General features: G+C 40.3%; 1 protein-coding gene and 2 long non-coding RNA genes across 20 annotated transcripts; 2 read left to right on the top strand and 1 right to left on the bottom strand.

The window, feature by feature from the left end:
• Nucleotides 1-41,446: 41,446 nt before the first annotated feature.
• NFIA (nuclear factor I A) lies at nt 41,447-454,439 on the bottom strand. 18 transcript variants are annotated; one of them, XM_083742760.1, is made up of 12 exons: nt 454,221-454,431; nt 323,499-324,030; nt 165,616-165,681; nt 144,205-144,279; nt 133,144-133,261; nt 126,941-127,068; nt 101,877-102,005; nt 84,546-84,724; nt 83,253-83,318; nt 80,368-80,533; nt 74,984-75,075; nt 41,447-48,936 (listed from the first exon to the last, which is right to left on the bottom strand). In XM_083742760.1, exons 1-12 carry the CDS (start codon nt 454,314-454,316, stop codon nt 48,919-48,921), a joined length of 1,665 nt encoding a protein of 554 aa, XP_083598886.1. In that variant the 5' UTR covers nt 454,317-454,431; the 3' UTR covers nt 41,447-48,918. The 18 variants fall into 18 exon arrangements, with proteins under 18 accessions (XP_083598886.1, XP_083598900.1, XP_083598891.1 ...); XM_083742774.1 differs by lacking the exon at nt 454,221-454,431 and adding an exon at nt 388,056-388,186; XM_083742765.1 differs by lacking the exon at nt 454,221-454,431 and adding an exon at nt 388,060-388,160.
• LOC310846393 lies at nt 388,368-390,721 on the top strand. Its single transcript, XR_014565268.1, has 3 exons — nt 388,368-388,504; nt 389,760-389,824; nt 390,060-390,721. It is a non-coding gene; the product is annotated as an uncharacterized lncRNA (long non-coding RNA).
• On the top strand, nt 451,478-470,693 carry LOC310846399. The gene is made up of 2 exons (XR_014565278.1): nt 451,478-451,851; nt 470,408-470,693. It is a non-coding gene; the product is annotated as an uncharacterized lncRNA (long non-coding RNA).
• The last annotated feature ends 11,162 nt before the right edge of the window (nt 470,694-481,855 follow it).

Here is a 481,855-nt window from a genome sequence, read left to right as displayed (position 1 = left end):
CATCATAGCTTGCCATAATATTTAAATGTCCTGTTTAACCTTCTGCTAAGAGATGTGCGTAATGCTGAAGTCGGCATTTCCAGTTTATGCTAGATCCACTGCAAAAAAAAGAGAAATGTTCCATTTTAAAAAGCAATCTCCTTAGTCATCACTTAATCAAGCGATGACTAAGTGCAGCAATACAAAATTAGGGGGAGGAAAACTTGGTACAATAAATTTGAGTATCTACGTCAGAGTAGGATGAGAAATAAACCCTGCCGTTGCTTTTGTAAATCAGATGTGATCAAATACTTTAGGATGGGAGGAGGGAGCATGTTAAATGTCCTTAGCTTGAATATTGAACTTTGCAGATTTTAAAGATTTATTTATTTTTTAACAATAGCAGGTAGATGATAGTAATCATGTTATGGCTTTTAATAAAGTTCTGACAAGAAGTAACTTTACCTTTAAAAATAGAATGTGACTGCAGGCACTTATGCTAATCTTCCTTTTGGCAAATCAGCTTTTTTTGTATTGAATCTCGCTTGATTGAATAGCACTGGAGCTGCCAGAGTAAATGCTATTATCAATGCACAGTAATTAAGGAAATAGTCCTTGTCACTCGAACAGCGTCCAGGCTGTGCCTGCTGTAATAAAGTTAAATGATAAAGAAATCTCTTTAAATAAAGTGCAGCTACTGGAGTGTGGTTACTTCTGAAATGCAGTGGAACAATGCAGTGGAACAATTATTGGTGATAGGAAAATATGCCCACTGAACACAATGAGAATGTAGACTTCCAAAACATATAACATATAGCATTAAACAATTAATCTTCTGATTTAAAGCTAGAGAACCATGTTTTAATCCTCCAGCTCTCAGTATTGACAAGCATAGAGCTTTTTTCGTCTTTCCTGCACTTATGTCTCTTCAAGGTATAATACATGGTTATTAACAAAGTGTACCTGGGTTTTGTCAAGCTGACTTGTACTCTGATATCTAACATACCATAGATAGGCTTCCTCAACCTTGGGCCTCCAGATGTTTTTGGCCTACAACTCCCATTATCCCTAGCTAGCAGGACCAGTGGCCAGGAATGATGGGAACTGTAGTCTCAAAACATCTGGAGGTAGTGCAGGAGTTCAGAGTGACAGTTAACTATACTTGTAGAAATACAATGCAACTAGTAGTTTAGAAGTGACAGTGACATAAAAACTAGATTCAGGTAGGCTGAATCTAGACAGCAGGTTCCCAAGTTGCCACTCATTATGCAAGTGGTAGTTCAGGTTAAGGAGCAAAGGCAAGGGTTTGTGCTAATGGAATGATGTGCTGTGAAATAATTTGCAGGGCACAATAGCAAAGAGACTGAAGAGAAATGAAAAATGTTAGGAAGTATGTTACATACAGTAGAACAACATAGCACTATGAAATAAACACCAGTGTGTTAGACCAGTGTTTTTCAACCTTTTTGGGGCAAAGGCACACTTGTTTCATGAAAAAAATCACGAGGCACACCACCATTAGAAAATGTTTAAAAATTTAACTCTGTGCCTATATTGACTATATATAAAGTAATTCTCTTGATTAGGAATCAAATAAACACAAAGTATTTTATAATTATTATGAAATAGTAAGTAAACAGAAATATGAAAAATTATAAAATACTTTATTTTTAAATCTTTCGAATTTTTAATTTTTTCCCACGGCACATCAGGCAACATCCCGCCGCGGCACACTAGTGTGCCGCAGAACAGTGGTTGAAAAACACTGTGTCAGACTAGCAAAACTAGGGAACAATGTTCTCTGTATCAGTACTTGGATTTTTCTGAGGTACTCGGTGCTCAGGCAGCGCAGTGTATTAATTATTTCTAAATTTGCACCTATATACACAAATTAGCTTTTGCAAATCTGCATCCCCATTTTTATCACAATGCAGAAGTGGCCACCCTGCATCCGGACATGTCACGGTGATGTATCAAAAGCTACTTCCAGCACATGTGGGCACCTCTACATTATCCTTTGCTGCATTTTCTCTGTGCCACACACTGGAACAATCTTCTCTCATTCTATGCAGGAAGGAAAGCACGTGGCAGCAGCAACAAGCATGGTTATTAAGGAACTACACTATTCAAAGTCTTTTCATTCCAGTTAACCAACTCAAGTTATTTGAAAGCATTTTTTCTGGCATATTCAGAAGTTTGCAGGTATGTGTAGCAGAGCTAAGGAAAAGCTTAAGGACCCTAACCTTCCAACAGACCTCATTAATGCCTAAAACACATAGGTATGTGAGTGTCTGAGCTGTGGTAGTTGCCAATTCTTTGTTCTAGAAAGCCACAACAATGTCCTTCAGTACTGTGCATTGCAATTGAAGCAGGGGTGTGCCAATACACCTTTAAAAAAAGAAGAAGCTCGTTTTAAAGTTGAGACATGCCAAATCTGAAAGTAGATGCTCTCCATGTTGCAGAGACTAGATGCACATATTTCTTTGTTGCTTCAAGGACAAAGGAAGCACTCATTCAATTAGAAGAGACATGGGGTTATGGCATAAAGCTTCGTTCCTTCAATAAAGAAAATTCTGGAAGACGAATGTTGACCTTAAGTCACAATAAGTGCTGTTAAAATAATGACTGTACTGTAAGTCTAAACACACACACACAGCTCCACTGCTTTATAGACATGCATAACTTTATCCCTTATATGGCTACCCTGCCCAGAGCAGATACCAGGGGCCGTATGTAAGACACAAAAGAGTAAACTGGACTTGGGTGTTGTTTATCCTAAATGTTACCAAACACAAACGGCTCACTCAAATTGCTGCAGTTCTTCTACAGATTGGGCGGCAACCAAAGCCATCAAGTAAAGCTTCATTTGAGTCACAGCTTGCTAGGTCAGGATTTGGTCCTGAAATAACTATTTACAAAAGCACTACAAGCTCTCACACACTGAAGATGATAAGTCAGGGATGGTGAAAAATACCAGCCGTAAGGCATAAGTGTATATAACCATCTTTAGACATTTTTGCACCTGCAGCAAACTAGTAAATTGATTCCAACCCTCTCCCTGTGCATTTTTGTTTTAACAGCATGTACCAATAGAATATAAGAGCAGCCTTCTGGATTGGGCCAGTGGTGCCATCTAACCTAGCACCCTGTTCCAGCCAACCAGATGCCTGTGGGAAGCCTACAACCAGGGCTTCCTGAGGTTTCCAGAATCTAGTATTCAGAGGTATTACCACCTCCAACCATGGAAGCAGAGCACGGCCATCATGGTTAGTAGCCTTATTCGCCATGAAATTGTCAAATCCTCTTGTAAAGCCATCTAAGTTGGTGGCCATCACTGGCTCCTGTAGGAGCAAGTTCCATGGTTTAATTATGAACTGCTTAGTATTTTCTTTAATGTGTCCTGAATTTTCCAATATTCAGTTTCATTGGATGTCCACAAATCCAAATAATTAGTCCAGCTTCTCTGCAATCTCCTTATGCTCCTTGTGTCCTCTTTGTTTGCACAAGACTTCCTTTTATTTTTGAAGGAAGCCTTCTTTTGACTCTGTTCATCAACTGCTTTGGCAAGCTCTTGGCCCTCATGATACCTTTCCTCATCTTCGGTATCCACTCCAGATGAGCTTCCACTATTGTGTTTTTAAACAACTCCCATGCATTTTGGAATGATTTGACCCTCTTTGACTTTGCCTTTCAACTTTTTACCAATCCCCTCATTTGGGGGAAATTTCTTCTTTTGAAGTCAAATGTGACCATGTTGGATTTTCTTGGCAAATGGCCATTTACATGTACGTTTAATTTAATAGCACCATGGTCACTGTTCCCAATTAGACTTTGGAGATAAGAAAATGCTGCCCTTCTGAAATCTGCTACCTGCAGCTACTGCTTCATGTAATTTCATGGTCACATAGTCCTATTTGACACAAGCATTTCTGGTTAGGATGATGTTCGTTGAGCACATTTTTCATAAAACTGCAATCCAATTCTTAAAAGTCCTCACTTATTAAAATCTATTGCACTGCATTTGCTTGCCTCCTCTTACATCCTGCAGTCCTTGAGAGAAACATAAGCAAAAACACAACACAGGAATGGTAGTGATGGACCATTACTACTATCTAACATTGCCATTGCTCAAAATATGCCACCTTCTCCCTTCAATGTACTGCCCCAGGCAGTCATTTAAATTGCCTAGTGCAGTATTCCCCAATTGATGCTCAGGATCAATTGTGATTCTTGATTGTAAATCAGTCAAAGCAGTAGGACAGCAGAATATTACCTTGATTGTCCTATCTTTATTATGGATATTCTTTTTCTAGCTGGCCTGTGAAGCCATTTACCCCAAACCATGCCCATCAGCTGGCATCACCCAATTGATCGGAAAGGAGTGGGGCTCAATTTCATTGGGTACCGATTCACTAGCTCATTCCCTGTGGAGAATGCTTGGGTGAAGAAGACCCTCATAGCCAACAAGATTGAACCTTCCACTCATCTGCTAGGATCTCCTTTGCTAAAATGTTCCCAGTAGGGAATGCACTGGTGAAACAGACCCATAATCCCAACTCCAAAGGACAACTCTGACGGGTGGGATCACCTACCTATCAGTCAGCTGCAGACAGTATCATGATGTTAGATGGCAGACAGATCAATAGCCCTGCCGACTTGTCAACGTTGGTCCACGAGCAGGGCTGGGGGGAGAGATAAAGATCTGTCCTGCCAGGCCAAAAAAGTTTCCCAGCTCTGTCTTAGAAGCGTTTTCCTAAAGTTTTTTTTTTTTTGTACTTCTGCAATCTCAATTACCCCAAGTCTGTTGATAACTCTCTCTTGTTCATGGATGGTGTTGTTTGGGTGCAATCATTCAAAGACTTGATTACCACCAGCAGGTAGCTGCTATGTTAGTCTTTTTCAGCAAAAAAAAAAGTCTAGTAGCACCTTAAAAACTAACATATTATTAATATATGAGCAAGAGTTTTGTGTTGTAAATATTGCACCCCACCTTGATAATTTGAATGAGTTGGTGGAATATATATAACGTGAAGTACTTCTCTTCATTGTTCCAGCCACTCCATTCCTTTCTCTCTCCCCCACCCCCTGCCACCAATTTATCTACACCCTCTCCTAATAGCTGGTCAGCATTCCATGCCACAGAGCATGCTCAGTTCTCACTGGGCTATTTTTGTCTTCCTAAGCAGTAGCACTCAGAGAATCAAACTGAAAATTAGAATACAGGACTGCTTTTGTCTCTTCCTGTGGCTTAATGGCTTGCTCAAACTAGGGATTTGTTTTGAACAGCTACATTATTTGCCTAAATTGTTTAAATGTTGTAGGATTTTAACTAGTCCATTTGGAGAAAAAGAAGCAGCTATTAGCATCTCAAATCTTCACTTAGATCTTCAGCAGGTACCAGGATTATGCAGCTGGATGTGAAGACACATAGGAAAGCAGTTTCCAGCCTATCATCCAGGCTTTGATGCATGTACCATGCAACAGACTCTTTGGTTCAGGAGGTTAAAAGTTATTAACTGAAAATCAATTCAAATTATATCTATATAGAAAAGAGAGGCCTTTTGCCGCAGTACACAATTCACTCCCCACAGATAGCTTTCCCCTGCACTGCAGGGAAAGAAAGCTGCAATATTTGCATGAAACCAGATATCTAAAAAAACAAAACAAGGCACAGATGCAATACAACTTGTAAGTGCCATGTGAGGCTGTTTAGAATGTTTTGGCAACAAAAATTCAGGTAACTGAACAAGCTAGTTGCAGAGATTTATGATTACCGAGTGGTCATATTGAAAGGCATTACATGAAGCTGGATAAACAAGTTTTGACAACTGGCACTGAAAAAATGGAGACTCTATAAGGAAATCCAACTGTAAAAGAACACAACGCAGCCAGGTTAATTAAAAAAAAATGACAAAGAAATAATTTCAATTGTCACCCAAACACATAATTCCCTCCGAAAAACCATGGGAACTGTAGTTTGTTAAGAGTAATGGACACTGTAGCTCTGTAATGGGTAAACCACAGTTCCCAGGAAAATAATGTGCTTTAAACGTATGATGTGTATGCAGGATACAGTGGTGCCTCGCAAGAAGAAATTAATCCGTTCTGTGAGGCTCTTCGTATAGCGTTTTTTTCGTCTTGCGAAGCAAGCCCATTGACAGCTTAGCGGATTAGCGCTATTAGCGGTTTAGCGGCTTTTAGCGATCAGCTGTTAAGCGGCTTATCAGCGGATCAGCTGATAAGCAGCTTAGCGGCTTAGGAAAAGGGGGGGGGAGGGAAAAACCCCACAGGAACTCGCAAGACATTTTCGTCTTGCGAAGCAAGCCCATAGGGAAATTCGTTTTGCGAAGCGCCTCCAAAACGGAAAACCCTTTCGTCTAGCGGGTTTTCCGTCTTGTGAGGCGTTCGTCTTGCAGGGCACCACTGTAGTTAACACAGGTGTGCATCAGTTGGATGTATACTTCAATTAGTCTTCCTAAGTATATGAAATATACTTGAGTGTTGCCTCCGCCGCAAAGTCCAATACATTTCGCTCTTCAGAGCAGAACCCGAATGTCCCCCAGCCCCCTTGCTAGTGCTAACACTTTTCATCGAATCGTAGAGTTGGAAGGGTCCCTGAGGGCCATCTAGTCCAACCCCCTGCAATGCAGAGGTCTTTTTGCCCCACATGGGTCTCTCACCTACGACCCTGAGACTAAGAGGCTCATGCTAAGAAAAGCCTTTCGGCACCATTCAGAATCAATTCTTTCCTTCCTCAACACGGTGCCCTCTGAAGCAGATCACTTTACTATCTTGCAAGGCTGGACTGACCTTGAATGCCATCCCATACTGTCTGTTTTATTTTAATTATTTATCTTTGCATAGGGAAACTATAAGCAAATTTTGGGGTGTTTTTTCTTTCCCTCCAAACGAAACAAGGCCAGGTTTTCCTTGAAAGGTGCTTGAGAAACCTGCTTCCAACAAGCAACAAAGTGATCATGAATCCTTGGGCAAATAATTTTGCAGGGACAGCATGCTCCTCCTCCTCCTCCTCCTGCCCATAGTATCAGCACAGGTGATGCCAAAGCATATCACACCTTTTACAGATCCTTCTCTGTCTCCAGGGCACTTCGAAGGACAGCTTGCAAAATTACTAGAGGGCCGCTAGATGGCAGCAAATTAACTCTTCAAATGCCAGGGGATGCTTTATTTATTGAAAACTTCCTAAGGGACAGAAGAGTGCAGGGGGAAAAGACCACCCCTTTGGAAGAATTGTTAGCAAGCCTGAAAGTAGTTCCTCCTTGTTTGGCTTTACATGGGGCTGCTGGCAAGCAGGAGCACATAAAAGACCAAGCAAAAGTGTCCACAGGCATGTTGCAAAGCAGTCTTTGTGCTTTCCTTCCCAACAGCGGCACTCTGCCCTGCTGGCAACTTATGGGAGCCCAAAGCTGAGCAGTTTTCTAAAGTGTCTTTGCGCTAATTCCTTATTAGTGGAGATTTACACATGTACTCTTTGCATTGTAGATAATTTTATATATGTGGGTTATATATGTGGGTTTTTAAAAATGTCTCGTCTTCCTCAAAGATGGAAAGATTTAAGCTAATTTTAAAAGAATGCATCTTTTTTAGTTTAATGTTCCAAACCTTCAGTGGAAGAAGGCCCAGAACACAAAGCTACTCCCATGCTTGAGTCAAAGATCTCCTTCACCTTTTCATGGCAGCCCCCAAAGCTCTGTTTTTAAAATACTTTGGGAGGTGGAGGCAGTATTTTGCAAAAATTGGAGAGGCTGGGTTGTGCTTGTGGATTTCTATCATAATTTGAGCATTGCCCCAAGGGTCCAGAAGGGCTTTAAACATGCTATAATATGAGACAGACAGTAACCCTTCCACATATTACCTTGTAATAGTTCAATGCTGGGAGCAACTTAGGAGCATGTCTGTGTTCCAAACCTATTGCCACTTTTGTTTGGTCTATATCTATATATCACCACAATAATTAGCATATGTGCTATTGTCAGAAGAGCAAGATATTTTGTGGTGATAATTTATTTCTACTTTTGTTGCCACATGCTATTTCTCATAATGTAAATCCCTAGGGATAACTGTAAATACCACATTAATGACAAATCACTGATGATGTACTTGCCACTTAGATAGATTGAGTTAATCAATATGTCCTCTGTCGATACAATGTAACCTACATTGCCATCAACCACATGTCATTCCAATGCAATGTTGCCATATAAGCACATTTCCCTCCATATTTATACACATGATTATGCTGTGATAGCAATAGGACCCTCCATTGGCCTATTTATTTTATTCTACTAAATGGCTGGACAGTCCATAATTTGCCAGGTGAAAAGGCCTGTAAAAACGTTCGATGTATCTTTAATTAATCAAAATCTTAAAAGAAAAATAATCATCATAATTACTGGATGTCTTTTCTGCAACTCATACCAGTCCTACATAATATTAGCAAGACAAGTTAATTTTCTGATTGCCCAAATGCTTTGAATGTACCTAAGGCATTTGGATGAATGAAGTTGTAGAATCTACGCGGGTGGTGCTGTGGTCTAAACCACTGGGCCTCTTGGGCTTGCAGATCGGAAGGTTGGCAGTTCCAATCTCTGTGACGGAGTGAGCTGCTGTTGCTCTGTCCCAGCTCCTACCCACCTAGCAGTTTGAAAGCATACCAGTGCAAGTATATAAATAGGTACCGCTGTGGTGGGAAGGTTAGCGGCACTTCCAGTAGTGGTTTAGTCATGCTGGCCACATGACCCGGAAAACTGTCTGTGGACAAACGCCAGCTCCCTCAGCCTGAAAGCGAGATGAGAGTCCCAACCCCATAGTCACCTTTGACTGGACTCAACCGTCCAGGGGTCCTTTACCTTTTTATGTAGAGTAATTAAAACAATACAAAAGCAGATAGGGAAGAACTTCAAATGCATCCTTCCAGACTGAGGGGCGAGCACTGAAATGGGCAATGGAAGCAAGTGGAAAGTGATGCACTTCGGAACAAAAAAATCCCAACTTCAAAAACAAGTTGATGGGGTTTGAGCTATCTGAACAGATATTGGGGTTGTGGTGGATAGCTTGATGAAAACATAGATCCTGATAAGCGGCCGGTAGGAAAAAGGCAAAATCACCAGGAATTGAAGACTGCCAATATCAAAAAGTCTATGCAAACTCATGGTACAACTACAGTTGGAATTCTGGGTATAGTTTTGGTCACCACACTTCAAAGGGGATATTGTAGAGTTAAAAGAGGTTCGTAAAAAGAACAAACAAAATAATCAAGGGCTGAAGCAACTTCTCTATGAGCAAAAGTTATAAAGCAAAGCAGCCACCAAGGACTACCACTGGTTGTAAACACACTTTAAATTTTGTAAAGGATGGACGAAATCTCAGTGGCAGAGCACAGAATGTCTTGGTTCAGTCCCTAGCACTTTCCGTTAAAAAAGGTAGCAGGTAGAGGGAGAGGTGCTGCAGTCAGAGAAGACAATACTTAGCAAGGTAGTCTGACATAGTGTAAGGTAACTTCCTGTGTAGAAAATAGCAAGACAGAGACAGAACTATGGACAGCTCGTTTTATTCAGTGGTATTGATGCTGAGGACCAACATCATTGATCTTACATTATGAATTTATATGTGTAAACCGACCCCTATCACAATAATACTAAACCAGCTGTGAAGAACACAAAGAGGCAGTCATGGTCGTGCCCAAATTGGATGGGATACTCTGCTGGATTTAAAATTTCTATTTTAAAGCTTAATTTTAGAGGCACTTCTAGAGGAGCATTCCAACTGGGAAACAGAAGGCTTTTTGAATTTTTAAAAAGAATTTGAACCAGGATATGGGGCTTAGTGGGGCCTGCTGATGAATCTTTGGCACTCAGGCCTGTGACCTTCCTCTCATACATTTGATATAACTTAACAGCTGAGACAACCTTGCATGAAAGAAACAAAGCATAAAACTGCCAGTCTCACCTTAGTGTGTAGCCTTTGAGTAAGCACAGGCCCTTTTTCTGCACTAAAGAAGTTAGGAGGAGTACAAAAATGGCTCAGTAAATGATCTCTGCCAGCTGGCACTCTATTGCACTGTTTCCCCTTAACTTTGCAAAATATCCTGTCCAGAGAATTAGAAAGCACATTGATGGGTCAAGAAGACAAGGTCAGAGCTGATGGCTATGGATAGCTTTACTGTGATAGTAGTGAGATAGATAGATAGATAGATAGATAGATAGATAGATAGATAGATAAAAAACAAGCTAGGCTATCTATCTATATCTACCATCTATCTATCATCTATCTATCTATCATCTATCTATCTATCATCTATCTATCTATCTATCTATCTATCTATCTATCTATCTATCTATCTATCATCTATCTATCTATCATCTATCTATCTATCTATCTATCTATCTATCTATCTATCTAACTATCTATCTATCTATCTATCTATCATCTGTCTGTCTGTCTGTCTGTCTGTCTATCTATCTATCTATCTATCTATCTATCTATCTCTATCTAATCTGACTTTCTGAGCAAAGTGCTGGGCTGTGTGGTAGTGTTTTAGCAACATGTTATCTGGATTCTTACGAGTCTGGCTTCTGATCCACTTTGGGACTAAAACTGCTTGGGTCACTCAAAAGACCTACATTGAGAGATGGACAGGGCAAGTGTGAACCTCTCGATTCTCCTGGAACCCTTCACAGCTTTTGATTTTCTTGAATCTCTCCACAGCTGCATCTTAGTCATGGTAATGTTCAAGATGCCTTCAAGCAGCCTTCACCAATCTCTTTTCTGCTCCTTCTCCAGCTCTATGCTGCTACCTTTATCTTCTTCAACATCTCCCTTTCTTAAATGGGAATGTATATTACTGCTCTTTCCGCATCTCCTTAGATCCCAGTGGAAGTCACAGGGCAGCCTTTCCTGCTCCCAAAGTGCAAGGGAGCCCTTTGAGGATACTGTAATGCAACCTCCTTGTTGTTGTTGTTGTTGTTTTTCCATATTAAATATTTTGTTCCCTTGAGCTTTGATTAAAAGCCTTTACAGAGTGCTTATGACAACAAAAACTCTTCCTTTCCCAAGCTTCTTAAGCACTGATGAAGCAACAAACACTTTGTACCCAACACAGCATATGGTTATTGTTTGCTATAAGGACATAGTGGCCCATTACTCCATGGAAGATATACAACACACACACAATTTTTTTGTCAGAAGAGCGTTTAACTTTTTTAAAGTACTGTACTGCTGTACTTTGCAAAATCATCCCTTCTCTTCCCAACTTCTTCCAAATCCCAATGTGTGGTTTCAGTGGCTTCTGCTGTAATAGGCTGAAATGTTTTGCATATGATATTATTTAGTTTGGGAGTCTGGTTCCCATTTATTGTTGTATTTTTGCAGTGACTCGTTAGTCACAAAACACTGACACGTTGTTGTAAGCATGCCATCTTTTCCCATTGTTTATATGCAAGTGCTGAGACTACAATGATTTATTTATGTTTTAATTAAAATTTGGTGAATAGACCAGTGATTCTGCCCCCCCTTCAGCATGCCATTTCTAATTTGTGGCCTCAAGGAAAAAAAATCAATAACCTTATACCATTTATATTTTTATAGTTACCTCAGGCATTTGTAATGCAGACCTGCCATTCACCTGCATTCTAAGTTGCTCACCACTCAGTATAAATCTTTAAAAAGCGGGATGGGGTGGGGGGAGGCTATGTATTTCTGAATCACTTCCATTCACTGTGAGTAAAGGAGAAGAGAGATGTGTGTCACACCTTTCCTTCTCTTGTCAAGGTGCATGACTAAAATTAATATAGTAAGCAAATTGATGTACTGTACGTTTTACAACACCTGACTGAATCATTAACAGATGCTTATAATTTTAATAATTTAAGCCCATTGATCCGTCTCCCCTTCTCCTTGGGCATACCCAAATTAACATGCAAACCACAGGGTTTTCAGAAGAAAAACACACAAAATGTTGTGATTTTATGAGAAAATGATGTGTTTGATTCAGCACAGGCTCATAAAGGATCAGTGAAAATGTGTGGGGTCAATATGTTTAATTGTGTACAAAGCTAAGTAATCACTTCATAAAGGCTCCCCCACACACATAGGAGCAGGAAAATGGGGCAGGGAGATGGACATGAATGTTCAGATGTTCACTGTTATTATGATTGTTACGGAGAAAGGCTGAAGTGTTAAAGGGAGATCAGAAGAGGAGGCTTCTAGGCAGGCGATAAGCTAGGGCTGGCCCAAAACATCTGAGGCAGAGTAACAAATAGTACTGTCCCCACAAAAGGCCAATCAAGTTATTGAGGTGCCTGGGGGAGAAAATCTGACAAGCAAATCCCCCTAAGCTGGAGAATTAAGCAATCATAAAACAAATAATTACCCATTTGCTGGTCTTTTATAACACCCCAAATCAGGCCTCACACTGACTGCTGCTAAAACTTTGCACCCTTTTGCCATATACAATGAGCTCCTGCTCCACGGCTTGCCTCTTTTTGCATAGAGGACACCTAAAATACACTCCTGCTCCTAGCAGCTGAAAGAGTCATGGGACCGGGTCAGTCAGAGACACTTTTGCTGCCTGAGGCAAAAGAGAAATTGTCCTGAAGAGTTACATCAGAGATAGGGACAGAGGTGGACAAAAGGCCCCCAGCAAGGCAGGCCAGTTGCTGTTTAGAACTTTGCACAGTTCAGGTTGTCAAGGGAGGCAGGAACTTTGCACAGTTCAGGTTGTCAAGGGAGGCAGGATCAAATCACCTTCCACCCAAGCCTATATAAATGCCGCCACGTCTCAAGGCTTCCTGTCCCACAGCTATGAGTGAGCCCACTTCACCTTTGATTTGGGGTCCATTCCACTGGTGTGCCACCAGGCCTTTGCAATTGTACTTACTTTCAGATGTTTTACTTTCAGAGATGAGAGGCAGTGCTTTTTTTCTTGGGGGTACGCAGGGGTATGCATACCCCTAAACATTTTGTGAATCTAAGTTTGGCCTCATTGCGGGACAGTATTTCAATATGAGTAGGAAAATGAGAGTACCCCTAAACATTTTTTTAGGAAAAAAGCACTGATGATAGGTATTAGGACATGGGTGAAGTGTTGATTTTGACAAGTTTTATTAAGCTGTGTGGGATATAAGTGCTCTCTCTCTGGGGGCGGGGGGAGAGAGGTGCTAAAGATAATGGTGACTCCACTGTGAAATAAGGCCCTTGAGGTGAAGTACATTGCTGAAATAAAATTCTCACGACCTTCAAGAGCTAAGGCTTCAAACCTTCTCTCATCTTTCTTGCTCGTTAAGTCTCTTGTAGTTGTTTATTTTCCACATGTGCATGAGATATGCTGGCTGAAGAAGCTTGTCACATGCATCCCAAACCTCCATTTGTATTGCAAAAGTTTCTTCAGATGATTTATAACTCTGTCATAATCACGATCCTACAGAGAGGCAAGGCAAGCCGTCTGTTTCCACGGAAAGTAGAAGGCTGGAGATAGGATTTTCTGATAAACACCTCTTCTTCTCTAAAATATAACCGCTGAAGTAAGCCTTTATTTAAAATGATTCAGTATAAAAGACAAGTGGAGTTACACATTTTTAGATTTACTAAACCGACCCAAAGCCCAAATCAGCTCTTCCTTCTTCACAGGGTAACATACTGGGAGATTTTCACTGACAAATCACTCTCCTGACACTTTATTTTCTCACTCCTCTCCCTGACTGTGAGATCACTACCAGCCAATGGACAGTCTCAAACAACACAACTTCCTCTGTCAGGTTTTGCTTTTGAGAACTGGTGGTTGCAACAGTTCTGTAAATTGCATAGAACTTCGTGTTTGGCTTTCCATGGCATTACAGGGTTGGTTCAGACACAGCTCTGGGAAGGACAGATGGACGTCTGAGCAGGCATATTCATAGTTACAGGCAGCTTATGGGGCTGCTGGGAAGCAACACAACCAGATGCGATTTCATCCATTCACGCATCTGAACTCAGCTTTTGAAGCACAACTTTTTGTGGGAAGAGAAACAAGAACCCCCCCTTCACTCTCAAGTGTCCTATAGAGAAACTGGGGAGCTTCACATCCCTATAGATAAATGGAGTGGCATCCATATACTTCACAGCTACACAGTTTTTCAACGACTCCAAAAGAACACCAGAAAGCAATTGGTGAATGGAGGCCAAGTTGGCAGAGCTTTAAGAACATCATCCTCTCTCGTACAGTCCATAAACATATAATTCCCTTCATTTCCTGAAGCATGAGAACACACCGGTTGATGAATATGGAGATAGTCATGCTGTTAGGAACGTAATTGGTGCCTTGAGTCTCTGACAGGCACTTTTAATAAATTAAAACAAATAACTGAGCATCAAGATGTGCTGTGTATTGCAATGCAAGCCTAGGTGCTGCGCTCCACATCCCCCACCCCCACCGCCCGACTGCGTCATGGCTCAGAGAGAAACTCCTGATATCTTATGTAAATGTGTATTAATTAAAGCACTTTAGCAATGCAGAATATTGACCTAATAGGCTGTAATGGCTCTGCTGGAGCAATTACTATCTATCACAGAGATATACATGTACAGAGATATTTTTTTCTGGAATGTGCATTATTGGTCTGATGGAGATGAACAGTTTCTTCAGAGCTGTTCTTGATTATTGTGCAGAGACCTTGGCCAACTGGTGCCCTCCAGAAGTTTGGGACTACAATTCCTATCAGTCCCAGTCAGCAGTGATGGGAGTTGTAGTCTAAAACATCTGGAGGGCTCCAGGTTGGCCAAAGCTGGGACAAATCCTTCTTGTTTCTCAGATCACTGACATAACTGACTTCCCTCTAGTTACTCTGTCTAGCAGGTGATGGGCTTAATCTAACCATTGTAACTCACAGGGCAGCCTTAACCCATCAGATGTTCATTTATCTCATATTATTTCTATAAGGTAGTGTCAGGGTTTCAGGGACAGAGAGCGAGGGGGAGGGGTCCCAGGGTGACGAGGAAGAGGACGACGACGACCCGAGGTTGTCAGTGAGTCCGTCAAGTGAATCCGAGGATTCCCAAAAGGGAGCCCCTCTGGTCAGGCCAAGGGGCAGTAGAGAGGGAAGCAGTCAGAAGCAGGGGAACGAAGAGGGAATCCCCAGTGGGGGTTGGAGATCGGGACCGGCCTCTCCGTCGGAACGGAGTGAAGGGGGTGGAGTTACCAGTGTGTCAGAAGGAGCAGAACAGGGAGCAGAGAGGGGAAGGAGTTCGGAGCAGAACGTCCTGCCGGAAGGGGAGGAGTGTAGTACCGAGAGTAGCGTAACGGTCGAAAGGAAGGTCAGAGGCAACGTACGCGCGCCAAGTTCAAATGTGGAGGCGCGCGGAAATGAGGAGAGCCCTGAGGAGGAGCCTGGTCCCAAAGCACGAAGGAGGGGGGAGCAGGCGTCAGAAGACTCAGCCTCGGGGGAGTCCCGAAGGGAGGGAGCACAGGGGGGCAGGAAGACCCTGCGGAAAAGGAAGGAGAGGAGAAGGTGGAGCAGTACAAGCCTCTTAAGCTGGTGCAGGGGCGGGACTGACTCAGAGGGGACTTCAAACATCTAAGGGTAACAGATGCTGAGCCACGGAGCTTGGATGTAACGACAACAATGTTCTTCAATAAAATCTTTTGTATATAACTTGGACTGGATTTTGGTCTCTTGTGAGCTGGGACCCCGGGTGGCTCTGACAGTAAGTCCCCTCCCAAAGAACGCAAAATTTTTTTTTGCAAAGCTCACAAACGGTGACAGCCATGAGTGCGGAGGATCAGCTGACAGCACTGCGAACTACAGTTTCCGAACTCACCACTGCAGTCCTTGCGTCTCAGAAGAAGCATGACGAAATGGAGAAGCGCTGCCAGGACCTGCAAACAAGGTGGGAGCGTGCAAACAGGGAAGGGTTCCCAGGGTCCAGAGCAGAGGGCATTGGACTTGGAAGGCGGGGGGGCAGCCTAGTCACCCACTTCGATGGGAACCTGAAGCACTACCCCAGTTTCAGAGCAGACGTTTTGTATGCATTACACTTGCTTCGTCATGACTTTAAAGATGAGGAGGAGAGAGTGGGGTTTATTGTTTCTCACTTGCATGGGCCGGCCAGAGACTGGTTGCGCAATTTGTGGCGTGAAGATGGCCCTGCCCGCCGCGATTCTGATGAATTCATTAAAGCGATGGATGCCTGCTTCCAGTCAACCGTAGATTTGGATCTTGCACGCAGGGAGATATTTGGACTGCGGCAAGGCAAAGCCACTGTGCGTCAGTACCATTTCAGATTTTTTGCTTTACTGACTGCGTTACGCTGGGAAAAAGACTGCACACCTGTGAGGGATTTGTTCTGGGAGGGTCTCAGCGGTCCCATAAAGGACGAACTTGCCAGGGGAGACAGACCTCAGACCCTGGAGCAGGTGGTGCAGAGGGCTCTAGCGATTGGGATACGTCACGAGGGACGTCCTTGGCACAATGAGGAAGAACGTCAGGTGCGTCCACCAGCGAGGACGTCTTCTTTCATCCCCAGGGAGTTCAGTCAGTCACATCCCTCGCCGCTGGGGAGGCAGGGGGAGGAGCCGATGGAACTTGGTGGTGCTAAGGCTCAAGCAACAGCCAGAGCCCCAGTTTCCGGTGCAGTAAAGGCGAAGCCTCCTAGAGGGACCAGGAAGTGTTACATCTGCGACAGTGCACTGCACATGGCGAAAGAGTGCCCCCAGAGGCTCCAGAAACACACTGCAGCTTTAGCGACGGTAGCTGCAGAAGTGATCCAGGAAGAGGAACCTCAGGGAAACGACAATGCCTGGCTGCAAGCAGAATTGCTGGGGCTCAGCCAGGCGAATCTGTAGAACAGTCCCCAGCGTCTTTGCAACCCACAGACCCTTTACCACCCAAGCCAGCGGTGCAGCTCACTGCAACACTTCAGTTGCCAAATGGGACCACCCTAGAAGTGCCCCTCACGATCGATTCGGGGAGCAATGCCGATTTCGTGGGGATGCAATTCGTCAAGCAGCATCGCATAGCGCTTCTGCCCGCCACAACGCCTCTGAACGTAGTCACAGTGGATGGCAGGAAATTGCTAGGAGGGCAAGTTGTGCAACAGACACCTCCCATGGTGATGCGGATAGGAGATCACCGAGAAGTCATTAGCTTCAATGTCACCCAACTGTCTGACACGCCTATAGTATTAGGCATGAGTTGGCTGGAGAAACACAGTCCTGCTGTAGCGTGGTACCAACGCCAGATCACCTTTTGCTCATCGTACTGTGCTCAAAATTGCATCCAGTCCTGCCAGGAGGAGGGGGCTGAGCAGCAGCTGCGACTTGGCATGGTGCAGGCAGTACCTAGCAAGTACGAAGGGTTCCTGGAGGTTTTCTGCGAGAAGGAAGCTGACCAGTTGCCGCCCCACAGACCTTATGATTGTGCCATCGACCTGGTGCCGGGGGCGCAGTTGCCGACTGCAAAACTGTATTCCATGTCTGAGGACGAGATGCAAGAGCTCAGGGAGTTCATAGAGCACAATTTGAAGCGTGGATTCATCCGGGAATCGAAAGCAGTGGGGGGCAGTCCTGTGTTCTTTGTAAAGAAGAGAGACACGCCCCAAAAAAGACTCATTGTGGATTACAGGTTCATAAACAGTATGACCAAGCCCAAGGCCTTCCCCATGCCCAAGATAGATGATCTCCTAGCAACCGTGAGGAAGGGGAAGATCTTCACCAAATTGGATCTGCGTGGAGCGTATAACCTCATACGCATCCGGGAGGGCGATGAGTGGAAAACGACCATGTTCACGCCTCTGGGCACGTATGAATACAGAGTTATGCCGTTTGGTCTCCAAAATGGATCTCACGTATTCCAAGCCTTTATGCATCACGTGCTAGCGGGACTCCTCTACAAGAAATGTGTGTGTTTCCTCGACGACATCCTGATCTTTTCGGAGACGGAAGAGGCCCACGAGAGGGACGTAAAGGAAGTCCTGCAAAGACTACGGGAGAACAGGCTCTACGCCAAGTTAGAGAAGTGCCAGTTTGATGTGACGGAGGTGGATTTCCTGGGCTACAAGCTGTCTGACAAGGGGCTGGCCATGGACAGCGTCAAGGTCCGCGCGGTGTTGGACTGGAAGAGCCCACGCAATCGGAAGGAAGTCCAGAGATTCGTCGGCTTCGCCAACTTCTACCGCAAATTCATCAGAGGTTTTGCAAAGGAGACAGCAGCGATCACGGACACTCTGAGTTCCAAGAAGAAGAGGTTCGTGTGGACGGAACAGGCGGAGCGCTCTTTTCGGAAGCTTAAAAGCCTTTTCGCCTCCGAGGAGCAACTGCTGCACGTGAATCCAGGCAGGCCCATGCGAGTGGAGACCGACGCGTCAGACAGGGCGGTTGGTGCTGTACTCCTGCAAGAAGATCCACATGGAGACTGGAGACCCGGTGCCTTTTACTCCCGAAAGCTCAGCAAGGCGGAGCAAAACTACACCATATGGGACAGGGAGCTGTTAGCCATTCACGCAGCTTTCAAAGCATGGCGACATTTCCTCATAGGAGCCAAGCACACAGTGCAGGTCCGCACGGATCACAAAAACCTAGAGTATTGGCGCACGGCGAAGCTCCAAAGCCAGAGACACATGCGCTGGGCGGAATTCTTCGCGGATTTCGACTTTCGGATAGAGTACATCCCAGGAGATTCCAACGTTATAGCCGATGCGCTATCCAGGAAACCGCAATATCTCGATGAAGCGGCGCCAGTAGCAGCCAAGCACATTTTCGCACCGCAGGCGTGGTCGTGCGCTGCCATCGCAGTAGATCTGGACGCGGTGCGACGCGCGTTGCAAGTGGATCAGTTCGCACAGTCCAAAATGGAGGAGTTGCGCAGAGGTGTGCAGAGTGGAGAAGAGTTCCAACTGCGCGACGGACTGCTAACTCGCAAAGGTGCCCTCTACGTGCCAAGCGACGAGCTTCGCGCAAAGGTTCTGCAGCAGTTGCACGACGCCCCCACTGCTGGCCACTTCGGTAAGGAGAAGACAATAGAACTGGTGGCAAGGGACTTTTGGTGGCCCCGGATGCGCGGAGAGGTAGCGGATTACGTCGCCAGGTGTGACACTTGTCAGAGGTTCAAGCCAGTACACCAGAAGCCAGCGGGGCTGTTGGAACCGCTGGAAACGCCACAGCAACCGTGGGAGAGGGTAGCCCTGGACTTCGTTACTGACCTGCCCAGCTCCAGAGGGAAGACGGCGGTACTGGTGGTTGTGGACCTGTTCACCAAGATGGCGCACTTCATTCCGTGCGCAAAGGTGGCGACGGCGGAGCAGACTGCCAAACTCTTCATTGATCACGTGTTCAAGGTGCATGGGCTGCCGCAGTCCATCCTGTCCGACAGGGGGCGCCAGTTTGTTTCCAATTTTTGGCAGAAGCTTTTAGGTATCCTGAACGTCAAGATCAACCTTACGTCGGCGAGACACCCACAGACCAACGGCCAAGCTGAGAGGGTCAACGCGATCATGCAGCAGTACCTGAGATGTTACGCCAATCAGCGACCCGCAGCTTGGGTGGACTACCTGCCGATGGCAGAGTTTGCCTATAACAACACGAAGCACGCGTCCACGGGGGTGACGCCGTTCTTTGCGAACAACGGTCGGCATCCCAGAACCTTCCCGGGGTTTGGGGCACCGAGAGAGGGGGTGCCGCAAGAAGCCGACCAGTTTGCAGCGGAGCTGCAGGAGGTGCACGAAGAGTTGCGGAGACATTTGGAGCTGGCCAAGCAAGCATATAAGGTGCAGGCAGACAAAAACAGGAGAGCGGGGGAGGAGATCCAGGTGGGGGACTGGGTGTGGTTAGCCGCCCAAGCCATGCCAGCCAAGTCGTTGGCCAAGAAGAAGCTAGGGCACAGGCAGTTAGGGCCGTACCAAGTGGAGGCTAAGATCAACCCTGTAGCCTTTCGACTAGCCCTCCCCGAAGGTTCCAGAGTGCATCCGGTATTTCATAGGTCGGTGCTCACCCCCTACAAGGCACCGCACAGGTTTCAGGAGTCTGAAACAGTCCCGCAACTACACACTAAGTCACAGGAGAGTGAGAGGGCGCCTAGGGCCGAACCACTCAACGAGGTCACAGAAATCCTGGACTCGAGATGGGGGGAAGAGGGGGTAGAATACTTTCTAGCCACAGAGGGCACTCCAGCCAGTGCCAACGGTTGGGTGCCGGGCTACGCTTTAGACGAACCTCTTCTAAAAGACGAGTTCCATGCCCTTTTCCCGCATAGACCCATGCCAGCCGAGTACTTTGATGACTGGCTCTTTACGCCCACACTCTCAGGCAGTACTTTCCGGGGTTTTTCTTCAGCTGAGGAGAGAACGCCGGAATCTAGCCCGCCCAGGGGATCGTGCTCAGGGGTGGACACAGAAACCTCCTATTGGTGGGACGAGCAACCAGAGGAGGACTGGCGCAGGAAATGGCTGACGGGACCTTGGCCGGCAGCACCAGACGAGGTACCAATGGAAGAGGGAGAAGAGAACACTTTGGGTCAAGAACCCGAATTCGAACACTCATACACCGAACTGCAAGCAGAGGATATGGAGGTACACAACCTGTATCCTGCATCCACCTCCGAAGAGCTGCAGCTCCTACAACCTGCACCCGATGGGCGGGAGGGGGGGCTTCGAGGGGGGGATGGATGTCAGGGTTTCAGGGACAGAGAGCGAGGGGGAGGGGTCCCAGGGTGACGAGGAAGAGGACGACGACGACCCGAGGTTGTCAGTGAGTCCGTCAAGTGAATCCGAGGATTCCCAAAAGGGAGCCCCTCTGGTCAGGCCAAGGGGCAGTAGAGAGGGAAGCAGTCAGAAGCAGGGGAACGAAGAGGGAATCCCCAGTGGGGGTTGGAGATCGGGACCGGCCTCTCCGTCGGAACGGAGTGAAGGGGGTGGAGTTACCAGTGTGTCAGAAGGAGCAGAACAGGGAGCAGAGAGGGGAAGGAGTTCGGAGCAGAACGTCCTGCCAGAAGGGGAGGAGTGTAGTACCGAGAGTAGCGTAACGGTCGAAAGGAAGGTCAGAGGCAACGTACGCGCGCCAAGTTCAAATGTGGAGGCGCGCGGAAATGAGGAGAGCCCTGAGGAGGAGCCTGGTCCCAAAGCACGAAGGAGGGGGGAGCAGGCGTCAGAAGACTCAGCCTCGGGGGAGTCCCGAAGGGAGGGAGCACAGGGGGGCAGGAAGACCCTGCGGAAAAGGAAGGAGAGGAGAAGGTGGAGCAGTACAAGCCTCTTAAGCTGGTGCAGGGGTGGGACTGACTCAGAGGGGACTTCAAACATCTAAGGGTAACAGATGCTGAGCCACGGAGCTTGGATGTAACGACAACAATGTTCTTCAATAAAATCTTTTGTATATAACTTGGACTGGATTTTGGTCTCTTGTGAGCTGGGACCCCGGGTGGCTCTGACAGGTAGTATGAAACATAGGGACATTATTATTTTTTATGTCATAGTTTGAGTTTTATGGCCTGATCCTCAAATGAGTTAAGTCCATGGATTGTTGCTACCACCTTCTTGCTGAAATTATTTAGTATTGTTTAAAGAATCACACCTCTCAGCCCTTCATTGGTAGACACAGTCTACCCTATGCCGCCATATACTAATACTTGGTTCATCTACCTCAGTGTTGTTTACACGGACTGGTAATGGCTCTGTAGGGTTTCAGTCAGGAGACTTTCCCAGTCCTACTTGGAGATTCTGGGGATTGACCAAGCTCTGCACACAAAGCAACCGCTCTACCATCAAGCTATCGGTTGTTTTTTGTCCCTTAACATTTGGGACATAATCAGAAAAGTTAAATTGGCCAGTTGGAGCAATGCTTTGGGGTTATATATGATGGCAGCTGCCTTTTATTAGGTTTCTCTTCCCCCACCCAACCCCCAGGACAAAAAAGCCAAAAGATTCAATTGGTATTATCCACTGGTGTATTTGGAAACCTTCCAAATAAGAGTCTCTCCCATTATCATTCTGCCAGTTCCTCTTCCTGCATCTCATGCAGCTTCTGCAAATGAAGAAGAGGCCAGGGTGGTTGAAACAGAGTTTTCTGGACCATATAGAGCTTCAGTATGCTGGTGACAACGTAGTGTGTGCTCGCTCAGAGGATGACCTTGAATCCACCCTAAATATATTTGCAGAAGCTTAAGAAAAGCTTGGCCTGTCACCCAACATCCAAAAAACCAAAGTGCTGAACCAACAAGTACAAAATAATCCTTCTACAATGCCACAAATCCAACTCAATGGTGTAACATTGGAAAATGCCGATCACTTCTCTTACCTAGGCAGTTATCTTTCCACAAGGGCCAACACTGATGTCGAAATCCAGCATCGCCTGAGCTCTGCAAGTGCGGCTTTCTCTCGATTGAAGTGCAGAGTGTTTGAGGACCGGGACATTCACAGGGAAGCCAAAATGCTTGTTTACAAAGCTATTGTACTACCAACCTTACTGTATGCTTGTGAAACATGGACCACTTACAAACGACATCTCCAACTTCTCAAAAGATTCCATCAACGGTGTCGCTGAAAAATCTTACACATCACCTGGGAAAACAGGTGAACTAATATCAGTGTACTGGATGAAGCAAAGATCACCAATGTTAAAGCAATGATTCTTCAACATCAACTTTGTTGGCCTGGTCATGTTGTGTGGGTGAAGAAGAAGCATCACACTTTGTAACTGTGCTTTAGAACAACAGAATGTGCTTTAGAACAAGCAAGAGTGTGGAACAGGGATGTCACAGAGACAACATATATACAGTACCCCAAAAATGTGCCTGCATCCAGCACTGAATGCACATTATCGTGCAGTTGTGTACCAATACTTTAACAGGCCAGCATGATGTTGCAAGACAGGAGTTGAAAGGGGGGGGGGAGTTTCAAAATTGGGCAATGCTGTTGTTACTTTTGAGGATGGACTTCAACAAGACACTGAGCTGCGACTTGTCCCAAATAAGCTTGTGGATCTGAAGTTTAAAGATCCCAGATGAGGACACCTTTTTGAAAACTGATAATTCGAGATAATTCTTCCACTCTCTCGTTCATACACATAAACTCAATGAAGAAGTTTTGTACAATCTATACATGAAGTCAACCCACAGTTGGGGTTAAGTCAATTGACTGCCAATTATTTCCATGAGATTAAATTGACTGAATAAATTTATGGATTTGGGGCTTTTAATGAGTATCTGAAGCAACAAAGTTCACAAAGGTAATTAATATGATTCAGGTTTTCACTGAAGCAGATGAATGCCCTGATTCAGTTAATGAATTTCAAATGGGCAAGGCATCTCAACAGTTTAGCTCAAGTCATTCCTTTTTCCCCCTTCTAGCTTTTGTCCTGTTTCTAGAACTTTTATACTATTTATGCAACAGTGATATGTCTAGTTCCCTTGGTTTCAGTTTCTCAGTTTATTCTGGCTCTGATCCAGCTCAGCACTTAAGCAGGTGATTTAATTTAAGCACATGAGTAGCCCTAGTGGTTTCAATGGTTCATTCACAGCCTTTAAAAGTTAATTGAGTCTGTAGGAATCTAGTTGAACCAGAGCCTCAAAGACTGCCTCAAGGCCTAGACAAAGTGAATAGGATGACAGATATCATAGTTTCCTTCCATTTAAGTCATATATTTAAGTGCTTAAATGTACTTCTTATTCTGGCTATTTATGAACTTTGTAGTTCAGGTGATCTGAAATTAAAGAACATGTGTACTGCTGTGTATTTCTGCATACTGATTATATGTAGGAGCCAACCACTTAAAGTAATGTTATACGATAAGCTCAGCCCCACTCAGGTACCACAGGGGCTCATATTTCAACAAGAGACATTGCTAATACCTTAAGCATGAGTATAGTATTAGTGGATTTGTCAAATTAAGCCAAATCTTTCACACAGCCAAAGGGACGCCATTAGGTGGACCCTGTCATTCATACAATGTGAATTACGAGCATTTTTGAGGATCCTAAGTTCCCTGATCAGTTAGGGACAGAAATAATAAACGCGTTAGTAGGTAAGAAAGGAAATTACACCAAACACTCAAAACCTATAGTTATCATAAGTACAAAAATGTTTGGGCCTGACTGATTTGGGTCAACTGAAACAAAATGGCAGCCACCAAAGGAATGTCCACATTACACATGTGAAAACTTTGCCTAACAAGGTTCTTTGTCCATGCACCGTCTCGAGGCCTGCAGCATTTGCACACCAGTTATCTATGTTCCCAGGCCTTGTGCATGCCTCCAAGAACTCACACTGGCAAGCAAGTGCTACAATATTTAAATAAATCTAGAACATCTAGAAATGCAATAGGAATTATAAGGTTGAAGACAGATTACGTATGCTCATGGTCAATAAAATCCCATATTGCAGGAGTAGGTAGAAACCCCAATATATGTATCTGGGACAAGGACTTAGTCTCTATACTGTTATGGGTTTGTGGGGTGTGAGACACCCTCAATTTATGGGTCCAATAAAAGTTAGAATTAATCAAGGTTTGGGGAGATTCAGCCTATGTTAAAAATACAAGCCAGGCCAGCCTGGTGATAGCTCACTGAGTGTGGTTCCTTAGGGGAACAATGGTAATGGCCTGGGAGGTGAGGCATTAAACTAGAACATTAACAGGCAAATAATATGCCAGCCAGCAAATGGCTGGAGCCCATCCTGAACTAAGAGATAGTTAGCAGAGACAGAAAACAGAGTTTGGAGTTTCAGAATGGCAGTGGGTGATGATGCAATCGGAAGGAAAACATAGTTGCATTTTGCAAGAAGGAAGAAACCTCATCCCACAGGATATGAGAAAACAAGACACAGAATTAAACCAGCCTGCAAAACCCTTATGAAGTTGAGGGCAAGGACAGGAAACAGAGATTGCAGGATCCCTCATGAGACGTGGAAACCTGTCAGAGTAAGAGAAGAATATGACAGAGAAGTTGATGTGGCTTGGCTATTATTCATGATCAATGAATCATGGGATAACAATCCCAACTACAACCTGAAAAAGTCAAGGGCATGTAACTTACTGATGTCCCAGGGCTGCTATAACTCGTCCACCCCATTTCAATTATTACTGCTGAATGTGCGTTATTTATGCATTCTTCCAGGCCTCCACTTTTTCATTATACTTTACCGCCTTTGTGGCACATACACCTGCTTTGCATGCGCTTGGAAATATGCACGATGCAACAGAATACAGGACTCAAAATATGTGATCAAAAATACACCCATATTTTACCAAGTTCCTAGTGATAAATCAACAGGCAAAAGGTTAAAGTACCACTTTGTTCACAATAGTTTTTTGTTGTTTGGGAGGAGAGGAGAAGCTAAAGATGCATCAAAGTTAAGCTCTTTTAAGTTTCATTTCAGTCCAGCAAGAGAATGTTATGCATATGCTTCACTTTTTGAAATCCATTGTGGTTACGAAGTGCTGAGCCATGGCTGAATGAATACTCCTTGATAGTGCTTTGCTTGTCTATGGCTATGTGTGAGATCAACTGTGAGATCCAGAGTGATCTGTCTCACTTAGCACCCTATCTAGTAAACTGGTCTTCACAACTGGTGCTGAAAAGGAAAGGAGGAATCTACCAAACGCTGACCTTTCATAAGGTCTGTTGGCATGAATACTGATCCCTCTTTCAATAAAATTCCAAGGAACTAATTAAATTCCTGAACTTGTAACTGGGGTCATTGATGGATTCGGACAAACGGAAAGATAATCCTTTCCTCCCTTGATCCTTCTCTCTTGATGGAGAAGATAGCTGATTCATGAACAGGGATGCATCTTATATTGGGTGGGATTGCACTCTCCCTCAAAACTCAGGATCACTGTTATTCTCTTCGATTCCTCTCGATGTTTAGGTCATGGCTCAAGCCAAGAACACTTTCCCCAAGCGTAGGCTAGTTTGCCAGCTGCTCCCATTCCTTAAGAAGAACGACCTGGCCATTGTAATTAATGCCCCAGATTAGATGTCTGCAATGTATTCTATGCAGGCCTGCCTTTGAAGGGTGTCCAGAAACTATAATTAGAGCAGAATGTCGCTGCCAACAAGGTCAGCTGGTTTGGAACACATATAACACCAGTCCTTCAACAACTGCATTGGCTGAGCAAGGTATTGGATAACTAGCACATATAACATTGTTATCTCTTGTGTAGTTTACAGAAGCAAGAGGTAATCAAGACCACAACAATGAGAAATGGCATCTAACCACTTTTTGCTCAGATGAATACATGTGCTTTAACGTCTGTACAAATCAAGATTTCCTATGCTTCTAGCGACTGATTTCCCCATTACAAATTGTTTCCAATTTTCTGGTACCCACCAGAGGCACCCAGAATGCATACAATATAATGAAAGTACACCATTCATTGTCTCTTAATGTGCTGGATTAATTTCCATCCTGCTCTTGCTTCACTAGAGTGGTCAAAATGTGTGTCGTTATGTATTTCCATTGAAGCTTCTACTCAGATGTCATTCACAGAACTTTAAGTCTCAGCTATATTTTCATTTGCAGGAACAATAAGACATAGGCAAAAGTCATTTAACAGTCACCACTTGCCCTCTTGTTGTTTCTTCTGAACCAATTTAAAAGACACCAAAAAGCAGGACACTTCGGGAAGTATCCTACAGTCTCCATGAGTTAGTGAACTTTAATAGATACTTGATGAGCAATTAAGATATTTCATTAAAGCTTTTTGATACCGTAAAAAAGTAGAGTTGTTTTCCGTATAGAATCCTATAGTGGCCTTCAAATCACTTTTTTAAAAAAAGCAGTCCCTTCCCACAGGCTTGCAATATAAAAATACATGACAGAAAAGAAAAATGGACTGGGAGGGAGGTTGAAGAAAGCAAACTCAGGTTCAAGTTCTTCGTTCCAAGCTGCTCTAATGACAAGCTCCCCCTGCCCTCTTCTCATCCCTCCTGTGCTGCCACTGATGTAATATATGTCCCAAGTATACGGAGGCTGCTTGCAATTGCTTTGTAATAACCACGTTTTAATACTTTATACATGGGCAGTGACACTGTTGCTGCTGGAATAACCAGGAATAACCAGGTGAATAAGTAAATAACTTTTCAAACAAATGGGAAAATAAAAGACGAAGATGCCACTACCTTCAGACTCTAGGCACTACCATGTTTGAAAGATCTATTCCAGATGACATGGAACCTTATGCTTTAGCTGAACAGGATCTTCTCCTGAGCTACCAATGGCAAAAAGTCATGGATTCAATACCTGAAGTGCTTTGCGATTTCCAATACTGAAGGACTATTCTTTTTGCTGTTAGCATGGCTCTACAAAAGCATCTTGTCAGGGAACTGCCATCGGCTTAGAGGCAAGAGGGGGAAGGGCAGATGGATTACAGAGAGCCTCCAAAAATCGTGGGAAGCAGCACTTCCTCAGCAGAGGAAGGAAGCCACGCCTCTAGTGGGGAGGAGATGCAGGGCTCGGAGGATGCAAGGCGGTGCCAGGACACCTTGCCTGAGCAAAGCGGGGAGGAGGGAGGCCCCCCTTTACCCAAGCCGTCCTTGCACAGTAGGCTTCGCCGCAGAGAGGGGAGGCACAGAAACTACTCTGCTGGGGAAAGTTTAAGGACCACCCACTCTCAGATTCTGCTAGTGATTGAGCAAGACGTGGAATAGAGGCGTTCTACATTGTAAATGTTTTTGCACCAATAATAAAGCCTTTGAAAAGACAAGTGAGGGATCTTGCCTGATCGCTCTCGAGCAACCACACCGATAGGCATAACACATCTCTTCTGCTCTTCAGACAACCACCATTTAGTAGGTACATGTCCTAACTGTTAAGTTGTGGGTGAACATATCAGACGACACAGCGATTCTTCAACCGCTCTTGTTTATTCACAGGCAAGGAGAGAACTGAACTGAAGGGTTCAGTCAGCCTGCTTATATAGAGCTCCAGTACAACGTTACTGTAGCAACTTTCTAAAACTATCCAATCACTGAACGTCACTTTCGATCCTTCATTTGCATAACTATCTACAGTATCCCCCTGCTGGCCCAGGGGGAGAACTTCAGTACATAACACTAACATTGAATGGGCACCCCCTCTCTCTGCACACCTCCCCAGGCCCAAACTAATTCAGATTTGAACTCCCCCCCCCCCAAAAAAATTTGTTTCATCAGGACTGTCAGCAGCAGTTGGCCAGGTTGGGCACTGAAAACTGCATTGTTTAGACAGGCCTTTGCAATATTAATTAACCAAACAGTATTTACTGACATTTTAAATCAAGTTTTCATGGATGCTTTTATTTTGTTATATTTTGTAAGCTGCATGCTACCTTGATATGCTTTTATGCAAGTGTGGATTATAAACCTTTCAATAAGTAAATAAATCATATCATAGCCAGGGTGTGTGGATTCCATTATCTTGCAATCCTTTGTGCAGAATTGTGTACTAGTTGCAGAACTTAGTATCTTCATAGTCTCTGCTTCATCCTTTTAAATAGCAAGTTTATAGTCCAAAAAGCTGTGAAAATAGGCTTGTAACCCTATGGATCTCTCAGAAACCAGAGGAAAACCTAAGCAAGGTTTCCAAGGGTCATCCTTTTACTGTCCTGCATACTTATTTACCCATCTTCATAATTAAACACGAACAGTTTTCCTTGGTTCATTTTTTTTTAGTGCCAAGTATGTAGCAATGATGATACTGAACACTGGCATCAGGATGGTATTACTCACATCCAAATGAACATTGACACCTTGCAGAGAAAGCTTTTGTCCATTGTAAATTACACCACCAAGTTTAATTTGCTCCCTAAATCAAGCAGTGTATTAATCCTCCATAGAAAACATGTTTCAGTTGCACAAACAATATTTAAATGCTATGATAGAGACATCTTTTATAAGCATTTGTAACAAGTTCTGCAGAAACTAATGCATGGAGCTATAATTAATAGAAACACCAAGTGCCAGCTAAAGCAGAAAAACTCAAACATCATAAATCTGTCCTCAGCCCTCCTGCATATACTGATGGATGGTTACTCTGTGCTTACATATTTCACAATCAATAATTCAAATACAGGTCCTACCCTATTAAATTTGTCATGTTTATAAATAAATACAATATTTAGCTGACTTTCACATAAAACTCTCGTATACTTCATTCAGTAACCAAAATATGCCAATTTTTGAAAGAGAAATCCCCCCCCCCTTCCCAGGAACACCATATTTAGCATCTGGGGTGTGTGGGGCGGGGGTGAGGATCACACAAATCAAGGCTGCCTATTGAAAATACTTCATATCATTTCCCCCGTATAGCTGACATGCAAATCTACCCCAAACCAATCTCTTTTAATGTACAGTAAGCACACTTAAGGCTAAGGATACCTAGAGTTTATCAAAACCAGATTGGCAGCTGGGCAGATGAAATCGAACACAATATTGAATGAAATGGTGAATTATTTACACTGAGTTCTGTTGCTCTTTGTGCCACTCAGCAAGATCACATCTCTCATTGTTATTCAAGCCACCTTTTTTCTCCTGTGAGGAAAAGGAGTACATGGGAGAGAGATCCCTGGCTACTGGCCTTGGGAAGCTTCCCTTCTTGGCTTAATTATGCATTAAGAATATTACTATTGGAATTTAACCATTTTAATTAAATACATGCACAAAGGAAATAAATAACGGTGAACTGTGATTGATTCTCCCTCCCAGTTATTTCATTTACCTTCTGCTTTCACCTTTTGATTATTTGACTTTGTAAAGTGTCAAAAGTTAAGAGAGTACCAAATTGGCTTGACTGTTGTCTGGGGCTTCTACTTATTTGATATTTTCTTCAGAGCTCTGTTGTTTTGGAAAGTGGATGAAGACGATTCCTGTGATTTTTTTGTCCATTTGTAATTTAGGATTTCTCCAATTACAGTTGAAACAGTTTCAAAACCTAAAAACCCAGATTGCCAGATAATTGCAACAGCAATTTGCTATAGTACAAAAGCCCAGATGCTCCTGATATTCTCTGGCTTTTTACATCTTCGCACTGCTGAACAAAGCCAAGGGAACTATTCTTGGCAAGAAGAAATCCCCCCCTGACAGGTAGCGATCTTTATTTTGCTAGAACTTTTTGTTCACCTAGTTTGGGTGGGGCAACAGGGAGGGTATTCAAACTGTCACACAAGACACAAGTTGACTCAGTGACACAGAAGGCCTATGCCCAGCTCCAGTTCATTTGACATGTACAGCCAATTTTGGACCAAGATAACCTAGCTACAGTAACCTATTCTCTGACAGCTTCCTGGCTGGAGTACTGCAATGTGCTCTATGTGGGATTGTCCGTGAAGATGCTCCAGAAGCTGCAGCCAGTGCAGAATGCCACTACCTGCTTGCTATCTGCAACAGTAAGGTAGGTTCACAATACACTGAACCTGAAAGTACAGCTGCCAGGTCCAGTTTAAGGTGATGTTTAAGGTGATGGTACTAGCAGTGGCGTAGCGTGGGTTGTCAGCACCCGGGGCAAGGCAAGTACCGTATTTTTTGCACCATAACACTCACTTTTTTCCTCCTAGAAAGTAAGGGGAAATGTCTGTGCGTGTTATGGAGGGAATGCCTACGGGTGGCATGCCTACGGATTTTCCTCCTCTAAAAACTACGTGCGTGTTATGGTCGGGTGCGTGTTATAGAGCGAAAAATACGGTAATTTGCGCCCCTAACCCATGGATTTGCGCCCCTTAACCCGTGGATTTGCGCCCCCTAACCCCCAGATGTTGCGGCCGGTGCGGCCGGCCCCCTCTGCACCCCCCACGCTACGCCATTGGGTACTAGCATACAAAACTCTGAATAGTTTAGCACTCAAGTATCTAAAGGAATGGCCAACCCTATTGTTTGCGTTTTTGTTTTTCCACCCTTAGTGTGTGTGTGTTTGTGTGTACACAAATTGTTATTGGCTTTTCAAAAGAATACATGCACTCTATTCAAAATGATAATTTCAAAACACAAATCACATGGATTTGTGAACTTATTAGGAATGACATAATAAAATATGTAAATCCAAATTAATAAAATAAAAGTTTTTTAAGTGCATTTCATTTTAACACAATATGTGCGGGTCAATGCTCTGCATTGTAAGCATCCACCAGCTGAGGAGTCATCAGGTGAGACTGGGGTACAGAAAAGAGACTAACAAATTAGGTAAAATTTATGGAGTCTCTCCAAAGTCTACAGAGAGCCACTTCCGCCTTGAAGGAGGTGTAGTTGCGGGCTTCACGACCCCACCATGCACGGGGCGGCTGGAGACCAGCCCAGCGTGATTGGGGGGATTCCCGGCCGCGACATCCACCAGCCAGCCAACCGGCTGGCTCTGGGGGCGTGGCCTGCCCTAAGGACGCGGCCGACGATTTCCCTCTTTCCCCTCCTTCCCGGACTTCAAGCGGATAGGCTGAAGTCAGATAGGACCAATGCCTAAGCCAATACCGCTCATCACCTGTAACTAATAAAGTTGTTAACCTTAATAATTATTAACCTTAATAATTGTGTCATGTCTCTTTATTTCCACTTGGGGGGCGGGAACTCGCCACGCAAATCATCCCTGGTGACTACAGTTCATGGAGCTATCACATGAAGCTATCATGGAGCTATCACCTTCTCTGTGGCGGGACACCAACAATGGAATTTCTTTCCTGTAGAGATCTATTTATCACCACTTTATTCACATTTAGGTGACATCTGGAAGCATAACTGCTTTTGCAGGCCTTCGATTGGGAGCCGCCCAGAGTGGCTGGGGAATCTCAGCCATATGGGCGGGGTATAAATAATGATTGTTATTATTATTATTATTCAGGAAATAGTGCATGCAGTCACATTCACATTGTTGTCTATCATTGTGCATTTTAATTGTATTTTATTACGTAGTGAGGTGTTACTTTTGTTTTTAGCATTGGATCTTTTTATTGTTGTAAGCCACTTTGGCCTCTTGCAAGAATAAATGAGTAGTAGTAGTCAAAGGTAAAAGGTAAAGGACCCCTGGATGGTTAAGTCCAGTCAAAGGTGACTATGGGGTTGTGGTGCTCATCTCGCTTTCAAGCCAAGGGAGCTGACATTTGTCCACAGACAGCTTTCCAGGTCATGTGGCCAGCATGACTAAACTGCTATTGGTGCACAGAGGACCGTGACGAGTGCCAGAGCGCACGGAAACGCTGTTTACCATCCCGCGGCAGCGGTACCTATTTATCTACTTGCACTGGCATGCTTTCTAACTGCTAGGTTGGCAGGAGCTGGGACAGAGCAACAGGAGCTCACTCTGTCCCTATTATTATTATTAGTATTAGTATTATGTTTACATGTAATCTCACTTCTTGTCACATGGAAATTATGGAACCTGCCTAGGTTTGTACATGAGATGTTCCCTAAATTATGAAGTAAGAGAAACCAAGGGGTACATAGTCCCCAGATGCAACTTCATTCCAATTCAAATATTTACAGAATAAGGTTTATCCAACCAAGAAGAGAAAGCCAAGCACATATGAATGTAGCCAATTTGAACATAATGCTGCTTACTTACATTATGAGTTTCCTGAGTTTCCTAAAGTAGCAGTGACCTGTCACTGTCAGGGCAACCTGATGCATGTTTATTCTGTTTCAATGAGACTTTCCACCCAGTAAGTGTGTTTAGGATTATCATCAGTTTCTTTCTCTTCCCCCCTTCCATGCATGACATTTGGAGAGAGCACATTGGCTACCTCTGTCTTAAATTTCATCTGTTCTCTAGAAATACAGTGGTACCTCGGGTTACATATGCTTCAGGGTAGACATAGCAGACGACGCAGCAATTTCTCCAAAGCAGCGCTTTATTTGTAAGCTGGAACAGAACTGAGCAGCGAACAGCTCAGCCGGCCTGCTTTTACAGGCAGCCGGCTGTCAACATTGTAGCAACAACAACCCAGGGTTTCCTGCCTAAAGTAACTGACATGGACCTGAGTGAAAACTATATACAGTGGTACCTTGGGTTACATACGCTTCAGGTTACAGACTCTGCTAGCCCAGAAATAGTACCTCAGGTTAAAAACTTTGCTTCAGGATGAGAACAGAAATTGTGCTCCAGCGGTGCGGCAGCAGGAGGCCCCATTAGCTAAAGTGGTGCTTTAGGTTAAGAACAGTTTCAGGTTAAGAACGGACCTCCGGAACGAATTAAGTACTTAACCTGAGGTAGCACTGTACTAGTTTGTTGGAGGAGCAGGGACGAATCCACATGGACTTTTTGCAAATACAGCCACTATTCATTATCTAGCAGTTCATAGCTCACACTAGTTTACTGTAACGTGCAGTTAGAATGCATCCCTGCAAAAAGTCCTGCACCTCGTCTGTTAGCTAGCATGTCAGCTTGACTTGCATTTCTGCAACAAGCAGGAAAACATTAGGTGGATTAAGCCCCACGTAACAGGGTCACTGAAAGAGTACCTTTCTTTCCAATAGGTCACAATAATGCAATATGTGGGCAGGTGCTATAATAAGAAATACATTTATAGGGCCACTTTTTCAATTTCGTTGCTGCCTAAGGCTGTTAGCTGTCATTCATTTCTTTCCAGAGATGAATCACTGGTCAGAAAAAAAGGCTGATTAAGGGAACTTATTCATGAAGGCCTTTAAAGGCTTGGCTAGCGTTACTTCTGTGCAATGAAACAAATATCCCTGTTTGAAGGTTTAGGCCCTAACTTTAGGGTGCTCTGTATTTAACTCTCACTCCTCCCATCTTTTTTCACAGGACTATGATGACATGGATAGTTAGTACCTATCTCAGTTGTGAGTAAACCAATGTTTTGACTTTATGGCTGTGTGGAGCTAAGCCTGCTGAAAGCCTCACTTTTACACAACTGTTAAAGGTGCAGGATTCCTGTCCCCTTCCCTAGCTGGCCACCTTGGTCCTTATCGGAGTTGGGGTTAGAGTTAGAAGAATAGTTAGCACCAACACACATTCTGTTGGGGATAACTGCTCTGCAGCAAATGTCTACAGTGGGGGAAAATGCTGACAAGTATGATAAATTTGCATATTATTATTATTACAAACTGGGGTGGGGGAAAGTGAATAACTTTAGACCGGAAAAGTTAGAAAAGGAGAGAGACCTAAATTAACAAGATTCAACGCTCCCTAAAAATATATGACAAAATGCAAAATAAATAATATGGACTATAGGGTCCATATTTGCAATTACGCCAAACATAATTGCAGCCAAGTTTGTCTTGTGGGGTAGCAACTGGCTAAAGCAAAGGGGAGCTGGGAAGAGAAGGCCGCGTGCTTAGGGAGAAGCCTAGTGTGAAGGAATCCTTAAAAATATGGCTTTTGTTTTAAGTAAGTGAGAAGGAAGATTGCACTGAAGTTATCATGCAGCCTCATCTTAGTGTGCCTACTGAGCAGAATTTGAGTTATGATTACATAAATCTCCATTTCAAATTTATTGCCATAATTTATCAGCTCATGTTGCTGAATGGCCAAGTAGTTAATTTTAAAATGAAGTGGTGCTATTTTCATTAATACCCTTGTGCTAACTACCTATCAAAACACTCAGAGGCAATTAATACCATGTTGCTGAAGTACTGAACCAATAAATATCTCCAGTACTGGCTTGTCTCTGGCAGATAAAAGGCATTAGACTAACCTACTCCCTTAATAATGCTTTTCCATTCCCTTTCTTCCCATGTCCCTAGAAACATTTTACACTTTAAGGAAGAGATTAAATAGCCCAATAAGCTAGTAACATGAATTTAAAAGGCTGGTATTTTCTTTCTCATACCCACGACATCCAAGAGAATTCTTCAGGATGTCTCTGCAACATTAATAAGCTTGAAAGGTGATGCAAAATCCTGAAGGTTATATATCTCCAAAACTAAACATATTTAGCTAAAACAAGAGACCTTGTAATGTCTTTATTTGTTAATTTTCAAGGAGTTAAAATATACTAGGGAATTGAAATTTCTTGTTTGCACACTATCTCCTGCTTATCTCCCAGCCGTTCTCTGGCTATGAATGGACTCAGGATTGCAAATTAGAACTTCGGGCTGCAGCAAGAAAGCAAGAACCATGCAAAGGTTATTTGCTCCACTGTTCCACCAGTAGAGTCGCATCAGTAGGAAAAGCATGTCTGAGAGCTACCAGACTAGAATACTGTACTGAACCAACAGAGTTGCGGAGACTGTGCAGAGACTGTAACAGGAGTCTTGAATTGGCTCCAGAAAACAAATCTTATGTTTTCCCCTTACGTATTTAGGCTTTCACCATGCAAAGGGGTTGTGGGTAGGGGAGGCTGCTGTTTCAGTGCTGGAAGGTTTCTAAACATATTCCAGAAGCATAACTGATCAGAAGATTGACACTGAGGGAGTCCAGCTGAACCCCTTGACCTTCATTACAAGAGTGGATTAGAGAAAACTCTTGGCCAGATGGTTCCTGCTCTTCGATTAGGATACTCCTCCAGGTTGATGCCTTTTGATGTCCATGACAAAAGGCTGTGAGGATGGAAGGCGAAGATTTGTTTGTGTGGATAAGAGTGGTCTAAAGATGACTGATGCATTGTTCGAAACCAGGCAGACAAGATTTGAAGACAAAAGGAAAACTGGGATGCTGTGTTATCAGGGTTTCTGATAGTGATGAGGCTTCTAAGTGAACATACTTGGCCACCTCATTCAGACCAACCCGTTCAATATGAGAAAGTCAGAAGTGGAGCAGATGCAGGGGACCTTGGGGGCATATTTAGCCCTTGTGTAATCAGGCTGAATGTGTTAAAAGAGGCTTTTCTCAGAAAATAATCATGCCCAGAGGATGACCTAGCACCTGAGCTTAAAACCATGATCAGTGTCCCAACCTAGGGCTTTGTTATCAACAACATCATGGATCCAACAGTCTCTGCATCTGTGGAAGAGACCTGCCAGCCAGATTAAAAATGAAATACCGGTAGTGAAAATGAGCTGAGATGGCTTTCTCTCGCTCCCTCTCTCTCTCCCCAACAGCTATGGATGGTATTGTTCAGGCAGGAAGGGAAAAGTCTCATTTCTTACACAGGATAAACATAAACATCATAAACACTCTCTGGGCTGGGAAGACACAGACATTCTGTACTGGAAACTTTTGTGTAGGCATTCTGTTAAAGGATTTATAGACGGGATAGAGATTTGAATCTCAATGCTGCTACTGTCACTCTATGATGAAAAATTTTGGGATCAGTCATTTCTCATGCAGTGATTGAGCCATTTTGGGCTTTAAAATGTGAATGTGTTTTGTTTTTTAAAGTAGCATTAATTGACCCCTGGAAGTGGGACTTCAACTTTCCTTGAAGTCAGGCAGAACACTTTGCCTGCTGGCGTCGGGCCCTAAGAGCTAGGGACCAAAACCTCATTCCTGAAAATGCAGCATAGTTCCCTGGGGTTTGGGAATAACGCTGCAACTGCAAACCATAGTCCTTCAAGGCAGGTTTCTGTACCTACAGATTACTTGAAGCTGCATCAGGGCAAGTTGCTGAAAAAGTGCTAACTTCTAAATCAAGGATCAGATGGAATAGTTGGCGTTTCTTTGTTATTGTAGTGTATATACAGTATATATACATATAACCAGTTTCCTTACAAAGGGAGAAGTTTCCCATCCCAAGTTTCCACAACTAACCATTGGCAAAAAATGTGGGTGGGAGAGAGAGAAAATATGAGATATCCCAGTAAACATTAGTGATGTAGCGGAAGACTCCATGGCCCCTAAATGGACAGCCATATTCCTAACAAACAGGAACAAACCGAAAAGAGGATGCCTTCACCTCAGCATGGCTCCCCTTTATTACAACAACATAAACCCCCACAACAGCCTACAACTCAAGACGGCTAATCTGACCCCCACCTACCCTCTCACACACAAACAAAATCACTACAATCAACCAAATGCAACCAACTCTGAGCTTTCCAACCTCTAGCACCACCAACAAAAACAAACAGATAAATAAAAACCTATCCTCACAGCGCCAACACAAAAACTCCACACAAAAATTAAAAGTCACTACCCGCCCTTTCTCCCCCCACTTCCCCCACCTCACAATCTCTATGACAGCAGTGTCCTCACAGCGAATGCAACTGACCTGTAGAAAGGCCTCTATGAATTGAAAATTGCATGTACCCTTGTTAATTATGAACCTCCTTTAATAAAAACAACTAAAAAGAAAAAGGAAACAGCAAAAGCAGGGACAAGCAAACCTGCCAATTTCAGTCTTTTACCTCCCCTGCCCCACTTACCTTCGGTTCTCCGCATTTCCAGCTTGCAATTTTTGAAAACCCATATACATGTTTCCGTTAGGCTACAAAGAGAGATGTATCTTAAGAGAGTTTTCTGCTGTTTGTAGTGGAGGTTGGTGTCTAATTGCTGCCTGAGTGACTGCAGCTGTGGGGTTGGGGTGTGGCCTGCCTTACTATAACAGCAGGTTCTGCCATGGGTGGGGGTGGGATCAACCATGGCTGGGTTGGCCCCATGGAGACGCAGGGATGGCCCGTGTTTTCAGTCAGACTATAGAAGCGTAGGCCAGGCACCGTGTGAGACCGGCCTGGGGCCTTCAACCAGGGTGAGAGCCTGGTTGAGGGGAAGTTTGGTCTGGTAGCATTTCCCCCGAGAGGCAGGCGGAGGTGAATAGCTAGGAGTTTTGACCAGGCCTGTGCAGAAGGCGGCAGCAGCCGGGTACCCTTTCCCTTGGCCTCGGGGGGGGGGGGGGCTGGAAGGGGCCTGCTGGACTTGCCCTGTCGTGCCAAGAAGGCCCTGTGCCTCCCAGCCCATCACTTGAGGCACTTTTAATAGTTCAGCACATCAATGCTGAGGAACTGACCCAGGAATAGATTTGGCCTGGCAACAGTCAAAACGGTCAGGTGGATGGAGGAAAGTATCCCAGTACTGACTCTTTCCAAGCTTTAGAGATATTTGATCATTTTTACTGTATTCAGCAGAGGTGTTGTTCCTCTTTCACCAACACAAAAGTCACTGCTGCAAACACATTTCTGCTGGAGAATAAAGGAGAGAGGGGCACGTTTAGCTATTTCCCCTCATTTTGCAGGGAAGGATGAAGTAGAGCATATTACTTACCTTGAGACAATGCAGGACAGGAGGGAAGGCATTCCTCCGCTATCCTCTTTTGGCAGGAGGCAGGGGAACTAGGGGAACAGGAACTGAGTTGATCTTGTTTGAGGCACAGCAAGATAAAACCGCCCAGGTTTCTAATGTGTTACATAGAGTTTTGCTGTATGTTTGATATGATCTTTATCTTTTCCTTGAGAGTGCATTCTTCAGCCCACTATAACTCTGCAGCCATTTGTATTGATAAAAATAGGAATTGTACTCATATGAAGCAGCAAGAAGGTTTGGCTGTTGAGTATTAAAGGCCAGTTCCGTTCTGTAGTTCAAAAGGAAGCAGCTCCCAATGAATAGCATCTGAAAACTGAAGTACCGTATTTCTGTTTGCTGCAGGGGCTGGAGCTTGAAGGAAGCTACCTGACAGGGCAGAGGTAAAAATTCAGAGCCAGGCCCCTTCATCACCACAGCACTAAATGTTGAGGAAGTTCCTGGTTTATAGCTCATATGACTGGGCCACTGCAATTTGAGCCTGTGTGTTTGTGTGATGGAGAGAGAGAGATGCCCCTGACTGGAAGCAGCAATAAAATGAAACTGACCTCTTTCAGTATTTTGTAACAAAAGGAGGGTTGTTTTAAACCATTATTCAAACTTTGCACCTAGGTTACTGAAGCCCATGAGCATTCCTTGTGCTTGAAGCATTAGCATTTATTTCTGTGGCATTTGCTTAGGCTCTCCAGCGGCTGGCAATTTCCTACCCAAGAAGAGCATATTAATACAGTGAAAATTAGGCCATCCCGGCCAAGCTGTGCCAATGTTAGAATCTGGAAGGCACCCAGATACTGATTAAAATAGCCAGTTAACAGAAGTCCCACCACTCTGCTCTGCCTGAGGTGTACGGCTCTCTGCCTGCTAGGCCAAGTCGGCCAAATTCTGTGCTCAGTGTAGAGCATGCAAATGCAGCAGGTTTGCCCGATTAATAAAATGTATTCAAGCTGCAAATCATTTGTGTGTGCATGTGTGGGGGGAGGTTGGAGGAAATGCAAAGCTCAGAAAGGGGCAAGTGAGAAGTGATGGGAAGGCATGAAAGCCGATTGCCAGGAAAAAGTGAAATCCCTTTTTAGAGTAGATACCACCCCACAAGGATTTCATTCTTTTATAGAATAAATATAAAGCCTAGGGTATTTATTCTTACTCTCTACAAATTTTACATTTATGGGTGAAAGGCAACACCTCTGCAAAATATGCATCTTATTAAAAGCTGAATACACCATGACTCAATCTAGGGAACTTGTATGAGTGCAGGAGCTCCAATGTGCACACTATGAAGGAGATATTTGTATGCATAGCCTTGGCCAAACAGATTTGTTCCCTCCATGAGGATCAATGGGGAAACCCTCACAATTAAGCTATCCTTCATAGCCTTCTGGATCAGGGCAAATAGCATCTGGAATGAAATGGAAACTGGGTATTTTAAACTGTAATGTGTTATTTTTCAGTATGCTGCAACACAGAGGGAGCTTCAGAACTACAGAGGTAAGATGCTTGCAGTTGGATGCACTAGGGCTACAAAATTATTATTTCCAACAGTTTTCTTCTGGCAGGTCTCCCCAGTGAGGCCTGCCTGGCATTGTTTCAGCACCAGGTAAAAATTAATCTCCCCCCACTCCAGACTGTTGACAGATGAGGACGATGTCTTTGCTGTAAGTCCTCTTCTAAAGCTTCTTGTGACTGTTATCTTTCATATATGTTTTCGTATGAATGTGTTAAAATAATAATGATAATAATAAATATATATATGTACAACTGGATGATGCTGAAAAGTAAATACCATCTCATGGTACAGATGCTGTAGGTTTTTTACCCACTGCCCTGTGGGACATTTCATTGTCTCTCAAGACAGACAGATGCCAACAACAACAAAGTTCTTATGAAGAGCAAGGTTCAGATTATACCCCAGTTGTGAGCACTGCTTCACTCTCACCCTTTTGAGAAGGGGATGCAGGAGGGGGCTCCACCTTATACTGTGCTTGACATTGGCAAACTCCTCAAGCCCCAACTGCAATCTGATCTTGGTCTTGCATGCCTTCCAGTTGGCCCAAGAAACAATGTTCTGACAAAATTTAAGAACCCTGACATGTTCTTTCTGTTCTTAAACTTATATATCCTCCCACCCAGCAACCAGAACAGTTTTCTTTAACTGGATCCTTATTGCAGGTCACCTCCTAAACTCCTCATCCTCTTTAAAAGCCTAATATACTTAGGCGCCTCCCTGCTGGCTTCTTGAATTTTCTTACCTTGGAAACCTAGTATAGCTGCTGTGGATGAGTTCTGACCATGTTTGTATATAACCCCGAACACTTGGGGGGCTTTTTTTGGTGTGTGTCTGACAGAACCGAAGAGATGTTTGGTCAGAAGGCCCCCCATTTTGGTGAAAGAACAAGGGATGCAGCATGTGACTATCATTCTCACATCAAAGGCAGAAGCAACAAACCATTTCTACAGCCAGAGGCTTCAAATGAAAGGAAAGTGCTACTGTTGTCTTGTCCTGCTTTCTTGTCCTGTTTTTGGGCTTCCCAATGGAACCTAGTTGCCTACTCTGTGAAACAGAATGCTGAACTAGACAGATTTTTTGTGTAGTCCAATAAAGTTCTTACGTGCCTGTGGAATTTGAGAAGGGCCTTTTAAATATCCCAAATGTTAAACCCTCCCCCATTCATACATTTCTTTGCCTATGTGACGGTGCTCTGTTACATCATTGGAGCAGGCAGCAAGCATAAAACTGCGCCCAGAGCAATGAGTGATCAGGTGCTGGAGGCCAGAACTCAGCTGTGGGTATTGCAGTACCTGTCCTGCAAATTTGTAAACTGCCAGTCCAGTTGGCTTCTGAATGTGGAGTGTGGAATGTGGGGTAGCACAGATAGCAAAACTTCTTGATAGCAAAACCTACATTTACGATGGGATACTGAGATGACAGTGCCTTGCACTGAATGCTTGAAGATTTGTCTGACAGCTGTAGAAAGGAGGGATCTTGTTAAATTTCATAGCAGGTTAAACGAAGTGTGTGAGAATTGATATGAGGCAATAATGAGGCCATTCAAAACTCTTAATGTTGTAGGTAGGATCTCTGGGAACCCTAGTATAGACTGAATATATAGATAAGAGAACCCAAAATGCTCTCCTGGACATTTTCACTGGGCTACCTCGCTGAAACAAAATACTAATATATGGTGTTTCAACAAGGTAACGGTAAAGGCACCCCTGACCATTAGGTCAAGGTAACCCAGTGTAAATTTCAGTGGAGCATCCTGGGTTCTATATCAAGCCGTCATACAATGATCTCAACATGTCTTGTTTCACTACATCACCTAAAAACTGTGCTCCCACTACAGTGAGTTTAAGAGATACAAAAAGATACTTGCATACACACTGTAAAGAATGAGAAGTCTTGTTAGCATTAGCAATTTTTTATTTTCCTTTTTCGTTGCATAGGAAATGCAGTACTTGCTTCCAGTAATCGTATTGTAATGTGAGAGGGTGGTAGCACTAATGGTTGAATACAAGAGTTAAACTAATCCACACCAGCTCAAAAACCTGCAGAGATTTAGTTGAAAAAAGAATGGATGCCCACAGTGATTCTCAACCAATTGCAAATTTTCACAGAACATAATAAAACTAAAATGATAACTCTGAGAGTCAATACAAGGATACTAGAGGCACAAGGGACCCGATTCATTAAAAAAGTAGAGACACAGGGGTATTAACACAGGGCTGAGGTTATTTTGCAGCAGATCTCTCACATGTCCATTTTGTTACACCAAAATGAAAAAGAATTTCTCAATATTTGAACAGAAGAAGAGCCTGCTGGATCAAGCCCAATGGCCCATCTAGTCCAGCATCCTGTTCCCACAGTGGCTAACCAGATGCCTATGGAAAACCAACAAGCCGGATTCAAGCGCAAGAGCCCTCTCCCCTCCTGTGGTTTCCAGCAACTGGTATTCAGAAGCACTGCTGCCTCCAAATGCCGAATCAGAGTATAGTCATCATGGACCTTTGATAGCCCCCTCCTCCATGAATTTGTCTAATCCTCTTTTAAAGCCATCTAGGTAGGTGGCCATCACTGCCTCCAGTGGGAACGAGTTGCACTGTGTCCATAAGTACTTTGATTGGCAGAACTGAGCAAGTGAGCCGGTGACTGTCTAATTGTGCAAAGAAGCCAACAGCAGGTCAATTGTGGGTATTCTCATTTGCTGAATGTTCCCACTAACACATTTTGCAAGCCTGCAAAGTGGCTGCAAAATCAGTTTCCTGCCTTCTTACAGTAGCAACAAAAGTGAAGGTACAGGTGGGAGACTGTCCACTCAAGACACTTTGCTCTAGTCAATATTTGTGCTCTCCAAGATCAGATTAGTAGAATGCCTTCTCTATATGGAATTGCCAAGCTCTTGCATTTATACTACAGATCATGATGATTCCTGGCTTCATCCTTTCTATCTTGGGGTAGTGGTGGGAGTTCACTGATTTGAGGCATTGCTGTAAATGAGGATGCAGGATGCAGGAATGAGTACATGAAATCTAGTGAAATACTGAATTAGAAGTATTCGCTCTAACATTGCTTTGCACTCGGAAAGATTATGAAGTACAAAACCTCTGCACAAAGTCTAGCAGATTATGCTATGGCCAAGAGAATTATCTTTTTGTTCAGCAGGACAGTAAAAATCCCTTATCTGTGCAAAGTGCAGAATAAGGATGCTCTCATCAACTTATTATCTTCTAGGGATCCTTCCCCTTGTCAAATGATGTGTATATTGAAGGTGTTCTGCCTCCTGATGGACATGAAATCAGGTGAACTCTTGGTAACAATAACATGCTAAAATTTGTTCTTGTCATGGGGACAGAGGAGGGGGACCTCAAATTTAGGGTAAGAATCATACAACAAAATCCTATGTTAATGCCTAGTGACTATTTATGAATCGGGCCCAAAGTTTATACAGACTTTTGAAGGAAAAAATTGCAACGGTGCATGAAACTAAATAGCCACATGAGGTTGGGTTTTTAAAAAGGTTCTTAAAAGTTTGTTTTAATATGAGGAGGTCTGATGTGAAGAAGGGTCAAGCATGGGTACCTGGTTTAAACACTGTCAACGAAGAAACCACTTTCAATGTCAGTTCCAAGTTGGAGAATTGTTCCTTACATTGAAATGATGTCTTATTTTTCTTCTGAGATAAGCTCTTAAGAGTTCTTATGGATGCTTCTAAGCAAAGGAAAAAATACCACCAGGCATGGATTTCTGATTTCAAACCCTATGCCTGCCCTTATTAATAAAAAAATTGCCCCCAACAAATAATACTGAATTTTAAGTTAAATGTATATATCCAAAATACTGAAAACACCCAAAATCAAGGAGAGAGAAAAAACAGAATTTGTGTTCTCAGTGAAATATCTTTAAACCTATCTGACAAGAACCAAGTCAGAAAAAAAGACTAACATAACTTTGAGTAATATTCATACAGCTCACTAAGCATTATGGAATAGCATGCATTAATATTGTACGGTTATTTTACATCACCTATATCAGAAGGTTCTGACAGACAGCGAAGGCTACTGGTGTAGAAAAAATCTTACTTCAGAAGAGCAATATAATACAGATTTCACAGGCACTACATTTTTAATATATCAGGTATTATGCTGGTTTTCTTATATTTCTTTCTGTCCTAAAGCTGGCATTTATAATAATGACCAAAAAGGCAAGGATTGAAGTAAACGGAAACTAGATACCAAAGTTGATATATTTCTTTTTTCAGATTTATATTAGTGCATAGTTCTCATGCAGATAAACACTGCTATGCATTTACATTGTTGGAAAGCAGAGTGAATTGAGCCCCAAGTTGTCACATTTTTGTAAATCATTTTGCCAGCCTGTAATAGCACCATGTAATGGATTTGCATTAAACATTAAATTGATTTCAGAATTGGTGACACAGTATTCACTACAGTTAAGTGCTATGGAATAGCTTCAATGTTACCTGCTATATATCAAAGCAATTTTCATCCCACTGCTTTTTTATTGGAAAAAATAAAAGGAAAATGTACTCGATACTAATTAGACTATTGCACAGCCTTGGACTTGATGGTGGCATAGCCGGGTTTTACTGTCAAACAGTAATACATGCATTGACTTCAAGACAAAATTGGCTTTGTAAGCTTGATTTAATGGAAACCTTGCCTGGTAGGCAGAGTTCACTTCATGAGACCTCCCCCAATAGATCTCATGAAAGATGAGTTTCTTTTAGGTGCCATTGAAGCTCTCCTTACATTTTCATGCCGGTCGTGGTTTGCAATGTTTGTTCTATGGAGGCCTTCTACCAAAGTAAAATCATTTTTTTAAAAAAGAAAGATATTTCCAGAGACACAATGTAAAGTATAATATTAAGTGACATTTTGTTTAAAAAGAAAAAAACACACAAGGAAAAATACCTGTTTTATGCCACGTATCTTGTTTTTTTGTCTTTTGTTTTGTGTGTGTATGTATGTATGTGTACAGTAAATGTTAACACTGTTACTACAAAGCTGCAAAATATACGGAACAAAAAGAAAACTGTGAAAGAAAACTAGGTAGAGGAATTTTACATATTCCTGTGGGCTGACTGAATACTGTGGGGGAAAAAGGTTCTATTCCTTCACTTTTCAACTCTTAAGAGAAGAGGGAGAGATCACCAAACAGCCAAGGTATACTCTCAGTGACTGACGTTAGATATCACTATATAACATGATTAATAAATACTTTATTGCAGGGGTGTGCAGAATGACAACAAGCTAAAGTCCTATTTTGAAAAGTGGTCAAAAGAATAGGAAACTACTAGTGGAGTCAATTCATAGAGAGCAGTGTTATTTTGCAGGGGGCGGACTGAGGAGGAAAATGGGAGCGGCAGCCGGTGTTGTGTATCTGGCGGTTTTAAAAGAAAGGATCAGAAAGAAAAGTTGTTTGCACAAAGAATAAAAAGCAATTTTGAAATGGGGAATGGACATGTGAATCTGATTCTGAAGTGTGACCCAGGATTATTTCTCTATTGTAGACTGCACACCCCATGCAGTTGTCTCTCCTCAGATCTCCATTCTCTGCTCTACTTTGAGGAATAAAACTCTGTTTGTTCTCCACACCTGAACAGATCTGAACTGCTGTGTTTCTGCATGATAATAAGATGAACCAAAATTTAATTTAGTGTCTTTAATACTTTACAACCCCTGTTGGTAAACACCCTTGACCGCCTACCTAATGTTTAAAGCCTTTAAAACAATTTGTTTTATGAGATTCCGATCAGAATTCCCTAACTTTACCATCTTCAAACTTAATACGATAAAACACCTTCAAAAATACAGCATATCTGCAATGTCCATTTACAATGGTTCTTCAGTAGCCTATACTTCTCAAGCATAGGAATATGCTATACTATTGAGATAAGGAGAGAGGAAAAAAAAATAACTGTATTTAAATACATACAAAAAGGAAACAGGAAAGTTTTCAACTTAAATCCAGTTCCCAGAGGGGGGAAAAGCAATTCTATGAATGCTGCCTTTATAACGAACAATCAGAAATTCCACTAAGCTAATTTGACAGAAATTTTCCTCATTTAAACAACATTACAAAAGTCCTGCATTATAAAATAGGGTAGAATAAATCAGTGTAATCAATAAAACTATACAACATACAAATTACATCGCTTCTGAGTGGGCAGATTTGATTCTCTCTCTCTTTGCGGCCATGACTACGGCATGCTCACTAAAAACAACTAACTGCCCAAACTATTGCTTAGTTTGCTTTGTTTTTGTTTTTTTTAAAAAAGGGTGCAATTTCGTTGTATATACAACCAATTTACTGGTTATACCTTGGCTTATAGCAAGGTTCTGACAAAATGTTTGTCTAGGCTTTTTTTCCCTTCACTGTGAAGCACTGAAAGCTGCTAATTTTTTTCTTTTTTATTTTTTTTTAGTGCACATATGTTTTAATAAAGTAATGCCCTGCTAAGTGCTATAGGGAAGGCAAAGGATGCTGGCTAGTGGATGTGATACCATAACACTAACAATCACACAATACAACGGAGCAAATGACTACTCAACCACTTATTTGACATATATGAAAATCCAAAACATTTTTTTCCTTAAATAGAGAATAACCAGTAAACAATTTTCAGAACTTGGAAGTTTTAAAAACGTGCATATAAAAATGGGCATTATATACTTTTTATTGAATGTGGATTGATTGCAATCTGCTAATAAAAATGGGTGTGGGATTTGAAGAAAAAGGGAGGTTTTTTTTTTTAAGGCTTGCTTGTGAAAGGAACAGTTGTAAAACAAAAATTGCTTGAAGCAGGGTTCAGCTTAGTGCTTCACAGTTTGACTGCTTCTCTAAGAAGAGCCCTTCCTGCGTGTGCATTCAAAAATCACAAAAAAGTACAAAGACAAACACCTAAAATACACTGCGTCAAGTGCAGCACCGACTTTGGTCAAATAAAAAAAAATTAAAGAAAAATTAAGAATTGCTAAGCTTTTCTTCTACATGATATAAGCAGGTATTGCATATTTTCATATATCTGGGAAAAAAACAAAAAACAAAACAAAAGGAAGACTCCAAATAAAATGTAAAATGCAGCAACATCAAAAATACTGATAATCTAGCATCTACAGATCTCAGAATAGCACTGCCACTGACCGTACAGGACAAGAAAACACTACCGCTATCTGTGGAACAACTAACATCCTACTGAATTCTAAGATGCTGAAACTGACAATGGCTGACATAAAAGTCACATTTACAAAAAAGTGTCTCCAAATGCTTGACTAGGGAAAAAACCCCTTTCAATATAGGAACATGTGCAACAATTCCACAAATAATCGCTATCCAGGGCAAGGCACATTGATATGGAATTTTTTTTTGTTTTTGTTTCGTGCAAATCAATAAAACAAAACAAAACAAAAAATTAGTTTCAGGGAAAAGATGAGGAGCAAAGTGTCTTCCCAAGAAATTCAGTTTACTTGATTGTATAGGACAGTAGTAGAAACCCTTCTGAAGGGCCGAACAAACATAGTTTAAAGGCAAGTGCCTGGATTAGGGATTACAATATTGTGTCTTAATGCACTCTACTTTACCCTACATTAACTATATAAAAATTAGTTACTAACACTAGAACATGCAGAGAATTTCTCTGATTAGCGAGACTCGCCAACCAGAACGTATATATATGTATAATATAGGAAACCTTCTTAAAGTTGCATGGGAAGCAAAGGGGTGCTCCGCTGTCTGGTAGGGGAAAAAAATCACTTGCATTTTTTTCCTGTTTTTTTTTTCCTTTTTCTTTTTTTTGTACATAAGATCAGGACATTTTGGGTCCAAACTTTTTTTCTTCTTCTCAGCAAGTGTCCTTGCTTTGAACTGGTATAAGATGTAGAATCAGCATTTTGCTTCTGTTTTGTTGCCTTTGCAGTTCAGAAAAAACCCAACGCCAGTTCAGGGACACAAAGGCGTTTTATTTTCTGGACAGCTTTCTCTTATTAGCTCAAGGGCCACAGTCCAACTCAGAGTGAAGCATACTTAAGGACATTTGTTTCAATGGGCTTAAGCACACCTAATTCCGTGTCTGGTTGCGGCCAAAGTATTTTGAGAAGTGATATACCCTATATTGCCGGAAACACATACGATTTTATCAGAATTGGCATAATCTATTATAGTGACTTTTAGCTTATAAAATTAACAGATATTATGATTTAATTTTAATTATGTGCTTTGATAACAGAAAATGATTAATTAGCATTTAATGTAGATAACATATTGTGGTAAAAGCACCATTAAATTTTGTATTTCTTTTTAAATTTCCTTCAGTTTTAAAGGGATACAAGTTTAACAATAAAAAACATAAAAAGCAAAAATAGCTCCCCCTTTTTTTTCTTGCAAGGCTGTTTTTTACCCCGATAATTTAGAGTCCTGGGGTGGTAGGACTTGGAAAACAAAAATAGAATTTTCAACAATCTCTATCTTACAAAGATATTTAGCTATCCAATGAAATTGCACTTTTCTCAATTCAAAATTTGATTTTTTGATTGATTCCTGTCAGTTTCTATCAAAACAGACCAACTTCCCCATTTCCGTGTGGATTTTATATCATGTTGAAAATCATCAAAAATGTTTCATGTAAGTGCAGCATTTAAACCCTTTTTTTCTTTTTCATGTGAACAGCAGTAGGTTGATATTTTATATTTCTCTGCAACTTGAGTGGAAATCAACCTGTTGATAATGCTCTTATGATTCATGTCACGTATCTAACTGCCGACTGTAAAATTAAAAACAAAACAAAACACCTGATATGTTACAGAAAAAAACATGCCCCATGTCTGTCCTGTAAGTTCTATATTGCAGAATTCAGCTACTACAAAAGTTATCATGTATGTGTGTTCCTCATGATCTCTCAAGAAGTCCCACACCTATATGGGAAATTAATCAGTGAAAATACTGTAAAACAGCTAGGCGCCATGTGGAAAGTGTTATAACAGCAAGTCAGTAAGCAGCCAGCAGGCTAGCTCTACTACCCAGTGTCCCTAATGCTTACACTACCAGTTGAAACACTTCAAAAATTATGAAGCCCAAACATTTCCAGCACCATATGAGAAATTACATCGGTCACTAAGGTGTTCTTTTGTTTTAAAAAAATCCCCTCCTCCCGCCCCCCCCCAAACAATGTTACGGCCCTTGTCAATCAACCATAACTTTTGCCGTTTCTGAATGCGAGCAGTTGCTTGCTGTCAATATCTGTTCATCTCCCCTTCCATGGATGCGAAGTAACTGCACTGTGTTGCTGCTGCTTCCATGTTACAGAGTTGGGAAGGGGTCGGGTGGTCTGTCTGGTGGGTGGTGGGAAGCTGTGAGTTTTATCCCAGGTACCAGGACTGCAAGAAGGAAACAAAAAAGAAAGGAAAGATTTTTTTTTAATTTTTAGTATTTATGCAATGCTTTCAGCAGAATCCCTCCCATGTTCATGGCTATGTGTAAAGAAACCTAGAAATTAACATTTGGCTATTTCTTGTGCCGAGGTACTAAACCAGTGAAATCACAAGACATTGCACCTCTCCTTATTCTTTTTACATGGAGATGACTGAACACTAAATAAGAAAATTGCAAATCATTACACAGATGTGACTGATGTGTGTATATTTGAACATATGGAAGAGACACAAGTTGTCATGAATGCTGCTCTATCTATGAACTGTCACTTAAATAATAAACCTGTAGGGCAGAGATTTTCAACATCTTTGGGTCCATGGCTCCCTTGACCAACTCCCTTCTTTCCATGCTACCCCTATGGGGCTCAGGAGCCCAGTTATGTCACCCCTTGTCTGCAGAGCCGGCAGGCCCTCACAGCTTTTTGAACGCCTTCCCTTGTGGAGTGTTCCCTTAGTCTCCTCTCCTCCCGCCTCTCCTTGGGAGTCCTCTGGGCAGCCGCTGCCGCTGCCCCTTGTCTCTGAGCTGCCCCCAAAGAGAGGTGCCTCTTCACACTGCCCCACAGCGGCCTGGGAAGCACCCCCTGGTCAGCCCCAGAGGCACCATTTGCCTAGGAAGCTTGTAGCCAGAGCTGCTGCAACAAACAGCTGTGCAAGCCTTTGGGAGGCAGAGCCGTGAGAGGGAATCAGAGGAAGAAGGAAAGAGGGACAGAGGGCAGTGTTGCCCATGTCACCCCTGACCATCATTCAAGGCACCCCAGGGTGCCACTGCAAACTGGTTGAAAACCACTGCTGTAGGGAGCCCAAAAGTAGGTTTAAGCAGTTGAGGAGGGAGGATAAAGCAGCAGTACAAGAAGCGTGTGGCTTTCTGCCACATAAAGATTTCAGGAGCTGCTTGGAACTTTAGAAATTCTGGCAATACAATGAGTATTATGAGCTACACATTCCATGAAACCATTAAGAAGACCATCTTGGATTAAAGTAATCTGAAGGTTGTGGCTAAACTTAGTTTACCTATACATTTCCCACAACTGAACCACACCCCTGGATTCCATTCATATGTGTTCAAACACAGTTGGATTCTCCTGAGACTTGGAAAATGGTGTTGTTGTTTTTTGCTGTATCAATCTCGGATCATGTGAAAATATTGTGCCATATACACGAAGGTCCAATTGCTAAAATGGAAAAAGGCTAAGATCTATGTTTTAAAATTGCCACGTCAAGGCTGCCTTTCTATTGTCAGTTCTGAATTGTGGCTATAACATGTAAAATGGATAACCAACATCACTGTCAGTTGCTATGAGGAACACAGCAGATGAACCCTGAAATAAGAGGCAATTGGATCAGCAAAAGTGCTGATACTTCTCTCTCTGGCCAAGTCTATGTTTGTAAATAAAGGTTAAACCTGGATAAAAGCTGTCTTCCATGAAATTAAACTAAAACGTATCATAGCACTCCATAAAATACAAAGCAATGGGCATAGATGTCTGTCATGTCAGACGGAGGTGAACCACAGCAGAAAAGGGGTTGGAAAGGTGAATTGTTTTATTTCCAATAGATTCAGAATACTGTTGCACACCACCCCAATCTCGGAGCGGTGTGATCGGGTTCCAGGTGCTTACTCAGGGTTTTGGTTACCTCAGAATGATGGACAGTAGAGTTGTGGTGCCTTTACGATGTATGGTTTATTTACAACATATATACAGTACAACCTGAACCTACGATGGAGGTGACTCATACCATTAACACCCCAAGAGGGTCTCCCATAGCCACAGCCTTGGATTCCAGCAGAAATCAAGCATGGTTCTGTCTCTCGGGATTCCCATCCAGCATCCTCCTGCTTTTATATACCTCAGCTCTGGCCATTGTCTTTCTAACTACTAGCCAGGCTTTAGAAGGACCTCAGGCATATGGCTAAGCCCCCACCCCCAAACTCACAACAATACATTTTGTGTTCTTCAGGCCTGATGGTTTACCTCACAAAAGCCACCAAATCAATGAAGGCGCGAGAAGAATCAAAACCCAATAAAAAGTTATTTGATTTTGAACCCTGGTAGTGTAAAATAACTAGATAAAGTCTTGTTACTGTCAGCTGAACAAGCAGGCAAAACACTAAAGGCCACCATGAGTTCAGTTATACGCAACTGTGACTTCTGTTATCCGTTTAAGCCATCCCTCCACGATCTTTCAAATACCATGATTCAAACATCCATGTGCTCATTTGGTTGCCAAAACTTCTTACATATGGAAGCAGGCTTGTGTTCACTTTTTGTCTCAGAAGTCAGCCCAACTGTGAAGAACATCTCAGTGCCATTGCTGTGTGTACTTAGTGGGAATTGGCACTGGTGCGGAGGAGGAGTGGGGCGGAATCACGCTGGTGTAATGCTTGAAACTAACTTTTGATTCTGTTTTTTAATATTGTTACCATTACCTATTACAATAGTATCCTCTCATTCTTCTATGGAGTTCTGAGTGGCTTACACAGAGCCTTTCCATTTTGTCTTTACAACCAGTTCTTTTTTCCCTTAAAAAATGTTTATGGGTACTCTCATTTTCCTATCCTTATCTCCTACTGAAATACTGCCCCTCAATGAGGCCAAACTTACATTCACAAAATGTTTAGGGGTGTGCGTACCCCTGCGTCCCTCGCAAGAAAAAGCACTGTTCACAACAACCCTGTGAGGTAGGCTAGGCCGTGATTAGGCCAGGATCACTGAAGTCTAACACCGCATCCACTATATGTAAAGATTTTCTGGCTGTCCAGCTTTAATAATTTGCACCTTTCTTTCTTTCTTTCTTTGACAGAAACAAAACACATTGCCCTTGCATCACTGGATTTTATGAGTGACATAATAAATAAAAAAAATTCAGCTAGGTGACACAAATCAAAGTGGTGCTTTTACTGTCCCTGTCATTTCTCAGACAAAATGAGCTTACACCAAAATACCCAGTATTATTAATATTTAAATTGCATATTAACAAAGAAAAGCAAAAATCCTGCTGGCTTTAAGATTACATGATTTTTAGCTTTGGCAGTATGTCACGGAGGCAAGTTAAATAAATATTGCTTTATTTAAAAATAAGTTGGCAAGAGAAACACAGTCAATTCAGATGACTAGTTTCCTTTTTCACCCCACTGGCTAATTCTTTGGTCTTTTTTCATCTCTCTCTCTCTCTCTCTCTCTCTCTCTCTCTCTCTCTCTCACACACACACACACACACACACACACACACTTTCACCATCTTTCTTTTCTGATTTCATGAGTCAGAGCTAGACTGATAGTAATTAAATGAAATAGTTTTTATATGTAACTTTTGTTCAAAAGGTTTTCCTGAAGGTTAAGGTGCCTAGGCTCATTATTTTATAAGCAGTGCTATTCACCAGATTAATATAGATTGGCTTTGATAAAATTACTCAAGTGAGTAAAGAATGGTACATTATTTACACAACTGAGTAAAGAGTTGTCATTAGGGCCACTAAGATGAGTGTTTACTAATAGTGCACTGATTCAAACATATAAATTCTATATATACTGACGACTTCTTGTATTCATTTCAATAAAATTTGCTCTCACGTTAAAACCAGAGCCTAGGTCTTGCTGTTCAGAAGGTTGGCGGTTCGAATCCCTGCGACAACTGAGCTCCCATTGCTCGGTCCCTGTTCCTGCCAACCTAGCAGTTTGAAAGCACGAATTGCAAATATGTAAATAGGTACTGTTCCGGCGGGAAGATAAACGGTGTTTCCGTGCGCTGCTCTGGTTCGCCAGAAGCGGCTTAGTCATGCTGGCCACATGACCCGGAAGCTGTACGCCGGCTCCCTCGGCCAGTAAAGTGAGATGAGCACCGCAACCCCAGAGCTGTCCGCGACTGGACCTAACCGTCAGGGGTCCCTTTACCTTTACCTTTAAGTGTTAGTACAGAACAGTAAAACCTGGATGGTGCGAAACATTACCCTGCACAGCACCCAAGTTTAGAATCATGATTCTAGGAGTAGCTAGCAAGAAGTCACATGTTTTAAATTGAGAGAAAGACCATTTGTCCCTAGTTGTTAGAGAAGCTATCACCAGGACCTGCCTATCAAGTTGATAAAGGCTTCCAATCCAACTTGGTAACACACCTAACATGACTGTTATTTTAAAAGCATTAAAAGTAGCATTCGTGTTACAGATTTACTGATTTATTGAAACAAGTCCCATGTAAAGTATGCAACTGACAGAGGCAAATAAGAAGTGTTAGGCTGAACTAATTTTTAAAGTAGTGATCAAGAACAATGTCTAGGTCTTAATTTATAGCATTTTGTTGTTGCTGCTGTTCTTCTGGTTGATGTTAACTGTCAGTTAGTAACCATCCCAAAATTACAGAGATTTGATTCAGACAGTCTGGATGCCTAGATGGTCTGTTTCACTTTGGGACATGCAGTAAAACGCTTGAAACTGTTTGCATTTTTTTCAGAATGCAGCTTGTGCATGGTATTTCTTTTAATAATACTCAGTGCACATTTTGGACAGCAGGGGGTGCACTTTTCCATGCCACTTCTTTCCTTTGCCACTCACTGCACAGGTTTTTTTTTGGGGGGGGGGGGATGGAATCTGCAGTGCTTCTGAACTCCTCTCAAAACGGGGTGGGTGGGTGGGGAAGTTTCTTCACCCATCTTACTATTCAGTGTGTGCCTTGCAGACAAGGTTACCCCAGAGCAGCTCTGTAATCCTTCACTGAAATAGGCTTTATTGATTGCTCTGGTCTATTGTTCCCTTTTCAAGTCCCCCAAGTTCAAGTTCATCCTGGTGTTACATCATGTCTGGTTGCTACGAGCAACCAGACAGACCCAGACGTGACTATCATTAGCAAGAAACACTCTGCTCTCCTCCCACCAACCTTCCAGTGGCTCTGACGTAGCAGGGCCACTGCAAACACATTGAAGTATTTATTCAGCCTAATTTATGACCTACCCAGCAAGCGAGACCCCCACTCCAAAACCCAATGCTGTTGTATATTTAATTAATCAGCCTCTCTCTGGCACTTGGGAAAGTTAGACAAAGGGCTAATTATTGTGTTGCACTCCCCACACTTTTTTTTTTTAACTGGGGTGGGATAGGGGGAGAGAAAGAGTTGAATATTTGCATGGGAAAGAAAACTTATACGAGGCTCATGCCAGTCGCACCCTCTCCCCATAAACACCTCTCTCCCACTCTCCTGCCCTGCTGACATTTCATGAAATACTTTAGCTGCTTAAGGGAATTAGGGAAAAAAAATCTGATGTGAATGTAACTCCTTCAGAGTTGGTATTCAGTAACACAAATCAACTCATGACATGTTTAAATTTAAATGCTAACCACACACTCTGAGAGTTACTTTAAAGGTTAGTTTTTAATCAATAGAAGTTGCTGACTCTGGAGTTTTGAACTGCGCACTGCAGCTCTTGTGCCTTTGTCTAAGCCTTAAGGCTTTCAAACTTTTTTTTTTTTTTAAAGATGATTTTAGCAATGATTTGCAGACAGTGCTGTTGTGTTCTTGAGGAGCAACATGTCAATAAAGGAATAGAGTTACCCTGCGCTGGGGGTGTCAATATGACTCCTGGAGGCACCACTCATGTCTGACACAATGGAAAGCTGATTAACTCTTTGCTGGCCAAACTGGACACTAAAAAATCATTTGCAGAGATGTTCAACACTCAACTGACTACCAACTGACTTTTTTTTCCGGAATAAGATGCCCCAGTACACTGTTTACAATGTCAGAAGTCTGCCTCCCTCTCCCCCAAGCATGCAACCACCCTTGATTATTATTTGTTTGCATTTCAAAGGCATTAAAGAGCATGTGCATTTACTGGATTCACAACAAATTCATAATGTCTCACAGAAAAAAAAAGTCCATAGGCTGTGGTTCTACTGTGGTAGCATTTTAAACTTCACCCTCCCTATTTCCACCACTCCGGGTGTGAGGGTAAAATATTTTGGATTGTGTTCGAATAGCAGCTAAACTATCTTTTCAACAAACTTTCAGCCTTACAATTGAAAGAAAATGTAAGCTTCAAAATAAAGGGGGTGTTTAAATGCACATGCTGCCACAAATATCCTCACATTTGGTCTGCGATTCACAGATCCGTCTAAGTAGTAACAAGAAGTATATGTGCTGGAAGAACTTTTTGGCATGTTGGGTAATATGCAATCAGAAATGCATTCAATATTTCAATTTTTTAAATATCTGGTCCTATATGGGATTCCCAGTGGTCTCTAGTGCAAGGAACTACTCAGGTCCACATCTGAACAGCTTCAGAAAATCTGCAGCATCAGAAATGCCCAGACCATTTACTGGGCCTGCATTAAAACTTCTCTCTTTTTTTGCCCATACCTGGGGCTACTACAATTCTGTGTTGTCCTAAAATGGATTTTACTGTCCTTCCTCCCATGCTCAAGGTGAAACATCAAGAAGAATTCTGCAGTCCAGTACAAGATCTCCACTTTCCTTTCTCCAGTCAAATGAAGAAGTAATCTCATCAGGTTGAAAAGTGCTGACTAAGGATTTAATAAAGTGCCTGCAGATGTGTGTCATCTCTAAGGTATTCAACTCATGTAATGCAAAACAGTTCCACACTGAATGTGCTTATAAAATTCCATTTAACCATTGCTGAGCTCTGTTTTAATGTCCTCAGAGGAGTATTATCACACTCCCCCCTCCCTAATTTACAGCACTATGAAAGTTGAGGCTCTATACTGCCAGTGTCCTAAAATCCTCACAGTAGTAAGGTTTTATGAACCATAAACAATATCTACTTGACTGAATCCTAAACAGGAAGTCTGAAATGGCAATTACATTGCTTTGAGAATGTCAGCCTATATCCAGGGCTAGCTGCGGAAGGGGACTTAAAAAAGAAAGAAAAGAAACCTCCTGGCAAGTCTTTCTTTGGGATTCAAAGAACATTGAAAAAACACCAGTCCTGGAGTTCAGAATATTTCAAAGAGAACAGAAACATTTATTCTCTAGTACACGTTTTGACTGTGCTAGCAGCACAGAAATAGGCCAAAAGGTTATTCAAATAATCTTTAAAACGCCTGTCTTTTTATTTTTGGCTCTGAAAATTTATATTTTCAAACCCAAACTAGCCCAGTTCCAAAGATTTCTATCTGTGTATCCCCCTAAATAATGACATATTAGACAAAACAAACAGAAGTGGTAACTGAAGGATAGAAGAAAGTAAAAAGAAGTCCTCAAGGGCAAAGTTTAATGCTGCGGAAGGAGGTTGTTAATGTGGAATCCAGAACTGGGTGTGACAAGTTGGCTTGCTTCTCAAAGCAAAATGGGTTATTTAAGGACATTAATACATTCAGAATGTTCTCTGACAAACTCCATAGGCTATATTTTATTTCCCCCAAATGCATTCATAACTAAAGCCTTTTATTGATTTACAAAAATTTCCCTTCTCTTCCAAAGAGATTGGGTGGCATACAGGGCATGTGCAATCCCCCCTCTCACCAACACAATTTCCCTTACAATAATTCTATGCAGTAGGTTAGGATGAGATACAAAGATTAGGCCAAGTCTCATTGCTATTATTAACTGTATTTATAGACAACATTTTCTCCAAGAAGTTCAAGGTGGCACACATAGTTCTCCCCATTTTATCCTCACAGCAATGTTGTGAGGTAGGTTTGGCTGATAGGCAGTGACTGGCCCTAAGTCACTCTGTGGTCTTCATGGCTGAATGGGAACTTACAACCCAGGTCTTAGTCCAGTAATATAACCTCTACTCCACATTGGCTTTAGGTTACCAGGGCCTTAGCTGAAGTGTTGACTTTAAAACATAAGGCTCTGAATGACTTGGAACTCAGGTACTTGAAGTAGAACCTCTTCCTATATAAACCTGCCCATGTATCAAGTTTCCAGTGGAGGCCCTTCCTGGGGTCCCACCCAAAGTAAGGTGTGATAAGCCAGGCCAGGGTCTTTCTGTGGTGGTGCACTGGCTGTGGATTTGACTGGTGTCATTGGGGGCTATCATTCTCTAGGACACGAACAAAGAACCTCTGGTCCAGGGCCAAATGAAGCCCTCTGGGCCTCTCGGTCTGGTCCTCCATATTCTAGCCCAGGCAATATCCCTTCCCACCCACCCTCTAACCAGGCTACAACCACCACAGGCTCTGCTTCACACTTTCCTTGAGTGTCTTTGTCTGACTGAAATGTGTCTTTTAACTCCATAATGTCTGTTGCTTGCCTGGATGGAGGAAAGAAAGAGAGTGATGTGTGAGTGTGAAGAAACTAGCCTACTGTACAAAAGGTACAGTTCACATTTGTTGTGCTGCCTATCTTTGCCTTTGGCTCTGTGCATTATTGACATGTAAGCCTTCAAAGGTTGCCCAGAAGGGAACATGACCTTTCGGTGAAAAAAGGCTCATCACCAGTGCCATAGAGGGAACTCTCTGGGACTGAATAGCCTGCAGAGTTCAGAGGACTGGAACACTTAAGTCTGTATGATTCTACCCTGGTTTTTTGATGGCCTCAACAACATTAATATAGTAGTTTAGAATGCTCATTTTTAAAGTATTAAGATATATCTGTACTATTAGAAGATACATCAGTATTATTGTCCTGACATTGCAGCTAAGATGCTAGGGCTATGAGGCAATAGACTACATAAGCCTTGAAGGTCTTTCAAAGCAATTGCTTCCTGGTTGTGAAATACCCTCACAACAGAGGTGAAGCTGGCGCCAACCTTAGTTATAAGCTCATCTTGTTCATTTATGGTGGAGATGACATTTGAAAAGGGGGGCTTTGTGGCACATCACAGCTGTCCCGGGGAAACCATGACACCCCATTTTTTCACGTGAAAGCACGATGGCCTTTTGGGGCACTGTGATATCGCCTCGAAAAAGTGCTTTTATCAGAGCCACGTTTGGGGGGGGGGCAATGCTCTCATGCAATAGTTGTGATCTTGCATGGAAATGCAACCCCAAAACATAGCGTCACATTTTTTTCACCTCAACATGTTGCTCAATTTATAGAAAAAGGGATATTGCTGATCAGCACTTATGAGGGACAACTTCACTGTAGTGAAGATTGGGCCGGCACTGATTGAGAGCATAGGAAAGTTAGGCTAAATCAAAATAAGTTGGCCTCGGCTTCATTCCAGGCTTGAAGGACACATGCATTCATATTATATTGTTGTCTTCTTATATGATTTTATGCTATTTTGATATATTGCTGATTTAAAGCTGTTGGTATTTTATTGTTTTATTTTATTTTGAAAGTTGACTCTGAATCTAACTTTGCTAGAAGGGAATGGTATGAATCTTTGAACACATTCATACATAGGTTTAAGCTGTGCTCAGGCATTCAGCTGAGTATGTGAGCTGCAAAACCAGGGATGGGGCACACATTGCAAGTCCCACACCCAACAACTCCAGGTGTGAAGACAAAGGTATGAAATGGGCTTTAAGGATGTTCAACTGAACACAATGACAAATGTTTAATTTTCATGGAGGATAAGGCTATCAGTGGCTATCAATGCCAATGGTTATTTCTTCCTCCACTGCTGGAAGCAGTATGCTTCTGAACACCAGTTTCTAGATACAGCAGAAGGGGAGAATGCCCCTGGTTGGGCACTGTGAGAATAGGATGCTGGACTAGATGGATGAATGGCCAGATCCAGCAAAAAGGGATGGAAGACCCCCATTTCCCTAAATAACAGTCTTGGTAGTATACAGTTGTGTACTTTGAACATCTTAAAAGAAAGAGGTGGAAATTTCCCCAAAGGCACAAAATTCTCAAAGCAAAATATACACATATTTTTGAAGGAAACTAAATGTAGTGAACTGTGTTGAACTTCATCCTATAGCTCTATAACAGGACTTCCTTCCAACAACTAAGGTTGAAAGCATATATAAAATAGAAAGAGAGTGCACTACACTGGAAAAGGGTTGTGAGCTCAGTTTTTATAGTAACATGTCTTTAGCACACCAGTTCACTGGTAATACTAATGCTGCCTTTCCCTTTTTTTCTGAATGGGAAGCAAAGTACCCCATTTCCAAGAGACTGAAGTGGCGCAACTTCTTCCTCTTTCAGGTGCCCCGCAATGGGGAGCTGTGTTTCTCAGTGGCAGCAGTCATGGAAAGCAGGTGCCCTCCAAAAACCTAGCACAAAATTAATCATGCAGCAATTCTTGCTGCTGGTTGCTAATCTACTGAGTAGTTCAGAAAGTTTCCTTTGTAACAATGCGTAAATCCAAGTCAAGGATCTTCTGTGTCTGAATTCTGAAAAATGAATTAAAGGTTGGTCGAACTGCAACACAGTTGCCTTTAGTCTAAATATAATATATAGAACCATCAGAGGGAAAGGGTTTGAATGTAATCCAAGCAAGCAAGACCGAGTGTCACTTTGAATACGGTGTATACATTAGGCAAAGGAATTTATGATATAAATTAGAGCTATGGGAAGAAAACTTTCACCTTTTTGCTATGAAAGAAAATGATCAAACCTTATACTTTTAAGATAAAGATTAAAATTCTTATGAGGAAAATCTCACATGCTTCTGCAGAAGAAAAGGAATAGTTGTGTTTATTGCCAAGTTTACTTTAAATTAATGGCCCAAACTTTCATGTCACACGTTCAAAGCCAGTCACAGTAATAGTTAACTTCAGAATTTTTAGGCGGAGGTGGTGAGAAGAAGGAAAAGAAAAAGAAAAAGTAGTCAAGCAAACAAGAGAAAGAAACAATCCTATTCTGGTTTTGTTATAGGACGGCATACTACATAGATCAGAGGCTTTGGGGGAAAAATACAAACCCCCACTGTACACAAAGCACAGGAAAATGTGAGGGGGAAAAGGGAAAAACTAAAAGCAGCTTAGGATGTGTTAACTCTGCCATTCTGTCAGCTTAAAGAGTATTTTATGCTTGATCAACAGCTCCCTTTTATTATGCTTTTCTTTCATTCATTCAAGACATCAAAGAAGTGAACCACCAGTGTACCTGATCTGCGGGAAGAACTAGTAAGGGTGTTCTAAAGAAACTGGGATATTGGGAGCCAGACACCCCTGCGGACAAGCTAGTTCAAAGGGAATATTTCAACAATGATTACATTTTGTAAATCTTTCCTCCTCCCCACGAAAGACAGCTTATTTCCTGCTTTGTCATGAAAAATAGATTGTACCCATTAAAGTGAGCCTGCACTATCAAAGTTACTTGAGAACTCAAGTACAGCAGCAAGGGGATTAAGTGGAAAGAAAGATGAAATCTTTCAGAGACTTCCAAAGTGTTGCTTACGAGCTGTTGTTAGTCATAAGGTTTTTCTTACTGGAATACAAGCACTCTGCCTCCATCTACTTGCAGGACGTCTAAAACACAGATGAAAAGTCGGGATATGCTTGCATTCTAAATGGTATGAGATTAATGCACTAAAAATCTCATGCCCTTAATTTAAACTACAGAACCGCAGACTGAGTCTTTTCAGAGCCTCCACTTAATTGGCAAACTATACAGGGATTTCATGCAGGTGCACAGGCCCTGGCAAGGGGGACGGACGGACACACACACACTTTTTTTTCTTCTTCACCCGCTACATAGAAAGTTATTGGCAAGCTTTTGTTTGATGAAGAGCATAACTTTAAAAGTAATAAGAAAAGGTCTCATTGAAATAGAGGAGCCTTCTGTGTGCATTGTTGAATGGTGCACAGCGCTCCTCTGAATGCGCTGGTGGTATAGGACCAGCATGACTATGTATGGTGGACCAGATAATCATATATAAAGGACCACTGATCTGGGCTGTGCCAAGTGTCAATCTGTCTTATGACACTCAGCCTGCAACTGCGCTCCTTTTCAATATGGTAAGTTTAGTAGTAACCAAGACTTGCTTTGAATTGCAGAACTGAGAGCACATGTCAGTGCACAGTACGTTCCTTCACTGTAAGAGTTCAGTCACACTGTACATGGCAGTTTTGTTTTGCCATATATACACATACATCCACACACATGCTTTGGTTACATGCCAGGGAATCCTCCTCCCCAGCCCATCACCTCTTTCTGAGTGTTTGGAAATGTGTCTCCTCTTCACACTTTGTGTGTTTTTATGGAAGTCTGGGATATAAAACTACACCCCCCCGGCTCTGTTAACAACCTCTTTTGCAAGGAGGCTGTACTCAGAGCAAAATGGTTTCCCGCTGCACCCAGCAATACTTTCTGTCCAGTTCCATTGGAATGCATTTAAAAGTTCAAGTTCAAATTTAAACTAAATAAAATGCTCCTTGGGAGCCTAGAGCCAGCCTTCATTTACATGTGATCTCTCTGAACTTCTCTTGTGCTAGCTTGCTCTGTTTCCAGGGCCCACCAAAGGAATGTTCTGCAGTTACAGCCTGCAGTGCTTTCTCAGGCATTTGAGACCCAGAGGCACAAATTTCAAGCTCCAGTATTAAAAGTTTCCACATAACCAAGAGAAGAGGAAGGAAGGAGGTAGAACAATATATCCTTAATTATTTGCATATAGCATTACAGTTAAAATATTACACTTTTTTTTAAAGGAACATAACTTATCCTAACAGCCCCAGTGTTATAACAACCAGCTTGTACTTTCACCACAGTCTAACCCTTTGTTCTTCATTGCACTTTCCGCTTTTGTTAGTTTTGCAAAATCCTTTGTTAGCAAGCTCTCAAGACTGTACTTGCAGTTTTATTCAGTTTGAACCAAAGGCTGGGCTCCCAAAGCAAGTTATCTACAAACAGACTTTTTTTAAAAAAAACACACACTATGCATCTTAGGAGTGCAACAAGGAAAAAATGTCTAAATACAGCTATTATTATTTCACAAACAAGTGGTCGGTACACATCAATAAACTATTGTGTTTAGACATGTGATGAGACATATCAGAATGTTGCCTATTTTTCTTTAGTTCTGTACCCATGAATAGGAAAAAATCCTCAAGGCCCATTTTTGGGACCCTAGGGAGAGTTGAAGTATAAGAGAAAACAAACAGCAGTTCTCAAAATAGATGTTTTTGCAAAATAAAATAAAATAAATATCTAGCATTTTGTCAAAATCAGCAGTTTTGCTGTAGGTACAGAATAAGGGTTATCACCTTCACTGAAGGAAGGAAATGGTGTTATACCCAAGATGACATTGATGTGGAGCTATGTAGATTTAATTGGATGTGCAAACATACATATCTCTCTCTCTCTCTCTCTCACACACACACACACACACACACACAGTGTCCCTCTCAAAGAAATAGGCAGTCAACAGGATGCACCAATGACTAAGTGGCTAAAGCCTGTCATTTTTAGCTATACTACCTAAAATGCTTTAGAGCTTCCAAAACGGTGGTCCATGGACCATCAGTAATCCATAAGCTTCATTCAGCTGGTCTGCGGCATGTCCATATTAAAAATTCATATTGATTTTTAATTGCTTCATTGTTGTTGTTGTTGTTGTTGTTGTTACACACACCACAACAACAACCACCACCCATCTTCCAACATAGTGCATTATAACTGCTGCAGCAGGCAGAAAAAAATTATTACCGTAAGTGATCTGCCAAGACTCTTACTGCTTGGTAACACATTTCCATGGTAGAAGGGGCATTCCTCTGTGGCCAAAGTGTTAATGGAGCAACTGCTTGTGTTAAATAATGTTTAATTTGCATGCGAAAGGGTGGAATTCAGACTATAATTCCCTTTGACACACACCCTGCCCCTATAAAGCTACTTCTGCTTTATTTGACTGCTTCTAGTTGGACCAAGGTCATGATATTAGTCCAATCTTGTACAGTTTCTGGGTCTAACTCCCCCCCCCCCCCCCCGGTCTGCCTAGATAGTGGCAATATGCGGAGCTTTCAGGGTCAAAGGAAGCCACATCTCACATTACACTGCAGTGACTTTCTGGTCTGGATAGAAATGTCTAGAGGAGTCCACCAGAGCTGTCCTTGGTTATCAAAGGACACTGTGTAGTGAAGATCCTGGAACAACATGAAAAACGTAGGCAGTATTGAGGGGCAGGATCTGGAGAGTCATCCAAAAAGGACAATTAAAGTCAAGGGCAATTCATAACAGACATTTAACTGAACACCCCCTCCCCAAAAGTTAAGACTGACCATTGTCCATTATTAGAGCTGTCATACAATTAAAGAAATCTTAGGATATTTAGTAGGTTAAGCTTCACTCAGTTAATTATTAATCTATTAAATCTGCATATTAATAAAGTAAACAGTCTGGGGAGGAGAAGCAGCATCCATTTCTCTGCTTTTAGGTGATACACATACAACATCCCATTAGCTGCAATTCTTTTAAGTAATTTTACAGAAAGCACTCAACAATTTGTTAAAAATAAAACCTGCTGCAAAATAAATCAGTCAAAAGGTTTCTTAACTGATAATTGACTAAACATTGCAGTTCTAGTTACTGTTTATTTATTAATTTAAAACTTTGGAAAAGTGGGGCAGGGTGTTGGGTTCAGGGTGAATAATTATTCTGTAAATGGAAGGAGGCCTTATTTCAACATAAGGTGAAGTCTGCATCAAACCTATCAGGCATCACACGGGGGTAAAGTAAAACTATTTACTAGCATTAAGTCAGACTAATTATTAGTGTTGTGTTTTAACAGTATGTAGCATACCAAGTGAATTGAATTAATAGTTATTGTTATGACAGTAATCATAATTATACTCTTTGAAGGGATCAACACACACATTTCCACTTCCAGCATCTATTAATGGTCACATCTCATGATTCTGAATCACTTCATTAGCTTATATCAGATGTTTGAAATTCAAGATCTTGCTGTCAATTCAGTCAGTTGCAAGTTTGGACAAAAATGACCTGTCCACTTATAGTGGCATGGGGTTAATCACAATCCCACTAATTGGCTTCAACCAAGTGCATACTTACAGCCCTAAATTTTAAGAAATGAGGCTTGGCCACAAGAAACTGAGTGCAATATTTTAGGCACTGGGCACTAACTAGAGAAATTAGACAAGGCCAAATCCCAACTGAAATTAGACAACTTAAGCACTTCCAGAATTGAAGCATGTACTACTTCCTCTGCGTATTGCCTACAATTTTTAGCTGAGCAAACACAGCTTGCAATCAGCTGGCTTTCTATATGTTTCCAAAGTTATTTCTGATTGCAGAGGGAGAGAAGAACCTGGCATGCTACTTATTAAGTGAGGAAAACTGTTCTGGAATCCTTCAAAAATAATACATTATGGTGTGCCACAATACTGTTTTTACGGGGATGGTTTTTAGACTATAACTGTACTTGTGGTTATTGCCTGCCAGGAAAATGGGTATTTTGACCTTTGTCCTTACTTCACTGAAAGATGGAAATTACTCAGTTTTCTTTGTACATTTATTTTCAAGCAGAATATAAGCACTGTTTTTTTTTTAAAAAAAAGGAAAATAATTTGTTGCAAAAATGAACTAACTGTATTTGTGGAATTTAATAAAAACACACCCAGTGACTTTACAGTGCAACCTAAAATTTCCAGTAACTTTTCATATCCCAAATACATCAGAGATCCTTGGAAATGTATAAAAATACTGCACAGATTAGTACATTTTTTAAAAAGAAATTAGCTAAAGAAATAAAAATATTGTTTAGCTTGTACATTTATAGGTAATAATTCATGTATCTGGTTTGCTTTGCAATCATCTATTTTATCAGTTGCATAGCCTGAGAAATGTTTATGAAGGCTGCTGGTGATCTGAGAAGTGTTCCGTGCAAAAACCTAACATTCATATTTATTAGAATATGAATATTATTGACTGCAAGCTGCATATTTCTATCACTAGAAGACAGTTTGAACAATAGGTTGATTCTGCTGGTTTGTTATTTTTTCCAGCCTGTTTTTCCAAACATTTGTTTTAATGTATATTGGATTTTAAGGCAACCAGCTCTTGGACTGATTTGGTAAAGAAGAGTGGTCTGCAGGAGACTGACTGTGAGCAGCATCATGGAAGGGGTGTTTTTAGGACGAAGGTGAAATGGTGAAGCTCACTTGTTATTTTTGCTGTTGGGATGCTGCTTGTTGTTTAAGTAATCTTGTTATATTTATAGAATTGGATGTTTTGTATTGTAAGTTATTGTATAGTATTGTATGTTATTATATTTTTGTTTCACTATGTTATTATGAAATCGTTTTTGTTTGAAATGCTTCCCTGTTTCTTTGTGGCAAATTGCTTTGTGAATTATTTTGTGTGTGTGGAAAAGTGGCAAACAAATAAAATGAATGAATGAATGATTGAATGAATGGTGCCAATGGAATCTTCCCTCCCAGATGATTTCACTGGAACTGCTACATGGGCGAGTGCATTAATAACCCTTGTCAAGTGCTTGGTTTCTTAAAGTCTAATCCTGGCAAAATGTATGCTGGGGGAAGCGTTATAATTTTTCCTACGACCAAGGTGTATCCTGTGCTGACTAACCTGGCACTAAATCCCATTTAATTCATTGCATCTAATTTCTGAATAAACATGCAGCTTGCCAGCAGCTTTCTCCTCTGAGCAATAGCAAAAGCTAATTTTTAGGATTCCTAAAGTATGGCATTTGATATATCTGCTTATTTATGTGCAGTTTAATGAAAGCTTCATTTGTATCTGCAATAATAAAAAATAGAATGTGCCAGCATAACATTATGATCTATGACTGGTGTGGGCTGATCCCAGGACATCACATTACGTTAAAGCAGAAAAACAGTTCTTTGGCAAAAAAAGGTTAAAAAAAGAAAAGAAAAAAGATTATGGATGATTCATATTCAACACATTTCAGCTATCATAGGACTAGAACTGTAACAGGATTGTGATGAATACACAGCACAGGGCGATAGGTCTGTTCTACTAGCACAGTGCAGGTTGTCATTGTACCAACACAGCTGCAAGCTGCTACATGGCCCATTGCAGTTATGCACACATATAGGATTGGGGTTTCAGTCTCTTTGTTACCATTTTATTGCGATTCACTATTTTATGCAGTTCAACTATCTTTCATATTGATAACCTAATGCCAACAAGGAAATGTGATTCAGTGATACCCTGACACAACCATCAGAGAAGCCAGTCCCCCCAAAAAAACTACTAAAATGCACCCCAGTAGAGTGAGATCAATGTTTTCAATAATATGTTTGTAATCATGTAGCACCCCAACTGTCACAATTAATAATGTAGAAGTAATGGGTTAATTTAAGTGGTCTCTTGTTGCGTATACACATCAAGATCTATAGTGTAAGGAAAAAGGGGAAGGTAAAGAAAGAACAAAATGTCATTTTTATTTTTTATGTGGACATGTTCTTGCTTTCCATTCTGCTCTTGTAACAATTACTGTACTAGCCTCTCTGACAGAGTCAATAAATCGATCGGGATCTGATGCAGCAGCAAGGAAGGCTAATCCAATACACCATTATCTGCAGTGGAGGTTGGTGGGGGAGGTGAAAGTGGAGAGCAGAAAATCAAAAAGGAAAAGGAAAAATATATAGCCAAGAATGCATAGCTGCAGTTCGACTCTCTCATGTATGTTCGGCAGGACAATGGAGGTATATGGCAAAAAGAAATTGCAGCTGCGTAAGAGACGATTTTAAGCAGAAATCAGAGAATCTATAAACTCTGTAGTACTTTAGCTGGCCACAACAATCAAACACCAAACAGATAGTTCAGGGTGGGTTTCTAGCCCCATTAATCATTAACCTGCATGGCTGACAAACCAATACCTTTCATAAAGAAAGTGCTATGAAGTTTAGAACTTCCTTAGAGATACAGTGCTAACTTGTTTTAAAGTTGCTTTGATCACCCATACAGTGTTTATTTTTATTTTTAAAGCTTTATTGATTTGACAATAAATCAGTATTTCTAACAACCCACTTGGAAGTTCTTCCTTGCAATTAATGAATATTCACAGAAGGACTAACAGTAGATTGTGCCATTAGTTACCACTTTCTTGGGAAGAGAAATGCCTCGCACTTAATCATGTCCTTCTTGACGGGTGCTCTCTAGAATAATGATTCTTTACAATATTTATGGGAAAATCCACTGGGCTAGAACTTAAATACCAGAGATTCCGGACAGAACCACCATTTAGACTTCTTGGCTGGGCAGTAAACAACCGATTATATTCACTACTAATACCACAGCACAATAAGATATGAAAGAAAACAGAAAAGGTACCCATTACTTCCTTATAAATCTGACTTTAGTGCTATAGGAACAAAGGGACATCAGAAGCTGCCTTACACTGATGCAGCTAAATGAGAACAGTCTACACTGACAGGCAGCTGCCTTCTAGGATATCAGACAGGGAATATATCCAGTCTTACAGATGCCAGGGATCAAACTTTGGACTCTGTATAGAAAGCCAATGCACCATCACTGAGCCACAGCCCTTCCCAATGTTATTCCACATTTATCCCTGGTAGGGTCTCCTTCCTTTAAATGCTTCATCATCCTCAGGACTTTTTTTAGCCAGAACTCACCAGAACTGAGTTCTGGGACCTCTTTGATGCGTTCTGTCAGTTTTTGAGGTTGGGGCTGTGCGGAGCAATGATTGTGTTGGTGCAGTGGTTGTGGCTGTGGAGGTCAGCAGAAGGTAGGTGCTCAACAACTTTGGCTGCCCCCCCCTCCAAAGCTCAACTTTGGGTGGGTGCTCAGCAAATTCCCCCACCTCTTTTTCTAGGAAAAAAAAACCCCAACCCTGATCATCATTCATATCCTGCACCATCATTTTTGGGATTTGGTCTGTGTCTCTGAATCTCCATGAACCAATGGCAAATTCTGTGTCCTTTGGCAATTTAACTATGGCACGGCTATTTGACCATTGATTTACCTTGCCCAGTAGGGACTGGCTGTGACTCTCAAGGCTTTCATATAGGGGTGTTTCTGAGCCCTACCTGGAGAGACCCTTTCCAAGCACATTGTAAGTTCTATAACCAAGATCTAGCTGTCCCCATGTGCTGCTGTGGTAAGGGGGCTGTTGGCTCCAAAGGCAAACACTAAAGTAAGTTTCTTATCTACTTGAAACTGTGGATTCACGCAGAGTTTGGGAGTCACTATGCTACTCTCACACAGCTGTTTTTCCTTTTCATCTTCTTCAGGTGAGGCAGTGGATGTACTTAAATCAGTGCTCGGTTGTGATAGTGGACTGAATGGTGGCCAATAAATTGAAACGGAGATGTCATTAGTGGGTGGTTCCTCTGTCTAGCTGGGTGCTATGTGACCTGCTCTAGATGGGAGTCACAGTCACTCTGAAATTCTTAGTTTGGAGGTTCTTCTGGATCCACTTCTGTCACTTGAGGCACTGGTGGGCTTGGTACTGTGGAGTGTTCTCCACTAGCTTAGGCTGGTGTCCCAAGCTATGACCCTATCTGGACAGAGATCATTTGACTTTAGTCATCTATGCTCTGGTAAGCTCAGAACTGGACTGTGCTTTATGTGGGACTGCCTTTGAAAATGGTTTGGAAGCTTCAGTTAGTGCAGAACACAGCTTGCCCAACTGTGTTATAATAAAACAGATAATAAAGCATCCATTCTATTCCAGTTACACTGGCTGACGTACACTCCTGAGTTCAATTTTGCTGATTTTGACCTTTAAAGCTCCTCATGGCTCAGGACTCTAATAACAGCACTGGATTTAGGTCAGTGCTGGTGGTCGTCCTCCCCGGGTGCTGAGATGAGTGGGCACAAAAAAAGGAGTTGTTGCAAAAATAAGATATATTCAGAGGGAGGGGTCCTTGCTCAGGACACCATATTAACGAAGTCTGCCCCTGCAATAACTTCTGGAATGCTTCTCCCAATATTAACCTACCTGGTTCTTAGATCTTCATCTGAGGCCCCTTTCAGATCCATCCTCTCAGGATGATAAGGGACAGGGCCTTCTCTGTTGTGGCTCCTCATCTGTGGAATGCTCTGCCTGGCATCTTTACTGATATCTCTGTATTTACCTTTTGCCCAGGCCCTTGCTTGACTAAGTTGATTCTGTTTTAGTGTTAGTGTGCTGCCCAAGCTCCTATGGATTTATGGTTTTAAATATAAGTCACTTAGGGACATGTGACTATTAAGTTTTAATAATAATAGTAATTTATTTTCGGGGCTGCTAGTGATACCTGTGTCTATGTGCAGTTAAATCAAGTTCTTATCCTGCACAAAGCTTTAAGTATTTGCCACATATTAACAATACAAAACTGAGTGCAATATTTGTAAAAATAATAGTTTAGTTAAGAGAGGTTTAGGCTGCCTAAGGAGAATTACTTCGGAAGAAATTGGTCCATTCATTATATCTGCTCATTTCCAACCTTCACAATCATTGAATATAGGTTGGAATATAGATTGGAATATAGAGTTGGAAGGATCATCAAGTCCAACCCCCTGCAATGCAAGAATATGCAGATGGACCATATGGAAACAGAATCCACAACCTCGGCGTTATCAGCACTACACCCTAACTAACTGAGGTAACACACAATAAATCAGACAGAAGTTTATTGTTCCTAATTTGCTATACAAATAAATGTCTGCAGTAACCAAAAAAGGGGAAAGGGGGGGGGGGAGGAAAAGCTGCTTGAAAAACATAAAGCCAGCTTAGAAACATGAGCGTAGCCAGGATTTTTGTTGGGAGGGGGGAGCGAGACTTTGCTGGATGGGGCAGGATCTTTGTTGGGGGGGGCAGAACCAATCTGATTGGTCAGTTAATTAATTATATTGTTTTACTTGATCGGGGGAGGGGCGGTGCTCCCCCTTGGCTACGCCCATGCTTTGGGGTAGGGGGAAGACTCTTCGAGTTTAATTATATAGGAGGCTAACAGAATCCGGTTTCAAATCAAGTGCCTTACTCTAACATATATTTTTAAAAATATTTTATAGGGACATTACCAACCAAACAGAGTGGGAAGGTGAAAGGGGCAATAATAAAGAAAACTTGAATAGTTTAACTGTTGGCAATTAAGCTGGCTCCAATCAAGAAAAAAGGTGATGAGTGTTGCTCTGAAAGAAGGGGCACTTGCCCATAAAATTAATCCCGTGTTATTATTTTCAAAGATATTTGTGGCATATATCTTCCCTGCACCTTCTATATATAGACTAAGTTCATATTCCTCCCATTTCCAAAGAGTTGGCTGCAAACTCCACAGTGGTATCAAACTTCCTTTAGTAGCTTCCCCAAGGTGAGAAAAATGTCTAAGCCCTCACAGACCAAGCTAGACAGAAACATCAGCTCCAGAAGTACTTATTCTTGTGCTGGAATTTAGAAAGGATAGAAAGTGAGAGTAGGGCCATGTGATGCGTCGTATGTTCCTAATCTCATGGTGAGATAGAAACCAAGGAAGCAAGCGATAGAAAACGTGGGGATTTTTCAGTGTCTTGTTGACTGTCCATGCAGCTGTTCCTGATGGCCTGTTGGAGAAGGACCACATAAATCACTATTCCATATGAACATGTTGTGGGAGGGGGGCAGTCAAGGTAGAGTCTGTAGTTTAGGACTCAGTAACTGGAGAGTCTGCCATTTCCGCTTGACTTTCTATAAAGGAGTTGCAACACTTCCAATATCACTTGGGTTGCATGTGGTACATTCCTTGGTATTAGATGTCAGGGGAAAGTGGACTGAATATTTTCAGTGGATGACTATCTACATGGGATAGTATTTCCTTTACAAATAAGACAGCTCTCTCTCTCTCCCCCCTCCTCTCTCTCACACATACAATTTCTCTCACACATCCCTTAATTGAAATCTGCAGCAACCCCAGCCCCTCAATTATTTGCAAGGTTTGGAAGAAAGAGAACATCTCCATTTTGAATTTAGATGTTGTACTAAAAGGAAATATCTGGTATAACTTAAAACTCAAGATAAACTGCTTGCAGGTTTTCGTTTTACCCCAAATTTCAGAATTAAATTATTTACATCTTAAACAATTAATCATACCAAGGTTATCTAGTCAATAGAAATATGCACTATTGATTACTATCATGTTCATAATTTTGCGTCAGTTTGTTTACAATTGCAGCCATTAGTGCTCAAACACTTAGTGTCTTGCTCTTTGAAGGCAAATTTACAATGAGTTGTTAAAATCGGACCAATGGAAATACGGTTTGTCTTGTCTACCCCTAAACAGTAAGAACAAATATGAAAATTATAGCATCCTAAGCAATCTGATCTGGAAGCCCCATACAATCAAAGGGACTTATGTCTGTTTAAACAGAATCAAATTCAATGGGGCTTATTTCAAAGTAAGTGCGCACAGGGCTGCTGAAGTACTGAATAACTGAGCACAGGACTGTAGGTTCAAACAGCTTGCTTTAAAATACCTCTCTGCTTAAAGTTATGAGGCCACAAAATAAACATTACAATTTAAATGTAAAAGCATGTGAAAACTTTTCTTGTACATCTGTTAAATAGGAGGTACTTGAAGGGAGGCTGAGCGGTGGAAAAGCAGACAGCCAAGCGGCTTTCTACTGCCTAACCAATAAAAACAGACCCTGAAGAGTTAAAATATTCTCCGAGTTGCTGGTGTACTTTCTGTGACCTTGTTCAATGCGGAGAAGGCTTGAAATCCAACACAGTTTAACCACTTCTATCCATGTAGCTATAAAGGAGAGCCCTTACCAAACAGTGCAAATGGAGAAGTCAGCAAGAAAGCAGACAGTGCTCTCACAGTCTGAGTCCTGGAATATATCGATTTCATTACTGAGGGTAAGTTCACATGCTTTGTGAACATGATACAACTTGCAGTTTTCTGTGTGATGAACTGCAGCTACTGTTTGCTTGCTTGTGAAAAGCCATTTCTCAAACGGACCATCTTTAACCTCTTGTATCAGCTCACCTCAAGCTGGGGGAACGATAAGGTCTACTCATCCATGAGAGCAGTCCCGTTATGACACCTTCCACACCAGCAAGTTATACCCCAATGGAGGGGTGGCAAACATGGGGCCCTCTAGACATTGTTGAGCTGCTACAGGCCCTTTTTAAATTTTATTTAACGAAGTCTGTATACTGCTTACTCAATTAAAACAAACCTCTAAGGGGACTACAAAGGGAAATTTAAAATATTCATTGAAAGTACCAATAAAAACAAACCAAGTCAATATATATACATTTTTCAAAAATGAATTAAAATCAGTAATCCTAAAACCATTATCTTTAATAAAATTACATGCTTGGGACAGCTTGCGGAAACAAAAATGTTTCTAGCAGGTGCCAAAACCAACACAGCAAAGGGGCAAGCCTAGCATTGGGAAGGGAGCCCCCCCCCCCAAAGTAGGGTGCTATTACATTGAAGTATTGCATCACCTCTGACTTTTGGCTCTGTTGGCTGAGGCTGATGGGAGATGACATATGGAAGACTCAGATTAGCCACCACTGCTCTAATAGCTATAGTTTGTAACATGAGATGTGGTAGGCTCAGAGTGCAGTAAGCTTATGGTGGTGAATTTGTTGCAAGGGCCACAATTAAGGTTAGTTTCTGCAGGCCACTCTCCATACAAGTATGTTGCTACATGTCACAATTTGCTATTGTGGCCTTCGTAATTGTCACCAGACCTGCAAACCAGGAAAGGGAGGGAGTGTTTTGTAGTGACATGGTGAATATCAGCACAACTCAGTAGTAAGCTGCTTCCCACAAACTACTTTCCACACTAAGATAAGCAACATTTGAACTGTCATCTTACCAGAAAATGGTATTTAAGACCATTGGGCACAGGCTGTATTCCATGTGTGAAAATGGCAACAGAATAAGGACATTGTAGTAGGTGCTATTTGGTCCATGTTGTATGTTTCAATTTTATGGAGGAAGAACAGAATTGCAGTTTGTCATAGGTCTTCATGCTAAAAGATTATATTTGAAATTTCAATTGTCAAATGAAACCAAACGCTTCTTGCTCTTGACCTTTAAAACATTGTACGGTAACCATTACAACATTCTAAATAAAAGCTATGGTTGTCCTAAACACAAATTCCTCTTGTTAATTCTTCCCTTCCTCATGATTATGGGATATTAAGTACAGCCTTAATATTTTTCAACATCTGGCTCAAATTAGTCGCTAACAAAACTGCCAACAACTATTTTCGTAATTGACAATTGGGAATTTGAAATGGCCCAGAAAAAGCACATTCAGTGTCCTTGTCTAAGATTAGTTTTTAAAAAATGGTCAAGCTTCTGATTCAGCTATTAAAAATGTCTTAGTAGGGTAGGGTTATTCCAACTTCACTGGGGTCAAACTAGTGTTGGCTGAATTCTTGATGCTCTTGGTGGTTTTTCACTTTTATGTTCCACTTGACACTGAAAACAAAATCTTTAAAGACATTTCTTTGACCTCCACAATATCTTTGAGGTAACTTTGTGTTCTGTTAGCCACTCCTATGATCCCAGTCTCATAAATAATTTTTCTCCCACCTGTAGAAATCAGATGTATTCCAAAGTTCCTTTGTTAAAGTTCTGAATATACTCTGTATGCATCAATATGTTACACTGAGCAGCACTGAGGTCTTTGTGAAAGTTTTTACTCCCCAAATACATATACTGAATATCAGTATAGCAAACCAGTTGGGTAAAAATATCCAGGGAATCTTGGGTCAAGTTATCTCCTGTAAAACACTCTCTCTCTCTCTCTCACTCTCTCTCTCACACACACACACACACACACACACACACACACACACACACACACGAGAGAGAGTATGTAGGTATTTTATAACGGGGCTTCTCTAATTTGATGTAATAGCCAAACCTTCCTCTTCTTTGGGTGAAATTAGAAAATACCAGAAATGACTCTTTGGGAGGGATGTGTGTGTATAAGGAACTGCTTGTGGAATTTTTATTGCTGTGCAAGTGCCACAGCAGCTGCAACAAAGATGCTTGGTCTGATAATTTATGGGTTTTCTGTGCAGTCGAGAAATCATGAATCTTGGCGAAAGCACCAGAACACAAAACCATTATCTTCCATCTCAACCTAGATTCTGTGCTCTGTTTCCTCTAATGAATTCTTGATCCACTGGGTTAGGACTGTCAAAGGCAACATCACTTCCATATGTAATAAAGCCTTTAGAAACTGCTCTGAGTATCACCTGGCCTAACTGACGAGGTGCTGGAACAAGCTCAAACTCCCAAGTACATTTAAGTATATTTTATCAGAAGTATGTTTCAATTATCTGGACATATTTCCAAAGTACATATGCCTACAGCTAGCCTTAGGCTAGTTTTTAGAAATGTTGTTAATAATGTTGTTTTGGGCACTATCCATCATTCCTATTCCACTGGAGCAAGAGGTTTGAACTAGCAGAAGAGAACTTTCACCTCTTTTCCTTGGCAGCCCCAAACATGTCCTCAAAACCAGCTCCAGAGCAGAAGGAGACAAAACTGACGTAGGGCTGTAACAGTGGCACTCCATTGGCACTCCATTTAATACAACCATATATGCCTCAGTTTGAGGGCTTTAAAAAGAATTTAAAAAAATAAACTGTAAATTTGGGTTAACACAGCATATGATGCATGAAGCAGCTGCTTTTAAAATATGGCTATTAATTTGAATGATCTAATAAATTCAGCTGCTGACTGTCATGTTTATCAAAGAGAAAAAATGGCCCTGGGGTTCTTCTCTTGAAGATACAAAGTCCCTCTTGCACAAGACAACAGTGGGCATGGTATAGCTTAGAAAGAGGGGAAAGATTAGTGTTTGAACACGTATAATGGCATCTGATGTAAGTGTAGAGAATGGGACATGCTATACATTTTGATTTCCCTTGTGGAAGTGACCACAAGTGACCAATGTCTTGGCTTGCCATAAAAGGCCCTGAAAAAGTGGGCTGCAGAAAAAACAATTCTGTGTGTCAGAAAGAGAATTGTGAGTGTCAGAAAGACAGGATTAAAGTTTAAAGATTTTTTGGAAAACAAAACATACAAACAAATACTGGCAACGACATTTCACTGTTACTCAGACCATGAAGATGAACTGACTGGTGGAGAGACACATGTCACTTTTCGAGCAACACCAAAGTGCACCAAAGAGTTAACAAGCAGCACAGCAAACAAAGCAGAAGTCGAAAGCTTCCCACCTGTGTCTGTTGAGGGATATTTACAAAGCTTGGATCCCGTGGTCCAACAGTGACGAATCGGTTTGCAGGGGAGGTGCTGGGTGTCGAGTAGGCTGTGAAGGGAAGGGACACATGCGTTCAGGAAGCAGCACTAGATCACAGACAGACAACACCAAAAACAACACCGGTCTTGGAGCCACCTAAACAAATGCTGAACACACGAATGAGCTCACGTTGGAGGGGTCAAGTATCTGACTTGGGGAAACTGGGTTTTGAATGATGGCAATATAAATATGGACATAATTGGGCAATAAGAAACAGTATTTCTTATCAACACAAAATGGCATGGTAAAAAAAATGTCTGGAGTAAGACACACAAACTTTAGTGAAATAATTATGAAAAACAAACAATTTAAAAGAAGGGAAACCATTCATTCTATGGAGACCATGCCCTTAGTTACATTACTTTCTACTAATATAATTGTTGATATTAACAAGATGATGCCCATAGCTTTCAAAGTAACGGGCACAGGGTGCAATCCTATGTGTTCTCACCTGAGAGAAAGCCCCATTGTGCATAACGGCACTTACGTCTGAGTAAACACACCAAGGATTGTGCTGTAAGCCTTACAGAAGGTTAGTTAAGTCATCCAAAGATGCAGTGTGATTAAGCAGCCAATATACAGTCGTTGGAGAACTGCCATGATTTTGTGTGAGCTTTTCATCAGAGTACTATTGGACAGATGGCCAACTGTTCATGTCCCATTAAACAATAAATTTCAAAGGAACTACATTTTTTTTTAAAAAAAGCATTAGCACAAGAATTAGACACACATGATGTCTGATAACGCACATAGTTATGTTGTGTGTACAGTATCAATCTAGCTTCCTTATGTATTTCACATGCAATGTGAAAGTTCTACTTAAAATCAGAGAACCACTGCCAACCAGAGTAGACTTCCCGTCCCAAGGTCAGGAGGACTGTGAATCTGCCCAGCATCAGAAAAAAACAATGGGACATGGTAGAATGGAAGGCACTATGATCTACCAGCAGAATGCTGTACTATGGTATATTCTATACTGTTCTATTAAGGTACATTATCCCACCTCAATCAACTGCAAAGCATCCCCTTGCAATGGAACAGAAGAGCTGGTTGAGAACAGGGCAAAATCTTATTTGCAGTGCTCAAATGCTCTTCAGGAGTCAATGTTTAGAAGGGGCTTTATTGTCTTCTGACCACAGGTGCTGTAAGTCACATTTTTATATAAGTTTCCAAATATTTATTGCATTTATAACAATAAGTTTATAGCAAATTTTGAAGTCAAATCTTAATTATTTCTTTTTAGAAACTCTTTTTCTATTTCTGAATCTGTCTAGCAGTCATACTGTAAACATGGTCTATCGTATTAGGCTCTTTCTTAAGAAAAAGTAAATGTAGAGCAAATGGTCTCAGACCATTCACACAGCAGCAATTCATTTTGGCCCATCTGAACAAAGCTTCTGAAATGAATATATTTTTAACATTACACTTGGAGATCAAAGTCACCAACTTTCTTCACCCTCAGGATCATGCTTCAAAAGGCATGATTATTAGAAAAACAGGAATAAAAAGACACAAGACAAAAAGGAAATGTAATTTACAGGCTTTACCATTTCCAAACCTTCCCATCGCCATAGTGTCTCCTACACCATTCAGGTAACAAAGGAATTACTGACTTCAGACTTCAGGTAATTACCAACCTCACAAGTCAATGAAGTCAACAATACTGATCTGCACTAAGTCTTTGAAGGTTAAGTATATTTTGCCTTCTAAGCTGTGTGAGATGATCGATAGACACATAGCTCTAGTGCTGCTGTGATGCAATAGAAATACCTGTTTTTTTCTGCTTTTATTAGGAGTATATGACCCATCTTTCCTTTTGCTATGCAATAGGGAGAAGCCATAGCTCAGTGGAACAGCATCTGTTTTATGCATATAATATCAAGTGCAACGGATGGCATTCCTAGCTGAATTATCCCACGTAGCAGAACTAGGAAGGATCTTTGCCTCAGGCCTTCTAGAGTTATTACCTATCAGAGTCTGCAATATCAAACTTGAAGTCTGAACTCAGTATATAGAAAGGTGCAAGTCACAAGCAACTTCTTCAGTATGAATTACTTTTAATTTTCTGTGGTGTGAAGGGTAGTCTTCAAATTCCTTACTTTTCTGGGAGAATGATTACTGTCAAAGAACTGGAGAGTCAACAAGGATAAATGCTGGCAAAGCAGAATTCCAGGCAGCAGTAATCTAATACAGCGTGCAGCTTCTTCCTCACAAGAAGGAAGGTATGTATGATATGAATAGCTACACTATTCTGATATGACTGGTGCTAACATTTAACTCCCTTCAAACATCTTTTTACTAAAATGCAAACAACAGAACTTGACAGGACACATCTGAAAGACCACAATTTTGCACTAGATCAACACCTTCTACCATAAAGCATGCTGCAAACATAAGAAAATGGGCTTGTGCCAGGAACGTGCTTTAAGTACCAAGGCCCCTGCATAAAGGAAATGAAAGATCAGCAGCATTTTACAGTTGTGGAAGAAGACCATATTCTTCTAAGAGACAAATGGCAAGCGTCTGGTAAACAGATCTGCTGGCTTTGGTGGCAGATTCTATCCGCTCACCTGATTTTAATTTTCCTCTTCTGCATGATACATCTACTATGTCCAATGTTAATTTATTACTGGTTTGTGATTATGGGAAATTCCCACCTGCAGCTCGCAGGAAGATTCTCAGGAGGTAAATGTGGAGCAGCCTGTATCCTTGCATCAGACTCTACAGCTATTCAACTATGGAAATTGGTCTGGACTACAGAATTCAGCATCCTGGGAATCATTTATATATTTATTTAAAACTTGAGTTTCTTGCTCATAACGACAATGAAGACATGTCTGGAAATTTGCATGGTGAAATTCAATAAGCTAAAAGGGAACTAATAAGGACTACAAAGAGTGGGATTTCAGGTCTTGCATAGCTTCATGCCTAAACGACTAGCAGAAGCTGAAATAAATTATGGACAATGTGAAAACAGGCTGAATTTATGCAGGTCACAAAACTGTGCTATTAGGTATTTTGTAAATTTTGTAAATTGGGTCTATTTTACATATGCACATGTGAAAACCCACTTCTCCAGACTTATGCATAAAACAGAGCAGAATAAAACTCTTGTATCAAGGAAACCCAAGTTATGCATGAAGAAAAGATATATTCTGATGGTTTTGCAAGTGGCTGCCTCACACAAATGTTTCACCACAGGCAGGCACAATAATATTTCAAGCAGATTATTATGTACCCAGGATTCACCCACATTAGCCCAGTATGAAAAAATCCTTCAGCCAGATAAACTTTTACTAGATAGCCCTAGGAAGACATGACCATCATCTTCTTGCCTGCCAAAGTAGGTGCTTATCTCAGTTTAAATAGTGCTTTTTAAATCTTCCTGTTGTTAGTATATGATTAACAGTTTACACCCACTTGGAGAGGAAAATAAAAATAAAGCCAACATGCGGGAATTCTTTATTTACTCATATGGACCTAGACACATTTGAGAGCCAATGTGTTACACTGCAAAGAACATTAGGCTTCAATGAAGAGGCTGTGGCTTATCATTTCTTTGCTCAGCTAACAACTCAACTGTTGGACCTGGATGACACATAGTTTCTTATGCTGATTCCAGATTGCAGCTATATAAAAGATATAACTCAGTTGATAGAGAATGAGAGTGTTAATCTCAGGGTTGGATACTGAGATTCAGCTCTGAGGGCCTTCTGGCAGTTCCCTCATTGTGAGAAGTGAGGTTACAGGGAAGCAGGCAGAGGGCCTTCTCGGTAGAGGCACCCACCCTGTGGAACGCCCTCCCATCAGATGCCAAGGAAAGAAACAACTATCTTACTTTTAGAAGACATCTGAAGGCAGCCCTGTTTAGGGAAGTTTTAATGTGCTACATTTTTTTTATAGAGGCTTTTATAGAGGCCAGAGTGGCTGGGGAAACCTAGCCAGATGGGTGGGACATAAATACCGTATTTACTTGAGTCTAGTGCTCCACTGAATCTAATGCACACCTTAATTTTCAGAACCTTGAAACCAAAAAAAGTATTTGCTGGTGAATGTAAATGTGCCGTTGAATCTAATGCACACCTTAATTTTCGCAACGTAATTTGGCCCAAAAAAGGTGAGCATTAGATTCAAGTAAATACGGTAATAAAATAATAATAAAAATAATTAGGGGTTTGAACCCCATGTTGGGCTAAAAGATTCCTGCATTGCACGAGTCTGGACTAGATGTCCCTTGTGGTACCTTCCGACTTTACAATTCTATGATTCTTTAGTGCTGCAGTAATGTTACTTTTGCTCAATGGGGTGAAAACAGAATTCCATCTGTGGGTCCACACAGCCCCTAAGAAGTGTGCAACTTCACAGCAGTCTCATAATTCTGCATCTCCATGGCAAGGCTAAAGTTGCTGCTCCCTTAGTGAGTAGCAAAGGGAGATTTTAAACTTCTTTACACAGAAGTGAGTACTATTCTGTTTTCTAAGGACCATTCAGAATTGCAGCCTTCACCCAGTGAAGAGTTTTCCTTTGTGGTTTAAAGCAGCTCCTGCTTTTCTGCAACAGAATATCCTTGGAATTAAATAGTGAACATGTGTAATGAGTCAAAGCTGCTTCTAGAAGCAAATATTACTCTACTGTATTGCCACTGCTGTAGAACAGAAGAGCCCACTATCACTGCTACCTGTATGAATGATTTAGATCATGCTTAGATCTCTGCTGCAAGGTAACTAAAACCAATGATAATGATGATGGAGGTGGTGGTGCTGATGATGATAAAGAATTTTACATGAAGAATACTGTCAAAAAGTTTTTAAAATCAACATAACCAAAAATCCAGAAATCATCAAACAAAATCCCCAAAACCCAGGTTAACCATGTCTCGAGCTTCTTGACTATATCATGTTTCTGTGTGACAATTAATATAATAAAAAATTAATAGCAAGGGAAAAAGAAACACAGAAAACAATGCATTAAATTTGTTTGCTGTTATTTTTAAACACACTCCAAAGCCGTGCTGTATCTTTGTGAGGCATAGGATATTATAAAAAAATTACCAAAGCAACAAAAAAAACAAAAAAAAAAAACAGTTTTGGGAATCTATCTTACTTCTGTCCAGAAGGAATTAATGTTTGCTTTTTGTTGCTGTTGTGGCCTTAATGTGTGCTCTTAGCGTGCACTAAGTAGGTGAGTTTAATGGCAGGAATGTTGTTACTGCATTTTTGATTCCCTTTCCAGAACAAATGGATAATGAAGCTGCAATTATACTAGTCAGCCCTTTCCTTTCCTCCTTGCAGCTGTACTTACTTGGTGAAGTGGGAGAGGCGGCACCTCCTTCTGTCGACGTGGTTGGAGGCTTTGTGTCTGGCACTGGCAGAGGCACAGGCCTGGCCATGGGTGGAGGAGGTGGCGGCGGCAACATTGGGGTAGGAAGGAATGGATTGTGCACCTTGCCTTGACTGCTACCATTGGGCTGCCAAAAACATAAGAAAAGGAAAAAACAACATGATTAGCTGCCTCTTGTCCCAAGAGAACAGTTGATCAGTGCTAAAGAAAAACACACAAACAGGCAGCTGGAATTGAAATGAATCTTTTTATAAAGAGATTTGGATGCTAGTGTCCTTTCTATAAATGGAAGAAGCTATACATTTATGAAGAAGAACATTCACCCCTTCTCCTCCCCTCTTCAGCCCCCTGAAAATCTACTCCCAAGATTTGGGTGGCGCTTGGGAACGGCATTGGTTATGGTACAGGGAACTGCAGATGGACAATCAAGTTTATGGAAGCCATTTCTTTGTTAACTGAAAAAAGGAGAAACTTATCAACTCCCCCACCCCCTTTTCCTTATATGAAAACTGAAGGCATCAGGCAAATTTGGACATATGAGCCTCAGAAAGGCTTGGGCTTGCGTGCTCCTCTCTCCTCCTATGCTGTAGTAAGGAAACTTTTGCTTTCATTTTAGGTTGACCTTAGTTTAGTATGTTGTCCAAACCCTATACTTGGGGTGATTTCAATTACGGCAACTTGAAACAATACAGTTTCATAAACTATGGTTTGAAACTGGTTTGTTTTAGCTAACCACAGTTAACTTTAACCACCATTTTCTAGGTTTGGACAACAGACAAATGGCAGTTATTCTAAAATAGAAGTTTGAGTTTCCAAAATAGCAGTGGGAGTTTCCATTCTTCTCCTCACTCCCATGCCAAAGGAGAAGGAGGTGCATGAACCGAAAATGTGTTGCAGCTCAAACCTCCTTGGTTTGGCATTACTTGCAAACAAGGTCATTGCCTTCTATTATTTTCCTGGAAGTTTGTATCTTATGCACAAGAGCAGATCCCTGAACCGATTATAATAAAAAACCTTAAGCTGCATCACCTTTGCAGTGACTATATTCTTATAGCTCTACTGTTGTTAATCTTCACTAGGACCTTGGATTTGCCTCTAAGAGTTGGGGCAACCTCCATACCAAGGTTTCAAATGGACTTAGGCCACAATCTTCCTGAAGTTACTGAAATCAATACTGGGTTTAAGACTGCAACCTTACATTATACATTATTCTTACTAAGAAACAAGAAAATTGAGGAGAAAGTAAAACTGACATTTCACATTTTGAAATAATCCCAACTATTCTTTTAATAATTAGCCATTGTTGATCCTCATAAGAGCTGTACAGCTCAGAGTTTCAATTTTTTAATATCATTCTGTTAGAAAACACTATCTGCTTTGTTTTAAATATTTAATATCATATGATGGTACAAATATGCACCATGACACAGCTGAATGAGAACAAACTGTGAATGAATCAGGTGGTTTGATTTTGTGAAAAATGCTGACAATATTCTTTAGTATTCTGTAACTGGATGAAGATTAAAAACTCTTTCTTTAAATGTAGAGAATATGTATAGTGGAAATCTTTAGTTCCAGGATGCTGCAGAATGCATATTTCACATGGGATCTGAAGCTTAAAACATGCTAAATCCATTTAATTCCTTTGAGAGGCTTTGTTGACTTCAAGGAATGCTATTACTCACAAGTTTGCAAGGCTATGATACTGTTCCGAAGTGTCTCATAAGAAATCATAAGTCATAAGTTCAGCCAATTTTTGTGGCGTTAGGTGCTTAAAGAAGTGGTGTAGCCAGCATCATACCAGACCACTTTGACTTCCTGTATCCAGTGAATGAAATCTCCTGAGTAGAGTGAAGTCAGTCATCTGATTAATAATAACTTAAAGAATATAGCTCTACTGCTTATAAGCAATAGGTGGTATCCAATTGATTCTCCTTGTGCTACTCCTGCAAGAGTCGTCTGGTGGAAGAGGAGAACAATTTTTCTGAGGATTACCCTTCTCTGCTGCAGTCCTTAGTATCTCCCACTCTGAACTGGGCAACCAGAAGTCCCTCAAAGTAGATTGTGGGAGGAGAAAGCAGTCTAAGTTCCTCTAAATTGGGTTTTACTTTCTAGTAACTGTGTAGTCCAAACTTCAATATGTTATTCCATTTTTGCCATATCTTGTGTAATCTCCTGCCCAAGCAGACACATGAAAACTGCTATAGAAGAACCTACTTATTATAACACTGCATGCACTCTTAAATATTTGCAGAACTGCTTTAGTGGATATTGTTTTTCTGCTCATGGCTTTTAGATCCAACACTATAGTTTGGATCCAAAGCAATGCTGTTGTTGTTTTATCAGGTTTAGGTAACAAACTGGGTGCTAAAAGCAACTGTTTACACTGTATTATACATATTGGAAATGTAAAGGATAAAAACAACTGGGGAAATCATTACTCTTCAGTTCTGCCCTACTGTTCGCAAGAAAGCCAAGCATTATTTTAGATAAGGTTGTACACAGAGTTAATCATTTCTGCATACAAATGGAGTGTTATTCCAATAACCTGAAGATAATTACTAAGTTTGACAAAAACAACAACCTGAGATTGCTCAACCAAAAATCTTGGAGCACTGTTTAATTTTTCAGAGAGATAAGGAGAAAAGATAACAATTCTCAGGAATAACAAACTATAAGAATCTGTACTTTTATCTTCTTGAGTTCAAGTACTGGTCAGCTTAATCTAAAGTGCTATAAGAAAGTCATTTTTTAAAAGAAAGTGAATGTGGCTGATCTGAAACAGCTGTTCCTTACTCTCCTGTCTAAAGAAATAATTAATAAAAATTACAAGGTATTTTGTTAACCTTGGAAGTGCTGAAGTCAGAAAGCATGAAGCTGAATCTTTGGGACCACGGCAGGTGAAAGTCTTCCTAAAGGATGAATTAGAAGTTCAGTTCACACAAAATGCTGTTATACTGGATGTTGGGTTGGGATGCCACCAATTACTGTCATTTTATTCTCAATTGTGGCTGCCTGTAGACTTGATCCAGAAGCTAGTCCAGAACATGACTGCTTGGCTGCCAACTGGAAGAACCTATTGCCTGTACTAAGGGCACTACACTGCTGCCAATATGCTACTAGGTCAGATTTACGTATTGGTCTAAAAGGTCCTTAATAAATTGGGGTTCGGGTTCCTGAGGACTACCTTACTTTCTCTATATTGGTATGGTCACTGTGGTCATGAGGGTAGGTTCTTTTTGAAATGCTGCATGCCACTGAGGTCACCTATGTGGTGACATAGTGCAAGCTTTAGTATAGCAGCCCCTATATTTTTATTTTACCAGACCTTCCTAGAAGGACAATCCAGGTCATTGCTAATTTTGAAATAGTTTTTTTATCAGATTACCAATAAATTATATTATATTGCTTTCTCTTTTTGTACATCACTTTAAGATTCTTTTCAATATAAAGCAATTGAGAAAATTTCTAAATAAGTGAAATATGGCCTAGCTTTATGTGACCAAATCTCAGAGCTAATGTGATTTCCCCTCTCTTCTTTTGTGAAGTGGCTGCTAAGAGATTAGAAGCTTTTGCATACATTATCAATTAATTGCACTTTAGAATTATATCCAGCCCCTAAATTGTTGTTCATCTTAATCATGGTTTATTGAAACAATGGTTTGCGTAAACCATGGTTAAGTCTAACCTCAAATTTGCCTTGATTAGGACATAACACCAAGTTGCTGTTAGTCAAAAGAATACCTTCTCTGAGCAATCCCATTATAAAAAGGTAGTGGCTGCTGCCAACATTATATCCTGGGTTAACACACAATATTCTATGATACGATATTTTGCCTAGAAAGCTACAGTTGTGCTAATGACCAACATGGCAATGAGCTGCTAATACAACTGGCTACAAGTCAGAAAGTTTAGCATGTAAAAATAAAGCAGTTTAAAAACACATTAACTGAACTTCAGTCACATTCAGTGGGACCTGAACATGCATATCTTTGGCTGGATCACTCTTCATAGTCAGTTTGTAGCAGTGAAAACTTAAGGCCCTGTTTTTATATATGTAAAAAACACTTGTTAGCATAATTTCATGGTCATTTGGCACAGAAACAAAAGCATCTGAAGAAATAAAATGGCTTCCTTACATTTAGGAACCCCACCTGTCCAGCCTGCTGACCAGCGTCGGGACAGACAAGTTGGACAAACTCTTTCAGAGTCTCCTGAGGATGATAGCGGATTGCTGGGTGTGAGAAGTATGGCCCAGGCTGCTGAATAATGGGTGATGTTGGAAAATGAAGAGTCGATGGTGTTGCATGTGGACTTGCTATAAGAAAGAAAAGAAGGCGTTATAAGGGATTGATTTTTTGGACTTAGATAAACACAGTTCAAATTTATAAATTTATTTATATAGAAACTTCAATTATTTTAATATAGCTCTTTATTTTTAAAAAGAAAAAATCTTCCCCACTCAAAAAAAAAAAAGTATTCCCAAAATCTATACATCCTAGAGTATGTGCCTGATGTTCTAGGTACTGATTTTTATAATACATCAAGTCATATTGAGTTCTGTAGCACTTCAAATATAAAGGCAGAGCTTAAATGCAGCCAGATTTTAAAATGTCTTTTCTGCATTTTTAGTGGTCATCATTTATAAAGGAGCCAGAAGTCCTTGGTAAAAGTGACGACTATTCATTACCTTAAGAGCCTTTCTAATGAATCGAGCAATAAAAAATGTATTTGGGAGATTACAGTTGATTTAACTGACATTCTACATAATTCTGGTTTCCACATAGGGACCAGTTTTATTTTGGGCTATAAATGGGCAATAATATAATGATGCTGCTCTTGCAGCCCTTGTGTATGTCATTTTTTTGGCTCAATTGAGAAATATGATTTTTAAGTCATTTGCTTTCATGTAAACTAACATTTTCATTTTGTCCTTTCTAAATGAAAACTGGTCATTCAAATGTGACTCCAGGGCAATTTTAGGAATCTAAGATAGTGAATTCACATGCAATGGATTAAAATTATGTACAGACTGGCTCTCAATAACCCTTACAACAATACTACAAGCAGAATTTTTGTATTAGGGAAGGTAAAGGAGGCTGAAACTAAGATACAGTGGTTTGACTACCACCTTTCCGTGAGTAACATGATATTCCTGTATGCATCTTGTATGCATCTCATATTTCTCCACACTGAACAGGAATCAACCCCTGCACACCAATTCCTCCAAAATGGGCAAGTTTATTCACTCCTCCATAATTAATGGCAGGAGACATGGGCGGCACAAGGAACAATGAAATATGCATGGATACTCAAGTGACAATGATAGTAATTATAGAAGAAAATGTGGCAAAGACTCAGATATTTTCTTCTATGGTACCATGCAGTTAAATAGCCCTATGGTACAGATAACAGTTTTAAATTTTATTTGCTATGTCTACTGAGTAGCTCTATACTCTGTTACCTTCTTCATGAATAGGGCACTATCCGGGTGGTTTTCCAAGTAACTCACACAAACCTATTGAAGACAGCACTCCAAAATGCATCTGCTGGAATTGGGATGACCCAGCAACAATAATATTGGAATTGGAATACTGGGAAAATGTCATATGTTCCATTTATTCCTCTATAAGCCAATGTATCTGGATTTTTTTTGAATTTTGCTGATTTTCTTCCACTTCACCACACTGCATCACAGAAGTCCATTGGGGTTGTATGCTATCGCTCCTCTCACATTAGGGTTTATTTCTGACCAAGTATATAGACATCCTCTCTCAACCAGCACTATTAAACTTTTATATCTTTCTATGCCTCTGCACTGCATTTGTAAACCACAAAGAACTGCTTCAATAAAAGTTTTGAAAGTCACTACGTGAACAGGAGAATAGACTGCATTAGTCTGGAAGCATGCTTAATACGTTGGGTGTATATACAACTTGGCAGTACAAAGCAATAGCTGAATGAAGATTAAACCAAAATAAAGTAGCAGCATTTTGCATTGGTGTTTCACTGACATTAGACAGATCGCAACAAAGATTTCTCTTTTTAACAAAATGAAACAAATCCTTCATTTCATACTAGTTGGGCTACAGGCGGGGGCGACTTGAATAAAATATTGGGGGGGGGGGGCAGGTAAGTAAGCCCTGCCCCGCATAATTGATCACGTAACACGGTGCACACACAGCATTTGAATGACAATGCCCATCAATTTGGGGGGTGGCCCCATCAAATATTTTTATGGGGGGCCCAAATGGTCCTCAGCCCCTAGGAGTTGGCTCCTATGTTGGGCATAGAGTGGTATTCATTTTACTCATGGCAGATCTACTGAAATTCATTTTACTCATGGCAGATCTACTGAAATTAATGGACTTAACTTAGTTGTGTATACATTCACTTTCATTGGTCTACTCTAAGTAAAACTTACATACTACCCTATATTTATTTCCCCCATGAAGAAATAGCTCATACTAACTGCTACAACACACTCAGTAGTGACAGAAATCCAGCTACATATTTGGAGCCCAGATTATAATAGAAGTAGATAAGTAAACCTGCATAGTCACTGAGGGTACAGACCTTTTCCACCTCCAGAAAAGAGCTGTCTAGGTGCTAAACATGACTTTGTCCCAAAATACATTCACTTTGTAAATCAGCCAATAGTAGCTATTCTGTTTATATAAGCATCCTAAAAAATCACTTCTGATTAGCTAGAACAAAAGGAAGTTGCCTTTTGCATATCTCATCTACCACACTGAGCATCTAGCTGCTCAGACATGTTCCCATGTTAAAATCTTACCCTACTATTATTTCAGACTACATAACTGCTTCATTTCCAGAGTCTGTACAACTCTTCAAACTCACCTGGGCACCATCTATTCTTTAGTTTCAAGCTGTGCTAACCCCTGTTTCTTGCTCTGATTCTGACAAGCCCATCCAACTATATCAATTTCCTTTTCCACTCCACTTTCCTTCTGTTTCTATAAATCCAGCTCAACTACAAATTGGAACACCAGTTGCAAACTAAAGGGATTGGGCCATGACTTTGGCTGGGCCCTTTCATTTGGTAATTGTGCAGACTAATTGTGACAATAAGCACTGTCTTGATCATAGGCTTCATAACCAAGTACAGCATATCCAAGCCACATCCTGAGAATAGTTTGGTTTCTATTTGTACATGTTCAAACAGCAAATGCTAAAACAACAGCTCCTCTACCCACACTGTTGAATGGTAATAAACCTTGCAGAATTTCTTCTTTTTTCCTTTTCCTGGAACTGAATTGAGTATGTTCTACAGTCCTCATCATATGTTACCAAATAATAATTTCTTTTACTGAGAAACTGTAATTTTCATTACTAGATAAAATGTTTATCACTGCCACACTCAGAACTCAGAGTTGTAGTCATCTAAGTTCTACTTAGAGTACAATTGCTGAAATTAATGGACACAAGTTAGTCGTGCTTATTAAATTCACTATGTCTACTCCAAGTTGGACTAGCATTGGCTACAACCCTAAAATCCCACAAATTATCACCCCATGGTTGCATGTTGCAGCTTAAAGATCTTTCAAAAGAATATTGATATACGTGAAACAATGTGTCCAAAGTTGTTGCATTAATCAGGAGAAAAATAATAAAATTGTAATGCCTTTAAGCCATTGTGTAACGTGTGCCATTCTTACTTTAACCAGGTTTTTCCCACTTTCCTAGTTTTTCACTACCTCTGTATACAGGTATGGTGAGAAAGACAGGGTGGGTGCAGTTAATATATTTTTGTGATTTGTCACTTGTTCCGCAACAAAAGAATCCTATGATTTATTGCACAATTTTTTACCATTATAAAAAATAAAACACAGTAAGTGGATTACGGTACCAGGGTATGCTGGTCATAAGTCATTAAAAATAATTACCAAGGATACCCTAACAATAAAGCTCAATATTGTAAGAAGGGGGTAGTGATGTCAAATAATAAAATGTGTTGAAATGTATCTAAATTAAAATGTAAAGATTTGTAAACGGTAAAACTGGAGCATTATCATTACAAAGTTTAAAAGGTTGCTCTGAATCTGTTTAAATAAAGAATTAACTTTCGCTCTGATATACTTAACATAAACAGTTCTATACTAACATTTTGTCGACTTCTCAGCATCTCTGATTTCCTGCTCAGACTCCATGGCTGACTAATTTGGTGCCATGTTTGCTTTGCAACAATGCTGCAGGATGATATCTGTTTAGTCAAGTACTGCTTACACTCACTGACAGCTGCTCTGCAGGGTTTCAGGTAGGGGACATTCCCAGCCCTACCTGGGACCTTCTGCATGTGAAGCAGGTGCTCTGCTACTGCTGGTCAATTTCCAGGTTTCTGTAATATTACACAGTGCACATCCCTCTACTGAGACCCTTCCACCATAAAGACTAGGAAGGATTTGATGCTCTCTCACACACACATGCACAGACATTTTTGGTCTATGTAAGCTACAAGCCACCTAGCACAAGAAGAAGATAGCACAGTGTAGCCTATATTTTACAAAATATTGCAGTATGTCAGAAATGATCCAGCAGCAACAGCTGGAATTCCCAATAGCTATATTTGTGCTACTAACAAAAAGTGACAATCGCTTGTCCTCGGCATCCTGTTAAACGGGACATGAAGTGAACAGCTGCATATGAACTTTCAGGAAGTGACATTTACAAGGAAAGCTATTACAAGTTCAAACATTTATGAAACCTCTCCACCTGCTATAGGCATCATTATTGACTAGAGATGCTGAAGCATTGGAGAACACGCAGGGCACTATAGCTCTAGATGTACCTGCAGCATGCACCTGTAACGTGTGACTGAGGATAATAGGCTAAGTAAAAGGTAAAAAGGTAAAGGACCCCTGGATGGTTAAGTCCAGTCAAATATGACTATGGGGTGTGGCACTCTTGTTTGCTTTTCAGGCCAAGAGAGCCGGCGTTTGTCCACAGACAGCTTTCCGGGTCATGTGGCCAGCATGATTAAACCACTTCTGGTGCAACGGGACACCGTGTTGAGTGCCAGAGCGCATGGAAACACCATTTACCTTCCTGCCACAGTGGTACCTATTTATCTACTTGCATTGGTATGCTTTCAAACTGCTAGATTGGCAGAAGCTGGGAGAGAGCAACGGGAGCTCACCCTGTCACACTGATTCGAACCGCCGACCTTCCGATTGGCAAGCCCAAGAGGCTCAGTGGTAAAACATTTCAGTTCAATCTTATGATTCCTCTTTGGTAACCAATGTAACCACAATACTGACCTTTACGGAAGCATTTATAAATTTTATTGTTTAAATATTGCCGCATGTTTTCATTCAGTAATTTTGCATCATAGGAAACAGGGATGTTTGTCCCTCCAACCTAACTTCCACCCAGCAAACGCTCAGAAAGCCACACCCATAATTTTAAACCAGTTTTGATGAAAGAGGGGGAGAAAGTAACAGAAGCAGCATTTTCTGGAAATACCCCTCACTATTTGACCCTAATGTACCAACCCTCTGTATTTTGCCTTCACTGGAACTATATCTGCCATCACAACCAGTCATAGAAAATGCCGCCCTGCCTCTTCCTCAGCAGCCCACTCTCCTCCTCCTCTACTGTACATCTGCTTGGTGGAGGATGGGGAGATTAAAGGAAGCTGGACAGGAGTGGCTGGCAGGAAGCAGAGGTGGGGGCAAGCAATGTGTTCTGGAGACATCTTCATGGTTTCAGTCTATTTCTGATACCCAAACCCCTGAATTGTGACCCCTGAACTCCATATCTGCTGCTGAGCCTGTACTGTCACTTGCCCTGAACAAATATCCCTTTCTGACTTACACCTAAGAGCCTCTTTCTGCATGTGCTAGGTGGGAAGCACGACACCTTCCCCACATGGCAGTGCTTGTCTTCCAAAACCTTCTAACATACCAAAACAGGTGAGGTTTCCTCAATCTCTGTTTCCCCAACTTCTCAACCAGAACACTCTTTCAGCTGTCTTCTTTTCTACTATTCAAAGGTGGTTCCCCTTGGTTCCAAAAACCTGGAAACTGCAAATTTCAGTCTATACACACTTAGGCAACAGTGCTCTTTATTTAAATTGGTTGGGAAGGAGGTGATAGGGCAAGAGGAATGGCCTACCAAGGACTCCTATGTAATTTCCCAGCCCTTAAGATTATTTAGTCATTGTGTGGAGTGTGGTGGTGATGAGGGCCAGAGACTGCCTTTGGGGCTGTTTAACACTAAGGTTACTTGTTTAACACTAAGGTTACTTCATATACATTTGTAATCCTTATAACTACTCTGTACGGAAGGCCAGTATTTTACCCTTCCAATACTGCAGACAGAGCTTCAAACTGACAGCCAAAGTTGATGTGACAGATGGATGCAGTGTGTTTAAACCCAAATCTGTCCTGGTTACTTAGAAAGAAAATGATGGAGGGATCTAATGCCAACAGGAATATGGATGCACAGGTGAGGAGTACATGCACATCTCCATTTGCCCCCTCTCATGAAGCATCTTTTCTCCAAGGTCAGCTCAGTTCTACAGTCAGAACCTCAATCAGGACAGGAGTGCAGATGATACAAAATATTCAGTGTTGTTGTTCCCCCTCCTCCCAAAAAGAGATATTGTGAGGAGCTCCACAATGATCTCTCCAAAGTGAGTGAATGAGCAATAAAATGGCAAATGCAATGCAACGTAACCAAGTGCATAAAATTATACATGGCATGAGGAAAATGGATACAGAAATGCGCTCTCTCTCTCTCTCTCTCTCTCATAAAAGCCAAAGAACCTGAATGCTGGAAGATTCAGGACAGACTGAAGAAAGTACTGAGCGGTGAATGGCTAAACTATGCAACTCGCTCCCACGGTAGGCAGTGATGGCCACCAACTTGGATGGCTTTAAATGTGTTAGGCAAATGAATGGAGGACAAGGCCATCAACGGCTACTAGCCATTATGACTATTGTCCAACCTCCACTGTCAGAAGCAGTGTTTCTGTGAACGCTAGTTGCTGGTGGGCAGAGTGCTGTTGTGCTCATGTCTTGCTTGCAGGTTTCCACAGGCGCATGAAGTTATACAGGTCAAATTTCAGACTCCCAGTGGAAATACCCCTGTTGTCAGGCCTTCCTTCCATTGTATTCTATTCCAATATTCAATAACTATGGGAACCATGGGATAGAATGGAAGCATAAGCAATTCCCATGTTCTGATGACAGAATAATTCCCTGGGATGCTTTGTTTTATTGGTTTTAGAGGTACAATATAAAAGCAATGCAAATAAATATATCTAAGTTTATTAACAAATTCATTAAACATGAATTCCTCTTTCTAAAAATAGCAACAGCTAAGTCACAATGAAGCATGAGAATGTACCATCAGCTCCTTTTTTTTAAAAAAAGGCCTAATTAGCCTCATTACAATTGAAAAGTATTTGTTAAAAGGCATTAAAGTGGAAACATTGTTGTAGTTCGTTTCCTTAGATACTTCCTTTTCAATCTTTTTGAGATGCTTTAGCTCACTGTGATCTGCAACCTCTCTCATAACATTAAAGCAAAGCAAGTGCCAGTTCAAATTATGTAAGATGTATCCCACCCTTTCTACCCTGAAAGTACTTGTTTTCAAAAATGACCGTATTAGAGTACTAATTGGCTAAGCCACCATGCTGGCTGATGTGAAATGCTTTGAAACGCTCTGCAACAGCTGTGTTGATCAGAAATAAGAAGAGTGACTTTTTAATAAGGAAAGCTGGCAAAAGGCCAGGAGTTTTGAAGGGAACTTGAACTTCTATATATATAATGCAATTCAAGAGGTACAGAACAGAAGTATGAACCAACAGCTTGAAAAAATTAAACCTTTTGGGCACAATCCAGCTCCATTAATCAATGGTAGTTTTGCCACCGACTGATATGGGAGGTGGATCACAACTGGCTTCCCGACTCTTTCTACATTCTACCAATCTAAGATTAAAAGAAGCACCAACTAACAACAAGGCACCTCTGAAGAACTGAGTTTTAAAGATTGTTCTAGCTTATTCTTATTCAAATGTGCTTAAATAAAATGTTTACATCTAACTCTTTCAGCAGTCCTAAAAAACCCTGCAGCCTTACACTTTCTGTTCATTGAATGTAACTTTATAGACACATAATTCAGATGAGCAAGTAGTGGTAAATAAAAGGCATAGGGTATGCTACTATTTTCTGATATATATGGAAACCGACCTAAATGAAGACTGTGCACAGAATGATGTTAGGATCTTATTCATTTATTTCATTACATTTCTATCCCACTTTCCTCAGGAGCTCTCAGTATGGAATACCTGTATTTTTTCTACCCCATTTTATACTCACAACAACCTTATAAAAAGGGTTAGGCTGAAAGAGAGGGGCTAGCTAGTTAACTCACGGTTTCTGAGGGTGTGTGCTTTGGGGATAAGCATCTCTCTCTCTCTGCCAAGACTTCCTTAGTCAGCCCATTTCTCCTCTACATGTCTATCTCTATACCTTGCTAAACTGCTCTCTAACCCTAAACGACATGCAAATGAGGATGGCCTAATTCTCCCCACAGAGGCAGAAGCTGGGATTCTGCACCCTCCCTTGTGCAAACAGTCTGTCTCTCCAGACTTTTAACTCTCCCCCCATTCCAAAGTTTTTTCTCCATGCAACCATGTTTAAATGAGGAAGAAGGCCTGTGTGGGCTAGGATTTGGAGGCTGGTACCCTCTTGTGCCTGGGACGCGGCTGGCGCTGTGGGTTAAACCACAGAGCCTAGGACTTGCCAATCAGAAGGGTCAGCGGTTTGAATCCCCACGACGGAGTGAACTCCTATTGCTCGGTCCCAGCTTCTGCCCACCTAGCAGTTTGAAAGCACATCAAAGTGCAAGTAGATAAATAGGTACCGCTCCGGTGGGAAGGTAAATGGAGTTTCCGTGCACTGCTCTGGTTCGCCAGAAGCAGCTTAGTTATGCTGGCCACATGACCCGGAAACTACGCCGGCTCCCTCGGCCAATAAAGCGAGATGAGTGCCGCAACCCCAGAGTCGGTCACAACTGGATCTAATGGTCAGGGGTCTCTTTACCTTTATCCTCTTGTGCCTAGCATGCACAAGATGCTTTAGATAGAAGGGGAAGCAGTGAGCAGCAGAGGTTGACTTCTAAAGGGAAGCCAAAGATCTAACTAAGGAGCTGATATTACTGAAGCAAATAGCTGAAAGAGGTCTGCTAAGATGAGAGCAAGGTTCTATGGTAGCCTTCAACAAAGAACTATTGCCAAGTGATAATTGTTTCTTCAGCTTTAAAGCAACTAGCTACTTTGGGCCCAGGCTGAAGATGATCAGACAATTTTCACTAAGTGGGGCACTCACTGGGCAACCTTTGACCAGTCACCATCTGTCAGCCAAATCCAACCCACAGAGGCTAGAGTAGTTGTGTGGGGAAGAACCATTAATGCCACCCAGAGCTTCTGGAGGAAGGATGGGATAAAAATGTAACAGACTCTGCTGAAAAGATGGAAACTGCTATGCATTGCCAAATGAATTGTTCAGATATTTGGGTGAGCTTAATGGACTCCTGACAACCCCTTGAATAAAGAACATGATAGATTAAGGCCTGCTGCTGCTGCAAGTGTTTGTTTAGCAAAATTATACTCTTTCTACTTATAGCTGTCACGAGGAACCTTTGGCTTCCCATATGTTCCTGGACTCCAACTCCCATTAGCCCTAACCAGCATGACTAATGTTCAGGGACAATGGGTGTCACCATCAAAAAGATCAGGTTCGTTATGCCTGATGTACTGAATACAGAAATATTTGTGTAGACCCACACAATTCTTATGTACTGTAGGCTCGTATTCAGACTGTCTGTACTGGGTTTTATTAGTCGCTTCAACAAAATAAATTCAAAAAAAATATTATTTCACACTTGAATGCAGTGTATTAAATAAAAACTTGTAAAATAATGTCATATTTTGTTTGTGCAATGATAGAATTCTGCTTTGATACTAAAATGGGTATATTAGTGGAACCAATGAATCCAGAGTGATAGATTGCTGCTAAGTTATTAGGACTCCTAGTCCCATTTTGAATATCAGTGTTTCTCCTCACTTCCATTCTGCAGATGGTAAGCTGATACTACATAAACATTGTTACAGCTATAGTTGCATGGTACAGTAATTCACTTAACTTTAATGTGATTTATGGTTCTGTCAATACGAGAGGTTGGAAATCCTGAGCTCTGGTGCTTAAACATGGGTTCTGGATTTAAATATAATAATGGACTTTGGTGTGTGAATGTCTGAGCAGGATGGAGAATTTAGCATAAAAGGAAATTTAGCATAAAATACTACAGTTCAATACTCTGTTCAAAGCATACAGTTTAACTCCATGGACAGATCAAAGAAAAGCAACGAAACTGAATATGTAATCAGCAAAAGAGCAGGCTAAATACTGTGGTCTAAGAGTATTCAATTTTTATGTTATTATTTTAGCTATGCATGAAATCCTATTACTGTGTTAAAAAAAAATGCCTCCCCGCTCTTCCTGTCCTCCCCACTTCCCTTATATAGGCGGAATTGAGTCTCTTTTGTCAGGGTAACTTTAAATCTAGGTCCACTTTGTTAATCACCCCAATTCTTCTCCCTGCCACTTTCCTCTCAGGGCATATTTGCCTCTTTAAAAGATTAAGGGACCCAGTCATCTTGTTGCTCTAACATGTCCTCAGTGGAACAACATATTAACACAATTCCTCACTAAAAAGGCCATCTCTAGAAGTTTGCTGCAGGGATGACAAATTAACCCAGCATGGTGTCCCACACATCTATCTTTGCGCAAATTATTAGTGTAATAGAGCTTTTAGTTATGCATTTATCTAGCATTTTATTGAATGGTTGCATATAATGAAGCTAAGCAATCAGGATCCTTTACGAGGCAATCTCAGTGGGTGGCCTTATAGTTAATTTAGGGTAGTAGTCCTCTAAGCTGTTCACTCACATACAAATCAGTTAAATAAGCTACTCATCTAAATATTTCCTATGTCACAGGGCAACTCTTTAAAATCCAATAAAGGTAGAGTTTTAATTACACGGTTCTTGACTTTTATTTAGGTCTAGGTTTAACTATTTGCCAGCGTCTTGCTTGCAGAGTGGAATGTAAGAGCACAAATACTGTAAGTCACAACAGGGAAGAGTCTCTAATCAAATCCTATAGCAATATCTTCCCCAGCAGCTGTCATAATATTTAATTCAGTAGTCTTCAAACTTTTCACATCTGAGACACAGTTAAACATGTTATGTCCTGGGAACTCCAGCTTTGAGGGGGGACACTAGAAAAGTGGGTCCCCTCCTACGTTGGTGGGACTCCTGTCCCTATCCCATGAGCAGGTAGCAGTCACATCCCACAAGGCACTGGGGCAATGCTTCTTCAGGCATTCTGGGGAATTGTGGGAAATTTAAGATAGGCAGCTGACAGAGGAGGCACCTGTACTGAGGCTGCCCAGCAGCTACTTGAGTGTGGGTGTTGGTGGGGAGCCCAATACCCATTTATATCAGGGGCTTTGCACAGTGTTTTTCTTTGTCAGTTTCTCACCCTCTCTCCCTACAATTGCCTCTTATCTTCAAAAAAACAAGGGAAGAGGAGAAAAAATAATGTTGATGGCTCAATTTAGGTTCAGCCTCAGGGCCCCACCAGTCGAAGACAATAGTAGATGGAGCAACCACATATGGTAACCATGCACTGTTTACTCTCCAATGACATTTTATGTTGTTGTTGGTTCTGAAAGTGGTAGGCACAGTTTCAGCTGGGCATGTGCTGATGATACACTATGGATATGGATGAAAATTCAGGAGAACAGCATCAACTGTAGCTCATCAATTTTTTAAAAGTCAACAACATACTGCAATGAATGCTATCCATTCATTTAGTCCTTCAGCTTCCCACAGTCCAACTGAAGGCAACTTATTTTTTGCCACCTGGAAGCACAAGATGCCAACAGGTCTGTGACAGCAGATTCTGCAGCAAGCTGTTTCCTAGAGCTCTGACAAGATAACCTAATAGTCTTGATCACACACATTTACTAAGGTGGCCACATGCAATGCCAAAAAAGAGGAAAGGCATCTCCCAAAAAAACTGTTTACCATTCACAGCAAGGTTTTTGTGCTCATCTGAGAGTCCACAGAGTAGCAAGGCAAGGTGGGACAAGGTTCAGATATGAATACAAGGCAGAGTTCAGGCTGTGCTGTGGGTAATATAATGTTCAGAAGTTCCTCCAGCAAGAAACAGGGCTTAAACTGAATCCTTATATAGCAGTAGCAGCAAGAGGTGCAGCCCAATTGTCAGCCCCACTTGTGCTGCAAGATGCTGCTTTCCTTAAAGGAACCAGACTTCTCCAGTAATCTCCTACTGAAATGGAGAAGGGAAGCTTCAAGTTTTCCTGGGTCTTCTGCAGTGGAGTCCTTCTCAGAGGAGAGCAGTGTCACATCTTCAGACCAGGCGCAACTGGCCCTACAGGTTCATCTGAGAGCTTCGCCTGAAGTTGAGCAATCTGACTCCAGGGCCATGATACTGAATATGATTAGAAACCCACTTCATATTTTGGTGCGATGTGCACAAAGACTCAAAGGATGACCTTCATATTGGGAAATGTGGGGGGGGGGGTGATTTTGGTTTGTGCCCCCAAGCGCATCTTCCTTTTAACATCTCAGATATTCAGAGCCAGTGAGAATTCAGATCTCAATAACCAGGCAGGAGAAAGTGGCCTGGCCCCAGCTTACAGACATCAGGGTTCAAAAAGAGTGCAATTCTGGTGCCTGATGTCAGTGATTTCAACCAGCTAAAGTTATTTGTGGAAGAAGTCAGCAGGACAGAATAAGATTTTTCAGGACACTGGATGTTACTTCCAGGAATGTTTCAAATCAACACCTTTCTCTTTAAAAAATCATTATTGGGAGGAAAATGGCATCTGGTGGAATTTGGTGCAGCTAAGCTATTGCTGCTGGTATCTCTGAGTTCCCTGAATGAACCCTGTGAGTTAGAATAAGCTGAAAGATAGTGACTGCTTTGCAATGATACAGTAAGCTTCATAGTTGAGTGAAGAAGGCACAAGACTAAATGTGCCCCCCTCAAGAGGAACATAAAAGGGTTAAAATGCATGAGAAGAGCTTTAGTCAATGAAAGGCTCCAGCTCTGTTGGACTAATGCTTATATTTCTGCTGGAAATTAGAGAGTCACACAAGCTAGAAGTACAGAGGTCTGTTTGAAACTATCTACCTCCTGCATGTGTGAATGGATGTATGACATTTTGCCGTTGGAGCAGAAAATCGTGGATATCTATTCCATTCCTAAATCGAACGCTAGTATGATGCCTCATCTGCCTGGGATAAGTATAGACAAAGCAGGCAATAAAACACCAGGACTAGTGCATACTGCTCAGCTGATACTTTTGATAGCCAAACCCACACTCTCTTTCAGATGGCTACATCACAGCTGTGATGCATAATCGAGAGGAGCACTGCCATGGGGCTCAGCTTCCCACATGCAGCTCTCTATAGCACAGGTGTTTGCTGGAGTCTTTGCCTTGCTCCTTTCTGTATGAGAGCCATGGCTTTCCTGCTGTTTCATTCAGCAACTCTTTGTAGCAGCAAGATTGTATTGTGGAGCCATGTTCATGCATCTGGTGCTTTGCAAACAAAAGTGTTTTAGTATTTAAGAAAACTGGACTGCCAGGTAATTTTGTCCAAGCTTAAGAAATGTTCACAGAAAGTGTTTGCATATCTGTAATGTTTTAGGCTAAATCCACAGGCTAATTCAGGCTGCATTCTACATTATTATTAGGATGCCTTCAGTACACAAGTGCTTTAGGGAGTAACAAAAACAAAAAGAATACAGGTCTCTGCCCCAAGAGGATTACAAGCTATATTTCAGCATTTGGTAAGGAAAGGAAATATGAAAAGTCTAGAAAAAGGTGGACAGCGAAAAGGTCACACGGAAAGGGATACATGAGATAATAGGGAAAGGGGACAAATGCGAGTAGTAATTAAAGTTACAAGTGCTTAGGCTTTGTTTCAGTTGTTGAAAATATCCATATACCCTCTTTCTCTTATCCAATAATATACACACACATCCTTTATGAGAATATCCACAGTATAGGATGAATCTAAGTAATGATACATGGAGATATTAATTTCCAGGAAGTCTCCATCCTCCATGGAACAACAAACCCAAATAGCTTCATCATGTTTGGGCAGAAGGTGTTGTCTATGACCGATCTTCAGTCACATACATGTTGACATACACCAGGTTCTCAGTGTAGATATGCCATGTCTTGCCAAGAGATGTAGCCTTGATAACTCTATTTATATCCATACACTTCTATAACTTTTATGGCCATTACATGTTCTCCAGCTTGTCAGCTCTACCTTTGGCTAAGATTTTTATCTCCACATGCCTGGGGCTATTATCTTGTAGGGAACAGGGTTCCTTTGAGAGGAAGGAGGGGAGAATTAATAAATAACAAAGATTAAAAGTGTACTGTATTGAGCAAATGCAAAACTAGTCCAGAAAGTTGCATGATTATTGGCAGCGAGCAATTTAATGGAGCCTCTTGAAATCTGACCAGGTGAGCATGAAATCCAGGGATAAGAATGCATAAATCCTCCTTAGGTTGAAATTGCTGTTGAAGGTTCCAAGATGGTTTGAGCCCAATGATGTTGAACAATGACACTTACTTGCTAAATCAGGGTCAAACTACATGTTATGCTTAATGTGTAGCATGCATTTATGTCTCATTTTTTTCCTTTACCTAATTATCAGTAGGGGTGGTGAAGGGATGTTATCTCTTCCCTACCCAGCTGTGACCTCTGCTGATAATTACCACCCCACCCCACCCCAGGTTAAGAGAGTTGGTGCCTATGGAATCATTTTCTCTTTCTTTCTAACCCATGTTGCTGCAGGGGGAAGTGGAGTGTGTCTGATCCTACCCCCACTTTTCATTAAGTTTAAAAGAACACCCAGAAACCTCGCTACATGCCACCAGATTTTTCTGATGGAAGCAACAGACAGCGAATACGTGAGAATATGCAGTGGGAACCTCCATTTCAGGGGCAGAAAACAGTAGATGCCCCTTCTGACCAATACACCTGCAAAATACAGAACTTTTTCAGAGAAAATGCTCTCTGAAGAAATACAGAAAGATTTTCTAGATTTCTTCTATAGCTGTTCAAGATTTTTATTGAAATAAGGGGTTTATGATTGAGAAATCCATAAAATAGGTGGGCGTGATACATATTTTCTCCCCACCCCCGCAGTAGTTTATTTTTTGGTTTACTTTTTGATATAATCTTGGTACTTTCTATTATTTGCACACATAAGAATTAGAACTCTGGGGTTGCTGCCAAATACCAGGATGCTGCCAATTATAGTTTGAGGTTGTGCAGACACACTGGTGGGAGTGCTGTATTGATTCCAGTGGTGCATCTACACAATCCTGGCCTGGCCACCTCGATTAAGTGGCAATGACTCCACCACAAGGCTATCGGTGAGGTTCTGCCCCACTGAGTAATCAGCTGGTTTAACTAAGAACTTGCCACTGTGCATCTGAAAGACAAAATATCTACAAAAGCCTAGACTCTAGGGGGCATCTTGCCCCTTACTTCTGTTCAGAAAATTCCAGGGCAGGATGAAACATCTAAAAGTTGTAAGAAAGTATAAAGTGTGGCACCTATACCCACTAGCACTGGATCGAAGGTCCCTAGAAGTGGCTCTATCCTTTAGCCTGGACAAATGTTTGCAAAGCCAAAACACTGTAACTGCTTGAAAGCTTTTTCTGGACCAGCAGCACTGAGACGGAGCATCGTCACCATGTTAAGCCTGCCTGTACCACTTTAGCTATGGCCCTGCAGTACTCTGGTGGAGCCGGGTCTAGGCTGCCCTTGAGTTTCAGAGTCAGCTGGCGTACAGCTGAATATGCTGTTAATGTAACTTTGATCCTACGAATACCTTTCTATTTTCACCAATTATCAGGAGCATTTTTAAAATGCATGCTTGCCTCCCAGCAACTTGCTACCTAATTAACTGCAAATAATTCCATTCTGCTCTGTCTGAATAATTTTGAAAGCCATGCAAAGTTTCAGAGTGATGACATCTTGCACACCAGTGCTATTTGATGGGCTTTGAGCTTATACTAAAGGTCTTGGAGACACCTGATATCTGTGTAGCACCTTAAAAGCCTTCTTTGAAAGAAGGGGTGGCTCACCTGGTTGCATGGAGGCACAGCAATAACCCTTCAGCAGTGAAGTCACTGCTGCTTATCAGGAGAAAGTGAAGAGGAAGCAAGGGCAGGGCAGGGCAGACACATTGGCGGACAGACCTGACCTCATTGCTGCTTCAGCCCTCATGTAATTGGCCATGATTCTGCAGCCTTCAGCTTCCCCTTTTATTTACAAACTTTTCAAAGTTCTGAAGAACTCTAAAGCTTGCACACTATTTTGTGATGCTTTGGTTGGCCTACATATAGATTTATACTAGTGCAATTTAGAGGACAATAAGGCTGTACTCTTATGCCTACCAATCTGGAAGTAAGCTCTATTGAACCCAGTGGGGCTTACTCCTGAGTAGACATGTCTAATATAAACATATTGTTTATCAAAAGCATTATACCTAGGAAGCGTTATATGTGTAACAGGTTAGTATGTCCAATAAATCAAAATGCTGCAGGAAGAAGCATAATTCTATCACAACTGGCCATTTTATTTTGTGATCATCTGGGATAAAAGCTATTAAGAGCAAAAGTTTATTTATTAATGCCACCAAGCAGGCAATAAGGTATTTTTAAAAGTTCCTAGGTGCAAATTCCTTAAATTTTGGATGACTCAGAAACCAAGTGATTTTCCTCACCTTGTTACTAAGCACAGATGTGGTCTTTGTGAATTAACTAAGCAGCATTCTTCATTTTCTGTTTCAATCTGAAGAGCTATTTCTAACCAATTATTCACCCCTTGGAAACCGAGCGGTCAAGTGCTTTATTTTAAGTCACCCACAAATACACTGATGAAAACTAACTAAGCTACTAAAAGTCATCTAAAACCTTAAAAGACGATGGTGATGAGGGCCTGTGGACTGGAACAACGAATCCTACAAACTAAATACAAAATGTCACACAATGAAAAACCAGGATTGTTGAAAGATTAAAATGACGAAGCAATAGAATGCATAGCTCCTTGCTGAATGAGACACAGTGAACACTTAAGACTTATACCCCAAAATATTAAAATATAATTCACTCTGAATCAAAACACGCTCCTTCTTCACATTGACTCCTAGGCAATCAAAACCACTTTAGACCAGACTAAGGTAGCTAATCTTCGTTTACTCTCTATCCAAAACCTTCAGGCCCTTGAAACAGCAACTCTATCCATATAGCACACCCTGATGGCTAGGGGCACCATGGTTAAAGTCCAAGCCCATTGGTGCACTTTTGTAAGGCCTCACCTCTGGGTCCTGTAATGACAGGTCGATGATGCTGTGTGAATGCCGTTCCAAGGGAGGAGGTCTGCGAAGGCGAGGGACTGCTGAAACCAGACTTCTCTGACTTCTTTAATGGAGTTGGCGATGGCATTCCTGGTAAGAATGATTGATAAGTGCAATTTAATAATGCTAGGTCATGGAACAACAGCCTATGCATTGTGAAAGGAGGTGCGAAAGCAGATAGAAAAACTTAAAGGACAAATTAAATTGCATACAACAGCAAGCTTGAAGGTTCACTTTTATTTATGATTGTCTTTGGGGGCAAAGGGTGGCTATCACTGGCGTGAAAAAATATATATTAAGATGCATCCAAATATATATATATATTTAAATCTCTGAAGGAAACTTGCTGACATGTTATTAATTAGTATTCTTATTAGGCCCTATTCTTTACATTTTTTCAAACTACAGTAGGTGCAGTGCTTAGATTTTATATATACATTTTTATATATACATTTTAAAGAGATTGTTCTGGCTTATGGACAGGTCTGAATATGTCTCATAAACTGCCCAGAGTTTTGAAACCACAGAGGCTGAACACCAAGAGCAGATCTGCCTCCTGCCCACAGGTTCCTGCTTCTGTTAAACCCTTGAGTGAGAGTGAGATGAAATGTACATATATCCTGGCGGCAAGGGTAGGAAAGTTCTGGGGATATGCGCAAAACTGAGACAGTGTTTTGGGAACTGGGTGGGTGGACTGGATGAATGCCTTGAAGAGTTCCAGATGTTTCTGCAGCGTTAAAGGTTTCTGAGTTACAAACAGCATCCATTTCCCATTGTGTGGGAGATTTTTTATTTATAAAATTTAAAGAGCCTTTTAGTGTTGTGCAACCTGAATGGTATTTTATAATATTGAAATTGTTCATTTGTTTTAAAACGTACCACTAATAGAGGCTTTCACTGGAAAAAAGATCTTTCACAGAAGTGAAGACCCCCTTCTGACATTGTATCATCAGGTTTGATGCTAATGGGAGCATAGGACACTATGCCAGGACAGATTATTTGTCCATTCATCTCAGAATTGCCTCCTTTTAACTGGAGATGTCAGGGGCTGAACCTTAAGACTTCCTGCATGCAAAATGTGTGCTCTGCCACTGAGCTATGGTCTCTGCTCATATAAATGATACAGCTGATGGGGTTCTAGCCAATGCTGATGTCCTGCTACTTGCACAATGGAAGCTCTCTCCTCCAGCCTCATCCCATACACCCTCAAAATCTGCTCCAGAGGGTTTGGGGACCACCCCCCAAGCAGATTTGGGGGTGCTTGGGGAAAGGAAAGGAAGGGAAGTTCCACTCGCCGAGTGTTGGATACAAACCATTAATTGGTTTAATATCAAGTCTGTAGTCTGTGCTTCGTGCATACAATTTATCCATAATAAATGAATGTTCCGTTTAAAAGATCTTTGATAAACTGTAGCCTCTGTTTATGCACTTTTCTCATCTTTGGTGTCTGTATGCACAAGCACATAGATACACAAAAAGAAAGAGGCAACATTATCAGAAAAGAAAATCAGTGAGGTAATTTAAAAAGTAGACTCCTTCCAAGCAATGAGAATCCTGTATTATTACTGTATTCTTTATAATACACATGCTGCTGGGATGAACTGGGATTAACTCCCAGATAAATATGCACAGGATTGCAGCATACATATTATAACAAATACAATAAAAGGACAGGATTCTCATTGCTTGAAGGGACTTTACTTCTGAGTAGACATGAATAGGAATGTGTCGTTAATACCTTTTATGGTTTTCCTTTCAAACTGTTGGCATTTCCTAACTCTACTACTATATTAACTGATGTGTTGGATTTTATTGTTTTAAATTGCTAAGCAATACAAATCTGATTGTTATAGTTTAGATAACAGCATTTTTACAATGGACAGGTACAGAGATCTGTACAAACAGTGTAAAGTTCATAGTCAAAATTTGACAGAACAGAAGTGTACTGGGTCAAAAAGTTATACAGCCATAGTTGCTCAACCTCACACAAGGCAATTCTAATCAGGACCTATGTAGTGACAGAAAATATCAACTGTTCTCCTTGTGGTTGCTAATTGGCCATACAGTATTAGCTATGTTTTAACAGTGTCATCCTATGCAGTGCATGCTTACTTGGAAGTAAGACACAATGTTCAAAGAGGCTTGCTTTCAAGTAAGTGTGTTCAGGATTACAGTCTAAATGTGGTCAAGAAGAGCAATTCATATTGAGATTGCTGAATTACAGAAACATGAGGTCAAGTGTTCATGGCCAAAGATTTCTGATGGGCTGGGGAAAACTTCTTTGAATGATAGCTGGTATAGCATAGTGGCTAAAATATAGTCCTATGCACATTTACCTGGAATTAAGCTCCAGTGAACAGAGTGGGACTTCCTTTGGGGGGGAGGGGCATGCAGAGAATTGTGTTGCATGAATACTTATCAAGAAGGCGCTTTCAAATACCACCACAACTCAGTAGGGGGTCTTAGCCCCTGGGTACTTTATTGGAGCTGATGCGTTTTCTTTCTGAGTTGTAAGAACTGCTAAGATAATGTATGTGACATGATAAGTATTTAATACTGAATATTCCAAATTACATACAGGTTGGTCCAAATCCAGAGGAAGCTAGTTTCATTGCAATGATGGACATAAATTAGTTGCCCAGCTGATTTCAATGACATTTAAGCACAACAAACTTATTCTGAATTTGGACCACTAATATAATTTAGTGCAGGATTTTAAAGTAAAGTATAAAAGTGCAAACTGAAATCTCTTACAGCCATCTCATAATAATATGTATTAAATGAGGTGGCTTTTTTTAAAAAGTGTTTGACAGCTTGTATGACATACTTGACTTCAGGAATAATCTATTAATTAAATGTAAGTGGTGGCACCCATTAGATCCAAAAATATGACTGCTTCATCATTCAGAAGAACATGAAGAACATAAATTTTGAGAATTTAATTTAAATGTTTAGAGGGACTGAACAAGAACTGCTAATTTCTAAAAGCATATTTTAGGGCCTAGTGAATGGTCTTTAGCAGAATCTGATGCTGCTGTATGACTGTAGCTAAAGAATTGTGGACCTAATAATTTCTCTGGATAAGAGATCACTGAAAGTACCAAGTGTGTACAGTATATAAACAACATTATTATTATTATTAATAAATATTTTGTCCTTTAAGAGGGGAAAGGTATGGAAGACAAGTTAGATGTTGCAAAGCAAATAGTATCATTCACATTTTATGGTGCATGAGCATGTATAAGCAGCAGAACTGAAACATTCTCTGAATGGGTTAATAAAAGCAGGAAAAGAGCTTGCATGCAAGTAGAAAAGTTCTAGGAACAAGCCAAAATAAATCTAGTTTTTTCTAAAATGATCACAGCCACATGACATTATTCTTAAGACAGCAAAGATTGTCAGTATTTGCAATTAAAAAATAAACTTAAAACCAAAATGCTAGTTTAGCACATCTTATGCTAATGTTCCTGATAACATGTGGTATCTGACTAATACGCAGAGTAAACTGAATGAAATCAATGGACATAACTTAGCCTTGACTAACTTAAGTCCATTTTATTTAATGGACTCTGACTATGACTAAGTCAGATAACTCCCACAGCCTGCATATTTCTGAGAATATCCTCTTTCATTTAGTTATAGTGGCAATTTATAAATGCACTTGAGTTCCTGTACTAGTCTACATCAAATTAAGCATCCAGTACTCTTTGGGATGCATACTGCAGTGGCAACTACAGGGCACTGGATTCACAAATGGATTAGCATTGTGGCTACGTGCCTTTGCAATTCATCTAGTCCTGAAGCATATGGGGGCACCAGAATATTAGCTCAATGGGCACCCAATGGTTTTCTTGTAAAGCAATCTAATGGTACAACCCATGCCTACAGTGCTTTAATGTAACATTTTAAGAAGAGTACATATGAATGTTAAAGCACTTTCAGCCACTTACAATGTTCTAACTGCCCTAGTGTGAAGGTACCTTAGAAGCATTTGGACTCCCATGGTTTTATCTTCTGTTAATATTTAGTGGTAGAAGTAATGGGAAACACACTTCACTAATGTAAAATGAAAGTTATGTGTTTTTAAAACAAATTCAACGGCTGGAACTTTGGGTTGCTGTGTTTTTTAATTCTGCTTTTTCATTGAAATGCACAACAATTTGTCCATATCAGTTCTCACTTGATCTAAATTAAACTAGCTATGTTTCTCAGCCTCACAATGTCAATAAAAAGAACAAAATAATTTTATTTCAAGAAAACAATGCGTTCCTTACTCTATTTTTAGTTAATAGTTTAAATATAGTATACAATAAAAAGAAAATTTGATCTTGATGGGTGTACACATATCAATTTTGTATTACTATAAGTTGGAGCATTTTTTCCAAATTAAAGCTGTCTAAATTTTCATTCATGTGTCATTTCCCTAAGTATAAAGCTATTTTGTTCATTCCAACTCATGCATGTCATGTCCATCCACCAAATGCACAAATGCAAGCAAAAATGGAATAATAGGTTAGTGGAGTCATGGAATAGATGATGAAGTCTCCCAGGAAGGCCTTTCAGAATTCTGCAGTTCGCAAACCTCCAACCCAACTTAGTAGTGTGGGTGCAGGAATATTTCATATTCATCATCTTCTATGGATCAGCAGAGCAGCACAATAGTTTAAAATCCTGAACCTCCTTGTATTCGCTAGTCAGGAAATATCAATGCTTCCTATTACATAATAGGAAAAGATCCACGGGCATTCTCCAAATACAGTAAATGAGAGAAAGCTGTATATGTATTCTGTTCACAATATCTGTCTGCTCAGTGGATAACTTTACACATTTTCCCAAGCTGAAGAACAGTTCTGCTAAGGGTAAATCATCCATCACTACCAAAAATGACAACGTCACAATGTCTATTCTCTTCCCAAAGGTAATACAAAGATCGGGGGTGGGGGGTTGGAATTCAGTGTACTTCTAGATGCTAAATCCAGTGTCACTCTAGAACTATTATTTTTATTATTTATTAATAATAAATAATATACCACCCTTTATCCAAAGATCACAGGGAAGTGTACAATATAAAAACACAAAAATGCATACCATAACAACAACCAAAGACAACACCTCTCCAGTTTAAAACGCCATAGATTGATTAATTAACCACCTCAGAATACCTTTCTAATCATGATACAGCACAGTTTGATGTTTGCTATACGAATGAAAGTTACTGACTACTAATGTCAACATAAATATGGGCAGTATTGATAGGTCTATAAACAGGAGGAATATATGCAAGAGAGGAAGGAATGTAGCCTAAACCAATGGTTCCCAACTTTCTTGAGTATGAGGAGCCCCTTTTTAACCCTTCCTCCAAATTTTGCTGACCCCCTGCTCCTGTTTGACCCTCTAGAAACACAACAGGAGTAGCGTGGGGTGGGTCTCTCTTAAAGCTCTTTGAAAAAAGTGGTATTTAAAGCAGCCTCCCTCTTCTTCTTTAAACATAACTCATTTAAAGGAGGGGAGAAGCTACTCCAATGGGACTTAAAGCGCCTGCCTTTTGAAGAAGCCTCCCCCCTCCCTTAAATGAGCGGACCCTCTAAGGGGCAGGTGCCCCCAGCTTGGGAACCATTGGCCTCTATACTATATCAATTATAGAGGGGCTCTCTAAACAATCTATAAGAAAACCTATCTGCACCAGAAAAATTGAATGCCGTAAAAGAAAGAACAAAATAAAAACAAATTTCAAAAACAATGCCATATGCTAACATAAAGTTAATTTATTAGTTAAGCAAAATCTATCAATTATCGGGTGGGCTTTACTGGCATAAGATAGGTGTGATTGTTAGAATATTTTTAACAGGTGTCTGTCCAGCTTCTGCTTGAATGTGTATATGAATCAGTAATACAAAATTGCATGGAGGGTTGTTTTGACCCATACATTCTTGGGCTCTTCACTTACTACTTTTATCTACCATATGAACATTACAATAACCATTGCACAATGAAAGTAAAAAATAGTAACCAAACCTATCACACCATTTATTCAACTATACACATCAACCAAAATGTTGAACCTTCTTTTTCTTTCTTAAAACACCTAATCTATTTACCGGGCTCTAACAGCGGTTAACAACTATCTCAGCACTCAACTGATGCCACTATGCATGATAACTGAATTCATCATAATCATTATTTTAAGAAACATAAAGTTGAATAATTAAAACATGTGAATGGCATATAAAAGAGAAATAAAATTGTTTTCTAGTTCTCTTAAAAAAACACCTGTGCATGTTAGCAGCTTCCTTTTGGAGCAGCTACTGAAACACCTTTTCAAGAAGCATCCGCATTCTTACTAGCTTTCTCCCCCACTGTTCCTAGGTATTACTACAAAACATGAAATGTCTTTCATTCATCCATTGAGAGCTTCTCCTCCTGCATTTACAACCATTTTGCTTCATTTTTATTAAAGCTAAACAATCCAAGGTTGGTGGAACCTTCTGTACCCCTCCCCCGCACATACCCCCATCTAATTTTATGTCATTAACATTTTCTTCAGATGCTATAGTACCATAACACTTTGTGCCATTATATTTTACAGTTCCTTTTCCTCCGATGTCTTACTGTTAAATTTCTGGGTGTCTCCCAAAGCCATTTCTGCAACCATGATTGTACTCTACTGGATAGATTACATACAGCAGTAAGAACAAATCATGGCTATTCAGAATACACTGGTTTATGGAAGCTTTGCAGGTGGAAAATACAATGACAGGCAAATGATACAATCATAAATTCAAACACCATTTACATAGCTGTGTATAAGTCTTTGCCTATTATTGCAGCTGAGGCATGAAACTTTTGGAAATCAGTGATCAAAAATAGGCTTATGTTTCAGCCACATCCTTACAAGATGCAAATGGAGTGTAAACTGCAAGTGAATGAAAGGATTTGAATATGATTCTCTTCTCTTTTATTTCAAATACTGACCTTTTAGAGGTTTAAAAATGTTGCAACAATTTCTGCTATACTAATAAGGACAGATAACCTAAACAAATTCAAGTTTATTTAGAACTACAGCTTTCATTATAGCAACATTTTAAACACATTTTACTTTAGCAAGGAGTCTAGGATAAAAACATCTGGAGAATTTGTTGTTATGTGAAGCTATTTAATATACATTTTGATTAATGAATGTGTTATATCTCAACAGGATTAAACATAAATCATAATTGTTCAAAATTAATCTTATCAGCACAGAGATGCACTGTCGGGTGACATGATTTACCAATACTTAGGAGCTCTTGAGGAATGGAGAAAAGTGAACCAGAAAAAAGAGCAAGTTAGGAGAGAAGTACCCAACTGGATCTGCATTAATCCAGAAACCACAAACATGACTGAATTCCTTACTCTATTTGCAAATGTTTTCATATTGACTGACTACACAATCAATAGTTCTGTTATGATGCCAGATCACAAATGGACACATAACTTCTAGTTGTCCCAGTGCACCTCCTTCCTTTCACCATACTCTCTGAAACCACTTATTGGAAACAACTCTGTGTTGCCTTACTTTAATCCTTTCCCTAGTACAGTGGTAACTTGGGTTACATACGCTTCAGGTTACAGACTCCGCTAACCCACAAATAGTACCTCGGGTTAAGAACTTTGCTTCAGGATGAGAACAGAAATTGTGCTCCGGCGGCACGGCGGCAGCAGGAGGCCCCATTAGCTAAAGTGGTGCTTCAGGTTAAGAACAATTTCAGGTTAAGTACGGACCTCCGGAATGAATTAAGTACTTAACCCGAGGCACCACTGTACCATTTTTCAAATGAAAGTAGCACTGCCCCCTCCATTAAATCCTTCCCTTTTCAGCACTGTGATTCTGATCTGAACCTTACCTAGGTGGCCATAAGACAACAACATTCTAAGTTAGTATAAGAGGGGTTGGGAAGTTTCTCTATTTTCAGATAGCGCCTATATAATGCTTAGGCGATCATGTTTCCTAGGTTCCCAACTGCAAGGACTACTGTACCCAAGACCTTCTGAAGTATTGCTCCTTGATCTACCACTTTCCCCTTTTGAACAGTGTGCCTTAAGCCACATCAGGTACAGTAACTTCATCCCAAAAGATGCACTCCTCCATTGTCTCCAAAGACAGATGGACGGCAACAAGCATGCCTTCTAGCTTGCAAAATTCTTGCCTTGCACACCTCTCTGACTGCTCATGGTTCTGTCCCTATATAGTTTGAGTAGTTTGTTCTTCCTGCTTGCAGCCTTGATCTATTACTTCTGCTCACTCTTGCATCCCCCCAAATAATTTTGCCTTGGCTTGTCCTGAGCCACCTGTCCTGTTCATTTGGAATAGAACAGGAATGGGGAACCTGTGGCCCTCCAGCTGTTTGGGGGCACAACTGCCATCAGCCTCAACTAGCATAGTCAGGGATGATGGGAGCTGTTTTCCAGCATCTGGAAGGCCACAGGTTTCTCATCCCTGCTCTACAACAATGCTTCCCAAACTTCAGAAGGTTCGCATTTACCACAGCACAGTAGCAATATTATTGTAGCACATTTTTGTGTACTTTTTGTGTACTATTTAAGTTTCCCTATCCTACATAGGTAAAATGTTGCATGGGTTGGTGACTTTGTCTGTTGCATGCCTTCTTAGAAGACCAGTTTTGTATGTATACTTCTATCAGGTGCCCAAAAAGTGTAGCGAGGGGCCCAGCCAGAGTGTGATTTTTTTTTTTTTTACAGAACATTAACTGGTATTACTGCATAGAGGTATGGAGGAATTTTCAAATGAATCAGTAAGAGTAACATAAACTGTCACAGGAAGAAAAGAAACAACACAACTTTCTAACAGCTAACCTCAGTTTCTTGTACAGTGATTATATATTGACTTTACAGAAACTTAAAAAGTGGAGCTGTGTTTGATAGTGGACCCCAATAACTTTATTTAAAGCAAAAATTAGAAAGCGATCAAAACGTTTTATAGAGGAGAACAAGAATATAATGCTAAGCCTCTTAAAATTGCCTGAACTGTGAAATCAAGTAATGAACACTAGAAAAGGTTCTGTCAGCTGGAATCAAAACTTAGGCCAGTCAGCATTTTCACCTAAACCCTTATTACAGCAGGGCATTTGATTTTTCATCTCTACATTCTGTTCTGCCCAACAAATAAACCAACTTGACCTCTACCTGCTACTTTGAGAAGTCTGCCTATCATCTTTTAACTCGATCCTTTCCCCTCAAAGCCTTCTGAGCTACTCAGAATGAAAGGAGATGTCAAACCAGACGTGACTTTGATCATGTTTTTGGATCTGATGCTTGAGTCCTGTGTTTCCTTTACAAAAAGCAGCTGTTGGGGGCCCTGATCTGGTTGGAGAGTGGAACAAGGGAAATTTAGCTCTTTCCCCCATGCCATTTTCCATCTGAGAAGCACCGCACCTAAAGCAACTATTTGCTGCAAATTTTAAAATTAAGGTTTGAACAAAGAGTATCTATTCCCCCTTACCCATGCCACTTCCACATTGTTCTGGAAGGAAAGCAGATTTTTTCCACAGTGTGTGAAAAGGGTTGCAGGGAGGAGAGGGAATCAGCAAAAGCTGCCTTCCTTCCCTTCCATGAGCATTACTCAACTCACTGAATCCACGCATCTGATCCAATGCCACTTAAAATAAGTAAATCAGGGCAAATGAAAGCCCCAGGTGTGGGGGGGGGGGGCTAGAGAAAACAAAGATTAACCTCTCGTGGCCCCAAATCTATCTGGAGACCCCCACTGCCATTGCCCCCACTTGTAACTATTAGAATGATAAATATATAAACAACCTTATGTAATACAGTGCTTTTTTAAACCTAATATATCACACAGCCACACAAATAAGTGACAATATGAAAAAATAAGAATGCTTTCCTCATATTAAATGGTACATCATACAAACCCAAAGAACTGTAGCTGTCATTACTACAAGTACGGTGTCCTGACAAAAGAAGTGTAAGAAGCTTTCTAACACAAAGGCATATCAGGAAAAGCTCTTTTCTGTAAAGTTGGACTTTTCCTACTGATTAATGCTACATTCAACAAAAGAGACACTGTCTGCCTAATTACGTTAAATACTTATCTTCAGGGGATTAGCAAGGTGTTTCTGCTCAATGTCACTCTTCCTGACAACCTAATGATAGATCTGTTTACTTAAGAGAGCAATTAGTAATTTTTTTTACTGTTTTCTTAACTGCCTTCATATCATGAAAATATTTGATTAACACACTCCAGCTTATCTTACACTGAGAGCAACATATTCCACATACTTCTTGCTCTTTCTTCAAAAGGAGCGTGACTGCAGCTTGCAGTTATCTTCCAACACCCTCACATTCCACTTCACAAAGCCCAATGAAACCAATGCTGTATTTGTGTTTTAATCATTTTACTCTACGTCACAAAAAACTATTAACTAAAGTTAGAAACTAAAACACAAAAACAAGGAGAAATTCATACTTCTTAAATGGCTCTAAAATGACAATTGATGCCCCTGTTATTCAACAGGGTTAGCAGGATGTGTCCCAAACGTGCAAACTACCAGTACATCTTTTAAAAGGCACAGAATAAAAAAGAAGAGGTGCTTTATATTTTAAAAAGTGATTTATTTATCAAAACAAGACCTGCCCTATAAATCTTGAGTGTGTATGACGAAGCCAATCTATGGGTAGAGTTCTTTTTATTGTGAGACTGTATTTTATAATACTGACGTGGTGCTTAAATTTTATTTTCCTGATTGTTGGCTGCCTTTGAGGGCCTGTTGGGCTAGAAAAGTCAGCTAAAAACATTTTGACAAATGTACAAATAAATAGTGGAACTATGAGAAGTCTTGCAATAAAATATAAATTTAAATATAGGAGAATTCTGCTGCCAACACAGTTGATCTGAAAAGACAAGTCATTGGGGATTAATCGTACACTGTTTCTTGCTAATTATGAGAGAACCTTCTATATAAGCCCCAGGATGAAATTTGGGATTGTGTTCAAAACCATTTGCCTCAGAAATAATCTAAGAAAAAATAGTGACTGTTTGTTTTTACTTTGGGATACTAAATTCAGCATTTTGAAGTGTAGCAAAGGACAAACAAGAAAGTATTTCAGATATCAGAGGCAGTATTCTTCAGCAATTTGCTGTCCTAAAATAAAGATGTACTTACATTCTGCTCTACCTATAAGTTTTTCAATTGGTTTTCAAGGGTACCTGCATTGCAGTATTCCAGTGTGGAGCCCACAAGGGCAGCAGTGATTGTGACACAAGAACTGCATCAGCAAAAAGGGTCATAGACATTCAGCTAAATTTGTACTTCCAGGGAGGAGGCATGAGTAACTTTTTCCATCTCTTTCACAGCTGGCATTGAAATAGGTTACAAAAGCAGCATCTCTTTGGACCGGCCATATGGATAGTTGTATGTTAAAGGTTTGATGGAACAAGGACACCTAGGCTATTACGCTCAGCTGAAACGTGGCAATAAATCACAACACCATAATGAGGTTTAATTATTTCAATGGATTACAATACATGCTGGACTATCTTGAAATATATCTATACCTAGGGCTTTTTTTAAAGGGGAAACTCACAGGTAATCAGTTCCGGCACCTCTCAGGTGGGTGCCAGTGCCATTCTAAGAGAACGAGGGAGGCGTTCATGGGTAAGTTCCAGCACCTCTTTTTCTAGAAAAACAGCACTATCTATAACTATTTATTAAATTCATTACTTTTTTAATGGTAAAGGAGTACGTAAGCAACTATGGAGCCAGGTGTGCAGGAAAATAAAAGTTAAAATGAAATATTATTATGGAACATAGGTTGTTATGGGCACATTTAAAAATATTAAAGACAAAAGAAAACACTTCTTGTACTACATTAAAGAGGTGGGAACTTTATTGCAATTGGTCACAAAACAGAAAATTTGTGCCAAGTTTCTTCCCAGCCTTTTGTCCTACTCTTCCTCCATTATTAAAACCCTTTTCTTTTTCTACTCTAGGGGTGTGGAACTTCAGGCCTGAAGCAGGGGGATTGCAACCCACCAGGCCTCGGCCTCTGTCCCTCAAACGTCTCCCTACACCCCAAACTGGCCCTGCTTTAACCCCCAAGTGTTTTTCCTGCCTGGAATGTGTCCCTGAACTCTGATAACGCCTCTTGCTCACTTGGATAGAGAATAAAATTAAGCACTGTGGGAAATTAAGCTACTGTACAATTGTAAAGTTTACATTTGTTGCTCCACCCACTTTTGCCCCTGGCCCCACCCACCACTCATGTGACCATCAGAAGGTTGTTCTGAAGGGAATGTGGTCTTTGGTCTGAAAAAGGTTCCTCAGCCATGTTCTACCGAACTGGAGCTGTTGCAAGTATGCTTCCATTTAATTTCTTTTCTAATGTCAGTTTCCTGGCTACTTAATCATCCTGGAACCCAGATTCTTCTGAAAAGACAAACTTTACAGCACATGGTACCTAATACACTGGATTGTGCAAGGAACCAATTGTAGCATTATTATGGCTGCTATCTTTGACTCCAAGCCCACAAATCTGCCCCAATCCAGCTATAAAGAAATCTATGATGGGGGGGATACATCACTTTCTGGATCATGTAAAGGTAAAGGGACCCCTGACCATTAGGTCCAGTTGTGACCGACTCAGGGATTGCAGCGCTCATCTCGTTTTATTGGCTAAGAGAGCTGGCGTACAGCTTCCGGGTCATGTGGCCAGCATGACTAAGCCGCTTCTGGCAAACCAAAGCAGTGCACGGAAACACCTATTACCTTCCCGCCAGAGCGGTACCTATTTATCTACTTGCACTTTGTTTTTGTTTTTTTAAAAAAAATATTTATTAAAGATTTTCTTAGTACAGTAAAGAGAAAAAAAACAAAGGACAACAAAAAAGAAAAAAAGAAAAAACACTTACATCAATAAACATATTTTCTTCACTTTTTGGACTTCCTCACATCTCTCGTTCCTGCGTTCCTGGTTTATAAAACTTTAACCAGCAAATTATCACCTTATTTCAATTCTTATTTTATAAATTTCCAATATTGTGTCCCTAGCTTTAGATACTTTTATCCAGACCTTAAATACTTAATTTAGACATAATATTTATCCAAAACTTATCTTTTCTTAAATTTCACTTATGTTCATAATCTTTTCAACTAGCTTAGTGGTGCCATGTTATTTACATTCTTGCATCTTTCTTAACACTCATACAATTTGCAATGTTTTTGTAAATAGTCCTTAAATTTCTTCCAGTCCTCTTCCACTGCTTCCTCTCCCAGGTCTCGGATTCTGCCAGTCATTTCTGCAAGTTCCATATAGTCTATCAGTTGCATCTGCCATTCTTCCAGTGTGGGCAAGCCTTGGGTTTTCCAATGTTTGGCTACAAGTATCCTTGCTGCTGTTGTTGCATACATAAAGAATGTTCGGTCCTTCTTTAGCACCCTCTGGCCAACAATGCCTAAAAGGAAGGCCTCTGGTTTCTTAGGAAAGGTATACTTAAATACCTTTTTCAACTCATTATATATCATTTCCCAGAAAGCCTTAACTCTAGGGCAAGTCCACCAGAGGTGAAAGAACGTTCCTTCAGTTTCCTTACATTTCCAACATTTATTCTTTATGACAATAAAGAATCTATCTATCTATCTATCTATTGTCAGACAGATGATATATTTTTGCAAGCTTGACTGGAGTCATGTACCACCTATATATCATTTTCATAATATTTTCTTTCAAGGCATTACATGCCGTGAACTTCATACCGGTGGTCCATAACTTTTCCCAGTCAGCAAACATGATATTATACCCAATGTCCTGTGCCCATTTTATCATAGCTGATTTAACCGTTTCACCTTGCGTGTTCCATTTTAACAGCAAGTTGTACATTCTTGAAAGTGCCTTAGTCTTAGGTTCTAACAATTCTGTTTCTAACTTCGATTTTTCCACCTGGAATCCTATTTTTTTATCCAAATTAAAAACCTCTTTGATCTGAGCGTAATGTAGCCAATCTCGCACTTTATCTTTTAATTTCTCCAAACTCTGCAGCCTCCAATTATCTCCATCTTTTTCTAATAATTCCCAATATTTCGGCCATTTGGCCTCCATATTGAGTCTTTTCCGAGCCTTAGCTTCCATTGGTGATAACCACCTTGGGGTCTTGTTTTCCAATAAGTCTTTATATTTTGTCCAGACATTAAACACTGCTTTCCTGACAATATGGTTCTTGAAAGCTTTATGACTTTTAACCTTGTCATACCACAAATATGCATGCCAACCATAAGCATTGTTAAAACCTTCCAGATCTAGAACATCAGTGTTTTCAAGAAGCAGCCAGTCTTTCAACCAGCAAAAAGCTGCTGATTCATAATACAAAGTCTGGCAGGGCAAAGCCCCCTCTATCTTTAGCATCAGTTAATATCTTAAACTTAATTCTGGGCTTTTTGTCCTGCCAGACAAATTTGGAGATATCTCTTTGCCACCTCCCAAAACACTCCACTTTATCCACAATCTGTAAAGTCTGGAACAGAAACAGCATTTTTGGCAATACGTTCATCTTTATAGCAGCAATTCGGCCCAACAAGGAAAGTTTCAATCTTGACCAACCTTCTAGATCCCATTTTAATTTCTGACCAACACTTTTCATAGTTATCCTTAAATAAGCTCAGATTTTTGGCTGTTATGTTTACCCCTAGGTATCTTACTTTTTTAACCACATTTAACTCTGTCTCTTTCTGAAACCTTTCTGATTCTGAAGATGTCAAATTTTTTTCTAATACCTTAGTTTTTTGCTTGTTTAGTTTAAATCCCGCCACCCGACCAAACTCATGAATCAATTGTAATACCCTTTTCGTACTAGATTCTGGCTCCTGTAGAGTCAAAACCAGGTCATCTGCAAAAGCTTTAAGTTTATACTGTTTCGCTCCGACCTGAATTCCTTCAACCAACCGGTCCCCTCTAATCATATTCAAGAGCACCTCCAGGACCGAAATAAATAACAAAGGAGAAATAGGGCAACCTTGTCGTGGTCCTTTTTCAATTTTGAACTCTTCCGTCACCACATTGTTAACTATCAATTTAGCCTTTTGTTCTGAGTAAATTGCATCTATCCCATTTTCAAATCCCCGTCCCACTCCCATCCCTTCCAGGTTTTTCTTCATAAACTTCCATGAAATATTGTCAAAGGCCTTCTCCGCATCTATAAATATTAACACTGCTTTTGTATTAATATTTGTTTGCAAAAGTTCCAAAATATCAATAATGTTCCTTGTGTTAGCAAACAAATGTCTACCTGGGAGAAAGCCTGCCTGGTCCTTATGAATCACTTCGTTCAGAACTTTTTAAAATCTACTTGCTAAAATGTCTGCAAATATTTTATAATCCACATTTAGGAGGGAGATGGGACGGTAGTTCTTAAGTTGTGTCTTTTCAGATTCTAATTTGGGTATCAATGTGATGAAAGCTTCTTTCCACGATTCCGGTGCCTTCTTCCCCTCCATGATTTCGTTGCAAACCTCCATTAATGGATGTATCAAATAATCAATCAATCAATTTCCTTTATTCGACCGATAGTCAGAAATAAAACACAGAAATAAAACACAATACAGAATTATGAACTAAAACATCATAGGGGTACATGAATAAGGTAGGGCCACAGCACTAAACCTCTCACAGATAACCCACATCAAGGCATTCAATTGTACGTTTCCGACGCTTGAGTGCCAGGAAAAGGAATTTAGCCGCTGACAAAGTTGTTTTCCTAGAAGACTTATTTAGCAGATATGCTGTCTGCTTTCCTCTTTGTCGGGGACTAAGCTGGGGTAAGTATGGGGTTATAAGATACTGTCTTAGTATCAAATAATCTTTCAATGTCTTATAATATTTGGAGGTAAGCCCATCTGGCCCTGGAGATTTGCCCAATTGCATATTCTGAATGGCTTCTTCAATCTCTTGTTGTGTTATTTTATAATTCAGGATTGTCCTATTTTCTTGAGACAACTTTGGTAGTCCATTCCTTATCAAAAATTGTTCTATCTCAACCTCATTTTGCGGCCCTTGAGTATATAATTGTTTGAAATATCTCTGGAAGCACTTTCTGATCTCCACAGGATTCTGAATATTTCTTCCTTCAATCTCTAGATTTGTAACCGTATTCAATTTCTGTCTCTTTTTCAACTGCCATGCCAACAGTTTTCCACATTTGTTTGCCGATTCAAATGATCTTTGTTTCATTAACTTAACTTTCCACTCCACTTCCTGATTTATCAATTTGGAGTATTGTGCTTGATAAAGTTTAATTTCTCTCAAAATCTCCTGTGATTTCGGACTCGATCTTAACTTCTTCTCACATTCTTTAATTTTCTCCAAAATCTTGTCTTTTTTCTCATTCTGTGCTCTTTTCTTTATAGTGTTCTGTTGTATCAGAAACCCCCTCATAACCGCTTTACTTGCATCCCAGATGACTCTTTTTTCCACTGTAGTGTTCAAATTTATCTCAAAATAGTCCTTCAAAGCTTTTTGGGCCTTTTTGGTAATTTCCTGATCTCTAAATAAATTGTCATTCATCTTCCATCTAAAGGAGCCGGTTGGAGTTAGTCTCATATCCATCTTTACGGCATTCTGGTCGGAGCAGGTCTTTGGGCAGATTTCCACTTTTCTTGTCTTAGGTTCCAGACCTCTAGTTATCCATATTTGGTCGATTCTTGTCCATGTCAGTTGGGCTTCAGAAAAGAATGTTCCTTCTCTTCCTAGGGGGTTCTTTGTCCTCCAAATGTCAATCAAGTCCATATTGTCAGTCAGTTCGAAAAAAGTTTTAGGTAGTCTGCCATCTTTTGTCACATTTTGGCTATGTGACTTATCCATGTTGGTTGATGGCACCCCATTCATGTCCCCCATCATAATGATGTTGTTATAGTCCAGATAGTCCAGCATTATCTCATGCAGCTTCTTGTAAAATTCCGATTTCCCCTCATTTGGTGCATAGATTCCTAATATCAAAAACTTTTCTCCTTGATTTTGTATCTCAATTGCCAAAATTCTTCCTTGCTCATCTTTAAATAAAAATTTTGGTGACAGGCTCTCCTTTGCGTATATCACCACTCCTCTTTTCTTAACTTGATCCAAAGAGATAAATTCTTGGCCTAGTCTCTTGTTTATTAACACTTTTCTATGGAGCCTAGTCACGTGTGTTTCTTGCAAACAAATAATGTCCAATTATTCTTTCTTCAATACATGAAATATTCTTTTCCTTTTTTCCGGGGAATTGCAGCCATTAATATTCCAACTCAGAAGTTGCAGAGACATCCTGGACAAATCTGTTATTCCTTTGATGGTGGTGTCTCTTTCTCCTGATCCTCAGATCCCGAAGGTGTAGGTACTGGCGATGGCCCAGACCTATCTACTTGCACTTTGATGTGCTTTTGAACTGCTAGGTTGGCAGGAGCAAGGACCGAGCAACGGGAGCTCACCCTGTCGCGGGGATTCGAACCGCTGACCTTCTGATTGGCAAGTCCTAGGCTCTGTGGTTTAACCCACAGCACCACCCGTGTCCCTTCTGGATCATGAACCTCACCCAAATGTGTATCTGCTTATTTGGGTGTGGATGCTATCTGTCTATACTGCATTGCATCCAATGGGATGAGTATTTTAATGTTCTGTTGCAACAGTTCATGTGTTGCATTTTACTAGAACTCAAACCAATAGATCCAAGTTACAGAAAAGAAGATTCTGACTAAACATCAGGAAGAAATTTCTGACAGTTAAGAGCTGTTCGACAGTGGAACAGACTCATTTGGGAGATGGTAGACTTTCCTTCCTTGGAGGTTTTTAAGCAGAGGTTGGATAGCCATCTGCCATGGATGCTTTATTTACAGGGGGTTGGACTAGATGACCCTCAGGATCCCTTCCAACTCTACAATTCTATGAATATCTGGTGGGTTCTTTATTTGGGGATCACAAAAGGTCTCTTTGGCAGGCCAGTGTCTCTTGGAGCCAACAGCAACCTAGCTTTGATGATTAAAAGAAAATAGACAATTTTAAATAAGGTAGGGTGTTATCAATGGACAAATGTCCAATAACAGAGGTAGTATACCTCTGAATACAAAATACCGTGGACAGGAGAGGACACTCATGGCTTCCTTGTCAGTTTGGGACTATGCTTGTAAGCTATATAGCATGCAGTTGTTGCACACTGAATACAGGACTAGAAGGCCTATGGCCTGACCCTGGAACAAATACCACAATGGAAAGAAAGTTTCTGCAGCACTGCTCTGATAAAGTGAGAAGCTGGCAATGCATCTATCTTTACACCAGGTCCACACTGCCCTGGTAGTTTGGGCAATGGTAGCATGGAAAGGTGACATATGGAAGTGAGAGCTGGACCATAAAGAAAGCTGATTGCCGAAAAATTGATGCTTTTGAATTATGGTGCTGGAGGAGACTCTTCAGAGTCCCATGACTGCAAGATGATCAAACCTATCCATTCTGAAGGAAATCAGCCCTGAGTGCTCACTGGAAGGACAGATCCTGAAGCTGAGGAGAAGGGGGCGGCAGAGAACAAGATGGTTGGACAGTGTCCTTGAAGCTACCAGCATGAGTTTGACCAAACTGTGGGAGGCGATGGAAGACAGGAGTGCCTGGCGTGCTCTGGTCCATGGAGTCATGAAGAGTCGGACATGACTAAGCAACTAAACAATAACAACAAAGCATGGGAAGGAGCCACTGCATGGACTCCTCCTACAGGACTAGGGACTTCCAATGTCACTGGGGTGGTATGGGAAGGACACATGCTAGAACGAGTGTCATACTACTAAGGTAATAATGGAAAAGATCGAGGAAAGCCAAGAAGACACTGTCCAATATAATAATAAAAAAAGATGGATGCAATTTTCAGACAGTTCTTCCCTCTATAACTTTTGTGGTACTAAGGCAATAATGTCAATGAAACAGATTATTGTCACTGATAATGGTCACCAGCTCCTTCATAAATTGCAGAAGAAAGAGAGACATATTGATCCAACGGTCACTTTCTGTCATCGTGTCTACGTCTATTACAGCAAATGAAGGGTATTTAATTATTTTACTTAATGGCTACAATGTAAAAAGACTATGATTGTGCCTCAAGTACCTCTATTGACCTGCTGCATTTTTTGTAGCATCATATTCATTAATAGATTTTTGTTGGCTGCAGCCTGTTGGATATAACAGAAGTGAGGCTCTGTAAAAGTAGACAGTGTACAAAAAGAAATACATCATCATGGATTTCAGCAATGATTCTCTAAGCTCTGTATAATATATCTGACTAAAGTCAGTTCAACTAGTGCTTCTAGTAGCTACCACAGGTGGACACAGGAAGAAACAGAAAAAAGTTAACACGGTAGTCAGGAATATATGGTGCAGAAGAACTCTGAGCTCCTCCTGTTCCTATGCAGATACCAACACCTACTCCAGAGGGTGAAGAAATCAGTACAGTGCAATGGAGTTTATTACATTTTAGGATATATCCATTATGCAAGTACCTTCATCAGCCTACAATGGTTTTAGCATACTTTAAAGATTGTGAGGATGGTGTGGTGGTGGCTTGGTTTTTTTCAAGATATGTACATTTTGGAGTGCCATGACTACCTTTTTATAACCTCTTTTCTACACAGCAATTGATATAGATCAGGGGTGTCCAATTGGTCAACCACAAAGGTCCGCAGCTTTGGTAATCTCCCCCCTAAAAGAAGCTCAACAACTCTGGGAGAAATTTTCTAACAGTTTTCAAAAACTAGCTATACTGATTGCAGTAAGGAAATACCCTATGTTGGTGAGTTGCACAGAGGAAATATAAGCATGGGGGGAATGGTTGTTTTTCAACATGCTCTGTGCTTTTATCATTGCTTGCATCCCAATTCTTGCAAGTAAAAAACATTGGCTCTGATAACCGACCACTGGGTCCTCTCCCCATCAGCTGGCATTCCAGCAGGCTACTTTAGTGGAGGAGAAGGACAGCAGGGCTCATACAATCAGATCTGCTGCAAGGTGAGGCTCCTCCTGTCACTAACTGCTTCCATTCCAGCTAACCATTACAGGAGCTACTATGTAACTGGTGTATGTTTGCCATTTTCCTCTTCCATTCCCACCCCCCTTTCCTTTTGTGTTGTGCCTTTTATATTGTAAGCTTGCAGACAAGGGACTATAGTATTTCAGTTGGTTTGGCAGCCTTTTTTGGCTGAAGAATGGGGTAAAAATTATCTAGATAAATAAATAAATACATGTTTGTGCTGTATTGATGACAAATCCAATAGCAGTGCAGCATTCTGAGATTGTAGATAAGAAACCAATCACTCAGAGTGTGAAAAAGAGATCTTTAATGTGCTAACACAGCTATCCTCTTTCATGTAGTAGCAGTTGAGACTAATGCATTGTGATCTCAAGGTCCTAGTGTGCTTGCTCTTGAAAATGCATTAAATGTTTAGTAGCAAAGTATCCACGTTGCCGCCACACTGGACATTTACTGTGGAATAGCTAGGCTTTCCACTCACTTTTTACATGCTCCTCCCATGTTTTTCCTGTTCAGCTTCTCTTTTCCTCCTTCCCTGCACCCAAGTGCAGAAGATGTGATTATTACAGTGGTGTGAGAATTGGGTAAGACAGTTTGAGGAAAAGAAAGGACAAACAATCCAGAACAACACATTTGATAAAGCGTGTTCTCCTTCATGGAGAGCACGTGTTGCAGTGGGGTCTAGCAGGACACCCCCTTTTGGTTGCTGGGTGGGACCGTTTAGATGGCCAGGCCTGTGATTGGGCTATGTTGGATTGTTGGGGAAATTTTGATGTTGCCAATTTGTGGGATGGACCAAGGGTTTTATATACTGAGCACGCAGCATTGAGTGTTCTCTTTCGCTGTGTGCACCGGATCACCCGCCCACCCTCCCTAATTGAGGGCTTTTGCATTTGACCTTACTATGCCTGTCATGGGGCCATCTGCTTTTGGGGCAGGGGCCTGGTAAGAATTTTGTCCATTTGGCTGATTGGCTGGTACCATTTGGTTTTTCCCTACTGCGTAGCAAATCGTCACAACTTGTAAGGTTCCGTTTGGCATTGGTTAAAAAATCAGTTGATGGAGGGGTAAGGGTTGGCTGTGCATGCCCCTCCAATGCTGCTGCTGCAAGGGAATTCCGTTAAAGGAATCCAGGGGCTCACCATGCTTTCTTCCGAATCCCTAGTGTGGGGCTTGGGCAGCGCAAGTCCCTGGGAGCATGCGGGGAGAGGTGAGGGTCTGGTGCCCAGCTCCATTTTCTCCCCAAAATGTTTTCCCTTACTGGCTTTCACAGGGTTGCGGAAGTCAGTTCTGTCCCTGGGCGGGGACAGATAGTCGTAACCAGTGCCTAAGCAACCACTCACATTTATGTATTTAATAAAGTTGTGGCCAAAATTATGCCAAAAACCTTAAACCAAAGTTCTGTGTGAATTGTGATTTATTTTGGGGGGTGGCTTGGGGACCTCGACACGCAATGGGTATCTATCATAAATTCTTATTTCATCTTTGGAATTCCATCCCAGTTCCATGAGCCTTGTATCACAATCTTTTATATCCACTGCTGCTCATCTGGGGACCAGAGCCTAACAGAATTTAAAACAACTTTCTTCCTATCAGGTTCAAAGCTTGAAATTCAAAAATAAACTGGGGAGAAATGTTAAGAGAGTGGGAGGCCAGGTAACCCAACCAGTTATACCCTTGTGCTGCTATCAAATAACAAAGGGTTTTTAAAAAAAGATATTCAAAAATTTTAAAAAACGTAATTTTAATCAGCACTGTCGGCTCACTATTTTGCAGGCTTAAAGCCACACGAAAATATTAATCTGTGGTGAGAAATAGTGAGAGAAGATTATTAATTCTAAGGTTAAATATCTAGCAGCCTGTTTGACCTATATATCAATTTAAAGATATCTAAAGGAGAAGCTAGTACCTTACATTATATGTCAGCCTTCAAAAGGGCCACATAAGTTAAAAAGGACATCACATCTGTGTTGGATTACAGAATGCAGTTAGAAAGAGAAAGAAAGAGAGAGAGAGAGAAGGAAAGGGGAAAGCAGAATGTTTTATATCATTCAGCTTCACGGAGTGCATTTGATCATGGCAGATTAAAATAAAACAAAATCCCAAAGCCAAGAGCTTTTAGGTGTATTTATGGCTGTATAACAGTTTATACTAGTTTAAAAATGGAGCCTATGCGGAATTGCACCAGAGTACAAACTGAAGCCTGACGCCGCTTGATTTCCTTACCAAGTATCCTCATTATCTCCTCTTTCCTTCGTTCTCCGTTAGCAAGAGTTATGTGATGAAAGTGCTGAGATAAAGTAATGGTAAGGAGGATACCGCAAGTGGTATTTGAAAAGCAGGAATAATTTACTACGTGTCTGCTTTGTTTTACTTCCCTGTGTCTTCCTGTGGTGAAAGGAAATTCATCTTTTCTGGCAGACTCCAGCCTTTTTAGGCCTGAGAGCTCCCCAAGCACACTGGAGTGCAGGTAAATGGATGCAAGTCTCCATGAGTACAGTATTAGGAGCAAGGATTTAATGCTGTGTTTTGCTTGGTCTATCATGCCCAAACTACAAATAAGGCAACACACACTTGTTTGCAAAAACTGCATCAGATGTAGCAGTAACCGTAGGGCAGAACCCTTCCTTATGGGCATTTTGCCTGGAAGTTTACAGATGCATAATGCTTCAGCAGAGAAAAATGCAGTGACTGGAGTGTGAAACTTTGATTCTAACAGTGTTACTGCATGTGACATGGAGATAGGGGCTGAATGTGTAGATACATGAACAGGAATTGCTGGTAGTCATGTTTATCTTCTCAGCATGGTGCCATCTACATAATTTCTCCAATATTATGCATGTATTTGCTACAGGTTACAGCTCTGTGGTTTTGAGGTAGCCTTGAGTATAAGTATGTTGGCCATTGGATCAGAGCCAGAACACTAGCTTCCTGGCAGTAGCATGTCTGCCATTTATAGGAAAGGAGACCAATGAGGCTAGGTGGTGGAAATCTGGGCTGTGTGGGAAAACCAGTGGAAATGCCAGGTTGGGTCTGCCGGTGTGCCTGTACAGCCCCTAAGATCCAGGCTACCTCCACCACCCATAAGCAACACCTATGGGAGTTTCCCCTATAATGCAGATTCCATCATCCCAAACTATTGGTCATGTTGGCTGGGGAGTTCAATAGTATCCAGAAATTCCCCATTCCAGCCTAGAATATGAAACTGAAATAATCTTAAGACATATATGACTTGGTGAAAAGCAGGCTGCCTGAGAATGAATGGGATTTTTAACTTCCTTTCTAAGAGAAACTGGGAAAGCACTTTAGCTTATACAATATTTTATATGGTTTTGTTAAAGTAAGTGGAAACCTTTTCATACCTGTGAACTCTGCCTGCCCAAGAAAACAGCTGTAAATGTCTTATGTCGCTTTTGCCAAAGTGAGGATGGGGGCTGGGTGACTTCTGTTAAATCATTTTTGCCAAACTGAGCAGTTAGTTTAGATTTCATCACTCTTCTAGAATGCATCCTACCATCTCTACATGCTAAACCTTCTGATACTCTTTTGTATCATTAGCTCTTCCCTTCTTTTATCCCCTTTTCAGCAACCCCACTTTCATGACTAGAAATTTGCCAAGTTACTTTCTTCCAGCACCCCGTTTCACCTTATTCTTTCCTTTCCTTTCCCCACTGTATTATGAAACAAAGGCACTATAGTATTCTCCTTCCTATTTTTCTAAACGTAAGTGCTCTTCCTTAAGCCCAACCATTCATCCTTACATTCCCTCCATCTTTTACTATTAACACATTATTATTTTTATTACTACTACTACTACTACTAGGAATACTTTGAATTACCCACCCTTCACCACATGTTTTCAGAGAGGGTAACAGCAATTTAAGAACTTAGACCTTGCCACAATACATGGCAAGATCTAAGTTATTTAGTTCTCTTGGTATTGGTGGCCTAAGAGATTGCAACTGCTTCATGAGAATGGAGTAGCACCAGAAGTGATAATGGGATCACCAATATTTGTGAGTCCATTGGCACATTTACGAACAGCAGAAACTGTTGTGGACACCACATGCACACACCACAATCAAGAACACAATGCTACCTAGCTTATTGGCTACAACAGAATACTTCTCCCGAGTCTAATTTCAGTTGGGGAGGGGACTCTGCTGGCACAAAGGAAGGCCTCTGTGGCTGCACATGCACCCATGGATACCATATTAGCAAGCCCTGGTTTAATACAATGGACTGCTTTGACAAGTATTTATTAGAATAACTGTCTTTTAGCTTGCTTGCTCACAAATTCAAAATCAACATCTTTATTTCAGAATTGTGTGCAAATTAGAAATAACAATAACAAAAGAATCACTTAGAAAAAAATCAAGGGGCCTTTTGTCCATAAGCTGCAATTATACTTTAAAAAGTAATAATATAATTTCCTTTAAGAGGCAAAAGATTTTGTGACAAGTGGTAAGATATTTATGTAGCAGGAAACACTAAAGTAACTAACAAATCCAGAAGTGGAACAATAGTATCAATGGGACGTAGAAAGACTTCATTCAAACTTTCCAACATTTAAATCGACAAAACAACCTCTCCTGCAATGCCATTAAAAAGCCATTACAGAATAAAATCAATTCACGTTAACAATAGTTTGAAAGGATCTCCCACCTGTCATTTTACAACATAATATAAATTGCTGGATTCTACTCTTTGGGAGCAAGCAAACCTAATTCTCAGTATTATTTTGGAATAAGGAAGCCTTGAGAGTCACGGAAACCATAATGCAACACTACAAATGCTTGCCTAAAATACTGGAATGAATATTACCAAAATATTTACAGCTGCATAAGCACTCAACTTCTGTAATCTCACACACACTACCTCGTATATTAAATCTGAAACGCAGTCTAATAATTTTTAAATAAATACATACATGGAAGATAGCTTCGAAGCCCTAAAAAGCCACCTGAGTGACTCTATTTACCTGGCTCCACTTCATGCCATCCACTTGACTGGCTACCACTTCCTGGAGACCGCCCTTGGCTTGTATAAAATGGCTCTTCACCAGGACTGTCCATTTCATCCTCTACAGATTTGAGGCGCTTTGTAGAGCTGGAATTGAAGGAAACACACACACACAGAGACATTAATGCAAGAGCTAAAGTGAGACAAAATGTCAGGCTGCATTTTAGAGTTACAGCTCTGGAGAACTTCCTTGCTCTGAAGCAGAGGTGATGCAGCTACTCTGCTTCTTCTGCCCTGTTAATATTCTGTCTCCCTTGAGTGCTTTGCTCCACCCTTCCAGCCCTGTGCTTTGGAACAAAAGTCAACTCCTGCTTTCTACTAGCAGGATGTGCTCAGAGGCCAGTAGAGGCCTGGGAGAGAAGGTAAGGTATACTAGCTGAAAACTTGTTGGTGTTTTCAGTTCCATTTACCTTTTGGTGGCATGCGGAAACTCCAGGCCAACAATCCCACTTCCTCTACAGTCTAGTCCATAATCCATCATATTTATTTTGGAGACGACGGACAAAGAAATGTAAGAGGATGAGAGCTTAAGCATGTGTGTGTATATGTGCAAGAGTGTCTCCCTATAGTTTGTCACACCAGAGCCTAAGTGAACAGGGTGTTCAAACATAGTATTCAATTTGTAAAGGCCAACAGTACAGATGCTCAGTGTGTGAAAAGGGCACTATGCATGTACATGCCTGTGGAGCTCATCCATGAAAGGTGGGGATCCTGATTGCCTCAAGATCTCCTCTTGCATAGAGGAACTGTATGTATGTATGTATGTATGTATGTTGGTATGTATGTTGGTATGTGCATAGAACTCCTCACGAGAGGATGGAGGAGGATGTGGCCACAGGGTGCAGGAGGCGGGTTGCCTGAACTCTGCTTATGTCACTTCCAGCTGCAAAAGTAAAGTATTTTAGAGCAGGTTGTATAGTCCAACCATTTCCATCCTTCTTAAGAATTCAGCTTTAGCAATAACTTGTTTGCATGGTGGCTCCATTTTCATTTTTATTTTTACAAAGCTTCAGTGGTATGGGAGGAGGAGAATTGTTCTGACATTTATTCCATGAAGTAGTTTAATTTCATAGCTACTCTGTAAAAACACCTTGTACAAAGTGTTGCAGGTTGGAGTCCTCTCCTTTAGGGTTCCAGCCAGCCAGCTATTTCCTCTTCACCCCATTTCATTTCTTTCCCACTCCTCTAGCCTCGTTTCCATTCCTGTCTGCCCCAAAGTCAGTTAAGCTGCCCATAGCAAGCTCAGTCCTCATTGAACTATGTAGCCCCGGCCCAAAAATGCCTTGAGTCTGCTGGCACGTCCCTCTTGTCTGTTGCTGGTGTGAATTTCAGTACGTAAGGATCCACTTATGAGGTTACTGTTAGTCTATGCAACAACTATAACTACAACAACTGTAACAGCAGGAACTACTACAACAATTACAGCAGCACCAGCAGCAGCTACAAGTAAGATTTTCCATTCCATTTTAACATGGACTGGTCTTTTACGTGGAACAAAGTCATTACGTGATCATTATGAGTAAGGTTTTATAGTTCTCCCTCTCTTTCACATTAACAAACCATCACAGAATAGAACTGGATAAGCAAAGCAAATTCTGTGGGAAATGAGGAAAAGATTGAGAGAACAAATTTGACATAAAGGCAGCTTCTTTGGGGAGCCAGAAAAGTACTTTGAGGATTTTGCTAAATAGTGTGGCTAGGCAAGGAAATCATTGCTTGGAGATTTCTCTCTCTCTCTCTCTCTCTCTCTCTCTCTCTCTCTCTCTCTCTCTCTCAGCAATTCCGAATTCACTTCATAAGCCAAAAAGATTTTTAACTTGAGCGATGCAGAGGTGAAACGCAGAAAGACTGTTACTCATCACTTGCCACATACATTCCTCCCTCATGTAACATTCAAGCAAAGCCTGAAAGGAAAGATAACCCTTGTGCTGAGCTCTGAAGGTCAGTCGACTTGGACTCTGGCAGAGTAATGTGGGGAATTGCAGAGCCAGGAGCCCTCAGCTTCTTGAGCTATAGTATGAGGAACAGACTGCGGCTGGGAGGAAAAATGTCCTATTGAATTCACTTTCCAAGACAGGGTCAGCAGATATTACATCTATTGTCAGCTTTATAGAGTCTATTGCACATTTCTATGTACAAAGGAAGCAGAAACTCCCAAGGGTAAGCTACCTGACTAAACATCCTATTCAGTGAGCCAGAGAAGGCTGTTTTCTGTATCAGAGATCTATTGCATTTGGATGGTGGTGGTAATAAACTGCCATAATTCCTCTCAGGCGGAAGTCTTTATAGAGATAATTCACACCGAGTCTTCTTGGATTTTGCCACAGTAAGGATTTTCTTATTTGACGTTTGAAGCAAGATCTCTGTGGTATCAGAAGATACTAGAACTTGTATCTGAGAATAAAGTTTGCCTCTTTCTTCATTGTGCCTCCTATTTTAGACCCTTTGTTTACTGATACCCATGGAAGTCTATCCATGTATGAAGAAAAGTAGCTACAGTGGCTGTGTTTGGATGGGATCATAAACCATGGGTTATTGTGATGGGAATGAATTTATGCATGTCTCAGCCTCACACATGCCCTGTCTCCATCCACTATGGATGAGCGGGGGCAACAAGACACTTTTCTATTAATTTTAGATTATTCAAACCTGAAAATGTGTGGTTGCTACCAATCTATTCCTGGTCACCATGCCAGAGAAGGAGGGAAGGATAAGCCTTGCACAGGGTTTGTTCACACTGTTATGAACAGCTGAGGTGCAGGAGAGTGGGGGAGGGGTCAATCCTGCTCAATTTGGGTACATGGGAGAGTTCCCAAACCCAGCCCTAAGCAGGTTGGAAACTGCTTCCTTGAGACTTCATAGCACTGAATCATCTGATGTCATTGTGATGCCAGGTGAATGACAGGTAGGAGGCCCTACCCACTTGCTAAATTTGACTCATGATAAGGATCTGGCCCATGGAGCCAACAAGGTTCCCCACTGCTTTGGAACTAACAATTTATCATCACTCCCAAATGCAATAAACTAAGACACTTATTTTTCAAAACATTAAAATCAAGATTCTTAATATTCTGCCCATAGTCCAGGAATGCAAAAAAAAAAAAGGATGTTAGAGCCTGATCAAGGCATTTTAAATGTCGACACAATACATTTTTGCCTACAATACGGTCATTGCCTTGATAATCTCCCCAGCACTATAGTCTGAAGCTTATGTACTTACAAGTAAATATTAGCATAATCAATCGGAACATACTTTCATATAAAAATGTTTAGCTGTAAATAGCAAAGCTGTAAGTGGTAAGACATTTAAGGAGAAGTAACCTATGTGAGAGAAAAACCCAAATATATTGTGCAGTTATTAACTACTGGTGTTGTTTATAATTAGCTTCTTATCTGTGTAAGGTATTTGTAGAAGCATACAAGAGTGACAACTGAGTTTTACTTTTAAGTACCATTAATAACCTGTCTATTCCACCAGTCCTGTAATGGAAACAAGTATAGCCTGATAAATGAATGATAATTGCTCAGTGCATTCACAAAAATGCCAAATTTGCAAATAAATATGCTGATTACTGCTATATAATAATTAGTTTATTTGCCAGCTTTCAGAATTTTGACTAAGTAAATAGTATATTCTCTTAGTCATCACAAGTTATTAACCATACAAAGGTGTACTTGTAGAAAGTAAGCACAAACTCTTCATATTAGCTATAGGTGTCAATATATTTTTAAAAATCTGACTGCAGCTGAGCAGAACCAAGGCTACTTCACACTAGATTATTTTACATATCAATTCCGTGTAGGAGCAATTGGGTGCTCTGTCATGTGTAAACAATCCACATGCTTATCTCTGCTGAGTGTAACACATAGTGGTAAGATGCAGTACGCCAGAATAACCTATGTGAATAACTATATAAGCACATGTGTATTTAATATCCTTTATTGGCTTGCACACATTACCCAACAGTGAAGTAATATCTTTGAAGGAAATGATCAAAAGTGGCAAGAACCATGGTAAAGAGAGAGACACGTTTGCTAAGGTTCTGAAGGAAAGAGCTGGCCAAGGTCTAATGGAGAGCTGGCAATCACTTGACTAAGGCCCAGATCATGCAAGGTGCAGAATTTGTACTGGCATTGTTGAAATTACCAAAGTTGTATGGGAAGTTGCCTCCAACAAACAGCTAACCCCATGGAACTGCCTCTGCACTGTTGTGTTTCAAGCAGCAATCACACTGCTATTAGCACATCTAAATTAAATTGGGTCTAATCCAGGAATATTCAGTTTGTGAACAACTGCTCAAGTGGCTGGTTGGGTGAGAACACATCTAATGGAACTGAGAAGGCCATGCAAATGCATAGCAGACAGCCATTTGGTTACAAACCTATTCAAGGGATCTGTTGGACTTTAATCATTCCTTTTTATGTACAAAAATGAGCCCAACAGAGTAGTCATGACTTTCATTGACAAACCATGTAACATTATCATGTGGAATGTCACTCCACTATCTGAGCCCTGGAGAACTGTTATAAGTAATATCACAGCATAATGTTTGGTTATTGCAGCAAGCGGACCCTTCTGAAGTAAACTGGTACTAGAAAATATAATTAATGATCAGTCTGTGAGTGCTTAGAAAATGATACTCTGATTATTAGGATCCAACATGCAGATGACACCAGATTGGGATAGGAAGCCAATGCTGCTGAAGATTTGGGATTCAATAATACTTTAACAGATTGGAGAACTGGGCCAAGACTAACAAAATGAATTTCAACAGGGACAAATTTGAGGTTCTACACTTATGCAGGAAGAATTAGTTGCACCAATACAAGATGGGGGACATCTGGCTTACCAGTAGTACATGTGAAAAAGGTATATAGATGTCATGATGGACCACAAGCTTAACATGAGTCCACAGTGTGATGCAACGACAACAAAAAGCAAATGCTATTCTAGACTGCATCAACAAAAGTATAATGTCCCGCTTTATGTTGCCTTGATCTGACCACGCCTGGAATACTGTCCCCAGTTCTGGGCACCATAATTTAAAAAGGGTATTTGTTCTAACAGGGTTTGGGGAAACTGAGTGGACCTGAGGGATAGCTCAGTTAGTAGAGCATGAGACTCCTAATTTCAGGACTGTGGGTTCGAGAGCCATATTGGGTGAAAGATGCCTGTATTGCAGGGGGTCGGACTAGATGACCCTAGTGGTATCTTCCAACTCTACAAGTCTGTGATTCTGCTTTTAATGAAAGGGCTGGTGCTGAACTGTTTTTATTGTAACTACTTGTATGGTTTTAATTGATGTCTAGTATGTGTGTGTGTAGATGGATGGATGGATGGATGGATGGATGGATGGAGAGATAGATAGATAGATAGATAGATAGATAGATAGATAGATAGACAGACAGACAGATATAGTTATAATTCTATCAATGTTTAATTATTTTTTTCTACATGGTTAGCTTTTTAAAAAATCTGTAAGCCACCTTAAGTCCCTCTCAGGGATAAAGGCATGGTATAAATAATAAATAAATAAACTGTAAAGATATATTATTTCTTATACAATAGATTGCATTACGTTGCAAGAAAGGAGATTGAACAGCAGGATCCAGATAAATCAGTAAGGGCATTAACAGAGAGACCAATGCAAGTTTGAGGAATTGCCCTTTAGAAATCAACTTACAGATAAAGCTTTAGGAATTTAGTGACTTAACCAAGCAGTTGATTTTTTTAGTCTTGATTTTGAGGATTAGATGCTAATTTGCAGCAAGGATATTTTTTATTTCATACTGTGGTCCTTTTCTTAAGCATCCATGAGATTGGATTTACAAGTACGCCCAAAGCCTGTTGCCATTTTGAATGATATTAATGATCCAGATTGATTTTTCTCTTTCAGCTAAAGTGGATCAGTCATTTGACAGGCATGATAAGAAATGGCTCCTTATTTACATCAACATTAAGCAGAAGAAAAATCTATCGTATAACTCTGCAAAGCGCGCCAGAGTGTATATGGGTGCCACTTTATTTTTACAAAGGATCAGTATCTCAGGCAGAATATGTCAGGCAACATAAGCACTAAATGACAGCATTACTCATTTTGAAATGTCCATGTAGTCAGGGGGATTGAACCATAACCCAATATCATGCACAGATCAAATTACCTGGTAGAGGAAGTGCTTGGTAGAGATCTCCTCATTGCTCCTGGGCTCATGCTATAGTATGAGGAACTTTCCAAATCTGAGAGTGAGAAATTAGGCCCTGTTCCGGCAGCTATCGGTGCTGGGAAAACAAAGGAAAGGAAGTAAGTAAGTGATGTGGAAAAGGAATAATTACATTTCAAACATTCACTTTCACCTTAATGACCTACCAGCATGTAGGTAGTAAGGTATGAGTTAATTGGCACTGTAATCAGCAATATTAAAAGTTCATTATGCAACTTTATGATTAAGGTCTTCTTTGAAGGTCTTTTACTGATGGCAAAGTCTGATTTTGTACCATCATGTATTTCAATGGCTTCAGAAACTGTAGGAATGCTTCTTCTTCTTATATCTGTTTCCTCATGCCTGACATTACTGAGCACCTTAGCAATGTTCTCCCAAGCATTTCTCAATGTTTGCTGTCCTGTGCACATGATAAGGTCTTCCTTTGTTACATTTTTCTCTTGACTTTTACAAATGTGTGTAATGAACTAGTTTTTCACAAAGATATTACGAAGTCCTTTCTCTGCAGTGTTAAAAACAGAAGGTCATGAATCTCTTGCCATCAATAATATGGATCTGGTATCATCCACATAAGAAGTTACTAAAGGCCTTTCTAGAGATTTTTTTATTACGCAATAAATATGCAGCTGTTACTTGGTTGTTGTGGGGGATCCAAAGCCTTCTCTCACCTGTTGTAAAGAAACAGCATCCCCCCAACACTTAAACAACAATTATTATTTTTTGCTGCCATTATATGAACAGCTAGTGCAATAGTAAAACTGTAGAACCCTGTAATCCTGAACTCAGACTAGAATGAAGGGGAAGACACACTTCAATCTTGACATGGGTTCGGGGTAACAGGCAGAGAGGCAGCAGCTTCATCCTCTGCAATTCAGCAACTGCCTCCATGTGCTAGGAGGAATCACCAGGCAATCCCCAGCCAGGCAATAAACAGACAAGGCCAGGATGAGCCAGCTGGTGTTACCACAGTTCACCCTCAACAGTAACTTTATGTATATTTTCTGTGCCAGTTATGGATTGATCTGGGGGAAAAACAGACAGCTCCTCTCCTCCCTTTCCAGGGGCTCCAGGAGTCTGTTAACTGCTTCATGACATCCTGTGGCATAAAATCAGAGCCATTCCCAAGAATGTATTACATGTCAGCAGACCACATATCAGTTTTCAAAGTGTTGTTTTATTTAAATCTCCATTTCCTCCAGGAGTTAAAAGCAATGTGTGCAATCTCCCCATTTTTATCTTCGCTACCAGTGAGGTAGGTTAGGGTAAGATGCAACGATTGGCTCAAGCCCATCAAGTCAGCAATGGGTGTGAGTGGGTGCCATATACTTGTTTAGCCAGCGTGCAAAATGAACTGAACGGAGGCAAGTTATGTTGGATGTAATAGCCAAACCATAGTTAGGGCATTAGATCTAAGCCAGATTCCCAATTCCGGTTTCAAGGGCAAGTGGAAACTATAGTTTGCTAATTTGGATCTAACAAAGACCTAAGGTCTGCCAAACAAGGAAATCAGGGTTTGAATCAGAGTACACAAGGAAGCCAGGTGGAGGAAGCATGCAAGCCTAAGAATAGCCAAAACCATGGTTTGACACTGTGTATGAAGCAACTCATTGCCTGCATAAATGATTTGCATATGTGAAATATCAATGTACTACATTTATCATACATTCAGCAAGTGGTAAGCAATCAAGGTTGATTTACATGTTCCTTTAGCGTGTCCATGGCCAACAAGGGCCATCTCTGTAGCTAACTGAGAAGAACTGGTTGGAGGACTGTCTTTAGCATACGCACCACTGGCGTGCAAAGATCCGCCTAGCACCCCCAAATTTAGTTTAGCCACCCCCAATTTTTTTTGGGGGGGGCGAACTCAAAGTTGTTGAACTTTTTCTGGGAATGGGGAAGCCAAAGTTGTTGACCTTTTTTGGGGGGAGGAAAATTGCTTGTCTGTAACAACGACACAGCAGAAATAACTGCTTTTGTTTCCTGACTCATTGGGAATATTTGACACTACGGAGTAACAGAGCAACGGAGGGGGGGCGTGGACTTTCTCTCCATTGCTTTTCACTGCCGCCGATTAAGAGGCACCGATATATAGTAGGTATACATTTGGCGCCCCCAGGGTACATTTGGTACCCCCCAGAATTCGGTGCCAGGGTGCCCCGCACCCCTTGCACCCCTGGGTAAAGACGGCCCTGACGGGTTGCCTCCTGTACAACTGTGACCGGGGCAGGAAACCTAGTGTCCTGTCGATGTTTTGAACCTCAGTTCCTATCATCCCTGATGAATGGCCACATGGGCTGGGCTGATGGGAGTTACAGAACAGTATATTTGGAGGACATCAGGTTGCCAACCACCGCCTCTGTGCAATGCCACTTTAGCTGCATAAGCACACATCTGTTTGCAGTGCTAGGATTAAAGTGGTGCTATAAACATAACATTGCCTTATAGCAAGTCCATCCAGCCCAGTTGACAGAGTTTACTGGCAGAGGCTTTCTGGGGTCTCGGGCAGAGGTGCTTTCCAGCATTTATCAACTGAGAGCTTTCCACATGTAGAGTATGCAATATGCTAAACTGCAGTCCTCAGCTGAGGAGCAACCATGTACTTAGTGTTTTACAGACAGCAGCTGAAGTACAAGAATAATGGGCAATACAAAGAACAAAATCCTCATACAGCTTACTTATATGGTTCTCATGCAAACTATGGCGTACTCTCAGCAGTGGTTTAAGGACAGCCACTGAACTGAGATGCATTGATAGCAATGCATTTTTAAAAGCACAGGATGGAAGGAGTGCAATGATATTAAAATGGGAGCCAGCCTTTAATGATCTTTGGAAGAAATTAACTTGGGAAATAATTTACAAGAACACTCTAAACTCATTTGCTGTCTTCCTTTAACTACAATATGCTTCCTGTGCAACGGGTGAATGAAACTTTAAAAAAACCCAACCATTGTAAAATTAACTCATTTTATCAATTTGTGCTGTCTGCTAGAGTTTCCTGACAGCAGAGACAAGAGGCTGTAAAACTGATGAATTTGCATGGAAAAAGAAACCAGTGTAAGTAATTTGTGTAAGAGGTAACACGGACATGGACTGCTATAATTCAGACACCCTGCGGATAGCAAACTGCTGCAGTGTGAGCAGTTATGGGTTAGAAAAATGACCACACTGCAGTCAGTCTGACTTGAATGGAAATCAATCATAAAGGTACACTCTGCAGCATCCACTCTACAGTTTTAGCAGTCTTGGCCAAACTTATTTGTGCTTTTAAAAGCCTTCGCTTGATAAATTTTCATTCACACAAGACCTATGGAAGTCCAAACTGAAAGGTTAATAATGTCTTTTCGAAGCAGGTACATGGAAATCTTGCTCCCAAGCCACTATAATTATTTATTAAACAGGATTATTGAAGACAGAAAGTGTGTGTGGGGGGGGTGATACACAGCCCAAGTCTATGCATGTGTACTCAGAAGTAAGTCCTACTATATTCCTATGGTATTACTTTATTAATTTACTCCAATCAGCATCTGTTTCTCTGTGTTCTCATTTTACTAGGCTTAGCTCTCTTAAATCTAATTGTTCCTCATGAAGAAAATACTTTTGGAGATATACAGATATCAAGGGAGGCAGGCGGAGAAATAGGTCTGCATGAACTTAGGCCAAATACAATGTGAGAAAATGATAGGGAATAGCAACTCATTGCTATAGGTAGTAATTGTATTTGTTACTTTACTACATTTATGACAATTATATTTGTATCCCACCTTTCCTCCAAGGAGCTCAAGGCTGTGTACATAGTTCTCCACCCCATTTTTTCCTCACAACAATCATGTGAGGGACAAGGGAAGCCTGTATCCAGGATGTGTTTAGAACTTGGTTAACTTTTCTCCATTGCCTGAGAAGAAAGGAGGCTGGAACTGCAAAGATGTGTGTTTTAACTCTGAGGCTGAAATAAACAGTTGTCTGCTTTACCTTTTTGTGTTAAAGCTTACAAGGGCAGACAAAATATCATGGTAGAAGAGGAGGCAAGGACGCTGGCCTTCTGCCATCGTAAGTCCATCTGCCAAATATGTATATAGACCCATTATAGCTAGTAGGACTCAGCAGTTTCTTTTGCAGAAATGCTTCATTCTGGTTGCCCCCAAGGTGCAACTGAAATCTCTGGCTCAACTGAGCTAATCCCTCTTCCAGAGTGCAGAGATTTCCACATGCTAGAGGTGGAAGGTACAAATAGGCATATGAAGAACTGGACCATTAAGTCGGCAATGATAATCTTCAGTGATCCCACGATTTATTTATTTATTTATTGTAGCCAGCATATAAACTGGCAGCAATATTTCAAAACTAGGAATCCCAATTTTCATTCTTTGGAATATGTTTTTGAAAGAGCAGGCTTGTAGGCTTTGTAGTTTTAGGGACATATGAAAGAATGAAAGCAGTGTCCACAAAAGATTCTAGCAATGGCTGTATGTTCTGTGACATGCATTAGTATCTGTCTCAAAAGCTTGGGTCAAAAAAATCCTCTCCTTCGTTTTATGATGTGAACCCTGGAGAACCTGTTTTAATTATGCTCCTTTTACAAAGGAAGAATTCTGTTTTTAAAATCTAGTTTCTTTACTAAGTGGCATTTAGGGTAAGGAAGCTACACAGAAGATGTTATACCATGGGAACATACTAAAATTCCATGTGTTCTCCAGCACAAAGACTCCAGAAACAACCATTGTCAAGACTAAGAAAGGATTCTGAAATCTAGGGAGATATGTCTAACTTTTGCATCGATTCCAACCCAATGAATAGCTCACCTGTACAAAAATCCCATTTGAAATGGATATCTGAACACACAGTAAGGTAGCTTTACTGAAGACTTAGTCTCTCCTTCAAGCTCTCCTTTGATTGATGTGTGTAAAGTTTGTCTAACTGAACTAATGCTGCCTTGGGATCCAGTTTCAGCTGACTGGGTGGTCTGGTCACAAACCTTCCCCACACATGGGATACATTTCAATCACTGGGAGTGCCAGATGAATCTGCCTGAGTCACCCCAGTCCAAAGGTTCCAAAAATATGCTACTATCAGTACAATTAAATCTTTACCATTTTATTAATAAAAATCATTGATATATGCAAATAAAGAAATAGCAAAAAATAGTTTGAGTATTTGTCTTATATGATGCAATGATCAGAGGGAAGGACAAGACAAGCTCAAGTTCGAGTCCCCATTCAGCCAAGGAGCTGTCTGAATAAATGTTGGCCACTTGTCCTACCTCACAGGTTTGTTCTGAGGATCTGCATTTGAGTAGGAGACCCAAAGATTGTTACCTGGAGCCATTTCTTTTGGAGAATTTTTTTTTAACCCAACCAGTATTTATTAATGCTTTAAATTATGTTTCATGGGGAACCATGTAGCTTTTATTTTTATACACAGTATTCCACCTTGTTGTTTTTTTATAGAAGTGCGGCTGAAAATTTGTATACTAATTACAAAAATGTCACTAATTCTGACTATTCCTTCTCTGCTGCATCCTACTCAGCACCAACAGCTAGACCCCTATTTCCCTAGCCCTATTGGGATGGTGCTTCATTTTATTTTTTAACCAATTAGAATATTCATAAGCATTTCCATAACACTTCAGCACCTGAGACAATGGCATCGGAGGGCTAATTTAAATCAGATGAAGTCAGATCTCTTACAGTTAGCAGCTCAGGAGGTTTTAAAGTAAGGGGGCCGTGTTTATATCAGTTTTGCTGTTGTTGTATTTACCTGTTTCACTGTGGCAAGATGGCAAAAGCACCCTTTCCTGGAAATCGACATGATCTGTGCTCGACATGATTAGGCACTTACTTAATCTCTTGAAAACTGTGAAGATTATCCAAAGAAGGATTTGACTTCACAAATAGATATATAGATATTTTGATAACTACAGCAGCAAAGTGATGGTGTCTCTAGGGTTAAATGGAGGTAAACCTAAGGAACAAGTGTGCCTTTTAACCAGCTAGCCTTTTCATAAACTGATTAGTAAGCATGAAAGGAAGAAGATGTGGGAAATGTGGCTAAAATCTGTGGCTTGGCCTTTATCTGCTGTAGACTGTTATGTTAGCTTTTGTAACAAAGCCTTGTAGAATATCACAGATATTAAATGTGTGGTGCTCATTTTAACATTACTAGTGCAGTATGTTATTGACCAGCTAATTATGCTGAATTCCATTTATAAACATAGCTAACCACTAAGTTTATGGAGACTTTTTGTGCTGCTTTAATAGGATATTGATTGAGAGCAAGGTTTGAGTGGGCGGCCATTGAATTGTGTAATGGCATACAAAAGGCAAGGTCACTGCAACGGTTGATTCTAAGCCTGCCGTCTATTTTGTATTATAATTTTTCTTTTTTTGCGTCTGCCTTTTCATAGCCAAACTCGGGTTGCAGCCTGTGGGCAGTGGTGTTTTGCTATTGAATATGAACTTAGCTTCTTTAGCGTTTAGTTTCATGCTGCTGATTTTTAACTACTCCTCTTATAATATTGATTAGCACAGCGGAAAACTCAAAGGCTTGTGCAAGGAGAAACAGTGTAGCTATCTTGCAGCAGAATATAAGAGATACAACCCTTCAAAATATTGGCTGGTCAATCATCTTTCATTCAGCACTTCTCATACAAAATCAGCTCCTAGCTGAGACTGCGTTTGTATGAACAATCCTGAACACCGCTTAAATTGAAATGAAGTCAGTGACAGTTGAGAAGGTTGCATAATTTCCACCAAATATTCAATATAATACAACAAGTGAACCCTTTCCACTAGTGGTTAACTAGTTAAAGAGGGGGAATTGCATAACCACAGGCACTCTATCATGATTTTATTTATTTCAAGCACAGAAAGGCGTTCTGAGCCAAACCACAAAGGTCCCTGGCTAAGGTCATACCCTGTTTGCCATTTCTACCTAAAAGTGCTCTGGCACTCATATTTATTGACTAGTGACTAATTGCCGGTAGCCATTCTACATTTTCAGGCTTCAGCTATTGAGAAAACTGCTGCTGCTCTGGATCCAGGGATATGTTGCAACAGGCTGCATGATCCTAAGGTCTTCTTAAATCACTCTATACACACAGGTCTGGTTCACAGGACACAGTAACCCAACCTTACCATGTGGATGTTGCAGGTATCCAAAGGGGAACTCTTCACTCTGCTCCTCCCTAATCTTTGCATGCTGTACTGAGCTAATCCAAGATTTCACTTAGCATGTTGTCCAAACCCAGTCCCATGATTAAGCTCTCTCCTCGCTAACCATAAGCTGTAGTCAAAACCAAACCATGGTTAGAGATTGTGGTTAGTCTGGACAGAACTTAACCACAAGCCTGAGTGCCAACTTGCTCAGTGCAGCAAGCAAATAAAAAAGATCAGGGAAGAGCAAAGTGCTCCAAGTTCCTTTTTGCAAGCCCACATGTTTGTGTGGTCCTGGTAAACAAACAAACAAACAAACAAAAACTGTGCCTTTCCTGCCAGCTTTCAGCAGTGTGAATAATTCAGGGCATGATTCAGTTAATGAGTTCCGTCAATGGAAGCCTGAGCAATGACTTTCGCCTGTGCAATGGAGCTTTCCCATCTCTCCTTCCTCAGTATGCCCCACACCCCTGAAATTGGCTTGGGGGCGGTCAAGAAAACCCCCAGAACAGTGCATGAGTGGAGGAGAGGGGGAAATCATTCCATATGACAAGCTGAAATGCTTGCACTGGCAAAACAATCGACACAGTGTGATGTTGAATCCCTCTCATTGTTTCTTACTTCTACAGAAATGACCATGTTAAATCCCTGTGTATGTTAATTTCCCAACAACATTACATTCTAGTCAGCAGGCTTAGGTGCCTCAAACTAGATTTGTTGGGTTTTTTTGTAGAATCAAATATTTAAGCAGGACAAACTGTGTCAACTTCCATCCTGACCACTTTATAGCAGACTGGGATCAATGATGATGATGATAATGATGATGATACCACCCTATACCTGCTGGTCATAGGATGGTTTACAGGATAAAATCAGAATATAAAACTATATAATCAAAATAAAAACAACAACCCAATAACCTCCCCCCCCCCCCAAGGATCTACCAAGTTCAAAACTGCAATGGCAGTAGTCACAATGTACCACCCGTTCACCGGGACCTCTTTCTTGCAATACCCTTTGCTCCTTTCCATCCTGCACTTTCAGCCTCAGTGATACAGCCCAAAACCAGCAATCTGTCTGGCCTCACAAAATCTTCAGGTCAAAAGATGCTTTAAAAGAGGAGGATTGACCTCCCAAGGTGATTGTGGGGAGTCCTGCTGTACATGAGAGTTCACTGCTTTATTGCTTTTTAAGCAATAATGATTCATGCTGTACAGTAGTTGAATTATTGCAAGTTTCAAACACTAGGGTGCCACCTTATGCCAATCTAAAACATACATTTCATTTTAGTTTCCTACTGCCAGAGACGCTACATACAATTCACCTGTTTGTGTGACAGTGAAACAGATTGTTATCTGTTGCTTTAACCGAAGAGACTAACCAAAAGCTGCACACCTAGACAGTCTAATGCCAGGCAACAGTAGTAGTAATAATAATAATAATAATAACAACAACAATAATAATTTATTATTTATACCCCGCCCATCTGGCTGGGCCTCCCCAGCCACTCTGGGCGGCTTCCATAAAAACCAAAAATACAGTAAAATATCACACGTTAAAAACTTCCCTGAACAGGGCTGTCTTAAGATGTCTTCTGAATGTCAGGTAGTTGTTTATCGCTTTGACATCTGCTGGAAGGGTGTTCCACAGGGTGGGCGCCACTACCGAGAAGGCCCTCTGCCTGGTTCCCTGTAGCTTCACTTCTCGCAATGAGGGAACCACCAGAAGACCCTCGGCGCTGGACCTCAGCGTCCGGGCAGAATGATGGGGGTGGAGACAAGATTCACTTTTTCCTAGGTTTTCTAGTTGCAATAAATTATATCATCTTTGTCGTGTTTGGTTTACTGTTTGAATAGACTGATTTATAAAGTAAAATATTGACTAGAAGTTTAATAACTAGAGCAGGTGAAAAATAAGCTTATTAATTTGATGCGTGGATATGAGTGTGGATGTGTGTGTTTGAGTGGGGAGGATCCCTCTGTCAGTACTTTAAAATTATTGCATCAACACGAGGATCTAAGTGTGACCAGATGGGCATATAGATCTCTTATGTACACAGAGATCTCCATTTAGTTTAATGGGATAGTGATCCATATGTGTAATACACTATGCATATAGATTGGCACCTTCCACTGAAATGAATATGGACATTTCTCTGAATATGTGTTGGAGCAAATGAAAAATTAAGCGCCCCCCCCCACTTCCGCAGAATTTGAGGAAAGTCTGGCAAAAGCATTTCTAAAATGGCAGTAATAATTAACTGAGAGTTAGATTATGATTTAAATTTAGTTTTTCACTGGAGATGAAAATCGGCAAAGCACTAACTTCTTGAGCCCTGGGACAATGGAGACCATTTCTCCTTGGACTGTCTGGATTATGTCATAGTAAAATACAACCAAGGAACCTTTGATCAATTGAAGAGGGTGGTGACAGGTACTCCTAATTCACTGTTGTTAGTGAATATTGACAAACTGGTAATGATCATACTGCAGAATGTCATTCAGACCAAGAATATTAGCATTCTTTAAAGGTCAAAAGGAATAGCTTCATAGAGACAGAATTCCATACAGTTCCAGCATCAGATACTTCACATTCTACATAGAATGACCGTATATTTCAGCACAAGAACCATTATTTTCAAAAAGACTGGGCATGACCCCATATTTGTGCATGAATCTGTATTTAAGGGTTGCTAAACCACTGGTTGTATAAATCATCAGTGTTGCATCAAACAGATATTGCACATGCATGTACACAGGTGGTACAAATGCAAAGCCTATGCTATTGTGCATTAAAAGACTGACTGTTTAAAGTTTGGTTAAACATTAACGTTCTAATTTCAAAAATGTAGAAATGGGCTCTGAAAATATTTGCAATGTGTCGCAACTGTTCTCAAACTGTGGGTCCTGACACATCGGTGAGTTCCAACTTGTTCCTAGGTGTACTGAACAATCAGCATTTGTTTCCCCTCTATTCCGAAGGCAAATGGATAAGAGCCAGCCATTTATATCTTCTTCCACTAAGCCTGTCAATTCTCGAGCACATTCTACACAGAAACCTATATGCAAAGTTATGCCAACTTTCTAACCCTCAGGGTTCCTCGTAGTTGGTCACCCAGCTCCTCTCTGCTTCAAGTCACAGTGTAGAAGTTTGTGTGTGTGTGTGTGTGTGTGTGTGTGTGTGTGTGATAACACCTTTATTGTGCTTTATGTAAACGGCTTAGGCAGGCATGGCCAAACTTGGCCCTCCAGTTGTTTTGGGACTACAATTCCCATCATCCCTGACCACTGGTCCTGTTAGCTAGGGATGATGGGAGCTGTAGTCCAAAACAGCTGGAGGGCCAGGTTTGGCCATGCCTGAGCTTAGGGATCCTGCGTATTATTATTATTATTATTATTATTATTATTATTATTATTATTTTATAAATAAATAGCAAACAACAGTGGCACACAACAGCAATGCAGAAACACAACAGCAGCTCCCTCCCATCGATTGGGACTACCAGGACAGAGCAACCCAATCAGTTGCAGTTTCTTCTAGAGTGCCGTTCGGCGGCCATATATGTCCTTAATCAGTGTAACATGCTTTGCTTTTCTACTACAGCAATTTGTAGGACAGCAGGTTTCAGAATGAACAAGGTCCTTTTGTAAAATCAGGACTCTATTACTATAATATGATACATCCAACCTAATTAGAAATATAGCACGATTTACTTGATGTAAGGCATGGTGAACCAGAGAATGAATGATCAATTTCATAAAACGTTTTGCATAGTAATCATGAGGGATGGAGGAATCAAAGAAAGAAATATGTCAAAGTAAGATATTCTAATGTAACTACAAATTATACTTACTTTGTGAGACCCTTACTAGCTCAGTCACACTGAAAACGCCTGATGTGACAAAACTGTCTTGGAAGCCCAAATGTCCTACAAAACACAAGAAAATTATAGATGTGATTAATTTTAAGCACTTAATGACAGTATTCTTAAATACTTCACTATCTGTTTAATGTGAATGAAATTGAATATTTAATTTTCCACTTATCACTAATTGCTGTTTAGGTAGGCAGATATATGGTTAGAGTTTAGGAAAGTTAACATGACAGATTAACAGGGAGAATTGTATATATTAAAGCAATCACAGCTGGAAATCTGAAACAAAAGAAGCTCATTTTAATAAACAGTTACCTCAGATGACCCTAAAGACTTAACAATTGAAATTAAAATACTGTACCTAGGAATCAGATGGGACAGCTAAGTTCTTTAATCGTTTTAAACATTATTCTCTAAAGAAACATCTGATCAGGATTATCTACTCATTCATTCAAACAAAACAAGATTTAAAGATGTACTCTTCTTTTCTGAGGTTACATTAGGGAAATCTTAAAATAGCAGCTGTTAAAAAATCTTGAAAATGAATGCTTTTCACATAAAAAGAAAAAGAAACTCTTTAAAATGAGCTTTTCAAAACAGAAACCAAATCTTTGCATAAGAAAGCTTTAACTCTAATCCTCTGAATTTCTTTAATAGACAAGGCGTATGCTTGCTTGCCGTTTTCATTTGTGTAAGGGATATTTTATATCAAAATGTTATTACACTTCCCATAACAGTATTTCCCTTTTTCTATGAAAACATGTCTATCACCAAATGTTAATTTAATTTTCTGGGTATAATCAATTACAAAACAAGAAGCCTTCAAACTGCAAATCGGGTAACAAGGAATTCTGCTGAACCAGATACTATAGTTCATACAGTACATATCAGGACTTCAATTAGAGGTCTGTGGCTGATAGGGCAGCCTGACCTATTGCTTTTGAAATCAGGGTCAAAGAAATCTGAGGATAAAGGGATTATTAAAAGAACTGTAAAGTTGTTCTTGTCCATAGGATAAGTGGCATACATTTTAAGGTTGTTCTAATTAAGATTACCAAGTCTAACACACACACACACACACACACACACGTATATTATTTAATGTAATATAAAGCTTTGCTATGCCCAGACATACTAAATTCCTTCAGCTTCAGTTTCATTGATTTCATTTCCAAATTACCGAAAATACTTTTTATTTATTTAAGTTCTTGCATAATATAACTCCCCCCACAAAAAACCCATATGCACACAATTTTATATTTATTTTGCCTGCAAGGTTTAATTGAACTCAAATGATTTATTTTGATTTATCAAAAATTAAAATTGCAGGTCCATTACTGTTAAAGTGTTTCAGTATTGATATAGCATTATTAGAAGCAGCCTTTGTACATTCTCCATTCAAGCAACACATTCAAACCGATTTCCCAATAAATAATGTAGGGCTGGAAGCACATTTCTTCAGCCCACTGGCACCAGCAGAATCCTGAATCTGCCAGCATTATTTTCATTTCTATAACCCAGGTTTATAGTGTTTGAGCAAACAGTAAAAGCCAGGTGTTATTAGCTAACATTTCTCCTAGATAGGTACCCAGCTTACCTGAATGGCAGAGTATCAAGCTCAGAACACAAAATCAATGCAGGCTTTACAATTGTGAATCGCGTTCACAAATGCATAAATTACTTCCCAGTGTAAGCCATGTGCATGCTCACAAACTCATAGGAAATGTTTGCAGCCGCAAGCACTACTGAATGTAAGCCTTGTGTATATTCTCATCAATAAGGATTATAGGAAATTGTATAGAATAGCCATGGAAAGATGTGCATAATAACCAGCAATTATGCACATTCACCATGGTCATTCTGCACATTCTCTACGGCAAGGGTAGGCAACCTAAGGCCCATGGGCCGGATGCGGTCCAATTGCCTTCTAAATCCGGCCCATGGAATCAGCGTGTTTTTACATGAGTAGAATGTGTCCTTTTATTTAAAATGCATCTCTGGGTTATTTGTGGGGCCTGCCTGGTGTTTTTACATGAGTAGAATGTGTGCTTTTACTTTAAATGCATCTCTGGGTTATTTGTGGGGCATAGGAATTCATTCATTCTTTTTTCTCTCTCCAAAATGTAGCCCAGCCCACCACATAGTCTGAGGGATGGTGGACCGGCCCACAGCTGAAAAAGGTTGCTGACCCCTGCTCTACGGTTTAGCTATTTAGAGTAAAAGGCATAGTGTGCTGTCTTTTTAATGAAGACGCTCAAAGCTGCTAACAAAACAAGATATGAAGAAGCCAATCATTAAAAACAGGTTCATACATAAAAACCACAGCGGCTGAAAGCAGCATTAAAATGCAAGCACACACACACACACACACACACACACACAGAGAGAGAGAGAGAGAGAGAGAGAGAGAGAGAAACTGACTTGATGAATAAACTCTTACAAAGTGAGACTTTTATATTTGTTGCACAAGTTGTAAATACTGCTTTTCTGTACGGCAAAGTAATGCCAGCATTGAAAATCCTTGCTATGTAGAGTATCTTACTATACAGAGACATCTTAAAATCTTAAAATAGTAGTGATCAGTTAGAACTTCAAGCCTATTATCTTAACCAAATGCCTGATTAGAAAGAAAAGCCTTCCCTACGCTAACTGCAACTTGATTCCTCTTGGTTTTATCCCCTACCTAGATAATCCTCTGTTTCACAAACAATGTCAAGCAAGTAACTTCTAATAATACTTACAAAATAGGTGTCTATGATACTTGTTACAGGGGCACCTGAAAAAGTTGCTGAAAGGATTTCTGATCTATCAAGCAGTACACCTACTAACTTAAGTATTAGCCATATGTTTTGATGTGACAGTGAAGCTGGAAAAGATTTGAAATGCAATGAAATGATTAAATTTGGATAATGATGTATGAAGTACATGTCTGGTGTCTTTCAGATTATACATTGTAAACTATCAATGGAAGGGGATACATTCTGGGACTTTATGCTGATGATGTTGCTTTATGTACACAGTCCCAGTTGATGCTGGAAGGTTACAGAGTATAGAATCCGAGACCTTTTTCAATGTCTCTGGGACAAAAATGAGAAGTCTTGTTATTTCATACTTCCCCACAATTTTCCAAAATATTACAAATCCCAATAACTAGAAAAAGCTCCAGATACTGCAACTAAACTAATGCTTGTTTCAAAATTATTATTTTTATTTCAGATGTTACCAGTTTGGATCTCACCTGCCCATATGTTCCAGTGGGGAAGAAAACTTAACAAACTCATATTTCAGACAGACAGACAGACAGACAGACAGACAGACAGACCATGCATTTAAAAATATTTGCTGTACCTTCACCCAACTGTTGGAGGAGGGGAACTCCAAAATCTAAATAGCTATTACAATGCATGTCAACTCAGCAACATGACAGACCTAATGTCTGGCAACAAAGAAACTCAATGGAACATTTGAAAACTTAGAAATAGATGGTGTTCCTCTAAAAGTAATACCTTTAAAAAAAATAAATTCCTCTCTTTGCACTGGCTTACAAATCTGTTCACACTTACAACTTGGAAAATTTGGACAAAATAGGCAAAGGTTCTGGTTTCAGGCCTCTCACCTATTATTTAATTACAATTCCACTCTGTTTTCAAAAATAAATATAGTGTCTATACTACAGATATGTGGAAATAAAAATAATGTTTTTATTGGAATTTATTTTTACAAAGATGAATGACTGCTTACGTTTAATAAGATGCAATTTAAACTGGAAAATATTGAAATATCATGGTTATTAGGCTACCAATTAAGGTCATTTTTCACATATTCCCAGATTAAAAATGAAGCCACAAGACAATTAATAACATATGAAGAAATAATAGTCAAAAAATATATAATAGCAAATATATTACCATCATCTTTGTTTAAATATATTACAGAGATTGAGTTTTGTCCTCCGCAAAATTTGAGAAGGTTGTAATAACTGAATTAAGATTTAGAAGTTGAAATAGAGGCATGGAACAGAAAGTGGAAAAAAGCGCCATACAAATCCATTTTGGCAACAATGAAAGAAAGAGCCCTTAACCACAGAAAGAGCCCTAGACGCCTAGCATATATAAAACTGGACAGTTCTCCTATGTGTTGTAGAGGATCTCCCACTATAAGGACAAATCAGCATATGTGGTGGTAGTGTCCAAAAACAGAAAAGTTCTGGAAAAACGTATTTACAGAAATATATTTGATTATAAGGCAGGCAGTCCTCATGACCCCAGGAATGGCTATACTTAACTCGCATGTTGCAAATTAGAAACAAAGAACTTATAACATAGCTATTAACTGCCGCAAGAACTATTATTAACTATGGACCAATGGGTATAACGCAATTTGCCAAACAACATTATTGGAAAAACTGACACAAAAATTAAAAGTAGCAAGAGGTTAAAAGAAACATGACAATTTTCATGCAATCTGGTGTGACTTTATTGACTACACACTTAATGAGGCATATGGTAGAACAGTACCCCTAGTTTACACTTCTGGTGTAGGTACAAAGAAGTTCTAGGCAGTCTCCAATGCAGGCATCGAACAGATCCCAACATATTTAAGTTTCCTCAAAGGTGAAATGAAATAAGTCACTATCTGCACTAGAAACAGAACTGTCAGATGTTCCTGAAGTCACTAGAATTGTAATTCACTGTATTTAAATTGAATTTGCGGCAGGCTAGAAAAGATTTCAACTGTCTTTACGCTTAATAAAAGGTGAAAGCTGTGAAAGCGACGTATCCCTCTGTGGAATTCCGACTATTCACTCACATGCTCCTATGTGATGGTGACAATCAGCATGCTGTGAATTATATTCTTCCCATGCCAGTCTATTTAAAAGTTTCACAGTTTGATCAATGCATATTTGCAGTGTGTGCTTGTGTGTGTTTAATAAAGACATTTAAGTATGGACTTATTATCCAAATATCTCAGCGTTAAAATAAAGTTAGATGAAATGAAGGCTTTAAAAATAACGGGCCAATTGCTATTCCTAAGAAATCACTTTAGCAATGTACTGCATGGGTTTCCCCTCTATTGCTCTTGCTACCATCATTTCCTGACAGTTGCTTTTCATATCAGTTCAGCATCACACAAATAACTAACTAACGGCCACTTCGTTAGCCATTCAAATGAAGCATTTCCTTCCAAATAACCACTAAGCCACTGGGTTCACATGCCCATATTATCCGAAGCTTGCTTGCACATATGGCTTTAGAAAAGTTTTTAAGAACCACCAGCACATTCTTTGAGGCATACAGCAGGAAAAAAATTAGACTATCTGGGATAAATCATGTTAGCACAATGGATGGACACCTTAAAGACTTTAAAGTCATGTAATACAATCCTAGGCTGGATCTTTCTTGTTGAAAAAGGCAGAATACAAGTGGCCAGGAGAAAAAAAGAGCCAATATTTGACAACACAAATCAGCATAACCTTTTAACTGCAGCAGTCATGGATGACTGCCCTTTGACCTGGAGAGATTATGTGGGATTTCAATGACAACAGCTGGAAGTGAGCATGTGTGAATAGAGAACAGAAGATCTTAGGCCCAACACAAAAGCCTGTCCAGATCAGAGCATTGATTAGAAATTGTTTCCTGGTCCCAGTTTAATAGAGTGTAATAATGAAAGTTTTGTTAACTCTTCATAGCATGCACAAAATTAGTTGGAACTTGTTCTTTGTAGTCTTCTCATAAATTTCACAGATTCATCTCGTAAGAGAGATCATTTCAGAATAATTGCAAATGGGGATAAATGTCTAAGAATTCTTTGGACTGCACATTGAAATAAGAGCAACATCATGTAAAAGATAATAATCTTGGCTTCAAAGGACAATGTCAGATTCTACACCTGGAATAAATATAAATAAAGCTAAAATGAAATACTCTCATTTATCCCTGTTTTGTCTCTTACAATGCATGATAACATGGAATAATAGAAAATTATCACTGAACCAAAACTTTCTATCTAGGGTACTAAACCGATTTCGCAACATTTAAATGAGAGATTCTTAAGTGGGTCATGTGGAACTTGTTAACATGAGTAGTCATAATATTTACAATAATTATTGGAACAATATGACGCATAATCCTAAGAAGAAGAAGGATTGCAGCAGAGCGACATCAGGCTAGTTCTCAAAGGGGAAGAAACCTGTGGTGAGCTGTACTTCTTGATACTGCACGTGAAAGCTCAGATGTATATATAAAACTAGATGTCAAAAAAATAGATTTCTAATGTAGCCTTCTCCCAAACAGCTAGTTTTCCATGTGCAGGAATTCTATTTTGTATCGAGAAGAACTCCACCATATAAATCCTCACCTGCTGTCGCAAGTGGCATAGCCCAATTGGTTTGCCATCTCACTGAGTTGGCCGCTACAGATGTGAGAGAGAAAGGGCAAGGAGGAGTCCAATATGGCAGACAATAGGAAAGCTGGCTTATAGTGAGTTAGACCAGTGGTAGGTACATCTAGTACTCTCCAACATTTCAGGCAAAGGTCTCTACTAGGTGCTACCTGACATACCTTAATTGAAGATACTAGAGATACCTGAAGGAGCGTCTCCATACCCATTGTTCAGCCCAGAAACTGAGGTCCAGTGCCAAGGGCCTTCTGGCAGTTACCTCACTGTGAGAAATGAGGTTACAGGGAACCAGGCAGAGGGCCTTCTCGGTAGTGGGGCCCGCCCTGTGAAATGCCCTCCCATCAGATGTCAAGAAAATAAACAGCTATCTGACTTTTAGAAGACGCCTGAAGGCAGCCCTGTTACAGATTTTTTTTTAAATGTTTGATGCTTTATTGTGTTTTCAATATTCTGTTGTAAGCGGCCCAGAGTGGTTGGGGCAACCCAGTCAGATGGGTGGCATACAAATAGAAGAAGGAGGAGGAGGAGGAGGAGGAGGAGGAGGAGGAGGAGGAGGAGGGGAGGAGGAGAGGAGATCTTAACACAGAGACACAGTCTACTACTGAGCTCTGGTCTCCCACAAGAGGGTCGGGATTTGCTACATTCTGAGTTGTGAGCAATACTTCTGACAGCCTTGGATCATTGCTGGTGGCCTGACGCACCCAAGGGTGATCCCAACATGGCTGAAACCTGGACCTCCCATTTGGTTTGGCCTTTGGCTGAATCTGACACACAGCACTAGTCAATGCACATGCCCAAACTATAAGTCAGGGTTTTCCCCCCTGTTCAATCTATCTAATATCAAAAGGTATATGATTAAAGCTGGAGATTTAAAATGTTAAAATAATGACACGAAAGTTAAGTAAGCTAATGCTATGTTAAAAGTCAACCAATATTTTTGTGAAATAAAAATTAATAACCTTTTCGTTAGAAAAATCAACAGCATAGATATTGTTTGGACAACCACATCTCTGAAAACAACAGATGTCTTCGCATTTTTTATAGCTTTTTCATATTTCCAATGCAAAAAGGAAATGTTAAAAGGGGAAACATAATTATAAATAGACATATTCATTTTGTAGATTAGTTTACCACACATTCCTCAAAACCCTTTCAAAGCAAACGAGATGGAATCTATAGAAAGTTAATCATTTTGGAATATGTATGGCCTCTGAAAAGACTGTAATAAAAAGAAAAGCCACCTTTAGAAAATAATAAAAAGGAGTTGATTTTTGTGTACAGGCATGGTCCTCACAATAAACGGATTTGTTGTTGTTGTTGTAAAAAGGAGTTGTTTATCTTCTTTTTCCTATCACTACTGCCATAATTTCTTTTACTGATCGCAACAAACAACATAACTGTAATCTCAGGAATTGCTGTAGTGACTTAAAATTCAGGTTTAGAGCTCAGTGATCAAGTCAATAAATAAATGAACAGCAAGTTAACATTAGGAGTAAGGACAATAATGACTGCTCAGTAATGGAACTGATTCCACAGGATGCTGGATATAGGCTTAGGGCCTTTCCACACTTTGGTCTCATTTGGATACAAAGCTGAACTACTGTTATGTGAATGAGCATGTACCAGCCGAGGAGTCATGTGCTGCTCCACGCCTCTCTTCTTCTTCAGAATGTTCATTTCCATTTTTAACTAATCACAATTTAGTGTTATATCTGAAGCTGAATAAACTGTGATGATTCTTAATTACAGTTTACCTTGGCTTACGAAAGTTGCTTGTTTCAATAAACCATAGTTAAGCTTAACCACAGTGTAGGGTTTGGTCATACACCAAAATTTCAATACTAAACTCTGGTTAATTGAAAATGGAAGTAAAAGTTTCTGATTTCCCCTAGCGACATCTCAACTTAAAGCTTTCTCAGGCTTGTTTTTGAAACACTAAACTAGACCAGTATGTCCTAGTTCTCTCAAGGGTTTATCTGTATGATATACCTGTTTTCAAATACATGTTGTCTCCTTCGCACATTATGTTTCTCATATATATATATATATATATATATATATATATATATATATATATAGTTTAAAAACAACCAAAGCAAACTGGACCTGCAAATACGTTTCAATGGCTTAATAAGCGTGCTCATGTTTTTAACTTGGCTAGATATTGCAAACATTAATCTGCTTCAATGTTCCCTGTTTATAATAGTTCATTCTGATTTTGACAAATGTGAATTTTTGGACTGATCTTAATCAGCAGCAATGTTATATCCAGAAAGTTCCCAATTGCAAAGCTCTGTGTGTGCGTGTTGGATAGATAATGTAACTAGAACAACTCTCATTAAGCTAAATCTTGTTAGCTTACTCAGTATGTGTAACTGTTACTTCTAAGGCATATAAAACCACAAGAAGGAATGGGTGGCTCGCTCATTCCTTATTTTGCTCAAAGAAACATAAATTTAAAGTCATTTTAATTTTTTGCACTATTTACATATTCAAACCAATCAAGAGCTGAAATAATCACATTTGTTTCAGCGCCTTGTTTATTGCTGCCCAGCCCCTCCCTCCTTTAAATCTTTCCCTTAGCCAGAATGATGTTTATTGAATACCTGTCATTTCTGCAGCGGTTTGTGCCAAGAGCAGCTTACCAATGCCAGTCTTCCTGAAACCCCTTCTGTTTCATATTCTCTAAGGGGCTTCCTTAGATCAGCTGCTCCCCATACCCAATACACAGAGACCTATAAATTTGCAAGCGCTGCAGTCAACGTCCTTAACAGCAAGTGGCACCCATTTTGCCCAGTGTGGCAGACTCTTGAAGGGACAGAAGAGATACCACATGGTGAGCAGCATTCCTCACCATGTGTAAACTGTCAATTTGATTTGAAATTAAAATTTTTGATTAACACGAGCGTTTCTGAGCCTCCCACTGGCAGCAGCCTAGTTACTGAAAAGTGACATGATTTGTGACATGCATGCTGTACAGAAAGCCCCATGCCACGAACTGAAAGACCAGTTTTCATTTTGTTTAAATATTGACACTAGGGTGGTGTGGTTTTTTTAAGGGGGTGGGATAGAAATGAACTTTTGTATTTTGGACAACACCAAACAGGATGTCGATAGTGAGTGGTATCCTGTTGTTTTTAGAAAGTGCCCCATGAGTATTAAAAGATGATAACTCAGTGCGTTGTTGTATTTGTGAGGTCTACACTTTAAAATGTCATGTCTTCTCAGCATCAGAGCCTCTTCCACTGGGTGAAGGAAAATAAGGTATTAAAAACATGTTAGCTTGATAAATATTTCACACATGACAAGAGATGCTAGGCAACCCAGCCCCAGGGGCTGTGATGAGCTACACAGGTACCCTTTTAATCTAATCTGTTCATGAACACCTACCGGCAACTTGTAGGAAGCCAATGAGATGCAGCCTCCAAATGATCTATTTCAGACAAATCCTTATGTGAATTAAATTAAAAGAATTACAGAAGAATTAAGAAAGTCAGTGTGCTATAGTGATTCAGAGTGTCAAACTAGGAGAGGAGAGGCATGGGCTCAAATCCCGACTCATCCATTAAGATTACTGGACCAGTCAGTTTCACCTACTTCATAGGGTTGTTCTGAGGATTAAAATGGGTGGACATGCTGCTTTAAGCTCCTTGGAAGACAGATGTGGTATAAATGCAACAATCAAGTACTCAATCAAATATTCCAAAGCACCTACTTTGTCCCAATACAGTGGTACCTCTGGTTATGTACTTAATTCGTTCCGGAGGTCCGTTCTTAACTTGAAACTGTTCTTAACCTGAAGCACCATTTTAGCTAATGGGGCCTCCCGTTGCTGCCGCCGCGCGATTTCTGTTCTCATTCTGAAGCAAAGTTCTTAACCCGAGGTACTATTTCTGGGTTAACAGAGTCTGTAACCTGAAGCGTATGTAACCCGAGCTACCACTATATCTTGTGCTGAAAATTGGGCACCTAATTACAGCCCTATTTGACATCTATCAGCAAGCTATATTGTATCATTTCCTAGGGCTTAGCTGTTCCAAAATGCTAGTCTTTCTGGCAGGAATACTTCATTAAGGAAGATGGTTCTCTGATTCAATCTGTCATAGTTTATAGAAAGTGAAAAGAACATTTCACTTGGGCCCAATTCAGGGGTGGCTAGCCTACGGTCCTCTAGATATGTTTAAAAAACTACAATTCCCATCCTCTCTGGCTGGGGCTGATGGGAGTTGAAGTCCAACAATGTTTGCAGGGGCACAGGTTGCCCCATCCCTGACAGAGCTCACAAGTTCAGATAATAATACAACTAGTTCAAGCATTTTGGAATAATGGAATCACAGCAAGGTACCCACAGAGCCAGGAAAATACATTTAAAGAAGCCTTAATTTGTTTTTTAAACAAATTTTTAAACATTAAAGACCCAGGAGAGCTTCAAAAATCTCTTGGGGCAGCTGTAACCCAGAGGCTGCAGGTTAGCCACCCTGTTTATACGCACTTCTGGAAATATCTACACATGGACTGGCATGGGAGAGAAAGGAATGACTGCTCTCTCTAAATGGCACCCCATGTTTAGCCCAAAGGCAGTGTTTAAAGGAGGGAGGTCTTAAAAAGCCAGTGTTGGTGTTTATTATTGCTTCGCAATGCCCACACCTTATTGAACACCAGTTCTCCTCACAAAGGAGGAAAAGAAGGGGGAACCTTTCCTATTACGGCTTGCTTGTGTTCATCGTGCTAATTTGAATGCTTACCTTTATTCCTGGCACACAGTTTTAACCTAAGACATAAAAGGTTGTAAAAGTCATGTACTGTACTGCCAGGCTACCCTTGTGTTCCTGTCCATCATCCTGTTCAGACACGGAAAGGGCTAATGATCTGTCAGCTAGGTAAATTCATTACCCAGGAGAGAATAGCACGCTGCTGCTTTTACCCATTCACAGCAAGGATTTCTTTCGGCATGATGCTGCATCTTCCGAGTCTCACGGGAACCGTTTATGGTTGGCAGAATAGCACTAATAACAACAATTTACATTTATGTGGTTCAGGGCATGCTCTATATTTCTACTCCTAGATCGTTCATACTCCCACTGGCAGATTCATCAGTCAGCATGGAGAAGATGCTGCCCTCCTACTCTCAGGACCAGGTTTCCCCTAGTTTTTCTTTAATGAAAATGGGTCAAGAAAGCTACAATTTGAAAGGAAGGGAAAAGGGGGGAGTGGAAATAGAGCAGTGATAACCAGCTGCTGCCTTGAAGAAAATAATCTTCCAAGAGCCAATTCCAATGAAACATTTTCTTCTACTCGTGGAAGGATGAATTTTAAACAATCTGGGTTGTGTCCAAAAGGTTCCGTAACTTTGACTCACTACGTCAGAGAAAAAAACCAGGAGGGAACCTTTGAAGCCAGCTCATTATTTGCTGATTTGATTTATTGTGTGACCCACCTCAAAGACTTGGGATGGATAAAAGAAAAGTTAAAACGTATAAGACACAAAATGTGATGTAACCCTTCTACTACCTTGCCTTAGGTTACAAAAAGTCAACTGAAATAAATAAATGAGTACTTAAGTTTCAATTTCCAAAGTTAGATTCTGGCTGTTTCCTGGTAGAGATCATTTGAGAAGCAGCCAATAAGGCCTCTTTGTGCATAGTTGCAGTCCTTACATAATATTTGTAAGAGGGCATTTTCACTTGATGTGGTTTTTGTGGATTGTGATGGAACATAAAATTGGAAACACTGGTTCACTTTCATATGCCACTTCATATGCCATAAACAGCATCCTGAAATATGTTGGAAGGTGGACCCGCAGGGATTTTGCAGTAGTGGTCTATAAGTATTTTCTGAAATTCCTGTTCTGCTGCTGCTTTCAGATTTTTGAGGCAAAATCCACGATCTTTTGAATTTTGATGTCTGCTGAGATCTGAAGGAGAAATTGGCTGTACTAGTATTCAGGAGCCCTATGGTGGGTGCCTTCTCTGCTGACTTAAACAAGTGCGGAAAGCTTTTCTGTTCTGCTAGCCCTTCACAGGCAGTTAAGACTACATCCCCCAGAAGGTCTATTGATGTTTATTTTATTTTAACTTTTAAATTTTTTTAAATGATTTTATTGTTTGGTTTTATGTTTTATATTGTTGTAAACCACTGTGATATATCTTTATGACGCAGTGGTATACAAATAAATAATAAACTATATTGTGATAATTTCTAGATGGCTTGATTCATAAGTTTGCCCAGTAAGTTTTCCAGATCACAAATGAGAAACCTAGGTACTGTCAGAAACTTATTTCATAGTTTTCTACAAAGTCCTCCTGCCTTCAACCACTGAGAACCACATATTTAAAGTAAGTGGCAACTGCTAAGCTTGATGTAGAGGTGGGATGGAGTGAACAAAACCAATGTTCCATTAGAAAATGAGCTAGTTTCAATAAGGACCTGCTAATTATAAGAATTAAACTTTGAGAGTATAAAAAAATGCATTTGTTTTGCTACTGAGATAAATAGGGCACTGGACTAGATGAATCTTCCCCCTGATTCATATTGGGTGAATTGTGTTTTTATATTTTGACTTTACTTGGTGTTTTACTATTTCTGCTTCATTAAGCACTATCGGTATATTTTGCATTTTATACTTTTGCATTGTTGTTGTAGTTTTGAAATTTTATCATGTAAGCTGTCTTAAGAGAGACTTTTACTGAGAATGGCAGACTATAATCGTTTTAAACAAATAAACCAATCAAGCAGGGCTCTTTCTTATAGCCGCACATTACAGTGCTCCGTTTTCTCTACCAGTACTGCTTCCCACAGTGCAAAACACACACAAATGAAACAAATCAGGAGCAGGAAGGATTTCCTGCGCAGAACTGCCATTATTAAGTAGCAGGGAAACAATTCATTGGTGCAACAGAAAGATCAACAACCGAAAATAAAGTTAGTTACAGATTAAACTGTGTTAAAAGCATTAAAAAGGAAGGAAAAGGGAGATCTGTAGCTAGAATCACTACCTCTTTATTATAAATGACTCCAAGGTTTATTCTAACAAGTCACAGGAGAAACCTTCCTTTGTGAATTCAATCTTCCAATCTTGCTTTTTTGGTACTTTCCGAGAAACACACACAGTAGCTTAGAGTTGTGCTTCCAATCTACTTCTAAGACTCCTGTGTAAACTGCCTGGAGGTGATTGTAAGAACTTGCTCAAGAATCATTTGATAAATCACTTGGCATCATTCAGATGAGACGGAGGAGGAGAAAGAGGTGGCATATTTCATTGCATGCATTCAGCAAAATTTCTCAGTTGTCAAACACCCGCATCTTCTAGGAATACTATAGTATGTAACACATGCAAACACACACAGTAAATGTGATGGACGTGATTACCAGCATACATGCAGCTCAACACTATGGTGCTGCTTTGGCTGCTGCAACACAAGGAGACACTTCTGCCACTGCAGCTAAAGTGATAAATTATGCTATGCAGTCTGCCTTACGTTACATTTGAATACTTGAAAACTTTACACTCTCCCTTATTACAATGGCATGCCACAACTGGGGAACCAAGTGACCCTATTCTATTTTATCCGTTTCCTTTTGTTGTCTTTGCACTCAATTTTTCTGCCAGTATAAGTGACCATACTCTGTTATATCATGCTTCTATTGAAAGATCTTGCAAATTCTTCCAGCATTTCACAACTAATAAGCGTGCTGCTATAAACAAAATGATAAGCATTTCCTTATATGGAATTCTGACATTTTGGCCACTAAAGATTGATAACATTAATTTTGGATCCATCTGGATTTCCTTCTTTTCTATATGACTTATTCCAGTTTGGGGCTTTCCAGGAAAGAGCAAGAAAGCATCTGATGTGGCATAATGGTGTCTTTACATTGTACAGGGCTGCTGCACATGCCATGCTAAGTTTAGCTACCATCCTGGGCTCTGTTTTGAAGCCTGCAATGGACTTCGGAATCCATACAGGGTGGAGGAATTTGATTTTTTTTTTTAAAAAAATGGTTCAACAAGACATTTGAGCAAAACAATTCCATTTATTGCTATCCCCACCATATCCCCAAACTGCGCTCTCATTCACTAAAGCCAGATTTCAGTTCCCTTTCAGGGTTGTTTTAGTACCCAGTTTGCAGACATTTAACATGAAGAAGTCCAGGCAGTGCCCCAGTATACACTCTGACATAACCTGGCCTCGCTTTCGGCAAGCCACCACTAGCTCACATTTTTAGGCGACTTGTAGAGAAGTGGCGAAGCCCTAACACAGCCACTTGACAAAGGATGAAGTGGCATCTGTTAGGCTTTCCCTGTGACTGCTAAAGGCGAATGTGAGCAAACTTTAAATCCTCTCTAAGTCAAAACAGAAATTCTCTTCCTTCTTTCTCTTTCCCCTCATTTTGGCTCTTCATGTGCAGAGGTATAAGAGGAAGAGTCTATAACTGCTAATGTAAAATTCCTCACAAGATGACAGGCCTGCTCACGAGACAATAACCTCTCAGCACTTCTAAAGTCAATGGATAAGCTTTTTATAAGAGGAAGTATAAAAATGGATGAGGAAGGAAGAAACCTATAAAACTTTTACACATACCTCTGTCTCAGAACTCTTCCTTAATTACGACCAAGTAATGAATACTTCTATTAACTGACTGATTTTTAGAGTGCACTTTTATCTACAGGTTCTATATTTACAGTGCAAGCCCTTTCAATTAATACACGAAACAGGAAATAAGTGGCTAATTATTGTATTTCACTGCAAGTAACAGGTCTTTCATTGGACCTGTTAAACGAGGGAGTTAAAAAAGAAGCTATGGTATGCAAATTGAGGACAAGGGTTACTGGGTTGACAGCAAAAGATACACTAATTTGTAGCACAGCTTGAGACATTTTTAAGGAAGAAACTTTTGGGGCTGTTTTGGGAGTCTACTGCTGTAGAATCATATTACATATGATGAAAGATTTAGAACTCAGTTTCATATCTGCACAACCATTTTGAAGTACAGTCACAGTAAAAAACAAAACAGAACAAAAACAAACAAACAAACAAACAAACAAACAAAAACTTATGTTTCTCTATATTATCCTCCTTGGAATTCTTGCTGAACAAGTACAGTGGTACCTCGAGTTACAAACGCCTCAGATTACAAACGCTTCAGCTTACAAATTCAGCTAACCTGGAAGAGTTACCTCGAGTTAAGAACTTTGCTTCAGGATGAGAACGGAAATCGTGTGCTGGCGGTGCAGCAGCAGCAAGAGGCCCCATTAGCGAAAGCATGCTTCTAGTTAAGAACAGTTTCAGGTTAAGAACAGACCTCCAGAACGAATTTAGTTCGTAACCAGAAGTACCACTGTACAATTTTTATGATTAAATCTTCTTTATTACCTGCCTACAGCATTTTCCCTTGCAGGTACCCACTTCTGGAATGGCCCTAACACCCAGCTATCTTCCTGTGTGGGTACAGGATTGTTCTCAAACTCTCCTTCCTTCCATCATTTATTCACTTACAAAGATTTATACCTTGTCTTTTGTTAAGTGCCTGTAAACCAAATCCATATCAGAAACATAATAAATAATAAATTGGATTAAAACACCAATAAAGCTTACAATAGATAAACACAATAAACATTCAGCAAGATAAAAATAGAAACTAAACCAATTAAAAGGTCATCTCTAAAAGAACATGAAAACTGAGCACACGTCTCTCAGTGCAATGAAGCAACCCTCAGCCATGCCTAGGAGGAAAGTTCCAGAGTTTGTTTGGCACACGAGAAAAAGCATGTCCTCTGGTAGTCACTCACCTAATTTCCAAGGAGGAGCCACACTTAGAGAAGATTATCTTAATTGATGGACAGGCTATAAGGAATAAATATGTGTTCTAAATGCCTTGACCCTAGTCGGTTTTGAACAAAACCTGCTCTATGAATAAGTTGAGAAGCAAACTGAATGTGAAACAGCATGGAGGTGTCCCACTGGACATGTAATAAGTGATTCTTGGATTGTGACTACATATATATGTATGTGTCTGTGTGTGTGTTCTCTCCTGTCTTGAGAAACCAGATACTTATTTTTGCTACATTGCCTATTCCTTCACAGAGACTAACTTCAAAGTGCAATGAGTATGTCATGTTCTTCAGGCACCATGTGGTCAGGCCACAGACATTTGCTTCATGCTATCAGTACTTTGTGTCAGTATTTGCTTGGATGATTTCTTTTTTATCAGAATGTGTTTCTTGCGGAGGTTAATGGTTAACAGCTGTGACATTCAAAGTGCTCTGTCAATTTGCAGCTCTTGCAACCTGTAGGTCACTGGTGAGGCAGCCTTCATGTTTGGCCTGAACATTGTCTTGAGAACTGACCTTGAGTGACTCCCCGATATGACGTTGGATTGACAGCCAACTTCCACGGGAGCTCTACAGCAGAATGGCAGTGATGCCAACAGCCAGACTATGGCTGGAATCCTGTGCACACTTATGTCAGGGAAAGTCTTGCTGAAGTCAATGGGAGTTATGTTACCAGTAAACCTGCACAAGATTTATGATCGGGGGAGTAACTGTATAAGACTGACTATAACATAAAAGACCTTTGCAAATAATTGCATACTTCTGACTTTATTACGAAAACACACTAAATATGCAATAGCATATCCAAGCTATATGCATTTTAAAAAATATACAGTACAGTGGTACCTCGGTTTAAGAACAGTCCTGTTTATGAACGATTCGGTTTACAAACTCCGCAAAACTGGAAGTTTTTGAGAACTTCACCTTGGTCTAAGAACAGAATCCAAACAGTGGAAGGGAACCGGTGGCAACAGGCCTCATATGGGAAAGCACGCCTCGGTTTAAGAACAGTTTCGGTTTAAGAACGGACTTCCAGAATGGATTAAGTTCATAAACTGAGGTACCACTGTATGGTAATTTTCACAAATAGCCAATATACAAAAGTACTTCCACAAAAGAGGAAGGGTATCTTTTTATATGCGACGGCGGCAGCAAGAGTTTTGATCGCAGCAAAATGGAAGAGTAATGAAATCCCCTCTATACAAGATTGGATCCAAAAGCTGACAGAATATGCCGAATTAGATGGTTTATCAGAAAAAATAAAGAATAAATCCAAACAGGAATTTGTTTCTAAATGGGAGGTTTTCAAATAATATCTGAAAAATAAATATAGTAGTTTAAATTCTGTTGCAGCATTCGAGGAACTTCAGTAATAGTTGCTAGGTAGAGAGAAGAAATTAGATTTATTGAGAATAAGTTTAATTATGAAAAAAATGTGTATTGGCAATAAGTAATTTGAACTTGAAATATGGAATAGACGGGAAGTTGGGTCTTTAGTGTTAAGACCAATAGATGTTTTATTGTTTGTCAAGAAAATTATGCGTCTATGGTTATTTTTGTAATTTGTGTGTAATTTGATACTTGTGGGGTTTTTTTGTGTGTGTGTGTTTTCTTGTTTTTTCTTGTTGTATAAATAAATATTTTTTAATTAAAAAAAAATTTAAAAAAAGTACTTCTAGAGCAGGGGAAAGGTTGCTTAGTAGTTTTTCCAACAGTTTTCTATGTAGTCACCTCTCCTGTCCCTCAAAGTTCTAGAAATAGGATTAACAACTTCAGAATTTGGGATTAGAAGCAATAAAGGAAGGAAAACACTTTATTATGGCTGGGTAATGCATGAAGTAAAGAGTGTTTGCTGTTCTTGTGCACAGTGCTGGCATGGGTAAGCAGATTGTGGCATAGTGCACTGGTGAGTGCCAGTGACTTCTGTACCAGACATGAATCAGTAAGGGTGCAAATCTATGGAGAACATACACTTTGCACAGAGATGGTTTTATGGTTCATGTTGGAACTGATCTTCACCTAGTACATTTATCTTATCAATTCAGTTTTGGTGCTTTATCAGTGAGAAGCCACTTGAAACCACAAGAAAGGTGAACAGATAGCCAACTATTGGTTATGTTAGAGATGAATCATATGAGTAGGAAACTGATTTATTCAAAACCAAGGGTCAAAGTTTTTAATCTCCACTCCTCATGTATGAAGGACAAGAGGAAAGGAGGAGTGAACAACCACAAGGCTTATAGTGGAAGTCTTACAATGGGAAACCATGGTTTCCTGTTACATTTGTAATGAATAAATCTCTATATCCATAATTCAGCTCTATTTCTCAGTCATGTGACTGGGCACCCTTTCTACCTTCTTTACTTGTTATTAACTCTTTCCTCCTACTAATTTATCTTAAAGGAATAGCTACTCCAGAATTTGTAGTTCTTGAACTGCAATTTAAATGATATTATAAGCCAAAATGTTTGCTTCCATATTGTGATAAATATGGCAGCTTCGAGCAAAACCTTATCCTGAACAATATTCAAAAGCATGTGTATAAAGATGAGGTTCTGTAAGAATGTTAGCAAGATGACACGAACCACTTTTTAACTGCATTACTTATCATTTCAACATGCATTCAATTGAATTATGGCAATGCAGTATGAGACTGGGTTCAACATGCAAATGCCAGGAGAGTCATTCTCTGATTTCATCAAAGTCTCTCTGAGATATTGATCTATCTTCTACAATGAAGGGGCAGCCTTAGGAAAGACAGTCATGCATAGCAATGACATTATTGTAAGGTTAGGGCCGATTTCTACATGATACACAACTGCATGTAACACTCTCTCTCTCTCTCTCTCTCTCTCTCTCTCTCTCTCTCTCATGCAAAGCAGGAATGGAAGTGGAGGGTGGGAAAGAGCTATTTAACACTTTCTGCTTGGGCTATTTTTCTGCTGTGAAGCCAGTCCCTCCAATGTATCTCCCAGCTTCAGAGCAGCTTCAGAGTGGTTTTTAGAGGGGAAATAGTATGAGGGGAAAGGATTAAGCTCTTTGTTTCAGCACACCTTTCTCAGTCATAAAACTGGGACATTACCTTGAAAAGTATTTGCATATCCTGCTGGGTTCCATCAGTCATATGGTCTGCATCCTGACTTTCTTAGGAAAGGCAGGGTGGTCTTCTAGTATCTTTGTTTGCCATGATAATATAAGTATCTACAGCCATAATGTCTTTGATGTCCAATAGGTTTTGTTGGACCACCATTCAGCCCAAGTTTAACACATTTAAAGTCCCATTGCTTCTAATGGGAAAGTTTGAAGTGCCCTCTTACTGATTTAAACCTGCTTAAATCGAATGCATGCACATCCCTATCTAAATAAATAAATAAATAAGTGGATGGATGAATACGATTATCACAAGGGTTGACAAACTAGTTCCGTGAGTAGCTGTGTGCCATTATTTAGCACTTTTTACTGTTAGGAAGAACAAGGTGCCTTTCCTTTACTGAGGTACAGTTAAGGAATTGCAACTCAAAGCACAAAGAAAGCACTGGAATTACAATTAGTATCAATTTAGATGCTAAATAACTTTTTTTGGGGGGGGGGCGGAATCTAAAATCTCTACATTTATTTAATGAGCAATTAATTCAGTAAACATTGGCGCACAGCTGCACTAATGTATACTGTCCTGTTTGCATTTACATATAAAAGCAGCCAATTCCTTGGAAAAAAACCCCAACTTTATGGTTAAAACTTGTACTATCAATTTCTGTCTGTCAAATGACAGTTATGCATGATGAGTAAGAGCTTTGCTGGACTTGAACTCCTGTCATGTTCTATTTCACTATCCCAGCACTAATCTTTGCACAGTTCTATAAATACCATCTCCCTCCTCCTTCAAGAGGGCTTGACTTCTTTTCAAAATGCTTGAAAGGCCTTCATAAAGTTTGAAAGGCATACCATGTCCCCATACATATTCTAATAAATTTGATGTAGTTTGATGGGGGGAAATTATGAATCGTCAAGTTTATCTTAATCTTTATTTAAAAAGACAATGTTAACAAAATGTTTAGACAAAAGCATGCAATGGCATGAATTCACCATGGAGGAAAAAGAGTTCTTAAAAGAGAGGGGCCCAGATCTATCAAGGCTGAACGCAGGTTAAAGAATGTCTCCTGATACATTTTCATTGCTGTCTTCTACTTTTGTTTGTTTATGTTTTTTAATCTAAAAGAAGTAATAGGAAATCAGGATTTCAAACAACTTCTTTTTGCTTTTTGCTTTTTTAAGGACTCGAGCTCCTGCGTTGTGTCTGAGTCCTTGCATGAGAAAAACAATTTCTACTTGTGCAGTGGAACATTCCATTCCTTCCCCTTGCTTCCCAATATGTTCTTCAGAACAGATTTAGGAGGGGTTTGGGAGGGGGACACATACTGGGAGAAGAGGGAGGGGGTTCCAATGCACTAGTGGGATTCATTCCGTTTGCACAAGGACTTCCTGGGATTCAATCCTCTTCAACTTGAAATGGCACCCAGCTCTTCAAATATCGTGTGTGTTTTGCTGCTGCTTTTACATTCCTTGGCACATTCAAGGAATAGCTGGTGCAGTTTGCATCTTACTGATTTGTGTTGCAGAAGCTACTCACCCACAATATTCCATACATTACGAGGAATGCTGAACCTGTTCTTAATGAAGATCTAAAGCAAATCTGCTGACTGGGAAAGGCTATGTTCAAAATGGCACATGCTTAAGTCTCAGCGAGGAAAGTAACAAAGTGTCATCACCCACCTGACTTCCCCCCCAAATCAACTGAGCTGCTCAAGTGCTTAAGTCAGTGGCTTTTGTGTGTGTTCATCTTCAGCACTCGAACAGTACAGTTCTTGCAGGTCCCATTCAGTTCTTGCATGTCCCAGCCAGCTGATCCCCTTCCTCAAGAAAAAAAATACTCTTATATCGGAGAAGAGGGAGGGTGGTAACTAGCAGTGAAGGGTGTGTGTGTGTGATCAGTAGGTGGGGATTGTTGGGCTCTGCTGACCTTGCTAATCACAACCAACTCCACACAGCTCAGGTAAGGCACTTGCTGCTAAGAGACAGTACAAGTCTAATTTTGCCTGGGGAAAACCCAAACAGATATGGACTCAAAGAATCTAAGGCAGCAACAGGTACATACTTACCATTTTCTGGCTGGTCCTTGATATCAGCTTCACTTGGCTGGCTTGGACTTTCAGACTGACTTGAATCTAAAAAACATAAAAATGCCCAAAAATTATAGTAATCGGTTGTGGAAATAAGATTTCCAAGTTCCAGGCTTTAGATGATATATATTGCAATCTCTCTATATTTCCATCTGATAGAATATACAGTATTATATTTTCACTGAACTTTAATGGAGTAATCAGATTACATTACATAGTTTTCCATTAATCAAACTTTGTTGTAGAATAGATTCTACAAAATCTGAAACCAAAATTCGTAATTATAGAAAACTTTGAAAAACCATGCCGTCAGGCAAAGAATTTGGCTTTGTAATCCAGTGTGGGTTTGGAGCATGTGAGATTCCCTAATACTGCAATGTCATTATTTTTCAATAGCCTAACAACTTGCTGTTGAGACATTAACCTTTTCATGTTTGCATTATTAACTACCTTTGTATGAAAGTGCAGGCTTAATCAGCTGCTTTAATTCACAGAAGCTTCTGAATGAATTTCAGCCTGAATAAAGAGCTATGGGGATTGAAAGTTATCATTCTTTTCCAGCCTGAGAAACCTGTTCCTAAACCCTAGAAACCTCTCTGGTTCTTGATGCCAATGACCCAGGTTCCCAGAGCTGGGGATCACACCTGCTATTTTCCTTTCTTCTTTTAACCTAGATAGTGTGTGAAGCTGGGGAGGATGAAAACTGGGGGGAAAGACGGCTCGTGGAAGAGCTTCCCATACCTGTGCCTTTCTGAGAGTTAGCCAAAAATGCTCAGAAAAGCCATCTATTGCTCTCTTTAAGTGGTGAACTCAAGTGGTGAATGGTGATAGATTCTGGTACCAAAACAGGACCTTGGTGCCAAAGAAGAGCCAATGAGAAACAAGAAGGAATTATCAGCAATGCTCTGGGAAACCTTGAGGTTTCCAGAAGTACAAGGGACATTGAAAATATCTGAAGTGGGCAATCCCACAAAAAAGAAATGGACCAATGTCATCTGAGCATGCTCAGTGCTCAGTAGTCATGACTGCTGAGTGTCAGCTGGAAGAGAAAACCAGGAAATTGTATGTGTGAGCCTGCAGAAGGAATGAAATGCCCTGCTTCAGCCCCCTGCAACTTATAATATCATGGAAGAAAGCATGGCTGGCTGAAACCTGCATTTTGTTACAGATCCCCCTTCTGTCTAATTGGCATTGATAGAGAGAAGCTTATGCTTGTGGCAACCCTTGAGTTGACTTCACCTTGAATTTCCAAGGTGCAGTGAAAAAGTCTGAAATTTGACCACATTTTAGAGAGAACTCCACACAAGATCAAAAGGTCATAACACCATACTGTGATTAAATTGAAAATCTTACTTCTATTGCTATGAAGTGATAACACCGCCCTTGAGGTATTAACAGCACGAAAGAAGAAGTACTGCTGATGACTTTGGGTCAAACTATGATAACGTATTACTTTTTGAAAAGCGTGCTAGCTTTTAAGCTAATGAATATTTTAATTATCAGACTACCATAAAGAAACTTTTGATACTCCGTATGGATTCCCCCCCCCCCCGCACCTCCTGTCAATATGCATTTGTTATACAATGGTACCTCGGGTTAAGAACTTAATTCATTCTGGAGGTCCATTCTTAACCTGAAACTGTTCTTAACCTGAGGTACCATTTCAGCTAATGGGGCCTCCCGCTCCTGCTGCCCGATTTCTGTTCTCATCCTGAAGCAAAGTTCTCAACCCAAGGTACTATTTCTGGCTTAGCGGAGTCTATAACCTGAAGCGTCTGTAACCTGAAGTGTCTGTAACCCGAGGTATCACTGTAGAGTAAAATAGACAAGCCCGTATCAACTAAGAAACTATAGCTAATTAAAGTACACAAAACAATGTGTATATTTACAATTGTACATCTAAACATCTAAAATAAGTTTAATTCAAATGCATTTTTTCAATGTGTGTTCAGTTGAACCAAACTGTTAGTGACATAGTGGATTTCAGAATTAGTGTCTTTATTGCCAAACATTAACAAATAATTTTTCCTTGATTTTTCTAAAAGAAACGAAAATGATTAAAAAAATAAACAATTCATCTAGCACTGTGCCAAATTTCAGTGTTGTGAGATAGTATTATTATACTGTCATTTAAGATGAAATGGCTTGCACGTTAAAATTCTAATTCTGTAATCCTATGCACCCCTACTTAGGAATAACCCACATGCGACCTACATCTGAGTAAATGTGTTTATGACTGGGCTGCAGGAGTTGCTAACTATTTGTATGCTATTCTTTTAAATGCTATTGGGTCACACTGTTTTGTTTTTAAATTTATATATAATTGTATACCACTTTTGCCACGGAAGGCTTAGAGGACACACTAGTCAGGAAGCAAGACAAGAATCTTATCATTTTTTTAAAACAAGAATAGAGCAGCAACATGTTATAAGGTTGCAATAACATGGTTTGTTTTTTTCTGACTACAGTATCATTATGCTTTTTCAGATCTACAAATGTTTTATTTTCTCAGTTGTCTTGATATCTGGGACCAATGGTTCATGCTACAATACTTCCTATTATCGCATTCCTCCATTCTTTCCAGCTTAATTTCCATTTTGGGGGGAGAAGGGTATGGAGATTCTGCATGCTGTCCGTATGATTCATGCTTTGGTGTAAGGTATTAAAACAAAGTCCACAGGATCAATGTCCCAAAACATTCTGTTTCTCCAACTCTCCATAGTGCCATTTCGACAACTACTGCATGATTTAGGAGATTATCCAGGTTATGGCTTCTGAGCTCTTTGATGGAAGCCAGTCCTCCTATAAACTACATTTCTCTTGTGGATGAAATGGGCATCAAAATTGGTCAGAACAGTCTCATAGTTGTGTTTAAGGCCTACTTCAGCAAGATGATAGATTTGTAAGCATTGCAGAGTTTTGTGGGTGACATGGTATTTCTATTCAAATCAAGCCATTACAGGATTATTATTTCTGTGTCTGCTGCAGAAAATGGTGCTAATTTTCTTTGTCAGAAATTGGTGCATTTAAAACTTGACCTCCCATATCATGGCATGGAGCACTTAGAGGAAACAGCTAGGAAGCTAGACAATATTTATTGCCCCTCAAAACAAAAACAGCAGCATCAAGAAACACCCAACTATACTGGAGTTCAGTGCCTTCTAGGGTCTAAAATATATAATACTGATTGACATGTACAATTACATTAATATCAGAATGAAGTATTATATATAAACAAGTAATGTAAAAGGATATTATGATATTATGTTGCAAACAAGGAATATAAAATTATACTATGTTGTTCTTGGATTTGAAATACAATAAAGCTTGGATGTCACAAATTTATCCCAATGTTTATACTTTTTCTGACCTTCTTTTTTCATCCTGGCTATCTTTAAATTTATTCTGTTTTTGAAAAGACCCTTCAGTCTTTTCGGCTACCATCAGGATTAAACATGGGAACTATGGCTCTGAAAAAAGCAAACTACCAAAATGTTTCAAAACAAAATATAATTCTGTTTCCTTGATTTTTATTCAGATACTGAAGATGATTTGACACAGTCAAGAGTTTCAGTGTTTGGTTATTAAAGAGGAAATTCACAGAGCAGTCCTAAAAATGCAAAGTACACAGCAGAGGGTTTTCATTTGGTTCACACACCACAGCCCTATTCAATAGTATGCTGACTGTAACTTCCCTATTTTGGATTGCTAAAAAGATAACTCAAAATCCAGCTTTTACAGTATATTACACACTTTGTGTTCTGATGCACACAAAACATATCCAGTGAAATCAATGTGCAGAGTAGATAACATATTTAATTTATGTAAATGAAAGAAATTTTCATCCACATTTGAATTAAATTAATATTACTTAATATTATTACTTAATATAAATTCAGGTTAGCCATTCATTTATTTTTTTTCTCCCTCCACACACACACTCATATACACAAACACACAGAGGCAGAGTTATATTCCACCACCTACATAAATTAAGAATCATGCAAAAATGCATAACCATATACATACTAAATTGGTGTTCCCCTCAAAGCAGGTTTTATTGTTGTTAGGGCAGGTAAGATAAATAATTATAAAATTATTATGAAAACAGGGCAGTTCTGATCCAACTAAACATAATAATTTTAAAATCTCATTAACGTCAATGGAAGAAAGTTAAACATATACATAACTCTGCCGCTGAAATCAATGGGATTTAAAAGCAGATTGTGCCCGGTATTATTAAAGTGAGACTTTAATTTATTACAGATGGAGATAGAGCCATTATAGTGAAGTAAATTATTAGTCACACACATCCAGTAATCTAGTTTGAGGAAACGTTTGCTGGTGGATTCCAACAAATCATAAACATCACAGTATTGGAAGGTGTAAAAAGCCTATAGATAAGCTTTTCCGGGGCTGTATAAGCTAGTTATATGGCGCTGCTCCCAAGGAATTATACTGTGGAGTCTCTAAGTGGACTTTCTCTTCTCCATTCTCCTTTCCATTGTCAATGGTGGCAGCAACAGGGGGATCTTGGGATGCATTGCAAGGGGAGAGTTTGGGACAAACTGAGAGGGAACTGGGTTGGCAATGGCTTGGGAGGGGTTGGTAGGTAGGCTGGGATGGTGAAGGAGAAGGGGCTGTGAAGTGAAGTGGGTTGGAGAAAGTTGGGAGGGGATAGGGCTTGGGGCAAGGTGTCAAGGGAGGGAATTAGCAAGGGGTGGATGGGTAGGTGGGCAACAACAGAAAGGAAGACAGCCCCTAGTAATCACATATATTTCCTCTACTTTTGATGAATATACTGTGTCTAATGAGAGAAATGGCATGACAGACGAGCCAAACTTTCTTCTTCTGATGCAGCATCTGATTTCATGATCAGGTTTTCTGAGACTTTTTAGCCCTTAGACAGGATTTCTTGACTTTCACAGGCACAGTAATATTATATCAAAATCCTAACTCGGATCCTGAAACTTTATCAGTCTCTAAAAACCACAGAAAGCTGCAGCCTCTTTCTCTAACATAGAAAAAGCCTTTTGACCTTTTTGATTCAAAGAATTCTACTCTCTATTTTTCCCCTGACAACTTGGGGATAAACCTATAAACCCATTAACCATTGGAACTGAGAAGATGGCAGGTGATTCAAACCCAAAAAGTCATTATTCGTAATGAATAATAATGACATTTATAAATAAACATGTGCAGAAGACTATGAGTAGAAGATTGAAGGAAAATAATACTATGGGCTAGTTTATGGCTACAGATCACATATTCATTGAGCAAAGTATGTCAAATATATCCACTGAAATTATTTTGGGGGGAAGAGGAATATATACTATCTCTGATCTTTGCCCAAATGTGGCTTTTCTTTCACGCATGGAAATTGCTTTTGCTGTCATGAGTTGCAATACTGAACATATACATGGTGAAGGAACTCTCAGTGAATCCAACAGCACCCAACTATGTATGAATAAACATGTTTAGGACTAGGTTATACATATTTTAGTTTCATGGAGTCAAAGAACGATGCTATGGGACAACATTCATGTCTCTTAACATCTAAAAACCCAATAGGTAGAGGCAAGGTAGCACATTTGTATAGTTTTCTGAGAGTAGTAGTCACTGGGAGTGTCAATTGGGAGCCTGATTTGAATAACAGGCAGAACTTTGTGGGATGGCTTATTTCCCCCACGAATGCTTTTCAGAAAATGGAGGTGTGATCCCTTGCTACGTATATAATCAAAGGACTCAGAAAGAAGTATGGTGAGGACAGGAATTTCCAGTTTCAGTGATGTGGATGGAGAGGACAGAGCCATTAATGGCAAGAAAATGAAGCTTTACACCATGGAGGAAACTCTAGGATAAGTCTGTGCGCTTTCTTGGGTAAGTATAAAGAGATGCAGGACTGCCTGAGGGTACTCCAACAGTGTTCCCTAACCCCCCCCCCCCGCAAATCCCCATCCCTAGCCTAAGGTGGGCATTTGGAAAAAAAATAATTAGGTGTATTTGCTTACCACCTGCAACTTACATCAGCTTCCAATTTTCCCTCAGCAGTATAGATACAGGTACAGTATATTCAACTTGTTGCTCAAGTGCTCTTCACTGCGCTACCCTACCCCTTAACTTCAAAGTCCTTTCCTTTTCAGCAACTCTATTTACCTAAGTTGTATCCCATTAACTCCTGAGAAAAAAGGTTCCACACAGTGGTAAAATCACAGCAACCCTAGCCTCATTTTTGTGAGAGGACTCTTAATTCCCATACACTGGGAAAGAGATTATCTTTGATAATAGAAATGTAAATCAAAGCTTGCTGTTGTTTATTCCAGACAGACATTTCTGTGTTAAGTCTGTTTATCAGGCAACACTCTGTCTAAGCCAGGAAGCAGTCAGCCTTTGTGAGAAGATGTCTGCAAATATATTTCCCAGGAGCCCTTGCAGCAAACTTTTGTGGCCAATCCCCCCAACCTCCCACTCCTTGTTACTATACCAGAAAATTGTACTAAGACAGCCCATAAGTAGATGAGCAAAAACAACTAGCTAGACTATGCTGATGAGCATGAATGAAACCAAAACATGTGCGCACAGTCTGCTGCCCTTTATTCTAAGCAGACTTTGTGTATTACATCTGTTTAGCAAGCAACACTTTGTCTGAGTTGTCCCGCTTTGTAAAAAGGAGTTCCCAGAAACTCCAAGGTGACTTTTTTTGGGGGGGGAGGGGGCTGCACAAAAGATCCTTATTGCAGGCTATATCTCAAGAACTGTATACGGTATATAATATGATTATGATATTTACAAGACTCAAAAATTATAGAATTTGGCTTCAGTTTAAGTTATTCTATTTTTTTGCATGAACAATGTACTGGTATGGAGTGATAGGCAACAGAGTTTCAGAGGGGAGGGGGAATTTGTTACTAGTTTTTAATACACTTATAAATGTTTGCTTTTTTAGAGGTTTGCTCCCTTTGTTTATTACTAGACCATATTTCTTTTGTAGCAGCATACATTAACTTTTGACTTAATTCATACTGTCATAAAAGGCTTCCGGCTTTATGAAAATATTCTTAAAACACTGCACAACTACGCTAAAAAAGAACAACACAGGAGGAGAAAATCTGTTGCCCAAAGGAATTAAAACCCAAATTTTCAGGCTTCCCCTCCCCCGAAGACAAAATAAACTTAACTTGTTTGTATTCTCCTCAGTCGTGTTGTATGCATCAGCAACTAAAAACAAAGAAACTTTTAGCTGCTCAGACAAAATGCAGAAGCTCCCCAAACGACAAAGCAAGCGGGGTGGGAGGAGGGGGGGTAGCTGGGAAGCATTCAAAAAGTCTGACAGTCCATTCAATATACGGATGATGGCCATAATGCATCCAGGGTCCCCTTGCTAATTAAATATGCATTGGCACAGTTTTGATCGATGCAAGCCATGGATCAGATGACACACCTGCAAAATCGTGAGCCCAGAGCTCCCAGGGAAAAAAAGGGGGAAAATACAGCCTGTCTCCTTATCTTTGTTTTCAAAGGCTCTCAATTTCTGTGCTTAGATATCTAATTTAATTCTCTCACCCCTCAGCAAACTGGATTAGGAAAGTCAATACTGCCTTTGTGCATCGACAGGAACACACAGCTTTCCTTTTATTCAATTTAGCCGTGACCTTTAGACAAAGATAATGACAACTGTCTAAAAGAAAGGTACAGCTTCAAGGAAGGAGCTCTTGAGGGGCCTCCTGTAGTTCCACCACTCTGGATTTGCCTGCAAGACGTGAGTCAAGATTGGGAGGGAACCCTTAAAAAAAAAAACCAAAAGAAAAAAACCCTCTTATACGCAACCAACAGTAACCTGCACCTTAAAGCACTTCATAAAGAACTTTTTGTTCAGCAGCCAGTCTTGGGACTTGCACTCACTTCCTAACTGGTTGCCAAGGAAAGTAACAATGGCTCCAATGGTATACTGATTAGGGGTTGGCGGTTTAGAAAAAGGAGATGAAGCAAATTCCAAAGGGGGGGGGGGAGAAGAGTTGAATTAGCGTAAGTATGAGTACTTATACCTTTGCAGCAATAGGTGGAGCTGAATAAAAGTTGTGAATATTCTACAACCAAAAATTCACTATGAAAACATTCCAAATTTGAGATAATTTATGGCTTTCTCAAAAGAGCTGGAATTAACCTCATTTCCTATTGGTGTTCCTGCTATCACTGGTTAGTACCAAAGTGTTCATTGGGGCTGGCACGTTTATCATTTCTTCATAATACTTGGACTGGCTCTTCATTCTTCTATGGCAGTAAGTTACCACCATGGTGCAGCATATGTAAAAATTCTAGGCTGCTTTTACTTTATGGTAAAATATGTTTTGGGGCTAGACCGGTATTATCTGAGCCATGACAAAGGTATTATGCTGGAAGGAGGTAGAGTGATAACAACACAACCCTTGTAATACAGAAAAAAAGTGTTAATGGAAACTTGCATTCCTGAGCATCCACAATATGAAAAAATAAAGAACAACAAGGATCAACAATTGATGCCCTCCTTATCTTAGAGAACTTAAGATCACATTTCATCATTATAAACTCCAAACTGAAAATATATATCTATTCAAATTAGAGTCTCCGTCCTCCTATCCATTTCCTAACCTGCCCTTACGACTGATTTACATTATCCACTTCTATGAATTCTAACGTGATTTAAATTTATTGGGCCATTTAAAATTTTAGAGAGCTTCCAATTGGATCTGTATGGCTTTCTAGACATATGCAGAGTTCAGTTATTTAAAATTAATTGCAGTACAATAATTTTAAATTACTTCACACTGTACTAATCTCAAGTGCTTTGAAATATCTGAACTGCCCTATTTAGAGCCATCATAGTTCTGCTGCATATGTGCACCACAGAGCAGTTTAAAATGCTGATCGGACCTGTGATGATTTATGCCAACAAGCAGGCAGACATGGTGGACCCATTGTTAATTATAGTGTCCAAATTTTAAAAATTACTCCAGATCATTTTTTACTCTAGATCTTTCCCTTAAACCTGTCATCTCGGTGTAATCTGAAAAGTGGCTGTAAAATAGCCACAATATTAACTGTATTATGACAAAGATAGATTATAAAATATGTAGGGAGAAATTCAACACTGAGCTAGTGATTTCATCATGGCAAACTTTTCAGCTTGCCAGATAGAACAATCCCTCCTCTTCGCACCCAACACACTGTTCTGTGTGTTTTCCCAATCTCTCTCCCAAGCCAGTTTTGGAGAAGGCACAAGCAGGGCTTCTCCTGATGAGAATGAAATTGCAATAGTGTTTCTACACCAGAAGGACATAATATAAATGTCTTACTAAGTAAATAATAAAACAGTTGACCAAATGTGAGGAAAAGGGCCAACAAGATTCTTACTTCTGAAATGAATTATCTCACTGCTACTCCAGGAGTATAAGATATGCTTCACTGTTCAGGATAGAAAGTGTACTGGTATCAGTACACGGCCTCAGCCCAGTATATCTGAAGGAGCGTCTCCACGCCATTGTTCAGCCCTAACACTTAGGTCCAGCACCGAGGGCCTTCTGGCACTTCCCTCACTGCGAGATGTGAGGTTGAAGGAACCAGGCAGAGGACCTTCTGTGGAACGCCCTCCCATCAGATGACAAAGAAATAAACAATTATCTGACTTTTAGAAGACACCTGAAGGCAGCCCTGTTTAGGGAAGTTTTTAATGATTGATGTTTTATTGTGTTTTTAATATTCTGTTGGAAGCAACCAAAAGTGGCTGGGGAAACCCAGCCAGATGGGCGGGGTATAAATAATACAGTGGAACCTCGGGTTGCAGACGTAATCCATGACAGAGGCATGTCTGCAACCTGCAGCGTTCACATCCTGAAGCGCTGTGTCTGCGCAGGTGCAATTTGGCGCTTCTGCACATGCACGAGCAGCGAAACCCGGAAGTAAACTGGGTTTCTCGCAGTCCGTAACCCGAAAACATGTAACCTGAAGCATCCATAAAATGAGGGATGACTGTAAATTATCATCATCATCATCATCATCATCATCATCATCATCATCAAAGACTGCCTCAATGACCCTTTCCTGTGGTTTCTCTGTCAATAACTTCCCAAGCAGCAAGCAAGAAACAGCACTTCAAAAATCTAAAAAAAATATAAACCAAAACTGCAGCGTCAAAACCAAAGTTTAGGAACAGGGAAGACATTTTCATTCCCCTTCAATGTAGCAGTTTTCTTTCCTCAAGGCTATACAAATCTCAGAAACTACACTAACATAATTTCCAGCTTTGTTTTCTCTTTTGGTTTATATATACACACACATTCTTTGTTCTTAGAGGGACAACCAACAGTGGCAGCAGATATAGCTGAAGATCAAGTAATAGGTAAGAACCACTTGGCTGTTCTTTAAGTTATATCTGTTGTCACTCCAGGTGAATGGGGTGTACCAAAGCAGTACAACCCCACAACGTAGTGTGTGCCACTGGGCAGTAAAGAAAGGGTATACTCAAATAAAGTGAACACCAACTCTCCTGTTAAGAAGAAAGAATTAGTCTAGGATAGCCTGAAGTACTGTATGCCCAAACACAGCATTTGCAGATGAAAGTGTCTCAATTCTGTAATATCTTACAAAGAGATATGAAGCTTATCTACACGCCTCCAGGGACACTCCAGATTGCAGGACACAGCAAGATGCTGGTCCCTCTTGCAAATGAGATATGACATATAATGCAGAGGAAGTCCCATGGTTCTTTTTTCTTTTTCAAAGTTTCTAAAATGCAGGGCTTGAGCAACTTTGCAATGGAGGAAGTAAACACCTTCATACTCCTATTAACATGTCACAGTTATGAAAAAGAGGAATCTACCAGGAAATGTGTTGTACTGAAGAAAAATACCTTGAGGGCATTTTGTACATAAGGGGAATCCCTACCTTTTTCCAATAATAAAAAAGACCAGAAAAGAGAGAAAGAGAACCATGCCAGTTCTTGCCAACAGTTAAAAAAAAAAAAAGGCACCAGCCTATGTCTTCTTCTCACAAATAGAATGGTTCTTCACCTCCAACCAGAATTTAAGACTGACAGCCAAATTGGACAGAATGGGGACATACTATGCACTTTTCTGTCAGCCCAACTCTGACAGCAGTTTGGGGTGAAAAGTGTAAAAAGCAATGGGGCATCCTAAGCAATGGAAGAGGTTGGGGAGGAGCCAATATCAACCTTGTGCTTCTTTTGTTGTAAAAATCAGACCCAACCCTCCACTTTGTATGTGAATGGTGTGCAGAAACAGAAGGAGCTGCCCAATCATGTTTTAAAGCCTGGATTGAGGTGAAGAACCATTGTGACATATGAAAGGCATACTCGCTCACAAATATAGGCTGGCCTGGATGGAACCCAGCTCCAACACCCTCCTGGCGGAAGAGATAAGAAATGATATTTTCAATGCATAAGAAATAACACAATACTGTGCATAATGTATCAAAGGAAGTCTTCAATATAGGTTCTAAAAAGAGAACAGCACTTACCCTTAAAAATCTTAATACAGGAAGAAGTCTGGAAATTATGCTCTCTAGGACTTCAAGGTGTCTCTTTAAAGTATTCAGTTTGAGAACCTCATCCTGACAATCTTGCAAGAAATCTCAAACCTTGACTTTAGCAGGTTGGATACCAAGTGAATGACACCATGGTATGAGAATTTTTCCTTTCAGAAGAAAGTCGGCAGTCTACAAATATGCCTCCTTGTCAGAATAACCTTGAATGCTTCCTGTTCAGTTGCTGGGTGGATTTATGGATTGGGATGGACCAATGTACTTTATCATAAAATGTTCATCTGTGACCTTAGCAGGGTGACTGACTACATTCAGGTCCAACAATCTTGGGAAGCAAGGGCTGAAAGGCTAATGTGGAATGTTAATGGTTATTTGAGTTTCCTCCACCTTGTTCTCCTTGATAGACCATTTGTTGGAGTCCAGTTCTGATGACTTAGCTAGCCCATCTGATAGTTCAGAAGACTTCTGATCTGGACAACTGCAGCCAGTTAGGCCCAGACGATCTGCTGCTGGCTCTCCACTTCTTCAGTCTCATGTTGTACAACAGGACAAGGAAATTTCCTCCCTGTGCTTTGCAGCTAAATGACAGAAGGGCTTACTGTATCACTCTGAGTTCTGGCATACTTAATTAAAAATACTCTCCCACATGGGACTACCTACTCTGAATCCAATGTGAAACCAGAGTGGCTTCCTTCAAATTCAGACTGGTATCAATATTTACCAAAACTCCTATCTGGTTCTACAAGTGATATCCTTAAACCAGCAGAGAAACCAACAGTCAATTAAAATCAGTACTATCAACCCTAACTGGGGCCGTCTGTCTGGTGTCTCTTAGGAAGAGGTCTTTCCAAGACCCGTTTTCTGAAATATTTTTAATATTGGAAATCTGAGGACCCACATAGGGTATTTTAATTGGGCCAAAGATATGCAATCCATTGGGTTAAGTTATCTTCATTTTTAACAAGAAACTCCACCATAATGAATGAGAGGAACCTCATCTGTTCCAATATGCCAGAATACTTAAGGATAAAAAAGACACCAAAGAACAACCCACACTCACTGTTCAGGTTTGTTGGGGTGGGAGGTCAATATTTATTTGATCAATTCTTAGCAGCCCAATAAATCAGTGAGCAAAAACATGACTCTGGCAAAGTTATTTTTAAATGATAGGTTCATGTAGTGGCTGAAATATTTATATTTGCTAGAGTATGAACCTAACACCTTTTGATGCAGCTTCTATGTCAGTTTGGCTAAATTCATATTCAGTTGCAGTAGCCAAAAGGATTCCCCCCCCCCCCAATGACTTGCCATTTCTTGGTCTTTATTTCAAACAATGTGCTTCCTTTCCAAGTTTTTTTAAAGACTTTTTTGGGGGGGAAGAAACTATTTGAAAATATACTGAACTACAGAAAACAGATTTGAGCACAATGTCTAAGTTCCTGATTTTGCCAGTCTTACACAATTGCGCTGTTTCTTATATCTGTCTCATACCCAAACCAACACTTTTTCTTTTAATAAACTGAGACCAAAGTAGCATATTTGTGTTCCTAGGGCGGCTGCAGCCTAGGCCCTTGGTATATAGTAAAACAAAAGGTCATGTCAAGTTCATATGGTGTTCATGCGTGCATAAATTTCCCCCTACACCTTTGCATACCCATATAGGTAAAAGTCAAATACACAAACATCCTTATTTCACACAGAATCAGAGGGAGTTGCTTACAAGAAACCTGAATTGGAATTTAGTTACAAACCCAAATGTCATGATATTAAGAGTGCATTAAAGTTGCATCTGTATCATTATAGGCATTCCTAAAACAGATTTGTTGTGCCGTGATAAAGTTCCCTCCCCCCTTTAATCTGATAGCTTGTTGGTAAGTTGTTCGCGAAGATGCTAGAGTTAAAAACTTGGAAAGATAATAGTATCCCGCAGATTCAATATGCTGCAGTAGATTGTGCCAAAGCTCAAAGTACTAGGTTATATGTTAAGAAACTCGCCATTTTAAAAATAACTTCTCATTGGAAGGGCAGCAGATGCTCACCAATGTGAGTGAAGTAGAGAAGACTATGCTACTCTCTTTTTAATATAAAGCATATGGAATGGAGAGAAAGCTTTAAAATGTTGCACTCAAAATATTAAGTAAAGGCTATTTTTCACTTGATGTCGTGCTCAGCAACTGCAGCTTGGAAGGGAAATTAAAAATAGCAAAGCTTTAAGAGACCAATTTAAAGATTGGTCATGATACTGGCAGAGAGCATCACTTTCTACTTCTGTTTCAGAATGAAAATGATCATGTAGCATTGAAAACTACAACCAGGGAATGCTTCTGAAGGCTTCAAAAATCAGCAGAAGTGCAACTCCCCACCTCTACTGAGTTACCATTGCCCACTTTCTGAATAACTGAAACTTTACTAAGAGAACTAATTTATTGCATTAGGAAAGTCACTAATTAGTTTTGTTGATTTTCATTATTATAGCTGATGTTATTTAAGCTCCTTATTTAAATCCTTACACTGAAGTAAAAGAACACCATTTTGTTCATCTGGCTGTATCATCTATAATTCCTGATAATATTTCCATATTAGGCTCTGTTTTACTTCTATTTTTCCTTTACAATTCTATATTTTTAATAAATTAAAAATCTGTAAATCCTATGCCATGCTGAGACTAAAGAGACAGAATACCGTTTAAACATATGAAGTCTTAAAAATCATTGAAAAAAAATCAAAGGAAAGAAGATAATTTTGAAGGCAGTTTGGCTGAAATCTATATTCCTTTGAATTACACAAGTGTTTTATATTGTTAAACACACGAAAGAGCAAATAATGGATGTAGAAGAATTATAAGTGTCAGTTATATACCTAAAACTAATTTGGGATACTGTGGCCCTGTAAACGATAACCAACAGAACCAGCAGCTCTTAATACATGCAACAATGATTAAGGACAGCATTTTAATGGTTTAGGAATTGTAAGGGGTTTTCTCAATGTTTCCACAGCCCAATGTTGCATATTTATAAAGTCCCAAAATGGGGTTTTCTGGGGGTAGGGAGGTGATGAGGCTGAATGGTGATCCACTGTATTGGCCTTCCTGCTGTTACATGACAGCATTGAGGCAGACCAGGGCCAGACTGCTGTGGCAGCTCCAAGCTCACATAGCAACCTGTCTATACCCCACCTTCCACCCTGGCTGTTGTGTGTTCCCTTTTCTGCAAGAGCTCAAGCAGAGAGGAAAGTGTCTCAGCCGACTTGTGTCCCTTATGCCAAATGTAGTCCATACACTTCACAATTGCATGCAATAAATTTGCTGGATGCAACTGCATTTTAACGCTTTAAATAGCCGTAAAGATTGCTTGCATTTCTGCTGTGCACTGACCTTATTTGTATTCTTTCACGAAGAACACATAGCGGTGTTACTAAGAATTAAATATACATTTCTATGGAAAATTTGTTTCTTTGTGCAACTGGAATGTGGCCCCCAACAGTTTTCCATTGGACAACGTGGCCCTCAGGTCCCAAAATGTTCTCTACCTCCATTTTAGTCCCAGGGGTGGCAAATAGAGGAGGAAGGAGATGCCCACACAAGCACAGGGCTATCCACCAATGTAATGGGAAAGACACATACAAGATCAATGTGCAAAAGCCAATACAGGGAGTTTTTGCCTTGCTAGCAAATTGTTGGTACATTCTATACACTTGGGTCACCGCAGGGACAGAGAACCAACAAAGCATGCACAGGAAGTTAACCTCACTGTGGTATACAATAGAAGGGAATAAAATGTTTGCAGATCCATTGGACAATTAAATCTGCAGTTCTGTAAACTGAAGTATCTGTTGGCCAATGCTGCGGATAAATAGATTAATAAAGACACATTGTATCTGTTCACTTCAAATCATCATAGCAGTTGTACCTTTCAGAATAATAACACAAAACAACAGAATAAATAGCCATGCTATGTCTGAACGATGGTCCATTGAAATCAGTATTTCATCTTTGACTGTAGCTATCTGGATGCTCATGGGAAGGTCACACGCACAGCAAGATGGAGAAACCTATTCTGCATTTGACCCTGCATATCAGAGCTGAGATTTTCACTGCATGCGTAGGATGCATTTCTAGATATTATGCCTAGCAGCTTCAGACAGTCCTTTAAGTTCTTTAAAAAGTACTGTACTGTAATGGTAATTATGGCAATGGTATCCTGTAGACATTTATTTATTTCTTCTTCACATTATACTTGCTGCCTCTTATTTAGACACTTTCCATTTTATTTTATTTTTATTTCGTTGCTAATAAATCTTGAACCATGCACTGGCCATTTCTATGATGGAGCACACTCAAGTTAATGTTTTCAGCAAACTCTACAGATTCCTGTGAACAAAAAGGTCTAACACTGTGAAAGAACGATGCAACAAAAAGTATCTATTTATCTATACAGTATCATGCCATGTTTAGCAACTTCATTAATCGACCTACTAACAAAAAGACACTAACAAGGGTCTTTTTGTATATCTAGGCTTACAGTATGTATGGCCCACGTTTGCTTGTCTTCTTTTCCCTTTAGATATATGTAAATGATTAGCAGTGCACAATTTTGCCTTGCAGAAGTCATGCTGAGATTGCTCCTTGGACAGGAATATTTATATCCATTTAAATAAACAAAGCCTTAAAAATAAATCCTTTGCAGGTTTACTCAGAAGAAAGTTCCACTGAATTCAACGCTGCTTGCATTAAGAGGAGTGTGTTTAATAATGCTTTCTACCAATCTACCAAGGACAAATATTTCAAGGATTACACACACATCAATCTTGGATTTTTTTTCCTTGTATGTTTTTGTTGGGAGACGTCAGACTGAATTGTATCACACCCACGGATACCCACACCCCAGTCTACTTTATTTATCAGGGGAAATGGAACTTTCAATTTTACTTCTTTTCCCCCTAATAGTAAAAAATAAATAAATGCATGTGCAGAGCACCAGTTCTGGAAAATTTTTAATTCTCTTCTGATCTATGTATCTTATAAAGCTCTGTGACTTTGTACCACAGGAATGGCTGGACAGTAAAGAAAAAGCATCTGAGGTCCCTTGACTGCTCCTTTGCAAACAATACAAAGCATAAGATTCAGGACATATTGCTGACACAGCAACATCCCTGCCTCAAAGAAACTGTGGGAAATGTCAGATTTATGGTCCTATGGGTGATGGGTGGAAGGTTGTTTCCCCCCCCCCCCTTCAACAAGCCTCTGTCAGAAACAGAGCCTCTAGAAAGTTTTTGGCTATATCCCAGCAAAGCAGAAGGAAGCTGTATTCCTCATTTCCCCTGGGACCCAATGAAATATACAGCCTCTAGGCTTCTTTCAATTTGGTCTTTCAGATTGCTAAACCAGTGAAAAAAGGATCCTAGCTGTTAGGGACATCACATGTTGGGGGTCACCTGCTGCTCAGGGGTTCTCATGCCAGTTGTTGATATAATAAGCACCCCTTATACTTTAATTACAATTCACAGTGTGCAAACTCTGCAATCTGTTTTTTAAGCCAACTGAAGTTGTTGTTGTTGTTTTTAAAAAAGCACCACAGTGAGCTCAGAAATGGGGTCTGTGTCTAGGTAACCAAATAACTTTTTTAAAGTACTTGGGAGGAAAGCAGGCAATATCTATTCTGTACTTCAGATCAGGTGATCAAGCAATAACTGTGTGAACTAAGAGTTTTCAACTGATGGGTGCTTCTGATAAATGACTTCCCTATGAAAGCTTATCAGGACCTTCTCTTCTCAGCAACAAAATAAAAGCACCTTTGTGTTTACTGTATCTTTGAATGTACATAAGCTCGAACAAGACAGGCACTTCTTACATATGTATAGACAAACACATTATTATATGGGTAATGGAATTTGAACCATTCCATTTGCCTCGTGATCAGTGTTTTTTCAGCCCCTTTACCTATTTTTCTGGAATATACTCCACTCACCTGCCTCCTGATCTTCCTCAAAGTAGATATAATGATAGGGCAGATTCTGGAAAAGATCTACAGCACCAACACATGGTCTCTGGTAACGAAAGACAGGATTCTGCCCATCGTAAACTATTTACTTCTCTCTTCTATGTTTTCTAGTCAATATCCGCTGGGAACACCAGGGTCTCCTGGTTTTAGGTTTGATTTGAAGTTTTGGGTATTTAGTCCATTCAACAAGTTGTGAGGTGAAGGGAGTTAAATCTTAGACAAAAGCGGAAGGGAGGGAGACCAGCAGACTGTTTTCCATAGGATCAGGTGAGCAACAGCTCTCTCTGCCATTTAAAACTTTTAATCAACATTTTCCCAGCACATTCTGCTAGTCTCAGGATTTCTCTCTTTTTGACTGAGAGACAAGGTGTGTCCGGACAAAGACCTCTCACACAACAGCAGGGTGAGTGGGGTCATACTCAACAGTCATGTCTCCCTGACCTCTAACATACCCAGTGGTGAAAATTTGGTCTAGTCTGTACAGCTTTATGATTCCACCACACATTATTTGAACATGGGAGGAGATTTGTCTGAACGCCCCTACAGTGACCAAAAAGGGGACACCAAGAGAGGGATGATGAATTTATTTTAAATGCATAGCTGGAAGGGCACAAGAATACTGAATTCAAGCTAAGTTACTAAAAGAACATTGAGACCTCTTTTTACACAATCAATAGGTGCTGTTAAACTCCATGAACCTACATTCCTGAGCATCCATCACCCCCTGCCCAGTTTCAGGAAGCTGACAACCTTCACCCCCTACTCTTCCCTTCCTCAGATCTGCAGGCAGAACCAAACTTCTACTCCCAGGATCCAGAATATCTTAGGTGCTGGTTCTTTTCCTCATCCATATGGCTTTAATGTTTATTCATCTTCACTAACTGTAGATACTGCTTACTTTGACAGAAAATCCCTAAGTGGTTTACATACTGTAGTCCGGCGACATCTTCCCATCCTTCAGAACAGATGACTATTCCAAAATCACTATTGCGTTTCCTTGCAGGTATCAATTCAGATGGGACTAACATGATATGAATATTTTGAGCAAACTGAAGCCCCGATTCCTCACACACTTCAGTGCAGCCAAATCTCAAAACAGTCGCTTGGGACTTGGCGCACAGCACCTGGCCCATTTTTCCACCATGTTGTTGCAACCTGACAAATGAAGCTGGGAAAGCTGCTTCCACTGGAATAACTGGAGTAGCACAAAACTTCAAGGGTTGCCCATGCTACTACTTTGCTCCAGCTTAAGTATTATTTCTTTTTAAAAAACTTCTATCAAACTTTTTCCCAAAACCCAAACTCGACACAGGTTACGACAATAAAATATGCATTGTGAAAGACAACTTAAAAACAAAACAAAAAAACAACAACACAAAAATGGCAACTCATAACCACGATTGCCCCCCAAATCCCCCAAGATACAGAAATAGGAAATCAGCCTTAACATATTAATAATGAAAATATCCAAGTTCTCCAGCATACTTATACTGACAGATAAGTATCATTGCAGGCCCTAAATTATTGCAGTTAAGACAACCCTGGATTGAAATGAGGCCAAATTAAACACCATCCATTTAAAGCACTATATCACATTACTAACAGACACTTCACATTATCCCTAGGCATCTGCCATCACATTTGTAGTTCATTGTATCCTAGCACCTAGCTCATCTGCTCCTCATCTGGTACAAAATGAGAACTGAAGACCCAGGAGAACCAATTTTTCACTGTTCCCACCTTTTGTCATTGGCCAATCCCTAGGCACTGACTAGTTGTTCCAAAATAAACCAATCCATACAGACAAAGAACATGGAAAAGAACATATTTATTAGCTGTGGGACTATGAAAGGAAGCAATCAATAAAGCAGAAATATGTTCATCTCTGGACCAAACTACATTAAATGAACCCAGGATTGCCAAGCTATGTAGACACACCCTTAGCATTACTTCTTGATGATTTTATTTATTGTGTACTGAAGTTGTAATGTTATATTTTCAATTGTTCATGGAATATTTCTTGATAGGTGACCAAATAAATTTAATAAACAGAATAGGTAAAAATAGTTATTTTCTATGGTTGCAATCCTAACCCTGAGCTGTGCTGCTGGAGGCAATTAGGATCTGGCAGAAGTCCCCATCTGCTTGCCTCTGCCACCACGAATGACCCTGTTGTCACCATGGAAAGGATGGTGGAAACAACACCAATGCCAGAAGTAGGCCCTGAAATTGGGCATTTCGGGGCGGGGGCAGCCAAGGGTCTTCTGGATTCTAAGCCAGTCCAGCTTCCTGGAGGGTTGCCATATTTTGAAGAGCAAAAAAGAGGACACATCCACCGACTTCTGCTTTTAACTATGGATCACTATGAAAACTCTCATTTTAGGAAAGAGGACGTGTCCTGGAAAAAGATAGCAACCCTCTGCATATAGCAACCCTCTGCAGCCCTATTTGAATCTCTCTACTGTGCCAGTCACTAACTGGTGCAGCATAAAATTCCCATATATTGATACAGAGAGAAAATACCATAGCTATTTTTAGCAGAATGCAATTGCAGTTTGTGAGAAAAAATCTGTCTCTGTGACCCCAGGGTAATTGTTTAATTTGCCTTAACGGTGTATGAGTAATTCATGGAAATGTACTATGCATTTGGTGGACTAGCTGAGATGTGTTATCACTGTAGGATAAAGCATGATGACATGAAGTATGGAAACGTAGTTCAATGGCATGAGTTCACAACATCTTTCATGTAAGTAATCCTGGCAACAGGCATTAGCATTACTATGAAATGTGTAGGACGGAGAATAAAACTCTTTTGCTTTCCCTTCCAAAAGGCTCAAGTCTCAATCACATAAGCAGACATAGGCAATATGTGGTCCATGCTCAAAAGAGCCCATACAGGCATCTTGGCTGCTGTCTTCCTTAAAAGTCAAGGTGTAGCAAAGGGTTCTTTAACTTTATCAAAGTATGAAACAAGTACAGTGGTACCTCAGGTTACATACGCTTCAGGTTACATACCCTTCAGGTTACAGACTCTGCTAACCCAGAAATAGTGCTTCAGGTTAAGAACTTTGCTTCAGGATAAGAACAGAAATCGTGCTCCGGCGGCGCGGCAGCAGCAGGAGCTGTGCTTCAGGTTAAGAAAGTGGTGCTTCAGGTTAAGAACAGTTTCAGGTTAAGTACAGACCTCCGGAATGAATTAAATACTTAACCTGAGGTACCACTGTACACAGGTAGGCACTTTAACTGTGGCCCACATCATGTCTGTTTTGGTCCTTAGACTGCCATTAAAGCAGTGGATACCATGGTCCAGACTGAGTATTTCAGGGACTGGTCTGACACAGTGCTTATAAAAAAACACACCAAAAAAAACTATCTTGAAAACTTAAGGACAGCAGGCTGCATAAGCAAAAAGAACACAAACTCACTGTTACATATAAAGTCTCTCTCCCCCTCCGACAGTGTTAGTGGGGGTGTACAGTACACAGCGTGTTTGGTTAAACCATTTCATGTTCAAAAGGAAATGAAACCAAAGAATAAGTTATTAAAAGGAGTCTTTGAAGCCAAAAGCAGTGATGTGTGAAAGGCATAACCAGAAGAGTTTATTTAAACACAGAGCTGAGAAAACAGGGGAAAACAGGAATTAGGAAATCAGAGGCACAGTCATCATGGCACCCAGCAGCCCTTTCTTGGTACTAGAAATTTTTATATCTATGAATATTTCATCCAGATTCCAAATACCTTTTTCAAGTTTTCCATATCAAAATCCCAGACTCCTTCTTCAATAAATTTAGAAATGCGTCTCCCAAATTTATCAGTCCTGGTGGATGATGCACAATTAGTTGCATATTGCCATGACAAGTAAAGCTTCAGGAAGTCTTGTGCCCTTCTGTTTTCATGCATTTTTTAAAAACCATTCAGCAGAACAATAATTAAATCTGCAATGGATGGGCTTCGTGTTTATTTCACACCAAAAGGAAAAGAGGGAAGAAGAAATGAAAGAGAAGGGAATATAACCATATCATTCTTTTCCTATTAATGTCAGGCTTTGACACACTTTCCCTCAAATATTTTTAAATGTGCTTCTTGTCCAGAATCAATTACTATAGGGAAAGATACAAAGTAAGTAATAATCAATGTGCAGTGTTTGTTCTTCCCAAGAATAAAACAAAGAAATCATCTTTATTGGGCCAGACCAAATATTGGTCATCCCAACACTCTGATTTCAAGAGTAATCTAGATATTATAGATGATGTCCTTTTTATATATATTTTAGCCACTCTATTTTTAACCTGCCTTTCCTCAGTTAAGATTACAGGGTAGTTTCCAATAAAATAACTAAAGCAATAAATATGAACAAAAAATACATTTATTAAACTCATAATTAAAACCATTATATCAACACATGCCTGTGCATTATATAAACAGATACATTACAAAGGCCTTACCTGTTACATCAACCAAATCGATTTCTCTCAAAGTAATGAGTGAAAGGGTGTTATCTTTAGGTGGTACTGAGAACCCAGCGAACACAGTACCATATACACAAAAGGAGGGAGTTCCATAAATGGAGTGACACTATAAAAATGGTCCTATCCTGGGCAGCCTGATATAGGGAGACGTGCTTCTTGAAGTATTTTTGTTCCAAGTCATTTAAAGTTTTATAAGCTAACAATAGCACCTTTAATTGTACCTGGTGGTATGTTGGAAACCAGTGTAGAACCTGCAGGATTGATGCTATACAATTCTGATTACCGGTAGATGCATTCCTCATAAATCTGGCAGTCACATAATGCACTAGCTGCAGCTCCAGACCATCTTAAACAATAGTCCTATGTAGAGTACATTACAGTAATCTAACGGAGAGGTTACCAGGGAGTGCATTATTGTGGCAAGGCTCTTTCACAGCAGGAACAGCTGGAGTTGACAAACCAGCTGCAACTTGAAATAAGCACTTCTAACCACTGACGCCACCTAGTCCTCCTGAGATAATGCTGGATCCAGGAGTACCTCCAAGCTATATTCAGGGGGAATAGGCCCTATCTAGAACACTCTGTCCTCGCTTCCCAACAGAAGTATGAGGACAAGATGAAACTCCTGATACTGATGATATGGAGACTTAGGTCATCTGCATGTTGATATTAGCAAAGTCCACATTAACGGAATAATCCAAATCCATTAAATTATCTGCCATCAGTCAAACTTTTTAATTAAACATTTTCACACATGTACTGCAGCACCAAGCACCATCCCTAGAGTGACACGACTGATGCATGGCTTTATGCCGGAACTGGACCAAGTAAGGCTTCAGTGTTCAAACAAGGTTGTTTGTATTAAACTGCAGCAGTTCTACTGCTCTGCTGAAAGACCTGCTCTATCAGGCCTCTTCAGCCTCTTCACCTGGTAGTAGTCATTCCCTTAGACTGCCTCAGTGGGAAAAATAAGAAGCAGGAACATTCTATCAGCTTTCCCCAAAGGCCAGCTCCATCAGGCGCCTTTTGGGCCCGAGTAGTTTTTTTCACCAGCTGGTCATCATAAGAGATGTTAAAGTTGGTGCTTGAGTTTGCTTTTTTCATTTTCCCTCCCTGTCTATTTTCCTTGTGTGCTGTAATTAAGCCTGCAGGCCTCTTTTCTTTTCTTTTAATTTATTGTATGTAAGCCATCCGGAGTGACCTTTAGACTGAAGACTAGGATATAAATGATCTAAATAAATAATAACAGCATCACTGAACTTAACAGATTTGACAATTTATTAATATTAACTCATACTACATACAGTGGCGTAGCGTGGGGGGCGCAGGGGGGGCCGGCTGCACCGGACGCAACATCTGGGGGTTAGGGGGCGCTAATTACTTGCCTTGCCCCGGGTGCTGACAACCTACGCTATGCCACTGACTACATAGTAGTATCTCTCTCTATCCCTCTCTCTCTCTCCCTTCTGTCCCCCCTCCCACTTCTCTCTTCTTCAGGAGCAAGGTACTGAAGATTTTAATGGGATTTCACCCACGCTTGAGCCATTCCCGCAAAGGCTAGAAAAGCAGATACACAGCCCACAGAAAGCAGGTTATTCAAGGGTACAAGTTCAGCACATCCTGTGAACTTCAACGGCTTTAGCACACCATGATTTTGACAAAGAAAGAGATTCTACAAATATTTTCTAATTAATCAGATGCAAGATCCTGATGAAATGTTCTTTCCCTTTCTTTTATCCCTTTCTGATATCAATTGTGCACTTCCATGAGAATTTCATTGTGCAATTATTTTATTATTTGTTATGCTGGAAAAAAATATATTTGTGAATGGCTCTATTATCTGGATAATCAGCCTTCTGGAGACCAGAAAGAAACTTTCTGAATAGCCATTCACTGAGCCTGTTGTACTCTTTTACATTCTATGTTTAGGCACATAGGGAGAAAAGGCCTCTATTTTTTTTCTTTCTTTCAGTGTTTCTAATTTCAATAGGATTTTTTTTTTTTAAAAGTACCTTCTACTGTATTTATACCACATCAAATGAATGAGTGTAACTTCCAACAATGCAGTCCTTTTCTAAAGGAGGGCTCTTATGGAATGCTGCATCTAATAACATTCTTCCGGATTTTGAATTTTCTTCCACCATATATTAAAAAATGCCCCTTTTAATGAAATAATTTGTTCAAATGATGAACATAAATCAATAATATTCTGCTTCTATTAAAACAACACTCCATTTACATTAATTTGGTGCAAAAGCTGATTATACTTTATAATACACCAATGGCTCTTTGCCCTATCCCTATGTTGCAAAAAAGAAAACGGGAAAAGAAACAGTGGCAGTAGCAGAAATAATCAGTAGAATCATAGTAGAATCAGTAGGATTATCAGGAGGGGAAATAATTGAATTACATTGGTCCAGCACAGAATGAGGCTAAAACAAGTAAGAAAAGTAATCCTAAACTTAAAACTAAGTTAAATTAATTTGGGGGAGCTCTCAAAGCCAAAACAAAGAGAGGTGTTTTCAAATAGCGGTCAGAAGAGAATTGAGTGGAAAAGCACCTGACCACTCTTTGAGGCATGAGCACAATGCAAGAATTTCTCCATTGAAAAGTTCTAAAAAGCTCTGGAAGCTTTGGAGGTGTTGCTCTGAACAGGTGCAGATCCCATGCATATGACTGCACAGAGGCAATGAAGAAGATGGAATAAAAACAGAATTTGTAGACCATTTGAACTGCTGTCCCTTAAATGCAGGTTTCCACGAGCCTAATGCCAAAGAATAACAATAAAATATTGGTAGATGGATTCTGAAATGTAAAAACTGGGGATACCATATCTCCCAAACTATTATTCACCCTCCCCACATTTTCTTATGTATTGCATCTAGATACTGTGGTGGTTTTGAAGCTCCAAGCTTGTCCTCATAGTAATCTCAGTTTACTTCTATTTCTACTACCACAGCCCTGAACCTGTACCTGCTGCTTCCTATCACTATTAGAATAAATGCAAAATTAATGCACATGAACAAAATGTTTATAAATGTACAAAAATGAACATGGGGTCTGCTTCAAAACCCCTCATAATCTGTTGAAGGCTCTACTGCCGCTTCTCTATATCTTTGCTTATAAACCCTGTTCCAGGAGTATTACTAGTTTACTAGGACTGCCTGAAATGGGAGTACAATACAATTTTGGTTGGGTTTTTTTGGATGTGCTTAAGGTCTTCTGCTAGTTGTCAATTTTATCAATGTTCTTTAAATTGTCACCCTCTCTGTTTCAGACGTCCAAACATATGCCACTATACCTGAAGATACCAGTAGCTTACACATAAAACAGATTATTATTATTATTGAGAAGACAATGTGATACCTTTCAAGTTGCATGACATAACTTTGAGAAACCCCTCTATATTGGCTGAAGCTATCTTTTTAAATTTTAAATTAATCATCATTTGGATTCTTTTCTTTTTTGCAGTAGCTAATACAACGGTTAAATATATTCACTAGGACTTAAGCTGAGCCTAGCAATGGCATTTGGAGAGTTCGTCACACTCTCTCACCTATGCTGGCAAACACATAGCTCTGGCTGTGAAGAAAACCACAATGTGGGAAGGAAAGCCTACAAAAGAACGAAAACAGAAAGTGTCTAAGGCCTTGGCAGAAGGACACCAAATAAAATAGAGAGCGGTGACTCATTCTGGCAGGGAATCCACCTCAACCCCTTCAAAGGTTTTGGCAACAGTCCTCGGAGGAGACCCTCGGCTTTTGCCAAGCCACAAAACACCACAATTATTATCGCAGCAGTCATCAACAAAACAGATTTTGTAAACTGACTTGCTGGCACATAGATTAAAGAAGCTATAAAAAGGAATAACAGCTGTTCGGGCTACCCTGCACTGAAACTCACTCTACAAAAAGTATGTTCTGCATGAGCCATGGGCATACATGTATGTTAGCGCACTATGTGCATGCAGGCAACCATAAGCATTCACTACATCAAAACTAGTTTAAAAATAAAGAGGGTAACATTGGAAGCCATAATGTTGACTGCTGCCAGTTCAAAAATAGTTCAGTTACAATTACACTGAAGGGAAACGGGCAAAGTCTATTTCCACAGACTCAAAACTGAAGTGACTGCAGCTCAAATGTAAAGGGCAGCAAGACTGTCCACCTTCTTATAATGATGTAAGTGAAGGAATATTAGTAGGTGAAGCTTGTCATTCAGGGGTATGAAAAGCAATGGCTGCTAAAATTCCTACGCCACAACTATTAATGGTAAAGAAGTTCTTTCTGTGTCCAAACTTCTGTGTCTTACTGATCCAGTTTACTGACCTCCAGCTCTGAAACTGGCTTGGTAATGCTGAATGTGAGCCTGTTTTGTTCAGTTTACACTGTTTCTGTTGGTAGCCTTTTCCCACAAAAGGTATGTATACTCAGTGATTGTCCTCTGCATCTGGTTAATAACTGGTAACCAATGGGCAGCCCTGAGAGCACAATGTCCAACATAGTAGCCAGAAGGTCAGGAACCAGAAAATGAAATAACGTTGTATCAAAGAGATATGGTAGTAGTTCAAAGAATGTATGCATGGTGACCACAATTCCAGTCTGCACTAGAACAAAGAAAGATATGCAGAGGGCTGGAAGCAGGATAGAAACCGAGCTTAGGAGGTCCAAGAGCAAAGCATTCAGGCAACAATGCAAAATTCAAAATGAAATAGGGAGTTACTTCTATGGAAAATAGTCAGTGAGAAAGAAAGTTGGGAAAATGCCTTCTTAGAGAGACAAGGCACCACTTTTGCCTGTTTTGTTTTGGTGGGAGAAATAAGTCAATTGGGAAGCCAGGAATTTACAACTGATGTGGGTATCCTTCAGCTTGACGAGCATGAAGGAGCTTACAGTTGCAATCCAACACACACTTATCTGAGTGTATCTAAACATAACGGGACTCATGCCTAAGTAAATATATACAGGGCTGTTCTCTATGAGATATTAAAACTGTATTTAACAACCAACTCATTCTTCAAGAAGATGGAGGTAGGAAACACCCCCATATAAAGCACTCCATGTAAAACAAACATTTCTTTTGTTAAAACTCATACAAAACTTTTTACATTCCAGAGCATATGTGCACATGCAACCCCCATATAAGACATTCAAAAATCTGTGAATACATCCTACACTTTACTAAATATACTTCAGATATTTTACCCAATGGTGTATTTAAAGCTTGTCTTTTAGAGAAGCGTTTAGACAACAATGCTTAAGATTTAAATACATTCCAGCTTTTCAGCGTTCTTAGGGACCAATATGTTGCATTATCTTATTCCTTTTCTTCCTTCTTTACAGCTTCCAAGGAACCATATAGCATATTATTCAACTACATAATTAACCAGCACACTAGCAGAAGTAGCTAAGTTCTACCTCTCCAAGTCTTTATAAAAGCATTCAAGTACACACTGTCTTCTCTATAGCCCAGAGATCCCTGTTGAGTCTTTGCCAAGTCCGGAAAAGTTGGACACAACATCCGGTATTTACACTAAGCTAAAATTCTAATCAGCACGAACAGCAGTGTGTTTTAATTCAACCTTATGATTTTATTTCAATCTGCTAAGTAGTTCTACTGCCAGAATGCAACTTGCTATAAATGTAAGTAAACAAATGCAGCAACTAAAATACGTTTGAAGCTTGCAGTATATATAAAGTTTGCATTTCTTTAGATGCATGTAACAAAAGAAAACAGTCTGAAATATCATTGATGGCTGCTTACTTCTGAGTTCTTTGAAAATAATACAGCCTTCCAGTTCATGCTTGGTATACTGTAGCCAAGGAAAGAAAGCTCTTAACGTTATTTTACACTAGCTAGTTCACCTCACGTCATCCCTTAAACAGCTTTCTGCCAAGTACTGTGAAAGAAGAACACAGTTACTACTCGGATCTCTGGATGACTCTATAAATTGTAGTGCCAAGAGACTGGTGCCAAGTTCAGCATCTTCGTTGCCTGGGTGGGGGGGATACAGGAAAATTTTGTGAAGTTGGTCACCATCTTGGACCTGTTCTATGTATTCAGTCCTTGGCAGCCATCTTATAGCTTGGCAACCATTTTGAGAATTTGTCTGGCATTCATTCAGAAGTCGCAGACACTATTTAAACAGAATGGTGGTTAAATATAGTCCAAATTAAGCAATGTAGTGTGATATCAGGTAAAACGGTTCTTTGTAATATCAAACAAAACAGTTTTTTTTTAATGAGGGTTATTCTGATTTCCTAGAACACTTGTTTTATTAAGGAAATTCAAGCTGCATGGTCCTTAACCCTTTCATGTTTTCTTTTGCTGCAACACACACACACACACACACAGAGAGAGAGAGAGAGAGAGAGAGAGAGAGAGAGAGAGAGATACAAAGAGGAAACAAAAATATGCTGGATGGTTATGATCTCAGATAAGCTACCCAGATTGCAGGTATAGCGTCCAAGTACTACTGACATATACTGACATGTACATATACTGTGCTATCCAGCTATTACGGATATACAATAAAAAAGTGACAGATCAAGAATTACAAAATGCAGAATGCACTTTCCCTTTTGTTAATGTTTAATGAGGCCATCGAAACTCTAGCTGGAGTCAAAGTACAGGATCATTCTTTCTTTGTATACATTTAAGATCACATGGAGAGAGAAAAAGATTTTAACTGGGTTATTTAAGAAAAGAGCAAGTGAAAGTTAGCTATTTAAAAGAGGCACTTCCCTGAAAGAGAACATTGTGTTTTTCATTAGCTACTTTAGACGTTTCCCAAGTGTCAATGAAAGGGGAAGTACTCTCATCAGTTAATTATCTGAAATCACTATTTTTTATTAGGAAACTCAAAGGTTCTTCTTACTCTTGAACAAGATTCCACCCAATTTCCCCCAATTCATAAAAAAGGATTATATGGTTACTGCATGCAATCCTCTTCCAAAAAACAAATTCTAGCACAATCATCCCCAAGCTGATGCCCCCTATATGTTTGGAACTACAACTGCTAGCCCCAGCATGATTCTCCACAATCAACTAGAAGCAGAATCGAACCAGAGGTTCCATACAACACTTAATACAGTATAATATTAACCAGCAAGGTCCCTCACCATGGCATCCACTCACAATAAAGTTCTATTCACCAAAGATACTTTCTAACCCTAATTTTAAAACTCCCTATTTGCAAGTTTAGTCTGCTTTATTGCTTCCCTTGTGTTAGGGGTGTGTGTGTGTTGAATTGCCCCTTAGTTGCCCCATATTTAGTCAACTTTTGTTGCCAGCAGCAGTGGGGTATATTAAATCATTGGTTTTACTCCATTATCTTTTCTTCTTTCTTTCCAATGTAGCCTGCTCTAGAAAACAGTATCTAATTTTTGAGTGACAATTTCAGTTTCAAACATATTGTGAAAATCAGTAGGCCCCTGCAACAAAATGTTGTCAAGTAGAGTGCTTCTGTTCAAGGTTGGCAAATACAGAATTATCTGAACTGGGTCAGTGCTGCCAGAAACTTTCCCCTTCCTGCATTTCATCTATTGCCAGATCTGCACTATGCATTTATAGCAGTATTATACCACTTTAAGCAGTCATGGGTTCCCCCAAAGTATCCTGGGAACTGTACTTTGTTAGGGGTGTTGAGAGTTGTTATAAAATTCATAGTGCAGATGTCTATCTCACTGGGGAATAAGTTGCGCGGGAGCTGCCTGGACTAGACGTTGCTTGAATAGCAGCAAAGTGGCAAATACTGTCCTGGCACAATTATGGAATTCCACAATTTTCAAATCTGCTAAAACCAAACCAAATCGCTTATTTCGAACAAAAAAAATCACTTACAATAGATAATGGTATCATATTATCAAAGTTTACAAAGTTAGACTGCAACCCTAACACCCTGATGGTGACATTATCAATGCCTGAATTAGACCAAATTCCAAAATTTAAATTATTTGGGATTTTTACAATCTTGCAGCACAAAATACTTCATTTTCACCCTTATTAAAAATACACTTTAGGAATTGGAATATAAACTGTCTAAATTAAGTATAATTTCATAGTGAATACTAATTACAGTACTTATGAAAATATTAAATAAAGAGAAAAAGATAGAAATAACATCCGGGTTGTAGGATATTTTTAGATTGAGGGATAGTATCTGCAGTTGCATGACATCAACTGCGCTACACAAGTTTGGAATGCATTGATAAATTGCTCCATCGATTCTGTTCTGCTTCACTTACCATAATTATAGCACAGTAATGGATGGCATGAGTGATATATTCTTACTTTAAAGGAAAGCCAAGAGTTTGCCTGTTTCTTTATGAGATTAGACCAAATCCTTTCAATTAATACAGCATGATTGATATCTGAAAGTGTAGTGGGTTAAGATACTTGCTTTAAGTGTGCATACTTGAAGTTTATTTGTATAAGTATTCACTTGAAGATATATACCATGTTTGAAATATTTAGAAAGTCACACTGTGACAATTTCCCAGTCTCTTCCAAAGCTTAAATCCAAAAGCTGATTTTGCAGTTATTGTTGGCATGCTGTTTGCATAGTTAGGCATACCACAGGAAGCTCATGTATTTGGGACTACCCCTCTACTGTGATCTTGACATTTACTAGGCTCATCGCTTCAGACTGGCCTTTAATAGCATCCAGTGCCTTGGTAAATATTTTATGTATTTCCCATTTCTTCTGCTGTCAGATACAAATAAGTTCGCAGCTGAGCACAGTTATTCTTGACTGAATGGAGCTTGTGGTCCACCAAGATTTAAGAACCTCTGGTGTAGGCTCTTTGGACCTTCAAAGAAAAATTCTGTTTGGAATATGATGTGTGCAGTAAAGATGGAAATATAACAGAGATTGCACTTGCAAAACGTCTCACTGCTCATTCTTAACCAGATCTAAGTGAAGAGAGGCAAAGTGATAAATAAGTGAGTCTGTAGAAATAAGTGAGTCTTAGATGGAAAGAGAAGATACTTGCATGCTGCTGCTGGACCTGTAAGCACCATGTCTAATAATTAATTGTTGAATTAACTATTTGAGCCCTATCCTTATGTTTTTTTTATAAATGGCGAGCACTCTATGCAGCAATTTCCATGCATTCAATATGTAACAATTCTATTACTTTGTCATGCAATCATTTTAGTGAAAAAGAGCTTCGAATGCATAAACTAGAATGGAAACAATATAAGCAGTTTCAGCGCTACAGTATTTCTTCTGCAGCAAGCAGAACCATATTCTGAGTTATTTCCCCAATAAGTCAGGAACTGCAGCCATCTGATGCTGAACTCAGCACCCCTGTGTCAACCAGAGTGGAACCAAAAGAAGACCCCAGAGAAACAAGAGGAAAGTCCACTCAAGTTTGCTTAGCTAAAAAAAATCCTTGAAAGTTTTTTCCCCCTCACCAGTTCAACAGCTAATTCATTAGCTTAGCTGCTGCTACTCCACAGCCTCAAAGGACCTGGTGGCAAAGGCCATGGAAAGGGGCAGGACTGGGGATACCAGGGTCCTGTCAAAGACAATATACACCTTCCACACTTCTTGGAAGTCTTGAGAGGACTGCCAGAAGGCAGAAGAAGGTAGGCTGAGACCTAGTGGTCTCAGGAAGCCTCTAAAGAATTCACAATAAGTCATCAAGCCTTAAAGGGATGCTATTTAATCCAAAAAAACATTTTGTCAGAGGTTCCCACTTGGGTTTATCTACAAAACAAGATTGTCTGAAGATGGTACTCAGTGTTCCTATTTATCCAGACTTAATGTTTGCCAGCCATATATTTCCATATCAGCAACTCAGTGTGTAAATGAAGCAACTGTTTTAATAGATATTTCCCTTTATCCAAGTGTTGCTGGTTTTTGCTTCGCAAAAAGTTTATGTTATGCTGAAATGGGTGGGTGAAGGAAATGGAGAAAATCACATCACCTTTGAATTAAATGTACGTTCAACTGTTTAAACAGAACTGGCTTCTCAAAAAATTTGCTCCTCAGCTATTGCAGTAGTGTAAAATTGATCTGTACTTAGAAATGTTGAATTTCTTCCCTTCTCATCTTACAAAGCCTGTCACTGGAAATAAAATGTAATCTGGGATGACTATAGCAGCTATCAAAGCTCCTTTGACACATTATAATGTCTGAAACCCAGACACTCACCGTTTACATCTGAAATACTTCAGCATGTCGTGAACAACTCAAAACCAACCATTGATCATATATATTGATTTTTACAAGGGAAACCAAGAAGGAAAAGGCCCCAGAAAAGATAGGATTTCTTTTCCCCACCCTTGTCTCTAACTTATTGGCTGCCAAACCCAGGTCTTCTCAGGCTAAAGGCATCAGAAGTTTGCACTGCAGCTAGCCAGGATGTCTGCACAAGATAATTCAAGCTGAAGGCAGATATTCTGTAGTGGGGAATGATTAGCTAGTGAATTCCACTGTGATCTGTCGAGATCCCAAAACAAGCTCCCTTACTGTAGGTAGGTGGACTTCCAAACAATACAAATAAACCTATTTGTGTCTCAGTGGTACTTGAATATATCTGACTTTCTTAACTATTTCTAAGAAACAAATGTGAATCCTAGTCTTCAAGAAGGTTTAAACAACAGCCTTAAATCAAACTGCTACCATTAAAACAAGAGAGAAACTAAGAACAACAAAGACTAATAATGCCCATGTCACTGTATTCAATGGGACCGTATAGGACTGCAGCCTGAAATTTCAAACAGTTCTTTGGGACATTTACAGGGATGGATAGGTAACTGACAAGACTGGCTCAAAGGGACACTTAATCCTATAGTTCCGATGGTGGACATTGCCCAGCTTCAACATTGGTGCAGCAATGACAGCTGGGTAGGATTGGGTAGGTGGGCACTCAGCAATCCCCTACAAGGTTAGCTCAGGATTCATTCCATGGGTGCAGCCATTCTCTCCTCTTTCTTTATAAAAAGTAACTGGCTGTGAGTGGGTTTTAAATGGAAAAGGAGGCAGAGCTGTAGGGTTAATAATTATATACAAATATTTATGAAAGCTTAACTAAGGCATCCTTCCATCAAAAGATCAGAGAGACAACGAGAAATAAAATACTGCTGATCTTTATTCCTTCATAATTCAAGAACAAATTAAAATGCATTTGTATCCTAATGTTTTGATATCTGATTTTGAAACAGCTTGGCCAGTGTTCAAAATCCAGGAAAGATTCAGAGTCCCATGCTACACCACTAGAGAAACATTCCTCCCTCCATTTCTACAGAGTATGGTGTGAGTGTAAATCCTTGTACATATTTTATATACTGTTAGCACATGAGGAAACCTAAACAGATAACCTTTTGAATAAGTATCTCTAACAAAAATACGTTGAGGCATCAGAATTGTAACAATAACATGCTAGATTTTGTTTGTTAGCAAACCCTGAACTTAAATAATGCCATTATTCTAGTGCACAAAAACGCTCAAAACCACTTACTTGGCTGAAATCTTCCTCAATAGCTACACTGTGTTGTTGCTCTCTCTCTATAACTCGTATTTCAAGTTCCTACTATTCTACATATTAATTGTATAACAAAATGCTCAGTTCTGGGAAACAATTATTTTAAATGCAATATAGACCTGTGTATCACACATGGGGAGGGCTGCAAGTTTTCTACACTAAATATTGTAGAAATTTTGTTGTGACTTGACACAACAACAAGTTGAAGCTGTAATGATATACATGGTGTTATGTGCTAATGCTTGCTACTGATGAAGTGTATTCTTGAAGTATGGGAAGCAAGACAGAGTTGATAGGCTCTGTTTGGCCTTTTTGGACACACCCCCCCCCACCAATTTATGAAGTAATTCCTAGCCAAAACACAGTGATGCATTTAGATGTTTGGAAACACACAATTAGAAAATGCAGAAGGAAAGAAAAGCAGTTTCAAGAGCTGATTTGAAGTGTAGCAGTGGACATGTGAAGGGTTCAGCAAACTTTAGCTGACACTTCTATGTTATAAATTGGCCCCTTCCTGAAGTGGATTTTTATTTCAAAACTCTGCTATTATGTGCTTGTGTGTAACCATTGTACGGTTCTCTGAATTAAGTTACAAAGTTTTAAAACTAATTCAAAGTTAACTGAAGCAAACCTAGGTGACATAGTTAGCAGTTTATCTAATTTTCAAATCTGGAAAACAAGTTATTAAGACTAAAGCCCAGTCCCTATCTGCAGCTGGAGAGCTACCTAACCCACAATACAAATGAAAGCAATCTGGAACCCAAAAACTAATGCCTGCAGAGCCACTACTTTAACTGACCATTTGTGTACTTTAAATATAAAATGTATATCAATGCACACAGAAAGGAATCCTTAGGTTAAAGCAGAGAAAATCTGGCTGAAGACAACTCATAATTTTTAAAAGAATTTTTTGCATTGCTTTATACTCACTAGTGAATTGACCCCAAAGTAAAATCAGAATTGGTTTCTTCATCAATCTGTTTGTGAAACTGTGCCATATGTTTAGAGCACAGCTAACCAGCTTCATTTTCAAAAATTCCCTGATATAACAACCTGAATATCATACCTATGCACACACACACACACACACACACACGCACGCGCGCACACACACAGAGCACCTTGTCTGTGTGTTCCACTTGGTAGTATTCTGAAAAAGGAAATCACACCCCTTGTCCCTGCTTATACTGGGAGAGTTACATTGTACATAATTTTGACAGAGACAATTGGTGGGACTCTGGATGAATATTGGTGCACCATTAACTGGCTGAAATGAAATAGACACTGAGTGAAAAATGTCCATTTCACAGCAAACAGAATACTGATAAAAGGAAAAGGTTAATTACGAGATACAGGAAAAGAGATTTACAAATTTAACATTTGCTGGTTTATGACAAAATGCACCTTTTATTAGGGAGAGAGAGGGAACCTACCCATCCCTAGCAGGTTGACAAGTATATCAAAACGGCATGCATTTATTTCAAAAGGACAGAGGCAAAACAAAATTATTTGTTAGGGTCTTCTTGCAAAATGCTTTATTAATCCTGCAGCAGGACATGTCAACTAACCTTGAGTTGTCACTTTTGAATGGACAGAAGCTCATTGAACTACTCTGCAGAAATCAACAGTCGGAGTTTCCTCCAGCAGTGGCGAGCCAATGATTGGGAAACTGTTACCTATAGTATTCTAGTGCTGATATTAAAGCCCTCTTCACGTGTTTCGTATGTAAAGAAGGTACAGTGGTACCTCTAGTTACGAACTTAATTCGTTCCGGAGGTCCGTTCTTAACCTGAAACTCTTCTTAACTAGAGGCGTGCTTTCGCTAATGGGGCCTCTTGCTGCCGTTGCGCCGCTGGCACACGATTTCTGTTCTCATCCTGGGGCAAAGTTCTCAACTCGAGGTTAGCGGAGATTGTAACCCAACGCGCTTGTAACTCGAGGTACCACTGCAAGTGTAGCAAAAGGGGCTGTGAGGCCATGTAGTTGACCCCCCCCCCAAGGTTTTGCATCTCCTCTGCCTCCGCCATTGCCGTGTTTGTCACAATTTCTGAAGTAGGAGCCTGATCTATGCATGCAGGCTCCCCACATGATTTTGAAAGCTTATCACCCAAAAGGCCTACATCGTGCAGTGACCACCAATGTGTAAAGCAATCTTCTTGCTGCAGAAATTATGGAAAAGAAGGTGGTGGCAGGAACAGGAGAAGCTGTGTGCCTCTGGGAGGTTGGGCCTCACAGCTCCTGTATCTATGCTTACCCTCTTCATGCAAGAAATGTGAGAATATGGCTTAAAATACACTGACTCTTCTTTGTCCATAAAAAAGTGACAACCTACTTCCAGCTACGTATATATACAATACTCCAATAATTTTGTGCACATTAGCCATCTTTTCTCATGAGAGGTAAAAGGTAAAGGGACCCCTGACTGTTAGGTCCAGTTGTGGCCGACTCTGGGGTTGCGGCACTCATCTCATTTTACTGGCCGAGGGAGCCAGAGTACAGCTTCCGGGTCATGTGGCCAGCATGACTAAGCCGCTTTTGGCAAACCAGAGCAGCGCACATAAACGCCGTTTACCTTCCCGCCGGAGCGGTACCTATTTATCTACTTGTACTTTGACTTTTGGCAAACCAGAGCAGCGCACGTAAACGCCGTTTACCTTCCCGCCGGAGCGGTACCTATTTATCTACTTGCACTTTGACGTGCTTTCAAACTGCTAGGTTGGCAGAAGCAGGGACCGAGCAATGGGAGCTCACCCCGTTGCGGGGATTCGAACCACCGACCTTTTGATCGGCAAGCCCTAGGCTCTGTGGTTTAACCCACAGCGCCACCCACACCCTGTTCATGAGAGAGGAGGGGACCATAATTACTTTGGTATGATTGTAAAAGCATACAGGTGAGTCAGGCGTTAGTGAGAGGGTGGCAGGACTGCACAGCTGTTCTGTGTCATGCAAGCACTGATTGGTGCTTTCATCCTAAAACCACAAATTCAAGCAATGTTGCTAACTTTTTGTCTTGCCTGTTTAGGTGTGCCTTTAAAAGCAGATTCATCCATGCATATTAGCAGGTCATGATTCTTGTCTCCACAATGTGAAAAGCTTCATGAGGTGATTTCAGCATCTCAAGCTGCTGTTAAAGGCACATAAGCAAGTCAGGCCCAGTTTTTGTGGTCAAATGCTCACCTCAAGCCTCAGTTCTTAACAAGGGCTGTGGTGGTGTAGTGGTTAAGAGCGGTAGTCTCGTAATCTGGGGAACCGCATTTGCGTCTCCGCTCATCCACATGCAGCTGCTGCGTGACCTTGGGCCAGTCACACTTCTCTGAAGTCTTTCAGCCCCACTCACCTCACAGAGTGTTTGTTGTGGGGGAGGAAGGGAAAGGAGAATGTTAGCCACTTTGAGACTCCTTAAAGGGAGTGAAAGGCGGGATATCAAATCCAAACTCTTCTTCTTCTTCTTCTTCTTCTTGCAAAACGGAAGCACAACCTGTAAAGTCATTCATTCAGTAGGTACTTTTGTGATGATTACTGCTACTGAGGAAAAACTCCATGGCTCCATTTCTGTTTGTCTTACATTTAAAGACCATAAATTAAGACACCCTTAGAATGAGAAAACCCACCTAAGATTTTGTTTATTGTTAGGGAAAGAGTGAGTTGGACTCTGGAGATGCAGGGGAAATCCTAGATGAGCAAAAAATTTACTACCTGACAACACATACCGGTAAGTGTGCTCCCAACATTCAACTTCCATTTCCCATCAACAAAATGGGTAAAAGTGATCTTATTTCATGGCACTGCTTCCGGGATTAGAAAGATACAGCCTACAAATTATTTTGCAGAGTTGCATTATATAACTTCCTACACAACGATAACTATTACTCCTACTTGTTTCAACATTAATCATAGCTGCATTTTATCAAATAATTGCTGAACTGGATTATTCTCTCAACCCCTTTATTGGTCTCCTAAAGTATCTCACCGTGTAATTCAAAAATAAATGCCAAAAAGTTAGCATCAATAAGGCATCCATGCATAAATACCTAAGCTACATCTAACTAGTTTAGTATTTGCAGAACATGCATGCAAATGTTCTATAATAAAAGAGGCAAACAAAAATGTTTGATAGGATCTACTTACAAAATGGAGTCTCTACAGTCTTGGGAATAACACAGTGGCATATGGGTAAAGGTTTCAGTCTGCTATCCCCACACTCATATTATGGCCCTGGTTCAACACGACTGAACTGCTCTCCAGACAAAAGAAACACATTCAGAATGGGTGCTGAGAGCTGTCTGGCTAGTATAAACTACAGAGCCTGTCTGTGCACAAACTACTGGCAGTGGAGATGTGGGATGCAATGAGGAGGTCTTTAGAGCTTTCTAAGAGCTAAAAAAAAGAAAGCTGCCTGAAGGTTAAAGCTGGCTAGTCAGAACGGCATACTTGGCTGCGCATATAGCCAGGTGGCTTAGGCATATTGGCAAACTGCCCAATACATATGGCTTGGATTGTTTTGCTCTTCCCAGGAAGCTTTCCTAGGCTCTTGAGCAGGCATTTCATTCAGAGCATTAGGCATACAGGTTTTAAAAGAAAATTTCCCCTAAAATATCAATGATTTTGCTCTTTTATTTTTACTCAAAAAGAAATGCTGAAATATTTCACAGGGTTAAAAAAAAATACATTTTTTTGCTCCTCGGGTGACCACCCTTTCTCCAGTTTACTCACTTTATTCAACATTAGGCTCCATAACAGGAATTTTACATTAAAGCCAAAAACAAACCAATTCTGAAGACACTGGGACTGCATCTACATCAATTTTTATAAAAATGACAGGGTTTGAAATCCACTCTTCAGGTGAATATTCTCAAAGCAGAAAATAAAAAAGCAGTAAATCAAGAACAAAAAACAATAAAAAACAATAAAAGTCCAGCAGCGAAAACTGATATATGACATCACAGATGACAAAAGTAAATTAATAGACTATAATAAAAGAAGTCTTAATGGCACACCTGGCTGGCCAAAGCTCTTAAGATTCAGCAAATCTCAGGAAGAGTCAATAAAGTTCTATTAAACAATCATGCCGACAACACAAGAAGCACCTGCAAGAAAATCACATTGCTGCATTTAGCACATGAAGTAGTACATATGGCAAAAGGCACTCACATATGGCATTCACTCTGGTAATCTAGACCAAGCCTATATAGGGTTTTAAGAGGTAAGAACTAGCACCTTGAATGTGTTCTCAAAATGTTAATTCATTCTTAAACTTTCCGCATTAGAAATCAAGGTGGCTTATAATAGTACAAAAACAGATCCTCAGAAGACTAAATTAAAAACAATACATAGAATACAGTACAAGAGCATATAAAACCAATCCGGTATAACAGAAGAAGAAAACAGAACAACAGTCTGCCGTATGTCCGGATTTTCCCAGACACTATTGAGATTGCAATGGTGGAATTGATGTCTGGGGTGGAATTTCCGAAAGGCGGCATATTGTCCTGGATCTTAGGCAAGTAAAGACATTTTAAAACAAAGAAAGGTCTTTGGCCATTGGCAGAAGTTCATTAATAAAGGGGCTAGATGGGTTTCTCTAAAAACGACATTTCAGGCAAGTAACAGACACTGGAAAGGCAGAAATAAGGAGTTTCCTGGAAACCAGAGAGGTTCGTATGGGAGAAGGAAGTTATTTAGCTACCTTGATCCTCAGCTATTTAGGGTTTTAATCAGCACCTTCAACTGTGCCCAGAAATGGACTGGTGAAAATGTTTTAATGGTGGTAGGTGGGGCAGGTAGGTAGTATGTTTCTAACAGCTGGCTCCAGTGTGGCTGTAGCATGTTTAACCAGCTGAAGTTTCTGAACACTTTTCAGAGATAGCTCCACATATCAAACAAGATGGAACTAAGGCATTATCACCACCAGATCTGGCACCTCCAGAATGAACAGAGTTGGCACACAAACATCAGCCACACAAAGATCTGGTAACCCCTGCCACCTAGATATCTGGTCCCATCGTTGGATCCATCCAAACAGCAAATCTAGGCCTTCAAACCGATTACAAATAGGTTGAAGCACTATTCCCAGGTCTGGGAATTCTTAACCAGTGGGGTTCTTGCAAGATTAGTATTATATGCTCCCACTGAGTAAATCCAGAGAAGGGCTTGATCCAGCTGCACTACCAAACACCAAACCTGCACTTGTGGGAAGGATGTGATACGACCCCAATCAATCATTTATACTGCTTCCCAAGTCTAGTAACATTTGTCATGTGTTATTTGAATTGGATATCAATTCATTCACTCTCATCCAGGTCATTATTGACCTCAGGCAGTCATTTAAACCCATTACACCTAGTTTAAAAGTAAAGGAAAATAGTCTGCATAAGAATGAGCAATTCACTGCTAAATTCTAAACAGCTGGCCAACAAATTTTCTAAACCTTTCCCCCTTTTTTTTACTAGCTGTGATAAATGATGTGAAGCGGGCATGTCGTGGCATGAACTAATCCAACCATTCTACCCACACGATGTTTTTTCTTCCTATTCTCTACTCAAACCTTCTTTGTCCCAATAAGTTCCCACAGTGGTATTTCTGGGCTTTCATTCCACATTGCAAGAGACCCGTGAAAAATGTGCGAGAAAGGGCTCTGGTTAAGTGGCAGGATAGGTTTACTCGTCAGACGATTTACTTGTCAGGAGGACTCCTACCCACCGCAACAGGCAAGCTGTTTCTGTGCAGTGCTAAGGAGTGCAAGTATAAGAGAAGCATGGCTCTGGTCATTTTTGGATTCAGTTCCTCTTGAACCACATCCGGGGAACCATTCCTCAGTGGGCATTTTTGTTTTCTGTTCAGAGGTTGCACAGCCTTTTCCATTCAAGAAAATATGGTATTTGTGCCAAATAGACCACAGGAATATCTGAACATCCTGATGTAAACTAAACCTATAAAATTATTATAAAATCAACATGTACTCAAAAAAGGGCGGGCAGTTTCTGTCCCTCCCCCCCCCAAAGAAAAACACTTTTAAAGAAGCTTGGTGAAATTTTACCAGTCCAGTCATATTTTCTTGGAAGTAAATCTACTGGTATAGAAAATATCACAAAAGCTGCAGCTTTAATCTGTTGGCATCTCTGAATTATAAATCTTTGGTCGTGTCCAGCTGCACAGATAACTGGCAGCATACTTAGAGGCCAGTTCTTCTGGCCCCTCATTTTGTACATTATCATGATTAGGATAGATCAGGCAGATCTATCCTCTGCTCCCAATTTCCCTTTCCGTACATTGGCTGAGTTCCCACTATACCTTACGTTCTATTGGTTGTATTTGCATACAGTATTAAATGACTGTTTATTGTGATGAACACAAGCTGAAGCAAATCTTGCATGCTCTCCACGCCTTCCGCCTACATGATGGAAAGGAGGACTTCGAAATTTTGTACTGTGGCTTGCTGTTTCATCCAAACTGGGGGTCATGGTTTACAAGAACTATGGTTAGTTTAAAGAAGAAAACTTCATAAATAATGGTTTGAAGCGGACTTGTTTTAAATCTATCTACAGTTAGTTAGTGTTAAAACATGATGCACTGTTCGGACTACAAGCCATGTTTCGGGGAAACAGAATAAAAGTTTCTGACGTCCTCCTCTCAACCATGCAAGAGTAGGAAAGTGGAGCTGAGTACACACAGTGGCTTGTGCACATCACACTAAATCCTGGTTTCATATTATGTGAAAATGTAGGTGTGCTCAGGAGAAATTCCCTCATTTTTTGCAGGATCTTTGTTAATACCTAGGTATTCATCTTAAAGCAAGAAATATATTATTTGCTCTTCCCCCTAGCCAAAAACTGCACAACTCTTGCCACATCAAACCATGTATGGTGGCCTGTCAGGTGCATAACTTACCCGACTATTTTTATGGCTGCAAAACCAGGAGGTCTATTGAGCCTCCTGTATATATGCTGGGAAAGGTGAATTTGCCTGTTAAGATATACAGACCTGGCCTAGCCCATGTCTTGAGCCAAAGGAAGCTCTCAACTTCTTTAAAAAATGCATTTGGTGAATGCAATGTGATACATTATTTCAAGATGCCTACTGTAAGAGAAGTAGGGTACCTTGCTTTATGTGTTGCTGAATAAACCACATATCTTGTGCCAAATTTATACCAGCTAAAACCACAATCTTTTTGAAACTGAACATTAGTATATATATTATTAATCTACAAGGTCTAGCCCAGTAAGCAGAGATGTGAACCATGTGCACCCAAATTTAATATTACTGTAAACCTTCTGGTACTTGCAAATAGAAAAATCTGTTCAAAATGGGAGGAATCCTTTAGTTTTGAAGTATTTTTATTTACTGTAAATACTGGATCAATGTATTTTGAAAACTGAGTATCCTCAAAGAATAGCAGTTAGGAATGCAATTCCATTGTTTTTGTGGGGTACAAAACAAAAGAAAAAATAAGATCTGGAACTGTTTATTTATGCTATTGGACAAAATAAATGTAAACATGTTTGAGCAAATATAAACTTCATAAGAAGCTAATTATTGTCACAGAATTAACCCAATTATATTGAGTGGGAGTTTTTTTTTACTCTCTACTTCCAAGCTGTGCCCTCTAAACAGAAAAAAGGTTATCTAAAGGAATTCAATCTGTGGGGTATCTGTCCAAATCTGGACCGGGCTTGACAAATCCAATGCTAGTTGAAACCAGCATGTCTTTGTTACTTAAGAAAACAGCATGTATCCCTAATTTTTTGCCATTGGCTCTGAAATTAAATAAGGTTGCAGAGGCCAAGGTTCTTGGTAACATTCCCAAACATATGAAAAGCTGTGAAACTATATTTAACTTCTGTTTAAAGAAAGGAAGCTCAACTACACTAACGAAGAACAAAGACAACATCTATAATCCAGCTGTAGGGTTCTTTATAGGATTCATGACATCCTGGGGATATATGCAAATTAGTCCACTTATTTGCAATATGATAGTCTCTATTGTATATTCAATATTGTAGATCATGGCTAACACTAATTATTTTTTTTAAGACACTGTGTAATGTTTAAAGCTCATGACTATCACGCGCAGAATGGGAAAATACAAACTAAGAGGCCATGTCCAAACTTTACGTGCCACCCTTTTCTTGGTATAAGTCTCAGATAAATGTTGTCTGCCTTTATATTTAAACTTTTTAGAGCAAAATGTTTCCGTGTAAGTTTTGCAAGTTCCTGAAACCCAAAGACCCAACTGTTCAGTTTTTCAGACTAACAATGTCTGCTCATTTTGTCCCAGCTTAAATATTCACAATGTGCCATTATTATGGAATCATTATCTGCCTTTAGTTCTGACAACAGCATCATATGGGCTATGAAAGGCTTCTTTCTTCTCATGATTAGTCTCTAAAACATTTCCTCATCTTACAGTGCTTTTCAGCTTCCCAGAATGCACTGCTCAATTACAGTGCTGAAATTAACTGTATGCCACTCTTATTTATCGATAAAAGAATAATCAAGTGCCCCAGCCCATATCCTGCTTTAGCCATAATTTATATATCAAGTTCCAAGTAATGCATTTAACTCTTTCCAAGTCTGAAATTTTCTAACATTTACCACATTTAGCATTGGATTTTCTTGCTCCTGTGTCAAAAAAATTATTACAATTTGGCTCTGTGTTTTAATACATCAACTCTGAAACACAAAGATGTCAGACCACCCACCTACCCAACATGCACCAGTTCCTTCTGCTTTGAACGTGGTAGCCAGAGATTTAGATACACAAACGCAAGTGGTAGGATGGAGCTGGCTACCTAGTTTGCATCTGCAGGGGAATCCACAATGGCTGTCTAGACTAGCGTAGTTCTACTACGTCCAATGGAACTTCAAGAACGAAGGATATTGACAAGCTAAGGATGTTCACAAGTTACAAGAAAGGAGGTTCTGACTAAAACATCAGGAAGAACTTTCTGAGAGCTGTTCAGCCATGGAACGGACTCCCTTGTGAGGTTGTGGACTCTCCTTCCTTGGAGGTTTTTAAGCAGAGGTTGAACGGCCATCTGTCATTGATGCTCTAGCTGAGATTCCTCCATTGCAGGGGGTTGGACTAGATGACCCTTGGGATCCCTTCCAACTCTATGATTCTAACTTGCTGAAAGGAAATCACACTCCTCAGCCATTGTGTCTTAACATCTGTACCATAAATCAAACATATAGGCATGTTAGTGTACAAACGGTTATGATGCATGTAAAATGGCTTTATATTTTGCATTCCTAAAGTATAAATATGTTTAATGGTATTCAGGAATATCAGCTACTAAATACAAGACTTGGGTTTATATTGTTTATTTTATTTAGTTCAAGGCATTTGTGCACTGTCCTTCTTCCTAAAGGGAGCCCACGGTGGCATCCAAATATATAACTAGAACAGCAGAAAATATACAGTGGTGCCTCGCTAGACGAAATTAATCCGTTCCGCGATTCTCTTCGTCTAGCGGTTTTTTCGTCTTGCGAAGCAAGCCCATTGACAGCTTAGCGGATTAGTGCTAGAGCTGTCAAGCGGCTTCCAGCGATCAGCTGTTAAGCGGCTTATCAGCGGAACAGCTGATAAGCGGCTTAGCGGCTTAGGAAAAGGGCAAAAAAAGCAAAAAAAAACCGCTGGGGGACGCAAGATTTTTTCGTCTTGTGAAGCAACCCCATAGGGAAATTCGTTTTGCGAAGCACCTCCAAAACAGAAAAACCCTTTCGTCTAGCAGGTTTTTCGTCTTGCGAGGCGTTCGTCTTGCGGGGCACCACTGTATCAACAACCCACTTAATATGCCAATAAAAACATACAAATAGTGATAATAAAATAGAATCTAAAGGAAATAGAAGGAATGTAAGTGGAAAAATTCTTACACCACAAAGGCCTGGCAGAATAAAGAAAGTTTTGATGGTGCTAGTAAGTGGTCAAAGTGGGGAATAACCAAACAGAAATTGAGACCAATAATCTATAGCCCAATACTGAGAATGCCTATTCCTTGTCACCTCTCAGCTACCAGTGAGACAGTGAAAAATGCAGTCTCTGCTGTTAATAGCCCAGTCCTATGAATCCCCACTTTGATCTGCTCATCCTTGCTGAAATCACAGATACCCAGTTACAAAATATATGCTTCTTGTGTCATTTGTACAGAACACACACATGCATTAATTATGGTTTTGTTTATTCTTATTAGGTTGTCCCATTTATTCTAAACTGGAAAGCAGCTATTTATACACGTTTCCACTTGTTAAGTGATATACCTGTACTTTGTGCTGGGATATTTATACCCAAGCCCCAAACGGGTTCTTGTGCAGCACCTATTTATTTTAATGTCTTGCTCAGGACGACTTCATGATAGATTGTGACCTAACTGTTGATGCACTTAAATAATAATTCAAACAACATCAGCATGTTTTCAGGACAGACAAATGAAGAAAGGGGGAGTGAAGGTGCATAATTTCAGGAGATTAGAATCAAGCCATACGTGCAAGTGTACTTTACGGAACGGGAAGCAACTTCCTTATGCTATCTAAAGGTCACCATTTAATCACGGCATGTCCCTTGGCCAATGAAAAAATGAAAAAAAGAGAAAACACTCTTTAAACCTCAATGATACTTGCTAACCCATGCCTACATTAATCATTTATACCACATGATTATTGCTCAGCATTTGTGCAACAACACAGGGGAGGGGGCAGGGGTTATTGTGGGTTTTAGCAAACCACATTCTATTTAGGCAAAGCCAACTATTAAACAAAGGACTAACTTGCCAAACCAAGATAAATACATGCCATTATTATGATGACATAAAACCCACTGCTCTCAGCATTACATTTTCTCTTTATAATTTGCACCATTATAATTAAATGAATGCATATGTTTATGGTTTGTCTTTGAATGGTAAAGTGATTTAGCAATGATGGTGTCTCTAATTTCTTTTAACTGTACTGGCAGACTTCACTTAATCGGTGGTATAAATACCACACTGCCGCAATAAATTGGTTAATCATCTAGTAAAGTCGGTGTTGCTGTCGAGCTTAAATACACCATGATGTAAAAGCTGGTTGCCATTTAGTATGCACTCTGAGAAATGCACACTTATATTCATTCTGGATAACCAAGAAAACTACAAAGATCTTAGAAAAATCATAAACTAATATTATGATTCTATGACTAGATGTAGGGTTACTTAGGTGTATCTGCATATAGTCATACCTCTTGTTGTATTCACTTCATTTTGCGGATTTTCGGGTTGCAGACGCAGCAAACCCGGAAGTGTATACTTCTGGGTTTTGCAGCATGCACGCAGAAGCATTCTGCACACTTTGCGCATGTACAGAAGCGTTTAGCGCACTTTGCACATGCGCAGAAGCACTCTAACGCGCTCCGTGCTTGTGCAGAAGCACCGCTCTAGTTGCAGACTTTTCAGGGTGCAAACGGCACCCCGGAATGGATCATGTCCGCAACTAGAGGTACAACTGTACTTCTTGCCTGAACTAAAGGGAGTATTAAAATCTGTGAAACCTTAAAGCTTCCCACACTTCTACCTAACCAAGTTAACTCAGCACTAGGTATCATCAGAACAATTTTGGATTCTGCTTGCATTTGAGACTAGCAGAAAGTCACTTTGGTATATTATTATTATTTATTAAAATTATTATTACAATTTCTATACCACCCTTCATCCAAAAATCATAGGGCAGTTTTCAATATAAAACCCCCAGAATACATAACATTATAACAAACAATAATCTGCTTCCCCAGTTTAAAAATCCATGGATTGTTTAATTAGCCAAAGGCCAAGAAGAAGAGGAATGTTTTTGCCTGGTACCTTTAGATATGTAATGAAGGGGGCAGGTGAGCCTCCCCAGGGAGAGCATTCCACAAAAAAGGCTTGTTCTGTTGCCACCTTCAGACCTTTCATGGAGGAGGCACACAAAGAAGGGCCTCAGGTGTTAATTGAAAGCCTGGGTTGGTTCATATGGGGAGAGGCGGTCCAAATACATAGCAAACAGTAGCATTTCATGAGAGATGTCATGTAATAATTCATGTAAAGAAGCCGCATTGTTTTGTCAAAATTTACTGGTGCATGTAAAACTATCGAGAATTATACTGGAGACCAATAGTCAGTTACAGAGTGGAACAGCCCTCAGAAATAAATTGCCTTGGGAGCTTGCTTTATGGGGCATATACCAAATTAAACAAACATACAAACAAACAAATTCCACACAAAAATGCCAAGCACTTTTGTCTAGCCACAATTTCAATCCAACCCCAACTCTATCATGGCACAAGGGGTGGTGGTGGTTGTATTGCTCTGTCCCTTAGAATGAACCCAGTGAACTCAATGAAATTTACTTTTGAAGAGACATGCTTAGGATTGCACTGTAAGGCATATATCACTTCAGCAACATCTTCTTTCTATAGAAGCAACCCTATTATTCAAAGAAAATGCAGCCTCATTCAAAACAGATTGGACCCCTGGCAAGAGCACTTCTGCCTTGTCTGAAGGAAGCTTCCATTTGTTAAGCCACAACCAGTTCTTTACTGAGTTTATACATTGGTTCAGAACCATTACTGCCTGCCTAGAATATCTGGGCTTTAAAAAAAATAATTCTGTGTGTTGTTCCATAAATAGGAGCTTTTAGATGCTTTGCTACATTTTATAAATGCAAGGCATTACTGTGGTTTCCTATTTTAATGTGCAATTGTAAAGTAAAGCAGCCTAGAAACATTTTAAATATCTTCTTCTAGAGCTGACCAAACAGTACAATTGGATTGCAAATTAATTCATGACAGTCACCTTAGTTTTACAGTCTTGGGAATTTGAACTAACATAAGATAGCCAAGTTGAAAAAACCACAGATATTTTTACTTTGGTCCAAGACCCTCATTTTCACATGAAAGCCTGAAGTTGCTAAACCAAAGTAACAAATGAATGAGCCAGCAGGGGAAAGGGGCACAGGGAGAGATAAAGGCAGCTATGGTGACTTCAGTGTTGTACAGTGGTACCTTGGGTTACAAACACCTCGGGTTACAAACACTTCGGGTTACAGACTCCACTAACCTGGAAGTAGTACCTTGGGTTAAGAACTTTACCTCAGGATGAGAACAGAAATCACACGGCGGCAGCAGGAGGCCCCATTAGCTAAAGTGGTACCTCAGGCTAATAATAATAATAATTTCTAGTATGCACTACTTTTTCAAGGAAATATAAACAAAGATATAACCAGTTCCAACTGATATAAGTAACACCAATATTTTCCTTTGGTAGAAGATTTGCCTCTGCCTTTGAAGCCATCATAAACCTTATACTGGAATGCACCCCCCTTTAATTGGAGAACTGCAGTTGAAGACAATATCTGCAATGTCTAGATCAAGGACCAGCAAACTTTTTCAGCAGACCTTGTGGGGGGTCGGAGTAGATTGGGGGGGGGGGATGAACAAATTCCTATGCCCCATAAATAACCCAGAGAGGCATTTTAAATAAAAGGACACATTCTACTCATGTAAAAACACGCAGATTCTCGGACTGTCCACGGGCCGGATTTAGAAGGCAATTGGGCCGCATTCAGCCCCCGGGCCTTAGTTTGCCTACCCATGGTAAACTATGATCCACCCATGATCCACCTATCCCCAAGCTCCGTTACAGCTGGGAAAATCTGTCTTTGGGAACATTACCACATAATTAGCAGCTAGCAAAAAAGCACATATTTGATAATCATTCTATGCAAACAAAAGAAGACTAGCAGTGAGCCCCAAATATTCTATATACTATAGCAAAGGCTGGTACAAAGGTTGTTATGAACAGAAACAGGTGCAAAGCTTGGGCGTTCAGTTCCCTGCTTCTCTTCCTACCTCCTTAATGCATAAAGCAGAGTTCATTCTCAAACCAAGGATCTGTGTTGTTATATCAAAATTTGGCCCAAAGGTCACTACTGGAATGAGAAGTGAAAGTATGTGAAATCATAAATACACATTGTAATACAGTTAATACTATCAAACACCCATAACCATTTGGTAATCAAATTCAGCTATGTATAGTTTTGCAATCCAAATTCCAATGACTTACATAATGGATGGATGACCAGTATAAAACACCATTTTCTAATTATAATCTTAAGAATAGAATAGGTCAGAAAAGGAAAGGCCTTGAAAAATCAAAATATATCCCATACTAATTAAAGTATGTACTTCTTGACAAACCAACTCATACAATCTGTATTTGTTTGGCAGTGCCTCTCAAAGAAGACTCTTCCTAGACCTTAATTGGCAAGCTGACAACACTGCTGCTTAAAATGTTGAGGGTTGTTATTGTTTTCAGAGAGTAAATCAGTAATTTTGTAATGCCATTAGATTTTAGTAAGAAAACAGTTTTTGAAGTTGCCATATTTGTCAAAATACCCAAGATATTTTGTGACAAGAAGCCCCACATACAAAATAGCAAATACATTTCTGCACTTAATATTCTGCCCATCGTGGAAGCTATAAGGCAACAAATATTGCCTGTCTGTAATTAATTATTTCTTATGCTCAACAGATGCTAAATCACTAAATGTTGTGTGTGTGAGGGAGACAAGATGACTCTCCATAACCTAAATCAATAATGTTAAAATGATATATTAAATATACAGTATACTATGCATGAGCACTGTACAAAGATATTTTCATGCAGTTCTGGTTGTACATCTGAGGCAAAAGGAACTATTTATTTTTTTAAGTGGGGTAGCAGGTGAAATAGGGCTCAGAAACTAATGGTACAGTGTTTGAATAGGTTAATTCACTTTGGTTCTTGGGACACATGGACACACAACTCTATACAGACTCTAAAGTGGCAAGTCACACTGTGACAAATGAGGCTTACTCCCATGTTAATGTGCAAAGAATGTTAGCCATAGCAAGAATGCTAAGGAACACATAGTTAATTCAGCTGCGGAAATGCAAAGTGGGAAAATGTTTAGTTTTCTTCCACTACTAAATTTAAAAGTTGCCTGTACACACAAAACTCAATAGCATATGCTTGTGTTGTATTTTTTGTGGCATAATATCCAAACCATGTCCCCAGTACCCAAGAAGCAAGTTAGTGGCTGATGTCCAAGAATGAATCAAAGCAAGACTTCATGAAACTTGTTGTTTAAATTTCTTATTAACTGATGTCATTACTTTCTAATGTTTTATGATTACAAGGTGATGTTGTATGCCTAGTAGGATATGCTTTATACAAAGAAACTAAATTTTTAATAGCATTACTTGGCATTTTCAGAAGATAATTTTTTTAAAAAATTGGTTTTCTGAGAGCAGTTTATGTGCTTTTCAATCAAACGTAGATTTACCAAGCTAAATGCTGTCTAATCACAAAAGCAATAGTGGATTTGAATTCCTCACTGAAGAAATCTGCAAAAATTAATTTTTACCCCCAATGCCCTAGTGCCTCACCTACAGAATATGTCAACCTGGCTCCAACAACAACTCCAAGCTCCTGTACATTATAGCCTATATTTCTGGATTCACACACCTAGAATAATCACCATCAGCTTCATCTGTACTCACAGATTAAATATGTTAAATGTGTGTATGTCCTGAATGTGCCATTTTCCTTTAAAAATAATAGCTGCCAGAGCTCTGACCAAGACTGGGACAGTTGCAGTATGCAGAATATAGCCATTTTTCCTGAGTAACTACTCCACATTAAGTTGTTACAGTGGTACCTTGGGTTACAGATGCTTCTGGTTACAGACGCTTCAGGTTACAGACGCCACTAACCCAGAAATAGTACCTCGGGTTAAGAACTTTGCTTCAGGGTGAGAACAGAAATCACACAGCGGCAGGGGGAGGCCCCATTAGCTAAAGTGGCACCTCAGGTTAAGAACAGTTTCAGGTTAAGAACAGACCTCTAGAACGAATTAAGTTCTTAACCTGAGGTACCACTGTATTTGCTCTGGGAAGTTGGCCTACAATTATGTTCACATTAACATTAAAGGTGAGAGGAAAACATAGCCTTTACCCAGATTGTGTGTTCAGAACTGTCAGGGGCTCAGGAGCAGAGGCACAGGGGAGAGAGGAAATGGAGAGCGAAGGGGAAGAATCGGAGGGCAGCGTAGGGGAGTATGACAGTGGCCCGAGAGATTCCATGAGCTTCTCCAGCGAATCAGAAGATTCCCAGAAGGGGGCGCCAATGGCCAGGGCAAGGGGGGTCCCAGGGGGCCGCACCAGAAGCAAGGGGCCAGCGGGGACTCCCAAAGCAGCAGCGAGAGATCAGGGCCAGCTCCCCCACCGGAGCGTAGTGGGGGGGAAGAGTCCCATGCATCAGGGCCAGCGTCTCCTCCAGCAGGGAGAGAAGATGAGTCAGGGCTGACCACGCCTCTGTTGGAGAGTGAGGGAACGGAGGGGAGGTCAGGCCCAGCTAGCCCCCCCGAAGGGGGAAGCAGTGACAGGAGCAGTGTAATGGTCAGGAGGAAGGTTGCCGGCTGGGCGCGGGCGCCAAGTTCAAATGTACAGGCGCGCGGCACAGCAGAAAACCCGGATTGGGAACCAGGTCCTAAAGCCCGCCGGAGGCAGGGGGAAGACTCAGGGGACTCAGCGTCAGAAGAGTCCAGAAAGGGCAAGACCCCAGCGGACAGGCGGACCCAGAGGAGGAAAGAGCAGAGGAAGAGGTGGAGCAGGGCTAGAGTCTTAAACTGGTGCCTGGGGGGAGGAGATTCAGACGGAGCTTCAGCGGTCTAGAGTTCAAGACGTAGAGCTGCGCGCCGCAGCTTTGAAATCGAAACTGAACTTCAATAAAGACTTATGTATATAGCAAGAACTGGCGGTCCTTTGTGAGCTGGGACCTAGGGCAGCTCTGACAAGAACCATTTCAAGTTTGTAAATGGTGTGTATTAAGAGATTCTGTAAATGGGCCCCACTGGGAAGCCTTAACATGGAGTAAATTAATTGCATCTTTTATTGTTTTCCTCTTTCCTGAATACGATACACTTTGCCACAAAAATGATGGTTTTATTTTTTGTATGGTGTTTAGCAATTTAGTTTTTAGATATGTGAAGTGCAGGCAGATAGAACTTTGAAATGATTGTGCATAATAACAACTACGATCTCAATAATACTCTGTAGTCAATTATTAGCTGGCTTCTGGCTTTATACAATGTTTGTCCGTGTGGTGTAGTGGTTAGAGTGTTCAACCAGGACCTGGGAAACCAAGGTCTGAATTCTCTCTTGGCCATGAAGCTTACTGGGTATCTTTGGGACACTCACTGGCTCTTAGCCTAGCCTACCTCACAGGGTTGTTGTAGGGAATTAAAAGGATTAGGGGAAGAAGGAGAACTGAATTTGTAAGTGACAAAGTAACTAGAATTTCTTTAAGGAAATGGTACTAGTTTTATCCAGTGAGGATCAAGGTTTCTACTAGTAGAAAAGTACACCAGTAGTCCATTGGCTGTGCCTCATCTGAACTGTCTTCATTGCCGTAAGAGTAGCTGCTGCTTATCTGTTGAGCTTCAGTTCTATTATGACTTGCTGCGGCTTCCTACTTTGCAGTTCCAAGTAAAAGGGAAATCCCTGTGGCACTCAGCCACTGTCTCTCTGGCAAAAAAGCACAAGGCATCTAGGCCAGCAGGAAGATCCCACTGCCCTGGCATTCCTGGGCTGATAGAACAGTCCCTTGAGGCTACTGGCAGGCAGAGAATATTAGGTCAGCCACTCTGAGTCTGACAGTACTGAAAGTGGGTATTGAAGCTTCCAGCATAGCAAGTAGAGAACAAAGAAGGGTTTCTGTTTTTGTTTTCTGCTGTTCCCAAAATAAAGGAGCTATGCAACTGGACATGAAATCAACAGCCAGATATTTTAAAGTCAAATGAAAAGAACATACACACACTAAAGAGATCAGGATAGGAAAGAACCATAAATGAGCACTAGCTAAGATGCTTAAGGAACAAGATAAAAATGTTTAATTCAACTTTTGCTTGAAGCTGGATGTGAATGACTGGCAATCGATCATGCGAGCATTTGCATCCCCAGGCCCAATAGAGCTATGACCTGAAATGGGATATTAGGACTAGGAAAATGTTCTGTGAAAATTATCACATACTTAAATTACAGTCAAATAAATATTCAACAGGAAAGAAGTTGAAAGAAATACCCTATTTTAAAAGATACTGTGAATTGTGGTAACCTGCTGCCATCCACATTTAACATCCATGAAGATGTATGCCAAAAATAAAATTTTACATATCCGTTAAGCATTGTGCTTTGTTTTCAGATTGTAGGGATAACCATGATTTCAATGACTGGGAGAAACATATTAAAGTCTTTCTATGGCTAATAGTAACTAGGTAGAGTTCTTCTTTTCCCAACAGCTCTACCACTTATTTATCGTTCTCTCCTTCCACAAACATAGCATTTGTTTTCAGGAATGTTGTATAAATGACCATGTGCCTGACTCCTTGCCATATCCAATTTTTAAAGCTCACTAGTAATCAAAGGCTAACTATTCATCAATCAAACAAGGCTCATTGTTTTAAATTATGTGTATCCCTGTTCCCAGCAAATAGTTCAAACCCCTAGATGAAACACTCCTGAAAGCACTGACTAGTGGGGTTTACAGATAACAGATGAACAATTTCTTAACATCTGTTCTTAACAACACTTTGCCAATTGTCTTGGAAAAGTCACAGATGTACAGAGGACAAAGGGCAGAATAAACCATTATGTGAACAGATATAAGTTGCTGTTGGTGTGTGAGCGCCTCCCAAACCAAAACCGCATACAGTAATATTGCTGTTCGTACAGTACAGACCGATAGTTCATGTAAGGTCAAATCTGATTTGCCTCTTGTGGTCTTGTATCGTTAACCCAAAAAGCTCCTATCTGATAATATCTGAATAGAAGGAGATTTGTGTACTTTTAAGCATCCTGGATTGCTAAGGGCAGATCTACTGCCTATGTACAACCTGAGAATAGAACCAGAGGCTGAATTTACTCCAGAAAAGTAAGCTTGTTCTATTGCTGGGAAGAAAAGAAAGCAACTTTAGAAAAAAAATCCTTTGTCTAGAAGAATCTTCACATGTGCACAAGGCACTTACCTATATCTCCACTTTTTCTTTCCAAAGAAAATGTCTAATTTAAAAACATACTATGCTATTTCTTTTTACAACCATTATGGTTAGATTAAGTCATAATCTTTACATATCTGGTTTTGCTGACAGACCTAACTACAGTATTAACTCCTGCAAGATGTTCAGCTGCTACTTAGCCTAGAATTCTATGGCATCCACCTGTCTTCTACCTTCTCAAGTCTACAGAAGTAATGCTGGAATCAGCACAACACTGGACCAGGACATGAGCCCAAAGTATAGCATATATAGCTTTACTATGTAATTTATTTGAGGTTTCTTCCCCCACCTAGCAAGTCATATTGTTTTATCCACTTGCATGACAGGAAGTCCAGGAAGCAGCTGAAAGAATTATTTGAAATGAACTCAGAACACTCTGTGAAAGAAATATGCACACACAAAAAACCTTGTTAAGCAAATAACAGGGTATCTGTTCCCTGGCTGGCTTTTAGAATTTAACCCCTTCAGGTTATACTCTGAGTTTTCTGTGTGAATTACAGGACTACCCTTCCCTTCCTGCTTTGGAGGACATTAGCTGCCAGAATGTTATCCAGAACTAACAACTGACTGTGGCTAAAACTTCCCAGAGAAATCCCATATTTGCTGTTCTACAAGGGAACATTGAATGAGTATACAAGTATTTCAGCAGCAATAGATTAAGGTCAGAGAAAGCATAAAACTTTTATAACGTTTATATCACTCTTATGACTAGTCAGGCATTTAATCACAGGAACAACAGAAACTGATGATGCCTAAGTTCTATCAGCAGCAAAAAGCAAAATATGAGTTACTGGGACAGTCAAAGCCAAAATGGCTATACTGGAGAATTCCACAGATGTAAGGACAAAAACATTGCACTAAGAAAATTACATCATCACAGGAAAATGTGCAAAACTGGGTAGGTGGAGGGAGCTTTACAAAACATATGTTCCATATAGCACAAAGAAAAGGGATTATGCATGAAGGTACAACTCTGTGTACAAGTTTCAGAGCTCAACCAAATTTATCAGAAGGTCAGCATCAAATCTACCAGGAATAGGACAAGTGCTTTCCTTAAATATTTCCTTAAATATCACATCAAGGCATGACATCAAGCAGCATTCTGCAATTGGCAGTGCAATCATATACATGCCTACTAGGAAGCAAGACTCACTGAGTTCAATGTGGCTTATTTGCTGGTAAATGTACACAGGATGGCAGCCATAGGCACTTAGTAATCTTCATTAGGAAGAGCAAATTCAAATACACAGCGGGCTCTGTATTTATTTATTTATTTATTTATTTTATTTATTTATTAAATTTATTTATTGCATTTCACAGAATCATAGAAATGTTGGAAGGGAACCTGAGGATCATCTAGTACAACACCCACCACACTCTAGCCAACTGAGCTATCTTTCCTTTTCTCCAAAGAGCACAAGGTGGGGATCAATTGTTTCCACCCTATCCATTTAAATACCTACAACGACCCTGTGAGATAGCTTAGGCTGTGAGGCTGTAAATGGCCCAAGGTCACCCAGGGAGCTTCATGGCTGAGTAGGGTAGAAACAATATTGGCCCTTTAATTTGAAGGAACAATTTTCTGCCTATGGAAAGATACTGGCTAGTAAGTTAAGTCTTACAAAGATGGAATCTAGGCCCATGATCTTTTCTTGTAAATGCAGTGCAAGTTTTGTAGTGCAAGCTCAGGATTTCGGATTACTGATTAATAGGAAGCAGGGGAACAATGGCAGTAATAGCAATGTTTGTGATGTACCAGTAGCCAATGAAACAAACTCAACAAAAAGTAGAATTGGAGCTCTCAGCTCTGCCTGTCATGGTGGATTTACACCACAACTTTTGGTTTTCAATATGGAGGTTAGATTGGCCTATGAGGGCCAGAAACCTCTCAATCTCTTCCCCAGAAATTGTTCATTGTTGATGCCTTTTACTTCTAATTTATCTTGTGGCTACAGTTGCGTGTTTTATTTGAATACTTTTGTTGTTTTGATAGTAAACTGCCTTGAAATGTGATTTACAAATTTAGTGGGTAAGTTAATAAAAAAAAGAAAAATAAATAAATAAGGCAATTTACCTGTAACAATCTGTTGCAAGAATTGGAGATAGAAGTCCCTCCTTTTGATTTAGGAACAGGATGGTTGCATGAACTTTACTGAGTAAACATGGAAAGCAGCAAGAACTAGGAGTTCTTAAAAAACAACAACCCTGCTTTCATTGCTTTCAAAGCAGTGTGTAAGTGTTATACCCTTAGACCAGACCTAGTAAGAAAATGGTCTGTATGATTCTTTGCTTAGCACAGTTATATAAAAGATTTATATACATAATTCAATATAGAATAACCCTTCTCTTAACCTGCACTTTTAGAGAGTTCCATTGGGTTTCTGTGGCTGCAGTTCTGGCTCCACTGAAATCAATGGCTATGCTCTCTGACTTTGGTACAGGCAGTATTTTTTCATTAGCACATAGCTTGGGGTGTGGAGGAAAATATACTTGGCTTAAAACAACTAACAGTGAATTGCAAAATAAATTATCCACTCTACACAAATACACGCACAACAAAAGAAACATTGAGATTAATTTTGTTTTTCAGTAATCAAGTTTATGTCCATGTTAAAACGGCAGGCCTGTAAATCTGATTCTCATAGACTGGTATTCTTTGGGGAATACTTCCAGTTTTCTCTGAAGTGGATCCATTAAAAAGCAGTGATAATACCAGTGCCTTTTATCTGTATTGAATTGCAGAGCCAGAGTTTGGCTGTCAAGAACGGACATGGCCTCACTGAATTCCCTGAGAAATCAGACCTGACACAACATTATTTTATTTGCATTGGTATTGATCTGTCCTGAAATATTAAAAACCTTGCCACCGATGACCCATGATGTCCAATGCACTACTAGTTTATATGTAGTACAGCTATTAATAACAAAGAGAGAAGAAAATAAATGAATATGTAGTTCCTAGTGTGAATTATAATATATTTTTGCTTAGACAATCTTCGGTAGTATGGGAGTTCTGCCACACAATAATTTGAAAATATACTTATTACTGTGCATCTGATGCTGTTTTCATTCTGTTATGGCTTTTCTCTTAAGACAGTTTGAATGCTGAGGTGTCAAAGTGGATGAATATTTTTTTTTAAAAAAAAATAAAATTTATTAATCATGACCCATTTTAGTGAACTACTGAAGTAAATGGCTATAAACGAAATAGCTTCTTCAGGCATACCTAGTGGTGCACAAGTGATGTTCCACTTTTGCAACAAAGCTTCTCCTCCTCCCCCTGCAAACTCCCAAAATCTGCTCCAGAAGGTCCCTCAACTCTGGAGCAGATATTGAGTGTATGGAAATACAGCTTGGGGAAAGTTTCATTGTTCAAGCAGAACAGCAGCATTGGATGCACCCAGGGCTTTTTTCCAAGGAGAACTCACAGGAACTCAGTTCCAGCACCTCTCAGGTGGGCACCATTCTAAGAGAACGAAGGAGGTGTTCATTCTGAGTTCCAGCACCTCTTTTTCCTAGAAAAATAGCACTGGTTGCACCCCAAGTTTGGATGCCCAAACTACTTTCAGAAGATCCTTCAATTTCAGACTTGCCTAGTGTCATGGTAGTCTAGCATTCAAGAAACACAGACTCAAAGCCTTTTAGGGAGCACAGAGCTAGTAGCTAGCTGAATGTTCCTTTGGATCTCAGTCATAGATTTCAACACCTCACCATTCAATTCATGACTATCAAAGAGGGAGGGGGGGGAATGACTGCTGCTGGGAAAAGAATGTTTCTTCTTCTTTTTAAAAAAAACTTATCCTTTATTTTGAGAGAAAAGGGTGATCTGGAATAATTTTTCAGGACAGTTATGTACTTCCTTGGCCTATCAGTAGGTGCCTTAGCACGAAAAATTAAAAAGTCCCCAACATCAATTCTTTATCATGTCTGTGCATATCAAAGGCATCAAAATGTTTTGATGTTCAAAAGCACTGACTAACTTAGAGTCCTAGGAAAGCAGGGAAAATAGAAAAGATAGACAGGCAGTCTTTATTTTACTGTTCTGTTTGTCTTGGTCTGTGCCATTGCTGTGGCTAAAGCAATTTATAAAGAAGAGGATAAAACAAACCCAATCCTTAACAGCCATGCCTCTACGAAAGGCTCACTCATATAAAACAGAAACAGTTCACTTGGTTGTACAAGTGAATAGATTGTGCTCGGAAATACAAGTCTGTATTCCTCTCCTGATCAAGAACTCAGAATTGCTACCATATTGTCAAATTTGTTAATGATGACAAACGTCTTCTCTCAGCAACATCAAAGCCAATAGAAGCCTGACGAGGATTTTGAAATGGAAAGCTTGCTAAAAACTTTGGTGCAACACCTATAATTACACCCTCAATCATATTGCTCCAGCAGAAGCATCTCTGTAGAGAATGAATAGGATTGGCAGTGAAGAGATTTCTTGCTACACAATGGGTTAAGATCCATTTGTGTGGATGGAAGAATGGACGTTATTTTTTTTTTAAAAAAGAATCAGGACAGCATATGTTCTTGACATATGGCAACGCACTGCCATCTGGGTTCATAAGCAGACCTGGGTTCCCAAGCTGTTGCTGGCCAAAGCCAAGAACATTGCTAGGTGCTAGGTCAGATTGGCTGGGGAGGGTTCTGTTAAAAGGGGAATGGGAGGAAATCCCTTGGATGTGTTATTTCCATCATTAAAGCAAGCTGCCTCCTTGCCCTTAAAGGTGAAGGTCTATGCAAAACAAAAGGAACCATTCAGAGCAAAAGCAAAAAGCTGTTAAGCTGAAGTAACCATTTATCTTTCAAGCTTCACAGATATATACCCAATGAGTTATATCGTACAAAAAGCAACAATTTGGAAAGCAGGAGATGGCAAGGAAACAAGAATCATTCAAATGGCCTACCTGATTGCTACTCAGCCTGTCCTGTCTTACACTCAGTTATCAACCAGCCACAAAGAGAAAGAAGAAGAGCAAAGTCCTTTCTAATGTCCTATTTTGACTCACTTGTTATTTTAACTTTCCCTTGTTAGCAGCGCTGGGTTGTTTGGTTGAAGAACTGGCAGGAAATAAATAAAATGTGAGCTCACAGCAAGGGTGATTGGTGAGAGTACTTTCTAAAGGTTCACATCAAAAACAAAGCATTTGCATCTTAGCATTCAACTGTTTCCCTGCTTCTGAGGGAAACCACCTCTCAGCAGAGACATATGCATATTACTGCAGCTGCCATTTAATTTGGGAACAATTAAATAACTGTAAGATGACCTTATGACAGATCTACTGAGTTGAAACAAAATGCTCCAATTTGCACATTAACTGCAAGTGTATTCTGATTCACACTGGACTTGGGATTTTGAGAAACTGGGAACCGATTATGACTTTCGTCCCTATGAATCTACAGTGGTCAGAAAATTTGTCCCTGATACTCCCATCTTAACTTGTTCTAGGAAATATCAGGCAGGAAGTGTTGGGCATTGTGAACATTCCAGGGTAAGAGCAGGGTAGGAAAAATCAAATTGACTTAGACTCAGAAGATAAAAGGTACAGAAGAGACAGTTTCACCTTAAAATAGCAAAATATTTTCTCTCTCTTTTTGGCCACCCAGACATCAGACTTTGCACGTACCAGTGGGTGAAATACTGTTGTCTACTATTGGGCAAGATTTTTATCTTACGAACTTAGTCTAAAGTAAATCCTCCAAAAGTATACTAGCGTCCTCTCCTTTAAATGTTTTTGCCAATTTTGGAGACAAATTGGAACAGAGCAACCATTTACATTTCTGTTTCATCTGTTCTGGTGCAGAGAAAAGGGAGACAGCAAATTTATGTGCCCTACACAGTGGCAGGTCCTTTAAGGGATCTAAATTCCAGAGTCTTTACTCATTGTCAATCCTACCAATTAATCGGACGCCAAATTTTAATCTGCTATTAAAGCTTCACTTGATTAATCGCATTGATTAAAGCTTGCAGTCCTATTTAAAATGTTTTCAAATACTCTACAGTCAGTTCAAGAGGATAAGCTGAAGTTACAATAAGCACCAAAGTGGGAAATTCTGAGACCAAGAATGCAATTAACAGATGATGTATTTGAATGTTCATATTCTTTCATACCAGGGATCTTGTTTGGCTTTTTAAGTTCCATTGAGTAGCTTGCTATATAGACTAGATGTTGCCTATTGCTTTCGATTACACATTTTAAAATGAATGGATTTACATCACATTTTATTTTGTTTCAAGTTAATTTTTGGAAAGCCACAAAACAAACTGGAGATTAGCATCAGTTATCCCAGACTTCAGAAACATTACTGCAAGCTGGGAAATATAGATATTACAGTTTTATGCTCAACAGTTACACAGCCGTTAGCTTGGCTGGATAGCAAAAACATATTTAGTGCATGCACTCCTTAAATGAACCATCAGTTATATGTGTGCCTACATAAAAACTACAGTGCATCTCTATTAGACATTAATTGAAATAAGATGGCGAACACTATTGCCAGGACAACTAGATAGTAAATAAACATTTCAATCACGCCAACCCACACATCCAATTATTTGTTCTGTTAATGTAACACAATATGAAACATAACCCATATCCCTGGAACATATCATAAACATTTTCATTATCCCTTTTTGTATTACTATGAGGCCCTGATGTAACACATAAAATCATCACCTAAATGTGTCACTATAAAGCCACATGGACAACAATCCACAAAAGGATTTTCTATTATCACTTATTTTAAATTATCATTCCATACTTTAGAAATCCCTTAAACCAGGTTCATTCATATCTCATTCACAATGGATATATATTAACATAACTAGGGAAATGTTTTTCTGTTTGTGTGGATTATGATCACCAAATGAGGATGTAATTAGAAATAGCTCCAAGATGGAATCAGATTCACCTTCTGATCCTTTTAAATGGGCCCACTGGTACCAGAGAGATGCCCCCCTCCCCAAAGCTCTCTGCCACTGAACTCCAATGACTTGACTTCAAAATCCTCAGAAGACCAGAGAAGTCCCAAGAGGTCCCTGCAACTTGAAACCCCACTGCCTAGAAGTATCCAACAACTACATAAAAAGGCACCAGCCTTTTAACTGGCCATTTGAAGCATTCCAAGAGTAGGGTTTTAGTTTTGACTCCATAGCTCAAACTATAAAGTTCTGCTAGTTGCTCCAAGGCAGTGCTCAAACAACTTGGTTCTTCTGTCTCAGCTGCAGGATTGCTAACTGTGGTCCTGCCCTCTAGCTACTGAACTCTGAATTGGCATCTCTGTTCCTGTCCAAGGTCCTGACCTTGCCTCCGTGCCGTTAACTCCCGAGCCTCAGGTCTACTTGCCTCCATCTTGTGTAGGCTGTTGCCTCTTCTTCGTAGCAGAAATTGTGATGGACCAGGACAGCCCAGGTGGCCTCGGTGCAAGGGTAGCCAACCTTTTCAGATCCGTTGGTACATTTTGAATTAAAGAAGTGATTTTAATATCTGCTAAAGAGGCCTGGCATAACACATGGCTGCCATGGGGAGTGGGACATAGTATAACACAAAATTAGAGAAAGTGTCATTGTTACTGCTTCCCCCTGTGTCCACCCAACAATCTCATGCTTGCCAGTGGAAGTCACCTACAGCCTGCTGGTCCTAGCTGTGAAAATCACACAATATTGATGACACACATAGTGTTGCTGTTGTCTAATAACAGCAGGGAATATTGTTAAGTACCAAGAAAAACATGCGAAGTGATCACACTATGCACCTTTTCTTGCACAAAAACAGAACACACACTCACTGCACACAGAGAACACAGGCACACATGAATCTCTGTCACACACATGTACACACTTCACAAATACACAACCACACACATATCTCTCCCTCTCTCTATCCAAGTCCATCTCCCTCAATCTCCCCCCCCCCCTTACACACAGTATACTTGAGCACCCTCCTGCCCCCCTCCAATTTCAGAAAAGCTACTCCATGGGTGAAGGAAGTGCCTGCCATTTCCCCAAAATATAAATAAATAAATGAGGGTCAAGAACCTGGCACTCATGGGTGTGATCCATGCCTTAGTAGCCCACTTCCAACCTCAGATGGTGCCCCAGGCATGACCCATTCCTGGACAAGCACTGCCTTGCCACCGTAGTCCAAACTTGGGTGACCTCACAATTAGATTACTTTAATGTGTTGTATGCAGAGCTAACTTTGCATCTGGTTTGGAAACTGCAGTTAGTGCAAATTGCAGCTACTAGAATGCTGAGTGGGACACCCAGCTTTATGCATATTGCACTAGTGTTGAAAAATTGGCACTGTCAAGCAATTTTCAATGTTTTGTTGCTGACATTTAAAGCCTTAAACAACTTGGCACCCTGCTCAGTTTTATTTGTGACATGCAAGTCCCTTTTGTTTTTAGGAAAGGTTATTGAATATTGTTGTGTTTCTTAAACCTATTTCAAAAGAGAACTGGTTTGGGCACTGAAACAGTGTTGGTCAGCCTAAGGGATGACCTCAGTCTGGAAAGAAATGTTGGACGGACAGCCTATTCATTCCCCTTTAACTTTTAGCATGTTTGTGCATATCTTGCCATTAAAAAAACAACAACAAAACTTCATTGGCTGCTTATCACTTCTGGGCTGAATTCAGGATGCTGGTAATTGGCTTTGAAGCCCTTAAATGGCTTGGGACCCAATTACATGAAGAAGTGCATCTTCCCATATTAATTTACCCATGTTTTAAGATCTTCTAAGGCACTTCTCAAGGTGTCACCATAGCACAGGTATGCTACTGAACAATAAAGGAAAGGGTTTTTTTCAGCAGTAGTGCCATGATTGTGCAATGCCTTTCCCAAAGATACTTGATTTGTGTCTATGCTGCAATCTTTTCAGTACCAGGCAAAAAGTTTCTGGTACACCCAAGCATGTTAACTTCTTATAGTTTTAATTATTTTAAGGCTCTTATATGATGTTTTATCATTGTGATAGAATTAGTTGTACATCACTCTGAAATCTGGAATAGCATCAAGGGCAGTATATAAATGTTTTAAATGAATAAATGAGACTCTGAAGCATACTGTGTTGGGGAAACGGATGCCAAAGATGCCATGTGGGCTGCATTACTCCACTATTTATCACACAGGCCATAGAAACGTGGTGCTGTAACCACATTGACCTACTGGGCTGGCAACAGCTCAGAGTGGATGATATTTTATATATAAAAAAACATTTATCTCAGAGTAGGTGGTTTACAGAAATAAAAGACTCCTCTCAAAAACCTGTTATTATTCCCCAGGAGCTTCCAACAAATATAATCAAAGCCCATAAGTATCAGTTACTAAAACACAGACAAATCATCTCTCTCCCCAGCTATTCACACTGCTTCTTATCCACTTCTCTTTCCTAACCTTCTGTCTACCTTTCTATCAACCTCTCTCTCTTTCCTACTCTCTCCTCCTGTTCCTCTCTCCTCCCTCCTACAGCTATTACTTAACCTTCAGGTACTCATTTAAGCAACCCACCAACCAGCAATAATGATCACATATAGTTACTAGATTGCTATGTAATCACCTTGCCTGCTGCGTTAATGTCAGTTGTCTTTTGCTTATGTACATGACATTTCTTTATCCTTCCCGTATGTTAAACGTGAATTACTGTTTGTTTGGTATCAGCTATTCTTAACTGCACCTGGGCTCATTTTCAATCCTTAAAATAAAACAAAATTACCAAGGCGCATTAACATATAAAAAAACAGAAGAAGAATAAAATGTCTACTTTTATCCTTCTATCACCTCAGAGTGATCTACAGGGTAATAACACGTAGGCAAATACAAACCTACTTCCCTTCTCTGACTAATAGAAAATACTATCATTATTCTTAGAGTTAATTCTGATAGGTTCTTTTATTCTCAGTCAGATGATGTGTAAACTTGAAAAGACTCTACCTGCAGCCCAAGTCCAAATGCCTAACTCCCACAAAGTGCTGCAGCTGTAAGAATCCTCAATAAATGAGAGATGCGGGCAACCAGTACTGCTTATATGATAACACTGATGGAAGAAATGTCACATTTCTCAAACCTGGTGCCCTTCAAATGTTCCTGATTACAACTCCCATTGCCTCTATCCATTGCTAAAGCTGTCCATGGCTGTTGGAATCAAACATTATCTGGAGGACACGAGAATGGAGAAAGGTTATTCTAGGATTGAGAGGCAGCAAGTTCTAGCAGGAAGGGGAGGGGAGTCTAATATTGTATGCTAAAATACTATCAGAATTATGAAGTAATTAATGTATCCCACTGACAGTCTACTACCAGGAGTCTTACAGTACCGAATGACTAAGATTTATTATGGCACAAACTTTAGTGAACACAAAAGCTTATACCACAATCAATTTGTTAAGTGCCATAAGACTCCTTGTTGGTTTTGCTGCATCAGACTGAAATGGTTACCCCTCTGGAAGTTGCTGCTGACATCCTAGCGTGCTGAAAGGACAAAGTGTGAATCATGTATTTGGCAATATACAAAATTAAGAGATAACTTTCAGTGAAAGCCAGACATAGAATCATAGAGTTGGAAGGGACCCCAAGTCATCTAGTTGAACTCCCTGCAGTGCAGGAATCTCAACAAAAGCATCCATGACAGGTGGCCATCCAACCTCTGTTTCAAAACCTGCAAGAAAGGAGAGTCCACCACCTCTCGTAGAAATCCATTCCACTGCCTAACAGCTCAATGTCAGAAGGTTCTTCCTGATGTTTAGTCAGAATCTCCTTTCTTGTAACTTGAAGCCACTGGTTCGGGTCCTAGGCCCTGGAGCAGGAAAAAACAAGTTTGCTCCATTTTCTGTGTTACAGCCCTTTAGATATCTGAAGTTGGCTATTATATCTCTCCTCGGTCGTCTCTTTCTGAGGGTAAACATACTCAACTCCCTCAACCATTCCTCATATAAAAATGGGGGTTAGTTTCAGGCTAAAGCATGCTTCAACCCACACTATCCTTATGCAACTTGATGCACATGTTCAATCTCTTATTCAACAGCCCCCCGCCCAGACTGAAAGGTATGGTGGATTCCCTTTTCCATCCACCTTGGCATCTGCCCATATGACTAGATTCTTCCAGAAGAGCATGGTAGAACTGCAACATTAATAATAATAATAATAAAAGAAACCCTTCACCTTACTGTTCCAGAATACAAAGGTTTTTGAGATTGATGTTTGTATGTTGTTTGAAGTTGTAGAAAGGAAAAAATGTGGAAAGGGAAGGTTGGCAACAACACCCACTGAGGCTGCACCATGATAACCCCTCTGTGGCTCCATATTGCCCTCTGGTTTTAAGATAATACAAACTTAATTTAGAGCATTAAAGTGGAATTAAATGTGGAATATAAATAAATGCTTGAGTGCAAATTTAGAACTCTGAAAGTGAATGGAAAGGGTTAACATGGACGAGCACAGAGCAAAACCCTCACAAAACTAATTTCAGCTCCACTCTTCCTTCCTCCTCCCCCTCCTCCCCTTCCCTCCTGCTTTATGTTAGAAACTGTATGATTTTATTCATTCTGTACATCACAGTTATATTTCATCCCTTGTTCCTCTGAAATAACATTTTAAAAGTGCCAGTTCAAGCTTCTGTTATAAAAAAGAAAGAAAGAAAGAAGCACTGGCGTTCAGTTCCTGTGAGCTTTTGCTCACTTTGAGTACTGTTCCTATTACACAATAATGTGTTATTTTGTTGAATTCTGGCATCTATCTCACTTGTCTGGTCAAGAGCCAAAAAATTAGAGTGTGTCAGTCCACCAGTTCCTCTGCAGAGAAGCTCTCTTCTCGCCCAGCGAGTGTTCTGTGCTCTTGGATTGAGGCCAGGAGGGGAAATCCATTTTACATAAAGAATGCACACAGCTCAAGTGCTCGGAGACTTTTTACCTACTAAAATAACTTTGTGGACAAACGCCAGCCTGCTAGACACGTTCGGCGAAGAACATTTGGCATCAAAAACAAGGTAAAGTAATCTGTAGAGGTAACAAAGTTTTTAGAAACAAGGAAATGACTGTAAGTGCATTCGTGGCATGTCACATGATTTGGCACAGACTGTTCGATTGGCCAGAATTGAAGTAAATACAGCCGCCATGTAAGGAGTCTGAAAGCTTCGCCCTTTGCTGAATTCTTAAAATGGCGGACTCACTGCGCTCCATGAGAGGCAAAACGAGAGCCAGTCTCAGATATTTCTCCCCCTCTTTCTGCCTCTCTGCTGAAGTTTTTATAAACCTTACAGATTTGAGTAGAAACAGATTTCTCACAACTTGCTCTGCTTCTCAGTTTCACAGTTCAGCATACACTCAGGCTCTGTCAAAAGCTTGACAGCGTTCCAGGGAAAATATTAACTGTAAACTTTCCAACAGGAATTAAAGGAACAGAGCTCACATCAGGATGTCCCTTTTAAAAAAATACATATATGACTAATGTTTATACAAATTTGTAAAGTTTATGCTACAGAATATAAAGTTAACACTGAAACAGACTCAAATGTGGTTCCACTTCACCGTGTCACGAATGCAATTAAAAAGGACACACATCCTCTTTGGTTAAGAAAGCCCACAGTCCTCTCCCTCGTTCTTGCAGGCCTGACCAGTTGAACACTGCATGCTCTGATGTATAAATATTTGCCTCTGGCTAAAGTTCAAGCAGCCCAGTGTGGCTGCCAGACACAACAGAAAACCAACTTCCAAGGGAAAGTGTTTACTGCAGCACTGGCCAACGAAGCCACTGCCAGCAAACAATCAAGTCTGATTGGCCCAGTCCTGCAAGTGCTTATCATAGAGTACCTGGCCAGCTGCCACGGTGGGACTCCCACCCCTTTTATTAATGGCTGATTTATCTAACACGGCTTTGCCACAGTTAATACGTTTATTAACTAATGACAACCCAGTCTTGTCAGTTCTGGGAGGCAGGGTAAGTCACTTTCAACATCTGTCCTGCCTCCTCACCTTCAGTGCACTTTTTGAAATTAACCCTTTGTTCACCGGGGGGGAGGTGCACTTCAATTCTGCCTCAAATAATTCAGCAGCTAAAATTAACAGGAGGCTAGCGGTACTAGCGGTACATATAATGACAACAAGTTTCTTGGAGGCTATTTTTGCACAATTATTCAACTCAACCTTGCAAGTAAGCAGCAACCTAGTAGCTACAGGTGACCAGGGATTCTATGCAGGAAGTTGGCAGAGGAGCCTTTGAATGTTTTGCCCTTTCTGTGCTTCATGCATGCTGTTGAGGAAGGGAAGTCCCCCTCCTCCCTGCGCAGAAATGTGGCTATTCGTTCCTCCTCTTCTGCCAGCTCACAACAGGCTTGTATAAATAAATAAATAAGGCAGAACCTTTTGGGTGTTTACCCACAAGACCACTTTGACTTGTTGGACTCTTGTATTTTGCTTGCCTGCTGAATCTGAATTTGAGAAAGGCACTAAAAGGATTAAAAGGGTTTCTGGAAAACTGAGGCAGTTCTCATCTGAGTTTTTTGTTTAGGAATCGCTGGTGCTTCACGCGGCACCGTGATCAGCCATGTGAAGAGGTAGCAGACCATAATGGCTAAAGAAACCCTCTGCCTGAAAGCAGAAGATAAGGAAGATGTTTTTGGTAACAGTCCCAAAATTAAGCTTTTAAGTACATGGGCTGAGTAAAGCTGAGAGGAAACAAAGTGCACTTAAAGCCACTGTGGTGCAGTGGTGAGACTGAATGTCAGATGAGAACCAGAAGACCAGGCTGAAGCCGCCACTCAGCATCAATGATCACTTTGTGACTTTAGGCCAGTCACCAATTCTCAGTCTAAATGTCCTCAAATGATTTCTGTGAGGATAAAATAAAGAATATGTTCATGTATGCCACCTTGAGCTAATAGGAGGAGAGGTGGGCTGTACATTAAATAAATAAACAAACAAGTCCCACTGTAATCAATGGGTTGGTTTAGAGAGCAGATTAAATTATGTGAACCTGTTCCTCAAACTATTGCATGTGACTTCCTACAACAAATACTTAGCACAGCCACATATGTTGAAGCCTTGAGCAAGTGCTCGTGCAACATCTTGCACTAATGAAGAAAACTATTAGATTTCAATTCTCTATTCTTGCACAAGGATCTTGCAATAAGTTGAAAATGGATCCAACCTCATGTGACTTAAGTCTACTGGCTGAGTATTTTAAGCAAGCTACATTAAAAATACCTGGTGGGAACAGAGGGACAGAAAGGAAGCAGGACCACTCCATTGGTTTGGCTCACAAGTCCAGTTTCATACAGCCCCAACTCTTCTCCCTCAGATGCTTCCATTCAAGCTGATCCTCATAACAACTTGCATATGAGTTTGTTTGCCTCTTCCTCATACCTCCCAACCCCCTTATCCATGTGTATAGTGTCTTTTAGACTTTAAGCCTGCAGGTAGGGATTGCCATATTGGTTATCAATCTTATCTAATCCACTCTGGGAAACTTTCTGAGCCAAAGAGTGGAATAAAAATGCTAAAAAATAATAAATCCCATCACACTGAATTGACATGGAACTTGAGGAGCCTTGCAAATAAGACCATTATATGTTTGACCCATCTATGCACACATGCCAACATGGTCTACTATTTGTGATCTAAAAGAGAGAGAAAATGCAATTTCCTTGCCTGAAGGCAAGATCCTATTCTCAAGACTAAACTTAAGGCAAGTTTAACTTTATCCAGATTGTGTCCAGTGTGTAAACAAATCCTGCCTCCTCCAATTGCAAAACAACCAGGAAAAGAAAGTAGGAATGCCTCAAGTCTCAGAAGAATTGTTCAACCTCCCACATCTGAACATGTAAAGTATTCAGATAATCAGATACCTAAGTCAGCATAAGCACTTTCTACATACAATCACACTTTCCAGAAGCTTCAAGGAATATATACACTGGTTTGTGTAGCCATGTATTTCAGATAACCAAGACTCAGTCAGGGGGTTTTCTACTGTATTTTAATATCTCCTCTACTCACTGGCAACATAATCCTTCAATAAATAATGCAATGCTTCCCCCCACCCGCTTTTTCAATCTCTCTTCGCTATCAGTATTATTCTAAGTCAATGATGCAAATAACTTTTAATGGGGCACGGACACGTCCCCTGCTTATATTCTCCTCCTCCCCTCCACTGCCCAGTGCCCCAGAATGTATTTTCCTTCTCTGTCCTTTTGCTCCCCCACTTTCCAAGGGTTTTTAGTCTGTAGCTATGTCCTCTTGCTTTCTCTTCTGCTACAGAATTTAAATGGCCGATATCTCTTTAAAGCCTGAAGTGAGGCTGTGCAAACACTACTGTAGCAAGGCCTGTAAATGAAGCCCCCCTCCAAGTTCTATTAATTGTAAATGCCTGGCTATCCTCAATAAGGAACAGTTCATTTTATGTGGTGGCCCTGTTCTGTGGAACTCTTCCTGATTGGATGCTTGACAAGAACACGTCTCCTCCCTTTTTAGAGTACAGTGGTACCTCGGGTTAAGAACTTAATTTGTTCTGGAGGTCCGTTCTTAATCTGAAATTGTTCTTAACCTGAGGTACCACTTTAGCCAATGGGGCCTCCCGCTGCCGCGCAATTTCTGTTCTCATCCTGAAGCAAAGTTCTTAACCCGAGGTGCTATTTCTGGGTTAGCGGAGTCTGTAACCTGAAGCGTCTGTAACCTGAGGTACCACTGTATAAGGCCTTCAGCGCTTAGATTAAGTGATTCATTGGTGCTGCTGCTTTGCTTATTCTGGTATTGCATATTGGTTGTTCTGACTTTTTCTTTTTTGCTCCCTATATATATTTTTAGATGCCGAATTGTTGGGTGTTTTTTTAATAGCACACTGCCTTGGGAGCCATTATGGCTGCAAGGCACTCTATAAATATGTTAAATAAATAATTAAATGAACACTTCCATAGCAATTCTCTGGCTAAAGAGATCATGTGAAACGGCAGTAGCACCCAAAGAAAATGCAAGGTGGGCACAACAGCGGCAAGAGAAACAGGTGTGGTAGTCATCATAAGCGGTGGGAAAGTCAGGGAGGAGGCTGTGGGAAGGACAGTATGCTAGTCTAGAGGCAGCGTTGTTTGATAAAAACTTACCTCGGTCAAGAAGACAAGTGGGAAATTATCAGTTATAACACAAAGTATCTCAGAAGTGATTGATTCTGAGCTGATATCATCAGGAGTGATACTCCTCTGCCTTTTGCCGTCCCCTATAACTACACTCCCTTGCTCACCAGCTAGGGTCACTTTCAGGTCAATGTGTACATAAAGCCATTTAAAAAAAAAAAACCTGCTTCATTGCAATGACAAGATAATGACTGCTCTAGTGTTGATGAGGAAAGGTACTCTAGGATGAACCAAAGGGCAAGAAGAGAATTCTTAATAACCCACTGGACCTTAAGCCAATCAGGAACGACTGGACCTGCTTCATCATTGATAAATAATTGTGAAACTAAACAGAAGGCAAGCAAATAAAAACTGTTGTACTGTAGTTTTGGAATCCAGAGGTAGAACAAGACACAAGTGTTAAACATGAGTGTAAACTGAAGAATCACTCCTGCAAAACTTGGTGACATCCTATAGACAGATTTGCAACAATTTCTTGGTATTTATTTAATGTCAGTTTGAAAATACAGCAACATTTATTGTGTTGCATCAGAAAGAAACAGAGTATAGTATACACTTCCAAGTTTGTTTGTTTTCTGACTGAAAGAGATTCAAGTAATTTAAGGCAATTTAATTTTCATCCAGTTTTGCTATATCAAAAATTTTTTCTTGGAAATAAATATAGCTTCTCAGATTGCTGATGGAATTGTTTAAATAAAATTATATATGCTGAAACACTGGTTGCCGTTTTATATGTTGTCATCTCTTAACTGGTACCAAATATAGCCTAATAAAAGATTTCATTATCAGGTTATTTAGATCAGGTTGTTAAGTTCATTGAAATCCCTTGTTTCTTTCTTAAATCTGGGCTTAAGTAGATGAAAATGAAAACTGTAATAAATGCAAAAAAATACTCTGCTATTTAATCTCATTTTCTACTGTTTCCTTAATATGAGTCTTAACAACTCCACTTGCCTGGTCCAATCTGTCTCTAAACCACAAATGGTCTGTGATGTCACTACTGTCGATCTACTTTAGACCTAAGTATCCCAGCACTAATAGTATCAAGAGTGGCTTCCAGGAGGCCTGAGTGAATCATGTGAAAGAGGATCACAGAGGAATGTTCTGTTCCCACTGAGAACAAGACAGAATTAACTCTGAGAGATGCATCCTTCTGTTGCTCTGTTTGTCAGAAAGGTCAAGATGATTAGCTCTTGTATACTCAGTACCAGACATCAAAACAAAATATATGTAAAACCCTAATCTATTTTAAACAAACCAGGAATACACACTGGGAAAGGTAACCTAAGTTATGTGTACAGAGGGACAGCTTAAAATGAAATAGCTCTATTTATTAGGTGGCCTACAAGATCAAAAAGATGCTCACCTCTTACAATTTCAAACACCACAGAGAGAGAAAAAGTTTAATCCTCTCGTGCAGATTATCTATTAATCAAATTACATACACATCCCAATTTTAAATCATAACTTATTTAATACAATTAGAATCAGGGTCCTCTCTTTTTATCAGTAGTATCATGTGCAGTGCAATCCTGTCCTCATCTACTCAGAAATAAGCCCCATAGTCTCTAGTCAGCATGTTCAAAACTACAGCCTCTGAACTGCAGAATTTACTTAACAAATAACCATATAGTTTAAAAGCACACTATAAACTGTCCTCCTGTTGAATAAGCATACTGAAATGATCAAAACTGTACATGGGTGTAGCCAGGATTTATGTTAGGGAGGGGCAGGCTTTTTCTTGGGGGGGGGGAAGAACTTCAGTTACTTAAGTTTTGTTATTTTTACTTGATTGGGGGGGCAGCCCCCACCTTGGCTATGCCTATAAAACTTTATAAAATGCACTGGTGGAGAACTCAGATCTGACTGCCGAGGTGTTTCTCAAATCTTAAATGGAAATGGTTGTGATCAGACCTTGAAAAAATATATTTTAAATTCAAAAGCACCAGAATCAAATGACCACGATCTAAAGCAACAATGCATGTAATAATTTTCCAATTCTACGTACAATGCACCAAGTACATGTGGATTGGAAGAAAGAACAAGAGGTTGATCAGCAGAACGGAGACTGCAGAAGGAAAAGGAGTGGCTTGTGCAGCAAAGCTGGTCTCCCAGCAGCTATTACTGCTTCTTACCTGGTGGGGCAAGTTGGTAGTGAGGTTGAAGTTGCCCAGCCCTGCCCCTGCAGTGATACCATTGCCAGGGCACTGGCTCTGCGATGGCAGCTCCCCATACTGGCTGCTTTGGGGCAGAAAACTAAGGAGAGCAGGATGTTACATCCCCTGCCTCTCAGAAAGAATATCACAGCGAGGAGAAGACTCTCTAGTCCCAGAGCAACTGGAAGAATCATGCTTTCTCCTTCCCTGCCAAGAAGTAAAGTACAGACCTAGAGAGACAACACTCTATGGCCCCATTCATCAGCCAGAGGACTAAAGAGAGCTGTCAGTGTGTGGTGTGTGTTTTGTTTGTTTTTGTACTGTTGCAATCTGTTCTAAGTCACCTTGAGAATCATTCAATCAAAATCTTCTAAATAAATAAATATGTATGGATTTTTTAAAAGATGGAAAGTTGCTCAGAAGCAATAATTGGTAGAATGAATGGTCCTAGTCTATAAATCCAGAGTTTGAGAGATTTCTCAGTGGATATATATAGCTGGGATGAGGAGCTGATGTCCTCCAGATGTGGTTGGAGTCCAGCTCCCATCAGCCTCAGCTTTCATGGTCAGGTCCGATGGAAGGGGTGGTCCAATGCTATCTGGAGGGCCATGGTTCCCATGCCTATGTAGAGTTTCATAATAGCAAGGACTCCCCCATTGACGATGAGGTACGAAATGGTCATGTACACATATAAATGTCCAAGTATTGCTTTGCATAGGAAAACCTCTGAATGTGTAGGAATGCCCCATATGCATTTGGACTCCTGAGCCCACAGGGATTCTTTAGATTGGGACTTTTATTTTACTTTAAAATTACTGAAACAGCATATGCAGCAAATGGATACAAAATATGATACTGCATAAAATCCTACAACATGTGCAGCTAAAGGGTACTTTAAAATGCTCAAACAATAATCAAATAAAACTAACAGCATCAATATTCTATCCAATTGTGTTTTTCTTCATTGTGCATTAGTGTAAATATAGACAGAAGTAATCAAAATGCCAGAAATATAAATATTCGCTTTAATACCACAGAATCCATCATTTTACTAGGAAAAGGCTTAGCTATGTTATTTGCAATTCCCTCACTGCACAACAATGTACATTACTGTCTGTAAGCTCTAATTTGGCATAGCGCATCATTAATGACCTGAATGGTGGCTGTTTCACACATACATATTTAATTACAACAGCTGAACAAATTACATATTTATGCTTTATAAAGGGGATTGCCAGTCTAATTCATTTGCTATGCATGCAGGTACAGGGCTCCATCTGCAACAGCATCTGCACAACAAGAGCTAACAATTATCCATTGTACAGTGAGTGTATCTGGTGAAACCTGTAAGAGATGCAATCGCATTAACCACTCCACTACATACATGTCATTATTTTTCTCAATGGTCCCAAATATTTTAAATAATGGATTATTAACCATAATGATGCCTTGCATGTCTCTCAGCCATGTTCCCCAAAGCACTTTACAAACAATAATGAACAAAACCTTGGAAAAAGCCCTTTGGAGGGTGGGGGGTGGGACCTCAGTGCCATTCTCCTTTATGGGCGAGGAAACAACACAGAGATGACATGACACCAAGGTGGCATGGCAAGAGAAGGAGCAAGAAAAGTCACGTGTTTCTGCTTCTCAAACTATTTCAAAGAATAGTAGCCATGTTAATCTGCTGCAGCAAAAACAACTAGGAATCTTCTTGTGACATCTTAAATACTAAGTTTTAACTAAGAACCACACCAGCATAAATTTCTAGCCAGGTACTTTAGTCCGCCAGGTGCTTGAAAACCCAGTTTTTGCAGTTCTAGTAAGGCAGATAAAAACAGACAGATGTCTGGGAGACATGGTGGGCCAGAATGCATAGCTGGTGGGGTGCTAGATCAATCATTTATATGCTTCACTGACACTTCCATGAACCTTGAAATCTTGCTTACTTTCATTAGAAATAGGTGGCATAACCTAAAGGACTGCTTCACATCCATTCACTGAAACGAACAGTGCAATAACATTATGGTTCTTGGCCATAGAGAACTCTGCCAATGTAAGCTTAAGGGTGCAATCCTATGCAAACTTTTAGCCTCAGTCATTTAAAGCACAAAATATAGGCATCATGCTTTGATTTCAAATATCAAATGAGCTGGTGCCTTCCTCTGAAGTAAATGGTAAATTCTGCTTTTCTGAGCCAGGTATTTTGATACAGTTAAAATAATATGTCTACTTTTGTGGGCATCTGTAACATGGCACAGAATTTTCAAGGCGGAAGGGATTTTGGAGGCCACCTAATTAAACCTTCTGGCCAATGCATGAATATACAGTATCCCTGACAGGTGACTATCCATATTCTGCTTAAATACCTCCAGAGAAGGAAAGCTAAGCACCTCCTAAATTGATCTGTTTCACCCTAAAACAGCTCTCGCATTAGGAAGTTTCTCCTGATGCTTAGCCAAAATTTGCTTCCTTGCCACTTCCAGCCATTAGTTCTAGTCCAGCCCTCAGGAACATCTCAACATCTTCATGCATACTTTGTTTCTGCCTGATTCATACTATGTTAAGAGGAATGTGAGCTAAGAACTTTGTAGGATCCAATCCATTGTATTTAATAGAACTTTATCTAGGTAATACCAAATAGTAATTTCATGAGTTGGGTAGGTATGGCTAATGTGGATTCAAGGTGGGAAGGCGGAAATGATGTAAAAATGTAAGTCCTATCTTTCTTCTTCAGCATTCTCATTCATTTCATGGTACAAAAAACTTTATCATCAATTTAAACTGGTATATTGTATAAACCAAGGGATACAGAGAATAATAATGTGAGAAATGTGAAAAGGTATCCAAAAAGCAAATTACTTTTAAACAAGGACCTGGAACAATGGAAAAGCAAATCAAGAATAAGGTGAAAAATTAGAAAGTAACAAGGCCAAAACAGATTACAAACTAGGGGGAAATGATACATTCTTATGATTCAATATGGTGTCAAAGGTCAATGCAATTTCTGCACAAGAACTACAACAGACCAGAAAAAAAAACATTTAATCTAGTTGTTTTTCTAAAATATTTTTCTTAAAACCCATATGATATTGTTATTACTCCACAGACAATTGTATATGCAGAGTGACAAACAGAGGGCCTCCTGTACTCCTTCATGTACTCTTCTCCTGCTTTCCTCGCCTCAAGCAGAAGGGAATGGTCCTATATTCATTTGAAACCAGGAGAAATGCCCACTTTCTAGGAAAGGGTGGGGGAGCAGTATGGATATCAGGAGACACAGGCATGCAGATTGTGTAAACAAGTACATCAAAACAAAACCACAAGGAGCACCACCAGGTGTTTAAGATACACCTGTCTACTCCACTGACATGTGGTCCTTTCTTTCCACTGATCTATTTAGCAACCAACCTACACAATACTGAAAATTCCTAATCCTTCAGTTGATGCTCAGTGTTGTAGCCCAGTACACAAAGTATCAAAGAACAGCCACCAAACTAATTAGGGGACTAGAGAAATGGATTAAATGATGAACACTTCAAAGAGCTAAACGTTTACAGCTTGATTATACAATAACATCAGAGAAGACTCTAAATATTTAATAGTATAAACATCAAGAAGAGTAATACGGGATGATAAAACTAAGAACTAAGTGATTAAATTAAGAAAGGAAAAATTATTGTGGAGATTTAGAAAACTGTCCTTGCAATAAGATAGACTGGGCTACAGAAGAATCTCCCAAGGGAAGTGGTTAAAAACTAAGCCGGACAGTCAATACACAGAGTAAATATGCTGTAGGGAGCAATCATGTAATAGCAGGACACAATGACCTATTAGATCTAAATTCCATGGCTGTATGAGAATATTAAATAGCACTAGAACATTCATATAAACCATTTAATAAATTCAGTGTGTAGCATGAGAATGTTCCTTCAACAAAAAAAGAAAGGAAAGGAAAACATGCAGAAAATGAATCAAATTGTTTCTCATCAATTAAAGGCAGTCTTTAGAAACAAATAGCTTTAAATAGCCTTTTTCTGCTGGGTTAGCTGTAGGTCAACATTTTGCTATCATTGCCTTAAATGTGCATGTGCTCATTAATTAAGGGTGAATTTGAAAGTATCACTCAGTCTTCTTGTTCTGGTGGTCATTCAGAGAAAGCAAGGGCATTCTCCCTGAGGATCCAGCGATGCTGATGCTGCTCTGAATCGCCACTGGGAAGTGCACTGTGCTCTACAGAACAAAAGATCAGCTGTCCTAGAATAGATGGTTCATGTGGCAGAGCCAGTCTATCAAATCATCAGTTGTAGAATTCTTTCGAGGAGGGCACCATCGTTTCTGGTTATTCTCCTTTGGTAGTTCCAATGACAGTGACCCACTTGGTTGACAAAGTAAAAATCCCTCCTGTAGTTAGAGTAAACTGCATTCAATGCTTTTACTTCCCTCAGGTGCATATACTAACAAGTCCTCAGTCATAATCAATGCGCCAGAGAAATCCCACCAAGGAACATACAGGAGGGACCATGGTCTTGCTGTATCAAAAACCTTCCTACTTCTCTAAAGTAATTATACATAAAGGCTTTGCCAAGGAAACCCAGACTCTGTTTTCAAAGTTATCCCAACCTACATACATTGTTTACCTTCCAAAATTAATGCTGTGAATGTTATCTTTCGAATCTATAGAGCTGGTTCTGAGGATAAGAAGTGGGTTAGAAGAAACAGAAAGGGTCTGGAATTTGATAAGAGTCCAACAGATTTTGGAGGAGGCTGGTTGAACATTTCAGATTCATCTACTATGAGGGCTAGAAACTTACACTTTGAATGTGTTTAAAAACACACAGAGATCTTTTCAAGAAACCAAACACTGATTTCCCTATTTCAATTTCACTACTATATTTTAGGAGTACTCTAAATACAGACCACAATAACACAAAAGTCTATTACATCATGCTGTTCATTACTAAGCAACAGAACTAATTCATTGGTGCATTTAAGTATTTAAATTTGTTGAATAAAAATCATTATATAATGTAAAATAGAGACAAGTGTGCTGAGACCTAATTGTTTAAAAAGAAATGGCTTTATCTGCGAAAATCAAAATCAAAACTAATTTCTCCAACATAATCCAGATTAACACTGCATAAGATCATCTACTTTTACCTACATGCCCTGTTTCAATACCTCAAGTAACCTTCTCAACTCTCTAACCAGTTCACTTAAGGAAGGGGAGTGCATTCTACAGCTGCTGAACTGAGACAGGGAGGATTGTTAGTTAAGTGTATAAGAATAATTAAATCAGCCTCTTACATTGTCTTATATAAAGGACTTTGAGAAATCCAAAAGAACTGACAAATGAACCCTTGTTAAAGAATAGCACATCTCAAACTAAGGTCACCTGCAAACTGGGATTAAGAGGGAATACTTAACAAAGCTTTCTGAGAAGCTAGCATGAGGTCAATGCTTTTTCAAATGTCTGTTTGCCTGAAATATGCAGTAAATCAAGTTTAGACAATGTTCCTTCCACTAAATGCTGAACAATCTGTGGGGCTATGCTTCAAAAAACCTGATTTTAATTTTCCAGATAAAAGCAGGCTCAGAATTGTACACACTCACAGCTGGAACATAAACTGATTCACTATTTAGATTATCTCCCAAATCAGATGTACATTACATTATATGTCAACTTCACACTACAGTGTGTTAATGGTATCAGGAAGCAAACCAAATATCTTTTTAAAAGTATAGTTATGCCTGACTACATTATTCTATCAGCAGGTTTAGGATTCTCTGTATAAGATTTCTAAATACCCACTTATCCATTCTGGAATACTCAGAAAATTCCTTCTATTTATAGAAATAATTCTATCTACAGAACATTTCTTCTGCCCATCCTCATTCACTGAAATTGCTAAGAACACCTGCATAACTAAAAACAAGAAGGTGGAGGATATCTTGAACGATTTCAGGTGTTCCAGGTTTTGTCTATTTTAAGAAATCACCTTACTCTTACTTATTGCATAGAGGCATAGGACCATTCACAAACTGGGGTCTACTTGATAAAACAGAGACATACTATTTTGTTAGAAATATCCTACCCTTCTTTCTAACAAGTAACAGGTAAATCTACAGTGCAACCCTATACATGTGCTTTGGGTGGGACACTCCAGAAGTTTCAACTAGTTCAAAATGGTACTGCCAATATTTTGACCACAACCAGAAGACTGGATCATATTGTAGCACTGTAGAATGTATGCAGATTACCAATTTATGGAACCTTTCATATGCCAAACCTGTGCTCTATCACTAAACTATGGCCCCTTCCAAAAAGCAATTTGTTCATAGACAAATTGGAACGTTTGAAGATACATTTCCTTGTTCCATACTTTAGAGAAGCTATCGACTCCAAGACACACTGCATTTATATCCCCCCTTCTAGAAACAATATAGTGAAGGTTCCAAATAGAACCACAAGGGTCACAGGCCAGAATGTCATCACACACTAGTAGTCAATTGACAGTAACTCCTCAGAGCATATACATTGGACCTCAAATAAATTGCAAAGGAAAACACTATCTAAAATAATAGGAAGAATTGATCCTAACCCCTTTACAATGCCATGGATTATTTGCTTCAAATCACAAGTAATACAAAGGTTCTTCTTAATTCAAGCTTCTTTGCATATTCCTGATTAAGCATTAAAGCTAAACTTCCATTAACCCAAGGCCTATTCTGTGAATTAATTTAAAGGCATATATGTATCCAATTCCCCAAGTTCTTTAATGATCTTTTCAGATAAACCAATTATGACAGTCAAGAAGTCATAACCTTTTGAAATAGTTCATCAGCAGATTTAATGTGTTTCATTTATGCTTTGGTTACAGATACTTTATAAGAATCTTACAAATAACTAATGGAAAAAACACTCGTTCCATACTTGTTCCCATGCTCTCACAAAACAGGTAAACAGATTTGGGGGAAAAATGAAGAAGGCAACAATCAGAATAGGTCAAAGATCTACACAGACTCATAGCTTCCCTGTCTCCTGCCCAAGCAGTGAAGTTTCACACATAGAGGAACATCATCCATTAGGCATGATAAAAAAAATAGTTTCTTATAGGCCACACTGGATATCCATTGTATACAGAGTCATGGAGAACAGGTTGGCAGTTATTAGGCTAAAATGAATAAATGTATTTTATTTGTAGAATAAAAGAAAAATGTACACCCTATGGATATAAATGGAGATGGTATTAGCACAATGGTTGATTGAGACAAGCAATGTTAAACCTACCATCTTAATAGTATGCATCCCTAGAATCTGAGTTAATGAATCTGGTTGGGATCTTCTACCTGAAAAGCAGGTGTACCAGCTTGGAACTACAGAATAATATTGGACTTGGATTCTGCTTGTGAACTCTAGAAGCAGCATCAATGATAGTAAACTAAATGTTTTATATTGGACAAAACTGGATTTTTTTCCTTCAGCATGTTACATGACAGATATGGCAGTCACAGTTTATCAATTTTACTGAATATATTGTGAGTGATGCATTGCAATAAATTGTCTGGAATGTAAACATAGTACCTATTAATTGTTAAAGGTTTTTGTGTTTCTACTTGTATATGGAATAAGATCTAAGGTTGTACCTTCTGTCCCTTTTATGTACAGAGGGTATCCTAAAGAAAAAACGAATTCCCATAGACTAAAATCTTTTGTACAAGCCTAATACAAATACACTAGCAAGTACTCAGTACTTTATTGACATGAGGTAATACTTGTAAAAAATAAAAAATAAATTTTCATTTTGAATGAAATTATAAACATGTAATTAAAATACTCAAAAACATATACATGAAATAATAACTAAGGGCCAAGTCCTGTCAGTTGGAGTACTCCAACAAAACACCTTCATTAAACTGATTTATTCAGGTTGTATAATCTGCACTGAACCCCCCTCTCTGTTTTTGCTGCGTTGCTTTCCTGTTTTGGATTTGTTCGCATTTGAATGCTTCACTTCCTCGCCCCACACTAAACAATATGATAACTGAGGCATTGTTTTTTAAATAAACGGACAGCTCCCCATCAGCGAGCCAGCCATGCAAAAGGAAACTGCTGATAACTGGCTTTAAAAGAAAGATTCTCGACTACCGGCCACAATTAACATCTTTTTTTAATGAACCGAAAATGCACACACAATGGAGATATTGCTGTGGCAAATGCCACCAGGCCTCCTGGTATATGGTTGCCCAGAGTTAACTGGGTAAACCAAGCCTCTTCTAATCTTTCTGAGAAATACAGTGTGCCTGAGGTTTCTGCGTTTCTGGGCAATGACTACTATTTTAACAGACAGCCTCCAAAGAAAATGAGCAAGAATACAGCTAAATACTTTTACTTGAACACCGTTTTGAAGTTTTGAAGTTAAAAATGGAAGAAACCCATGTCTTTAGCTTCTTGGGGAAATTGTGAGATACAATGGTAATAAATAAGCTACCTACTTCATGTATAATTCCCCCCAATGGAGAGAACTATCTGGGCCTATCTGATCATTAGTTTTTTCCCCTTCCAGCTGACAGTACATTACCCAATAGCAAGTTTGATTTCATTATTTACTCATGGATGGTTTTTCAATGAACTGTAAATATTCCGTTATTGAAACTAAGTGTGGTCACCAGGATTTCCAAGCTTTGAGTATCTAAATATATGATTAAAAGGGGTGGATCAATAACTAATAAACATTCACAACTTGTGGAATAATGCATTTTGTGGCTGAAGTCAAAAGGAGAGCTAGGTACAACACACCCTGATTGGGGGGGGGGGGGGAGAAAGAAAACTCTAATACTAAACCTAACACCAGTAACCAGGCACCATCTAAATCTAAGACCTCTGAATATGAGATTGCAGCTAAGGAGAGCAATAAACTTGCCTTCAAGAAGCTCACATGCTAAAACTGTTCTCAGCACCACAGTGAGTTAATGGCTCTAGGCCAGAGAGCTGGAGTGAACCTGTTGGTGCTTTGCTCATGCTACCCACTATGAACCACTGCAAGATCTGTTTCACCTCTCAGCTCCACCATAGGGTAATGTTAATCAGATCACCACTTTTTATTTATTAGTTAATTTTCTTCATAGAGACTGTTAGGATTAAATTTCAATAAATCTGTGAACTCCCCCTCCCCCAAATTTAATCCCAACAGTCTCTATGAAGAAAAGTAAATTTAAAAAAATGTGCAAAGTATTATTGATTGGGGTATCCTCTCAATCTACAGCTTACTTTAAGGGCCACATACTCCCTTGTGAATCTCTTCAATTACATTTATTTATTTCATTTATGAATAATTTCACGTGAGGCATCCCAAAGTGATTTACAGTATAAATTCAGAGGGCCTGCTGCTTTGCAAGGTTAGACAGATGGGGTTGAGAGTCAGGGCCATCTTGATCATGGTTCCAAAGGTGTAGATTGCATTCTCTTTTAGGATTTGCTAGATTTCCTTTTATGTGTTTGAATGCTCCAACAGGCCTTCAGTGTGTGATTTTAAATATGCAGCTTTTAAGGTTTTATATGTGCTATTTTGAATGCATTATGCTACGATGCTTTCTCTATGTGTTTACTTGAAATTGTTTAAACTGGAAATTTTATTGAATGATGTTTTAGAAACAATGGTAAATAAACAGATGTAAGAATGGAGTCATAGTGCATTCATGGATGTACACAGACTGCTGGGATTGAATTTGTGAAACTTGTATAAACAAAACAAAGCTTTAAAACACACCCTGCAATCATCAACTTTTGTATTAGAGGGAGTAGGCTTTCTGACATGACTTTTTGTGCGACAGTTGCCTGAAGTGTGAAGCATTGTCCCTATTTAACTCATCACAAATTTCAGTAAGGTGACAACATGTTATTCTGTGCTTAAAATGGTTCCATATGTTGTCAAAGCAGATGATACAGATGAAGGGCAGATGCATAATGTAAATTAATACAGCTGAAGCTGGGCAGATGAAAGTTTCAGATACTTTAAATCAGAGTTTACCTGCAGCAGACACCTGGTGCATGCCTTCTCTTAATGGAAGCTTGATATAAAGAATAGGGATAATGGGTAAAAGTAAAACAGCTAAATGTGGAGACAAATTTGTGAAATGAGTTTAAAACACATTCAGAAAAGCAGGAGAGATGGTGAGCCCCTAATGCTTTATAAATGCAATCAAAGTGGCAGCCTTGCTGCTTATTTCTACTAAAATCCCTTTCAAGCTTGTTTTCCTAATGAATATAAGAAATATTGATTTTAAGCTATGTACATTCCCAGAGACAATACAGACGAACTTAATTATAATCAATAAAATTTACAGACAGTGATGCAACCCAGCAGAAATGTTCTTATCCAAAATAACAGCAAGCATATTGTTCCACATGTGGGTTTTTCTACTGCACTACAGTTCTATGACCTTAATAAATATTTTATGGTATATAGTGAATAACCAAGTATCAAGATGGCATATTTTAATGGCTAGGAAACAATAGCCTGAAAGAGTTTACTAAAGAAAATACATCTGTTCATGCTAAGTGACTTCTTGCCTCTTTACAGTTCTGAGTATAGCCTAAGCATCTGCAAAATCTGCACAACCAGGAGCAAAGGAGTTTTTAATCCTTCCCATTTTGTACCATGATTGTTAGGAGTGCTTTCTAGAATAGTAATGTAAAGGATACCCTTCCCCCTTCCCTAATGTGGAAAGATAGTAAGTTCCTGTGTACTGAAGTAAAGCTAATTCACTGTTATTTTTCATGACGTGGGACTTTGAAATTTTAACATTTGGAAACAATTTAACACGTGAATCTTGAGAGGAAAATCACTTTGTGATTAACTCTTCCAGCGAATATAAGGCAAAGACTATGTATCCTAGCACCTGGTAGTTCATTATTATTACCATAGTAATAGCTACTTAGACTAGAACACCCAACACTCTTCTCGCACCCCCACCACAAAAGGCCACACAAGTCTCTTGTTACTGGATATAAGATAATTCCTTTATGTTTTCTTCCTCATACACCCATGCAGTAAAGGAAATAATTTGGCCTCATCCTAATTGCCTTGATTACTGCTATTGGTAATTCTATCAAAGTCAATGGACTACTGTATAGAATCTTACAAAGTGAAACTTCAGAGAAGAAGACAGTGATCAATGGATTCAATTTGTTACTGTATAATTCCTCAGCAGTGAAAAAAGATCAAGATGCAATGGAGGTCCTCCAGGGCAGCAAAAACAAATTAAGAGAAAGCTTTCCTCATTTCTTTCTACTTCCTGTGCTACCAAAGCACATGTGAACGAAGAGCAAGCAAGTAAGGATAATCTGGAAACCCTCCCTATCAGAAGGAAACTGTTCTACAGGTGGAGATATTTATGTATTATTAATTGACTGCAAATATAATAGGACTACATCATTACGATACACAAGAAGCATTATGTCTTTAGAAATATTGTAACAATATACAAAAACTGCACATGTCATGCCTGGTCAGGACTGCACTATATTTATCAGATGGACAAGTGGTTTCAATTTATAAACTGTTATATTTCAATATTTTCAGAATATGTGTTACTAAATATTTGCAATGGTTATGAGAGTAACTACATGATTACAGTGGTACCTTGGGTTACAGACGCTTCAGGTTACAGACTCCGCTAACCCAGAAATTGTACCTCGGGTTAAGAACTTTAATTCAGGATGAGAACAGAAATTGTGCGGCGGTGGCACAGCAGCAGCAGGAGGCCCCATTAACTAAAGTGGTACCTCAGGTTAAGAACAGTTTCAGCTTAAGAATGGACCTCCGGAATGAATTAAGTTCTTAACCCGAGGTACCACTGGATCATGTGCCACTCCAAGTACATTCAGTTTTGGGATGCATATGGTTAAATATCAGCTGATTCAAATCTATAACTGTTTCACAGAATTATAAAACAGGACTTGAGTGCAAAAATCAATTAGTATACTTGAACGGCTTAGTTCCCAAACAAATCAGCTCCCAAACGCCGCAAACCCGGAAATGAGTGTTCCAGTCTGTGAACATTTTTCAGAAGCCGAAAATCCGACACAGCTTCCGCAGCTTTTGGTTAAGTGCAGGATTTTCGAATGGTTTCAGGAGTCAAATGGACTCCTGGAACAGAATAAGTTTGAGAACATGTAATGCTTAAAAATAAAAATATGAGACATCAAAGGAATAGGCCTGTTTTCATGTAAGAAAATAGCATTAGGGGATGGGCTGCAGCTCAGTCCTAGAGCATCTGCTTTGCATGCAGAAGGGCCAAGGTTCAACCCCAGGAATCTCTAGGTAGGGCTAGGAGAGTCCCATGTCTGAAACTATGGGCAGTCACTGCCACTCAGCGCACACAGCACTGAGACAGATGTACCAATGGTCTGACTCAGTCTACAGCAGCTTACTATGTTCTTATATACTTCAGGAGGGTATGGTTTGCTTGCAAACATAAGAACAGTCTGCTGGATCAGGCCAATGGTACCATCAAGCCAAGCATCCTGTTCTCACATTGGCCAGCCACATGCCTGTGAGAAACCCACAAGCTCCATCTGAACAAAGCAGCACTCTCCACCCACTGTGGCTTCCAGCAATGGATATTCAGAAGCATTGCTGCCTCCAATTGTGGAAGCAGAACACAGCCATCATAGCTAGTAGCCACTGATAGTCCTCACCTCCATGAATTTGTTTATCTTTCTTTTAAAGCCATCTAGGTTGTTGGCCGTCTCTGTAGTTGTTGTTGTTGTTGTTGTTGTTGTTATTACTACTACTACCATTATTATTAATTATTATTATTATTATTTTACCCCACCCATCTGGCCGGGTTTTCCCAGCCACTCTGGGCGGCTTCCAACAAAATATTAAAAATACAATAAAATAAATAAAATCAAATATCTCACACATGGAAATATGTGATGTCACAATTACATATAAAAGCACACACACTGTCAATTTTTAGAAGAGCCGGTGAATAAGGAAATTTGGACAAATAACTAGTAAATTCAATTATTCAATAAATTCTTAATCTTATTATTCACATAGAATAAAGGGCTCTGTTCTATTAAGAGCTGGCTTTGCCTGTTTCATTAAGCATAACTATAGTCTATCAGCCCGTCAAGATCTGCCAACTGCCTAGAGTGTTCAAGGCATATTTTTTATGTTTCCTATCCCTCCAGCAAGTAGCACAAAGCTATTAGTGGTTTGCCCTGCTAAAAGCTCAGCAGTGGGCGTAAACGAATTTAAGATGCAATTTAGAAAAGCCTGGAACACAATGTAATGCAAACTTGTACTTGTTTCAAGATGTCTAAACTCTGACCACACCGTCAATCTGGCAAGAAGGCAGGGAGGGAAAAAATCCATATAAAAAGTTCTCACACCCTGTTGGCTTAAGAGACAGTGGGTATTAATCCTAGCCTTGCCATGCCTAACTTCCTTTTTGTGGTCAGCAGAGAAGCTGTGTGGTTGGTCTGAAGGAGTCCAGCTTTCCCTCCCCCGCTTCTGTGTTAAAACAAGAGAAAGTTGGTCTGTTATACAGCAAAGGAAAAACCACAGCCAACCCTTTTCTGCTGTTGCTTTCCCTCAAAATGTGGCCTGCAGCTATTCTGCTTTCCAAAAAAAGGTTTAATTTAAACCATACACAGTACTATGAGAGCTGCCACGTTTCCAAACGGCACATTCCTTCCTAATCTGTGCTCTTCAAAACCGACAGATTCTGTTTCCACTGATAGCTAGACAAAATGCAATGGCCAGGGCCCAAATAACTGTGAAACGAGGGTCTAGTACTCACTGAAGGGGTAAACATGTTGAGGCTATACCACTTCAGACTGCAATCCAGGAGTCCTCTGTACAATCTCTCTCTCTCACTCTCTCTCTATATATATATTCACATTTAAAAAATAGTATATCTGGAACCAGGCTAGGCTAGAAACTTTCTCCCTGACATAAAGTTTTTTGTGCAGTAGATTTATAATGGAAGGGCTTGCAATCACGTGAGACCCCCACTTGCATTCTGAGAATTAGGCCCAGGTCTTGAGCTCAGTGGGACCTTTAGCTTGTTTTTCTCAAATAGCTGCAAAACTGCTTTTGAAACAGCAGAACATTGAAAAACTCTTATGGGGATCAGCTATTTACCACAAAAAGGGAGGAGGCGAGAAAAGCCACGGATTCCAGTGGACCAGAAATAGCCTTCTGCATGAACCTGAACAGCTCCTTGAATTATCAGCCAGTTAATTAGTGTGCTAATCAATACGAAAATAATAATCCTCTACCCCTCACCAGATAATATGTGATCTCCTGGTATCTGAGGGGTGGGATGGGTAAATATTATATTTAACAACTATTACCTATGAAGTAATTTTTAACTGAGATCATATTTTAAATCAGGTGGAGGGCCCACAACATTGGCTCTTGCCACTGACCCACAAAAGCCAAGAGATATGTAGATAGTTCTTTAACCCCCATTCTTCCAGTATGAAAAGTATAAGAAGCTTTCACATCAATCTTTCTTTAGTCACCTTACTAACCTACTTTAATTTGCCCGTGACTTCTCTTGCACCTGTAGTGTATGAGGGATGAATGGTTTTTACATATGTTTCAAGCCTGAGGAAAAGTGACTAAGGTACATAACAGTTTGGAGGAGACCAACTATGCTGGCCAGGTGAAAACTCTTCCAAAGCCTCCTGCTACCCAAGTTATAATTCTCTCTCCCCCCAACTGTGGATGTGCTGGGTGCACAGACGTAGAGAAAATATCACAGGCAAAGACTGACATCCTGATGCTCACAAATACATAAGCGTTTCCTCTGCCCCTGGGAAATATCCCTAGTAGCAGAGGGCAGAGGGCAAGCACTAGCTCACAAGCAGAAATGGGAACTGTTCTAGTTGATGTGAACTGGTACAAGTCTAACTCCTGGTGCAGTCCAACCATGTTCCAGAGGGAACCTCAGCCAGGAAGTGCTATGAGATGACACAGAGACCCCTGGCACAACTGGGGACCCTGAAGAACCTGCTGTCACAGTAGAGCAGCCCAACTTTTCCAGCCCCAAGGAAACCCAGCATCCCAATAAACCCAAACACTGAACCTCAACCCTATACCTCTTTATCTCTCTTACCCATGAGAAACTGAGGTGGCAGACAGTCTTGGGGGGGGGGGAGAGTCCAGAGCCAGCAGAGGAGTGGTCATGCAATTGCCTGGTCTGAAGCCAGGGAAGGATCAAGTATATGCTGGGCCCCTGCAATGGATGGTCATTATAAAAGAGACAAAGCACTGCTGGTTTCCAGAAATTATTTCTGTCTTCTCAACCCAAGTCTTGACCCAAAAGGATGAAAATGAGCATTTTCATCTCAGAAAGATACACAGCTCTGAAGTTATTCTGGATTTTTTAAAATGAAGATTATTTTGTATGAATGACACTCATAGCAGCAAGGTCATTAATTTAATACCAGTAGTCTCCAACAACTTTCTCTATATAAATATGCTACCTAGGTTGTCAAAGTTCATAAACTTTCCAGGTAGATGAAAAGGTCTCTGCCTTAAGTGTTTATCCCACTGTTTTAGCTGCTTTTATTATAAATGAAATAACAACAACATATTGGCCTAGGTAGGGACGCGGGTGGCGCTGTGGGTAAAACCTCAGTGCCTAGGACTTGCCGATCGTATGGTCGGCGGTTCGAATCCCCGCGGCGGGGTGAGCTCCCGTCTTTCAGTCCCAGCTCTTGCCCACCTAGCAGTTCGAAAGCACCCCTAAGTGCAAGTAGATAAATAGGTACCGCTTTATAGTGGGAAGGTAAACGGCGTTTCCGTGTGCTGCGCTGGTGCTGGCTCGCCAGAGCAGCTTTGTCATGCTGGCCACATGACCCGGAAGTGTCTCCGGACAGCGCTGGACCCGGCCTCTTAAGTGAGATGGGCGCACAACCCTAGAGTCGGACACGACTGGCCCATACGGGCAGGGGTACCTTTACCTTTACCTTTATTGGCTTAGGTAAGCTACTTTAATATAACTTCTATGCACTTTGTTGAAAGGGAAATAAATTTGAGCATTGTAGGGATAGAAATTTCAAGACTGAGAACTAAGAGTTTGAGTCTTCTCAACATATTTTCAGAAAGAGTTTTGCTACTTCATAAGGATACAGAACACCATGATTACTACTGTTTAATAATTTCCTTTAAAATAGTATGATAGATGTAAGTTTAATTTGCATGTTGTATAACTTTCCTCTTATGACTACAGCCAAAAGGAGTTCAGACAAGTTGCAGTGTGTCAGTTGATATCATTTATCATAATTTGTCCAACAGGTAGTTCTCATAATGTTTTAACATAGCCAAAAATTTAAAGGTGGCACATTTAATTTATTTTTGCTTTTCTGTGAGTTCCAGGAGAATTAATGCTTTTAAGTGGCTGCATTTCTCTTTGAGCCAACAGTGTCCTTTGCTAATATATCAAGGACATAATGGGGCATGATTTTTAAGCTGGACACAATGAACACTTCTCCCACACATTGAGATTTATATAAATGGGAGCACCGTTTGTGATTTCTGTCTACTGTGTTTTCTAAGCATGCTCTTTTTATAATAGTGCCACATATTACATTTACAGTGGTGCCTCGCAAGACGAAATTAATTTGTTCCGCAAGTCTTTTCGTCTTGCGAGTTTTTCGTCTTGTGAAGCACGGTTTCCCATAGGAATGCATTGAAAATCAATCAATGTGTTCCTATGGAAACCGCTTTCAGACCAGGTCCGGGGACAGTCTGTCCCCCGACCTCTTCTGAAGGCCGGCGGGGGGCGAAAGTCTTTGCTTCCCCCCCCCCCGCCTGCCTTCCCGGGACAGCGGAGACTTCTCCGCTGTCCCGGGCGATCTTAAAATGCTGGCGGGCGGGAGTCTTTGCTCCCCCCGCCTGCCTTCAAAAGCCATCCGGGACAGCGGGAAGCGCTTCCCTGCTATCCCGGACTGCTTTTAAAATGCTGGCGGTGGGGAGCAAAGCCTTTCGGCACCCGCCGGCCTTCCTGGAACTCTTCTGAAGGCCGGAGGGGGGGGAAGGCTTTGCTCCCCACTGCCAGCATTTAAAAGAGGTCCCCGGAGATTTCCCTATGGGCTTTCTTCTTGCGAAGCAAGCCCATAGGGAAATTTGTTTTGCGAAGCGCCTCCAAAACGGAAAACCCTTTCGTCTAGCGGGTTTTTCATCTTGCGAGGCGTTCGTCTTGCGAGGCACAACTGTACTTTTTTTTAAAGAGCAGAATATGATATACTACAAAGAAGTGAGTTCTCTTTATGTCAGGAAAGCAATAATTAAATGTAACTAAAATTATGGAAAGGCTTCTTGGATAAATGCTTACTCCAAGGTAAACAGAGGTTACTTGTCACTAATTTAAAAAGAATATTAATACATTGTATCCAGTCAGGAGTTCCATCTTCAGACCTGTTTATATCTGAACTGAAGAATTAAAACATCATCCTATTGAGTAGATTTTGCCAGCTGGGTGGGGGAGCTACAACACATTACTCATTGCAAGTCCTTGCTCATGACCCAGCTTTTCAGTTTGTGCTAGCCCTGTTGGGCAAGATGGCTCCTGCACCAACAGGGTCTTCTCATAGTCCTGACTCCCACATTCGGACACAGTACTCACTCTCAGCTCAATTATTCCTGAGAGCCTTTTTTCACAAATTAGTCCACAGCTTAAACATAGATCAAGACACAGGTTACATAGTCTAATAGTTCAGAAGCAGAGTTCTAAGCTAAAATGCTATCTCAACACCTGACATGCCTCCAGGACAGGCAGAGTCTTTTGTGCAGTTCTCATCCCAAGTAATTGGACTGGACAAGTAAGCAGGAATTCCTACAAGTGAGCTGGGTCTGCCCTCACCAGAGGATGCATCATTGGAGATGGGACCTGAGTCTGTTTTACCAGTTCACTGCCTGACTCGTGCTCATGTGCTTCCTCAGTTGCTGGAGCAACCTTGCTCTCCTGAGACAGGGCAATGGCAGCATCGCTTGATTTGCCGTCACCTTGGATGTCTCCCAGCATACTACTTGGACTCTCCCCATCAACAGACACAGTAATCTCTGTCTCCTCTTCCTCTGACAAATTCTGCCAGGATCGCCCCTCCACATTTCTTGCCATGGGGCTCATGACATCATGGTCATAGGAAATGTCCTCCTTTTTTTATTTGCTTTTTAGGATGTTTACATGAAGTCATGAACAAAACACGTCCTTCCCCATTTTCCCTCTTCAGCTTCCTCCCACCAGAGCTTTGAAAATCTGACCCTTTTTTTAGCATGATAGAACAGCTGCACCATCTCCTCAGGTGTGAGTGTCCCAAAACACAGCCATTCAATAGCTTTTTTGGACAGGTTATGGCCTGTATAGATTTAAAATATAGCTCTGTTGTTTCCGTCTGTCTCAAGTTCATTCTGTTTGACTGCTTTATTTCATTTCAACTGAAATACATGCAGGGATGGCAAAACAAATTGGTGTTTCTGCTATGGCAGCTACCAGTCAGCCACCAAAACAGTCACCAGGTAACTTGCTTTTTTAAAGGAAAGGAGGCAGCAGCAGAGAACAGGGTCTCTCCCCTCTGCCACAATGGCAAATGACCTGCTTGGGATAAAGATGCAAAAGTGCTGGAGTCTAGGCTTCTGGTAGGACCAGTGTGGCTGATCTGTGGAAAAGTTCTACACCTCTAAGATCAGGGAAGAAGGCCATACACAAGACACCAAAAATATGTAGAACTGGAAAAACTGGAAGGGAAATGAACAAGTAAGATTAAATTGTCAAAGCTTCAAAAGTGAAACAAATATGCTCCTTCTTAGAAGTCAGAGCCAGGTACCTGGAAGGAAGTCTTCCACAGAAAGGTATAGTGAAGTTGAATTGGCCTTGCCTTTTGAGAAAGTGAATGAGTTATCCTCTCCTACCAGCTCTCCTACAAGAAGCACAAGTAGTAGCCTCCATCTCCATCATACATAAACACCATCTAACACCATTTAAAATTACTTGCCCCTTTTTCATTTATTTTGTTTAATTACATTTTTGTCAGCAGGGGTTGTTCACATATCTAAGCAAACACCAAATAGATTGGTAAGGGAGCAGAGATTTCACAGCAGTTGGTGTCTGACAGGGTTTCCTTGTGGCATTGAGCTTAGTCCCATCACCACATGCACACAGTGTGTTACACAGCATGAATATCTTCATAAAATGAACCCTGAATCTTTTTGGAACAGTAGCCATGATATAGAGTATGGCCCAATGCCTCATCTGTAGACAGCATAACTCAGAGAAGTCCCCATGCCTTCTTCTGCACAAGCGTCCACTGCAATAGTCCTTGCTACAAGATTTGTTGCTTGAATTTCGAGACAGATGTATAAGCTTGAAATGTACCTAGACACTAGTTCACTTCTTACTTTCCAAGGAATATTAAGTATTTCAGACTCTCAGGCTCCTGCTCTCACCTTCTCACCACACAAGAAGATAATAAATGGGATGTGCTTCATTTATTTCAATGTAGAATGTCCCTGACCCTGCAACCCAGTCTGCCTTTCAAACTAGGGGCAGAGTCATGGGTCAGGAACATCAAATAATTGTGAGATGCCAAGTTCCATATTCCCTTCACAGTGATAAGATGGTATGAGATGATGGAGTCAGGGGAAGCAGGTGGAGTGTTCCTAGGACTCATACTGAGTTGAGATTTCAAGAAAATAACAAGGATGAAAAATCAACAAGGATTAAAAGTGATATATTCCTTTCTACAAGTTAACAGATGGAAAGCTGGTTCTATACACGAATATTTAAAAGGTCATTTTGCAACAAGATAGAAGGCCTCTGATCTAGTCTATATTACATCTCCATCATGACAAAACCATTTAACAGGTCTTTGTGAGAAACAGCTCCCACAAACTGTGTACAGCAATCCTTTTTTAACTATTTAAAAATCCCTGTTTTATTTTATACTCAATTTTATATAATGCTGATTTTAAGAGAAAAGGTAAAACAAATAAATTGTAGCACAAATGAACATTTGTAAATAAAATATGGCCAATCAGTATTTAAAACAACAAGTTTGGAACAAGAAGAAAAGAATCTTAAAGACTCATAGCTCAGGCAGAGCCAAATGTCACGAGCATATTATAAATCCTTGAAAATAAAGGTTTTACTATTGAAATGCTGTCAGATCCTTATGGTAAAAATAGTGAACACTATAACACAGTACAGTCCCTGCCTCCACCCCCGCCAATTAGTATCTATAGGATGCGTTAAAATAATATTCTAGGCAAGTGTATGTATCTGCAAATGAAGTATGGGAGGATTATATGTTTTTTAAACGGCACAACTGATAGTATGGTGTGTTTTTTTAACCAACAAGATTTACCTCCTGGTGTTCTAGCAGCATACTAACCAGAGGCTTCGGCATTGACTAATGTTTTTACTGTTCAAGTTTGTATAAAAGGTTGAAGTTCAGTGTGGTGCAGTGCAGCATTCCACAAGATCTGCTGCGTCTTTAGGCAGGTGATTAATCACATGATCAATAGACCATATGATTAGGCACTAATAGCTGATAGGAGGAGAGAATAAACAACTATAAATTTGCTTTGTACCCTGTAATCCAAGAGTAAAAGAGGTCAGATAATGGCCACATAAGGTCATGTTGCCTTAGGAGCCCATATGGGAAAGACGGAGGATGCATGCATTTTTAAAGATCTTCAATTACTGTTGGGTTGCCGAGGACAGAGGTCTACCCAGCCCAGCAGCTCTTCCATCATTGCAAAGTGTGTGTGCAACGGATTTTGTGCTTTGCCAAATTAGACTTATATAAAAATACTAATATCTGGGTAATATATTATCTGGTTGTATTGTATTAAACACCTGTGTCAGCCAATCTTCGTGTTAACTCTTTAAATAATTTAAGTAATCTAGCCTAGCTCATCAGACTATGAAAATGTTCCAAGCCACAACACTCATAATTTAAGTGAAATAAGATCCAGTCTCAATGGATCGGGGGGGAGGGACAACAGGAGGCAAAGAAAAATTACTGCGCAGCATATAATCCTGTGCAAGTTTTCTCAGAGGTAAATCCTACTGTGTTCAATGGTGATTACTTTGTAGCTATTGGGTTTAAAATTACCTCCTTAATCTAAAATGTATTTGCTAAATTCTGGTTGTCATTTTCCTCCAGTTATTCTTGAAAATGAAGTATTAGGTGCACTTCTTTATGTTATCATACCATGTCTAACAACTACTACTTTTGGACTCTACTGTTTCTAAGGTATCAACAGCTCCAAAATTCAAGCATGAATGGGGTGAAAGCTTGATTTCAAATGGTTACATATATATCAGTCCCTCTCCCTATACCTCATTCCAAGGCTTCCCAGTTTTTCTAACCCTCCTATTCCTCCCTTTTGTTTTGTTTTTTAAATGGCCTGAATAAAATTCAAACCAGGTTTACAGTAAATGCGTTCTTTGTATAGTAGCTGGCTGAAAAAGAAAAAATGGGAGAGTGAGAGGGTGGTGGCTTCACTTCGCATCTACACAGCACAAAAACAACACATCTAGAAATTCTGTCAATGATCAAACCTAGGCAAAAAGGTTTTCTTTTATTACTGTGAAATTCAAAATCCCATTACTGAAAATTACAGCTCTAGGACTGTGCAAGACGCAATCTGTTCCAACTGTCCAGTTAACTACCACTAGCCCTTTTCCTGTGGCACAGGAGGTACATATAAATATTCCTTTCATAAGGCAAGGAAAATGTACAGAGAGAATGTTAGGCCAGAGCCAGCTTCCTTGTGGACAACTTTCTTCCCCCCCCCCCTACCTACATCCAGTAAACATGCAGAAAGAGATTGCCACTTTATGTAGGAAACATATTTCAGTTTTATGCTGAATAAATTTCACCACCTGCCTACCACCCACTAACCACATTGTGGGGTTGCCTGGTTCAGACACTTAGAGGGTTCTTGTGCCTACTTTTAAAGAGCTCCATAAAAAGGGAAAGTCTGCAAGATGTGGCTATTCCCATAACTGCAACCGACTGTGATGGGGAAAAGCATACTTAGTGAAACTCTGTACATTGGAATTATTTCTTAAACATACCAAAGCCATCTCAGAGGCTAAAGCTAGAAATTCTACCAACCTGCCATACATAACGATGCAGTTATTGACCACAAATGGCACAACAATTAGGCTAAGATATACAAACATAGAGATGGTGCTAACCTCACATACTTCACACTGCTTCTCATTATGAATCCCTAATCCACAGCATAACAGGTTCAATATCTGATACCAGGAGGCACTCACCGCAGGGCCTGCAGTGCACCCGAGCCACACATCTCTCCTGGAAGTGACACAGTGGCTTGGGTGCCCACAGGCTCTGCACTGCCATAAATGGTCTGCCCGCTGCCTCCCCCTCAGCTGTAGGGCAGCTGAGAGGGAGGAGGCATGCAGACTCCTCTGAGGCCCCGCGGAGCGTCCTGCCCTGGCTCGCCCCGTCCTTGCAGGTGGCTGGCCCCGCCCCTGGGCGCAGGGCGCACATGCTGCCCCAGGCGCCCGATCGGCTTGCTTCACCGCTGGGCAGAGTCACACTCACCCAATTCTATTCTCTGGAATCAACCCCATAAGGAAGACTGGAAAATTAGTGAAATGTAGTCCACAGTGGTCCAGAACGATAACATGGTTAATCATATCAAAAGTTGCTGACAGATCCAAGAGAAGCAACAGTATTAGTAGATTGCGTCTCCAACCCTGAAGATTAGACCAAGTGTATGCCCTGCCCTTTGTGGTGAAGCAGTAACAAACTGACACAGCCATGAGGATGTCTATGAAAGCCATGAAGTCCTGAGCTAGCACTATAAATGTGGTCTCAGTATGGATGTTAAAGTTCCACAGGGTTGTCCAACAGTACACCCAAATCCACCTCATATAATTTGGTGAACAAAACCACTGGACAGCAATGTGGATGGTACACCAGTGGCCACTCCAATGTGCTTTGCACACCACTAGGTACAAAGTGTCCTAATGAGCATGATCATACTTTCATGGACCACAAAGACTCCCCCTGCCCCAGCCTGGCTTAATGCTGCATTGAGTACTCAAGTGAACAAAGCCCAGACAGGTTGACTCTGCCCTGCACACCCACCCAGGTCTCAGTAATACACATCAGCTTGGCTCCCTCAAATTGTGGATAAGTAAATTTTTATTGTGAACCAACCCTGCATTCACCAACAACACCATCAGGCCAGAGGGCACAGCAGCCAGTCTACCAGTTGCCTGCAGAATAGGTAGAGAGGTTCCACCTCTTCCCCTGTTATATTTTGCTACAGTAGATTGTTAGAAGACTTCAGAAGCACAGCAAAAGGTATTCAACATCTTATCAGCTGCATATGACCCACCCCAGTCAACCCAATGGGTTTAATATTTATATACATCATCATAGAATAGAACCAACCTCTTGATATGAGCAAGTTTAGGGAATGTGGCTGATTGCACAGCCATTATTCATGTGTCCTCCTTAACAGCCTTATCATGAGCTTTGGAAATAACAGGAACAATATTTTGTTCTGTATATTTTTAGTACAGAACTCTCTGCACTGCACTTTCAGTGACCTCTGTAGCACAGACCTCTCTGGTAATGGTGTTAATTCCATCTTCAACACAAGTCACAGTAAACCGTGTGTCAAAGCTAGACAAATGGCATTAACTTTGTGCACACTCAGACTAAGAGTCACTTCAAACAAATCTGCAGGGTGACTGCTCTGGAGGAGGAATGAAGCAGACCTAGATAGGAAATGAGAACTTTTGTGGCATTTAGTGGAATTGGCCAGAGGTTTAAAGAGGCAGGGGGGAAGCTATCCTGAACAAAGTTTGCCTCTACTGCAACTTCCTGCAAACAAAAAACACACCACAGCTTAGGAAGTCTTTAATTGCTTATGTGGTCAGGATCTTTTATCCTAACAACACCATCAGTGATGCGGCAGAATAGCTGCGGCAGAATAACTATTTGATGCTAATGTAGAGGAGGACACTAGCTAGTAAAATAGTATCATTGCTTCCTGTATAAAATCACTTGTCCTTGGAAGGCTCCTTCCCAAATATGGATTCTAAGCACTTGGTACATGTGACTCAGTTCAGCTTAGCTGCAAAATATAAATTCTTCTTAAACATCAAATTAAATCTATTTTGCATATGTGCTTGGCCAAGTTAACATTTGTCCAGCCATTTTGCTATTTATCCTATAAACGTCAAGGCACATTGCAGTATCTAATTTCTATACAAACAGCAACACAAAATTCTCTTTATAACCCACACAAACACACTAATAGTATTCATAAATATAATTCCATCTATGCCTGTTATTAGAACTTTCTTAATCATCAGGTCATTGGTTGATTTATACAGTCTGAGAGACTGATACTGCTTTTGGTAACTGTTGAATTTGGACCAACCCAAACAGCCCCCGCCACCGTGATTTCAAGATTTAATCACTATTAACAGATAATATGCATTAAACTAGAACAGAATTATCAATATGTTTTGAATCTAACTACAACTAACTTCAGTAAGTATGTATTGTGTCTAGTTCCTTGATTATACTGAAGGCATGACAAAAATTTCCCACATGATCTTCTAGAACAGTGACGTTTATTTAATTAATATCTTTCCTCTCTTCACAGCTCCAACTAACACAATAAGCCTGTATTCAAAGCAAGGCATGAATAATTCACATTTTAAAACCTCATTATTACAAAAGATGTCAAGTTCACACACTGTCAACACTAATAAACCTTCCAACCTTCTAAAACCAAGACCTCCCTCAACACTGTGTTCACCCCATCAGAGAAGCCAGGGCAAATGCAGAGCTAGATAGCCCTTGCAGTGAGCCATGACCGCCTGCAAACACAGCTTTGTGTTGGTCCACAAGGGGGCTGCTTCAGGAAATTAAGACCTCCCACTCCTCACCCGAAGAAATATCCACTTTTTTTTCCATTAAAAGGCTGTCAGTTCAAGTGCTCCATAGAAACCAAAACACCCAAAATAAATAAAGAGGCTCACTTATGGGTCACTAAAAACATCATTATTTAATTTAACTGCTATCATTTTGTCATATTGTTGTGGAATCAGAACAGACCAGACGCAACAAAGAACTGAAGTGCCACCTTCACATACAGTGGAACCTTGTGTAACGTACCATCCTCCTTGCAAACGCTTTGGGTTACGAGCTCTGCGAACCCGGAAGTAGGTGCTCTGACTTGCGAACTTTACCCTGGGATGTGAGTGGAAGTCACGCACTGGCAGCGCAGCAGCAACAACGGGAGACACCATTAGCAAAAGCACGCCACATGTTACAAGCGGTTTCCTGTTACAAATGGACCTCTGGAACGAATTGAGTTCATAACCTGAGGTACCACTGTACACACTTTAAGACGCACCTCCAAAATGCTACAACCCCAACACACAGGACCTGAATTTAGTATAGTCTCAATGAGTGTTTTTACAAAGATCTGAAATGCATTTCTTCCCCACTCCAACACTGATGACCTCTTTACTGAAAGATAAAAGATCTATCATAATACAGTGATACGATGAACTCCACTTGGTTGGCTTTTTCAACCTGGACCATAACTTACCATTGTTATCCATCTATGATTGTGTCAATAAGGATTTATTGCAGCAGCAACAACAACAACCTAGTCACCCTTCCAGCTTATGGCAACGTAAATGGAAACTGCCAAGTAAGTCATTGATGTCTCCAAGTGGGTTCTTGGGGAACTAAGAGACTGTGCTATCTGAAAAATTTAGGCTATGATACTGCGCTTTCTGGAAAAATTGCACCCTGCCTAATTTTTGAAGCAACTCATTCTCGTCCATTTAAACTAGCAGGGTATTTCTCCACCTATCCACTTGCTGTTTTGCACAATTAGGTATGGGCTAGTAGACATTTTTAACAGGCAAGTTAAACTTTTCAAGCATTCATGACCGGGTTAATGGGTGCATCTTTTAACTTGATGGTTTAGGGGACAGTGTTTACAATTGAGGGTGAGGAAAATAAAATAAATAAAAAATCAGCAGAGGATGAACCCTGATCTATCAAAGTCTATGTGGTTTTGAACAAGATATAAACATTGGCAGTTCTCATTAAGGTTAAGGAGACTTAGCAGTGTGTGTGTGTGTGCTGCTTTAGGATTGATTCCTATATTGCTTTGATATTCCTATATTGCTTTGATTCCTATTTGCAAGCTTCACAAACAGTTATCTAGCAAGCACTGCCTATACCATGAAATTATTAACCACCCATTTTTTACAGCAGATACTAGTAGTAATTGTGGAAAAGTAAGATGAAGAGATGAGAGATGCTGTGACACCAGCTGTGTCTATAGCATAGAAGAATTGTGCCATTTTAGGATTAATTAGCAGTCACATGGGAAATTATACCATTTTTCTACTCAGCACTGGTAAGACATCATTTGGGAGATCATGTTCAGTGTTAAGAAAGGACAAGAAGCAATGATTTTAAATTTTAGGATAACTTTTAAAAGTCCTCCAAAATCATAAAAAACTGTCAATCAATGAAGAAAAAAACCTGCCTACAGCAACTATGGGATTTCCTCTCTCAAAGACACTCAAGAAAATGTCGGAGAGACATCTGTCTGGGATGCTTTAGATATATGGTATCACACTGGCCAAAAATTAGGTAGCTTTGGAGACTATTTCAAATGCAATGAGTATATGAAAAGCACTGTATGTGCCACAGTTCTCTCCTAATTTAGGGTATATATTAAGTGTCATTAATCTTAACTATTATTATGTTGAAGTATTATTTTAAATGATTAAATAATTAACAGTACAGTATCCCCATTGTCTGAGCTACAATAATCCAAAATTCCCATTATTGACACAGTTTATTTCAGCAATTGCCATTGTGACATCCATAGGTGCAATGATGCCCTTGAGGTCTTCCCATGGCACCCGTGAAAGCTTTGAGTCTCCCCCTACCCCTGCACTCACTGCCTGCTTGGTCCTGAAATGGTAAGGGTTCCTTTTTCTCTCTTGAAAAGTACACTGAGATGAAGAAAAAAGATGGGGAAATGATACTCTTTCACACTTACTATTTCATCTCCCTGTGCTTTCTAAGTCTCAGATTGATTTTACTGGATCCAGCAGTTGGATCCAGCTGGATTTCCAGTTCCTTTGGAAAAGGGAAGTGTGTTTCTTGGAGGAGGGGGCGGAAAAGTGAGCACAGGGCCTGTCACCCCTGGCAAAAATCCATATATATCCATGGGGCAAAGGTTGGTATCCCACAGTCTAATTCAAAATTTATAAAAATGGCATCCCCCTTTAGCCAAAAGTCTGGATGATCACTGTGCCATTCGACAGATTGTACTAACCCCCCCCCCCCAGAATAACCCCAAACCAGAAGGTCTAGTATTTTGTATAATACACAGATTGGATTACAGTGGTATCTCAGGTTAAGTACTTAATTCGTTCCGGAGATCCGTACTTAACCTGAAACTGTTCTTAACCTGAAGCACCACTTTAGCTAATTGAGCCTCCTGCTGCCGCCGCGCCGCCGGACCCCGATTTCTGTTCTCATCATGAAGCAAAGTTCTTAACCTGAAGCACTATTTCTGAGTTAGCGGAGTCTGTAACCTGAAGCGTATGTAACCTGAAGCATATGTAACCTGACGTACCACTGTATAACTATTAAGAATCATCATATGACACCAGTCTTTTCAGGTGCTGGAAGGGAAAGGAGAAAAAGGAAATGTGCCAATCTTACATCCACAAATAGGGCAGCTGACATCGAGAATTTCCATCTGGACAGGATAAGAAGAGATCAGAAGGTCAAGAGGTTACAGATCTAGATCTTAGCAAACAACAATTCACCTCCTTTCCTAACCCTTCATATTGCTGTTGAAGAATAAATCAAACAGTAATGTATATATACCAAATCATGGGAATACAGCCTACAAAATTCAAATTGATATAATAATGGGGAAATCCTGTCAGAATTTTATGAGAAATAGCAATGTATTCATTATTAAACATAAACACTATTGCACTAAGTTATAGTGAGAAAGGACCAAAGGTCAGTGGCAGAAAAGATCCATCTATATGGCTAAACCCTCTTTGAGATTTCTTTGCTGTTGCCAATCAAAGTATTTTTTTTTTTTTTTTTTTTAATAAATTTTTATTGGGGGTTTTTACAAAATAAAGTACAAAGATAAACAACCTTTCTTTTATCTCAACAGAGTTTCATGACTTCTTTGGACTTCCTCACATCTCCCGCTGCCATTTTCATCATCGTAAATTTTTCCCAGCAATTTATCATCTAATTTGCAAATTTTATAACCACTTATTTAAATATAATCCTCTGTAAATTAATTTCTCTTAATCTCACTTTACATCCCATTTCGATCCGATTTTGTGGTGGCCAATTATTTATGATCAAACATCCTACTTAACTTTCCACCAAATCACAATATTTTTGTAAATAAGTCTTAAATTTCCTCCAATCTTCTTCAACCCTCTCTTCTCCCAGGTCTCGAATTCTGCCAGTCATCTCAGCCAGTTGCATATAGTCCATCAGCTGCATCTGCCATTCTTCCAGAGTGGGTAGATCTTGAGTTTTCCACTTCTTGGCGATCAGTATCCTTGCTGCTGCTGTTGCGTACAAAAAGAATGTTCGGTCCTTCTTTGGCACCATCTGGCCGACAATGCCCAGGAGGAAGGCCTCTGGTTTCTTAAGGAAGGTATACTTAAATACCTTTTTCAGCTCATTATATATCATTTCCCAGAAGACCTTCACCCTGGGACAAGTCCACCAGAGGTGAAAGAATGTTCCTTCATTTTCCTTACATTTCCAACATTTATTGTCTGGCACATGGCATATTTTGGCTAGTTTAACTGGGGTCATGTACCACCTATATATCATTTTCATTACATTTTCCTTCAGAGCATTACATGCCGTGAAGTTCATCCCCGTGGTCCACAACCTTTCCCAATCCTCAAACATAATATTATGCCCAATATCCTGTGCCCACTTTATCATGGCCGACTTAACCATTTCATCTTGTGTATTCCATTTCAACAGCAAGTTATACATTCTTGAGAGTACTTTAGTCTTAGGTTCTAACAATTCTGTTTCCAACTTCGATTTCTCCACCTGGAATCCTAACTTTTTATCCTTTTTAAAAATTTCTTGAATCTGAGCGTAATGTAACCAGTCTCGCACTTTGTCTTTCATTTTTTCCAAACTCTGCAATTTCCAATTGTTGCCCTCTTTCTCTATTATTTCCCAATATTTCGGCCATTTGGCCTCCATATTGGGTCTTTTTCGGGCCTTAGCCTCCAGAGGTGATAGCCATCTGCTGTTGCCAATCAAAGTAGACATACATGAACTAGATGAACCATTGCTCTTATTCAACATGGCAATTATTTATAATAAATTCTTATACTATGTGGACGCTCATGTATATTTATTCAGTCAAGATTTTGTTTCATATTGTAAATTCTGTGTTTTATATATAAGGCATTATTATCCAGACATAGGCTTTGAGATGGGACAGGCTAAAAAGAGAAATAAATTACTACCCATGAATGAAAAAAATAGGCTTATATAGTCAGTCCACAACAGTAGTCAAGTCAATTGCATATTGAGAGCTACTGAGATGGTTTGAATTTTCAGTGTTGATTATAGCACATGCAATACAGATTCACCAACAGACAGTATCAGCAAGAAAGCAATGAGCAATGTCAAGATTTTTATTACTGTTGCTTCAGCAAATTGCCTATGGATTCTCAGAGGATCAATTCATCATTTCAGATTGTCAACACCCAACTACATGCTAAAAGTTTCCTCTGTCCTCCTTTTAGACACAAATGATTTCAGGGGCATACAGCCAAGGGAAGTGGCAGATAAAGGAGAAAGGCTTCAGCTGTGTGGCGGATAAACCTCAGAGTTTGGTAGATGCAATCAAATGCAGCTGCTTCTATGGCAGCATATGGTTAAGTAAATCACCCCTGAGGGCAGGCTGGATGGTAAGCAGCCAAACCTCTTTAGAATGGGCACACAAATTATTAAATCATCTTATTGCTAGGCAGACCACATGAAGAAGCTTGCTGGGCTTCATGAGACCCCGTGCGGTGGCCTCCTGTAAACTAAGACTTGCTTAGACAGTACCGCAAAATTAAGACAAATTGTGTGGCTGGACCAGGCTACAGCAGTGCCAATGGCCTTATCTGCAAGCTGTATTGGAGAATGAAGTGGTGTGTATTGTGTGAGAAACAAAGCATAGGACACAGCTTTCCATGAGCAACATGCCAGCAGTGCTGCCAGAACACACACTCTTTAGAGGAGAAAAGAAAACCTATTGATAACCCATTTTCACTACATTTCATCAAGATATTAAGAATATGAATGTTTTTGTTGAATATTGCAGACACTCTGAAGCACTGTATTTCAAGTTCAGTTTCCATCACTGACTGGCAATGCACTTCATGTTAAAAACAGCTATTTAAATTTGTAAAATCTAAAATTATGCCACAATCCACATAGTTCACCCACAGTGGTCAACCATATGCCTCTGGGAATAGCCTGCTCCTGTTGTTGTCCTCTAGGAAAATGGCAGTTCCATATAATCGTCATGGTTTTGGGCCATAGACCCCACATCTTTGATTCTGTATAATCCCTTTTTAAAGGCAATCAAAATATCACCATATCTTATTCCAGAAAATTCCATAAATGTTGTGCTGAATAAAGAAGTGCTTATTAAACAGAACAAATTGTAACACTTAAACAGAAAAACTGTAAACTCCAAACATATAAAGTTCTCATCACTGTAGATTTTTACAGTAAAGCTATGTCTTTAACCTTCATAGATTTTTTTCTGAATTATGCTAATGAGTGTAACAAATCGAAGCAAGAAAGCCAAGGAGTTGTACAAGGTCACAATAAATGTGAGATTATACAGATTGTGTCTTTGTATACTTGAATAGATGTGGGATCTGGATTAAAAATCTGGGAATTTTAACATCTGCAAGACCCTGGATCATAGTGCAAACATTGAAATGTTTATAGTTAGCAGAGAATAAGTCTACAGTTTTCATGGTTTTACCAAAATACCAAGAAAGCATGCAAGCAATTTATGTTGTGAAGGGATTGAAACCAAAGTAAGTCTATGTGAGGGAACTGGTGATAGGATGCCTGAATTATTTATTGTTCCTTCTTCCTCCAAGCAGGAATCATTTACATACCATATTTTACGATGCAGAATCTGCCTGAAGAACCACCCCCAAGACCAAATCCTTGTTTTGCATTGCCATTTTTCTTCATATTTTATTTCTATAGAAGCCTGATCCTTTGATGCTGAAAGAAATTAGGGCCAAAATGTTCTAGTACTTTGGCACAGAAACTTTTGCTCCCAAGGTATTTGCAATCAGCAATCTTGATCCTGCAAGCATTGACACATGTGCATAACCTCAGTGCATAACTGAGGTTTAAAAGCAACAGGCAAGCAGCCACTTGGGTCAGACAAGTACAGCAATACTATTCTGCACTTGGTTGACCTACAATCAAGTAGGCGATTTGTTCTCCATGACCTATGCTATCTCTCTTGATCTTTCTTTGTTTTGAACCCCTGCCTTTGCATTTCCAGCTACACGTGTAGTTAACAGTGGCATGGAAATTTAAAGTAACTCTCATTAGTTTAGCCTTTTTAAAGTGAAATCAGTGTTTGTAATTTGTGAGTACAGTGCAGACTGTAAGGGCAATGGCTTGTAGTTTAGCATGTTTACATACGCACTGTGTCAGCAGAAACGATTCCTTACCACAGAAAGATGGTTGCATGTGCATGAAATAAATAGCCTTTGACATGCTGGTTAATTACATCAGTTAGCTACTATCACACATGCATGAATGCTGCGCTAATGAAAACACTTCACTGTGCAAAATGGAATAGATCAAGATGTCTGCAAGTATTTAGAACAGTACAGAGTCTAATTTAAAGCAATGGGGCTCAGTTAAACACTCAGGCGAAAGAAAGGATTATATGGAGCTGTAGGTATGCTAATAGGGTTCAGCAAACCCAAGTACATTGGGATTACAGATATGAGGGCAATAATTTTTAACCAGAAGCCTAGGGACTGCCAGCAAGTGATCTAGCTCTGCTATTGAGGGAGAAGGCCTGCTCTCTTCTTTGTCCCAAAGCAAATGAAGCTCAGCCAGTTCAACAAGGAGCCCCAATGGTAGTGTGAAAATGTGTGGTGTTACTACTGCCACTTGAGTACACAATGAGAGGGGACTGATATTAGTACCCGACATTGCACATAAATAGATACCGGTACGCCAAAGTAATATTGGAACAACTATGATAATGGTACACCACATTCAGAGAACAGAAATCTAGAAGTCTGTGGTTTCAGTGGACACAAGGAGTAAGCCATTCCAGTGCTTAAGTACATGGTTTGTCTTGATGCATGCATTCTGTTGAAATCAATAGGACTGAAAGCAACTGTCTAAAGCAGATGCCTGCTTAAGAGCTTTGCTTCTAAAAAAAAACCCTGAAGTAGGCACCCCCAGGGATGTAGCTAAGGGATGTAGCAGCAGAGGCAGAAAATGTCACTTAAAGTGGTCACTAGGGACTCCTAAGTATTAAGAGCCATTCCAACAACCCCATCAGCCTCTATTTAAAGTGATATATGGATAACGGTGAATATACCTATAACAAACAATGTTTTAATTAATTATGCAAAATAATAATAATATGCTTTTCATGCTCATCGCACGTAAAAAAGATATTGGTCATATAATTTTAAAGGTATTGTATCTTCACTGCCAGAGTTGGAAATATATTATTGGATCCCTATTTTGCTACAGCCAGTATCAACAGATTAAGCTGAAGTGAATACAGTACAAAAACTATGCCCACACCCATACAGTTTCCTTTTGTCTTCCATGGTTTGCAAAAATCATAGTTTGCCATGACATTCAAACCACTCAAACTATGGTAAGAACTAACCAGGGATTGCTTTCCAAGTCCAAACCAAGGCTTCCAAACCAATTTCCAGCCATGGCTTCAGATCTGGTTTGTTTGCTCATATCCCATGTTTAAGATGAACACTGCTCAAAGATATTTAACAACAGCATTGTAAAATAATAAAATCAGAAAAATAGTACAAGATAAAAATTATTAAAATACAAAACCAACACATAATGAGTTCAAAAGACCTTGCTGAACAAAATACCTATTAATACCACATCTAAAGATTGACAGAGAGAGGGCTTGGGCTCCAGGGAAACAAAATTCAACAATGTGGTGGGGTGCACCACTGAAATGACCTTGCCCCTGTTACTCATCCACCCAATCTTCTCCAGTAACTGACCAGAGAGCAGGACCTCTGATGTCAATCTTAAGGCCTGGGTAGGTTCATGTGAATGCAGGCAGTCCTTCAAATAACACTAGCCAAAGTCACAGCAAACAAAGAGTTATCACAAACAATGGAAGGAAGATGAAAAATGTGTATGACATCAATGGGAATATCTAAATCATGGCACTAATTCTTATGCTTTATTTCAGCTGATAGTCTTTTAGTACTTCTATCTACTCATCTCCCTAAAATGTCCATAGTTTATACGGGTCAGTGGCTTCTCCTCACTAAAACTGCAATCTTATATTCTGATATGCACACTGAAATCAGCAAGACTGAAGTTGATGCAGCTGAATTGCTGATTCAGTGGCTGAAACCCCCATAAGTTTCAGAGTAAGAGCTCTGAACCACAGACTTTACCATGAGTGACCATAATGTCCACAAAAGTGGGAAGGAACATTCAATAATATTTTTGATCTTTAGTTTCTTCTGCCTTTGCACACACATGTGCCAGTGAAGAACACAGCTGCAAATTTTCATTGCATAAGTTTAAATATAATTTTAATCTGTTCTATTTATCCCTTCCAAAGAGTGAAATAATCTTCCACGGCTCCTGACACAGAAATAAGTGGGGGTGGGAGGGGGAATCCATCCTCAGTGTCCTTTCCATTGCCAGGCAATTAGGTTTCACATAGCAAAACCACAACACAAATATACTGACAGTTAAATTGCTTTTATCACTTCTATTTTTCATAAGGTTCTCATGTACTAATCCTGCTTAGTCATATCTGAACCAATAAAAAACCCAAACTGCTAATATAGTGGCTAACTTTACAATGACACATGCTATTGACTTGTAATTACTTCCACAGCAAAACAGCAAATTCTTAACAAATTCAAGGCTTTTTATAGCTGCTTGAATTTAAAAACAAAACCCAAGTTTAGCAATTTAACTTTTATTTTACTTTTTGCTTGCTTGCATTGTTCATCGGGGGGGGGGGGTTAGAGTCCTTGTTTCAGATAAAGTAATAAGAGGCATCTGTTGAAAGGAGAAACAGTTTCTCCCTGCTTTATCCAAGTCCTATTCAGCTCAGATGTCTTAAAGTTCAGAAGGTAAGAAGGAATAATAACTGTTTGTTTGAAAAATAAAAGTTTTTAATTAAATTTAGCACTTCTGAGCTTGCATTTAGTGGGAAGGCTTCTTGTGAAATAAATTACATCATTTCTGACCCTGACAGCACAGAAGCATAATGCAACACCATAAGCAAGTATGTGTTTTGTTTTGGTGCTCTAAGAACAATTACTAAAGAAAACAACAAATGTTGACAAGTTGTGTTTCGGTTGTGCCTTGAAGGCGCCCTCTTGTTTTGTGGGGATAGGAGCTCCAAAACTCATTCTACTCAAGAAAGTGCAAAACTTGTTCTCTTTCAACGAGCCCAACCTTCTTCTCTTCCTGTTCTGAAACCACAAGAAAGAAGCCATAAGCTGCAAGTTGCAGAAGCTGCATCCCATTTCCTTATTTATTATTTTTAGTTTTTTATTTGCAAATTTCACAAGGAAAAAAATAACACAGAGAGAAAGCAGGAAGGGATCGCAGGCAAGCAAATCAGTTGTGGGCCACCTTTCTGCACTCCATATTTATTCCTGCTTATCATATCTCTCTTTGTTGTGTCTTCTAATTGTATCTAGAAGCTGTGAGGAGGAGGAGCAGAGCAATTAGCCACTAAAGGAAAGATAAGCACAGATAAACAACAGGCAGAAAAAGGTGCCCAGAGGCTCCACTTTCCCTGCCTGTTTGCCTATGATTCCCTAGCATCCTCTACCTTTTCCCAGGCTTCAGAATTCTCAGCAATCAAAGCTGAGTGGCTTGGCTTGCACATACTGTAGCTACTTCTGCATCCCACCCCCACCCCCGCCCTGGTCTTATTAAATAAAACATATCAGAATATAAAAAAAGCCAATCTCTTTCCAATTTTTCATGTACATAATTGTTATTCCAATAGATAATAAATGGAGCCCATTTACAACTAAAGCAACCTGAATATGCATTCAATTTTTTTGACATACAATATTGGTCAATTTGTCCATGTCTGCTATTTCTGTGGCCTTGCTCAGTCATTCTGTAATTGTAGGAAAAGAAACAACTTTCCAGTACTGGGCCAATTTAATTTGTTCTCCAACTGAAAAATTCTGCAGTAATAAAATAACTGCACTGGACATCCTAAGAAGAAACGTCTCTGGTTATATGCATAGACTCAGCTCAGAAGAGGGCAGGCTTTAGGCATATGGAATCTACTTGCAGGGTCTACTTTGTTTTTTAACCCTAAAATGCACCAGTTGGACCTTTAATACTTCTGAATTCTGAGCTCAATAATTTGTTTTAAAGCCCAGAATTAAATGGAGCTCAATGTCCTTCCACATAAAAACCCATTCCTGGCAAACTCCTGCTTTCTTCATTTCAACAGTATAATGCAGGGAGGGATGGGAGTCACTTTGCTGCTAATGTTAAACAATTGGGAATTGGAGCTCTGCTTGATTTGCAGTAGATTGGCAATGATTTCTATATTCATTGATTTCACCAGAACAATCTCACAATTTTCACGGATTAAAGATGTATTTACAGAGGAAGCTTATCAAAAACTAACTTGTGGTTGTACATAATGTACAATATGTGCACTTTTAGAGCACAATGGAGTATTTGGGGGCAAGGGGCTATCTAGAATACAGTGGTACCTTGGGTTACAGTCGCTTCAGGTTACAGACTCCGCTAACCCAGAAATAGTACCTCGGGTTAAGAACTTTGCTTCAGGATGAGAACAGAAATTGCACGGCGATGGCGCAGCAGGAAGCCCCATTAGTTAAAGTGGTACCTCAGGTTAAGAAGTTTCAGGTTAAGAAAGGACCTCCAGAACGAATTAAGTTCTTAACCCGAGGTACCACTGTAGCAGAATAATATTGGAGCTGTTCCACATATGGTAAGTGGTATTCAATTAAGTTTTCCACAAAGTAGACCTACTGAAATTAATGGACCCAACTTAGTCATGTTCATTAATTTCATTAAATCTACTCTATGTAAAACTTAGCTGAACACCACCAATTGGTTTTCTACATGGATATCACTTCCATGTAGAAAAACCACATTTAGACCATATCTATCACCAATGACAAAGTGAAAACCTGGTATATACGAACTACTCTAGGCTGTGCTGTACGTGTCACACAGAATGAGACTACATGTGGTTTTCCATAATGGAAATAGTACACTGTTGCATATGGCACAGTCCTGAGTGACACAGTACTCAGCTTTTAAAGACTCTTGAAAACCTATCCACAAATATTCCTTGTTGTCATGAAATCTGTACATTAGGATCCTATTTGGCTGTGCTGGCAAAAAATAAAGTGGTCAGATTGAGTGCTTCTCAAACCATACCCTGATCTACTGAATTTGGCATACAGCTGTTAAAAGTACAGAAACTCTTGACAGGAGAAAAACATTTGCAATTCTACTCTGGACATATGGAATCTGGTATGTTTAGTAGGCTAATACTAAAAACACACACACACACCCCTATTCTTGAAATTAGTAAAAGCCACAAAGCAAATACAGCCCTGCAGTGAAATACAGTTAATTATAATGTACTGATTTACTCCTTATCAAGGGTATTCATCATGACCTGAAATAAAATTTTACTCTGTCGCTGTATCTCTGGCTGGGCAATAAGATGCTTCCAACATGAACAAATCATTTGTTTACTTTAAACAGCCCTGGAGTTTGTGAGAAGGTAGCCAAGACCCCACCACTCTAGCCCTAAAGGAAAGAAGTTTGGAGCCCCTGAATTATCTGTATGTTTGAGCTACAACACATCCAGAGGCAATGCAATAAAAAACAGTGGATTATGTCCCGTCAGCAGCCCCTTGAAAGAAAAAAAAGCATTAGAAAAAATATAAACCACAGATTATGTCTGTTGGCTGTTTAGCTGATAAGCCTAGTAACAGACACAATGCTAATGAATCTGAGGGACATCTTCCAAATGGAAGGCAGCACGACCACATTTTGTCTGCATTTCCCAGCATATTGCCAAACCAGTCGTAGCATTTACTCGGAGGGGCTTTCCTTCATTGCTTTCATTCTCCCATTTGCTTGTCCAAAGCAGCCAGAATTTCACTGACTCTCCATGAGTCAGCATCAACTGAGGGCAAGGACTGAACAGAGAATAAAAACTCAGCAACTACAACTTTCCTTTACAACATATTTCAGAGCAATCTATTTGCACCGAGTATAGGCAAACCTCAAACAGAATTGAGGAAGGTCATAGTAATTCCACACACACACCCAACTTCTGTAAGAATACCATATGATTACTATCCCAATCAATACAGTACTGAGATTCATGTTAGCTTTTCCTTTTTGGCTCTTAGTGTTAATTTTCTTCTTGGTGAAAAATTTAGGGTTTTCGCCCTCCAACACCTTGTGCTTCATGCTGTGGATCTAAAACACCAACTTAACTTGGCTTCAGTTTCAGCCAGATGAGCTTTGCTTGTTAAGGCAGTTTTTAACTTGTCAAGAAAAATAGCTTTATTAAGGTCATGGAACTGTGAGGGTTTAAGGCTAATCAGAGAGAGAAAGAATGGCAAGTCAAGCAGAAGTCCAACATGTTTAAATTAACTTAGCCTCAGCTATCTGGGAAAGGGGGACAGAAATGTGATCCCGACTGATGTGTGATAAATTTTTGTTTGCTGAAATATTTCATTTTGGCATACAGATTTTCTTTTTGGTAAATAAATGACCAAACCAGTCCCTCCCTGTCTGGTTACTTTTTTAGAACTCAAAAGGGTATTATGGGGTGCTCTGTTCCTTCAGACCAAGATAATCGATGCACACGGAAACAACTGATATATTTTGTATCTGGAAGTATGCAAGTGGTAATCAGTTTCACAGCCTGCACTTATCATTGACTTGTTAATCTGAAGGGGTTTAAAAATCTAAATAAAAACGGATTACTGTGAATATCACATTCCTGGTCTGATTTAATGTCAAGCAGGTGGTATTCACACCATTTTACAGTGCCCTTTCGACTTTTTCCCCATGCAGTTTTGGAAAGGTGATTGAGGATTAATGAAAACCTGAAGTAACATTCGAAACGAAAGGCCTCTTTTCAAGTGCAGGACACTCAAGTTATCCTTAATTATTATCTAGTGTTTCACTTGCAAGCATAAGTTGCATACAAGAGATATCTAGGCAGATAAGTTACAGAAATAAAAAATCCTAGTGTTATATTTCCATATATTTTTAACACATTATTTACACATAAACAAAACAATGATTGGGGGCTTTGCAGTTATTAAGACTATACCGCTACTAAACTAGTATAGCATAACACTATATCAAGCACATAGCAGCGTAACAGTACAGTATATCAAAGATGTGCATTTTAAAAAAATCATTCATTTGAAATGTTTGAAGAGCCCTTTTAAAATAGAGGGGAAACAAGAACTCAGATAAAAGCTAGGAGTAGTAGCGCGAACATATCTGTCACAGTCTAACCCAGCACAGGAAACCATTTGAGCACATTCTTAAATTCCAGAAGTTGAGGCTGAGAGGTCAAGGTGGCAAGGTTATTCCATTACATTGTTAAAATATGTCTACTTGAATGGAACTTTAGGTGGTTTATCATATCAGTTGGTTTCAGTGAGACCTTCTTTTCTGGTATAACTACAGTCATAATCTCATATTCAAGGGTGCCAAGCTTAGGAGCCTAATTCCTGACCTAGGCAGCAACTCATCATCAATTTTTTTCAGGCACCAATATCTATTGGCTGCTTAGATTTCTGCACCTTTGCTCAAACTAGATAGTCAATTCTAGCTCACTAAGCGAAAGACCACAATCACACAACACAGTAAATCAAACTACTGCTTACTGGGATGTGAACATGCAGGTTTTTATTCCTATGCCATGCTGAGCTAAGACAACGTTTGGCTTAGTATGTCATTTGAACCAAGGCTCACAGTTAACCACAAACTGTAGCAAAGAACAAAACTTGATGTATTCACATGATATGTGTCCAAAAACAGAATGTCTATGTATGAAAGAAATGGCTGATTAGACAATGTCCTTAAATTAGAAGTCATTGTATGTATGTATGTATGTATGTATGTATGTATGTATGTATTTACATCTAAGGCCTTCAAAGTGACTTAAAATAATAAAATGGGTAAATATAAGAACAATAAAGCAACATGATTATAGAACTAAAAAAAGATGCCTCAAAATAACCCAGTAAAAAGTTCCACAATAAAAGTTAAATGGTAAAAGAGACAGAGGCATAAAAATTCATTCCAAACAAAGGTACAGAAAAATAGCAAAACCCTTTATAGTTCAACAGAAGACGTGTACTGTGTGGCCATATGAATCTCCCTGGGAGGGGAATCCATAGTCTGGACGCTACCAAATAAACAGCTGTACCTTAGTGTCAAAAACTGATGAGCCAGGATCAGCACACCACCAACTAACTAAAATTCCATCAGCTTGCTTGCTGCCTTCAGGTACACCCTTTACAGAAGGCAATGAAACAGGTATTATAAACAAGAAGGGGACAAAAACAGAACACAGTGAATGTTGAACAACCAGCTTTTACAGACAGAATATGAATAGACCTATGCAAAAGGTCACAGTTAATTTCCCCCTATCCTTTCTTGTTTAAAACAACATTTTATAAAAGTTCCCAGACCAACGGGGAAGCTGCTCACCTGATCATAGAATCACAGAGCTGGAGGGGACCCCAAGGATAATCTAGTCCAATGTCCTGCAATGCAGGAATAAGCAAGGATCGAACCATGCTCTCACCAACTGAGCTATCCAAGCTGAATAAGTCTTAATTTTATTTACCTTTTGTATTTTTACCTTGCCTTTCCACTATCAGTTCAACTACAAGAATGACAGCAATCAGTCAACAAAACCATCAACATAAAACAAGAAATAACAAGTTGCACAACACTGCCCTATGATTGTCACATCTATGTTGGAATCATATTAGAGTTTCTGTGAACATGCAGACACCTTCCTTCTTGCATCCAGTACAATAAATACTGCACTGAATTGTAAACACTGAATCAGTTCCATGTGCATTATTAGGCAATGGAAATAAAAATCAGTACAGTTATGTACTGTAATAATCCAGCACCCTTTACATATCAAATCTCATTGAAGGGCTGGAAGCACTATCTAATCCTGGCCAGCCATCTAAATCTTGTAAAGATCCAAAAATGTTCAACAGGGAAAAACTGGGTCTCTTATAGTTTCAAAGTTTTCCTTTTGCCTTTTCCTGTGTAAATCTTGTGACAACTGAATTCAATCTCTCCCCCCCCCCCCATGCTCTATGGCAATGTGCATGTCACAAAGTCGATCTAAGGCAAATGCCAATGTCACTACCAGTATCTCTAAAACAAGAAAACTAGTAAGAACATTCACATGTGTTTATGAATAGAAACTGGTTTTTAAAAATAAAAGAAGGTATTGTGAGTAAGGCTTTTTAAGGTTAGCTTTTTAGAGAAAAAAAGTCCCGGAACTTGAGGCATAAACAAGGATATCCTGCTAGGAACTGGGCTTGGAAAATATATGTATATATAAATAAATAAAAACACAGCTTAAACAAAATAATAATAATAAATTGCTCCCTTGTTTTAGCTCTGTGTCTAGTGAAAGATAGGAAATTAACAACAGTATTTAGAACTCCTTGCCAAGAGTGAACTGAGACAAAAGCCCCTCTATTGTGTAGGGAAGCCTTGCATCCATACTTTTTGCTATATTCTAGAGTTCTTATAAACCTTTTATAGTATTCACTGTTTTTCTACATGTAGTGATCTGATTTTCCTTATCTCTTCTGGATAAGCACCAATCAGAAAATAAAAAAGGTGCAATTTATTAGGTAAGCATATTCTACTTTAAAGCATAGCATTGCTTCAACTTGGACCAATCTAGATATCTCATCTAGTCCTAATTGGACTTGCATTCTCCCACACCATTAAGATCCTGTGAAAATGTGTGAAAATACATTTGTTAGCCCAGGTTCCTCAATTCCATCCTTCAGCCCAACCCAGCTGCACCCTACATACTGGAGGGTGAATGTGTACAGAGGGGTGCCGCCTGTATTCTTGGATGTTGTCTGTGTGCTTTAGAACCCAGTGCACAGTGTTTAACTGGGCAGGGCATCTCCACAAATACAGCAGGCTTCCGGCTGCAAACATTCACCCTCCAATGTAAGGACAGTGTCAGGGTAGTGCTCGGATAATTGCACAGGAAGCTACTCAAGAGGAGTGGAAGCGCATGGAAGCGCTGCCCAGATCACTAGAGCAAGGAAAGAGTGGATTCTCCAGCTGCGATATAAGCTCCCAATCTGAACTGCTTTGTTGCCAAAGTTCATAGCCTTCTGAAACGGGAAATGAAGGACAGTAGGTCTTCTGCAACTGACCATAGTTAATTCTGGCTGTGGTAAAATATACTGTATCATGGGATGGGCAGCAGAGGAATGATGTCATGGATGGACCATGACATAGTGGCAACCTGTTCCTATGGGGTTCCTTCAGGTGCTGCTGCATTTGAGCTGCTGCAGCTGTAAGACTCAGGGAAAAGACATGGAGCTCTGTCCAATTAGCCACTGACAATATTCTGCTACAGGTCCATGGCGTACTATGGCAGCTCCACAATGCAGCCCCAGAAGTGCTTTTTCATCCTGTAGCTATTGCCTTCCTCAATACCCCATGTGATTCAAAGCACTACAATGCTAGGTATGCACATGACTGCTGCAGTTCTTGGTATGAGATTAGGTCCGAGTGTCAGCCCCAGAGAATTGGTATCCTAGGAGCTAATGCTTCAGTGTAGTGTCTCACAAAATTGTGCCCTTACAATTGCACAGAAACCACCTCTCACAAATAGTTCTGTGTCAGCTTTAAATATATATGAAATTAATTGTGGTTATCATGGTGGAATGAATACAGATCACCCACAGTGAATTATGGTTATTGAGGGGGATTTAGGGATCCAGGCCAATGCAAAATTCTATCCTTTGGCTATTTGAAGAGTTTTAACTGAGGAAAAGAAAGGCGAGCTCGTCGCTAGAGTATCAGCTGTGGAAGTTTGCTGGGAACATTCCAAAACCATGTATCTGCTTGGCAACAGCTCCTATGGAGATACTGTTCCACGTTTAACTGTAACAGAGCTTTCCCAGGATACGATATATGAAGAACAGCTTGCTCTATCCCTGAAAAAGGCCAAGCAGAACTTCAAAAATACATACTACCCTCCTGCACTGCAATAAACATCACTTATATAAATGGAGTAGGTTCGACAGCCATACAACATTTAAAAGTCTGAATTTTGACAGCATAAACGAGTTAAAAATAGTGGCTGCTATTTTGCAGTAACTTACCTCAGAAAAATGGCACCAAGATTAATAGGACAACTCTGGACTAAGTACTTTTCAGTTTAGAGCCAAAATACTGGCCTTTCGGGGGATGCTGCAGTTGCAGTATACAGCCTGCTAAGGCAAAGGTATGTTCCACTTAAAAGTCTCAAACGCTTTAAAATAAGTTGACCCAGACATTAGGATGTTCTTTTCCAACTCCTGCAAATGTGTAGCTCTCCTTAGAAGTTTTTAACAGTGAATGGTGATCTATTACGCTGTTTCAAACATGCACTCAGCAACTGAGCAAAAACAACGTTTTTACTAACTAAGGACACCGTGCATCACTTGGTTCCTCAGCAGTATCTGCAGGGAAGCTCCTGTTTGTTTGTTTGTTTATACAGTTAGCATACTGCTTAATCACACTTAGTACAAAATAAAGATTTGTCCCCAGTGAAGGGTTCAGCTGTGAAAAATATACAGGACTTAGTTATTCAAATTTAACCATGCTCCCCATTATCTTTCTCTTTATCCATCGGCTATACCTATTGGCACTGTGGAGGCGTCTTAAGAAGCAGACTCGACCACTGCTAATATAGGCAGCTGTGTTCTTCAAAATGGCAGTACAAACCACTGGCTAGCTGTTCCAGCCTTGCATGTGATGACTGCCAGTCAGTTCAAGGGAGATACACAGAGAAAGAATGGAAACTGTCAGAAATACCAAACATCCTGGGCACTTCCCTTACCTTTTATTTTGGCCCTCTCGGCCACTGTTTTTAAAAGTTTACAGGGCTCATTATTTGGCTAAAACTAGAGGGAGTCATCAATGAGGTTTGTTGAGTTCATAAAGAGCCTTCCAACCTCTTCCCCCATTAACTGAAACACGGGTCCTAGGGTAGGGTCACAACATTGGGCTCTTACTAGTTCTAACTTACACATATGTGCAACAAGTGCCCAACTGGGTTCTCCATCTGCCTTAGGTGTCCCCTTCCTAAGGCATCTCAGTTCATTTGTGCCAAATAGGACATAGGTGTGGGCAATTCCATTTCTTTCTGGGGTTTAACTGGGGTATGAAGTGTCCGATATCTACTTGATTTTTTGGGAAAGTCTCACCCTCAAAACTGATCTGTATACATTGCCTCTCATCACAGTGCACCATAACTTAATGCTGAGCAACTGTTGACTGAATTAAGCATAATTCCAAGCAACTGAGACAAACATTTTCTACAGTTGTTTCCTTATGTGCACACATACATGCACATGTACATTATGCCACTTTGACAGAAAATGAGGGTGCCTCTTGAGGACCTTTATGTAAATAACAGCAAAGGCCTGAATAGAAACACCACACATCACTAGTGAACAAGGTAGTTGTCACATTCATTCACCACAACCATTCTAAACAAACTGTTTTTAATTATAACATTAATTGATCTTTTTTTCCACGGCACTAATTAGCAAGATAACATCATGGTAACTTTTGGAGCATTAGAATAATTTTGCTTAGTGAAGATACTTCTGGAGAGAAAGAAAAAGGGTAGGATTTAGTGAAACACAGGCTGCTTCGCTTTTAAAACAGAGGAATTACCACAGTTGGGTGAATTTTTAATATACCAATTAATGCTCTAATCTTACTTTAGGGGAAAGGATTAAGATCTAATTTATTATAGGACTTTGTCTCCAGCCTGACCGGCTCAAACAGACAAAAGTAAGAGAATGACACCTCCATCTTTTGAGCCACTCTTTCTTTTAAAAAGGTGATAAATAGATTTTCAAGATGCCTCTACATCAACACAATTGTTTGACTGGATAGTTTGGGCATTGGGTTAAACAGAAAGGTTTTACCGTTTCCCCACACACTGGGACTAGACAATGTTACCCTATCCTAGCTGGTTCTGACTCATGTGAATTGTCACTGCTTAAATGAATCAAAACAGTTGGACACTGTAACTTGGACTAAAATAGATGACAACTTAATTTAACTTCAAAACATTACCACGGAAATGAAAATAGGACCAGAATAGAGGGGTGCTGTTTAATTTCTAATTTTGTGCTTAGGGTGGCTGTCTTGCCACAATTATCTCTTGGGGCCCCAGGCTTCATCCCAAATCACTCTGGGGCCCATCAAGAACCCTGCCTTACACTCTAATAACACAGAGAATATTTTCCAGTCCTTGTAATGCTTTCATATCTTTCATTAAATTAAAATTATAGGAGTCTTTTTCCTGCTTTTACAACTAAACGGCTCCTCTCCACAAGTCCTTCTGCTGACAGGTCAATTCCATCACCCTAGTACATGTGAGCTGCATTCCTCACTAGCTTTGGCTACCAAATGGCCATGTTGCCCTACTAGCAGACAAGTTGATTCTAATGCTAGACTATCACAAGACTCCCCACAGCTGATTTAATGGTGGTATACAGATATGCTGCCACCACTCTACAGACAGCCCCATGAGGGCAAGTGTCGTTTATTTTAAGTTTCTCTCCCAAATGCTAGTTCTCAACAGTGGACAATTTACTGGGCACTGAAGCAATGCCACTCAACTGAAATCAACAGGATTAGAGTGTGGTGTTAACTGAAATGATAAACGTGTGTAATGGGGACTTACTTTCTTGCATCTACCAAAAAACATCCCTGCACATAGGAAAATAAAATCATAAAATCGTAGCGTCAGATTTTTTTTGTGTACAGAAGGACATTAAATCTTATGACACAAACCCCACCTCTAAAATCTTAAGCAATGTAGCCCAGGCACATCATTTGGGGAGAACGAAGTCTAACAGGTAAAAATGGCTACTCAATCATTCCTATGGCAGAGTACAGGCTAATATATAGGATGCTTATGTAAACTGGGACAAATACAAGCCTGTAATAGAACCAGAGCCCTTCATTCACTCAAATAATAAGAGATGTGGAATTGGCATCTTAACCATACAAACTCCTATCAACCGTTGTAACTAATACAACATTTTAAACATTTTAAATAATGTAAGAAAGAGGCAGGGATTGCAAAAGCCAGAAACTTCTGAACTCCTTTGAGTATAAATTTGGAGTTTACCCCAGAAACTCAGAACACACAGTGGGGAAAGATTGGGATAATAAAATAAGATGCCTACTGTGGGATTGCACATTTTCATACTGGCTGTAGCAAGTCAGCCGATTCAACTGTTTGAGCAAGCAAGTGCTATGGTCCTCTGTGGAACTCTACTTATCCCTGAATGCCTAAGAGGTGTTTTGGTGGGTTTTCTATAAAGCCTTCAAACCAATGCTTCCCTGCACATGGAAAGACAGTTGTCTCTTAATATACTTGTAATCACAGACTGAAATCATTATCTGGGCAAATTTATCCTCCACGTGTATTCTGAGATGATGCCTACTTGAATATCTGAATTCACTTTGAAACATGAATCAGCATTACACATTCTCCCCTTAGCGGCATGGACGCTGTAATGATCGCAGAAGGGGAAAATGTATGTATGTATGTATGTATGTATGTATGTATGTGAGGTCATGGACCCAGGTCTCTCATTCATCGAGTCTAATTATCTAAACCGTTCTTATTATCTAAATGGTTTGGATGTATGCAGACAGGTTCTTAAGACATTCGCTTCTTTTTAAGCAGCAGCTCTGTACAGATGCCAACTCTACACACACTAATGGGGCTTGTAAGGCCAAGTACGCTGCGGATTGGGTTTTCCAGCTGTAAAGAGGCAACAAGCTCATCAAATGGGTACAAATTGGTGTAGCTCCCCTGAAGTCAGGCATATTCACTACGCAATCAGATGAGCCCAAATTTAGATGCCGTTTTACTGCAAGGCAAATGTTCTATAAGCTGCAGGGATACCCTGCCGGCGCTGCCTAGTGTGACCCATTTCTAAAATGATTGCAGCGTGAGTGGGAAACCTGTTAAGACCCAATTAACAAAAATGTTATGCATCACTGGTGCATGTTTCATCTGGAACTTTAATTCCACGGTTTTCCCAAGCAAATTCTCTTTTATTTTCTAGTCATTAAGTCACTTCTTCCCTAGGGTTCAAGAGGTAGCTCCCACCCCCCTACACTCCTGTGTTCCAAAAAGTTGGTAATAAATAACTTAATTAAATTACATAAGGAAAAAAGAGGCACTTGTTGGTTTATCCTAATAAAACAGAATGGAGTTTTTGTTGTTCTTTGGGACACAGAGAATGGGTGTCAAGCAGAGGGACTTATGACTACCCTCAGAAAAGGAAGAGCTGGCCAAGGTTCCCTTCTGAAGAATGACCTACGGAAAAGAATCAGACCGTATCAGTCCTGGGCATGCTTATTTAGTCAGGCCTTTTTTGACAATAGAAGGCAGCAAGGAGGATTTTATTTGGCAGATGGGTGCAGCTAGTGAGCTTATGTGGCAGTGAGTTTCTGGCTGCCTGAGTGGGTAGCCTGTTATTTATTGTTTATGGATAAGTCAGTTTTAATTATTGTGAAGAGGACAGATGCTCTGGCATCTAGCACCATAAACATTTTGGATTATATTATATTATTATTATCTACTCTTCTAGAGTCTTAGGAAGCACAAAAGTCATACCTTTCAAAGTGTGTAACTTCTATAGGCAGGCTGCTTGTAAAATATAAATGAAAAACTGGATAAATACCAGCATATGACTTGAAGTATATATCTCAAAGGGTGTGTTTGTGTGTAATATTTCTTACTGGTGCAATCCATATTCCTTTTTCTATTGAATAATGCTGCTAGCTCATTCCAGTGTATTTCAAAAAGTTTTCCACTGCGCCTTAAGTGTTTCCATATGACTCCAAATCCTACAGGTAACTTGGGTTACTGCCATTCCTCAGTGTAAAATTTTCCACTATCTCAACAGCACTGTATGTATAGTCATTTAAAGCTAAAAGCATATATTTCAGTACAATCATCAGAGATGTTTAGCAAGTCTCATTATTATTATTATTAAAAAATCTCCTTATTTATATAATTTGCCTATTTGCTTTCTGATGTCTTCATAAAATCAAAGGCTAACAACTTTCCTAAGAACGGAAGAAATTTTAAAATTGTAGCTGTAGTATTTTTTTTCAAGGGGTGGTTTACACAAATACATGCCCCATACATGTTGATACAAAAAATATCAGCAAAATATTATAGTGCCGCTTCATGCCCTCAAAATAAACTATTGGCAAAAAAATTCTCATAAAATGTACTGGACAAGAAACCTGAAATCTACTGGCAAAACAACGTAAGGAATGGAAGATGTATTTTATTCCAGAAAATGGGAACACTCACTTTTGATCAGCGACAGTCCTAACAACCATAAATGAAACTTTTTAGGTCGTATTGATACCAGAGTTATACATGTTCTTCAATTATTCTAAATTAAATCCATGGGACCTAAGGCTTAAATTTTGCTGGATTGTGCCCAACATTAATATGTTAAAAGATTTGAATCTCATAATTGTGTTTTTTTCTGATGTCTACTGCATAGGCATAATATGAATCATTGTGGGTTGTGATGCAAAGCCCCTTCATTGTTTAAAGGACGGTACTCTTGTGCTGCTTTTTCTAAAGTCAAGCCTCTTGATTGGTTAAAAGGAACTATTCAATATGAAACTTGACTTATCCTACAGCTGGTATTTAAAGCCCCCTGTAACTACTTGTTTTAAACTTTAGAGTCAAATTGGTTGATGGATCTTGTCTCTATTATTCCTCTATGAGTCATGAAAAAGAATACAAAATGCAACATTTTGCACAGAATCCTTGACTATGTATTCTACGAGCTAAAATAACTCTCTTGACTGTGGTTTTTAAGCATTATTACTTTACTTTTAAAAAAACAACAGCAACCTTCTAAGAATAATGGCTAGCTGGAAAATAAGTATATTTTGTGTTAGGAATTCCTCTCAGCGAGAACACAAAACAATTAATAAACTGCCTGTTAAAAAACTATTAAATACAATGTTCTCCATTCTGGGTTCTTTTTCTTTTAATTCATGCAAATATACCCTAAACAGTTTTAATTCTCTTATTTCCCTGATCAGTGTTTTTGCTTTCCAGATGGACCATCAACTTTATGCTACTGCCAGCAACAGCTTGTGTATTATTGTTTAAAGTTAACATGATGGATTAAATATCATACGCAATGTGAGGAAAGAGGTTAAGAAAAATGCTCTTCAGTTGAAAGGCATGGATATAAGCAAATCTGAGATATATCTTTATTTTTTACAGGCTGACAAATATGAGAAAAGAAGAAAGCTGTACTTCTTGTTTTTGAAGGCAAATAATTTCTCCCTCCAAAATGAGAATTCTTCCCAATGCTTATGAACTGAAACTTGTGCTGAGATAGGCCCCCTCTCTAAATTATACAGACTAACCAACAATTATGTCATTTCATTCAAACATTCATTCGCACGTCATGTGCCCAGATTAAACAGTAACACTTTGTTTTAAACATTCCGCTCAAATTAGCAAAGTAGTGTTTCCGTCACCTAAATTTAAGCACTTGGTGAAGCACTGAAAGTTGCCTCATTTGAACTCAAACATGTTCAAGCAAGAATCTGGAACTTCAGTTTAATAGCAAACCAACAGATATCTTTTTTTTCTTTCTCTCTATTCCTCATTCTCATCTTCTTCGTTTGACTAACACCATATCTGATGCTGGCTTTGGGCAGACAGCATTCTCTATTTATTAAACTGTTTATCAGCTGGGCTATCTATATGTAGAGATTTAGAAACAATTTATTTCCCTTAGAGAAAATGGATAACATTTTCTTTTCAAAAAAGTAAACAGGAGAATAACCCATAATCCCGAAAGCTATGAGCACGCACATTTCCCATAATAATATATGGGAAAAGAAAATGCTCACCACCACCATCCTTTAAAGTCAAAACTTTCCTTATCATTGTGCAAGTACAGGAAACAGCCAGTTCTTAGGTCTAAGGGCATAAGTCCGTACTTACAGTATGCTATTATGAAACATTTATTTTAAAAACCTATGCCAGAGTGCTCCTTGGAATTTTTTTATGCTAAACCCTTATGATGATTATTTGCCAAGATACACAGCAGGCAGTAAAGAATGTTTGAAAATTTCATTTTTCATTTATCAGAACATGTCTCAACCAGTATGACTGGCATTAGAATTAAAATCTATACCACTATCATCACCTCCGAGATGTTAGTTTCCTGCCATCCATTTTGAATGACAGGCCAGACTACCAAGCAGGATGTGCATTTAAGTAGCCCCACATACTGCAAACTCTGAGATACATGTGGATTTGCCTAAAACTCTAAAATATGGCCCTTATGCTGTCTTGACTGCCAAAACCACAATTAATTCAGTTTTATTACCACTAATCTTCTTGTATGTTACATATGGTTGAGATTTTTTTCTGTAACTGGAGTATTCTTTGCACATGTGGCTATTTAGAAGTAGAATGAGAAAGTATATGAATTGACCAAAGACAAAAGACTAAACTATGGAACAGAATGTTCCCACTTACTAATTTGGTGTGCGTGCGTATGGGGAGACATCTTTGACAACACTGTAGAATGATACTTCTCAGAACAAGACAGTCCACACACACATGGTTTATGCAAACACAATGTTATCTGCACTTAAAAAACAACAACTAAAATAGTGTGGTGGGGAAATTAAATCTAAAGTGGCTACTACCACTTTCTTTCCCTAACAGAATAGAGCAATATACAGTGGTACCTCAGGTTAAGAACTTAATTGGTTCTGGAGGTCCATTATTAACCTGAAACGGTACTTAACCTGAGGTAGCACTTCAGCTAATGGGGCCTCCCGCTGCCGCTGGAGCAGGATTTCTGTTCTCATCCTGAAGCAAAGTTCTTAACCCGAGGTACTATTTCTGGGTTAGCGGAGTCTGTAACCTTAAGCGTCTGTAACCTGAGTTACCGTACCACTGTAACTTCATTTCTCCCTTCCTCACTAATACTTAGTTGCACACTGCATTTGGTCAAATCTGTCATTCCCAGGGATGTCTGCCATATACAATGCCCAAACCAGGAAATAACCTATCCAGCATAATTCACTGCTGAAAATGGGGTCAGTCTTCCATGTATGCATTATTATTATTATTTGTAAGGGGTAGCATTCAGTCCATGCCTGCAGTTGCTCAAAGACCATCAAGCTCTAAAGACTTCAATTTTAAAACAACAGAGCAAACACAACCACTTGCACATGCAAGTATCTCGTGTCCAATTTTTGCACTTCTGCAGAAATGTCTGAAAAAGGCTTGCCTATCTTCAGATATACATCTAACTCGTGAAACTTGGCTGAACAAGTCTTCTTTGGAAATTACAGCAGCAGTGCAATAACCAGAAATTTTATTGGAGAAAAGGGAGCCAGTGGCTGAGCTTGCCATAATGCCCAAATATGGGGAGGCCTTCTGCACTCTGTCATGCCCAAACTTCTGTCAAGAGAACTGTGGGACGCAAGAGGCAGAAATAAGAAGCTGATTACCAGATATTACAAAAATGGGTGCTTTGCAGTTTAGAGAGTTAACCAACAACAAATACAGTATTGGGAGGTGGGAGACATTACATAGGTGGATGATGAGAATCACTTCTGGGAATACTAGGTATGTCATATTTACAACTAATCTCCATTCTTGAGATATTTGCAACTCCAGTTATTATACACCACTATAAACACTTGCAAGCAAAGTTCTCTAAAACCAAATGAGGTAATAAAAATGTCCCTGTGCAGGGATATTTTTATGCCCAATCAAGTCTAAAGCAGTCAGGATATTGCAGTTTGGTACTTGGTGTCTATAATTTTGGATGAATGGTTTTGCTTTTTTTTTCTACACAAAAAAACCCTTGCTAATAATTAAATATCAAAAATAGCTTTTTCAGGTATGCTGATTGCTTAAATTAACAAAAGTCGGACTACTGATGCCAAATAAAAATAAAAAGTGTACCATAATGACAATTTATTTCAGTAAAATGATTATATGTTGTATTCCTTTACAGCTGCTTCTAATGAGGGACAAACAGAAATTTCACCTTCCTAAACACTTTAGAGCATCACTTAACTTTACTGTGCTTCCCTTGTAGTGTTCCGTTGATCAACGATACCCAAATCTATTAACCAATATTTAATTATCAAGCCTAGAGGAAGAGCAATGATGCTTTGCACTGCCACCCAGAAAATCTAGTCTGGACATTTAGGAAAGGATGCTAGCCATAATAAAGACTTGATTTGCACATGCAATTTCATACATTTGGGTCAGAATAAAGGACTACAGGCAAACATTTTGGACAGTTTGAGTTCTTCAGCATGTCAGTATAATAGAGTGGATGTCAGCTCAGCTGGACATCAACTTTACTTAAGACCACACGCACTTGATTATGTTAAGAATTACCTCCTTGTTGTTGTTTCCTGTTGTCAGCTTCTTCCAGCAGCTTTCTTTCACACCTTGCTTGTTGCTGCATAACTGTAAAGCAGAACTGTGGGCACTTTTGCATTTGTCAAAACAGTGCCAAGCATGGTGGTGCCGACCCATGGTGTGTGTGTGTGTGTGTGTGTGTGTGTGTGTGTGTGTGTGTGTTGGGGTAGGAGCAGCAGCAGCAGCACCCTCCTGGCAGTCGCAGCAGGGCATTTACCAAGATGGGGCATGGTGAGGCCAAAAGAGCTCCAAATTGGTTGCTGCAACCAACCTGGAAAGTGTGAATACTATTTAGAATCACTGTCTTTTTAGCTTCTCTAATGGCTTAAAGGGGAAATGTGTATGTAAATATGAAGAGGACAGGAACCTGGATATCATGGGCAATATACTGCCTACATTCTAGCACATATACAAGTTTATGAGCTGAATATATGACGAAGCAGAATCTGAAGCCGGGTTGTTTGGAACCATTATACAATGCCTCTCCTTTTTATTCTGGATTATCTATCTCCTACTACTGTAACATCATATGATTCTAGTACCAATACAGTATACCTTGTCTTCTTCGTTTTCTCTTTGATCTGCTTATCCCCAGGCTGTGAGTTGCTTTGGATAATACCTTGTTGTATAGGACAGGATGCAGACATTTCCCATACTTCCTGTTCATCTGTGACAATGTCACACCCAATATTCATCCCCCCCCCACCTGGACGATGTGCAAGCTCCTCACATACACACAGTTTTTGCATGTCCCTGGTAATAAAAGTAACAAAGTTCATATTTGAGACATGATAATGTTGTGTAAGAACAGGAAGCACAGGAAGATTGTGCATCCTGTTCCTGCATATCAATATACCAGCCGAAACAGCTCAAAGAATCTTCTGTCCTTGTTTGCTTTAGTTAACACATGGAAAACTGGACAGTTATTTTCTTTTATTGGGGATTTAACAGGCTGTAAGTTTGAGATCTGAACAAAAGAAGGAACATTTCTGAAGCAGATGCTTTGATGACCATCAGACTCATACATTACATTTAGGCACTACAAGCTCTTGGACTTAAAAGCACCAGACGTTTACATACTCTACTCCCATTAGTAACAACAGTGGTTAGAATGCATATGGTATTTTCACCCAGTGCTTCAAAAAGATAGGAAAATAGTGTGGATCAGACTTCTTCTATTAAGGATTTGTAGTTTAATGGAAACACTCTGTCCCTTTTAAGTGGAGTGTAGTTCTATGTACAAACAGTACAGATACGGAAAACTGGGATTTAGTCTGATTTCATTATATATACCTTTCCGGTAATATTCCTTAATTTCAGATCTTACATTTTTGAAATGAACGACCATCACTATGTCTGCAATCCTATGCACAATTAACTATAAGACCCACTGAAACTGAATGAGACTTACTTCTGAGTAGACATATGCAAGATTGTGCTGTTAATGAATGGTACTACAGACTAATGATGTGTAATCAAGAGAAAAATCAAAACTAATACCCTGCAAACACATAGCATATAATACCAATTATATGTTTTAAATTAAGTTTTATAGCGATAGAACTGCAGTTCAGCTCTGGTCAGCTGGTTCACTATTATTAATTCACTATAATCTTTGGTTTACTAAATTCACACAATGTATGATTAAATTGTGAGTTAAAAGCAGAGACTGCACTAAGCAATTGTTACTTAGAACAATACATGAAAACCAATAGTTAATAATGTTAAATTGCGACCAATGAGTGGGTAGGTATTAAATTATTTCAATGCACCACAATTTTCTTCAGGTAGACTAAAATTTATTACATTAAATAATGACAAGTTCTAACAAGATAATACAGGACTTAAAACATTTAGCAATATCATAACCATCTGTAACTATAAACACCTCTAGCAGACAGCTTATCAAAAGTAAATGCCATCATAAAGAGATCAACTTCCAAAAAAGGGTTTGTACTTGTATAGCATGAAAAACACATACCTCCCTTTAGACATAAACACTGAAAAAGCCCTGTGATTATGTTTTGATTTTTAATATACTAAGCCCCAACTCTTAATCCATTCATTTTTATTACCTTGATATGGTATCTTGAATGGAATTAATCAGAAATGAAGTGGAATAAATGTGATTAGATGTTATTCAGGCCAGTTCACATGGCAAGAAGTTTTTTGAAAAGCAGTCTAACCAGGTCAGTGGTTGCACAGACACTATAATCAGTTACGGAAAGGATCAATACTTCATTAACATACATGAGAGAGAGAGAGAGAGAGAGAGAGAGAGAGAGAGAGAGAGAGAGAGAGGCTGCTGCCCTATCCATTCAGTGAACTGATTTTATAACCCTTAAGGAAAAGGTGCAACTGCAGCTTAATATTAATTAGATTTTTTTTAATGGTCAGATCTCATCCCAGAACATCTTTAGAATCAGCAGTCTCAAATAGTAAGGAAGTCTCTGTAAGGAAGTACCAACAGATGCTAGGCAAAGCACAGACTCCTCCTTTATCCACTCTGAAGTCAGCAAATCTTTTGTGTATATCTTGTTCAGGCCAGAAGCTAAAAGAATAAGCTTTACATCCTAACTCTGCAGGATTAAGAACTGTATAACTTTACCAAATAGTCAGTCAAAAATTTCACTTTCCTAGGATGTTTCCTGCTTCATCCTATCGTGGGGAGGCCAATACTAAATTCTACCAACTGCATTGTGTTTGGGGGTGAATGGGGTTGGCTTTGGCTCAGTTCACACATGCAGCCACCAAAATTGGTGGCTAGTTATAAGACATCTGCATAGACACAGGTCCATATAGTAAGCCATATGTGTGAAGTAACCAGGCCTTCTTGCAACCCTGGAGGCTTTGTCATGCCTGAACAGCATGGAAAGCCACTTCACACAATCAATCAATTTTATTTATTTAATTTGTATACCGCCCTTCATCCAAAGATCACATGGTGGTTCACAACATAAAAATACAAAATGAGAACACAAAATACATCATTAAAAAAAAGGAAAAACAAACCAATAACCTCCCTCCCACAAACCCATGTTGATCAGCCAAAGGCCTGGTTACAGAGCAGTGTTATCGCCTGGTGCCTAAAGATATGTAATGAAGGCGCCCGGCAAACCTCCCTAGGGAGAGCATTCCACAAATGGGGAGCTACTGCAGAAAAGGCCCTTTCTCACATTACTACCCTAGTCTGGACCTCTATTGGAGGAGGCACTTGAAGAAGGGCCTCTGATGACTACATGGAATGCCTATGAGGAGCTGTGCCACAAGCAGCCATTCAAACAGATGTCTGCATGTGTGAATTGAGCCTTTGTTTCACCTTAATCCTATGAGTCTCTGCAATGGAGTACTAATCTCTTAGCCAGCCTGCCAGAATACTGCACTAGATGTGGCAGCACAAGCTACTACTTAAAGAGTTCCTATATCTCAACAGGATAAGGCTGCCTGTTACGTTAAGTATAGGGAGTCCCATACCGAGTTCTCCTTGTCTTCCTTCTTCCTTTGGGGAAGGTATTATTTTGATAAAAGTATAAGATGCCCTGATTTAGAATATTTCAATACCTGAAATACATTTCAATACCTGAAATACATTTCAGGTATTGGCACTATTACAGTGGGTGTCTCCGGTTATATGGACTCTGTTCTGAAACCATATGCCATCAGTGCTCCCAGCTATGTACGTGACACCACAGATTTTCTGAGGAAAATACAATCTTTAAATAATCTTCCCAACAATACTATACTAGCTACTATGGATGTGGAATCTCTGTATACCAACATCCCATACAACGATGGTTTACAAGCTATAAGGAACACCATTTCAGATAAAACCACAGCGGACTTTGCCACCAAACTCTGCCAATTTGTCCTTACCCACAACTTCAAATTCGGTGATGACCTGTTCCTTCAGATCAGCGGCACAGCAATGGGCACCCGCATGGCCCCACAGTATGCCAACATCTTCATGGCAGATTTAGAACAACGTTTCCTAAACTCCTACCCACTCAAACCTCTCTTGTACCTGCGATACATTGACGATATTTTTATCATCTGGACACATGGTCAACAGACCCTGAACACCTTCCACCAGAAATTCAATGATTTTCACCCCACAATCAACCTAACTATGAATCAATCTATGCAAGAAATACATTTTTTGGACACTACTATAAAAATACAGGATGTGCACATAGACACCACCTTAGAGAGCCAGTGTGGTGTAGTGGTTAAGAGCGGTAGTCTTGTAATCTGGAGAACCGGGTTCGAGTCTCCGCTCCTCCACATACAGCTGCTGGGTGACCTTGGGCCAGTCACACTTCTGTGAAGTCTCTCAGCCCCACTCACCTCACAGAGTGCTTGTTGTGGGGGAGGAAGGGAAAGGAGATTGTTAGCCGCTTTGAGACTCCTTAAAGGGAGTGAAAGGCGGGATATCAAATCCAAACTCTTCTTCTCTTCTTCTTATACCGTAAACCAACTGACCGACAAACATATCTACATGCCTCTAGCTACCATCCCAAACATCCCAAACAGTCCATTGTATATAGCCAGGCACTACGTTACAGCCGCATCTGTTCCAATTCTACAGACAGAGACTCTCACCTAAGAGATCTACAGCAAACCTTTTTAGAACTAAAATACCCAACAGATGAAGTTAGACAACAGATCAACAGAGCCAGACTGATACCCAGAGAGAACTTGCTGCAAGACAGACCCAAAAAAGAAAATAACAGAACACCTCTAGTCATCACATACAGCTCCCAAGTTAAAACAGTACAACGCATCATCAGAGATCTACAACCTCTCCTGGACAATGACAGTTCTCTTTCTCAAGCTCTGGGAGGAAGACCTGCCTACAGACAGCCACCCAGTCTTAAACAACTCCTAACCCACAATAATACTACAACCAGACCTAACACGGACACTGGCACCAGAGCCTGCAATAAACCCAGATGCCAACTTTGCTGCCACATACACCCGGACAACACCATTACTGGCCCCAACAACATCACACATACCATCTCGGGACTATTTAATTGCTCATCGTCTAACATTGTGTATGCCATCAAATGCCAACAGTGTCCTTCAGCTCTCTATATTGGACAAACAGGCCAGACCTTACGCCAAAGAATAAACGGACATAAATCGGATATCAGGAATCACAAGACAGAGAAACCAGTAGGAGAACACTTCAATCTCCCAGGACATTCTATACAAGATCTCAAAGTAGCTGTTTTACTACAAAGGAATTTCAGAAAATGACTGGAAAGAGAAGCTGCTGAATTGCAACTTATCACCAAACTTAAAACCATGGAGAAACCTGGTCTGAACAAAGACCTTGGATTCTTATCTCATTATACATGACAAAGCCATTTTTCACCTTTTCACCCCTTGCTTTTTCCTGTAAGACCTATTGCAGTCGTTAAGAGTCGTCAACAGGCTCATCACAGCTATCTGCCAATCACCCATTCCCACCACCCTTCTGAGTAATACCCCTCCCCACCTTCTCACTATATAGAAGGGTCTGGAAACTTCTGTTTCAGTGTATCTGAAGAAGTGTGCATGCACACGAAAGCTCATACCAAGAACTGACTTAGTTGGTCTTTAAGGTGCTACTGGAAGGAATTTTTTTTGTTCTGATTTAGAAGTAAGTGAGAATCTGCAGGGAACACTTTTACTTATTTCAGGAGCCTTTGATTAAACTCTAACTTTATCCTGGGCAGTATATTCATTACAATCTAGAGGTCTGTTTCTCTCCCAGTGTGGCGTAGTGGTTAAGAGCAGTGGACTCGTAATCTGGTGAACCAGGTTCTATTCCCTGCTCCTCCACCTGCAGCTGCTGGGTGACCTTGGGCTAATCACACTTCTCTGAAGTCTCTCAGCCCCACTCACCTAACAGAGTGTTTGTTGTGGGAGAGGAAGGGAAAGGAGATTGTTAGCTGCTTTGAGACTCCTTAGGGTAGTGATAAAGCGGGATATCAAATCCAAACTCTTAGGAACGTAGGAATCTGGCATAATGGCTTGGTCAATCCACCTCAGTATTGTTTACTCAGACTGTCACTGGCTCCCCAGAGTCTCAGAAAGAAGATATTCCCAGCCCTACCTAGAAATTGAAGGCATTGAGTCTAGGACCTTCTGCATGCAAATGAGATACTCAACCACTGAGCACTTCCTGTGATCAGTTTGTATTAGCAGTATTATATTTGTTCCTATAATTGAGCTGCTGCTCTTAAGTTAGGTATCTCAGGAGCAATAATCACAAAATTCATGCTAGTCAAAGGCCATAACAATTACAATAAGATGTACCTAAATGGAAACCTAGTAATAATATAACATACATCAGCAATATAAAATAAGAAAAATCAGAAGTACCACCAGCTAACTCAAGAAATAATCACAAAATATAAATGTACAAGATGGAGGTTCCACTGAAGTTCAAAATTAACATTTTTCATCTGCACCTACTTCCAATTGTATTCTTCAAGTTTTATAAATTTAAAGTCACACTTAAAATTAATGTTTTTGGCCCCAGAAGCAGCAAACTGTTTCATTTCTGCAATTCAGATCCTGTGATCCTTTGCTTTTGGAAAAGCCTTTTCTGAGTAAGGATATATGATAGGTGGGATTCAGTATTTGCAATGACCTCAGGAAGTCTGAAAAAACTTTCAGAATCAAAAGTGGGCCCCAGCCTACAGTGCTATAAACATCTCACTTTAAGAGTTGAGAAAAGAGAAAATAACTCCATTGTACTATCATTTTAAATACTGAGCTTCAGTTCCTATGAATATTTTTTGAAAGAAAAGATTTCAAACATGATTCTCATGGTCCAACCACTTAATATGATTGGAACTAGACTGGCACCCACAGTATTTTTGCTCATACAAAAAAAAATTTAAAAAAAATTAATGCTACTTTTTGATCAACGAGAAGGCTTCTGTCATCTCTGAATAGTTTTAAAAAAAGTGTGACAGTTTTATGTGTCTTGAATTCCTGCAAGATTCCCTCCCAAATTTAACACCTAGTAAGTAAAAAGGGGCATGGCCAAATTGTAATAAAAATATTAACCATAGAACTTCAGTTTATTTTATTATGCCTGAAACTTTAAACATAATGGCCTATATTTTCCAAAACACAGTGAAAACACATTTCTCCACTGGGGTTCAGCTTCTAAGGCATTTCTTTGTTGCTCTGCTTTCAAGTATTTATGCAAATAAGATGTTAATTAGGGTAATTGTAACTTAAATTATGCTTGTGTAAACCTCTCCATTGGTAGGGAAGTGTGGGAATCCAGACAACTGGTATTTAAAGCAGCTGTGCTAAACTGTCCTGAAAAGTAAAACATACCAAGATCACTTTCATGTCTTTACAATTTGTTTTTACGAGGTGTAACATTTTTTTCAAATACCATCATTTTTGCTTTTTTATATTGCAAGTGACAGTCTGACATTTTACAACCAGCTTATTGAAAACAAGAACTGAGCACTCTTGCTGTAACGGACATCAACTACTGAATAGAGATTGAGATGCTAATGAGATGAAAGAAGCTGCAGAAAGTTTTGATAAATGCTGTACACACTCTTAACCACTAGTGAATATGGGTTAACAACCGCCATTGCCACCACTGTTTGACAAAAAGTAACCCTTTAAGATAAATTAATCATAGTGTCAGTACTTAATGGGATGCAAAATCTGAGGGCCATAAAGAATTGCAGCCCCTGTATTCTGCTGTTGCATTTCATGTATAATATTGTTCCTTGTTTTCATCTGAACTTGTAACAGTGTTCAGAAAGAGAAGAGGGGTCGGGGAAAACAGTGAGCAGAAAAGGCCTGGTTCTCACTTCAAGTTAAAGTATATAGTTAATGTTTATCTATGATTTAAAGTGAATGAGCAGTGTGCTGATGCAGAAAAGTCCTCCTTGCTCTAGGTTGCTCCATGCCAGGAGCAACAAACCCACAAGCCTTGGTTTGCTGTACCTCCTGAGTCTGGGCTTGTGGTTTGGTTTACACACAAGCTGTGAGCCGCAAATAACCAATGCAAAAGATTCATGACTGAACAACAACAAATATCAGCATAACAATTACGTAAAGGGAAAGCATCGAAGAAAAACTGCTATAAAATAATGGCACCCTTCAATTAATGTCTTTCATTAGGGCTTTCCCCACCAGCAGCTATATTGTGCTAGTTCTGCCCTGAAGTCTTTGCTGTGTTCTAAAAATAGGTAACATGAAAATCCAGTATAACTCTCAATTGCATTCATATTTTGTAGATGCAATGGTTCAGTCTTCCATCCCGCAAACGTTCCAAGGAGATGGGGCCAAGCATGCACATTTGGACTTCACAGCATCCAGCTTCAACGTAGGGAATCGCCAGCTGTATTGTGCAAGTACTCTGTTGACTTTTCTTCCGCTGTGCTATGTTGCAGGCAGTTAGCATTCACAATGGAATCGGATTGATTACTACACATTAGCTCATAGGATTCCAGGAAGTAAAACAGTTCAAGGGATCACATTTCTTAAACCAATGCAAAGTACTACTCTGTTATTTCTTCCTAAAGTGTCAATCCCCAATATCCTTTTTGGTTTTAGCCAATTTTCATCTTGGCAGGACGTGTAAATCTGCGCACTCGGAAACATTATAGGCTTGCTGGCTGTCAAAATTTTGTCTTGGCCAATGCCTGAATGGTATTCCTGTCATTTCAACAGAGTAAGAAACTCCTCATCCTGGAATATAGCATGTCCTTAAACATCAAGTTAAGCCAAGAACGTCAGCCTACTATCTGAATTTGAAATCATTTCTCTCAGTATTATGCAAACAGTCAGCTAATAATACTGGGTTGGTAAATGCAGCAGAAACAACCTGGCCCCAGCAAGTTTATGGGCTGATTAAGACCCCTTTAATAAATAAAACATATATCAATCAATGATAAAAAAAGAAACAGCCAATGGGACCAGAAACCCTATGTCTCCCTTTCACTGACTCCAAACCTTGTAAGCTTAAATTTGTACACCCTTTCAAGCTGATTAGTTGCTATCATATAGTCCTTTGAGACTGATTATTTAAACTGATATCTTTGCCCTTCAGCAGGCTCCTTTTTCTTCTTTTTTCTTTTTTAGAAACAGGGGCAGAGTGCGTGCAGAAATTCTAACTCTTAAAAAAGGGAACAAGCAGAGAAATGTGTGTGCTGTCGTTTAGAAATAGCCATTTAGCCAAATTGCATACCTGTGCTGTGTCAGCTGTATAGTAGATTCATCTCATTCCATTGGTCTAATGGATGGCAATTGAATTTAATTAGCAAAACTACTTTGACTTAATCTCATACTGTGCTGAATGTAATGAAATCTTCCTCTCTCTCTCTCTCTATCTCTCTCTCTCTCTCTGTTCAACTAAAGAATGTCCTTAAACTGCATTCCACTGTAAGAATATTTAAGAGTAACATATATATTAAGACATATTGTTTCATCTTCCTTTTGTGGGATTTATTGTATCACATAACAAAATAATTTTAGAAAACACTGTGATTGCTAACTGTGGTTAGAATCTAAAAAGTTTAGGCTCTAAAAAAGTTGAGATTCAATTACCACAGTGCCTCAATTAGAAGCACTTTTAAAATATGAATAAAATAAAAATCCTTTTTGTGGATCAATACTTGATATATAATTCCATGTTTCATTCCTGAAGAGGAAGTGAACATTAATAGTCTTCATATAGTTCTCTCAAAAATGTTATATGTATGTTATGTGTGTGCACTGATGTATGAAAGTAGTTAATCAAAAGTTAAATTGTACTCACTTTTACATAGGTACAATCAAACAACTGTCTGGCTGCACCTGTGAGATGGTGTGTATGGCTGGATCTGACAAGGAATTAGCTCCCTTGACATTATGAGATGAAGAAGCCCACTTTTTCAGGCTTCCTTAACAGATAAAACAGTCCAGCCCTCCATAACTGATTTCATCATAAGGTAATTGTGAAGCAATTCTCCATTGGCAGGGCAGAAAAGGCCTCAAGGGAGCAGTCCAACTTGTCCAATTCTTGCAAGATGTCTTTTCCTCTGAGACTTGAATGCCAAATATCTTTTCTCTTCTTCTCTTCAGCCTCAATTGAGGTTCATATGAAAGACTTCCACAAAATGCCTTGCTTAGCAGCCTATTCAATAGTTAAAGTGATCAGGAAGCTCCTCCTAATGTTTAAGCTAACACTAACATTCCTTTGGTCTAAAACCATTGCTTGCCTTTATCTTTGGTGAACTAGATGGTGAAAAATTTGTGGTTTAGAGAGAACAGCCGTATAACGTCCACACCATGTTTTTCCTTCCACCAGCTATTCAACTGCAGAAATGCATCTGTCGTCAAAAATGTGATTGCCCAAAATGCTTACATTATCTGAATTCACAAGGCATTTCCCAGTATGTCAGCCTATGTACACTATGCAAGCAGCACTTCTGGTTTGTATAAAACTTCTGATTATCCAAATAAGTAGCATGCCAAAACCACCTCATTCCACTCTCCCATTAAGCTCCTTGGAAGGCAAGACCTCCATCAACAGTCAATGCTATTATTTCTGCAGCAGAACACGCATGGCAGAGACCATATATTCAAAGTTACCTTCAGATTACAACACCACAAATTATACACATGGTAATCACTATTCTGGTATTTTACACCCCACTTTCTTTTTCTTTTTTAAAAGACTAACCACTTCCACTCTTTCACAGGATGAACAAAAGTACAGTTGAGTCCTTTTTAATTTAGAAAAAACAGTGAGGAGAAGATGAATCTGTATAAAATTACGAACAGCATGAAAAAATAGATAGAGAGCAGCTTTTCCTCCCCCCTAATACAAAACCTGGGGACATTAAATGAATATGAGTGCTGGAAAATTGAGGGCAGACAAAATGAAAGTGGAGTTCACTAACACCAGATACATCTATGGCCACCAGCTTTCAAAGGGATTTAGACAACTTCATTGATAATAAGGCAGTCATTGACTACTAATCATCATAGTTGGATACTACCTTCAACATTAGAAGAGAGATATCTCTCTGAACACCAGATGCTGAAGATCACTAGTGGGAAAAGGGTTCCCATAGGCATGTGGTTAGCCAGTGTGAAATGGGTCTCTGGTCTGATCCAACAGGATAGGTCCATCTAATCCAGAAGGATCCCATTTTTCAGAAAGTTGGCTTATTCATCGGAGAAATCCTGGCCAGGATAGCAAGAGCTGCTAGACTCACAAATGTATTGTAAAATGACATTTTTGACCTTTAACAACTGATTCTAACATCTCAGAAGCTTGTTTTGAAACTCTCTATAACTGTGGCGTTGGAGTGTGAGGCTAAAGGTTATTGAACTTATGAACCAGTTTCACAGTTCCATGGATGATGACCTTGTAATTATGTTGACAAGTTCTACTAGATCCTTTATAAGAGAAAACTGCACTTGATAATTTTGCAGAACATCCCAGCTGCCACCATAACTAGCCTCCTCAGCGACTCATTTCTGGGGTAGATCCAGAGTGAACAGGATTCATACTAACATTACCCTCCAGTCAGAGAACCAATACAATGCAAAATACACTCATCAGTAGCTAGTCACACATGATATGGCATGTTTCTGGGAATCAACAACTGACAGCAACTATGCTAAGGAACATAACCAGTCCTTAGGCTTTACAGTGGTACCTCGGGTTAAGTACTTAATTTGTTCCAGAGGTCCGTTCTTAACCTGAAGCACCACTTTAGCTAATGAGGCCTCCTGCTGCCTCCGCGCCACTGGAGCACAATTTCTGTTCTCATCCTGAAGCAAAGTTCTTAACCTGAAGTTCTATTTCTGGGTTAGCGAAATCTGTAACCTGAAGCGTCTGTAACCCGAGGTACCACTGTAATTGTTTTCTATACAAACATTTCTGCTACACAGCTAAATATTAATAGGCATATTCCCAGCTACAAAGGACTAGATATCTTCCCTTGTTCAGAAACATTTTGAAGGTCAAGACATAAACTTAGTACAGTGAGACAAATTAAACCTGCATGTTGTCGTTTAGTCGTGTCCGACTCTTTGTAACCCCATGGACCAGAGCACGCCAGGCACTCCTGTCTTCCACTAAATCTAATCTATCTCTTACGCATCAGTGTATGATAATTTGAGATGTGGTTTTCACATGCAGCAGATGACATGATAGTATCATTTTACCTGAAGAAGATAGACCATTTTTAATGCTTCCTTATGTGTGAAATTTCCTGCAACAAATTAGTATGTAAAGGAGCAGGGTTCGATCACAGTTCACTCCCAACTATGCTAGTTTTCTAACTGCAGAAAACTGTTTATATGGGGAACATTCAACAACAACTCTCACCTTCAGTTTGTAGCTGAATCACTTTCTACTGTATCATAGACCAGACCTTAGCTAGAAGCATTTTAGAACTTTGGCTATCTGCCACAAACTAATATGGACTAGTAACAAAATATTGTTTGAATAAACCATTATATGTCCCAAAGAGTTTTGTGTCTACCAAACAATGTTAAAGCTTATTCAGTACAAAATAAATTACAAAAAATACTGGAATATTTTCTTTGCTGAAGTTAAAATTAATTGATGGGGCTGTTCTGTAATAAAAATAAATGATCTAAGACCTGCTTGAGTTTAAAAAATCACAATGCTTCTTCTACACAACCTTCGTAATATTTTGTAACAGATATTTGTAACAAATTTGTAGGGAGTAATTATTCTTTCTCACTATTTTATTGGTTGTTTTATTCGACCCCTCTTTCTAACTGCAGCTTACTTTTAGAAAACTGTTGTGCTGGAATAATAAACAGTTTTTCAGCAGTTGCCATGCACATTCCTCTTATTGCAGGCATGGCCAAACTTGGCCCCCCAGCTGTTCTGGGACTACAATTCCCATCATCCCTGACCACTGGTCCTGTTAGCTAGGGATGATGGGAGTTGTAGTCCCAAAACAGCTGGAGGGCCAAGTTTGGCCATGCCTGTATTATTGGATGTTCCCTCACTTTAACTGTTCTAAAAAAATGCACAAGGATAGATGTTTTTCAGCTGCATAAAAAGATAACAGTTGCACTTCACCTGTGCAAATAATGAGGACTTTATAAACAGACAGAAGTATTATCTAAACATGCAATCCCATTGTTTCATAGTTGTCTTCAGGGAACTTACGTGGACTGCACCTACATTCATTAGAAGAATGGGCAACCTGTGGCCCTACAAATGCTAGACTTGAACTCCCAACAACCTCAGGCAGCAGCAGCATGGCCAATGGTCAGGGATGCTGGAAACTGTAGTCCAACATCTGAAAGGCTACAGATCCCCCATCCTTGGTTTATCGTGACAAGAGTTTTGGAAAACTTATAAACATTTTTGTGTTAATTTATGCTTCTGGACAAAGGCAAATTGTAATAAATGAAGGTTCATATGACACTCCAGTGGACAGGTTATTCTTTTAGATGTGGGTATCCTGTGGCCCTCCAGATTTTGCTGAACTATAATTCCCATCATTCCTGACTGTTGGCTGAGGCTAATGCAAGATAAAGTCTAACAAGATCTGGAACACCACAGTTTCCCCATCCCTGCTGTTAAGAACTTGTTTCATTTTCCATTCGCACAAGTAGGACTGGCTGACTGATGCAGAATGAATAGTAAAACCGTGACGTGTGGAACAGCTACATCATTCATCCTGTTTAGCCTACCTACCAGACTGACATTTTAAAACCCAACTTTCATGGGCTAAGAAAATATTTTTTATCCTATGTGCACTTTTTTGCATATGAACCATAAAGTTAGCGGGAAAATTAGACCCTCCATAACTGAAACTCAGCATCTTGCTCTGAACTTGCACATATCTCTGACTTGAACTCAAAGTACCAGAGATCAGAAAGTCAAAACATTAAAGCTGATGCATTAGTATATTGAACTGCCATGTTGGCAGGCAAGGCTATGCAATTCTGGATGCGTTCCAATCTAAAACAAAAGCAATCAATCTCCAGGTGTAAGGCAGGGGGCTGGAAATATGCTATTGTAGAGCAACTCACTCTGAAGCAAAACACAGAGAGGAAACAGAAGACAAATAAGATGACATCACTGGATCTCATAATGCGGTAGGACAGAATGTTTGTTTGTAGAAAGGTGCAGCGTAACTAGAGCCTATTTATTATTAAGGAAAATGCTTTCATCTGCTGATCATATCTGCAACTGTGTACAGAGGCACCAAGTAATGGACTGAAAAGGAGAACTGAAGAAAGGCCGTCTGCAGTGATTTTGTTTTGGACTACGGGGGGAATTCTGTTTTTCCTGCCTAGCTGAAAATCTGCTATTATAAAATAGGACTAACTATGCATTTGCTAACAAAAATGGAGGCTTAAATCCTATAAACAACTGATCATGGAAATCAATGGGTGATTACTTCTAAGACGGGTGGCCAAGGTAGTGCCTTCAGATTTATGGACTACAGTTCCCATTGTTCCTGCTCATTGGCATGCTGGCAGAGGCTGATGGGAGCTGTAGGCCAAAACATATGGACAGCACAGGTTGGCTATCCCTTTTCTAAGCAGACGTTCAAAGGCTTGCAATGCACAAGACTTAGAACCGTAGAATTGTAGAGTTAGAAGGGACCATGGGGGCCATCTAGTTCAACCTTCTGTTCCAAAAGCTAGCAAAGCAAAATAATTATTAGAAGGGATAAAAATATATAAGCAAGAAACCATCCAGGCCTGATCTTGAGTCCATAACTCAAAAGCAAAGAATACTGTCCTGGGGTTTTCCCCAAGCTTTGGAGGTGGCTTGGGTTTTACTTTTGCTGTGAACTGCCATGAGTGAATTTTTCATATGGAAAAGCAATATACAAATATATGCATTGATTGGCTGATCAGGAGAATGACTGTGTGACAATCAACATCTTAATTAGCAATATATAACCCATTTTTGAACTTTGTCAATACACATGTAGACAACTGATAATTGAAATTGTGGAGTCAGGCAAGGTCAACAAAAGGGCATTAGGACAGAAGCTTTATGCCATTTCTGAGAAAAGTCTAGTGGTACTTACTATTGTTTTCTGATATGTCTGCAATTATTCTACACAATATACAATAGACCCCTGCCAGTGACTTACAACTAAAGGAGAGAAAAGTTTAAAGATCTTCATGAATGGGTAGGACAATATTGAGCACCTGGCCATCTTGTAGATACAGTCTTCACAGCATCTGGGTAGGGTAAGGAATTTTGATTCAGAATATCAGGTGTCCTTTTAAAAATATATGTAAAGCATTGGAACCCATGCAACTTTCTCTCTCTTTCTTCATTAGCCAACTTTCCTTTTATCCTGACTCAGTCCCAAAGGTGGTATTTTGAATGAGGTACAAACAATAGTTTATATTGTAGCACATATATATATATACATTTCACATGCATGTAATTTTCATATATAATCGTCATGTGTACATTTCTAGAAAGATGGGAGAGAAATATTTTAAATAATAAAAAATATATATTTTAGAGATTTTATTATTTTAAAAATCCTTTCTTTTTAAAAATTCTAGTATCACTATTAGCCAAATACAAATTTAATTCATCTTTTCCATTATTTGCAATACAAAACAAACAAATCTGTTTCACAAAAATCCCACATGTTACTGTGACTAATTCACGGCCAATTTTATTTGGAGGACTATGGACACCATTATGACCATCTCATGACATTCTAAATGTGAAGAAAACCATATGTTTACTTTTCTCCTCTAATAATTACAAGGCATACAATTTATTAAACACTATCTTCATCTTGTAAACAAAACCAGACCTGAAAAAAATGTGCAGACAGTTTTACTTCCTGGCTAAATGGTTGGCAGACCAAAAATTCTACTGATCTACCCCAAAAATATATTGTTTACAAAGATCACAAACATAATGCATATTCTCTCTCTCTCTTTGGTATTTCATTTATCAGCCATGCCGTCATCATTCTCCTCCCTACCACCATCTGTACATACTTTCCCAATAGACCATCACAGCTGTCCTGTTTTTCACACACACAGAACCTTTTATATGCTTTCCAACCGTTTTTAAAAACTGTTCAGTGCTTCGCACTGTACTTCCTTTGTCTTCTTCACAAATATGAAAAGATACCATCCCAACAAACAGGTTATCACAGCAAAAAGCTTTAAAAACAACAACACTGCAGTACTGATCTTTCCAAGAGCACCAAACATCTTAGACGGCTAGCCTTCTGGACAGAAGGTGTTAAGAATGCAATTCCACAAAGCTGGGAACTTGAACAAAAGTCACTAAAGCAAAACTAAAGTCACCACTTTTGGTATCACATGGGTTGTTGTTTTTTAAAAAAATGCTGTAATGCATATCTGGCTAAAGGCCCAGACCACATGCTCATGTCCATCACCAGGAATGGATAAAAGAAGTAGGGGACCAAAACAACCTATTTCAGCTCTGCAGCCAGGTACAGGGAGGGGAAAGGAGAAGTACGGTCTTGTAGGAGACTGGTAATAGTCCCTATTGTTGAAGCACCCAAGCCATGGTCCATGGTTGAAAGACAGTATCAGTGTCCCTTGGGAAGCCTAAAATGTGCTGCGGCTCTAGAACAGAGCTTTCCAAACTTTTCATGTTGGTGACACACTTTTTAGACATGCATTGTTTTGTGACACAGCAATTCAGTTTTACTAGCAAACCGGAGGTTCAACTAACCCCTTTCCATCCCCAGGGAGAGCACAGGAAGCATTCGTGTGACACACCAAAGTGTCACAACACACAGTTTGGAAAGCTCTGCTCCAGAATAGGAATCATTTAATCACACACACACTGCCAAGGCCACAGAATACAATCCCTCCATGGTCACTGCTTCTCCCATTGTGGAGAAGCAGGGCTGATATTCTGCTATGCATTTGTAAAACATTAATACAATACCTGCCAAACAAATCTCTTTAAGGTATTCTATTAAAGCACCAAATGATATTCATAGACCTGAATGTGTTCAATAGTTGCCATGAGCTCAATTTCTAGTATCCTGGTAAAAGAAACAGTAGCCGAGCTGGGAAATGTATTTGCCTGAGTGATCATGAAAAGCAGCTGCCAGAAAATGCAGGCACTACAGGGTAAAAGGGACTTTTGGTCCAACTTAGTACAGTAAGATTTCTATTAAAACATGATTATATGTTTTTACAATGGAATGAGGCTTAAAAGAGCCATGTTGAACTGAGATGACACATGGTGTCGTTGAGGAAGCAGTTCTGTCAGATAACTAAGATTCAGATTACTTTCATTTCTCACAGAATATTCACTGCAAAGTGAAATTATGGCATCAGAGGTACCTATCTTCAGAGCTGAGCAGCACAGTTACAAAATATTGATTTCTGTTGTTACAATACTTAGACATATATGTTCTATTTGACCTCACACACGCAACCATGCTAACATTCCTGGAACCAATTAATTTACTAGCAGATACACAATGTGAATGTGGGTGAGGGGGTGACTTAAAAAAATTGAATCCTGAGGAATATGGTCAAGTGCATTAATATGGTTGACAACTGCAGCTTACTAACCAAGACCAACAAACTTCAGACACAGTTGAAATCAAGTTGATTCTTTCTACTAAGTGTTATACATCAGTTTGGGGACCTCAGGTCCAGGAGGCAAATATGCCCCATGAGCCCTTAGCATTATCCTTAGACTATATCCCCTCTCCCCAGGCCACACCCACACCAGCCCTGCTCTGCACCCTTCTCAGGTGGTTTTGCCTGGCTGGAGTGTGATAATGCAGCAGCAGATGGAAAGGTAGGGGGTGGGGGTGTAGAAACCTATTAGTTTTTTCATGGCTGGAATGTAGGCCTCTGTACGAAAGTCTTAGATGTTGCGTCATTCACTTTGCGCCTCTGCTCAATCCACTACTAGCATGCAACCTCTCTTCATTAAATTAAATGGCTCTCAGGTTCAAAAAGGTTCCCTACTGGCTATATCTAGAGATATAAACCATAATCCACAAGTGTTGCATTCTGGAATAATCTCCTTTATAGTTCATATGATCATGCACAACAGCCCCAGAGTACAAATGGAGACCACAGTAACTGTCATTCCCGAGAATTCAATATCATTAGGCAAACTGTAGTGTAAGTAAATCACGCAGGAGACTGCAAACATCTGGAATGCAGCCCATCAGCAGCTGTGCTCCATCGACTGCTCCCCCAGAGTGCAGGACGCTGTGCAGCAAATGTATCTGAATTTGGGCCCAGTGTAGCAGGCCCAATGTTGACACTTGAAAAAATGCCACAGTACTAGTTCTAGATGTGCATGTGCAAACAACTACAAATGGCCTTTTTGTGTGGTCATGCCAATCAGGGATGAGGCACGTGCATAATATGTTTAAAAGGAGGGAAACTGCCTGCTTGATTCAAACTGGAGATTCCATGGACTCTTGAGACCTCAGTCTAAACCAATAGGCCACTGTTATCCTGAGACACAATGGCTTATTGTATTGCTGCAAGCTTCCAGCAGAGAATCAGGTGTTGTCTTTCAGATTCCTCAAAACTCCAGATTTGGCTTTAAAAATAAAAGGGTATAATTCAGAAAAAGGTTTTGTTAAATATTGAAGACAAAATCTGTTAATATTTTGAGAATAAAAGTGTTCTAGGCATGAGAATCATACAGCCATGAAGGAAAACATACTCAGGTCACATATCTACTTATATCTATGGCTCTTTTCCTACAGACCACCAACATCCCTTATTCTGTTCTATATTATGCTGCTGGAATTTATTTTAATTAGAATAGAGTATCTAACCTTCTATCAGCAACAAGATCTACATGAGCTCTTATTCTGCTTATATTGTGTGGGGGTTTGCTTTCACAGTCGATGAAGCAATCAAATAATCTTTGTATAACTTGCAGATTTATTTGGTATATAGTTAATTTTGTAACTACCAAGATTTGTAACTACCAAGGAGACAGTGTGTCCAAACCATTAGCAAGTGAACAAAATGCATCTCCTGAAGTTGTAGGGCCAATAACAAAACAAAAACAAATGAAAAAGGATATTCAGGGAGAAGAGGATTGGAAGAACTAGGCAAATTCAGCTACTGCATCATCTCTTTGGAGGAACAATCCATTATGAGCCTGCCACTGAGCATGATACAGGAAAACCCAGCCGTGCAGTTTCTGATAACTGAAATCAAAGGGAACACAAAGTTATTAAAAGTACTGTGAGCGACACTGAAACCGGACACACAGATTTTTTGCATTCTGACAGAGATTAAGGGGAGCTAAGCAACACAGACAATAAAGGAACAGATAAGTATTACAGACAGATCTGTAACTAGACACTGGGAAATAGCAGCACTGAGATCCAAGGCAGACTAATGCATGGAACTCTTAGGGTGCAGGTCCAGCAACGTAAAAGGTTATTTAGAAGAAGAGACTTCAGTCTTTGCTCGGGTTGGGGGAAGGGGCTGGTCACACTCAGACAGAGCACATGGTTATGGCAGTTTTATGCTAAAGATTAGGAAACAAAAGGGAGCAGATCCTGGGAGAGGCGTTTATTCACCACACAGATCCTGGCCCTTCCTTATGTCTATTCATGTCTGCATCTCTGACCCAGCTGTCACTTTTCTAACATGCCAAAATGAAAAATATTTTGATAAGGCAGGATGGCACAGTACCCAAACAATGGAGTGTGTGAACGAGAGAAAATAAGCAATGCTTGTGGGAGACAGAAAAATTACATAGTATAACGATCAGTAAGAGTGATTCCAGTTCAGTTAAGGAATATGAAGCCCATTTAAAGGTATGTCTTCCAAAAAAAGAACACAACTCCCATAATTTGTATATGAGGTCATCTGAACACACACACACAAGCCATAAACCACTGAGTCTTTAAGTGGTGAGTTGAGACCCATTACTAGGTATCAACCTGATCTAAGGTGGGTCACGTTATTGGTACCACAATGGACTTAGAAACTTAGTTGGGTCCTCGAAATGTTGACCAATACCGTACTAAGGCACAAACGTGAAAATCCTGGGCAAATATGCCTCTAGAAAGAATAAGTTCAGCAAATGTATGTATGCATGTAAATCCTTCCATAACACACCACTTGTTGGCTCACCCCTAAAAGTGTGGATTGTTCCCTCCCTCAATCTGAAACTGGAACAGTTCTAGTGTCAGAAGGACAAAGTGTGTGCTCCTTCCTCATGGCCCACGGCTTCTCAAGTAACCCCAGCAGCACAGGAATGTGCTATGCTACCGTGGTTCCTATGCTACATGAGAGGGGAACTATGTTGGCTTGTTCACACATGTCTGCATGTTAAATGAGAAGTGGGTAACGTAATTACTCATATTTTATGTCTGTGTTGTAGACATTTGCTTTTTATGTGTATTGCATGCAATGGCCTATGGCTACAAGCAATAAATATTTATTATATCATATTGTTCACGCATGCAAGTCATCACTTGATTCTGCAATAATCAAGTGCTACCCATTCGTGCATAAACTCAGTCATCATAGCTATGTGACCATGAAAGCACTTGGGAGTAACAATTTTCTTCCCATTTTAAGGTATATTGTTTTCCACCCAGTAGGGGTATGCAACATCTTTAAAGACTTGTTCTTTAATCAAGACAATCCAGTCTTTCAAGATCTGACTCCTAGTGATCTTTCTACAATTTATTGTGAGTGTATGCACAAATATATTCTTTTAAAAAGAATATGTGGGCTGCATTTTGACCAGTTTGATAAAGCCTGGCAACCCCTCCCCCTTCTCTTTTGTACATTACATATATGCAAATAATAAAAACTGTTACATTTGTAGCCTTCCCTCTCCTGAGTCCCTGCCCCTCTGAACACATTGATCCCTCACTTGCTGCTATAGCTCACAAACCATCATTGCCCTCACTTCAAATTTCATAGCAGACCTCTGACATCATTCCACAAATATTTTATATACAAACATACATACAGAATATAAAATAAAATTAAGAACTGGAAAGCAAAGTTAACAGGATTAGCATATTGGAGTAATAGCTAATGTGTTCTGCAGGATATCCTCCTATCTGCTCTCTTCAACCATAATTAAATGACCACAATTATATTTTAAAGGACTACAGGTCACATAATATTCATGTAAGACGTGCTGATTATTTTCAGAGTAAACATTACACATATATGTATATTTTTAAATAGTCTAGGTCAGTGTTTCCCAACCTTGTGCCTCCAGATGTTTTTGGCCTACAACTCCCATCATCCCTAGCTAGCAAGACCAGTGGTCAGGGATGATGGGAGTTGTAGGCCAAAAACATCTGGAGGCACAAGGTTGGGAAACACTGGTCTAGGTGACTTTTTTCAACCCAAAATGATAACAAATTAAATATTTTTTAAAATCTCAACTGTTGCCTTTTAGGTTTGCTTTCATTCAGAAAAGCTAAGGTATCAGTTGCATGAAACAAATGGCTTTGGGGATGGGGGAAAGGGAGTCTACTGGGCAAATCTGATGATGCAGCACTTTAAATGCCCCCATCTGACACCCATTAGGCAACCTGTCACTGGATTGTACTGACTGGTCCTTTTCAGCCTACCTCAGCACTCACTTGGTGAATGATGCCTGAGCACAGTGCATTAGGGAACTGCACAGCAGGCTCTATTTGTTTAGAAAGTCACACAATAAGGGATGAATACACTCTATGATCATCCAAATTACAGCATATGGTGGATGAAGTGAGCAGGAAGGACCATAGTACCAGGTCAGAAGTGATGGGAGAACTAGGAATGCAATCCATATTCTTCAACCCCTGGATCAGGCCAGGATTCTACCAAGGAAAGGAACATATAACCAAATATCGTTTCAGCTTATTGTCAGTGGCACTAGTTCACTCAATCCATCTTCTTGATGATTATTACTGAAAAGTTAGAAGATGGTAACACCAAACACACACTACTTTGAAATAATTCCTTGACTTCATTAGCCCACTTTTATCATAGGAACTAATATACTTCATAAACATATCAGGCAATTATTCCCAGAATGAAAATTTTAAGAATACCTACAAAATCACTAATATTCATTGAGTTTTGTATTTATCTTTGATGAAAATACAGACCCCCCCAACTCTATTAATGCCTAAAATGGTAGGGTTTTTGAAAAGTTCCTCATGTGTTATATACAACTGCAATTAAAAAGATTTATCTTGGAGTACTGGTAATAGCAAGCAAAAAAGGGGGGGGGGTCCATCATGCCAACTTTACTTTTAGCTGAACATAACTATGTGAAGAGCATTTGCTTACCCTCCAGGTTTAATTAAAATCAAAAGTTGAAGTTACAGACCTTAGTTTAAACACAACGCAGCTGTATGCAAGCTTTTATTTGCACTATGGATCAGAATTATATGATGGCATTTCAAAATACCCATTTTTATTAGATTATCATATTAATCATTTACTTTTATAATGTTTGATGTTACAAAGAGCCTTCTAAAGACTGGTTATGTGGGGCTAAATCATCAGAAAAATTTCATTGGTGCACATGAACAATGTGCAAATAACTAGAGTGGGCAACTGTAATAATAAAAACTATAGGGGGAGAATGCAATGCTGTTGTTCCACTGGCAAAACGGTGTTTGATCCAGTTGTGACACACAGCAGTAAGATAAAAGGAAGTAATTTTATCCATTTCCACCTGAAGCCCTGTCCTATGCTGCCTTCCACACTAGTCTTGAGGTTTTCAAAGGTGCAGGTAGCCACAGAGAAAAGGGGGAACTGAAGAAAATTGTCTGTGTTAGTGGACACTGGAACCTTAGACATTCCACAGCACAATGGATTTCACTCTTGGCCAGCAATCCTTCTTGGATTTACGTAGGTTGCTTAAATGTTGTTGGCTTCAATGAGGTTTAAGAGACCTTGGATATAAGCAAGGTTTATTATTGATGGTAACACAATGAAACAACGATAGATTCTATAGTAAATACAGAATTAATATTGCCTATCAATGTGAAAGCTCACCTCAAGACCTTTTTATGGTCTATGCTTCACCTTCTTTGCTTCTTATTCAATGTGTTTCTCATATCGTAATCAAACCCCTGACACACTGTGACACTGTACATAAGAAATCTTGACTTACGCAAAAGTTCAAAGAGTGACACTAAAACATTTTCTACACCCAATCATAGTTATTTGGATTCAATCCCAATTCTTCCCTCTGACAATAATGAGGAGTTTGGGTACCAACTGATTTTGACTAAAATTGACCCAACAAAAAATGAAGCAGCGGTTTTTACATATACAGACATATACAGACATTCCATAGGTATGCAAATATATATATTACAGTGGTACCTCAGGTTACATATGCTTCAGGTTACATACACTTCAGGTTACAGACTCCGCTAACCCAGAAATAGTGCTTCAGGTTAAGAACTTTGCTTCAGGATAAGAACAGAAATTGTGCTCCAGCGGCGCGGCAGCAGCAGGAGGCCCCATTAGCTAAAGTGGTGCTTCAGGTTAAGAACAGTTTCAGGTTAAGTACGGACCTCCAGAACGAATTAAGTACGTAACCAAAGGTACCACTTTAATGAAAATTAAGAGAAAGCAACTTCTTAAAAAACCTCAAAACAGCTTAATAAGGACCTAGTGGTCTAAAGCAGTCTGTCACAAGCCGTCTAGATGTTTTGGACCACAATTCATAACTGTACGATCTGAATGGTAATCCAACACATCTGGGAATGACACTAGGCTGAGGAAGACTGATCTAAAGGAATTACAAGTCAGGATGTGTGGATCTATCAATCTAGCCTATGGCTGACAGCAATTGAGATAGAATGTTAAGAGTGCTAGCTGAAAACAAAAACAAGAGAGAAATAGGGGTGCATAGGGAGAAGGGAATTGAACTCCTTGAACACCTAACAGTTTCTTGTGTGCATTCTGGAAGAGAGATTACAGTATATGTGATGGGGTTAAAAAAACCACTCTCTCCTCCCAGCAGTATACCTCGGGTTAAGAACTTAATTTGTTCTGGAGGTCCGTTCTTAACCTGAAACTGTTCTTAACCTGAAGCACCACTCTAGCTAATGGGGCCTTCTGCTGCCGCCGCGCCGCCTGAGCATGATTTCTGTTCTCATCCTGAAGCAAACTTCTTAACCCGAGGTAATATTTCTGGGTTAGCAGAGTCTGTAACCTGAAGTGTCTGTTACCTGAAGCATCTGTAACCCGAGGTACCACTGTACAAGGATCTTTCAGGAGGAAGGAAAGCAAAGTGGATGACATTTCCTGTTCCCACTGCCCAGAACCATGCTCTCCTTGAAAGCAAGAAAATGATCAAGTGTAGAGTTTCCCGGCAGTTCTTGGGTAATGGGGGGGGGGGTCCTTTATTACATACACCTAGGACACCACCCATTCTGATACATGAACACTACAAGATTTCAGGTCATCTGGAACACTGAAAATGAGAACTCCTCTTAGCAGATGAGGATACACAGCAATGTTGTGTTGCCGATCACATTATAGAGCCCATCAATGAGATTACATAAAGAAAGAAACAGTACTATATTATGAATCTACATGAGATGCCAATCTTCATGGGCAGACCCATGTTGAGCACATTTTCGTACTGCATTTATTAGCGTCTATCATTATTAAATCCATTGACTTCAAAGCAGCTTACTAACAGCTGAAAACAACACCACTTCTTGATTAAAAATAAATAGTGGAGGGGGAACTAAAAACCAAAGAATACCAGATCATAGAATCATGGAATTGTAGAATTGGAAGGGACCTTTAGAATCAGCTAGTCCAATGCAGGAATATGCAGCTGTCCCATACGGAGATCAAACCTGCGTCCTTGGTGTAATCGGCACCACACTCTAACCAATACCCTCTAATCCAGGAGAGATCTATTAAACTTACGTTGCCTCAAAAGGTCTAGAAGGATCTAAAAAGCCTGTGGAATAAAAATGTGTTTCACCTGCAATGAAAAGATAGTATACTAAGTGCCAGGAAAGCCTCCTTGGGGAGGACATCCCACAGATGGAGTACCATGACCTAAAGAGTAAGCAGCCAGTGCTTCTCAGAAGGTGAGAGCATCCCAGAAGAGAACCTCAGACAAAGACAGTCACTGAAGATATTGCAATACTCAATCCTCTAGTTTCCAAAGACATGGATGTTTATTGCTCAGTCCTCTTTCCACAGGAACTGGCACAGCTGGAGTATCAAATGAAACTGATAAAAAGCATTTCTGTCCAAGATTGCCACCTGTGCTTCTAGGAAGAAAGCCAGATACAAGAGTACTCCTAGGCTATAACCTTCTTTATTACTGACAACGAAATCCCATTAGAACAGGCAGACTCACCTATTCCAGATCACACAGGGTACCCACCATAATCACTTCCATCTTGTCTGGACTTTGCTTCAGTATGCCTGCTTCAGTATGCTTGTCTACTTCAACAGCAGCCCTCCAGTTAAAGGCAAAAGAACACTGCTCCCAGGATTAGAGCGGAAATGCAATGCAGAATCAGATGTTATCCATAAAGCGATAACATCACAATACAAATTTAGGATAGAAGAGAAAATGGGTAACTGTGGAACCTTCACAACAATCAAATGAAATGAATGACAATCACTGTCCACCTGGGTCCAACTAGTTAGGAAGAACAAGAGATGGCACCTTTCAATTCAGGGGTAGCTAACATGGTGCCCTCCAGCATAGCCATGGTCAGTGATGATGGAAGTTGTGATCCACCAACACTAACAACCCCACTCTAATCCCAGCCATACAATTAAATAGTTCAACAAAACACGATAGACAAATTATTTTATATAAAGTTTCATACAATTTAACTAATAATTTGATAGCAAAAAGGAAGGCGGTTCTGGTAAAGGTCTAGACTACCGGTATTTGCTGGCTATGTTTAATTCCTTATCCACTGCAGCTCTTCCCTGCAGTTGGCCAAGCTTTCCCTGGCAACTCAGTAAGAACTGGCACAACAGATAACTGCACTCATGGCATAAGTTATCCCTTGATCACCTGAATGTGTGGAACTACTGGTCAATCACTACAATACAGTATATTGTCTCAGTTTCACACAACCAATTATTGTTGGTTGTACTACTATAAAGCACCTCCTGTCACTTACTCAACCCTTAAAGAAACAAACAAAAAGTTAAGTAGGTGGGATTAAATACCACTCTCCTAATCGCCACATACATTTCCAGGCTTCCTACCAAAAATATACTCTAAGCAGCAAATGCTTCATGTCCTTAGCCAAAGACTGTCCACCTACAACCACTCAAACGATTTTCACCAATTTTGCAGACATAACATGCAGTTAACGTTAATGTAAGAAACATTGCTCATGTCCTTCTCATCATTCATCTCCGTAGCCTGAGACGGCCTTGTCATTTTTCACATCAGAATTGGTAAACAACAACAGTTAGTGAGGCTCTGGCACCACTCTCTACCAAGCCCCACTGTGACACTACTGAACATCATCCACTCACTGCCAGAAAGGTACTATTAATCCTAGAAAGGGTGATGTAAGGATGGTAGCCGTATAGCCTAATACTGGCCCAATGCTTGACAGCGATTCACAGGACCACACTTAAAGGTCCCAGGAACAGCAGAAGAGCAGCAACGTGCCTTGCACCACCAGTGTTCCCTGCAACTGAAGCAATGGCTGACTGCTGCATAGCAATGCTTGGGGCAGGATGAATAGAGGCATTGCAGACCTCGTGCATAGCATGTTATTTGCTTGAACAGGACTTGGAACACAGACCTAATCCTTCTTCACTGAGCTACAATTGGCTTTGGGGAAAACTCTGATAAATCTGTACTGTACTACCTTTCAATCTCTATCAGAGCTATTGAAACAGCTTTATAATATCAAGATATTACTCTCCTTTGCCAATGCACAAATCTATTTCTGATAATCCAGTGGAGCCTCAGTTATAGTTCATGCCTGAGCAACAATCCCTTGAGGATAGTAAATAACTCATTGGCAAGGCAGTTTAGGAATATTCTCCTAAACTTTGGCCAAAACCCTAAAATCAGTTGGTATTTGTGATGTGCTATAGTGAACATTTCACTCCTAGACCTTGAAGGAAGGAGAGCACATCTCCACAAGTACTGCTTTAGATTATAGGCTGGTTACATTAATTTGATTTAGTTTGACTATGGGCTCTTTTAAACTGTAAGGTGGCTGCTTTCACAGAAACTGACTTGGGTTGCTTTTGTTGCTGTTGCGGTTGTTGTCTTTTACATTTAAATTTGGAGGGGTCTGAAGGGACAGTAAGTAGTCATCATAATAATGGTTATTGACACTGCAGAATATATGAATTTACCGTACACTGCTTCTTTTGCAATACTTGGAAAAAGCTGACATGATGTTTTAGGTCTTCTACAGTCAGCTTTCAGGCCTCAATCAAGTGAAACATCCAGCCCTGCTGTGTACACCACTGACCACAACAAAGATTGTGGTTTCTCCCACACTTGCCTTAAATAGATTTAAATTAATGCTATTCATCACTGGGTGGAAAAGAAAGGAAATATAAAAAGTACAGTAACTTAAGACAAGTTAGGCCTGGCCAGCAATATTGGGCAGTTTTCATACTATTGAGCTAGCCTCATGGCTATAAATGCCATGGGCTCCACTCAAATACTTCTCTTTACATTTATACTAGGAGCTCTTTTTTCTTACTGATTGGGTACATCTGCTATTTCAGGATACAGGAAACAGCATTTAAATCACGCGATACTTCTTTCCTGAAAACACCTGGAAGTATTCTAAGAAACATTAAAAGGCTATATGCTGCTCTGCTTTATTTGTTTCTGTTTTGGAGAAAGCTTAGCCACATGACTGAACTCGTGCCAGCAGTTCATGATATAGCAAACACTCATAAGTTCCACTACCGTTAGGGTTGAAATTAGCATGGATGCTTACCATCTCAATTACAGCAGCAGGGGAATGCAGTTGTCCCCATCTAAATCCTTCTTCTGTCAACCACAGTCTGTTAAAGCCAGCAATACAAACTACTCTTCCACTGACCGAAACAGAAAGTCCCAATGAATAGAGATCCCTTTCTACACTGTACTGCAAAGCAGTTATTCTCAGATGGGTCTGAGAGTGCAATGTAAGTTCTTCACCAGTTATGGTTGGAGACTGGCTGTCACATCAAAGTCGAGGGCTGGATCTGGCAACTGGACACAGGGAACACTGGAATTCATGGCGGGGTTATAAAAACAGGGATCCCTTGCTTCAGTGAATCATAAAACAGTAACTCCCAAAGATCATTTGCACCAGCAGAAAGAGCTTCAGCAGTATGACTGGAGAAGAGTTAGATGCAAGCGCCTCAGTTGCATAGTGCAGCACAAAGATCTTAGAAGGCGGGAGGATGATAATCAAGAGAGATTGAAGTGTTAAGACACTGGACAATTCTGCTATTGTTTTGTCCCTACAGCTGTTTCCAGTTCTCAAGATGCCAGATAACAATCTCTGAAGGGACAAGATACCCTTAAAATTTCTTTTGAGGGAAGATTCTCCCATATCAAACCACCAATGCAACTCTCTTCTCTCATGAACTGCTATGCTGGCTGGGGTCCAGCCTTTCCCACGAAGAAATAAGAAGCTGGAACTTCTCACAAATAAGGGAAAAAGGGACAGCAAAAGAGCATCTTGCAACAATAGCAACACACTACATGGACTCAGCATCTTGGTTTTGTGTAAGTTTAACTAAGGCAGACAGGAGCTAGCTTTATATATGGAATAAATACATTTAAGTACTGAGGACAATATATTCCTATGCTGTGGAACATGCATACAAGTCCAGAATAACTCAGAAAAAAATTGCGTACTGCAGTCCTGATTAAATCAATGAGGCTTAAGCACACACTCAAGCACAACGAGTACTTGATCACCCTAATCTGATGCACTGATATACATTGCTATACTCCCTGATCTGATCCTGCTGTATAGTGTCACACAGATACCACCCAAGGGCTGCTGCACTTTCTGCAATAATGAAGAGTGCTCAAGGTCAGATGTGGGAAACCTTTGGCACTACAGAGGCTGCTGAACCACAGTTCTCATCAGCTCCAGCAAGCTTGGCCAGTGGCACATGGTTCAATGACCTCTGAAGGGCTGGAGGTTTCCCCCACCTGCTCTAGGTACACAACCTTATTTCACAAATGGAACTCTCTCCAGCTATGCAGAGAACAGAGCTACACATGCTCAACAGTGCTTCATGAAGTTTTGACCGCCCAGAAGGCATCTAAATTAAGATATTGCATCAAAGCAAGTGCTGTTTATGAAGGGAATGCTAGATAGGAGTTCCACAGGGGACACAGCGAATCTTGGTAAAGAGAGCTACGTATTTAAGGTTCCATTACTGAGGATCCAATGCACTTGATGCTAAAGTGTAAGTTAAGTTCTCTATGAAACAGGGTTACATACTGAGAAGTCGGCACACCTAGGCTGCAACTTCACACGTTGATCTGGGTGTAAATCTTGTTGAACTTAAACCCACTTTTTTCCTGAGTAGACATGTGCAGTATTACACTAAAACTATAGATTAAGTTTATAATAGAATATGAAATTCTTTTTAGTGAGTTGTTTTACCCAACACATACCGTTCTAACTCAAAACCTTTGTGATCTTACACATGCTTTTTAGTAATAGGGAGCAGGTTCTCAATCTGTTACTATGGCCATCTGGTTAATCAGCAAATCATGCATAACTGTACAGTCATATGAAAGAATGACAACAGCAGTCACAAACCAATGAAAGCACATCATACCTAAACGACATTATTTTCCTTTGATTTAAATGAAATAAACACTGAATTTTTAAAAAGAACATTCTTTAAAAGGCTACATACAGTAATTAGAATAAAGTATGCACTGTCACAGTCATATGGAATAATGTGGTGTGATCAGAAATACTTTATATGGAATATATATACTTTTTGCAGGAAGCTATCAAGGGTTACAAAATCTTGTGCCAGCTCTGTTTTGAAGTGTTCAGAATTATTACAACAGTTTTTACATTATTGATAAATACCAAATGTTCTGTATTGCAGGATGATTGCAATAATGATCAATTGTACTAGAAGTATACAATGTACCTTTCAGATTTAGAACAAAGGTGCCCAAAATTTTGCAAAGGTATCTCACTATGCTTCATGACCGACTAACTCACATGGTGCTTCTTTACCAGCTATGGGGTAAATATCACCACCCTCCAAAATAATATACAATATTGATTTATTATAGATGAAAAAAGGTGCTCTTTATATTACACTGTCACTTATCTCCAGAACTAAACACATTTTCACAGCTACCAAAACAAAATCAGCCTTGTCATGACTTTGGCTTCAGTTCTTAATAGCATTACAATCTATAGGAAAAGGTCTAATTCAATTACTATATCTTGGTCAGATTTTTAGATTTTAATTCAGCATTTTTAAACACACACACACAAACACACAGAGTTTTCAAAGCATTTGCTATGTTTAGGCTGCAAACCTTAATATACATGTACTTGCTAGAGAGTAAGGTTGTGGGACTTACTTCTGAATAAACATTCATAGGCTCATGCTGTTAAAACCATGCCTAAAACAGATAATGGTCAAAAACATCAGCTATTGTATGTGGCAGACAAAACACAAGCTAGCTTTGTCCATTTAAAATATCCTCAAAAAACAAAGAGAAATCTTTAACCTCTCACAGAACCCAGTGCTTGAGCTTAGAATCCCCTTTTACAATGTGATCATGTTAGCTGAAGTTGCTCTGCTGCAGTAAAAAACAAGGAAGTTCTCGCTTGAGTGCCTACTAATGAACAAAGGTTAACTTTATCTCAAAGGTCAAATGCCTGGTGGCGAAGGTTATGACCCTAACAACTTAAATGGTGACCCTGCCACGTGCCAAGTATATTGCAGATTCTGATACAGATCATCTGGTAAAGAGCTGGTCATAAATTTACTTTGGTATTATACTCCCACAAAGAATACTGTTTGTCACAACAGTTTCCAAGTTGTCATTTGATACATGGGCTAGAGAACTAAGAGGGGAAAAGCAATCCAAAGTTAAAGGTAGCACTACTGTATTTTGATGGCCTTAAAAAAGAAAGCTAAAACTCCGAATTGAAACCAATGTTTTAATTTCAGTGTACTTTAGCCACCTCTTTGCTCATAAATTCTTTTATTCACAGTTTTCTTTCAATCTTTGCAAGCTAGTTCACATAATTGTCAAATTTTACATCCCTGTTTCTACATGATTTCCTTAGGAGAATAATTTGTTTTTGTGGCTCAGACTTACTTCGCAAGCAGGAGCATTGTTTAGATTTGAGCACATGATTTTCTTGCAAATGACTATGTCCTGGCACAAGGAGGGGGCAAAGAAGAAGGAGGGAAAGAGTCCTCCACACAATTGTTATAAATACATATTTAAGAAGGAAAGGGACATCATACTGCAGAAATCATCAGGAATTAAAGTATCTTGGAACAGTACACGAAATAATAGCACTCTGAGTGAAAAGGCCACAATGGTTTTGGCAAATATCTGAAAGCACGTTTTGGAGTCTGAACCTCTTGCCAACACTGGCAACTTCTCAAAACTTTTAAGTAGAAAGAAACATTTTCTGTTTGCAGACCTTTGGGGATATAGAAGACGCTCCTCAGCTCAGCTGTATATACGTTGATCAACCTGCCTATTATTTTATACATTTTTATTGGCAACTATCGCAGCATAACTATAAGGTCAGTAAATCTTTTAAAGCAAATCAGGTTGATCTGAAGACAAAGGGCCTTTAAGATTTTCTTCTGAAATGCTCTTGTTGCGCATACAGTACAAGTTGCCATTACTGCAGCTCTACAAGAGCCAATCACTATTAACTTGGCCAACGTTCAGGTTTAACAAAGGAGTCTGGGATACATCAGCGCAAGAAAGAAAGAAACTACAACCATTACCCCTAATGAAGGTTGTCCGATCGTAATGCAAATTGTTACTACGTTCTCAAGTACACAGCATCATTGAAATATTTTCTACAACACAAACGAACTGAAAAAGAGTGTGATATATTACACCTGCGGAAAAAGTAAGTTAAGATGTAAAAAAACACATTTTATAAGGATCTGCAAACACGAATACTCCCCCAAAAGCAGTTTACCTATATATGAAAATACCATTGGCATCCTTAAAAAGAGAGAGAGTCAAAGCTCACAAAGGTGATCATTACCAGATTGACTAGGCTCTATTGTTAGCATAGCAACACAACCGTACCACAGAATATTGCCAGATATATATTGCATAATGGAAGCAATTGAGTATATTATGCCTGATTGCATTAATATATAACAGTAACTTTGTTAAGGTGATACTATGAGTATTTGTAATCAATATAACAACTACTTTCAATTAACTGCCATGGATTATTTTAAAAATCAATCTACAATGCATGTCCTGAGTCAACAGATGTATGAAGATAGTTTGCAACATGCTGTTAGCACCAAACATTTTTAATGAAAGCATCCATATTTTAAATCTTTAACTGATTCATCAGCTTTCCATAAAGTCTCACAGAAAATCCTACAATGAAGTTGGGTCTACAGTCTATCATAGGCAGTTCTTAATTAACAAATTGAGCACTGGTATTTATTCTTTTAAAAAATAAATGAAAAAGCATCCACACCACAGCACTTCAGAAACACATCGCATATTCACCAATATTTTTGGACGTGTCACTCAGCATAAGTACACAATGCAAGTAACAGAATCACGTATATCTGCAAACTTAAAGCAAGCCATTCTTTCTAGGAGAAAAGCACAAAACCTCTTCAAAATCATACATGCCAACAACATTACTAAATGACAAGATGTCACACAACAAAGACCAATTACCATTTTCCATAAGACCATCCAACAGCCACCAATGTACCTAGCACCTAAAAATGCTAGATCAAATTAAAACTGTTAAGCTTATTAAATTTCCTCTCCAATCTGATCCAAACTGAAATATTGAAATGTCTGAGTCACAGAGAGACAAGTGGCTTGCTTTGAAACTGCTAGGCCTAATTACTGAGAAACTATGAATTTGACTAAAACAAGGTTACGGGAAAATGCACACTGTCTTGATCAGTAACAGCACTTATCTGTTACTAGTGGCAGGTATATGATAGTCACAGCCAGAAGTACAGTTGCAAACAATGCATGATCCATTTTCCTGAATCTCACGTGTTAAACTAGCAACCCATCCTTTAAAAGCAATAATATTCTACCCACAGGCGGAGGTTACCAGGAACTTTTTGTTTCCCCCTCTTTCATTAGGCAGGTGTTTTCTTACCAATGGCAATTAAAATCGACAGTTTGTGTATCTGTGAGGAGTCATCACTGTGTGCTCAGTGTTTTTTCTTAAGGCAGCCAAATTTTGGATATTTAACCATACTGTATTACAGTTTTTTTATAGTTATTAACATGTTGAGCAAAATAATCACTCAGAAATACACAGTACCCTCATTTCCAATTGTTAACCAGGCCTAGAAATATTTTGTACATACAGTCTCCATCTTCATACTACAGTTCCATCCTTATGAAAAAGCTTCAAAAAGGCAGAATGTTAGGTTACAATGTAAAAAAAACCCTCATGTTTTTGCAATCACCTTTTATTAAAAGCTTTGCAATACAACACAGGATGTCTATATCATCTCCACTACTGGTTAAACTTCAACCACTATCACAGCCACGCTGCCAACCAGCATGGTGGATGCAAGCACAGATTAGCCTAATTGGTTCAAAAAGTCATTAAAAGTTGAACAACTTGGGATAAAGGCACTTACCTGCTGCGTGCACAAAGTATGCCAAATATAAATCGAGTTCCTTAACAGAAACCCCTATATGATGCGGCTGTACGCACAGCCCTGGATTTGAGCACTGTGGGGACTTTACAAGGCGTTCGCCATCAGTACTTTCAAGCGGAATACCTTTAAATAAAATCACCATAACAAGGTCCAACCTCCAGACCTTATCTGCCTGGCGTAAGCAGTCAATTCTTCTCATCTTTCCCTTCTGGTCTGGATTGGAAAGAACACAACATGGAGGTTTTTTCCCCGTGACAGTTAGAACAAAATCCTCCCGATACTCAGGCCTGATGTCTTTCCGTAGTTTTGCCAGAAGTCTGGACGCCCATTTTTGTTTGACCTCAGGTTTTTCACTTAGCAATTCATCCTTCACAGCTCTCTCTTCTTCTTTTGACATGCGTTTCTCGTGTTTTTTAAAGTATTTTCGCTTTCGAGCTTGTAGGTTGAACCATGTGTATGCAAATGCTCGGACGTGGGGAAGAAGTGCTTCAATGAAGGGATGGAATTCATCCTGGAAGGAATTAAAATGAAGAATTATAAGAAGGAATAATTAGCATCGCAAAAGCTTTGTTTGTTTCACTAATAGTCGTCATAACTTACAAGCGGGCAATTTTAAGTCATCAGAACACAGGGAGGACCAAATCATTGTAGTGGATACACCAGGTAAAATCATAAATATATCCAATAACCCAATTTTCTGTAGTCACTAGGCCTCATTCAGAGAAAAAAAAAAAGGCAAAACCGCTTAAACACAAGTGTTGAAAACATCCTGGCATGCCAATCCTAATCACATTCGCTCAGAAATAAGTCCTCCTAAAATCCATGGGATGGACTTCTAAGCAAATGTACTTCGGATCAGGATGTAAGGGTATAAGCCTGAAACCACTGACTTTACAATAGTTCCCTTTAAGTCAATAGACAAGTCCAGAATCAGTAACCTGAGGTTGGCAATAAGTTTTTTTGTGATCTTAATCCCAACTGAAAGCAGGGATATATTTCTTTGCTCTTTCCGTGACCCTTCTGTGAATGGTGCGGCCACTGTAGCATATGCCCACCGATTTGGCAAAACCTAAACATCTGGATGCCAATTAGCACTGGTATGTCAAACCTGATGTACAGTACAAACTTTTCCTAAAATGTATTTTAAAGTATCGACCTGTAATGTAACAGAATTTCAAATTAGGATTATGTAAATAGAATCAAATATATGATTATTTTAATAGTAAGGAAACATAAAATGCTATCACATTTTCTAAACATATGCAATAAAATCCTCAAAATGTGGAATTCTGAAAGGTTTCTCCGATCTTTATATATAAAACGAAAACTGTATATAACACATCGCGAGTACAATTCTCTTTTACTTAAGTTTGTTTAAATGATGAAAAGAACCCTGGAAGCTAGAAAGTTTATATACAGATCCAGAAAGCTATTAAATAAAACACCTAGATTTGTACAGGTAATAAAATATGGATAATAAATCATTGACATTATACGTATTACTTTAATTTGTCCTTTTATAAAAATAGAAAAAGACATTTAAACGTTTCTCCCACGTCAATGAACATATTGAAAGAGAGGTCATGGATCAAACTTTTAAATAAAGGTGTGCACACTGCAAATGCTGCAAAGGCCATACAGGTCATTGGAAATGTATTATAATCATTATGTATATTATTTATATGCATGCAATTAGTTATGGAAGTACCTATAGAAAAACATATGCTATTAAAATATCTGATCCTGTAAACACACAGCTGTGAAATGTGATTATTTCTCCTACTGAAACTGGCATGCATTTGAAAGAGGTGCTATCACTGTCAACATATGTTTTTATAAACATGGACTTTCTCCTATGCATAAAAGTACACATACTTATGTATCAAAGAGGTTGGCAACTTATTTTTCATGCAATTCCTTAATTTATGAAATGTGTTACTATAGCCGTTACCAAAATAATTTCATATTTATTTATTTATTAAAAAGAAGCATCTCTATTTAACACTTTGCAAGGTCTCTTTTCTACTCAATTAAATACAGGTGTGAAAGAAAGAAAAAGCGCCCAAATGATTCTAAAAACTGTGGGCCTCTCAGGACCGCAAATGGTTAATTGCTGTATACTGTATCTAAAATATAACAGACAAATGACAATTTGTTATGTATTTCAGTAGAAAAGATTCTTAGAAAGTACATAAAGGGGCCAAAACATGTTACGGGAATGGAAGGGATAGGTATTTGCATGAATGTTTAGCTGGGTCTAATATATAAAATAGACATTTCACAAAATAATGATTTCTGACACTCCCTTGAAACAACCCAGCTTTATATGTCAAAGAAGTACAAAAGACATATTGGGAGAATAGCAGTTTCAACAGCAGTAGATCAAAGGCAGAATGCTTATTTGCATTTTCAAAAATGAACTTTAAAAAAAAACCACACACACACCAAATGTATCACTAATAGAGGCTGCCACTAAGAGCAAAGTAAACTATTACGCAGGATACAACACACCGAGGCCTTTTCCACACGCACACAGAGACACAGTTCAGAATAGTCAACAGCATCACAAATGGGGCCTTTTATAATGTTTTATCTTCTATGCTGTATAAAACATTTGCTAAAGTAATTCACTGCAAAATAAATGATCACTTCAGATATTGGCTTTATCCTAAAAACTGTTTTCTACATTTTATTAACTAACCTTGTATGCTCGCAGTCCTTCCTGGCTCTAACTTGAACTCCTTCCCAACTATACTTCTTTTATTCTATTGTAAAGCCGAGTCAATAGTGCATGGTTGAAAAAGGTAAAAAATAGCTAAAAGATTTATGTAAAAGCTTCAAAAACCACCAAATGACTTTGAAATAATGATACAGTGATGAGGTCCATCATTGCTGATATAAGGACTGTTAAGCAAATAGGATTTGTCAAGATTGTAGATGGGAGGTTTACTGCTTTTTCAAAATAATTCTACCTCATGTACAAATATACCCTTTTTAAAAAGACAGCCTCCCAAATCTCACTGTGAAGGTATTAGAAAAGGAGCAATAATATATATCCAACAACTGAGATGAATTACAGCTTTATATTTTATGTTACATTACAGTTTCTTCAATTACCAAGGTTTTCCTGGTGAATTTAAGAAATGTCCAGGTATGTGTGCATAATCACTTTAAAAGATTAAAAGTAGCCAATTCAAAAAGTGGTAATGGGGTCTTTGTCCTAAGTTAGGATTAGAACCAAAACTTCTCATAAAGTTTAGTAAGTTGCATTTTGAACAAGGAAGATTGCTTTAAAAAGAGCATATGCATCTTCCATTATTTGCCGGGGCTGGGTAAGGGGAGATAACAAAAGTGAGTTTATAAATCCTTTCTGCGGCTCGTAAGTATTGCGCTTCAACAAGCACATTGCCACAACTGCACAGCTAAAGTTTGGCTCACAGAACAAAAAAAAAATTGGTGTATATTTGTAAATGAGAAAAGGCGACCGGAAAAATAATCTGAACCCTTCTACAAATAAAAGCATGCAACATTATAGCAATCTTTGGAAGCACTGCTCCGTTTGAAAGTTAGTCAGCTCTATAAACTCTCAAAGCATCAATACTTCTATAAACCATAGGCCAACGTATATTTGCCTGCACATCTATGATGAGCTGTTAATGTAAAGCCAGGACAATGTCAGATAAACAGCAAGTAGGTAAATCACCTATAGTGGTGTGGAGGGGGCCACGGAATAGATAACCCTTTAACAGGTACTTTGTCCTAGTCTTCCAGCTCCATTAGCCGGGTATATGTGCTTTATGATTATGTTTTAAATCATACTAGACAAATTTAAAGGAGACAAGGGTTTTGAAACGCTAATACAACTACTTAAGCCTTTCCTAATAGTATAACTTATGGTTTATATGTATCTAGTTCTATATTCGAAACACTCTTGGTGGGTTGTATAAAGACGCCTTTGAATACCTAGACGCTATTTCCAAATGTGCAATGAGAATGCAGAGCGCTTTGCAGCAGAATGTCTCTTATGTTAAGATTTCCTTTTTATATGTGCTATAACTATCTGAAATCTGCATGCTGTATGGTTGGGCCTACTAAAAACCAGAATACCCAGATACAGTATACATACGAGAGAGAGTGTGTGTGTGTGTGTGTGTGTGTGTGTGTGTGGTAAGGGGGAGAGTGGGCAGCTTGAGGTAGGTGTATGCATGTGTTTTAAAGAGTGGGAGATCTGTACTACCCTGTGTAAATAAATCAAAAGGGGGGGGGATAACTGGGTTGAGTTCTCCATGAAGTAAGACAAAACTTTTCACTAGATCTAGTCTTCGGACGATGTACAGAAGCTCCAAACACATTCCAGTGTATGTTTGTGGCATCTGCCTATACAGTAATCGACTTTGAGGTTGTTAACATAGTTAAGCTGCATTGTGTACCAATTCTGGTTGCAAGTTCATGGATTACAGGTTAGGCAGCGAGGCTCTGTCAGTGACTGAGTGTTATCCACACCTAAGCATTTACTTGGTCATCTTGCAAAATCCACTGTGAAGCCCTCTTTTAAAAGGCACCCACACAAGCACTTCAAAACCCATACAAAGGCAGGAAATAATATTGGACGCTTGGGTCCCCAAGTGTTTCACCCCAAAATCATCATCACATCCTGCTAACTGAAGGTGGGTAGCAGCACTCTGTGCCAGAAAAACGTCTTGAAATGGTAATGAAAGAACTTTATCTAAATCCTCTAGAAACTTTCACAGTGTAAGACTGAGAGGCAACAAACTTCCAACCAAGATTACTGAGTTGCAGAAAGAGAAGGGAAAGGGAAGGCACACACACGTATATATATAAATGAATACATATTGGGGCTATGTTTCTAAATTGTGGAAATAAATCCGAGAAAAAAGATAGGGTGTGTGACTGTTATCTGAAGATTTGGCGCTGCCATAAAGTTTTCTTTGGCGGGGGGGGGGGCACCACGCGGGGGGGGGGGTAGGATCGTGTTTGAGGTTAGAAAGGAAAGTTGTCCGAAGTCTTAGGGAGCAGTTTCCCATGTGTTGCATAGGCGTCTGGAACAGAACCCTTCCGATTCAGAGCAGTGTAATCGGAACGGGATCTGGAGAGGTGGGTGCGAGGTGGGGGTGGTAGGGTGGGAATCAGGTCCGAAAATATTGCCAGCCCACGAAGAACTTAAGAGCTGCTGCGTTGCAAACAAAAGGGGTCGAGCAACTTTATGCGAGAAGAAACTGCCTTCCCCGCCTCCCCTTTCTGCAAGCAGGACGTTGCAAGCCCAACTTCCCAAAGGAAACAACCCCAGGCGAACGTGACACCCGAGCAAGTGACAAGGCGCACTGGAGGCAGCCGGGGAGGCAGCTCTGGGCTGGGATCGCTGGGCAGGGACATGCAAGGGCTGCAGTGCCGCCGAGGATCCCGAGCTGGGTTTGGTGCACGAGAGGAGCGGGAGGGCAGGCGCTGCAGGAGGCGCTGCAGCAGGAACCGAAGCAGCAGCAACGAGGGGCTCCGGCTAAGAAACGCCCGGGGGTTCCTGAAACATCCAGCTAGCCGTGCAAAAACCCCGTGCAATGTCTGGAAGGGCCAGAGCCCTGGGCATAGGTGCAATGCATCTCTCTCTGGCACTACGTCTCCGCCTGAGACTCTAACCGAGGGAGCCGCTGCAAAAGCACCAGCCACACAAATTCGAGGCTGCTGAACAAAAAGTGTGCGAGGAGTTTGGGGAGGTATAGCAATGCAGCTCGAGCAATGGGGAGGGGGAAGAGAGATGCATGCAGCACGCAGCTACTCAATGCTACACTTTAAAAACAAAACAGAAAGCATCTAACTGTATCTGTGTCGTGTGTTGCTCCATTTGCATGCATTCGTCGCCTCGGAAGCACAAACAGTGAGTATTGATTTCAGATGACCAAGCATGTAATGGGGTTGCACGACTGCGAAACACGTGCAGATCGTCCTCGAACGCGCGCACACGAACACGCACACACGGGATTTCGGCGCGACCCCCTCCGGCCGCCTCCGCCAGATCCCCCTTCCCTCCGGCAGGGACGTCTGCGCACCCCAATATTAATTAAACCCTTAATAACGAGGCGCCATTAGCCATGTGTCGCTACAAATGGCCGTGCAAGAGCAGGAATGCAAGCGAGTGGGAAAGAAAAGTTACTTTCCGCCCGCGGGATTTCGCCCTCCCGCCCTCTGCGCCCCCTTCCCGCCGCCAGGCTCCCCCGAACCCCCGGCCAAGACAGACAGACGAGCAGACAGACAGACAGACAGAGAAGCCCCTTGCCCTCCTCCTCCCCCCCCCCAATGAATCCGAATAAGCTTCTTACCTGGGTAAGACAGAGAGGAGAATACATGGTTGCTGCGGGGGGGTTTGTGGCTTGGAGGTGTGTGAGTGAGAGGGAGAGAGAGAGAGAGAGAGAGAAAGGGAGGGAGGGAGGGAGGGAGGGAGAGAGAGAGAGAAGAGAGAGAGAGAAAAAGAAAGAGGGGGGAAGAGCCGAGCCTGCTTCTTGCTTTCACATTTCCAACTCTGCTCAACTGCAGCCAGCAGCGCTGATCAGCTCCATGAGCTGAACTTTAACCCCGCCTAGAGTTTCCCTAGCCTACACGCTAGACATGTCTCCTGTGCCCGGGCGTTAAAGGCATAGCGCGCACTTCCCCCCGCGCTCGCAGCCCGGGCAGCCTCTCGACAGCGCCCGGCTCCCTCCAGCTTCCCCGGGAACCTGCCCGCGCGCCTCCTGCTCCTGCTGCTGCTCCGCTCTGCACCGCTCCGCCAGCAGCAGCAGCAGCAGCTCGCTCGCTGCCTTGCCCGGGGGAGGGGGGCTGCGGTGCTACTGCTCGGCCAGCCCTCCCGATCCCCGATCCCAGGCTCTCAGTGCATTACTGGGTAGCGCAGGCAGCAGGAGCCGTTTGCAGGCAGGGCTCCCGAGCGGCGAGAGGCTCTGCAGGATGTGCTTAAGCAAACAAAACTACTTTTCCATATTTCTGCCGCTTTCGCGCTCCCCTCCCCCTCCACGAACGCTCTCGCTCTCCCCCACCCCCACTTCTCTCCCCACCCCCAACCTCATCCACAAGACCTTCAAGGAGATCGTCTTAAGGACTTTGGACTAAACTTTCGCCATTCGTCTCATGCGGAAAGAGGCTTTCCGAAATCTTACAGTAGCAGTAGCACCCATAGAAAGCATATAGATACAGATACAGAGCATTTTTCAAAGGGCTGGCAGACAAGTCCGGGCGCACTGTGGATTTGAAACTTTGCAAATTGTTTTTCCAGAAATCGTGTCCCCAAGTAAAGCTCTAATGGGTGGGGCTTTCTACATTGTTTTGTTTAAATATGAAGGCTAATAAGGCATTAAGTGTGTGGCTTCTAATAATTGTGGATATATTTGTATGGACTGCTTTGTATGAGAGCATGATCACCAGCTGAGAGCAGAGCCAAACACATTTGTTCAGAACTTTCTAGCTCTTGGCATATGAATGTCGGTTAAAAAACAAAACTCAGGGCACTTTATAGCCAAGGATGCTTATTTTACTAATAATGCACAGCTTCAAAACTGCACTGCAACCCTCAAGCAATAAAGTTACTACTTAAAGTTGCTCAACTTTGAATTGAGCCTTCTGTCCTTTATTTATCTTATAATGCATTGTTTTGGCACAAGAAAGGTTTGGTTTTGGGGGTTTGGAAAGTTTCCAGTCAGACAACTTTTCTTTTATTGAGTCTTACATTTTCTCTCTAGTCTTTCTTCAGTCTCCTAAGTGGCATCCTCTCTAGTCTTCCTTTCATTTCCCCAAATGCTGCAGCTTTCAGACACTTGCATATCCACAACCATTCATAATTTTTTTTAAAAAAACACACGTAAAGAGGAAGAGGATACCACAAGACATACCACATTCAGCATGCATGACTTCTGATGTGGACCAGAGATCTAGGTGTTTCGAATTTAAGAATGTTTTAAAATACTGCAAGGACTTTTAGAGGAAAATACATTGCCCAAGGCTATTAAGGGAGGAGGCCTAAGTCGCTATATCACTTTTATCTCCTGGAGGCCCTTCCTTTTCCCAAGTTGAGTGCTTCACTAAAATTATCATTTGTGGATTGCAGATGTCTAAGCTAAGTGCAAAATTACCTTCAGTTTTCATTCATACCTTTTAAAAAAAGAATAAAAAGAATGGCCCAATACCTGTCAGTGATATAATGACATGGAAACACACCCAACTAAACATTTTCTGGGATCTCTCAGCTTTCCAAGTTTCCTTGACAGAACTTTCTGGCTGACAGTCTTACAAAAAGCTAAAACACTGAGGAAAAAGAAGTGACTAAAGTACTGTTTTTTTTAAAAAAAACAAAACACCTCACTTATGATTTATGACTTTCAATTTGTTCCCTAGCATGCTATGTCTTTCCTTTATTTACTCATTTGCCCCTCTCTCCCAAGAGTAGCTGGAGGTCCAATGGTAGTCATAGCTTGACCTCCTTTGTGTTCCCTACACATTGTATACATACTGCCTGCTCCCACAACCAATTCAGCACATAGCAGTCACCATATAGTCCTGCATGTGCCTACTCTTAACCAGGCTAGGCCAACCAGTCACCGCATTTGCCACCATGCACAAGTTGTTCAAAATGTACAGAGATGCTGCTACAAACACTGAGAAAGGGGTGTTTGTCCTGAAACTGACAGCAGAATGTGAACAGGGCAATAAATGCACCACTGCTTTAGCCACAGACTTGTAGCCCAGCCTGACTTTACAGCATAGCTGTGCGAATAGTGTGAACGGTGGCATGACTAGGCAGACAAGTTAGCTGGGAATGGTACTTTATAAGACCCAAATGTCTGTGGGATATGTTTTAGCAAGAGAGAACACAATCATTTTACACATATACTAATGTTTTTCACCTTTTCCCAGTCTCACGTGCCATAAAACATTAATCCTCTGTGTGTGTGTGTGTGTGTGTGTGTGTGTGTATTCATCCCATATACATACAGACACACGCACACGCACACACACAAACACACGCATCCCTACGAATGCTTAGGGAGATGTTTTAAGATTTCCCTTAATCCACAAAGCAGACAGGGGAAGGCTAATTTGTCAGCGAGGCAGAATCGGGCCCTTGGCTCCGCTGCCGTCGCTGGCAGACGGCTTTGCCGTACGATTTCCAGCTCTTTGCGGTTAGGAATATTATCTTAAGTAACTTTTGGCGCCCTTCGTAAGACTTTTGGACGTGGGATGATTGTTTGCGCCCTCTAGGCAGACGTTGCATCCAAGTTCAGGCACTGAGCCTTTGCACATCCGCTCCCTCCTCGCCTTCCCCACCCCCTCCCGAGAAGCCTACACAAAAATGCTCTCACATCCGCGCGCGCCCTCTGGATCCCCCATAAACACACACACACACACACACACACACACGAGTGTGTAGCTGGGCAAGGCACAAACATAATATAAACTTTGAGCTTCCCTCCTCAAAAGAGGCGCAAACCTCGCTTCAAGCCCCCGAAAAGGTTTCCTCAAGAAGATTCCCCCACAGAGGGGAGGAGGGGAAGTCCGTCGTCCCGAGGGCATAAAAAGAGATATAACAAGAGGCGGGGGAGAGGGAGAGAGGCGGTCAAATACACTTAGAGGATCCCGCTTCATTAAAAACATTGCAGACGAAGATCTGGCTGAAGCCAACATTGTCTCTTTAAAAGGGGAACTTCGAAAAGTGCTATAGGCTGCTGCTGCTGCCGCTACCGTGAAATGGTATATGTCTCTCTGTGAAGAGACTTTCTGCCGTGAGCCCTCCTCCTATCCATATTCTACCTGGCACGCTGCCCGGCATTGCATTTGCCATGTTTTATTTGCAGAAACTTTTACCTCGCCAGCCTCGGTGAAATCCTCTTAGATATATAAATTACGTCGCGGAGGGTTCACTTATACGGACCATCTTGAATATATATCAAGGAGAGACTTAACGGGAAATCGCATTAATATGATTTAAAAACTTTTTAGGCAAGAGAGATCTTTAAACCACTTCCTCGGGGTTAGTTCCGCTGGTCGAAAGCGGGAGCTTGCTCCGGAGCAGAGTCGCTCGACCACCGGCAAATGACAAGTGAAGTCACGACTAGTCGATACTTTCCATGCCATTCCCCTCCCCCAATTGCAGTTTTCTTTACTTTAAAGCAATTGGGGGTAGTCTCCCCCCCCCCCGGAAAAAAGTCAGAGCGGGGTAGTTTCCTCGCAGCTACTACTTTTCTAGTGGGGATTTCACTGCCTTGGCTCTTAAAGCGAGATCTGCCTACTCGAGCGCCCTGGCCGCTGAGAAACTGGGGGCCCGGTTGGCGTCCATTGCCCGGCACGAAGAAGACGTCCAAACTTCCGCTTTAGAAGAGCGGGCTTAAGGAGTCTGCGATGAAGTTCCGAAGCGTTTCGGAAAGCCCTGGCCTTGGCCAGCTCGAGGACTCAAGGACCTCCTGCATGGCTGCAGGCGAGGGTTTTACACCGGAAAGGGCTGCCAGAGGCTATTTCGAGCACAAGTGTGTGGTTGGTTATGTTGGACTTGGTTTCTACTGAGAGCTCCGGTCCAGAGAAAGACAGCCAGCCTGGCTCCCAACCAGCAAGTTCTAACTCTCCCAATTCTCTGGAGTTCAGTGCAGGAAGGAGGAAGAGAAGAGAGGGAATATATATCATGCCACCTACCTACCCGTGCGCGCGTTTACGCTCTCTCTCTCTCTCTCTCTCTCTCTCTCTCTCTCACACACACACACACACACACACGGATCTTACAATTCTCACAATCCCTCCTCACATAAGCAAATTTCACTCGCTGGGTGAGATTCAGAGTTCAGCACTTCTCAGTCCCACTGATTTAAACGGTAGTCAAGTGAGTGCCTAAAACTGCAGCTCAGATCAACAACGAGAGTTCAAAGTGTTTATCTTTGACTGGTCCCAGTAAATGAAGAGGGGGGGGGGTCACAAACTCCAGACGTGCCTACCCAATACGCAGTGTATACACACGTTCGAGGGACTCATCCAACGGTCAAGCATAGAAGCATAGTTTGCAACAGAGATCACGAAGAATTCAACAGGGCAGGGTCCTCCAAAGCACTTTGAAGTCTTCCGCCCTAATCATGCCTACTTGGGAGTAAATCCCCGTGCAATCAGTGGGACCTGTAATCATGTTAAGGGGGGGGGACACCCTCGATTCCTCCAAAGCACTTTCATATCTTAGGATGCCCCCAATCACGAGTAACAGTGGTTCGAACCAGGCGATGATCGGAACACACCAGAATAAAATAGCAAACAAACAAAAACAACAGTGCAGTCAGAAAAGGGGGGGCTCACTGGTGTCATCTCCTCCCCTGCATAAGAAATATCGACAGCAGAGTATATATTTGGGACAAGGTTGCTGCAGAAACGCTCAAGAGTTTCAATCACAGAGCACAAAGGTGAATGCAACGTTAAGCAGAACTGATCGCGCCATGCACTTTCACTGAGAGAAAACTTGGTTTTGTTATTACAGATCTCTCAGCAAAATCCAAATGTATTATATAGCTCTGCGCTGGTTTGGCAGCTACCAACTATCCCTCGGTGCGCCGAGCAGAGAGAACTTTAGAGAAGAGGGAGGGACGAACGCCACTCGCTCTTTTCCACCTCCTTCCACTTTGGATATTTCGAACATTACAACATCCAGTCTGTTCTCTTATTGGATGGCGCTCTAGTCCATCATAGACATTTGCTACATTGATTAGAGAATGGGCTTGTCAATTACATCCCTAGTCTAGACGCTTCCTTTTGTGTTGGGCTGGCTGCCGATCCCAGACGTCTTTTTACAGAGCTGAGCACGTACATTTGGGGGGGGGGGGGTTTACACCGAGCAAGCTCAGCGGTTTTCTCAGATCGCTGGGGGGCGGGGGGGGGAGAGAAAAGTCTAGTGCACGCAGCAAAACCCACCCACTCTGCCTCTTATCTGGTATCTAGTGCGCACACGGGCAAACGCAGTCCGTTAAACCTTACTTTGCAGCAATTAAAACAGGTTACAAAGCAAACATCTGCAATACAATAGCCATTAAAACCTCACGTCAACCACATTCTCTTTTCCGTTTTTGAAAGCATGGAAATAAAAGGCTGAAGAAGACGCGTCCACGTACCATTGCAATGTAAATAAAGAGTACGTGAGAAACTTTAAAAGGTCGAGTCAATGGGCTTCATCATTAGTTCTCACACGTTGCTCTTTTCCATAAAAAATAAATAAACTAAACTTGTAGCAACTGAAAATCATAAATAATTTTTTTTAAAAGGTAGTTAATTACCAAGCTGCTGGGTAAGCTTTTTAAAATATAAATAAATAAATGACACCTTCCGAATCAAAACGATTTGTGATGGACTCTCTAGCCTCTCTGTTTTTGAAAGCGATCCAAGCCGGGTTGGCTGGGTTCTCAGATTCTCTCTCTCTCTCCCTGGCTTTGCCTTGTGTGCGTTGGATTGTGTTAGACTTTGCAGAAGTTGCAATCGATTCGACAGACTTCCCCTCCCCCGCTTCCCAGCCCGCTGATTTCCGCAATCGCTGCAATTTGCATAGGAGCCACACACACGGGGAGGAGGTCCGTTCTCACGGAGGCCAGCGCTGGACCAATCGCGGCCTCAGGAATTCCTTTCAGCGCGCGCTCCGGCCGGGAAAGCGCTGCCAGCAGACTAGGCCTCCTTCCAAACACCGCAGCGGCAGCAGGAAGGAAGGAGAAAAGGAGGGGAGCGCTCTCTCTCTCTCTCTCTCTCTCTCTCTCTCTCTCTCTCTCTGCGCAGTGCGAGCCCTTTCTGCAGGCGGACGCCGCGATGAATGGAAGGGGGTGGGGAAGAGCAGGAGGCACGCGGGGGGGGGGGGATGTAACTGGGCGACTGCAGATTTGCTGCACGGCGCAGGACGGGTCTTTCCCGAAATGTAATATTCTGCCACCGGTTCCCTTAGCTGAATAGTGCGTGCACTGTTCCATCCTAGGTGCATTTACTCGGAAGTGGCCCCCTTTAGGTTCGCTGGGAATTGCTCCCAGGTAAGGAGGCGTAGGCTTGCCACTTAAGGGGTCAGAAATCCTCTCTTGCACAAGAAAGCTCCATAGACCCTAGAGCTTAGACTCAGGATCCCATCCGGTGGAAGTAAGCGATCAGTTTTACCCATTACTTGGAAATAAGTTTCCTTGCAATTAATGGACTTGCTTCCATTAATTCACATGGTGTGTGTTTGAGGAAACTGTGTCTGAATGCTTAAATTTTAAGCGCAAGTGTTTGGGAAGAAGCACCAGTGAAACCAATGGGGACACTATCGTGCAGTCCTTGGAATAACTTCTCTCTATCCAAAATCCTTTGGTCATTTCATTCATTCATTACACCATTCAACTTGAAAAGTAGTTGCAAAATGTCCAGTATCTACAGTACCTGAAAAAAACAGACTAAAGGATCTCAACCATCTGCTAGTGTAAAACAATTTTTTCACTGAAATTATTTTAAAACTACTGCTTGCAGTGTGCCTTATGCTCAGTTTCTGTGATGCTATTTTGGCCTGTTTAAATCAGAAAGGTTTCTCCCTTTGTGGAGAAGTCTTGTTTGTGTGTACGGTCTCACAGATCAGCATATTTAAGGCTTGAGGCATGCATATCTAGGAGAGAATGCAAATATAATGCTTTCTTAAATTGCATGGCAGCTTGTTCCTCTCCAGCAGTGAGAATTCTGCAGCAAAATCAGGCAACTCTATGAGAATAAATTTTGTTCAAAGTTAAATCTTGTCTTTTCTTTTTCTTCTGTGTCTGCCCCTGCAATCTGAGGTTTGGTTTGTTCACAGAAATTTGCTTTGCAAGCGGCCTTCTGCAGAAAACTTGTTCTATGCTTGTGACATGTGATCCTGTTTTGATTGTGACTAGCATACGAGTGGATGGAGTAGCTGTGCCTTGCATTAGGACAGAGCTTAGGAACCTGTGGCCTTTCAGATAACGTTGGCCATTGACCATGCTAGTTGGACCTGGTATAAGTTAGAGTCCTACAACATCAGGAAGACCCCTGCATTAGGAGTTTGGAATAGATGACACCTGGGAAATAGAGAGAAACAGAGGTTTTCTTGCTTTGGAGTAGAGAGAAAACCTCAATGCAGAAAATACTGTTTAGTTGGCTAACTTGTTTCAGTGGCATTGTAAAACACAACACTGATCATTTGCAAATTATTCTTAGATCCTCCTCTTAGATCTTGGATCTTTTAGCCCTACTCAGCTCTAAGATTTTGCCAGCAGGGGAGACAATACCAATACTGGATTGGATGGCGTGGTGAGGCAGTGGCACTCACCCAAACTTCTGGCTGCTGAGTCGCTGCTGCTTGCCGAGAAGGAGAGGGGTGAGGCAATAGGAAACTGCATTGTGGTGAACAAACTGGCAGGAACACCATTTCCCCCCCTGCCATGCGCTGATCCCACCCAGTAAGCAGCAGCGATGCAGGTGCAAGGATGTCAGGTAAGCACCACTACCCCACCATGCTGTCCTCTAGTGGTCAATACTGTGCTACATGAACAAATAGATTGAATTGGCGTCTGATAGGTTCTTATTAGATATAGCAATGAAGGCATTGTCTGCACCTATGTTGACATTATGAAGGAACAATGTAGAAGTGCAGTCTGTTGGGCAGAGAAAAGGAATTTTGAATGTTTCATTGCTTTCCCCCCCATTTAATAATTTTGATTTTTAATGTAACAGACACTGAAATGGAAACTATTCAATATTTTGTCATGATGAAAGTTGATTTAGCAATCAAGCATAATGTCCTATATCGTAGTCCACGAACTCAATATTGAGTTCTGCTGAATCCTAGTTATAAAAACTTGAACATATTTATTCTATATACCAGGGGTCGGCAAGGTTTACCTCGCCTGGGCCGGTTCACTCCAGTGGAGATCCCTTCATGGGCCGGATTGCGTGTGCGCCTGAGTGTGCATGCCTGCGATTTCTGGCATCTGCGTCTGTGCAGGCGTGATTTCTGGCACTGTGGAAGCAAGCCCCTGCGCTGCATTGCACTGCACTGGTTTAGCGCAGTGCGGGGGACTCGCTGAGCGGGCGGCTCAGTTCGGGGGCGGCTCGTGGGTTGGTTAAACATCCCCCGTGGGCCGCTTGTGGCCCATGGGCCTTAGGTTGCCAACCCCTGCTATATACTCTACAAGTGTGGATCCTTATGTAGGCACCATCTATGAACAATGAGTTAGCAACAGATACAGGAAAAACTGTGTGCAGAACAACAAACTTGTGGGGTGGGGGCAGAATCCCAAAGGTGCAAAAAATAAAATAAAATTGGCCCATTGCGACTGGCCACAAAGTGTTGGGGGCTTCCCAGAAGCATCTAATTGGCCATTGTGGAAACAAGATGCTGAACCTGATGGACCATTAGATCTGATTTAGGAGACAATTTCTATGTTCTCATATCTCATATGTATCCTGCCTTCAATATTTAAAGTGTAAAATTGTTCTAGATCTGTTTATTATTATTATTTTAAATTGCTATGTGTTACTGAAAGTAAGCAGGTCTTGTTTATCAACAAAGAGTACCAACTGCAGTCCAGAGCTTGTCCCATTGGACATGCAGGGTGGGGTATTCGTCTGATTCTTGGAAGTGGAGCATGAGGACATTTGGACATGCACTAGCTGTTTGTTCCTGCTACTGTTGTTGTTTCTGTTAATGCTGATTCCTGTGACGGCAATTGTTTCAACAGTATTTTTTGTCAAGAATGGATGACAGGAGTGTGCTTTGCATCTTCTTCCAGCCTGACCATATCCAGGTTAGAAAAAAAGCATTGGTGACTAAGCCACAATATGAGGATGGTGTGCATAAGTGATGGTGCACTACTGGAGCAACTCAAAGGAAATGGCACAGGGGGATTCATGAATGGCTGAAGAGTAGGTGTGGGGGAGGAGTAGATTGGCAGGCTGGGAGATGTGGTTGCCCTAGTAACTTTGGCAAGTTTTGGGACTAAAGGCATTGTAATATAATGTTCACCTTTATACTTTCAAATTCAGGATACCTTTTTCATCTTGAAAGAAATTGTTATTGAAGCTCAAATGTTTAGAGATATTTTTTTTAATATGGTTAGCTCTAATCAAATTGGAAGATCAAAAATAGGTAAAAGTGCACTGGAGTAATTAGGCTTATGTAAAATTATTAGAGTGGTGGCAGAATCTTGAATTACATGGATGAAAAGTTACATTGTTGATAATTGGCTATTTGCACAACTGGCAATATGCATTGATCACTATATATTCCTGAAACTTTCCTTCCATTTCCTAGGTTAAGAGTGCAATAACATTCCAAAGTTTGCACATACATCACACCAACCTGAGCTGCTCATATTTTATATCTTCTGCCCACTGGGATCAAAATGTTGCCATCCTCTACTGAATTGATCAAGCAAGCATTGTTAAAAAATTAAACTCACTATCCAAAATGTTAGTCTAAAGTTTTGATTGTTGCTAATATACTTTAAGGTATGGTACAAATTGTGTCAGCTCACCACCATCCAAAGAGCAAAAATGTGTATTCTTCTTGTTAACTTCTTTTACTTCAGCAATTAAAAAATAGAATTAAAACTGTTATAAACTGTAAGAAGGACACTATAGAGCAAAGTGATAGTTCTTGTATGGGAAGTTAAATTTTATTCATTTATTTCACAAGATTTTTATATCATTTGAATGTAATAAGCGCTCAAATCAGTTTACAAGAAGAACAAAACAATAAAATTATCAGTTCAAAACAGTTTAAAACTATTCAAAACATTCAGAGAATAAAAATAAACAATAAGCTAAATACCAGATTAAAACACTTGTTAACATTCTGCATGTCTGGATAGGCTTGCCTAAACAAAAATGTTTTCAGCAGGGGCTGAAAAGAATACAGTCATACCTCTTTTTACGTTTGCTTCATGATACGTTTTTCAGGTTCCGTCCTGCGGTGACCCAGAAGTACTGGAAAGGGTTACTTCCGGGTTTCACCACCCGTGCATGCGTAGACGTGCAAAATGACATCATGCGCATGTGCAGAAGTGGCGAATCGCAACCCGCATGTGCGCAGAAGCGGGTTGCGTTCCTTTCGGGTTGCAAATGGGGCTCCAGAACGGATCCCGTTCGCAACCAGAGGTACCACTGTACAGTGAAGGTGCCTGCCTGAAGTCAAATCGGCAGAGAGGTCCAAGGTGGAGGTGCTGCCACGCTAAAGCACTGATTTCTTACAGATGCAGAACAAGTATTATGCAGCATATGTAACCATGCCAGTTCCACAAATCTAAGTGGTCAAGTGGGCACAAATCAGGCAAGATGATCCAACAAATAAACTGGTCCCAAGATGTTCAAGGCATTATATACTAATAGCAACACTCTGAACTTCACCTGGTAGCGTATCAGGAACCAGTGCAGGTCTCTGAGCAGAAGTATTATATGCTGATAAAGTCTCACTCCTGTCAGCCATCATTTTAGGGTATTCTGCACTAACTGCAGCTTTTAGATCAAGCACAAGAGGAAACCACAACTTTTTTCATCACCTTCCCCCCAAAAAGGGGTATTTGTAACTGGTTGATAGTTGTTCCAGTCTAAAGGATCCAGAGCTGGTTTCTTGCAGAGTGACTGCGCCACTGCCCCTTTCAAGGCAGAGGGAATACCCCCCTCACACAATGTAGCATGCTCTGGACCCAACCAATCAGACCCCTTGTGCTAGATTTTAAAAGCCATGAGGGACATGAGTCAAGAGGCCATGTGGTCAGATATATTGCTGCCAGCACTTCGTCGTCATTAGCAGACTAAGCTACAACTGATCCCACAACACATAATTGATTCTGGCCCTGGGTACTTCAACCAGAACTGCAACAACTCCAGCGTCAAGATCACTCCAAACTCAAGCCCCTTTATCCTTTCCTCCATGCACTTTTGCTTGTGGTCCCTGTTGCCTACAAGGGAATGTGACCCCGAAGGCTTGGGTCCTTCTTTCTAGTAGCCACTGGCCCCACCAATGTCCTCTATCCCCTGCCACACTTAACCTCTTTCCAGCCTTTCTTACAGCATAGCTTGGACCAGACTGTTTTCTCTCACCACTCTTTCTTGGGCTCTCTAGGCTGCACTTTTAGCTCCTGTAGCTCCACTGACTCATCCTGCTACCCCTACTGCTTCTGATGGAGCTATGCTAACTGTTACAAGGAAATGAAGCCTTGCATCATGGGGCTTGGGGAAAGCTAAGGCATATAAAGAAGGATTTTCACCAAGCTGCTGCTGAAGGTTATTGCTGAGAACCTTTGAGGGATTTCAGAGCTCTGAAAATCAGAGGGGACATGCATTGTGTATGCACAGCATAGCTATGGCATGCAAACTGAAATTTCTAATTTTATAAAAACCAAAGAGCAGTCCCTATTTAGCCAACGTTTTGAAGACACTGGCCAATTGCTGCCCCCACAATTCTACCAACACCATGTGCCACTTTGCCTAATGAAACAAACTGTTGCACATGATTCTGTTCGAATGAAAATAAGTCTCTTGTAGGGCTAGAGTTTCAGAACATGTCTGTAGGGCCTGTCTAGACAGAAATTATCTTGCATTACAGATAAATTTACAGATTAAGCAACACAAGTTTCTGCTGGGGATAAACCTATATTAGTTTAAAACCATATTTGCTTTGTATTTTTTAGAATCAGTTTAACGTTGTGCATTTATAGCGGAGAATAAGCTGAGAGAGGATGCCACATAAAGATATCACCGCACAAAGTTGTAAAGCATCCTTTGCCAACCTGATATCCTCCAGGTGTTTTAGACTACAATTCGCAATGCCTGATGGGAGTTGTAGTCTAAAACATATGGAGGTTGTGGAGGGTTATTGCACTAGTTCAGCAAAGCTGCTAAATAGATTAAACATAACTGTACATTCAAATGATGGTGATTATCTGATTTTAAGACAGAGAACGGGAGAAGAGAGAAAGCAATTGAAAAACAACAGCTTTACAGTCATACTGAACATTATCAGTGCTCCAAAATTCTACTTTTGATGGTCTATAATTCTATTATTTATTAACATTTTAAAACTGTTTTAATCTGAGAGGGTCTCTGGGTTTATCACCCAGTAGAGTGGCCATTCTATGGAGGCTAATTCTAAATTCTGTGCATGGTTTGTGACTAACTCATACCCAGAATAGACTCATTATAATCAATTGACTTAGGTCCAAATTCTACAATGTGAGATGCAGCCTATAACGTGCAATAGCTACAGGGACCTGCTTGCAAGGCACTTGCTTGTCCCTTAATTCATGTTGCTTTATAGATTTGATAGCATAATTTTGCACAAGGACTGCTTAAACAACAGTTTTAGATATAGCAGCATAAGCAGTTCTCTTTTGTTGATAAGGGAGGACCACAGCATCAAATGGCCCCTCAGCTGTTCTACATGGGAGCTTAGGACAGCTCCCTTAATTCAAAGTCAAATTTGATGGAAATCAGCTGACCAGTTTAAATGTGTTTTAAGCTGAAAAACCCATAGCTTGGGAGTAAAACACATGGTTCATGTGCAGAAGGTTCCAGTTTAATCCCTGGCATCACTTGTTAAAAGATCTCTGCCCAATATCTTGGAGTGACACTACCAGAGTAGAAAGCGTTGGTCTGGATAGATCAAAAGATCTGGTGATAGAAGACAGCTACATGAAAATAGTATGCGTTGTGAGTTTACTAGTGAGAAATATTCTAGTTTCATTACTTTAACACTGCAAAAGTGCAGTAAATAATGCATTCAGTTCTTGATTTGCTGATGTATGCTTGTTAGCAGAAAGTAGAAACTAAGAGCTTTTCCAGATATATGTACATACTGAAAAACTAAACAGGCAGATAGTTATTTTTACTCAAGATGGTACTTCTATTTCCATCTACAATAAAATGTGTCACAACAATCTTTAATAAAAAAAACCCTATTAGAACATCCATTTGAAAGTTCTCATGACATCACCAATTATAAGTGGCACACTTCACTATTTTGTACACTTTAAACTCCTTATTTCATTTAAATATTTTATTTTTTAAAGGCTGAGGAACCCCTCACTACAGCACTCAAATTATGGATGTTATCTGCTAGATCTTCGGACCAAAAGGAGACAAGAGTTCTAAATATTTAGCTAGCCCCTTTGCAATGATGCTACCATTTTATTGGCCTTCTCCATATAAAGAATATAAAACAGCTATGTACTATGACTTCCCTGCACAATAGCATGCTAATATATAAAAATCCTCTGAAGCCTTAAACAAAAAAGCAGGCTTGTAAATTTCTTTTTTTGTAACAGAAAAGCTGAAGCCTCAGTGTTGCTCATTACCCATCATATAAATACTGATCTCTCTCTCTCCAGGTATAATCTCTAATCAAACTGGTTTTGTAGGTTTTTGTGTTTCAGGCTGGGTCCTAGCAGCACACATGTTGGTAAGTGCAGCCATTAGGAAATAATCATCAACGTATTTTTCTTCATTGTGCGCACATAGTGAACGTTACTTATGGGAAGTAATATTACAAAAAATAATAACGGCAACATAATTTTACATATAACCCATGTGTTTATAGCCCTAACAAGGCAGATTATAATTTAAAAAAAAACCTTAAATATTAATTACATTTTAAAAGACTGCTGGGAGATTGAAAGGTGACAAAGTTAAATATCAGAAAAAATAGAGCTTCATTGGTGGGTGATACGAACACAAAGGTTGGCTTCAGATGAGACAGTGAATATCTCTTAACATTGGGTGGCACACATTTTCTGTAGGAGAGGCTTAAAAGCAAATTTCAAATATGGCCAGTGCTCAAATCATTCATTGCCTTTATTAGGACCTATGTCATTCTAAATTCAATCTGCCACTCTTTAGGAAGCCAATGGAAAGAGCACAGAGCTGGACTAATGTGACCACTTCCTCTCAAGCTAATAAGCAGTTATGCTGCTGCAGAAATTCTGTAGAAATTGCGGACAATGGGGTACCACTACTGAAAATAATAACAACACCAATAGTCAAAGCGACACGGACTGCTGTGACAAAGTAGTTATTGAATAAAATAAGGATGTGGCCAATGCAAGTTGCACAGCTGAAAAGAAACACTGTTGCATCATGTCTTATATGTGATATTTCAAAGAAGTTACATCGTATTGACTTAATCCAGCTCCAAATGCACTTGTAACAGTTAAAGTTTTTCCAGCCTCAACAAAGTGGAGATATAAAAATAAGAAGGGTTTGCTTACCATAGTTGTCCCACAAGTCTACCCATGAAATACTAATGACTCCTTTCCCCACATATTAGTGATTTAATTAAGCTGTGCCCTTCCTTTTCATTGCCTGTATTTACATTTGTAAATAAAAGTTTGTGTTAAAAGGGGGAGGGCATACCACAACAATCATACTAACCTACATCAATCATAGTTCAATTTACAAGACTTACACATAAATTTATTACAGTTTTATTTTGTCTTTTCCCAAAAAACTCAGGTAAGTTAAAGGGACAGTGCTCAGTGGTGGAGCATCTGCTTTTCATGCAGAAGCTCCTTGGTTCAATCCTCAGCATTTCCAAGGAGAGCCAGGAGAGATCCCTGCCTAAAACCCTGGAGCTTGCTCTCAGTTACAGTATCCAGTACTTGGTGGACCAAGGATCTAGCTCAATATAAGGCAGCTTCCTGTGTTCCTAAGTAGGAATTACCCCATTTTTCTATCAGCACAACAACCATGTGAGATAGGTTAGGAGAAAGAATAATGTCTGGCCCAAGATCACTCAGTGAGCATCATGGTTAAGCCGAAATTTGAACCCAAGACTTATTGGTCCAATTATGACTGCAGTGTACAGCAAATTATTACATCAAATTACTGCATCTTACTGACGTACCCAACAATTTGATGGGTACAAAACAAAGTTGCAGGCTTGCAGCATTCACATGGCAAGAAATACTTAATAAATTGTGGCTAGGAGCAGGTGATGTATTTTACTATTTCAGATTCATACCTAGGAACCATTATCAATGCCTTTCTAATGCCCGTGGCCAGTAAAGCAAGATGAGCACCGCAACCCCAGAGTCGTCCGTGACTGGACCTAACGGTCAGGGGTCCTTTTACATTACTAATGCTGCCCAATGCCCATTATTATCTTTTTTTGTATCCTGATCTGGATTAGATTCCTCCAGAAAGTACAAATTTGCGCCATTAAAAAAGTTGGTATTTTCCCACTGCCACATGTAAACTGAGTCTTATAAACATAGGGTCATGATCCACAGAGCTGCCAGTGCTCTTTCAATGCATCACCGTTGGATGCATCACATTCTTATGACAATAATACACTGAAATGATTTTTATATATCCTCATAGTTATCCAGATCCATCACACTGGAGGTGCCCCAAAGCTTTAGCAGGACCATCTTTAAACAACTTTTTCCAGACCTGGAACTTGGGTGTGTAGCTAATGGTGGCACTGATCTGTCACACTGCAGGTGTTAGTAGCTAGCACTGAACCTTGCAAAGTCTACTATCCTATGGGGAGGCTGGCACTGATCCTTACAAATGAGATATTTCTATAAATAAAGGTCTCATTTGTTTCCAGCCTTAAATAACCAGATTGGGGAACAAACAAAATAGAAAACAGTAGGCCTTTGTAGTAACAGGACAGACACGTCTTCCTTCATAACTTCACAAAAAACTTACAAAGAAACTCATTCTTATCCTTTATGATCAAAAGACTTGGCATCCCTCATTCTAAGGTGGAAATTATCATCGTCACCCAGCAAAAGATGCCACCTTTTCTTAGAAGATAGAGCAGGCAGCTTTCTCTAGGTAGGCAGCAGTCCCTGGAGCAGCTCTAATAAATGACTTATTTGTGTGTTTAAAGGGCAAACTACATGTTACACTGCAGCCACATACATGGGACCCAAGATTGTCCCTCCTCTGTTGCAATGCATTCTCAGCAGGAGGTGATTTGCACTGGAGAACCCTTCCCTTGAAACCTAGCCCTATCTAGCCACCCTTAACCCTGAAGGGCTGAAGTTCTGTTTTTCACAAACAAGTGTCTGGATCCCTGAAGGATGAAAGCAGTTGGGAGTTTCAGGGAGAAAGCAACTGAATGGGGAAGAGTTAAGCACTCTCTCACTTCTGCCCCTTGTTCAGTGCAAATCATGCACTCCAGAGGCATTGTAATATACAGCTGCTGTCTAACATGTAGTGTGCTGCTTGGGTAGTATTTTGAAATTAGAAGAAGAGAAGAAGAAGAGTTTGGATTTGATATCCGCCTTTCACTCCCCTTCAGGAGTCTCAAAGCGGCTAACAACCTCCTTTCCCTTCCTCCCCCACAACAAACACTCTGTGAGGTGAGTGGGGCTGAGAGACTTCACAGAAGTGTGACTGGCCCAAGGTCACCCAGCAGCTGCATGTGGAGGAGCGGAGACGCGAACCCGGTTCCCCAGATTATGTGACTGCCGCTCTTAACCACTACACCACACTGGCTCTGGAAAACTATAAACCCAAACTGTAGCTTCAAAGAAAAAGAAAACCATTTGAAGATTGAACAAATATTGTGGCGTATGGAGAATATAATAATTCTTCATTAAACCATACCATCAATAAAGTACACCAAGCCATCTTTCTTTGGAGAGGCTTTAAAAACAACAAGCCAATCAGCCAGCCAAGGGCTGTACTATTTCACAAACAACTCTACCATATCAATGGTTACAATTTATTATTTATCTGCACTTAGAAATTTGTATTCTTACGCTACCAATAGGTCTTGCTTTCCAGATCAATAATTTTATATTGTGTCAGGTTATAAATAATTAGCACTAAAAGCTAATTATTACTATACTAAGAGCATTTATCAGTTATTGGTACAAATAATCAATGAAACCTTTCATTGCACATTAAAAAAATGTGGGTATTTAATCAGGACTGTCCCTGTAAAAAGGAGATCAATGCATATAGCATGGTTATAAATCTTTTGAGTCCAGCAATGGGGCTGATAGTTTTACATAGAATTTGCTATTGTTTCACAAATAGAAATCATATCCTCAGGATAAAATTATGGAATGTTGTGTTATTTAATAATAAATTTTACATTTTTTAAATTTATTAGTTAAAAGCAAGTTACAACTCAAATTTGTCAAATTGGCTTACAAATCTATACATAACAAGATAATCTGAGGCCTGCTCTTATATATATTCACTGCAATAAGAAAACAAACAGAAAAACTGCAGTAAAATATGTTTCAAAATGCACAATGTTTTTAAGAGGCATAATTACTGCAAACTGTATTTATGGACTATGGTGATTAAATGGCTGATTTATGTGACTATTTTGCTACAGTGTCAAAAAAGCGAACTGACTAGTTTTGTCTGCCTTTTATAGTTGTTTGCTACTTTATATGCTATTGAATCTGAAATTCTAGAATTGAGGCAAAAATGTAGATTGTAACAAGATTGTAACAAGATTGTAACTTGCTACTTTCTCAAAAATAGACAACAAAATTCATATGAGAAATGGCAGAGCATTTTTCCAATGACGATGATCTTCAAGTCATATTTTCAACTTCCTTAAGTACCATAACTTATTGGGGCAAACCTTGTGCCCTAAAGAAACTGGGTAATAAATTATACTCAAGTGTATTTCCATTGAAGTTAAAGGACTTAAGTTGTTTTCAGTTTGTCTACTTGAGAGTATGATACAGCGGATACTACCCACTGTATATTCAGGAAGAGATAAGGTACTAAGTTCCAGCAGTTATTTTATCACTGCTGGTTATGTATCACAATGCCTGGCTCTAAACTGGCTTTTAAAACTAGAAGTTGAACCAAACCTATATATTGAGATGTATAACATGAAGGAAGTGTGTATGTTCAAAGTGTGAAAAAGCGTATATTCCCCACCCCACCCCATTACGGAAATAGGGAAAATTATATATTTTATAAGTCTTATTTTCTCTAATTCAGAACCTAAGTTATAAACAGAAATATAATTTTTTGGTGCAAATTTCAGTGCATAGAAAAGAAAAACAGTTTACCATACAGTGAAGTTTAAGGAACTTGAAATGTGCTACACTTTTTAAATTAATAAAGTTAATATACATGTTAATGATGATTAGGATTAGCAGAAAAACACAGACAACTTTTACAGATAGACACTTGATTCCATGGACACTTACAGAAAAAATTATAATATTCCTATACATACCCAATACACATCTCATTTAATTCAATGGAAGCTACTTCTTAGTACACCTGTATAGGATTGCACTGTAACTCAGAGCAAGACGAAATAATTTTTATAATATAAAGGTTTCTTAAAAAAAAAACAAAAATCATCATTGGACATACTATTCTGCCTTCTACCTTACATGACCTTGTTAATGCATTTACATAAAAATAAGAATTAAACGTCTATTTTTTAAAAAGTCGCATTCAATTTTTCCGTACAGATTTGTTCTGTAAATATATTTTCAGAAGATTCAATATTTATATTTTAATATATGCATCTCCTTCAGGAGCTAAGATCATGACTAAGACATTTTATAAATGAATGATGCCTGGGGCTATGATCCTGAGAATAATTATGCAGGTGTAAATCCCATCTCAATCAATGGGATTTGCATCCACTTAAATGTTCTTAGGATTCAGGTGACAAGATAACATCTAAATCAATGCATGTTAATTTCTGGGTCTGAAATGTTTGTCTCAAGCTGCATTCCTGTGCACACCTACATTAGTCAGCCCCATTAAATTTCATGGACGTTACTACTGAGACAATATGCGTACAACTGAGCTATAGAATACTTTGAACTGCTGCACTGAAATGCCTGGTACAGTCGCGGTCTGGCCTACAAACACAGCAGTTGCGTCATACGCAATATTGCATTCTGTGACGGACTATTACATTTTTGAAACATATTTTAAACTAATTTCAAAACTATACTTTTTGAATATGTATCAGTACCTAGCGACAGACAGAGAAAGAAAGAAAGAAAGAAAGAAAGAAAGAAAGAAAGAAAGTCAGTCTCAACTGGTGGTTAGCTTTCATTTCAAAGTAGAATATTCCAGTGAAAGCATAATTTTAAAAACATCCCCCCAAAATACCTAAAAACAACATAAATATGCAAAACGACAGGCCCCTGTGTACCACCATAGATGCTGGCTACACCAGTGCAACACAGTTGTACCACTGGTGCAGCACTATGAGGTTGCTGGTGTTGGTTCATCCAGTGCTAAGCACCTGCAGACGCAGCAAGTCTTAGGAATGGGCCACATAGGAATTAAACAGGGACAATTTGGCTCAATTTGTGTATGTTGATTAAATTCGATACACCAACATCCACATACAAGCAGAATTCATCTTCTGGGTCTATTTTTTAAAATTATTATTATTATTATTATTATTATTATTATTATTATTAACTTCAAGAATCCATTTTCCAATTTTTGCATGCAGCAAAACATATCCTTTAAAATGGTTAAGTGAGAATGTGCAGCTTTTTATTTTTCAGCAGGAGGGGGACACCCACTCCCCATCCCCATGTCTTTCTTTACACCTCAGCCATTAATTATAATCCTCAGATTTGGACGGTTATTCGAGGAAGAAACGCTGCAAGCCTTGGAGCCTGCAGATGGGTAGAACTGGCAGGTGCTCACTTCTAGTTTCTTCTACAGTTCAACTCTCTTAAACCATACTTACATTATTTTTTTAGGAAGTTGACATAGAAGTGAACAATGAGGTGGGGTTTAATATTAGACTTGCCAGTGTGTTATTAGGTTTTACTGATACCACAATTAGCTCTTGCGGCTGGCAGTCTGCGGCATGCTATCTACCTAGTAGAGAGACTCTGCCATTCTTTTTTGTGAATGGGAGACATTTTTACCCACTGGATTTTCCCCCCCTACACTCAAGGATCTACCTTCCAGAATGGTTTGACCTGTCACTTAAAAGTATTTCTACGGAATGATCCTTTTCAACATCCTTTGCTTTCCCATTAGGTCTCGCCCCCCACACCATGGCCAGTATTAAAGAAAGTGGGAGTGCAAAACAGCAGCTTTTTAGTCCTCATGTCAGAAGAGAGTGGTATATATTCAAAGGAGAGGGGTAAATAGCTGGGTCAGCATTATCCTTCATAACCTCTGCGCCTCTCCCTAGTATCATCAGCATCAAGGGGATATTGACCAGGGAGTCGCATAGGTCACAGCATATGATTATTATTATTTTATTTTATTACACAGTCATTGGATGTGCAGCAAGGGCATTTTGAATCGATCGCCCTGCAGCCCCAGGCAGCAAATAAAACACCTCGCTCCTTAACACACACAGTTATATTGACATTTCCTTCAAAGTTGTGTGTGTGTGTGTGTGTGTGTGTAGGATTGTAGTGCTTAGGATCCCATCGCCTCCCGATCCACCCCATCACAAACCCCCAAGAGAAGAGTGGGTTTCATTTTTTAAAAAAAATAGAGTTAACATATAATTGCCACCATCTGAAATATTTTCCAAAATCGGTGGGGAAAAGCGATACAGAGAACATAAACGAACGCAAAAGACAATAAGCGACACACACACACGCCACGCACATACAACAATTGCAAAACACATAAAACGGAGCTTCGGGTACAGAACCGAATCCTCGTGTAAATCCCAGCGCTTGTTCTGCAGTCCCTTGGAAAGGCAGAGCCGAGAAAACCCAGGACGAGGAAAGGGAAGGATCCAGTCCGGGCTGCTGGTTTGCCCCTTCACTGCCAGCCGATCCTGCTGCTGCAGAATTCAGGGGGCTCCATCAAGTGCCTTTTTTGCCGCAGTCCATCGTGCATTTATCTTTATATATATATATTTAAATATATATATATATTTAAAGCCCCAAACCACTACCCACCCGCCAACATTCAGCTGAATAATGGAAGTTTAAGCACGGAGGAGAATCGCCCAGATGATTGATCGCAGCAGCGAGTCCCGCATCGCTCCCGCCGCAGGTCGCTTTGGAGAAAGCGAGAGCGAGGACGCTGGACGAGGCGGGCGGCTGGGCGCCTGCCCCGCAGTGCTCCCTCTGGAGATTTCTAAACAACTGTTGTTTTTAAGGAATCCGAGTAGCTTAAAAGTGGGGAGAAAAACACGAAAACAGTCCTTTTCCTTACTGTGGGCAAGCGCCTTGTAATGCAGGTTGTATGGGGGGGGGGGGGAGGGAAGCGGCGGCGGCGGCGGGGAAAAAAAAAGTCTAGACGGAGCGAGCGAGGCACGTAGGAGGGGGAAAGTGACGTTCACGGCGCGGCTGCCGGAATCCGGTCACTTGCAAGCAGAGCACGACTTTGCTGCAGCGCGCTTGTCTCTAGCAGACACACACACACACCCCACGGGCAAAGGGAAGGCACAAAACCTACGCTCTGCACGGGCTGGCGAAGGTAAGCAGCCGCTGAGCCTGGGGAGGAAAGTCCCTGAGAACAGGGGTGCTCCAAGGCTGCTTGCCCCAATAGCCTTCGCCTCCTCCTCCTCCTGTTAATGCCAAGGGGGCCATCGTCAGACTTTTAAACCATCACCATCACTACCACATTTGTGTTACCGCTGCACTGTGTGTTCCAAATGTATCGGGGTTATTGGAGAGTTGTGGAAGTGGATGGGGAAGAAAAGAGAGCAGGGACTTGTGTGTTAAGCAAAACAGACACACAGGAAAATAACCACAGGATGTGTGAAAAGAATAGACACAGTACAAATACACACGTGCTCAGTGTTATTTTTGCATCAACATTGTTCATTAATGTCATTATCCCTTAGAAATAAACATCATCTCTAGGCCATCTACGTATTATGTTATTCTCTTGAAGGTCCATTGGTTTCAATGGAAGGAGACATAAGGATTAGCTTAATTCTCTCCTGTCTTGGATGGGTCATGCCTACCACCATCACCTAATGCACCAGCTGTGCACCTGGTACTGTACAAACAATAGGCAAACACACATTCAAAATGTGGCGGACATGGTCTTGACACGCGTTCTCTGCCACAGAGTATGTGTCGAAGCCACTTCCACTACACTCGCTTTCACCCACAGAAGCTGAGATGGGCCTCTAGCAGTAAGCCACTTAAAATCAGCAAAGGGCAGGGCATTCACCGGAAGAGGAAAGAGGGAAAGAAAGGTGTTTCAAATACAGTGGTATCTCAGGTTAAGAACTTAATTTGTTCCGGAGGTCTGTTCTTAATCTGAAACTGTTCTTAACCTGAAGCACCACTTAGCTAATGGGGCCTCCTGCTGCTGCTGTGCCGCCGCCGCACAATTTCAGTTCTCATCCTGAAGCAAAGTTCTTAACCTGAAGTAATATTTCTGGGTTAGCGGAATCTGTAACCTGAAGCGTATGTAACCCAAGGTACCACTGTATGTGCGGGTACCTCTAAATGCCTATTAATGGCGCATTAAAACACTGCACATACTCTAATGTGTTTATGGTACTTCCAAATCCTTGAATATCACCTAAGTCTGTTATTAGTTAACATTAGTTTCATTAATGCAACCTTCCAGATAAGCACAAAAACTTTTCAATGCACTGGAGGAATTGGGAGCACAGTGTGCTTTGCAGAGTGCACCTGGCTAACTGCTTGCCCAGAAGGAATCATTACTCACCATGGAGAAATGGGGAAGTGGCTAATTAATTGCAAGCCTGCATTAGGATTCAATGTCAACTTTTGTTGAGTAGCATAAGAGCCAGCCCCAAGAGCACCTGATGCTGGTGCTTGGAGGAAGTCCATCAACATCCTCATCATACTGATTACAAACCCTTCACCGGGTTTTGGAGCGGGTTACAACAATCTAAAATCCAGAATCAAAACAGTTTAAACAAATTATAGTCACAGGAGTAGGGTAGATTCTGAAAACACACATCTCAGATGTCAAAGACCAGGGTAAACAGGTGTGTCTTTCAGCATTCCCAGAAGGATGTATAATGCATGTGCTAGATGCACCTCTATGGGGAGTGAATAGCACAACTGCCCTCTTCTGGGCCTCTGCCACCCTTCTGAGAGCAATGGTACTACCAAGAGAGCCCTATCTGCTGATCTTAACACCCAAGAGCAGGGGTCAGCAAACTTACTGCACCCTGGGCCGGTGTCTCCAACGCTGATCACACAGTGGGCCGGAGAGCGGGGGAGTGTGTGCCTATACGTGTGTGCACACACTATTTCTGCCACACTTCTGGGTTGGAGGAGCACCGAAAATAGCTTGTGCGCATGTGCATGGGCCTCCTCCAACCCGGATGTGCACAGGAAATAACGCTTGCGACCCAGAAGTGGGCAGCCACTCAGCGCAGCACCGGTAAGAGCGGGTGGCGGCAGCAGGCGGCGGGGGTTGCCGCGGGCTGGATAAACAAGTCCCTTGAGCCTTATCCGGCCCACAGGCCTTAGTTTGGGGACCCCTGTCCAAGAGGATCTGTAGGGAAGTAGACATTTTGGGCCTAAGCCGTTTAGAATGAGCACCTTGAACTGGGCTCAGAAATGAACCAGCAGCCAATGCAGCTGTTTCAGAAGAGCGGTTGTATAAATTCTAAAGACAACCCCAGCCAGTAATCTGGCTGTTGTGTTTCAAGAGTTGAAGTGTCTTCAAGGGTAGCCCCGCATAGAGCATATATTTGTTATCATTTGTTATTCCCAGAACAGGGCCATTCAGAATGCAGGTTTCCCATGAAGACCTGGTATGGTGTAATGGTTAGCATTGAAATGAACTGAAGTCAACAAAACCTGGGTTCAAATTCCTTCTCAGTAAAGCCCACAGAAACATTAGCTCACAGGGTTGTTGTGAGGATAAAATGAAGTAACCCCACAAAAAGGTAAGGCTGGGAAACAAGAGACTGTACAACAGATTAATACAATTAGGCATACAGAATTACACATAGCTGCTTTAAATGTTTCCTTCCTTTATAAACACCTACTTGTTTAAAGCTAACACATCAGAGGAAAATCTGAGCTAAACTCCGAATAGGATCAGGCTGCCTGGTTGCAACCTCATGCACACATATTTAGGAGTAAGGCCTATTCAGTTCAGTGGGACTTACCTTTGAGTAAGCATACATAGGCTTTATCGCTTGAAAGGCTGGTAGTCAGTAGGATGGTTGTTCTGAATCAGCACAATCCCAGCCCAAATAAACCATGTGTTATCAGTATGGTTCTTGTTCTGCTCTGTTCCTGGCCTCAGTAAGAATGTGAGAATACAGCTAGTGATTTCAGGATACAGTCGTGAAAGTATTCTCTCTCCGCATACATATGCTTATATTGTAGCTCATTTATAAAGTGCTGTTAAAAGTGCTGTCTTTTAACGGATAAGTAAAGTCCCTGCTAGTCTTTAGTGCCAATGAATGAGCCACAAGTGCTATTTGCAGCTAAAAACTGCCACTCTGCATTAATTACAAACAGGTGCACAGTTAGTTTACATTCTTACTACTCATACTTAATAATTATGAGTACTAATATAAGTTGGGGAAGTTTCAAAACTCTGATAACCTAGAGCATTGTAAGCATTGAATAAATCACTGGTGTCTGAAATGACAAGCCTTTATATAATTTATGCCTCCCAGTATAGGAAAGGGAACAAATTTCAGCTAAATGTAACTTTTAAGTACTGGAAGCCAGCAGGAAGGCTGCCACAAACAATGCATTTAAAGCACACCCACCCAAAGAATTCTGGGAATTGTAGTTTGTTAAGGGTGCTGGGAAGTGTAGCTTTGTAAGGAGTAAACTACAGTTCCCAGGATTCTTGGTGTATGTGGTTTAAATGTACAATGTGCATGTAATCTGAAGTAATATGCTTTGTGATAGTTATGTTTTTCTCATTTCCAAATATTTTTGATACAATTTTGTTGCAAAATGGTACATGAACACAATTGACCCATGTTTAATTTCAACCATACATGGACACATTTCCCTGGGATCCTCTCTGGCACAAACCCCACTGGAATGAGTTAGAAATGTGCAAGTATGATTAATAGTGCCAAATGCATTAAATACCGTATTTTTCGTCCCATAGGGCGCACCGGCCCATAGGACGCACCTAGTTTTTTTTTTTGGGGGGGGAAATAAAGGAAATTTCCCCCTTTATTTCCCCCCCCAAACCAGGTCGGGGAATCGAAACCAGGTCGGGGAACAGCGGGATGGTGGCGCTCCGCCTCCCCGCTGTCCCCTGAGCTTGTGGGGCTTCTCCCCAGCGCCAGCCTCCAAACCAGGTCGGGGAACAGCGGGAAGGTGCGCTGCGCCTCCCCACTGTCCCCTGAGCTTGTGGACTGCAGGCTGCTGCCCACAAGCCTTGCGAGCCCGCGGGAACTCCCGCCGAGCTTGCAAGGGTTGCAGATAGCTTCCTGAAGCCCGGAGAGCGAGAGGGGTTGGTGCGCACCGACCCCTCTCGCTCTCCAGGCTTCAGCGAAAGCCTGCATTCACCCCATAGGACATTTCCCCTTCATTTTTAAAGGGGGAAAAATGTGCCCTATAGGGCAAAAAATACGGTATATATTGGTAACGTAAGTGGCCCTCTAGAAGTTGCTGAATCACAAGTCCTATCTTCCCTGACCATAGCCCATACTGGCTGAACAAGGCTGATGGGGGTTGTAGTTCATCAAAATCTGGAGGCCCACAGATTTCATAGGCCTGACATATATGAAAGGGTGATTTATATACTGTAATATGCAACTGAAAACAGCATACTGTATAGTTCCCACTGTTGGAGAGTATTCAGAGTTTTCTCCTTATCCACTAGATGCCTTCATCTACACAAACCCACAGCTAATTTTTGAAAATAATACAGAATTAGAAGCAGAAAAAATGTGCCTGCTATAGTTCTGCTTTTGAATGCAGGCTGCTTTCCAGTGATATTGCAGTTTGTGTTTCTGAAATCCCCTAAAATCTCTTTAGGGAAAAATAGGCCCTCCAGTTAGAGAATGGCAAACACCTTCCTCTTTGCCTCAGAAATAATTGGATTTTTGTGAGAATTCCCCTAAAGTACTTGTGAGTACTTTTTTTTGTGTGAGAATTTTTGTGAGAATTCCCCTAAAGTACTTGCGGGAGGCAGTGGAGGACAGAGGTGCCTGGCGTTCTCTGGTTCTGGTCCATGGGGTCACGAAGAGTCGGACACGACTAAACGACTAAACAACAACAAACTTGTGAGTACCCCTCAAAAAACTTTAAACAATCTCCCTTGTTTATCTCTCCCTGTCCCCAAATTAGAAGACCTGTTTCTGGGAAAACTGGTGATGGGGAGCAAAAGCCCCCCCCTGACAGGGTGTGTGTTTTGCTCCCTCGACCTGCCGTGCCCACCAAGCAGTGTCCTACACTGCATCTGAAAGTAGTAAAGTCTGTAGAATATTTGTTCACCTTAAACAGTGTAGCACATGTAGCACACATAGCTCTGTCTTCCAACAGCTCACCCCCCCAACCCTTTGCATCAGCCATCTGAGGCAGCTGCCTCACCAATGGCAGCTTGTGAAGAGAAGTGGAGCCAGTGGCATCCTCCCAGTGCCCCTATGCTTATCAAGAGTGGGGGTGGTGGTACTGGCAGCGAGGTTGAGAGAGCTTTGAGTTGGTGATGGTTGCCCAGCAGGTATGTGCACACCTGTGGGGTTGTCACCATGAGGCTCTCCTGATCGCCACCGCTATCCCCATCCTGACAAGTGAAACATCTCCACTGTCTCTGTCCCCCTGCACCAACAGAGCTACTGCTGTGCCATGCTCTGCCTAATAAGTAGGAGGGTCAGCTTTGCAACAATAACCTTAAATAATTGTGGAATCTTCAAAGAGGCCAGTAGGTTTGGCATCTCATGATTCTATTGAGGAGGCTGGATCTGAAAGCAATTTCCCCACGTCACCTGATGAGTTTGTGGCTGTGGCAAGTTTTGGAGAAGAGACTTCCTGATTTACATTTTAGCTGCTAGACTTGGGATCCATGTAAAGTCGTTTTCAAAGACACTAAGTTGCTTGGGAATTTCAGAACTCTACAGCACTCTACAGGAAGATACCATAGGTTGTAAATCTAGGCCTAAACCAATAATTCTATTCTTACGAACTATCACAGGATTTGGAGAACGCAGGGCAGATGGAAATAATTTCCAAAAGACTGGAATAAAGAACCCTGCTCAAACTAATCGACAATGGGGTGCTTCCAGCTGGCTTCTCAACATTACGTGTATGTTGAGCATTATGATGGAGCCTACAGCTAGAACATATGTGAGGGCTTCATTCCAACTTCTCAACTGACTTTAGTTATGTTTGCCAAGCTCAATGCATAAGTCAAGACTGGAGAATTATGTGGATGCAATTAAAAATGCCTGAGCGGATTAAAAAAGCCGAGGCAGATATTGAGGGAAAAATAGAATCTCCCCCTCCCCTCTCACACACAGATGACAGGGCTGCAAACCAATATCCGCTTCCATGAGAGGAAATCTCACTGAACTCAGTGAGTGTTATTTCTGAGTAGACATGAATAAGATGTCCTCTTTAAAATAAGGTTACATATGCTGCTCCTCGAAGCACCAACCTGCACTGAAAGGATGATCATCCACTTCCACTTGAACAGTACTGAGACCAACTTGTCCATGCACACAACAGATCATCAAACTCTCTTCTATCATCCCCAGATATGAAGTTTTTGCCCACATGCATGTACACATTAGCACACACAGGAACATACCTCAAAGCAGTGCTGGCTTTGTTTCCCTGTTTCATGGCCTCAAACAGCACTAGTGGCATACCAATTTTTATTTTTATTGTGATACATCAGTGCATATACAGGCCACTATGGTTTCATTGTTTCTAAGACAAACTGCAAGGCTTCTGTTTACCTTAATGGCTTATAAAAGACTTCTGTTTAAAGAGAAACTGAATACATTTTTTTATTGTGCGTATTCAGAACAGAAAAGTTTGGCAGACTTGAGGTATATATATTATGCACAACATTACATTAATCTTTCCTTTACAGATGCACAATTAAGCATTCACAGAAACTCACATTTTATAGACAGCAGTAGTCTAATATTAAATTTCCCTAAAGGCCCAAACATTCTTTCTTTATTTCAAAAGCTAGAAAGCCCCGAAAAATCCCTGGCTTCCAAGGTTGACTACTAAACACGACCCACAGTTAATAACAATTAATATTTGGAGTTTGGCCAAATAATTATGAAAAGGTATACAAATGAAATACTTTCTTCATTGCATTAAAAAACAACCCCATTGTTAATTTTTGATCATTGTGTCTACAAAATAATTGATATGCACTTTAGTTCCACTGCATGTTTGCTTTATCATATCACTATGTATAAATTACAGTTGATGATCTCCTATAATTACATTATGTTGCTGTTGTTGATATACATTACTAAAAGGTAATTTTGGAGCCTAAGGATGTGCCCACATGTTTGTTGTTAACTGTACAACAGCAGTATATGAATTGCATTTGTCTCTTTGTCTGTATCACCGACTTGAGAAACTGTAGACAGTGCTCCTATTTCTAGATAGTACTTCTGTTTTGCAGTGAAGTACAGGACAAGTGAAGTAAACCTTATTGCAGATGCACCATGAGAAACTGAACCACAATGATCTGCCACAAATTCAGGTGAAAACCTATTAATTAATTAAGTCATCTATAACTTGTCTTTGGGGGCCTTAATAAAGGTTCTCAAGGCAGCCTGGAATCATAAAAATATATGAAGGCAAAAAGAAATAGTAAAGATACAAACCACTGAAAACACATTTAAAATAGCATCAACCAACAGAAAAAACTATCTGAGTAGTATCCAAATAAGCTCTTATCCGAGCAGACTCATTTAAATTAATAGATTTAAGTTAAGCATTATGACAAACTTATGTCAATTGATTTCAATGTGTCTGCTCTGAGTATGACTTAGGTACAACCTTAAAACTGGACTGCAAATCCAGAAAAATTTAGAACAAGAGATTTGCCTAACAATCATGTTTAAATTATGTTGTCTATTAAATTGTGTTGTCCTTTAAAATTAAAATAATAATTCTGAATTAATTAAATTAACACAAGTACCAAAACAACATAGTAAAAATAATAATTATTAGCTATGGAATATTAATATGTACTTTGGAGACTACAAATTTGAGGGGGGGGGGGGTTATTGCACAGCTAATCAACTTTTTGATTTAAACCAACCAACCAGATTGATAACTTATTTGCCTTCTAGCCTAACCTGCCTCTATTATCTTATTTACTAACCATTTTATTCTACATTATAATAAATATAGTAAGATCTTTATACTATTATTTTTAAGTCACTGTTTCAGACACGGTAACCTTGTGTAAAAATATATCTAACACAGCTGAGCTAAATTAGCATTGAAAATTGCATATTCCAAAGAGTATTATTGAGATAAATCATGCCCAAATTAATTTCAGGCTGTAACAATATTGTGCAAAGTAATTTCAACCCACTTTTAAACGGATGGAAACATGCTGATGCTATTATTTTTAACTAATTCAATGCAAAAGATAGTCTTGATGAGATAGGCAACAGTATCTTCTATTGCTATCAGTAGCAGCCTTGAAATGCAGTGCAATCCTATGCATGTTTACTCAGATGCGAGTTCCACTGTATTCACTGGGGCTTACTTTCAGGTAAGGCATATGTTTCAGCCAGGAAAGAAAAGGAACGGAATAGCCTTATCATGTTCACACCATCCTCTACAACCTGAATTGCTGCTGACTGTATTCACAAATGTCTAGTTTACACATTATAAATGTCTGCTTGTGTGGGTGTGCATGAGTGGAGTCTGCTTGCACAGGCAAAAACAGTATAGTGTGAATTAACACTTAAGATAACAGATTAAAAAAGAGAAAAGTTTCCTACATAGCATAGGGAATGAACAGAAAATTATTTCTGAGTGTTCTCTAGGTGGGCTTGTGCAATTAATTTGGATGTAAACACCATTATTCACACACAGAATATGCAAAGAGAAGACACTTGTGTATACACACACACACATACACACACACAAACAAACAAACAAACAAACAAACACAAAAGTAGAAAAAGGAATTCTGAAATTAAATTTCCAGCTAGCGCAGGAAACGCTCCTTGTCTCTTTTGTATGGCTCTGTTTCTCATCCGGCGATTGCTTCACACAGATGACTGTAATAGCTAGCCGACTTATGGAGAAGCAGAAAGGACTACCTGCTTACCAGCTTACCTCAGCAAGGGGTACTGAAGCTAACGGATTAGCTGAAGAAGCTTTAGAGAAAGATCAGGTCTAAATATCTGCCTGCCTGTGGATGATTATGAAGAATCTATCATTAAACCATTAGGAGTACAATTGTATCTTTCATAGACTGAAAAGAAGGGGGAGGGTGTTTGAGTAAGAGATGGAAAGTTTGGACTTTTACAACTTTGCAGAAAAGTTTTTCTGCTGTCCTGAAACTAAAAGGAGTCACACATGTCTGGACTCTTGTGTTTTTTGTTTTTTTGTCTAATAGGACTGATACTGAAAGCAAAAATAGCCGTGCATGTTCATTTGAGCTGCCTTAAGTTTTGTGAAAAGTCCTGCCAAAGATGTGGAACGGGGAAGGTTGTGTATGCGTTAAGTAAAATAGAATCTGGATTTTACAAAATTGTATGTTGGAGGAAATCTGTGATAAAAAGGTGAGAAAGAGCAAGTGAATTGCTCCTAAGAATACTGAAAACTAGTAGTAACAGACGGAACTCTACAGGTGTTTCAGTGGAGGCACTACAAACAGAGATTTGCTATTAACTTCTTATGTTGCTGCTGGAAACAGATCTCAGTCCACTCGGTATACTAATACAGAAATGGGGAAAACATGTACAATTTGAGGTATTAACAAATTGTTGAAAGTTGTTAATTTCTTTTCCTGCCTCTACTAGTTCATATAAAGATGATTTCTAAAGTACACAGTCTTGTTCATTTGATTCCGGGCAATATCTGTTCCCTCCTCCCCTTCCCCCTTCTAGCTCTAAGCAGGAAATCTGTCTGGGATGGTGAATGGTATGCAAAAGCTAGCTAGCTTGCATATTAATGTGGCTTTTAGCAGTCAGGGTGTCAGTCCACTTTACAAATAACTGTGTTTTGAAGTGAAAACATTCTTCTTCATCAACGGCAGCTCTAGGCCCAAAGGGTTTGGATGTATCTATATATTTAAACAACAACAAAAATCAATAGTGGAAGCTAAGGGAAACAGCTAAGTATTTCTGAAGCCATGCATGCAGAGGACAGTCAAAGGAATGCTTTGAGTTATTATCTAGCACTTGAAAAATTGAGCTAGGCGATTGGAACGCCACCTAGAGGTGAACCCATAGTAATGCCCCTTCAAAGGCTGTAGCTTAGTTTTCCTGAAACAGTAACATGAAAACAGCAATAAACAAATTTATCAAAGTCAAAGGAACATTGAATCAAAACAAAATAAGTGGTATGTATTAACTGATGAATTAGTAACAACAGCAACATTTAAATGGAAATGGAAAAGGGATTTCAAAAGGCAGTTTTCAAACTTATTAAAATAACAACAGGGCTGATACATCTAACAAGACGAACATTCTCAAGCATACATATTTTTCAAACAGACAGGCATACAAATAATAAAATCCAAATTCCATGCAAACCATTCCTCATTTCTGGAACAGCATCTCTTCTACTTCCCCTTCCTTCATGGCATCTTAAAAAAATGTCCACCTGAAGGTAAGAGCCAGTACAGATGATAGAACATCCATGGAGCATTAACTGATACAAACTGAATGGATGTGTATTTTGTCTATAGCTATGAGCAAATTCTATGCTTCCCATTTGCACAGTGACAGAGAAAAGACACAAAAATCAAGGACTCAAAACACCTGGAGAACAATTCTGCAGTCAAGATCAACACCTTGGTGTAGTGTTTTCTAAAACAGCAACTAAGTTTGTGTAAAGGAGGTGGATTATTACTGCACAAGAATGTATGCAGCCAGTTATTCCTTGCTCCATATGATCCTGCTTCTGGGACAGTGGATAAAGCACTGCAACCATTACTGAAATCACTGCAAAAGTATATCTGTGTTCCATTAGTTCACACTGTGTTGCATTTTCAGGCACAGTAATTTAACTGCGTACTACCCACTTAAGCTCCATTCAGCTTCTAGGCCTTCCTCTCCCTCTCCCTCTCTTCCCTTGGACTGGGCCTGTATTAACAGCCCTGCCAAGGAACTGCATAGAGCCCAGTTAACAAATTAATTAAATTATAAACATCTATTGGAGCCTGAATACGATAGTCAAAGTTCATCAAACAATGCACACACTGTACACTCCATATGTTATCTGGCAGATACACGGCCACATGGTATAGAGATTAGAGACTAGGATGGGGAAGATTTAGGAATTTTTTTTAGTATTACATTTATATCCCAGCTTCTCTTCAGTGACCTCAAGGTGGCATACATAGTTCTTCTAACCCCCATTTAACCTTCACACCAACCCTGTGAGGTAGGTTACGTTGAGAGACAGTGACTGACCCACTGTCACCCAGTAAGCTTTATGGTTGAGCAGGGATTTCCCAGGTCATGCTCCAGCAAATCACAAAACTACGCTAGTTCTGGTCCAGGGCCGTCTTTAGCAGATGCGGCGCCAGGGTGCAAATATCTGCCCATCGCCCCCAAATTACCATGGATGGGGGGGGGGGATGAAGCTGCACACTGACAGCTATTGGGGGGCGCAACTCCCCCCCATGCTGCTGCAGGAGAGAACTGCCTGCAGAGGCCTGGGAGGGAAGTTGCACAACTCCCAAGCCTCTGCAGGAGGAGAACGCAGCTTCCCTCCCAAGCCTCCCCACGGAGGATGCCTGCCAGCTATATGGTTGTCGGGGCGCAGCTTTCACCCTAAGCCTCTGCAGGGATCACTCCCACCCCCCCCGCAGAGGCTTGGGAAGGAAGCTGCTTGCCTGCCAGCCATATGGTTGGCGGGGCGCAGCTGACGGGCATGCAGGGAAAGGGGAGGCCACCAGCAAAGCCGCACAGCGCCCCCCACTCGCTGGGGCACCCCTGAGAGGCCGGCGCCCTGGCGCAATGCACCACTAAGCCCTATGGGAAAGACTTCTGTTCTGGTCCAAACCCTACATACCCATGAAGTGACCACGAGCTGGTCACCATCTCTCAGCATAACCTACCACACGGAGTTATTGTGACGCTAAGATAGGTTGGGAATTAACCATGTTCACCACCTAAGCTCCTGCAAGAAAGGTGGGATGTAGATGTAAGTGTAAGCAGCAACTGAAACAAAATAATAAGTGGAGCAGGCAACACAATGCTACGGTGTGGAGTGTTCCTGTTCAGGGTTTTAGCCAGTCAGCCATGTCTTTTTCTAGGATCCTATATTCTACTATCATTCGCTTCTAGTTTTCCTTCCATCATCACCCTTTAAACCATCAGTGAGGAATTGTGGCCACTGAGAATTAATCAGGCCTTGGCTTTCCAACTCCATCCTCCCCTTTAAAGCAGTTTTAAACCAATTTTCTAAAGTGTGATACTTTCCACTTCAGCTCAGGTGATACAATTTTTGGATTCTTATTTGGAGAAATGACTTCACTATGAGAATATTGGGTGTGCAAGTGGTATCAGCAGAAATAACTGTAAACAGCATGTGTGAATTGTGACTAAGTGAGTGAGGCCATCGCTGTGTCCCAAACTCCACTGGCAATCACTTCATTTGGACACTGAAGAAGGTGGTTGAAACTTTAAATCAGACTTCAGTGTCCAAGGCACAAATAGCTCAGTCAGAAGAGCATGAGACTCTTAATCTCGGGGTCATGGGTTCAAGCCCCATGTTGGGCAAAGGATTTATGCATTGCAGGGGGTTGGACTAGATGATCCTCACGGTCCCTTCCAACTCTACACCTCTCTGATTCTACGATTCTGTAGTAAGGTTCCTGTGCCGTCAATGAGAAGCAGAAATTCAACTACTGAAGTGTTTCTTGGTATTTATGTTAAGTTACTTGTCCCTATTTCAACTTTTGAAAATGATAAAAGAGAAGAATCAGAGAAGAAATATTCTTCTACTATGAAGAAAACTTTTTCCTTTTCTTTTTTTAAAAGCAACGCAATGTTCCTAAGGTCGCTATCTCCCACTGTTCATTTATCGCTACCACGTTTTATTAGCTGTCCAGTTTGAAACTGACATAACGGTAATAATGTACAAATTCCAGCTCACTTCTGCAAATATTAAAGGGATTTTTCATGTAAAGAAAGGGATAAACTCCACTTGCAGAAAAAAGGTTAACAAAAGAGGAAGTGACTTTTATCTTATTTAGGAAAACATGTAAAAGGAGCCACATCCTTCTTGTTACACTTACAATAATAATACTTTTGTTATTTATATTCTGCCCATCTGGCTGGGTTTCCCCAGCCACTCTGGGCAGCTGACATGTTGGCTCTTCCTTTATAAAGCTCATATGAGCCCCCCAGTCTCCTATCAAGGAACTAACCAGCTCTATAGCTGCTGAGCTTCAACAGTATTACATCATGACGTGTTCTCAGACACTGCCAAGGAACTTCATCCTTAGCAGTGTAAATGATACTGCATTAAAATTTCCACAGCAAATGTTCTTTATTCACATAACCAGCCTTTACCCATGCAATTTTCACCATTATAGTGTAAACTGAACCTCTTGGCTAGCATTTGCATGTATGTTCAAAAAGTTTAAGGCATTAATCTTTTCCATTATTTCAGTTTCACTATATTGGTTAACTTATACATGCACAAAGCGACAGGATATCGACTACAGCTTAATTAATGCATGATTATAGGAAAGACTTTACACACACACCTCCAACTTGGAAAACGAATTCCATTGAGTTTTTCATAAGCGTCAAGGTGCATACCTTGTGTTCGTTCTGATTTTAAGAAATATTTCACTGATTCCCCAGAGTGCAAAACTCTCAGCCTTAGTAGATTATCAAGTTACTTTGGATGGTCAAATCTGATAGAATGCTCTAAATGTATTACACAGGAGTGCTACATACCAGTGGAACTGTATAACTAGAGGAAAAAATGCTCGTTATAAATAACCAACCATTTGAACTCTAGTGTCTCTCCCCTTTACACACTTAATATAATGTGACAGTAGAGGGCGCCCTTTTAATGTAATTCAGTAGTGAAGTACTGAATACACTTGGACACAAATACACAGAACGTAATTCTTATGCAGTGGCTCTCAGGGATTCTAATTGGAAACACACCTTGCCCGGATGCCTCTTTTGCCTCCCAGGCGATCTAAAGCATAATTCATTGATCTAAGCAAATGGGAGTGCTGCACTATAAACCTAAAACGAGAAGCAAAGAAAAAAAATATAATGCTTATAAATGTATTAGGAACCATCAAAGTTTCACAGTTGGTGCCTGGCAAATGTATACAGTACTATGTGGGCACATTTAATACGTCAGCAGAATATTCCAGTTGCAGGGATGTGAACAATGGTAAGCAGACCATCCAAATAAAAGTGTTAGTGGATGAGGGATGCTTGGCTGTGACTGATTTGTAGTTGCTGAAAGATGCCCAGGGACACCTCCTGCTGTGAATAACTGCTGTTCTGGCATCCTGAACAAAATATTTCCTTGCTTCTCATCTAAGTATATATTTGGTGATGGGCATTTTCCAGTGGACTAGTTGTAAATATGCCAGCAGTAGGTCACTAGAGATTAAGTTCAGTCTCTAGAGATTTATCAAGGTGTGCATGAAGAAATGACCCTAACATGGAAAATAGTTCCACAGATTATGCTAATAATCTAATCCTGGCTTCTTGTGAGGTTAAGGAGTTTCTATACACTTCATGTATAGAATGGAATGATTTGTTCAGTAATCATTTCATTTAAGGGATAATATTTTGGTCTTAACTGTCCTAAATAGTGTCAACAAGACTGCATAGCACAGATCTGTTGTTTAGCAACTAGTATACAATTGGTACAAAATACGTAAACCATTATGTATAGAGCCTATTGGTTCAAATATTAAAATCAATTGCATTCTATACTTTAACAATATATCAAATAAAGTCAGAGTCCATTCTAGATTTCACTGAAGATTCAAATATCTAGATTCATTTTTCTGACTTCAAAAGATAAGGATGAACAATTTTGAATCAGAGTAGTTGCCACATTTTTTTTAATCAGCAAGGCTTCTGTTAACAGCTGCCTGACAGCTGGTTCTTTTTTATTTATTTGGAATCTGCACCCCACACTGTTATGATGTTTTATGTTGCTGTACACCACCACTTGGTTTTGCAACAGGGCAGTGTAGAGATACATCTATAAATAAAATAAATAAATGATTTTGGGAAGCTAATTTTTAGTCATATTTAATTTCCAGCAGAACTTTTTCCCATCCTGGAAATGTGATGCGGAAAGCTTGAATTTTAAACTTTGTTGTTGAATGTAAACTTTCATGTAGCTACTAAAGGCGCTAGAAAATAGATGCAAACAAATTCAGAATGCAACATGTTTTATTACACATGTTCAAATGTAACATGAGCTAATACTGAATGACCCTACTGAGATGTTTAATCATGAAGACTTGTTTCCAGTTATTTACTCTACACTACTGCTTGTATAAATCACTGAGCTCTTGCTTCCCATGACGTTTCATGGGTCAAGCCTGCTGCTATCCAGAACAGAATATGGCCCTAAGTTAGTGAAGAAAGCAAAAAACTAAATATTGCAGAGCTCTTGTTTGAAAACTGATGTTCCTTAACGTCTTGCAATAACATATCCTCAGTTTTTGCTAAACTGCAAATTAGTAATTAATTTTCTAGCACTTGTTTGGCATACTTTAAAACTAGGGTGGGGGGTGATGAGGAAAAAAGAATGTCGTTTATTAAAATGAAGCTTGATGATATGCACCTGCCATTAATGTATTGTACACAGTGTCTCCGACTCATTACAGTGATGATTTGGGTGAGAACAAGAGTCATATAGTCAGAATCACTTCAACACGTGCCTGTTCATATGCATAAACTCCTGTGTACCAGATGGCAAAATATAATGACATCTTAAACAGCTAATTGCATAAACCTTGTAATGCAGATAATTGCTGAACCAAAGTACAAGTTAATAATTTCCCACTGTAATGCCTGGCTTGAAATTAATCCTCAAGGAAAGTTGTGACAATCCTCATACGCTAAAGTTCACCAAGCGGTAATTAAAACTAGCACTCAAATCATTTGCCTTTCAAACCTTCAATTATGACTCGGCAGACTCACTTTTCAGAAATGCAGACACTGATAGCCAATGTTTTGTCGTGTTCTCTTTTGACAAATAGCCTGAGGTCGCCTATGTTGTAGTTTAAAAGAATACACATGGTTAGATTAAGCGGCAGGAGAGACTTTGGGCTGAGGCATATTTTGGACTCAAGAAAACTTATGAAAATAACTTACTGGTCCTGATAAATGTTTACTAGCTTTCTTGCTTTGTTAGACATTGTGTCACAGAGAAAGCCTGAAAGGAAGGGGGTGGAAAGACAAAAGAAAAAAGGACCCCTGGATGATTAAGTCCAGTCAAAGGTGACTATGGGGTGCGGTGCTCATCTCGCTTCAGGCCAAGGGAGCCAGCGTTTGTCCACAGACAGTTTTCCGGGTCATGTGGCCAGCATGACTAAACCACTTCTGATGCAACAGAACACTGTGACGGAAGCCAGAGCCCACGGAAACACCGTTTACCTTCCCACTGCAGAGGTACCTATTTACCTACATGCACTGGTATGCTTTCGAACTGCCAGGTTGGCAGAAGCTGGGACAGGGCAACGGAGCTCCCATTGTGCGGTTTTGAACTGCTGACCTTCCAATCAGCAGTGGTTTAGATCAGTGGTTTAGATCACAGCACCACCCACGTCCATAAGTGAGTGGAGAGGAACTACCAGCCAATTTGCAGAAGCTTCTCTTGGTGATTACCTGAGGTCATTTGTGATTTATTATAAATTTAATTACATTAGGCCCCATTTCAATCCCCGCCATTTCTAGAGACAGCTGGGAAAAACTGCTGTCTGAAACCAAAGACACTGCCAGGCTGAGTAGACAATACTCTGCTAGTTGGGCCAGCTGCTTGACTCAGTATAAGGCAGCTTCCTATGTTGAAGCTCAAGAGAACAGGCATCAAGTTTCCAAGTGGTCTCCCATCCAGGCACTAACCACACCCAAATCTGCTTAGCATCAGCAACACTGCTGTAGTACCTGTCTCCAGGCCACAGCGGACTAGATGACTGGATATTTTACAAATATGCATGAGACCATCTGCCCATATTAATAAGGCAAGTGCAACTATTTTTACTGTTAAATTGCTTTGAGATGTTTCATTGGAACTGATGTATAAGTGAAATGCAATGAGATAAATAAAAAAGGGTAGATATTCAAGCTCAAGTGGGGTTCGTGGGAACTATCCCCAGCATGTGTGTTGGAGTTTGGGTGAGCAGTCAGTTATGCTGGTTTCACTCTCTTTAGGTCCACTGCAATGGAAAGTTGATATCATTTTGCATGTGTTGTATTAAAAAAATGATATTGTACCTAAAAGACCGCTCAATGGGAGTTTCCAACAACACATGATGGTTGGTTTTGTTGTTCCTGCATGACAAACATGCATTGCAGCGTGCATTGCCACTGTGTTTTTTCACAAGGCATTTGGGACAGGCTGACACTGCAAGTTAAATTTGTGCTGGGTGTAACCCTTTCCTGCCTTTAGGAAACGCAAAGGTGCCAAGTTTGTTGGTATAGTGGCCTGCTGCCAATGACAGCAACACACCACGAGGAGTCAGCTCATTAGGATTAGTGAAATAGCAAGCGAAACACTGCTATCTGGAGTGGTGAAAGCTGAAAATAACCACAATGTATGGGAGTACATAAGTAATAATGGGGGGCAGAAAGGCCTCAGTGTTGCTGTTGCTTTAACACTAGGAGTATTGTGAGGGTACTGTGTTTGTGTGTGTGCGCGCATATCCAACACTGTAGAACCACAGGTGTGAGAAGAATTAAACCCTGCAGAGAGCAAGCACCTCACTGGTTTGAATCAATAACACCAACTGCATTCATGAAAACTTTATGTGTCTTTGTGGAATCAAGCTTCTAATTAGTTCCTGAGAGAACCTTATACATCACCTGCTACTGACCCTTTACAAAGTCACACCTACGTATACTCTTGGCTGAAAGGATAACCATTTTAAGATAAATATAAATTCTGCAAAATTTGATAACCCAAATTTTGAAGATAAAAAAGGTTGAGTTATGCAATCCATATGAATGTTAGAAATCAATCAAATATGTACATAATTCCTTATTTCACACAATTTTATATGCTCCTGCTAGTCATGGGGCAATGCAAAACATGGAAGTTCTGTCCCCAGAACTCTGGAATTCTTGCACAGTCCACCTGACATCCAAGTTTTCACCAGGCATTACCCACATGTTTTGAAGTTTTAGAACCAGAAGGACTAGTGCTTTAAAGAAATAAAAGATCTCAGAGATTCTTAGCATATCAAATTCTGCATCTAACAATTAATTCCAAGCATACACAGTGCAATTGCAGAACACACACTGGTAATTGCCTTGCCAATCAGAAACTGCTACTCTTAGCTGACCTTAACTGAGTCCACGAAACTCAATTTTACACATACTTCAGTTGAACTATGATTTGGTCAATGGGGCCATGCTTTGGGGCTCACAAGCTCCTTTCTCTTCCTCCTCATGCACTCCAATTGTCTCTCATATTTCCTGTGAGGGAAGGTATTTGAGTACATGAAGAAGGGAGAGAACACAAGTCAGCACAGCCCTGACAGACAAACCATGAACTAAGCTACTGAGTTACAACCACTGAACCCTTTACATTTTGTGTTCTTAGTATTTGTAATAGTCATGCTCAAGGTATTTTAATGCTGGCATAGTTAACTTGACAGCAGCATAGTAGAAAAATATTATCATTATATATATATATATATATATATATATATATACACACACACACACACACACACACACTATGAAGAAAAAAAATCTAATATATGTATAGCAGTAGTTTTAAAATTATACATCAGATCAAGTCTCCACCAGGAGTATTGAGTCAGCATCTCTGGTGCAGTGATGTATTTTTAACACTCTTAATATGGGAAAAAGGAAAGTCAGGTGTATAGTCCATGCCTAATGAAAAATTCAGAATGAAACATAGAAGAAATATAATCATGGAGACCAGTATGAAGCAATCTAAGCCTTTCAATGGCGTGGTGGTTAAGAAAATATCCTGACAAAAAATGTTATCATTGGCTGACAAAAAATGTTATCACTGTTGCCTTCTCTGTGTTTCAGACCCATCCTTTTCCAGCTCTTTACCTGCATGGATAGGCAGAGGAGAGGGAAGCTTCCCTTACTCAATTTTGGCCCGTCACAGAGCTGTTGAAGGACCACAAGCTTTGCCAAAAAAGGATGTCACGCCTTCATTGCACTCCCATTGAATAATCAATTTCATAGCCTGGGAGTCCTCCTCAAGCAGCTTCTGTGGTTAGGCTTGTTCATAACCAGCTTAGGCTGGTTCACTAGCCACAGCTGCTCCTGGTCTGGGATAGCCTGGCCTCAGTTGTCTATACTCTGGTGACCTCTGGCTTTAGCAACTGTATTGTACTCTATGCAGGGCTGTCCGTGAGGTCAAACCGGAGGCTGCAGCTAGTGCAGAATGGGGCTGCTCAGTTGCCAAGTAGGCCTGCCGGCTGGGACCATGTTATGTTGGCAGGGTCAGCCTACCCATGAGGGAAGGCAAGGCAACTGCCTCAGGTGGCAGGATCCACCTGGGACATCAGATCCTAGTGTCAATCTTTCCCCCCTGCCCCTGTTCCTCATGTAGATCTTCCCTGGCAAGCAGGAGGGTGCCATTTTAGGGTCTGCCTCAGGTGCCAGAATGTATTGGGCCCGCCCTGGACATTGGTCCCAAAAGCACTGCAGTGGCTGCCAGCGAGCTACTGGGCCCAATTCAAGATGTTAGTACAAACATATAAAGCATAGTTGTGCCCACTTCCATGTATTTAAATCCATGTGATTTCAGTGGGACTGTTTACGTGTTACGTTAGTGGAGTAGCTGCTAACACAATCTCAAACATCTCTGCACAATTTATTGCTTATATCAAAACATGCCCAAATGCTTCAACTTGAGTTTCACTATAGGAAATCCTTCAAAAATAAAGGGTTCCCAATGTGCGGTTATAACAGAACAAAATTTGGTGGGTACAAACGTCTAACTGAGCAGAGAAGAGTTGATATGGGCTTGGACCGGATAACTAGCCAGACTGTCAATAAAACATAAACTCAGATGTAAGAATGCTTAAGTAAAATTTATGTTAGCCACAGCAAATTTCTTGGGGCATTTTTACTTGCAGAAAGAGTAAAGCAACACTGATTTCAAATTGCTAATAATTTTAAAAAATATTTTCTGGAATATGCTATGCTCTTGATGTGCTTGATTTGTATATATGGAGAAACTAGAATTCTTAAGTAACAAATTCTGACATTGTTTTTTCCCCCTTTCGCACCTGATCACCAGAAGCAGAAAGGTCTCTGTTTCACCACAACATTCCTCAACGCTCATATTAATCCTGGCCATTGAAGCAACATCTCTATAGGCACAGACTAGTTTATACAACTCCCATAGGGACTATTCACTTCTCCATATGTGCAAGCAGTTCCCATTAATGCCTGTCAATAGGAGTTAACACATGAGTACAGACAGGAGAATAGGCCCCTTGCTGTGCTCCTGACTAAATGGCTATAATATGGATTCAGATCACTTATCATTAGAAATCACAGAATTAACAGAGGCTGTCCTTTGTATGTGCTTGTGCTTTAATATTTGTAAGGCGGCTTGCAAAGGCTACAAAAATTAACATTTTGCAGAGCAACAAGATGGACAAAACATTGCATAGACAAGTATGTGTGTGCAGTAGCATCTATGCAATGAATTGTCATACAATACTCGTATTACATTACAGAATATTTTGCATAGTATAAGAGAATGATAAAATGATCATCACTCTTAGTCATTGCACTCCATCAAAAATAGTTATATTGCTATGTTTATGTGAATAAAGTTTCCATTTTAAATAAGGATGGTACAACTGATTTTTAAAATTATAGTATTAAACTGATATTCTCCAAAGAACCAGTGCAGATTTATGCAATTTAAAACATACTGGGCAGTATCCAAGAAATTATGTTAGCAAAAGGATTTCCGTTTGTGCAACAGAACTTCCCTTCATTCTCCTCTGAAACTGTTCCGGAGGGTAAGGAGCCCCCAGAACAGATTTAAGGTGTGCACAATCATATAAATTTTTATTCAGAAGTTCCACTGATTTCACTAGGTATTACTCCCAGGTATACATCTTATTTAGTAAACCACACAATTCATGCTTTCCATACAGTTGCGTTGAACTAAGAAGGAGCTCAAACAGTGGCTGCTGGTTGAAGCCTTCAGTCAGGCTAGGATGGAGGTGCCAGTGTGATTCCATTCTGATGTCCTTTGCGACATAGCAGTCAAGTATGAACAAGAGATTTAGAGGCAAGAACATGTCCTAATGATGTGATCTTAATATGAAACCAACATATGGTAGCTTCAGTTGAAAGTTTTCCTATTGCTTCTGCTACCTGCTGAGTGTTGAAGCCATCACAAAGAAGTGCATTGCAATGTGATGTATGTTTTTATTAACAATAAATGTTGCCAAAGATAATGATCTGAGAGAAGCCTGGATAGCCAGACTATGTTAGTTCACCACAGAATGTCTTAGGACCATCTTAGTTGAAGAACTGTGATTAGAACTTTGGACATATAACCACAAAACTACTTTTATAGATCAGGGAAGCTATTAAAGAAACACACAGACAGGCATATGCACGGATGAAATTAGCTCTTGTAGTAGTATTTAAGCTAAAACAACTGACCAAAGGAATGCTGCTTTATGGTTTTAGAAATGTATAGGGATTTAAGATGGTTTCAGGTCAGACTTTCTGAAACCAAAATGAAAGTGCAAAATGATTACAGTTATATCTTGTATCAAGTGGTTTTCTACTGATAACCTACCACTAAGCTGACTTTGCAAACACAGCCATGCACGTGTATTCTGTCAGTATGGTTCAGCGAGAGAACTGTCAATGTTCAGTGGCCCTGAAAATCACACATCCTCTGTGGTCCAATTTGTTTCAATCAAAGGTGCTTAAATACTTCATTACCTATAGGTGAAGCCCATCTCTCTCTCCCCCCCCCCCCGATAGATTAATTGTATATTGCTAAAACTGGTTTTATTTTTTGGATTTAGTTAGCAGAGGGCACATCAGGTTGACTGTATAATGCTGAAAATGTTATTTTATTTTATTTCTAACAGGACTGGGAGGGGAGACTAAAATATGGACACTCCCACCACTGCTTAATTGAAATATATATAAAGGTAATGGGACCCCTGACCGTTAAGTCCAGACGCAGAGTCTGGGGTTGCAGCGCTCATCTCGCTTTACTGGCCGAGGGAGCCGGCGTTTGTCTGCAGGCAGCTTCCGCGTCATGTGGCCAGCATGACTAAGCCGCTTCTGGCAAACCAGAGCAGCACACGGAAACGCTGTTTACCTTCCCGCCGGAGCGGTACCTATTTATCTACTTGCACTTTGATGTGCTTTCAAACTGCTAGGTTGGCAGGAGCAGGGACCGAGCAACGGGAGCTCACCCCGCTGCAGGGATTTGAACCGCCAACCTTCTGATCAGCAAGCCCTAGGCTCTGTGGTTTAGACCACAGTGCCACCTGTGTCCCGAATAAACCCACCTATATATTTTGCTATATATATTGCTTTCTTCGAGAGACAAGTAAAATGACGAGGTGGCTTGGCAAATTCTGCTTATTAGAGTTGGTTTTTCAACTTGGGGTCTAAACATTTGCAGTGCTGACTTGTTCTTGTATGGACAAGCTGAAAGATTAAAGGTGATGATAATGCCAACAAGTTGAAGACAGCTTATAATGACATACAGTGGTACCTCAGGTTACAGACGCTTCAGGTTACAGAACCTTCAGGTTACAGACTCCGCTAATCCAGAAATAGTACCTCAGGTTAAGAACTTTGCTTCAGGATGAGAACAGAAATTGAACGGTGGTGGCGTGGCAGCAGCGGGAGGCCCCATTAGCTAAAGTGGTATCTTAGGTTAAGAACAGTTTCAGGTTAAGAACGGACCTCCAGAATGAATTAAGTTCTTAACCCAAGGTACCACTGTAGTACCATAATAAATCCAAGTACCATAAGGTATCCTCTTAATGGACCAACAGATTCTGCTCCCCAATCAGTCTGGAAAGCTAATTCAGCAAGATACCATTGTTCCACATAACTTGGAAAGTTCTGCAAGCTCTTGGCAGAGACTTTTTTCAGAGTTTGCTCCATTACACAGTTGCAATAATTGTCAACATTACCTCACCTTTCTTTACAGTTCATAACTCATTCTAATCTGGGAACATCTAGATCCTAACTACAGTTTGTAGTAGGATGACATAAACTTTTGGATGCACATGACACTTTACTTTATTGAAGCAATCTAGCTAATGCTCAGTTTTGTCTACAAAAATCTCAAGGGATTTTGAATGGCTCAGAGAAGGCAGACAAACAAAATCACAGATTGTTCCCTCAAAAATCACCATGCTTATTCATTATGACAGAAGGGGACAAGCAATCCGTAGCAGATTCATTTATATAATTAGTCATTCTTAATTGAGCAATGTTTCACCAAATCATTGACCTTTCAAATTCATAAGGTACCAAAAGAAACCTCTGCTTAGTTGATGAAATATTTATATATCATTGAAATACCCGACATTTATCTCTGATATGAGTGCAGAACAAATCATAAGAATAATCTCCTAGAGAATTCAATTAAAAGCAGTTCTGGATACCTGAAAGTAATTACACTATCACATTCTCCATAGGGTTTAATTCAGGCCAAGCCACAACTACTGTGTGTCCAAAAGATAATGAATTAAAGCAATGCTTTGGCATATCCCCTTACTGAAATGCTAGCAGCCTTCTCAAGTGACGTGAAAAATAGGCTTCAATAAAATGGGTAGGAAAATATATGCAGTTAAATTCAATCAATAAGCTGTCCTTGACCAATGTCCAACTTTTAAAAACAGCTCCAAATGAATTATGAGGACTCCCACTCTGTATTAATTTTGCAACGTATATGCTGAAAGCTATGTGCTGTTTGAAAAGAGGATTTCAATAGAAACAGAACATATTGCAAATATATCACACGTTCCATTTCTGATGCTAAGGATACCTAGACCAGCTAGCATGAGGATGGAGAACTCTGAGCCCCTTGAGGAAGAACAGGATAAAAATGAAATAAATAACCATTTCCTTTTAAATCCTATTGTTTCCACCACTTGCACACACAAAAAAGTCAAGGAAAAACACTCTCTTTCTCTATTTCTGTGTGTATGTGTAAACACGCACACACACTTTGATAAGCCTAGGTGTCTGTGTGAAAACTGAAAAGTTGGGGGTCAGAAATGGGAGCAGTACCGATCTTCTGCCCTTATATAATTATACAGAGTTGGCTAGAACACCATCTTAAGAAGAGCCCTGCTGGATCAGGCAAAATACCATCTGTTCTCAAAGTGGCCAACCAAGCCACTTTCGGAAGCTCACAAGCAGGATCTTCCTGAGCCCCTCTCTACTGCAAATGACCCCTAATGAAAGTTGTGCATACGCACTTCTCTCATACCAATGGAAAATGTTGCTTCCAAGAAGTGAGTGGCACACCAACAATAGCCGAAGAATGGGTTTCAGTTGTCCCAGTGTAAGGTAGATCAATCAGTGTTCATCCCTTCCTATAATAAAGGAAGCTCTTGTAAGTCACCAGAGAACATTTTGTTATTGGGTGGTATATAAATACGTATTTATTTACAATGTAACACACAAAGCTGTTTCCTGGGACAACTCTCCCAACAGCTCCCATAATGCTTTGCCAGCCTTCCCATAGTTCTCTTGTAAATGGGGTACCTGAAGCTGCTAGATGGCAGGGGTTTGGTGGTGAAGGAAGGCTGCTATTTCACGACTAAAGATTTAGGCTCGGACACATGAGGTCCAAGATTTAGGCTTGGACACATTGCACAGTTTTGTATTTGCCACCATAAGGGCTGAGGGAGGAGAACTAACCACAGTGGGTGTGCACTAAGGGTGTGTCTCCTGAGCCTGATTTCTCTGTCCTTAAAATCCTTTCAGCCAGGGTTGGCATCAAGGTGAACAAGGCTGGACACCTGCTGAGGAGGTCACTATTGATCCCCACTGGGCCCAGAGGGAACTGCAAACGAACAGGCAGCAGCAAGTCATGAGAAGGAGGAAGACACACTTAATGGATGGTCTATGATTTCAATATTCTAAATGACATACAAACAAATATGTGGTATGTTGACGGGCGTTGAGCCAAGGCCAGATATGATAAATCTGAATACAACCGATGAACACTAACTCCTCCTGCAGAATGGTTTCATTAAAATCTATATGTCACTATGTCAACAGGACTGTAGTTACGCAAGCAGTTTGTATATTGAGTTTCCAAACCATTAGACAAAGGATAATGCTTGAGTTTACTAGGATTAATTTTGTTGCCACACATTCCTAGAAATGAAGAAACTCAGCTAGTGACAACAGTGCTGTTGCCTCATGGAACATTTAGCTATGCACTCATATAACACAAGGCCAACACTTCTTTTATTCCTGAAGCAACAGAAGTTGGCACCTGAGATGTTTGTTTTCAACAACCATAGCTGAAAGTCTGAACTTGCATCTGCTTAGTTGAGTTATGGTAAAAACAAGCAGAAATGGAAGTTCTCACTCTTGGACAACACTGAACAGGTCACTTCTAAGCTGGCAACTGCATCTGACCACTTTCCACATTCCATCCTGGAAATGGGAGGGGAAAGTACACTGGAAACACATGTAAATAGGTTTGCTGCAGATTGGGGGCCCAGACATTTCAGCTTATTCCCTCCAATAACATTTGAGGATGACAACTCCCCCCCCCCCCATGTCTTTTTGAGTTCATCTGTGAAGGATTGTCCACCTGCTGCCTTCTCGTGGGCTCTGGAAAGATGCCAGAAGATGGCAACGGCATGTACTACTTTGGGGGATTTGGGTGTGTGTGGAATAACAAGGAGTCTGTTATGACTGGGAACGTTTGCAGTACTATAAATAACTCTATCAATATTGTGATAATGGCACTTTAAAGAAGTCTATTTTACAAGTGTTGAATGTAAGAGACTGCAGCTGTGCTCATTAATTCTGAAGTATGCTTCTCTCTATGTACAATTTGCAGGTGTAACAATAGGGGTGTTGATTCATTGGAAGCCTAGATTGTGATTGGAATTCATTCGTATTTTAAAGAAGAAGAAGAAGAAGAAGAAGAAGAAGAAGAAGAAGAAGAAGAAGAAGAAGAAGAAGAAGAAGAAGAAAAGAAGAGGAGGAGGAGGTTACACTAACATTGTCAGTGTCTAATAAGTCATTATTGTGCTTGGCAGAAGAAAAGCAAATTACAGCAGTTTAATTGAAAACCTTAAGAGGTAAAAGAGAAGAAGACTGTTAACACAATTTCAGCAAGACTCAAACATCTCCTTTCTACCAAAGAACAAGTACTACAAAGGAGAGAAATAGATTTAAAAATAATCATTAATTGAGGTAAACTTGGCACAAAGATGGCAGAATTCTAATTAACTTGCAACCTTTCTTATCATAACATTCGGTTAGAGAGATGGCACTGTTCTATTTCCCCTTGCAAGCTAATATGGAGCTGAAGTATAAATTGACACTCCACAGCATACATAAATTTTCTTTATTCTGAACCAAATTTAATTTCTGCTATGCTATTTCTGGCATCCTGAAAACATCCAGTTGCCCCACCTGGACTTGACATTTCCTACTTAGCATGAGTTAATTGGCTGTAGAGTGGGAAAATCGGGTTAATTGGGTCTGCTTCATTGAAGAAAACAGTTCTAGAACAGGCCCACCTTACAAAGGGCTATTGTAAAGTGCCATAAGGCTCAGATTGGAGGCTGAGGGAGCACAGCCCAGATGCCTCATTCTTTGTACCACTCTGTCCAAAGGGTGATACTGCAGCTGCCAACAAATCAGGTGACACAAGGGGCCAAAAGGGGTTCCACCATATTATCCTGCTCTTCAGCTGGCAAGACTCCCAGATCAGCTTACATAAAAATATTTTTCAAAACACAAGTACTCAGTAAAAACAACAGCAATATAAGCAACAGAGCAGAAAAATATCCCAGCTAAAAACAAAAAAGGCTATTGACTCGAAAAGGTCTGGTCTGGGCAAGTAATTCACCTGACACCAAGGAAGAAAAGAAAGCAGACTTGGTACCACATGGCCCTCTCTGGAGAGGGACTTCTAAAGATGGGGCACTATAATCAACAACAACAACACCCTGTCACAGGTCACCACTCACCTTACTGTTGATAGCTTTGAAGGACAATTGTAGCGTTCAGGCAGCTTTTCGCAGAAGAAGGTGGTTCTATAAAGTTGTTGACAATGGCCTAGTCCTTAGTCTGAACAACTCATCATAAGGGCAAACCTGTGTTAGTACTGCCTGTACACACCTACAATTTTGATCCCATGCTTGCATTCAGGATTGTAGCTGAGGTGTGCAGCAACAGGAACAAGCCTGAATTTTTTTGCCACCTCATGCAATAAAAGAGCTGTGCTGAGTGGAGATCCCGCATAATATTGTATAAGATGCTCCGGAGCAGCTCCTGAATTTGCAAAAATTGTGGCTTAACATCTTTGTGGCACTGAGGGGAGTCAGGTGTGTGCGTGTTACATCTTTCAGAATGCATGCTGCTTTACTGCCACTGTTAAAAGCCCGGCCTCCTAAGAGACTGCCTGGCTTGTTTGTGTAGCTACCCAGCCCTTGACAGCAAGGGATAGCAGATGGCTCCTACAGTATTTCCAGCAGAGACCTTGGCCTACCCAACTTACACAAGGAAAGTGTAAACAGCAAATTAGCAATTACTGCTAAGGTGCTGAGGTTACAGATAGAGGAAAAATCTAACCCATACAATTTCAGTTCTGCCGTAAGGTTCATGCAAATTTATACCTTACCTTACTAATGTTAAGATTATTCTCCTTAACCTTTTATAAAGTACGTGAAGCATGAATAACTCTTTTCTAAGTAGTAACGGTGTTTGTTATCTGTTGCTGCTCTGAACTAATTTAGGTGCTGCCCCCATAGCACAATAACAGAAGACAAGGTTTAAGGATATAGCAAGAACTTTGATGGATCAGAACCAAAGGCATATCTAGTTTGGCATCCTCTTTCTCGAAGCAGCTGGCCAGCTGCCTATGGGAAACCCACAGGCAGCACAGAAGGGCAAACACCCTCTCCCACTGTTCCCCCTTCCGCCTGCAACTGTCCATGTTATTTTGGACGGACATTCCTGTACTTCCCTTTATCCTGGCTGTTGACCGGCCCTTTCCCCCTTACCATTCAGAGTTGCTTTGTTATATTTATTTAAGTGTAATTGTTCACACATCCACCTATCCCCACATTTCTCCTAGTTATCTTTTTCCTCCTTGACTTTTAAAGAACCATTTTGCAAACCCATAGACATTTATTTTATATACCTTGTCTTTCCTTCAGCATGTCTCTATAATGGAAATATCTGTAACCTAGTTCACATTTATTTTGGCAGATATGTACTTTGAGATCTCTCAGTAAAGCTGTTATATAAGAGAAACTATGATTGTGCATTAAGCCAAACCAGATGTCTAGTGAGAAGAGAATATTCGAAATAAAATGGGATTGAATGGTTCCCCTCCCCCTGCTACATTGGTTCTTTCCTCTTTTCCTGATTACTATTAGTTTTGACAATAATGATCTCACCAAAGATATAAGCAGCACAGTCCATTCTATGATTTAATCTTGATCCCAACAGATCAGGGTTCGATTTAATTGCTCTACAATTAATTAGAAACAGAGACAAAATGTTAAAAAGAGAATTTTCACATATATCCAAGAAGCTGTTTACATTCAATTGGAACTCATGTTAGACCGAATCATTAAAACTATAAAAGATTACATCTGGGCAAGAATTAAAGCCAAGCCGATTCATTAACCCAAATGGTGGCCTACAGATTACTGACACAGTATTGCTGCTCTAGCGATCAAAGGATCAAGGGATACGTGACCAGATGACCCTAATTGAAACAGTCTCCACTGAATTTCGTAAATGGAAAACTTGAAAGGATTAAGACGATATTCACCAACTTCTGTCAACATTGAAAATAAATTGGTTCTAATAGCTTAACTGCATAAATACTGTAATGAAAAAGAGGGAAACAAGGACAATGGAAATCATTTATACAAACCACAGAATATTTTATTTATTTATAGAAATATTTCTATACAACCATATCACAAAATGTCAAGTTGGCGTAAAATGCTAAAATCAAAAACATTATTTCACAAATTAAATTTAAATTTTAAAATACAGATAATCATCAGGGTGAGTGATGACACAGAGTTGGAAGTGTTAGGTATATTGTGTTAGATATCATGGAATAGTTTACTAAATTGTTCTTACTCATCTGATTAAGACTAGAGGAGCTCTGGAATTTACAGCTGAAGAAATCTCAATCATTAGCCTGTCAAAAATATGATTTCTGATCTTTGGAAAGAAATCTTTTTGGGAACCATTGTTCAATTAACCATTTAACACACACCATCTTTCCCAGAAAAAAAGAAAAAGAAATTAACGGCCGGTTGGGTTGAAATAGATATCATAGTTTCATACTGTGCCTTACAATGCAATATTAAGCATGTTTATTCAGATGGAACTTTTACTGAATGCAACGGCACTTGCAATGCAATGTTGATGGATCACATCCTGTGGTTTACAGACAGCAACCTCCCCCTCTTTAAGGGATTTCCACATCGCAGATGAAAGGTTCCTTTTTGTGTGATAGTAGTGCATCTGTGTGGGATGCGGGTGGCACTGTGTGGGTTAAGCCTAGGGCATGCCGATCGGAAGGTTGGCGGTTCGAATCCCCACGACGGGGTGAGCTTCTGTTGTTCGGTCCCAGCTCCTGCCAACATAGCAGTTAGAAAGCATGCAGTACAAGTAGATAAATAGGTACCGTTACGGCAGGAAGGTAAACGGCATTTCCGTGTGCTGCTCTGGTTCGCCAGAAGCTGCTTAGTCATGCTGGCCACATGACCCAGAAGCTGCCTGCGGACAAACGCCAGCTCCCTCGGCCAGTAAAGCGAGATGAGTGCCGCAACCCCAGAGTCAATTGCGACTGGACCTAATGGTCCCTTTACCTTTTCCTAGTGCATCTGTAAGCAGGGCATTCACTCTATGAATAGGAAGATTGATACTATCCTCAATTAATTTATGTAATATATTGGTAGTTTTTAAAGACCATTAACAGTAATGGTTTTCACAACAACCTGTGGCATCTATCATAGAAGAAACACTTTATTTGTTCTGAAAACTGTGCCACTCGTTTCTTTGAATGATTCGATGTTCTGAGACAAAAAGAGAATCATTTCTCTCTTACAGCACCTCCATGACTTCCATGCTTTTATAAACTTGTAAACGAAAATCAGCCTGAAAACTTTTGATGCTAGATTTTTTTTCTGTTTAAAGCCGGCATTTACTCCTATTTCTTTTCATTTGTGTTATTGTGAAATCGCTGACTGATCATTACTGTAGGTAGCATTATTATTATTATGGATTTACGAATCACTTTCTTATCATTTAACGATTTGTACACAATGCTTTACATGCAATAGCATAAAGGACTAATCAGAAGTAAGTCCAACTGCTTTCAATTGTGCTTATTCCCAGGTAAATGGATATAAGGTCGCAACATAAATCTCTTTGATTGTATTGTGCCCAGTGCTTTTTTTCGGGGGGGGGGGGGACGCATACCCCTAAACATTTTGTGAATCTAAGTTTGGCCTCATTGAGGGGCAGTATTTCAATCTGAGTAGGAAAATGAGAATACCCCTAAACATTTTTTTTTTTTAAAAAAGGACTGTTTGTGCCTATTGATAATAGTGGTTGCTGCTATTATTTGTATTATTTAAAAGTGGCAGAGTGTGCTAAAGGGGGGGGCGGGATATCGCATAATGAAGTACAACTAATCCCTAATGCAGGATAAATTACCTTAACTCCTAGGAAACTAAAGCTCTTTAAATTAATCCCCATTATTTGGCATATGAATGAATATGTTTACATTTGGAATAAAAGCCATATTAAACTTCTCACCTTTCCATGGTGCTGATTTATGATTTAGTCTTTCTGGAGGTATGTGAATAAGAAATCTCAGCATTTGTGTGTGTTTTGCAGAGCAAGAAATTCTTTTCATTCCCCAAGACTAGAATAATATTCCACTGAATTTCTATTATTTTTTCTTGGTTTATTGGACTAGTTGCACAGATGTCCACTTTTCCTGTGCCAGCTGTGCAGAGAGCTGCTTCAAGCTTAGACCAAAATGTTGACAGAATAATATAACTCAGGCCAGACATACTGCATTTTACACTAGAGGTCATATGAAAAAGTACTGGCAGCCTATAGCACAAGCTGTTTTACATAAGCATACATTTGGTATGTGAATTACTCAAAGAATGCTGTGGGAGGGAGGGGGTAAGGGAACAAACTTCACAGCCGTTGTAGAAGATGTAACAATTGTTCATCAAATTACCTCAGAGTCTGTTTATGCCTATTTAAGAAGTGTGAGATATCATTACCCACTAAAAGGTGTCAGAAACAATAGTCTCTTCACAATACATTATGCAGGATTCCCAAAGTAGGATGGAAACTGTTTCAGATAATCTAAGTTCTCACATTTTCTCCTTTCTCATGGCTCTGATTCACCCACAAAAAGAACACGCAAAAGAAATAATGTAAAGGCTGTGGGCCAATCTTCTAGGATAATTCAGAGAGCAAGAGTCAAATGGTGATCTCGCCCTGAAATGACAAGAGAATGCCAGTTGCAAATGTTCAGTTCTCCCAAATCAGGCAAATTAGGGGGTTTCTCCTCACCCCAACAGGCTTCTTTTTCGTTCCAGAATAGTCTCCATATTCTTAAACAATAATGGGGATCCCAAGCCCTGATTCTCATAGCCTGGTGTTTTTATTCAGTAACCCTAAGTCAAGTGTTAATAATTTGATGAAATGGGGGGGGGGGGGGACAGTCTGGATTGGTCTTTAAGCATATGTTAATAAATCTGTTCCTACGTTGGAGAAGCAAAGGCTAAGGAGTAAACCCTACACAAATCTGGACTGGAGTCCCTAAGATGCTTGAATGGTACCTTGTACACCTCCTTCCAACAATGCCTGCAGTCAGGCTGGTGCCAAATGTATTGCTATGCTTTCCTTTGGACCACATCAGTGAGGCCAAGAGGGGGTCATGTCATCTGGGCAGCCCAGGACCTCCATACACACTGCCCAGGTTTGTGCCCTGGGGAGGTCACTTTGGTGCTGCTAAAACAGCAGTTTGACTTCACTCCTGGAAGCACACTCTATTGCCTCTCGAGACAGATGGATGCCAACAACACAACAACCTGTGTTGTAGTAAATCATGCTCAGTTCTTTTATTAATACCTGGGAGCAGTGGCATAGTGTGGGGCTTTGCCCCAGGCGCAAAATTGTTAGGGAGTACAAAAATTCAACACCCAGTACTGCCTCAATACAGCTGCATGCTTCTATTGCTGGGCTCCGTTGAAAACGGCTTCTCCATGCGAAGCAGGAAGTGACCTCTCCAGACAACGGGGTGACTCCTTTTATCTCTGCAGCTGTGATTTCCTGGGTGATGTGGATGCCATTAGCCAGCTGAATGCACATGTGTACACCGTCTGTTTCCCTCCCTCCTGTTTCCCCCCCGCCCATGGCCCCAGGCACAGGCAACCCATGCTACACCTTGGAGACAATTATCTGTACATCAGTTAATTGGCCAGGGCGAAAATTCTTCTCAGATGAAGGAAGTTTTTTTTATTCTCTCTATATATCACCTATATATTATGTCTTTCCTCCAAGGAGACTAGACTGACATAAGAGGCACTACAGGAAAGGTTAAAGCATATGGGAAACATTTGCCTACCATCCATTTTTAGCCAAGATTCGTTAGCATGTATTTATCACAAGTTTTCATACCTATGAACAGGGAGGGAGGGTTCATATAGTACACAGAGAGGGGCCTGCCTCTCTCATAATATTTCATACACCAGCTAACTGAATATAGCTATATAGTGAAAGATTAATGTAAATGTAAATATCCTATCAAATTGAACTTAGAATCCATCACAGCAGTCAAAAGCATGTAACTGACCACAAATAACCACATTCCACTGGTTTACTCTAACTTATCCTGAATAAAATAATGCCACAAAACATGGAATATTTGCTCAAGTGAAAGATCTATTGAGTTTAAGGTTATGAAGTTGTAACATAGCCAAGGGTTGGTACCCTTGCACTCCAAACATCACAAGCAGAAAGATGCTAAAGGGTGAATGCAGATGATCTTAAAGATCATTAGCTGACTAATTAAACATTTGAGACAAACTGAGTTTGTTAATAAGAAAAGCTTACTTTCTGGAAACAGCGTAGGATGTATATTTTAGATAAAATAAAAATTGTGATGGTTCAGTTTGATGGTTGTTAAATGTTTGTTCTTACCCAGGTTTCCCTGCAAGTTCTCATGGAAGATGGTTGTGCCCATTCCATTCAGCTATAAATGGGGGATTTGATGTGTTTTATCGAGGAACTAATACATGACAGCCATATATGGGGAATCACTCATTACTTGTGAATAGAAAGTCATTTTCATAAGGAGCTGCCTTGTACCAAGTCAGACCATTGCTCCATCTCATGCAGCATTGTCTATATGACTGGAAGCAGCTCTCTAGGGTTTTGAATTTGAACCTTCCACTGCCTAACAGGAGATGTCCAGGATTGAACCAGAGACCTTCTTCGTGCTAAGCATACGGTCTACCACTGAAAAAGTGTCCTTTCATCAAATGCCATTTTCCAAACAATAATATGTTTTTAGGTATGACCAATAAATTAATATGCTCACATTAATATAGTCACTCAGACGGATACTTGCCAAATATTAGAAACAGAGAAATACCAAAACAGAGAAATAAGAATGCTTTCCCCAACTTGCAGTACATTTAACAATAACATTAATTGCTTACTTATCTTTTCAGCATTATTCCTTCATGAAGACTCAGTCTCTACATTTCCTTATCGCTTACACTCTCATTACAGTATGACCAGGATTTATGAGTTGATTACTGTGTGAATGTTAGACCACAAAGTATCATTTATGTTCTACCCTGACCTTTACTGTGACCTCTGGGGGATTACAGTAAGAAGAAAACGTGTGAACTTGGCATAGCCAAAGGGTGTAATACAACCCTACAGAACTGATAATAAAGCAAGGCTTCACTTTTCAGTGACAAAGGACAGTTTGAAAAGAAGGCCACTAAAGAACCGCAAGAGAATCTGATGTTTTTAGTGTGCATATGTCATGTGTATTAAAATAGTATCCTCAGCATCTTGAGATATTTTCAGTGGACCGTTATTGTAATACTGAAAACAGTCTAAAAATGGCAAATATTGACATGTTTTTAACTTATCAGAATGTATCATAAATACATTCTAAGGATCTATAAGGAAAACCAGAATTTTGCAGCTTGAAATTTCTGATGCCCAGACCATAAACATAAATACTTGTGTTCTTAAAAATTAAATACTTTACTCCAGATAAGGTCTAGCAAGCACTCAGTAGATTCAGTGTAGAATAGTGAGTTTGCAGTAGGCATGTTATCTGTTCCAAAGGATCCATTTTTCCCATCCCATCAAGCACTATATGCTGCAACAAGTCCAATATATCACCCTAAGAGAACTCAGGCTCAAATGATATCAGAAGCACAAAGTAAGAAATAATAAATTGTCATTGTATACTCCGTGCCAAGTCATAAGTCAAAGACACATATGTGCAGTATATTATTAAAGTGAGCATTTAGAAAACATTTACCCATTTTATAGATAGGAAAAACTGAGGCAAAGAGTCTATACTAAAGAGATTCCATGACCAAGAAATCAAGACACATGTAAACAAGACTACATGGAAGTGAGCAAACTTTCAGATCAAGTGAATCTTCACAACATCCTTCTGCATGACAGAATTTGCTCTGGTTGCTATATGACCCACCCAGCTAACACAGACCAATATGGCTTCTCCGTGCTATTTCTACTGCTATTGTTTCCAAGTAAATGATTATTGTGAATGAAGACAAACAAACAAATATACCAACCCAAAACAGTAACTTTTTATTCATCGCCACTACAAACATCTGCTGCCAAGGGCCACCTAGTATTAGACCTGTCTTATGGCTACAGATGAAAGGGATGTAACTGAAAGGAAATACCAGCTAAGGGAAAGAAGAGAAATAGGATATTTTGTTCAGAAACACTGAAAGTACTACAAAAGCAAATCTGTATGGTTTCCAGAATCTGCCTGTCAGTAAATAGAAGATAATTCAGTTATCCTATCTGATACAACATTGCTGTCTGTTATTTGATTTGATGAAGGTAGCTCTCTATTAGCATACTAATAAATGTCTACAATATTTTCCTACATAAACTGCATATTATTAATTAACCTTATGTACAGAAAAGAGAACTTGAGTCCCCCCCCCCCAAAAGGATGAATACTACATTTGCTTTTTCTGTTGTATCTAGTATATGACTATTTGCTGTTTTAATAGCCTTAACTGAGAATTACTAGTGGCAACTGCTACTTTTCCAGCTTCTATTGATAGTTTATCAGTTTTCGGTGCCCTTTGTTGAACTCCTTCAAGGCGGACCAATACTAAGCAAACAAAAAGAGTGATTTGTACTAACTGTGCCACAGATACTTTGGAATTGAAATAAACTTATATCTTATATGAGTGTATAGAATGATGACAGGAGACTTCTAAGCATATACAGTAGCTGTACATTAGCAGTGTTACTGGGAACCTTTTTTTCTGTAAAAGGACTAATTTTGAGGGACTGCAGCTGGGACCTCTCTGTGAACTTCATATGTAATAAAAACCTCTTCCCCCCAAAAAAAATACTAATTTAAAAACACTGCTTATGGCTCTGCACACTATGCATTTAATGTAATGTGTTGTTAGTTCATCAGTAGAGGGGTGTGTGTGTGTGTGGTGAAATGCTCTGTTGGTGCATGGTTTGTTTTGAAATCTTGCTAACACTTGCTAACACACCGTTCAACAATTACACTTTTCAAGTAAATATTTTGCCAAAGGAGGAACAGCAGATAAATCTTGATCCCTTTGTGGTTTTTCTGTATATCCCTGTTTCCAACAAAAAGACCCCACTAGCGGCTCTGCCTTATCACTAGGCCTCGGCCTTGCAAAATGACTAGGCCACAACCATGCCAAGCTATGCACCAATAATAAATCAACCGTGTTCCTATTTAATATACTTAAATAACTTTAAAAGTCCAAGTCTACCTGCATTTAAGTGCCTGGTGTTCTGCGCAGAGTATCTGTCCCCCTTCGCGAACTCCTCGAATAATCCTTTCTGCCACAAAATTGCTGGCTGTGGGCCTTTGTGGCATTGAATCTGGCCTGGGCCCCTTCTCCGACGCCGGCACCAACGCGGCTGCCTCTCCTCATACCCTCAGCAGAACAGAGGCAGAAGCCAAATACGACAGGCTTCCTAGCCTAGGCAGAAGGCCAAAACCAAAGCCCACAATCCCTGAGGGTAAAGGGCAGAGCAGGCCAAGGAGGCGAGAGAGAGGCCATTTTGGATGTGTCAGGCGACAGGCAGCCTCACAGCAATGAAGTAGGCCAGAAAAGCCTGGAAATATATCACAGAAAGTTATTTAGTCCGCAGATATGTAATCATTAGAATCAGCCCAGCTTCCCAGGCTCACTTTGGAAGCATCCCTGGTACAGAGGTGACCTGTTCCGTGGCTGAGCGGTGGTGTGGGTGTTTCAATGTCTGGGGTTTCGAAGGGTGTGTGTTGTCGGGTGTTTGGGTATTTGTGGCATGAGGTGCAGTTGTGGGTTTACAGGGAGGGATACATGCATGGTTGTGGTCCCCCTCTAGGGCTTGGACTACTGGAAAGGTTTAACACCTGGCCTGTGCCTCACAGAGGTGCTTTGCTGCAGTTACTATTTCTCAACATGGCCCACCCCACAGGGTTGTTGTGATATTAAATACTGGAAGAGAAGCACCACTGCTCCCCTCCCCAGGCAAAGTTCCTCTAGGGTGTGTTTTTTAGACTGGGGTGCTGTGTTTGTGAGGGGTGTGTGGGACTTTCTCAGACTTCTATAATGCACAGCCATATACTGTATATATTTTTGTTATACATATATAAACACAAGGCTATGCTGACCCAATACGGAATTACTTTAAATTTTTTTTGGAAGTGATTTAAATGCCACACAGTCATCGGCATCATACAAATAATTGAAGATGTGTTTCTCAGTACCAGCCCCTGCTGCCGCCTTTGCTCTGGATTGATACATGTTTTGGAGGGATATGCAGAAGTTTTGAAGGCATATATCCTACGACACTTCATAATGTCCCTTAGCAATGAGTTCCACAGGTAGCTGTAAGCATGAAAAAGCAACCATCAAATTTGCTTGTTTTAATTCATGTCCCATTAATTTTTTAAGTCCATTCCGTGTGTGTGATACAAAGGGAGTATGTGTATGTTGTGTGTTTCCCTTTTGCTACAGATGCAAAATTGAAATTAAAACCATGTTGCCCTACAGCCACGCCACAATGTACTCAGTTGTTGATAACATTAATGAAGCACCATAATGTGATAATACTTAGCATTGGGGGGGGGGGTGTGTTACCGGTTTGTAGGGTTTTTTGTTCTTGTTTTTATCATGTATTTTGTGCTTTTATGTTGCATTTTTATGTTGTGAACCTCCCGGATATCTGTGGATGGAGGGCAGTATAAAGAAAGAAAGAAAGAAAGAAAGAAAGAAAGAAAGAAAGAAAGAAAGAAAGAAAGAATAATTACTATCCCATTTTGTCTCACTGGTGCTTTAACTTCAGATATTTTGACTAGGCAGGAAACAAGGAGCCTTTGTATGTTTTTTCTTCCCAAAGCACTAAGAATGCTTGCAATATACTTTCGGAAGGGAAAAAAGAATGCAACTCCAAATATCTTTTCATTTCCCCCCCTTTCAAAGTAGAGATCCATGGGAAAGAATACTTTTGCAACCATCAAACACCTTCGGAACAGGAAAAAGACCCATTTGTAAGTTTGAAAATGTTAGCTAAATATAATGAATCAAATATAGGCTCCCCCACCCTTCTATAAAATTTTGTCTGTGTCCAGAGTAAAGTGTGAACTCTGTTCTGAATGTCATTATAGAAGAAAACTGTGGTTAAGCTGTTCATTTTAAATATAATTGAATTGCTTGGGCACATTAAAATGTTGAAATGTTTTAAGCAGAGGTAGGAGAAATAATTTTAACGATGTTCTCTTTCAGATAGTTAATTAGCCTGCCATGTATGAAAGTGTAACAAGAACACCACCTACTGTAAAAGGGAATGTTCTACACTCAGGATGCTAATTTATTCATGTCTGCACAAAGAGGGAAGACGGAGACTGTTAACCCTTGTCTGCCAGAGACTTTTGGATACTCTCTAAAATGAATATCACTGAAGACTCCTGCAAAGTTTATTTGCTAGACATCATGATGAGAGCAGAATAACCAGTGTAGATATCAGAACAGCAGAATAACATATGATATGTTTAAAATTAATCTGGACTGATGTGTGAAGTGGCAATTTACATTGCAAATAAATCTTAAAACAGCTATGAGTATTTGCTTGGAACTAAGCCCCATGCAGCTTTCTCATGTAAATACATATTGAACTGTAGCTTCAGTTGGTATTGTTACAGAAACCAACATGATAATCAAATGATATAAAGGTACAGAAAATACCGTAATCTCTCTCATTTTCACTGACAACTTTCTTCGCTACTTGTTATTAAAGGTAACTTTTATCAGAATGTCTAAATCAGGGATGAGGAATCTTTGGCCACCCAAGTACTATTGGGCTCCAAATGCCATCAGCCTAGCTAGTGTCGTCAGTTGTCAGGTGACAACTGGGAGGCCACAGTATCCCCACACAGCACCAAAAAAATATTTCTCCCTTGTTTTCAGGAGACCAGCACTGGAATGAAATGAAATTATGAAACTGTACAAACATGATTTTTTGCTATATATTTTGTTTGAAAGTCAACACTAAGGGGAACCTAAAACAAGTACATTTCAATGTTTGTTGTTGAAAGTAAGGAAATAAAATAAACCAATAGGGAAATAAAAGCTTTCCAGACCCCTTAAAGTAGGGTAAAAGGTAAAGGGGCCCCTGACCATTAGGTCCAGTCGTGACTGACTCTGGGGTTGCGGTGCTCATCTCGCTTTATTGGCGGAGGGAGCCGGAGTACAGCTTCTGGGTCATGTGGCCAGCATGACTAAGCCGCTTCTGGCGAACCAGAGCAGGGCACGGAAACACCATTCACCTTCCCGCCGGAGTGGTACCTATTTATCTACTTGTACTTTGACATGCTTTTGAACTGCTAGGTTGGCAGGAGCAGGGACCAAGCAACAGGAGCACCACCCACGTCCCTTCGTAAAGTAGGGATCCTGCTGAATTTTGGAATTTGGGAGTGGGTAGGTTAGGATATAAACATTCCTTTTTGTAAAAGCGACACTCATAACAACCTGAGACAACTTTCAGCTGGAAGTAATTTCTGGACACTGGTTTTACTCATCTGCCCTCTTCCCCAAATTTAGGACCCAAACTGGAAGTTATGATATTAATGAAATTAGTGGCAGCCATAAGCAGCTACTGATCTGCATCAGAATTGTGGCATAGGGTAAGGGAGCTGTAATCCTTCCCCTCTGTGGTCCCATTATGGATTGTTATGGCAAATAAATGCTATTTAAAATGTTATAGTAGAGAACTGTAGAACTGCCACCCCCACACAGTGCTTCACTCTGAGGAAGCACCTTTTCTCAGACTAAAAGCACTGGCAACCTTGAGGAATCTACCTGCAGGAATGCCACTTAGCATTTTTAGGGTTTAGGCAGCAGCTGCTGTTCTGTCCCAAATGGGGATTGTTTTATTTGTTATATTGCCCCTGCTCTCTGCATTTAGAACTGTTTTCTTTTCCCATTGTTAATCAACTGATCAAGCCTTATTATCATGCATTGATCAGCTATTCCTATGTAGAATATCCAATACTGCAGACGAAGAAAAGTCTCACTCTGTCCTGTTCTCTGCCACTCTGAGTTGCAGCCTGGAGGGCCTGGTCTTTTGTTATCTTTTTACCTCTTCCATACCGCCATTTTTATCCTAGTCAGTTACTTCCTATTCATTCCGTTTTTTAAGCTTCTAAAGCTAAGTACAGTGGTACCTTGGTTCTCAAACATAATCCATTTCAGAAAACCGTTCGAGTTCCGAAACGTTCAAAAACTGAAGCACCAAGGGCTGTCTACAAATTCAGTTGAGAAAATTGAAAAACACCCAGTGGAAGTCGTTTGACTTTCGAGGCACGTTCAAAAATGGAAGCATTTACTTCTGGGTTTTCGCCGTTTGGGTTCTGAAACGTTCGTAAGCGGAGATGTTTGAGAACTGAGGTACCACTGTATTTGGTAATCTGCATTTGTAATTTGTTTGCTGTTCAAGTTGTGTTCAATTTACCAATAAAGTTGAAGACTGATTTCCATGAAAGTGTGGCTTGAATGGAAGTTTAGTTGACACATATTAATGTGCCCTGAAGCTGGAACAATGGCTAGGCCTGAAGGAGAAGGGGTGTGTGTGCTAGTGGTGGTGGCAGGCAATTGTGAGTGGCCAGAGGCAGTGGCCAGGGTCAACCTAACATATTTTTCTGCCTGAGGCACAGAGCAAGTTTCAGATACCAAAGGTGATTGGACTGGCAGTTGAATTTTACTTTGACACTTGTGATGGGACATTGTCCTCCTGAGGGCAGCAAGCTAGCCTAGTGGGTACAGGCAGGCATCATTCCAAAACCATTCATCACACTCTGCTGCCTCACTCTGTTTAATGTTAGGGCTTGGCCTTGCAGCAGCAGACAGTCCAGGGATACTCATCTGCCACCCCTCATGATCTGCCACCTGAGCCAAAGGTCAAAGATATTGCCTAATGGGAGAACTGGCACTGTTTACTCTAAATATAATAGTATCCAAAATTAGGAATGTTGTACAAGATTGGAACTGTGAGAATATAAATTCATATTTTTCAAAGCAAACAGGATTTAATAGGATTTACTTTAAAAACAAATCCCGCAATGAGAGATTTCATTCAGGCCAAATGTTGATTTTTCCAAAATAAAGAACTTAATCTTTATAAAAATGATAATCTGTGATCAAAGGCACCTATGCCCTTCAGACAAATTCCACTAGGTCTCATTTGTGATGGAATAAAATGTTACTGAATCAAGCACACCTAACCAATTAAATTAGAAAATGTTAGTTGATTTGCTGTTTTGTTTATCTAGTTTTATCCAGTATATAGCAAGAATATGCATATTATTTTGTTGGTATTTTTATACATATTATTTTGTATAAATAGATTCATGCATCAACTGTAGTGGATTAATATTGTTAACCAGCCACTTTAACACAGATGTAGTTGATCTTTACCATCAAAGGGCAGAATGGGAGTGAAAATGGTTAGCAAGCAACTGAAAGTTGATTATCACAATTCTAGTCCTAAGAGTAGACCCATCAACATTACTAGACATTGCTAACTTGGGTACATTAATGTCAATGGGTCTACCCTGAGTAGCAGTGGATACAACCCAAAATGTATAAATTGCTCTCTTATACTAGGTATTGTTCTTTCAATATATATGATGTCATTTAAAGACTTGAACTGTCTGTGAAAGGTTGATTACTTTCAGCTCTTGCTCTTTAAGTCCCATAGCATTTGGCATTTTCAGAGATGAAACCATGTAAATTTCCCATAGGGGCAAATCTATAGCTTGGACAGTAGGCTTGGGTCATGCTGTGCAATGGTAAGACATTCTGGTTGATACACAAAGAACAATTAGGAGTTGAGATACATTGCAAGATCAGAGACCGATAGGCTGTAAGTCAAAGTGGCCAGGGGATTATAAATAACTTCTGTGGTTACTATCAAGACTGGATAAGAAACAATGTATCAGCTCCTGTTATCCATAGTTGAGGAACTGAGCCCTGGGATTTGCTTCTTTTAGTGGGACCTCAGAGTATGAAACTTGTTGCTAGATATATGGAGAGTGTTCAATAACTTCTGAGCAATTCAGGGAACTTGGACAACTATGCACTGAAGATCAGGTTCTTTTGGACATATATCAAGCAAGCACTACGGAACTCTACAATAACTCCTTCATACTCAGTAGAGGGCAGATCTACTTTACAAAACTAATTCTGTTTCATACCAGTTCTACTGTCATTATTGAAAGAATCCTCGGAATTGTAATTTGGAAACAGTGCAGCAATTTCTCTGTTAGAGACCTTCACACGGTTACAGTTTGCATCATTCCTTGAGGGCAGACAGTAGTTACTGTATCCTGACATGCACATTTAGCATCCTCTGTCACTTGCACACCTGGCTGGTATGTGGAAGCGCCCTACATGCATACCAGTGTATGTGTGTGAACTTCTCCATGTGAAGGAGAACATGCAGACCAAACATGGATTGCAAAGGGACATATTCTCTGTCCTGACAACAAATGTCTCTTGAATGCAGCAAATCGGTTCCACTTCTGAGTGGGACCTGGTTGTGCTCAGGCCTTCAGGCATGAAGCGGGATAGCATCCCGCATCACACTGAGGGTGACTCGGCCACACTATTTGTCAGGCGGCCAATCAGGGCACTGGGGGGCGTAGCTGAGCCAATTTAAACCACTGGCTGCTCGAGTCAATTCGCAACAGTGGGGCTCCCCCTACTGGTGGTTTACCCTTCCAGACTTCCCACAAGGCGGGCAGGAGTCAGATATACTGTAGTCTGTTGAAGCCGATACCTAAGCCAATACCGCTCACATTATGTAGCCAATAAAGTTGTGGATTGGATTGGATTGGATTGGATTGGATTGGATTGGATTGATCTTTATTACGGCCATTGGCCCGTTACACGACAGTTTCCCATACCAACATATTATACATAAACCTCCAAATTTAAAAAAAGTTGTGGCCTAAATTTTGCCCATTAAAATTAACCTAAATTCTGTGTCCTTGTCTCTTTATTTTCCCTGGGGGTTGGTTGGGGGTCTTGAAGTGCTTAATTTCTGACTAGATATGCACAGGCCTTCACAATCAGCCTGCCTCATCCAGCATCTGGAATAAAATTTGAAACTAGTGGCTAATTTCTATTCAGAAATAAATATCTCCTACAGTAAGCTCTTGTCCTATTCTAACTTGCCAGACATCCTGATTAGACTTGCTTGAGTATGTAAGTCCTTGACTGGCTTGCTTTATCTCTGAGACCTTCCTTGCTTATCTTCCTTATTCCAGTGTCCTCCTCAATCCTCTGCATAATTGGATTAGCTCTGGAAATTGCTGCAAACAGTTGTGCGTCATCTCAACAGATGCTAATCTGATCACTTACCTTGGGGTAGCCTCTCAACTTGGTGTTAATATGAAATGCTTCTACAGTGAAGTAATCTGTAAATATATGCTCTGAGTTCAGCATGGAGTTAATTCCATTTTTTAAATAAAAAAGAAAGAGAGAGAAATTTTAATTTGTACAACCATAATTTCTCTTATCCCCTTCTCAACCACTGATGTTCCATGATTAAATTATCTGTATTTAATAATTTATTTATTATTTATTGTAGGTATTACCGGTATATATACCACACTTCCAGTCATGTTCTCAGACTGGTTATTTCAAGTAACAGTTGTGACAGTTCTGTTTTCATTGGCTCAAACTGAGCTCAGGACTCCTTGCACTCTGTATTGCTGAGGTTATTAAAGTTATGTACCAGTGCAATTACCCTCCCAGCCCCAGTTTAAAGCAGAAACAAGCCAGGAGAAATAATACAACAAAGAAGAAGGAATAAAATACCAGCACCTCTGGAAAATGTGTGCTTCCCCCCCACACCCCCGGGTTTGTTTTTGTTTTTTACTTCATTTTTGTTTTAAGATGACAGAGCTTTTCCTGTCGGTTGGGAGCCCATTCTCACTTTCACAACGATATGGCAGCGCTGACAGGCAGCGTAGCCTTCCTGATTAAACCAAGCCCCTAATACACAAAGTCTTGTGCTGTCAAATGCACATGCATTATTGCACAGGGGGCCAGCCATACTTCAGCCATGATGATAGAGTGGGCAGCGCTGTGTCAGATCAATTATGTACAAGGCCCATCTTCTCTATGATTCCCTCAATTTTTCCTCCTGACACTTCACCTTGGGCTCAACCTTCTGTTCTCACCGAGACAAACCTGCAGACAATAGTAAACCTAAGACAGTTCTCTCTCCCCCCCCCCCATCCTCACAGGAGCATGACACAGAGTAACCCTTTCCTGTCGTACTTTCTCATGACTTTTCAGACAAATGTGGTTTCCTTGCTTTGGATGATTTGTGTAAAGGTTTGTAATGGACCTCAAGAAAAATGGCAAGGGTTCTCTTGTTATTTGTTCAACAGCTCTGCATACGTGCCCATATGCTTGTGTGACAGCTGAATAAAAGCTTTCCCGTCCACGCTTCCCTGTCATCTGGAAGTTTTGCATACTTCCTTCAACATATATGTGTAACAGAGATAACTAGTTTAATTCAAAACGTTTTTATATTGCCCTTCAGTTCAAAACTTCCATACAATAAGTACAGTAGTTTGTTATCTTTTACAGTAAGTTGATCAGCCCATTCCACATTCCAGTCACTCTGACCACCATTTAGAAATTACCACTGGAAAATTTATGCTGCAGTCCTATGCTTCTTTATTTATAAGAAAGTCCCACAATGTTCAACAGGTAAGTGTATTTCAGACAGTAGCATAAACTAGTATCCAGTTGTTGGGGAGAAAACTGTAGCTTGATTGTGGGAAAGAACACTTAATTTGTAGTCTGCTATCCAGTCAGGACACATCTACACCATATTTATATATATAACAAGGTATATATATAACAAGGTTTAACAGTCATTCCCATTTACTATGTGATTGTGGTGGGAATGTTTGTTCATGGAAAATATCACCTCCTCTTTTTTTATCAGGAACTCACAACGATTTACAGCTCCCCTATGAAATAATCAAAAGGAGGCACTTTTTGCAACTGCAAAGGTTTTAGAAAAAATAATTCCCTTCTGGATCACCTCTATTTTTATCTTTTTCACATTGTTATGTGACACCACCCAGATTTCTGCATTACTCTGTTTTGATTGCACCTAAATTTGATTGTACCTAAAACATCCATTTATACCTAAACGGTTTCAACCGATAAAATAACAATACGCATAGAAGCCTTCTTATGGCAGGTGGAAAGGTTTCACCAAAAGCCAACTTTTTAAAGATGGGTTAAGATCCGCAATTGTAAATGGTCTCAATATTCACAATGTAAACCATTTGTTGTTTGAATGTTCACTTTTGGAAATGAGATTCAAACCCTGATGTCTTATTATTATTGTAACCCTTATTCAAGAGCTGTTCCCTTATTCAAGAGCTGAGGTAACCTCAGCACCATTTTTGTTTCTTTAAATCAGGGCTTCTCTTTCTGGTTGTGTGACTTCAGGTAACTGGGGATTGTGTAGCTACAGTATCATTAATTCATCATGTAGCTAATCTGACTTAACTGTGTGTGCCAACTGCACAAAACCAATTCCAAGATGGAATTAAGGCTCCCTCCTTTTTGCTCTTGTTCACAGCCCCCTTGAAAACCCACTGAGAAGAAAGCACTTTCACAGCAACCCTCTCCCACTTTTGATACTGAATCCTTGGATACAGACCAACTTGATACAGCTAAACTAGTTTAAGAAAGTAATTTTAGTCAGCTTCATGGTTAGGCTGCCTGAGTTCTTTGAAAGGAATGTCAACATTTTCATGGTTTGTTGTATACGGATAATATATGGGAAGGCTAGCTGGTAAGTAAAGCTTAGCCCACAAGAAAATTACTTGGGCAGTAGTACATAGTGCAATTAAATGGCATACTATACTTTTTCCTAGTGCTTTGCTGTTAATCAGACTTCTGCAGAACGTTTTAAAATCTCATGTGATGTGTTAGATCACATTTGCTAAGATGCAGGAAGCAGATTGAACAATCATATAATACTCACTTTATTTTTTCAGAGAGAAGCATCAGCATATTTGGGGGGTTTATTCAGAGTTCACCAGCTTTACAATGACACCTATTGGAGTAGTGCTCATATAATAACTCTAAAAATGCAAAGCTGCACCTAATAAAAATGTGCAAAGAGAAGGGGCCAAATCCCGCCCCCCTTAATACCTGTACATTTAGCAATTCTATTGTGTTAGGAATTCAGTTTGAAAGATATTTAGGAATTGGAAGAAAATTGGGTTTGGAAGAAGATATAGATATAGATAGAGATAGAAATAGAGATAGAGAGATAGATACACACACACACACACAAATATATATATATATATATATGAAGAGATGCAATACAGGATCTAGTTAATAGTAGCATTATTATTAAGCATACCAAAAGAGTGGGGTTGCAGTAACTATGAACAGCCCCAATTTGAAGGCAGAGGCAACCCTGTGCTAGGCTTTCAAGGTGCTTGAGTGTATTGTTAATTCACTTGTAAAGTGAATTTCTTCACTACTAGATAGTACATCACACCATCTTAAGCATTTTCCCACTTGTAACTCAACATATGTACTTTATGTCATCAAATGCCCATGTGGCAAATTATATGTAGGCAGAACAAGCAGAGCTTTCAAGAACAGGATTTCTTTCTTTCTTTCTTTTACAAGATGCCCCCACCCCCATAAATATTCCATTTTGCGCTGGTAGATGTGTATAGAAAAAAAAGTTAAAACCAATCTAATAGCATAACTCAAATGCTTCCCAAATCATTAAATTTATATCAATAGAGGGGGAAATGCTTCACCTGTGGTCAAAGTAAACCTTTCCAATATTTAGGCTTAAGGCAATTTTATATTTTCATTAAAGTACCTACACACACATAATGGAATAAAAAAATCGTGCTTAAAAATGCATAATAGTATACAAAGAGAATGTCACCAATCCAGCTGTAGTATAAGTCAACTGCTGTGTGTAGCAACTGATAGCCCAGGACATAGTTATGCATCCAGAAAAAGGTAGACTCATCTAAAATCTCTAGTGTTGGACCTTTGGGACCTGAGCAACCTTTGTTACACAAGACTTGTCATCCTTCCCCTTGGTCTTCAGTTGGTGGAGCAGGAGAAGACCTGCTGCTGGTTCATAGCCTAACTTGGGTGGGTCACAACAGCATTACCACCCAAGATATGGCAAAATGAAAAAGCGCATCTTCAAATGCATGTCTGGAAAAAAGGTGTCTCTCACTTTTGAAAAGGCTGACCACTAGCGATCCATCCATGAGTTACATTTCTAGATGGAGGGAGGAAATACCATCTGGGTATGTTTGTTTTGGGAATGGAAGGATAACACAGGCAATTCTTCTATATGTCTCCCAGACCAGCTGACAGTTTATCTAAGCTAAAGACGCCATGCTGCAATCTTCCCTTCCAATATCTTTCTACTCTGAGCATTTTGCTCACTCCTAACAGGCAACTGATTGTGCAGAAATAATAAAACACAAGACAAAAATTTGGAAACAGAACAATGTTTTTTTAATCCACTATACTTCAATGATTTCAACAGGCAACCCTCGTTTGCAGCTAAGGCCTACTTTCTAGTACTTGTCTGTTAGCTCCTTATTGGAATAAGAGGCACAATGGCCCATGACTGGATAGGTTAGCATTTTTATTTCCTTTCTGCTTTCTCTAATGAAAAGCACATGTGTCTAGTAAATCTTGCCTTTCTTCTTATTAAACCAGTCAGTGTTCATTATTGAGGTCTGGGCCTAGCTGGGCAGGAATCAATAAGATGATCCTTTTAATCACTTTACTAATCAACAAGCTATTTCTTATTTCACTCTCTCTGCAGCAGTCACTGAAAAAAAAAAGATTTATCTGCCTCTGTGTACATATAAATCATGTAGATTTGTCCTCATAAACATGTGTGCGCAAGCAAGCTTACGGATACATATTTGCCTACACACAATGTTTTAACTAGTTTATACAGTAATGCACTTGGAGATTCTGAAAGTGAAATGAGCTACCTGTATAAATGAACACACACACACACACTTGTTCCTTTTAACACAATGTGGTTTTGCATATCACAAATTCAGTTTCCTGGGATAGAAAAAAATGGAAGTGACTGGGGCCAAGTATGCATACTTTAAATTCAATAAAGAGGTGACAGCATAGAAGGAGGCAGCAGGCAGGTGCTTAAATGCTATATGTATTATTATTTTTTGCAGAGCAATCGTAATAATTTGCCATCATTCATTCTTGGCCAAAGTCATTGAATTTCCGAAATTATAAACCTGGCTCCTTAGCCAACATGGGACCAAATTTATAGGGTTCTCTCTCTCTCTCTCTCTCTCTCTCTCTCTCTCTCTCTCTCTCTCTCATCTATCTATCTATCTATCTATCTATCTATCTATCTATCTATCTATCTCTATCTATCTATCTATCTATCTATCTATCTATCTATCTATCTATCATCTATCTATCTATCTATCTATCTATCTATCTATCTATCTATCTAATCTATCTATCATCTATCTATCTATCTATCTATCTATCTATCTATCTATCTATCTATCTATCTATCTATCTATCTCTATCTATCATCTATCTATCTATCTATCTATCTATCTATCTATCTATCTATCTATCTATCATCTATCTATCTATCATCTATCATCTATCATCTATCTATCATCCACCTATCTATCTATCATCTATCTATCTATCTATCTATCTATCTATCTATCTATCTATCTATCTATCTATCTATATCTATCTATCTTCTATCTATCTATCTATCTTCTATCTATCATCTATCTATCATCTATCTATCTATCTATCTATCTATCTATCTATCTATCTATCATCTATCTATCATCTATCTATCTATCTATCTATCTATCTATCTATCTATCTATCTATATCTATATCTATCATCTATCTATATCATCTATCATCTATCATCTATCTGTCTGTCTATCTATCTATCTATCTATCTATCTATCTATCTATCTCTCATCTCTCTCTCTCTCTCTCTCTCTCTCTCTCTCTCTATCTATCATCTATCTATCTATCTATCATCTATCTCCTGCCCACCTAGCAGTTTGAAAGCACGTCAAAGTGCAAGTAGATAAATAGGTACCACTCCGGCAGGAAGGTAAACGGCGTTTCCGTGCGCTGCTTTGGTTCGCCAGAAGTGGCTTAGTCATGCTGGTCACATGACCCGGAAGCTGTACACCAGCTCTCTTGGCCTATAGAGCGAGATGAGTGCCGCAACCCCAGAGTCATTCGCGACTGGACCTAATGGTCAGGGGTACCTTAGGGGCCTTCAGAGATGTAAAGTGACAGGCTCATAGGACACCTCAGTATTTCTCCCTTCCGTTCTTCACTCATTGCTTTCTTACCAAGGGCTATGGGCAGGGCTGGCCCAAGAAATTTTGCTGCCTAAGGTGAAGAAGAAGAAGGTACCACTCCCATTCCATATACAAAAACTGACTTCACTGACTTTCCCCACAGCACCTGAGGCAGCAGGTTAGTTTGGGGGGGGGGGTTCAGGAGAGGCCATGTGGCAATAAACAGAAGTGTATGTGCTCAGGGACCGCTGTTCCTACCCTCAATCATTCTCCACCTGAGGTGGTTGCCTCACTCTGTCTGATGGTAGGGCTGGGCTTGGGTGTTGCACGGAACACTTATCACATTGATTGAGTGATCATGGAGTTCTTGCTTTTAAGAAACAGGCAGTCTGGATGTTTTAAATAAAAGGGAAAAATAGAAAGCAGGTAGCCAGAAGTTAGAGTGATCTAACAGGGGGATTTGGTGTGGGGGGGGGGATGGAGATGTGTGAAAAAATACAAGGAAATTACTGAATAATTTGGAAAATATGGACAATTACAATCAGTCTTGAGTCATGAACAACCTTCTGTTTCTGAAGTTTGTCGCCTTGGAATGTGTTTCCATATGGTATCATTGCATATACAGTGAAACCTTGGTTCTCGAACGTAATCCATTCTGGGAGTCTGTTCAACTCCTGAAACCATTTGAAAACCAAGGTGCGGCTTCCGATTGGCTGCAGGAGCTTCCTGCACTCAAGCGGAAGCCGCGTTGGATGTTCACCTTCCAAAAAACGTTCGAAAACTGGAACACTTACCATATATTTCCATGTATTGGACGAGGTTTTTTGACACAAAAATCATATCAAAAAACTGGGGTCGTCCAATACACGGATAGTGGCATGGGGGGGGGGGGAAGATGCCGCTGCATGCAAGGGAGCAATCTGGGGGTTATGCTGCTGCACACGGGAATGCTGCTGCACACGGGAAGCACTCCTGGATCATTTCCCATGCGCAGCGGCATGGGGGAAGGTGCCCTCTAGCCAACCGGCTGGCTGGCTGGAGCGCAACTTCCCTCAATGCTGCTGTGCAAGGGAAACACTCCCTACCTGTGCACAGGAAATGATCTAGGGAGTGTTTCCTTCCCACAGCTGTGGGGGGGGGGAGGAGAGGCTCAACAACTTTGGGCCATCTCCCCTCATTTTCTTAAAATTTAGTCCCCCCCAAATAGGGGGGCGGGTCTTATACATGGGGGCGTCTAATAGACGGAAAAGTACAGTACTTTCGGGTTTTTGGTGCTTGGGAGCCAAAATGTACAAGCGCCAAGGTGTTCGAGAACAAAGATACAACTGTAATATGAAGACAGAATTCTACCAAAGAAGAGATTTTAGGTGCAGTTCAAGGATAGGTAAGCCAGCACATCTTTCTGTATACCTATTGCTCCCCAGTTTAGTCTCTTTGCCCTAGCATTTAGCTTCTCAAAAAAACAACAACAAAAAAACCCCCCTTAAAAGTATGACTACTTATTTATATGAAACTTTATTGATTTATTTGCATTACTTACGGAATCCTATAACAAAAGTTCTCAGAGTGACTTGCAACAGAAATAACCACACTGCAATAAAAATACAATGAAGGCACCAAACAACCCCACAATATTAAATTAAAACAGAGAACAACGAAATAAATCCACAGAGACAGATCTATTTAAAACAGAAAGCTGACGGATAAAAATCCAGAGAGCTGAGACAGTATAAAACAATGATGTCATTTAAGAGGTATTTGTCTTGTGCCAACTGGATATTACAACCAGGCACTAGGCGGGTCTCTCTGGGAAGGGGAGTTTCACAATTGGGGAGGGAACTACCATCTGGAGATAGGGATAGCTGGGCCTCAGGTTGTTCCATTCTGCTTCTGCCTATGCTCAAACCTAAGTCTATCCTGTCCTATTTCTGTGCAGATTTTAAAGAGGGTGGGAATATACAAAATTCTTTAAAATCTGCACAGATTATTTAGTTTTTTTTAAAAAAAAAATCACATGCTTAAAAAAGCCTGATGCGACTACTGTGTGCAACTGTTGCCATGCATGTTGAAAACAGGCTGCAATTCTCCCTAGGAGCAACTGGACCTGATGACATTGCTGCCAGAGGAAAAAAAAATGGCTTCCCCCATGGAGCAGATGTGATTTTCTAAATACAGTCTCTCTGGCAGCCTTCCAGGGAGAATTTAAATGCAGAATCAGAGCCAGGTTGTGGTACCCTGAAACTAAAAGTGTACCCCTTTTCCCATTTAATCCAAACATGTTTTAAAAATAAGTCCTTTTCCTTTCCTACTTATTAATTAAAAATGGTTTTCAAACTTCTGAAGTTAGGAAAAGTGACTGTCAGATGACACCAAAGATTCTTGTGGCTATGGCACATGGAATATCATTTGTCATGAATGTGGGCCATCAGAAGAAAATAGTGGCAGAGCTCAATGGGGACACTTTAAAAGTTTGTGGTTCCAGCAGATGTCTGATCCTACCTATATAGACTTCCTGCCTTCCCGCCTTCCTTTTGTTTCTTGTATGTATGAGGGAAAAAATCACGAGAAGGGGAAAGAATGAAGCAACCACCTGAAATATAACTGCAACACATCATAAACTGAAGCTGAGAAGTTCCAATAATTTCAGTGTGATGCATGCTTGAGTAAGAATTACACACATAAGTGAGAAGTGCAGGCTTAAGTGAGGTGCTGAAGCCATATATTTTGTGGCAAATTATATTATGAATTGTTATATTCTGCTTTATTCTGGAAAACCCCCCTTATTGAATGTTGAATGATCTAATTTGCCACCCCCTCTTTTTGTTGGCCACAAAAGAGACAAAAGATGAAAAAAGTTCAAACTTGCTGTGCACATCGTTCTTTGAACATCTTTCATCTGTGCCTCTTGTTACGTAACAGTGAGATGTGTTTGGCCTGCAACCTGACACCAGCCCTTCTTTCCCAAACAGAGGTTTTTCTCATAAAATCCACTCAGGCCCTTCTTCTCAAGTTCTTCATCCACTTTTCACAAGAAAAAAGAAATCATTCATATCCAACAAAGAGAGTCTCGGATTCTTTAGATATTTTACATTATAAGCTTTTGGTACCATTATGAGCTTCAGCTCAAGTTACTTTTCTGATCCCTCTTCTTTCATCTGGTAAAAATGGATTATTTCATTATTAGCCTGGAACCGTTACTGTTCACAGAGATCAGGTCTGTGTATGAACAATTCTTTCCCTGGTATATTACTGCTAATCCCAGGGTTGCTATAAACTTTGCTACAAATGCTCAAACTCTTGTTGTTGGTGAGATCAGCATGGTAGCTAACTTTACCAAATGTCTCTTTGGACTGGAAAAAAGCTCCTTACTATGAATGTTATGGAGTAGAGAAATGACAGAATTGTTCATTAGTGGGAACCTTCACAATTCAAAAGTTTAAATACTCCAAATTCATGAGTTTGGCATTACTTTAAAATTGGCTGATGTGAATGATGATGGGGTAGATATGATAGCATACACTGTTGGCAAAAGAAAGAAACTTACCCCCACAACAATAGCTTCAAACCTCTGGAGAGAATGGAAGTGGAATTGTGAGGAAGTAAAGAGAAAGCTAATGCCCTGAATTGTTGCAGTCAAAGTTAAATTCAAGGTGAATGAGAGTAAACCATCCAAAGAATGAGGATTAGACCTTGAGAATCAAAGACAGAGGAAAGTAAGGGGGGGAATGGTTGGAAAGGAAAAAGCTGTATTAAGTTTAAGTCAGTGGTGTCCAAACTTTTTTCAAGGAGGGCCAGATTTGATGAAGTGAAGGGCTGTGAGAGTGCACCAAAGGGCCAATTGAAGTTGTTGAGCTTTTTTATGATTTTACCCCAGGAAATAAACTGCCACAGGGGCTGGATTAAACGGACCGGCGGGCAGGATTAGGCCCCCCACCGAAGTGGACTTTGGACATGCCTGGTTTAAGTGGTCTACATCTCATGAAGAACTGGAAATATAGATTAAAGAGGAACCCATAAGGCTCCACTATCTAGTGACTGTAAAAAGAATTGAATTGTATTGGGATCAGTCTGTCTAATCCAAGGTGTCTTCTGATTATGGGCCAACATCACTTAACAAAGGATGGTTTGAGCACATGTCCAAATGCAACATGTGATAAACCAGAACCAGAACTTCCAGACGGGTAGGTGTGTTGAAGGAAAAATCAGAAGACATGCTTCTTCCCAAAATCTTGAGGTGGAACTCAGTGTGGTGATGGGGGAGGGATGGGGAAAATCGGCTGTTGGAACACACACTTTAAAGCACACTCAAAACATAAACAGAGTACATTGTTTGGGGTTTGAGGGGACAATTGAAACAAATATGGAAAAAATCCCAAGCCTTTACTTATGCAGTTTCTAGCATATAGGTTAGAAATTTGGGTACCCAGGTTTGTGCCCACAGCTGTTTTATTGTTCATATTTTGTGTTACACAGGAAATATTAGTATTAACACTGATGAACAGCAATTAGGTAGTAACCTGTAAAATGAGGGCTTGCCCTAATTGTGGCAAAATTAATAATATGCTCATTGGTATGAGGGGATGTGCACTAAAGAAACAAGAACATTTATCTCAGGGTAAGTTCACATATTTGAACTACTTTTCTCAGTCAGCCCACTTCGATTAACTCTGAAATAACCTATATCATTGCATACTACCCATTCAAAAAGTAATTAAACTTGAATTCCTCCATTATCACACAGAATTAATGTTTAGCCGAGTGAGTAACATCATCATGGAATGTAAGCTTCTCCAGACTTTGTCCTCCATGGTGAAATGCTCCCAAATCACATTTGACGTGTTCCCCAAAGGGCAAGGACCATTTAAGCTTTATAAATGCTGTCTTCTTCTTCTTCTTTTTCTTCTTCTCTCTTTTTAAAAAACGCTTCACATAAATGTTTCATGTCTCTCCTTAGTGATGCACAGGCCCTGAACATTTAGCTGTGAGGGTGTTTATATTTGTGGAACTCTCTTGAACATTTGCTGTGGATTTCAAACAGCTGCTACACTGAAGCACTGGGAATAGCAAGATCATGAATATTCAGGTGTAGCGACTGGAATGAACAGCCGTTAATAGAATAAACGCCTAAACAGTTGTGTAAGGCTTATTAAGACCTATTGGGGCTGAGATAATAAATTCCCAGCCTGACATGTTGCAACAAAATGTAGTTGAAACATTTAGGACCATCTCTTCAGAAATTAAGGGGAGAGAGTGAAATAAAAAAGTTAGTTCTGTATCATAGCACAATGGAACACCTGGAAATCTTGGCACTTGCGTTAGATTTGGCAGATATGATTTTTACATGCTAGCTCATCTTCACTTTAAATTGATGACTTTGTCTATTCTGTAAGATGCATGGGATGTCTGGTATGGACATTGCTCTCCACATGAGACCATTTACTAGATCACCTTCCAGATTCTACAAACTCCAGAGTTACACTCTGCTTGGGAAGAGCAATGTGGGATAGAATAGCACAAAAGAACTAACTTCTGTTTGTCTGAACAAAACCCCATTCCAATTTGTGGCCTCTCTTAAATTCAGGTATTTGTCTGTTACTTGCCATCCATTCTTTTGCTGCCAGACAGAATGAACAGCTTAGAAGTCATCATGTCATAGACATATTCAAGTAGTTGATGGGCAAATCACATGAGGGAGGTTGCATATATAGGTACCACATTATTCAGCAAGGCCAATCAACATTGGATTTCTGCTTAAGGGACTAGTATTTAGTATTTGTTAGTATTTGACTGCAGGTACAGACTTGATCCTTGTCATGCCTGACAAAGGAGCCGTGCTTTCTACAAGGAGAAAGTGTATGTCACACAGACTGGGCAGTTTATTATTCTATATAATTAAATTGGTACATACCAAGAAGAAAAAGGATTGTGTCAAATATTATAAGATTTTGATCTTAAAAATAGTTATTTTGAAGGGGCAGAATTATTTCCCACATACATTATATTATATTACTGTATATGTAAATATTCATTTCCCCCCAATCCTGTTCAGTGTCATTGTTTCTCCAGACTGCTGCTTCTTTCTCCTTCCTGGGTGATCCCAGCCAATCAGAGAATGAATAGAATGCTTCTGGATCAAACTGAGAATGAATAGAATGCTTCTGGATCACCAGGAGGCACCAACACTCCTGTGTAACCAATCAGCTCTGACCAGACAATGTAATTCACAATGGCAGGAGAAATAATTTGACACCGAGGTAAATATTCATTTATTTAGTTCTATGTCACACTTTAATTTGCAACTAAAGTGGTACTTGAAGTAGTATACAGCATAATAGCATTATAAAAACATTATGGCATTAAAACACAATTTTTTCACCAAAGATATGAAAACCATCAAAAGCCTTTTGACAGAAAATAAAAACTAAATTGTTTTCTTGCTTTAATGTTACCTTAAAAAATTATCAAACTGTGCACACTTGTTGGAAACTGAGGAGGGTCTGTTTTCAGCCACTCTTCCTGGGTTACTGTCTCCACTAGTCCAATTAATAGCAATACAATTTTGTTGCCACATGCTTTTAGCTAAAATTTTAAATTCCTTACAATGATCTGAATTGCATTGTCATGCTGTACCTGCAAGATAGTTAATTGTTGTAAGAGAACAGGAATTTTGCCTGTCATGTTGCATTATGTTCTGCCATACTGCTTGGTTCTGTCACAAAGCATTGCACGCCATTAAAACACCATACACTGAAAAACCTCCCTGTTTCAAACCTAAAGGCAAACTCAGTAATATTTGATCTGTTACCTGCTGTCAGTTCCAATGAACAGCTCCTAAACTTAAACTGGCATTTTCCAGCACCAGATTCATGCTACTTAGTTCTGTGCAAACACAGGGAAACCCCCCATTATCATGTCCAACCCAATTGTACTCATTAAACTCAAGTGGTCACATGGAGTTGCAATAGCTCAGGTGAATAAATTATGAAGTCTGTCATTTATAAAGCAACATGCACCTAAGAAGTATATATTGGGATACTTTTTAATGCTGCAAAGAATGCTCTTGCATGATGTACAACTGTGCGCAATCTGGAAGTTCTACTTTGGAATTGACATAAACTCTGGGTATGTAAGGTATACCTGCCTGTTTGGGATGACCTAATGGTTTGGATTGGTCCAGCTGATTATCCACAATCATGGCTACCCATTATGAGGCTTTCCTTGTCTTTCTGGTTAGTCTAGCTGAAGTCAGCTTCATCTGGTTTGGCAGCTGCATTTTAAAATTCACTGGTTGTAGTTGGTACACAATTTGGAGATAGGCGGGTTGTAACTGTCCATTGCTTCCTATGAACATTGCAGAAACAGGATCCAACCCAGAGCAGTTAGAATACAATGCAATGTATGATTTCAGGGCTCGTGTGCTGGACTCATTTGTTTATGGTTGTGATGAGCAAAATGCCTGACTTCCTTGTCAGAAGCCTAGGCTGCCATTTTTCATGCTGATACTCTGACTCATGTTGAAAGGGGCTAGAGTAGTATGCAAAACTGTAGTTTCGCTTAGTGAACATGTATGTAGACCCATTAGGAATAAGAGAAATCTCTCATGGACATGGAAAAATTCACCATAAAGGGTAAGACAGAGAAAATGCTTAAAGAGTAAGGCAGTTCGGTGTTTTAATTTTTAGATTAAAGAGATATGTTGTGCTTTTGACAGCTTATACCTATTCAGATTTTACTCACTGTTATATACTCCACTAAATATTTCTGGGTCTTTGCTCTTGTATATCATATTAAATATATTTAAATGTGATTTGCTAAATGCAGGTTAAAACAATTGCAGATTCATATGGAAAAGGATGGAATATACAAAATCAACACAGACCAGAAACAAGCTGATCATGGTCTGGTCTTGACACTTTCTCTCTGTATTCTGAGGCTCAAGGAAAACTCATGGTTCAGTGGGACTTAATATAGAACTGCTCTCAGGATTACAGACCATGATGTTACTTGTATCATAAATAGATGATAGTTCAGTGGAATGCCATAGGAGAAATATGGTGCCAGAAACAAGTAAACGATTTCTCCAATGTATATAGAGCTGTCCCTCCAAGGATGTCATGAGATGCAAGTAAAGATGACTATCCCATTTTTGTTAGGTAGGATTGCTAGGCTGTTATGTTGTGACTTGGCCAAGGCAACCCAGTGCGGTTCATGGCTAAGTGAGAATTTGATCCCAGATCTCCGCTGTCCAAATCCACTACTCCAAGTCCATTACCCCACACTGCCTCTCAGGGGAAAGATTAAAATACAGATATATTAGAATGTTACAGTGATGTAAAGCAGTAGCCAAATGGATACAAATATTCAATGTGTTCTTTGATGGACTGTCATCAGTATGGGATGCACAATGACGTCTGAAAACACATTTAGGCCTTGTTGAGTGTTAGCCATTCATTTTTACCCCAAGGCAGAAACCTAATGGCAGATGCAAAACCAAACTATAATTCTTTTAAACGGCACTATATATTTCAGACTCTTTCCTAAGGCATTCTAGATTTCCCTACTTGTTTAAGTTGCATGAATGATGTCAGACGTGTTGACTGCTCTAATGTATTCACCATACTGTGGATATCAGCAATCTGGATTAAAGCCATTCAGAATGAAAATAATTACCCACTTCTTTCCTCTTCAGCCCCTCTGTCTTCACTCCCCCTTTCTCCATACCCTTTCATTCTTCTATGACCTGGTTATCAATATAAGAACCAAATCTGTTTCGGAAATTTCTATGTCATGGTTGCACTGGTGGAGGAAAGAACAGATGGAATAAATTAATTAGTCAAAGTCTGTTTAAAAGGAAAAGCATTTCTTTGCCCAAGCTGCCAGAGGGTAGAAAAGAAGAACATTTAAAGAAGTTAACAGACTTCTTGTTAACTTATCAGAACCCTTTAGCTTATCAGACCTGTACATTACCATCCTCAACACAAAGCGATTTTGCATGTGAAAAGGGAAGCCAGGAGGTATCTCTCCAAATGTAAAATGAAGAGCATTACCTTTTCGGCAAAATGGAAAGTTTATTAAAATTATCTGCATCAAATGCATCTGACACAAAGAGTCAATAGGCATGGCACACTATTATGCTCCTCCTTCAACACTACCAGTCATGTTGGATCTCATTATTGTCTTGCTTTAAATGTGACTGCAACCTAGAACACACCCAACACTCCTCTATAGCTGCCTATTACAGAGGGAGATTAGTAACTGCAGCCTAGCTGAAGCTTAAGAAAGATTGTGTTGCCCCAGGGTGGCTGTTCTGTGGGCCTCCAGATGTTGTTGGACTGCAACTCCCGTCATATTTGACTATTGGCTGTGCTGGCTGGGATGGTTGCAAGTTGGACACCAGCACCATTTGGAGAGCCACAGGATAGCTACCCTGGTCTAGAGAGAAACTGTAGTTAAAAGGAGAGGATGTAGCTTAATGCTAGATATTGGGATTTGCATGCAGAATATCCCAGGTGAAAGCTCTTGACATCTCCAGGTAGGAGTGAGAAACGACTTCTGCCTGAAACTCTGGAGAGCTACAGCTTGTCAGTGTAGACCATGTGTAGGTCCATGGATACAGAACCTGTAGCTCTCCGAATGTTGTTGGAATCCCAGTGTTATTCCCATCAGTCCCAGCCAGCTTGGCCCAATGCAATGGATGATGGGAGCTGCAGTCTAGCAACATTGGGTGGGCAACTGGTTCCTCATTCCAGTGTAGACAATATGGAGCTATATGGACTTCCCTGTTTCAACAAGCCATCCAAGTGGAGTTTTTTTTACATTCCATTTGGTATCTGTATTGTTTTTTAAATTGTTTTTTTATATGTAATATTTTAATGGTTTTATATATGCAATTCATATATGTATTATTGTAGTCTGAAAACATTTCAGTATGCTGACAAACCAAGATATAGTTGGTGATGGACCAAGGGTCTGATTCCCTATTAAACAACCCCAAGTTCCTGTTCCTATCATTACTGATTTTTTCCCCATTGAGAAATCTTTGGTTATCATCCAAGGGACCTTAGGATTTCCCACTATCAGCTGAGAAGGAAACTGCTTCATTAGCCTCTGGCTAGAGGAAATGTGCTGGAACAGCGGCCAAACAGAGTGAGATGGGGAAAGAGAATGTGGCTTGAAGCAAATGCAGCTGTGTGTGTTTACTGCTGACAGTGGAGCAACAAAACTTGAAATGACCACCAAAGTTGGCCTGTCATTTGGATGGGTTTCTTAGAGGGAGAATGCAAACCGTTTTGGGATTCTAGACATCACACAGTATAAATGGTAGGGGTGAGGAATTCACACATTTCCCAGCCAAAGCAAAAGCCCAGTTCATTTAGGCAGCATGAGCTCTTATATGCAGACCACACCAGTGATTCTACAAATTGTCACCCAGAAAAATGCAGAGGAATGTTCAAGACAAAGCCTTGTTTTATTAAAATCAGTGCAGAGCAGAATGAGGCCCATGATAATCTTTCATGCTGCCTGACTTAGTAAAACCTGAGTTGGAGTTACTCCAGGTTTTTATACAGTAGGCCTACTGGAAAACATGAAGTGGATTCCGAAACATTATAGTTATTTTGTTTTCAGGACCTTTCCAGGCCCCTTTATTAGCAAAAGTCAATGTTATATGACATGCATTTATGTGTATATAAATATTGCTTTAAAATTTTAAAAAGTTCTTGTTTTTTTCTTTTAATAACCTATGCAACCATTTTTGTTTCTGTCCTGTTGGCACCACTATATTCTCCTGATACCTTTCAAATGATACCTTATTTGTTCCAGTGTTGATTCTATTGTATCATGACCATGATATGGCCCTGGGAGATTAGTACGGGGGGGGGGGGATAATTTCTTTAAACTTCTGCTAACGGAAAGGTACCACCCAAGCTTTGCCATCACGAGCATGCCCAGTGAAAAAGCCCTGCACCAATGGTAATTCTGACTCCTGAAGGAAGGAAGGATCACAGTTAGATTAATCTACCTGGGCAGGTTCACAATAAGGCCCCATTAGGCAGACCATTAAAGGTATGTTATATGATGATCTGGAAGTCCTCAGTCCAAATCTCAGCCCCACCTACCCTCTAAATCAGTGTTTCCCAACCTTGTGCCTCCAGATGTTTTTGGCCTACAACTCCCATCATCCCTGACCACTGGTCTTGCTAGCTAGGGATGATGGGAGTTGTAGGCCAAAAACATCTGGAGGCACAAGGTTGGGAAACACTGCTCTAAATGACAGGAAATAACCCTGGAATAGTCTGATTTGTGTACTAAAGTGCCCCACCAAGTGGGATTAACAAAACTGCCAGCCATTCAATCATACCAGCAAATCCTACAATTTTATTGAGATTAGTTTGGCTGTTGTGCTCATCTAAAAAACGACCTCTCTCTCTCCCCCTCTCTCGGATGGTAACACTCTTGGTTAGTTTTATAACTGCAAAAGAACATAACAAGGGCCTATGGCTTCCTGGCTACGCTTGCATTTTGAAGAGGCTTTGGAAAACAAGGACATGTTTCATTTGCATTCCAACTGCATCTCAGGTTCCCATCTCCCAGTAATACTTGAATAGACTGTGTACAGAGCTGACAATCAGTACAAACAAGGGTGGGTGAACGTGAGGGAAGCACTTCTACATTCTTCTTCTTCTTCTTCTTCTTCTTCTTTACTTTTTTGCTTCTTTATTGTTTCCAGAAGGAATTTATTTGTGATTTTGCATATTTCCCCTAACATTCATGTGTTGGAGGGAAGCAGTAGAAATAATGCAGAAGCCATTAGGTAGATATTTGGCAAGCCCATACAAATTTGCAAAATCCTGCTAGGGAGTCTGTGCCTGCCATGCTGCATTTGTTTTAAGTACCAGCTGCCTTTAGACCAACTTTTCTCCCACTCCAGCCACAGAGAAAGCACTTGAGTCAGCACAATTTGGAAGAAGCACAAACCCCCCTGTAATAGCCTTGTGCTGCTATCAATTTTCCACTTCAGAACATGAAGCTCCTTTGTCTATTTTCAGAAGCTAGTTCCAGGGACATGGCATAAAATATATGATGCTATGGCCCATTTTCTCTTCCAGATTGTAACTTAAAAGATATAAAATATGGTGAATGCAACAAGCCAAGGCATAATGATTTTAGTTCTGGAGGATATGCAGCTACCAAGCACAGTATACATTTAAAAAATATATATATTTGTATTAGACTTTCAGATCTTTCTAATCAAAAAGGGAAACGCTCCCCGATGGTTGTCTTTTTCCCCTTCTCAGTAGGACTCTAAAAATATGTTTTCACTTAAAAATGAAATAAGGGATGCATTTACATTATGTATCAAAAATAGTTGAATTATACAATTATATGATTTAGGAAAAACTCAACCCATGTAAAGCAAGCTAATCATGATCCTAAATTGAATTTTCAAACCTTTAATTGATCCCATCCCACAGGTAACATTCTATTTTAATTGCTAGGCCGAGATGGTTGCAATTAAGTAAATTAAAAACTCAGCTCAGTGGAAACTGGGAAAGCCATCTAATTGAACAGATGATGGCCAGGTTTTCTAACAGTTGATTGCAAAAGGATGTAACCACTTTGCTCATATTTCCTATTCTGGTTACATCCATATGAATTTGCATCCAGTTCATACCGAGACAGCCACCACAATGAATGAATGGAACATAATACCATCAGGGTTTTGTGTGTGTGTGTGTGTGTTTTTAAAAAAACCTAAAATCGAATTTTCAGCCAAAGATAACAGGTTTTAAAGTTCATGTACAGACGAGATAATCTAGCTCTGTGGTTCTCATATCTTTTTAATATTAAATTAAGAAAGTCTATTAATGGAATGTTGACTTTTTCTGGGCCTGCATGTTATGTTTAACTCCTCAACACCTGATTGGGTATTGTGCTGAGGCAGCAGGGATCACTGTCACCATGCCAGGAACCCTCAGGATCTGCTACCATTCACCAGAAAGGAAATTCAAACATGGCTCAAAGTTGTTATATGACAGGAAATGGTTGGAGTCAGAGTAGGACAGGAACAAGGCTAGAAGCACCCCTCCTATGCACTGTCCTAAAATTGTTTTGGCTGCTTACTAAGAATCAAACTGCCCATTCTATAATCAACCTGAAGTCCAAGTTGCAGTGGAGGTAAGTCATTTTAACTGCAAAGTGCTTAACAACCTGGTATTCTATAGTATGCTGCTGCTGAATTCAGCTGCACGCCAATGGATTAATGGTGTGATGGAGACACTACTGTATACACACTTCCATCACTCCTGTCATCTGTGGCAGATGGTGGGTGAGGCAGGCAAATCACAGTGCCAGCCTTGAGCCAGAGCACTGGCTGGGCCCGATGCCTTCATATGATCACAGTTGGGACAACTTGGGATCAGGGCTGGCCCACCCATTAGCCAAGGAGTGCTACCATCTCAGATGGCAGGATCCAGGGGCAGCAGGTTCTGATGTGGATCTTTATTTCCTCCTTCTTCCCTGATGAGGAGAGGGCATCATGTTATCAAAGTGCTGGTTTTGACGTATAAAGCCTTAAATGGCTCAGTACTGCAATACCTCAGGGACCGCCTCTCCCCTTATGAAGCAACCTGGATCCTGTGATCATCATCTGAGGCCCTTCTCTGTGTGCCTCCTCCATGAGAGGTCAGGAGGTTGGCAACAAGAGAATGGGCTTTTCTGCAATGGCTTCCCGCTTTGGGAATGCTCTTTCCAGGGAGGTTCATCTGGCGCCTTTGTTACACATATTTAGGCACCAAGCAAAATCATTCCTCTTGTCTCAGACCTCTGGGTAATTAAACAATCAATTACCTTTTAAAGTTTGTGTGGGGGGGAGGTATTGTTTTTGTTCTTACTACGTTATGCATTTTTGTGTTTTAGTACAGTGGTACCTTGGGTTAAGAACTTAATTTGTTCTGGAAGTCTGTTCTTAACCTGAAACTGTTCTTAACCTGAAGCACAACTTTAGCTAATGGGGCCTCCTGCCGCCGCCACATGATTTCTGTTCTCATCCTGAAGCAAAGTTCTTAACCTGAAGCACTATTGCTGGGTTAGCGGAGTCTGTAACCTGAAGCTTATGTAACCTGAGGTACCACTGTAATGTAAACTGCCTTGTAATCCTCGGATTAAGGGAAGTATAGAATCTATATCATCTATCTATCTATCTATCTATCTATCTATCTCTATCTATCTATCTATCTATCTATCTATCTATCTGGTGCTAAAACGTCTTGGGTTAGCCCTGCTTGGGCTCCATTAGATCCTGGGCTAGTTCAGCCCATCCCTGGCATACCCTGTTTTAGGGTTTTCTATGGGCAGTGATCCCAATGTTAGTAGAATGATGCTAGCAGGGCTGGGAAAAGGTATACCCAGCCCCCACTAAGGCACAAAGGTGAACTGGACTTCTGAGTAACTTTTTCAAGATTATTTTATTTCAAAAAATTATGTTGCATTAGTTGCTCTGATTGGCTTTATTTTAGTTCTACTGATGTGGCATATACATTATTAAGGGAAATAAGAAAATTAAATTTCCCAGTAACAAAACTACCAATCCCAGTGTTCTGTGGTTTGGAGCTATGCTGTCTCCTTGCATTCTGGTTAGGTGGAAGAAAGGAAAAACAGACATCAGTTCTCCTCTCTTCGTTGTAATGGAGCATAAGAACCAGGGGTCATAATATAAGGGGTGTAAGAGAGGGAGTAAGAGTGCATAGCAGGGTTGCAGCAGAAATGTTTTTAGCTCAACAGAACCTTTTTCTTTAAATACACATTTTATATTTTACTGACAATAATAAAATTCAGCCACCACGACAAGACATTCTAGGATAAACCTTCTTTAGGTCAGCAAGTTATGTGGCTGGCTGTTTAACTGGCTGCTTCCCAGCTCCTCTATTGATCGACTTTGCAGTCAATACAATTAAGATGATGCTTGGTTGCCTGATTTATAAAAGAGAATGAGCCAACCTTCACCATCTTTAAATATAATTCCTTTTATTCTGAAAGATCCCTGAAGTGTATTCAAAATTTTGAATGTCATGGGTGAGACTTCAGCTACATTTTAGCTTTAAAGCTTCACTCAAATTAACTTTGGGAAGCTATTTCTATTCTCTGTATGACCTTGGTCTTAATGTCAGTTGAACAGCAAACCTGTGACAAATGTGATCTCTCATATGCCTCTGTACACAAGAATCGCTGGAGCTTAAGGAATACTTTTGTCTCTCAGGAAAGCTCACAACTTTTATTAACGGGTCAAAATTCCATCAAGGATAGGCATTTAAAAGGAAGGAAGGGCTGTTTACAGGTTATTTGGTTTCATTATGTCTAATTTTGGGAGTGGGTGACATGTCATGCTCCTTCTTGAGTAGTTGGTCAACCTTTGGTCCCCACCCTGCACTCAGCTCTCACCTGCGGCTTCTAGAAGCTGTCAGTGTGTGACATCGGCCATACACCGGTAATGGCTTCAACTTGCTGGCTGAACCAGGTGAGGGTAGCTGATGGCTCTCAAGCCCTCAGTGAGTTAGGGACTTCCCCTGCATGCAGACACAGCCTCCAGTGGATTGAGTGGACTAGACCAATATTGGGTCCACCTGTCAAGAAGGCGGTTTCTGCATGTGCTGTAGAGGGAAGTGAGGGGCAGATGGGGCTCATCAACCTGGGAAACAAGCCCATATAGGAGAAGGAAAACTCCGATCCTAAACTTTCACTGGGATAGCTTCGGGAGAAGGAAAGGCTAAAGAAGAAACCCTACACAAATCCGGAGTGGAGTCCCTAAGATGGTTGGGTGGCACTTTGTATACTTCCTTCTGGCAACTCCTGCAGCCAAGCTGGTGCCAAATGTATTGCTCTGTTTTCCTTTGGATCATATCAGCGAGGCTGAGAGCAGGGTCCTGCCCTCTGGGCAGCCCAAGATTTCCATACGCACTTCCCAGGCTTGCGTCCCAGGAAGGTCACTTTGGTGCTTCTAATGTAGCAGATTGGCTTCACCTGTGGAGGCATACTCTGTTGTCTCTCGAGTCAGATCGGTGCCAACAACAATGTCTAATTTTGGTAAATCGTATTTACTTCTGACAATACCTTATAATGTTGTGTGGCATACATAATTTAAACTCAGAAATGTGTGTTGCTCCCCCCACTTTTAAATGTCTCTCTCATGTAGACATAGCTTAAAGAAATCCTGTGTGAATAGTTCTTCCTTTTTATTTAAACTTCTGCATACTAAAAGAACTAGAGATTCCAGGCCTTTCCAATAAATGAGGCAATTGTGTATTATTTGCTTATTGTGCAAGATATGCTGAATTGCATGCCAAAGTGCCATTCCTTTGAAACCTTTGGCCTTGTCCACAGGAAGAAATCACAAACAGGTAAAGTAGCACACTAAACCAACTAAGCCTGTTAATAAAAAACATGGTTGCAAACCTTTTCCTATGATGAAAAGTTAGAATACTTCAGACATTTTAGTTTAGAAAGAAGGCAACTAAGAACAAGGGAGTGGGGAGAGAGAGATATGATAGAAGTGTGTGAAATGATGTGTGCTGTGGAAAAAGTGGATAGGGATAAGTCTCCCCCCCTCATCTTTCATAATACCAGAAGTAGGGGTTCATCCAATGAAGCTGAATGTTAGAAGATTCAAGACAGACAAATGGAAGTATTTATTCATAGGGCGCATAGTTAAACTATGGAATTTGCTCCTATAAGAAATAGCGGTGAACTTGGATGGCTTCACCAAGACCTGGCTTGGGTTGTGGTTTGCACCCTACATTTCTCCTACTTCAAAAAAGGAAAAGAAGGAAGCCAGGTTGAAGTAACAAAAACAAAACAAAACAAAACAAAACAAAACAAAACAAAACAAAACAAAACAAAACAAAACAAAACAAAACAAAACAAAACAAAACACCCTTTGGATGACCTGTGCATTCCCTTGCAGATGAGGGTCAGTGGGAGTTGATTGAGAAAGATGAACACGTTATTGATCTCATGCACATTATATTGTAACGCTGACTGGAGAGGTTTCTCTGTCACATTGTAGCTGCATATCTATACCCTGCATTAATTAATGCCCGACATTGTTTGTGTTTTGGCTTGTGCCATTTTTTATAGAATTTGCTCATCCAGAGGATCTAAGTTGGGGATGGCTAACTTTCTGGCATGATGGCTGCATCTGGGGTGGCTGACCTTTAAGGGATGCATGTCAGCATGCCTGCATGAGTGGTCATGGCCAAAGTGGTTTCACTCACTCACTCACTTACTCAGGCATGCACACAGATGCGTGCCACACAAACACATTCACCCCACACATGTGCTGCACACCCTCTTTTTCAGTCACACACAAACGTGCAGGCACACATCACACATTCACGTACACACCACACTCATCTCAATCATTGCATTGGACCAAGAGGAGCATAAATCTTTTCACTCAGCACAGCGCTGTGATGGGACAATTTCTGCTTGCCTTTGGCCCATGTGTTTCTCCATCTAAGGCATCTCTTCTCTCTCTGGCACAGCATCATTGCTAGGATATCTTTGCTCTCAAGTGGACCCAAGTCCTTCCTGTTTACTGACAGTAAGACCTCCTATAGGAATGGCACTGTGCCAGAGGGAGAAGAATTTTGCTGTGGGGGGCCTTGGGGGCTGCTTGGAGCAACTTGGCAGGCTGCATGTGAGCCAAAGACTCACTTCCCCACCCTAAATAGAGAAGGCTTTTTGTTTTATGTCTTCCCTTTCTCTCCGCACATGTATCTCAAAGTATGCTAACTTGATTTACTCTGTCATCCTTTTGTGCTTAACATGTACCTCATCTCTTTCCCACAAACTACCAGTTTCTTTCATTCCTCCTCCTTGCCCTTTCTTGCATTCATGTTTTCTCCCTATAACAGGTACAGTCTCTTTTTCCCCTTTCTTTTTATTCTCACTTTATTATTATTATTAAAACAACAACAACAATCCTTTATCACACATTCCAATTTTCTTCAACACTCCCTCTGGCCCCTTCCCCTCAGAAAAGGAAGACCTTCTTTCCCTACTCTCTCTCCCATCCCAACATTTCAAGGTTTCCTGGCCAACATTTCTCATTGTGCAGGGTGTTGCTGGTGCTGGCACTGGTCTAGCCAAAAGGCTTAAGCACAGCCAGGCGCTGGGCAGGCTATAGCACTGAGACCTACCTGAAGGTGGCGTGAGGACCAATGATGGGCCATGGTCCACTGTTTGAGGAACAGTGGCTAAGTGGTTGCACAGAAGGTTGTTGCTGTTAATGTGCCATTCCACAAATCCTACCTGCATCAGACCAGATATCCTTCTCTAGGAGAAATCTCACAGCAACAGCCTTTATCCGTGCCCCTGTTGTAATCGCTAGGCCGAAGTTGTGTTTTAATTGACGAAATGTGCTATACAGCATGACAAAATTGGGAGGGGGCTGGGGAGAATCTAAGAAACCTTTTGTTACCCTTTGGAAATGTGACGAAAGTGCCAGAAGTTAAAACTCTTAGGGCTGAAATGAAATAACAGAAGCTCTCCATCCCTTCCTGAAGACACTCATTAGATTTCACTTATCACATTCTGTTTCCATGGATTTGATCCAAAATAAAGGATGGAAAGTTATTAAGCAAGTGATAGTTTCAAAGCTCCAAGTGTCATCACTCATTGTGGATACACAGATACTTGGGGAGGGAGAGTCTTCATTACTAAGAGCTTTATTAATACTGTCATTTCCACAGGGGAGGCACAGTTACTGTGGTGACAGGAGCTCGAAAGATGCAAGACAAGATTTTGACTAGGTACATAAATATACCAAGAATGCTTGCATGTTCCTATGGTCAGTATGCCAGTCATCACAAGGAACCATGTAAAATGGAAAGCAGATTGCAGTCTAAGACAAGATGCAAGTTTAGGGGGTTCTAGGTTCAGCTTTAACGTTAAGCAACACATTTAATACAAAGGGATATGTTTCCACTTTGGACTTGCTCCCACTTGCAATTCCTAGGGGAATGATCTTACCAAAGTTCCATTCACTTCAATGTGATTTTTAATATATAATTACCATTTGAGGATTAAGACTGATTTCCTATGCCCAGTTTTTATTCTGGGCATTCACTTGCAGTTGGTTATAGTATAAGGGAGGTGTAACCATGTGAAAGTCAAAGAATGTGAAAATGAACATTAGATCCCCCCCATGTGGTAATATCTTCACAAGTAGCCATTCATTTATGTATCTGCTGCGCTTTGTAATATTTATCCCTGCACAATTTACAATGCAGTTAAAGCAAAACCGTAACAAAATATAAAACAGCTCAGCATAATAAACAAACTGCACAATTAAATATCCATTAACACAGCAGAATAGAAACTTCATACCTGGACTTCAGGAAAGGACAAGAGGGTCACAACAAAACCCTCCATTATCAATCCACTGTCTTCACTAACACCAAATCCAGAGTGTGACCTGTCACATGTTTGTGGCTGTTGACTTTATTGGAACAACCTCACATTCAGCATGGTGGTCATAAGGTAACCTTTGAAGAGACTATGGTGAGGGAAACTTTGAGCTTATGCTGGTACTGTCCCCAAAACCCAAGTGGAAGCATTTGAAAGAGGGCAACCCCTTAAGGTTCATCTGCTCATGGCTTGGTATGTATATCAGGTTGCTTCCCTCCTCCAAGATCAGATAATAGAAAACTGATTTTTTTTATTACAAACTTAGTGGCATTAAGCAACAGCAGCACTTGTCAAGTCGGCATGACCACTCACATTCCCCAAGGTAGAGAAGAAGACTGGGATGGAACTTAATAGTCCCTCCCTCCTCTTTCCCTCACTGGACATGTGTTGTGTTGTTCCTGCTGTTACCATAAAGCAGCAATGCTGCAGCAAGCAAAGGCTGTAGCAGCTCAGTCAGCTGCTTGTGGCTGGAAAGCCAGACAGGATGTTTGTGACTGTTGCCATGGGAAGAAAGGGGCAGTCCATTCTGTACTGAGCACCGGATGTTAGCTCAGTGTGTGTGTCATGTGACCCGTACTGGAAGTACATGGGTGGAGTTTATTCTTACTGCTGTGGAGTGCAGACATGTTTCTCTGTACTGATGTAAGAGACAGAAATAAAGAATGTAAATAGATTTCTGTCTGCTTCTTTCCCCTCCCTGGGGGACACCAAAGGGGAGAGAGAAGGAACGGTGTGTTCTTCTCCACATCTGGGAAGAATCGCCGAGACCTCGTCTGCTTATCTGCCGGGAGTAGCAGCGGGGAGGTCGACAAGGAATATCTGCTGGTGCTACGCTGTGGCACATTCCTCTGACCCAGGCAGAATTCCAACACCTGCAACCATATCACCGCTGCCTGTTTCCACCAGAAGAAAGATGCCCCTCTCACTTCCCCTCTCTTAACTCACCTTCCCCAGGCACATAATAATACAGTTCAAACACTGTAATAACAGATGTACTAATTTAAAGTGCTGTTGACCATAAAAACAGACCTTAAAAATTATTTATTTCTTTCTTTTTGCAAAATTATTTTGCCATAGTTGGGCTTTTGTTTCCCATTATGTAAAACCTAGTCATTGCCTCAGATTTTTTTTAAATGCAGAAAAATATTTGGACCCAGATATTCAAATCAGTCTCACTTTTTTAACAGAAGTCATGATAAACTTTTTCACTGTGATGTAAGAGATACGTTCTGTACATCTGAGACTATGCTAGAGGAACATAATAGAAAAGCATTGCTTCTTTCATGTATCTGGTGCAATTGCCAGAGGCTTTTACAGATGATAATAATGATTATTAGCACCTCCCATACAACATTACAATATGTCCTTTTAAATAAATTGATTTATAAAACTTTTTGCAGATAAAATGGCACTAGCTTTAATGCTCAGTCTTAACAAAATCAATAGCTAGTGGGCATCTGCAAAGATGTGAGGACACAATTGCACTTGCTCATATAGAAAAACAAATAAAAAATGCAAATGTGGCTTGTATCAAAGAAATCAAGAAACATATTTTTTTAAAAAATTAAAACACATTTCTATACCACCTTTCACATTAGTCACAAGGCAGTGAAAAATGACTTTTAAAATATGTACGCATTAAACAAGATTATTGATCACAAACAAACAAACAAGGATTACATGGAGTGAAAGTCTTAGGTTTCTATCTAATGTAGTATGAGGCGACAGTCAGAGCAAATATAATTGCTTGTGCAATGGGACTTTTGCCCCACGCCTCCCCCAGCATGAACCCTGTGTCATTCCCAAATGTGCGCCAGAAGATTGGGGGAAAACCCTAAAACAGATTTTAGGGACACATCAGGGGAGGAAGTGGGGGAAGACCCATTGCACAAGTGGAAATATTTTCACCAATGAAAATTTGATACAAGCTTCACCGCCCCCCGCCAACATCCCATGTCATTCATGATGTGACTGTAGCTTGGGATCCCTCTCTTTAGAATAGCTTAACTACTTTTCTTTGGAAGCAATAAAATCTACTTTTATCTTAAAACACTTAATAAAAACATTGATTGAGTGTCAATTAAAAACACAGTCTTCCCATTAGTATGAGGAAGCTTCTATTTTCCATTGGAAAACAACTTGGCCAATTTTAAATTGGCTCTTCATTTAGAAAACCAAAACCAAGCTGTAAGTGCTTTTGTATTTGCCCTTGTAGTGAAGTCCTTGTCTTAAGATATCTTCGAAATATTAGACACAAGAGACATCACAGCATTAGCCTAAGTTAGGCAGCTCTTTGCAAAATGTGACACTGTGGGCTGCCTTGATAAACAAATGGAGTTGGACATTTTCCATGCATAATGCAATTATGAATGGCAAGGTGTACATCCTGTACTACTCCTAAAGACAAATCCTCACAAATGAGGATTAATAATAATTTTATTAAATGATTACAAATGACAATCACAAATGATGATTAATTAGTTTCATTTTAATGTATACTGATTTAGTTCCAGTTCTTTGAAGCTTCTATTGTATGAACCTAGGTTTCAATTTCCATTCTATTAAAATGGTGTTAAGTTTACTAGCACACAAGAGTGCCTATTATTAGGCATGGACCTATCGGATGGCAAACTCATTATTTGCCATCAGACAAGAATGTTTGGGACAATTAATCTTTATCTGGCCAAATATTTTTCAGATTTTAAGAAGTGTCTGTGGCGTTCTCTCTCTCTCTCTCTCTCTCTCTCTCTCTCTCTCTCTCTCTCACACACACACACACACACACACACAGAGAGAGAGAGAGAACTCCTGTCATGTCAACACTTCCATGAAAAATTTATTTCCACTTTAAATATTTCCCCCCTCTGGCTAATAAAAACAGACTGCAGTCCAAGTGAAAACAAGAAACATAATGATGTCAGGAGTCTGGTTTGAACCAGCAAAATATAGGAAATTCAGAATTAACACTTAAACGGTCTATATAAAAACCACTTTCTGCTCAGAGACTAGAGTGCTAAATCTAAGCCAGCAGAGCTATTTTAACCAGTTCCATCCATAGTCCCAACAGATGCTGAGTATAGAGAGATATTTAAAAATATTTCAAAGAACTTCCCAAAGCCTTAAAAAAGAAAATCAAGCATATGTGTGTTAATATTAGCATATATCTTTTGAGGTATGAAAGTAAAATTTGTATATTCATAGTTACTAAATAGCCAAATAATACTTTCACCAAACTCACTGCTTTGTTCTCTGAGCTCCTAGACAATGTCAGCGATCAAGCTATAGGGGGAAATGTACAAGCCCCTTTCCCTGACTCCTTCCAGTTTTAGGCAAATCATACACTTTCCATTGTAGCCTTTTAAAAATGGTAGCTTAGGAGCATCCATAATCTCTCTTTTTTTTAAATGTAAAAACTATATTGCTGAGGTTTTATCAACTTTTATCTGACACTGGTCAAGTTGTGGAGGAAAAGCTTGGCTTGTCAGTGTTTCCTCTCCTGTGCTCCTCACTTGAAATAACTATTGGTGGCCAACATATTTAATACTGTACCTCAGGTAAGCTTTAAATTAATCCTATTCTGATGGTATGAATGTGTGAAAGTACTACATCAATTGCTGACTGGTGACTGATGCTACCAAGTCAGCTCCACCCCACCACTGCCTCCAAATTAAAACAAACTGGTACATAACCAAAAGCAACAAAGTAACCACTTAAAAAGCATGTGTATGCTCACTCTTGAAAAGGCTATCGGGTGTTGGTGGTGGGAGTCACTTCAAAATCATCTAACGACATAAACAGAAAGGTCATAGTCAATTTTAGCCGCAGCCACTGATCTCCGCAGCACTGACTGTATCTTGCTGTTTGAGGTGAGGCCAAATATGACATTCATTCCCATGCCATTAAACAAAAACAAGCCAGAAATATCCTACTACGACAAACTTGCTTAAATAGCTGGTCTTGATGGATCATGTCAGCATGACCAGTTATTTTGCTAATTGGCTAAAAAGAGCAACAACTGGAGGACAGGTGGTGTTTTCAAAATGTTCATGTCATTACATGAACTCATTACTTCTCTGCATCTTTCCTGTCATAATTATCTGATCACAGGACTGTTCCTATCAAAGCACAATCTTGCCCGCATCTTGTCATCTAGGGCCTTTCAAACTGTAAAGCTCTCTCACGTCAGCTTCCGGTCCCGCCTGCCTGAATGGAGGCAGCCCCCATGACAGCGGGGGATCGTCGACAAATGAAAAACAAGGATGACAGAGGGTAAATCATCCTTACAAATTGCCCCCAGGTATGGGGGGAATGGGCTTCACTCGGAGGTCATCTCGATACCTGGTTCTCGCTCTGGCATGGAATATGGAAGGCAGGGAGGCGCTGAGTGCAAATGCACATTGCCTGGCAAAAACCCTCATATCCCACAATTAAGAAGCAGAGGTTCTCTATTTAATGGGATCTTTAATTGGCTTTAAAGTACTGGGGCATGATGGATAAGGGTTCCAACAACATACGGCTGAATATACCAGCTATGTGGATCAAAAGTTTGAATTGAGATAAGATTTTCTTCAGCATGAGAATTGGTTGGGGAGAGGGAAGCCCATGGTTTGTTTATTCTGAGCTTTTATATATTTAGGCAATTATTGGGGGTATATTGGAAAACTAATAAAAATTATTTAAAAAATAGAGCCAGTGTGGTGTAGTGGTTAAGAGCAGTAGTCCCGTAATCTGGTGAACCAGGTTCACGTCTCCACTCCTTCACATGCAGCTGCTGGGTGACCTTGAGCTAGTCACACTTCTCTGAAGTCTCTCAGCCCCACTCACCTCACAGAGTGTTTGTTGTGGGGGAGGAAGGGAAAGGAGAATGTTAGCCGCTTTGAGACTCCTTATGGTAGTGATAAAGCGGGATATCAAATCCAAACTCCTCCTCCTCCTCATGTAATATCAGTTTGCATGTACAAGTGTTTACCACAAGAAAGGTTTCACTATATTTCTACTGCAGAACTTCTCTCCATCACCTGTGCTGCAGAAGGAGCCTCAGTCTAATGTGTGGGAACATACAAGCTTACCAGAAATCATTCAGTTTAGCAATTTAGAAGGCTATTTGAAATTGTAATTCCAGCCTCTTCCATGCCCCCTCTAATAGGGACATGCACCTGTGCAGTCCTGGCAGCTGCATCTGGGGTGGAACTGTTCACTGAGCACACAAGTCTCTCATCCAGCTAGGGATACAAATGTGAAAAGCCTATAAAAGAACCTCCACACTTCAGCTACATACATTAAACCACAGACTAAATCCATAATTGAGCATAGATTAAACACAAACTCACCAAGCTGGGACCACAGACCAGAGTTAAAATTAGTGAAGCTGACTGATGTTTTGGCTTCTGTTCAGCTAACGAATTGTGCCAAGAGGAAGCCCTGCCTCACAATTTTCGTCAGTTTTGGATAAATCTCATTCCGGGTCTTAATGCTTGGCAAATGAGAGGTTTTCCCTCTCCCCTGTCTCTGGCACGGAGAGGTGTGGTTGGCTCCTTCCAATGCCCAAGCAGGTCAGCAATTCAAAGATAGACAGTCCTCCTGGGGAAGAGAACACCTGTAACTTGGTGTAAGATATGCATTTATTTCCAGCTTATTTATTCACCTGGGCTTTTATAACAGGAATCTGCATGGTGGGATCACGTGGACAGAGTTCAAATAAATGCATGTGGTGGCAAGCTCTTCCATCTGCCTTGCCCCACATTCCAGCACCTTCATTGGGGAACAGTTCCCAGGACTTGGAGGTGACTTTTGGACTAAGGCATTAAAAACAGACCCTATACTGTAAGCAACAAATACCAGTCTGTCAAGCACCAATGATTTGCTATTTAAAGGTTTCCAAACTTTTAAAAATCTGGTTTTTTTTCATCTGAAAGCCCATGGTACACTATGTTTATACAATGGTACTTTGGGTTAAGAACTTAATTCATTCTGGAGGTCCATTCTTAACCTGAAACTGTTCTTAACCTGAGGTACCACTTTAGCTAATGGGGCTTCCCGCTGCTGCCGCGTGATTTCTGTTCTCATCCTGAAGCAAAGTTCTTAACCCGAGGTAATATTTCTGGGTTAGCGGAGTCTGTAACCTGAAGCGTCTGTAACCTGAAGCGTCTGTAACCCGAGGTAGCACTTTATAGTTATATTCATATTCATATATAATAGTGTTTAGTTTTCCCCCCACATCCCATTTATCACCATTATCACTTTATTTCTTGAATCATAGTTGGAAGGGACCACAGATCTAGTCCAACCCCCTGCAATGCAAGAATCTTTCACCCAACATTGGGCTCGAACTGACTGAGCTATTCTACTGGCTGAGCTATCCCTCAAGGCTACTTTCCCATACCATGGCAACTTACAGTATACAGAATTAAAATAGTGGGTTAATATTTAGTTGCTGGGCCCACAGCTGCCCTGTCTCTTTGTGACAACAGAGCAGATTAACCAATAACAATAAAGCCAAGCTCAATGACCCCATAATGCCTATATTGTTTGCCAAGCCTTATTGTGAAAAAAGAATGGATTGGCCACTCTGATAGAGAAGCCTTAGCTTCCATTTGACTAGACTATCTGGGCCAGTACAAAATTGCCACACACCCTTTGAACTGGTGTGGTTCCACACAGAAGCAGTGACATCAAAAAACATATTTGTCTGCAGTTCTATTACACACTTACCTGGGAGCAAGTCACACTGAATTCAGCGGGACTTACCTCTGTGTGGACATGTATAGCACATTAGCCAGGGCTGGTGTGAATTGTAGTCCAAGCCGTCTGGAGGACCACTGATTGGTGAAAGATGATGTGCAGGATTGCACCATCTTGTGGAATGATGCCTCAAGGAGAACTATATTCATGTGTCTCTGTGGAAAGTTGCTACTGAAGTGCATTGGGTATCTAACTACTTATATAAAGGCATTTTATCATTTTATAAGATTATATTTTATATTACTGTTTTGAGGCACCCTTCCCTTTTGCTTCTGTTTGTATGTATTTGGAGAGACCTGTGTGGCACTAAGCTGTTAGATGTTCTTCCTTCCACATGGAACACCGCAAAGGTGAAAAACTTTTTTAGTGACCCTTGTGTGGCAGTAGCAACATTTGGACCAGCCCTCTGTAGGACATAAATACAGTATGTACAATGTTTTTAAAAACTTTCCCATTTTGGGTACAGAGAGGACAAGCCATTTCTTTCAACTACCCCCAATATACAGTTTGCAGAATGAAAGCTCTCTCACAAAGAATAATTTATGGAATAACACGTTTTAGAATATTTAGGCTGCTTGTGAATAAATCAAAGGTTGTGTCTACTAATTTTGAGTGTGCCAGTCTTAAAACCTATTTCAAATGTTTGAAAGCATGGTAAGAAACTTCAAAAGCACAGCAAAGGAAGCTTTATAAGGAGTCATAAGTTAAAAGAGGATTGCCCTCTGCATTCATGAAGATAAATTATCTACTTTGAAGGAGAGGACAAAGAAATAAAACAAATATGAAAAATTGTCCTGATATAATTAATAGAGTAGCTCTGGACACCACATGCTAAATGACTCTTATTTTAAATATACTTTGGTTTAATTTTGCTTAGTTTGATCTCTTTAAAAAAAACACCACACACACAGAACTTACACTGAAGAATTTGCTGTTGTTCCCTGCTGGGAATCCACCTGTTTCTGTCAGTCCCTTGATAGTTGTAAAAATTCTGGATTATCTTGACTTGCTACAGCAGGTCAAAGGGATAAACTTCTGTGAAACTAACATTTGTTAGGTGAAACCACAGAGATACTTTAAAAACAACCTCACACATTCTGAAATCCATAATTATGCATACTGTAGCAGATATCGGAAGCACCAAGGATTCTGCCAAATACGTATGTAGCTTTAACCCAATGACTTGTAAGGAATAAGCTCAAATGTAGCTATATCTGGTTGACAACCAGATGTTTCTAATGCCATATTCACTTTGCTGCATAGTACAGGGTGCTGAAACCATGAATGCAAGCTTTTATCCTGCCACGTTTATGCTTGCTGCTGATGCCCCTTCTCATAGCAATCCTACTCCATATATAACTGCTCACCCAAACTCCAAAAAAATGCCCTCTATGTTTTGTAAAATAGCATGCCAGGGATCATGCAGAAAATTAGCAGATCAGAAAGATTTTTTTTATAGAATATTTATTAAGATTTTTTTAAAATATCACAATAAAAATGAAAAAAAAGAAAATAACAAAAATACAAAATAAAAATAAAAATAATTAAAAACACACAGATTTTCCATTTACTACTTTTCCTTTAACTTATTTCCCGGACCTCCTCATACCTCCCTTTTTTGTATTCCACTTCGAATTGTTGGTTCAGCAAATCCCTACCGTTAGATTTTTACCTGTCTATAACCTTTTTTTCATATTCTCTTAAAGCATTACAGCTGGAAACCACTTAATTTCTATCCAACATCATTCTAACATTTGTTAATTTTACAATATTTCTGTAGGTAGTCGTTAAATTTCTTCCAATCTTCTTCCACCGACTCTTCTCCCTGGTCTCGGATTCTGCCAGTCATTTCTGCCAGTCCCATATAGTCCATCACCTTCGTCTGCCATTCTTCCAAAGTGGGTAGATCTTGTGTCTTCCAATACTTTGCAATAAGTATTCTTGCTGCTGTTGTGGCGTACATAAAAAAAGTTCTGTCCTTCTTTGACACCAATTGGCCGACAATGCCCAGAAGGAAGGCCTCTGGTTTCTTCAGGAAGGTATATTTAAATACCTTTTTCATTTCATTATAAATCATTTCCCAAAAAGCCTTGATCCTTGGGCACGTCCACCAAAGGTGAAAGAATGTACCTTCAGTTTCTTTACATTTCCAACATTTATTATTGGGCAAATGATAGATTTTTGCGAGCTTGACTGGGGTTATGTACCACCTGTATATCATTTTCATAATATTCTCTCTTAAGGCATTACATGCCGTGAATTTCATACCTGTGGTCCACAACTGTTCCCAGTCAGCAAACATAATGTTATGTCCAACATCTTGTGCCCATTTAATCATAGCAGATTTCACCGTTTCATCCTGAGTGTTCCATTTCAACAGCAAGTTATACATCTTTGACAAAATCTTAGTTTTGGGTTCTAACAGTTCTGTTTCTAATTTTGATTTTTCCACCTGGAAGCCAATTTTCTTGTCCAAATTATATGCCTCCATTATCTCATAATAATGAAGCCAATCTTGCACTTTGTTTTTTAATTTCTCAAAACTCTGCAAGCAGATCAGAAAGATTTAGTATGACCCTTTTGTGGGGAATGCAGAGGACACATTTATGCAGGGGTCTCATTTGCCCACATGAAGCTCCCTGGCTATTTAGATACTTTTCAGAGGGCCCCTTTCAGGCTCCACTGCTGAGATGAGACACCTTTCAGTTATGGTGCTCCAACTCTTTCCGTTGCGACACGTTGAACTTGGTGAGCTTTTGGTGCTCATTTGCTGAGGCCTTGTAGATGTTGAGTTTTTGTGCAGTCTGTGCAAGCTTCATCTGCTTTATTGTTCTTTTTCGCTGCTCCTGATTTGTGCTGTACACTTATCTCTCCTTCTAGTAGTAACCTCAGGAGGTGAGCGCTGATGAAAATGTAGCTGAAACAGGGACACTGAGAAACAAAACAGGGGATGGGAGAACCAGCAGGCTCAGTGGAATTCCAAGGTTTACAGAAGTACAAAACTGAACAAAAACTTTAAGGGAGGGGGACAGCCCAGCATGCTTAGTGGCCTCAGGATACTGAATATCTGATGGGTGTAGATCTACAATGCCATAGCAGAATACAAGGGTGAATGGAAGGGTGAATGGCTGGCTGGAACACTGGTACCACTGTTAGTTGCAAGGCCCGCTTGTTTTTTTTTTTTCATCATGTTGGCTGCTATGAGAAGTTAAATAAATATATACAAATTCTAAAAGGTTCAAAATTTCTTAAATTTCTTCAATAAATGAATGAAAAATGAGAAAGTCACTCCCCTCCCATGTCTGCAATTGGAAGTGGTATTGACCAGAATTCTTCCACTGCATTGTGATTTGAATAACACACAATGACTCTTTAGTTCGTTGCACAAAGCAAAGCAGACATTGGCACCTGGTATGCAGTGCCAAGCATACTGTGGTCATGGGTACTACTGTATGTACTTCCCTTGTTCCTAACACCTATCGACTTTATCAACAATTCTGTAGTTGTCATAACATATTTGTCACATATACTTGTGGCAAGCCTTATCTTTGACACCAACACACCTACCCTCATATACTGGTGAATCACAGAATAGACTGCAAAGTGAGGAGTAATTTTGATCAAGGGGTTTTCTAGCATGGGACTACTGTTTTGTACTCCATCAGAGCTCTGTGCAAGGAATTGTTGGAATCTATTAAAAATGACAATTGCAGCTTGTGAATCTAACCAGCTGGGCAGATTTCAATGAAAACACAAAACTAAAACAAGCCACCACCTCTAAACAAAAGTGTTTGGGAAGCGCTGAATGCGTTAGCTTGGTTTGTGGAGGGGAAGGAAGAGAGGCTCTTGTTGGAACTGTTGGCCTCTTGGAGGATGACAATTTACTTCTCCGGAGGAGATCAGCCTGATCATAGCCTGATAGAGGTTTGAATGCTGTGCCAACAACTCTCCTCGCAAGCACGTCCACCTCTGCTGGCAAGCTTTGTGCAGCTGTAATGTGAGCAGAGATCTGTATGTGAGTCATGCAGAAAAAATAGAGGACACAAGCATTTTTTTCTGTAAACAAAGCCAGGGATCCGCTGAAGTCATTGCTTGTTGGCAAATGAATGGAAATGCACAATTCGGAACCAAAAGGTGAGTCAAATAAGAAATATGTCCAAGGAAGCAAGACTGCCCTGACTATTTCCTCCCCCCCGGAGCCAAAACATGTGACAGATCCAGAAGCAAATCCAAAGCAACCAAACCCAACTGCCTGCTGAGTCTCTGCCAAGCAGCCAGATGCTGCTGCTTTAAAAATACCTTCCACAACTGAGTGTCTGCACAATCTGATTGCCATAAAATGAGGAACAGGAATTGGAGTGTGGAACAGCAGGGAGATTACTACTGCTTTTTTATGTTCAGTTCAAAGTGCTCCATGGTGAAGGGAAGCAGAGGATGCAGGGCTTATGAACCACATGAGCATGTGGACATCTGGTAACCCTTGGAATGGATCATGCGTAGGTGCGCTAGACAAATATTGCTTTTAGTGTGCCCAAACTCACCCACATTCTGGGTGATCTGCAACTGCATACAGTGTGCTGGCCACTTCTGCCTGGATCATACCATTCTGTGGCTACTAATGGCCCTCCAAACCCTCCAAGTGTCCTTATTTTCCAGGGACAGTCCCAGATTTACAGAAGCCACCCCAGTTTCTGATTTTATTGTCCCGCTTTTCCTTAGGATGTCCCTATTTTCAATGAAGAAACGTTGGAGGGTAAGGAGATAAGTAACTATACAACCTTTAGAAGACATCTGAAGGCAGCCCTGTATAAGGAAGGTTTTTTAAAAAAATGTTTAATGTTTTATATACAGTCATACCTTGGGTTACAGACACTTCAGCTTACGAGTTTTCGGAATATGGACGGGCCAAAACCTGGAAGTACCAGAACTGGTTACTTCCAGGTTTTGGAGCTTGCGCATGTGCAGAAACACTAAATCGCACTTTGTGCATGCGCAGAAGCGCCAAATCACAACCCGTGCATGCGCAGGTGCGGCACTGAGGGTTGTGGATGCTGAGGGTTGCGGATATGCCTCCCGCACAGATCGCATTTGCAACCTGAGTATCCACTGTACGTTGGAAGCCACCCATAGTTGCTGGGGCAACCCAGTCAGTTTAACGGGGTGCAAATAATAAAATTGTTGTTATTGTTAAACAGGATGTCCCCATTTTCACTGGAGAAATGTTGAAGGGTATGGCCTTCTCGTGGTGCAGGAGAACTAAGCATGACAGAACTGGTTAGCCATGGGTGCCCTGTTCTCATATAAACATGGGAAGTAAGTTGGATATTCTACTCTTTGTAGAGAAGGGCAGGGATACCACTCCCACCCTGCCTCATCTCATTACACCAGGGCAAGCTGAGGCCCCACAGAGGACATTGGACTGCAACTCCCAATATCCCTAAACAATGGCCGAATTGGCTGGAGCTGATGGGAGTTGTAGTCCAACAACAGCCCTGCATTACACACTGTTACTTTAAGCCAAGAGTACAGAACTTGCAGCCTCAGATGACTGTAACCATTCCTCATAGGAGAGGATGCTATTGCCCTCAGCACCTGCTTTTAGTTGGCCACTGTGAGAACAGGATTCTGAACTAGTTGGTAGCACTAGCCTGACCCAGCAGGCTCTTATTTTCTTATGCTCCACACTATCAATCATTTTCATTGCTCCTTTCTGCACTTTTTTTCCTGGTGGCACAATATCCATTTTGAGATGCTACAACCCAAACCAGCATAGAATCAAAAAGTGTGGTGGTACACATAGAACTGTATTATGGGTATGCATTATGATATTGGCAGTTTTAGTTTTTGAACTTTCCTCTAATTATCTCTTAACACTGAATTTACTTTTCTCATAGCTGCTGAACAGCCCTCACTCAGCAAGGTTGGTGTGAAAATAAATCAAGGTGTGAAGAGATATACGGCATCATTTGGAGCTAGGACTCTGTGGGAACAACTTACCAGAGCAAATGAAAAAAGGAAAGGAGTGGGCCTTGATGACTTGCATATGAATGTGTGAACTGACTAAGTTGAAAGGCATTGTTTTCAAACTTCAAATCTCTTTTATTTCTTTTTGCAAAAAAAGAAAAAGAAAAAAAAGAAAATAAATAAAAGCCACCCAGGAGCCAATCCACTGTTCCCGCTGGTGCTTTTGCACCATGCCAACCTTGCTGCCACTGCCTCCCCAATCTCTCCTGGCAAGCAGTAGTAACACAACTGATTGGAGGTCAAGTGAGCTGTACCACTCTGCCATGCTGTCTACTACTGCTAGCATGGATGTTCTGTCTATGGCATGTGGGGCATGAAGACTCACATACACGTACAGTGGTACCTTGGGTTACAGACACTTCAGGTTACAGATGCTTCAGGTTACAGACTCTGCTAACCCAGAAATAGTACCTCGGGTTAAGAACTTTGCTTCAGGATAAGAGCAGAAATTGTGTGGTGGTGGTGTGGTGGCTGTGGGAGGCCCCATTAGCTAAAGTGCTACCTCAGGTTAAGAACAGTTTCAGGTTAAGAACAGACCTTTGGAACAAATTAAGTTCTTAACCCGAGGTAAAGGTAAAGGTAAAGGTACCCCTGCCCGTACGGGCCAGTCTTGACAGACTCTGGGGTTGTGCGCCCATCTCACTTAAGAGGCCAGGGGCCAGCGCTGTCCGGAGACACTTCCGGGTCACGTGGCCTGCGTGACATCGCTGCTCTGGCGAGCCAGAGCCGCACACGGAAACGCCGTTTACCTTCCCGCTGGTAAGCGGTCCCTATTTATCTACTTGCACCCGGAGGTGCTTTCGAACTGCTAGGTTGGCAGGCGCTGGGACCGAGCAGCGGGAGCGCACCCCGCCGCAGGGATTCGAACCGCCGACCTTTCGATCGGCAAGTCCTAGGCGCTGAGGCTTTAACCCACAGCGCCACCTGCGTCCCTTAACCCGAGTTCTTAACCCGAGGTACCACTGTACAAATCATAATATGCATGCGTAGGCCCTTATAGCCAGTTTTTGTGTGTTAATCTTTGTACTTCAGTATGCACACTGCTCCTCCAGGACAAAATACACATGGATCACATCAAATGTGAGTGCATATATAATGCAACACTTTCTTCCTTCAAGCATATAGAAGCAGCAGTATTGAATACAACATGCATAGTTTATTTTTTATGCAATCCATGTGTATTATATGTAAATTTAGAATAGCAGGTTTCATTGCATTTATACATTTAATTAAATTCATTCTACAAGCATTGGGATTTTAAACATCCTGGTTATAATTATATTGGGATGGATCCAATGGTCCTGGGTTGATATTTTTGCCGATTCCCCTTTCCCCCTTTAGCCTCCAGTGCCACTTCCGTTCCATGAAGCGGACTTTCAGAGTGCACAGGGACTTCCATGGGAAAGGGGGAAATCAACAGAAATTGCTTCCACCTCTGCCACACCAGTGGGATTTCTTTGCTGAATCAGAAGCCTTCCACAGATTGAAGGAGCCACTGTGTTCATGACGACAAAGTCTGGGCTATCATTCATATATATATATATATATATATATATGTAGGTTTTGGTGTCCTCGGGTGTCTTCCCGTGTAAAAGTTGGGGTGTCTAGGCGACGTTTCGACGAGGTCTCACTCGTCATCTTCAGGCTGGTGCTTTCGGCTTCTTGTTACTGGAACAGAGCGGGATCTCAATGTTTGAGTTCCTATAAATACTGTAGAGGGGGTGTGGTGTCTAGCCTCCAATGTTCTGGGCAGAGAGGAAGTTCCCAGGCTAGTGTGCCTTTTCTTCTTTTGTTCCTTAATTACTTGAGAGATACCTTGAGTGATTTCTTGAGTGATATCCTGAGTACCACTTAGGTGGGTCATTAGGTGTGGATTAGTTGCTAAAGTCTTTGTGTCTTGACCTCTTGAACTTTGTGAAGAGTTTTCCTGAGAAGATGGCTGTATTGCACTTAGTTGTGCTTTGGCTTGGCTTCGTGTATAGGGGCGAGCTGTGGTTTTGTGGCTTGTGTCAGCCAGATCTGTGTAGGGATTGCAGGGGGGTGCAGCATCCGGAGGTGCCACCATGGATTGGCTACTGGATGGTGTCAGTAATTCATCTGTGGAGAGGGTCTGGGTTTGGGTCTGGTGTGGTTGATTGGTGTTGGCGTTCTGTGTGCCTCTGGATCTGGTGTCAGTTTTTGTGGGGAGGGCTAATTTCCAGATGTCTGGCAAGCGGGATGTGTCGTCACGCTTGTTCATGTTGTGAGGGTGTTTCTCTATCTCGATGGCTTCCATGATTATTCTCTTGTGGTGATGTTCCGTGTTAAAGAGCAATTTGGAATCTGCAAAATTAATTTCGTGTCCTGTTTCTTTCATGTGTTGGAAAAGAGAGGAAGTTTTTTCTTCTTTTTTGACGGCATTCTTGTGTTCTGCGATACGTGCATTTATTCGTCTGTTTGTTTGTCCAATGTACGTGGCTGGGCAGACTTTGCAGGGTATTTCATAGATCCCTTGGTTTTCCAACTGGATTTTATCCTTGGGGTTTCTGAGGATATTGGCTATTTTTTGGTTGGTGCAAAAGGCTGTTTTGATATTGTGTTTATGGAGGATTTTGCTAATTTTATCTGTAGTGCCCTTGATATAAGGAAGGAGGGCCATGCCATTGTTTTCTTCTGTGTCTTGGTTTTTGGGGGGTGTTTCCTTTTGGATTAGCTTCGTAATCCTGTTTTGCTGGTATCCATTGGCAATTAACACATTTGAGAGATTCTGTAACTCAGTTGTCAAGTGGTCTTTGTCAGCCAGGCGTTTGGTTCTGGAGATGAGAGTCTTGGCTACGGAGTTTATTTGTGCAGGGTGGTGGTGTGATTGTGCATGTAAGTAGCGGTTGGTGTGTGTTTTTTTCTGGTAGATAGTGTGTCCTAGGGAGCCATCAGGTTTTTTGTAGATTAGGACGTCAAGGAAGGGAAGTTGGTTGTTGGCTTCTATTTCCATAGTGAATTGTATTTTGGGGTGTAAGTTGTTGAGATGTGTGAGGAAGCTATCCAGTTTTTCCTTCCCGTGTGGCCAAATTACAAAGGTGTCGTCAACATATCTGAGCCAAAGTTTGGGTTTGTGTTCTGACAACAACCAACTTCCAACTTCAACAACAACCAACAACCAACTTCCCTTCCTTGACGTCCTAATCTACAAAAAACCTGATGGCTCCCTAGGACACACTATCTACCAGAAAAAAACACACACCAACCGCTACTTACATGCACAATCACACCACCACCCTGCACAAATAAACTCCGTAGCCAAGACTCTCATCTCCAGAACCAAACGCCTGGCTGACAAAGACCACTTGACAACTGAGTTACAGAATCTCTCAAATGTGTTAATTGCCAATGGATACCAGCAAAACAGGATTACGAAGCTAATCCAAAAGGAAACACCCCCCAAAAACCAAGACACAGAAGAAAACAATGGCATGGCCCTCCTTCCTTATATCAAGGGCACTACAGATAAAATTAGCAAAATCCTCCATAAACACAATATCAAAACAGCCTTTTGCACCAACCAAAAAATAGCCAATATCCTCAGAAACCCCAAGGATAAAATCCAGTTGGAAAACCAAGGGATCTATGAAATACCCTGCAAAGTCTGCCCAGCCACGTACATTGGACAAACAAACAGACGAATAAATGCACGTATCGCAGAACACAAGAATGCCGTCAAAAAAGAAGAAAAAACTTCCTCTCTTTTCCAACACATGAAAGAAACAGGACACGAAATTAATTTTGCAGATTCCAAATTGCTCTTTAACACGGAACATCACCACAAGAGAATAATCATGGAAGCCATCGAGATAGAGAAACACCCTCACAACATGAACAAGCGTGACGACACATCCCGCTTGCCAGACATCTGGAAATTAGCCCTCCCCACAAAAACTGACACCAGATCCAGAGGCACACAGAACGCCAACACCAATCAACCACACCAGACCCAAACCCAGACCCTCTCCACAGATGAATTACTGACACCATCCAGTAGCCAATCCATGGTGGCACCTCCGGATGCTGCACCCCCCTGCAATCCCTACACAGATCTGGCTGACACAAGCCACAAAACCACAGCTCGCCCCTATACACGAAGCCAAGCCAAAGCACAACTAAGTGCAATACAGCCATCTTCTCAGGAAAACTCTTCACAAAGTTCAAGAGGTCAAGACACAAAGACTTTAGCAACTAATCCACACCTAATGACCCACCTAAGTGGTACTCAGGATATCACTCAAGAAATCACTCAAGGTATCTCTCAAGTAATTAAGGAACAAAAGAAGAAAAGGCACACTAGCCTGGGAACTTCCTCTCTGCCCAGAACATTGGAGGCTAGACACCACACCCCCTCTACAGTATTTATAGGAACTCAAACATTGAGATCCCGCTCTGTTCCAGTAACAAGAAGCCGAAAGCACCAGCCTGAAGATGACGAGTGAGACCTCGTCGAAACGTCGCCTAGACACCCCAACTTTTACACGGGAAGACACCCGAGGACACCAAAACCTACATTCCTGTACCCGTGAAAATCTACGAAAGCATATATATATATATATATATATATATATATACACACACACACACACACACACATATATATATACACACACACACACACACAAACCATATTAAAATGTGAATGAGGTAAGCACCATCTCCATCACATGCACATGTTTGGGTTTTGGTGAATCAGAGAGAAGGAGTCCCTATTTATACACAAGGCATGCATGGAAGGCCTGATCAAGACTGCAATGGAGGAAAAAGAAGAGAGGAGTTGGTTTGCAAGGCAGACAGGTCCAAGCCATGTAGTGTTTATTTTAAAATGCAGAACCCACGTTCTAATTTTATGTAAATCATGGCTCAGGCATTTAGATGGTGCATATTTACATAGCTATATATTCAAGTAGCAGTAGCAGGGTGCAACTTATCATAAATTAACATCACTCCATCTCTTTTGCGCTCAGTTCCTAGCTGCAGTTTCCTCCCTGTGACAGGTGATTGTAGACTATAATATCAAAATGAAGTCATAATGAATATTATGAAACAAAAAAGTAGACTTATGTTTCCCTCTAACTCCTCAAGATATTATGTGATTTCAGAAGTGAGTTTCATGCATTGTTTGCAAAATACAGAACAGGTAGCAAAGATGAAGAAGTCAGATAATGCAGGACAGGTTCTAAACGTTGCTTTCGACTGGACTAGTGCAGAGCTTTTAACTTATTTTCCTGCTTTGAATAGGTTAGTCCCATGCCATATCACAAAATCCTGTTGTCATTTCCTTCTGTTTCAAAAGCAGTTTCCCATAAGGCACAGGGATGCAAGGAGAAGGGGTTGCAGGGGAGAAAACAGCCCTATCACCAAGTCTGAAGTCTCCCTACAGTCTTCCACAGTGCTTTGGATCTTGAACTCAGATTGCATCAGATAAATACTGTTTAGAATGGTCACAGATGACCTAAACAACATGGACTTTGCAATTTAGGGTGGATTAGAAGAAACCAATGGTGGCTTTTAAATGAACGTTTGGATAAAGCTTGTAAAAAATCTAATCATTGCAAATCCACTTCTAATGCACGCTGCAGCTTTAAAGACAGACGTGCCTCAATTTCAACTCTTATCTCAACAAGCTGATTCTTCAATTTATTCTCCTCGTCTTAGTGGTTCAATAATAACCTTTATGGTTGTTTAATTTGCCCCATTAAGAAAAAATACATTTGTAAAAACAAGGATGTCCTGAAAATGTCTCTTGTGTTTGGTTTAGGACTCATAGAGTTAATAGGCTGGGGAAGGAAAAATACCCACTTGCCTGAAGCCTGTCACCTTTCCTTGGCAATTACACTGCTAATGGCTGGATCCCAAGCAAAGTGGCAAAGAATATCTCTTCTCACGTTCCCAACTCACAGTGCATTCCCAAATACCAGATGGTGTTTTTGGAATCCATTTCACTATGTTTGATATGACAATGCTTCTGTATAACGTTAAATTATATATAACAATTTCAAGTAGCTGATATCGGAACAAGTGATGAAACAGAGTATCAGGGACAAATGGAAAAAGACAGAAACCAAAGACTCGGGGGTTTTCACCTCCCCTATTGTGTCTCATCTCCCTAAGATTTTGACTGTAATTTGCAACAAAAAAAGGAAGAAGAATAAGAAGAAAGAAACAGAAGTGGTTCTTCAGTGGCATCTTTGATCATAATTTGTCATTGCCTGCTTCCATTTAAAAGTTAGTGTATTTTCAAGAACATTGCAAGCCACACAAAGAGGATGGGGGGAAAAGCCCAAACGATTACAAATATGTAATATGGCTACAGTGCAAATAATAATAATAAAAAGCATGAAGAGTTCAAGAACGCCTTCTATGTTTCCTCATCCTTTAAATTAATTTCTCTCTCCCTCCAACCACAAAAAAATAATAAAAAAATTGTAGGATAGAAACTGAATTCAATGTGAACAATGCAAATTGTTATAATCCACTGATGGCAATGTTTCAAACCGGGGCTGATGCAGATCTGCCCCAGTGTCTTCATTATGGCCATACAAATTTACACAGAAACTGGTACATTAACAAATAAAATTAGCGATATGAAATTATGGCTGGCTACTTAAGCTAAGGTGGTCAACAGAGGGAGAGGGAGTGTCAGTGCCATTTCTACTGCTCAAGAACCACACTGAGTTCTGTTTAAAATATGGAAGAACTCATTTTAAAATGCATGAAATATTGCTTTTCTGTGTTGCAGCAGGGGAAGAGAATTTATCCCTCCTAACTTTCACTCAAAGAGAATTTCAACTCCTCTCTGTGTAGGCATTGGACACGATGGGCATCTGGGGGAAAGGAACTGAAACTCCGCTGCTGGGTGTCATCCTAGCCAAGATAGTCCTTTCATTTGGCTCAATAGATCACAATAGATCTGAAGAAATAAGACAAAAGAGTGGGAACACGCTGTGTGTTTGTTGTGTGTGGCAAAACCAACCCAAAAAGTTCTCCTGCGGTCATGATTATGGTGTTGCCTTTTCCATACGAAAATCAAGTTTGGATGATAGCTGCACAAATTGTCTTCTAGATTTTCAGTTTTGTCAAAGAAATAGGAGTTTTGCTGCCTGTTTTTCAAAAATCATTTCCCTGCCTCTTAAAGACACTTGAAACAAGATTTAAAACAATACCCTTTCCCCCACTTAAATGGAGTATGATTGGTGTCATTGTTGATTGTGCTACTGGTCACTAATGATGACCTGGAGGGAAAAGGTTTCTTTCACTTTTGAGAATGCTCAGCGAATTAACATTAATCTATTTATATCTATATCTCTGAACACAGAGCAAATATTTGATTCCTTATTGATTGCACCATTTCACACATGACAAAGATTATACCATTGCCCCCAGAACAGATCATACAGATCCAGTCACCGCTACATTATTAGCGATAACTTGCAGCCATGCAGTTTAAGAGGTGTGTTTTTTTTTAAAATGGGCATAGATGGTAGAACATATAGCCCATCTTTCTTTGTCATCCTGCAAATGGGGCCCCATGTGAAGCTGCTGGTTGCTGAGTGATGCTTTGTAGTCTGTACCAGATAGTTGCACAGTACCAGCTGCATTGGCAGGTAGCCGAAGTGCAAGGAGATAGCTGCCAAACTATGCTATACAAAGGAAACGGTGCCAGAGAGAAAAGGACCTTTGCATAAGATGACCTTTGACTCTTCCGCCAGCATGGATCCCATATTCATCACTTCCAGACAATTGCATCTTTCATTCCACCGCAAACTATGATCAGAAAGGGACCATTTGTGTTAGCAATTGTTAGTTTACAGTTCCCAGAGCCTGGATAGTTTAGCCTTTTGTTTTGGTAGTTGCAATATTCCCATTGATTCCTTATTAACGGGATCCAAATAATCATTTAGCGAATTATGATTAATATTTTTACGTTATTATTATTAATATTATTATTAATATTTTTACATGTTAACGGCAACAAGGAAGTTTAAGGAAAAGAAAACGGGTTCTTAAAACATGATCCCATGCTATTAGTCATTTTCATGTGAATTGTTAATTGCAGAAGGGAGGAAAAAGCAATCACTACAGTATCTGCATCTATGACATAAATCAGTTTTAAGTGTGAACTATTGGAACCTTATTGCATTATGTGGCTTTTTAATAGGAAAACATTTATTTTAGCAGCTAATGTCATATGAATTGCTTTCAACTGTAGATTTAATTTTTCATTTGTTAATTTTTGTCATGAATAATTTTGCTTACATGTCCTAGCAAAGAAGCACTATTTATCCAAAGTGGAACAGATTAATCTTACAGATAAATTGCTCTTAGGACAGCATTTAGTCAATGTGTGTGTGTGAGAGAGAGAGAGAGAGGGGGGGGGGAGAGAATAGTTAGCAATTCAAGGCAATTAAAAAATCAACTATTGATTCTCAAAGTAATTGTGAAAATTGTTTCTGTTTTACTCAAATACAGACCCTCTACAGGTGAGTAAGTAATGTACCTTTGTGAAATGTGAGCCTCCAGAAATAGAAAAAAAAATGCTTGGTTTCTCCTTGCTAGTGCATAAATATAAATATCAGAAAACTGGAATCATATCTGACCTCTATTTCTTAGAATGATAAAAAAAGTATATGCATGTACGTGGAAAGAACATTTGAGGAAGAACTGAGATTTATTCTGTACTGGATTTATTCTGTACTGGCAAAGAGGTGTCTTAATACAAAATTTGTACAGATGTTTCTCTGAAACTCCTGCCCCCATTACTCTCCCCCCATGTGTATTTGATCTTTTCCCTCTTATCATGAAGAATGTTTCTTTGAGGAATGGAAAAAGTCTTATACCTGAAGGCGAGCTTCATTGTATTGCACCTGACTTCTGGCTTGCATGTGGGACCGTCTGTTCTTTATTTTCACTCTGTATGAAGCTAATGGAATTTGCAGTTGATTAACCTCAGATTTTGACTAATGATCCAGCCTGGGATTGCAGCTGGCAATGCCACAGCACCTTGTACTTCTTAACTGAGAAAGACAGCAACAAGTACAGTGGTGCAAAAGCAAAAGATCCAGGATGGATCAAATTGTCAAAGATGCATAATGACATTCAACCACATGAAAGCTGTAGAGGGAGGATGCCTCAGAGGAATTAATGTAGAATGAAAAGTTGACATAAAAACCCAGCTAGGAAACAGATTTCTGGGTTATTCACTGGAGTCTGTGGTTCTGCAAGTACATTTAATTCTAGCATTTCTACTTAATTTACACTTGACTGTTCTGTTTCTAAATGTGGCAGATTGACAGTTGCAAAATGTTAGCGCAGTAAACACTTAAAAGCCTCAAGACCCTCTGTAGCCCACATCCCACTGAAATCAACGAGAACTACATGTGAGCAGAGAGAACAAAAGGCTTGCAGGAGGGGAGTGGGAAATCTGATATACCCTTAGGAAAAAGTTGATACTATTTTATCCTGAAACACATGAAGGCATGCATGTAAATTGAAGGGCAAAGATAGATGTAACAGTTTGTAGAGTCCCTCCCCAGAGACAATTTGGAAGTGCCATCACCTTTTTCAGCCCAAGTGTACATTTTACACTGGTAGCGTGAACTATAAAAAGACTCATACGGCAGCTTTTCCAAATGTGTCTCTTTGAACAGGGAAATGCTAGCTGTGGACAGTGGTTAGTACCCGTGACTTCACAAAACACCTGCCATGTCAAGGGCCAATGTGGTATGTGTGTGTGTTAAGAAGTCCATTTGGCCCATGGTCTCTTATCTCCATAGGTGGTCTAAAATTTGGATACTTTTTAATAATGAGGATGATTTATTTTTTGCAGCCCACCCATCTGACTGGGTTGCCCCAGCCATTCTGTTTCGCAACCTGTTTTCATGTATATCAGACCAAAATGTGACATACTCTCTCCGGCTATAAAAGCATTTGTAAACTAAACTAAACTAAACTAAACTAAACTAAACTAAACTAAACTAAACTAAACTAAACTAAACTAAACTAAACACTATTTTTTCTCTATTTTTGATGCCTTATTCTGTTTTTAGGTGTTGCCGTTTTTATTTTTATTATAACTAGGGGCCTCAAAAGCTGGTTGTGGCCCAGTCCTCTTTGAGAGGGCCTAGGCCCTGCCCAATTCCCAGAGAAGTTTTGGGATTGTTTTAAAAACATTTGCATTTCTTAAAATTTTAATGATGAATAGACATACACTTAACATAGATAAAAGATAGGGGAAAGGTACAACCGACTCAGAGGTACACACATGTGCAAAACAGGTTGCAAAGTCAGGCGGAAGTCAGGCTCACACCATGGGTGAAGAATCCAGTGTGTCCATTGTTAGACCACTTGTGCTGCCCCAGGATATAGTGACCTGGCAGAATGAGAAATGTGATTCTCATCTGATTTGTAGATCCCTAACCTTTAGTTCACAACCTGTACACCTAAAGGCCTATATAGGGTTGTATCCACTGCTATTGTTCTCCTTGTGCAACAATTTTTTCACCTCCTCTCCTCTCCCCTAAAGGTCCTGCTGGTTGGTGGACCTTCAGGATTATGGGAAGGGGGCACAGGGCGAGGAGAGGAAGGGTAAGTCCTGTTGTATGAGTGGAACTCCATGCACACAGTGCTGGATGCTATAACCCATAGAGTCATGTGTGAACTTGTCCCATGAAGAGCATGCTAAGATCTCTGCTCCTTTAAAGTGCCCATCCTTACTAGACTTCCAAGAACTTTATATATATTTTTAAAGCCTGCTGATCTTCTGACGATATCTAATTTTCCCAAAGCATCTGAGGCCTGCAGGTAGAAGAGACTATAAATCTGAAATTGAAACTCATCCAAGACCTGCGAAAGACATCAATACATGCTGTGAGGCTAAGATGTGACCTCCCCCACTCCCCTGCCAAATATGCTGCTTCGTTGTGAGGGAAAAACACAAGAAAACAAGGCAGAAGGTACCAAGATAAAAGGAAAGGTGTTGCTGAGACCGGTTCTTTGGGGAAGGGCCGCAGTTTAGTGGTACAACAACTTCTTTGCATGTAGAAGATCCCAGCTGCACTTCTTAGCATATCAAGGCAGGCATGAAACCCCAGAGCACCTCTGCCAATGAATGTAGACTATACCAAGCCAGATGGACCAATGATCAGCTTCCCCTGCTGCTATGTTCTGCCAACACCTTTGTGGCTCTGTTAAGCGGCACCCACATGGTCCAGTGGTGGTGCATGTTGGGTTGCTGTTGGCCTAGATATTCTGCCACAAATCCTCCACCACCCAGTCAAAGTGCATAGTACTCAAGACCAGTCAAGTTGTGTGTTTTTCACCTGAAGCAAAAAAATAAAAATAAAAAAATTACAAGTTTCTTTCTCTGAGATTGAATGTACAATAATAAATAATCAGGTGGTTGCCTCACTCTGCATAATACTGAAGTGGGACCTCCCTGATTGCACCTTTTCAGGAGGGACTCAAAACCATGATGCAGTTTTGGTTCTAGGAGTTGCAAAGTCAATTTGCCATCATCCCAAGAAAACAGTGCCATCTGGATACACCTTACGTGGCTGCCCTCTTATATATTTAGGAATTGGTGGGTTTTTTTTGGGGGGGAGGGGCGGAGGGGAGATACTGCTCTACAGCGGTTTCAACATCTTTGAGATCTTGCCAGAATGATCAGGTTTGATAGTAATGAGATATTGTGTTTATGGAAGAGATGGGGAGACTGTGGTCCTCCATTAACTCCATTATATCTGACCATTGTCCATGCTGACTGGGGCTGATGGAAGTTGAAGTGCAAGAGCACCTGGAGATCAACAGGTTCCCCTATCCCTTGTCTATGGCCACAAAGTGATGAATCGAATCTCTCTTTCTATGCATTCTGAAGTAGATGCAGAATTTTCATTACACCAGTGTAGTGTTGGATGATGACCCGTGAGACCAGGGTTCAAATCCCCACTCAGCCATGGAGCTCACTGGGTGACCTTGGACAAGCCACTCACTCTCAGCCTAACCTACCTCACAGGGTTGTTGTGACGATGAAATGGGGAGGAGAACCATGTACACCGCCTTGAGCTCCTTGGAAGAAAAGGGTGGTATATAAATGTAACAAACAAACAAACTTTCATTAACCTTATTTACGAAAGTTCTACATGATTTTACAACCTAACAGACTATATTTTAAATGGCTTGCAATACCCTTGTTTGTTTTCTGTGGTGATATGTGTTCTTTGTTGCAGTATTTGGTCCCATTTTGCAGAATTCTAACTGAAATTAATCTATATGGTCAGTGCAGGTTGAGGACAGCAAGTGTTTCTGTTGAAGGAAGGTTGCTGCAATTGTTGGTAGTAAAAGTCTATAAAACATGTGGGGTCTGTATTATACCACGCCATGATGTGTCTGTAGTTGGACGATGGTTAAGTTTATACTCAGCAGCCCTGTGGAAAATCTATGTTTACATGTAACAAATGGTTTGAATTCAGCTCCATTAGTTAATATAACTGTTTTGTCTCTTCTAGGAACGCATAGATTAGCCATAGCCATGTCTCAGCAATCTGGTATATGGGAAATAGTCCAGAACTTTGACTACAGTGGCCATAAAATCAAAGCTGTTTAGGACAGGCTCTTACATTTGCAATATATTGAAACTCCTAGACCCTCTGACCACTTGGTCCTTAAGTAAAGTTTTGATATGGATTTTCATAATTAACAATAAACACCTCTTGCACCCTTTCTTAAATGTGTATATTCAAAGAGATAAAACGGCATTGATATAGCAAGCCATTTTATACATATCACACACACACATATTTCCTTTTCTATTTCAAAATAATTTATTGCCACTGCAATTTATCAGAGCCTTTAAAAAGGAGCCCCTTCTGTTTCCACCTGCTGCTCCCCTTTTCAGCTAGAAATATTCATAAGATTCTCTATATGTTGAATTATTTTTACAGAGAAGCAGTTCGGAACATGATTCAGTGACTTGCGCTGCGCCACTGTGGCCTATGAAAAAGGAAAGGGCCCCATGTACTTTTGCAGCTGCACTTGCCACAGTGGCTAGCCAGAGACATAGGCATGTGCTGGACTCTAAATCACAGCCAACATCAAAGTGTTAGGCCTGACATGGCAGATAAGCATGTGCTTAGGAAGTTACCTTATAACAGCAGTTTTGAGCCTTCTGAATTCCGGGGGGCACCTTTAGCCCAAACAAGTATTTGGGGACCCACTTCTTAATTTCTTACGGTGCATTTACATGATAGCAGTGGTGTGCTTACAATCTACCTTAGGCTAGGTTGCAATTCAGGTACAGCGGTACCTCTGGTTACGTACTTAATTTGTTCCGGAGGTCCATTCTTAACCTGAAACCATTCTTAACCTGAGGTACCATTTTAGCTAATGGGGCCTCCTGCTGCTGCTGCGCCACCGGTGTGCGATTTCTGTCCTCATCCTGAGGTCAAGTTCTTAACCTGAGGTACTACTTCCGGGTTAGTGGAGTCTGTAACCCGAAGTGTTTGTAACCCGAGGTACCACTGTACTGGGTTCTCCTCACACACCTGCTGAAGACCAGTGTCTTATACCAAGTCAGACCACCGGCCTATCTGTCAAGGGCCCTCTCGGGTTTAAGATGGGAGTCTTTCCCAGCCCTGCTTTGAGATGCCAGGGATCAAGCCTGTGTGGGATCCACAGCCTGGATCTTTTTCACCCAGAGCATGTGCTCTGCCACTGAGCTTTGCTACAACAGTTGCAAAGCCTCCCCCCCCCCAAATAATACCAGCAGCCAGAACGGAGCCCCTCAATGGTCCACCCGGTATGACCACAGCATCTCAAGCTGTGATAGATTCTTCTGTCTACAGATACATAAGGCCCTACTAGAATAATCTTTCCTTGTTCACTTGAGCTCCCGAAAGTTTGATCACACCCTGTGTGTGGGTATGGGCCTACTAACTAACTTGTCCTGGCTACAGTATTTACCAACGTATATCAATGGTGGTCATGGAGTTGGGTTGGCAGGCCCTGATGCAGGAGAAGGAGGAGGAGGAAGAAGAAACAAAAGAGGGGCTGTTTGGTGGGAACCAGGGGTGGAGGTCTCTCCCTATTGTACGTTAACTTCAGCTGCATCAGAAGGAAATGGTTGGGACATCATCAATGCTTTCGTTCAGTTCTGAACATCTTGCCTGACTCTTGAATTTCTGAACTATAGCTTCTGAACACAGGGCTCACCTACTTCCCTTTGTCCCGTGATTTCTTCCATTTGATTTCTAGATAAGGGTCCAAGAGGTTTTTCTATTGTCCCATTGCTTTCCCTGGGAAAATTCGTTATTTACCACTAAATTGGAAAAAGGTCAATCTGCAGAAAACCCTATTGACATTTGCTCCAGTTCAGAAGTAAACAGTGGGCTTTCCCAGGGAAAGTGGCAGGACAATAGGAAAAACCTCTCGGACCCATGCCTAGAAGTCATGGACCAAGCAAAAGTGTGGATGAGCCCACACTGTCTATTAGCAAGTCTGTACTGTTTTGTGTCTGAATAAAGATCTCTTTCTTACTTGCATATAGGACCCTCTGTCTCTGTGTGCTGGGGGGGAGGCAGGATGACAGCATACATTTAAAACACATGACTTCCCCCCAAAGAATCCTGGGAACTGAAGTTTGTTAAGGTTGCTGGGAATTGTAGCCACAGTTCCCAGGATTCTTTGGGGGGGAAGTCATGTGTTTTAAATGTGCTTCAAATGTGGATGTGATGGCTGTCCAGTTAAAACAACAGGAGAAAAGGATATTAAACCTTCTATAGTTGCCGGTGGCCATTTATATCTATGTGTACTATTGCTAGGCATAATATAAGCAGCTTCAATTCTGAGCTCCTCGTTACTTAGCTACATTTTTATCTCAGATTTTCTCTGCAATTGAGATGAATATTTAAAATATTTTCAGAAAAACCAAACTTCAGAACTACTGTAAAAATAATGCTGTATAGGAAACCTCAATAACATCTAAAATAAAAAAAAATCTCATCAAAGGCTCCTACCATTTAAATATTAGAAGCTAAGACATACATAAAAGTTCTTATAGATTGGAATGGAGTAAAGGTCTTTCATGTGTGACTAACAGAACCGCACAGTAGTGGTAGTTTCGTCCCAAATTTTGAACCAGTGCGATAAAGGGCTTCGCCATTCATAGGAGACTCACAATATTCAGGATGCTTATATTGCAGCGACTTGGTCAGTCAGCTCTTGTTCTCTGTACAGCCAATGGAATCTTGATTTGGGTCTGAACTGTTCACATTGAGCTATTAACAAGAAATGCTTCCCAATGTTTTTCTTTTTTGCGTTTGAGCAATTGGGGAAAAACAAGCTCCTTCTGCTGTCAAGCTATGGTCTGGAACAATAACCTAGTGATGTCTCCGTTAGGGAACCTTGCTATTCCTTTGCCAGCATATTGCACAGCTGTACCCGTGGCATTGCAATTTTTTATTTTTTTAACATTTCTGAAGGGGGAATTAAGGTCTGAGGAAGGATTATCATGCTGCATTTTCCTCTTACTAAATAATGTTATTTCCCTTGAAAAGTACGATATGATCTGATGCTTGATTCAATGTCAATAGCTGATATGGCTCATATTATACACATCATGTCTACATTATATCTACATATCGCAAACACAGTACGCACTTAGATTCAGGCAAATCCTGGAACGTAAAGGGGAACAGATCTTTATAATATCCATATTTATTCGAATCTCCTTTACCCAATTGCTGGAAACAACCAGTCTTGGCTCAGAGTCATCAACTGCCTAATTTCCAGATTGTCTAAAGAAAGAAAAATTAAGCACAACAGGGAAAATAACATTGTAACTGTTGTTGAGTTTATAATCCAGTGTAAGTTACAGAGTGCTGATAAGTAAAGGAAGTTCAACCAGACAGTTTAATCTTCCAATTTCCTGTCTTCTAATCAGCCACTGGCTCTTTCGACTTTAAATTAGAAACATTCCTAACAATATTCAGGGCAGGTGAAGGAAGAGGGTAGAAAAGAAATGGAGATAGAGTATATATCTGGAAAAAGAAGAAACTAGGGGTAGTACAACGAAAGAACATGATGTACAGCAGGACAGAAAGTATGTATTGCATGCAGGTCATCATGCTGTATAAAGCAAGTTTTGCTAGTCAGTTGGAAAACATTTCTAAAAGAGGATTCAGAATTGGATTTCACAGATGCTGTAGACTTTCAGACAATAATTTTGACATGATAGTGTGATAGTACACACACACACACACACACACACACACACGCCAATGCAATAATACAAGAATTCTGAACTGGTCTTTGACCGTAATAATAAAATATTACTATTATACAAGCAAAATCCTATGGTACTTGGTGTATATCCTTCAGAAATACAAAATGAGAGTAGCGAAGTATAACTTGCCAATGCATTCAGACAGTTGTACATCAAACGAAAAGTTGCAATGCTTAATGGAATCTTTTCAGACTACACCATGAAATACAACACTTACGAAACATGCTGTGGTTTAGATTTTTATTTGTTGGTAATACTTTACTTTGAAGATGTACGCATTCTTAAGCCAAGAGTTACACATTTTCACTTTTTGTGTATGCACTTTAGGTGCTTCCAAGATCGCCTGGATCATTTTAAGCACTTCCATAGGAAACTCAGAAGGAACGCAACAAAAATACTTTTCAGGAATCATGTTGTAGAAGGCCCAAATATGTTTAATGTTACATTTCTAGAAACTATTTTTTATGATACCGGTAGTTATAAGAAAGAAATGACTATACTGAAATGAAGATTTTGCAGCATAATGGTGGGTATTAGAAGAGTCTACATTGGTGTAATCCTACTGGTAGGTTTGGTCCCTGAATTACTGTGTTAAGCTTAATAGTGGCAGGTACAAGTACCTTGTAGGTATCCATTAAAATGTTGTACCTGTTACAAAGTTTGAAAGCCTGGAGGATTTATTTAAAACTCAGAAGCACCTGTGAGTATGTCTGTCCCCACAAGTGAAGAGCTTCTTTTATAAGTCATTTTTAAAGATGCAAAGTCATCATGAAGACACTAGGATGAACAGTTTGCAAGAAATATTTATTCTGATCTCAACCACAGCAAGCTATGACTGAGATTTACTCTATTCATGCCTCTTCTGAAACTCCATCTTTACATCAACCTGGTTTTGGGACCGGGCTCAGCACTGAAGTCAGTGCAGCATTGTATACAAATCTGTAACTCTTTTATCACTTGTACCCATGTGATAATCCTCTACAGGATACTATTAAAATTGAAAAACCAGGAACTAACATTGATAAAGCTAGCAGAGCTGGTAGCAGTCACATAAACTTTGGATACCTACTTCAGTATTTTAAATACCTGTTGGATATTACATGTCCTCCCCCCCTTTCAAATAGAAAATAAAATGTCCTTAACCACAGTGCCCAACTTTACAGTCTTTTAACCTTAGGGAGGCAAATTCATTTCACATAGGTTTGCTGTATGTCAGAAGTTTGCAAACCAAAGATGTCATATGAGTGTTAGCCTAAATTAATATCTGTTTCAAGAATGGCATGATTAAAGCATGAGGGAGAGAGGGTTAGATTTCAAAAGATTTCTTGCCAGTCATTACAACAAATGTAATTATTCTTAAAATGTACACATGTACTGAGTCTTGCTTACAGTACTATGAAGTGTCTGATGATACTGAACATATCACTTGGCAGCAAGAGCCACCAAAATAAAAAATTACCTACAGTCTGCATTTTACTTAGACCACAACATTGTTCACTCCCATGAAGATGAGACCTAATATATACACCATGGCATCAGTTGTATGTAGATCAATTAATAAGAAAGATGTAATGAGAAGTTTGCATTATAAAGCCAAAATTCATTCATTCTTCTTCTTTTTACACACAGAGTGTTTAGTCCAAAAGTAAAATAAGCTTTTCATCCCCCCACTAGACATCCATTCTAGCAACTATCTAGCTACAAACACACTGTAGACTGGAGTGAAATCATGCCAGGGAGAGGGAGAGCGGGAGAGAGAGAGAGTCCGAGCCTAAGAGATTACTGTGCCCACCCTTTCATACAGCCATTTCTTTCATTATAATAGGTCTTTTCATCAAAATGACACAGAACCTTTAAATTTTGGACAGCATACTTCCATACAGTAGAGACGGCAGCCACTTCAAACCGATTCTGAACCTGCTCCCTGAAATAAAACAAACTCGCTCCATTGACACACATAAATTGTTTACGACTCATTAAAAAGCAAAATTGCATATCCCAGTGTTGGCAGCTGAGTCCAAGCGGGTGGAAAGAGGGCATTCACTCATCTCTTTGTATGCTGGCAGTACCAAACTGAAGTTTAGCAGTAGGCAGTAGCCGAGATTTTTTGTGCAGCCAGACGATGCATGAGGTAACTTTCAAAGCTTCCTTTTTTGTCTTTGTATATTAAAATGCATTGTGTAGCTGAGGTTTGATTAAAAGAACTTAACAGATGTGATGAGGTTTGGGGGGCTAAAATATGCTTTATATTACAGAGTGTGCATCAAAACTGCTTACTTTTGTATCAATAATTGAATCCTTGTCTGAAAATGGACATGTCTCTTGTACAAATCCTTGTATGGTTCATTTCAATGATTTTTTTTTAATATAAAAAATGTCTTTTTCTTGTAGTCCGCTAACTTTTAGTGGGTTGATTTTAGCGTCTGTACATTGAGGAAATAAGTTATGTGGCATGTTAAAAGTTTTACAGGAACTTTCTGTAAGGTTTCATCTAAACAACAGCTTGTCTGGTTATGAAGCTTGTTTATTTTCTTGTCAAGTGCATTGCTAAATGTTTCCAGCATTTTTTTTTTTTTACATATTATATCCACAACAGTAACACTTCTGCAAAGTAAATGCATTTTCTTTAAAATGAAGCCTTTTAATATATTTTCAAAAGGAGACAATGTTTTAAGATTCCTGGGGAAAATATAAACAGTCCCCCCACCTCACATAAGAACAAGACAATAAAAACAGGAGCTTTATAAGAGCATAAGTGTGGCATCTAATATATGTACTGAAAAAGAACAGTTTAGGGCTATTCCCTGAAAATAGATTTGCATCAATAATCACATTTCAGTATATAACAAGCTAATCAGTCAAATGAATAGACAATTTCAGAGCATCCAAGAACATCCCTTCTGCATTTTCTGCTGGCAGAAAGTCTAATTGGAAAATCAGTGGTATGAATGAAGCGGTTAGACTTCCTCTATTCTAATTAACCCAAATCGGCATGTAATATTTAGCTAGCAACCACCAGTTAAACCTTTCTAACGAAGAAAAGTTCAAACAAATCTAACAGCTCAAACACCTTTTGATACAAGCAATGAATACCGCCAAGTCGCTGAATGAAATCCTTCCATATTGCACTTTTTTTCAAGTCTTTCAAGTCCACAGGCATCCTAAACTTCTCCGAATGACATCAAAATTGATCTGGGAGATGTTTCCTCTGTGTGTGCGTGTGTGTCTCTGTGTCTAAGCCTCACTGCTCCCACTTACTTGTTTCAGCATATCATACAAAACAATGGCATGATCAGTTTCATTGTAATTCCATTCACCAGTCCTTTTTAAAAACAGAAAACAAAAACAAGCCGTGATATCTATGTGAACTGAAACGGAGGGGTTCACGGTCCAGCTAGGAGCACATAATGCGTGTATTGTCCTGGCAGCAAAAATTCTCTCACTTAAAAAAAGAGGAAGAAAAAACCACGCTTTGCCACAAGAATAATAATTACAGAAAACTTTAAAAAAGAAAGAAGAGAAGAGAAGAGAAGAGAAGAGAAGAGAAGAGAAAAGAAGAAGCCCTGCTAACTGCTAACAAATTAATCCCTAACGGACAGCACGCTAACGAGGGCAGTAATGATTTGAGGGCTCTCTTCAACACAACAGGGCTTGCTTCTTCTGCCACAATGGGCTATTGTGCATCCTCCTAACTCACTGTACCTCTGATGGATTCAAGATGTCAAAGGTTGTCTGGCCCGAGTGACCATGACATGCGAGTTAACTCATTCTGAGAGTGCCTGTCGGAACTTTATTAAAACTTTTAATTGAACCCAAAAGACATTCAAATGGGATCTGTAACACCCAGATCCAGATCCTAACAGGACAGGAATCAATTCTAACAGAACCTTATGAAAGGATAAGTTAGACCAGGTCCTCTTATGGGACATTCGTGCCATGATCCATACACAGCAATGCGAGACGGGCAGAAAAACCACCACCAAAGTTTTCCTAGAAATGGCATGTCCTGAAATGTCTCTTGAACTTCCTTAGCCCATTACGTGTTAATATTGCCTGGCAAATATTATAAATCAGCAACTCTAATAATTTGACACAAGCAGCCACATGCCCAATAGGGAAACATAAAAACGAGAATCTGCAATGCCACAGTACAACAAAGCACATCACCAACGAGGACCCAAAGGAGTTGAGGAAAAGTTGTTATTCGAAAAGAAAGCTTTTCAGACTACTTATCCATGTACTTTTATATTTTAAAACAAATAGAACCAAAAGGGGAGGGAGCAATTTTAAATGTAGGGCACATGAACAGTCTCTTGTTACAGAGGAAAAACACACAAGTAGGACAAGTGCAAGGCTACTCCAGTGAAGAGTGTGAAAAAAAAAATCAAATGTTAATTTGATAAATGTGAGGTCTGGGACATTTTGTGAAAGAGGGAGGGAAAGTAGAAAAAGGAAGGGGAGGGAGGAAAAAAAAAAAAGGCAGCCGTGCTGCCAACTCACCATCCACCAAGTTCTGGCCGAGATGTCATAGCAGAGCTGCCATTTGATGGATCCGTCGGAGGTTTTCCCTGCCATTATGCTGTCAGCAAGCTTCATCTGATGCTAACTCACGGGAGATAAGACACCTAATTGAGAAAACATTTGCACTGGCATGTTGGGCAACATGTAGCCCAGTCCATACCATATGGAATCATGGGTAAAAAAAAAAAATCTCCTTGACAGTGAACCAATCTCTCACAGACCCAGTGGCAAGGTGAAGTAGGGATGAAAAGTCATCTGCTCCCAGCACTGTCTTCTCCTCTCCCTCTCCCTCTCCTTCTCTCTCTCTCTCTTTCCCTCTCCCCCCTCTTTTTTTTTTCTAAAGTAAGAACCCACCGCTTAACATCAAAGAGAGGCGGATAAAATTAGGGCTTCATCACTCAGATGATTTTGGTCTGCTAGGTTTTCCCCTTTCCTTTTTCTCTCTCTCCCCCCCAGCTTAAAAAAAAAATGAATAGAGACTTAGTAGGACAAAGGCAGGTAGTGGACTGCGGAGGAAGATCGCCACAGGCTATTAGCCTAAAATTTCTGCTTGACAGATGGAACTGCTTAGAGACTATCATGCAATGTTTTAGGTTCTGCTCTCTCCCCCCCCCCCGAAAAAAGAATTTGCAGTCTGATTCAGTATCTGTTTATCACAGCTACTTTCCCCATACATATGACCAAGAAGAAACAAACTGGAATGAAGGTTTCAGATGTGTGATTTTTTAACATTATGCACACAACATAATCATTTCAGGAAATAAAAGCAAAATGCAGGTCTAAATAGTTTAAAGAAAGAGTTTTATTCTTCAGAAAATTAAAAATGCTCTCATGTGAAAATGAAATCTAAGCTTTGACTTCACCCCTCTGAGGATTATACAGGGGTGTGTATGTGTGTGTGTGTGTGTGTGTGTGTGTGTGTGTGATTGTGTATTTGATAACGTTTCAAAATAATCCATTGGCCTACAAACAGATACCCAGACAAGGCACTTTTGAATTAGACGTTTCCCTTTTAGAGTTTTAAATTTAATTTCGTAGAGTCCTATTTTCCATACGCTGAGTATTCAAAACACCAAGATATCCAAAATCACCACATGCCCGCCATATCTCCACTTCAGGCTACACCACAAAGAAATGGCATGCCATTGACCTGAATTTACAGTGAACCATCATAATATCTATCTATCTATCTATCTATCTATCTATCTATCTATCTATCTATCATCTATCATTCATATAGCTATACATCTATCTCAGTAAAGTCACTTCAGTGAAGGAAATCATTTCATATTTTGTATGTCATCATTTTTGTTACAGCTCACAAATGTTTGCCACTTATATTTGTAGCACCTGCACCACTGATATACATCTCCTGTTCAACAAAAGTCATGCCATAGCACAAAACTAGAAGACCAATTCTGCGATGTTATGCACCAAGTTGCATAATCTGTGGAACACTTTGAACTAAAATGAAAACTCAACCACATAATTTGTATCCTCTGTTTTTTTGGTTTATTGGCAGCCAATCCTGTTCATGTTTACTTGAAAGGAAGTCCTTCTAAGTTCTATGAGTAAGTGACACATGTTATTGCCATGAGGCTCACACATATGTATTAATATAAGTACTTTTACTTGTTACTTGTATTCTTGAAGAAGGGATCTGGAAATGCAGTATCCAAACCTACTTTATGAAGATATTTCCTTCAGTGACACATGAATGAACATCTGAACCAACAATAGAGTGTTTCATTTTGCGAGTCAATCAATAGATTTCATTCAAATATTTAATTTTAGGAGATTGGTGGTCATATTTTTCAATGGTTGAAATTTCTCCCCCTTGCTGGAAAATAGTTTTGATAATTTTTGTGGAATAATAAGAGTTTGGTACCTAAGCTTCATTAAAATGCACTTCATCAGTGTAAAATTGTTCAAAATTGATTTTGAAATGATGGAGAAATATTTTGCCTATTAATAAGAATTCCATAGTTTAGCTTCCTGAAAACGCAGACTTTTCTAACTTTTCCACCTGCATGACAGTTATTAATTATGGGTTGGAAGTAGTTTTTACTCAGCTCTAACAGCACTGAGGAATTTTGTTATACAATGTGTGTGTGTGCGCGCGCGCATGCATGTGCATATTAGGAGATGTCAGATAAGATTGGTATAAATATGCATGGACAGAATAAAATTATATGTGTACGTATACACTTCTGAGTGAGATTTCCTTTTCTTTCTACATGTGGTGTGCACACAGATAAACATATTTATGTATATCCTAAATGTACATGCATGCAAGTTTGTGTGTATTTGATAAAATCATCACATCAGTGGTGCAGGTGTTTGACTTGTCCTTAGTGTGCCCTACGTGTTCATGTACATTCTTTATTACGGTCCTAAGACCCACAAAAACAGTTTTGAAAGTAAAAATGCAGCAGAGATACAAGGAAAAGATTTCAAGGCAGTCACTATGTTTTGTCCAGAGCATGTTGACTTCTATTTCTTATTTCTGAGAGAAATTTTGCCATGGCAGGGTAATATTGTTTGACTTATCCTCAAGAAGACACTTGAGATAGAAGGTTTCAGAATTTCCAGGTAAATTTACCAATAAATTTACCAATGAATGTGTTTATGTATATCATAAATGTACATGCATACAAGTGTGTAATGATAAAATCATCACATCAGTGGCGCAGGTGTTTGACTTGTCCTTAGCATGCTCTCCGTGTTCAGTATCAGCTCCATTTACAGGTGTAGCTTTAGCTAGTGTAGGAAGTCTTAAAGTTGTGCTCAGAATCCAGGAAGAAAATGGATGTTGTTAGCAGTGGCCTTTGTGATGGGTGGCCGAAATATCCATGTCTGTTCACTCTGGCGTCATCAAAAGTACCTGTTCTTTCTTCTTTAGGCTGCTTGGTGCTCTTAAAAACTGTAATGCAAAATATAAAGTAAGATGATTAAGCAACAATCAGCATCTAACCAACATGAGATTGAATTTCATCCTTCCCTGCTTCCCTTTCTTTCACAGGAAACAACTAGCCAGCACTTGTGATAATTAATTGAGTAGCACTGAGCCTACATTGCTTTCTATCTCTTATTAAAAATGTAGGCGAATAAACGATCAAACCTGCCCCCTCCCCAGTATGTCTATAAGTTGGTGTGATCTTGTATGATTATATATTGACTGATAATGTTTGCAGGAAATTCTTTGTTTTCCACTATGTGGATAGGGTCTTTTGGGCTCAGTATTGATATTATTGGCTCTGTCTTTAACTTAGCTATGAAAAACATGCCAAACACTTGAAGTGATTACAGGAAAAGAATATAGAGTTCATTTTAGCAGTGGAAACAGCATGAAATCACTCCATTCTGGACAGTACAGTAGTCTGATGTAAAGAATCAATGCTGTTGAATAACTGTGTTTTCGATCCAGAACAATTAGGGTGCAGTTAACTTTACCATTTTTCTTTATGATGTGGGTGGCAGCGGATCTTTTCTTGTCGAGCAACTACTCCTTTTCTAAGTGAGCTGTTACTAATAGCCTTGAAAGAAGATTAAATGCAACATGTTAAATATTACAATTATTGTGGAAAACAAAATTATTTAGTGAACATAATGGGGAGCAAATCAAGCATTTAACATGATCCAGGAAATGCTACTCTAAACAATTGCATTTGTTTTATGCATTTCCCCCCTCTTTGATTGCTGACAGATGCCGTTTTGGAAACAAACATCTAAACAGTTTTCCTTCAATCACAGAAAAGGAGGGGGGAGGAGGAAATAATAAACCCCCACACTAGAGAACGACTACATGTTTTGAATTTAACTCTTGTCAATCACTGTTCTGCAAAACATGACATGTGAATGACACCCATGCAAAACCATATCATTAGGAAGCTAATAAACCACAAAGACATATTCCCTTTAAACCTCAACTTCTGTAAAGTAGGAAAAACTGCTCAGGACTGAGATGATCGTCAACATTCCCACCCACCCACCCACCCACCCACCCCACAAATGTGTAACATTGTACCTGCATATCCAGGTCCCTCTGGCCCCTTTTCGTTTTCCTGATTAACACAGGATTATATGTGTATGACAGTTTTAGCATGCATGTTTACTCAGCAAGATGCTGGATGAAAATTAGAACACATTTGCCTATGGAGATTGTTATGAATGTGGACTACTTCCTATACAAAACACAATGTGTCCGATATTGAAGGCAGGGAAAGGATTACTGAAGTGTTTACTAAACTTGAGTGGAAATGCCAAAAGACAGTATCTGCAAAGCACATTAAACCCCCTAGATAAATAAAGTTGACTTTCTTAAAATTTACTGCTGGGACCATTGCCTGCTCTATTTTGGTTACTATTCTTTCAAGCACTCCCCTATTTGCCTACTTAGATTTAAGCCTCATGGTCAGAGAGTGTCACTTTTGTGCTCTCAATAAGACTTAAGCACACCTACTGTACATTGCTAAGTGAGTATGAAAGTAGTAGCTGTGCTAGCAGTTATAATAAGAAATCAAGCAACCCATACACATCAGAATTACAGAACACGTGTTGAGAGATTGCCCTAAGTTTCCAGCATTCGTTCACGTAAAGGATAAAACATCTAGCACGAAATGAAATGTAGGCAGCTCCGTTAAGAGCGTAGGGAGAGCCCTCCTGGATCAGGCCAAAGTTCTTTCTAGTCCAGCATCCAGTTCCAGAGCCAGTGTGGTGTAGCGGTTAAGAGCGGTGGACTCGTAATCTGGTGAACCGGGTTCGCATCTCTGCTCCTCCACATGCAGCTGCTGGGTGACCTTGGGCCAGTCACACTTCTTTGAAGTCTCTCAGCCCCACTCACCTCACAGAATGTTTGTTGTGGGGGAGGAAGGGAAAGGAGAATGTTAGCCGCTTTGAGACTCCTTTGGGTAGTGATAAAGCAGGATATCAAATCCAAACTCTTCTTCTTCTTCTCTCTAGAAAGCTCACAAAGCAGGACATGAACTCAGTAGCCCTTTTCTGCTGTTGTTCCCCAGCAACTGGTGTTCAGAGGCATTCCACCTCTGATCCCAGAGGACACATATAGCCATCATGACGAGAGATGATACCGAAAATCGAAATTAGGCATTTGGTACTATTTATTTAACTATTTCATTCATTCATTGCTTTCTAGGAAGCATCTCAGCAAGCGATTTCACAATATAGTACAATAAAAAACATATAGAAAACAATTGCATCTATAAAAAAAACCAGTCCATGTGGTGTAGTGGTTAGAGTGTATGACTATGACCTGGGAAACCAGAGTGCAATTCCCCACTCAGCCAGCCATGAAGCTCACAGGCAGGGCGCTCTTGGGCAGTCGCAGTTTCTTTCCTTGAAGAAAAGGCAGGGTATGCATGTAATAAATAAAATAAATGACATCAAACTATTTAAGATTCAATACACATAGCAACTAGGGTAAGAATCTTCACTTTGAAGGCTTGTTGAAAGAGGAATGTTTTCAACAGGCACCCAAAAGACAACAGAGATGGTGCTTGTCTGGTATGTAATGGGAGGGAGTTTGAAAGGGCTGATGCCACTAAAGGATCAGTTCTGACATTGTAGGCTATACAGTGGTGCCTCGCAAGACGAAATTAATCCATTCCGTGAGTCTCTTCGTCTTGCGGTTTTTTCCGTCTTGCGAAGCACGGCTATTAGCGGCTTAGCGGGTATTAACGGCTTAGCGGCTTTAAGAAAAAGGAAACAAACTCGCAAGAACTCGCAAAACGATTCGTCTTGCGAAGCAAGCCCATAGGGAAATTCATCTTGCGGAACGACCCAAAAACGGAAAACTCTTTCGTCTTGCGAGTTTTTCGTCTTGCGAGGCATTCGTCTTGCAAGGTACCACTGTATCTATGAGGTTCCTCAATGCCCAGATGTACACATTGAGTTAACTAACATTCTTTAATATTTTCACAATTCAGACATGGAGTTTTTTATATTGATTTCTGTTTTCTGGTCATACAAATTTGGCACAACTAAACATTCAAACTCAGTCATCTTTGCTTGTGCTCAGATGTTGATTGCTGCAACCTTTTACTTGTTTAACGAACTAGAAATGTCCCATTTGCCATGCATATCCTCATGGAATTACTGTGTTTTCACCCTTTAGTTTTTGGGATGCAGGTGGCGCTGTGGGTTAAACTTGCCGATCAGAACGTTGGCGGTTCGAATCCCCACGACGGGGTGAACTCCTGTTGCTCGGTCCCTGCTCCTGCCAACCTAGCAGTTCAAAAGCACGTCAAAGTGCAAGTAGATGAATAGGTACCACTCCGGCCGGAAGGTAAACGGTGTTTCCATGCGCTGCTCTGGTTCGCCAGAAGTGGCTTAGTCATGCTGGCCACATGACCCGGAAAGCTGTATGCCGGCTCCCTTGGCCAATAAAGCGAGATAAGCGCCGCAACCCCAGAGTCGGTCACGGCTGGACCTAATGTTCAGGGGTCCCTTTACCTTTAACCCTTTAGTTTGCTGAGGCAGTCTGTTTAAAAATTTGGATCTGAAATCTTTTAATAACATCATCCTTAAGAAGAGTGGCCTGAGTTCTGCTAGGTATCCTCTTGTGTATTTCCGCTGCCTATTCATCTGTGTCTGCTTGTGCCACAACCACTTTCCTTTGGTCCCATGTCAACCTAACTGTAAACACAGGGCCCATGAAAGTAGCTAGTCACAGATAGGGTGATACATGACTCTGTGACACCCATCATGACATTGGGATGCCATACTACACATCACACATTTTTGAGATGCACTCTGTTGATGCGCAAATAATTGTATAAACTACAGTATCCCCAAATAATGGAGAACGCTCACCTTAGATTGTTACACGATTAGCTAATTATGATTTCTGATGGGATAATTTCACCAGTTACTAACCATTACTAGGAGCCACTGACAAGTTTATGTCCCATGAATTAGCAGGTGATAATCACTGGATTGTCCTGATTATTTTTTTAAAGCAGCCCCTAGAAAATTACAGCCTGTGGGGAATTCCATATTAATTGTTTGAGTGTGTTTGTGTAGATTCCTAGCATTGTTCTTCAGTGTTCAAGTTTGTAATCTGAGTCTCTAGTAGTGAAATCTTGGAGTAGGGTAGAGATGCACCATTCCTATGTTCCTATTGTCAATGCATGCAGATGAATACAAAATAAGCTGTTATTCCACCCTGTCAGAGCCCCTAACACACCCATTATGAGTGGAGAGTTCTAAATGATTGTTTCATTCGAGTCAGGAGTCCAGGACACATTAGAGCAAAGCAGAACATGCAACGCACAGCTAATTTCCAAACATGTGAAGTAACCATCTCTGTTCATGTGCAGAGTACAGCACACCAGACTTAATATAATCAGCTTCTGTTATGTCTGAGGTTAGGGAGAATATCTTCTAACTTTGGGGAAGGATGTAGCCAGAAAGCCCAAACTTTTCATTTTTGAAATGAAATGGCAAATTCACAAAACAGCAAGCTCAAAATCATAGTGACAACATTTCCCTCCATTCCTCTGCGTTAAAAATATTCGCGATTTAAGCTTGAGGAGGGGCATGCTCGAAGCAGACCCACACACCTTTTCTGGAAATCTCAGTGAAGTTCTATGGAATTGAGCATTGCTCAGCTCTATATGCCCTGTGCCTCACAGTTGCTCCTGCAGCTTTTAATGGGCAAATGCAGGGAAATTGCTAATATAGAATTTGTCGCAAGACAAATCCATTATTTCTCCTTCCAATTTCCAATTTCAAAGAATAAATAAATACAAACTGATTAAGTAAAAATATATATTTATTATTGAAAGAAACTCACTGTTGCATTCTTTCCTTTATGGTGTGATACCTGAATAAAATAAAAACAACACATCTGCCTGCTATGCAGACAACTCAGTCAGTATATGAAGATGACATGGCTATATTCTTTTCTGCCACTGTCTGCCATAGTTACACACCAAGAGATCCTTCAGTCCTTTGGCCTATGGTACTACTGGATGCACTGAGCTGTCCTTCCAGTATTGTCCATCTGCAAATCTTAAAGATACTTCAAGGACCATATTAGTGCAGGTGATAACATCTAAACAGAAAGGAGCTACTACCATGCAGGACCAAACCATGTGCAGCCACAGATAGCATCCACCAGATCATGAGAGGTATTTTTTGAAAAAGATGCTGGAGCACCCAATATCTTTAGAGTCTAAGGCCTCTATATCTTGTGAACCACCCTGAGATCTTTTGATGAAGGGTGGTATAATAATAATAATAATAATAATAATAATAATATGCTAGCTGCAAGCACAAACAATGCTTCACACAAAATCAGAGCAAAGGTTTTGACCAGGTTTCCATTCCCCTTTGTGGCAGAGGCCTGCTCAACACTGGTTTTTGTTTGCTTGTTTCACTATATAGGGTGGAGAGATGGGAATTAGGGTGACATAATCCCCTTCGGTAGCATGGAAGGCAGCTGAGATAAGTTTCTTCTGATCCAGCAGAACAAGCCTAAAGTGACCAAGTCTTCCAGCTTGGAAGGGAAACAAAATCACAATGGGATGAAGCAGTACATTCAACGGTGCATTGCCTGTGGGAGAAAATCCAAGAGAGAGAAAAAATATCCCACCAGCTATTTTTGGATCCTTGCTCAAATTAAAGGCCTATCCAATCACATGTCTTTGGCCTTGTGTTGAATATGCACGCTAGCATTGTGCAACTGAAGACAGGTTTTTCTGATTAGGTCTTTTAAGGAACTATGCTGGTGTAATAGAATCAACCCCCCCTGAATTTTCCAAAACTGTGCATGGGCTCCAAGGAAGAGTTCACATCCCAGGTACGTTCTTATTTTGACTAATTAGCCATGTAAATTTAGAACAATCCATAATTTGCAATGCATTATGGAAACAAGTATTTTCTTCAGTATGATTAATCAATATACCACAGTCCTCAATTATTTTTACTTTCTTTCTTTTTTACTAGCCCAAGTTAAACTTCCTGGGAAGTTTTAGAACAACCCCACTCCTTGCTCAACACGATGCCCAACACAAGCTCCAAACTCTGTGATGTCTTTTATACAACACATAGTCATAACCTGGCCACCCAAGTAAATACGGAAGATCATAACAGAGAATATAAAATAGGCACGCTGGACATTTATTATATAAATGCAATGGTAAACTACCAAACTGCTTTTCACTATGTTTTTTGTTTTGCGTGTTGAGGTCCCCAATCCACCCCCCAAAATAACTCACAACGGACACGTAATTTTTGTTTAAGATTTTTGGCATGATTTTGGCCACAACTTTATTAAAATACAAACTGTGAGTGGTTGTTTAGGCATTGGTTAAGACTATCTGTCCCCCCGCCTGGGGACAGAACTGACTTCCGGGCACCACCGAAAGACAGTGCGGGGGAAAGCAAGTCGGGGAAGAATTGGAGCTGAGACACAGACCCTCAACTCTCACCCGCCTGCTCCCCGAAGGCTTGCCGGCCCTAGTCCCATTCCAGGGATTGGACGAGAAGATGGCAAGCCCCAGGATTCCTTTAACGGAATTCCCTTTCCGCAGCAACCATGGAGGGGCAGGCCCAGCCTATCCTGAACCCCTCCATGGAGGGGTAGGCCCAGCCTATCCTAACCCCTCTTCCACCAGATTTATAACCAATGCCTAACCACAACCTTACAAGTTGTGACGATTTGCTACGCAGTAGGCAAAAACCACCCAGCCAGCTAATTTGCCAGGTGGAAAAATTCCTACCAGGCCCCTGCTCAAAGGCAGACGACCCCATGACAGGCATAGCAAGGTCAACACAACAAACCCCTTATTCTAGGGCGGGTGGGCGGGTGATCCATTGCACGCAGCAAAAGAGAAAGTACAAGGCTGCGTGCAGAGTATTTAAACCTTTTACCCCTCCCACCAAAATTGCAACATAACTTTTGCCCCAGCAACTCGGCAATCCAATCAATGCCCCCTGGCCATCTTGGAGAACTTACCCAGCAACAAAGGGGTGACTCAGTAGACCCCACCGCAACACGTGCTCTCCCTGAAGGAGAACACGCTTTGCTGCATTTGGGCCTCATCTATACTATATATTGAAAGCAGTATCATGCCACTTTAAACGGTCATGGCTTCCCTCAAAGAATCCTGAGAAATGGGGCATTTAAAGAGTGTTGACAGTTGTTACTAGACCCCTTTTCCCCACATAATGCACATGTCCTGATGCACAGACAAACACAGAAAGTGCTGGTGGTAGAAGCTAAATAGAGATAGGAACAGCACAGAAGAGAGAAGGGGAACTTCTTTCAACTATAGTTTCTCTGGGTCATATTCAGTCCAACACCCTGCTAAGTGCAGGAACCTTGCAACTGCAGTATTCCTGGAAGATAAAACATAACCTTGAGTGTTAATACATTCAGCAAAGGAGATCCCAGAACCTCCTGAGGAAGTTTATCCCACTGTTGAACAGCTCTTATCATTAGGAATTTCCCTCAGTTGTTTAGACAAAATAGTGTTACAAAAGTTGGGTGCCACCCCCACCCTCTGCCAGGGGGTTCCAGGTGCTCACCCAGGGTTTGTGCCCCTATGGAGAATTGAAGACACAGTGGAGATTGTCATAGTTTAAGAGGTATGGCTTATTTCACCTATTCACACCTTCAGTCCGCATGGAGTAAGTCCAGATCTTACAGCATGGTCGTTTCAAGAGGGACTTGTTCCCCACAGCAGTGCAGCCCTGGAGTCAAAGGCATCTCTCCCAGCCAGCCTTCAGCCAGCCTGCCCAAAATGGATCCCAGTCTTTGTTTTGATGTCAGGTGGGTGACCCCATTCACTTGTCAAACTTATGAAGATAAATATCTTGGGCTGCCTGGCTGCAAGGTTTCCTCACCTTTGGTTTAGGCAATTGTTTGAGCAGGTCTTGCTACTTCTTATCGAGGCACTAAGCTTTTGTTAATGAAGTCAAGGATCGCATTAGTTTTGAAATGATTCGTTTAGGTGCCTTGCAGGAACACCTTTCCTGCTGAGTCTTAGGAGCAAGCTCTCCAGCATTTTTCCTCTCTGAAAATCCTGCATGCTGTGAACTTATTGAAGAGCACTCCCACTTTTAAATAAATGTCACATTATTTATAACTATGTCATTTTAAACTGTCAAAACAATAAAAATTCCTTCCAGTAGCACCTTAAAGACCAACTAAGTTAGTTCTTGGTATGAGCTTTCGTGTGCATGCACACTTCTTCAGATACACTGAAACAGAAGTTTCCAGACCCTTCTATATAGTGAGAAGGTGGGGAGGGGTATTACTCAGAAGGGTGGTGGGAATGGGTGATTGGCAGATATTCCCACCACCCTTCTGAGTAATACCCCTCCCCACCTTCTCACTATATAGAAGGGTCTGGAAACTTCTGTTTCAGTGTATCTGAAGAAGTGTGCATGCACACGAAAGCTCATACCAAGAACTAACTTAGTTGGTCTTTAAGGTGCTACTGGAAGGAATTTTTTTTGTTTTGACTATGGCAGACCAACACGGCTACCTATCTGTAATTTTAAATTGTGACATTAATAATATTAATACTGTATTCTAAGTTTTAGATTTTATGATTTATGTGGAAATTGTTTTCCATTTGGTTGTATATTTTTTGATGTATATTTTTGATGATCTATTGTTTATGGCTTTTGTCATGTTGTCATGTTGTAAGCCGCCTTGAGCATTGTTTTATTTATGGAAAGGCGGCATACAAATAAAAAATGATGATGATGATGATGATGTCAGACCATTTCTCCATCTAGCTTGGTATTGTTGACAATGGCTGGCAGCACTTCCAGAGGTTCTGGCAGGAGTCTTTCTCATCCCTACCTGGGACTGAATCTGGGACCTTTTGCACACAAGCCATGCACTCTACCACTGAGCTTGCATTTTCCATACTGGCTCCACAGACGGAGCGAGAGGGATGCCCTTTGTTGTTCTCTCTCAAAGTTTTCTCAGTGGCACGCAGCATAGGCACTGCCACCTGCTGTACTCATCTAGAAAGTGCTCCTAAGCAGCAAGAGCTGCTTAGTCAAATAATCAGCTTGGAAATGCCACCGAAACTAAAGCAGTACACAGTTTGCATCTGTGAGTTTGAGGAATTTCCTTGCCCACTGAAGGGTTGTGAAAGTGTGGCGGCAGGATAGAAGATGAAGAGAGGCTTGCAAAACAGGCAAGGTAGACAGAAAGTTGTGTATTTGCACGTGAAACCACCTTTAATTTATTTTTATTTATTACATTTCTATACCGCCCTTCAACCAAGGATCACAGGGCAGTTTTCAAAGCTGCCATTCTCCTCAGTCTCTAAGAACATCCTTGCACAGAGACATTAAATAGATAGTTTGATTACTATACCAAGAAAAGCTTTGCCTGCTGGCTTTCTTGCATCAGAGCACAGTCAAAGCAAAGAAAGGTCTTGTGAAATGGGAACAAATACAGAAAGCTGCCTTATATTGAAGAAGACTGTTGGTTTATCCAGTTCAGCAATGCCTGCACTGACTTGCAGTGGCTTTTCAGATGTTCAGACTAGAATCTCTCCCAGTCCTGGCTGGGAGGTGCTGGGGGATTGCCTGGGACCTTCTGCATGCAAAGCAGATGTCCTGCCACAATGCTACGGCCCTTCCTCTTATATGTCAGAAACGGTACCAATACAATACATAGAAGGGGGACTTTTCCTATAAGTGTCACATGGTGAGCTAAGTTTCAACTAGTAAAACTTTCCACAGCATGCAGATGAAGTGCTGGGGAAGTTATCTTTGAGTGCCAGGATGCTGCTAACTGCAGAGGACCAGGACCACTTTAAAAAAAGATGGTAACTCTAACAGAAAGTAGTAGGGATAGGGAAGGTCTAGCCAACATGGTGTCTGGAAGATGTTGCTGGACTGCCATCCCCATCATGCCCGGCAACTGGCCATACAGGCTGGGACTGGAGGGAGCCAAAGTCTGAACACACCTGCAGGATTTCCTATAGTGCAATCAACTTTTTTTAAAAGATCCCTCATCTCACATGCAGCCTAGCAAAAGAGTCTCACAGAGCCAGTCTATATGTGGCTACTTGGCAGTAAGTGCCACTGAGTTCAATGGGAGTTGCTCTCAGGTTAGTATGGCTAGGACTGCAGGCTAAAAAAGTTATGGGGTGGGGGCCTAAGAAGAGAAAAGAAACCACCACGTGCTTAAGTGAGTAAACATAAAAGATCAAAAACCGGTCACATCCAGTTACTTATCTAACATAAATCTGAATTCAGAAATTCGGTTCAGGCATGGACCCATATTGATATGAAAAGTTGTGCCGCCTTAATTTCTGTGTCTTGCTTTGCAGTGATCTGTACAGGAGTGTTGCTTAGTTCCTGGGAACCCTGCTTACAAGTTACATGTGCAAAGTTTTCCATGCCACAGGAGTTCATGCTTAAAATGCTTTTGCTGGGGCCTCTGAAACTTATTAGAATGGCCTGGCTACAGAAGACCCAAACATTGCTTACACTGGTATAGCAGTCTTGAAATTAGTGTAAAAGGGCATTTAATTATGTCTTTAGGTGGCTCAACAATTAAATGTTCTTTAGCAGTTTAGGTTTATCCTCTCCTTCTCCTCCGCCATCTCTCGGTATGGTCCCAATTCAACAAAGCACATATGTGATTACCTCTAAGCAAATGTTTGATTAGAATGGTGTTTTAAGAAGGGCTTTGAGTAACCAAAACCCTAAGTGACAGCCAACTCAATTACAAGCAAAGTGCTACTTCTAATGCCTTAGGGCCCAATCTTTTTCAGGCATAATGTGAGTCGTTTTCTTTTCATCGCTTTGAATCCTTAGTGTGGTGTGCATTAAATCAACTAATGCGCTAGCAGGTCCAAACTCTAAATAAATGTGGTATTGAGGTATAATTAAAAGGGATTCGAGCCGAAAATTGATATAACTTAGTCTTCAAGGACTGTCATTATTTTCCTGGGCTGGGCTCTTATTGCCCTAGCAGACGCACAGGAGGCAAAAATTCAACAGGATGATGCTTCTCAGTAGGCTAATATGCACAACAGGCAGAAATTCAGTGGGCGTGCACCTCTCAGCCTGCTTATGCAGCGATGAGGGAAATGTGCATCTGTTCAAGTTCTGCTTGCCTTGTGGCTGTTAAACAGGCGCAAGAGTCCTCTTTGCCCTCTGAAATAAAATCAAAAGGTTGCCAGCTGTATTAGGGAGCTGTTCCTAATGTGTCATATGATGCATGGCTAGAAGACTTTGCATTGTTGGGAACGCTGTAGCAAGATGGCTCAGGTGGCATAGGGCTGTGGGGCTGGCATGCATGCTCTCAAGTCCCTCTCACGCTTCCCCATCTCCATGCCCTCATTGAACACATAATAATACACTGTAACTACTACTATTCTGATAAAAAGGGATTATTTTCAGTGGTGGCTCCCAGTTTGCGAGATGCAAACTGTCTCCATATCTTCCTGCTTTTAAACAACAGGCAAAAACATTCCTACCTACCAAGGCTTACACTTTGCAATTGGGAGGGTAGTTAGAGATGTCAGTGGGCTTTGTTGTGCTCGTCCTTTAGACAGGGTAGGTAGACCTTGTCCCTTTTAAATACATCAGAGGAGGAGTCTTTTAGCTTTTGTTGATTTTATTATTTACTATGTGTATTGCAAAACGTGATGAAGAAGCAAACAATAATTGTTCCCCAAATATGTGGATGGAGACTTGACACACTCATCCTTTGTAACCCACCATGTGTCAGCAGAGCTGATCATATTTGGATACCTGAGGAAAAAACCTCAAACACTGTGGAGATAAGATGAAATAAAAGCAGAACAATGTGGCACAGGAATGTGGAAAATGCAAATGTTCTGTATAGACGAAGAGAATGAAAGCTGCATGAAATATAACCGGCACATCCTGCAGGGCAGATGTGTCCTAAGGGCACGTGCAGCACATGGGATTGTTCTCAGTGCAACTTGCCTCTGCAAAACACACTTTAAGAGCATTTGCTAATCCCTGGGCAGATCTCTACTAGGCCACAAAGAGCAGGCTGCAGTACAGTAATCACACAACTGGTGTGTGCTGGGTACAAGTCTACACAGAGGAATTTTCCAGGATTCTGTTACGTTCTTCTCACAGTTTTTCTTCGCAGAGGACTTCCCCACCCCGCTAGAATCTTCCCAGGAGGAGAATCTTATGGGAGCAGACTTTGGCTCCATTCATACATAACCAGAGTCCAGTGGTTGGCTCAGGGCAAAACTACAAGTGAGGTTGAAGCTACGATTTGGAAACACCACGTGTGCTTTACAAAATGAACTACCAAACATGGGTGGAGATCACACGGTATGGTGTGGAAAGATTTAAGTCTTCCTTCCCCAGCCACAATCTCCTTGACATCCAGCCACCCCTAAGGCACAACTAGCTTTAAGAAAATAAAAATAAAAACACCTCCCATATGTGCAGACAGGAGTTTCGCCACTCTAATATGAAATCCCATGCAGGGTGGGCATGTGTATGTGTGTGATGAATTTAATAGAGACTGCAGATGTGGAGGGAGACTTAACTTTCACTTCCCCCTATGCAGTGAACTTGATCATCACCCCTCCCCAGCAGTGCACCTGGATTTTTTTTTTAAAATGTTCAACACTAGTCACATTGTTAACGGCATGTGTATTTGGGTGCTCGCTGTGGTTGCATTCCACCCCAGTCTCATAACATTTAGAGGCCAAGATCACAATAAATGAGTGAATCACATAGGTGCTGCTTGCAATGATCACTCCCCAACACACTTCCAATTGTAATTTTTGTTCTCCACATTTCCACATCAGTTTGCATTTTTTCCTTAGAAAAAGTCCTCATGAAAATTCACCATCATTTTAGTGCAAATTTCTCCAAAAATACACCTTTTTTTTGTACGCAATTTTGCCTAATATACAGATTTTCACTAAGCATTTCTCCTCTAATATAACTCATTTTTGAATGCTATTTTCATAATATATATACATGCAGTTACACAAACACGTTACTCTTGCATATTCATTTTTCTCCGCGGTCCTTGGCACTGAAAAATGTGGAGAGGTGCAAGTTCTGAAGGATGGCTGATTTTCCGGTTCGCACCTTGTTTTGGAAAGTGTTGATTCAGTGCGTTTGCTTTTGAATGTGATCTGAATTGAATTTCTCCCCATGTTTAGATGCGTCCTTGGAGACTGCTGGCGGTACTGCATCCGCCTGATTCCATCCTTTGGACATTATCAGCCTGGCTGGGGATCCAGCTCCTGGGAAGTGGCAGCTCTGCCACACAGAGAGTGTATGAGCTGGGCATGGGACCACAGCTTCATCACAGGCCAAAGCTCGATTCCAGAAAGATTAGCCAAGCTGAGGCTCCTGGCCAATAAGAGCAAGCAGACTTGTGGCATGAAAGCCAAGCTCAGGCAGGCACAGGAACATTCCCTTAGTCAATAAAAACAAAGAATCTTATTTGTAGTCGAGATTCTTAGGGGAGGAGGGAAGAAATAAAAGAAAAAAAATACCAAGGCTGTAATCCAATACGCATTTTCCTGGGAGTAAGTCCAATTAAAATCAACAGAGCTTACTTCTGAGAGTATATATATATATATAGGATTGCACTGTACATTTACAAAAGCGCTTGCATTTTTTATTTTTTTTTACCACTTGCTGTTCGGTTTTCTTCCTTGATTGAACTGCAGCAGATGCTAACGCTACCAGCTTAGGGTTTGGCCTGCTTTAGGGCAGGGGTTCCAAACGCAGCATCTTGTTTTTCTGAATGCCACCTTGCTGTTTCTAACAACTTCAGGAGTGGGGGAGCACGTGGAAAGGGTCGCCTGTAGTTTTTGCAAAGCGCTTCCTTGTCCCCAAAACTCTTTACTGAGGGTGGCTTTGTAACTTGTACAAGAGACGCTTAAGAAAACGAAAAGGTTAATATATTCTAACTCGATGTTGGGTATAGAATGTCAGATCTGTCAAACCACATTAGTGTGTGCTGCTCAGTGAAAAAGATTTGATTTCTTCTGCCACTGTCCTACTATGTTCAAGTCACACAGTGCCAGCAGCAACCAGCCAGCGACCATGGGCTGGCACTGAGTGGACCCGAGTGGGACGCCAGCCGCAAGGACCATCTGTTTCCGATTTCTAACTGAGCCAAGATGTGCAGTGAAGTGCATGCCGTTTGCAGAGCCAGCCTCCGCCGTGCTCAAGTTATTAGGGTTACAAGTGAAATTATCTTTTCCAAACAGCAGGGGAGCCACAATCCTTATGGAAAGAGACTTTAAAAGATTCAGATCTCTTTTGTTAAACTTGTCAGGAAAGGCAGATTGCTTGTGCGTTTAATTACAATCTTCCTGGGGTTTATAATGTAAAAAAATGCATTTTTTTTTAAAAAAAGCATGGGATCCTTTGGAACCAAGAGAAGTAGATGTTTTCACCTGGCTCAGTTGAATAAACCGATCAAATAAGTTTTAAGCTGCATTTGCTAATAACATTTTTTTTTTAAAAGGGAAAGCTGCTGTTCCATCACACAGTCACTTTACATTACACTTACATCACACTTATAAAAGCATTACAATGTATAGCTTTAAGATAATGAACCTTAATTACACGGTATTTATATACAGATTTTATTTAAATCTCAGAGGAGCTGTAGATTCAAGTGCATGCAAATTGGGCATCTACTTTGAACATCCCTTATTTTATAATATTGGCCTTTCGAAATACATGCTTGGTAAAGCATGTGTGTGTCTGTGTATAAAGCGTATCAAAGAAATGACAAGTTTAGTACAAAAAGCTTATTTACAAATGCAGAAACATTTATCTTTTGACACCATTCTATTCCATTGACTTTACTTCCAATGTACTGTGTGATTAATGATGTAGTAACTGTCATTGTGTTAGATAAACACTGGCAAAGTTGTGGAACAGTTGCTCTCTCTACTGTTATTGGACAACATTCTTCTTCTTCTTCTTCTTCTTCTTCTTCTTCTTCTTCTTCTTCTTCTTCTTCTTCTTCTTCTAGCAACCACAGGAGTAGCTTGTATTGTGGGTCAGCCAATTATGAACCAGCTTATTCGCAAGAATTTTTCTTTAATTTCACAGCCCTGTACATACTAGCAGAAAACGGTTTCTGATTTACAAGCCATTTACAAACATTTAGGATTGAAAAAACACCACATTCAGTTACAGTGGTACCTCGGGTTACATACGCTTCAGGTTACAGACTCTGCTCACACGGAAATAGTGCCTTGGGTTAAGTACTTTGCTTCAGGATGAGAACAGAAATTGTGCTCTGGCGGTGCTGTGGCAGCGGGAGGCCCCATTAGCTAAAGTGGTACCTCAGGTTAAGAACAGTTTCAGGTAAAGAACAGACCTCTGGAACGAATTAAGTACTTAACCCAAGGTACCACTGTACTAGAAAGCAGCTTTCCTTCTGGGATAATAAAGCTTAAGGCACAGAAAGATGGACTGAGCCGGTTTTAAGATGATTATTGATCCAACAGCTCTCTGAATCCATAGGCAAAGATGCACAGTTCGTTTGTACCAGGGCTGCATATGATAATCAATGAACGTATTGTACCACCATCATGACATTTCTGGAGGTGGTAAGATGCTGTACTGTAACCCTGTAACTAAACCTAAGCACATGCACATCTTGCTTCCCTGCTTACCACTGTATCTCTTTTCCTCCTTGTTACCTGTTGTTCCTGCACCTCAGAGCAGGAACCTTATATACTCTTGTACTCCTTACAGCACCTTACATACCTGTGTGGTTATGTCATCAAATAAAGACAACAATGAAAAACAGGCATAACTTATGCACAAGCTGACCCTGAGGCCCTGTCAAACATACAAATCAACGAAAATATGTTCTACAAGGGTGACTAACCATCAATGACAATCAGTCATTAAGTCTGCAATTCTAACCCCACTTATCTGCAAGTAAGACCCACTTAATCCAATAGGATTTAGCTTTGAGAAGACATGGTTAGGATTCGACTGTTAACCTCTCAGTATCATACACAGCCCTACAGTTTCAGTACCTGCCAAAGGCCTGAATGAATAAATGTACTGCTGGAAGGACAATACGGGGGGGGGGGGCTGTATCTCCAAAGGAAAGGAGCTGCATAATTGGGGTACCACTGTGGAGAAGGCCTTGCCATGAGTTACCACTGAATGGGCAACATATACAGAATAAGGCACACAGAAATGGCATCACAGCCCACCCTGAGTTCAAAGCAACCTGGGCAGCTCTCCCAACAATGATTGTGTCTCAGGGTTCAGATGCCCTCACAGTGTGATCTCAGCAACGAAGAACGACATTAGAGGCCTTGTGTATGGGCGCCATACTCAATTTACACAAGAAAACCAACCTGAAGAAGACTCTGAAGAAGGAAACTCTGTCTATTTGACCAGTGGCTTGGACCTGTCCAATATAGAACGTGCACCATTTTGCCATTCAACAGGTAACTCTGGTTCCTTTTCAAAGCCTTCCTGCAAAATGGGTGAAGGCACTCCTAGAAGTCCAGAGACACTGGGAGCACAATTCCAAGCAGTGCTCTTCCAATTCACAGTTGAGGAGAGGGGCTCAGGCTGCCATCAGTGTCCATGTTTCAGAAGTACTTCGGCTCTGATTCTTATTGGACCAATACATGCACTTTGTAGTGGCTGTCCTAGGTCCTGTTCATGTAGTGTTTTGGAGGCCCAAACCAGACACTGCTTTAATTGTATGGCTCATAGCTATACATGGGGCTTAAAAAAAAAATCCATGATGCATCCCACTGTAATTTTCATGGCCATCTCTCCTTAGCAACAATCCAATGAAAACCCCACACCGTGGTGCCCCAATGCACCTGGGTAAAAGCTGGGTTACTCCTGCTCCTGGGTCCTGGTATGCTCAAACTATGACAAAAACATGGCATGGATCTCTAAACATTGCAAGCAGTTGTCTGAAAATAGAGTCAGGGGACAGAGTTAAGGACACGCTTTCAAGCTCAGCTCTGCATTTCTTGCATACTGAGTTCTCCGCATCTCCTCTGCAGTTGTGCCTGAATGCTAATACATAGAATGTTGTCGTTGGAACAGATAAGTTACCTCCTAGTCAGTTTTCATTGGACTAGCTTGAAATAGTAATAGGAAAAAAAAGCTGGCAGGAAGAGGTTTAAATTACATAAACTGGTGCCAGTTGGACCCTTTAATTACCTGAGGGACCGGCCGTGTCAGGCAGAGCAAGTGGTATTGATACCACTCACCCGTTGGGTGGCTGCCTAAGATGAGAGCATTCTTAATCTGCCTCTGAGTTCCATAGGACCTCTGCCAGCAGGAAATGCTTGGCTCGCACTCTTCACCAAATCGCGATGCCCATTGCGTTCACCCTACCCATCGCTGGTCTCTCCTTCCACGGAAGAGAAAGCAATAGCCCCTTTTGCACTCAGCTGCTCAGTGGTCGTTTTAACAGCATCTGTTGGGTGACCCCTAGAGAGAATCTAGGGCCTATCCTTTTATCTCCTGGGCAGACTGATCCTGCAAAGTGAACTGGCCTCCGTGGCCGGGATTAGATGTTCTCTGTGCCGAAAAAGGCTCCTGAAATCATTCCCGACAGGCTTTGAAGCTTGTGCTGTAGGAATGACTGGAATGTATATATCTAGGTTACCAGCAGGCTGCTTTGATGGCACAAGAGAAAATGTAAGCTGAGTAGCAGCAGTTGACAATGTTCTTTGGCGAGAGAGGGGAGATTCCTGTATTATTTTAGCATGGCACTTTAAATACTTATTTTTTAAAAAGCACCCACACTTATTTTGAATCTCAGCAGACAAATTGAAACACAGGGGTTCTAATTAACAGGGTTAATTAGAATAATCTTTGGTCTTGATGTGCACCAGAGTGCTAAAAATGAATAATACGTGCAGATTGCTTCCTTGGTTAATACATGTCCCAAACTACCACAAATCATGAATCTTAGTAATTTTGCAAAGAGTCAGGAAAGGGGAAAGGCAATCAAAAGAATAGCATTTTCTTTCTCCCCACCCCCCAGCCGGATCAGAATGTGTGAATGTCTTCTGAATGTTATATCCTCCCTATAACAAGAAATCAACTCCTTAAAATAATTCACAGTTCTATTATATGCTAGAAACAACCGTTACAAAAAAGGGACTCAGACATTTATGTTATGTATGTGCCATCCTCCAGATAGATTTGAAAAACCTCAAGATAATAACTAGGTAAGTAGAGCATACCCTATAAAAGAGTTAGGTCCAGACTCCCTTGACTGCCACTCTGGCGGCTCTCACTCAAAAGTCTTCTTCTCCAGTGTGCCTCCTTCCTCCATGCCCCAGGCTGTACCCAAGAGTTCAAAAGCCTTGAATTTCCTTAAAGTAACAGGTTTAATGAAGCCATATAGATTACATATAGGCACAGGTTTTGCTTAAAACAGGACTGCAAATCTTAAATCACAGAGTCTAGAGGGAAACATCTAAATTGGCATTTTGTTTCCCCCAAACAGAATTTAAATGGCACTTGGGGCAGGGGATTCATAAGAACGGTGGGAATTTTGCCCCCATTTGATAAGTTTGATAAAATGCCCCAAATACAGGAAATGCAAGTCAGTTCAGTAGTGCCAACTCCAGAAAATGATATACTGCAACCACAGCATTTGACTTTTACCGATTGGCTTCCTCACGACTGAATTCACTCTTGATTTCAGGCTTGTTTGGTTCCACCCGGTTGCAAATTCACATCGGAAATGTCTTCTGCTGGTCTGTTTTTTGCCGTTTCCATACCAGATTTGAAGGTTTGTTTTGGACTGAGAACTTTTTTAAAAACAACAACAACAGTCCCTCCCCACTTTTCCAGTGTGTGTGTGTTGTGTGCACACACAGTGTTTTTTTCTGTTAGGATGGACACAGGGTACGCACACCCCTAAACATTTTGTGAATCTAAGTTTGGCCTCATTGTGGGGGCAGTATTTCAATATGAGTAGGAAAATGAGAGTACCCCTAAACATTTTTGTTAGAAAAAAAGCCATATATATATATATATATATATATATATATATATATATATATAATCTCTGCAGACACCAGAAAAATGTCACCAGGAAGTTGGGCCAGTTTGTGAGAAAAGTTTAATCTCAACAGAGATCAGGAAAGCCCACCAGCATCATTTTCACTGGAGCACAAAGTGCCTATTCTTGATGACTTGACCAAAGGAAGCGAAAGCAGGGTGACTCCTAGCAAAGCACATCTGTGGGGCTGTATTTCACAGGAAGCAACGCAGCTCCTCTGCAGATATGTTTCACTGAGGAACAAAGAATTATTTTGTTTGGGGCCTCTGGAATGATGCAGTGAACCTGGTTTTAGCCTTTTTTCTTTCTTTCTTAAAAAAAAAAAGTTCCTGAAAGCAAGGCTCAGAAAATGAAAACTATTCTGCCTCCCCCCTTCCACCTTAGGCTAAAAACTTTTCAAATTAGCATCTCCTTCCCACATGAATCAAGCTTTTGAAATGCACTAATCTTTTTCTTTAACCCAAGAAATGACCATATTGGAGAAAAACAATTCTGCAATTATAGGAAAGTCATTTATTGAAAATATATCCAAAGATTCCTTGAGTAACAAAGTAGTCACAGTCAAAAACAAGGAAAGAAGCATAATATAGTGTCAGAAAGGGCTGCTGTATATTTTGATACTTTTGGATTTTAAATTGTGTCTCTATATCATAACTTCTGAAGTAAGTACCATCTATTCGAACAGGCTTTTGAGTAGGTCAGTCTTTAGCCATTGAAAACAAGGTGTGCTTCTGCATGTTATAGGTAGCATTTATTCAGTAGTCTGATGTAGTTGGGACGCAGAAATATGATCATATTAAAAGGAAACAGAAGGGCAAAGACTACTTCCATCTCTCTTTTCCCTCACACACTTTTTTTTTTTTGCTTGCACAGCATCTTATGATTGGTACTGAAAACACACTGTCAGGTACTTCTTTATAGTTTCATTTCCCTTTTTCATCTCCATTGCTTTGCAGTGCCCTTGCCCTCTAGAGCCTGAAAAACAAAATTCCTTTCTCGATCAATTTTGTCCTTTGCTTTTCTGCAGGAAAGTGAAATAAAGCATACTTTCCCTAATTGCATCTATCAGGTTTCTGGTTTTTAAAGAGGGGTTAGAAGCAGTTGGGTGGTTAATGTCCATTTTTAAAGAAAAAACCCAGGTTTTTCAAAATTAATACAGTTCATCTATGCAAATATATATAGCGTGTTTGTATTTTTTTGGGTTTAACATATATGCAACTTCAGAGAAGTCTCCACATTATATCTACATCCCCCCCCCCCCCGCAGATTATCACACAATGATGCATTTCAATCCAGCTTCAACCCTGTTTTCAACATCCTAACTGTTGTGGTTGTGTTGACTTTTAGGTTAGAGGCAAGAGTGTGTGGCCCTATTTATTCCTGATCTCTCAGTAGACCGTGGCAAACTTCTGGATCTGCTCTGCAGATTGGAAGCTGTGGGCATTGTGTTACAGTTTTTTGTTGTTGTCTGCAGGACAGATACCAGAAAACAGCATTCTGCTCTGGTTGTGGGGTTTCACAAGGTTGTGTTCTGTCCCTTTAGGAAGCCACAGGGGAAAATCATCTAGGGATTTGAAGTGCAGTGTCCTCAGTATGAGATGCTGTTCAGGGGCTGGATAAGTGTCTAGAGACAGTAGAGGATTGGATGAGGGCCACCATTTCCTTTTGGTGTTGTCGTTGTTTAGTCATTTAGTCATGTCTGACTCTTCATGACCCCATGGACCAGAGCACGCCAGGCACTCCTGTCTTCCCCTGCCTCCCACAGTTTGGTCAAACTCATGTTGGTAGCTTCGAGAACACTGCCCAACCATCTTGTCCTCTGCCGCCCCTTCTCCTTGTACCCTCAATCTTCCCCAACATTGCTTTGGGAGTCTTCTCTTCTCATGAGGTGGCCAAAGTATTGGAGCCTAAGCTTCAGGATCTGTCCTTCCAGTGAGCACTCAGGGCTGATTTCCTTAAGAATGGATAGGTTTGATCTTCTTGCAGTCCATGGGACTCTCAAGAGTCTCCGCCAGCACCATAATTCAGAAGCATCAATTCTTTGGCGATCAGCCTTCTTTATGGTCCAGCTCTCACTTCCATACATCACTACTGGGCAAACCATAGTTTTAACTATATGGACCTTTGTCGGCAAGGTGATGTTTCTGGCTAAGATCAAGTGTAGTACCATTTCCTTTACTGCCTCTCAGTGCTGTCTTTGGAAAATGTTGACTGTGCAGGGCCCCTATCTGCCAGCATATATATTTTTAAAACACACACATTCCATGGGTAAAGCTCCTCCATGCATTCTGATGGTGGTTCTACTCTGTATGCTCCTCCTCCATCAAGCTAATGTGGTTTTCATTTCAAAGAGGAAATGAAGCCATAGGCCAAATTAGTAGGGGAAATGGAAACTCCAGTTTGCCTGGACAAATCAGTTTTAATGTTCCATGTGGGCTGGATATCATTAGGGGAAAGGATAGCTCTGTTCACTTGGATCACTTTTTCCAAAGATATCCATATTCCGGTGGGGGTGGGGAAGAGGGGAGGAAAGCATGTAGAGGCTTTAATTAACACAAACATAACATATACTGTAAATTAAAGACTCTTAAGAACAGACTGATATTTCAAAATAAAAATGTACATGAGAGGATTCTCACATTACACAATATTGACATTGGGCCAGGGTATATATATATATATATATATATATATATATATATGCTTTCGTAGATTTTCACGGGTACAGGAATGCATATATATATATATATATATATATATATATATAATTTTTTTGGACAAGATGGTTGAGCAGACAGCTGCAGCAGTTATTGGATTTTCTTGACTCATACCAGCTGGACACCAGGGTAAGATTCAGGAACAAAACTGCTTGGGTTGCCCTGATTGACAGGCTGAGACTGCATTCAGACATGTGGTTCGTTGTGTTAGTTTTATTGGTTATAACGCTAGTGCTTCTGTGCTGATTACTAATGTTCCTTTTAAACTGCAGTACCTGCAGACGTGGGTGGCACTGTGGGTTAAACCACAGAGCCTAGGACTTGCCAATCAGAAGGTCAGTGGTTCGAATCCCCGCGCCGGGGTGAGCTCCCATTGCTCGTTCCCTGCTCCTGCCAACCTAGCAGTTTGAAAGCACGTCAAACTGCAAGTAGATAAATAGGTACTGCTCCGGCGGGAAGGTAAACCACATTTCCATGTGCTGCTCTGGTTTGCCAGAAGCGGCTTAGTCATGCCGGCCACATGACCGAGAAGCTGTACGCTGGCTCTCTTGGCCAATAAAGCGAGATGAGCGCTGCAACCCCAGAGTCGGTCATGACTGGACCTAATGTTCAGGGGTCCATTTACCTTTACCTGCTGTGTCCTAGAACTGTGACTGGAAGAGAGCAGGAATGGATGGACCATTATCCCAATGGAGGGGTGTAGAAAGTGAAGGTCTGTCCTCTTTAACATGTTTATAAATGGCTTAGATTTAGGGGTGAGGAGTGGTCAAGTTTGCTCAGGATCATTAAAACAAACAAAAATATTGTGAAGAGCTCCAAAAGGAATTCTCAGAATTGAGTGAATGGGTTTTAAAATGGCATATGTAATTCAATGAAAACAAGTGTAAAGTCAAGAAGGTGTTTTCTGCAGATGCTGTAGAGCAGGCACCCCCAAACTTGGCCCTGCAGCTGTTTTAGGACTACAACTCCCATCATCCCTAGCTAACAGGACCAGTGGTCAGGGATGATGGGAACTGTAGTCCCAAAACAGCTGGAGGGCCGAGTTTGGGGATGCCTGCTGTAGGGGGAAATGAGGGGAAAATGGGACTAGTCGACCTGGGAAGGGAGCCTATCTAGGAGAAGGAAAACTCTGATCCTAAACCACCGCTGCCTTGTGGGTTGTCTTTGGGAGAAGAAAAGGCTAAGGGGTAAACTGTACACAAATGTGGGGTCCCTAAGACGGTTGGATGGTGTCTGGTATGCCTCCTTCTAGCAACTCCGGCAGTCAGATTGGTGCCAAATATATTGCTCTGGTTTCTTTTGACCACATCAGTAAGGCCGAGGGGGGGGGGTCTTGTCGTCTGGGCAGCCCAGGACCTCCATACACATTGCCCAGGCTTGTGCTCCAAGGAGGTCACTTTGGTCTGCTAACACAGCCGTTCACACCTGAAGGCACATTCCATTGTCTCTTGAGACAGACGAACGCCCACTACAATGGAGGATGTGGATAGAGAACAGTTTTTTTCTCCCCCTCTCTCACAACATTAGAACTCATGGACATTCAATGAAGATGAATGTTGGAAGATTAAAGACTGATAAAAGGAAGCAGCACATAGTTAAACTACGGAGATTGTTCTAAGAGGAGGCAGTACTGTCAGAGACGGCATGTTTCTGAATATCAGTTGCTGAAAACTGCAGGATAGAAGACCGCTCTTGTGCTCAGGTCCCATTTGCAGGACTCCCACGTCATACCTGGTTGGCTACTGTGAGAGCAGGATGCTGGACTAGATGGGCCACTGCAAGCTCTTCTTATGCTCTTATGTTCATAGTCTTTTAAAAATATATTTTGCATTTTGGAAAAAGCCAATTTAAAATGTGACTAACCTTAAAACTCACTGAGCTACTCATCTGGAATTTGGCAAGATTATTCCCCTCTGCAGGGACCATCCTTTTCTCCAGATTTCATGTTTCTGTGTGAAAAAATGTAAAAGTTGTGTCCATTTTAACTTCAACATATTGTAAACTTTAAATGTGCCTATCACAAAGAGCACTGCAGCTATCCATCTGAAATATGGCAGAGTTAATCTGCTCTATGGTGGCTAACTGTGTCTCCAGTGTGACACAGTTGTGACACACTGTGTCTCCAGTGTGACACAGTGTGACACCACACTCCAGCCAGTGTGGTGTAGTAGTTAAGAGCAGTAGTCTCGTAATCTGGGGAACCGGGTTCGCGTCTCCGCTCCTCCACATGTAGCTGCTGGGTGACCTTGGGCTGGTCACACTTCTTTGAAGTCTCTCAGCCCCACTCACCTCACAGAGTGTTTGTTGTGGGGGAGGAAGGGAAAGGAGATTGTTAGCTGCTTTGAGACTCCTTCGGGTAGTGATAAAGCGGGATATCAAATCCAAACTCTTCTTCTTCTTCTTCTTCTTCCAAATGTCATGTTCCTGTGTGAAAGAACAAGAAATATATCACCTATGGCCCTTTTTTTGGTTTTGCGATGCAAGTCAACAGGATTTCTGGAGATTTGTATTTTTCCCAGTCATGATCCAGGTTGAACTGAATCTATATCGGTCCAAACCAAATAAGGTCAGATCTGAATTTAGAAATCAGGTCCATGAATCGGATCTGGGGGGTGGGGTCTGTGAACATCTGCAGGGGAAGTGTTGTTTCAGGTTATGACTTTACAGAGGAGAGCTCCTATGGCATGGACTTGTATTCTGTGGTGGACCCCACACTTCATAATACTTCCCTTTAGAGGCCTCCATTTTGGCAGTATTTTAAGATTGAGGCATTACTGGTTGTTTGTACTTCTGATGGTTTATAGGATGCCTTTTGGAGTTTTTTTTTTTTAAGGCATTTCTGAGTTCTCAGT

This window comes from Podarcis gaigeae (assembly GCF_964106915.1).
Source record: "Podarcis gaigeae genome assembly, chromosome: 6".
Lineage (NCBI taxonomy): Eukaryota > Metazoa > Chordata > Lepidosauria > Squamata > Lacertidae > Podarcis > Podarcis gaigeae.
This window is presented reverse-complemented; position numbering and strand designations above follow the sequence as displayed.

Excerpts from the sequence above, each read along its gene's own strand:
- NFIA (XM_083742760.1), bottom strand. The coding sequence starts at position 454,316 with ATGAAGCTTGCTGACAGCATAATGGCAGGGAAAACCTCCGACGGATCC. Across the intron at positions 102,006-126,940 it reads ATGGCATGAAGTGGAGCCAG|GAATGCCATCGCCAACTCCA; the intron begins GTAAATAGAGTC and ends CATTCTTACCAG. Across the intron at positions 83,319-84,545 it reads GACAGGTGGGGTTCCTAAAT|GAAGACTTTCACCTGCCGTG; the intron begins GTAAGGAAGCCA and ends TTCATCCTTTAG.